The 576,716-nt window shown below is 51.0% G+C and overlaps 1 protein-coding gene across 5 annotated transcripts; it reads left to right on the top strand.

The window, feature by feature from the left end:
- Positions 1-112,862: 112,862 nt before the first annotated feature.
- On the top strand, positions 112,863-557,744 carry fgfrl1a (fibroblast growth factor receptor like 1a). Of its 5 annotated transcripts, none has more exons than XM_072497559.1 (7): positions 112,863-113,017; positions 150,433-150,555; positions 316,399-316,671; positions 475,699-475,788; positions 501,964-502,248; positions 512,008-512,361; positions 547,231-547,882. In XM_072497559.1, the coding sequence occupies exons 2-7, from the start codon at positions 150,492-150,494 to the stop codon at positions 547,659-547,661; spliced, it is 1,497 nt and encodes a 498-aa protein (XP_072353660.1). In that variant the 5' UTR covers positions 112,863-113,017; positions 150,433-150,491; the 3' UTR covers positions 547,662-547,882. The 5 variants fall into 5 exon arrangements, with proteins under 5 accessions (XP_072353660.1, XP_072353663.1, XP_072353659.1 ...); XM_072497558.1 differs by lacking the exon at positions 112,863-113,017 and adding an exon at positions 148,453-149,147; XM_072497561.1 differs by lacking the exons at positions 112,863-113,017; positions 547,231-547,882 and adding exons at positions 148,460-149,147; positions 555,985-557,744.
- The last annotated feature ends 18,972 nt before the right edge of the window (positions 557,745-576,716 follow it).

Raw genomic sequence — 576,716 nt, 5'->3', positions numbered from 1 at the left:
CCCTGGTCACAGTGCGACTCACCCCGGTCACAGTGAGACTCACCCCGGTCACAGTGCGACTCACCCCGGTCACAGTGCGACTCACCCCGGTCACAGTGAGACTCACCCCGGTCACAGTGCGACTCACCCCGGTCACAGTGCGACTCACCCCAGTCACAGTGCGGTCACAGTGCGACTCACCCCGGTCACAGTGCGACCCACCCCGGTCACAGTGCGGTCACAGTGCGACTCACCCCGGTCACAGTGCGACTCACCCCGGTCACAGTGCGGTCACAGTGCGACTCACCCCGGTCACAGTGCGACTCACCCCGTTCACAGTGCGACTCACCCCAGTCACAGTGCGACTCACCCCGGTCACAGTGCGGTCACAGTGCGACTCACCCCGGTCACAGTGCGACTCACCCCGGTCACAGTGCGACTCACCCCGGTCACAGTGCGGTCACAGTGCGACTCACCCCGGTCACAGTGCGACTCACCCCGGTCACAGTGCGGTCACAGTGCGACTCACCCCGGTCACAGTGCGACTCACCCCGGTCACAGTGCGGTCACACAGTGCGACTCACTCCGGTCACAGTGCGACTCACCCCGGTCACAGTGCGACCCACCCCGGTCACAGTGCGACTCACCCCAGTCACAGTGCGACTCACCCCGGTCACAGTGCGGTCACAGTGCGACTCACCCCGGTCACAGTGCGGTCACAGTGCGACTCACCCCGGTCACAGTGCGACTCACCCCGGTCACAGTGCGACTCACCCCGGTCACAGTGCGACCCACCCCGGTCACAGTGCGACTCACCCCGGTCACAGTGCGACCCACCCCGGTCACAGTGCGGTCACAGTGCGACTCACCCCGGTCACAGTGCGGTCACAGTGCGACTCACCCCGGTCACAGTGCGACCCACCCCGGTCACAGTGCGGTCACAGTGCGACTCACCCCGGTCACAGTGCGACTCACCCCGGTCACAGTGCGACTCACCCCGGTCACAGTGCGGTCACAGTGCGACTCACCCCGGTCACAGTGCGGTCACAGTGCGACTCACCCCGGTCACAGTGCGGTCACAGTGCGAATCACCCCGGTCACAGTGCGACTCACCCCGGTCACAGTGCGACTCACCCCGGTCACAGTGCGACTTACCCCGGTCACAGTGCGGTCACAGTGCGACGCACCCCGGTCACAGTGCGACTCACCCCGGTCACAGTGCTGTCACCCCGGTCACAGTGCGACTCACCCCGGTCACAGTGCGGTCACAGTGCGACTCACCCCGGTCACAGTGCGGCTCACCCCGGTCACAGTGCGACCCACCCCGGTCACAGTGCGACTTACCCCGGTCACAGTGCGACTCACCCCGGTCACAGTGCGACTCACCCCGGACACAGTGCGGTCACAGTGCGGTCACAGTGCGACTCACCCCGGTCACAGTGCGACCCACCCCGGTCACAGTGCGACTCACCCCGGACACAGTGCGGTCACAGTGCGGTCACAGTGCGACCCACCCCGGTCACAGTGCAACTCACCCCGGTCACAGTGCGACTCACCCCGGTCACAGTGCGGTCACAGTGCGGTCACAGTGCGACTCACCCCGGTCACAGTGCGGTCACAGTGCGACTCACCCCGGTCACAGTGCGACCCACCCCGGTCACAGTGCAACTCACCCCGGTCACAGTGCGACCCACCCCGGTCACAGTGCAACTCACCCCGGTCACAGTGCGACTCACCCCGGTCACAGTGCGGTCACAGTGCGGTCACAGTGCGACTCACCCCGGACACAGTGCGGTCACAGTGCGGTCACAGTGCGACCCACCCCGGTCACAGTGCAACTCACCCCGGTCACAGTGCGACTCACCCCGGTCACAGTGCGGTCACAGTGCGGTCACAGTGCGACTCACCCCGGTCACAGTGCGGTCACAGTGCGGCTCACCCCGGTCACAGTGCGACTCACCCCGGTCACAGTGCGACTCACCCCGGTCACAGTGCGGTCACAGTGCGGTCACAGTGCGACTCACCCCGGACACAGTGCGGTCACAGTGCGGTCACAGTGCGACCCACCCCGGTCACAGTGCGACTCACCCCGGTCACAGTGCGGTCACAGTGCGACCCACCCCGGTCACAGTGCAACTCACCCCGGTCACAGTGCGACCCACCCCGGTCACAGTGCAACTCACCCCGGTCACAGTGCGACTCACCCCGGTCACAGTGCGACCCACCCCGGTCACAGTGCGACTCACCCCGGTCACAGTGCGACTCACCCCGGTCACAGTGCGACCCACCCCGGTCACAGTGCGGTCACAGTGCGGTCACAGTGCGACTCACCCCGGTCACAGTGCGACTCACCCCGGTCACAGTGCGGTCACAGTGCGGTCACAGTGCGACTCACCCCGGTCACAGTGCGGTCACAGTGCGGCTCACCCCGGTCACAGTGCGGTCACAGTGCGGTCACAGAGCGACTCACCCCGGACACAGTGCGGTCACTGTGCGGTCACAGTGCGACCCACCCCGGTCACAGTGCAACTCACCCCGGTCACAGTGCGACTCACCCCGGTCACAGTGCGGTCACAGTGCGACCCACCCCGGTCACAGTGCGGTCACAGTGCGACCCACCCCGGTCACAGTGCGGTCACAGTGCGACCCACCCCGGTCACAGTGCGGTCACAGTGCGACTCACCCCGGTCACAGTGCGGTCACAGTGCAACTCACCCCGGTCACAGTGCGACTCACCCCGGTCACAGTGCGGTCACAGTGCGACCCACCCCGGTCACAGTGCGGTCACAGTGCGACTCACCCCGGTCACAGTGCGACTCACCCCGGTCACAGTGCGACTCACCCCGGTCACAGTGCGACCCACCCCGGTCACAGTGCGGTCACAGTGCGACCCACCCCGGTCACAGTGCGACCCACCCCGGTCACAGTGCGACCCACCCCGGTCACAGTGCGACCCACCCCGGTCACAGTGCGGTCACAGTGCGACTCACCCCGGTCACAGTGCGGTCACAGTGCGACTCACCCCGGTCACAGTGCGACCCACCCCGGTCACAGTGTGGTCACAGGGTGACTCACCCCGGTCACAGTGTGGTCACAGAGCAACTCACCCCGGTCACAGTGCGACACACCCCGGTCACAGTGCGACCCACCCCGGTCACAGTGTGGTCACAGTGCAACTCACCCCGGTCACAGTGCGACGCACCCCGGTCACAGTGTGGTCACAGTGCAACTCACCCCGGTCACAGTGCGACGCACCCCGGTCACAGTGCAACTCACCCCGGTCACAGTGCGACTCACCCCGGGCACAGTGCGGCTCACCCCGGTCACAGTGCGACCCACCCCGGTCACAGTGTGGTCACAGTGCAACTCACCCCGGTCACAGTGCGACGCACCCCGGTCACAGTGCAACTCACCCCGGTCACAGTGCGACTCACCCCGGGCACAGTGCGGCTCACCCCGGTGACAGTGCTGTCACAGTGCGGTCACAGTGCGACTCACCCCGGTCACAGTGCAACTCAACCCGGTCATAGTGCGGTCACAGTGCGGCTCACCCCTGTCACAGTGCGACTCACCCCGGTCACAGTGCGACTCACCCCGGTCACAGTGCGACTCACCCCGGTCACAGTGCGACTCACCCCGGTCACAGTGCGACTCACCCCGGTCACAGTGCGGTCACAGTGCGACCCACCCCGGTCACAGTGCGACCCACCCCGGTCACAGTGCGGTCACAGTGCGACTCACCCCGGTCACAGTGCGACCCACCCCAGTCACAGTGCGACTCACCCCGGTCACAGTGCGACTCAGCCCGGTCACAGTGCGGTCACAGTGCGACCCACCCCGGTCACAGTGCGACCCACCCCGGTCACAGTGTGGTCACAGTGCGACTCACCCCGGTCACAGTGCGACTCACCCCGGTCACAGTGCGACGCAGCCCGGTCACAGTGCGACTCACCCCGGTCACAGTGAGACTCACCCCGGTCACAGTGCGGTCACAGTGCGACTCACCCCGGTCACAGTGCGGTCACAGTGCTGTCACAGTGCGACGCAGCCCGGTCACAGTGCGACTCACCCCGGTCACAGTGAGACTCACCCCAGTCACAGTGCGACTCACCCCGTTCACAGTGCGGTCACAGTGCGACTCACCCCGGTCACAGTACGACTCACCCCGTTCACAGTGCGACTCACCCCAGTCACAGTGCGACTCACCCCGGTCACAGTGCGACTCACCCCGGTCACAGTGCGGTCACAGTGCGACTCACCCCGGTCACAGTGCGACGCACCCCGGTCACAGTGCGACTCACCCCGGTCACAGTACGACTCACCCCGTTCACAGTGCGACTCACCCCAGTCACAGTGCGACTCACCCCGGTCACAGTGCGACTCACCCCGGTCACAGTGCGGTCACAGTGCGACTCACCCCGGTCACAGTGCGACGCACCCCGGTCACAGTGCGACTCACCCCGGTCACAGTGCGGTCACAGTGCGAATCACCCCGGTCACAGTGCGACTCACCCCGGTCACAGTGCGACGCACCCCGGTCACAGTGCGACTCACCCCAGTCACAGTGCGACCCACACCGGTCACAGTGCGACTCACCCCGGTCACAGTGCGGTCACAGTGCGACTCACCCCGGTCACAGTGCGACTCACCCCGGTCACAGTGCGACTCACCCCGGTCACAGTGCGGTCACAGTGCGAATCACCATGGTCACAGTGCGACTCACCCCGGTCACAGTGCGACTCACCCCGGTCACAGTGCGACTTACCCCGGTCACAGTGCGGTCACAGTGCGACATACCCCGGTCACAGTGCGACTCACCCCGGTCACAGTGCGACTCACCCCGGTCACAGTGCGGTCACAGTGCGACTCACCCCGGTCACAGTGCGGTCACAGTGCGACTCACCCCGGACACAGTGCGGTCACAGTGCGGTCACAGTGCGGTCACAGTGCGGTCACAGTGCGACTCACCCCGGTCACAGTGCGACTCAGCCCGGTCACAGTGCGGTCACAGTGCGACTCACCCCGGTCACAGTGCGACCCACCCCGGTCACAGTGCGGTCACAGGGTGACTCACCCCGGTCACAGTGCGACTCACCCCTGTCACAGTGCGACTCACTCCGGTCACAGTGCGGTCACAGTGCGACTCACCCCGGTCACAGTGCGACTCACCCCGGTCACAGTGCGACTCACCCCGGTCACAGTGCGGTCACAGTGCGACTCACCCCGGACACAGTGCGACTCACCCCGGTCACAGTGCGGTCACAGTGCGACTCACCCCGGTCACAGTGCGGTCACAGTGCGACTCACCCCGGACACAGTGCGGTCACAGTGCGGTCACAGTGCGGTCACAGTGCGGTCACAGTGCGCCTCACCCAGGTCACAGTGCGACTCAGCCCGGTCACAGTGCGACTCACCCCGGTCACAGTGCGGTCACAGTGCGACTCACCCCGGTCACAGTGCGACCCACCCCGGTCACAGTGCGGTCACAGGGTGACTCACCCCGGTCACAGTGCGACTCACCCCTGTCACAGTGCGACTCACCCCGGTCACAGTGCGGTCACAGTGCGACTCACCCCGGTCACAGTGCGACTCACCCCGGTCACAGTGCGGTCACAGTGCGACTCACCCCGGTAACAGTGCGGTCACAGTGCGACTCACCCCGGTAACAGTGCGGTCACAGTGCAACTCACCCCGGTCACAGTGCGACGCACCCCGGTCACAGTGCGGTCACAGTGCAACTCACCCCGGTCACAGTGCGGTCACAGTGCGACTCACCCCGGTCACAGTGCGACGCACCCCGGTCACAGTGCGACGCACCCCGGTCACAGTGCGGTCACAGTGCGACTCACCCCGGTCACAGTGCGACTCACCCCGGTCACAGTGCGACTCACCCCGGTCACAGTGCGACGCACCCCGGTCACAGTGCGGTCACAGTGCGACTCACCCCGGTCACAGTGCGAATCACCCCGGTCACAGTGCGACTCACCCCGGTCACAGTGCGGTCACAGTGCGACTCACCCCGGTAACAGTGCGGTCACAGTGCAACTCACCCCGGTCACAGTGCGACGCACCCCGGTCACAGTGCGACCCACACCGGTCACAGTGCGGTCACAGTGCGACTCACCCCGGTCACAGTGCGGTCACAGTGCGACTCACCCCGGACACAGTGCGGTCACAGTGCGAATCACCCCGGTCACAGTGCGACTCACCCCGGTCACAGTGCGGTCACAGTGCGACTCACCCCGGTAACAGTGCGGTCACAGTGCAACTCACCCCGGTCACAGTGCGACGCACCCCGGTCACAGTGCTGTCACAGTGCGACTCACCCTGGTCACAGTGCGGTCACAGTGCGACTCACCCCGGTCACAGTGCGACGCACCCCGGTCACAGTGCGACGCACCCCGGTCACAGTGCGGTCACAGTGCAACTCACCCCGGTCACAGTGCGGTCACAGTGCGACTCACCCCGGTCACAGTGCGGTCACAGTGCGACTCACCCCAGTCACAGTGCGACTCACCCCGGTCACAGTGCGACTCAACCCGGTCACAGTGCGACTCACCCCGGTCACAGTGCGGTCACAGTGCGACTCACCCCGGTCACAGTGCAACTCACCCCGGTCACAGTGCGACTCACCCCAGTCACAGTGCGGTCACAGTGCGACTCACCCCGGTCACAGTGCGACGCACCCCGGTCACAGTGCAACTCACCCCGGTCACAGTGCGGTCACAGTGCGACTCACCCCGGTCACAGTGCAACTCACCCCGGTCACAGTGCGGTCACAGTGCGACTCACCCCAGTCACAGTGCGACTCACCCCGGTCACAGTGCGACTCACCCCGGTCACAGTGCAACTCACCCCGGTCACAGTGCGACTCACCCCGGTCACAGTGCGGTCACAGTGCAACTCACCCCGGTCACAGTGCGGTCACAGTGCGACTCACCCCGGTCACAGTGCGGTCACAGTGCGACTCACCCCGGTCACAGTGCGACTCACCCCGGTCACAGTGCGGTCACAGTGCAACTCACCCCGGTCACAGTGCGGTCACAGTGCGACTCACCCCGGTCACAGTGCGGTCACAGTGCGACTCACCCCGGTCACAGTGCGGTCACAGTGCGACTCACCCCGGTCACAGTGCGACTCACCCCGGTCACAGTGCGGTCACAGTGCAACTCACCCCGGTCACAGTGCGGTCACAGTGCGACTCACCCCGGTCACAGTGCGGTCACAGTGCGACTCACCCCGGTCACAGTGCAACTCACCCCGGTCACAGTGCGACGCACCCCGGTCACAGTGCGGTCACAGTGCAACTCACCCCGGTCACAGTGCGACGCACCCCGGTCACAGTGCGGTCACAGTGCAACTCACCCCGGTCACAGTGCGACTCACCCCGGTAACAGTGCGGTCACAGTGCAACTCACCCCGGTCACAGTGCGACTCACCCCGGTCACAGTGCGGTCACAGTGCAACTCACCCCGGTCACAGTGCAACTCACCCCGGTCACAGTGCGACGCACCCCGGTCACAGTGCGACGCACCCCGGTCACAGTGCGGTCACAGTGCGACTCACCCTGGTCACAGTGCGACTCACCCCGGTCACAGTGAGACTCACCCCGGTCACAGTGCGACTCACCCCGGTCACAGTGCGACTCACCCCGGTCACAGTGAGACTCACCCCGGTCACAGTGCGACTCACCCCGGTCACAGTGCGACTCACCCCAGTCACAGTGCGGTCACAGTGCGACTCACCCCGGTCACAGTGCGACCCACCCCGGTCACAGTGCGGTCACAGTGCGACTCACCCCGGTCACAGTGCGACTCACCCCGGTCACAGTGCGGTCACAGTGCGACTCACCCCGGTCACAGTGCGACTCACCCCGTTCACAGTGCGACTCACCCCAGTCACAGTGCGACTCACCCCGGTCACAGTGCGGTCACAGTGCGACTCACCCCGGTCACAGTGCGACTCACCCCGGTCACAGTGCGACTCACCCCGGTCACAGTGCGGTCACAGTGCGACTCACCCCGGTCACAGTGCGACTCACCCCGGTCACAGTGCGGTCACAGTGCGACTCACCCCGGTCACAGTGCGACTCACCCCGGTCACAGTGCGGTCACACAGTGCGACTCACTCCGGTCACAGTGCGACTCACCCCGGTCACAGTGCGACCCACCCCGGTCACAGTGCGACTCACCCCAGTCACAGTGCGACTCACCCCGGTCACAGTGCGGTCACAGTGCGACTCACCCCGGTCACAGTGCGGTCACAGTGCGACTCACCCCGGTCACAGTGCGACTCACCCCGGTCACAGTGCGACTCACCCCGGTCACAGTGCGACCCACCCCGGTCACAGTGCGACTCACCCCGGTCACAGTGCGACCCACCCCGGTCACAGTGCGGTCACAGTGCGACTCACCCCGGTCACAGTGCGGTCACAGTGCGACTCACCCCGGTCACAGTGCGACCCACCCCGGTCACAGTGCGGTCACAGTGCGACTCACCCCGGTCACAGTGCGACTCACCCCGGTCACAGTGCGACTCACCCCGGTCACAGTGCGGTCACAGTGCGACTCACCCCGGTCACAGTGCGGTCACAGTGCGACTCACCCCGGTCACAGTGCGGTCACAGTGCGAATCACCCCGGTCACAGTGCGACTCACCCCGGTCACAGTGCGACTCACCCCGGTCACAGTGCGACTTACCCCGGTCACAGTGCGGTCACAGTGCGACGCACCCCGGTCACAGTGCGACTCACCCCGGTCACAGTGCTGTCACCCCGGTCACAGTGCGACTCACCCCGGTCACAGTGCGGTCACAGTGCGACTCACCCCGGTCACAGTGCGGCTCACCCCGGTCACAGTGCGACCCACCCCGGTCACAGTGCGACTTACCCCGGTCACAGTGCGACTCACCCCGGTCACAGTGCGACTCACCCCGGACACAGTGCGGTCACAGTGCGGTCACAGTGCGACTCACCCCGGTCACAGTGCGACCCACCCCGGTCACAGTGCGACTCACCCCGGACACAGTGCGGTCACAGTGCGGTCACAGTGCGACCCACCCCGGTCACAGTGCAACTCACCCCGGTCACAGTGCGACTCACCCCGGTCACAGTGCGGTCACAGTGCGGTCACAGTGCGACTCACCCCGGTCACAGTGCGGTCACAGTGCGACTCACCCCGGTCACAGTGCGACCCACCCCGGTCACAGTGCAACTCACCCCGGTCACAGTGCGACCCACCCCGGTCACAGTGCAACTCACCCCGGTCACAGTGCGACTCACCCCGGTCACAGTGCGGTCACAGTGCGGTCACAGTGCGACTCACCCCGGACACAGTGCGGTCACAGTGCGGTCACAGTGCGACCCACCCCGGTCACAGTGCAACTCACCCCGGTCACAGTGCGACTCACCCCGGTCACAGTGCGGTCACAGTGCGGTCACAGTGCGACTCACCCCGGTCACAGTGCGGTCACAGTGCGGCTCACCCCGGTCACAGTGCGACTCACCCCGGTCACAGTGCGACTCACCCCGGTCACAGTGCGGTCACAGTGCGGTCACAGTGCGACTCACCCCGGACACAGTGCGGTCACAGTGCGGTCACAGTGCGACCCACCCCGGTCACAGTGCGACTCACCCCGGTCACAGTGCGGTCACAGTGCGACCCACCCCGGTCACAGTGCAACTCACCCCGGTCACAGTGCGACCCACCCCGGTCACAGTGCAACTCACCCCGGTCACAGTGCGACTCACCCCGGTCACAGTGCGACCCACCCCGGTCACAGTGCGACTCACCCCGGTCACAGTGCGACTCACCCCGGTCACAGTGCGACCCACCCCGGTCACAGTGCGGTCACAGTGCGGTCACAGTGCGACTCACCCCGGTCACAGTGCGACTCACCCCGGTCACAGTGCGGTCACAGTGCGGTCACAGTGCGACTCACCCCGGTCACAGTGCGGTCACAGTGCGGCTCACCCCGGTCACAGTGCGGTCACAGTGCGGTCACAGAGCGACTCACCCCGGACACAGTGCGGTCACTGTGCGGTCACAGTGCGACCCACCCCGGTCACAGTGCAACTCACCCCGGTCACAGTGCGACTCACCCCGGTCACAGTGCGGTCACAGTGCGACCCACCCCGGTCACAGTGCGGTCACAGTGCGACCCACCCCGGTCACAGTGCGGTCACAGTGCGACCCACCCCGGTCACAGTGCGGTCACAGTGCGACTCACCCCGGTCACAGTGCGGTCACAGTGCAACTCACCCCGGTCACAGTGCGACTCACCCCGGTCACAGTGCGGTCACAGTGCGACCCACCCCGGTCACAGTGCGGTCACAGTGCGACTCACCCCGGTCACAGTGCGACTCACCCCGGTCACAGTGCGACTCACCCCGGTCACAGTGCGACCCACCCCGGTCACAGTGCGGTCACAGTGCGACCCACCCCGGTCACAGTGCGACCCACCCCGGTCACAGTGCGACCCACCCCGGTCACAGTGCGACCCACCCCGGTCACAGTGCGGTCACAGTGCGACTCACCCCGGTCACAGTGCGGTCACAGTGCGACTCACCCCGGTCACAGTGCGACCCACCCCGGTCACAGTGTGGTCACAGGGTGACTCACCCCGGTCACAGTGTGGTCACAGAGCAACTCACCCCGGTCACAGTGCGACACACCCCGGTCACAGTGCGACCCACCCCGGTCACAGTGTGGTCACAGTGCAACTCACCCCGGTCACAGTGCGACGCACCCCGGTCACAGTGTGGTCACAGTGCAACTCACCCCGGTCACAGTGCGACGCACCCCGGTCACAGTGCAACTCACCCCGGTCACAGTGCGACTCACCCCGGGCACAGTGCGGCTCACCCCGGTCACAGTGCGACCCACCCCGGTCACAGTGTGGTCACAGTGCAACTCACCCCGGTCACAGTGCGACGCACCCCGGTCACAGTGCAACTCACCCCGGTCACAGTGCGACTCACCCCGGGCACAGTGCGGCTCACCCCGGTGACAGTGCTGTCACAGTGCGGTCACAGTGCGACTCACCCCGGTCACAGTGCAACTCAACCCGGTCATAGTGCGGTCACAGTGCGGCTCACCCCTGTCACAGTGCGACTCACCCCGGTCACAGTGCGACTCACCCCGGTCACAGTGCGACTCACCCCGGTCACAGTGCGACTCACCCCGGTCACAGTGCGACTCACCCCGGTCACAGTGCGGTCACAGTGCGACCCACCCCGGTCACAGTGCGACCCACCCCGGTCACAGTGCGGTCACAGTGCGACTCACCCCGGTCACAGTGCGACCCACCCCAGTCACAGTGCGACTCACCCCGGTCACAGTGCGACTCAGCCCGGTCACAGTGCGGTCACAGTGCGACCCACCCCGGTCACAGTGCGACCCACCCCGGTCACAGTGTGGTCACAGTGCGACTCACCCCGGTCACAGTGCGACTCACCCCGGTCACAGTGCGACGCAGCCCGGTCACAGTGCGACTCACCCCGGTCACAGTGAGACTCACCCCGGTCACAGTGCGGTCACAGTGCGACTCACCCCGGTCACAGTGCGGTCACAGTGCTGTCACAGTGCGACGCAGCCCGGTCACAGTGCGACTCACCCCGGTCACAGTGAGACTCACCCCAGTCACAGTGCGACTCACCCCGTTCACAGTGCGGTCACAGTGCGACTCACCCCGGTCACAGTACGACTCACCCCGTTCACAGTGCGACTCACCCCAGTCACAGTGCGACTCACCCCGGTCACAGTGCGACTCACCCCGGTCACAGTGCGGTCACAGTGCGACTCACCCCGGTCACAGTGCGACGCACCCCGGTCACAGTGCGACTCACCCCGGTCACAGTACGACTCACCCCGTTCACAGTGCGACTCACCCCAGTCACAGTGCGACTCACCCCGGTCACAGTGCGACTCACCCCGGTCACAGTGCGGTCACAGTGCGACTCACCCCGGTCACAGTGCGACGCACCCCGGTCACAGTGCGACTCACCCCGGTCACAGTGCGGTCACAGTGCGAATCACCCCGGTCACAGTGCGACTCACCCCGGTCACAGTGCGACGCACCCCGGTCACAGTGCGACTCACCCCAGTCACAGTGCGACCCACACCGGTCACAGTGCGACTCACCCCGGTCACAGTGCGGTCACAGTGCGACTCACCCCGGTCACAGTGCGACTCACCCCGGTCACAGTGCGACTCACCCCGGTCACAGTGCGGTCACAGTGCGAATCACCATGGTCACAGTGCGACTCACCCCGGTCACAGTGCGACTCACCCCGGTCACAGTGCGACTTACCCCGGTCACAGTGCGGTCACAGTGCGACATACCCCGGTCACAGTGCGACTCACCCCGGTCACAGTGCGACTCACCCCGGTCACAGTGCGGTCACAGTGCGACTCACCCCGGTCACAGTGCGGTCACAGTGCGACTCACCCCGGACACAGTGCGGTCACAGTGCGGTCACAGTGCGGTCACAGTGCGGTCACAGTGCGACTCACCCCGGTCACAGTGCGACTCAGCCCGGTCACAGTGCGGTCACAGTGCGACTCACCCCGGTCACAGTGCGACCCACCCCGGTCACAGTGCGGTCACAGGGTGACTCACCCCGGTCACAGTGCGACTCACCCCTGTCACAGTGCGACTCACTCCGGTCACAGTGCGGTCACAGTGCGACTCACCCCGGTCACAGTGCGACTCACCCCGGTCACAGTGCGACTCACCCCGGTCACAGTGCGGTCACAGTGCGACTCACCCCGGACACAGTGCGACTCACCCCGGTCACAGTGCGGTCACAGTGCGACTCACCCCGGTCACAGTGCGGTCACAGTGCGACTCACCCCGGACACAGTGCGGTCACAGTGCGGTCACAGTGCGGTCACAGTGCGGTCACAGTGCGCCTCACCCAGGTCACAGTGCGACTCAGCCCGGTCACAGTGCGACTCACCCCGGTCACAGTGCGGTCACAGTGCGACTCACCCCGGTCACAGTGCGACCCACCCCGGTCACAGTGCGGTCACAGGGTGACTCACCCCGGTCACAGTGCGACTCACCCCTGTCACAGTGCGACTCACCCCGGTCACAGTGCGGTCACAGTGCGACTCACCCCGGTCACAGTGCGACTCACCCCGGTCACAGTGCGACTCACCCCGGTCACAGTGCGGTCACAGTGCGACTCACCCCGGTCACAGTGCGACTCACCCCGGTCACAGTGCGACTCACCCCGGTCACAGTGCGGTCACAGTGCGACTCACCCCGGACACAGTGCGGTCACAGTGCGCCTCACCCCGGTCACAGTGCGGTCACAGTGCGACTCACCCCGGTCACAGTGCGACTCACCCCGGTCACAGTGCGGTCACAGTGCGACCCACCCCGGTCACAGTGCGACTCACCCCGGACACAGTGCGGTCACAGGGCGACTCACCCCGGTCACAGTGCGGTCACAGTGCGACTCACCCCGGTCCCAGTGCGACTCACCCCGGTCACAGTGCGACTCACCCCGGTCACAGTGCGGTCACAGTGCGGTCACAGTGCGACCCACCCCGGTGACAGCGCGACCCACCCCGGTCACAGTGCGGTCACAGTGTGGTCACAGTGCGACTCACCCCGGTCACAGTGCAACTCACCCCGGTCACAGTGCGACTCACCCCGGTCACAGTGCGACCCACCCCGGTCACAGTGCGACTCACCCCGGTCACAGTGCGACCCACCCCGGTCACAGTGCGGTCACAGTGCGGTCACAGTGCATTCACAGTGCGACCCACCCGGTCACAGTGCGACCCACCCCGGTCACAGTGCGGTCACAGTGCGACTCACCCCGGTCACAGTGCGGTCACAGTGCGGTCACAGTGCGACTCACCCCGGTCACAGTGCGGTCACCGTGCGACTCACCCCGGTCACAGTGCAACTCACCCCGGTCACAGTGCGACGCACCCCGGTCACAGTGCGGTCACAGTGCAACTCACCCCGGTCACAGTGCGACTCACCCCGGTCACAGTGCGACTCACCCCGGTCACAGTGCGGTCACAGTGCGACTCACCCCGGTCACAGTGCTGTCACAGTGCGGTCACAGTGCGACGCACCCCGGTCACAGTGCGACTCACCCCGGTCACAGTGCGACTCACCCAGTCACAGTGCGACTCACCCCGGTCACAGTGCGACTCACCCCGGTCACAGTGCGAATCACCCCGGTCACAGTGCGACTCACCCCGGTCACAGTGCGACGCACCCCGGTCACAGTGCGACTCACCCCAGTCACAGTGCGACCCACACCGGTCACAGTGCGACTCACCCCGGTCACAGTGCGGTCACAGTGCGACTCACCCCGGTCACAGTGCGACTCACCCTGGTCACAGTGCGACTCACCCTGGTCACAGTGCGACTCACTCCGGTCACAGTGCGACTCACCCCGGTCACTGTGCGAATCACCCCGGTAACAGTGCGACTCACCCCGGTCACAGTGCGACGCACCCCGGTCACAGTGCGACTCACCCCGGTCACAGTGCAACTCACCCGGTCACAGTGCGACTCACCCCGGTCACAGTGCGGTCACAGTGCGGTCACAGTGCGACTCACCCCGGTCACAGTGCGACTCAGCCCGGTCACAGTGCGGTCACAGTGCGAATCACCCCGGTTACAGTGCGACTCACCCCGGTCACAGTGCGACGCACCCCGGTCACAGTGCGACTCACCCCGGTCACAGTGCAACTCACCCGGTCACAGTGCGACTCACCCCGGTCACAGTGCGGTCACAGTGCGGTCACAGTGCGACTCACCCCGTTCACAGTGCGACTCACCCCGGTCACAGTGCAACTCACCCGGTCACAGTGCGACTCACCCCGGTCATAGTGCGGTCACCGTGCGACTCACCCCGGTCACAGTGCAACTCACCCCGGTCACAGTGCGACGCACCCCGGTCACAGTGCGACTCACCCCGGACACAGTGCGGTCACAGTGCGACGCACCCCGGTCACAGTGCGGTCACAGTGCAACTCACCCCGGTCACAGTGCGACTCACCCCGGTCACAGTGCGACTCACCCCGGACACAGTGCGGTCACAGTGCGACGCACACCGGTCACAGTGCGGTCACAGTGCGACTCACCCCGGTCACAGTGCGACTCACCCCGGACACAGTGCGGTCACAGTGCGACTCACCCCGGTCACAGTGCGACGCACACCGGTCACAGTGCGACTCACCCCGGTCACAGTGCGGTCACAGTGCAACTCACCCCGGTCACAGTGCGACTCACCCCGGTCACAGTGCGGTCACAGTGCGGTCACCGTGCGACTCACCCCGGTCACAGTGCGACCCACCCCGGTCACAGTGCGACCCACCCCGGTCACAGTGCGACTCACCCCGGTCACAGTGCGACTCACCCCGGACACAGTGCGGTCACAGTGCGACGCACACCGGTCACAGTGCGGTCACAGTGCAACACACCCCGGTCACAGTGCGACTCACCCCGGTCACAGTGCGGTCACAGTGCGGTCACCGTGCGACTCACCCCGGTCACAGTGCGACCCACCCCGGTCACAGTGCGACTCACCCCGGTCACAGTGCGACTCACCCCAGTCACAGTGCGACTCACCCCGGTCACAGTGCGGTCACAGTGCGACTCACCCCGGTCACAGTGCTGTCACAGTGCGGTCACAGTGCGACGCACCCCGGTCACAGTGCGACTCACCCCGGTCACAGTGAGACTCACCCCAGTCACAGTACGACTCACCCCGTTCACAGTGCGACTCACCCCAGTCACAGTGCGACTCACCCCGGTCACAGTGCGACTCACCCCGGTCACAGTGCGGTCACAGTGCGACTCACCCCGGTCACAGTGCCACGCACCCCGGTCACAGTGCGACTCACCCCGGTCACAGTGCGGTCCACACCGGTCACAGTGCGACTCACCCCGGTCACAGTGCGGTCACAGTGCGACTCACCCCGGTCACAGTGCGACTCACCCCGGTCACAGTGCGACTCACCCCGGTCACAGTGCGGTCACAGTGCGAATCACCCCGGTCACAGTGCGACTCACCCCGGTCACAGTGCGACGCACCCCGGTCACAGTGCGACTCACCCCGGTCACAGTGCGACTTACCCCGGTCACAGTGCGGTCACAGTGCGACGCACCCCGGTCACAGTGCGACTCACCCCGGTCACAGTGCGGTCACAGTGCGACTCACCCCGGTCACAGTGCGACTCACCCCGGTCACAGTGCGACTCACCCCGGTCACAGTGCGGTCACAGTGCGAATCACCCCGGTCACAGTGCGACTCACCCCGGTCACAGTGCGACGCACCCCGGTCACAGTGCGACTCACCCCGGTCACAGTACGACTTACCCCGGTCACAGTGCGGTCACAGTGCGACGCACCCCGGTCACAGTGCGACTCACCCCGGTCACAGTGCGACTCACCCCGGTCACAGTGCGACCCACACCGGTCACAGTGCGGTCACAGGGTGACTCACACCGGTCACAGTGCGACTCACCCCTGTCACGGTGCGACTCACCCCGGTCACAGTGCGACTCACCCCGGTCACAGTGCGACCCACACCGGTCACAGTGCGGTCACAGTGCGACTCACCCCGGTCACAGTGCGACCCACACCGGTCACAGTGCGGTCACAGTGCGACTCACCCCGGTCACAGTGCGGTCACAGTGCGACTCACCCCGGTCACAGTGCGGCTCACCCCGGTCACAGTGCGACTCACCCCGGTCACAGTGCGGTCACAGTGCGACTCACCCCGGTCACAGTGCGACCCACACCGGTCACAGTGCGGTCACAGTGCGGCTCACCCCGGTCACAGTGCGGTCACAGTGCGACTCACCCCGGTCACAGTGCGGTCACAGTGCGACTCACCCCGGTCACAGTGCGGCTCACCCCGGTCACAGTGCGACCCACCCCGGTCACAGTGCGACTCACCCTGGTCACAGTGCGGTCACAGTGCGACTCACCCCGGACAGAGTGCGGTCACAGTGCGACTCACCCGGGTCACAGTGCGACTCACCCTGGTCACATTGCGACTCACCCCGGTCACAGTGCGGTCACAGTGCGACTCACCCCGGTCACAGTGCGACTCACCCCGGTCACAGTGCGGTCACAGTGCGACTCACCCCGGTCACAGTGCGGTCACAGTGCGACTCACCCCGGTCACAGTGCGACTCACCCCGGTCACAGTGCGGTCACAGTGCGACTCACCCCGGTCACAGTGCGGTCACAGTGCGACCCACCCCGGTCACAGTGCGACTCACCCCGGTCACAGTGCGGTCACAGTGCGACTCACCCCGGTCACAGTGCGGTCACAGTGCGACCCACCCCGGTCACAGTGCGACTCACCCCGGACACAGTGCGGTCACAGGGCGACTCACCCCGGTCACAGTGCGGTCACAGTGCGACTCACCCCGGTCCCAGTGCGACTCACCCCGGTCACAGTGCGACTCACCCCGGTCACAGTGCGACTAACCCCGGTCACAGTGCGGTCACAGTGCGGTCACAGTGCGACTCACCCCGGTCACAATGCGGTCACAGTGCGGTCACAGTGCGACCCACCCCGGTGACAGTGCGACCCACCCCGGTCACAGTGCGGTCACAGTGCGGTCACAGTGGGACTCACCCCGGTCACAGTGCGACTCACCCCGGTCACAGTGCGACTCACCCCGGTCACAGTGCGGTCACAGTGCGGTCACAGTGCGACTCACCCCGGTCACAGTGCGACTCACCCCGGTCACAGTGCGACTCACCCCGGTCACAGTGCGACTCACCCCGGTCACAGTGCGACCCACCCCGGTCACAGTGCGGTCACAGTGCGGTCACAGTGCGGTCACAGTGCGACCCACCCCGGTCACAGTGCGGTCACAGTGCGACTCATTCCGGTCACAGTGCGGTCACAGTGCGGTCACAGTGCGACTCACCCCGGTCACAGTGCGGTCACCGTGCGACTCACCCCGGTCACAGTGCGACTCACCCCGGTCACAGTGCGACGCACCCCGGTCACAGTGCAACTCACCCCGGTCACAGTGCGACTCACGCCGGTCACAGTGCGACTCACCCCGGTCACAGTGCGGTCACCGTGCGACACACCCCGGTCACAGTGCAACTCACCCCGGTCACAGTGCGACGCACCCCGGTCACAGTGCGGTCACAGTGCAACTCACCCCGGTCACAGTGCGACTCACCCCGGTCACAGTGCGACTCACCCCGGTCACAGTTCGGTCACAGTGCGACTCACCCCGGTCACAGTGCGACTCACCCCGGTCACAGTGCGACTCACCCCGGTCACAGTGCGGTCACAGTGCTGTCACAGTGCGACGCACCCCGGTCACAGTGAGACTCACCCCAGTCACAGTGCGACTCACCCCGGTCACAGTGAGACTCACCCCAGTCACAGTGCGACCCACCCCGGTCACAGTGCGACTCACCCCGTTCACAGTGCGACTCACCCCGGTCACAGTACGACTCACCCCGTTCACAGGGCGACTCACCCCAGTCACAGTGCGACTCACCCCGGTCACAGTGCGACTCACCCCGGTCAAAGTGCGGTCACAGTGCGACTCACCCCGGTCACAGTGCGACGCACCCCGGTCACAGTGCGACTCACCCCGGTCACAGTGCGGTCACAGTGCGAATCACCCCGGTCACAGTGCGACTCACCCCGGTCACAGTGCGACGCACCCCGGTCACAGTGCGACTCACCCCAGTCACAGTGCGACCCACACCGGTCACAGTGCGACTCACCCCGGTCACAGTGCGGTCACAGTGCGACTCACCCCGGTCACAGTGCGACTCACCCCGGTCACAGTGCGACTCACCCCGGTCACAGTGCGGTCACAGTGCGAATCACCCCGGTCACAGTGCGACTCACCCCGGTCACAGTGCGACGCACCCCTGTCACAGTGCGACTTACCCCGGTCACAGTGCGGTCACAGTGCGACTCACCCCGGTCACAGTGCGACTTACCCCGGTCACAGTGCGGTCACAGTGCGACGCACCCCAGTCACAGTGCGACTCACCCCGGTCACAGTGCGACTCACCCCGGTCACAGTGCGGTCATAGTGCGACTCACCCCGGTCACAGTGCGGTCACAGTGCGGTCACAGTGCGACTCACCCCGGACACAGTGCGGTCACAGTGCGACTCATTCCGGTCACAGTGCGGTCACAGTGCGGTCACAGTGCGACTCACCCCGGTCACAGTGCGGTCACCGTGCGACTCACCCCGGTCACAGTGCAACTCACCCCGGTCACAGTGCGACGCACCCCGGTCACAGTGCGGTCACAGTGCAACTCATTCCGGTCACAGTGCGGTCACAGTGCGGTCACAGTGCGACTCACCCCGGTCACAGTGCGGTCACCGTGCGACTCACCCCGGTCACAGTGCGACTCACCCCGGTCACAGTGCGACGCACCCCGGTCACAGTGCGACTCACCCCAGTCACAGTGCGACCCACACCGGTCACAGTGCGACTCACCCCGGTCACAGTGCGGTCACAGTGCGACTCACCCCGGTCACAGTGCGACTCACCCCGGTCACAGTGCGACTCACCCCGGTCACAGTGCGGTCACAGTGCGAATCACCCCGGTCACAGTGCGACTCACCCCGATCACAGTGCGACGCACCCCGGTCACAGTGCGACTTACCCCGGTCACAGTGCGGTCACAGTGCGACTCACCCCGGTCACAGTGCGACTTACCCCGGTCACAGTGCGGTCACAGTGCGACGCACCCCAGTCACAGTGCGACTCACCCCGGTCACAGTGCGACTCACCCCGGTCACAGTGCGGTCACAGTGCGACTCACCCCGGTCACAGTGCGGTCACAGTGCGGTCACAGTGCGACTCACCCCGGACACAGTGCGGTCACAGTGCGGTCACAGTGCGACTCACCCCGGTCACAGTGTGACTCAGCCCGGTCACAGTGCGGTCACAGTGCGACTCACCCCGGTCACAGTGCGACTCACCCCGGTCACAATGCGGTCACAGTGCGGTCACAGTGCGACCCACCCCGGTGACAGTGCGACCCACCCCGGTCACAGTGCGGTCACAGTGCGGTCACAGTGCGACTCACCCCGGTCACAGTGCGACTCACCCCGGTCACAGTGCGACTCACCCCGGTCACAGTGCGGTCACAGTGCGGTCACAGTGCGACTCACCCCGGTCACAGTACGACTCACCCCGGTCACAGTGCGACTCACCCCGGTCACAGTGCGACTCACCCCGGTCACAGTGCGACCCACCCCGGTCACAGTGCGGTCACAGTGCGGTCACAGTGCGACCCACCCCGGTCACAGTGCGGTCACAGTGCGACTCATTCCGGTCACAGTGCGGTCACAGTGCGGTCACAGTGCGACTCACCCCGGTCACAGTGCGGTCACCGTGCGACTCACCCCGGTCACAGTGCAACTCACCCCGGTCACAGTGCGACGCACCCCGGTCACAGTGCGGTCACAGTGCAACTCACCCCGGTCACAGTGCGACTCACGCCGGTCACAGTGCGACTCACCCCGGTCACAGTGCGGTCACCGTGCGACACACCCCGGTCACAGTGCAACTCACCCCGGTCACAGTGCGACGCACCCCGGTCACAGTGCGGTCACAGTGCAACTCACCCCGGTCACAGTGCGACTCACCCCGGTCACAGTGCGACTCACCCCGGTCGCAGTTCGGTCACAGTGCGACTCACCCCGGTCACAGTGCTGTCACAGTGCGACGCACCCCGGTCACAGTGCGACTCACCCCGGTCACAGTGAGACTCACCCCAGTCACAGTGCGACCCACCCCGGTCACAGTGCGACTCACCCCGTTCACAGTACGACTCACCCCGTTCACAGTACGACTCACCCCGTTCACAGGGCGACTCACCCCGGTCACAGTACGACTCACCCCGTTCACAGGGCGACTCACCCCAGTCACAGTGCGACTCACCCCGGTCACAGTGCGACTCACCCCTGTCAAAGTGCGGTCACAGTGCGACTCACCCCGGTCACAGTGCGACGCACCCCGGTCACAGTGCGACTCACCCCGGTCACAGTGCGGTCACAGTGCGAATCACCCCGGTCACAGTGCGACTCACCCCGGTCACAGTGCGACGCACCCCGGTCACAGTGCGACTCACCCCAGTCACAGTGCGACCCACACCGGTCACAGTGCGACTCACCCCGGTCACAGTGCGGTCACAGTGCGACTCACCCCGGTCACAGTGCGACTCACCCCGGTCACAGTGCGACTCACCCCGGTCACAGTGCGGTCACAGTGCGAATCACCCCGGTCACAGTGCGACTCACCCCGGTCACAGTGCGACGCACCCCGGTCACAGTGCGACTTACCCCGGTCACAGTGCGGTCACAGTGCGACTCACCCCGGTCACAGTGCGACTTACCCCGGTCACAGTGCGGTCACAGTGCGACGCACCCCAGTCACAGTGCGACTCACCCCGGTCACAGTGCGACTCACCCCGGTCACAGTGCGGTCACAGTGCGACTCACCCCGGTCACAGTGCGGTCACAGTGCGGTCACAGTGCGACTCACCCCGGACACAGTGCGACTCACCCCGGTCACTGTGCGAATCACCCCGGTAACAGTGCGACTCACCCCGGTCACAGTGCGACGCACCCCGGTCACAGTGCGACTCACCCCGGTCACAGTGCAACTCACCCGGTCACAGTGCGACTCACCCCGGTCACAGTGCGGTCACAGTGCGGTCACAGTGCGACTCACCCCGGTCACAGTGCGACTCAGCCCGGTCACAGTGCGGTCACAGTGCGAATCACCCCGGTTACAGTGCGACTCACCCCGGTCACAGTGCGACGCACCCCGGTCACAGTGCGACTCACCCCGGTCACAGTGCAACTCACCCGGTCACAGTGCGACTCACCCCGGTCACAGTGCGGTCACAGTGCGGTCACAGTGCGACTCACCCCGTTCACAGTGCGACTCACCCCGGTCACAGTGCAACTCACCCGGTCACAGTGCGACTCACCCCGGTCATAGTGCGGTCACCGTGCGACTCACCCCGGTCACAGTGCAACTCACCCCGGTCACAGTGCGACGCACCCCGGTCACAGTGCGACTCACCCCGGACACAGTGCGGTCACAGTGCGACGCACCCCGGTCACAGTGCGGTCACAGTGCAACTCACCCCGGTCACAGTGCGACTCACCCCGGTCACAGTGCGACTCACCCCGGACACAGTGCGGTCACAGTGCGACGCACACCGGTCACAGTGCGGTCACAGTGCGACTCACCCCGGTCACAGTGCGACTCACCCCGGACACAGTGCGGTCACAGTGCGACTCACCCCGGTCACAGTGCGACGCACACCGGTCACAGTGCGACTCACCCCGGTCACAGTGCGGTCACAGTGCAACTCACCCCGGTCACAGTGCGACTCACCCCGGTCACAGTGCGGTCACAGTGCGGTCACCGTGCGACTCACCCCGGTCACAGTGCGACCCACCCCGGTCACAGTGCGACCCACCCCGGTCACAGTGCGACTCACCCCGGTCACAGTGCGACTCACCCCGGACACAGTGCGGTCACAGTGCGACGCACACCGGTCACAGTGCGGTCACAGTGCAACTCACCCCGGTCACAGTGCGACTCACCCCGGTCACAGTGCGGTCACAGTGCGGTCACCGTGCGACTCACCCCGGTCACAGTGCGACCCACCCCGGTCACAGTGCGACTCACCCCGGTCACAGTGCGACTCACCCCAGTCACAGTGCGACTCACCCCGGTCACAGTGCGGTCACAGTGCGACTCACCCCGGTCACAGTGCTGTCACAGTGCGGTCACAGTGCGACGCACCCCGGTCACAGTGCGACTCACCCCGGTCACAGTGAGACTCACCCCAGTCACAGTACGACTCACCCCGTTCACAGTGCGACTCACCCCAGTCACAGTGCGACTCACCCCGGTCACAGTGCGACTCACCCCGGTCACAGTGCGGTCACAGTGCGACTCACCCCGGTCACAGTGCCACGCACCCCGGTCACAGTGCGACTCACCCCGGTCACAGTGCGGTCCACACCGGTCACAGTGCGACTCACCCCGGTCACAGTGCGGTCACAGTGCGACTCACCCCGGTCACAGTGCGACTCACCCCGGTCACAGTGCGACTCACCCCGGTCACAGTGCGGTCACAGTGCGAATCACCCCGGTCACAGTGCGACTCACCCCGGTCACAGTGCGACGCACCCCGGTCACAGTGCGACTCACCCCGGTCACAGTGCGACTTACCCCGGTCACAGTGCGGTCACAGTGCGACGCACCCCGGTCACAGTGCGACTCACCCCGGTCACAGTGCGGTCACAGTGCGACTCACCCCGGTCACAGTGCGACTCACCCCGGTCACAGTGCGACTCACCCCGGTCACAGTGCGGTCACAGTGCGAATCACCCCGGTCACAGTGCGACTCACCCCGGTCACAGTGCGACGCACCCCGGTCACAGTGCGACTCACCCCGGTCACAGTACGACTTACCCCGGTCACAGTGCGGTCACAGTGCGACGCACCCCGGTCACAGTGCGACTCACCCCGGTCACAGTGCGACTCACCCCGGTCACAGTGCGACCCACACCGGTCACAGTGCGGTCACAGGGTGACTCACACCGGTCACAGTGCGACTCACCCCTGTCACGGTGCGACTCACCCCGGTCACAGTGCGACTCACCCCGGTCACAGTGCGACCCACACCGGTCACAGTGCGGTCACAGTGCGACTCACCCCGGTCACAGTGCGACCCACACCGGTCACAGTGCGGTCACAGTGCGACTCACCCCGGTCACAGTGCGGTCACAGTGCGACTCACCCCGGTCACAGTGCGGCTCACCCCGGTCACAGTGCGACTCACCCCGGTCACAGTGCGGTCACAGTGCGACTCACCCCGGTCACAGTGCGACCCACACCGGTCACAGTGCGGTCACAGTGCGGCTCACCCCGGTCACAGTGCGGTCACAGTGCGACTCACCCCGGTCACAGTGCGGTCACAGTGCGACTCACCCCGGTCACAGTGCGGCTCACCCCGGTCACAGTGCGACCCACCCCGGTCACAGTGCGACTCACCCCGGTCACAGTGCGGTCACAGTGCGACTCACCCCGGACAGAGTGCGGTCACAGTGCGACTCACCCGGGTCACAGTGCGACTCACCCTGGTCACATTGCGACTCACCCCGGTCACAGTGCGGTCACAGTGCGACTCACCCCGGTCACAGTGCGGTCACAGTGCGACTCACCCCGGTCACAGTGCGACTCACCCCGGTCACAGTGCGGTCACAGTGCGACTCACCCCGGTCACAGTGCGGTCACAGTGCGACCCACCCCGGTCACAGTGCGACTCACCCCGGTCACAGTGCGGTCACAGTGCGACTCACCCCGGTCACAGTGCGGTCACAGTGCGACCCACCCCGGTCACAGTGCGACTCACCCCGGACACAGTGCGGTCACAGGGCGACTCACCCCGGTCACAGTGCGGTCACAGTGCGACTCACCCCGGTCCCAGTGCGACTCACCCCGGTCACAGTGCGACTCACCCCGGTCACAGTGCGACTAACCCCGGTCACAGTGCGGTCACAGTGCGGTCACAGTGCGACTCACCCCGGTCACAATGCGGTCACAGTGCGGTCACAGTGCGACCCACCCCGGTGACAGTGCGACCCACCCCGGTCACAGTGCGGTCACAGTGCGGTCACAGTGGGACTCACCCCGGTCACAGTGCGACTCACCCCGGTCACAGTGCGACTCACCCCGGTCACAGTGCGGTCACAGTGCGGTCACAGTGCGACTCACCCCGGTCACAGTGCGACTCACCCCGGTCACAGTGCGACTCACCCCGGTCACAGTGCGACTCACCCCGGTCACAGTGCGACCCACCCCGGTCACAGTGCGGTCACAGTGCGGTCACAGTGCGGTCACAGTGCGACCCACCCCGGTCACAGTGCGGTCACAGTGCGACTCATTCCGGTCACAGTGCGGTCACAGTGCGGTCACAGTGCGACTCACCCCGGTCACAGTGCGGTCACCGTGCGACTCACCCCGGTCACAGTGCGACTCACCCCGGTCACAGTGCGACGCACCCCGGTCACAGTGCAACTCACCCCGGTCACAGTGCGACTCACGCCGGTCACAGTGCGACTCACCCCGGTCACAGTGCGGTCACCGTGCGACACACCCCGGTCACAGTGCAACTCACCCCGGTCACAGTGCGACGCACCCCGGTCACAGTGCGGTCACAGTGCAACTCACCCCGGTCACAGTGCGACTCACCCCGGTCACAGTGCGACTCACCCCGGTCACAGTTCGGTCACAGTGCGACTCACCCCGGTCACAGTGCGACTCACCCCGGTCACAGTGCGACTCACCCCGGTCACAGTGCGGTCACAGTGCTGTCACAGTGCGACGCACCCCGGTCACAGTGAGACTCACCCCAGTCACAGTGCGACTCACCCCGGTCACAGTGAGACTCACCCCAGTCACAGTGCGACCCACCCCGGTCACAGTGCGACTCACCCCGTTCACAGTGCGACTCACCCCGGTCACAGTACGACTCACCCCGTTCACAGGGCGACTCACCCCAGTCACAGTGCGACTCACCCCGGTCACAGTGCGACTCACCCCGGTCAAAGTGCGGTCACAGTGCGACTCACCCCGGTCACAGTGCGACGCACCCCGGTCACAGTGCGACTCACCCCGGTCACAGTGCGGTCACAGTGCGAATCACCCCGGTCACAGTGCGACTCACCCCGGTCACAGTGCGACGCACCCCGGTCACAGTGCGACTCACCCCAGTCACAGTGCGACCCACACCGGTCACAGTGCGACTCACCCCGGTCACAGTGCGGTCACAGTGCGACTCACCCCGGTCACAGTGCGACTCACCCCGGTCACAGTGCGACTCACCCCGGTCACAGTGCGGTCACAGTGCGAATCACCCCGGTCACAGTGCGACTCACCCCGGTCACAGTGCGACGCACCCCTGTCACAGTGCGACTTACCCCGGTCACAGTGCGGTCACAGTGCGACTCACCCCGGTCACAGTGCAACTTACCCCGGTCACAGTGCGGTCACAGTGCGACGCACCCCAGTCACAGTGCGACTCACCCCGGTCACAGTGCGACTCACCCCGGTCACAGTGCGGTCATAGTGCGACTCACCCCGGTCACAGTGCGGTCACAGTGCGGTCACAGTGCGACTCACCCCGGACACAGTGCGGTCACAGTGCGACTCATTCCGGTCACAGTGCGGTCACAGTGCGGTCACAGTGCGACTCACCCCGGTCACAGTGCGGTCACCGTGCGACTCACCCCGGTCACAGTGCAACTCACCCCGGTCACAGTGCGACGCACCCCGGTCACAGTGCGGTCACAGTGCAACTCATTCCGGTCACAGTGCGGTCACAGTGCGGTCACAGTGCGACTCACCCCGGTCACAGTGCGGTCACCGTGCGACTCACCCCGGTCACAGTGCGACTCACCCCGGTCACAGTGCGACGCACCCCGGTCACAGTGCGACTCACCCCAGTCACAGTGCGACCCACACCGGTCACAGTGCGACTCACCCCGGTCACAGTGCGGTCACAGTGCGACTCACCCCGGTCACAGTGCGACTCACCCCGGTCACAGTGCGACTCACCCCGGTCACAGTGCGGTCACAGTGCGAATCACCCCGGTCACAGTGCGACTCACCCCGATCACAGTGCGACGCACCCCGGTCACAGTGCGACTTACCCCGGTCACAGTGCGGTCACAGTGCGACTCACCCCGGTCACAGTGCGACTTACCCCGGTCACAGTGCGGTCACAGTGCGACGCACCCCAGTCACAGTGCGACTCACCCCGGTCACAGTGCGACTCACCCCGGTCACAGTGCGGTCACAGTGCGACTCACCCCGGTCACAGTGCGGTCACAGTGCGGTCACAGTGCGACTCACCCCGGACACAGTGCGGTCACAGTGCGGTCACAGTGCGACTCACCCCGGTCACAGTGTGACTCAGCCCGGTCACAGTGCGGTCACAGTGCGACTCACCCCGGTCACAGTGCGACTCACCCCGGTCACAATGCGGTCACAGTGCGGTCACAGTGCGACCCACCCCGGTGACAGTGCGACCCACCCCGGTCACAGTGCGGTCACAGTGCGGTCACAGTGCGACTCACCCCGGTCACAGTGCGACTCACCCCGGTCACAGTGCGACTCACCCCGGTCACAGTGCGGTCACAGTGCGGTCACAGTGCGACTCACCCCGGTCACAGTACGACTCACCCCGGTCACAGTGCGACTCACCCCGGTCACAGTGCGACTCACCCCGGTCACAGTGCGACCCACCCCGGTCACAGTGCGGTCACAGTGCGGTCACAGTGCGACCCACCCCGGTCACAGTGCGGTCACAGTGCGACTCATTCCGGTCACAGTGCGGTCACAGTGCGGTCACAGTGCGACTCACCCCGGTCACAGTGCGGTCACCGTGCGACTCACCCCGGTCACAGTGCAACTCACCCCGGTCACAGTGCGACGCACCCCGGTCACAGTGCGGTCACAGTGCAACTCACCCCGGTCACAGTGCGACTCACGCCGGTCACAGTGCGACTCACCCCGGTCACAGTGCGGTCACCGTGCGACACACCCCGGTCACAGTGCAACTCACCCCGGTCACAGTGCGACGCACCCCGGTCACAGTGCGGTCACAGTGCAACTCACCCCGGTCACAGTGCGACTCACCCCGGTCACAGTGCGACTCACCCCGGTCGCAGTTCGGTCACAGTGCGACTCACCCCGGTCACAGTGCTGTCACAGTGCGACGCACCCCGGTCACAGTGCGACTCACCCCGGTCACAGTGAGACTCACCCCAGTCACAGTGCGACCCACCCCGGTCACAGTGCGACTCACCCCGTTCACAGTACGACTCACCCCGTTCACAGTACGACTCACCCCGTTCACAGGGCGACTCACCCCGGTCACAGTACGACTCACCCCGTTCACAGGGCGACTCACCCCAGTCACAGTGCGACTCACCCCGGTCACAGTGCGACTCACCCCTGTCAAAGTGCGGTCACAGTGCGACTCACCCCGGTCACAGTGCGACGCACCCCGGTCACAGTGCGACTCACCCCGGTCACAGTGCGGTCACAGTGCGAATCACCCCGGTCACAGTGCGACTCACCCCGGTCACAGTGCGACGCACCCCGGTCACAGTGCGACTCACCCCAGTCACAGTGCGACCCACACAGGTCACAGTGCGACTCACCCCGGTCACAGTGCGGTCACAGTGCGACTCACCCCGGTCACAGTGCGACTCACCCCGGTCACAGTGCGACTCACCCCGGTCACAGTGCGGTCACAGTGCGAATCACCCCGGTCACAGTGCGACTCACCCCGGTCACAGTGCGACGCACCCCGGTCACAGTGCGACTTACCCCGGTCACAGTGCGGTCACAGTGCGACTCACCCCGGTCACAGTGCGACTTACCCCGGTCACAGTGCGGTCACAGTGCGACGCACCCCAGTCACAGTGCGACTCACCCCGGTCACAGTGCGACTCACCCCGGTCACAGTGCGGTCACAGTGCGACTCACCCCGGTCACAGTGCGGTCACAGTGCGGTCACAGTGCGACTCACCCCGGACACAGTGCGGTCACAGTGCGGTCACAGTGCGACTCACCCCGGTCACAGTGTGACTCAGCCCGGTCACAGTGCGGTCACAGGGTGACTCACCCCGGTCACAGTGCGACTCACCCCTGTCACAGTGCGACTCACCCCGGTCACAGTGCGGTCACAGTGCGGTCACAGTGCGACGCACCCCGGTCACAGTGCGACTCACCCCGGTCACAGTGAGACTCACCCCAGTCACAGTACGACTCACCCCGTTCACAGTGCGACTCACCCCAGTCACAGTGCGACTCACCCCGGTCACAGTGCGACTCACCCCGGTCACAGTGCGGTCACAGTGCGACTCACCCCGGTCACAGTGCCACGCACCCCGGTCACAGTGCGACTCATCCCGGTCACAGTGCGGTCACAGTGCGACTCGCCCCGGTCACAGTGCGGTCACAGTGCGACTCACCCCGGTCACAGTGCGACTCACCCCGGTCACAGTGCGACTCACCCCGGTCACAGTGCGACTCACCCCGGTCACAGTGCGACCCACCCCGGTCACAGTGCGGTCACAGTGCGGTCACAGTGCGGTCACAGTGCGACCCACCCCGGTCACAGTGCGGTCACAGTGCGACTCATTCCGGTCACAGTGCGGTCACAGTGCGGTCACAGTGCGACTCACCCCGGTCACAGTGCGGTCACCGTGCGACTCACCCCGGTCACAGTGCAACTCACCCCGGTCACAGTGCGACGCACCCCGGTCACAGTGCGGTCACAGTGCAACTCACCCCGGTCACAGTGCGACTCACGCCGGTCACAGTGCGACTCACCCCGGTCACAGTGCGGTCACCGTGCGACACACCCCGGTCACAGTGCAACTCACCCCGGTCACAGTGCGACGCACCCCGGTCACAGTGCGGTCACAGTGCAACTCACCCCGGTCACAGTGCGACTCACCCCGGTCACAGTGCGACTCACCCCGGTCACAGTTCGGTCACAGTGCGACTCACCCCGGTCACAGTGCTGTCACAGTGCGACGCACCCCGGTCACAGTGCGACTCACCCCGGTCACAGTGAGACTCACCCCAGTCACAGTGCGACCCACCCCGGTCACAGTGCGACTCACCCCGTTCACAGTACGACTCACCCCGTTCACAGGGCGACTCACCCCAGTCACAGTGCGACTCACCCCGGTCACAGTGCGACTCACCCCGGTCAAAGTGCGGTCACAGTGCGACTCACCCCGGTCACAGTGCGACGCACCCCGGTCACAGTGCGACTCACCCCGGTCACAGTGCGGTCACAGTGCGAATCACCCCGGTCACAGTGCGACTCACCCCGGTCACATTGCGACGCACCCCGGTCACAGTGCGACTCACCCCAGTCACAGTGCGACCCACACCGGTCACAGTGCGACTCACCCCGGTCACAGTGCGGTCACAGTGCGACTCACCCCGGTCACAGTGCGACTCACCCCGGTCACAGTGCGACTCACCCCGGTCACAGTGCGGTCACAGTGCGAATCACCCCGGTCACAGTGCGACTCACCCCGGTCACAGTGCGACGCACCCCGGTCACAGTGCGACTTACCCCGGTCACAGTGCGGTCACAGTGCGACTCACCCCGGTCACAGTGCGACTTACCCCGGTCACAGTGCGGTCACAGTGCGACGCACCCCAGTCACAGTGCGACTCACCCCGGTCACAGTGCGACTCACCCCGGTCACAGTGCGGTCATAGTGCGACTCACCCCGGTCACAGTGCGGTCACAGTGCGGTCACAGTGCGACTCACCCCGGACACAGTGCGGTCACAGTGCGACTCATTCCAGTCACAGTGCGGTCACAGTGCGGTCACAGTGCGACTCACCCCGGTCACAGTGCGGTCACCGTGCGACTCACCCCGGTCACAGTGCAACTCACCCCGGTCACAGTGCGACGCACCCCGGTCACAGTGCGGTCACAGTGCAACTCATTCCGGTCACAGTGCGGTCACAGTGCGGTCACAGTGCGACTCACCCCGGTCACAGTGCGGTCACCGTGCGACTCACCCCGGTCACAGTGCGACTCACCCCGGTCACAGTGCGACGCACCCCGGTCACAGTGCGACTCACCCCAGTCACAGTGCGACCCACACCGGTCACAGTGCGACTCACCCCGGTCACAGTGCGGTCACAGTGCGACTCACCCCTGTCACAGTGCGACTCACCCCGGTCACAGTGCGACTCACCCCGGTCACAGTGCGACTCACCCCGATCACAGTGCGACGCACCCCGGTCACAGTGCGACTTACCCCGGTCACAGTGCGACGCACCCCGGTCACAGTGCGACTCACCCCGATCACAGTGCGACTCACCCCGATCACAGTGCGACGCACCCCGGTCACAGTGCGACTTACCCCGGTCACAGTGCGGTCACAGTGCGACTCACCCCGGTCACAGTGCGACTTACCCCGGTCACAGTGCGGTCACAGTGCGACGCACCCCAGTCACAGTGCGACTCACCCCGGTCACAGTGCGACTCACCCCGGTCACAGTGCGGTCACAGTGCGACTCACCCCGGTCACAGTGCGGTCACAGTGCGGTCACAGTGCGACTCACCCCGGACACAGTGCGGTCACAGTGCGGTCACAGTGCGACTCACCCCGGTCACAGTGTGACTCAGCCCGGTCACAGTGCGGTCACAGTGCGACTCACCCCGGTCACAGTGCGACTCACCCCGGTCACAATGCGGTCACAGTGCGGTCACAGTGCGACCCACCCCGGTCACAGTGCGACTCACCCCGGTCACAGTGCGGTCACAGTGCGGTCACAGTGCGACTCACCCCGGTCACAGTGCGACTCACCCCGGTCACAGTGCGACTCACCCCGGTCACAGTGCGGTCACAGTGCGGTCACAGTGCGACTCACCCCGGTCACAGTACGACTCACCCCGGTCACAGTGCGACTCACCCCGGTCACAGTGCGACTCACCCCGGTCACAGTGCGACCCACCCCGGTCACAGTGCGGTCACAGTGCGGTCACAGTGCGACCCACCCCGGTCACAGTGCGGTCACAGTGCGACTCATTCCGGTCACAGTGCGGTCACAGTGCGGTCACAGTGCGACTCACCCCGGTCACAGTGCGGTCACCGTGCGACTCACCCCGGTCACAGTGCAACTCACCCCGGTCAGAGTGCGACGCACCCCGGTCACAGTGCGGTCACAGTGCAACTCACCCCGGTCACAGTGCGACTCACGCCGGTCACAGTGCGACTCACCCCGGTCACAGTGCGGTCACCGTGCGACACACCCCGGTCACAGTGCAACTCACCCCGGTCACAGTGCGACGCACCCCGGTCACAGTGCGGTCACAGTGCAACTCACCCCGGTCACAGTGCGACTCACCCCGGTCACAGTGCGACTCACCCCGGTCGCAGTTCGGTCACAGTGCGACTCACCCCGGTCACAGTGCTGTCACAGTGCGACGCACCCCGGTCACAGTGCGACTCACCCCGGTCACAGTGAGACTCACCCCAGTCACAGTGCGACCCACCCCGGTCACAGTGCGACTCACCCCGTTCACAGTGCGACTCACCCCGGTCACAGTACGACTCACCCCGTTCACAGGGCGACTCACCCCAGTCACAGTGCGACTCACCCCGGTCACAGTGCGACTCACCCCTGTCAAAGTGCGGTCACAGTGCGACTCACCCCGGTCACAGTGCGACGCACCCCGGTCACAGTGCGACTCACCCCGGTCACAGTGCGGTCACAGTGCGAATCACCCCGGTCACAGTGCGACTCACCCCGGTCACAGTGCGACGCACCCCGGTCACAGTGCGACTCACCCCAGTCACAGTGCGACCCACACCGGTCACAGTGCGACTCACCCCGGTCACAGTGCGGTCACAGTGCGACTCACCCCGGTCACAGTGCGACTCACCCCGGTCACAGTGCGACTCACCCCGGTCACAGTGCGGTCACAGTGCGAATCACCCCGGTCACAGTGCGACTCACCCCGGTCACAGTGCGACGCACCCCGGTCACAGTGCGACTTACCCCGGTCACAGTGCGGTCACAGTGCGACTCACCCCGGTCACAGTGCGACTTACCCCAGTCACAGTGCGGTCACAGTGCGACGCACCCCAGTCACAGTGCGACTCACCCCGGTCACAGTGCGACTCACCCCGGTCACAGTGCGGTCACAGTGCGACTCACCCCGGTCACAGTGCGGTCACAGTGCGGTCACAGTGCGACTCACCCCGGACACAGTGCGGTCACAGTGCGGTCACAGTGCGACTCACCCCGGTCACAGTGTGACTCAGCCCGGTCACAGTGCGGTCACAGGGTGACTCACCCCGGTCACAGTGCGACTCACCCCTGTCACAGTGCGACTCACCCCGGTCACAGTGCGGTCACAGTGCGGTCACAGTGCGACGCACCCCGGTCACAGTGCGACTCACCCCGGTCACAGTGAGACTCACCCCAGTCACAGTACGACTCACCCCGTTCACAGTGCGACTCACCCCAGTCACAGTGCGACTCACCCCGGTCACAGTGCGACTCACCCCGGTCACAGTGCGGTCACAGTGCGACTCACCCCGGTCACAGTGCCACGCACCCCGGTCACAGTGCGACTCACCCCGGTCACAGTGCGGTCACAGTGCGACTCGCCCCGGTCACAGTGCGGTCACAGTGCGACTCACCCCGGTCACAGTGCCACGCACCCCGGTCACAGTGCGACTCACCCCGGTCACAGTGCTGTCACAGTGCGAATCACCCCGGTCACAGTGCAACTCACGCCGGTCACAGTGCGACGCACCCCGGTCACAGTGCGACTCACCCCAGTCACAGTGCGACCCACACCGGTCACAGTGCGACTCACCCCGGTCACAGTGCGGTCACAGTGCGACTCACCCCGGTCACTGTGCGACTCACCCCGGTCACAGTGCGACTCACCCCGGTCACAGTGCGGTCACAGTGCGAATCACCCCGGTCACAGTGCGACTCACCCCGGTCACAGTGCGACGCACCCCGGTCACAGTGCGACTCACCCCGGTCACAGTGCAACTCACCCCTGTCACAGTGCGACTCACCCCGGTCACAGTGCGGTCACAGTGCGACTCACCCCGGTCACAGTGCGGTCACAGTGCGACTCACCCCGGTCACAGTGCGGCTCACTCCGGTCACAGTGCGACCCACCCCGGTCACAGTGCGACTCACCCCGGTCACAGTGCGGTCACAGTGCGACTCACCCCGGACACAGTGCGGTCACAGTGCGACTCACCCCGGTCACAGTGCGGTCACAGTGCGACTCACCCCGGTCACAGTGCGGTCCCAGTGCGACTCACCCTGGTCACAGTGCGGTCACAGTGCGACCCACCCCGGTCACAGTGCGACTCACCCCGGACACAGTGCGGTCACAGGGCGACTCACCCCGGTCACAGTGCGGTCACAGTGCGACTCACCCCGGTCCCAGTGCGACTCACCCCGGTCACAGTGCGACTCACCCCGGTCACAGTGCGGTCACAGTGCGAATCACCCCGGTCACAGTGCGACTCACCCCGGTCACAGTGCGACGCACCCCGGTCACAGTGCGACTCACCCCGGTCACAGTGCGACTTACCCCGGTCACAGTGCGGTCACAGTGCGACTCACCCCGGTCACAGTGCGACTCACCCCGGTCACAGTGCGACTCACCCCGGTCACAGTACAGTCACAGTGCGACTCACCCCGGTCACAGTGCGACTCACCCCGGACACAGTGCGGTCACAGTGCGGTCACAGTGCGGTAACAGTATGACTCACCCCGGTCACAGTGCGGTAACAGTATGACTCACCCCGGTCACAGTGCGACTCACCCCGGTCACAGTGCGACCCACACCGGTCACAGTGCGGTCACAGGGTGACTCACCCCGGTCACAGTGCGACTCACCCCTGTCACAGTGCGACTCACCCCGGTCACAGTGCGGTCACAGTGCGACTCACCCCTGTCACAGTGCGACTCACCCCGGTCACAGTGCGACTCACCCCGGTCACAGTGCGGTCACAGTGCGACTCACCCCGGTCACAGTGCGACTCACCCCTGTCACAGTGCGACTCAACCCGGTCACAGTGCGACTCACCCCGGTCACAGTGCGACTCACCCCGGACACAGTGCGACTCACCCCGGTCACAGTGCGACTCACCCCGGTCGCAGTGCGGTCACAGTGCGGTCACAGTGCGACTCACCCCGGTGACAGTGCGACTCACCCCGGTGACAGTGCGACTCACCCCGGTGACAGTGCGACTCACCCCGGTCACAGTGCGACTCACCCCGGTGACAGTGCGACTCACCCCGGTCACAGTGCGACTCACCCCGGTCACAGTGCGGTCACAGTGCGACTCACCCCGGTCACAGTGCGACTCACCCCGGTCACAGTGCGGTCACAGTGCGGTCACAGTGCGACTCACCCCGGTCACATTGCGACTCACCCCGGTCACAGTGCGGTCACAGTGCGACTCACCCCGGTCACAGTGCGACGCACCCCGGTCACAGTGCGGTCACAGGGCAACTCACCCCGGTCACAGTGCGACTCACGCCGGTCACAGTGCGACTCACCTCGGTCACAGTGCGGTCACCGTGCGACTCACCCTGGTCACAGTGCGGTCACAGTGCGACTCACCCCGGTCACAGTGCGACCCACCCCGGTCACAGTGCGGTCACAGGGTGACTCACCCCGGTCACAGTGCGACTCACCCCTGTCACAGTGCGACTCACCCCGGTCACAGTGCGGTCACAGTGCGACTCACCCCGGTCATAGTGCGACACACCCCGGTCACAGTGCGGTCACAGTGCGACTCACCCCGGACACAGTGCGGTCACAGTGCGACTCACCCCGGTCACAGTGCGGTCACAGTGCGACTCACCCCGGTCACAGTGCGACTCACCCCGGTCACAGTGCGGTCACAGTGCGACTCACCCCGGTCACAGTGCGACTCACCCCGGTCACAGTGCGACTCACCCCGGTCACAGTGCGACTCAACCCGGACACAGTGCGGTCACAGTGCGACTCACCCCGGTCACAGTGCGGTCACAGTGCGACTCACCCCGGTCACAGTGCGACTCACCCCGGTCACAGTGCGACTCACCCCGGACACAGTGCGACTCACCCCGGACACAGTGCGGTCACAGTGCGACTCACCCCGGTCACAGTGCGGTCACCGTGCGACTCACCCCGGTCACAGTGCGACTCACCCCGGTCACAGTGCGACTCACCCCGGTCACAGTGCGGTCCCAGTGCGACTCACCCCGGTCACAGTGCGACTCACCCCGGTCACAGTGCGACTCACCCTGGTCACAGTGCGGTCACATTGCGGTCACAGAGCGACTCACCCCGGTCACAGTGCGACTCACCCCGGTCACAGTGCGGTCACAGTGCGGTCACAGTGCGACCCACCCCGGTGACAGTGCGACCCACACCGGTCACAGTGTGGTCACAGTGCGGTCACAGTGCGACTCACCCCGGTCACAGTGCGACTCACCCCGGTCACAGTGCGACTCACCCCGGTCACAGTGCGACTCACCCCGGTCACAGTGCGACTCACCCCGGTCACAGTGCGACTCACCCCGGTCATAGTGCGACACACCCCGGTCACAGTGCGGTCACAGTGCGACTCACCCCGGACACAGTGCGGTCACAGTGCGACTCACCCCGGTCACAGTGCGGTCACAGTGCGACTCACCCCGGTCACAGTGCGACTCACCCCGGTCACAGTGCGACTCACCCCAGTCACAGTGCGACCCACACCGGTCACAGTGCGACTCACCCCGGTCACAGTGCGGTCACAGTGCGACTCACCCCGGTCACAGTGCGACTCACCCCGCTCACAGTGCGACTCACCCCGGTCACAGTGCGGCCACAGTGCGAATCACCCCGGTCACAGTGCGACTCACCCTGGTCACAGTGCGACTCACCCCGGTCACAGTGCGACTCACCCCGGTCACAGTGCGGCGCACCCCGGTCACAGTGCGACTCACCCCGGTCACAGTGCAACTCACCCCGGTCACAGTGCGACGCACCCCGGTCACAGTGCGGTCACAGTGCAACTCACCCCGGTCACAGTGCGACTCACCCCGGTCACAGTGCGACTCACCCCGGTCACAGTGCGACTCACCCCGGTCACCGTGCTGTCACAGTGCGACTCACCCCGGTCACAGTGCGACTCACCCTGGTCACAGTGCGACGCACCCCGGTCACAGTGCGACTCACCCCGGTCACAGTGAGACTCACCCCAGTCACAGTGCGACGCACCCCGGTCACAGTGCGACTCACCCCGTTCACAGTGCGACTCACCCCGGTCACAGTACGACTCACCCCGTTCACAGTGCGACTCACCCCAGTCACAGTGCGACTCACCCCGGTCACAGTGCGACTCACCCCGGTCACAGTGCGGTCACAGTGCGACTCACCCCGGTCACAGTGCGACGCACCCCGGTCACAGTGCGACTCACCCCGGTCACAGTGCGGTCACACTGCGAATCACCCCGGTCACAGTGCGACTCACCCCGGTCACAGTGCGATTCACCCCGGTCACAGTGCGGTCACAGTGCGACTCACCCCGGTCACAGTGCGGCGCACCCCGGTCACAGTGCGACTCACCCCGGTCACAGTGCAACTCACCCCGGTCACAGTGCGACGCACCCCGGTCACAGTGCGGTCACAGTGCAACTCACCCCGGTCACAGTGCGACTCACCCCGGTCACAGTGCGTCTCACCCCGGTCACAGTGCGACTCACTCCGGTCACCGTGCTGTCACAGTGCGGTCACAGTGCGACGCACCCCGGTCACAGTGCGACTCACCCCGGTCACAGTGAGACTCACCCCAGTCACAGTGCGACGCACCCCGGTCACAGTGCGACTCACCCCGTTCACAGTGCGACTCACCCCGGTCACAGTACGACTCACCCCGTTCACAGTGCGACTCACCCCAGTCACAGTGCGACTCACCCCGGTCACAGTGCGACTCACCCCGGTCACAGTGCGGTCACAGTGCGACTCACCCCGGTCACAGTGCGGTCACAGTGCGACTCACCCCGGTCACAGTGCGACGCACCCCGGTCACAGTGCGACTCACCCCGGTCACAGTGAGACTTACCCCGGTCACAGTGCGGTCACAGTGCGACGCACCCCGGTCACAGTGCAAATCACCCCGGTCACAGTGCGACTCACCCCGGTCACAGTGCGGTCACAGTGCGAATCACCCCGGTCACAGTGCGGTCACAGTGCGGTCACAGTGCGACTCACCCCGGACACAGTGCGGTCACAGTGCGGTCACAGTGCGGTCACAGTGCGACTCACCCCGGTCACAGTGCGACTCAGCCCGGTCACAGTGCGGTCACAGTGCGGTCACAGTGCGGTCACAGTGCGACTCACCCCGGTCACAGTGCGACTCAGCCCGGTCACAGTGCGGTCACAGTGCGACTCACCCCGGTCACAGTGCGACCCACCCCGGTCACAGTGCGGTCACAGGGTGACTCACCCCGGTCACAGTGCGACTCACCCCTGTCACAGTGCGACTCACCCCGGTCACAGTGCGGTCACAGTGCGACTCACCCCGGTCACAGTGCGACTCACCCCGGTCACAGTGCGACTCACCCCGGTCACAGTGCGGTCACAGTGCGACTCACCCCGGCCACAGTGCGATCATAGTGCGACTCACCCCGGTCACAGTGCGGTCACAGTGCGACTCACCCCGGTCACAGTGTGGTCACAGTGCGACTCACCCCGGTCACAGTGCGGTCACAGTGCGACTCACCCCGGTCACAGTGCGGTCACAGTGCGACTCACCCCGGTCACAGTGCGGTCACAGTGCGACTCACCCCGGTCACAGTGCGATCATAGTGCGACTCACCCCGGTCACAGTGCGGTCACAGTGCGACTCACCCCGGTCACAGTGCGGTCACAGTGCGACTCACCCCGGTCACAGTGCGGTCACAGTGCGACTCACCCTGGTCACAGTGCGGTCACAGTGCGACTCACCCCGGACACAGTGCGGTCACAGTGCGACTCACCCCGGTCCCAGTGCGACTCACCCCGGTCACAGTGCGGTCACAGTGCGACTCACCCCGGTCACAGTGCGACTCACCCCGGTCACAGTGCGACTCACCCCGGTCACAGTGCGGTCACAGTGCGACTCACCCCGGTCACAGTGCGACTCACCCCGGTCACAGTGCGACTCACCCCGGTCACAGTGCGGTCACAGTGCGGTCACAGTGCGGTCACAGTGCGACTCACCCCGGTCACAGTGCGACCCACCCCGGTCACAGTGCGACTCACCCTGGTCACAGTGCGACTCACCCCGGTCACAGTGCGACTCACCCCGGTCACAGTGCGACTCACCCCGGTCATAGTGCGACACACACCGGTCACAGTGCGGTCACAGTGCGACTCACCCCGGACACAGTGCGGTCACAGTGCGACTCACCCCGGTCACAGTGCGGTCACAGTGCGACTCACCCCGGTCACAGTGCGACTCACCCCGGTCACAGTGCGACTCACCCCAGTCACAGTGCGACCCACACCGGTCACAGTGCGACTCACCCCGGTCACAGTGCGGTCACAGTGCGACTCACCCCGGTCACAGTGCGACTCACCCCGCTCACAGTGCGACTCACCCCGGTCACAGTGCGGCCACAGTGCGAATCACCCCGGTCACAGTGCGACTCACCCTGGTCACAGTGCGACTCACCCCGGTCACAGTGCGACTCACCCCGGTCACAGTGCGGCGCACCCCGGTCACAGTGCGACTCACCCCGGTCACAGTGCAACTCACCCCGGTCACAGTGCGACGCACCCCGGTCACAGTGCGGTCACAGTGCAACTCACCCCGGTCACAGTGCGACTCACCCCGGTCACAGTGCGACTCACCCCGGTCACAGTGCGACTCACCCCGGTCACCGTGCTGTCACAGTGCGACTCACCCCGGTCACAGTGCGACTCACCCTGGTCACAGTGCGACGCACCCCGGTCACAGTGCGACTCACCCCGGTCACAGTGAGACTCACCCCAGTCACAGTGCGACGCACCCCGGTCACAGTGCGACTCACCCCGTTCACAGTGCGACTCACCCCGGTCACAGTACGACTCACCCCGTTCACAGTGCGACTCACCCCAGTCACAGTGCGACTCACCCCGGTCACAGTGCGACTCACCCCGGTCACAGTGCGGTCACAGTGCGACTCACCCCGGTCACAGTGCGACGCACCCCGGTCACAGTGCGACTCACCCCGGTCACAGTGCGGTCACACTGCGAATCACCCCGGTCACAGTGCGACTCACCCCGGTCACAGTGCGACTCACCCCGGTCACAGTGCGGTCACAGTGCGACTCACCCCGGTCACAGTGCGGCGCACCCCGGTCACAGTGCGACTCACCCCGGTCACAGTGCAACTCACCCCGGTCACAGTGCGACGCACCCCGGTCACAGTGCGGTCACAGTGCAACTCACCCCGGTCACAGTGCGACTCACCCCGGTCACAGTGCGTCTCACCCCGGTCACAGTGCGACTCACTCCGGTCACCGTGCTGTCACAGTGCGGTCACAGTGCGACGCACCCCGGTCACAGTGCGACTCACCCCGGTCACAGTGAGACTCACCCCAGTCACAGTGCGACGCACCCCGGTCACAGTGCGACTCACCCCGTTCACAGTGCGACTCACCCCGGTCACAGTACGACTCACCCCGTTCACAGTGCGACTCACCCCAGTCACAGTGCGACTCACCCCGGTCACAGTGCGACTCACCCCGGTCACAGTGCGGTCACAGTGCGACTCACCCCGGTCACAGTGCGGTCACAGTGCGACTCACCCCGGTCACAGTGCGACGCACCCCGGTCACAGTGCGACTCACCCCGGTCACAGTGAGACTTACCCCGGTCACAGTGCGGTCACAGTGCGACGCACCCCGGTCACAGTGCAAATCACCCCGGTCACAGTGCGACTCACCCCGGTCACAGTGCGGTCACAGTGCGAATCACCCCGGTCACAGTGCGGTCACAGTGCGGTCACAGTGCGACTCACCCCGGACACAGTGCGGTCACAGTGCGGTCACAGTGCGACTCACCCCGGTCACAGTGCGACTCAGCCCGGTCACAGTGCGGTCACAGTGCGGTCACAGTGCGGTCACAGTGCGACTCACCCCGGTCACAGTGCGACTCAGCCCGGTCACAGTGCGGTCACAGTGCGACTCACCCCGGTCACAGTGCGACCCACCCCGGTCACAGTGCGGTCACAGGGTGACTCACCCCTGTCACAGTGCGACTCACCCCGGTCACAGTGCGGTCACAGTGCGACTCACCCCGGTCACAGTGTGGTCACAGTGCGACCCACCCCGGTCACAGTGCGACTCACCCCGGTCACAGTGCGACTCACCCCGGTCACAGTGCGACTCACCCCGGTCACAGTGCGGTCACAGTGCGACTCACCCCGGCCACAGTGCGATCATAGTGCGACTCACCCCGGTCACAGTGCGGTCACAGTGCGACTCACCCCGGTCACAGTGTGGTCACAGTGCGACTCACCCCGGTCACAGTGCGGTCACAGTGCGACTCACCCCGGTCACAGTGCGGTCACAGTGCGACTCACCCCGGTCACAGTGCGGTCACAGTGCGACTCACCCCGGTCACAGTGCGATCATAGTGCGACTCACCCCGGTCACAGTGCGGTCACAGTGCGACTCACCCCGGTCACAGTGCGGTCACAGTGCGACTCACCCTGGTCACAGTGCGGTCACAGTGCGACTCACCCCGGACACAGTGCGGTCACAGTGCGACTCACCCCGGTCCCAGTGCGACTCACCCCGGTCACAGTGCGGTCACAGTGCGACTCACCCCGGTCACAGTGCGACTCACCCCGGTCACAGTGCGACTCACCCCGGTCACAGTGCGGTCACAGTGCGACTCACCCCGGTCACAGTGCGACTCACCCTGGTCACAGTGCGACTCACGCCGGTCACAGTGCGACTCACCCCGGTCACAGTGCGACTCACCCCGGTCACAGTGCGACTCACCCCGGTCACAGTGCGACTCACCCTGGTCACAGTGCGACTCACCCCGGTCACAGTGCGACCCACCCCGGTCACAGTGCGACTCACCCCGGTCACAGTGCGACTGATCCCGGTCACAGTGCGACTCACCCCGGTCACAGTGCGGTCACAGTGCGACCCACCCCGGTCACAGTGCGACTCACCCCGGTCACAGTGCGACTGATCCCGGTCACAGTGCGACTCACCCCGGTCACAGTGCGGTCACAGTGCGGTCACAGTGCGACTCACCCCGGACACAGTGCGACTTACCCCGGTCACAGTGCGACCCACCCCGGTCACAGTGCGACTCACCCTGGTCACAGTGCGACTCACCCCGGTCACAGTGCGACTCACCCCGGTGACAGTGCGACTCACCCCGGTCACAGTGCGACCCACCCCGGTCACAGTGCGACTCACCCCGGTGACAGTGCGACTCACCCCGGTCACAGTGCGACTCACCCCGGTCACAGTGCGACCCACCCCGGTCACAGTGCGACCCACCCCGGTCACAGTGCGACTCACCCCGGTCACAGTGCGACTCACCCTGGTCACAGTGCGACTCACCCCGGTCACAGTGCGACTCACCCCGGTCACAGTGCGACTCACCCCGGTCACAGTGCGACCCACCCCGGTCACAGTGCGACTCACCCTGGTCACAGTGCGACTCACCCCGGTCACAGTGCGACTCACCCCGGTCACAGTGCGACTCACCCCGGTCACAGTGCGACCCACCCCGGTCACAGTGCGACCCACCCCGGTCACAGTGCGGTCACAGTGCGACTCACCCCGGTCACAGTGCGGTCACCCCGGTCACAGTGCAACTCACCCCGGTCACAGTGCGACTCACCCCGGTCACAGTGTGACGCACCCCGGTCACAGTGCGGTCACAGTGCGACTCACCCCGGTCACAGTGCAACTCACCCCGGTCACAGTGTGACGCACCCCGGTCACAGTGCGGTCACAGTGCGACTCACCCCGGTCACAGTGCTGTCACAGTGCGGCCACAGTGCGACGCACCCCGGTCACAGTGCGCCTCACCCCGGTCACAGTGAGACTCACCCCAGTCACAGTGCGACTCACCCCGTTCACAGTGCGACTCACCCCGGTCACAGTGCGACTCACCCCGGTCACAGTGCGACTCACCCCGTTCACAGTGCGACGCACCCCGGTCACAGTACGACTCACCCCGGTCACAGTACGACTCACCCCGTTCACAGTGCGACTCACCCCAGTCACAGTGCGACTCACCCCGGTCACAGTGCGACTCACCCCGGTCACAGTGCGGTCACAGTGCAACTCACCCCGGTCACAGTGCGACGCACCCCGGTCACAGTGCGACTCACCCGGTCACAGTGCGGTCACAGTGCGAATCACCCCGGTCACAGTGCGACTCACCCCGGTCACAGTGCGACGCACCCCGGTCACAGTGCGACTCACCCCAGTCACAGTGCGACCCACACTGGTCACAGTGCGACTCACCCCGGTCACAGTGCGGTCACAGTGCGACTCACCCCGGTCACAGTGCGACTCACCCCGGTCACAGTGCGACTCACCCCGGTCACAGTGCGGTCACAGTGCGAATCACCCCGGTCACAGTGCGACTCACCCCGGTCACAGTGCGACGCACCCCGGTCACAGTGCGACTCACCCCGGTCACAGTGCGACTTACCCCGGTCACAGTGCGGTCACAGTGCGACGCACCCCGGTCACAGTGCGACTCACCCCGGTCACAGTGCGACTCACCCCGGGCACAGTGCGGTCACAGTGCGACTCACCCCGGTCACAGTGCGGTCACAGTGCGGTCACAGTGCGACTCACCCCGGACACAGTGCGGTCACAGTGCGGTCACAGTGTGGTCACAGTGCGACTCACCCCGGTCACAGTGCGACTCAGCCCGGTCACAGTGCGGTCACAGTGCGACTCACCCCGGTCACAATGCGACCCACCCCGGTCACAGTGCGTTCACAGGGTGACTCACCCCGGTCACAGTGCGACTCACCCCGGTCACAGTGCGACTCACCCCGGTCACAGTGCGGTCACAGTGCGACTCACCCCGGTCACAGTGCGACTCACCCCGGTCACAGTGCGACTCACCCCGGTCACAGTGCGGTCACAGTGCGACTCACCCCGGACACAGTGCGGTCACAGTGCGACTCACCCCGGTCACAGTGCGGTCACAGTGCGACTCACCCCGGTCACAGTGCGACTCACCCCGGTCACAGTGCGGTCACAGTGCGACTCACCCCGGTCACAGTGCGACTCACCCCGGACACAGTGCGGTCACAGTGCGACTCACCCCGGTCACAGTGCGGTCACAGTGCGGTCACAGTGCGACCCACCCCGGTCACAGTGCGACTCACCCCGGACACAGTGCGGTCACAGTGCGACTCACCCCGGTCACAGTGCGGTCACAGTGCGACTCACCCCGGTCCCAGTGCGACTCACCCCGGTCACAGTGCGACTCACCCCGGTCACAGTGCGACTCACCCCGGTCACAGTGCGGTCACAGTGCGGTCACAGTGCGACTCACCCCGGTCACAGTGCAACTCACCCCGGTCACAGTGCGGTCACAGTGCGGTCACAGTGCGACCCACCCCGGTGACAGTGCGACCCACCCCGGTCACAGTGCTGTCACAGTGCGGTCACAGTGCGACTCACCCCGGTCACAGTGCGACTCACCCCGGTCACAGTGCGACTCACCCCGGTCACAGTGCGGTCACAGTGCGACTCACCCCGGTCACAGTGCGACTCACCCCGGTCACAGTGCGGTCACAGTGCGACTCACCCCGGTCACAGTGCGACTCACCCCGGTCACAGTGCGACTCACCCCGGTCACAGTGCGACTCACCCCGGTCACAGTGCGGTCACAGTGCGACTCACCCCGGTCCCAGTGCGACTCACCCCGGTCACAGTGCGACTCACGCCGGTCACAGTGCGACTCACCCCGGTCACAGTGCGGTCACAGTGCGGTCACAGTGCGACTCACCACGGTCACAGTGCGACTCACCCCGGTCACAGTGCGGTCACAGTGCGGTCACAGTGCGACCCACCCCGGTGACAGTGCGACCCACCCCGGTCACAGTGCGGTCACAGTGCGGTCACAGTGCGACCCACCCCGGTCACAGTGCGACCCACCCCGGTCACAGTGCGACTCACCCCGGTCACAGTGCGACCCACCCCGGTCACAGTGCGACTCACCCCGGTCACAGTGCGACCCACCCCGGTCACAGTGCGACTCACCCCGGTCACAGTGAGACTCACCCCGGTCACAATGCGACTCACCCCGGTCACAGTGCGACTCACCCCGGTCACAGTGCGACCCACCCCGGTGACAGTGCGACCCACACCGGTCACAGTGCGGTCACAGTGCGACTCACCCCGGTCACAGTGCGACGCGCCCCGGTCACAGTGCGGTCACAGTGCGACTCACCCCGGTCACAATGCGACTCACCCCGGTCACAGTGCGACTCACCCCGGTCACAGTGCGACTCACCCCGGACACAGTGCGGTCACCGTGCGACTCACCCCGGTCACAGTGCGACTCACCCCGGTCACAGTGCGACTCACCCCGGTCACAGTGCGGTCACAATGCGACTCACCCCGGTCACAGTGCGACTCACCCCGGTCACAGTGCGACTCACCCCGGACACAGTGCGGTCACAGTGCGGTCACCGTGCGACTCACCCCGGTCACAGTGCGACTCACCCCGGACACAGTGCGGTCACCGTGCGACTCACCCCGGTCACAGTGCGACTCACCCCGGACACAGTGCGGTCACAGTGCGACTCACCCCGGACACAGTGCGGTCACCGTGCGACTCACCCCGGTCACAGAGCGACTCACCCCGGTCACAGTGCGGTCACAGTGCGACTCACCCCGGTCACAGTGCGACCCACCCCGGTCACAGTGCGACTCACCCCGGTCACAGTGCGACTCACCCCGGTCACAGGGTGACTCACCCCGGTCACAGTGCGACTCGCCCCGGTCACAGTGCGACTCACCCCGGTGACAGTGCGACTCACCCCGGTCACAGTGCGACTGATCCCGGTCACAGTGCGACTGATCCCGGTCACAGTGCGACTGATCCCGGTCACAGTGCGACTGATCCCGGTCACAGTGCGACTGATCCCGGTCACAGTGCGACTCACCCCGGTCACAGTGCGGTCACAGTGCGTTCACCGTGCGATTCACCCCGGTCACAGTGCGACTCACCCCGGTCACAGTGCGACTGATCCCGGTCACAGTGCGGTCACAGTGCGGTCACCGTGCGACTCACCCCGGTCACAGTGCGACTCACCCCGGTCACAGTGCGACTCACCCCGGTCACAGTGCGACTCACCCCGGTCACAGTGCGGTCACAGTGCGGTCACCGTGCGACTCACCCCGGTCACAGTGCGACTCACCCCGGTCACAGTGCGACTCACCCCGGTCACAGTGCGACTCACCCCGGACACAGTGCGACTCACCCCGGTCACAGTGCGATCACAGTGCGACTCACCCCGGACACAGTGCGACTCATTCCGGTCACAGTGCGACTCACCCCGGTCACAGTGCGGTCACAGTGCGAATCACCCCGGTCACAGTGCGACTCACCCCGGTCACAGTGCGACGCACCCCGGTCACAGTGCGACTCACCCCGGTCACAGTGCGACTTACCCCGGTCACAGTGCGGTCACAGTGCGACGCACCCCGGTCACAGTGCGACTCACCCCGGTCACAGTGCGACTCACCCCGGTCACAGTGCGGTCACAGTGCGACTCACCCCGGTCACAGTGCGGTCACAGTGCGGTCACAGTGCGACTCACCCCGGACACAGTGCGGTCACAGTGCGGTCACAGTGCGGTCACAGTGCGACTCACCCCGGTCACAGTGCGACTCACCCCGGTCACAGTGCGACCCACCCCGGTCACAGTGCGGTCACAGGGTGACTCACCCCGGTCACAGTGCGACTCACCCCGGTCACAGTGCGACTCACCCCGGTCACAGTGCGGTCACAGTGCGACTCACCCCGGTCACAGTGCGACTCACCCCGGTCACAGTGCGGTCACAGTGCGACTCACCCCGGACACAGTGCGGTCACAGTGCGACTCACCCCGGTCACAGTGCGGTCACAGTGCGACTCACCCCGGTCACAGTGCGACTCACCCCGGTCACAGTGCGACTCACCCCGGTCACAGTGCGGTCACAGTGCGACTCACCCCGGTCACAGTGCGACTCACCCCGGTCACAGTGCGGTCACAGTGCGACTCACCCCGGTCACAGTGCGACTCACCCCGGTCACAGTGCGGTCACAGTGCGACCCACCCCGGTCACAGTGCGACTCACCCCAGACACAGTGCGGTCACAGTGCGACTCACCCCGGTCCCAGTGCGACTCACCCCGGTCACAGTGCGACTCACCCCGGTCACAGTGCGACTCACCCCGGTCACAGTGCGGTCACAGTGCGGTCACAGTGCGACTCACCCCGGTCACAGTGCGACTCACCCCGGTCACAGTGCGGTCACAGTGCGGTCCCAGTGCGACCCACCCCGGTGACAGTGCGACCCACCCCGGTCACAGTGCTGTCACAGTGCGGTCACAGTGCGACTCACCCCGGTCACAGTGCGACTCACCCCGGTCACAGTGCGACTCACCCCGGTCACAGTGCGACTCACCCCGGTCACAGTGCGGTCACAGTGCGACCCACCCCGGTCACAGTGCGACTCACCCCGGACACAGTGCGACCCGCCCCGGTCACAGTGCGACTCACCCCGGTCACAGTGCGACTCACCCCGGTCACAGTGCGACTCACCCCGGTCACAGTGCGGTCACAGTGCGACTCACCCCGGTCACAGTGCGACTCACCCCGGTCACAGTGCGACTCACCCCGGTCACAGTGCGGTCACAGTGCGGTCACAGTGCGACTCACCCCGGTCACAGTGCGACTCACCCCGGTCACAGTGCGACTCACCCCGGTCACAGTGCGACTCACCCCGGTCACAGTGCGGTCACAGTGCGGTCACAGTGCGACTCACCCCGGTCACAGTGCGGCTCACCCCGGTCACAGTGCGACTCACCCCGGTCACAGTGTGACTCACCCCGGTCACAGTGCGGTCACAGTGCGACTCACCCCGGTCACAGTGCGGCTCACCCCGGTCACAGTGCGACCCACCCCGGTCACAGTGCGGCTCACCCCGGTCACAGTGCGACTCACCCCGGTCACAGTGCGACCCACCCCGGTCACAGTGCGACTCACCCCGGTCACAGTGCGGTCACAGTGCGACTCACCCCGGTCACAGTGCGACTCACCCCGGTCCCAGTGCGACTCACCCCGGTCACAGTGCGACTCACCCCGGTCACAGTGCGACTCACCCCGGTCACAGTGCGGTCACAGTGCGACTCACCCCGGTCCCAGTGCGACTCACCCCGGTCACAGTGCGACTCACCCCGGTCACAGTGCGACTCACCCCGGTCACAGTGCGGTCACAGTGGGGTCACAGTGCGACTCACCCCCGTCACAGTGCGACTCACCCCGGTCACAGTGCGGTCACAGTGCGGTCACAGTGCGACCCACCCCGGTGACAGTGCGACCCACCCCGGTCACAGTGCGGTCACAGTGCGGTCACAGTGCGACCCACCCCGGTCACAGTGCGACTCACCCCGGTCACAGTGCGACTCACCCCGCTCACAGTGCGACTCACCCCGGTCACAGTGCGATTCACCCCGGTCACAGTGCGACTCACCCCGGTCACAGTGCGACCCACCCCGGTCACAGTGCGGCCCACCCCGGTGACAGTGCGACCCACACCGGTCACAGTGCGGTCACAGTGCGACTCACCCCGGTCACAGTGCGACGCACCCCGGTCACAGTGCGGTCACAGTGCGACTCACCCCGGTCACAGTGCGACTCACCCAGGTCACAGTGCGACTCACCCCGGTCACTGTGCGGTCACAGTGCGACTCACCCCGGTCACAGTGCGACTCACCCCGGTCACAGTGCGACTCACCCCGGTCACTGTGCGGTCACAGTGCGACTCACCCCGGTCACAGTGCGACTCACCCCGGTCACAGTGCGACTCACCCCGGACACAGTGCGGTCACCGTGCGACTCACCCCGGTCACAGTGCGACTCACCCCGGACACAGTGCGGTCACAGTGCGGTCACCGTGCGACTCACCCCGGTCACAGTGCGACTCACCCCGGACACAGTGCGGTCACCGTGCGACTCACCCCGGTCACAGTTCGACTCACCCCGGACACAGTGCGGTCACAGTGCGACTCACCCCGGACACAGTGCGGTCACCGTGCGACTCACCCCGGTCACAGTGCGACTCACCCCGGTCACAGTGCGGTCACAGTGCGACTCACCCCGGTCACAGTGCGACCCACCCCGGTCACAGTGCGACTCACCCCGGTCACAGTGCGACTCACCCCGGTCACAGGGTGACTCACCCCGGTCACAGTGCGACTCGCCCCGGTCACAGTGCGACTCACCCCGGTGACAGTGCGACTCACCCCGGTCACAGTGCGACTGATCCCGGTCACAGTGCGACTGATCCCGGTCACAGTGCGACTGATCCCGGTCACAGTGCGACTGATCCCGGTCACAGTGCGACTCACCCCGGTCACAGTACGGTCACAGTGCGGTCACAGTGCGACCCACCCCGGTCACATTGCGACCCACCCCGGTCACAGAGCGGTCACAGTGCGACTCACCCCGGTCACAGTGCGTTCACCGTGCGACTCACCCCGGTCACAGTGCAACTCACCCCGGTCACAGTGCGGTCACAGTGCAACTCACCCCGGTCACAGTGCGACTCACCCCGGTCACAGTGCGACTCACCCCGGTCACAGTGCGGTCACAGTGCGACTCACCCCGGTCACAGTGCTGTCACAGTGCGGTCACAGTGCGACGCACCCCGGTCACAGTGCGACTCACCCCGGTCACAGTGCGGTCACAGTGCGACTCACCCCGGTCACAGTGCTGTCACAGTGCGGTCACAGTGCGACGCACCCCGGTTACAGTGCGACTCACCCCGGTCACAGTGAGACTCACCCCAGTCACAGTGCGACTCACCCCGTTCACAGTGCGACTCACCCCGGTCACAGTACGACTCACTCCGTTCACAGTGCGACTCACCCCAGTCACAGTGCGACTCACCCCGGTCACAGTGCGACTCACCCCGGTCACAGTGCGGTCACAGTGCGACTCACCCCGGTCACAGTGCGACGCACCCCGGTCACAGTGCGACTCACCCCGGTCACAGTGCGGTCACAGTGCGAATCACCCCGGTCACAGTGCGACTCACCCCGGTCACAGTGCGACGCACCCCGGTCACAGTGCGACTCACCCCAGTCACAGTGCGACCCACACCGGTCACAGTGCGACTCACCCCGGTCACAGTGCGGTCACAGTGCGACTCACCCCGGTCACAGTGCGACTCACCCCGCTCACAGTGCGACTCTCCCCGGTCACAGTGCGGCCACAGTGCGAATCACCCCGGTCACAGTGCGACTCACCCTGGTCACAGTGCGACTCACCCCGGTCACAGTGCGACTCACCCCGGTCACAGTGCGGCGCACCCCGGTCACAGTGCGACTCACCCCGGTCACAGTGCAACTCACCCCGGTCACAGTGCGACGCACCCCGGTCACAGTGCGGTCACAGTGCAACTCACCCCGGTCACAGTGCGACTCACCCCGGTCACAGTGCGACTCACCCCGGTCACAGTGCGACTCACCCCGGTCACCGTGCTGTCACAGTGCGGTCACAGTGCGACGCACCCCGGTCACAGTGCGACTCACCCCGGTCACAGTGAGACTCACCCCAGTCACAGTGCGACGCACCCCGGTCACAGTGCGACTCACCCCGTTCACAGTGCGACTCACCCCGGTCACAGTACGACTCACCCCGTTCACAGTGCGACTCACCCCAGTCACAGTGCGACTCACCCCGGTCACAGTGCGACTCACCCCGGTCACAGTGCGGTCACAGTGCGACTCACCCCGGTCACAGTGCGACGCACCCCGGTCACAGTGCGACTCACCCCGGTCACAGTGCGGTCACACTGCGAATCACCCCGGTCACAGTGCGACTCACCCCGGTCACAGTGCGACTCACCCCGGTCACAGTGCGGTCACAGTGCGACTACCCCCGGTCACAGTGTGGCGCACCCCGGTCACAGTGCGACTCACCCCGGTCACAGTGCAACTCACCCCGGTCACAGTGCGACGCACCCCGGTCACAGTGCGGTCACAGTGCAACTCACCCCGGTCACAGTGCGACTCACCCCGGTCACAGTGCGTCTCACCCCGGTCACAGTGCGACTCACTCCGGTCACCGTGCTGTCACAGTGCGGTCACAGTGCGACGCACCCCGGTCACAGTGCGACTCACCCCGGTCACAGTGAGACTCACCCCAGTCACAGTGCGACGCACCCCGGTCACAGTGCGACTCACCCCGTTCACAGTGCGACTCACCCCGGTCACAGTACGACTCACCCCGTTCACAGTGCGACTCACCCCAGTCACAGTGCGACTCACCCCGGTCACAGTGCGACTCACCCCGGTCACAGTGCGGTCACAGTGCGACTCACCCCGGTCACAGTGCGACGCACCCCGGTCACAGTGCGACTCACCCCGGTCACAGTGCGACTTACCCCGGTCACAGTGCGGTCACAGTGCGACGCACCCCGGTCACAGTGCGACTCACCCCGGTCACAGTGCGACTCACCCCGGTCACAGTGCGACTCACCCCGGTCACAGTGCGACTCACCCCGGTCACAGTGCGACCCACCCCGGTCACAGTGCGACTCACCCCGGACACAGTGCGGTCACAGGGCGACTCACCCCGGTCACAGTGCGGTCACAGTGCGACTCACCCCGGTCCCAGTGCGACTCACCCCGGTCACAGTGCGGTCACAGTGCGACTCACCCCGGTCACAGTGCGACTCACCCCGGTCACAGTGCGACTCACCCCGGTCACAGTGCGGTCACAGTGCGACTCACCCCGGTCACAGTGCGACTCACCCCGGTCACAGTGCGGTCACAGTGCGGTCACAGTGCGACTCACCCCGGTCACAGTGCAACTCACCCCGGTCACAGTGCGGTCACAGTGCGGTCACAGTGCGACTCACCCCGGTCACAGTGCGACTCACCCCGGTCACAGTGCGACTCACCCCGGTCACAGTGCGACCCACCCCGGTCACAGTGCGACTCACCCTGGTCACAGTGCGACTCACCCCGGTCACAGTGCGACTCACCCCGGTCACAGTGCGACTGATCCCGGTCACAGTGCGGTCACAGTGCTGTCACAGTGCGGTCACAGTGCGACCCACCCCGGTCACAGTGCGACCCACCCCGGTCACAGTGCGGTCACAGTGCGACTCACCCCGGTCACAGTGCGGTCACAGTGCGGTCACAGTGCGACTCACCCCGGTCACAGTGCGGTCACCCCGGTCACAGTGCAACTCACCCCGGTCACAGTGCGACTCACCCCGGTCACAGTGCGACTCACCCCGGTCACAGTGCAACTCACCCCGGTCACAGTGTGACGCACCCCGGTCACAGTGCGGTCACAGTGCGACTCACCCCGGTCACAGTGCTGTCACAGTGCGGCCACAGTGCGACGCACCCCGGTCACAGTGCGCCTCACCCCGGTCACAGTGAGACTCACCCCAGTCACAGTGCGACTCACCCCGTTCACAGTGCGACTCACCCCGGTCACAGTGCGACTCACCCCGGTCACAGTGCGACTCACCCCGTTCACAGTGCGACGCACCCCGGTCACAGTACGACTCACCCCGGTCACAGTACGACTCACCCCGTTCACAGTGCGACTCACCCCAGTCACAGTGCGACTCACCCCGGTCACAGTGCGACTCACCCCGGTCACAGTGCGGTCACAGTGCGACTCACCCCGGTCACAGTGCGACTCACCCCAGTCACAGTGCGACTCACCCCGGTCACAGTGCGACTCACCCCGGTCACAGTGCGGTCACAGTGCGGTCACAGTGCGGTCACAGTGCGACCCACCCCGGTCACATTGCGACCCACCCCGGTCACAGAGCGGTCACAGTGCGACTCACCCCGGTCACAGTGCGTTCACCGTGCGACTCACCCCGGTCACAGTGCAACTCACCCCGGTCACAGTGCGGTCACAGTGCAACTCACCCCGGTCACAGTGCGACTCACCCCGGTCACAGTGCGACTCACCCCGGTCACAGTGCGGTCACAGTGCGACTCACCCCGGTCACAGTGCTGTCACAGTGCGGTCACAGTGCGACGCACCCCGGTCACAGTGCGACTCACCCCGGTCACAGTGCGGTCACAGTGCGACTCACCCCGGTCACAGTGCTGTCACAGTGCGGTCACAGTGCGACGCACCCCGGTTACAGTGCGACTCACCCCGGTCACAGTGAGACTCACCCCAGTCACAGTGCGACTCACCCCGTTCACAGTGCGACTCACCCCGGTCACAGTACGACTCACTCCGTTCACAGTGCGACTCACCCCAGTCACAGTGCGACTCACCCCGGTCACAGTGCGACTCACCCCGGTCACAGTGCGGTCACAGTGCGACTCACCCCGGTCACAGTGCGACGCACCCCGGTCACAGTGCGACTCACCCCGGTCACAGTGCGGTCACAGTGCGAATCACCCCGGTCACAGTGCGACTCACCCCGGTCACAGTGCGACGCACCCCGGTCACAGTGCGACTCACCCCAGTCACAGTGCGACCCACACCGGTCACAGTGCGACTCACCCCGGTCACAGTGCGGTCACAGTGCGACTCACCCCGGTCACAGTGCGACTCACCCCGCTCACAGTGCGACTCACCCCGGTCACAGTGCGGCCACAGTGCGAATCACCCCGGTCACAGTGCGACTCACCCTGGTCACAATGCGACTCACCCCGGTCACAGTGCGACTCACCCCGGTCACAGTGCGGCGCACCCCGGTCACAGTGCGACTCACCCCGGTCACAGTGCAACTCACCCCGGTCACAGTGCGACGCACCCCGGTCACAGTGCGGTCACAGTGCAACTCACCCCGGTCACAGTGCGACTCACCCCGGTCACAGTGCGACTCACCCCGGTCACAGTGCGACTCACCCCGGTCACCGTGCTGTCACAGTGCGGTCACAGTGCGACGCACCCCGGTCACAGTGCGACTCACCCCGGTCACAGTGAGACTCACCCCAGTCACAGTGCGACGCACCCCGGTCACAGTGCGACTCACCCCGTTCACAGTGCGACTCACCCCGGTCACAGTACGACTCACCCCGTTCACAGTGCGACTCACCCCAGTCACAGTGCGACTCACCCCGGTCACAGTGCGACTCACCCCGGTCACAGTGCGGTCACAGTGCGACTCACCCCGGTCACAGTGCGACGCACCCCGGTCACAGTGCGACTCACCCCGGTCACAGTGCGGTCACACTGCGAATCACCCCGGTCACAGTGCGACTCACCCCGGTCACAGTGCGACTCACCCCGGTCACAGTGCGGTCACAGTGCGACTCACCCCGGTCACAGTGCGGCGCACCCCGGTCACAGTGCGACTCACCCCGGTCACAGTGCAACTCACCCCGGTCACAGTGCGACGCACCCCGGTCACAGTGCGGTCACAGTGCAACTCACCCCGGTCACAGTGCGACTCACCCCGGTCACAGTGCGTCTCACCCCGGTCACAGTGCGACTCACTCCGGTCACCGTGCTGTCACAGTGCGGTCACAGTGCGACGCACCCCGGTCACAGTGCGACTCACCCCGGTCACAGTGAGACTCACCCCAGTCACAGTGCGACGCACCCCGGTCACAGTGCGACTCACCCCGTTCACAGTGCGACTCACCCCGGTCACAGTACGACTCACCCCGTTCACAGTGCGACTCACCCCAGTCACAGTGCGACTCACCCCGGTCACAGTGCGACTCACCCCGGTCACAGTGCGGTCACAGTGCGACTCACCCCGGTCACAGTGCGACGCACCCCGGTCACAGTGCGACTCACCCCGGTCACAGTGCGACTTACCCCGGTCACAGTGCGGTCACAGTGCGACGCACCCCGGTCACAGTGCGACTCACCCCGGTCACAGTGCGACTCACCCCGGTCACAGTGCGGTCACAGTGCGAATCACCCCGGTCACAGTGCGGTCACAGTGCGGTCACAGTGCGACTCACCCCGGACACAGTGCGGTCACAGTGCGGTCACAGTGCGGTCACAATGCGACTCACCCCGGTCACAGTGCGACTCAGCCCGGTCACAGTGCGGTCACAGTGCGGTCACAGTGCGGTCACAGTGCGACTCAGCCCGGTCACAGTGCGGTCACAGTGCGACTCACCCCGGTCTCAGTGCGACCCACCCCGGTCACAGTGCGGTCACAGGGTGACTCACCCCGGTCACAGTGCGACTCAGCCCGGTCACAGTGCGGTCACAGTGCGGTCACAGTGCGGTCACAGTGCGACTCACCCCGGTCACAGTGCGACTCAGCCCGGTCACAGTGCGGTCACAGTGCGACTCAGCCCGGTCACAGTGCGGTCACAGTGCGACTCACTCCGGTCACAGTGCGACCCACCCCGGTCACAGTGCGGTCACAGTGCGACTCAGCCCGGTCACAGTGCGGTCACAGTGCGGTCACAGTGCGACTCACCCCGGTCACAGTGCGACCCACCCCGGTCACAGTGCGGTCACAGGGTGACTCACCCCGGTCACAGTGCGACTCACCCCTGTCACAGTGCGACTCACCCCGGTCACAGTGCGGTCACAGTGCGACTCACCCCGGTCACAGTGCAACTCACCCCGGTCACAGTGCGACTCACCCCGGTCACAGTGCGACCCACCCCGGTCACAGTGCGACTCACCCCGGACACGGTGCGATCATAGTGCGACTCACCCCGGTCACAGTGCGGTCACAGTGCGACTCACCCCGGTCACAGTGCGACTCACCCTGGTCACAGTGCGGTCACAGTGCGACCCACCCCGGTCACAGTGCGACTCACCCCGGACACAGTGCGGTCACAGGGCGACTCACCCCGGTCACAGTGCGGTCACAGTGCGACTCACCCCGGTCCCAGTGCGACTCACCCCGGTCACAGTGCGGTCACAGTGCGACTCACCCCGGTCACAGTGCGACTCACCCCGGTCACAGTGCGACTCACCCCGGTCACAGTGCGGTCACAGTGCGACTCACCCCGGTCACAGTGCGACTCACCCCGGTCACAGTGCGGTCACAGTGCGGTCACAGTGCGACTCACCCCGGTCACAGTGCAACTCACCCCGGTCACAGTGCGGTCACAGTGCGACCCACCCCGGTGACAGTGCGACCCACCCCGGTCACAGTGCGGTCACAGTGCGGTCACAGTGCGACTCACCCCGGTCACAGTGCGACTCACCCCGGTCACAGTGCGACTCACCCCGGTCACAGTGCGACCCACCCCGGTCACATTGCGACTCACCCTGGTCACAGTGCGACTCACCCCGGTCACAGTGCGACTCACCCCGGTCACAGTGCGACTGATCCCGGTCACAGTGCGGTCACAGTGCTGTCACAGTGCGGTCACAGTGCGACCCACCCCGGTCACAGTGCGACCCACCCCGGTCACAGTGCGGTCACAGTGCGACTCACCCCGGTCACAGTGCGGTCACAGTGCGGTCACAGTGCGACTCACCCCGGTCACAGTGCGGTCACCCCGGTCACAGTGCAACTCACCCCGGTCACAGTGCGACTCACCCCGGTCACAGTGCGACTCACCCCGGTCACAGTGCAACTCACCCCGGTCACAGTGTGACGCACCCCGGTCACAGTGCGGTCACAGTGCGACTCACCCCGGTCACAGTGCTGTCACAGTGCGGCCACAGTGCGACGCACCCCGGTCACAGTGCGCCTCACCCCGGTCACAGTGAGACTCACCCCAGTCACAGTGCGACTCACCCCGTTCACAGTGCGACTCACCCCGGTCACAGTGCGACTCACCCCGGTCACAGTGTGACTCACCCCGTTCACAGTGCGACGCACCCCGGTCACAGTACGACTCACCCCGGTCATAGTACGACTCACCCCGTTCACAGTGCGACTCACCCCAGTCACAGTGCGACTCACCCCGGTCACAGTGCGACTCACCCCGGTCACAGTGCGGTCACAGTGCGACTCACCCCGGTCACAGTGCGACGCACCCCGGTCACAGTGCGACTCACCCGGTCACAGTGCGGTCACAGTGCGAATCACACCGGTCACAGTGCGACTCACCCCGGTCACAGTGCGACGCACCCCGGTCACAGTGCGACTCACCCCAGTCACAGTGCGACCCACACCGGTCACAGTGCGACTCACCCCGGTCACAGTGCGACGCACCCCGGTCACAGTGCGGTCACAGTGCAACTCACCCCGGTCACAGTGCGACTCACCCCGGTCACAGTGCGACTCACCCCGGTCACAGTGCGACTCACCCCGGTCACCGTGCTGTCACAGTGCGGTCACAGTGCGACGCACCCCGGTCACAGTGCGACTCACCCCGGTCACAGTGAGACTCACCCCAGTCACAGTGCGACGCACCCCGGTCACAGTGCGACTCACCCCGTTCACAGTGCGACTCACCCCGGTCACAGTACGACTCACCCCGTTCACAGTGCGACTCACCCCAGTCACAGTGCGACTCACCCCGGTCACAGTGCGACTCACCCCGGTCACAGTGCGGTCACAGTGCGACTCACCCCGGTCACAGTGCGACGCACCCCGGTCACAGTGCGACTCACCCCGGTCACAGTGCGGTCACACTGCGAATCACCCCGGTCACAGTGCGACTCACCCCGGTCACAGTGCGACTCACCCCGGTCACAGTGCGGTCACAGTGCGACTCACCCCGGTCACAGTGTGGCGCACCCCGGTCACAGTGCGACTCACCCCGGTCACAGTGCAACTCACCCCGGTCACAGTGCGACGCACCCCGGTCACAGTGCGGTCACAGTGCAACTCACCCCGGTCACAGTGCGACTCACCCCGGTCACAGTGCGTCTCACCCCGGTCACAGTGCGACTCACTCCGGTCACCGTGCTGTCACAGTGCGGTCACAGTGCGACGCACCCCGGTCACAGTGCGACTCACCCCGGTCACAGTGAGACTCACCCCAGTCACAGTGCGACGCACCCCGGTCACATTGCGACTCACCCCGTTCACAGTGCGACTCACCCCGGTCACAGTACGACTCACCCCGTTCACAGTGCGACTCACCCCAGTCACAGTGCGACTCACCCCGGTCACAGTGCGACTCACCCCGGTCACAGTGCGGTCACAGTGCGACTCACCCCGGTCACAGTGCGACGCACCCCGGTCACAGTGCGACTCACCCCGGTCACAGTGCGACTTACCCCGGTCACAGTGCGGTCACAGTGCGACTCACCCCGGTCACAGTGCGACTCACCCCGGTCACAGTGCGACTCACCCCGGTCACAGTGCGACTCACCCCGGACACAGTGCGACTCACCCCGGTCACAGTGCGACCCACCCCGGTCACAGTGCGACTCACCCCGGACACAGTGCGGTCACAGGGCGACTCACCCCGGTCACAGTGCGGTCACATTGCGACTCACCCCGGTCCCAGTGCGACTCACCCCGGTCACAGTGCGGTCACAGTGCGACTCACCCCGGTCACAGTGCGACTCACCCCGGTCACAGTGCGACTCACCCCGGTCACAGTGCGGTCACAGTGCGACTCACCCCGGTCACAGTGCGACTCACCCCGGTCACAGTGCGGTCACAGTGCGGTCACAGTGCGACTCACCCCGGTCACAGTGCAACTCACCCCGGTCACAGTGCGGTCACAGTGCGGTCACAGTGCGACTCACCCCGGTCACAGTGCGACTCACCCCGGTCACAGTGCGACTCACCCCGGTCACAGTGCGACCCACCCCGGTCACAGTGCGACTCACCCTGGTCACAGTGCGACTCACCCCGGTCACAGTGCGACTCACCCCGGTCACAGTGCGACTGATCCCGGTCACAGTGCGGCTCACCCGGTCACAGTGCTGTCACAGTGCGGTCACAGTGCGACCCACCCCGGTCACAGTGCGACCCACCCCGGTCACAGTGCGGTCACAGTGCGACTCACCCCGGTCACAGTGCGGTCACAGTGCGGTCACAGTGCGACTCACCCCGGTCACAGTGCGGTCACCCCGGTCACAGTGCAACTCACCCCGGTCACTGTGCGACTCACCCCGGTCACAGTGCGACTCACCCCGGTCACAGTGCAACTCACCCCGGTCACAGTGTGACGCACCCCGGTCACAGTGCGGTCACAGTGCGACTCACCCCGGTCACAGTGCTGTCACAGTGCGGCCACAGTGCGACGCACCCCGGTCACAGTGCGCCTCACCCCGGTCACAGTGAGACTCACCCCAGTCACAGTGCGACTCACCCCGTTCACAGTGCGACTCACCCCGGTCACAGTGCGACTCACCCCGGTCACAGTGCGACTCACCCCGTTCACAGTGCGACGCACCCCGGTCACAGTACGACTCACCCCGGTCACAGTACGACTCACCCCGTTCACAGTGCGACTCACCCCGGTCACAGTGCGGTCACAGTGCGACGCACCCCGGTCACAGTGCGACTCACCCCGGTCACAGTGCGACTCACCCCGGTCACAGTGCGACTCACCCCGGTCACAGTGCGACTCACCCCGGACACAGTGCGACTCACCCCGGTCACAGTGCGACCCACCCCGGTCACAGTGCGACTCACCCCGGACACAGTGCGGTCACAGGGCGACTCACCCCGGTCACAGTGCGGTCACATTGCGACTCACCCCGGTCCCAGTGCGACTCACCCCGGTCACAGTGCGGTCACAGTGCGACTCACCCCGGTCACAGTGCGACTCACCCCGGTCACAGTGCGACTCACCCCGGTCACAGTGCGGTCACAGTGCGACTCACCCCGGTCACAGTGCGACTCACCCCGGTCACAGTGCGGTCACAGTGCGGTCACAGTGCGACTCACCCCGGTCACAGTGCAACTCACCCCGGTCACAGTGCGGTCACAGTGCGGTCACAGTGCGACTCACCCCGGTCACAGTGCGACTCACCCCGGTCACAGTGCGACTCACCCCGGTCACAGTGCGACCCACCCCGGTCACAGTGCGACTCACCCTGGTCACAGTGCGACTCACCCCGGTCACAGTGCGACTCACCCCGGTCACAGTGCGACTGATCCCGGTCACAGTGCGGCTCACCCGGTCACAGTGCTGTCACAGTGCGGTCACAGTGCGACCCACCCCGGTCACAGTGCGACCCACCCCGGTCACAGTGCGGTCACAGTGCGACTCACCCCGGTCACAGTGCGGTCACAGTGCGGTCACAGTGCGACTCACCCCGGTCACAGTGCGGTCACCCCGGTCACAGTGCAACTCACCCCGGTCACTGTGCGACTCACCCCGGTCACAGTGCGACTCACCCCGGTCACAGTGCAACTCACCCCGGTCACAGTGTGACGCACCCCGGTCACAGTGCGGTCACAGTGCGACTCACCCCGGTCACAGTGCTGTCACAGTGCGGCCACAGTGCGACGCACCCCGGTCACAGTGCGCCTCACCCCGGTCACAGTGAGACTCACCCCAGTCACAGTGCGACTCACCCCGTTCACAGTGCGACTCACCCCGGTCACAGTGCGACTCACCCCGGTCACAGTGCGACTCACCCCGTTCACAGTGCGACGCACCCCGGTCACAGTACGACTCACCCCGGTCACAGTACGACTCACCCCGTTCACAGTGCGACTCACCCCAGTCACAGTGCGACTCACCCCGGTCACAGTGCGACTCACCCCGGTCACAGTGCGGTCACAGTGCGACTCACCCCGGTCACAGTGCGACTCACCCCAGTCACAGTGCGACTCACCCCGGTCACAGTGCGACTCACCCCGGTCACAGTGCGGTCACAGTGCGGTCACAGTGCGGTCACAGTGCGACCCACCCCGGTCACATTGCGACCCACCCCGGTCACAGAGCGGTCACAGTGCGACTCACCCCGGTCACAGTGCGTTCACCGTGCGACTCACCCCGGTCACAGTGCAACTCACCCCGGTCACAGTGCGGTCACAGTGCAACTCACCCCGGTCACAGTGCGACTCACCCCGGTCACAGTGCGACTCACCCCGGTCACAGTGCGGTCACAGTGCGACTCACCCCGGTCACAGTGCTGTCACAGTGCGGTCACAGTGCGACGCACCCCGGTCACAGTGCGACTCACCCCGGTCACAGTGCGGTCACAGTGCGACTCACCCCGGTCACAGTGCTGTCACAGTGCGGTCACAGTGCGACGCACCCCGGTTACAGTGCGACTCACCCCGGTCACAGTGAGACTCACCCCAGTCACAGTGCGACTCACCCCGTTCACAGTGCGACTCACCCCGGTCACAGTACGACTCACTCCGTTCACAGTGCGACTCACCCCAGTCACAGTGCGACTCACCCCGGTCACAGTGCGACTCACCCCGGTCACAGTGCGGTCACAGTGCGACTCACCCCGGTCACAGTGCGACGCACCCCGGTCACAGTGCGACTCACCCCGGTCACAGTGCGGTCACAGTGCGAATCACCCCGGTCACAGTGCGACTCACCCCGGTCACAGTGCGACGCACCCCGGTCACAGTGCGACTCACCCCAGTCACAGTGCGACCCACACCGGTCACAGTGCGACTCACCCCGGTCACAGTGCGGTCACAGTGCGACTCACCCCGGTCACAGTGCGACTCACCCCGCTCACAGTGCGACTCACCCCGGTCACAGTGCGGCCACAGTGCGAATCACCCCGGTCACAGTGCGACTCACCCTGGTCACAGTGCGACTCACCCCGGTCACAGTGCGACTCACCCCGGTCAAAGTGCGGCGCACCCCGGTCACAGTGCGACTCACCCCGGTCACAGTGCAACTCACCCCGGTCACAGTGCGACGCACCCCGGTCACAGTGCGGTCACAGTGCAACTCACCCCGGTCACAGTGCGACTCACCCCGGTCACAGTGCGACTCACCCCGGTCACAGTGCGACTCACCCCGGTCACCGTGCTGTCACAGTGCGGTCACAGTGCGACGCACCCCGGTCACAGTGCGACTCACCCCGGTCACAGTGAGACTCACCCCAGTCACAGTGCGACGCACCCCGGTCACAGTGCGACTCACCCCGTTCACAGTGCGACTCACCCCGGTCACAGTACGACTCACCCCGTTCACAGTGCGACTCACCCCAGTCACAGTGCGACTCACCCCGGTCACAGTGCGACTCACCCCGGTCACAGTGCGGTCACAGTGCGACTCACCCCGGTCACAGTGCGACGCACCCCGGTCACAGTGCGACTCACCCCGGTCACAGTGCGGTCACACTGCGAATCACCCCGGTCACAGTGCGACTCACCCCGGTCACAGTGCGACTCACCCCGGTCACAGTGCGGTCACAGTGCGACTCACCCCGGTCACAGTGCGGCGCACCCCGGTCACAGTGCGACTCACCCCGGTCACAGTGCAACTCACCCCGGTCACAGTGCGACGCACCCCGGTCACAGTGCGGTCACAGTGCAACTCACCCCGGTCACAGTGCGACTCACCCCGGTCACAGTGCGTCTCACCCCGGTCACAGTGCGACTCACTCCGGTCACCGTGCTGTCACAGTGCGGTCACAGTGCGACGCACCCCGGTCACAGTGCGACTCACCCCGGTCACAGTGAGACTCACCCCAGTCACAGTGCGACGCACCCCGGTCACAGTGCGACTCACCCCGTTCACAGTGCGACTCACCCCGGTCACAGTACGACTCACCCCGTTCACAGTGCGACTCACCCCAGTCACAGTGCGACTCACCCCGGTCACAGTGCGACTCACCCCGGTCACAGTGCGGTCACAGTGCGACTCACCCCGGTCACAGTGCGACGCACCCCGGTCACAGTGCGACTCACCCCGGTCACAGTGCGACTTACCCCGGTCACAGTGCGGTCACAGTGCGACGCACCCCGGTCACAGTGCGACTCACCCCGGTCACAGTGCGACTCACCCCGGTCACAGTGCGGTCACAGTGCGAATCACCCCGGTCACAGTGCGGTCACAGTGCGGTCACAGTGCGACTCACCCCGGACACAGTGCGGTCACAGTGCGGTCACAGTGCGGTCACAATGCGACTCACCCCGGTCACAGTGCGACTCAGCCCGGTCACAGTGCGGTCACAGTGCGGTCACAGTGCGGTCACAGTGCGACTCACCCCGGTCACAGTGCGACCCACCCCGGTCACAGTGCGGTCACAGGGTGACTCACCCCGGTCACAGTGCGACTCAGCCCGGTCACAGTGCGGTCACAGTGCGGTCACAGTGCGGTCACAGTGCGACTCACCCCGGTCACAGTGCGACTCAGCCCGGTCACAGTGCGGTCACAGTGCGACTCACCCCGGTCACAGTGCGACCCACCCCGGTCACAGTGCGGTCACAGTGCGACTCAGCCCGGTCACAGTGCGACTCACCCCGGTCACAGTGCGACCCACCCCGGTCACAGTGCGGTCACAGGGTGACTCACCCCGGTCACAGTGCGACTCACCCCTGTCACAGTGCAACTCACCCCGGTCACAGTGCGGTCACAGTGCGACTCACCCCGGTCACAGTGCAACTCACCCCGGTCACAGTGCGACTCACCCCGGTCACAGTGCGGTCACAGTGCGACTCACCCCGGACACGGTGCGATCATAGTGCGACTCACCCCGGTCACAGTGCGGTCACAGTGCGACTCACCCCGGTCACAGTGCGACTCACCCTGGTCACAGTGCGGTCACAGTGCGACTCACCCCGGTCACAGTGCGGTCACAGTGCGGTCACAGTGCGACTCACCCCGGTCACAGTGCGGTCACCCCGGTCACAGTGCAACTCACCCCGGTCACAGTGCGACTCACCCCGGACACAGTGCGGTCACAGGGCGACTCACCCCGGTCACAGTGCGGTCACAGTGCGACTCACCCCGGTCCCAGTGCGACTCACCCCGGTCACAGTGCGGTCACAGTGCGACTCACCCCGGTCACAGTGCGACTCACCCCGGTCACAGTGCGACTCACCCCGGTCACAGTGCGGTCACAGTGCGACTCACCCCGGTCACAGTGCGACTCACCCCGGTCACAGTGCGGTCACAGTGCGGTCACAGTGCGACTCACCCCGGTCACAGTGCAACTCACCCCGGTCACAGTGCGGTCACAGTGCGACCCACCCCGGTGACAGTGCGACCCACCCCGGTCACAGTGCGGTCACAGTGCGGTCACAGTGCGACTCACCCCGGTCACAGTGCGACTCACCCCGGTCACAGTGCGACTCACCCCGGTCACAGTGCGACCCACCCCGGTCACAGTGCGACTCACCCTGGTCACAGTGCGACTCACCCCGGTCACAGTGCGACTCACCCCGGTCACAGTGCGACTGATCCCGGTCACAGTGCGGTCACAGTGCTGTCACAGTGCGGTCACAGTGCGACCCACCCCGGTCACAGTGCGACCCACCCCGGTCACAGTGCGGTCACAGTGCGACTCACCCCGGTCACAGTGCGGTCACAGTGCGGTCACAGTGCGACTCACCCCGGTCACAGTGCGGTCACCCCGGTCACAGTGCAACTCACCCCGGTCACAGTGCGACTCACCCCGGTCACAGTGCGACTCACCCCGGTCACAGTGCAACTCACCCCGGTCACAGTGTGACGCACCCCGGTCACAGTGCGGTCACAGTGCGACTCACCCCGGTCACAGTGCTGTCACAGTGCGGCCACAGTGCGACGCACCCCGGTCACAGTGCGCCTCACCCCGGTCACAGTGAGACTCACCCCAGTCACAGTGCGACTCACCCCGTTCACAGTGCGACTCACCCCGGTCACAGTGCGACTCACCCCGGTCACAGTGCGACTCACCCCGTTCACAGTGCGACGCACCCCGGTCACAGTACGACTCACCCCGGTCACAGTACGACTCACCCCGTTCACAGTGCGACTCACCCCAGTCACAGTGCGACTCACCCCGGTCACAGTGCGACTCACCCCGGTCACAGTGCGGTCACAGTGCGACTCACCCCGGTCACAGTGCGACGCACCCCGGTCACAGTGCGACTCACCCGGTCACAGTGCGGTCACAGTGCGAATCACACCGGTCACAGTGCGACTCACCCCGGTCACAGTGCGACGCACCCCGGTCACAGTGCGACTCACCCCAGTCACAGTGCGACCCACACCGGTCACAGTGCGACTCACCCCGGTCACAGTGCGGTCACAGTGCGACTCACCCCGGTCACAGTGCGACTCACCCCGGTCACAGTGCGACTCACCCCGGTCACAGTGCGGTCACAGTGCGAATCACCCCGGTCACAGTGCGACTCACCCCGGTCACAGTGCGACGCACCCCGGTCACAGTGCGACTCACCCCGGTCACAGTGCGACTTACCCCGGTCACAGTGCGGTCACAGTGCGACGCACCCCGGTCACAGTGCGACTCACCCCGGTCACAGTGCGACTCACCCCGGTCACAGTGCGGTCACAGTGCGACTCACCCCGGTCACAGTGAGGTCACAGTGCGGTCACAGTGCGACTCACCCCGGACACAGTGCGGTCACAGTGCGGTCACAGTGCGACTCACCCCGGTCACAGTGAGGTCACAGTGCGGTCACAGTGCGACTCACCCCGGTCACAGTGCGGTCACAGTGCGGTCACAGTGCGACTCACCCCGGTCACAGTGCGACTCAGCCCGGTCACAGTGCGGTCACAGTTCGACTCACCCCGGTCACAATGCGACCCACCCCGGTCACAGTGCGGTCACAGGGTGACTCACCCCGGTCACAGTGCGACTCACCCCGGTCACAGTGCGACTCACCCCGGTCACAGTGCGGTCACAGTGCGACTCACCCCGGTCACAGTGCGACTCACCCCGGTCACAGTGCGACTCACCCCGGTCACAGTGCGGTCACAGTGCGACTCACCCCGGACACAGTGCGGTCACAGTGCGACTCACCCCGGTCACAGTGCGGTCACAGTGCGACTCACCCCGGTCACAGTGCGACTCACCCCGGTCACAGTGCGGTCACAGTGCGACCCACCCCGGTCACAGTGCGACTCACCCCGGACACAGTGCGGTCACAGTGCGACTCACCCCGGTCACAGTGCGGTCACAGTGCGACTCACCCCGGTCCCAGTGCGACTCACCCCGGTCACAGTGCGACTCACCCCGGTCACAGTGCGACTCACCCCGGTCACAGTGCGGTCACAGTGCGGTCACAGTGCGACTCACCCCGGTCACAGTGCGACTCACCCCGGTCACAGTGCGGTCACAGTGCGGTCACAGTGCGACCCACCCCGGTGACAGTGCGACCCACCCCGGTCACAGTGCGACTCACCCTGGTCACAGTGCGACTCACCCCGGTCACAGTGCGACTCACCCCGGTCACAGTGCGGTCACAGTGCGACTCACCCCGGTCACAGTGCGACTCACCCCGGTCACAGTGCGACTCACCCCGGTCACAGTGCGACTCACCCCGGTCACAGTGCGGTCACAGTGCGACTCACCCCGGTCACAGTGCGACTCACCCCGGTCACAGTGCGGTCACAGTGCGACCCACCCCGGTCACAGTGCGACTCACCCCGGACACAGTGCGGTCACAGTGCGACTCACCCCGGTCACAGTGCGACTCACCCCGGTCACAGTGCGACTCACCCCGGTCACAGTGCGACTCACCCCGGTCACAGTGCGACTCACCCCGGTCACAGTGCGGTCACAGTGCGACTCACCCCGGTCCCAGTGCGACTCACCCCGGTCACAGTGCGACTCACGCCGGTCACAGTGCGACTCACCCCGGTCACAGTGCGGTCACAGTGCGACTCACCCCGGTCACAGTGCGACTCACGCCGGTCACAGTGCGACTCACCCCGGTCACAGTGCGGTCACAGTGCGACCCACCCCGGTGACAGTGCGACCCACCCCGGTCACAGTGCGGTCACAGTGCGGTCACAGTGCGACCCACCCCGGTCACAGTGCGACCCACCCCGGTCACAGTGCGACTCACCCCGGTCACAGTGCGACCCACCCCGGTCACAGTGCGACCCACCCCGGTGACAGTGCGACCCACACCGGTCACAGTGCGGTCACAGTGCGACTCACCCCGGTCACAGTGCGACGCGCCCCGGTCACAGTGCGGTCACAGTGCGACTCACCCCGGTCACAGTGCGACTCACCCAGGTCACAGTGCGACTCACCCCGGACACAGTGCGGTCACCGTGCGACTCACCCCGGTCACAGTGCGACTCACCCCGGTCACAGTGCGACTCACCCCGGTCACAGTGCGGTCACAGTGCGACTCACCCCGGTCACAGTGCGACTCACCCCGGTCACAGTGCGACTCACCCCGGACACAGTGCGGTCACCGTGCGACTCACCCCGGTCACAGTGCGACTCACCCCGGACACAGTGCGGTCACAGTGCGGTCACCGTGCGACTCACCCCGGTCACAGTGCGACTCACCCCGGACACAGTGCGGTCACCGTGCGACTCACCCCGGTCACAGTGCGACTCACCCCGGACACAGTGCGGTCACAGTGCGACTCACCCCGCGACTCACCCCGGACACAGTGCGGTCACCGTGCGACTCACCCCGGTCACAGTGCGACTCACCCCGGTCACAGTGCGACTCACCCCGGTCACAGTGCGACTCACCCCGGTCACAGTGCGACTCACCCCGTTCACAGTGCGACGCACCCCGGTCACAGTGCGGCTCACCCCGGTCACAGTGCGGCTCACCCCGGTCACAGTGCGGCTCACCCCGGTCACAGTGCGGTCACAGTGCGACTCACCCCGGTCACAGTGCGACCCACCCCGGTCACAGTGCGACTCACCCCGGTCACAGTGCGACTCACCCCGGTCACAGGGTGACTCACCCCGGTCACAGTGCGACTCGCCCCGGTCACAGTGCGACTCACCCCGGTGACAGTGCGACTCACCCCGGTCACAGTGCGACTGATCCCGGTCACAGTGCGACTGATCCCGGTCACAGTGCGACTGATCCCGGTCACAGTGCGACTGATCCCGGTCACAGTGCGACTGATCCCGGTCACAGTGCGACTGATCCCGGTCACAGTGCGACTCACCCCGGTCACAGTGCGGTCACAGTGCGTTCACCGTGCGATTCACCCCGGTCACAGTGCGACTCACCCCGGTCACAGTGCGACTGATCCCGGTCACAGTGCGGTCACAGTGCGGTCACCGTGCGACTCACCCCGGTCACAGTGCGACTCACCCCGGTCACAGTGCGACTCACCCCGGTCACAGTGCGACTGATCCCGGTCACAGTGCGGTCACAGTGCGGTCACCGTGCGACTCACCCCGGTCACAGTGCGACCCACCCCGGTCACAGTGCGACTCACCCCGGTCACAGTGCGACCCACCCCGGTCACAGTGCGACTCACCCCGGTCACAGTGCGACCCACCCCGGTCACAGTGCGACTCACCCCGGTCACAGTGCGACTCACCCCGGTCACAGTGCGACTCACCCCGGTCACAGTGCGACTCGCCCCGGTCACAGTGCGACTCACCCCGGTGACAGTGCGACTCACCCCGGTCACAGTGCGACTGATCCCGGTCACAGTGCGACTGATCCCGGTCACAGTGCGACTGATCCCGGTCACAGTGCGACTGATCCCGGTCACAGTGCGACTGATCCCGGTCACAGTGCGACTGATCCCGGTCACAGTGCGACTCACCCCGGTCACAGTGCGGTCACAGTGCGTTCACCGTGCGATTCACCCCGGTCACAGTGCGACTCACCCCGGTCACAGTGCGACTGATCCCGGTCACAGTGCGGTCACAGTGCGGTCACCGTGCGACTCACCCCGGTCACAGTGCGACTCACCCCGGTCACAGTGCGACTCACCCCGGTCACAGTGCGACTGATCCCGGTCACAGTGCGGTCACAGTGCGGTCACCGTGCGACTCACCCCGGTCACAGTGCGACCCACCCCGGTCACAGTGCGACTCACCCCGGTCACAGTGCGACCCACCCCGGTCACAGTGCGACTCACCCCGGTCACAGTGCGACCCACCCCGGTCACAGTGCGACTCACCCCGGTCACAGTGCGACTCACCCCGGTCACAGTGCGACTCACCCCGGTCACAGTGCGACTCACCCCGGACACAGTGCGACTCACCCCGGTCACAGTGCGATCACAGTGCGACTCACCCCGGACACAGTGCGACTCATTCCGGTCACAGTGCGACTCACCCCGGTCACAGTGCGGTCACAGTGCGAATCACCCCGGTCACAGTGCGACTCACCCCGGTCACAGTGCGACGCACCCCGGTCACAGTGCGACTCACCCCGGTCACAGTGCGACTTACCCCGGTCACAGTGCGGTCACAGTGCGACGCACCCCGGTCACAGTGCGACTCACCCCGGTCACAGTGCGACTCACCCCGGTCACAGTGCGGTCACAGTGCGACTCACCCCGGTCACAGTGCGGTCACAGTGCGGTCACAGTGCGACTCACCCCGGACACAGTGCGGTCACAGTGCGGTCACAGTGCGGTCACAGTGCGACTCACCCCGGTCACAGTGCGACTCAGCCCGGTCACAGTGCGGTCACAGTGCGACTCACCCCGGTCACAGTGCGACCCACCCCGGTCACAGTGCGGTCACAGGGTGACTCACCCCGGTCACAGTGCGACTCAACCCGGTCACAGTGCGACTCACCCCGGTCACAGTGCGGTCACAGTGCGACTCACCCCGGTCACAGTGCGACTCACCCCGGTCACAGTGCGACTCACCCCGGTCACAGTGCGGTCACAGTGCGACTCACCCCGGACACAGTGCGGTCACAGTGCGACTCACCCCGGTCACAGTGCGGTCACAGTGCGACTCACCCCGGTCACAGTGCGACTCACCCCGGTCACAGTGCGGTCACAGTGCGACCCACCCCGGTCACAGTGCGACTCACCCCAGACACAGTGCGGTCACAGTGCGACTCACCCCGGTCACAGTGCGGTCACAGTGCGACTCACCCCGGTCCCAGTGCGACTCACCCCGGTCACAGTGCGACTCACCCCGGTCACAGTGCGACTCACCCCGGTCACAGTGCGGTCACAGTGCGGTCACAGTGCGACTCACCCCGGTCACAGTGCGACTCACCCCGGTCACAGTGCGGTCACAGTGCGGTCACAGTGCGACCCACCCCGGTGACAGTGCGACCCACCCCGGTCACAGTGCTGTCACAGTGCGGTCACAGTGCGACTCACCCCGGTCACAGTGCGACTCACCCCGGTCACAGTGCGACTCACCCCGGTCACAGTGCGGTCACAGTGCGACTCACCCCGGTCACAGTGCGACTCACCCCGGTCACAGTGCGGTCACAGTGCGACCCACCCCGGTCACAGTGCGACTCACCCCGGACACAGTGCGGTCACAGTGCGACTCACCCCGGTCACAGTGCGACTCACCCCGGTCCCAGTGCGACTCACCCCGGTCACAGTGCGACTCACCCCGGTCACAGTGCGACTCACCCCGGTCCCAGTGCGACTCACCCCGGTCACAGTGCGACTCACCCCGGTCACAGTGCGACTCACCCCGGTCACATTGCGGTCACAGTGCGGTCACAGTGCGACTCACCCCGGTCACAGTGCGACTCACCCCGGTCACAGTGCGGTCACAGTGCGGTCACAGTGCGACCCACCCCGGTGACAGTGCGACCCACCCCGGTCACAGTGCGGTCACAGTGCGGTCACAGTGCGACCCACCCCGGTCACAGTGCGACCCACCCCGGTCACAGTGCGACTCACCCCGGTCACAGTGCGACGCACCCCGGTCACAGTGCGACTCACCCCGGTCACAGTGCGACTCACCCCGGTCACAGTGCGACTCACCCCGCTCACAGTGCGACTCACCCCGGTCACAGTGCGACTCACCCTGGTCACAGTGCGACTCACCCCGCTCACAGTGCGACTCACCCCGGTCACAGTGCGACTCACCCCGGTCACAGTGCGGCTCACCCCGGTCACAGTGCGGTCACAGTGCGACCCACCCCGGTCACAGTGCGACCCACCCCGGTCACAGTGCGACTCACCCCGGTCACAGTGCGACGCACCCCGGTCACAGTGCGACTCACCCCGGTCACAGTGCGACTCACCCCGGTCACAGTGCGACTCACCCCGGTCACAGTGCGGCTCACCCCGGTCACAGTGCGGTCACAGTGCGACCCACCCCGGTCACAGTGCGACCCACCCCGGTCACAGTGCGACTCACCCCGGACACAGTGCGGTCACAGGGCGACTCACCCCGGTCACAGTGCGACGCACCCCGGTCACAGTGCGACTCACCCCGGTCACAGTGCGACTCACCCCGGTCACAGTGCGACTCACCCCGGTCACAGTGCGACTCACCCCGGTCACAGTGCGACCCACCCCGGTCACAGTGCGACTCACCCCGGTCACAGTGCGACTCACCCTGGTCACAGTGCGACTCACCCCGCTCACAGTGCGACTCACCCCGGTCACAGTGCGACTCACCCCGGTCACAGTGCGACCCACCCCGGTCACAGTGCGGCCCACCCCGGTGACAGTGCGACCCACCCCGGTGACAGTGCGACTCACCCCGCTCACAGTGCGACTCACCCCGGTCACAGTGCGACCCACCCCGGTCACAGTGCGGCCCACCCCGGTGACAGTGCGACCCACACCGGTCACAGTGCGGTCACAGTGCGACTCACCCCGGTCACAGTGCGACGCGCCCCGGTCACAGTGCGGTCACAGTGCGACTCACCCAGGTCACAGTGCGACTCACCCCGGACACAGTGCGGTCACCGTGCGACTCACCCCGGTCACAGTGCGACTCACCCCGGTCACAGTGCGGTCACAGTGCGACTCACCCCGGTCACAGTGCGACTCACCCCGGTCACAGTGCGGTCACAGTGCGACTCACCCCGGTCACAGTGCGACTCACCCCGGTCACAGTGCGACTCACCCCGGTCACAGTGCGACTCACCCCGGTCACAGTGCGACTCACCCCGGACACAGTGCGGTCACCGTGCGACTCACCCCGGTCACAGTGCGACTCACCCCGGACACAGTGCGGTCACAGTGCGGTCACCGTGCGACTCACCCCGGTCACAGTGCGACTCACCCCGGACACAGTGCGGTCACAGTGCGACTCACCCCGGACACAGTGCGGTCACCGTGCGACTCACCCCGGTCACAGTGCGACTCACCCCGGTCACAGTGCGACCCACCCCGGTCACAGTGCGACTCACCCCGGTCACAGTGCGACCACAGTGCGGTCACAGTGCGACTCACCTCGGTCACACTGCGACTCACCCCGGTCACAGTGCGACTCGCCCCGGTCACAGTGCGACTCACCCCGGTGACAGTGCGACTCACCCCGGTCACAGTGCGACTCACCCCGGTGACAGTGCGACTCACCCCGGTCACAGTGCGACTGATCCCGGTCACAGTGCGACTGATCCCGGTCACAGTGCGACTGATCCCGGTCACAGTGCGACTCACATCGGTCACAGTGCGACTCACCCCGGTCACAGTGCGACTCACCCCGGTCACAGTGCGGTCACAGTGCGTTCACCGTGCGACTCACCCCGGTGACAGTGCGACCCACCCCGGTCACAGTGCGACTCACCCCGGTCACAGTGCGGCTCACCCTGGTCACAGTGCGACTGATTCCGGTCACAGTGCGACTCACCCCGGTCACAGTGCGACTCACCCCGGTCACAGTGCGACTGATTCCGGTCACAGTGCGACTCACCCTGGTCACAGTGCGACTCACCCCGGTCACAGTGCGGTCACAGTGCGACTCAGCCCGGTCACAGTGCGGTGACAGTGCGACTCACCCCGGTCACAGTGCGACCCACCCCGGTCACAGTGCGACTCACCCCGGTCACAGTGCGACTCACCCCGGTCACAGTGCGACTGATCCCGGTCACAGTGCGGTCACAGTGCGACGCACCCCGGTCACAGTGCGACTCACCCCAGTCACAGTGCGACTCACCCCAGTCACAGTGCGACCCACCCCGGTCACAGTGCGACTCACCCTGGTCACAGTGCGACTCACCCCGGTCACAGTGCGACTGATCCCGGTCACAGTGCGGTCACAGTGCGACGCACCCCGGTCACAGTGCGACTCACCCCAGTCACAGTGCGACTCACCCCAGTCACAGTGCGACTCACCCTGGTCACAGTGCGACTCACCCCGGTCACAGTGCGACTCACCCCGGTCACAGTGCGACTCACCCCGGTCACAGTGCGACTCACCCCGGTCACAGTGCGACTCACCCCGGTCACAGTGCGACTCACCCCGGTCACAGTGCGGTCACAGTGCGACTCACCCCGGTCACAGTGCGACTCACCCCGGTCACAGTGCGGTCACAGTGCGACCCACCCCGGTCACAGTGCGACTCACCCCGGACACAGTGCGGTCACAGTGCGACTCACCCCGGTCACAGTGCGACTCACCCCGGTCACAGTGCGACTCACCCCGGTCACAGTGCGACTCACCCCGGTCACAGTGCGACTCACCCCGGTCACAGTGCGGTCACAGTGCGACTCACCCCGGTCCCAGTGCGACTCACCCCGGTCACAGTGCGACTCACGCCGGTCACAGTGCGACTCACCCCGGTCACAGTGCGGTCACAGTGCGACTCACCCCGGTCACAGTGCGACTCACGCCGGTCACAGTGCGACTCACCCCGGTCACAGTGCGGTCACAGTGCGACCCACCCCGGTGACAGTGCGACCCACCCCGGTCACAGTGCGGTCACAGTGCGGTCACAGTGCGACCCACCCCGGTCACAGTGCGACCCACCCCGGTCACAGTGCGACTCACCCCGGTCACAGTGCGACCCACCCCGGTCACAGTGCGACCCACCCCGGTGACAGTGCGACCCACACCGGTCACAGTGCGGTCACAGTGCGACTCACCCCGGTCACAGTGCGACGCGCCCCGGTCACAGTGCGGTCACAGTGCGACTCACCCCGGTCACAGTGCGACTCACCCAGGTCACAGTGCGACTCACCCCGGACACAGTGCGGTCACCGTGCGACTCACCCCGGTCACAGTGCGACTCACCCCGGTCACAGTGCGACTCACCCCGGTCACAGTGCGGTCACAGTGCGACTCACCCCGGTCACAGTGCGACTCACCCCGGTCACAGTGCGACTCACCCCGGACACAGTGCGGTCACCGTGCGACTCACCCCGGTCACAGTGCGACTCACCCCGGACACAGTGCGGTCACAGTGCGGTCACCGTGCGACTCACCCCGGTCACAGTGCGACTCACCCCGGACACAGTGCGGTCACCGTGCGACTCACCCCGGTCACAGTGCGACTCACCCCGGACACAGTGCGGTCACAGTGCGACTCACCCCGGACACAGTGCGGTCACCGTGCGACTCACCCCGGTCACAGTGCGACTCACCCCGGTCACAGTGCGACTCACCCCGGTCACAGTGCGACTCACCCCGGTCACAGTGCGACTCACCCCGTTCACAGTGCGACGCACCCCGGTCACAGTGCGGCTCACCCCGGTCACAGTGCGGCTCACCCCGGTCACAGTGCGGCTCACCCCGGTCACAGTGCGGTCACAGTGCGACTCACCCCGGTCACAGTGCGACCCACCCCGGTCACAGTGCGACTCACCCCGGTCACAGTGCGACTCACCCCGGTCACAGGGTGACTCACCCCGGTCACAGTGCGACTCGCCCCGGTCACAGTGCGACTCACCCCGGTGACAGTGCGACTCACCCCGGTCACAGTGCGACTGATCCCGGTCACAGTGCGACTGATCCCGGTCACAGTGCGACTGATCCCGGTCACAGTGCGACTGATCCCGGTCACAGTGCGACTGATCCCGGTCACAGTGCGACTGATCCCGGTCACAGTGCGACTCACCCCGGTCACAGTGCGGTCACAGTGCGTTCACCGTGCGATTCACCCCGGTCACAGTGCGACTCACCCCGGTCACAGTGCGACTGATCCCGGTCACAGTGCGGTCACAGTGCGGTCACCGTGCGACTCACCCCGGTCACAGTGCGACTCACCCCGGTCACAGTGCGACTCACCCCGGTCACAGTGCGACTGATCCCGGTCACAGTGCGGTCACAGTGCGGTCACCGTGCGACTCACCCCGGTCACAGTGCGACCCACCCCGGTCACAGTGCGACTCACCCCGGTCACAGTGCGACTCACCCCGGTCACAGTGCGACTCACCCCGGTCACAGTGCGACTCACCCCGGACACAGTGCGACTCACCCCGGTCACAGTGCGATCACAGTGCGACTCACCCCGGACACAGTGCGACTCATTCCGGTCACAGTGCGACTCACCCCGGTCACAGTGCGATCACAGTGCGACTCACCCCGGTCACAGTGCGAATCACCCCGGTCACAGTGCGACTCACCCCGGTCACAGTGCGACGCACCCCGGTCACAGTGCGACTCACCCCGGTCACAGTGCGACTTACCCCGGTCACAGTGCGGTCACAGTGCGACGCACCCCGGTCACAGTGCGACTCACCCCGTTCACAGTGCGACTCACCCCGGTCACAGTGCGGTCACAGTGCGACTCACCCCGGTCACAGTGCGGTCACAGTGCGGTCACAGTGCGACTCACCCCGGACACAGTGCGGTCACAGTGCGGTCACAGTGCGGTCACAGTGCGACTCACCCCGGTCACAGTGCGACTCAGCCCGGTCACAGTGCGGTCACAGTGCGACTCACCCCGGTCACAGTGCGACCCACCCCGGTCACAGTGCGGTCACAGGGTGACTCACCCCGGTCACAGTGCGACTCACCCCGGTCACAGTGCGACTCACCCCGGTCACAGTGCGGTCACAGTGCGACTCACCCCGGTCACAGTGCGACTCACCCCGGTCACAGTGCGACTCACCCCGGTCACAGTGCGGTCACAGTGCGACTCACCCCGGACACAGTGCGGTCACAGTGCGACTCACCCCGGTCACAGTGCGGTCACAGTGCGACTCACCCCGGTCACAGTGCGACTCACCCCGGTCACAGTGCGGTCACAGTGCGACCCACCCCGGTCACAGTGCGACTCACCCCAGACACAGTGCGGTCACAGTGCGACTCACCCCGGTCACAGTGCGGTCACAGTGCGACTCACCCCGGTCCCAGTGCGACTCACCCCGGTCACAGTGCGACTCACCCCGGTCACAGTGCGACTCACCCCGGTCACAGTGCGGTCACAGTGCGGTCACAGTGCGACTCACCCCGGTCACAGTGCGACTCACCCCGGTCACAGTGCGGTCACAGTGCGGTCACAGTGCGACCCACCCCGGTGACAGTGCGACCCACCCCGGTCACAGTGCTGTCACAGTGCGGTCACAGTGCGACTCACCCCGGTCACAGTGCGACTCACCCCGGTCACAGTGCGACTCACCCCGGTCACAGTGCGGTCACAGTGCGACTCACCCCGGTCACAGTGCGGTCACAGTGCGGTCACAGTGCGACTCACCCCGGTCACAGTGCGACTCACCCCGGTCACAGTGCGGTCACAGTGCGACCCACCCCGGTCACAGTGCGACTCACCCCGGACACAGTGCGGTCACAGTGCGACTCACCCCGGTCACAGTGCGACTCACCCCGGTCCCAGTGCGACTCACCCCGGTCACAGTGCGACTCACCCCGGTCACAGTGCGACTCACCCCGGTCCCAGTGCGACTCACCCCGGTCACAGTGCGACTCACCCCGGTCACAGTGCGACTCACCCCGGTCACAGTGCGGTCACAGTGCGGTCACAGTGCGACTCACCCCGGTCACAGTGCGACTCACCCCGGTCACAGTGCGGTCACAGTGCGGTCACAGTGCGACCCACCCCGGTGACAGTGCGACCCACCCCGGTCACAGTGCGGTCACAGTGCGGTCACAGTGCGACCCACCCCGGTCACAGTGCGACCCACCCCGGTCACAGTGCGACTCACCCCGGTCACAGTGCGACGCACCCCGGTCACAGTGCGACTCACCCCGGTCACAGTGCGACTCACCCCGCTCACAGTGCGACTCACCCCGGTCACAGTGCGACTCACCCTGGTCACAGTGCGACTCACCCCGCTCACAGTGCGACTCACCCCGGTCACAGTGCGACTCACCCCGGTCACAGTGCGGCTCACCCCGGTCACAGTGCGGTCACAGTGCGACCCACCCCGGTCACAGTGCGACCCACCCCGGTCACAGTGCGACTCACCCCGGTCACAGTGCGACGCACCCCGGTCACAGTGCGACTCACCCCGGTCACAGTGCGACTCACCCCGGTCACAGTGCGACTCACCCCGGTCACAGTGCGGCTCACCCCGGTCACAGTGCGGCCCACCCCGGTCACAGTGCGACTCACCCCGGTCACAGTGCGACCCACCCCGGTCACAGTGCGGTCACAGTGCGGTCACAGGGCGACTCACCCCGGTCACAGTGCGGTCACAGTGCGACTCACCCCGGTCACAGTGCGACTCACCCCGGTCACAGTGCGACCCACCCCGGTCACAGTGCGGTCACAGTGCGGTCACAGGGCGACTCACCCCGGTCACAGTGCGACGCACCCCGGTCACAGTGCGACTCACCCCGGTCACAGTGCGACTCACCCCGGTCACAGTGCGGCTCACCCCGGTCACAGTGCGACCCACCCCGGTCACAGTGCGACTCACCCCGGACACAGTGCGGTCACAGGGCGACTCACCCCGGTCACAGTGCGACGCACCCCGGTCACAGTGCGACTCACCCCGGTCACAGTGCGACTCACCCCGGTCACAGTGCGACTCACCCCGCTCACAGTGCGACTCACCCCGGTCACAGTGCGACTCACCCCGGTCACAGTGCGACTCACCCCGCTCACAGTGCGACTCACCCCGGTCACAGTGCGACTCACCCCGGTCACAGTGCGACCCACCCCGGTCACAGTGCGGCCCACCCCGGTGACAGTGCGACCCACCCCGGTGACAGTGCGACTCACCCCGCTCACAGTGCGACTCACCCCGGTCACAGTGCGACCCACCCCGGTCACAGTGCGGCCCACCCCGGTGACAGTGCGACCCACACCGGTCACAGTGCGGTCACAGTGCGACTCACCCCGGTCACAGTGCGACGCGCCCCGGTCACAGTGCGGTCACAGTGCGACTCACCCAGGTCACAGTGCGACTCACCCCGGACACAGTGCGGTCACCGTGCGACTCACCCCGGTCACAGTGCGACTCACCCCGGTCACTGTGCGGTCACAGTGCGACTCACCCCGGTCACAGTGCGACTCACCCCGGTCACAGTGCGGTCACAGTGCGACTCACCCCGGTCACAGTGCGACTCACCCCGGTCACAGTGCGACTCACCCCGGTCACAGTGCGACTCACCCAGGTCACAGTGCGACTCACCCCGGACACAGTGCGGTCACCGTGCGACTCACCCCGGTCACAGTGCGACTCACCCCGGACACAGTGCGGTCACAGTGCGGTCACCGTGCGACTCACCCCGGTCACAGTGCGACTCACCCCGGACACAGTGCGGTCACAGTGCGACTCACCCCGGACACAGTGCGGTCACCGTGCGACTCACCCCGGTCACAGTGCGACTCACCCCGGACACAGTGCGGTCACAGTGCGGTCACCGTGCGACTCACCCCGGTCACAGTGCGACTCACCCCGGACACAGTGCGACTCACCCCGGACACAGTGCGGTCACAGTGCGGTCACAGTGCGACTCACCCCGGTCACAGTGCGACCCACCCCGGTCACAGTGCGACTCACCCCGGTCACAGTGCGACTCGCCCCGGTCACAGTGCGACTCACCCCGGTGACAGTGTGGTCACAGTGCGACCCACCCCGGTCACAGTGCGACTCACCCCGGTCACAGTGCGACTCGCCCCGGTCACAGTGCGACTCACCCCGGTGACAGTGCGACTCACCCCGGTCACAGTGCGACTCACCCCGGTGACAGTGCGACTCACCCCGGTCACAGTGCGACTGATCCCGGTCACAGTGCGACTGATCCCGGTCACAGTGCGACTGATCCCGGTCACAGTGCGACTGATCCCGGTCACAGTGCGACTCACATCGGTCACAGTGCGACTCACCCCGGTCACAGTGCGACTCACCCCGGTCACAGTGCGACTCACCCCGGACACAGTGCGACTCACCCTGGTCACAGTGCGGTCACAGTGCGTTCACAGTGCGGTCACAGTGCGACTCACCCCGGTCACAGTGCGACCCACCCCGGTCACAGTGCGACTCACCCCGGTGACAGTGCGACCCACCCCGGTCACAGTGCGACTCACCCCGGTCACAGTGCGGCTCACCCTGGTCACAGTGCGACTGATTCCGGTCACAGTGCGACTCACCCCGGTCACAGTGCGACTGATTCCGGTCACAGTGCGACTCACCCTGGTCACAGTGCGACTCACCCCGGTCACAGTGCGGTCACAGTGCGACTCAGCCCGGTCACAGTGCGGTGACAGTGCGACTCACCCCGGTCACAGTGCGACCCACCCCGGTCACAGTGCGACTCACCCCGGTCACAGTGCGGTCACAATGCGACTCACCCCGGTCACAGTGCGACCCACCCCGGTCACAGTGCGACTCACCCTGGTCACAGTGCGACTCACCCCGGTCACAGTGCGACTGATCCCGGTCACAGTGCGGTCACAGTGCGACGCACCCCGGTCACAGTGCGACTCACCCCGGTCACAGTGCGGTCACAGTGCGGTCACAGTGCGGTCACAGTGCGACGCACCCCGGTCACAGTGCGACTCACCCCGGTCACAGTGCGACGCACCCCGGTCACAGTGCGGTCACAGTGCGGTCACAGTGCGGTCACAGTGCGACCCACCCCGGTCACAGTGCGGTCACAGTGCGGTCACAGTGCGGTCACAGTGCGACTCACCCCGGTCACAGTGCGACTCACCCCGGTCCCAGTGCGACTCACCCCGGTCACAGTGCGACTCACCCCGGTCACAGTGCGACTCACCCCGGTCACAGTGCGACGCACCCCGGTCACAGTGCGACTCACCCCAGTCACAGTGCGACTCACCCCAGTCACAGTGCGACCCACCCCGGTCACAGTGCGACCCACCCCGGTCACAGTGCGACTCACCCCGGTCACAGTGCGACGCACCCCGGTCACAGTGCGACGCACCCCGGTCACAGTGCGACTCACCCCGGTCACAGTGCGACCCACCCCGGTCACAGTGCGACTCACCCCGGTCACAGTGCGACTCACCCCGGTCACAGTGCGACTCACCCCGGTCACAGTGCGACTCACCCCGGTCACAGTGCGACTCACCCAGGTCACAGTGCGACTCACCCCGGTCACAGTGCGACTCACCCCGGTCACAGTGCGACTCACCCCGGTCACAGTGCGACTCACCCTGGTCACAGTGCGACTCACCCCGGTCACAGTGCGACGCACCCCGGTCACAGTGCGACTCACCCCGGTCACAGTGCGACCCACCCCGGTCACAGTGCGACTCACCCTGGTCACAGTGCGACTCACCCCGGTCACAGTGCGACTGATCCCGGTCACAGTGCGGTCACAGTGCGACGCACCCCGGTCACAGTGCGGCTCACCCCGGTCACAGTGCGACTCACCCCGGTCACAGTGCGGTCACAGTGCGACTCACCCCGGTCACAGTGCGGTCACAGTGCGACTCACCCCGGTCACAGTGCGGCTCACCCCGGTCACAGTGCGACTCACCCCGGTCACAGTGCGGTCACAGTGCGACCCACCCCGGTCACAGTGCGACTCACCCCGGTCACAGTGCGACTCACCCCGGTCACAGTGCGGTCACAGTGCGACTCACCCCGGTCACAGTGCGACTCACCCCGGTCACAGTGCGACTCACCCCGGTCACAGTGCGACTCACCCCGGTCACAGTGCGGTCACAGTGCGACTCACCCCGGTCACAGTGCGACTCACCCCGGTCACAGTGCGGTCACAGTGCGACTCACCCCGGTCACAGTGCGACTCACCCCGGTCACAGTGCGACTCACCCCAGTCACAGTGCGACTCACCCCGGTCACAGTGCGACTCACCCCAGTCACAGTGCGACTCACCCCGGTCACAGTGCGACTCACCCCGGACACAGTGCGACTCACCCCAGTCACAGTGCGACTCACCCCGGTCACAGTGCGACTCACCCCGGACACAGTGCGACTCACCCTGGTCACAGTGCGACCCACCCCGGTCACAGTGCGACTCACCCTGGTCACAGTGCGACTCACCCCGGTCACAGTGCGACTCACCCTGGTCACAGTGCGACTCACCCCGGTCACAGTGCGACTCACCCCGGTCACAGTGCGACCCACCCCGGTCACAGTGCGACCCACCCCGGTCACAGTGCGACTCACCCCGGTCACAGTGCGACCCACCCCGGTCACAGTGCGACCCACCCCGGTCACAGTGCGACGCACCCCGGTCACAGTGCGACTCACCCCGGTCACAGTGCGACTCACCCCGGTCACAGTGCGACTCACCCCGGTCACAGTGCGGTCACAGTGCGACTCACCCCGGTCACAGTGCGACTCACCCCGGTCACAGTGCGACTCACCCCAGTCACAGTGCGACTCACCCCGGTCACAGTGCGACTCACCCCAGTCACAGTGCGACTCACCCCGGTCACAGTGCGACTCACCCCGGACACAGTGCGACTCACCCCAGTCACAGTGCGACTCACCCCGGTCACAGTGCGACTCACCCCGGACACAGTGCGACTCACCCTGGTCACAGTGCGACCCACCCCGGTCACAGTGCGACTCACCCTGGTCACAGTGCGACTCACCCCGGTCACAGTGCGACTCACCCTGGTCACAGTGCGACTCACCCCGGTCACAGTGCGACTCACCCCGGTCACAGTGCGACCCACCCCGGTCACAGTGCGACCCACCCCGGTCACAGTGCGACTCACCCCGGTCACAGTGCGACCCACCCCGGTCACAGTGCGACCCACCCCGGTCACAGTGCGACGCACCCCGGTCACAGTGCGACTCACCCCGGTCACAGTGCGACTCACCCCGGTCACAGTGCGACTCACCCCGGTCACAGTGCGACCCACCCCGGTCACAGTGCGACCCACCCCGGTCACAGTGCGACTCACCCCGGTCACAGTGCGACTCACCCCGGTCACAGTGCGACTCACCCCGGTCACAGTGCGACCCACCCCGGTCACAGTGCGACGCACCCCGGTCACAGTGCAGTCACCGTGCGACTCACCCCGGTCACAGTGCGACCCACCCCGGTCACAGTGCGACTCACCCCGGTCACAGTGCGACTCACCCCGGTCACAGTGCGACGCACCCCGGTCACAGTGCGACTCACCCCGGTCACAGTGCGACCCACCCCGGTCACAGTGCGACTCACCCCGGTCACAGTGCGGCTCACCCTGGTCACAGTGCGACTGATTCCGGTCACAGTGCGACTCACCCCGGTCACAGTGCGACTCACCCCGGTCACAGTGCGACTGATTCCGGTCACAGTGCGACTCACCCTGGTCACAGTGCGACTCACCCCGGTCACAGTGCGGTCACAGTGCGACTCACCCCGGTCACAGTGCGACTGATTCCGGTCACAGTGCGACTCACCCTGGTCACAGTGCGACTCACCCCGGTCACAGTGCGGCTCACCCTGGTCACAGTGCGACTGATTCCGGTCACAGTGCGACTCACCCCGGTCACAGTGCGGTCACAGTGCGACTCACCCCGGTCACAGTGCGACTGATTCCGGTCACAGTGCGACCCACCCCGGTCACAGTGCGACTCACCCCGGTCACAGTGCGACTCACCCCGGTCACAGTGCGACTGATTCCGGTCACAGTGCGACTCACCCCGGTCACAGTGCGGTCACCGTGCGACTCACCCCGGTCACAGTGCGACTCACCCCGGTCACAGTGCGGTCACAGTGCGACTCACCCCGGTCACAGTGCGACTCACCCCGGACACATTGCGGTCACAGTGCGGTCACAGTGCGACTCACCCCGGTCACAGTGCGACTCAGCCCGGTCACATTGCGGTCACAGTGCGACTCACCCCGGACACAGTGCGACTCACCCCGGTCACAGTGCGATCACAGTGCGACTCACCCCGGACACAGTGCGACTCATTCCGGTCACAGTGCGGTCACCGTGCGACTCACCCCGGACACAGTGCGACTCACCCCGGTCTCAGTGCGACTCACCCCGGTCACAGTGCAACTCACCCCGGTCACAGTGCGGTCACCGTGCGACTCACCCCGGACACAGTGCGACTCACCCCGGTCACAGTGCGACTCACCCCGGTCTCAGTGCGACTCACCCCGGTCACAGTGCAACTCACCCAGGTCACAGTGCGACTCACCCCGGTCACAGTGCGACTCACCCTGGTCACAGTGCGGTCACAGTGCGACTCACCCCGGTCACAGTGCGACTCACCCCGGTCACAGTGCGACCCACCCCGGTCACAGTGCGGTCACAGTGCGGTGACAGTGCAACTCACCCCGGTCATAGTGCGACTCACCCCGGTCACAGTGCGACTCACCCCGGTCACAGTGCGGTCACAGTGCGACTCACCCCGGTCACAGTGCGACTCACCCCGGTCACAGTGCGACTCACCCCGGTCACTGTGCGGTCACAGTGCGGTGACAGTGCAACTCACCCCGGTCATAGTGCGACTCACCCCGGTCACAGTGCGACCCACCCCGGTCACAGTGCGGTCACAGTGCGACTCACCCCGGTCACAGTGCGACTCACCCCGGTCACAGTGCGGCTCACCCCGGTCACAGTGCGACCCACCCCGGTCACAGTGCGACTCACCCCGGTCACAGTGCGACTCACCCCGGTCACAGTGCGGTCACAGTGCGACTCACCGCGGTCACAGTGCGGTCACCGTGCGACTCACCCCGGTCACAGTGCGACTCACCCCGGTCACAGTGCGACCCACCCCGGTCACAGTGCGGTCACAGTGCGACTCACCCCGGTCACAGTGCGGTCACAGTGCGACTCACCCCGGTCAAAGTGCGGTCACCGTGCGATTCACCCCGGTCACAGTGCGGTCACAGTGCGGTCACAGTGCGACTCACCCCGGTCACAGTGCGGTCACAGTGCGGTCACAGTGCGACTCACCCCGGTCACAGTGCGACTCACCCCGGTCACAGTGCGACTCACCCCGGTCACAGTGCGGTGACAGTGCGACTCACCCCGGTCACAGTGCGGCTCACCCCGGTCACAGTGCGACTCACCCCGGTCACAGTGCGGTCACAGTGCGACTCACCCCGGTCACAGTGCGACTCACCCCGGTCACAGTGCGACTCACCCCGGACACAGCAAATGAAAGCATCACATGTGTGTCGAAAAATCCTCGCCACACCCCCACACCCCACACCCACACCCCACAACCCACCCGCCTCACCCCCACACCCCTCATCCCCACACCCCCACAGCCCTCACCCCCACACCCACACACTACACCCCACAACCCACCCACCTCACCCCCACACCCCTCACCCCCACACCCCCACATCCCTCACCCCCACACCCACACCCCACAACCCACCCGCCTCACCCCCACACCCGTCACTCCCCACACCCCCACACCCCTCACCCCCACACCCTCACCCCACACCCCACAACCCAACCCCACACCCCCACACCCACACCCCACACCCCACAACCCACCCGCCTCACCCCCACACCCCACACCTCACCCGCTTCACCCCCACACCCCACACCCCAGACCCCACTCCCCTCACTCCCACACCCCACACCCCTCACCCCCACACCCTACACCCCACAACCCACACCCCAGAGCCCCACACCCTCTCACCCCCACACCCCACACCCCCACACACCAGACACCACACCCCTCACCTCCACACCCCATAACCCCCCACCTCACTCCCACATGACACAACCTCTCACCCCCACACCCCTCACCCCCACATCCCCGCACCCCCACACTCCCACACCCCACAGCCCCCCCCGCCTCACCCCCACACCCCCACACCCCTCACCCCCAAGCCCCTCAGCCCCCACCTCACCCCCACACCCCTCACCCCCACACCCCACACCCCCACACCCCTCACCCTCGCATCCCACAGCTCCAAGCCTCAACCCCACACCCCACACCCCACACCCCCACACCGCACAACCCCACAGCCCTCACCCCCACACCCCACACCCCCACACCCCCACACCCCCACACCCCTCACCCCCACACCCCTCACCCCCACACCGCACAACCCCACATCCCTTAACCCATATCCCTCAACCCCACACCCCACAACCCCCCCGCCTCACCCTCACCCCCACACCCCCACATCGCACAACCCCACAGCCCTCACCCCCACACGCCACACCCCCACACCCCTCATTCCCACACCCCTCATCCCCACACCCCTCACCCCCACACCCCTCACCCCCACACCCCTCACCCTCACACCACACAGCCCCCCCCTCACCCCATACCCCCACAACCCACAGACCCACACCCCACACCCCCACAACCCCACATCCCTCACCCCCATACCCCACACCCCCATACCCCTCACCCCCGCAACCCACAACCCCCCCGCCTCACCCTCACCCCCACACCCCTACACCCCTCACCTCCCGCCTCACCCCCACACCCCACAACCCTCACCCCCACACCCCTCACCCCCACACCCCTCACCCCCACACCCCTCACCCACACAACCCCCACACCCCTCACCCCCTCGCCTCACCCCCCCGCCTCGCCCCCCACCCCTCACCCCACAACCCCACACCCCACACCCCTCAGCCCCCGCCTCACCCCCACACACCACAGCCCCATGCCTCACCCCCACACCCCTCATTCCCACACCCCTCATCCCCACACCCCTCACCCCCACACCCCTCACCCCCACACCCCTCACCCTCACACCACACAGCCCCCCCCTCACCCCATACCCCCACAACCCACAGACCCACACCCCACACCCCCACAACCCCACATCCCTCACCCCCATACCCCACACCCCCATACCCCTCACCCCCGCAACCCACAACCCCCCCGCCTCACCCTCACCCCCACACCCCTACACCCCCTCACCTCCCGCCTCACCCCCACACCCCACAACCCTCACCCCCACACCCCTCACCCCCACACCCCTCACCCACACAACCCCCACACCCCTCACCCCCTCGCCTCACCCCCCCGCCTCGCCCCCCACCCCTCACCCCACAACCCCACACCCCACACCCCTCAGCCCCCCGCCTCACCCCCACACACCACAGCCCCATGCCTCACCCCCACACCCCTCACCTCCCCGCCTTACCCCCACACCCCTCACCCCACATCCCTTACCACCACACCTCTCTCCTCCACACCACCCTCATCCCCACACCCGCCCTCACTCCCTCACTCCCTCATCCCTCTCACCCCCACACCCCTCTCACCCCCACACCCCCTCACTCCTTCACCCCCCACATCCCCACACCTCTCCCCCCACACCACCCTCACCGCAACAGACCAATCACCCCCACACCCGCCCTTACTCCCTCACCCCCCTCACCCCCACACCATCCTTACCACCACACCACCCTCTCCCCCACACCCCACACCACCCTCTATCCCACATCCTTTATCCCCACATCGCCTTCACCTCCACACCATCCTCAATCCCACACCCCTCACCCCCACATCACCCTCATCGCACATCACCCTCAAGATTGGATTGGATTTTGTTTATTGTCACGTGTACCAAGGTACAGTGAAAAGTATTTTTCTGTGAGCAGCTCAACAGATCATTAAGTAGATGGGAAGAAAAGGGAATAAAAGAAAATACATAATAGGGCAACACAAGGTACACAATATAACTACAAAAGCATCAGCATCGGATGAAGCATACAGGGGTGTAGTGTTAATGAAGTCAGTCCATAAGAGGGTCATTTAGGAGTCTGGTAACAGTGGGGAAGAAGCTGTTTTTGAGTCTGTTCGTGCGTGTTCTCAGACTTCTGTATCTCCTGCCCGATGGAAGAAGTTGGAAGAGTGAGTAAGCCGGGTGGGAGGGATCTTTGATTATGCTGCCCACTTTCCCCAGGCAGATGGAGTCAATGGATGGGAGGCAGGTTCGTGTGATGGACTGGGCGGTGTTCACGACTCTCTGAAGTTTCTTGCGGTCTTGGGCTGAGCAGTTGCCATACCAGGCTGTGATACAGCCAGATAGGATGCTTTCTGTGGTGCATCTGTAAAAGTTGGTAAGAGTTAATGTGGACATGCCGAATTTCCTCAGTTTCCTGAGGAAGTATAGGCGCCACCTCCCTCTTAAGGTACACCATGACCTGGCAGACATGTCGCACTGTCTCTCTGTTGAGCCGGAGTCTTCGAAGGCATGCCCGGTCTGGCAGGTCATTGAATGACAGGCGCTGCCGGTACACACGAGGCCTCATGCTACACCTCCGCTACACCTCCTCTTCCTTGGTCCAGTTGGGCGGCTGGCTGTCCATCCTGGGTGGCTGCTTCCTGTCCCTCCGGGGCACGCTCCGCTGCTGCAGGCTCTGCTGCTGCATGCTCCGCTGCTGCAGGCTCTGCTGCTGCACGCTCCGCTGCTGCAGGCTCTGCTGCTGCACGCCCGGCTGCTGCACGCTCTGCTGCTGCATGCTCCGCTGCTGCAGGCTCTGCTGCTGCACGCTCCGCTGCTGCACGCTCTGCTGCTGCATGCTCCGCTGCTGCAGGCTCTGCTGCTGCACGCTCCGCTGCTGCACGCTCTGCTGCTGCATGCTCCGCTGCTGCACGCTCTGCTGCTGCACGCTCCGCTGCTGCAGGCTCTGCTGCTGCACGCTCCGCTGCTGCACGCTCTGCTGCTGCATGTTCCGCTGCTACACGCTCTGCTGCTGCACGCTCTGCTGCTGCACGCTCTGCTGCTGCACGCTCCGCTGCTGCAGGCTCTGCTGCTACACGCTCTGCTGCTGCATGCTCCGCTGCTGCATGCTCCGCTGCTGCATGCTCTGCTGCTGCATGCTCTGCTGCTGCACGCTCTGCTGCTGCACGCTCTGCTGCTGCACGCTCTGCTGCTGCACGCTCCGCTGCTGCATGCTCCGCTGCTGCATGCTCTGCTGCTGCACGCTCTGCTGCTGCACGCTCTGCTGCTGCACGCTCCGCTGCTGCACGCTCCGCTGCTGCACGCTCTGCTGCTGCACGCTCTGCTGCTGCATGCTCCGCTGCTGCATGCTCCGCTGCTGCATGCTCTGCTGCTGCATGCTCTGCTGCTGCACGCTCTGCTGCTGCATGCTCTGCTGCTGCACGCTCTGCTGCTGCAGGCTCTGCTGCTACACGCTCTGCTGCTGCATGCTCCGCTGCTGCATCCTCCGCTGCTGCATGCTCTGCTGCTGCATGCTCTGCTGCTGCACGCTCTGCTGCTGCACGCTCTGCTGCTGCACGCTCTGCTGCTGCACGCTCCGCTGCTGCACGCTCTGCTGCTGCACGCTCTGCTGCTGCATGCTCTGCTGCTGCATGCTCCGCTGCTGCATGCTCCGCTGCTGCATGCTCTGCTGCTGCATGCTCTGCTGCTGCACGCTCTGCTGCTGCATGCTCTGCTGCTGCACGCTCTGCTGCTGCAACGTTCTGCTGCTGCACACTCTGCTGCTGCACGCTCCGCTGCTGCACGCTCTGCTGCTGCATGCTCTGCTGCTGCATGCTCTGCTGCTGCACGCTCTGCTGCTGCATGCTCTGCTGCAGCACGCTCTGCTGCTGCAACGTTCTGCTGCTGCACACTCTGCTGCTGCACGCTCCGCTGCTGCAACGTTCTGCTGCTGCATGCTCCGCTGCTGCACGCTCTGCTGCTGCATGCTCCGCTGCTTCACGCTCTGCTGCTGCACGCTCTGCTGCTGCACGCTCCGCTGCTACACGCTCTGCTGCTGCATGCTCCGCTGCTGCACGCTCTGCTGCTGCATGCTCCGCTGCTACACGCTCTGCTGCTGCATGCTCCGCTGCTGCACGCTCTGCTGCTGCATGCTCCGCTGCTACACGCTCTGCTGCTGCATGCTCTGCTGCTGCACGCTCCGCTGCTACACGCTCTGCTGCTGCATGCTCCGCTGCTGCACGCTCTGCTGCTGCAACGTTCTGCTGCTGCATGCTCTGCTGCTGCACGCTCTGCTGCTTCACGCTCCGCTGCTGCACGCTCCACAGCTGCATGCTCTGCTGCTGCACGCTCCGCTGCTGCATGCTCCACAGCTGCATGCTCTGCTGCTGCACGCTCCGCTGGTGCACGCTCCACAGCTGCATGCTTTGCTGCTGCAGGCTCTGCTGCTGCACGCTCCACAGCTGCATGCTTTGCTGCTGCATGCTCTGCTGCTGCACGCTCCACAGCTGCATGCTCTGCTGCTTCACGCTCCGCTGCTGCACGCTCCACAGCTGCATGCTCTGCTGCTGCATGCTCTGCTGCTGCATGCTCCACTGCTGCATGCTCTGATTCTGCATGCTCCGCTGCTGCACGCTCTGCTGCTGCACGCTCCGCTGCTGCATGCTCTGCTGCTGCACGCTCCGCTGCTGCATGCTCTGCTGCTGCATGCTCTGCTGCTGCACGCTCTGCTGCTGCACGCTCTGCTGCTGCATGCTCTGCTGCTGCACGCTCCGCTGCTGCATGCTCTGCTGCTGCACGCTCTGCTGCTGCACGCTCTGCTGCTGCATGCTCCGCTGCTGCATGCTCCGCTGCTGCATGCTCTGCTGCTGCATGCTCTGCTGCTGCACGCTCTGCTGCTGCATGCTCTGCTGCTGCACGCTCTGCTGCTGCAACGTTCTGCTGCTGCACACTCTGCTGCTGCACGCTCCGCTGCTGCACGCTCTGCTGCTGCATGCTCCGCTGCTGCACGCTCTGCTGCTGCAACGTTCTGCTGCTGCACGCTCTGCTGCTGCACGCTCCGCTGCTGCACGCTCTGCTGCTGCATGCTCCGCTGCTACACGCTCTGCTGCTGCACGCTCTGCTGCTGCACGCTCCGCTGCTACACGCTCTGCTGCTGCATGCTCCGCTGCTGCACGCTCTGCTGCTGCATGCTCCGCTGCTACACGCTCTGCTGCTGCATGCTCCGCTGCTGCACGCTCTGCTGCTGCATGCTCCGCTGCTACACGCTCTGCTGCTGCATGCTCCGCTGCTGCACGCTCTGCTGCTGCATGCTCCCTGCTACACGCTCTGCTGCTGCACGCTCTGCTGCTGCACGCTCCGCTGCTACACACTCTGCTGCTGCATGCTCCGCTGCTGCACGCTCTGCTGCTGCAACGTTCTGCTGCTGCATGCTCCACTGCTGCATGCTCTGCTGCTTCACGCTCCGCTGCTGCACGCTCCACAGCTGCATGCTCTGCTGCTGTATGCTCCGCTGCTGCATGCTCCACAGCTGCATGCTCTGCTGCTGCACGCTCCGCTGCTGCACGCTCCACAGCTGCATGCTTTGTTGCTGCACGCTCTGCTGCTGCACGCTCCACGGCTGCATGCTTTGCTGCTGCATGCTCTGCTGCTGCACGCTCCACAGCTGCATGCTCTGCTGCTTCACGCTCCGCTGCTGCACGCTCCACAGCTGCATGCTCTGCTGCTGCATGCTCTGCTGCTGCATGCTCCACTGCTGCATGCTCTGATTCTGCATGCTCCGCTGCTGCACGCTCTGCTGCTGCACGCTCCGCTGCTGCACGCTCTGCTGCTGCAGCTTCCTCCTCCTTGAGCAGCTCCAACTCGTACAGCCGCAGGGCATCCCCAGGGCTGCGGTGACTGCGAGGAAGGCCACCATTGCTGGTTGAATTCCAATATCCATTGTCTGTAGGGGTGAAAGGCCAATGTGTTAGCATGGTGCGTACCCCCGTGCCCAACCAGGTCCAATGGACTACATGGTGCCCCGGTGGGCACTGCAGACCATATCCTCTTCCCTCCATCCCCGCACCCGTGAGGGCTCTGGCCTTGGCGCCCACCCTCCTGCCAGGGGTACCGTAGGCTGGTGCTGCCCTTTCCAGCAGTACGGTCCACAGCTCCTGCCCGCCGTCCCTGTAGGGGCTACTGTGTGTGTTGCCCTTGAGTGGGCCGTGTGATGCCCCGCCGGCAGGTGCTGTCCGTTTGAGGAGGGGGAGTGCTATGGCAGAGAGTGGGGTAGTGGGGTGGAGGGTGGGAGCTGGGGTTCAAAGGTGGGGGCACCCAAATGGCTGGTGGCACTCTGCAGAACCAGGGGCCAAGATGGGTGGTCAGTGGGGTGCGCGGCAAGGTGGCTGCTTTGCAGGCCGCGGCGATGGCTGCCTGCGCCTGGACACCGCCCCAATCCCACGGGGGGGTCACCTCGGTCCCGCAGCCTGTTCCCTCTCCACCCCGGCCCCCCCCACCCCAGCCAGCCCGGCCAGTGTCCAGCCCGGCAGCCTCTCCGTCTCCTACCTCTTCTCTCTCCCTCATCCACCGCGATGCCTGGTTCGCGATCTTTAGAAGCACACATGAACCTGGCCGTCAGGAATTCGGCCCATCGTGTGTGGAGAATCGCGGAGGCCCCGGAGAATACCGGATCAGGCCCGCTAATGATATGCCATGGTGCTTACCGTACCTGCATTCTGGAATGCATTGACGCTGCTGTTGAGGCGACGGAGAATTGCGATTTGGCGTGAAATCGGCGCCCGCCACGGTTTCGGTGACAGAGCCGATTCTCCACCCAATTGCATTTCACAATTTTGCCGTCGGCCAACGGAGAATCCTGCCCATGTCTTCCACCATGTGTTGACTATCTTTTATTAGATGTGGGAGCAGAAGAAGGCTATTCGGACTATCAGATCCGATCCCCCATCCAATAAAATCAAGACCGACCTGATAATTTATAATTCCAGTTTCTCACCTTATCCCCATAAACCCTTGATTCCTGTACTGATTTAAAAATCTGTCAATCTCAGCCTTGAACATACTTAATGACCTAGCCTCTACAGCCTGTTGTGATGAAGAAATCCACAGCTAAGCCTCGGAGACCTCAGGTGAGCATCGTTCATTGCTGGCCCCCACAATCGGGGAGTAGACGGAACAGTACTTGGGGGGGGGGCTATCCCAGGGGGTAGGAGACCCACGGGTGGTTGCTGGCCCTGCCCATATGAGGTAGGGGACCCGAGGACCTCCATATAGGTGAGTTGGGGCTTTTGGGGGTATCCCTAGGGGTCGTATCAGGTGGGGGGGGGGTGCGGGGGGCCGGTTTGAAAGATCGGGACGCCATTTAAAAATGACTGAGGAGTTCTGGCGAGCGAAGCGCTAAAAAACAGGATTCTACAGTTTCACTATCACCTGAGAAAAGAAATTCCGCCTCATCTCTGTCTTAAATGGGTAACTCCTTTCTTTGAGATTATGCCCTCTGGCCCTGGGCTCTCCAACAAGGGAAAACAACCTCTCAACATCTACCATGTCAATCCTGATCTTTCTCTCTCTGTCTGACAGGCACGTGACACCTGGAATAATTCAGAGATTACAGCCCTGAAGGTTCTGACCCTTAATCTAGATTTTAGCTCATTGAAATCTTTTATCAGGACCTGGATCCTACTGCTAAAAATTCCACTGGTTCCCACATGAACCTCTGGCCTCTTGCCCTCCCAATCATGAACCTTTTGTATTTGCTTTGCGATATCCAACCCTGACACTTAGGGGGTGACAAAATACCTGAGACCTTGAATCACGTTTACAAAAGAGACAATATTCTCTTCTCCAGTCCCAACCACCACTACTGGTCAATTCAGCTCTGTTTCCCCAGTGTGTAACCAATCCCTTGTAATTGCACATGGAATAATAGAATGATAGCTATGAAGAGAGGTTGAGTAGATTAGGATTATTTTCATTAGAAAGAGGGAGGTTGAGGGGGGACCTCATTGAGGTCTACAAAATCATGAGAGGTATAGACAGGGTGTATAGCAAGAAGCTTTTTCCCAGAGTGGGGGACTCAATTACTAGGAGTCATGAGTTCAAGATGAGAGGGGAAAAGTTTAAGGTTCATTACCCAGAGGGTGGTGGGTGCCTGGAACGCATTGCCGGCGGAGGTGGTAGAGGCACGATAGCGTCATTTAAGATGTATCTAGACAGGCTGACTTGCGGAAGTGCAATGGGGGGAGTAAACCAGCTAGGATGGGTCCTAGCCGGGGGGGTGGGGGTAGGGGGGGGGGGGGAGGGGATCGAGTTGCTGCTGCTAAGACCAAGGAGGGGCTGGAGCGAGTGGGGTGGGTCGAGACGGGGGGTATGCCACTGTGGGGAACGGGCCGGGTGTGGGGTGCGGGCGCGAGGCTGGTCGAGGAGGGGTCATGGCTAGTCGGTGGGGGAGGGGGGCGGGTAGCCCCCTGATCCGGCTGATAACCTGGAATGTAAGGGGACTGAATGGGCCGGTTAAGCGGGCCCGCGTGTTCGCGCACCTGAAGGGGCTCAAGGCGGATGTGGTTATGCTCCAGGAGACACACCTGAAGGTGGCAGACCAGGTAAGACTGAGGAAAGGGTGGGTAGGTCAGGTGTTTCACTCGGGGCTAGATGCCAAATATCGATGGGTGGCGATCTTGGTGGGAAAGAAGGTGTTATTCGAGGCGTCGAGCATTGTGGCAGATAATGGCGGTAGGTACATAATGGTAAGTGGTAAGTTGCAGGGAGAGAGGGTGGTACTGGTCAATGTGTATGCTCCGAACTGGGACGATGCGGGTTTTATGCGGCGTATGTTGGGTCGGATCCCAGACTTGGAAGTGGGGGGCCTGATAATGGGGGAGACTTTAACACGGTGTTGGATCCTGCACTGGATCGCTCCAGGTCTAGGACGGGTAGGAAGCCGGCGGCGGCTAGAGTGTTGAGGGGATTTATGCTCCAAATGGGAGGGGTGGACCCTTGGAGATTTGCAAGGCCGGGGGCTAGGGAATTTTCATTCTTCTCACATGTCCATAAGGCTTATTATCAAATCGACTTTTTCATTTTGATTAGGGCGCTGATAGCGAGAGTAGAGGATACCGAGTATTCGGCAATAGCCATTTCGGACCACGTCCCGCATTGGGTGGACTTGGAGATGGGGGAGGAGAGGGACCAGCGCCCGCTGTGGCGCTTGGAGGTGGGGCTGTTGGCGGACGAGGAGGTGAACGAGCGGGTCCGAGGAAGTATAGAGAGGGACTTGGAGACCAACGACAACGGGGAGGTCCGAGTGGGGATGGTATGGGAGGCACTGAAGGCGGTGGTGAGGGGAGAGCTGATCTCCATCAGGGCCCACAAGGAGCGGAGGGAGCGGGGGGGGGGGGGGGGGGGGGGGGGGGGGGGGGGGGAGAGGCTGGTGGGGGAGATGGTGAGGGTAGACAGGAGGTATGCGGAAGAACCTGAGGAAGGATTGTTGAGGAAGAGGCGCAGCCTCCAGGCCGAATTCGACCTGGTGACCACCAGGAAGGCAGAGGTGAAGTGGAGGAAGGCAAAGGGGGCGGTCTACGAGTAGGGGGAAAAGGCAAGCCGGATGCTGGCGCATCAGCTTCGGAAGCGGGACGCAGCTAGGGAGATCGGGGGAGTTAAGGACAGGGGAGGGAGCGTGGTGCGGAGTGGGGTTGGCATCAATGGGGTCTTCAGGGACTTCTACGAGGAATTGTACCGATCCGAGCCCCCACGGGAGGAGGGAGGGATGGGCCGTTTCCTGGGCCAATTGAGGTTTCCAAAGGTGGAAGAGGGACTGGTGGCGGGACTGGGGCCCCCGATTGGGCTGGAGGAGCTGATCAAAGGGATAGGAAGCATGCAGGCGGGGAAGGCACCGGGGCCGGACGGTTTCCCGGTCGAGTTCTATAAAAAATATATGGACCTGTTGGGCCCGCTGTTAGTTCGGACCTTTAATGAGGCAAGGGAGGGGGGGCTTTACCCCCGACGATGTCCCGGGCACTGATCTCCTTGATCCTGAAGCGGGACAAGGATCCCCTGCAATGTGGGTCTTACAGACCGATTTCCTTGCTAAATGTAGATGCCAAGGTGCTGGCGAAGGTCTTAGCCACGAGGATTGAGGATTGTGTGCCACAGATCATCCATGAAGACGAGACAGGGTTTGTGAAGGGGAGACAGTTGAATGCAAATGTGCGGAGGCTTTTGAACGTTATCATGATGCCGGCGAGGGAGGGGGAGGCGGAGATAGTGGTGGCGATGGACGCTGAGAAAGCCTTTGATAGGGTAGAGTGGGGGTACCTGTGGGAGGTGCTGAAGAGGTTCGGGTTTGGGGAGGGGTTTGTCAGGTGGGTTAGGCTGTTGTACGAGGTCCCGATGGTGAGTGTGGCCACAAATAGGAGGAGGTCCGAGTACTTTCGGTTGCACCGAGGGACGAGACAGGGGTGTCCCTGTCTCTGCTCTTCGCACTGGCGATTGAACCCCTGGCTATGGCACTGAGAGAGTCGAGGAACTGGAGGGGGTTGGTGCGGGGTGGGGAGGAGCATAGGGTGTCGCTTTATGCGGACGACCTGCTGCTGTATGTGGCGGACCCGGTGGGAGGAATGCCAGAGGTAATGAGGATGCTTAGGGAATTCGGGGACTTTTCGGGGTACAAGCTCAATATGGGGAAGAGCGAGCTGTTCGTTGTTCAGCTAGTGGACCAGAAGAGGGGGATGGGGAGCTCCCACTAAAAAGGGCGGAGAGGAGTTTCAGATATTTGGGGGTCCAGGTGGCCAGGAACTGGGGGGCCCTGCATAGGCTTAACTTTACAAGGCTGGTGGAGCAAATGGAGGAGGAGTTCAAGAGGTGGGATGCATTGCCGCTCTCCCTGGCGGGTAGGGTGCAGTCAATCAAAATGCTTGGGGTGCTCCCAAGGTTTTTGTTCCTGTTCCAGTGCCTCCCCGTGTTTATCCCGAAGGCTTTTTTCAGGCAGGTTAACAGGAGTATAATGGGGTTTGTGTGGGCGCGAGGGACTCCGAGGGTGAGAAGGGTGTTCCTGGAGCAGAGTAGAGATGGGGGGGGGCTGGCGCTGCCCAACCACTGTGGGTACTACTGGGCCGCCAATGCGACAATGGTGCGCAATTGGGTGATGGAGGGGGAGGGGGCTGCATGGAAGAGGCTGGAGACGGCGTCCTGTGTGGGTACGAGTCTGGGGGCGCTGGCAACGGCACCGCTGCCGCTCCCTCCAAGGAGGTATACCACGAGCCCGGTGGTGGTGGCGGCCCTCAAAATTTGGGAGCAGTGGAGGCGGCATAGGGGGGAGGTTAGGGCCTCGGCGGGGACCCCATTACGGGGGAACCACCGGTTCGCTCCAGGAAGAACAGGTGGAGGGTTTTCAGGGTGGCACAGGGCAGGCATACGAAAGTTGGGGGACCTGTTTGTGGACGGGAAGTTCGCGAGCTTGGGTGAGCTGGAGGAGAAGTACGGGCTCCCCCCGGGGAACACCTTCAGGTATTTACAGGTAAGGGCGTTTGCCAGACGGCAGGTGGTGGAATTCCCACGGCTACTGCCACACACAGTACAGGACAGGGTGCTCTCGGGGGGGTGGGTGGGAGTGGGGAAGATCTCGGAAACTTACCAGGTGATGCAGGAGGAGGAGGAGGCCTCGGTGGTGGAGTTGAAAGGTAAGTGGGAGGAGGAGTTGGGAGAGGAGATCGAAGAGGGGACGTGGGCAGATGCCCTAGGGAGGGTGAACTCTTCCTCTTTATGCGCGAGGCTCAGCCTCATACAGTTTAAGGTGCTGCACAGGGCACACATGACCGGGACAAGGATGAGCAGGTTCTTTGGGGGTGAGGACAGGTGTGTTAGGTGCTCAGGGAGCCCAGCAAACCACACCCATATGTTCTGGGCATGCCCAGCGCTGGAGGAATTTTGGAAGGGCGTAGCGAGGACGGCGTCGAGGGTGGTAGGATCCAGGGTCAGACCGGGCTGGGGGCTCGCAATATTTGGGGTGGCAGAGGAGCCGGGAGTGCAGGAGGCGAAAGAGGCCGGAATTCTGGCCTTTGCGTCCCTGGTAGCCCGGCGAAGGATTCTCCTTCAGTGGAAAGATACGAGGCCCCCAAGCGTGGAATCCTGGATCAGCGATATGGCAGGGTTTATTAAATTGGAGAGGGTGAAATACGCCTTGAGAGGGTCGGTACAAGGGTTCTTTAGGCGGTGGCAACCGTTCTTAGACTTTCTGGCAGAATGCTAGACATTGGTCAATGGCAGCAGCAGCTCGGGGGGGGGGGGGGGGGGGGGGGGGGTTTAACTTTATTTTTGTTTATGTTATTTACACTGGAAGGGTCTGAGGGGATGTATACACCTGTTGTCTTAAGTCGGGGTGTTAATGTTAATTTATTATTTAGGTACGGGGAGGAGGGGTTTGGGGGGTTGCTTTTTTAGATTGTGTTTTGTACTTAACCCTGTTGGGTTCTTTTTTCTTTCTCATTTTGTTATTGATATTTTATGAAAACCTTTAATAAAAAAATTTTTTTTAAAAAAAGATGTATCTAGACAGATACATGAATGGGCAGGGAGCAGAGGTATACAGGTCCTTAGAAAATAGGCGACAGTTTTAGATAGAGGATCTGGATCGGCGCAGGCTTGGAGGGCCGAAGGGCCTGTTCCTGTGCTGTAATTTTTCTTTGTTCTTTGTTCTAATACAGTACCGAAGGTGGTTATTTGGCCCATCAGGGCTGTGCTATCTCATTTGAAGTTTCATGTTGACCCTCTTTTGGTGTCACCTTTTTTATCGGTATCCCTGTAACCTGCCAAGCAATCACTGGAATATATGGTGAATGTTTAGCAGCAACATTCCTCTTTCTGAGTCAGGGGATGTGGATTCAATGCTTGTTCAAGACATTCCATGATTCCAAACTGTGTGAACGGGATAGTTGCACCCAGTGGGGTGTGTTGTTTGTGCCAACTCTCCCTCTAGTGTAGGATGTGGGAGTGCATGCGGGACTAACCACCGTGTCAGATCACATAGCAATGATTGCAGTCACAGGAGGAATGTTCATGTTCTGGTCTGTCAGAGAGTTAATTAGCTTGTTGACGCATACAAGTAACCCACACTATTCGCACAAGTGGGCGAGGGTGAAGCAACGACTGGACATGTTTTTTTTATTGATTCATGGGATGTGGGCAGCATTTATTGCCCATTCCTGAGGGCATTTAAGAGTCCGCCAACCACATTGCTCATATAGGCCAGACCAGGTAAAGATGGACGATTTCCTTCCCGAAAGGACATTAGTGAATCAGATGGATTTTTAACAACATTTGACAATGGTTCATGGTCATCATTAGACGTTTAATTCGAAATTTTTATTGAATTCAAATTCCAACTTCTGCCCTGGTGGGATTCGAACCCAGGTCCCCAGAGCATCACCTTGGGTGTCTGGATTATTAATCCAGTGACAATACCACGATGCCACTGCCTCCCCATGTACGTCAAAGAGATTTGTAAAACACTGAATTGTTAACAGTCACAGGAGAGTTTTCAGATTCTTACTCTTCTCCCAGCAATCATTGCTCCCCCGCCCCCGATTTAAATGTAATGTGTCCGATGCCAAGAACATCGCTGCTTTTAACGGAAGGCAGTTTGCTGCACCTGCAGAGTGTGGGTGGACAACATCACAGTTAATCTCTAATTGACCTTTTAGTGTTCAAAAAACACTCCATCGTCTCTCTTCTGTCCAGTACTCATTGCAGCAATTAGATCATTGCTCGCCTGTGTAATGACAATACAATAAATAACCATATAATTTAATAGCACCCTTCTGACTCAGAGGCAGGAATGCGATTGTTAAGCCAAAGGTTTGCTCCATATGTCCATCAATTGCTTGGCAGATTCCAGAGTGAATAATAATGTGGCCAGAAATGTAATACAGTCACTATTAAATCCAATAAAGAAATGAATTCTGGAGAAGCGTCTTTATCTCGATAGAGAGGTGAGAATTTGGAGTGGGCAGTAGTTGGTGCAAATAACTTTGGTGTCTTTAAGAGGAAGCTAGTTAAGTCAATAAGGGAGAAAGGAATAGAATAATATACTGATGAAGTTGAGTGCTGCAGCGTGAGAGGAGTCTCAGGTAGAATACAGACACTAACAATGATCATTTGGGTGGAGTAGACTGGTTCTATGTTGTAAATCCTACGTAATTCTGTGAAGTTTCAGAATGATTCCAAGTTCAACAGAATGTTAGCAGACTACATTATATTTCTGAATTTGTTCCAGTTGCTTTCAGCCCAGTTATAGAACGGTCTCACGAATGTACTGAAAGCTTCCAGTCCATGAAAGCTTCCATGTTCCTGGATACTTTTCCACTGCCTAAGTTTAGATAATTTTATACACTTAACTCTATCTTTCTTGGGGCAAAATGTTACATTGCCAGGGAGCTGACGGGGAGAAGGTTTGGGGATGTAATTACATATACCATGGGCGCCTTTTCCAGTACCTACTCGCCCACATCGAACCCATCAGAATTTTCCACATGGTGATGGAGGCATCAGTTGGCCTTAGGCCAAATGAGGCCCTTAAGTGGCTAATCAATGACAACTTAAGGGCCAATCTGTACCGTGCTGTCATTTTTCCCATGGTAGGCGGATGAGGGAACCCTGGTCTGGGCCCACTTACGGGAAAGGGAGTAGCTTCCTTTATAGGTCCCCATGTGCATCGGAAGTTATCCCCCCATTCCCCCCACCAACACCAAGGTCTGGTTGGGCCCCACTGATATTCCCCTACCCCATGGCCTGTACACCACAGCCCCTAACCCTCGCCAACTCTTTGTCAGCACCTCCTATTTTGACACAGCTGAAACTGCCCCCCACCAACCAAATCACAAATCCGCTCATCTGCTTTGATGATCTTTGTTGGGGACAGGGTGCAATGCCAGCAGTGGCCACCACTCCCGGTGGTGCTGCTGGGACTGAGGAGCTGCTGGCCATCCAATAGGTCGTAATCTCTCAGGGGCGAGACATCACTCCCCATTCCCCCCCTCCTCCTCCTGTTGATGAATTGCCCTGGCTTTATAAGGAACTGCGAAGGTCAAGAAGCAAGCTTCATCTAACTTGTCAATCATTGTTATCTATAAAGTTAGCTGTGGAGTTATTTTCCAGTGCTCTTTTTCTAAATTACAATTATTTTTAATAGTCTAATGTCTAAACTTGATTCGTTTTGTTGACAATGTTTGCATTCATAGAATCCTTACAGTACAGAAGGAGGCCATTCGGCCCATCGAGTCTGCACCTCCAAAAGAGCACTTTAACTAGGCCCATTCGCCCCACCTGAGCCCCATACTCCCACCTAACCTGCACATCTTTGCTATTGAAGTGTTTGCAACATTGCGTAAAACTTGGTTTACATTTTCTTCTGCAAAGTCAGGCAATTGTCTTATTCTTTGCGAGTGCTGGCAGCAATGGTTATTTTGTTTTGAATGCAGGAAAATATACCAAGATGTGACTACAGCAAGACGTTAAACTGATCCCAGGATATACTCTGCATCCTCCCACTCAACAAGATGAAACTTTGAAGGAACAGGAACTTGCATCGATATGGCATCTTCACGATCTCAAGGCGTTCATTACAGCTAATATGCTTGTTTTTTTCAATGGTGCCATTGCCGTTGCAGCTTCGAAGAAATTCCCAGACTCTGCATCTGCTCTTCCAAACTGCCACGTAAATTTGATTTGTATCTCTTCACAAGAAAAGCCCACATGTAGCAGACAGGATCAGATGACAAGTGGAGGGGAGTGAGAGGGAGAATGCGATGAAAATTGTGGGACTGGAAGTGATAGTGGGAGTGAAGGCCACCCCAAAGATCCAGGCCAGTACCATCCTCCTATTGTCATATTTCTCCTTACTCTCTTTATCATTTATTCATTGACATACCGACAGAGACCACAACAGTGACACACACAGTTACTTGCCAGAAGTCTAACGTTAGGTTCTTCTAAGATACTTTCTCCCATCTGTCTCAGGAATCTTTTGCTTCACATCTCTCGCCTTGAAGTGGCTGCTTAAAATCCAGCAGCTTGAACAATTAATTCACCCAAATCACTTTCTTACTGGCTTAGCATTCATTTCCCTGACTATTCATAGTCCTGAGATTCTATAGTCACTCACGGAACTCAAGTTATTGTTATGGCAATGAGAACATTACCCCAGAGAGTGATACTCAACTTTTCCCTGGCATCTTACAGTGCACTGCAAAGGTAGAAAGCACCAACAGAGGTATGCCCACCTGTGTTGGAATGCCAACTTCTCCGCCACCCAACAGCCAGGCCCTTCATGTGGTTGATTTAGTTAAGTTCTTGTCAATAGCAATTCTGAAGATTTCAATGGTGAAGTATTTGGTGCCATTGAAAGGGAGAACTTCGATTCACTTTTATTGGCAAATGTTGATAAGACTGCTGTCATGATATGCAAACATGCAACCAATGAACACTCAGAATAGGACACAACCAATGGGCAGTCAGGACACTCAGAGGTGGCATCACCACAAGGGGGCATGACATAAACACTATAAAAGGGATTTCATAGAGTATCATAGATTATTATAGATTATCATAGAATTTACAGTGCAGAAGGAGGCCATTCGGCCCATCGAGTCTGCACCGGCTCTTGAAAAGAGCACCCTACCCAAGGTCAACACCTCCACCCTATCCCCATAACCCAGTAACCCCATCCAGCACTAAGGGCAATTTTGGACACTAAGGGCAATTTATCATGGCCAATCCACCTAACCTGCACATCTTTGGACTGTGGGAGGAAACCGGAGCACCCGGAGGAAACCCACGCACATACGGGGAGGATGTGCAGACTCCGCACAGACAGTGACCCAAGCCAGAATCGAACCTGGAACCCTGGATCTGTGAAGCAATTGTGCTATCCACAATGCTACCGTGCTGCCCTAAGGCACTCACACACTGCCTCTTTCCACAGACAGACATCTAGAGAGTTAGACAGGGTTGATCAGCAGCATCACACCCCAGCACGTGGCTTAGAGCAAGCTGGTACAGTTAGACTGAGTTACTACAGTTAGATTAGCAGAGAGTCGAACTCATTTGAGAACTGTGTTAATAGTTCAATAAACACGTTGTACCATCCGCAACCGTGTTGGTTCATCTATCATAGATTATCATAGAATTTACAGTGCAGAAGGAGGCCATTCGGCCCATCGAGTCTGCACTGGCTCTTGGAAAGAGCACCCCACCCAAGGTCAACACCTTCACCCTATCCCCATAACCCAGCAACCCCACCCAACACTAAGGGCACTTTTGGACACTAAGGGCAATTTAGCACGGCCAATCCACCTAACCTGCACATCTTTGGACTGTGGGAGGAAACCGGAGCACCCGGAGGAAACCCACGCACACACGGGGAGGACGTGCAGACTCCACACAGACAGTGTAGCATCAAGTAGCAGCCTGTGTTATCCGAAGCAGCATAACACATGATACTGTTCAATCTATTTAGTTCAACTCAGCAAGATCCGTGACAACCAGCTACTGAATACAGGCACAATGGACAAGATTCAGGCTCCTCATCAGCTCAGGACCACCGGCAATCTTAGTGCCAACTGGCGATCATTCAAGCAGAAATTTCAACTATACATGGAAGCATCCGACCTCAATGGTGCGATCAATGCTCAGTAGATAGCTCTTCTACGGGTGACCATGCGATAGAGATCTTCAACTCCTTTCACTTTTCCGAAGGACAGGACAAAATGAAGCACCAAACCATCCTGGACAAATTCGACAGCGACTGCAAGGTGGACACCAATGAAATCTTCGAGCGCTACATCTTCAAGCAGAGGATGCAAGGTAAAGACGAATCCTTCACCTCCTATCTAACTAACCTTGGACTGCTAGCGCAATCCTGCAACTTCGGTGATATCACTGACTGCATGATCAGAGACCAAATCATTTTTGGAGTCCACTCTGATCCTCTGCAAGAGCAATTGTTGAAAATCAAGCACATGACCCTGCCAGTCGCGATTGAAATGTGTACTGTGCATGAGCACTCTACAAATCGCTATTCACAGTACAAAACAGCAGAAAGTGAAAAACAAGTCTCCCACGAGGTGGAGAGTGTTCAGGCCATCTCCCGGATGCAGCGCCTCCACATTGACGAAAGCGGCCATTTTGCGCGCTCTTCTCGGGGCCCGACACATGCGCAATGCGATCGGGAACACAAAGTGGCTGAAAGCCGCTCTGCGCAGGTGCAGACGTCCGAGAACCGCACCGCGCATGCGCAACGACGCACTGAGCGGCATGACTCCAACATCATGACATGTGCGAACTGCGGCACTGCCCATTTTTTAAAAAACTGCCCGACAAGAGGCAAACGCTGTTTAAATTGTGGGAAACCAAACCACTATGCAGCCCTGTGCAGATCTGCACCATCAGTCAGGAGCCAGCGCTCCCAATTCCGACAGCGGCGCATCAGAAGTGTGCAACACCGAATGCATGACTCTGATCCAGGCAGTGTGACGGATCCAGATGACGAATACCTAGACAACACTTACCGAGTGGGCATTATTACGAAGTGCGAATACGCCACACCGGACACATCTCGAGTCCAATCAATCCTGGCCGTGGATTCCGAGGACGAATGGCATGCAGTGATGAAGGTCAACCACTGCCCCATCCAGTTCGAACTGGACACAGGTGCCTCCGTCAACCTGATTTCGCAGGTGGACTTCAAGAGAATCAAGAAGCCCCCCACAATCCTTCCAGCTGCCTGCAAACTCCTGGACTACAATGGAAACGCAATCAAGGCACTAGGGTCCTGCCATCTGCAGGTGTCCAGTCGACACACACAAGCAAGCTAGCGCTTTGAGATTGTTAAACCAGACAGGGTGTCCCCGCTAGGTGCGCATGCCTGCAAGCAACTGAACCTCATTCAAAGGGTCTACACCACAACGCCGTCCCATTCGGATCTTCAGGCCAGCATCAACGACATCCTAACCCAGTACCCAGATGTATTTAGCAGGATGGGCACGCTGCCGTACGAGTATAAGATTCTACTGGGTACTGATGCCAAGCCAGTGGTCCTCGCACCCCGACGAGTCCCTGCTCCACTGAGAGAGCGCCTGAAGGCAGAGCTCATGAGTCTACAACAAAAAGGCATCATTTCCAAGGTCACTAAACCAACCGACTGGGTCAGCTTGATGGTGTGCATAAAGAAGCTTTCGGGGGACCTACGCATCTGCATTGACCCCAAGGATCTAAACAAAAACATTATGCGGGAACATTACCCCATCCCGAAGAGGGAAGAAATCACGAGTGAGATGGCACATGTGCGCTTCTTCACAAAATTGGATGCATCCCAAGGATTTCAGCAAATCCAGCTTGAAGATTCCAGCAGAAGGCTCTGCACCTTCAACACGCCTTTTGGCAGATTCTGCTACAATAGAATGCGAATTGGCATCATCTCGGCATCAGAGATTTTCCATCGCATCATGGAACAGATGATGGAGGGAAAAGAAGGTGTTTGTGTCTACGTTGACGATATCATAATCTGGTCCACAACCCCAGAGGAACATGTGTCGCAACTCAAGAAAGTATTCCAATGCATACATGAACATGGCCTCCAGCTAAACAGGTCCAAGTGCTGTTTTGGGACATCCACGCTGAAGTTCCTGGGCGATCAGATGTTGCGACTTGTGCGCCCGGAAACAGACAAAATTAAAGCCATCGAGGCAATGAAAGTCCCCAAGGACAAGAAGGCAGTACTGCGCTTTCTGGGAATGGTCAATTTCCTTGGCAAGTTCATCCTGAATTTGGCCTCACACACCACGGCCCTACGCAACCTGGTGAAAAAAATCAACCGTCTTTGAGTGGAAGGCGGAGCACCGAACAGAGTGGCTGGAGCTGAAAGCCAAGCTTACCACTGCACCCGTCCTTGCATTCTTTGACACAGACCGAGAGACCAAGATATCCACAGATGCGAGTCAGGATGTCATTGGGGCGGTGTTGCTTCAAAGAGATGACATGTCATCCTGGGTACCAGTATCATAAGCGTCACGGGCAATGACACCCACTGAGACCAAATATGCGCAGATTGAGAAGGAGTGTTTAGGTCTTCTCACCGGCATCCTCAAATTTCATGATTATGTTTACCGCTTGCCAACATTTACTGTTGAGACAGATCATAGGCCTCTGGTCCACATCATCCAAAAGGACCTGAACGACATGACGCCTCGTTTGCAGAGAATTCTGCTCAAACTCCAGACGTATGATTTCAATTTGGTGTACACACCTGGCAAGGAGCTCATCATCGCCGATGCATTGTCCCGCTCCATCAATTCACCCAGTGAACCACTGGAGATCATCCAGCACATTGAATTGCAGGTACAACTGTGTGTAAGCACTCTCCCGGCAACAGATGAGAAGATCGTTCTCATCTGAGCAGAGACAGCCAAAGATCCCCTGTTGCAGCGAGTCATCCACAACCTCGGCAATGGCTGGCAGAAAGGGCAATGCCCTCAATTCTACAACGTCAAGGACGACCTGACGCTGATTGATGGCATCCTGCTCAAGCTGGACAGGATAGTCATCCCGCTACATCTCCAGAGCATGGTGCTGCACCAGATTCATGAGGGACACCTGGGAGTAGAAAAGTTCAGATGCAGGACCCGGCAAGCTGTCTACTGGCCCGGCATCAACCAGGACATCATGGACATGGTCCTGAACTGCGAAACCTGTCAGAGGTTCCAACCAGCGCAGAGCTCCAACCATATGACCTAGAGACCTCTCCGTGGTCCAAGGTTGGCATTGACCTATTCCACGCGAATGGTCGTGACTATATCTTAATCATTGATTACTTTTCGAACTATCCTGAGGTGCTGAAGCTGCCAGACCTCACCTCACGGACCGGAATCAAAGCATGTAAAGAGACATTCTCACGGCATGGCATACCGAACACCGTCATGAGCGACAATGGCCCGTGCTTCCACAGTCGAGAATGGTCCACGTTTGCCAAGAGCTACAATTTCAGGTATGTCACCTCCAGTCCGCGCTATCCGCAGTCAAATAGCAAAGTCGAAAAAGGGGTGCACATCGTTAAGCAGCACATTCGCAAGGCCTTGGACTCCGTTTCCGACATACACCTTGCACTACTTGCGTACCGGGCGACTCCCTTGTCCACTGGCATGTCGCCAGCTCAACTGCTAATGAACAGGGACCCGTGGACGATGCTTCCAGCCATACACCTGCCCAACCTTGATCACCTCCCGGTCCTGCTGAATGTGCAGCAGCTTCGCGACAGCCAGAAGCAGGGCTATGACGCACATGCCACCGAACCGATCTGGACGTGCTATCCCTGGCAGACACAGTCAGGATCAAGATGCCGGATGGTGGGTGGTCTGCTCCGGCTGTCGTTATTCGACAGGCCGCGCCCAGATCCTATGTCATACATATGGCTGATGGCTCCATTGTGCGAAGGAATTGAAGGGCACTGTGAAAAGTTGCTTTCCCACAATCACTTTCCCCTCCATTTCCACCTGTCGAATTGCCACCTCCAGACCCCTCGAACCGCGAGGCCACCAGTTGTGCCTCCCACTCGCCTGTCAAGACACCGTCATCCCCTCCACCACCTCTGCGGCGGTCGACGAGGATCAGACGCAAGCCTCAGAGACTGGACTTATGAGCATTTGTTTTGTTTGTTCTGTTCTCAGTCAGTCACATTAGACATTCACATGTATATACATCTGAACAAAAAAAAAGGGGGGGAAGATGTCATGACGCACAAACATACAACCAGTGAACACTCAGAATAGGACACAACCAATGGGCAGTCAGGACACTCAGAGGTGGCATCACCACACGGGGGCATGACATAAACACTATAAAAGGGATGAGGCACTCACACCCTGCCTCTTTCCACAGACAGACATCTAGAGAGTTAGACAGGGGTGATCAGCAGCATCACACCCCAGCATGTGACTTACAGCAAGCTGGTACAAGACTGAGTTACTACAGTTAGATGAGCAGAGAGTCAAACTCATTTGAGAACTGTGTTAATAGTTCAATAAACACGTTGAACTCATTTCAGAGTCTGGAGCATCCTTTCATTAAGACTGCATCAGTAGCAGCCTGTGTTATGCGAAGCAGCATAACACAACAACTACTTGGGTTTTGGATGGAACACACATGGTATTGAAGGTCTCAGCATTTATCTCTTCTGCTACTGGGATTCAGCTGAGTCTCAAAGTCTACCTCTGGTAATGGGCGAGTGACTTTTCTCCCAGCCCCTGTTCACTCAGTGGTCTCTGAAAATGGCCCCACATTAGAATGCTGGCTTTGCATCCTTTGCTTCATTTTCAGCTTCATTCAATTTGTCAGTATTTAGGTTTGTATCCATGTGGTCCACTTTTTGTTTCATTATTTTATTTAATATTCTTTATTGATGTTTCCCATTAATAAGGCAGGTTTTCCCTGCACTCATTCAGTTTGTGACTTCTGCTGTGGCTGTTTAATTGATTTGTGTCTGCAGAATCACAGTCTACTCAATGAATAATAATAATCTTTATTGTCACAAGTTGGCGAACATTAACACTGCAATGAAGTTACTGCGAAAAGCCCCCAGTCACCACACTCCGGCACCTGTTCAGGTGCACTGAGGGAGAATTCAGAATGTCCAATTCACCTAACAAGCACGTCCTTCGGGACTTGGGGGAGGAAACCGCAGCATCCGGAGGAAACCCACGCAGGCACAGGGAGAACGTGCAGACTCCGCACAGACAGTGACCCAAGCCAGGAATCGAACCCGGGACCCTGGCACGGTGAAGCAACAGTGCTAACCACTGTGCTACCATGCCGCCCTGAATGAGTTTTGCAATTTAAAAGTTAGGGACAAAACAGAATGGGTTACCTTCTGCGCAAGGGCGGCACGGTGGTGCAGTGGTTAGCACTGCAATTTCACGGCGCTGAGGAACCGGGTTCAATCCCGGCCCCGGGTCATGTGGAGTTTTCACATTCTCCCCATGTCTGTGTGGGTCTCACCCCCACAACCCAAAAAGTTGTGCAGTGTAGGTGAATTGGCCACGCCAAATTGCCCTTTAATTGGAAAATAATAATTGAGTAGTTTAAAATTTTATTTAAAAAAAGACTTACCTGCTGTGCATTTGTCAATTGGTAGCAAATGTGCCTCCAACTCACAATGTTGGGGTTTCAAATGTCACCCCAGGTACCTAACCACAAATTCCAGTCTGACACTGTGGTACTGAGATAGAAACAGAAAATGCTAAAATGCACCATCTCTGGAGAGACAAAGTTAGTGTTTTGAGTCAAAGAATCATAGAATCCCTACAGTGCAGAAGGAGGCCATTCAGCCCATCGAGTCTGCACTGACCCTCCAAAAGAACACGCTAGCCAGGCACACTCCCCCGCCCCGTTCCCGCAACAGTGTAACCTAACCTGCCCATCTTTGGACACCAAGGGGAGTTTTTTGCATGGTCTATGAACTGCGGGACCTGGAGCACCTAGATACGGGGAGAACGTGCAAACTCCACACAGTCACCCAAGGCCAGAGCCCAATAAGACTCTTAATCAGAATCGGGGGTAGATTAAAATATGATGGTATTTATGTTGTGAAGTGACAGGTTGGGCAAACTAGAAGGTCAGGGATAAGTTGGGGGTCAGGAGTGACTAAATGACAACAATGTCATGGAATATAATACAATGGGAGTGGTTACCATAGCATCAAAGGCGAAAGCTATTTGATTTTCATTTCCCTTCCCCCTTCCCCACCCTAAGTGCCAGTCTGTATCTTCTTCTTGTGCTCCCCTTTCACATAGCGCAGATCGTTTTTCTGCTAAGGTTGCATTACAAAGATTAAATCCAGCATATGCTGCCTTGCTGCAAAGCAAGTTCTTAGGATCAGAAGACAAACTGGCACATACACTAGTGGAAGTGTCTGTCAGAGAATCATAGAATCCCTATAGTGCGGAAGGAGGCCATTCAGCCCATCGAGTCTGCACCGACCCTTCGAAAGCCCACCCTACCCAGGGCCAACTTCCCGGCCTCTTCCTGCAACCCCACCCTATGGGGCAATTTATCATGTCAATCCACCTAACCGGCACATCTTTGTGCCCAGAAAATGCAACGGGTCCCATGTCAACCTTTCTCAAACCAGGTTTTGTACTACATTAAGGTCACTTTCCCTGTGGTGTCAAAATGTAGCAGCCTGAAGCCCAAATCTACAGTGCCCCTCCCTATCTCTATATCCTCCTCCGTCCCTAAAACCCTCCAAAAGACCTGTACTTCTCTAATCCTGACCTTATGCACCTTGATTTGAATTGCTCAACTATTGGTTACTGCTTTCAGCAGCTAGGCCTAGGCATTTGGATTTTCCTCCCTGTACCTCGCTGCCTCCTTCTCTCTCTTCCTTCCTTTAAGATATTCCTGAAAGCCTACCTTTCTTAGCTGAGCTAGATTTATCTACCGTAATACCACCTTATTTAACTTAGTGTCAAATTCCGTTTCATAATGTTCCTGTGATGAGCCTTGAAGCAAAATGCCACAAATGCTGGAAATCTGAAAAGAAATCAGAAAATGCTGAAAATACTCAGCAGATTGGGCAGCATCTGTGGAGCGAGTAACTGAGTTAATAGGCCAGGCCTCAGGTCATCAACTGAAATCTTAACACTGTTTCACTGCACAGATGCTACCTGGCCTGCTGAGTATTTGTAGCATTTTCTGTTTTTATCATTGAGATGTTTCTAATATTAAGGGTGCTATCATACATGCAAGTTGTTGTTAGGGTTTATGTTTATGTTGTTACAAATAACAAGTCAATTCCCAGTGATGGAAGGAAGAAAAAAGGAAATTATAAAGTAGGTTCACCATTCAGGATGCCCCAATGTATTTTACAACAAATGAAATGCATCTGGAGTTTAGTCACTGATATTATGCAGGGAAAATCATAATCCATTTGTGCACAGCAAGGTCATAGACATAGCAATATGATAATGACATGATAATGTCTTATCTGTTGATTAAGGGGCAACATATTGGTCAGGTCACTGGAGAGATCTCAACTCCTCTTCTTTAAAATTAGGCCACGGGATCCTTTAACTTTCAAAGGATAGAGTGGAACCGTAACCTTTGGTTGGCAAATGCTTTTGAAATTGCATAAAGTTTGCTTTTGCATTGCGCTCAATCCATGGATTAATTGAAATCAGAACTGCAACAAAATTAAACTCTCAGATACCAATGCATATTTAAAAATTGGTTCTTTAAACGGGATGTGGGTGTCACTGGTTATGTGAGCATTTTTAATTGCCATCCCTAATTGCTTTTGAGAAGCTGGTGGTCTTGAACCGCTGCAGTCCCTGAGGCATAGGTATGCCCAATGTGCTGATAGGAAGGGAGTTACAGGATTTTGTCCCAGCGACAGTGAAGGAACGCCAATATATTTCCACGTCAGGATAGTGTGTGACTTGGAAGTATTTGGATTTGGATTTGCTTATTGTCACGTATACCGAGGTACAGTGAAAAGTATTGTTCTGCGTGCAGTCCAGGCAGATCCTTCCACACATGAAACAAAAACATAGGACATACATAAATACATAATGTAAATATATAGACACAGGCATCGGGTAAAGCATACAGGAGTGCAGTACTACTCAGTAGAGAAGATGCGTAGAGAGATCAGTTCAGTTCATCAGAGGGTCATTCAGGAGTCTGGTAACAGTGGGAAAGAAGCTGTTTTTGAATCTGGCAGTGCGTGTTCTCAGACTTTTGTATCTCCTGCCCAATGAAAGAAGTTGGAAGCATGAATAGCCCGGGTGGGAGGGGTCTTTGATTATGCTGTCCACATTCCCAAGGCAGCAGAAGCTTTGTAGACAGAGTCAATGGATGGGAGGTGGGTTCGCATGATGGCTGTGCTGTGTTCACGACTCTCTGTAATTTCTTACAGTCTTGGGCCGAGCAGTTGCCATACCAGGCTGTGATGCAGCCAGATAGGATGCCACACAATTGTGTGTGTATAGGGAGTATAGGGGCTAATACGCAGCCTTGCAGGGCCCTGGTATTGAGGACTATCGTGGAGGAGGCGATGTTTATCCTTACTGATTGTGGTCTATAGGTCTGAAAGTCAAGTATCCAGTTGCAGAGTGAGGAGCCAAATCCTAGGTTTTGGAGCTTTGATATGAGCTTAACTGGGATTATGGTGTTGAAGTCGGAGCTGTAGTCAATGAATATGAGTCAGGTATAGGAGTCCTTGTTATCGAGATGCTCCAGGGATGAGTGGAGGGCCAGGGAGGTGGCGTCTGCTGTGAACCAGTTGTGCCAGTATGTGAATTGTAGTGGATCAAGGCATTCTGGGAGTAAGGAATTGATTAAGTTCATGACCAACCTCTCGAAGTACTTCATGATGATCGATGTCAGGGCCACCGGACGGTAGTTGGTGAGGCACGTTGCCTGATTCTTCTTTGGCAACGGCATGATGGTGGTCTTCTTGAAGCAGATGGGAACCTCGGAACGGAGTAGGGACAGGTTGAAGATGTCCATGAACACATCCACCCGTTGGTCCGCGCAGGATCTGAGTGCACGACCAGGGACCCTTCGCACTCCGAGGGTTCACTTTCAAGAAGGCCGATCTGATTTCAGAAGCTGTGACAGTGGGTATGGGTGTGTCTGATAGTTCTGGGGCAGTACAGCGGTTTGATGGTTTCCTAATCGAAGCGAGCACAGAATGCATTGAGTTCATCGGGGAGGAGTGCGCTGCTGCCAGAGATTCTACGCGGCTTTGCGTTTTAGCCCATTATGTTGTTTAAGCCTTGCCACAACCGACGAGAGTCCGTGTCGCTAGTCTGTGACTCTAGCTTGGTCTAATATTGTATCTTGGCATCCCTGATGACATTGCAGAGGTCATAGCTGGATTTCTTGTATAGGTCAGGGTCCCCTATCTTGAACGCCTCAGACCTGGCCTTCAGTAGGGAGTGAAACTCCAGAATAAACCTTGGTTTATTGGGGAATATTCGGGAACTTGCAGGTGGCAGTGTTCCCATGTATTTGCTGCCCTTGACCTTCTAGGTGGCAGAGGTTGTGCGTTTGGAAGGTACTTTTGAAGGCGCCTTCGTGAGTTGCTGTGTTACCTGATTGCAGTGCTGTGATTTGATGGTTATATGAGTGCTCCAGTTTACTCAGTGTTGACAAAGTAAACTTTCCATGAACTTTTTGGGCAACACTTTTTCTCCCTCTTGGACAAGCAGGCTCCATATTTTCTTTACACAAATGTCATGTTTAATTATATTTTTTTAAAGTATTTAAAGATTTCCTAACAGTCATCTGATGGTAATTAACAGCCTAGACATCGCGATCCTCTGGCTGGAAGGTGAAAAACAACATTGTTTTTGTTACAGGCACTGGAACACACCATAAATGAAAAATATAAAATATAATCGCAATGTGATATGACCACTGGTATTAGATTTATGTGGAAAAACAACAAGAATGTGCATTGATGTAGTGCCTTTATTGCAGCAAAACAGCCCAAGGCTGGAGTTTCGTTCAGACAAGTATTTACACGGTGTCAAAGAAGCAGACTCATGTCTAAAACCATGGCCAAGGATTTAGCCTTTAATCTCACAGGAGTTGTGAGGATAGTGGACTGCGGGAGGGGTTTAAGGAGGGGAAAACGGAGCTTGTGGCCAGAAATGCTAAAACGCACGGTTGTCAATTGTGGGGCAAAGGGAGTAGGGAAGTGGACAAGAGTCCAGAGGTGGAGGAACACAGAGTTCTCAGAGGCGTGTAGGACTGGAGGAATCAGAGTCACAACACCTGACTCCCAAAACATGTACAAAACAACTCCGCAATCTTGAGTACTGTATGGCTGATACCATCTTTAGTTTCAGCTAATCAGTAGCGGTGGCCATGCAGCTTCGAGTGTCTTAAACATTATATCGTAAGACCGTAAAATGGAGGAGCAGGTGTCGGCCTTTCGGCCCATCACATCTGGCCCGCCATACAATGAGATCATGGCTGATCGGATCTAATCCTCAACTCCATTTTCCCACCTTATCCTCGTATCTCTCAATTCCCATACTGATTAAAAATCTGTCTATCTCAGCCTTGAATAGACTTAAAGACCCAGCCTCTCAGCTCTCTGCCTTAAAGAAATCTACTGATCCACTCCCCTTTGAGAGAAGGAATTCCTCCTCATCTCTGCCTTAAATGGGCGAGCCCTTCGCTGGTTCCATTTAAAAGATGAAATGGTTTACTAAGAAAGAACAACGAGGTTAAAAGGTTATCAATGCAAGTTCACTTTGAGCTTGTTTTGAGTTTCACAATCTGTCTGAGAGCGCGCTGTTTTTTGTCCGGGGTTGAGCACTCGGCAAGCACGCCGGCCTGTTCTTCCAGCCACACGCCGGTAGGAGGCGGAATGTAACCGTCTGCAGCTGTTTGCAGGTGTTCCTCTCTTCATGGTCCGAAACTAGTGGAAAACTTCAAGCAGGCTGCAATGGAGCAGACAGGAGCAAAAGGAGGATCGAGAGTCTGCTGTGTGTCACTTAACCTCTCCCTACCGTTAAACTAGGAGCCGCTAGATCAGACTAAGCTGATTCGTTTAATGATGTGGATTACTCAAGGTACATTTTGTCTTACTGACCTGTTTTATAAATAATCTAATCTAGATTGCGTGAACAGTTCGAGCTGGGAATATTACAAGGGAAAGACAAGGGAGGCGCTATGTTCTAACACAAAAGCCAATGAATGCCCGTGCGAGTTCCTCTCCGATCCGATGTTTAACGCTTGTGTTTACTCTATGTGTCTCTCCAGGAGTCTGGGCATGCCCATCTGCTGGTGTGCCTGGATCTATCTTTTCGGACGAATTCCTGAGTTAGTCTGTTCCTCTAAATGTATAAGTGCTTTTGATGTGTGTTTGAATGGGCTGTGCCTTTAGATATCTGTTTGGATCAGCGTTGCTCGCATAGTCCAGCATTTATTGTCTACTAGAGGGTGGTGGTCAACTAGCTCCTTGAATTGGTCCAGTGTTATACATTTATTCTACAATTGAGAGGGTTTCAGAATCAACCACATTGCAGTGGATCTGGAGTCACAACTAGACCAAGGGCAAGTTTCCTTCCACAATTCCCTGCATCTGGTGGGCTGTTTCATGATAACCCACCAACTTTGTGGTCACCAATATATTCCCCAGCTGCCATGCAGGGATTTGAACTCATACCCCTTGGTTATTAGCCAAGATCGGCTAGATTGCTAATTCAGTCACATAACCACTATGTTATACGTGTGCATGCATGCGTGTCTGGAGAAATGCATGTTGTGTTTTTGGAATGTGTCTCAATCTGGGATTGATATGTGTGTGAGTACATGTACATATGAGTGAAAGTGGTGTGTGAGTATGTATGCACGCATGTGTAAATGTGTGCATGCATGTTTGAATGTGTGTGTAAGTAGGTGTGCACATGTGATTGAATGTATATGTGAATTTGTGCACACATGACTGGATGTGTCTGTAAGTTTATGCCATGTGTGATTGAATGTGTCCCTATGAACGTGTCTATATTTGTGTGGCTGACGGCAGTTTTTTTCCTACTGTGTGGGTTTAGAAGCCCCCCCCCCCCCCCGCCCCTTCCAGTGTAATAATACATTTTGCGCGCAAGAGAATAAATGCGAAGCAATTCTGGACAAGGTCAATTTTAACAAATTGACAGAGCAACAATGAAAGATTGACGCAAACATATGATTAATGAACGTGAGTTTTCGTGTAAAACACAGCTTGTGACACCTTAACAATGTGTTATTAGAGGGAGTGGTTGGTGTGTAACAAGCCCCTGGAACGTGGCGTTCAGATTGGAATACACCTAACGTCCTTGGACTCGGGGAGTTTGGAGAGCACCTTGGTGACGTATCCTGGGTAAAATACATTGGCAAAAGGAACTGTAGTTCAGATTGTGTGGAGTTTGCCACAGACTATTGTAATCATTCGGCCAGTTCTGTGTGACTGCCCATTGTGTTAAAGAGAAGATTGGCTGTTCAGAGAATCAAAGAACCCAGACAGTGCAGAAGGAGGCCATTCGGTCCATCGAGCCTGTACCAACCCTCTGAAAGAGCACCCTAACCAAGGCACACTCCCCCACCCAATCCCGGTAACCCCACTTCACCTGCGGGTCAATTTTACCAGTGCCAATCCACTTAACCTGCACGTCTTTGGACTGTGGGAGGAAACCAGAGCACCCAGAGGAAACCCATGGAGACACAGGGAGAATGGGCAAACTCCACACAGTCTATTGTCTCAGTAGACATGAGTTTCGGTCCGATGGTATTAAAAAATAGAATCTTGCCACCACTTCCCCACTATTTCCCAAAGGAGAAAAGGTACGTTAAAAAATTAATAAGAAGTTCTTCCTATTAAAATCCATGATTATCTGGAAACTGAGGTGATATATGGTTATGGTTCTTAAAGACATCTCACATTGGTACATATTGAACCGGAATTACGAGGTATTAGAAACCAAATTGATATCCAGAATACCTTCCTGATGATTTACAATATAGACGGAATAACCTTGATTAATAAAATTGAAGTTTTTCCGCATCAGATCAGAACCTGTTTAACATCAAATATGCCAGCAACAGGTTTTAAAGAAATGGTGTTATTCATCCTAAATTTGTTCATAATGTAAATTATTACTGTTAACGAACAATCTAACCTCAGAACCGTTAAACGACTCAGATTTGCCTGTATGTACAGTCCGATATTGTAAGATAGTCAGATGTTAACATTCTGTATACTTTCGTTGTTTGTTCAATATTTAACAGCAGGATTTAGATTGTTTGGAGACTTGGGCAGAGAGATGGCAGGTGGAGTTTAATCCAGACAAATGTGAGGTAATGCATTTTGGAAGGTCTAATGCAGGTAGGGAATATACAGTGAATGGTAGAACCCTCAAGAGTATTGAAAGTCAGAGAGATCTAGGTGTACAGGTCCACAGGTCACTGAAAGGGGCAACACAGGTGGAGAAGGTAGTCAAGAAGGCATACGGCATGCTTGCCTTCATTGGCCGGGGCATTGAGTATAAGAATTGGCAAGTCATGTTGCAGCTGTATAGAACCTTAGTTAGGCCACACTTGGAGTATAGTGTTCAATTCTGGTCGTCACACTACCAGAAGGATGTGGAGGCTTTAGAGAGAATGCAGAAGAGATTTACCAGAATGTTGCCTGGTATGGAGGGTATTAGCTACGAGAAGCAGTTGAATAAACTCGGTTTGTTCTCACTGGAACAACGGAGGTTGAGGGGCGACCTGATAGAGGTCTACAAAATTATGAGGGGCATAGACAGAGTGGATAGTCTGAGGCTTTTCCCCAGGGTAGAGGGGGTCAATTACTAGGGGGCATAGGTTTAAGGTGCGAGGGGCAAGGTTTAGAGTAGATGTACGAGGCAAGTTTTTTACACAGAGGGTAGTGGGTGCCTGGAACTCGCTACCGGAGGAGGTGGTGGAAGCAGCGACGATAGTGACATTTAAGGGGCATCTTGACAAATACATGAATAGGATGGGAATAGAGGGATACGGACCCAGGAAGTGTAGAAGATTGTAGTTTAGTCGGGCAGCATGGTCGGCACGGGCTTGGAGGGCCGAAGGGCCTGTTCCTGTGCTGTACTTTTCTTTGTTCTTTGTTCATGACATATAATGATGGTACCATAACTTTATCTAGTTAGTTAAATGTATATGCTATAACTCTATATTATAGAAAGCTATGGTACAGTTACCATTTTTAGGAGAACTGTATACTCTGATCTGTTACATGTAATTGCATATCGCGTAGCTGTGCAGCACACAAGACATTCCTATGATTGGCCACATGAACTATTTTAGTTACAAGCGATACTGTTGTTAATGCATAGTCACAGCGTTTTAACCGGGCTTGTTCTGGAGATAAGAGCGCACTGCGTATGCAGAAGCACTCTGCGGGTGATAACACATAGGTTAGAGCGTGCATGGGATAACATGCAATGCGTTATTTTAATGCTGATTGCCTGGAATGTGCCAGGTCCTTGACTTCAGCTGGGCCAGTTCTGCATAATAATCAGGTTACATTGGTAAAGACTGCGTTTTACAATGGGAAATTGTAGTATTTCTTGTTCGCAAGCATCAGTACGAAGGACAACTTCCTGAAATCAAATAACTGCAGCAGTATAGTTTTGAACTGGAGTGTTCCTCGGCTTCATCCCTCTGGATGTTCATGGCACAGGCCTATGCTATTAAAAATCGGCAGCTTGCCCCTTTCTCAATGCATCTTTTTTTCCCCCTCGTGTAATTGCCCCGGCAGCAATGGGTTTGCAGTCAATTAAACTCGTGCGACGAAATGTTTCCACAATGAAATCAGCCAGCCCGTCTTTGTGAAATAACGCCAGCGAAAACGGAGCCGTGCGCTGCCAACAATTAACGTTAAATATCTGCACTGCCCAAATTCAGCAGGAAGTCCCCTGGAATTTGAGCTCCAGCCTTTGCTAGTCACTGTCTGAATGTCCGTCTGGTAGTTTGATGGTGGAGAGAGAGCGAGCACATTAACCAGTTTCCGTTCATCCCAGGCGGAATTTAAAGGATAAATCACCAACAGTCCTCCTGCATTGTTAGCCCTTCTACAAGCAGAATTTCTGACATGTCATCCCTATCTTGATTACTTCTGTCATTTAAAGTGGCGGTGGGGGGGTGGGGGGGGGGAGTTGGGGGCATTTGTTATTTGGAGGCAAGTTCACTCCCAATGTTAAAAGTCCCTCTCGGAGATGTTTTGTTGTTCTTTGAATCAGCCCAGTATAGTTCTGCCGGAAAGGTTCACCGACCCGAAGCCCAGTGACTCACACCACAGGTGCCGACTGGCCTGCTGGGTATTTCCAGCATGTCCTGACTTTTATTTCACGTTTCCAGCACCGGCAGTATTTTGCCCTTTTGCATCAGTCAATTATCATTGGCTGCTTGCTGGGGCAGGGGCATTAATCGCGGCGGGGGCCGGGGGGGGGGGGGGGGGGTCAGGCGGGTCGATTTTGAAACCCAGGCAAGTGCTTCCCATTCCAAAACACGTTCATGTACACACAGCCAAACATATATGGTGACGGTTTGGCGAGATTAATGCACGCTATCTTGGAGATAACATTTCATTTATTCAATAACAGCGAGTTAGATTGTGTGCGTGCATATATCTATAAATCATACTGCAATTGCTCTTGGGGTTTTTTTTTTACAAATAAAGGTAGTTAAAATTGTGAGGGGCAGAGATATATATGTATCTCCCTCTCTCTTATCTATATATATATGCAAAAGCTAACTGTACTATAATGTGTATGTGACTTGTACCTTGGAATACTGAGCAACGTTTCCAGGTTTACCAAACTTTGAAGTATGGGAACAGTCAGGATTTTATGCGTCACCTGCAAAAGGAGATGGGAAACCTTAGGGTGGACAGAGGAGTGGCTAATGGAATTGAATACAGAGGAGCGTGTTGAGATGATTCACCTGGGCAGCAGGGGTGTGGAGAGAGAGTGCAGGGACAGAGGCACCTGGGGGTTAATGGTTCCGGGCAGGAGGGATTTTAGCTCCAAGGTTAGGTTGGAGGAGTTGGGATCGATCTCCTTGGAGCAAAGGAGATTGAGGGGAGGTTTGATCGAGGCGCGCAAGGTGATGACAGGTCGAGAGGCAGAGAAAAACTGCCCCCACTAGGCGCAAGGACAGAGTTGTAAGATTCTAGGCAGGAGGTGGAGGGGGAATGTGAAGAGGATTTTTTTTTTACTTCGCCAGTGGAAATGACCTGAAACTGACTTCCCGCCGGGATGGAGGAAGGGGAAACAGTCAATGATTTCAAGCGGAAATTGAATGGGACCTTGAAGGAGATAAATCCTAAGGGCTACGTGGATTGACCATGCATAGAAACATAGAAAATGGAAACAGGAGGAGGTCATTCGGCCCATCGAGCCTGCTCCGCCATTCATCATGATCATGGCTGATCATGAAGTTCAATACCCTGGGCGCGATTCTCCACCCCCACGCCGAAGTGGCCGCGCCGTCGTGAACGCCATCGAGGTTCACGACGGCGCAGAACGGCCCCGGTCCCGGCCGATTCAGGCCCTGACAATGGGCCAGTATCGGGGCCGTGTCAGAATAGATTACGCGGCCGGCGCCGCATAACGGACGTCATCTGCGCATGCGCGGGTTTGCCGTCCTGTCCAAATCCGCCCCGCAAGAAGATGGGGAACGGATCTTGCGGGGCCGCGGAAGGAAGGAGGTCCTCCTTCAGAGAGGACGGCCCGACGATCGGTGGGCACCGATCGCGGGCCACCCCACATTTAAGGTACCCCCCGGTGCAGGATCCCCCCTCGCCCCCCACAGGCCGCCCCCCCCCCCCCCAGCGTTCACGCACCGCCCACGACTGTAGCGACCAGGTGTGGACGGCGCCGCGGGGAACGCGCCGTTTTGGCCTGGCCGCTCGGCCCATCCGGGCCTCAGAATCGCGGGGGTGCCGGAGAATCGCCATTTTGGGTGTCTCCGGCGATACTCCGGCCTGCGGCCCGCAAAACCCGACCGGCCTATTCCCGCCGCTTGGGAGAATCGCGGGAGGGCGTCGGAACGGCGTCCCCGGAAATTTCGGCGGCCCAGGCGATTCTCCCAACCGGCGTGGGAGTAGAGAATCGCGCCCCCTGATCCCAACTTCCCCCATTTCCCTTCATCCCTTTCATAGAATCATAGAATTTACAGTGCAGAAGGAGGCCATTTGGCCCATCGAGTCTGCACCGGCTCTTACAAAGAGCACCCTACTCAAGCCCACGTATCTACCCTGTCCCCGTAACCAAGTAACCCCCACTTAACATTTTTTTTTGGACACTAAGGGCAATTTACCATGGCCAATCCACCTAACCCGCACATCTTTGGACTGTGGGAGGAAACCGGAGCACCCGGAGGAAACCCACGCACACACGGGGAGGATGTGCAGATTCCGCACAGACAGTGACCCAAGCCAGGAATCAAACCTGGGACCCTGGAGCTGTGAAGCAACCGTGGTAACCACTATGCTACCATGCTGCCCTTTATGGAAGTCCCACGTGGGAGTTGGACTGACTGGATTGCCCTGCAGGGGAACCGACATGCACTTGATGGACTGAATGGCCTCCTTTATATCATTCCGTTTCCGCGTGGGGAGGCCAAATCCAAGGACCACAACAAGTGGAAGATATGCAGCAATTCATCCATTAATGGGGCGAGCACTATCTCCAGTGGGTATGTTGGGAATACGGCAGGCGGTTGTGGGCGTATTCAGCAGCAAGCATGAGGGGAAGGAGGAGTTACAATGTGGATATGGGGGGGGGGGGGGATAAACAGCCATTTCTATGTCGATGACAGTTGTCACAAACTGCGTTTATTTATATTGACCCCCCCCCCATAGATGTGCTGACAGTGCCTCTGCCGGGTGTGTGTGTGGAGGGGGGGAGCTATGTATGGATGTGTGTGTGTGTATATGTGTGTGTGTGGAGAGGGCTGCTACGTATCTGTGTGTGTGTGGGGGAGGCGTGCCATGTGTGTGTGTATGTGTGTGTGTGGAGGGGGCTGCTATGTATCTGTGTGTGTGTGGAGGGGGGGTGAGGTTGCTGTGTGTGTGGGGGGGGGAGAGGTTGCTGGGTGTGTGTGTGTGTGGAGGGGGTGATGTTGCTGTGTGTGTGGGGGGAGAGTTTGCTGTGTGAGTGTGTGTGTCTGTGAGGAGAGGTTGCTGTGTGTGTGGGGGGGAGAGTTTGCTGTGTGAGTTTGTGTATGGGGTGGGGGAGAGATTGCTGTGTGTGTGGGGGGGGGAAAGGTTGCTGTGTGAGTGTGTGTGTCTGGGGAAGAGGTTGCTTTGTGTGTGTGGGGGGAGAGGTTGCCGTGTGAGTGTGTGTGTGGGGGGGGGAGAGGTTGCTGTGTGTGTGGGGGGGGAGGCTGCTGTGTGTGTGTTGGGGAGGGAGGTTGCTTTGTGTGTGGGAGGGGGGAGAGGTTGGTGTGTGTGGGGAAGGGGGGGCAGAGAGGTTTCTGTGTGTGTGGGGGGCGGGGAGAGGTTACTGTGTGAGTATGTGTGGGGGGGAGAGGTTGCTGTGTCAGTGTGTGTGTGGGGGGGGAGAGATTGCTGTGTGAGTGTGTGTGGAGGGGGAGAGGTTGCCGTGTGAGTGTGGGGGGAGAGGTTGTGTGTGAGTGTGTGTGAGGGGGGGAGAGGTTGCTGTGTGTGTGTGGGGGGGCGGAAAGGTTGCCGTGTGTGTGGGGGGGGCAGAGGTTGCTGTGTGTGTGGGGGGGGGGAGAAGTTGCGGTGTGTGTGGGGGGGGGGAGAGGATGCTGTGTGAGTGGGGGGGGAGAGGTGGCTGTGTGTGTGTGTGTGGGGGGGAGAGGTTGCTGTGTGTGTGTGTGGAGGGGGGGAGGTTGCTGTGTGTGTGTGGGGGGGGAGATGTTGCTGTATGAGAGTGTGTGGGGGGGAGGTTGCTGTGTGTGTGGGTGGGGGGGGGTGCTGTGTGTGTGGGGAGGGTGAGGGGAGAGGTTGGTGTGTGTGTGTGGGCGGGAGAGGTTGGTGTGTGTGGGTGGGGGGAGAGAGGTTGCTGTGTGTGTGTGGGGGGATAGGTTGCTGTGTGTGTGTGGGTGGGGGGAGAGAGGTTGCTACGTGTGTGTGTGGGCGGGAGAGGTTGCTGTGTGTGGGTGGGGGGAGAGAGGTTGCTGTGTGTGTGTGGGGGGAGAGGTTGCTGTGTGTGGGTGGGGGGAAGAGGTTGCTGTGTGTGGGTGGGAGGGGAGAGGTTGCTGTGTGTGTGTGTGGGGGGAGAGGTTGCTGTGTGTGGGTGGGGGGAGAGAGGTTGCTACGTGTGTGTGTGGGCGGGAGAGGTTGCTGTGTGTGGGTGGGGGGAGAGAGGTTGCTGTGTGTGTGGGGGGGAGAGGTTGCTGTGTGTGGGTGGGGGGAGAGAGGTTGCTGTGTGTGTGGGGGAGGGGAGAGGTTGCTCTGTGTGTGCGGGGGGAGGTTGCTGTGTGTGTGCGTGGGTGGGGAGAGATTGCTCTGTGTGTGTGGGGGGGGGAGAGGTTTCTTTGCGTGTGTGTGGGGGGGGTTGCTGTGTGTGTGGGAGGGAGAGAGGGGCTGTGTGTGTGTGCGGTGGGAGGTTGCTGTGTGTGGGTGGGGGGGAGAGGTTCATTTGCGTGTGTGTGGTGGGAGAGGTTGCTGTGTGTGTGGGGGGGGGGAGAGAGGTTGCTGTGTGAGTGTGTGTGGGGGTGAGATATTGCTGTGTGGGGAGAGGTTGCTGTGTGTGTGTTTCTGTGGGGGGGGTGAGGTTGCTATGTGAGTGTGTGGTGGGGGAGATTTTGCTGTGTGTGGGGGGGGAGCGGTTGCTGTGTGAGTGTGTGTGGGGGAGAGAGGTTGCTGTGTGAGTGTGTGTGTGGAGGGGGGAGAGGTTGCTGTGTGTGTGTGTGGGGGGGAGAGGTTTCTGTGTGTGTGTGGGGGGGGGAGGGTGCTGTGTGTGTGGGGGGGGAGAGGTTGCTGTGTGGGGGGGGGGAGAGCTTGCTGTGTGTGTGGGGGGGAGTGGTTGCTGTGTGAGTGTGGGGGGGGAGAGGTTGCTGTGCGAGTGTGTGTGTGTGGGGGGTCTTGCTGTGGGTGTGGGGGGAGAGGTTGCTGTGTGTGTGGGGGGAGAGGTTGTGTGTGTGGGGGGGAGAGGTTGCTGTGTGAGTGGGGGGGAGAGGTTGCTGTGTGTGTGGGTGGGGGAAGAGGTTGCCGTGTGTGTGTGGGGGGGGGGGGAGAGGTTGCTATGTGTGTGGGTGGGGGTGAGAGGTTGCTGTGTGTGCGTGGGGGGGGGGGGGAGGTTGCTGTGTGTGTTGGGGGGGATGAGGTTGTTGTGTGGGTGTGTGGGGGGGGAGAGGTTGCTGTGTGTGTTGGGGGGGGAGAAATTGCTGTGTTTGTGGGGGGGGAGAGGTTGCTGTGTGTGGGGGGGGAGAGCTTGCTGTGTGTGTGGGGGGGAGAGGTTGCTGTGTGAGTGTGGGGGGGAGAGGTTGCTGTGCGAGTGTGTGTGTGGGGGGGGTCTTGCTGTGAGTGTGTGGGGGGAGAGGTTGCTGTGTGTGTGGGGGGAGAGGTTGCTGTGTGTGGGGGGGGGAGAGGTTGCTGTGTGAGTGGGGGGGAGAGGTTGCTGTGTGTGTGGGTGGGGGAAGAGGTTGCTGTGTGTGTGTGGGGGAGGAGAGGTTGCTATGTGTGTGGGTGGGGGTGAGAGGTTGCTGTGTGTGCGTGGGGGGAGAGGTTGCTGTGTGTGTTGGGGGGGATGAGGTTGCTGTGTGGGTGTGTGGGGGGGGAGGGGTTGCTGTGTGTGTGGGGGAGAGGTTGCTGTGTGTGTGGGGGGGAGAGGTTGCTGTGTGAGTGGGGGGGAGAGGTTGCTGTGTGTGTGGGTGGGGGAAGAGGTTGCTGTGTGTGTGTGGGGGGGGAGAGGGTGCTATGTGTGTGGGTGGGGGTGAGAGGTTGCTGTGTGTGCGTGGGGGGAGAGGTTGCTGTGTGTGTTGGGGGGGATGAGGTTGCTGTGTGGGTGTGTGGGGGGGGAGGGGTTGCTGTGTGTGTTGGGGGGGAGAAATTGCTGTGTGTGTGGGGGGCGGAGAGGTTGCTGTGTGTGGGGGGGGGGAGAGGCTGCTGAGTGTGTTGGGGGGAGAGGCTGCTGAGTGTGTTGGGGGGAGAAATTGCTGTGTGTGTGGGGGGGGGGAGAGGTTGCTGTGTGTGTGTGGGGGGGAGAGGTTGCTGTGTGTGTGGGGGGGGGAGAGGTTGCTGTGTGTGGGGGGGGGGGGGAGAGGCTGCTGAGTGTGTTGGGGGGAGAAATTGCTGTGTGTGTGTGGGGGGGAGAGGTTGCTGTGTGTGTGTGTGGGGGGGGGGTGAGGTTGCTGTGTGAGTGTGTGTGGGGGGGGAGAGGTTGCTGTGTGTGTTGGGGGGGAGAACTTGCTGTGTGTGTGGGGGGGGAGAGGTTGCTGTGTGTGGGGGGAGAGATTGCTGTTCGTATGTGTGGGGGGTGAGAGGTTGCTGTGTGTGTGGGGGGGGGAGAGATTGCTGTGCGTATGTGTGGGGGGGAGAGGTTGCTGTGTGTGTGTGTGTGGGGGGGAGCGGCTGCTGTGTGTGTGTGGGGGGGGGAGAGGTTGCTGTGTGTGTGGGGGGGAGGTTGCTGTGTGTGTGGGGGGGGGGGAGAGGTTGCTGTGTGTGAGTGGGGGGGGAGGTTGCTGTGTGTGGGGGGGAGAGGTTGCTGTGTGTGAGTGGGGGGGAGAGATTGCTGTGCGTATGTGTGGGTGGGAGAGGGTGCTGTGTGTGTGGAGGGGGACAGATTGCTGTGTGTGTGTGGGATGGAGAGATTGCTGTGTGTGTGGGGGGGGGGGCGAGAGGTTGCTGTGTGTGTGTGGGATGGAGAGATTGCTGTGTGTGTGGGGGGGGGGGGGGCGAGAGGTTGCTGTGTGTGTGTGGGGGGGGGAGAGGTTGCTGTGTGTGTGGGGGGGGAGTGAATGCTGTGTGTGTGTGGGGGGAGAGATTGCTGTGCGTATGTGTGGGGGGGAGAGGTTGCTGTGTGTGTGGGGGGGGAGAGGTTGCTGTGTGAGTGTGTGTGTGGGGGGTCAGGTTGCTGTGTGAGTGTGTGTGTGCGTTGGGGGAGAGATTGCTGTGTGAGTGTGTGGGGGGAGATGTTGCTGTGTGAGTGTGTGGGGGGGGGAGTGGTTGCTGTGTGATTGTGAGTAGGGGGAGATGTTTGTGTGTGTGGGGGGTGAGGTTGCTGTGCGTGTGTGAGTAGTGGGGAGAGGTTGCTGTTGAGTGAGTTTGGGGGGGTGAAGTTGCTGTGTGTGTGTGAGTAGGGGGGAGAGGTTGCTGTGTGAGTGTGAGTAGGGGGGAGTGTTTGCTGTGTGAGTGTGTGTGGGGGGAGAGGTTGCTGTGTGAGTGTGTGGGGGGTGGAAGAGATTGCTGTGTGTTTGTGGCGGGGGGGTGAAGAGGTTGCTGTGTGTGTGGGGGGGGAGAGTTTGCTGTGTTGTGTGTGGGGGGGGAGAGGTTGCTGTCTGTGTGTATGTGCATTGGGGGGAGAGTTTGCAGTGTGAGTGTGTTGGGGGGGAGAGATTGCTGTGTGTGTGGGGGGGGAGAGGTTGCCATGTGTGTCTGGGGGAGAGAGATTGCTGTGTGAGTGTGTGTGTGTGGGGGGGAGAGGTTGCTGTGTGTGTGTGGGGGGAGAGAGGTTGCTGTGTGAGTGTGTGGGTGGGGGGGAGAGGATGCTATGTGAGTGTGTGGGTGGGGGGGAGAGGTTGCTGTGTGAGTGTGTGGGTGGGGGGGAGAGGATGCTATGTGAGTGTGTGGGTGGGGGGGAGAGGTTGCTATGTGAGTGTGTGGGTGGGGGGAGAGGATGCGATGTGAGTGTGTGGGTGGGGGGGAGAGAGGTTGCCGTGTGTGTTTGTGTGGGGGGGGGAGAGGTTGCTGTGTGAGTGTGTATGGAGGGGAGAGATTGCTGCGTAAGTGTGTGTATGGGGGGAGAGGTTGCTGTGTGAGTGTGTGGGGGGTGGGAGAGGTTGTTGTGTGAGTGTGTGTGGGGGTGAAAAGGTTGCTGTTTGTGTGTGTCTGTGGGAGGGAGAAGTTGCTGTGTGTGTATGTGTGTGTGAGGTTGCTGTGTGTATTAGTGTGTACAGTAGAAGTCTTACAACACCAGGTTAAAGTCCAACAGGTTTGTTTCAAACACTAGCTTTCGGAGCACTGCCCCTTCGTCGGGTAATTCGCCTGAGGAAGGGGCAGTACTCCGAAAGCTAGTGTTTGAAACAAACTTGTTGGACTTTAACATGGTGTTGTAAGACTTTGTACTGTGCTCACCCCAGTCCAACGCCGGCATCTTCACATCATATTAGTGTGTGAGAGAGGTTGTTGCGTGTATTAGTGTGTGTGAGCGGTTGCAGTGTGTATTAGTGCGTGTGAATGGTTGCTGTGTGTGTTAGTGTGTGTGAGAGGCTGCTGTTTGTATGAGTGTGTGTGTGTGAGGCTGCTGTGTGTATTAGTGTGTGTGAAAGGTTGCTGTGTGTGTATTAGTGTGTGTGAGAGGTTGCTCTGTCCATTAGTGTGAGTGAGATGTTGCTGTTTGTATTAGTGTGTGTGAGTCTGCTGTGTATAATAGTGTGTGTGTTTGCTGTGTGCATTAGTGTGTGTGAGAGGTTGCTGTTTGTATTAGTGTGTGTGAGAGATTGCAGTATGTGTATTAGTGTGTGTGGTAGAGATTGCTGTGTGTATTAGTCTGTGTGAGAGGTTGCTGTATGTAGTAGTATGTGTGTGAGCCTGCTGTGTGTATTAGTGTGTGTGAGTGATTGCTGTGTGTTTATTATTGTGAGAGAGAGGTTGCTGTGTGTATTAGTGTATGAGAGATTACTGTGTGTATTAGTATGTGTGAGAGAGGTTGCTGTGTGGATCAGTGTGTGTGAGAGGTTGCTGTGGGTATTGGTATGTGTGAGAGGTTGCTGTGGGTATTAGTATGTGTGAGAGAGGTTGCTGTGTGAATTAGTGTGTGTGAGAGGTTGCTGTGTGTATGTGTTTGAGATTGCAGTGTGTATTAGTGTGTGTGAGAGGTTGCTGTGTGTATTGGTGTGTGTGAGAGGTTGCTGTGTGTATTAGTAGGTGTGAGAGGTTGCTGTGTGTATTTGAGTGTGTGAGAGGTTGCTGTGTGTACTAGTGTGTGAGAGTGGTTGCTGTGTGTGTGTATTGGTGAGTGTGAGAGGTTGCTGTGTGTATTTGAGTGTGTGAGAGGTTGCTGTGTGTATTAGTGTGTGAGAGTGGTTGCTGTGTGTATTTTTGTATGAGAGAGGGTGCTGTGTGTGTATTAGTGTGTGCGAGATTGCTCTGTGTGTATTAGTGTGTGAGAGTTTGCTGTGTGTATTCGTATGTGAGAGAGGCTGCTGTGTGTGTATTAGTGTCTGAGAGAGTTTGCTGTGTGTACTAGTGTGTGAGCCGTTGCTGCGTGTATTAGTGAGTGTGAGCAGTTGCTGTGTGTGTGTATTAGTGTGTGAGAGAGGTTGTGTGTATTAGTGTGTGTGAGAGGTTGCTGTGTGTGTATTAGTGTGTGTGAGAGGTTGCTGTGTGTGTGTGTATTCGTGTGTGAGAGAGGTTGCTGTGTGTATTAGTGTGTGTGAGAGGTTGCTGTGTGTGTATGAGTGTGTGAGAGAGGTTGCTGTGTGTGTATGTTAGTGTGTGAGAGAGGTTGCTGTGTGTGTGTATTAGTGTGTGAGAGAGGTTGCTGTGTGTGTGTATTAATGTGTGAGAGAGGTTGCTGTGTATATTAGTGTGTGAGTGAGGTTGCTGTATGTGTGTCTTAGTGTGTGTGTGAGGTTGCTGTGTGTATTAGTGTGTGAGAGCGGTTGCTGTGTGTATTAGTGTGTGAGAGAGGTTGCTGTATGTGTGTATTAGTGTGTGTGTGAGGTTGCTGTGTGTATTAGTGTGGGAGAGAGGTTGCTGTGTGTGTGAATTCGTGTGGATGAGAGGTTGTGTGTGTGTGTGTATTAGTGTGTGTGAGAGGTTACTGTGTGTGTGTATGAGTGTGTAGGAGACGTTGCTGTGTGTATTAGTGTGTGAGAGAGCTTGCTCTGTGTCTTAGTGTGTGAGAGAGGTTGGTGGGTGTATTAGTGTGTGTGAGGTTGCTGTGTGTATTAGTGTGAGAGAGGTTGCTGTGTGTATTTGTGTGTGAGAGAGGTTGCTGTGTGTGTGTATTAGTGTGTGTGAGAGGTTGTGTGTGTGTGCATTAGTGTGTGTGAGAGGTTGCTGTGTGTGTGTATCAGTGTGTGGGAGAGGTTGCTGTGTGTGTGTATTCGTGTGTGAGGGACATTGCTGTGTGTATTAGTGTCTGAGAGAGATTGCTGTGTGTGTGTATTAATGTGTAAGAGAGGTTGCTGTGTGTGTGTATTAGTGTGTGTGAAATGTTGCTATGTGTGTGTATTAGTGTCTTTGAGAGATGTTACTGTATGTATTAGTGTGTGAGAGAGGTTGCTGTGTGCATTCGTGTGTGAGGGAGGTTGTGTGTGTATTAGTGTGTGAGGGAGGTTGCTGTCTGTATTAGTGTGTATGAGAGGTTGCTGTGTGTATTAGTGTGTGAGAGATGTTGCTGTGTATATTAGTGTGTGTGAGAGGTTGCTGTGTGTATTTGAGTGTGTGAGAGGTTGCTGTGTGTATTAGTGTGTGAGAGTGGTTGCTGTGTGTATTTGTGTATGAGAGAGGGTGCTGTGTGTGTATTAGTGTGTGAGAGATTGCTCTGTGTGTATTAGTATGTGAGAGGTTGCTGTGTGTATTAGTATGTGAGAGAGGTTGCTGTGTGTGTATTAGTGTCTGAGAGAGGTTGTGTGTGTATTAGTGTGTGTGAGAGGTTGCTGTGTGTGTATTAGTGTGTGTGAGAGGTTGCTGTGTGTGTGTGTATTAGTGTTTGAGAGAGGTTGCTGTGTGTATTAGTGTGTGTGAGAGGTTGCAGTTTGTGTATTAGTGTGTGAGAGAGGTTGCTGTGTGTGTATATTAGTGTGTGAGAGAGGTTGCTGTGTGTGTGTATTAGTGTGTGAGAGAGGTTGCTGTGTGTGTGTATTAGTGTGTGAGAGAGGTTGCTGTGTGTATTAGTGTGTGAGAGAGGTTGCTGTGTGCATTCGTGTGTGAGGGAGGTTGTGTGTGTATTAGTGTGTGAGGGAGGTTGCTGTGTGTATTAGTGTGTATGAGAGGTTGCTGTGTGTATTAGTGTGTGAGAGACGTTGCTGTGTATATTAGTGTGTGTGAGAGGTTGCTGTGTATGTGTATTAGTGTGTGAGAGTGGTTGCTGTGAGTATTAGTGTGTGAGAGAGGTTGTGGTGTGTAATAGTATGTGTTTGAGATTCCAGTGTGTATTAGTGTGTGTGAGAGGTTGCTGTGTGTATTTGAGTGTGTGAGAGGTTGCTGTGTGTATTAGTGTGTGAGAGTGGTTGCTGTGTGTATTTGTGTATGAGAGAGAGTGCTGTGTGTGTATTAGTGTGTGAGAGGTTGCTGTGTGTATTAGTATGTGAGAGAGGTTGCTGTGTGTGTATTAGTGTCTGAGAGAGTTTGCTGTGTGTATCAGTGTGTGAGCGCTTGCTGCGTGTATTACTGAGTGTGAGCAGTTGCTGTGTGTGTGTATTAGTGTGTGAGAGAGGTTGTGTGTGCATTAGTGTGTGTGAGAGGTTGCTGTGTGTGTATTAGTGTGTGTGAGAGGTTGCTGTGTGTGTGTGTATTAGTGTTTGAGAGAGGTTGCTGTGTGTATTAGTGTGTGTGAGAGGTTGCAGTTTGTGTATTAGTGTGTGAGAGAGGTTGCTGTGTGTGTATATTAGTGTGTGAGAGAGGTTGCTGTGTGTGTGTATTAGTGTGTGAGAGAGGTTGCTGTGTGTGTGTATTAGTGTGTGAGAGAGGTTGGTGTGTGTATTAGTGTGTGAAAGAGGTTGCTGTGTGTGTATTAGTGTGTGTGAGAGGTTGCTGTGTGTGTGTGTATTAGTGTTTGAGAGAGGTTGCTGTGTGTATTAGTGTGTGTGAGAGGTTGCAGTTTGTGTATTAGTGTGTGAGAGAGGTTGCTGTGTGTGTATATTAGTGTGTGAGAGAGGTTGCTGTGTGTGTGTATTAGTGTGTGAGAGAGGTTGCTGTGTGTGTGTATTAGTGTGTGAGAGAGGTTGCTGTGTGTATTAGTGTGTGAGAGAGGTTGGTGTGTGTATTAGTGTGTGAAAGAGGTTGCTGTGTGTGTCTCAGTGTGTGAGAGTGGTTGCTGTGTGTATTTGTGTATGAGAGAGGGTGCTGTGTGTGTATTAGTGTGTGAGAGATTGCTCTGTGTGTATTAGTATGTGAGAGGTTGCTGTGTGTATTAGTATGTGAGAGAGGTTGCTGTGTGTGTATTAGTGTCTGAGAGAGTTTGCTGTGTGTATCAGTGTGTGAGCGGTTGCTGCGTGTATTACTGAGTGTGAGCAGTTGCTGTGTGTGTGTATTAGTGTGTGAGAGAGGTTGTGTGTGTATTAGTGTGTGTGAGAGGTTGCTGTGTGTGTATTAGTGTGTGTGAGAGGTTGCTGTGTGTGTGTGTATTAGTGTTTGAGAGAGGTTGCTGTGTGTATTAGTGTGTGTGAGAGGTTGCAGTTTGTGTATTAGTGTGTGAGAGAGGTTGCTGTGTGTGTATATTAGTGTGTGAGAGAGGTTGCTGTGTGTGTGTATTAGTGTGTGAGAGAGGTTGCTGTGTGTGTGTATTAGTGTGTGAGAGAGGTTGCTGTGTGTATTAGTGTGTGAGAGAGGTTGGTGTGTGTATTAGTGTGTGAAAGAGGTTGCTGTGTGTGTGTATCAGTGTGTGTGTGAGGTTGCTGTGTGTATTAGTGTGTGAGAGAGGGTGCTATGTGTATTAGTGTGTGAGAGAGGTTGCTGTGTATATTAGTGTGTGAGAGAGGATGCTGTATGTGTGTATTAGTGTGTGTGTGAGGTTGCTGTGTGTATTAGTGTGTGAGAGAGGTTGCTGTGTGTGTGAATTAGTGTGTGTGAGAGGTTGTGTGTGTGTGTATCAGTGTGTGGGAGAGGTTGCTGTGTGTGTGTATTAGTATGTGAGAGAGGTTGCTATATGTGTGTATTAGTGTGTGAGAGGTTGCTGTGTGTGTGTGTGTATTAGTGTGTGAGAGAGGTTGCTGTGTGTGTGTATTAGTATGTGAGAGAGGTTGCTATATGTGTGTATGAGTGTGTAGGAGACGTTGCTGTGTGTATTAGTGTGTGAGAGAGGTTGCTCTGTGTCTTAGTGTGTGAGAGAGGTTGGTGTGTGTATTAGTGTGTGTGTGAGGTTGCTGTGTGTGTCTCAGTGTGTGAGAGAGGTTGCTGTGTATATTAGTGTGTGAGTGAGGTTGCTGTATGTGTGTATTAGTGTTTGTGTGAGGTTGCTGTGTGTATTAGTGTGTGAGAGAGGTTGCTGTCTGTGTGTATCAGTGTGTGTGTGAGGTTGCTGTGTGTATTAGTGTGTGAGAGAGGGTGCTATGTGTATTAGTGTGTGAGAGAGGTTGCTGTGTATATTAGTGTGTGAGAGAGGATGCTGTATGTGTGTATTAGTGTGTGTGTGAGGTTGCTGTGTGTATTAGTGTGTGAGAGAGGTTGCTGTGTGTGTGAATTAGTGTGTGTGAGAGGTTGTGTGTGTGTGTATCAGTGTGTGGGAGAGGTTGCTGTGTGTGTGTATTAGTATGTGACAGAGGTTGCTATATGTGTGCATTAGTGTGTGAGAGGTTGCTGTGTGTGTGTATTAGTGTGTGTGAGAGGTTGTGTGTGTGTGCATTAGTGTGTGTGAGAGGTTGCTGTGTGTGTGTATCAGTGTGTGGGAGAGGTTGCTGTGTGTGTGTATTTGTGTGTGAGGGACATTGCTGTGTGTATTAGTGTCTGAGAGAGATTGCTGTGTGTGTATTAATGTGTAAGAGAGGTTGCTGTGTGTGTGTATTAGTGTGTGTGAGAGTTTGCTGTGTGTGTGTATTAGTATGTGAGAGGGGTTGCTATATGTGTGTATTAGTGTCTTTGAGAGATGTTACTGTATGTATTAGTGTGTGAGAGAGGTTGCTGTGTGCATTCATGTGTGAGGGAGGTTGTGTGTGTATTAGTGTGTGAGGGAGATTGCTGTGTGTATTAGTGTGTATGAGAGGTTGCTGTGTGTATTAGTGTGTGAGAGACGTTGCTGTGTGTATTAGTGTGTGAGAGAGGTTGGAGTGTGTATTAGTGTGTGAAAGAGGTTGCTGTGTGTGTCTCAGTGTGTGTGAGAGGTTGCTGTGTATATTAGTGTGTGAATGAGGTTGCTGTATGTGTGTATTAGTGTGTGTGTGAGGTTGCTGCGTGTATTAGTGTGTGAGAGAGGTTGCTGTGTGTATTAGTGTGTGAGAGAGGTTGCTGTGTCTGTGTATTAGTGTTTGTGAGAGGTTGCTGTGTGTGTATGGGTTTGTGAGAGCCATTTCTGTGTGGATTAGTGTTTGAGAGAGGTTGCTGTGTGTATTTGTGTACGAGAGAGGATGCTGTGTGTGTGTATTAGTGTGTGAGAGATTGCTCTGTGTGTATTAGTGTGTGTGAGAGGTTGCTGTGTGTATTAGTATGTGTGAGAGGTTGCTGTGTATATTAGTGTGTGTGAGAGGTTGCTGTGTGTCTATTAGTGTGTGAGAGTGGTTGCTGTGAGTAGTAGTGTGTGAGAGAGGTTGTGGTGTGTAATAGTATGTGTTTGAGATTCCAGTGTGTATTAGTGTGTGTGAGAGGTTGCTGTGTGTATTTGAGTGTGTGAGAGGTTGCTGTGTGTATTAGTGTGTGAGAGTGGTTGCTGTGTGTATTAGTGTGTGAGAGAGGTTGCTGTGTCTGTGTATTAGTGTTTGTGAGAGGTTGCTGTGTGTGTATGGGTTTGTGAGAGCCATTTCTGTGTGGATTAGTGTTTGAGAGAGGTTGCTGTGTGTATTTGTGTACGAGAGAGGATGCTGTGTGTGTGTATTAGTGTGTGAGAGATTGCTCTGTGTGTATTAGTGTGTGTGAGAGGTTGCTGTGTGTATTAGTATGTGTGAGAGGTTGCTGTGTATATTAGTGTGTGTGAGAGGTTGCTGTGTGTCTATTAGTGTGTGAGAGTGGTTGCTGTGAGTAGTAGTGTGTGAGAGAGGTTGTGGTGTGTAATAGTATGTGTTTGAGATTCCAGTGTGTATTAGTGTGTGTGAGAGGTTGCTGTGTGTATTTGAGTGTGTGAGAGGTTGCTGTGTGTATTAGTGTGTGAGAGTGGTTGCTGTGTGTATTTGTGTATGACAGAGGGTGCTGTGTGTGTATTAGTGTGTGAGAGATTGCACTGTGTGTATTAGTGTGTGAGAGGTTGCTGTGTGTATTAGTATGTGAGAGAGGTTGCTGTGTGTGTATTAGTGTCTGAGAGAGTTTGCTGTGTGTATCAGTGTGTGAGCGGTTGCTGCGTGTATCACTGAGTGTGAGCAGTTGCTGTGTGTGTGTATTAGTGTGAGAGAGGTTGTGTGTGTATTAGTGTGTGTGAGAGGTTGCTGTGTGTGTATTAGTGTGTGTGAGAGGTTGCTGTGTGTGTGTGTATTAGTGTTTGAGAGAGGTTGCTGTGTGTATTAGTGTGTGTGAGAGGTTGCTGTTTGTGTATTAGTGTGTGAGAGAGGTTGCTGTGTGTATATTAGTGTGTGAGAGAGGTTGCTGTGTGTGTGTATTAGTGTGTGAGAGAGGTGTGTGTATTAGTGTGTGTGAGAGGTTGCAGTTTGTGTATTAGTGTGTGAGAGAGGTTGCTGTGTGTGTATATTAGTGTGTGAGAGAGGTTGCTGTGTGTGTGTATTAGTGTGTGAGAGAGGTTGCTGTGTGTGTGTATTAGTGTGCGAGAGAGGTTGCTGTGTGTATTAGTGTGTGAGAGAGGTTGGTGTGTGTATTAGTGTGTGAAAGAGGTTGCTGTGTGTGTCTCAGTGTGTGAGAGAGGTTGCTGTGTATATTAGTGTGTGAGTGAGGTTGCTGTATGTGTGTATTAGTGTTTGTGTGAGGTTGCTGTGTGTATTAGTGTGTGAGAGAGGTTGCTGTGTGTATTGGTGTGTGACAGAGGTTGCTGTCTGTGTGTATCAGTGTGTGTGTGAGGTTGCTGTGTGTATTAGTGTGTGAGAGAGGGTGCTATGTGTATTAGTGTGTGAGAGAGGTTGCTGTATTATATTAGTGTGTGAGAGAGGATGCTGTATGTGTGTATTAGTGTGTGTGTGAGGTTGCTGTGTGTATTAGTGTGTGAGAGAGGTTGCTGTGTGTGTGAATTAGTGTGTGTGAGAGGTTGTGTGTGTGTGTGTGTATTAGTGTGTGTGAGAGGTTGCTGTGTGTGTGTATGAGTGTGTGGGAGACGTTGCTGTGTTTGTGTATTAGTGTGTGAGAGAGGTTGCTCTGTGTCTTAGTGTGTGAGAGAGGTTGGTGTGTGTATTAGTGTGTGTGTGAGGTTGCTGTGTGTATTTGTGTGAGAGAGGTTGCTGTGTGTATTTGTGTGTGAGAGAGTTTGCTGTGTGTGTGTATTAGTGTGTGTGAGAGGTTGTGTGTGTGTGCATTAGTGTGTGTGAGAGGTTGCTGTGTGTGTGTATCAGTGTGTGGGAGAGGTTGCTGTGTGTGTGTATTAGTATGTGAGAGAGGTTGCTATATGTGTGTATTAGTGTGTGAAAGGTTGCTGTGTGTGTGTATTAGTGTGTGAGAGAGGTTGCTGTGTGTGTGTATTAGTATGTGAGAGAGGTTGCTACATGTGTGTATGAGTGTGTAGGAGACGTTGCTGTGTGTATTAGTGTGTGAGAGAGGTTGCTCTGTGTCTTAGTGTGTGAGAGAGGTTGGTGTGTGTATTAGTGTGTGTGTGAGGTTGCTGTGTGTATTAGTGTGAGAGAGGTTGCTGTGTGTATTTGTGTGTGAGAGAGGTTGCTGTGTGTGTGTATTAGTGTGTGTGAGAGGTTGTGTGTGTGTGCATTAGTGTGTGTGAGAGGTTTCTGTGTGTGTGTATCAGTGTGTGGGAGAGGTTGCTGTGTGTGTGTATTTGTGTGTGAGGGACATTGCTGTGTGTATTAGTGTCTGAGAGAGATTGCTGTGTGTGTATTAATGTGTAAGAGAGGTTGCTGTGTGTGTGTATTAGTGTGTGTGAGAGTTTGCTGTGTGTGTGTATTAGTATGTGAGAGAGGTTGCTATATGTGTGTATTAGTGTCTTTGAGAGATGTTACTGTATGTATTAGTGTGTGAGAGAGGTTGCTGTGTGCATTCATGTGTGAGGGAGGTTGTGTGTGTATTAGTGTGTGAGGGAGATTGCTGTGTGTATTAGTGTGTATGAGAGGTTGCTGTGTGTATTAGTGTGTGAGAGACGTTGCTGTGTGTATTAGTGTGTGAGAGAGGTTGGAGTGTGTATTAGTGTGTGAAAGAGGTTGCTGTGTGTGTCTCAGTGTGTGTGAGAGGTTGCTGTGTATATTAGTGTGTGAATGAGGTTGCTGTATGTGTGTATTAGTGTGTGTGTGAGGTTGCTGCGTGTATTAGTGTGTGAGAGAGGTTGCTGTGTGTATTAGTGTGTGAGAGAGGTTGCTGTGTCTGTGTATTAGTGTTTGTGAGAGGTTGCTGTGTGTGCATGGGTTTGTGAGAGCCATTTCTGTGTGGATCAGTGTTTGAGAGAGGTTGCTGTGTGTATTTGTGTACGAGAGAGGATGCTGTGTGTGTGTATTAGTGTGTGAGAGATTGCTCTGTGTGTATTAGTGTGTGTGAGAGGTTGCTGTGTGTATTAGTATGTGAGAGAGGTTGCTGTGTGTGTATTAGTGTCTGAGAGAGGTTGCTGTGTGTATTAGTGTGTGTGAGAGGTTGCTGTGTATATTAGTGTGTGTGAGAGGTTGCTGTGTGTCTATTAGTGTGTGAGAGTGGTTGCTGTGAGTATTAGTGTGTGAGAGAGGTTGTGGTGTGTCATAGCATGTGTTTGAGATTCCAGTGTGTATTAGTGTGTGTGAGAGGTTGCTGTGTGTATTAGTGTGTGAGAGTGGTTGCTGTGTGTATTTGTGTATGAGAGAGGGTGCTGTGTGTGTATTAGTGTGTGAGAGATTGCACTGTGTGTATTAGTGTGTGAGAGGTTGCTGTGTGTATTAGTATGTGAGAGAGGTTGCTGTGTGTGTATTAGTGTCTGAGAGAGTTTGCTGTGTGTATCAGTGTGTGAGCGGTTGCTGCGTGTATTACTGAGTGTGAGCAGTTGATGTGTGTGTGTATTAGTGTGTGAGAGAGGTTGTGTGTGTATTAGTGTGTGTGAGAGGTTGCTGTGTGTGTATTAGTGTGTGTGAGAGGTTGCTGTGTGTGTGTGTATTAGTGTTTGAGAGAGGTTGCTGTGTGTATTAGTGTGTGTGAGAGGTTGCTGTTTGTGTATTAGTGTGTGAGAGAGGCTGCTGTGTGTATATTAGTGTGTGAGAGAGGTTGCTGTGTGTGTGTATTAGTGTGTGAGAGAGGTGTGTGTATTAGTGTGTGTGAGAGGTTGCTGTGTGTGTATTAGTGTGTGTGAGAGGTTGCTGTGTGTATTAGTGTGTGTGAGAGGTTGCTGTTTGTGTATTAGTGTGTGAGAGAGGTTGCTGTGTGTGTATATTAGTGTGTAAGAGAGGTTGCTGTGTGTGTGTATTAGTGTGTGAGAGAGGTTGCTGTGTGTGTGTATTAGTGTGTGAGAGAGGTTGCTGTGTGTAGTAGTGTGTGTGTGAGGTTGCTGTGTGTATTAGTGTGTGAGAGAGGGTGCTGTGTGTATTAGTGTGTGAGAGAGGTTGCTGTGTATATTAGTGTGTGAGTGAGGTTGCTGTATGTGTGTATTAGTGCGTGTGTGAGGTTGCTGTGTGTATTAGTGTGTGAGAGTGGTTGCTCTGTGTATTAGTGTGTGAGAGAGGTTGCAGTGTCTGTGTATTAGTGTTTGTGAGAGGTTGCTGTGTGTGTGTATGGGTATGTGAGAGGTGTTGCTGTGTGTATTAGTGTTTGAGAGAGGTTGCTGTGTGTATTTGTGTATGCCAGAGGATGCTGTGTGTGTGTATTAGTGTGTGAAAGAGGGTGCTGTGTGTATTAGTGTGTGAGAGAGGTTGCTGTGTATATTAGTGTGTGAGTGAGGTTGCTGTATGTGTGTATTAGTGTGTGTGTGAGGTTGCTGTGTGTATTAGTGTGTGAGAGTGGTTGCTGTGTGTATTAGTGTGTGAGAGAGGTTGCAGTGTCTGTGTATTCGTGTTTGTGAGAGGTTGCTGTGTGTGTATGGGTATGTGAGAGATGTTGCAGTGTGTATTAGTGTTTGAGAGAGGTTGCTGTGTGTATTTGTGTATGAGAGAGGATGCTGTGTGTGTGTATTAGTGTGTGAGAGATTGCTCTGTGTGTATTAGTGTGTGTGAGAGGTTGCTGTGTGTATTAGTATGTGAGAGAGGTTGCTGTGTGTGTATTAGTGTCTGAGAGAGGTTGCTGAGTTTATTAGTGTGTGTGAGAGGTTGCTGTTTTTATTAGTGTGTGTGAGGTTGCTGTGTATGTGTATTAGTGTGCGAGAGAGGTTGCTGTGTGTATTAGTGTGTGAGAGAGGTTGCTGTGTATTAGTGTGTGAGAGAGGTTACTGTGTGTGTGTATTAGTGTGTGAGAGAGGTTGCTGTGTTTGTGTATTAGTGTGCGAGAGAGGTTGCTGTGTGTATTAGTGTGTGACAGAGGTTGGTGTGTGTATTAGTGTGTGAAAGAGGTTGCTGTGTGTGTATCAGTGTGTGAGAGAGGTTGCTGTGTATATTAGTGTGTGAGAGAGGTTGCTTTGTGTGTGTATTAGTGTGTGTGAGAGGTTGTGTGTGTGTGTATTAGTGTGTATGAGAGGTTGCTGTGTGTGTGTATGAGTGTGTGGGAGACGTTGCTGTGTGTATTAGTGTGTGAGAGCGGTTGGTGTGTGTATTAGTGTGTGTGTGAGGTTGCTGTGTGTATTAGTGTGAGAGAGGTTGCTGTGTGTATTTGTGTGTGAGAGGGGTTGCTGTGTGTGTGTATTAGTATGTGTGAGAGGTTGTGTGTGTGTGCATTCGTGTGTGAGAGAGGTTGCTGTGTGTGTGTATGAGTGTGTGGGAGACGTTGCTGTGTGTATTAGTGTGTGAGATAGGTTGCTGTGTGTGTATTCGTGTAAGAGAGAGGTTACTGTGTGTGTTTGTTAGTGTGTGAGAGAGGTTGGTGTGTGTATTAGTGTGTGAAAGAGGTTGCTGTGTGTGTATCAGTGTGTGAGAGAGGTTGCTGTGTATATTAGTGTGTGAGTGAGGTTGCTGTGTGTGTGTATTAGTGTGTGTGTGAGGTTGCTGTGTGTATTAGTGTGTGAGAGGTTGCTGTGTGTATTAGTGTGTGAGAGAGGTTGCTGTGTCTGTGTATTAGTGTGTGTGAGAGGTTGCTGTGTGTGTGCATTAGTGTGTGTGAGAGGTTGCTGTGTGTATTAGTGTGTATGAGAGGTTGCTGTGTGTATTAGTGTGAGAGAGGTTGCTGTGTGTATTAGTGTGTGTGAGAGGTAGCTGTGTCTGTGTATTAGTGTGTGTGAGAGGTTGCTGTGTGTGTGCATTAGTGTGTGTGAGAGGTTGCTGTGTGTGTATATGAGTGTGTGGGAGACGTTGCTGTGTGTATTAGTGTGTGAAAGAGGTTGCTGTGTGTGTATCAGTGTTTGAGAGAGGTTGCTGTGTATATTAGTGTGTGCGTGAGGTTGCTGTGTGTATTAGTGTGTGAGAGAGGTTGCTGTGTGTATTAGTGTGACTGTGAGGTTCCTGTGGTGTGTATTAGTGTTTGTGAGAGGTTGCTGTGTGTGTGTGGGTTTGTGAGAGACGTTGCTGTGTGTATTAGTGTGTGAGAGAGGTTGCTGTGTGTGTGTGGGTTTGTGAGAGACGTTGCTGTGTGTATTAGTGTGTGAGAGAGGTTGCTGTGTGTATTTGTGTATGAGGGAGGATGCTGTGTGTGTGTATTAGTGTGTGAGAGATTGCTGTGTGTGTATCAGTGTGTGAGAGAAGTTGCTGTGTATATTAGTGTGTGAGTGAGGTTGCTGTGTGTGTGTCTTAGTGTGTGTGAGGTTGCTGTGTGTATTAGTGTGAGAGAGGTTGCTGTGTGTATTAGTGTGTGAGAGAGGTTGCTGTGTGTGTGTATTAGTGTGTGAGAGAGGTTGCTGTGTTTGTGTATTAGTGTGCGAGAGAGGTTGCTGTGTGTATTACTGTGTGACAGAGGTTGGTGTGTGTATTAGTGTGTGAAAGAGGTTACTGTGTGTGTATCAGTGTGTGACAGAGGTTGCTGTGTATATTAGTGTGTGAGAGAGGTTGCTTTGTGTGTGTATTAGTGTGTGTGAGAGGTTGTGTGTGTGTGTATTAGTGTGTATGAGAGGTTGCTGTGTGTGTGTGTATGAGTGTGTGGGAGACGTTGCTGTGTGTATTAGTGTGTGAGAGAGGTTGCTCTGTGTATTAGTGTGTGAGAGCGGTTGGTGTGTGTATTAGTGTGTGTGTGAGGTTGCTGTGTGTATTAGTGTGAGAGAGGTTGCTGTGTGTATTTGTGTGTGAGAGGGATTGCTGTGTGTGTGTATTAGTATGTGTGAGAGGTTGTGTGTGTGTGCATTAGTGTGTGAGAGAGGTTGCTGTGTGTGTGTATGAGTGTGTGGGAGACGTTGCTGTGTGTATTAGTGTGTGAGATAGGTTGCTGTGTGTGTATTCGTGTAAGAGAGAGGTTACTGTGTGTGTTTGTTAGTGTGTGAGAGAGGTTGGTGTGTGTATTAGTGTGTGAAAGAGGTTGCTGTGTGTGTATCAGTGTGTGAGAGAGGTTGCTGTGTATATTAGTGTGTGAGTGAGGTTGCTGTGTGTGTGTATTAGTGTGTGTGTGAGGTTGCTGTGTGTATTAGTGTGTGAGAGGTTGCTGTGTGTATTAGTGTGTGAGAGAGGTTGCTGTGTCTGTGTATTAGTGTGTGTGAGAGGTTGCTGTGTGTGTGCATTAGTGTGTGTGAGAGGTTGCTGTGTGTATTAGTGTGTATGAGAGGTTGCTGTGTGTATTAGTGTGAGAGAGGTTGCTGTGTGTATTAGTGTGTGTGAGAGGTAGCTGTGTCTGTGTATTAGTGTGTGTGAGAGGTTGCTGTGTGTGTGCATTAGTGTGTGCGAGAGGTTGCTGTGTGTGTATATGAGTGTGTGGGAGACGTTGCTGTGTGTATTAGTGTGTGAAAGAGGTTGCTGTGTGTGTATCAGTGTTTGAGAGAGATTGCTGTGTATATTAGTGTGTGCGTGAGGTTGCTGTGTGTATTAGTGTGTGAGAGAGGTTGCTGTGTGTATTAGTGTGACTGGGAGGTTCCTGTGGTGTGTATTAGTGTTTGTGAGAGGTTGCTGTGTGTGTGTGTGGGTTTGTGAGAGACGTTGCTGTGTGTATTAGTGTGTGAGAGAGGTTGCTGTGTGTATTTGTGTATGAGGGAGGATGCTGTGTGTGTGTATTAGTGTTTGAGAGATTGCTGTGTGTGTATCAGTGTGTGAGAGAAGTTGCTGTGTATATTAGTGTGTGAGTGAGGTTGCTGTGTGTGTGTATTAATGTGTGTGAGGTTGCTGTGTGTATTAGTGTGAGAGAGGTTGCTGTGTGTATTACTGTGTGAGAGAGGTTGCTGTGTGTGTGTATTAGTGCGTGTGAGAGGTTGCTGTGTATGAGTGTGAGAGAGAGGTTGGTGTGTGTGCGTATTAATGTGTGAGAGATGTTGCTGTGTGTGTTTCTTAGTGTGTGAGAGAGGTTTCTGTGTGTGTATATTAGTGTGGGTGGGAGATTGCTGTGTGTATTAATGTGTGAGAGATATTGTGTGTATTAGTGTCTGTAACAGGTTGCTGTGTATATGTATTAGTGCGTGTGAGAGCTTGCTGTGTGTGTGTATTAGGGTGTGAGAGAGGTTGCTGTGTGTATCAGCGTGTGAGAGAGGTTGCTGTGTGTGTGTATTATTGTGTGAGAGAGGTTGCCATATGTATTAGTGTGTGAGATAGATTGTTGTGTGTGTGTATTAGTGTGTGAGAGGTTGCTGTGTGTATTAGTTTGTGTTAGAGACGTTGCTGTGTGTATTAGTCTGTGAGAGGTTGCTGTGTGTATTAGTGTGTGTGAGAGGTTGCCGTGTGTGTGTATTAGTGTGTGAGAGAGGTTGCTGTGTGTGTGTATTAGTGTGTGTGAGAGGTTGCTTTGTGTGTGTATTACTGTGTGTGTGAGGTTGTTGTGTGCGTGTATTAGTGTGTGAGAGTTTATAGAACATGGAACGATACAGCGCAGTACAGGCTCTTCGGTCCACGATGTTGCACCGAAACAAAAGCCATCTAACCTACACTATGCCATTATCATCCATATGCTTATCCAATAAACTTTTAAATGCCCTCAATGTTGGCGAGTTCGCTACTGGTGCAGGTAGGGCATTCCACGGCCTCACCACTCTTTGCGTAAAGAACCTACATCTGACCTCTGTCCTATATCTATTACCCCTCAGTTTAAAGCTTTGTCCCCTCGTGCCAGCCATTTCCACCCGTGGGAGAAGGCTCTCACTGTCCACCCTATCTAACCTCCTGATCATTTTGTATGCCTCTATTAAGTCTCCTCTTAACCTTCTTCTCTCCAACGAAAACAACCTCAAGTCCATCAGCCTTTCCTCATAAGATTTTCCCTCCATACCAGGCAACATCCTGGTAAATCTCCTCTGCACCCGCTGCAAAGCCTCCACGTCCTTCCTATAATGCGGTGACCAGAACTGTACGCAATACTCCAAATGCGGCCGTACCCGAGTTTTGTACAGCTGCAACATGACCTCCTGACTCCGAGAACTCAATCCCTCTACCAATAAAGGCCAACACTCCATAGTCCTTCTTCACAACCCTATCAACCTGGGTGGCAACTTTCAGGGATCTATGTACATGGACACCTAGATCCCTCTGCTCTTCCACACTTCCAAGAACTTTACCATTAGCCAAATATTCTGCATTCCTGTTATTCCTTCCAAAGTGAATCACCTCACACTTCTCTACATTAAATTCCATTTGCCACCTCTCAGCCCAGCTCTGCAGCTTATCTATGTCCCTCTGTAACCTGCTACATCCTTCCACACTGTCGACAACACCACCGACTTTAGTGTCGTCTGCAAATTTACTCACCCACCCTTCTGCGCCTTCCTCTAGGTCATTGATAAAAATGACAAACAGCAACGGCCCCAGAACAGATCCTTGTGGTACGCCACTTGCAACTGAACTCCATTCTGAACATTTCCCATCAACCACCACCCTCTGTCTTCTTTCAGCTAGCCAATTTCTGATCCACATCTCGAAATCACCCTCAATCCCCAGCCTCCGTATTTTCTGCAATAGCCTACCGTGGGGAACCTTATCAAACGCTTTACTGAAATCCATATACACCACATCAACTGCTCTACCCTCGTCTACCTGTTCAGTCACCTTCTCAAAGAACTCGATAAGGTTTGCGAGGCATGACCTACCCTTCACAAAGCCATGCTGACTATCCCTGATCATATTATTCCTATCTAGATGATTATAAATCTTGTCTCTTATAATCCCCTCCAAGACTTTACCCACTACAGACGTGAGGCTCACCGGTCTATAGTTGCCGGGGTTGTCTCTGCTCCCCTTTTTGAACAAAGGGACCACATTTGCTATCCTCCAGTCCTCTGGCACTATTCCTGTAGCCAATGATGACATAAAAATCAAAGCCAACGGTCCAGCAATCTCTTCCCTGACCTCCCAGAGAATCCTAGGATAAATGGGTAGGGTGCTCTTTCCAAGAGCCGGTGCAGACTCGATGGGCTGAATGGCCTCCTTCTGCACTGTAAATTCTATGATAATCTATGATCCCATCAGGCCCCGAGGACTTATCTATTTTCAGCCTGTCCAGAATTGCCAACACCTCTTCCCTACGTACCTCAATGCCATCTATTCTAATAGCCTGGGTCTCAGCATTCTCCTCCACAACATTATCTTTTTCCTGAGTGAATACTGACGAAAAATATTCATTTAGTATCTCGCCTATCTCTTCAGACTCCACACACAACTTCCCATCCCTGTCCTTGACTGGTCCTACTCTTACCCTAGTCATTCGCTTATTCCTGACATACCTATAGAAAGCTTTTGGGTTTTCCTTGATCCTACCCGCCAAATACTTCTCATGTCCCCTCCTTGCTCGGCTTAGCTCTCTCTTTAGATCCTTCCTCGCTACCTTGTAACTATCCATCGCCCCAACTGAAACTTCATACCTCATCTTCACATAGGCCTCCTTCTTCCTCTTAACAAGAGATTCCACTTCTTTGGTAAACCACGGTTCCCTCGCTCTACGCCTTCCTCCCTGCCTGACCGGTACATACTTATCAAGAACACGCAGTAGCTGATCCTTGAACAAGCTCCACTTATCCAGTGTGCCCAACACTTGCAGCGTACTTCTCCACCTTATCCCCCCCAAGTCACGTCTAATGGCATCATAATTGCCCTTCCCCCAGCTATAACTCTTGCCCTGCGGTGTATACTTATCCCTTTCCATCATTAACGTAAACGTCACCGAATTATGGTCACTGTCCCCAAAGTGCTCTCCTACCTCCAAATCCAACACCTGGCCTGGTTCATTACCCAAAACCAAATCCAACGTGGCCTCGCCTCTTGTTGGCCTGTCAACATATTGTGTCAGGAAACCCTCCTGCACACACTGTACAAAAAACGACCCATCTAATGTACTCGAACTATATCTTTTCCAGTCAATATTTGGAAAGTTAAAGTCTCCCATAATAACTACCCTGTTACTTTCGCTCTTATCCAGGATCATCCTCACCATCCTTTCCTCTACTTCCCTAGAACTATTTGGAGGCCTATAGAAAACTCCCAACAGGGTGACCTCTCCTTTCCTGTTTCTAACCTCAGCCCATACTACCTCAGAAGATGAGTCCCCATCTAGCATCCTCTCCGCTACCGTAATACTGCTCTTGACTAGCAGCGCCACACCTCCCCCTCTTTTGCCTCCTTCTCTGAGCTTACTAAAACACCTAAACTCCGGAACCTGCAACATCCATTCCTGTCCCTGCTCTATCCATGTCTCCGAAATGGCTACAACATCGATGTCCCAGGTACCAACCCATGCTGCCAGTTCCCCTACCTTATTTCGTATACTCCTGGCATTGAAGTAGACACACTTCAAACCACCTACCTGAACACTGGCCCCCCTCCTGCGAAGTCAAATCTGTGCTCCTGACCTCTATACTCTCATTCTCCCGTACCCTAAAACTACAATCCAGGTTCCCATGCCCCTGCTGCATTAGTTTAAACCCCCCTCAAAGAGCACTAACAAATCTCCCCCCCAGGATATTTGTGCCCCTCAGATTCAGATGTAGACCATCCTGGCTGTAGAGGTCCCACCTTCCCCAGAAAGAGCCCCAGTTATCCAGAAATCTGAATCCCTCCCGCCTGCACCATCCCTGTAGCCACGTGTTTAATTGCTCTCTCTCCCTATTCCTCATCTCACTATCACGTAGCACGGGCAACAACCCAGAGATAACAACTCTGTTTGTTCTAGTTCTGAGCTTCCATCCTAGCTCCCTGAAAGCCTGCCTGACATCCTTGTCCCCTATCCTACCTATGTCGTTAGTGCCAATGTGGACCACGACTTGGGGCTGCTCCCCCTCCCCCTTAAGGACCCGGAAAACACGATCCGAGACATCACGTACCCTTGCACCTGGGAGGCAACATACCAAACGTGAGTCTCTCACGCTCCCACAAAATCTCCTATCTGTGCCCCTGACTATCGAGTCCCCAATTACTAATGCTCTGCTCCTCTCCCCCCTTCCCTTCTGAGCAACAGGGACAGACTCCGTGCCAGAGGCCCGTACCCCATGGCTTACCCCAGGTAGGTCCCCCCCCCCCCCCCCACAAGTACCAAAGCGGTATACGTGTTTCTCAGGGGAACGACCGCAGGGGATCCCTGCACTGACTGCTTCTTCCCAGTCCTTCTTACAGTTACCCATCTATCTCCAATCTTTGGTGTAACTAATTCCCCAAAGCTGCTATCTATGACCCCCTCTGCGTCCCGAATGATCCGAAGTTCTTCCAACTCCAGCTCCAGTTCCCTAACTCGGTCTTGGAGGAGCTGGAGATGGCAGCACTTCCTGCAGGTAAAATCAGCAGGGACACTAACGGCATCCCTCACCTCAAACATCTTGCAGGAGGAACATTGCACTCCCTTCCCTGCCATCCCTCTAACTTTCAACCAAGATCTGGTTTCAACCAAGATCAAGGTTGTTGTGTGTATTAGTGTGTGTGAGAGGTTGCTGTGTGTATTAGTGTGTGAGAGGTTGCTGTGCGTACTAGTGTGTGTGAGAGACGTTGCTGTGTGTATTAGTGTGTGAGAGAGGTTGCTGTGTGTATTAGTGTGCAAGAGTGGTTGCTGTGTGTGTGTATTAGTTTGTGAGGGAGGTTGTTGTGTGTTAGTGTGTGAGAGAGGTTGCTGTGTGCATTAGTGTGTGAGAGAGGTTGCTGTGTGTATTAGTGTGTGAGAGAGGTTGCTGTGTGTATTAGTGTGTGAGAGAGGTTGCTGTGTGTATTAGTGTGTGAGAGAGGTTGCTGTGTGTGTGTGTATTAGTGTGTGAGAGAAGTTGCTGTGTGTGTGTATTAGTGTGTGAGAGATGTTGCTGTGTGTGTGTATTAGTGTGCGTGAGATGTTGCTGTGTGTGTGTATTAGTGTGTGGGAGGTTGTTGTGTGTATTCGTGTGTGTGAGAGGTTGCTGTGTGTGTGTATTAGTGTGTGAGAAAGGTTGCTGTATGTGTGTATTAGTGTGCGAGAGAGGTTGCTGTGTGTATTAGTGTGTGAGTGAGGTTGCTGTGTGTGTGTATTAGTGTGTGTGTGAGGTTGCTGTGTGTATTAGTGTGAGAGAGGTTGATGTGTGTATTAGTGTGTGAGAGAGGTTGCTGTGTCTGTGTATTAGTGTGTGTGAGAGGTTGCTCTGTGTGTACTAGTGTGTGTGAGAGGTTGCTGTGTGTGTGTCTGAGTGTGTGGGGGACGTTGCTGTGTGTATTAGTGTGTGAGAGAGGTTGCTGTCTGTATTAGTGTGTGAAAGAGGTTGATGTGTGTGTATCAGTGTGTGAGAGAGGTTGCTGTGTATATTATTGTGTGAGTGAGGTTGCTGCGTGTATGTATTAGTGTGTGTGTGAGGTTGCTGTGTGTATTAGTGTGTGAGAGAGGTTGCTGTGTGTATTAGTGTGTGAGAGGGGTTGCTGTGTGTATTAGTGTGTGAGAGAGGTTGCTGTGTGTATTAGTGTGTGAGAGAGGTTGCTGTGTGTATTAGTGTGTGAGAGAGGTTGCTGTGTGTGTGTGTATTAGTGTGTGAGAGAAGTTGCTGTGTGTGTGTATTAGTGTGTGAGAGATGTTGCTGTGTGTGTGTATTAGTGTGCGTGAGATGTTGCTGTGTGTGTGTATTAGTGTGTGGGAGGTTGTTGTGTGTATTCGTGTGTGTGAGAGGTTGCTGTGTGTGTGTATTAGTGTGTGAGAAAGGTTGCTGTATGTGTGTATTAGTGTGCGAGAGAGGTTGCTGTGTGTATTAGTGTGTGAGTGAGGTTGCTGTGTGTGTATATTAGTGTGTGTGTGAGGTTGCTGTGTGTATTAGTGTGAGAGAGGTTGCTGTGTGTATTAGTGTGTGAGAGAGGTTGCTGTGTCTGTGTATTAGTGTGTGTGAGAGGTTGCTGTGTGTGTATTAGTGTGTGTGAGAGGTTGCTGTGTGTGTGTCTGAGTGTGTGGGGGACGTTGCTGTGTGTATTAGTGTGTGAGAGAGGTTGCTGTGTGTATTAGTGTGTGAAAGAGGTTGATGTGTGTGTATCAGTGTGTGAGAGAGGTTGCTGTGTATATTAGTGTGTGATTGAGGTTGCTGCGTGTATGTATTAGGGTGTGTGTGAGGTTGCTGTGTGTATTAGTGTGCGTGAGATGTTGCTGTGTGTGTGTATTAGTGTGTGGGAGGTTGTTGTGTGTATTCGTGTGTGTGAGAGGTTGCTGTGTGTGTGTATTAGTGTGTGAGAAAGGTTGCTGTATGTGTGTATTAGTGTGTGAGAGAGGTTGCTGTGTGTATTAGTGTGTGAGAGGGGTTGCTGTGTGTATTAGTGTGTGAGAGAGGTTGCTGTGTGTATTAGTGTGTGAGAGAGGTTGCTGTATGTGTGTCTTAGTGTGTGTGTGAGGTTGCTGTGTGTCTGAGTGTGTGGGGGTCGTTGCTGTGTGTATTAGTGTGTGAAAGAGGTTGATGTGTGTGTATCAGTGTGTGAGAGAGGTTGCTGTGTACATTAGTGTGTGAGTGAGGTTGCTGTGTGTATGTATTAGTGTGTGTGTGCGAGGTTGCTGTGTGTATTATTGTGTGAGAGAGGTTGCTGTGTGTATTAGTGTGTGAGAGAGGTTCCTGTGTGTGTGTATTAGTGTTTGTGAGAGGTTGCTGTGTGTGTGTATGGGTTTGTGAGAGACGTTGCTGTGTGTATTAGTGTGTGAGAGAGGTTGCTGTGTATATTAGTGTGTGAGAGAGGTTCCTGTGTGTGTGTATTAGTGTTTGTGAGAGGTTGCTGTGTGTGTGTATGGGTTTGTGAGAGACGTTGCTGTGTGTGTATTAGTGTGTGAGAGAGGTTGCTGTGTGTATTTGTGTATGAGAGAGGATGCTGTGTGGGTGTATTAGTGTGTGAGAGATTGCTGTGTGTGTATCAGTGTGTGAGAGAAGTTGCTGTGTATATTAGTGTGTGAGTGAGGTTGCTGTGTGTGTGTATTAGTGTGTGTGTGAGGTTGCTGTGTGTATTAGTGTGAGAGAGGTTGCTGTGTGTATTAGTGTGTGAGAGAGGTTGCTGTGTATGTGTATGAGTACAAAGTCTTACAACACCAGGTTAAAGTCCAACAGGTTTGTTTCGATGTCACTAGCTTTCGGAGCGCTGCTCCTTCCTCTGGTGAATGAAGAGGTCTGTTCCAGAAACACATATATAGACAAATTCAAAGATGCCAAACAATGCTAGGAATGTGTTTCTGGAACAGACCTCTTCATTCACCTGAGGAAGGAGCAGCGCTCCGAAAGCTAGTGACATCGAAACAAACCTGTTGGACTTTAACCTGGTGTTGTAAGACTTCGTACTGTGCTCACCCCAGTCCAACGCCGGCATCTCCACATTATGTGTATGAGTGTGTGAGAGAGGTTGCTGTGTGTGCGTATTGATGTGTGAGAGAGGTTGCTGTGTGTGTTTATTAGTGTGTGAGAGAGGTTTCTGTGTGTGTATATTAGTGTGGGTGGGAGATTGCTGTGTGTATTAATGTGTGAGAGATATTGTGTGTATTAGTGTCTGTAAGAGGTTGCTGTTTATATGTATTAGTGAGTGTGAAAGCTTGCTGTGTGTGTGTATTAGGGTGTGAGAGAGGTTGCTGTGTGTATCAGTGTGTGAGTGAGGTTGCTGTGTGTGTGTATTAATGTGTGAGAGAGGTTGCCATATGTATTAGTGTGTGAGATAGATTGTTGTGTGTGTGTATTAGTGTGTGTGAGGTTGCTATGTGTATTAGTGTATGAGAGGCCGTAATGTGTGTGTATTAGTGTGTGAGGTTGCTGTGTGTGTGTATTAATGTGTGAGAGATTGATGTGTGTATTAGTGTGTGAGAGAGGTTGTTGTGTGTATTAGCGTGTGTGATAGGTTGCTGTGTGTCATGTGTGAGAGGTTGCTGTGTGTATTAGTGTGTGTTAGAGACGTTGCTGTGTGTATTAGTCTGTGAGAGGTTGCTGTGTGTATTAGTGTGTGTGAGAGGTTGCTGTGTGCGTGTATTCGTGTGTGAGAGGTTGTTGTGTGTATTAGTGTGTGTGAGAGGTTGCTGTGTGTATTAGTGTGTGAGAGGTTGCTGTGCGTACTAGTGTGTGTGAGAGGTTGCTGTGTGTGTCTATTAGTGTGTGTGAGAGGTTGCTGTGTGTATTAGTGTGCAAGAGTGGTTGCTGTGTGTGTATTAATGTGTGAGAGAGGTTGTTGTGTGTGTGTATTAGTGTGTGAGGGAGGTTGTGTGTGTGTAAGTGTGTGTGAGAGGTTGCTGTGTGTATTAGTGTGTGAGAGAGGTTGCTGTGTGTATTAGTGTGTGAGAGAGGTTGCTGTGTGTGTCTATTAGTGTGTGTGAGAGGTTGCTGTGTGTATTAGTGTGCAAGAGTGGTTGCTGTGTGTGTATTAGTGTGTGAGAGAGGTTGTTGTGTGTGTGTATTAGTGTGTGAGGGAGGTTGTGTGTGTGTTAGTGTGTGTGAGAGGTTGCTGTGTGTATTAGTGTGTGAGAGAGGTTGCTGTCTGTGTGTATCAGTGTGTGAGAGAGGTTGCTGTGTGTGTGTATTAGTGTGTGCGACAGGTTGCTGCGTGCGTGTGTGTTAGTGTGTGAGAGAGGTTGCTGTGCGTATTAGTGTGTGTGAGAGGTTGCTCTGTGAATTATTGTATGTTTTGTGAGGGGGGGGGGGGGGGGGCGGGGTGGAGAGATTGCTGTATTTCCAGGGCTCTTGCTGACAGACAGGAGGTCCGGCCCGAGCTCCAGTCTGTCAGTTTCAGCTCGCCGCTGATTGGCTCAGAATTTTGCCTGCTGAAAGTGACTTGCTTGTAGCCTTTCCCCGGGAGAGGCAGAAAGGCCGGCCTCCAGCTTCCAGTGTGCAGCACAGTGCTTTAAACAAACGCACGCTGCACAGGGTGGGGGGCTGAGGAGACGGCAGGCTGCAGCAGTAGGTAGACCCGTTCGTTCATCGATCGCTGGGCAGTCATTTTATTCAGTTTGTTGGCGAGCTCAGAGTCAAGTTGCAAAACTCTCTCTCCAACTGTCACTGTGCAAACAAAAAACCTGGAAGGAGCTGCCAATCGGAGAGTTCAGGTATTCTCTTTCCCTTGTGACTGACCGGAAGAGATTTTACAGGGGCTCCCCCCCTCTCCCTGCCTTGGTCGCCGCAAATTGACCAGCCTTTTCACGAGAGAGAGTGGGAGAAAGTGCTCTGGCCGCTTTGCAAAGCAATGATCGCTCCAAGAGGGCGAAGGAAGTTTGATCGCTTCCAGTATAAAACTGAGACCGAGTGAGGGCTGCACCCCGCGTGGCTTTCATTCACTGGCTTCGCCGTTCCATTGCTAATCTTCAAAGTTTGCTCTGTGCCAGGGGAAGCGTTGGTACCGAGGGGGGCACAAGCACATGGATGGACACCCCCACCCTCCCGGATTTCCCAAACTGATTGTGATTGATTTTCTCTCTCTCTGCACAATATAAAATGGAAAGTCCGTGTCTGAAGCAACCTCTGATCCTCCTAGTTCTCACATCGCAAATTGCAGGTAAGCGATGCGGCCAACTGTGAGAATGTCACAGACCTTTACCCTCCCCGAGTCGCTGTGTTTGCTCATCCCCGGGTTGTAATGATTATGAAGAACAACTTGCACCTTGCCCGCCCGGCCGTCTCAAAAGAAACGTTGATAATAAACCCAGGTAGTTTCAGAAATGGTAACCGCGTCCATATCGTGTCTCAGTTAACAATCCTGCTCTTGCGATTGATTGTGTGTGTTTTTCTTCTGTTTAAATACTCCCGCCCGTCAGTATTTAGTTGTAACGGAGGTCGGTGCAGGAGTCCGATACCCCACAGGTCACAAGCCCCATTCACTACCTTCAGACCCGGGAGGTGTGTGTTTGTGGATGTGATGAGTGTACAGAGCTGTTGATAACATAGCGGCTGTTTCGAGACAGGGCGGGGAGGGGAGGGGGAGAGTTGTTTGCAATCAGCTTGTGTTATTGACCCCTTTCTCACTCAAACTATATAAGACAGGCAGGCCTTTGCGGCAGAATCCATTTCCCATGTGTGTGCACATATGAGTGTATAGATATGTATGCCACGCTTTTTTTTAACAGGTACTAAATGTCCAGTTGGTTTACATGAAGGGTGCAAGAGGCAGAAGTTCCGTTTCTTGCATCGCAATGATGTCCCCCATTACCAACAGCACGTTCCAATGTGTACAGCCCCTGGCCATCTCTTGTCCTCTGAAGAGCCAATCCTCTCGCCTACTTTGTAGCGTGTGTTTGGCTGCAAATTTGTAACTAATGACAATGAGTAATTACATGGCATGTTGGAGGCAGTCGTTACTTTGTTTTGTACCCCCAGGGCACCCAGCGAGAGCCAGCAATCGAGTCAAAAGTTTGAAGGAAAAGTGAAGGTGGTGTCAGATAGATCCCAGTGATTTTATTTGCCTCTTTTTTTGAGATTGATGGACATTGGGCAAAAAAATGTCCCGCGAGCAGATTTAATCTCAGCCCCTCTCCCCACTGCAGCCCCCCCCCACCCCCCAAGGAATGGGCAGGTACAATTTTAAACATCGAGATTCCTCTGGCTCCTTGCTGTACCGGTGAGGGTTTGTGCCACCCTCCGCTACACAGTTTGATGAATTGCAGTTAACTTTGCGAAACGGAGAGAGGTTGTGAGCCCCCGGGTCCGCTTGTGTGTGGAATAGTGTGTTGTGTGTGGATAGAAATGTGAATCCTAACAACGCGCTCTGGTTGATTTCCTCCCTCGCTCGCGAAAGGAGACACACAGAACAAATCAAAAACAGCAATTCCTTCATTTCTTTACAGCCTGGAAAACGAGAGGAATATAAAGAGAGGGAACGTCGTTCTGCTTTGCTTTGGAAGAGATGGATTTTCTCCGGCTCCTTGTCTTGCTGTGGGGAGTTGCTGCGCTCTCACACGGCGCTCGGGGTGAGTAACTGGGGAGACTTTCCATTGCGGTTCGATGGGGGCAATTCCTTGGCCAGAATCTGTTGAGCTTCCCTCCCTGGCCGGGGCAATTTCGCAATCTGTTCTGGAGAGAATCTGATGGCAAATAGGGAGAACAATCTTGTACTCGCTCCCTTTACAGTTTCCAATGTATCCCTTGAAAGTGATATCAGGGATGGATTCCAGTGTGGAATATGTCATTCTGCTTCGGCCTAAAAAGTTACACCTTGATTTCCGATTCTCTAACCCGGCAAAGTGTTGTCTCTCTCTCGCGGCCACAACTTGCTTTCAAAGTGGGAAAAGTTTACGCCGCCGCGGGAGTTTGGGGACTGGACGTTGTAGCGTGTGTGTGAAAAATGGTCAAGATTGTTTCCAGTTCTCAAGCCTCGAGACAAAGAAAACAATTACATTCCTGGTGGGATGAAGCAGAGACACCCCCCCCCCCCCACCCCCTCCTCCAGCCCCTCGGTGTAATCCCTCTCCTTTTGGTGTTTTGGTGAGACAGGAACAGCATCGCCTGTGCGATGTGTCCCATTCACCCCCTCAAACGTGGGAGTTGTCATTTTTCCCAATGATTCGATCCAGATTCTTCCCGGTCACTTAGGTTTCCTTTCAGTGAATGAGGAAAATGACGGGATGAATTTGACACCGGGGTTGGGTGTTATTTGCTGGAGCACATCCTTCCAGCACCGAGTTCACCATCACCCCTCTTTCTGTCTCCATTCGCCTCCGCGAGTGAGTCTTAAAAGAAGAGAGTTATGAATGGAGCAAGATTGTCAAGCGGTGGCCAGGTTGAGGGAGCGGCTGAAGGTTTGGAATCCGCGCCGATGGGATAGGTGGACAATTGGGATTGAATGTGGTGCAGGATTGATGGGCTTGTCAGAATTCCCTTTGTGTGTGGTTAGACTGAGCGCGTATTCCAGCCAGTCAGGGAGCTGTGGACACGGTGATTCGCTCTCCACAAATCCTCAAGATTTATAATGTTCGACACCCCACCCCCCCCCCCCCCCCAAAAAAAAACAAAAGCGACGATTATTCTGAAAGAATAGGGAGCAGATACATCGGAGGACACACTCATCCTGCCTGTCTGTGTCTCTATAGTTCAATTACTGTTGGAGCTGACTGGATAGTTCCGAGGTTAAATAAACATCGGATGTGAATTCTGCCTCTCGTGTTGATTGCATAGCCCGTCCATTGTAACTGGTTTAAACCAAACTGACAGATAACCAACAGTAATTATTTAATTGGACGATTTCGATTCGCAGGAAGAACTCTAGCCGACAACTCGAGGCTACTTCCGCAAGGTCTGCAAGAAAAACAAGACTTTGCAATCTAATTCTCACTGTCATTGATTCGAGTTGGCAGAGAGGGCTGGAGTTTGAAGCAGATGGTTAGAAGATTAGGTACACCGCACTGTATGTTTCGCCTGGTAGCTAGACGAGAATGGCTTGACATCTTGGCTAAAAAAAAGTTAAGGCCGAAGTTTATTTTCGCCTCTCTGACAGTGATTCACACGAATAGGATCCCGAGTCTGGTGCCTGTTTGGGAATGGTGCAGTGTGTGGGAAGCAGGGAATGTTTTATTACAAGGAGGGAGAGGGAAGGATTCTGATCCGCAGGCACTGACATGAACCGGGATTCCCCCGTGTTTGTTACCCACTGGAGGTATGTTTCCCCTTTTCCCGGGAATGTCGGAATGCCATGCCGACCGGGATAGCGAAATGTTTCCCAGCTCGAATTCCTCGGAAGATCAGAGTCGTTCCAGTGGGAGTTTGAAAGTCCCCTCACTGAGGGGAGGGGGTGGGGGTGGGAGGGGGAGGGGGGGACGAAGACACTTTGCTCAGAAGAGTCCTCCCGGAGAGTGAGAAAGCAGGGGATCGGAGAGGGGACACTATGGCCTGGTGGTTAATGTCACCGGGCTGGTCGTTCAGACGAGAGCTCCGGGGATCCCGGTTCAAACCCCACTCGCAGCAGCTGACTAAATGAATGTGGAAATGGAAAGACAGCCTGAGGAATGGTGACCAGGAAGTTATAGGTTGTCTTTGTATTTTAAACCCATCTAATTCACCGATGTACTTTGGGTAATTCAATTCTCCATCCTTACCTGGTCTGGCCTACCAGATCCACTCAGTCCAAGGGTAATTCGAGGTGGCCAACCAATCTTGGTCTTGTCAATACCCACATCTCATGATAGAATAGATCTTGCAGAGATGGGTTGAATGGTCCTTTGCTGTATGCAGCTATATCTCTGTGGAGGTTACCTCACAGTTGAATGTGTGATGGGAGAAGGGGCTGGCTGTCAGAGAATAGGACAGGGGTTTGTCCGGAGCGAAGGGCGGACTTGGGGGCGAATGAGCGAGATGGGCTGAATGGCCCTCCCTGCTTTGTTTCAGGTGGCGCTGTAAAGCAGCAGCGGTGTGGGCAGTATCCACTGTGGCTTGTGATGCAGAACAAGGTCAGCAGCGCGGGTTCAATTCCCGTACCTGCCTCCCCGAACAGGCGCCGGAATGTGGCAACTAGGGGCTTTTCTCCATAACTTCATTGAAGCCTACTTGTGGCAATAAGTAATTCTTCTTCTTACAGAATATAGCCTGATGGGGTGTTACTGGTAGCTGTAGAGTTCTCCTCCTCTTCTGGCCATTGACCTGCTGTTGGGTTTTAATACTCACTGATCCCGTCTCTCTTTTTTAAAAAGGATGTCAAACAAACGCCTTTGTTCCGATTCCTGCTTTTCTGATACCAGCTGCAAATGGGGGTTTGGGGCGGACTGAAAGAGCTCTTCTTCAATACCATGGCCTGCTGTTCGGAGTGTTCCAGGGCAGTTTGTTTGTACAGGACCCATCAGAGAACGTGTTTGGGGAAAGGTGCCAATTTCCGGAATTAAAGGGAAGATGATTGGCCCACGGTGCCGTACACCCATTGAAATGAGGTTGATGCCCAGCAGGTGAACAAACGTGTTTGTTTATCTTGACATATATTGATGGACGGGGAAAACATAACCCTCGAGGATAAGGGGACTGCACACACACACACATGTACACATTCATACATACTCTCCCCCACATAAAGATGTACACATACACACTCTCTCCCCCACACACACATGTATGCATTCATGCAAACATTCATACATACTCTTCCCCATACACATGTATGCATTCTCGCACACTCTCCCGCCCAAAAAAAATGTACATATACATTCTCCCATATACATATACACACATTCATACACTCTCCCCTCCCACACACATGTACACATTCATACACATTCTCCCCCACATAAAGATGTACATATACACACTCTCTCCCCGACGCACACATGTATGCATTCATACACACATTCATACATGATTTAGTGGCCATTACTGAAACATGGTTAAAGGATGGTCACGACAGGGAGTTAAATATCCACGGGTATCAAACTATTCGGAAGGACAGAGTGGATGGTAAGGGAGGTGGTGTAGCTCTGTTATTTAAGGATGACATCCGGGCAATAATAAGGGATGACATCGGTGCTATGGAGGATAAGGTTGAATCCATTTGAGTGGAAATCAGGAATAGTAAGGCGAAAAAGTCACTGATAGGAGTAGTCTATAGGCCACCAAATAGTAACATTATGGTGGGGCAGGCAATAAACAAAGAAATAACGGATGCATGTAGAAATGGTACAGCAGTTATCATGGGGGATTTTAATCTACATGTCGATTGGTTTAACCAGGTCGGTCAAGGCAGCCTTGAGGAGGAGTTTATAGAATGTATCCGCGATAGTTTCCAAGAACAGTATGTAATGCAACCTACGAGGGAACAAGCGGTCCTAGATCTGGTCTGTGTAACAGATTCACTAGGTTAATCCCAGATCTGAAGGAGTTGGATTATGAGGAGAGGTTGAGTAGACTGGGACTGTACTCATTGGAATTTACAAGGATGAGGGGGGATCTTATAGAATCATATAAAATTATGAAGGGAATAGATAGGTTAGATGCAGGCAGGTTGTTTCCACTGGCGCGTGAAAGCAGAACTAGGGGGCATAGCCTCAAAATAAGGGGAAGTAGATTTAGGACTGAGTTTAGGAGGAACTTCTTCACCCAAAGGGTTGTGAATCTATGGAATTCCTTGCCCAGTGAAGCAGTAGAGGCTCCTTCATTAAATGTTTTTAAGATAAAGATAGATAGTTTTTTGAAGAATAAAGGGATTAAGGGTTATGGTGTTCGGGCCGGAAAGTGGAGCTGAGTCCACAAAAGATCAGCCATGATCTCATTGAATGGCGGAGCAGGCTCAAGGGGCCAGATGGCCTACTCCTGCTCCTAGTTCTTATGTTCTTATACTCTTCCCCACACGCATATATGCATTCATACACACTCTCCCCCACATAAAGATGTACACATTCATAAACTCTCCCCCACACAAATGTACACATTATACACTCTCCCCCCAAACACATGTACACATTCATACACTCTCTCCCCACACACACATGTACACATGTATACACTCTCTCATAAATATGTACACATTAACACACACTCTCGCCCACGCACACAATTACACATTCAGACACACTCTCTCCCACACGCACATGTACACATTCTTACACTCTCTCTCACACAGATATGTACACGTTAACACACACTCTCCCCAAGCACACATGTACACATTCAGACACACTCTCCCCCACACAAACTGTATGCATTCATACACTGTCTCTCCACAAACAAAGATGCACACAATCATAAACTCGCTCCCACACAAATTTACACATTCATATACACTCTTAGCACCCACACACACGCATATATACATTCATACATAGTCTTTATCTCTCAACCCCCCCCCCATGTCAATATGATCTGGAATAGTGATGGAATCAGATATTAGCAAACACCTCACTGTTACATATACATTTCTCAGAGAACAATATTAACTTAGGGGTGAAGTAGACCGGTGTTCTGATATTCTGGGATTGTTTTACCAGAGAAACTCCCCACATAACACACTCTTCTCTCCCCAATGATTACAGCTCCTGAATCTTTTGAAAGTGCTCCATCGGGGCCAGGTTGTATTACTGCTGAAAGGGCGCCAATGCTCAGTTTAACAGTCACTGAGGTAATTGATGCACTGGGTGTTAATAAGGTGATTTTCGCACCAGGTACACATTGTAGTCAGGTTGTTTTTTCATTGAAGTGACAACGCAGAAAGTGGTCTTTCCCTTCGCTTGATCTATGCCAGACAACCTCTTCCCAATCTATGCTGTAACCCCAGCAACATATGTCTCCCCATGTGTGCGTGTGTTTCCTCCGGGTGCTCCGGTTTCCTCCCACAGTCCAAAGATGTGGGGGTTAGGTGTATTGGCCATGCTAAATTGCCCATAGTGTCCAAAACTGCCCTTAGTGTTGGGTGGGGTTACTGGGTTATGGGGATAGGGTGGAGGTGTGGACCTTGGGTGGGGTGCTCTTTCCAAGTGCCAGTGCAGACTCAATGGGCCAAATGGCCTCCTTCTGCACTGTAAATTCTATGATTCAATGTTCCTCCTTCATGCTGTAAGCTTCCCCCTAATGCATGCAAACATACATCCTAATATATGAATCAGGCCATTCGGTCGCTGAAACCTACTCCGCCATGCAATAAGATAATAGCTGATGTGGTCACAACTCTGCTTTCCCGCCTACAGCCACTGCCCCCACCCCTCCACCCTTGAGTTCCTAATACACAAGCATCTAAAGCAATGGGCAAAGGGTTTCCTTTATGTGCACATTCTTTGCTGTGGCTGCGAATGAGACTCCAGGATGGTATGTTGCCACCTTGGTGCTAGGGTCAAGGATGTCTCAGAAAGGTTACAGGACATTCTGTCTGGAGGGGGAGGGTGAACAGCCGGTTGTTGTGGTACACATTGGTAGATACGACATAGGTAAAAAAAAAAAGGGATGGGGCCCTGAAAGTAGAATATAAGGAATTAGGAAGAAAGTTGAGAAGTGGGACCTCAAAGGTAGTGATCTCAAGATTAATACCAGGGCCACATGCTAGTCAGAGTAGAAATAGCAGGATATATAGGATGAGTATGTGGCTGAAGAGATGGTGTAAGGGGGAGGGTTTCAGATTCCTGAGGTATTGGCTGCAGTTCTGGGGGTGAGGTTGGACCAGTACAAACTGGACGGGTTGTACCTGGGCAGGAGCGGGACTGATGTCCGAGAGGGTATCCAGAACCAGGGGCCACAGTCTGAGGATATGGGGCAAACCATTTATGACTGAGAAGAGGAGGATTTTCTTCACCCAGATAGAATGGTTGGATTGTGGAATTCGTTATCACAGAAAGCAATTGAAGCCAAAATGTTTTCAAGAAACAGTTAGATATGGCACCTTGGGTGAAAGGGATCAAAGGATATGGGAGAAAGGTGGGCTCAGGCTATTGAGGTGGAGCGTGGTAGCACAGTGGTTATCACAGTTGCTTCATAGCTCCAGGGTCCCAAGTTCGATTGGCTTGGGTCACTGTGGAATTTGCACTTTCTCTCCGTGTCTGCGTGGGTTTACGGGTGCTCTAGTTTCCTCCCACAGTCCAAAGATGTGCAGGTTAGGTGGACTGGCCATGCCAAATTGCCCTTAGTGTCCAAAAAGGTTTGATGGGGTTACTGGGTTACAGGGATTGGGTGGAGGGTGCTCTTTCCCAGGGCCAGCCCAGACTCGATGGACTGAATGCACTGTAAATTCTATGATCAGCCATGATCATAATGAATGGAGGAGGACAGCACGGTGGCGCATTGGGATAGCCCTGTTGCCTCACGGCGCCGAGGTCCCAGGTTCGATCCCAGCTCTGGGTCACTGTCCCTGTGGAGTTTGTACATTCTCCCCGCGTTTGCGTGGGTATCGTCCCCACAACCCAAAGATGTGCAGGCTCGGTAGATTGGCCACGCTAAATTGTCCCTTAATTGGAAAAAATGAATTGCGGACTCTAAATCTTTTTAAAGCAAAAAACAATGAATGGCAGAGCAGGCTTGAAGGGCCGAATGGTCTGCTCCTGCTGCTTTTTCTATGTCTATGGTAAACCGCGCAATCACTGCTCTCCCGGGAAATAAGGCTGCTTCTCCCGAATTCCCATTGGATTTATTTGTGCCTACCTTGTACTTTACACTTCATACATTTTTCCATCTCTTTGCCGTCAGCCGCTCTCATAACCTTCGATATTTTAATGGGGTCACAGCCTTTCTGATTTCGAGAGGAAGGGAGAGCATTTTGTCTGGAGACAGACACACCCAGACACTTTCCCCACAGTGACTACTGCAGCTCAAGAAGGCGGCTCACCAACACCTTCTGAAGGGCAATTGGGGATGGGTAACAAATGCTGACCTAGCCAGAGACCCCCCACCCACGCGAAGCAATGAATGAAAGAGAACCCCTCCCCGCCCCTCACCAAATGCACTTGACTGCTTTCTGGTGTGCTGCATATGAAACCCATTGCAGCGCCATATGGTGGGGCCCTGCCATCTGTTGGGCTTTATTGCATCGCCCGGACTGAACGCAGCATCCGCGCTTGTCCGCTTAGAGTTCCGCTGTGAGAGAACCGGCACTTCAGCGTGAAGCGAAACATTCGCAACATTTCACCCCAAACCTCTCCTCTCTTTGTTTTTGTCTCTTTCAACTCCGTTTGGTTTGACCAGCGGCAAACTATGGTCTTTAACGTGCGGCGTTTGCTCTCAAATTTATGACCAGGACTACGCGAAACTGAGGGATTTGCATAATCTCGGGGTGTTGAGACAAATCCAGTGGGAAGATTTTTCTTGACGCCACCCGAGACAACAGAGGATGTTTGCAGAGTTTGACTCCGTTTAGCCAGAACAATGCGGTGATTATGGAGTGCTGCCCCTGCACTGACAGAGAGACAGAAGGCAGCAGTTCAACAGCAGTTTTTACAGCTTCCCTCAGCACCGGCGGATACGGTCGAGGAAATTGTTGTCGCAGCCTTCCTCTGATAATTTCTCCGGGAAGTAGATATGGTTGAATTAACTGGGATCTGATTCCAGGATTTCCCTATCTTTCCTTCTCGTCGCTGCTCGAAGCTTAATTCTCAGTTGTGGAAAAACACGTGGGTGAAATTGACCATCCGTTTTGTTTAAAGGTTTTAACTTTAAATTTCTGCCCGGAAAGTCAAATGGTTTGCCTTAGATAACACACATATTCTCATCTCTCTCTCACACACGCACACTCTCTCACACACATTCTCTCTCACACACACATTCTCTCACACACATTATCACACACATCACATTCTCTCACACGCATTCTCTCTCACAGACACATTCTCTCACACATTCTCTCACATATTATCACATACACTCACACATCACATTCTCACACACATTCTCTCACACACATTATCATATACACACATACTCTCACACATTATCACACACGCATCACATTCTCTCACACACATTCTCTCACATATTATCACATACACACTCACACATCACATTCTCACACACGCATTCTCTCACACACATTATCACATGCATACACACAATCACACATATTATCACACACACACATAAAATACATACACACACACACAACACTCGCACACATTATCACATACACACTCACACACCTTATCACACACATCACATTCTCTCACACATGCATTCTCTCACACACATTCTTTCACACACATTATCACATACACACAATCACACACATTATCACATACATACACACTCACGCATTATCAAATACACACACACTCTCACACATTATTACATACACACACAACACACACACATTATCACATACACACACATCACACACATTATCTCAATAACATTATCAGATACACACACATTCTCTCACACACATTATCACATGCACACACAAATTCTCTCACACACATTGTCACATACACACACTCACTTACATACAATACATTCACACACACATTCTCCCACAAATGCACACTCACATACATATATACACCCTCAGATACTCTCACAGAGGCACAAACACATACTCAAACTTTACAGGCACACTTTAAAGGGCGAGATTTTAACTCCGTCAAAACGCACCCAAGGGGGTCCAAGATTAAGATTCTCTCACAAACATATTCATGATGCTCAACACCCTGGGCCTTTGAGATGATGACATAGTGGTAATGTCACCATCTTAAAAAAACAGAGACCCAGGGTTCAAACTCCATCTCGGCAACTGGTAGAATTCAAATTCAATTAATTACAAAAATAACTGGAATTGTCAGTAATGGGGCGATTGTCATAAAAACCATGAACATCCAGATCCTTTCCTGGAATTAGCGATTAAGTCACTCAGTTATGCCACTAATTGCCATTCAGGCAATTAGGAAATGAGTAACGGGTTCCCACATCAATCAAATAATATGAAATAAAAGTCAAACGGCATTGCTGCATGTAGTGTGATGTGAGGAGCCGGGCTGATATATTAAAATGGGGCATTCTTTCAAACTGACCAGGCATTCCCTGGCGCTTAAAACAAAACTGTTGTCATGTCATCAAAGTCACACGGTGGAAATGACTAGATAATAAACCACAAAGGACTAAAATTTGCATTGAGCAGGTTCCAGGTGCCATTTGTGGTAAATATCATCGAACATTCGTGGTAATATCATGGAATTAGAGGTGTCCCATGGATTTGCTGAAGATTGGTGTCCAGGAATCCCAGCTTCCCCCCATTTACACTCTGCCCACAATCATTTGATCAACTGAGTTCTCACAAGCTTTTGATCTATTATAATTATTGTTCCTCTGCGCAGGATTTCCAAATGTGTTCTTTTGATAAAGAAAAAAAGACGTTTGTAATGAGATGAAATCTGATGATATTTTGAATAATTTGGGATTAACGATTGGCACAGACACTTGAAAAATGGCACGGCCAAATAGACTGAGATCTTTAAGCCGCATTGCCGTCGCCTCCTTTGTTACCAACTAATAGTGAGAGAGAGAAAAACAAGTTAATTTTTTAAAGGCGAAAATGGCCGTCTCGCCCATGTGTGGAGTGCAACACACCTCTGGCTGCACGTTATTGGAAGGGACGGCACATGAACAGGCGATTTCCTTAAACCTGCTGTAAAAGTCATGGTTCACCACAGCAGTGCTGAGGGAACGTCGGCGCAGAAATATGATAGCAGCTAAAATGAATTAAGGGAGGAATGCAGAAGCCAGCGAATACTGGAAAGCAGCGAGGGATAGCAGGGCTTTGTGAGTCCAGCTGCCCCGGTTCTCAGACATTTTTGTTCTAAACCATGAAGTAATGTGAGCGTCTGCGATCCCTGCAAATAATTGAAACGCTTTGAGAGCAGATACTTCAGAAATACTTTGTAAGTTGCTCGCCAAGCTTTTCAACTCCTCAGCAAGGCTAAAACCGGTCTGGGTCGAAGGGACGTGGGGGAAGAGAAGGTGTTGCGTTGACAGGGTGTTAAAGCAGCATTAGCACCGGAGAGTGTTGGTGTAGAGATTGGTGTTTACTTTACAAGGAACTGGGTGACATTGATAATTAGTCCTTCCGCCTCGGCCAACTGCCTTTCAACCCAGGCCGCTGAACACATGGGATGAAGTTCTCTCTCTCTGTCCTTCTCTACCTCCTCAGCCCTAGCAGCTGTTTGTAGTTTGAAGTGGAATGAGATGTGTAAGGTGGGTGGGTGGGGGGTACAGATTCAATCCAGTTTCCAAATCCAGGGCAGAAAACTCCCCTTAACCTGGCACCAGTGGAGGAATCTCAGTGAAACCTGAGGGTCATTTAGTGCCAGTGCTGTAGGGGATTGCTCTTCTGAGGCTGGGTGCGGGACTCTGACTGGTCTCCTTATTTAAGGAAAGATGTAAATGTGGGTTGAAGGCGGTTCAGAGTTTACCCGATTGGTTCCTGGAATGGTCTTGTGGGGATAGGTGAGACAGACTGGGAGACCCCCATTTACATCCCCTTTGTCTTTCTGTCCGCGACACCATTGCCAATCCCCCCCGCCTATCGCTGGTCCTCTATCCAGCCCCCCCACCCCACCACAGTATATATCTGATCCTATTCCCAGTTCTCTCAAGATTATTTATTTATTTTAATTTTATTATCTAGCTTTCACAAAGACTCTCAAAACATTAGCTCTCTTCTCTCTCCACAGATCCTGTCAGGCCTGCTGAGATTGTCCAGTATTTTCTGTTTTTTTTTGTGTTAGACAGACTGGACTTGTTTTCACATGCGTTTAGGAGAGTGAGGGGTGAGGTGATTGAGGTATCTAGGAACCTGAATGGTATTGACAAGGTGGATTTGGAAAGGATGTTTCCTCTTTTGGGCGAGTCCAGAACTAGGGGGGCACTGCTTTAAAATTAGGAGCTGCCCTTTTAGGACAGAAATGAGGAGAATGCTTTTCTCTCAGAGGGATGTGCGACTTTGGAACTCTGCCTCAGAAGGTGGCGGCGGAAGCGGGATCACTGAATATTTTTGAGTCAGAGGTAAATAGATTCTTGTTAGATAAGGGAATCAAAGGTCATGGGGTAGATGGGAATGTGGAACTCGACACAAACAGATCAACCATGACCTTATTGAATGGGGGAGCAGGCCGGAGGGGCTGAATGGCCTACTTCTCCTATTTGTTAAATTGACATGCTACCCGTGCTGCACCTGTCACTGATTTTATTCAAGGAAAATTGGTTAAGTTTCACATCACTGTAATTTCTGACACCAATAATGTAGAAACAAAAGAGAATCCAGTTTTGCGCAAGGTTGTGTTGTGGCCCCCCTGGTTCAGTTCTGGTGAAATCCGTTCATTCCCAGTGATTCTGTTCTGGGAGAGGTTATAGTGTTTGAGGAATGAGATAGCTCCCTCAGGGCCCATTCCTCCGGCTGTCTTAGTGGGCGCTGAAAGTTAGATAAGTCGGCGTCCTGGTGGGATGGACCATCCCTCGCAGCAGGTGTGTGGGACAGGGGGGAGCAATGGAGGGAAAAATCTGGTACTGTAATGCCGCCATAGTCCCGGATGATCAGACACTGCTTTACCCTTTGAGGTGGAGAGAGCTGACTTGGGGTGATTTAACCTGAGGATCACCACACCTCAGGTGAGGGGCATGGTTGAGAAGGCCTTGGGCGTTCATGTATAACCAGAGAGAAATAAAATGACTGAACAGAAAAATAAACTTGGCAGTGAATGGCCAAACAAGGTACCCTGGCCCAGGCAGGGTGTTCTTTCCAAGGGTCGATGCAGACTCAATGGGCTGAATGGCCTCCTTCTGCACTGTAGGGATTCTATGATATGGTGGTCAAAATAAAAATATATACAATTTGCGATTCATGACTTCACGATGACCCCAAAGTGAGTAACAGCCAATGGAGTATTTTTTGAAGTGATTTGGGAAACACAAGCAGCCAGTTTCCACACTGGAGAGATCCCACAGACAGCAGTGAGACCCTGACCAAATTACCGGATTCAGTGATGTGGGTTAAACGATCAATAGTAACCGGGACTTTGGGGAAGAACTCTCCCGCTCTTTTTCTGAACAGCACCTTGGGGTCCTCTCCAACCACATGAAGGGGCAGCTGCGGCCTCGGGTTAACCTCTCCCCTTGAAATATGTAAAACCTTCAGTGACGGGCAGGATTTTGTTTTGCCTGGGCGGTGGTAACGGCACACAATCTGGTACTGTGGCTGAGTGTGAGGGGAGAGGTCAGGTCAGAGGTACAGGCCCAACTCCCCCCCAAATGGCCTCTGGAATAACAAGGTCGGAACCCCTGGTGAGGTTCAATTGACTTCCCACTTGGCGTGGAAAAAAAATACGCTGACTGTCACCAGCTGTTATTTCTGTCACTTCACAAATGAGACATTGAAACGTAACCACAGACGTTTGGGCAGGGTTTTCTGTTTTCCATTTGTCCTACCTGACAATCAATGGCAAACACAGGCAACATCTAATAAAGAAAGCTTTGCCATGCTGACAGTCATACTCTGCAGCCTCTGCTGGTGTGACAAATGCATCTCTCTGGTTTAGGAAACTGTATTTTCTGAGAGTAGGAAGTTACTGCAGACACACAAAAAAAAACCTATTCCAGACACTGTGACTGGGATCTGGACTATTTAATCCACCCGGCTCTGCAACCCTCTCACCAATTTCACTAACTGCAGGACAGATGGATACTTTCATCCCTCCAGCTGTTTCAATATTGACTGACAGAAAACATGAAATAGTATTATTGCTAATCCCTGTGTTTACTGGATTACATAAGGGATACACATTAGGGGCCAGTAATTTACAGCAAAGGCACGATTCATTAACCTCGGGACGATTGAGCGGGCGAGGAGATGCCAGGCATAACGTGGAAGGGGGATGGGGGTTATTTCGGTTTGGAATGTGCCTGCCATTTTCTGAACAGTTCTTGAGCACTGAGCAAGTGTATGTAAATCTGTTGGGGTTCCCGCTGGTAATCTCTGAAATATTTGCTCATGGGACGTGGGTGTTGCTGGCTAGACCAGCAATAGCTAGACCCACCCCTAATTGTCATTCAGAAGGTGGTGGTAAGCAGTTCTTGAACCGCTGAAGTTGCACTGGTGTAGGTACACCCACTGTGCTGTTAGGGAGGCTGTTCCAGAATGTTGACCCAGCCTTCACCAGTGCACATCTGAAGGAATGGGCCAAAGAACCTCAGAGCATTGCCGGATTGTAGGCTGCACCCAAAACTAATGACACTTTAAAAACAAAATCACCCATTGAAGACTCAATTCGCCCATGTCAAACCCTGCTCACTAAAATAGCCAAACTTCCAGATTAAGAATGTAAGATTCCCCCCCATTGGGCTGGGGCTCCAGAAGAACTCTTCAAAACCTCACTCATTTTTGTGAGGCTCACAGACTCAGGAGGCAGATTTTTTTTTAGAAAAGATCGGTCATCTCAAAGAGAATATTTCATTTACTAAGAAAACGAGTGACGCGCAAAATGAAACCATGAAATGGATCAAGTATAATTGGTGAAGGTAAAATTGATTTCAAATTATTCGGGGCGGAGGGAAATGGACCTTATTAAAAATGATTGTTTATTTTGTTGCCAAAAAGCCCATTTTCGGCTGTGTTAATAAAGCCGCAACAGGTTACCATTCTTAAATACAGTGGCTCAGTTGTCAGATTGTGTCCAACGTGGACTATTTTCTTCATTGATTTGGCGGGAGATGTCCTCCATTTGTTATTTGTCTATCCAGGGAATTCGCTGTTCTGTTGTTGACGGTTCCAAACGGGGGAGGGAACCTCAGTCCTTTCCCCCTGTCCTGTGTGGAATTCTTGTTGGGAATTTTAACGTCAAAATTCGAAGGGGTGCTGCAATAACACGGGTGTGGGGGTGGGGGGGGGGGGGGGGGGGGGGTTGCGAATAAAACCAATGAAAATAAACTGCCTGCACATGAAAACTTTAAAAATAAGCAGAAAGGAAAATGCGCCAAGTTCGAATGGTTCACACAAAAAAGCAATAAACTCCCTGTCCTGACAGGTTAAATAAAGGAAGTGGTTCCAAAGGCACTGGATAATGGCAAAGACCGTCCAACATAACTCACTGGTCTGCACTCCAGACATGTTGTATAATTTAATCTACAAACTGCAAGTGGTATTTCCCTTGAGGAGAATTTTTTTTGGCAAGTTTATATTATACAAAACCACTTCAAATACAAGTGGTTGTGTGTGTGTGTTGGCTGCTGCGGCTCTGGAATTTACCTTGTTTACATTTGCAATGCGGATTCCGGAGTGTGAGCCGGACCACTGAAGTAACTGTGCCTGGGTAATCTTGTGGATGTATTCCTTGTTTGAAAGTTGCAATCATCCAGCCTGAAGGATGTAGCTTAATGTAGCAGCAGCACAGAGTCATAGGGCTGGGAAAGATCCATCTGATTGCTTCCAAAGTTAAAGAAAAATTTACCCCACCATAATCTTACTCTTAATTGACCCTCAATTGACCTGTCCCCAATAAGGTTGTCCAACTCCCTCTCGAATTGCCGACAGTTTCCCATCTCCACTCTGTCCTTAGCCAGCCCTTGTCAGGTGCTCCATGTCAGGAGGCAATGGTGTAGTGGTATTGTTGCTCGGGTAGTAATCCAACCACCCAGTAATGCTCTGGGTACTCGGGTTTGAATTCCACCATAATGCAAATAATGTAATAGCCTCATGAACAAATGAAAATAAACCCATTTATAATCTCTATGTCAACTATATAAATTCAAACCATTAGTTCTCCTTTTCTGTGCCAGGATCACTTGTTTAGATTTTATGCTTCTGGCAAACTTCAGTTTTTCTTAATATATTATTTTGTCAAAATTCTTTGCTCAAAGGCTACAGATATTATATTTATTTCAATTTACAGTAGCACATGCAGTATCCCGGGCTTATCAATAAGGACCCAAGTATAAAAGCAAGAAAGTTATGTTAAACCTGTACAAAATGCTGGTTCGGCATCAACTGGGGTATCATATCCAGATCTGGGCAGCACATTATAGGCACGATATGACGGCAGAAGGGAGAATGCAAAAATGGTGCCAAAAATTAGATGACGTAGAAGGACTGGAGAAATTTGGGACAGTCCCCTTTGGAGAAGGAGAAGGCCGAGAGCAGATTTTATAGAGGCATCCAGAAGCTGGGGGACACACAGATTGAAGAGGGAGAAACTGTTCCCCCATAGATGGAGGGATTGAGAATCAGAGGGCACAGATTCTATTGCCAGGTAATTGGCAATAGAAGCAATGGCGATATGAGGGAAAACCTTTTCACGCAGCGAGTGGTTCGGATCTGGAATGCACTGCCTGAGAGTGAGGTGGAGGCACGGTCAGTTGAGGCTTTAAAAATGAAAACGGTCTAGAATCTGAAAAGAAAAAAAAATTGTGGGCTGCATGGAAAGACAGGGAGGCACCACTAGGTGAATTGCTCCTTCAGAAGATAAGCACATGCATGACTGGCTGAATAGCCACCTTCTGTGCTGTACCTTTACATCGTTTTATGATATATATTATACTTTGCTACAGTATATTCTTTTACACTAATATATATATATATATATATATATATAAATATATATTTAAATATATGTGTTCCTAAGATCTGGTAGCACAGTGGGTAGCACTGTTGCTTCACAGCGCCAGGGTCTCAGGTTCAATTCCCGCTTGGGTCACTGCCTGTGCGGAGTCTGCATGTTCTCCCTGTGTCTACGTGGGTTTCCTTCGGGTGCTCCAGTTTCCTACCACAAGTCCTGAACGATGTGCTGTTAGGTAATTTGCACATTCTGAATTCTCCCTCACTGTATCCGAACAGGCGCCGGAATGTGGCGACTAGGGGCTTTTCACAGTAATTTTATATAAGCCTACTTGTGACATTAATAAACGTTATTAGATTATTATTAAAGATATTGATGAAATCTCCACTGAGGCTTCTTTCCTCCAGTATTAAGTCTTATTTAGTCTCTCTATGACATAGGTGCCTAATTCGCAAAGTTTTATTATTGCCCTTATTTGTAGTCTTTCCAAAACAAGCGCAACTCAACCATAGTACAGTGAGCAGAACTGCAAACACTATTCACGTTCATTTGAAATCAGTATTGCCCTTAACTCCTTGGATTTAGTTTCAAAACACCTCATGATTTTGCTTGAATTCTGATTGCAGACAATCATGATGATTTCAATGTTCTAAGACCCCTCCTATAATTTGTGCCCTACAATCCATTGCAGATTTTATTATCCAAGAGACGCCTTTTGAACCATAGTGGCCAGACTAAACCTCTTGAAAGGCTATTCATTTAGATCTGGGCAGCACGGTAGCACAGTGCAGAATGGCCTCCTTCTGCACTGTAAATTCTATGAATCATTTACTTCTGTTATGGACAGAGACAAAACACCAATTCCCTTTCCTTACTGTCCTGATTATTGAAAGGGAAGATACTTTTAAAATAAATTTAGAGTACCCAATTCATTCTTTTTTTCCAATTAAGGGACAATTTAGCGTGGCCAATCCAACTACCCTGCACATCTTTGGGGTTGTGGGGGTGAGACCCATGCAGACACAGGGAGAATGTGCAAATTCAACACAGACAGTGACCAGGGGTCGGGATCGAACCCAGATCCTCGGCGCCATGAGGCAGAAGTGCTAATCTCTGCCCTACTGTGCCGCCCTTGAAAGGAAGATATGTATGTCTATTCGTCCCGAGTGTGTGGTCAATTTCAATATCAGCAGCAAGTTTTTGTGGGCTTTGCCCAAGAGGCATATTATAATATTAATAATCTTTATTGTCAGAAGTAGGCTTACATTAACACTGCAATGAAGTTACTGTGAAAATCCCCTCATTGCCACATTCCGGCGCCTGTTCAGGTACACAGAGGGAGAATTCAGAATGTCCAAATTACCTAACAGCTCGTCTTTTGAGACTTGTGGGAGGAAACCGGAGCACCCGGAGGAAACCCATGCAGACACAGGTAGGACATGCAGACTCCGCACAGACAGTTACCCAAGCCAGGGAATCGAACCTAGGATCCTGGCACTGGAAGCAACAGTGCTAACCACTGTACTACCTTTTATTCACACATTCACCCCAAAAGTCTAAATACTACATCACTCACTCACATAGTTCAAGAAAATAGTGCACTTTCCCAATTGGAAACACATGAATAATTCGTACATCACATGTTTGGCCCATCTTGGAAAGAAGTACATTGTGGGCCCAGTGTAGGTGGCAGTTTTACTCCTGAAGGGGTAGCCATGTGAATTAAAATACCAAGAGTTGTATATCAGAGTTGCTGCCGGTTCCCCCTTGAAGAGTTGGATTTTCCAAAAAGCCACAATGTTAGTTACTTAAGGTTTTCTTACCAGGAAGTCATGATTCCGTACTGGTGGTCTTAAAAATGAATCAGGCTGGGAGATTTCCATGCACTACAGACTGCAGGTTTCACAGGCGTAGATGTTATTGCCTGTTTCTGCTGCAGGTGGCCTGCAGTTGGTGTTCAGTGTAGACTGACCACATTTTCCCTAGTCCTTGGGATAATAGATTTGTTATCCAAAGGCAGCTTCAATCAGCTGACCCCAGATCAAATAATTCTATTGCCCACCTAGAATTGTTTGTAGGTAGAAGCCACACTGATTGCTTTCCTCCATTATGACATGAGTTTGTATGCAACTGCAGTAATCTTTGTTAACTGAACCAATTTATTATCCACTCCAGAACTTTCATCATAGCTCATGCATTCAAAGTTTGTGGAATCTCATGCCTTCAGACCTTGTTCGCATTGAATCTCAAAAAGTTTTATTAAACGACCACATATATAGTATCTAGTATCCACTTGGTTTACCTTACCCACTGGTTCATTATCTCCTTAGGGAATGTCAGGCATGACTTTAGCCGATAGAATAAAGTTGACTCTCTTTTATTGCTCCTTATTTTTCTAGAATCTTCAATTATGCATTCCTCAAGACAGTTTTTTAAAATATTGTTTTAATACTGGTGACAGATTGTAGGCTCATTTGTTTACAATTTTTAATTATCTTTATGTATCCTTATATATAAATTATTAGCCAAAGTCCCCAATGTCGCCCCATTTGAAAGAGGCAATTGGTTATGTATAGCTTGAGGAGCACCACTCAACAATCATGAGGGAAGCATCCATGAAGCAACACAGCCAGTATAGGAATTGAACCTGCACCATTGGTGTCCTTCTGCATCACTGTCGCCAACTGAGCTACTGACTTCCTTGTTCTAGACAAGCATTATTCCCCACTCGCAGGCAATATTTTGGTTTGCAACAAATCCCGAAAAGAGCATGCAAGAATCTGACTGATTTTCATTCGCTAATTCCTTGATCAACATTGGCGTAACCAGCTGCGAGAGGCAACAATCGCCCTGAAAATGTATCCACCCTTCCCTCACTCCAACTATGAGCCAAAACAAACGTCAGTCCATGATGCCCATCATTTACGTTCACCAGAATCCTCTGACGACATGATGGCTAACACTGTCTTCGGGCAGCACTACACATCTGATTTACACTATAGCATTGCTGCTGAAGTTGGGGCTGCAATCCAAATCACTACTTAGCTGTGCTGTGCATAGAAATGCGATTTTATTCTGTTTTTAACATAATGGCAATGCATTTTCAAAATGTACAAAATCATGAAGATACTCTAAGGAGATGCTTCTATTGAAGCACACGGTGATATTTTAAAAAATACTACTTTAAGAAACATTTTATTCCCAATGAACTACCTAAATTGCTCAATTCCATAAATACATTTGCTCTCCACCTTAGATTATGTCCTAATGGTGCTGATTAAACTTAATTGGGCAGAAAGGTGCACACATCACCAAAACTCTGTCCTGGCACACCCACATCGACGCTACCATCAAGAAAGCGCAACAGCACCTCTACTTCCTCAGGAAACTAAGGAAATTCGGTATGTCCACAGTGACTCTTACCAACGTTTACAGATGCAGGGCAGCACGGTGGCACAGTGGTTAGCATTGCTGCTTCATGGCGCCGAGGTCCCAGGTTCGATCCTGGCTCTGGGTCACTGTCCGTGTGGATTTTGCACATTCTCCCCGTGTTTGCGTGGGTTTCACCCCCACAACCCAAAGATATGCAAGGTAGGTGGATTGGCCACACTAAATTGCCCCTAAAAATTGGGGAAAAATGAATTGGGTACTCTAAATTTATTTGAAAGCAACTTTTACAGATGCACCATAGAAGGCATCCTATCTGGCTGCATCACAGCCTGGTATGGCAACTGCTTGGCCAAGACTGCAAGAAACTTCAGAGAGTTGTGAACACAGCCCAGTCCAGCACACGAACCTGCCTCCCATCCATTGACTCCATCTACACCTCCCACTGCCTGGGGAAAGCGGGCAGCATAATCAAAGACCCCTCCCACCCGGCTTATTCACTCTTCCAACTTCTTCATCGGGCAGGAGATACGAAAGTCTGAGAACACGCACAATGGAGATTCAAAAACAGCTTCTTCCCCGCTGTTACCAGACTCCAAAACAACCCTCTTATGGACTGACCTGATTAATACTACACTCCTGTATGCTTCACCCGATGCCGGTGTCTATGTATTTACATTGTGTACGTTGTGTTCCCCTATTGTGTATTTTCTTTTCATGTACTAAATGATCTGTTTGAGCTGCCCGCAGGAAAATACTTTTCACTGTACCTCGGTGCATGTGACTATAAACAAATCCAATCCAATCCAAAATTTGCCTTGGATGATATTGCAGATTGGGAGGTATTACATGGCCCAGTCTTTATCCTTCAATAGAGCTGGATACCAGGCAAGTTGTAAAATGGGTAACATAAGTGATGCAGCCTTTACTACACAGTAGCTGAAGGATGAATTTCCACCCTGAGATACATTGGTGCCTCCGCTTCTTCTGGAGCAGGGCCTTGTGATGATAGGCATCTAAGTGCAAGCAGTACTCTGGCACCACACTTGGCACTGCATTTGTCCACTGGGTTGGAGAAGTTCCATGTTTACTTTAATATAAGCCTTGGTTCTTTTTTCCTTCAGTGTCCACAGTGCATTAGACCTTTGACAGAGACTGGAAGGATAAAAAGTTGCTCCCGACAGCCTCCCTCTCCCGACCCCATCAATGCGTACCAGATTGATTGAATTACTATCAACAGTACGATGCTTGGCAGGGAAGTCCCAAAAGTGACCCTTGACTTCTTGATGAATTAAGAGATTTTTGGAGAACCCTTGTAGAAGTAAGCTTTTAAAGGTCGATTGGTTTCACCAAAAACAGAATGCGTTAGGGAGTGATGCTTACCTCATCTAGCTTTATCTGTACATATGCCAACACCTTTAATTCAAATAAGAGTTTTATTGTCGCCCCCATTTCTAAGTGTGTTTTGAATACACTTGAAGCATTCGGTCGCTAAAAGTAAACGGAACAAAAGATGCTTTAATATATTTATTTCTACGTGTAAATATTGAACTATATTTAAATAAACTATTCCTTTCCGCTTATATAATCCCAGCCACCCACTTGGCTTGTGCCGTGTTTGGAACGTCTTTGTTTTCCACGTGTGCTTTGAACCATTATTGTTGGTATTTTCTTTGACATTATTGGGCATCGTTGGTGAACAGCGATCCAAGTTTAGATTAGAGGACATGGTCTGGAAATTGCCCTGGGCTGGACTCCTGTACTGCTGTCCGAATGCAAGTTGAAGTTGCTCTGTCTGATGCTCTAACTGAGGTGCTGACTAAATTAAACTCTGAGTTGCCACCTTCATTAATTAGAAGATAAGAGAGTAGCTGAATGTGTTAGGCGCTTATGCGCTAATATTAAACAATGAGATGTCTGGGCTCACTCTTGTACGAATTTGAAGTCTTCTGCCATAAATCTTGCCCACAATCTTACTCTGTTGTGAAACTTGTTTAAATCCATAGCCCGGTGGTTGGAAATGTTGTTCCTTCTTCAAATGGAATTTGCTTATTTTAAATTGAGCACCAGAGTAACCCACCCCAGTTGACCTTTGAAGTATTTGGGAAACCATGCATGTACATCACTTCTGTCCTTAAGGGGTTTGTATTTTCAAGTAAATGAAAGAAAGGAGCACTGCCCCAGTGCGGCCTGGTCTAAATTATGTCACTCCAGGTAGCGAGGACAGGTGAATGAATGGAGGTCACTGCAAATAACTGAGTCACTCCAGGTAACAAGGGAACATGAATGAACACAGGTCCCTACAGAGAACTGAGCAACTCCGGGTAGCATGAACATGGCCCACTAAAGTAACTGTCACTCTCGGCAACAGAGTAAGCGGTCTGACGATGGATAATATTTACTTTTGCAGTAATAATGTTTGTACAGTGTACGCCACAGTGTGGTTAGCCTCATTTCTTTAAATAAGTTATATGCACAGCTCTCAATAAAAGCAGTAGCTTGTCGCCGCAGTGTGACATAGATCTAAAGATATGCCCACGGGGATAGATGGGGGTTAGCACCTAATCTGACATTTGGTCTTCCGTGATATTTAGATACCTTTCTATCTTCAGCTCTGAAATAACCTATTCACACTGAGCGCCAATTCCTTAAAAACTGGGATCAGGGATTCAGCCCACCATGAATAATTAGATTTCCGATTGGAGATTGCGAGCTTTCAACTAACATACATCACAATTTGTTCATGTCTTTTTATCTGTCTTTCAGTGAAGTTACTCCAGCTCACACGGAATTTTATTAACAACATGTGTATTTGTATCAGACATCCACACCTCAACAGTTACTGCACTCAAAATAATTCATTATGTGGTAGCACATCAAGACTTTTTGACTCATAAGATGCCGCATAAGTGCAACTTAGAATCATCGAATCATCCAGGCCGTTAGGTGGCCATTCAGCCATTTTGCTGATACCTGGGCGGAATTCTCCGTCCCACCACACCCGTTTGTGGCGCGTCCCCACCGGCAGCGAGCCAATGGGGTTTCTTATTGTGGGCACCGCCACGCCATTGGGCACTCCACAGGCATGAGTGCGCCGCCGGTGAGACGGAGGATCCCGCCAAGAGAAAATCCAGCCCCAGCTCTTTGAAAGCTTTAAAAACTATCCAATTAGTTCCAATCCCTTGGAGTCCCGCTGATTGTTTCATTTTCAAGACAGTCCTTAAAACTTAACTCTTGGACCAAACTTTTGGTCATCAGCTCCTATATCATTATATCTGCCTTTGTATCAGATTTTTTGAGATAATGCTTCTGCGAGTGTCTTTGGAAATTTACACCATTAAAGGCATTATAAACCCGCAAGAGACAGCGGCAGAGCTGGAGGGACTGCTCTTCAAACCAGCCCAAAACAATTTCCACTACCTGGGGATCCAAATTGCTCGACTGGACATGGATCCACAAATGGAAGCTGACGAGTCTGGTGGAGGAAGTAATAAAAGGACCTGCGGAGGCGGGACACATTCCCACTCTCCCCTGGTCTTCCGGGCGTGTTGGAGCCTTGCCACCGCCTGTCCTCCATCCGCCTCGGACACGTCTTCCAGCCCCTCTTGGTCTGCATCCTCGTTTTTGCTCCTCAGACAAAGCCATATGCCCACCTCCTCCTCCTCCAGCATGTCGCCCCGCTGCTGTGCCAGGTTGTGGAGGGCACAGCAGACTACCACAAAGCGGGAGACCCCCTGTGGAGAGTATTGTAGGCACCAGTACTGCATTTTCAGCTCAATGACAACACTCATTATAACGGGACTCCGCATCAGTCTCAGTCCTCCGCACTGGCATCATCAGCCACAAACTCAGCGGGTATCCCTTGTCCCACAAGACCCAACCCATCATCCTGGTATAGTCCTCGAAGACACCGAGGATCTCCGAGTGCCCCAGGATGTAGCTGTCTTGCACGTTCCCTGGGTAGTGGGTACGTACGTGCATGATATGGAGGCGCTGGTTGCACACAATCTGAACATTCAGGGAGTGGAACACCTTCCTGTTAATAAGGGCAGCACGGTAGCACAGTGGTTAGCACATTTGCTTCACCGCTCCAGGGTCCCAGATTCAATTCCTGGGTCACTGTCTGTGCGGAGTCTGCACGCTCTCCCCGTGTCTGTGTGGGTTTCCTCCGGGTGCTCCGGTTTCCTCCCACAGTCCAAAGATGTGCAGGGTAGGTGGATTGGCGATGCTAAAAAATTGCCCTTGGTGTCCAAAAAGGTTAGGTGGTGTTACTGGGTTATGGGGATTGGGTGGAGGTGCGGGCTTAGGTACGGTGCTCTTTTCAAGGGCCGGTGCAGACTCGATGGGCCGAATGGCCTCCTTCTGCACTGTAAATTTTATAATTCTATGAAGCGCACTCCCTGATGGCCGGTCACAGGGCAACATGTGTGCCATCGATTGCCTCCTGGACCTGGGGCATGCTGGAGATGGCGGAGAATCCTGCAGCCTGGGCATATTGGTAGGTCTGGTCCAGGTGAAAGGTGATAAAGTCTGATACCCTGTGCACATGCGGGTTGCAGATTGTGGAATGCCGGACAGGTCCCCGCTCGAGCACATGCTATCCCATCGAATGACCAACGATGCCTGTACACTGTGGGCCATCGCTTCTGGGTCACTCTTCAGCCTGATGGGCGGCCAGGTCTTTAGGGTGTGCGGCGGTCCCGTGCACATAGGGTGCCGCCTCCAGCCTGCGTCGTTGCTGCTGCCTATTCCAGTGTCTACCGCCTTGGCTGCCAACAGCACTGCGAGAGCAGCCAGTGCAGGATCAACTGTAGCAACCATTTTGCTATGTGCAAGGAATTGGAGATGGAGATAGACCGACAATCAGTTGGGCTTTCACCCCAGGACCCACAACTTCCCCAAGCCTCCCCACCCTGACACGACCAGGTGAACTGCAAACTGATTCACACCTGGCGCAAATCTCGATTTTAGCCTTCCCTGCTACTTGGCACCCCTGGATCCACACAGGTGCAAGGCGGTGGTTAAATCGCGACCATAATTGCAAGTTGTTGTTTTGCATCTCAGATTTCCTTTTGAAATGAAATGAAATGAAAATCGCTTATTGTCACAAGTAGGCTTCAATGAAGTTACTGTGAAAAGCCCCTAGTCGCCATATTCCGGCGCCTGTTCGGGGAGGCCGTTACGGGAATTGAACCGTGCTGCTGGCCTGCCTTGGTCTGCTTTCAAAGCCAGCGATTTAGCTCTGTGCTAAAGTTACTATTGAATTTGCTTCAGCAACCTTTTCAGGTTGTGCATTCGTGTCCTCGCAAGCTCAGTCTCAGCGGGCTAAACAATAACACGAACAACAACTTGCATTCAGAAAGCACCTTTAATTCAATAAGATAACTCAAAGCAATCAAGAGGGGTTAATAAACAAAATGAGATGCCATATTGCAATATTATTATGAATTCCTTCAACTCCGCTTTGGTGTTACTTCCGAATACCGCTTTGGGGCTCACCTTGAGGACACTAATTGAGGGTAGTCATGTCCTACTCTGCTTTAACCACATGCCTTAGCACTAACCTCAGAATTGGAATAATACCTGCTAAAAATCCTTAAAAATCAGCCTCCCAGAGCCTCTCTGAGCCCAAGTGGGAGGAAGAATTCTTCATATACCCTTTACAACGGTCACCTCTATAATTTGGTTGTTCTGTTCCAACCCCCCCCCCCCCCCCCCCTCTCTCCTCCCCCCCTTGTGCAAAACTATGGATAGTTTTGATTATGGACTGGACTGAGATTGTCTAAATCCATCTCATTCAGGAGGCTGACAGCCAACAGACACAGGGGACTTTTTTCCCAGAATTCTTTTCTTTTGAATTGAACAATATTTGCACAGAAAAGAAAGGCTATTTAATTTTTGTAAAATTGTCTGCCTGAGTACTTGGACGTGACTTGTGGTTCTAATTTCCTAACTGATGTGTTTTAATCCTTGGGGTGCCTGGCCAGAAAGCGTTTCTCAGCAGGGAGACCAATGGTTGGCTTTCTCTTGCACCCCTCTTAGGAGCCAGTTTTGCTGGCAGAAGGATGAAACCTGACCACCAGGCTTGCCTTCTTGGCTGCTGCACAATGCTGGGTTTGTCAAATAGTTTGGGGAAGTGGGGAGAAAATAATAAACATTCAAACAAATTTGTTTCCGTGGCAGCAGGTTTAGTTATCCTTCCCTGCGAGGCGGTGCTCCTTCATTCCTGGAATCATTGTGGGGAAGATATTTGGTGGCACAATATCATAGCCAGGGCATCTTGCTTCCTTGCCCCCCCCCCCCCCCCCAAATAAGTCCCTCCCCTCACCCCCAGCCCCCACCTCCCTCAACCTTCCCCTTAAATTCTCAAATCCTCTTCAAAGTGCTGGATTAAAGTTACTTTGAGAGGCCCAATGAACCTAATAGATGTTTGCTTCAATGAGGCTTGGATGCGTCCAAATAAAATAGACTGAACATTGACCACAAATTATGTTTCCCCTTGTTTCTGTTGGGGCTGGTGTAGCACAGGGCTAAACCGCTGGCCTTGGAAGCAGACCAAGGCAGGCCAGCAGCACGGTTCAATTCCTGTACCAGCCTCCCCGAACAGGCGCCGGAATGTGGCGACTAGGGGCTTTTTACAGTAACTTCATTTGAAGCCTACTTGTGACAATAAGCGATTTTCATTTCATTTCATTTCATACTAGAAGCAGTTTGTGGCTGACTTTTATTGGCATTTGCAGTGACAGGCAACTTTTTGACAGAGAATTTCTTTGATCTGTGTGTGCTGCATTTCCCCGTGTTATACTGCTATTTTCCTCCCCACTGTATCCTGCGATGCCATTAACCTCTGTAGGAGCAGTCCTGGTTAGAACAGAACACACTGATAGAAACTTCATTTTTATTCCCCCAAATGTATTTTATTCTTAAGTTTTGTAAAGCACATTACAATACAGTTCAAATGTGACAGAACATGAAGTTCATCTCAGATCAGTTTGGTTAAGTGCCTTACTCTAGTGTGCCCCACTGTACTTAGAATGCAGATTGAATCTATATTTCCACTTCATTTAAACATTTTCTGAGTCATGTATGGGCGGTACAGTAGCACAGTGGTTAGCACTGTTGCTTCACAGCATCAGGGTCCCAGGTTTGATTCTTGGCTTGGGTCACTGTCTGTGCGGAGTCTGCACGTGTCTCCCCGTGTCTGCGTGGGTTTCCTTCGGGTGCTCCAGTTTCTTCCCACAAGTCCCGAAAGATGTGCTAATAGGTAATTTGGACATTCTGAATTCTCCCTCTGTGTACCCGAACAGGCGCCAGAATATGGCGATTAGGGGGCGGGATTCTCCACTCCCGCGCCGAAGTGCCCACGCTGTTGTGAACGGCGTCTAGGCTCACGACGGCGCGAAAAGGCCCCGATCCCGACCGATTCAGGCCCCGAAAATGGGCTAGGATCGGGGCCGCATCATCTACACGCGCCAGGCCTTGTCGCCGCGTAAAGGCGGCGCCGCATAGATGACGTGGCCGGCGCCGCATAACTGGCGTCACCCGCGCATGCGCGGGTTGGCCGGCGCCGAACCGGCGCATGCGTGGTTGCTGTCCTCTCTGAGTCCGCCCCGCAAGAAGATGGCGGACGGACCTTGTGGGGCCGCGGAATGAAGGAAGTCCTCCTTCAGAGAGGACGGCCCGACGATCGGTGGGCACCGATCGCGGGCCATGCCACATTTGAGGTACCCCCTGGTGCAGGAACCCCCCCCCCCCCCCCGTGCTGTTCCCGACGACAGCGACCAAGTGTGGACAGCGCCGGGGGGAACCCGCCGTTTTGGCCTGGCCGCTCGGCCCATCCAGGCCTGAGAATAGCAGGGGTGCCGGAGAATCGCCATTTTGGGTGTCTCCTGTGATTCTCCGGCCCGCGGAACTCGACGGGGCTGTTTCCGCCGCTTGGGAGAATCACGGGAGGGCGTCGGACCGGCGTCCTGGGAAATCTTGGCGGCCCAGGCGATTCTCCCAACCGGCGCGGGAGTGGAGAATCTCACCCAGGGTCTTTTCGCAGTAACTTCATTGCAGTGTAAATGTTAGCCCACATGTGACAATAAAGATTATTATTATATTGCCTGAGTACTGTTTACACTGATTCCACCTCTTTGGTATACAACAGCAGGAGGGTATTAAACTGTCTCTCTTTCCCTATTGAACTGTTGTGACAGTTGTTGTGAAATGCATTAGTTCTGTTTATCAGTGAGCTTTGTAAGCTTGTTGTCTGTGGAGATTGTTACATTTAAGGTGCAGGATGTTCCACTGCTGGTTACATTTGTTCCTGCCAAGTAATAAGGTGGGACCCTCTTGGAGCGTTGTGATAGGTCACCAAATCCGTTCAAGGGTCACTGAATGGTACTTCTTGGGGAGTCAGTTTTTAGTCAGCTAAGGAAATGTCCCAGAGGTAAGGGACAAGAAATGGGGACAGAAAGGGGTCCGAGTTGAGTTAAGGAAATGAAACATGGGGCGTCATTCTCCGACCCCCCGCCGGGTCGGAGAATGGCCGTTGGCCGCCGTGAATCCCGCCCCCGCCCCCGCCGAAGTCTCCGAAGGGAGACAAGTCGGCGGGGCGTTAATGGCGCCGCTGCCGCGGAGAATGTCACGGGTCTGCGCAAGGCAGCCGATTTTCGGCCTGCCGATATTCTCCCTTCCGGATGGGCCGAAGTCCCGTCGACGTGATGACCGTTCACGTCGACGTCAATCAAACCTCCTTTTCATCGGCGTGACCCGGTGCTCCAGGCTCACGCCGACCAGCGAGGAGGTGAGTGACGGCCTGGGGGGTTGGCTCTGGGCAGGAAATGGCGTGGCCGCAGACTGATTGCGTGAGGAGAGGTGTGTCTCGGCTTGTGTGTGTGTGCGGCGGGGGGGGGGGGGGTTAGAGTAGGCTGGGCTCCGGGGGAGTGCCGGGAGGGGGTCCGTGCCGGGGTGGAGGTTGGGGGTTGGGGGGGGTCCGTGCTGGGGTGGAGGTTGGGGGTTGGGGGGGGTCCGTGCTGGGGTGGAGGTTGGGGGGGGGGTCCGTGCCGGGGTGGAGGTTGGGGGGGGGGGGGGTCCGTGCTGGGGTGGAGGTTGGGGGGGGGTCCGTGCTGGGGTGGAGGTTGGGAGGGGGGGTCCGTGCTGGGGTGGAGGTTGGGGGTTGGGGGGGGGTCCGTGCTGGGGTGGAGGTTGGGGGGGGTCCGTGCTGGGGTGGAGGTTGGGGGGGGGGTCCGTGCTGGGGTGGAGGTTGGGAGGGGGGGTCCGTGCTGGGGTGGAGGTTGGGGGTTGGGGGGGGTCCGTGCTGGGGTGGAGGTTGGGGAGGGGGTCCGTGCCGGGGTGGAGGTTGGGGGTGGTCCGTGCTGGGGTGGAGGTTGGGGGGGGGGGGTCCGTGCTGGGGTGGAGGTTGGGGGTTGGGGGGGTCCGTGCTGGGGTGGAGGTTGGGGGAGGGGTCCGTGCCGGGGTGGAGGTTGGGGGGGGGTCCGTGCTGGGGTGGAGGTTGGGGGGGTCCGTGCTGGGGTGGAGGTTGGGAGGGGGGGTCCGTGCTGGGGTGGAGTTTGGGGGTTGGGGGGGGTCCGTGCTGGGGTGGAGGTTGGGGAGGGGGTCCGTGCCGGGGTGGAGGTTGGGGGGGGGTCCGTGCTGGGGTGGAGGTTGGGGGGGGTCCGTGCTGGGGTGGAGGTTGGGGGTTTGGGAGGGGGTCCGTGCTGGGGTGGAGGTTGGGGGTTTGGGAGGGGGTCCGTGCTGGGGTGGGTGATGGGAGGGCAAATGAGTTGGTCCACCTGGCCAGATGCCAGCCTCCAACAGTTGGACCCATGCGGTCCATGCCACCTGGCTGGGGGGAGGAGGGGATATGGGCAATGATGACATGTCGTCGTTCCCCTCCCCCCCACCAGGCCGTCATGTTTTCAGACCATCCAGCGATGTTGGCCGCCGTGGTGGCAGCCGCTCATGTCTATGTTGCCCTGGATGAGGAGGAGGAGGAGGAGGAGGAGGAGGAGCGTGCCAGAGAGGCGGCGCAGGCTGCCGCAGAGGGGCAGGCGGCGCAGGCTGCCGCAGAGGGGCAGGCGGCAGCCGCCCAGGCTGGAGGGACACCTGACCGACAGGACGAGGAGGGGGAGGAGGACGTCGCGGCCCCACGGCAACGGAGGTACCCGAGGGCGCCCCGTGTGTACCGGCCCCGGCAGTCATACCAGGACCTCACGGACCGGGAATGCAGGAGGAGACTCCGGATGAGCCGGGAAACCGTGGCACACATCTGCCACCTGCTGGCACACCTGTCACCGCGTGGCACTGGCCACGTGTCCGTCAAGGTTACGGTGGCCCTGAACTTTTATGCAACGGGGTCATTCCAGGCACCGAGTGGGGACCTGTCCGGCATATCGCAGACATCGGTGCATCGGTGCATCCGGGCAGTGACAGATGCCCTTTATGCCATGGCGCACCGCTACATCCGCTTCCCCGTGGACCGGGCCAGCCAAGATGCCCGGGCCGTGGGCTTCTCTGCCGTTGCCGGGTTCCCCATGGTCCAGGGCGCGATCGATGGGATGCACGTCGCCGTGCGGCCACCTGCAGATAACAGGGCCGTGTTCACTAATAGGAAGGGGACCTATTCAATGAACGTACAGGTGGTCTGCGACCACCGCATGATGATCCTGCACGTCTGCGCCCGTCACCCAGGCAGTGTATACGACTCATTCGTGTTGTCGCGGTCATCCATCCCCGGCATGTACGAGGGACGCCATCCCCGGCTGAGGGGCTGATTGCTGGGCGACAGGGGCTACTCATTGCGATCGTGGCTGATGACGCCTATACGGAGGCCACGCAATGAGGCGGAGAACCGCTACAATGATGCCCATGTAGCGACAAGGGGAGTGATCGAGAGGTGCTTTGGCGTGCTGAAGATGCGTTTCAGGTGCCTGGACCTCTCTGGGGGCGCCCTCCAGTATCGGTCAGATAGGGTCGGCCGCATCATTGTGGTGTGCTGCGTCCTGCACAACATAGCCCAGCAGAGGGGCGATGTGCCGCAGGCAGGGGAGGGCGGAGTGGAGGAGCAGCAGGAAGAGGCCCAGTCCTCCCCAGATGAGGGGGATGGGGGCAATGGTCAGGGCAGACGGGGTAGACACAGGCGGGTGGCTGTCCACCGTTACCGGCTGGCCCAGCGGGCACGGGACAGACTGATAGACGCCCGCTTCACTGACTAGATGGGCGTGGGAATCGGGTAGTATGGCCACAGACCGCACACCATGACAACAGCCGACCACCCACACCCCCCACCCATCCACCCACCCAGCACCCTCACCCCCCTCCCCAACCCCACACATTCCACCCGCATGCACACCACCCCCCCCCCCAATTGCCGATCCACCGGCGGCACAACGGGCCGGGCTCACCCAGTTGCGGGTGGACGCGTGTCTATCGCAGGCCATGGAGGATGATGACAACCCGCCTCCGATGAGCTCCTGGCTCTGCATCGTTGGACTATGTCTGACCCATGGCCACAGTACCACCATCCACCCGGACCATCCCTGCATGCGGCTGTGACACTGCAGCGCACGGTCCCGTCCTCTGCCCGGGGGATGTTGATGGCGGCCCAGGGGGAAGGGGGCAGACTCACCTGGGGCTGAGGTAAGACCACCCGTCACACACACACTTGCGCTCAACGTACATGACACGCCCGCACACTTTGGACAGAGCACAAAGGCAGCTTCGGTAGGTGTAACATTGACTTTAATAACCAAAGGAGTTCATGCACGTGCCCTAGCCCCTAAAACTCATCTGTGCCCTGCACCCGTGCCAACTTACTCAGTGTCTAATTGTTTGGCCTTACGGGCCCTTTGAATACGTCTACGTGGTTCCCCAGACGGTACAGCAGAACTGGAGGTGGACTCCTGTGATTCCTGCCCTCTGACACTGGATCCCTTTGGCGGCCGTTTCCTGGGGCGTCCTGGCCTAGATGGGCCAGGCTGCGGCCCGGGCGACTGGGATGGCGAGCTGCCAGCCTGTCCTGCCCGTTGCCCACCCGATGCACCTGGGACGGAAGGGGGGGAGTCCGAGGTGTCGCGGTGTACCGGGACCTCCCCTACAGAGGGAGCCGGGACGGACCACACCACCTCCTCCTCCCTCGGGGTGCCCGATGGCCCCCAGGCCTCTACATGGGTGGGGGATGCGAACGGACTGGCCATCCGACGCGCCCCCGACATCTGGCGCTGCCAATCCTGGAGGCCCATGCTGGTATCGACAGGGGTCTGCAGGTTTGCAGCCATGGAGCCCAGGGGGTTGTCGAACCCTGTCTGTGACAGTGCGACGCCGGCTCGCACATGGCCACTGGCGCCGATGCCCTCAGCGATGGCCTGCTGAGACTGGGCCATGGCCTGCAGAGACTGGGCCATGGCCTGCAGAGACTGGGCTATGGCCTGCTGAGACTGGGCCATGGCCTGCTGAGACTGGGCTATGGCGTTGAGCGCCTCTGCCATCTGGCGCTGGCACTGGCTCATGGCCTCCTGTGAGAGGGCAGCCATTTCCTGGGCCACAGACGCCGCCTGCATGGAAGGCCCCAGGCCTCGCAAACCGTTCCCCATGTCTGACACCGTCGCACCCATTGCCTCCACCGCGGACGCCACCCGTGCGGTGTCAGCCTGGGTGGCACGCATGACCGGGACCACTCCCAGCTCCTGGACGCGGGTGGACTCCTCCACCTGCGACCGCAGCCGCCGCAAGCCACCCGTCACCCTATTCGCTCATCTCCGTGTCGGTGGTTGCATCGGATCTATGTGTGGGTGTGGTAACTGCAGGAACCCGGGATCCATCTGGGCGGCAGATGTTCGCTTGGCCTGGGCTGCCCTCCGACCGCCCGGTCCCTCTGCTGCTCCTACCTCCACCTGCTGTACCGGGACGGCTGTGTTGTGCGCACCAGTGAGTGTACCAGACGCCACATCACTAAAGTGCCCAACCGTGGTGAGTGTTTCTGCGATGGTGGAGGGTGTTGGTGACAGCAGTGGCGTTGTGTCGTGCTCTTCGTCCCACTCTGAGTCCATGGCACTTTGGGGTGGGGGTTCGTCTCCACCCATCCACTCTGAGTCACTGTCCGGTATTTCGTCTTCCCGGGTAGGGGTGTCCTGGGTAGTGCTGTCCCGGGCAGTGCTGTCCCGGGTAGTGCTGTCCCGGGTAGTGCTGTCCCGGGTAGTGCTGTCCCGGGTAGTGCTGTCCCGGGTAGTGCTGTCCCGGGTAGGGGTGTCCTGGGTAGTGGTGTCCCGGGTAGGGGTGTCCTGGGTAGTGGTGTCCTGGGTAGTGGTGTCCTGGCTCGGATGTGACGGGGGCCTGTGGCTGCCCCCCTCATCGCTGGGTGGTCGCTCCCGCACGTGACGGGGGTGTCGTCTCCCTGTTGCTCCAGGTCTCCCCGTCTCCCGTGGTGTGCGAGGGGCATCCTGCGGGCGTCGCATGCTGGAGGGTGCGGGTCTCTCCGTCTCCCGTGGTGTGCGAGGGGCATCCTGCGGGCGGTGTGCATCTGCGGGGATGGGTGCCTGGACGTTTGGTCCTGCGATACACAATGAAGCATGCATGGTTAGACATCAGGCAGTGATCAGGTGATACGGGGGAGGGGGATATAGGGGAGGGGGGATATGGGGACGGGCTGTTGGTGGCTCACTTGCTCGTGGGGCCCCGACCTCTGCATCAGCAACCTCCCGGTCCTCAGGTCCGCCAGCCAGTTCCAGGGCCCTTTCCTCGTGTACGGTCAGTGGCCTCTCATCAGCGGGCCCTCCTCCAGTCCTCACATGCTCCCTATTGTTGTGTGCGTGCTTCTCCTGTGGGGGGGGGGGGTGGTGGCAGGGGTAAAAGGCAACAGTGTTAGGCAGGTATATGAATGCACGCCATCGGTTGCGCGTGCATTGCAGAGGTTAAGGTTAGGGCTGGATTCACTTGGGGATATGGGGGATATGGGGGAGGGGGGATATGGGGGAGAGGGGGATATGGGGGATATGGGGGAGGGGGGGATATGGGGGAGGGGGGATATGGGGGAGGGGGATATGGGGGAGGGGGGATATGGGGTGGGGGGGATATGGGGGAGGGGGGATATGGGGGAGGGGGGATATGGGGGAGGGGGGGTATGGGGGAGGGGGGATATGGGGGAGGGGGGGATATGGGGGAGGGGGCGTATGGGGGAGGGGGGGATATGGGGGAGGGGGCGTATGGGGGAGGGGGGATATGGGGGAGGGGGGATATGGGGGAGGGGGGAGATATGGGGGAGGGGGAGATATGGGGGAGGGGGGATATGGGGGAGGGGGGGATATGGGGAATATGGGGGATATGGGGAGGGGGGGATATGGGGGAGGCTCACCCTGCCTGCTCTGACGAGATCGTTCACCTTCTTGTGGCACTGGGTGCCTGTCCGTGGTGTTAGGGCCACAGCGGTGACGGCCTCTGCCACTTCCCTCCACAGACGCCGGCTGTGGCGTGGGGCAACTCTGCGGCCGTGCCCGGGATACAGGGCGTCCCTCCTCTGCTCCACCGCGTCCAGGAGCACCTCCACATCGCGTGACTCGAACCTCGGGGCTGAGCGACGGCTAGCCATCCAGTCGGGTGTTGCGGTCGGGTGTTCCGGTCGGGTGGGGGGGAGCTGCGCGGCCTTATGAGCCGTCACGCCGTGCAGCGCGTATGACGCTGCACGGCGTGAACCATTGCGCAAGCGCGGATCCCGTCACGTCGCTGCTAGCCCATTTCGGGTCGGAGACTATCGGCCCATTTTTATGACGTGACGCAAGTGGGATTTGCGCCGTTTTTTGCGCCGATCGGCGGACTTTCCGCCGATAACGGAGAATTTCGCCCATGGTCTCCAATTAAAGAAAGAGCTGCAAGGTTCAGACTTTAAGTGAAATGGGGGCTCATGAGAAGCTCAGAATATCCATGAGGGCAGCTGAAAGTTGGTGACTCTGTGTTGTGAGCTGTTGGGGGAGAAGTAAGCCTTTGGAGTCGTGGTGTTTTGCTTGGCACAGCCAAAGATCTGAAATTGTGCTTGTAAGTTGATGCTTGAGTGTACGTGGGAATCCAGGGGAACGTAACCTTGGAAGGAGAGATCGAAGCCCTGCGAGGTGGGTCTTCGTTGAAGCTATGTAAGCTGAAGTGATCTTTGGGGAGAATGCAAGGGGTGCCATGGTGGTGCAGTGGTTAGCTCTGATGCCTCATGGCATCGAGGACCCAGGTTCGATCCCAGCCCTGGGACACCATCCATATGGAATTTGCACATTCTCCCCGCCGTGTCTGCGTAGGTCTCACCCTCACAACCCAAAAAGATGTGCAGGGTAGGTGGATTGGCCATGCTAAATTGCCCATTAATTGGAAAACAAGAATTGGGTACTTTACATTTATTTCAAAAAAATCTTTGGAGTGAATTCCAAGGTGTATCTTTGAAGGTGAAGATTGGAAACCTTTGTGAGAAAGAAGTTTCAGTGAGATTGTTTGGTACACAATGTGGCAAGCACCTGAGTGGGTTGCTGTGAAATCCATGGAATTGGGTTTGGTCACATTGGTCATTTATTCTGCGGTGTGGTGTATTCAATCACAGTTTGCCTGATAATTTACATGTATCTCATACTTGCCCTCAATGTTAAAGTATGGAAAAATTGTAAATTGTTTTATCTTTCTGACCTTGTATCGTGAAGTTTATTTTTCTTTGTTCAAAACCCATGGAATCTTGTGGCTTTACTCACTTAGTAAGTGTCTTGAATCTCCAACTTTGTCTATTTTAAACAAAATATTATTGGTCCCAATCGGACCCACTCACCTCCAACAACCCGGGAACTAGCCAAGGTTGGTAACACATTTTAATGCGTCCCTCGGTATGTAGTCCTGGACTTTGGAATGTACTAGTCTGCAAAACGTAGTGTGGACTACGGATTGCGCTGGAAGATTAGGAACGTTTGGACAAGCCAGTGAGCATCTTTCATCGAGTTGATGGCCTTCCAGCAGAAGATGTTTTTGTCTCGAAGTGTGCCTGTCGGCTATTGAGTCCCGCGTTATGGAGCTATTCAGGATGAACCTCCGCAGAAACCATTGCATCTCTTTCCAGATGTTATTTGTAAACAGACATCGAGAAGGAGACGGGGCATGGTCTCTTGACAGATACTTGATGTGAAGTAGTTACAAATTTTACAGTGTTTATATTCAAACTGGTAAAACACTTGAAGAAATAGAAACTGCATTAACCCTTCCAGTGTATGCTCCACAATCAAACAATGACATTGGGTTATGTCAGCTCTGAATATCTGCCCGATGAAGTTACAAAATGACAATACCTGGCTGTCGAGTGTGTTATTTCCTGTTTGGAATATTATTCTTTTCCTGACACATTTCCACTTAATTTAATGCCTCACAAAATGATTAGAATGTTGAAAGGAAACAACACCTTGCTTACTTGCATTGCTACGTTGATCTGCTCACTTATTTTGGCACCAGAGCCTGATAGGTATATTTTCATAGTATCTGATGCTGTCAAAATTACAGCCAAATTCAATTGTATTTATAGTCATTGCCGTCACCTAGACTATAAAAATGCCAACAAAACTGCTCAGACCTCAAGAAGGAAATGGAATGGCACTCCAAGTTTCTGGTGGTCTAGGCTCATAAAACAGATGTTTAACTCTTTGAGGGTAACAGCATTTTCCCTCCATTCTTTGCACACACTGGCCTACTAGCTAAATGAGGTGTTTTCCTTTATTCACCAAGGGATCCTTGCTAAATGATGCACCATTTTGCGCCTTTCTCATTTTGACTTTAGATTTGAAGCAGACAGGAAATTATTTGGCCAGATGTTGCTATTTTAAAAAAAACATGTGGATGTTACTCAGAAAGGTTAATCATTCCCTCTCACCAGCATTTCGCATTGCCTATGTCAATATTGTAGGGTATGTTTGCCATCTGTAATTATGCATATATTATATCACACATACCTAAGGTACTGTATCGGAAAAGAATACATGATCAATAGTCATATTGATGAAAAATATGTAGTAAAATATATCATACATTCTTCATGCAAATTATTTTGCTTATGTTAATATACACACCACAGGGACAGCAGAGGTCCAAGAAGGCAGCTTACCACCACCTTCTCAAGGCAATTAGGGATGGGCAATACACGATGGCCTAGCCAGCATAGCCCACATCCCGGATAGGAATTTAAAACAATTATTGAGAATGCTATTTTTTGGGTTAGTAATCTGCTTAGTTTTCTAATCCTGTACATACAAACATTCAAAAAGGCAAACAGGAGAAGGCTTGTTGGTCCAACAAGCTTGTCCTAAACAGACATCATGCTACTAAGCAGCATGACCCCCATTTCCTCCCACCAGCAGACAGTAATTTCCTGGGAGAGGTCAAAAGAATACCAATCAAATACTAGGGTCATTTCAGCAGGAACATAATCATGAAAATCCCCCCCTCCCCACCCACATAGCAACCAAACCGAGTTTCAAAAGACAAAAATGACCAGGGGTTTTGTGTACTCTGTCCCACCTATCTTTTGTATGCAAAGATATTCCCCGCAGAAAGGAAGCCATCCAGTTCCTTTAGTTACAGCTCCAAGCTTTATTCCAGGTGGCTGATTGAAGTGCTGATGTGGGCAAAATTAGAAAACCTAACATGGCCAGTCAGGGAAATTCAGCCGAGACATCAAAGAAGTTACTGAACATAGTCTGTCTCTGAAATGATTCTACAAAAGAAAATGCTTTTAATGCTCCAGCGAACTACCTTGAGTCTTTTTTAATGAGGTTACAGGTGCTATAAATCCAACTTGTTTTTGTTGTGAACGTACTGATGGTCATTCACAATGTTACATTGTAATTGAGGGGCTAATGTTGGCCAGGCCTTTCTTTCCTTTGGAATCCTTTACATCCAGTGAGTCGATGGAGCCCAGGTTGAACATTTCAACCAAAAAAAGGTACCCCTGACAGTGGAGCTCTCCTGCAGTACTGCACTGAAATGCCAACCTGGATTATGTGCTCAAATTGTAGGGCTTAAACCCATCACCCTTCTGACAGAGGCCACAGGGCTACCACTGAACCTTTAGAAACATTCAGGCAAGGGCGGATGAAGTAATGGTTTGCAGCAGGAATCCACGTTGCTAACTTGTGGAGGGGTGAGAGTCGAAAGTGTAGGAGAAAGGGAGATGGAATGCAACAGAAACCATCGAGGAATTTCACTCCCTTGTGTAAAATGAATTCTGTTGCTGGCAGCAGGAATGATGTCATTCGCATGGAAATTAAAATAAAAAAATAACCCCCTCCAATGATTTAATGGCAAGTGTGGCAGTTTCCATGGCCCAGCTGCATTTTTAATCAATTGGATTTGTTTGTTGGAATCCCCAATGGACACTGAAAGTTGTTCTGACTGATTTCAGAGCAGTTGCCCTTTGGGATGGCTCATCTCTCTGATTTGACTGACACTCTGTGATCACAGCTCTGCGGCGGCCTGGCCTTTGCCAATTCATTCAATTCCCATTGCTGGACACCAAGCAGTGAGACCTGCCACGGCACATTTAGTGGAGGATGTTAAAGCAAAGCACATCCAACGACATTATTTAAAACAGGGCAGGTAGATATCCCCACTATCACGGTCCATCCCATTCCTCAACAAATATCTCTAAAAGAGATTCACGGCTCACTATCAATTTGCTCTTCATGGGATTTGGGTGTGTGTTAGTTGGCCTCCACCTTCCCTACCTCACAAGATTGGCTGAACTTCAAAACAACTCATTTCCTTGGGAAATTCTTTGGGGCCTATTGAGACAGTGAAAGGCACAATATAAATGCAAGTCTTTCTTACTATCTTAAGAGGGATTTTCTTCCTAGAAAGTAATGTGAGGAATGGGGGAGGGGCGTGTGAGTGCGTTCCACTCCCAAATGCTCCCAACGTTGGTTGAATATTTATATTTTGTATTTACTTTCCTTGTGCTAACCTTTTAGTGTTAATTCCACCCTCTTCCACTTTCCTTTAAACCTTCAAATGGTGTACAGCATGATGTAACTGTGTAGGGTTGGGTTGGGACCTGGTGATATAGATAGGCACAGGTGCATGACAGCAATGGGGCCAGTCGAGTTGCCCTCTGACATATTTCCATTCAGTTCCTTCCCTTGCCCTGGGGCCATACTTTAACATTCCTTCTCTGCTCTGTTCTGGAGAGGAAACATCTTGAACTGCCTCCTCCTGTATTCTGCTCTTCCAATAAAGACCCAGCTGAGATCAGGAGTGTTCATCTTATATGAAGGGGCGGAGGCGCTGGCTTGCGAATCCATGACCTAATGCTCTGAGGCACAGAACTGCAATCAAAGCCACTGATGTGGAAAGTTGTAACACATATATAGCTGACCCCATCGCACTTGTTTTTTTGTTTTGTCAAAATGGACGATGAGAGTTCAGGCATTTTCTTACATAACATACCAGCTTCCGAGAAAGCTACTTCTAAAAATAATCACATTTTCTCCCCAGTGATAATATTCAACATCTATTCAAGAATAATTATTCCAAATGATTATCGGTGTCAATTCGTATTCATGACTCATGAGGCCCTCGCTACAAGCATGTGGCCAGCTATGGAGAGCTTCACAGTGCAGCAAAACTCTCATTGATTTCTTCTCTCAAAGGTTGCGAAGACCTTGTTTTACGAATCAATGGGCTTTCTGTATCACACTCCTCTTTGCTGAGTATCTCCGCTTCCTCTCTAACCCACATCATGTCCTTGTATTCCTTGAATTCCTTATTTCATCAGTGATCCTCCTCTGCTTGAAGAATGGACCTTCTGCTTAACCCTCAAGAGAAAAGTCTCCATAACTTTTTCCTGTCGCTTCCTGACTGATTTCTGGGTAAATGCTTCTTTCTTCTCTTGTGTATGTAACTTTCTTATTACAATAGTTTATTTTCCTCCCAAACATATCCTCTCCAATTTAATTGTTCTCATTAGATCCTTGAGCATTTTACAATTCATTGACTTCTATTGCCACTTCTTCATTTTACGTTTTCACTCCTGTGCATAAATTACCATTTCCTCAACCCAGCAGTCAAAGATAATGCCCTTTCATGTCACTTTTTAATGGATTGACTTGCTATCCTCGTTGCTATTTAGGGCTGAGAGATGAGTCTCTCTCCAAACAGCACATTCTCCAAAATCAATCTTTACATGTCAAGGCCTAAGCCGGGAGCTACAGTGAGCTCTATGTTACACTCTGCATCACATTCTGTTTCACCTTCTATCAAACTCTGCTGTCACAGCCTGTCACTCTCCTAATCTCACGCCCTGTCACTCTCTCTGCGACATATTCCGTCACATTTTCTGTCACACTGTCTGACACACCCCTTCACATTCTGTTACACTTGCTGTCACACTCTCTGTTACACTCCCTGTCTCACTCTCTGTTACACTTCCTGTTACACCCTCTGTCACACTGTCTGACATTCCCCATCACAATCTCTGTTACACTCCCTGACACACTGTCTGCGACATTCTCTGTTACACTCCTTGTCACACTGTCTGTTACACTGTCTGTCACACTCTCTGTCACACTCCCTGTTACACTCTGTCATGCTCCCTGTCAACCTATCTGTCACACATTCTGTGTCACACTTCTATCATACGCTCTGTCACACTCCCTGTCACACTCTCTGACACTCCCCGTCACAATCTCTGTTACACTCCCTGACACACTGTTACACTCTCTGTCACACTCTCTGACACTCCCCATCTTGGTTATACTCCCTGTCACACTCTCTGACACTCCCCGTCACAATCTCTGTTACACTCCCTGACGCACTGTCTGCTACATTCTCTGTTACACTCCTTGTCACACTGTCTGTCACATTCTCTGTCACACTCCCTGTTACACTCTGGCATGCTCCCTGCCAACCTATCTGTCACACATTCTGTGTCACACTCTTTGTCACACTCACTGTCACACTCCCTGTCACATTTATGATGCTCCCTGTCAAATTATCTGTCACACGTTCTGTGTGAAGCTCCCTGTCATGTACACTTTGTCACACACTCTGGCACACTCTGTGTCACATGCTATCCATGATTTAGAAAAATGATGCTTAAAACTAGCTGCTGGAAGCTTTGGGAAGGGGCAATTTCTGTAACTTTCCTGTCTTTTGGGAAAGCACTTGGTTATTCACTTGCTTGCGTTGGAAATCAGAAGCAACACAGCAGATGGAAGGCAGCATGAGGGACTCATGACTTACCTTTATTTTTATCTCGCCAATTTACTCCCCCTCTCCTCTCTGATCTCTTTAGGGTTAGGTAGGGAGCTGGGCTAGGGGGCCTATGGTGGTAATGATAGATGATGGTGAATACAAGCTCGGAATTGTCTAATCATTGAGTTACCTCAGCTTCACTCTTACTCTTTTCAACTGTTCTGACAATACTCTTCGGCCTGTAAGTTAAGTTTCTCAATAAAAAACAATCTGTGGAAAACCAGGAGTCACAACGAGGATCTTAAATATCCTGTAGTCAGCAGAGTTCACATGAAAGTCAGATTTACTAGATATTGAGCACCGTGAGCCCCATCACCACAATCATGTATGATTTTGTGTTTGAAACTTCCCACATTTAATGTACCCTGGTAGTACACAAGCACTTTTATTTGGTCATCGCCAGCTTCAAGTCAAGTAGGTGAACATTGCCCCCTGTGCGGAAAGGTCATTTTAAAAAAAATGAATGAATTCAGCATTGAAGAATCTTTAAGCATGCAAACGCATTCATAAATCACTTTGCTTCTTCTTGGCCCCATTCCTCGCCAGCTGTTGTTTATCCTGTGCTGTCCTAGTGTGAGTGAGGCCAGCCCACTGCAAGGATGTGTCAGGCCGGTGTTTTGCCCGTCACCTCAGTTGGCTCGGAAGGCACAGAGATAAGGACCTGGTGCGGCAGCCTTGTCTCTGCCTTGGCCTATCCGCTTCACCTGTGGCCCCTCGCAGTTGGCCTCCTCCCTGAGAAAAGCCTTTGAAGAAGCAGATAGCATGTGGCCTTGGCTTGCCTTCTGTCAGAGTTACCGTGATGCTGCTTTTTTGCCCTGCTTATCTCTCAATCATGTTCAAATGAATAAAAGAGCAGAATTTCCAACAGGGAATGTGCACTTGCGTTAATAAACCATCTTCAGCATCTGCGACCGTACAGCATTTTATAAGGCAACTTAAATATTTCAGAGAATATGTATTATTTCGGTATATAAGTTACATTTGTTTAAAGTGATACTATTTATTTATTTATTTTTATAAATTTAGAGTACCCAATTAAATTTTTTCCAATGAAGGGGCAATTTAGCGTGTTCAATCCACCTACCTTGCACATCTTTGGGTTGTGGGGGCGAAACCCTCGCAAACACGGGGAGAATGTGCAAACTCCACACGGACAGTGACCCAGAGCCGGGATCGAACCTGGGACCTCAGCGCTGTGAGACTGCAGTGCTCCCACTGCGCCACCGTGCTGCCCAAGTGATACTAATTAGACAGTTTTATGCCTCCTGGTGTGCAAAAGACAGATCGATTTAAACTATTAAAAGGCAGAGTTGGCAGTGAAGTTCTTCCAGGAATTGTAATCAACACTTATAATAAACTCAGCTAATAGAGGCTAAGGCCCCAGATTAATTTAACAAACAGGTTGGATCCTGTCATGGGAAAACTATGGAGAATAATTTTGACTTCAGCCACATTGGATGAGCTTTCTATTTTAAGGCCTGGATTTTCATTCTCGAGGCAGGTAGAGGGAGTTGGGAAAGCTCCCAGCTTGGCCTACCTGCCTTGGGAGAAAGTGCCTTCCAAGGCAAAGATCTTTGTTGCTGGTGGGAGCTGGAATCGGGCCATCTGCAGAGGCAGCCACAGGGGGCTGTGGGTGCTGAGGTGAACTGTTTAAAAGGCCTACCTCAGTGTTGGGGGACTTTGTGTCCTGGTGTAAAATAAAACACTACAAAGGCCTTCCATCCCTCACTTCTTACACTCCCTTTGCTCTCCAAATACTCCCCATGCCCCACCCATGTCACCTCAAGCACCCCACCCAGCCCTTTAATTACTCATGCCCCTGCCCATCCACCCACCCCTCGTCCCCATGCCAAGCTCTGCTGAAAGTCCAGACATTTATTAGAAAAACAGAACACCTACTCCTCAGAGGAAACATTGTTTGGTTGACAGCTCAGGCTCGCTGATCTCTGCAGTCAATTTCACTATGTTCGTTGACATAATTAAGCAATTGAAATGTTTGTGGATTTTGAAACTTCGAATGGCCTGGATGATTGTCACTTTTATTAGCCTGTTTCTGACTTTTTTCTCAAGCAAAGGAGAAAATGATCAAAGGAATAAATTTTTTCAGTGATTTAAGACATCCCACTTTACACTGTGGTATTCTTTAGTTGTAGAGGGTGTACAGTGGGTCGATGGGCATGGAATTGTTCCGAGCCTGGCATAGTGGACTTGAGCAAGGCCTCTTGAACTTAATTTTAAAAGGTTTCCTCACGCAGACCAGGGTTCATGACACCTCGAAGGGACTGTGAACCAAGATCCTTTAAAAACCTAGTTCAACTCCCATGAAAATTGCAGAGGATTAGGAGATAGTTTTCTTCACAATGGGGCCGGCCAGGTCAGATGTGCCTGGTGCGGGCATGTGATAGGAAGCAACCCGCAGTATTTAATGGCACTCCTGAAAATTGCACAGCCCAGGAATGGGATCAAGAACCCAGAATTGGGACCAGCCCACTATTTTTAAAGGGCTCCCGAGACAATTGAAAAACCAGGGGCGTCATTCTCCGACCCCCCGCCGGGTCGGAGAATGGCCGTTGGCCGCCGTGAATCCCGCCCCCGCCCCCGCCGAAGTCTCCGCTCCCGGAGATTGGGCGGGGGCGGGAATCCGGCCGCGCCGGTTGGCGGGACCCCCCGCTGGATTCTCCGGCCCGGATGGGCCGAAGTCCCGCCCAGGAATTGCCTGTCCCGCCGGCGTAAATCAAACCTGGTATTTACCGGCGGGACCAGGCGGCGTGGGCGGGCTCCGGGGTCCTGGGGGGGGCGCGGGGCGATCTGGCCCCGGGGGGGTGCCCCCACGGTGGCCTGGCCCGCGATCGGGGCCCACCGATCCGCGGGCGGGCCTGTGCCGTGAGGGCACTCTTTCCCTTCCGCCTCCGCTACGGCCTCCACCATGGCGGAGGCGGAAGTGACTCTCCCCACTGCGCATGCGCGGGAAACTGACAGCGGCCGCTGACGCTCCCGCGCATGCGCTGGGAAACTGACAGCGGCCGCTGACGCTCCCGCGCATGCGCCGCATTTCCGCGCCAGCTGGCGGGCCAACAAACGCCATTTCCGCCAGCTGGCGGGGCGGAAATCCCTCCGGCGTCGGCCTAGCCCCTCAATGTTGGGGCTAGGCCGCCAAAGATGCGGAGACTTCCGCACCTTTTTGCCGGCGCGATGCCCGTCTGATTTGCGCCGGCTTTGGCGCCAGTCGGCGGGCATCCCGCCGTTGGGGGAGAATTTCGCCCCAGATCTATATCTTTCCAAATTTAATTTCTATTAACATTGGTTGGAAATAAAATCAGGACTGATACATGACAGGCAGCTGATGCAATACTGTCCGTCCTGTACCACCCTGTTCCATCGCAAAAAGTCAAAATTTTCCAATAGTCTCATTTTAGATAGATAAGTGAAAATTGTTATATATATGTATATATATTTCAATGGCATTACCATCACTGAATCATCCACCCTCAACATGGCTACAAGAACAGGTCAGAGGCTGGGAATTCTGCAATGAGTAACTCACTTCCTGATCCCGGTGTGACGGAGTAACCTTCACTTATCTGGATGAGTGCAGCCCCAACAACACTCAAGAAGCTTGACACCATTTAGGACAAAGTGCACTCTCTTGATTGGAACCCCTTCCACTGCCTTAAATGTTCACTCCCTCCATCACTGACGCACAGTGGCAGTAGCGTGTACCATCTACAAGATACACTGCAGCAACTAACCAAAACTTCTTCTCCAAAACGTTCCAAACCCACGACCTCTACCTTCTAGAGGGACAAGGACAGTGGACACCTGGGAACTTTACCACCTGCAAGTTGCCCTCCAAGCCACAAGCAATCCTGATCTGGAAATATATATTTTTAAAAATAAATTTTAGAGTAACCAATTAATTTTTTTCAATTAAGGGGCAATTTAGCGTGGCCAATCCACCTACCCTGCACATCTTTGAGTTGTGGGGGTGAAACCCACGCAAACACGGGGAGAATGTGCAAACTCCACACGGACAGTGACCCAGAGCCAGGATCGAACCTGGTACCTCGGCGCCGTGAGGCAGCAATGCTACTCACTGCGCCACCATGCTGCCCTCTGATCTGGAAATATATTGCTGTTCCTTCATTGTCGCTGGGCCAAAATCCTGGAACTTTCTCCTAAACAGCATTGTGAGTGTACCTACACCTCATGGACTGTAGCAGTTCAAGAAGACAGCTCCCCACCACCTCCACAAGGGCAATTAGGGAAAGGCAACAAATGCTGACCTAGCCAGTGACGCCCACATGCCATGAATATAATCTATGTATATATTATACACACATTTACAGAGTGATTTAAAAAAAAAAAATTTTGAATACCCAATTATTTTTTTTCCCAATTAAGGTGCAATTCAACGTGGCCAATCCACCTACCATGCATATCTTTGGGTTGTGGGGGTGAGACCCACGCAGACACCGGGAGAATGTGCAAACTCCACACAGACAGTGACCCAGGGCTGGGGTCAAACCCGGGTCCTCAGTGCCGTGAGGCAGCAGTGCTAACCACTGCACCACCCTATACATAGTGATCTTGCTGTGAACTTGCAGAGTTTACTTCATTCTTGGAACTGGTCTTTAACAATGACATGGTTTTTGAAATCCTGTGCAAATTTTATACATCTGTGTGAACATGAGGTAGTCATTATTGGGACGTTAGCACTTTGTCATGTTCTGTTTATGTGTCAGTTACTGTATGAAGACATTATAAGACCTTTAAGGACAAGCAGTGCGGATAAACTGACTGCCAATAATGATGCCCAATGTGTGTCTTACACCAAATTAATGAGTCAAAAGAATGCTGGTCCACCAAATCTTAAGTCCTGAGCTGCTGCTATTTCAAGATCAAAATAATTTTCTCTCCAACAGCACGGTGTGTACGCTTGCTCAAAATGCAAAGGCTCAAGAATGGGGCTCACCATCAGTTTTTCAAAGGCTATTAGGGAGGCCACAACAAATGATGCCGGTGTGGTCACTTCCGATGAAGGTAAAAAATAAAACATGGCCCCTTCCTAATTTATATTGCCCAGTTCTTCACAATGCAGCATCTAGTGGACTCAGATTTTCTCACACGATCAATCAGGGAAGCCGATACAAAAGCAAAATACTTCAGATGCAGATGGAAATGGTAGAAATACTCAGCAGATCTGGCAGCATCTGTGCAGAGGAAAACCGAGTTAACCAACCAGGTTGATGATGTTTTCACCAGAACGGGAAAGCAAAGCTGGGTCACAGAGAGATGGTGTCAAAAACGCCAGGAGTGATTTATCAACACTGTTTCAATGACAGGAGTCATTATGACCTGCAGTCTGCTGTAATTACATGTCAGATGATAGTTCCTTACATTTAGATTGTGCTTTCAGGTGGTAACAATGCCCAATGTGTTTTAAAGTGGGGAATGATGGTTTTGAATGGGAGAGAAGGTAGGGGAGGTGACCAAAGACATCATTAAAATGAGCATGTTCTGAGGAAAAGTTTGAAGCTACAAGATGAAAAAGATTAAAGATAATTTGAGAGTGCAGGAATGTGATGACTATTGGGACCTGTGACCAGTGAGGAAGGGAGAGGTTGAGAGTGGGCAAAAGGACTGCCGATGAGTACTGGAGGAGCTGAAGGTGAGTGCAGAAACATTGCCTTGGGACAAGACCACGAAATGAGTCAAAGTATTTATGCAGCTGGCGCTTTTGGAGGATATTTGCCAATATAGTTTTTGCATCAACAGCAGGTGTCATGGTTGACAGTAAGTGGATGGCCACATGCAGATGTGATGTAATCTGAGCCAATGCGTTCAGCTGCAGTGCTATAGGCTTTCACTTCATTGGGTGTAAGAGGGAAATAGCACACTCTGCATACATTGTACAGCAGTATCCTGTTTTGGTTACGAAAACAGAGTAAATCAAACGCCGCTGTATGTGCAAAATGAATTAAGCTCAAACAAAAGCGTCGTTCAGAAAAAGATCTCCACTATTAATTGCCCCTGATATGAAATGTAGCTCAAAATCCGCATCCTGTTCTTCAAGGTTTTATCATATCATTTTCCACTCAACAAACAAGAACCTCTCTATTCTTGCTAAACCCACTGTAGCAATTAAAACAGCAATGCTGATCATTTTATGCATGTCTGAAAAGACTTTGCACTGTCTACCATGCAAGATTGCATAGTTCATGCCTGCCCCAACCTTTCTCCCTCCCTTCATTCCTGTGTGATAAGGCGTTTGTGGAAGGCTGTGCTAAGCACCATGTCAGGTTAATCGGCGGACAAGGGAGACGCAAAATCTGCAAAGACCCCCTTCTCCATTTTATGAGGAAGCGTGGAATGAAATCAGGAGCAAAGAGATTCCGGGAAAATGGAGAAACCACTCACTTGTACACAATTAAAAATTGCATTTATTTTGCTTGCCTAACTTTTGAAGGTCTGCATTACATCATTACAGATCATCAACGCCTGCCAATTTAATGCTATCTTTTTCTCTGGCAAGTCAAAGTATATTAAAAGTGCAGCCATTTTGGTAGAAAATGCAAACAGACTATTCTGCATTGCACACACGCTGTCTTATTTTATGCAAAAACAGAAGAGATCAAGCAGCAATTGTTGGTTAAAGTCACAAGTCAAGTGCACCATTTTGTGTTAGGCTGTTTGGGTAACATGTCATTGGCAGTCATACGATTAGATAGGAAAACTCCAGCCCTTCGCATGAAAAGGGTGGCATGGCTCCAGACTGGTTCAGCAGTAAAGAAGCTTGGCAAACCTCTGCTAAAATTATTATGGGGGGAAAAAATCAATTCCCCCTGAACTTCCTCTCCCCCTGAGCTGAGAGGGGAAAGATTTTTTTTTTTTAGCAAATATTGCCCATTATTAGTAGATGATCGTTCCTGCCTTTGGCAGGGAAGAATGTACGAAGCACTGAAAGACACGGGGCGCGATTGAAGCGAAAGGTTTCTCGGTGTCATTTCAGGAGGGTTTGGCTGGGAGTTTCTCCCCGGCTCTTTTGGCGAGTTCTCTTCTGCTCTCTGACCACACATTGTCATTTTTTCGGGCTCTGGGGAGTTTCTCACCAGTTTAGCCCACACTGATAGAATCATTTTCATCATTGGGGAGCTGAACCCGTTGGCCAGACTGACTCTATAGAGAATCGGGCCACCATTTTGAAAGGCTGCCTCGATCTTGAAGTGAGCTTGAGAGTCTCCCACACTCCCCCACCCATGGGCAATGTCATCCCCACACACATGGGCATTACCCCACACCCCTCCAAGTGAGGACACCCCGCTATTGTGTCGCCGGGCCCTCCCGCCTTTTCAGGCCTTCCCACACACCCTTTCAGCCCCCCCCCCCCATTCAGGACCCCCACCCTTCGCCCCTCCCCAACCATCTGGAGGCCCCTTCATACCCGCCCTTCACCCCTCCTTTAATGCCCAAGCCCTTGGCAGTGCTACACTGGAACCTGGGTACCATGGCACTGCTATCCCAGAAATGCTCTTCTCAGCATTTCAGTGCCACCCAGGCACCATGGTAGTGCTAGGGTGTCTGCTAAGATGGTAGTGCCTGGGTGCCAGAGAGTCAGGGTGTCATGCTACCCTGTCCCTGGCCACCCATGGGTTTCCAATGGCTTGGGAGACCGCCCCCCCCCCCAGGTGCTGTGACGCCTGGTCCATGTTTGCGTGGACTAGTACTAATCGGTGCCCATGTGACCTCTTACTGGGAAGCTGGTTAGATCATGGGAGGCCATTAGATCGGGTTTCCATCCCGCTAATGAGATGGAGATTGCCCTTAACTGACTTCAGTTAACTTTGTGCCGTGTCTAGGCGGATCCAGGTCCTGCTAAGGGGAGCTGGTCGATTACAATGGGATGAGAGCAGGTAGACTGGGAGCAAAGACTTTATGGTGAAACAGTTGAGGAACAGTGGAGAACCTTCCAAGCGATTTTTCACAGTGCTCAGCAAAGGTTTATACCAACAAAAAGGAAGGTCGGTAGAAAGAGGGAAAATCGACCGTGGATATCTAAGGAAATAAGGGAGAGTTTCAAATTGAAGGGAAAAGCATACAAAGTGGCAAAGATTAGTGGGAGACTAGAGGACTGGGAAATCTTTAGGAGGCAACAGAAAGCTACAAAAAAGCTATAAAGAAGAGTAAGATAGATTATGAGAGTGAACTTGCTCAGAATATAAAAACAGATAGTAAAAGTATCTACAAATATATAAAACAAAAAAGAGTGGCTAAGGTAAATATTGGTCCTTTAGAGGATGAGAAGGGAGATTTAATATTGGGAGATGAGGAAATGGCTGAGGAACTGAACAGGCTTTTTGGGTCGGTCTTCACAGTGGAAGACACAAATAACATGCCAGTGACTGATGGGACTGAGGCTATGACAGGTGAGGACCTTGAGATGATTGTTATCACTAAAGAGGTAGTGATGGGCAAGCTAATGGGGCTAAAGGTAGACAAGTCTCCTGGCCCTGATGGAATGCATCCCAGAGTACTAAAAGAGATGGCTAGGGAAATTGCAAATGCACTAGTGATACTTTACCAAAATTCACTAGACTCTGGGGTGGTCCCGGCGGATTGCAAATTAGCAAACGTGACACCACTGTTTCAAAAAGGAGGTAGGCAGAAAGCGGGTAATTATAGGCCAGTGAGCTTAACTTCGGAAGTAGGGAAGATGCTGCAATCTATCATCAAGGAAGAAATAGCGAGGCATCGGGATGGTAATTGTCCCATTGGGCAGGCGCAGCATGGGTTCATAAAGGGCAGGTCGTGCCTAGCTAATTTAGTGGAATTTTTTGAGGACATTACCAGTGCGGTAGATAACGGGGAGCCAATGGATGTGGTATATCTGGATTTCCAGAAAGCCTTTGACAAGGTGCCACACAAAAGGTTGCTGCAGAAGATAAAGATGCATGGCATTAAGGGTAAAGTAGTAGTATGGATAGAGGATTGGTAATTAATAGAAAGCAAAGAGTGGGGATTCATGGGTGTTTCTCTGGTTGGCAATCAGTAGCTAGTGGTGTCCCTCAGGGATCAGTGTTGGGCCCACAATTGTTCACAATTTACATAGATGATTTGGAGTTGGGGACCATGGGCAATGTGTCCAAGTTTGCAGGCGACACTAAGATGAGTGGTAAAGCAAAAAGTGCAGAGGATACCAGAAGTCTGCAGAGGGATTTTTATAGGTTAAGTGAATGAGCTAGGGTCTGGCAGATGGAATACAATGTTGACAAATGTGAGGTTATCCATTTTGGTAGGAATAACAGCAAAAGGGATTATTATTTAAATGATAAAAAATTAAAACATGCTGCTGTGCAGAGAGACGTGGGTGTGCTAGTGCATGAGTCCCAAAAAGTTGGTTTACAGGTGCAACAGGTGATTAAGAAGGCAAATGGAATTTTGTCCTTCATTGCTGGAAGGATGGAGTTTAAGACTAGGGAGGTTATGCTGCAATTGTATAAGGTGTTAGTGAGGCCACACCTGGAGTATTGTGTTCAGTTTTGGTCTCCTTACCTGAGAAAGGACATACTGACGCTGGAGGGTGTGCAGAGGAGATTCGTTAGGTTAATCCAAGAGCTGAAGGGGTTGGATTACGAGGAGAGGTTGAGTAGACTGGGACTGTACTCATTGGAATTTAGAAGGATGAGGGGGGATCTTATAGAAACATATAAAATTATGAAGGGAATAGATAGGATAGATGTGGGCAGATTGTTTCCACTGGCGGGTGAAAGCAGAACTAGGGGGCATATCCTCAAAATAAGGGGAAGTAGATTTAGGACTGAGTTTAGGAGGAACTTCTTCACCCAAAGGGTTGTGAATCTATGGAATTCCTTGCCCAGTGAAGCAGTAGAGGCTCCTTCATTAAATGTTTTTAAGATAAAGATAGATAATTTTTTGAAGAATAAAGGGATTAAGGATTATGGTGTTCGGGCCGGAAAGTGGAGCTGAGTCCACAAAAGATCAGCCATGATCTCATTGAATGGCAGAGCAGGCTCGAGGGGCCAGATGGCCTACTCCTGCTCCTAGTTCTTGTGTTTAGATCGCAAACTGCTTGGTGCCTGGCTTTGTTCCCCATTTGCACCTCTCTCACAATCTTTTCAGGCAGAGAATTCTAAAGGCTCATAACCCTGAGAGAAATAATTTCACCTAATCTCTGTTTTAAAGGGGTGACCCTTTATGTTTAAACAGTGACCCCTATTTCTAGATTCTCCAACAAGAGGAAACATCCTCTCTGCATCCACCCTCCTCTGGATCTTACCTGTTACAATCAATTAACGTCTTATTCATCTGAACTCCAGTGAATAGAACCTTTCCTCATAAGACAACCCACCCATTCCAGGTATTAATCTCGTAAACCTTTTCTGAACTACATCCAACTAATGCATAACCATCTTCATTGACATTTAATGTCATTATCACCACTCAATCGCCCACTATCAACATCCTGGAGGTTGCCATTGACCAGAAATTGAACTGGACCAGCCATACAAAGGCTATGGCTATAACAGCAGGTCAAAGGCTGGAAATTTTGCAACCAATGACTCATCTCCTGACTCCCCAAAGCCTGTCCACCAACTACAAGGTACAAGTGGAATGTTCTTCACTTGCCTGGATGAGTATGGTTCCAACAACACTCAAAATGCACAGCATCATCGAGGCCAAAGCAGCCAGCTTGATCAGCACCCCATGCATCAACTTAAACATTTGCTGCCACTACTAATGATGCACAGTGGCAGCAGTCTGCACCATGTACAAGCTGCATTGCAACAACTCGCCAAGTCTCCATGGTTGGCATCCTCCAGACCCGCGAATCCTACCACCTCAAAGGGCAACGGAGTCGACGCATAGAAACACCACCAACTGCAAGCTCACCTCCAGGCCACTCACCATCCTGACTGGGAGCTATATCGCTAGTCTTTCATTGCCACTTGGCCAAAATCCTGGCACCCCCTTCCTGACAGCACTCTGGCTGTACCTACACCAATGAACTGCAACTGTTCAAGAAGGTAGTTCAACACCATCTTCTCAATGGCATTTGAGGGCAGGCAACAAAAGGTGGCCTTGCCAGTGGCATTGGCAACCCATGGAAATGATTTTGAAAAACCTGGGCTCCAAATTATGAACCATTTAGCCTTGCAGCTCAGAAATTCTGGCTTCTTGTGATTTGTTCTCCATTAACCTCATCTTGCCAGCTTGCTCTGCTTGTCTTTTGTTGCTGCTTGCATCAGTCTGTCAAAGTGTAAAGAATTGGAATTATTCACATTTTCCTGCCGGTAACGCACCAAAAGAAAGGTTTGCTGTGCAGCTACGGTTTTGCACCTGGGAGCGCAGCAGTCAAAATGCTGAATCCACCTTTGGCGATTTGGAGCCTTGCACTTAATCCGACGGAACTGTGCCATCTGCACGCCGCCATGGAAGACAGCAGCACACGCAACGAGTTGCGCTGTGTTTTACTTTAATGCTCCCACTGGAAAATAACCCTTTTGAATCGGGGCTGTCCATCGCCAGCGACTGGAGTGATAGGCGAACTGTTATAAAAAAGCAGTCCAGGGCGTCCCCCTTCTCCCATACTGGATACAGTTTTGTGGTTAGGAAGGAGGTTTCCCATTGTAACTGTGACATGGTGTTGGGTAATCCACATTTGAATCACAATCCTACTTGGTGAAGCCCAGCAAGAGATCTGATTACAGTTTAAAGCACATATGAACCACTGAAATTCTGAAATACATTTGCATTATAAATCTGCTATGTACTAGTGAGATGAATTCAATAAAAAAGGATATATTCAACAATACTATATAAGCAGGACATTCATTGCAGCCCACCCAAAGGTGGAAGACTGTGGATTCTTTACATGGGAAGGTCCACACCCTCCACCCCACCACACAAACCCTGGAGGATTTGCGGTTTATCCAACTTGATTATTTAAGACTTATTAATGCATTGTCCAAGAGCCCATCTGGCAGGTTCTCCCACAGCGAGGAAGGTTAGATGTTGGATGTACAATGTGGATAATAAATGCATTAGCCAACATTAGCTGTTGAAAATTAATTTATCACAGCATCTAAAAACAAATAGATGAGGAAACGATGAGGTGAAAAATGAAAGGGTATTGGGAGATTCAGGAAATAGGAGCTCGTACCAGCAGGGGATGTGTCAAAAAACAGGAGTAGGTTATTTAGCCTCTGGGATAATTCAATCAGGTCATGGCTGATTTGTTTTTCTTCACTCCATTTCCCCAACTTGGTCCACATCCATTTACACCCTGATCCTTACAAAACTCAATTAATCTCATATCAATATTAAGAATAACTTCCTCCTGCACTGTAATGGTTGCTATATTCAGAATGACTTCATCAAGGGCGGCACAGTAGCACAGTGGTTAGCACTGCTGCTTCACAGTGCCAGGGTCCCAGGTCCAATTCCCGGCTTGGGTCACTGTCTGTGCGGAGACTGCACGTTCTCCCTATATCTGCCTGGGTTTCCTCCGGGTGCTCTGGTTTCCTCCCACAAGTCCCAAAAGACATGCCGTGAGGTGAATTGGACATTCTGAATTCTCGCTCAGTGTACCCGAACAGGCGGCGGAGTGTGGCGACTAGGGGATTTTCCGCAGTAACTTCATTGCAGTGTTAATGTAAGCCTACCTGTGACAATAAAGATTATTCTTATTATTAATAATCTCAATGAATATTAATGCCCATTAACTCAGAACAGTTTATACCTGGACGTTGAGATGTGTTTAAAGCTTTCACATCACTTTGTTTGACGCTCATTATTTTTAATATGGGCCATCGGGTTCAGAAAGATAATTTTGAATCTTGCTGAAAAGAGACATATTCCAAAGCTTATTGTCTTGCAGTCATCGAGATAAATGCATGAATGCCAAATTTCAAATGATCTCAACCGTTTATACTACAGATAGCACAGTAGTTAGCACTTTTGCTTCACAGCACCAGGTTCGATTCCCCGCTGGGTCATTGTCTGTGCAGAGTCTGCATGCTCTCCCTTTGTCTGCGTGGGTTTCCTCCGGGTGCTCCGGTTTCCTCCCATAATCCTGAAAGACGTGCTTGTTCGGTGAATTGGACATTCTGAATTCTCCCTCAGTGTACCCGAACAGGCGCCGGAATGTGGCGACTAAGCGCTTGTCACAGTAACTTCATTGCAGTGTTAATGTAAGCCTACTTATGACAATAGTAAAGATTATTATTATTATGAGGAAATGGTGCTGATTTTATTTTTGTTCATGGGATGTGGGTGTCTCTGGCTGTGCCAGCATTTATTGCCTATCACTGAGGGCATTTAAGAATCAACCACATTGCTGTTGATCTGGAGCCACATGTAAACCAGACCAGGTAAGGACGACAGATATTCTTCCCTAAACAACATAAGTGAATCTGATTGGTTTTTACGACAATCGACGATGGATTCATGGTAATCATTAGGCTTTTAATTCCAGAGTTTTATTGAATTCAAATTTCGCCATCTGCCATGGCGGAATTCAAACCCGGGTCGCCAGAGCTTGACTCTGGGTCTCTGGATTACTAGTCCAGCAACAATTCCACCACACCACTGTCTCCTGACTATTGGCCGAGGTGTTGCCATGGAGAAAGCCACGGGGAATTATAGGCTCCCCAAGTTCCCAGGTAATTGAAAAAAAAAGGTGCAAGGCTTGAATATATTCCTTTTGTTGCACAGCGAGCAGGTCCCTGTGTCTGAGTGTACGTCACTTCTAGAAAGTGTAAATGAGCCAAATTGCGAAGTCGGCTGATTATCTTACTTCGTGTTAGTGTAGCTTTAGCACACTCAGGATTGTTGAGCAAGTGCTGCCCACCCACAGGATCACATCGAACAGTGGACATTTTGTTTTGAGGTTTGTAAATGTGGGCTGATTGAGTACCGTCTGTACCCTGCCGATTACAAACAACACAAAGGACATGTCAGCTAGTCGCTGGAACGTGCAGCTTACATTAAAAAAAATATAAGTTTAGAGTGAATAATGATCGATTTTCACTCTGCACACACTTTCAATTCTTATTGCTGTTAAGCAGCCTGTGAAGCCTGGGAGCAGGTTCATTCAATACCAACCAGCTACCATCCCTGGAGAAACAATGCCATGTAAAAACATCACTGAGCACTTTGTGAGGAATGAGGGGGAACACCGAGCAACTCGTGAAGGAACATACAATGGAGGTCAAGGATGTGGTGAAAGAGGTAGACTTCAAGGGGGCTTTTGAAAGTACTGAGGGAGGTAGTGAGGCAACATGATAGAAGGAACATGCCAGAAGACAGATCTTCTTGGCCTGTGATGGTAGATCAGTGAGACAGGGAAAATAGGTAAACGGGTGGAGGAATTGCTCCAAGTCGGTTAGATTGGCGTCACGGAGAAATTTGAAATGATCAGGATCCTGAAATCGCCACAGGAAGCCAGTGAAACTTGGGAGAGGATGGGTTTGATGGTGAATGCAGGAGAGGGGACCTAGCCATAGGCTCTGAATTAGCTGAAGGGTGGTGGAGACAAGGAAAGTAAGTCACAAATTTAGTGTCCTTGGTGATGAGAGCAGAGCTAAGGTTTCAGCCATGTCTGGGTCAGGGTTTGGGGACAGGTGTGGTTGGCCTGTGGAAATTAACTCTCGAAGAATAAGAAGAAAATTGGAGTGGGTGATGAAAGTTGGACAATTCAATTTTCTTCTTCACAATGAGAAAACTGTCCTCAAGACATGCAACTAATGTCCAGGCCACCCACTGCCAGTTGCAGAGGAGCTATAGTAGGTGGTATGTTTGCAATTATGGAGGATTGTCTGACACATAGATGAGTTCTTTGGTGTTTAGCTGCTCAATCACTAAGTGGCACAGTGGTTAGCACAGCTGCCTCACAGCAGCAGGGACCCGGGTTCAATTCCGGCCTTGGGTGACTGTATGTAGAGTTTGCACATCCTCCCTCTGTCTGTGTGAGTTTCCTCAGTGTGCTCCGGTTATTTCCCACAGTCTAAAGATGTGCGGGTGAGACAAATTGGCCATGATCAATCCGCAGGATTATGGGGATAGGGGAGTGGGCCTAGGTAGAGTGCTCTTTCGGAGGGTTGGTGCAGACTTGTTGAGCCAAATGGCCTCCTTTTGCATAGTAGGGGGAAAAAAGTGGATTAACATAGAACATAGAACAATACAGCGCAGTACAGGCCCTTCGGCCCACGATGTTGCACCGAAACAAAAGCCATCTAACCTACACTATGCCATTATCCATATGTTTATCCAATAAACTTTTAAATGCCCTCAATGTTGGCGAGTTCACTACTGTAGCAGGTAGGGCATTCCACGGCCTCACTACTCTTTGCGTAAAGAACCTACCTCTGACCTCTGTCCTATATCTATTACCCCTCAGTTTAAAGTTATGTCCCCTCGTGCCAGCCATATCCATCCGCGGGAGAAGGCTCTCACTGTCCACCCTATCCAACCCCCTGATCATTTTGTATGCCTCTATTAAGTCTCCTCTTAACCTTCTTCTCTCCAACGAAAACAACCTCAAGTCCTTCAGCCTTTCCTCATAAGATTTTCCCTCCATACCAGGCAACATCCTGGTAAATCTCCTCTGCACCCGCTCCAAAGCCTCCACGTCCTTCCTATAATGCGGTGACCAGAACTGTACGCAATACTCCAAATGCGGCCGTACCAGAGTTCTGTACAGCTGCAACATGACCTCCCGACTCCGGAACTCAATCCCTCTACCAATAAAGGCCAACACTCCATAGGCCTTCTTCACAACCCTATCAACCTGGGTGGCAACTTTCAGGGATCTATGTACATGGACACCTAGATCCCTCTGCTCATCCACACTTTCAAGAACTTTACCATTAGCCAAATATTCTGCATTCCTGTTATTCCTTCCAAAGTGTATCACCTCACACTTCTCTACATTAAACTCCATTTGCCACCTCTCAGCCCAGCTCTGTAGCTTATCTATATCCCTCTGTAACCTGCTACATCCTTCCACACTATCGACAACACCACCGACTTTAGTATCGTCTGCAAATTTACTCACCCACCCTTCTGCGCCTTCCTCTAGGTCATTGATAAAAATGACAAACAGCAACGGCCCCAGAACAGATCCTTGTGGTACTCCACTTGTGACTGTACTCCATTCTGAACATTTCCCATCAACCACCACCCTCTGTCTTCTTTCAGCTAGCCAATTTCTGATCCACATCTCTAAATCACCCTCAATCCCCAGCCTCCGTATTTTTTGCAATAGCCTACCGTGGGGAACCTTATCAAACGCTTTTCTGAAATCCATATACACCACATCAACTGCTCTACCCTCGTCTACCTGTTCAGTCACCTTCTCAAAGAACTCAATAAGGTTTGTGAGGCATGACCTACCCTTCACAAAGCCATGCTGACTATCCCTGATCATATTATTCCTATCTAGATGATTATAAATCTTGTCTCTTATAATCCCCTCCAAGACTTTACCCACTACAGACGTGAGGCTCACCGGTCTATAGTTGCCGGGGTTGTCTCTGCTCCCCTTTTTGAACAAAGGGACCACATTTGCTGTCCTCCAGTCCTCTGGCACTATTCCTGTAGCCAATGATGACATAAAAATCAAAGCCAAAGGTCCAGCAATCTCTTCCCTGGCCTCCCAGAGAATCCTAGGATAAATCCCATCAGGTCCCGGGGACTTATCTATTTTCAGCCTGTCCAGAATTGCCAACACCTCTTCCCTACGTACCTCAATGCCATCTATTCTATTAGCCTGGTGCTCAGCATTCTCCTCCACAACATTATCTTTTTCCTGAGTGAATACTGACGAAAAATATTCATTTAGTATTGATGTAGTTCCCTCAGTGGTACTCAAACAAATAAACAAGAATGGTTCTAGGTTGGATTTTTGCTCTGTTCTGAATTACCTGATCCCAGGCCTGGCAGAAATGGGAATCTAAAGTTGATCAAGTTACTCCGGGCACAAAATGCAGGGAATAAAATCAACCGGAATTTCCACCCTTAGATCATTATCCTTAGATCTCTGGTGAAAGGTACATCCATATGATCCATATGATGGTAGGATTGGGCTTGCCTGGGATCAATCTCTGGTCAAGTAACCTCTCAGGCATCACCGCTAAATAAAGTTGAAGTTCTGGGTGGGGGTGCTGGATTCTCATGATACCCTAGCAACTTCAGACCCAGGGGGAAATACATTTCCCTTCTTCTCTCCTTGGTTTTGGATGCACTGTGGAAGTATGTCTTGTCTGATTTGTACATTCTGTAAATTCAACAAGAAACATAATACTAACCAGTGGGTGATGAACTGGTTAATTTATTACCTTCTTGGCGCAGCAGCTGACTGGGTTGGGGGGGAGGGTGGTGTGACACTCAGAGTGAACCCTGGGGAAACTCGGTGTGAGTTGACTGGGGCTGAACTGTCCGCTGATGGTGAAGGAGCACTTTTCCCAAGTGAAGTCAGTTCCTCATCACTCGACAGATTGGAAAGAAATCAGAAGCACATATTTGGTGATTTAAGCTTTGTAATGGAAAACAGATGTCTCAATGCCATTGGGGCAGGAGATATCTTCACGCCAATGAAGATAAGATACAACTGATCCTGACAGTTGGCAGAACTCTGCACCAGAATCGACTGGCGTGGAATCCCTCCAGAGACAGTTGGGAGACATGTGGAAAGATTGGGTTAGATAGTGCACCTTTGATGGCTAGATTATGACTGCCAGTATGTAAACATCACAGAATGGGTGGGTTGCTGCAGCTTTTAGAGAGGGTGAAGCGGAGAGGGAGAGAAGAGGCTTTGTTCAGCAAAACTCCGTTTGCTTGTAAAAATAAGTTGCTTTAACAGGTCGAACGATTTTGTCACTCGCTCCTTGGCCTTTCTCTGAGGTGGGTACTGAGGTGTATTGACAGGGACAACTGAACCTTGTTGACAGATTAATTTAGACTCTGTCCTGATCCGTCTTTGGCCCTCCGTCTGTCATCGAGCATTCATCGGGGAAGGAGTTCTTGGAAGCAAATCTGTCAGACTCTGGAGAAACTTCACATCCAGCGGCAGCCCCCGTCGAGCGGCCATTGCTCAGTTTTGCCGATAGTTGTGGTTTTTTAAAAAGTTTTTAACCAATTATTATTGCTTGTGATTGTAGTAACCCAGGGAAAGGAGCCCAAACATCTGAGCCCATTCAATGTGGAACCGGGGGACAAACAGTAGCTTTAGTCAGGCGGTTTCGTTTGAAGGGCTCAAAGGGGAGCCTCACTGTCAATACCATTTTCAAGAAACTACCACCTAAAAAGAAGTATGATTAACTTGTATTTCTTGAAGGGACTTGAAAAGCCTGAATGCTGATGTGACCATTAAGGGGAGATGGCTGAGAGGTTTTGCGGAGTATTCAGTGTGAGGGAACTGAAGTGACCTCAGTAAGTAAATCATTCACTGTAACACCCAGCATTTCAGCAATCTTGCCATTTCAGCTATGAATGTTGATTCAGTTCCCTTGCTCGAGCAGGCACAGCAACTCCTCCAAACCAATTCTTCCAATACAGACTGTCCTCCGTAATCGCTATCTAAGGCAACAGAAACAAGATATTAAACCATAATAAAAGGTTCTTAATGTTAGTCACAAATTCTAATTAAGACTTACATTTTTTCGAGAGAGATTTACTGAGGGTGAGATTCCCTTCTGTAATTGATCTTTGTTTGGTTAAATGAGTTTGTTCCATTCTTCTAACCACAACTTGCATTTAGTGAAGGTGTTGGGAGACAAGGTGGCACAGTGGTCAGCACTGCTTCCTCACAGCACCAGGGAGTCATGTTCAATTCAGGCTTTGGGTGACTGTGTGGAGTTGGCACATTCTTCCCGTGTCTGCGTGGGTTTCCTCCGGGTGCTCCGGTTTCCTCCCACAGTCCAAAGATATGCAGGTTAGGTGGATTGGCTATGCCAAATTGCCCCTTAGTATCCAAATATGTGCAAGTTAGGTGGATTACGGTGATTGGGCGGGGAGTATGTGTCGGTTGGGTACTCTTTCAGAGAGTTGTGCAGGCTCGATGGGCTGAATGGCCTCCTTCTGCACTATAGGGGTCCTATAAAACATAGAATATTACAGCGCAGTACAGGCACTTCGGCCCTCGATGTTGCGCCGACCTGTGAAACCACTCTAAAGCCCATCTACACTATTGCCTTATCGTCCATATATCTATCCAATGACCATTTGTATGCCCTTAGTGTTGGCGAGTTCACTACTGTTGCAGGCAGGGCATTCCACGCCCTTACTACTCTCTGAATAAAGAACGTACCTCTGATATCTGTCCTATATCTATCTCCCCTCAATTTAAAGCTATGTCCCCTCGTGCTAGAAGAAAAAAGCTCTCACTGTCCACCCTATCCAATCCTCTGATCATCTTGTATGCCTCAATTAAGTCACCTCTTAACCTTCTCTCTAACGAAAACAGCCTCAAGTCCCTCAGCCTTTCCTCATAAGATCTTCCCTCCATACCAGGCAACATTCTGGTAAATCTCTGCACGCTTTCCAATACTTCCACATCCTTCCTATAATGCGGCAACCAGAATTGCACGCAATACTCCAAATGCGGCTGCACCAGAGTTTTGTACAGCTGCAACATGACCTCATGGCTCCGAAACTCAATCCCTCTACCAATAAAAGCTAACACACCGTACGCCTTTTAAAAAATTACAATTTTTAATTTTTAAAATAAATTTAGACTACCCAATTCATTTTTTCCAATTAAGGGGCAATTTAGCGTGTTCAATTCACCTACCCTGCACATCTTTGGGTTGTGGGGGCGAAACCCACGCAAACACAGGGAGAATGTGCAAACTCCACACGGACAGTGACCCGGGGCCGGGATTGAATCTGGGACCTCAGCGCCGTGAGGCTGCAGGGTTAACCCACTGCACCACCGTGCCGCCCTACCGTATGCCTTCTTAACAACCCTCTCAATCTGGGTGGCAACTTTCAGGGATCTATGTACATGGACACCGAGATCTCTCTGCTCATCCACACTGCCAAGAATCTTACCATTAGCCCAGTACTCTGTCTTCCTGTTATTCCTTCCAAAATGAACCACCTCACACTTTTCTGCATTAAACTCCATTTGCCACCTCTCAACCCAGCGCTGCAGCTTATCTATGTCCCTCTGTAACTTGTAACATCCTTCCGCACAGTCCACAACTCCACCGACTTTAGTGTCATGTGCAAATTTACTCACCCATCCTTCTACGCCCTCCTCCAGGTCATTTATAAAAATGACAAACAGCAGTGGCCCCAAAACAGATCCTTGTGGTACACCACTAGTTACTGGACTCCAGTCTGAACATTTCCCATCAACCAACACCCTTTGTCTTCTTCCAGCTAGCCAATGTCTGATCCAATCTGCTAAATCACCCTGAATCCCATGCCTCCGTATTTTCTGCAGTAGCCAACCGTGGGGAACCTTATCAAACGCTTTACTGAAATCCATATACACCACATCAACTGCTTTACCCTCATCCCCTGTTTGGTCACCTTCTCAAATAACTCAATAAGGTTTGTGAGGCACGACCTACCCTTCACAAAACCGTGTTATTTAAAATATGTTCATCCAAGGTTTTCCCAACAAACATTTTCAACCAATTAAACCCCCCCCCCCCGTAACAGAAAAGAAAAAGAGAAAAGAACAGAACATAAACATATCAATCAAACATAATACAGAACTTATACAATGGGTTTCTCCCGTACATATTAACCCTCCCATATGCTTTTTTTTACAAGTACCCCTAGGAAAACCCCCTCCCCCGCCCGCCCAAATACCCCCCCCCCCGAAAGAGACACCCCCTCCCCTCCCCTCAACCCCCCCTCCCTCCCTGGGTTGCTGCTGCTGCTGACCGACCTCATTCTAACGCTCCGCGAGATAGTCTAGGAACGGTTGCCACCGCCTGAAGAACCCCTGCGCAGACCCTCTCAAGGCAAACTTTATCCTCTCCAGCTTAATGAACCCTGCCATGTCATTTATCCAGGCTTCCACACTGGGGGGCTTCACGTCCTTCCACATGAGCAAGATCATCCGCCGGGCTACCAGGGATGCAAAGGCCAGAATACCGGCCTCTTTCGCCTCCTGCACTCCCGGCTCGTCCGCCACCCCAAATAATGCCAGCCACCAACTTGGCTTGACCTGGACTTTCACCACCTTGGACATAGTCTTCGCGAAACCCCTCCAGAACCCATCCAGTGCTGGACACGACCAGAACATGTGGACGTGATTCGCCGGGCTTCCCGAGCACCTCCCACACCTGTCCTCCATCCCAAAGAACCTAATCAGCCTCGCCTCTGTCATATGCGCTCTGTGAATAACCTTAAACTGTTTCAGGCTGAGCCTGGCACGAGGAAGAGGAATTAACCCTACTCAGGGCATCAGCCCACAGACCCTCTTCAATCTCCTCCCCCAACTCCTCCTCCCACTTGCCCTTCAGTTCCTCTACCGAAGCCTCCTCCTCTTCTTTCATCTCCTGATATCTCGCCGAAACCTTGCCTTCTCCGACCCATACACCCAAAATCACCCTGTCCTGAATCCCCTGTGCCGGGAGCAGCAGGAATTCCCTCACCTGCCGCCTCACAAACGCCCTCACTTGCATATACCTGAACGCATTTCCCGGGGGTAACCCAAACTTCCCCTCCAGCGCCCCTATGCTCGCAAACGTCCCGTCTATAAACCGGTCCCCCATCCTTCTGATCCCTGCCCGATGCCAGCTCCGAAACACCCCGTCCATCCTGCCTGGGACGAACCAATGGTTCTCCCGGATTGGGGACCACACCGAGGCTCCCATCTCACCCCTATGTCGTCTCCACTGCCCCCAGATCTTTAGCGTTGCCGCCACCACCGGACTCGTGGTGTACCTTGTCGGCGAGAGCGGCAACGGTGCCGTCACCAGCGCCCTCAGGCTCGTTCCTTTGCAGGACGCCATCTCCAACCTCTTCCATGCCGCCCCCGCTCCCTCTATTACCCACTTACGGATCATCGCCACGTTGGCTGCCCAATAATAGCCACCCAGATTCGGCAACGCCAGCCCTCCTCTGTCCCTACTACGCTCCAGAAACACCCTCCTTACCCTCGGGGTCTTGTTTGCCCTCACAAAACCCATGATGCTCCTACCTACCCGCTTAAAAAAGGCCTTGGTAATCATAATAGGAAGGCACTGGAACACAAAAAGAAACCTCGGGAGGACCATCATTTTAATTGATGTCCCCTGCCCGCTAGCGAGAGTGGCAACACATCCCATCTTTTGAAGTCCTCCTCCATCTGCTCCACCAGCCGCATCAAATTAAGTTTGTGTAGGGCCCCCCAGCTCCTAGCTACCTGGATCCCCAAGTACAGAAAGCTCCTTTCCGCTCTCCTCAACGGTAGGTCGTCTGTCCCTCTTCCCTGGTCCTCTGGATGCACCACAAAGAGCTCACTTTTCCCTACATTGAGCTTATAGCCCGAGAAGTCCCCAAACTCCCTTAGGATCCGCATGACCTCCACCATCCCCTCCATTGGATCTGCCACATACAGCAACAGGTCATCCGCATACAGCGACACACGATGCTCCTCTCCCCCTCAAACCACTAATGCAAACAACAGGGGGGACAGGGGGCACCCCTGCCTCGTCCCTCGATACAGCCGAAAATACTCCGACCTCCGCCGATTCGTAGCCACACTCGCCACCGGGGCTCTATAAAGGAGCTTAACCCAACTGATAAACCCCTCCCCAAACCCAAACCTCCACAACACTTCCCAGAGATACCCCCACTCCACCCGGTCAAAGGCCTTCTCCGCGTCCATAGCTGCCACTATCTCCGCCTCTCCCTCCACCGATGGCATCATAATCACGTTTAGGAGCCTCCGCACATTGGTGTTTAGCTGCCTGCCCTTTACAAATCCTGTCTGGTCCTCATGAATCACCCCCGGGACACAATCCTCAATTCTCGTAGCCAGCACTTTTGCCAGTAACTTAGCATCCTCATTGAGGAGCGAAATCGGCCTATACGACCCACATTGCAGTGGGTCCTTGTCCCGCTTCAGGATCAGAGAAATCAGCGCCCCGGACATTGTCGGGGGCAGGGTCCCCCCCCTCCTTTGCCTCATTGAAAGTCCTCACTAGCAACGGGGCTAACAGGTCCGCATACTTCCTGTAAAACTCAACCGGAAACCATCTGGCCCCGGGGCCTTCCCCGCCTGCATGCTCCCCAGTCCTTTAACCAGCTCCTCCAACCCAATTGGTGCCCCCAAACCAGCCACCTCCTGCTCCTCCACCCTCTGGAACCTCAGTTGATCTAGAAATTGTCGCATCCCATCTTCCCCCGCTGGGGGCTGAGATCAGTACAGCTCCTCATAAAAGTCCTTAAATGCCTCATTTACTTTCACCGCACTCCGCACCATAGTTCCCCTGCTATCCTTGACTCCACCTATCTCCCTCTCTGCCATCCTCTTACGGAGCTGATGTGCCAGCATCCGGCTCACCTTCTCCCCATACTCGTACGTCGCCCCCTGTGCTTTCCTCTACTGTGCCTCTGCCTTCCCTGTGGTCAACAGGTCGAATTCCGTCTGGAGACTTCGCCGCTCCCTAAGTAGTTCCTCCTCGGGGGCCTCTGCATATCTCTTGTCCACCCTTAGGATCTCCCTCACTAACCTCTCCCTTTCCCTGCCCTCTCTCTTCTCCCTGTGAGCCCTGATGGAGATTAACTCTCCCCTGACCACTGCCTTCAGCGCCTCCCATACTACCCCCACCTGCACCTCCCTGTTGTCGTTGGCCTCCAAATACCTTTCAATGCACAAAACCGTGTTGACTATCTCTAATCAAATTATTCCTTTCCAGATGATTATACATCCTATCTCTTATAAACTTTTCCAAGATTTTGCCCACAACAGAAGTAAGGCTCACTGGTCTATAGTTACCGGGGTTGTCTCTACTCCCCTTCTTGAACAAGGGGACAACATTTGCTATCCTCCAGTCTTCTGGCACTATTCCTGTAGACAAAGATGATTTAAAGATCAAAGCCAAAGGCTCAGCAATCTCCTCCCTGGCTTCCCAGAGAATCCTAGGATAAATCCCATCCGGCCCAGGGGACTTATCTATTTTCACCCTTTCCAGAATCGCTAACACCTCCTCCTTATGAATCTCAAGCCCTTCTAGTCTAGTAGCCTGAATCTCCGTATTCTCCTCGACAACATTGTCTTTTTCCTGTGTGAATACTGACGAAAAATATTCATTTAGCTCCTCTCCTATCTCCTCGGACTCCACGCACAACTTCCCACTACTGTCCTTGGATGCAGATCTGTTTTTCTTCAAAGACCTTGGGCGGGATTCTCCGTCCCATCACAGCATTTTTCTGGTGCGGCGTGCTCCCGCCAACGGCGGGGTTCTCCATTCCGCCAGCAGGCCAATGGAGTTTCCCATGGGGTTTCCCATTGCGCGCAGCCCGACGCCGTCGGGAAAATCCCCGGGGGTGGGTGCGCTGCTGGCGCAATGGAGAACCCTGACAGTGGAGAATCCAGCCCCCTTTATCTGATCTTCAGGCAGGAGCATCAAAGAACAACAAACAAACAAAGAAATGTACAGCACAGGAACAGGCCCTTCGGCCCTCCAAGCCCGTGCCGACCATACTGCCCGACTAAACTACAATCTTCTACACTTCCTGGGTCCGTATCCCTCTATTCCCATCCTATTCATGTATTTGTCAAGATGCCCCTTAAATTTCACTATCGTCCCTGCTTCCACTACCTCCTCCGGTAGCGAGTTCCAGGTACCCACTACCCTCTGCGTAAAAAACTTGCCTCGTACATCTACTCTAAACCTTGCCCCTCTCACCTTAAACCTATGCCCCCTAATCAAATGCTGCATGCAGTGGCCTGAATCTGAAGCACCATCCATGGCGACCCGCCACAAAGTTCAAAGGTGGCATGCAGAGGAGGCAGAAGCATCAGAATGGCCAGGACTGTAGACACAGCAGGCAGGATGGCGATTCTGGCTGTCAAAAAAGAGGACGGCAATGTTCTGTGAGCTCCACGCTGCGCTGAGCACGATACAGAAAACACTTTCTCAAAACACCACCGGTACCTCCTCCCAGAAAATCCCAACTCCTCAGCCAGCATTTGCTTCATTCTCCTTTTACCCGGCCCTGGAATCCAAAAGGTTAAACAACGGTTGGTCTGCCTGCTGCCCTTGTTTCCCGTGTGACCAGGTGGAAATCACACAGGGCAATTACAATCTTGGTCAGTTGGGCATTTAATTCCCTCAACAAGTAGCATAATTGGCGGCGGGAAGGCTGCCAATCTGTGCCTGTGTCCGCTGACTGGAATAGTGCACAAGTGTGCAATGATGTTGGGGTACGCGCTCGACGTCATCACAAGCTATTCACATGCTTCCAGGTGTGACGCACCCCCCTCCTGACAAATGTAAAATTCTACCCTTTATTTTGAACTGAACATTCCCCTCAAGATGTGGTCCAGCAGCAGATCTTGGCAACATAGCTCCCTGATGTCACACCCATGTGACCATGTCTCCAGATATAAGCCTAACTGGTATGTTTCAGCCAGCTGTTTGATTTATGAAGACAGTTGATCCTGATCGAGGCCTCACCAATTGTGTTCGCAAGCATTCTTCCCAGCTGGGGGAACTTGACAGAAATCATGAGTGAGAACCCTGACTGAGTTCTCCTGCTCCTTAGCCCTATTACTCTGGGACCAATTGAACTGCTGCTACCATTGAGCCATTTCAGATTAGAAACAGACCACAGATCAAATGGCAGAAAGAAAGGCTTGCATTTATATTGCACCTTTCTTGAACTCAGGATACGCCAAGCACTTTACAGCCAATAAAGGACTGTTGAAGTGTGTTCAGTGGTTCCAGCAGTGACAAAACTTCAAAAGTACTTTATTGGTTGTTAGATGTTTTGGGATGTCCTGAGGTCATGAAAGGTGCTATATAAATGCAAGTCTGTCTTTTTCCTGTTCTTCCATTCAATGGCTGGTCTGGTCCAATAAACAGCTCTGGTGCTCCTACATTTTAGAAGGCAGATATTATGGCCTGAAATATGACAGAGAGCCTCTCTGTCTTAGCAAAGATGGCGGATGCACATGGAAATCAGAAGTTTCATGTCCAAACATTTCGTGGAGGTTTGCACATATGCATTTTTACGAAGACAGCTGCTGCACGGATATAAATCAGCAGCTCCCTCCACTCAGGTCAGATTTTGGTCTTGTAGGTATCTGAAAGCTGATGGGTGGAATCTTATCAGGCTCTGATTGAAAACAGCTCTCCAGTTGCACGGAACAGTTTTCACTCCAGATCTTGAGCCTCTTTAGAGAAAAAGAATAAGTGAGCAAGGTTTACGCCGTCGCTCTTGTGGGGCAAGGCCTGATAGAGCCGGCACCCGGCTCCTCAGAGATCGGGGCACTATCTGAAAAGGGCTCCCTGATCACAACTGAAAGTGAATAGCCCCCAACCCCCACCGAGGAGATATTCCCCCCCCCCCCCCCATCCCCCCACCCCCACTCCAACTGACCGTCATCAAGGGCTCCCCCACCACCACCACTGCAGATGTATCGTCAGCATCCCCACCACCGTGCCCGCTTCCCCCGTGCCCGCAAGTTCCCACCTCACGGCATGCTCTCCCCTGCCGCCTCCACCCCCCCCCCCCCCTCCCCGACCTCCCCACCCCATCCCGCCAACCAGAGATAAATGGAAACCTCCCCCACATGGGGCTCCCACAAAGTCCTGTCCCTGGAACTGTTCCTTGGCAGTGCCCCCTCTCCCCCTGGGACTATACTTACCTTTGCGCCCCCAGAGGGATCCCCTCAACTGTTTGGAAACCTTGCCGACGTGACGTCAAGTCATCCCAGATTATCTCATCTCCCACAGAGGTTAGCACTGCTGCCTCACCGCTCCAGGGAGCCGGGTTCAATTCCGGCCTCGGGTGACTCTGTGGAGTTTGCATTTTCTCCCTGTGTCTGCGTGGGTTTCCTCCGGTTTTCTCCCACAGTCCAAAAGTGTGCAGATTAGGTGGATTGGCCATGATCAATTGCCCCTTAGTGTCCAAAAAGTTAGAGATTAGGTTAGGTGGGGTTACTGGGTTAAGGGGATAGGATGGCAGCCTGACCCTCGGTAGGGTACCCTTCCAGAGGGTCGGTGCCGACGTGACGGGCTGAATGTAGTGATTCTATGATTCTTTGAACATGAATCTCAACATGCTGCCTTTATCATCATTGGTAAGAACGCCCTTCATAATGTTACCATTCTTGTGGAGTATGGCCATGTACACAGTGAACACTGAATCATCTGCGAGTGTATGTAACGTTCTTCGCCCTATTCAACATGATTTCATGTTGGCCTGATAGATGACCCCCACCACCCTCCCCCCCCCCACCCCCCCCACCCCACTCACCCCCCACCCACACCCCCACCCTCCCCCCCCCACCCCCCCCACCCCACTCCCCCCCCCCACTCCCCCCCCACCCCCACCCACCACCCCCACCCCCACCCACCACCCCCACCCCCACCCCACCCCACCCCCCCCCCCCCCCCACCCCACCCACCCCCACATTTTTCCAACAATAGATATTAGGCTAATCGGCCTATAGTTGCCTGCTTTTTGCCTCCCCCACGTTTGAATAGGGGGTGTCACATTGGCAGTTTTCCAATCTTCCGGTAGTCCTCCAGAATCCAAGGACTTTTGGAAAATTAGAACCAATGCAGCCACTATCTCTGTAGCTATTTCTTTGGGATCCTAGGGTGCAAGCCATCAGGGCCACCAGACCAGTAGTTTGTCTAATAGTGCTTCTCCAGTGATGGCGATGGCATTTAATTCCTCCCTCCGTATTCTTTATTATTAATGGGATGTTTGGATGCGCAACTTGATTTGCTTTGTGTTGTAAGAAGTGGCAGCTACGTCAAGATAACTTATGCTATTGAATGAAGAGGCTTTACTGATGAGAGTCGGATAAGAGGCTAATAAAGTGAGATCAGACAAATGTGCTCTTATTACTATCTAGAAGATTAACTGCACTGTTGCAGATGGGATGTTGCAAACAAACAAGCACTGAACCTGTGTCAACAGGGACATAATTAATTCTGGGAGGCAAATGAAGTCAGCGCTGCTTCAATTAATTCTAAGAAAATAAGCAGCTTGTTCATGATTGATCATCTCATTCACAGTTAAGCTAATTTATTTAACCTCATTGCTTGACCTAAACAAAATAAAAATTGGTATGTGTACTCGGAAAACAGAACTATTCCATGCTACATTCTCTGAGCCAAGTTTCAATTAAAGCCTCAATGTCAATGCAATCATCTACATTTAGATCATGGATGGCAAGAGCCTTGTTCATGGGGCAGCATGGTAGCACAGTGGTTAGCACAGTTGCTTCACAGCTCCAAGGTCCCAGGTTCGATTCCTGGCTTGGGTCACTGTCTGTGCGGAGTCTGCACGTTTTCCCCGTGTCTGCGTGGGTTTCCTCCGGGTGCTCCGGTTTCCTCCCACAGTCCAAAGATGTGCAGGTTAGGTGGATTGGCCGTGATAAATTGCCATTAGTGTTCAAAAAAGGTTGGGTAGGGCTATGGGGATAGGGTGGAGGCGTGCGCATAAGTGGGGTGCTCTTTCCCAGGGCTGGTGCAGACTCAATGGGCCGATTGGCCTCCTTCTGCACTGTAAATTCTATAAAATCTATGACAGCATTCATTTTGGAGGGAAATGTGTCGAAGGACGGTGGTTGCTGATCAGCAGAGTCTGAAAGGGACAGTGGTGGATGTGGTGAGTGGGAGAAGGATGTTGGTGAAGGTTAATTTTCTATTCTTGGTGATAAGCATCACATGTTGGGAAGACATATTAAATATTTGATGTGTTCACACATCTATTGTGCAGCACATCCGACTTAGAGGCCGTTACTTTTAATGGACGCAAAAAATCGGCAAGTTGTGTATTGGGTGCATTATCTTCCAGGCCCAATATTTTACCATGCATGCTCTGTATTGGGAATATTAAAGTGGAAAATTACCTCTTGAATTTCCGCCTGGAAAGGCCTTCATTACACATTCACTGCTTCCAAAAGAAAATCAAGTAAAAGTTTCATCCCAGAATACTGTGGAGAGTTTTTGTCCCGTTATATAAGATATACTGTAAGAAGTCTTACAGCACCAGGTTAAAGTCCAACAGGTTTGTTTCGAATCACTAGCTTTCGGAGCACAGCTCCTTCCTAAGATATACTGGCATTGGAGGCAGTACAGAGAAGCTTTACTAGGTTGATCTAGGGCAGCACGGTAGCACAAGTGGATAGCACTGTGGTTTCACAGCGCCAGGGTCCCAGTTTCGATTCCCCACTGGGTCACTGTCTGTGCGGTGTCTGCACGTTCTCCCAGTGTCTGCGTGGGTTTCCTCCGGGTTTCTCCCACAGTTCAAAGACGTGCAGGTTAGGTGGATTGGCCATAATAAAATGCCCTTAGTGACCAAAAAGGTAAGATGGGGTTATTGGGTTAGGGGGGAAGTGAGGGCTGAAGTGGGTTGGTGAAGACTCGATGAGCCGATGGCTTCCTTCTGCACTGTATGTTCTATGATCCCAGGTATGGAAGGACATTCTTGTGAAGAGAGGTTGGATCTGTACTCATTTTTTTTTTTAATTTAGAGTACCCAATTCATTTTTTTTCCAATTAAGGGGCAATTTAGCGTGGCCAATCCACATAGCTTGCATATTTTTGGGTTGTGCGGGCGAAACCCACACAAACACGGGGAGAATGTGCAAACTCCACACGGACAGTGACCCAGAGCCGGGATCGAACCTGGGACCTCAGCGCCGTGAGGCAACAGGGCTAACCCACTGCGCCACCAGTGGGGGAAAAAGCGGAAAGTGAGTTGAGGGTCATCACATCAGTCATGGTCTCATTGAATGGGCCGGCCTACGCCTGCTCTTATAGCCTTATGATCCATCCTCCATCTTTGCTTGCGTGACAAAAATAACCGTGCTTCAAAAATAATGCAGTGTTTTGGTGCATTTTAATTTGGGAAGGCATCATATAAACAATATTATTATTGGGTATGTCCAAAATTCAACCCTGGCTCCTCTGTCCTTCACTGACAGCATTATCAGGGTCTTTACCCTTTAACAAAAGGTTAAGGCTGCTGGAACAATTGACAAACACAAATGCAATCTTTTCTGCATTGTGGGAATGGTTTAGATAGCAGGAACCAGGAGAATATGTCCAATACAAACACCCAGAAGACTCCATGTGCTTGCCTGATAGCGGAGGATAACGTTTTAGGAGCCAAAGCACATACATGCCTGTTTATCAGTTCTACCGCGTTTATTGGAGACAGGCTTGATTAATGATTAAATGTCCTGCTATTTGTTTTTGTTGCTTTTTTTTCTTGCTCTACGAGTTGGTTTTTCTGTTCTTGTTGTGACAGTGTTTTCCCGTGTTTAGTTTGTCAGGTGGTTTGAAAGGAGGAAGGGCCGACCCTATCGTTGACAAGTATGTTGAACAGTTCAAAAAATTGACCGTTGGAAATCCGTTACATCTTTGCCCAGAGAATCATGTTGGCTACTTGGGAGCTGAGATCTGTTACAGCTCTTAATCCTGTGGCCAATGGGAACACTGTCTTCCCCAGCAACATCAAAGCTTTGCCATTTCTGTAAATGCTGGTCATCGTATGAATTCAAATCCATTCTGGCCTGTATAAGAAATAGGTTACTGAAAGGCAATTTTCTCATAAAGGGCTTGCACTCAGAACATTGTAGCAGCAGCAGATTTGAACAACACCACTTAACAGACAGATTGCTTGCATGCCAGGTGACTCCTGGGATGACAGGAATTGGATTTGTAGTAAATTGGCTCCTCCGGTTAGGTACAAACAACAAAATGCTATATGTTATTCTGTATATAGCATAGTATATACATGCTATATACAGAGTAGTGCAGCCACTCAGCTGCTACCCTGCTTTCTGGATCGAAATGAGCCAAAGTGGTGCTTGGCCCGGTGGATCCCGCGTGGTAACTACCAATTGGACAAACGGGTCACATGACCCTTCAGAGGATTGCTCCTTAAAGGGTCCAGCTACGACATCCCTCCCCTCCAAATTCCTTACTACACAAATTGATTGTTAACTTATACAGTTCTCCATAATTCACAACAATGAATATTTTTCATCGGTCCAACCAACGTCAGTCCACTGACCTTGTTGCGCCTGAAAGACGGCATGACCGGCATATGCTGGGAGATCCTTCGGGATCTAGCCGGCTCGCCATGCCTCGTGAGATCTAATGCGATCTCACGAGCTGTTGTGATGTGAATCCCGCCATTTGTGGATCACTATTTTGCAAATCTGCATATCAGCGCGAGACAGCTGGTCTCACTCTAATATGCACTCCCCTGATCTACCCGAGGCGTTGGGGTCTCACCCCTTCACCTTAGAGATCTCGGGCGAGCGCTGTTTAGTGCTGGTCCCCACAAATGGGGACCACATGGAACAGCACTTGTGGGGGTCTCCCAGGGGATTGGAGGCCCTCTGTGCAGGATGGCATCCAAGCACCTTGTCACTGCCAACCTGGCACTGACCAGGTGACACTGGCAAGCTGGCATTTTTCCAGTGGGCGGGGATCAGGCCGGGGTGCGTCCTGCGTGTGTGAGGAGGGTGCAGGGAGGCCCCAGGAACTCCCTTATTGGTGAGCTGGGGCTTTGGGGGGGGGGCTCGCGAGAACACTTGATTTCAATAGGGAAGTAGATCAAGTAGGGCAGTGTATCCGGGGATTAACAGGAGAAATTCCGAGGAGCACTGACCACAGGATTATTGACAGAACAGGGTAAAATAAGTGCAACATATGGTTGTTCACGCAGCCTTCTAACTATAAATGCACCACATGCTCGTCGCACAAGGCGTGTCTGGGGGCTGAATCCACTTCTTATCTCTTGCGACACAATTGTTTCATTCAGCAGCTTCAGATGCACCAGTATAAGCAAGATCCACAGCTAAATCTAACTGACATCATCCATAGAATAGATGCACTGCCAGCATATTTATGTCACCCGCTGATGGCTTCCAGGTCCAGGACAGCAAAATCAAAAATGTGGTCAGCTGACACACAGATATATTCCAGGCAACATCCCAAACACACTACAGTTACATAGTGACTTTATATTGCCAGACATGGCCAAAGGGGGATATGTTGATATTCTCAACAACGATGGCTGTGTCCCCAGTGTCTCCTCCTTGGGGGTTTGGAGTGGGTGGTGGTGGGGCAGGGGGGTTGGGGGTGGGGTGCACCCCATACAGTCATAACAAGTTTAAACCACTTATCCAGGTTCACACTGTACATAGAACTACTTTATTTTCTAGAACATTGTTCAGTCCAGATTGAACCTCTGTCACTATCAAATAATCAAAATAAAAATGCACACCAGTTTGTAGAATTTAAATTAATTGCTTGCGTTGGAATTGACAATTGTGGTAAATTTGATCACGCTTTTAAAGCATGACAGATGAGTTGTGCCTGCATTCGTAAAATAACTTAGTTGGAACTATCTAACGTTTTGAAAGAGGCATTGTATTTACTTGGTAACGTTCTGCTTCCTTTGTTAGTTAGAAAGGGAGACTGCCTCTTTAAAAAGCAGCATGAAGATCACAATCAGGACTTCATGCTCGGCTGAGCTCTGGTGAACCTTGAGGGCTGCCACAGTGCTTTCCGCCTCCTCTTCTATCCATTTCTCCCTGCTTTCACAGCTGTTGCACAGCTATTCCCACGGACCAGAGGCCTGTCTTTGGCCAGGGCTGCTGTAGGCTCCAGTGACTTTTTGCAGCACCTGTTCTTTTCGAGATTGGGGCAAGTGCGGGGTGGGGAGGAAGGGACAGGGAAAAGGAGGCACGGGCTTCAATCCGATCCAAACCGACTTGTAGGAAAACAGGCGGTGCTGTGGTGCTGAGTATTTGAGTGCTTCTGCATTAACACTTGTTTAAGGATCTGTCTGGGGTATGTCTGAGAAGCCAGGCTGTTTTGAGTTAGTACCGAACATCTCGGCATCTGTCGCTTGTGCTTCAATGATCTGCCAGCCGAGATTAATGCAGGGGAAATAAGTGGGGGAGGGGGACTGGAGCCTGGAATCCCTTTACGCTGTATCTCAGCTTTCTGTCCATATCTTTTGGATCAGTTTGATCTACACAAGCAAGCTTCTGGGAAACAAAATAGGTAATAGATTAAATCCTGGATTTATGAGCAAAGAGACATCAATTTTCCCCAATCCCAGTCTATGGCTTCTTTCTTATTACTGATGATTTTATCTGGTATCTTAAAGTATCAGTAGACTCCTACTTTTGAAGGGAATTACTGTGAATCTGTACCCTACCTCAAATATTGCAGACTGTAGATTGCAGATATCAATGCCTGCATCGTGCAATGCGTGTGTGGTGCACCCAGATTGTGATGCCTTGCAGTGGTGGAATTGGCACTTGAGAGCCCTGTGTACATTAAGCATAGGAGAGAGTAGAGGGAACTCTGAGGAGATCATTTTACAGGAGGAGGGTGATGGTAAGGTGGGATATTGCTTGTCTCCTTCCCCCCCCCCTCCAAATAGGAATGTTGATCCAGAGCCGACCAGCTTTAAAAAGGACTGCCTCGCAGTGACAACATGCTGGGTGCGGTCTTAAGGAGCTGAGAGTGGGACTTCCGCCCCTCAGGGAAAGGAAAGGCCAATCTAGTTCCACAATGAAAACATTAAGAAATAAGCTGATAAAGTTCCAAGGAAGCCCAATGTACAACATGACATATACTATTTCACTTAAGGAAATAATTGTCTTTTTTAGCACTTCCATCATGCCCTTCAGAATATCCCCAAGCAATTAAATGCAATTAATTACTTTTACTTTTAATAATAATGATAATAATTTTCATTATTGTCACAAATAGGCTTACATTAACACTGCAATGAAGTTACTGTGAAAAGCCCCTAGTTACCACATTCCGGCGCCTGTTCAGGTACACTGAGGGCGAATTCAGACTGTCCAATTCACCGAATAGCACATCTTTCGGGACTTGTGGGAGGAAACCAGAGAACCCGGAGGAAACCCCTCAGACACGGGGAGAATGTGCAGACGCCGCACGGACAGTGACCCAAGCCAGGAATCAAACCCGGATCTCTGGCACTGTGAAGCAACAATGCTAACCACTGTGCTACACCACTGCCCTCTGTCTTCTATGACTGAGCCAGTTCTGTATCCATCTTGCCAGCTCATCTCTAATCCCATGTGACTTCACCTTTTGTACCAGTGCACCATGAGGGACCTTGTCAAAGGCTTTACTGAAGTCCATGTAGACAACATCCATCCTACCTTCATCAATCACCTTTGTCACTTCCTCAAAAAACTCAATCAAGTTAGTGAGACACTACCTCCCCTTCACAAAACCATGCTACCTATTGCTAATGAGTCCATTTGTTTCCAAATGTGAGTAAATCCTGTCCCTAAAGCCGCATACTTACCCTGAATATTAGAGTACGAGATTGACACTGTAAATTGTGAATCTTTACACAATGTATGTCCCAGTGAAGGAATAGTGTAATTTGACTAATTTACTGTTGTTTGTATTGAAATGTTTCCAATCTTTTTGTCTAATGTATAATTAATTCATTTTTCTTGTTCAACAAATGCTTTATTCCTCGTGTTAAAAGGGCTGTTATTGTTGTTATGTGGGTAAACCCATTTTGCACACCGCATGGTCCAAATGTGAAATGAGAATAAATAACCTGTGAATCTATTTCTGGTTGAGGGTGGAATGTTGGCCAGGATGTCCCTCGACTCCTCTTCAACTCGTGCATGTGATATTTTGGGTCTCGCTGAAGAGGGAGATAGGGCCCACAGTTTCATGTCTCATCAACAGGGAAGCACCGCTAATTTTATAACATTGCCGCAGGGCTGCAACAAAACATCTGTCTAACATTATTCGTTCCCAGCGGGGGAATGAGATGCGGACACTCAGAGATGAGAATGCTGTAGACTTAATCCCAACAGGCTTCAAACATCCTGGGGCCGATTCTCCATCCGCGTTGCGGCCAGCGCGCAACCGGCTCTGTCGGGAGCCATGTTAGGGAGAGATCCAGAACTCGCCATCGGGCCTGTTGAATTGCAAACTGATTCGCACTGGTCGCAAATCTTAATTTTGGTCTTTTTCACAATTTAATTGGCGCGCCCAGATCCGCGCCAAGCGCAGTGGTTATACAACGCCCTTCATTTCTATTCCATATTTAGAATACACAGTGGGTTGTGGTTGGGGGATGGTAATTGTGGATAAGAACTAACATCACAGACTGGATAGAATCAGCCGGAGCTGCACTCTTATTATCCCAGCCTGGAAAGTGTCAACCTGGTGCTCGAGCTCCGAACGTTAATGGATCCCCTGGATATCAATCAGTGCTGAAGTACTCGAGGTGCCATTGAGCTTCCTAGTTCTTTCTTCATTAGCTCTGGAATTTCAGTCCCGGGTTCTAGGATCCTGACAAAGCTTGTCACCGGAACCATTACTGGGGATTAGGATGAGTGGACATGTACAGGAAGTGCTGTTCTGCTCCGCAAATAGATTTGGAAATCTGTCAGGCCTAAACTTTTTTGACATCTGAGGTATTTGCTGTGCAAACATCTTTGACACCTTGCCTTTTTCAGAGCACATGTCACATTGAAACCTGGGAACAAAGCAAGGTGAAAGGTCATCTTTGCCTCAAATCCCTGAAGAGCTTAAGGATAGGAGGCTACATTTTTTCAGATGTAAAGCTTATTTTTCTTTTCTTAAAAAGAAGGGTATTGAAAATGATTCTAAGATTGAAAACACTGTGAAATACTTTTGTGCCAGGGCTCTCAAACACAGGTCACAACATGGCCAAGAATGGTATGTGAAGATAAATGGCACCAGACTTGAATAAACAAACATCCCCAGGTGTGCGTACTTAAGAGTTTGCTGGGAATGACACGTCACATCACTGTAAGAATTTTAGATATGTCTTGTTTTATTTCTTAAAACAGACCCATCGGGCCAAATTCTTCCATCTGGGGACTAGGTCCCGTGGCAGGGGTGGGAATGTGGAGTATCTCCCGCTCCGGAGGCTGGCGGGAAGAAGCTCAGAATCTTCCAGTCCGGACCTAATTAATTATGCAACCGAGTGTCTTACGCCATATTCCTTGGCGGGGCAGGCCTGATGATGCACAGTCTGCCGTTCTACCCGGACGCCATATTGAAAAGGCATCCAATATCACTGACCCACCATTGAAGAAAGAAGGTGGACCACCTGAAATTGAAGATGGATCTCCAGGAACATTCTGAGGCTGGAAGATAGACCCATTGCGGGACACCGAATCTGGAAGGCCCACCTGTAGATGCTCCCCCGACCCACTGCTGTGGTATTCCATAGTCCAGGTTTGCCGGCGGCCTCCATCCTGAGCTCCAGACGCAGCCCCAGACACAGGATAAGACACGGATAGAGGATTGGCTGACTGGCAGAAGGCAAAGAGTGGGGATAAAGGGGTCCTTTTCAGGATGGAAGCCGGTGACTAGTGGTGTGCCTCAGGGGTCTGTGCTGGGACCACAACATTTTACAATATACATTAATGATCTGGAAGAAGGTCCTGGAGGCACTGTTGCTAAGTTTGCAGATGATACAAAGATCTGTAGAGGGACAGGTAGTATTGAGGAAGCAAGGGGGCTGCAGAAGGATTTGGACAAGCTAGGAGAGTGGGCAATGAAGTGGCAAATGAAATACAATGTGGAAAAGTGTGAGGTTATGCACTTTGGAAGGAGGAATCCAGGCATAGACTATTTTCTAAATGGGGAAATGCTTCGGAAATCAGAAGCACAAAGGGACTTGGGAGTCCTTGTTCACGATTCTCTTAAGGTTAACATGCAGGTTCAGTTGGCAGTTAAGAAGGCAAATGCAATGTTAGCATTCATGTCATGAGGGCTAGAATACAAGGCCAGGGATGTACTTCTAAGGCTGTATAAGGCTCTGGTCAGACCCCATTTGGAGTATTGTGAGCAGTTTTGGGCCCCATATCTAAGGAAGGATGTGCTGGCCTTGGACCAGAGGAGATTCACAAGAATGATCCCTGGAATGAAGAACTTGACGTATGAGGAACAACTGAGGACTCTGGGTCTGTACTCGTTGGAGTTTAGAAGGATGAGAGGGGATCTTATTGAAACGGACAAGATACTGCGAGGCCTGGATAGAGTGGATATGGAGAGGATGTTTCCACTTGTAGGAAAAACTAGAATCAGAGGACACCATCTCGGATTAAAGGGACGATCCGTTAAAACAGAGATGAGGAGGAATTGTTTCAGCCAGAGGGTGGTGAATCTGTGGAACTCTTTGCCACAGAAGGATGTGGAGGCCAATTCACTGAGTGTCTTTAAGGCAGAGATAGATAGGTTCTTGATTAATAAGGGGATCAGGGATTATGGGGAGAAGGCAGGAGAATGGGGATGAGAAAAATATCAGCCAAGTGGCCTAATTGTGCTCCTATGTCTTATGGTCTTATGTGTTTCGCGCCGGTGTGTTTTGCCACTGGAGTCTTGGAGAATCGGGTATGGGTGGTCGGGCATCTGCATCCCATTAGCTGGGTGAAAATGAGTTTCAGCCTGCTCCATCCACCATTGAACCCACTGGCGGGGAGTTGAGGGAATTTTGTCCATAGTGTTACTAGCTTTTGCCAAGTCCCAATTGGAAGTCAGGAATAAAGAAGGGTGGAGAAAGGGTGGGATCATTGCTCGCACTGTGAGGCTTGCATTGCGGTTATGAACATTCGTTTGGAAAGCTCAATATTTAATTCTTCAAGAAGGAACAGCTCTGCATCACAAGACACTGAAATAGAACCAAAGAACTTACAGTGCAGAAGGCGGCCTTTCGGCCCATCAATTCTGTACCAACCCTCCGAAAAAGCACCTTACGTAGGCCTCCCATCATAATCTCATAAACTCACCTAACCGACCCATCTTTGGACACTATGGGGCAATTTAGCATGGCCAATACACCTTACCTGCACATCTTTGTATTGTGGGAGGGAACCGGCACAGCCGGAGGAAACCCACGCAGACGTGGGGAGAATGTGCAAACTCCACACAGACAGTGATCTGAGGTCAGAATTGAACCCGGGTCCCTGATGCTGTTCGGCAGCAGTGCTAGCCACCTTGGTAGCATAGTGGTTAGCACTACTGCCTCACAGCACCAGTGACCCCGGTTCGATTCCCGGCTTGGGTCACTGTCTGTGCGAAATCTGCACGTTCTCCCCATGTCTGTGTGTGTTTCCTCCGGGTGCTCTGGTTTCCTCCCACAAGTCCCGAAAGACGTGCTTGTTAAGTAAATCGGACATTCTGAATTCTCCCCCAGTGTACCTGAACAGGCACCGGAGTGTGGCGACTAGGGGATTTTCACAATAACTTCATTGCTGTGTTAATATAAGCCTACTTGTGACACTAATAAAGATTATTATTATTATTAGAATGAAGGAAATAAACATCACTTCTAAAAATGTAACCTTTGGTAATTTTAGAAACTAACCCAGACAGACAGAAACCTCAGAAATCAAGAGTGCAGAGGAGATTTACACGAATGATCCCAGGAATGAGGAATTTTAGATACAAGGAAAGATTGGAGAAACTGGGCTTGTTCTCCTTGGAGCAGAGAAGATTAAGAGGCGCCCTTATTGAGGTGTTCAAAATTCTGAACTATTTTGACACTATAAAGAAGGATATTCTGTTTCCACTAGTCAGTAAGTCAGTGACTAGGGGTCACAATTTCAAGATGGTCAGCAAGAGAGCTGGGAGTGAGATGAGGAGAAACCTCTTTACTCAGAGAGTTGTTGGGATTTGGAATGCGCTGCCTGGGAGAGTGGTGGAGGTGGATTCTACAGGAGGTTTCTAAAAGAGATCTGGATACTTATTTGAAAGTGATGAATTTAGAGGACTACGGAGATAGGGCTGGGGAATGGGACTAGCTAGGTTGCTCTTTTGGGAGCTGGTGTACACGATGGGCCGAATGGCCTCCTTCTGTGCTGTAAATAACAAAACAAACAAAACAGATTAATGGTATCTTTTTCTTTTAAATTTAGAGTGCCCAATTCATTTTTTCCAATTAAGGGGCAATTTAGTGTGGCCAATCCACCTAGCCTGCACATCTTTGGATTGTGGGGGCGAAACCCATGCAAACACGGGGAGAATGTGCAAACTCCACACAGACAGTGACCCAGACCTGGGATTGAACCTGGGACCTCAGCGCCATGAGGCAGCAGGGCTAACCCACTGTGCCACCGTGCTGCCCTGATTAATGATATCTTTGTTATTTCCTAAAATAGATACGATTACAACTCTTGACATGCGCATGCAGTTGTAAATCTTCATCCTGACCACAATCTTACTGTTAATTGTCTTGATATGCCTTTTCATGTTTTTCTATCAACATTTCCCATTTAACATCATTAAAACAAATCAACTCATATTGCTGGTTGTGAGAGCTTGCTGTGCACAAATTGACGGTTGCATTTCCTATGTCACGTTGAGTAAAGGACACCAATATGCTATTGGCATCTGTGTGAAGTTTGCATGTTCTCACCGTGTCTGCGTGGGTCTCCTCTGGGTGCTCCGGGTTTCCTCCCACAATCCAAAACTGTGCAGGTTCGGTGGATTGGCAATGCTAAATCTCTGCTTAGTGTCCAAAGATGTGCAGCTTAGGTGGGGTTACGGGGAGAGGACAGAGGAGCAGATCTAGACAGGGTGTTCTTTCAAAGGTTTGGTGCAGGTCTGATGGGTCAAATGGCCTCCTTCTGCACTGTAGGGATTCTATGGTTGTAAAGAACTTATGGACATTCTTAGGCTTGAGATCGTTAGATCTGTGGGCAACACTGAAGCCCTTGGGGGACAGTAGCACCATGGATGTTAAAATGGCCACATGGTAGACAGAGGGATACAGTGGAATTCTTCGAGGTTTAGCACCAGGACTAATGCCAACTGCCATGATGAAATTGCAGGCTCTGGTCACTAGGGGCAAAGCTAGTGGGTGCAGCCCTCACCCAGACAATGGATGGGATTTTCCAGCCCCGTCTTGGCGGGATCTTCCACGGGAGATTCGACGGCCCAGCCAAAAGACTTTCGGTGGAACTGGATCACCCCGGGAGGCCTGTGGGCCTGGAAAGTCCCGCCCAAATTATGTCACGGTCATGCACACCCGAGGAATTTATTCCATAACTCATCGTGGCATTTAGCACTTGATTTTAAAACTTTAAAATGGCTTCAATAATGAATCTGTGCCAATAAGCCCAGCACTGACCGTTTTACTGGCTGTAGATTTTTGAGAGAGCACGAAACTTGAGTTTACAACTCGGCACTGATTTTGTGACCTGAAAATCCAGGCGTTAAATGCAACAGTTATTATCAGCTGCTGCTCTGTATTAAAAAATTCCTGGCACGAGGACCATTTACCTCGTTTCATGGCGCACAAAGGCAGCAGGTTCCTTCAACACCTCGCAGTGATGGCTTCCTGCATTTTTCAGCCCATGTCTTTGATTGCCAGCACATGAGGTGACAGATGTTGTGACTATCTCCAGTACACAATCCACACATTTTGCAGGGACGATCATCATTGTGCGAAGGGGGAGAAAAAAAAACAGTAGATGTCGAGGTGGGGGCTGATGGGCGGGGGGTGGGGCAGGCAGGGGTGAGATTTCTCACGCTGATAAAAACGCGATGAGGTTAAACAGCCAGCTTTTAATATAACTTTGCTGTTTTCTTTAAATAGAATCATTGATGCAGCATTGCTACTGCAGTCTCTGGGTATCATCACTGTGACCAACTCTAGCGTTCCCACTAGTAGGAGGGCCAATAATCGGGGGACACAGGCTTAAGAGAATTGGCAAAAGGTCAAAGGGGGAGGTATGAGGAGATTTCTTTAATGCAGTAAGCTATGGTACGTGTTTCTTTGGACAATTTACTGGTTGTATTTGAAAGTGGAGAATGCTGGTGGAAGCAGATTCAATGGTAACTTTGAAAATGGAATTAGATTTATAGGTGAAACAAAACAGAAAAGAGGGGGTTATGTGGTAGAGAAGTAGAGTAGAACTAATTGAACAGCTCTTTCAAAAGGCCACAGTGAACAAGGGGTGAGAATGGTGAACAAAGTTTGTGGATGCTATCTCTCCATGCATCCCACTGCAAATTGCTCTTGTATGAGGTCAAGGCTGTAATTTAGCTGTGTGACGTATCAACTCTGAATTGCTGAATTTGACTTGTGAAGAATGCTGTCCTGGCTGATCTACAAAGCAGCTCCCAGCTCCCATGGAAGTACCGGGAGTAATGGGGATGAGAGGAGTAAGCTTATTGCAGCAATATGTTTTGCTTGGAATTACATAGAAATTACAAAAGCAGTTTTTTTTTGGCCAACTGGTATAATGGGCGGGATTTTCCCTTCTGACGGCAGAGTGTTGACGCCGTCTTAAAAACCGGAGAGTTTAACGACGGCGTCATTGGACCACTAAGTGTAATGATCCTCTGCCCTACAGGGGGCCAGCAGGACACTGGAGCAACTCACGCTGCTCCAGCTGCTGATAACGGCGTCAAACGTGCGTTGCGGGTCTGCGCATGCGCACTGCGACCTGCGCGCATGCGCACAGCAACCGGCACAAACTTGCGCATGTGCGGTAGCTTCCTTCCTCTGCGCCAGCCCTGACGCAACATGGCGTAGGGCTACAGGGGCCGGCGCGGTGTAAAAGAGGCCCCCACCAGGAGAGGCCGGCCCGCCGATCGGTAGGCCCCGACCGGGGGGTCGAATCCACCCTCCCCTCCCACCAGGCTGCTCCCGACAGGATGGACGGTAAGGTCCCGCTGGGTAAGACCATATGCGAACGGCGCCGGCGGGACTCCGGCTTTCTTGGCGGCCACTCGGCCCATCCCAGGCGGAGAATCGATGGGGGGGGAGGGGGGGCGGGGGGGGGGGGGACCGCGTAGGGCAGACCCTGACCGGTCACCGGAGAATCGGCGGACCAGCGTCGGGGCGTCGTCGCGCAAATCGCGCCCGATTTGCCGATTCTCCGAACCGGCACGGGCTGAGAGAATCCCGCCAATATATTTGTGCTTATGCTCCACACAAGTATAAAGGTGAGCCAGCTACAGTGCAGACTTTGTTTGCACAGAGTGCTGAATTTGGGTGCATTCGAGTGCTATAGTGAGAGTTTGGTGACTGAGGGAGTTAGGTGAGGAGGGAGTAAGGTGCTCCTTTCATTTCATTTCCTACATTTCCTCAAAGAGCGTGAAGGGAGCCGGGAGTTTACAGCGAGTGCAGCTGACTGGGAGCAGAGTCGGAGGGCGGAGTTCCAATTGGTCCACAGGGCAGCTATATTCTGTAAGGTAAGAGGGGATGGAGGCTAGGGCAGTTGCATGTTCCTCCTGTAGGATGTGGGTGGTGAGGGATACCACTGGTGTCCCCGCTGACTATACCTGCGGGAAGTGCACCCAACTCCAGCTCCTTCGAGACCATGTTAGGGAACTGGAGCTGGAGCTGGATGGGGTAATAGAGAAGAGTTACAGGGAGGTAACCACACTCAAGGTACAGGCCAAGTGTAGCTGGGTTACAGTCAGGGGAAAGAAAATGAACGGGCAGGCAGTGAAGGGATCCTGTGTGGCCGTTCCCTTTCAAAACAAGTATACCGTTTTGGATGCTGTTGGGGGGGGATAACCTACTGGGGGAAGGCCCTAACAGCCAGGTATCTGGCACTGAATCTGGCTCTGTGGCTCAGAAGGGAAGGGGGAAGAATAGAAAAGCAATACTGATAGGAGACTCAATGGTTAGGGAAATAGATAGGAGATTCTGTGGTCGCGAGCAAGACTCGCGGAAGGTATGTTGCCTCCCGGGTGCCAGGGCCAGGGATGTCTCGGATTGAGTCTATAAGATTCTTAAGGGGGAGGGGGAGCAACCAGAAGTCGTGGTGCACATAGGCACCAACGACATAGCTAAGAAAAGGTTGAGGATCTAAAAAGTGATTTTAGGGAGTTAGGTTGGAAGCTAAAGAGCAGGACAAGCAGAGTAGTGATCTCAGGATTGCTACCGGTGCCACGTGCAAGCGAGGCAAGGAACAGAGAGCGAGTGCAGCTGAACACGTGACTACAGAGCTGGTGCAGGAGGGAAGGCTTCAGATATGTGAATCATTGAGATATCTTCTGGGGAAGATGGGACCTGTACATGAACGACGGATTGCACCTAAACTGGAGGGGCACCAATATCCTGGGTGGGAGGTTTGCTAGAGCTCTTCGGGAGGGTTTAAACTAGTTTGGCAAAGGGGATGGGAACCAGGGCTATGGATCAGAGATTAGGGTAGCTGTTGAACAGGCAGAAATAGTTTGCAGCAAGTCTGTGAGGAAGGATAGTTAGTTAATAGGGAAAAGTTGGGCGGCAGATCTTGGAAAAGTGCAGAAGTAACAGAGTTGTTGTCATGGGTGACTTCAACTTCCCTAATATTGACTGAAAGTTCCTTAGTGCAAATGGTTTGGATGGAGCAGATTTTCTCAGGTGTGTACAGGAAGGATTTCTGACTCAATGTGTAGATAGGCCGACTAGGGGAGAGGCCATATTGGACTTGGTGCTCGGCAACGAACCAGGCCAGGTGTCAGATGTTGCGGTGAGAGAGCATTTCGGTGACAGCCGGCGGGGCGGAAATCAGTCCGGCGCGGGCCTAGCCCCTCAAGGTGAGGGCTCGGTCCCTCAAGATGCGGAAAATTCGGCACCTTTGGGGCGGCGCGATGCCGGACTGATTCGCGCCGTTTTTGACGCCAGTCGGTGGACATCGCACCGATTGCGGAGAATCCCGCCCAGGATTCCTGGAAGTGTGGAGGAACAGCGGGATCTTGGGGTCCACGTACATAGATCCCTCAAAGTTGCCACCCAGGTTGATAGGGTTGTTAAGAAGGCGTATGGTGTGTTGGCTCTCATGAACAGGTGGATTGAGTTTAAGAGCCGCAAGGTTTTGCTGCAGCTTTATAAAACTCTAGTTAGACCACACTTGGAATATTGTGTCCAGTTCTGGTCGCTTCATTATAGGAAGGATGTGGATGCTTTGGAGACGGTACAGAGAAGATTTACCAGGATGCTGCCTGGACTGGAGAGCATGTCTTATGAAGAAAGGTTAAGGGAGCGAGGGCTTTTCTCACTGGAGCGAAGAAGGCAGAGAGGTGACTTGATAGAGGTGTACAAGGTGATGAGAGGCATGGATAGAGTGGATAGCCAGAGATTTTTCCCCAGGATGGAAATGGCTGTCACGAAGGGACATCATTTTAAGGAGATTGGAGGAAGGTATAGGGGAGATGTCAGAGGTAGGTTCTTTACACAGAGAGTGGTGGGTGTGTGGAATGCACTGCCAGCAGAGGTGGTGGATTCAGAGTCATTAGGGACCTTTAAGCGACTCTTAGACAGGCACATGGACAGCAGTAAATTGAAGGGGTATAGGTTAGGTTGATCTTAGATTAGGATAAATGGTTGGTACAACATCGTGGGCTGAAGGGCCTGTACTGTGCTGTACTGTTCTATGTTCTAAGCCTCCTCCTCGCCCTTCTTCATGTAACTCTCAACAGAGCCCCCTACTCCTATTTCTCTCTTGTTTTGACCTAGCTACCCCTTAAACACATCTATCTTAGTCACCTCAAATAATCATTGCAAGTTCCATATTCTAACCACACTCTGGGTAAAGACGTTAGTTTGATGATGTTTTTGGAGTATGACAACCCTGGACTGTGAAGTGGGCTTGCGTATCAACTGCAGATAGAGGTGACAATGCCCCTTTAAAGTGGTGATTTGAACCTTAGCAGAAACTACTGGATTAAGAGTACGCCTGTCAATTTGCCAAAATCTGCCCGTGCGTCAACTAGGGCTGTTTACTTTCCTGCGATAGCACAGAATGGGCCCTGTGAGGGTTGAAGTGATGGGAAATGTGTGGTGTGGTGACAATCCTACAGATCAATCTGCAGAACAGCTGGGGTTGCCTTCACAGTTCTCTCTACATCGACCCCTCTGCACTATTTACTCCATGGTGAGGCTGAAAGGGATTGCTGCAGAGTCATTACACTTCATGACCGCACTCAGCCCCCTTAGGTTGATGAAAGGCATTTGCAGGTAATTTCAAAACAGCTTTCAAAGGCAGGCGCGATCAAACACTCCTCCTCCACTAAAACACTCACTGTATTGATTGTCTGTTTTGTTCCTTAAGCAAATAGAAGTGCAATAAAGTTTCAAGGACTTTGAACTAATGAACCAGAGGGATTTTGCTGATGTTAGTGAAACATTGCACTTTACAAATTGAACTTGCACCACAATTGTTAGTTCACTTTAATTTACAATCTATGACATTAGGTTTATTGAACTTAAAAACATGGAAAGGCCACTCAACAACCCTTTCGCTTACCACCCTCTATTCACCCATCACTCCTTGCTCGCTGATCTACGTTGGCTCCTGGTAAAGTGGATCCTCATTTTGTTTTCAAATCTCTCGCCCGTCCCTAACTGTAATCTCCCTCAGCCCCACCAACTCGCCAAGATATCAGCGGCCACTAATTCTGGCCTCTTGAACAGCCCCCATTTTTTAAACAGCTTCATCGTTGGTAATTGTGCCTTCTGCGACCTCAGCCCTAAGCTCCTGATCATCTGCCCCGATATTGCTCTTGTGTGGCTCACTGTCAAATCTGTAACGCTCCTGTGAAGTGCCTCAGGATGTTTTACTATGATAAAGGTGCTAGATAAATGCAAATTGTTGTAAGGGAAACATTTCAAGGTAGGGAAGGAGCCTGGCGGTGAGGCCAAAGTACTTTCGAGACACTTTTGAAGTTGGTAAGAGTTCGAGCAAGCTTGTGGAGTTCAGGGAGAATGCCACAGTACAGGGCTATGGGGCGGGATTCTCCGACCCTGCTCCGGGTCGGAGAATCCCCAGGGCGGGGGGGGGGGGGGGGGGTGGGGGGGTGGGGGGGGGTGGGGGGCGGGGGGGGCGGGGTGGGTGGGGTGGGGGGGGCGGGGGGGGGGGCGGTGGTGCGAGAATCACGCCACACTGCTCCAACACTTGCTCGCCGATTCTCGAGCATCCGCGGGATCGCCGCCTTGCCGGTCGGGGGCCATTGAAAGCACCCTCCTCCCCCCCCCCTTCCCGGCAATTCTCCGGGCCTCGACGGGCTGAGTGCCCGCCGAGTTCGGCCGAGTCCCGCCGGCGTGGATTACGTATGGTCCCACCTGGCGGAACCTCGGAGTTCTGTCTGCGGGGCCCTTCCTGGTGGGGGGTGCGGGGGGATCCAATCCCGGGGGTGGGCTTCCATGGTGGCCTGGCCCCCGATCAAAGCCTGCCGATCGGCGAGCAGGCGGGTTCCGTGGGGGCCTATGTTCCTCCGCAACGGGCCCCTGTAGGGCTCCGCCATATTGCCCGGGGGCCGGAGCGAAGATGGGAACAAACGCGCAAGAATCAACTCGCGCCTGCCATGGCGCGCATGCGCGAACACGCGCTGACTGCGGCGCGCATACGCGAACTCGCTCTGGCCGTGGGCCGCCGGCTTTCGGGCACTGGAGCTGCGGAAACTACTCTGGCGCCATACTAGCCCCCTAGGAAGGGGTGGATAGCTGCCAGGTGAGGCCTGTTGACGACGGAGTGGCTCGCGGCACTTTTCACGCCGGCGTCGGAACTTGGCCACCGGATTGGAGAATCCCGGCCATGATGTTTGAAAGTTCAGCCACCAGTTACTCAGCAGATTTGATTGGATTGGATTTGTTTATTGTCCCGTGTACCGAGGTACAGTGAAAAGTACTTTTCTGCGAGCAGCTCAAACAGATCATTTAGTACATGAAAAGAAAATATGTAAAAAGGCAACACAAGACACACAATATAAATACATAGACAACGGCTTCGGGTGAAGCATACAGGAGTGTAGTATTAATCAGGTCAGTCCAGAAGAGGGTCATTTAGGAATCTGGTAACAACGGGGAAGGAGCTGTTCTTGAGTCTGTTTGTGCGTGTTCTCAGACTTTTGTATCTCCTGTCCGATGGAAGAAATGGGAAGAGTGAGTAAGCCGGGTGGGAGGAGTCTTTGACTATTCTGCCCGTTTTCCCAGGCAGCGGGAGGTGTCAATGGAGTCAATGGATGGGAGGCAGGTTCGTGTGATGGACTGGGCGGTCTTCACGACTCTCTGAAGTTTCTTGTGGTCTTGGGCCAAGCAGTTACTGTACCAGGCTATGGTGCATCTGTAAAGGTCGGTAAGAGTCAGCGTGGACAGATTTCTGGTGTTGTGAAATTTGAAGCTGTCAACCAAGCGGCCTAGGTGTGGATGTGGGCCCATTCAGCTCGTCTGGGCCTGAACTTCCGCAGAGTGGAAATCAGACTTGGATTGCCACTCCAGTCTTACTTTCTTACCTGAATTGTTTTATCGTTCCTTCTCACCCAACCTTCTGCCCCAGGCTGGGGGAGATCTGTGCAGCATGTTCATGAGGCCTCCAGTCATGTGCTGCAGAGTTGGATGTAAGGTGGCTGCAACCATTTTTGCAGCGCAGGCTGCCATAAATCAGGTAAGTTAAAGGTCCAGCCAAGTTTAAAGGTAAAAAGCAAATTACTGCGGATGCTGGAATCTGAAACGAAAGAGAAAATGCTGGAAAATCTCAGCAAGTCTGGCAGCATCTGTAGGGAGAGAAAAGAGCTAACGTTTCGAGTCCGATGACTCTTTGTCAAAGTTTAAAGGTATTTGACAGGTCAAGGAGAAGGTAAATGTCTCAGGTAAGAGTGTAGGAATTTGGGGATTATGGAATTTTGGGGGGAGAATTGCTGGTCAGGTCAAGTCAGGTCAGACCAGGACATGAAGGGTGGGTGAATTGGATCTGGGTGGGCCTTGAGAGGGGGGCCGGGTCAGGCCTTGGTGTGGGGAATTGGGTCTGGACCTGCGGGTTGGAGGAGTTGGGGTAGGCCTCGGGGTGAAGGAGTTGGTTTGGGCATGGTGGGGGGAGAGAATGGAGGCAGGTCATGTTTTTGGGGGGTGAGTGAGTCGATTTGGGCTTCGGGATGAGGGTCGGGTTGGGTCTCGGGGCGGAGGGGGGACAAATTAGAGCTCAGGGGTGGGGGTGTTGGGTCAGGCTTTAAGGGGCTGGCGAGGTGGTGTCTTGTCTGGTGTGGTGGAGGAGTCGAGCTGGGCCTCACGTGGGGAGTCGAGTTGGTCTCAGGGTGTAGAGGTGGGGTGGGTGGAGGGATTTGGTTGAGTCTCAGAGGGTGGGGCTGTCGGGTCAGTTCTCAGGGGGTGGGGGTGTTGGGCCTCAGGGAGGGTCGGACCGGGCCTCGGTGGGGTTGGGGTGTTGATTTGGGCCTCAGGTGGTGATGGATGGAGTTGAGTATGGCCGTTGGGGATTAGGGGTAAGAGCCAGAAGTCGGGGTCTTGGGTGAGGGAAGCATCCCCGTAGCGGTGGGGATGGGATGGGGATGTAAAATGGGAGTTCTCTGAGGGTTCATGGGTGTGAGGTGAGCCCTGTGGAGGGTCGGTATTGGTCTGTACAATTGTTACCCCGAAGTTAGAAGTGGTTTAATTCTTTGAACTTTTTCTGGATTAATATCGATGTAAACCATTGGAAGTTTGCGATTTAAATTGTATTTTTTGATGTTTCCCAGTGCGGCTCAATCGCCCATCGGTAGTTTGCAATTCCCAGGCAATTGCCGTGCAAACCTTACCTGGGAGCTTCCCGAGTCAGGAGGGATTCCCAGCGCATCCTTGGCATAGCCCCAAGTTACACTGCCCAGGAGCTCAGACATTACACACCCAAAATGTCAGGGGCTGGATCCTCCGTTTCAGGGACTATGTCCCCACGCCATCGTGAAAACTGGCCTTTTACGCCACAAAATCTGGCGCCAAAAGGCTCCAGGTTCACAGCCTTGCAGGGGGCTAGCAGGAAGCTGTCGTGGAGCTCTCATCTCCAGCTGCCAGTACTTCCAGGTCAGAGGCCGCGCATGCGCATGGCGACGGCCTCCAGCGGCACATCGTGATCCATGGTGGACTCAGACCACGGATCTGGACCGTGGAAATAGTGCCCCCAATCGGCCGCGCACAACCCGGACTGCCCGCTTAAAACTACCCCGATCCAGAATGAGGCCCCCCAACCCTCTGATTGGCCCGCCCCCGCCTGTGGACTAAGTCCACAGCCGCCTCACGAGTATCCTGAACGGCAGGACCATGAGTAGTCCACGCTGTCAGGAATTCAGCCGGTTGGGGGCGGAGCGGGGCGGGCGTCTGGCAATGGCCTCCGGTGGTGGATACTGTTTTTGGGGAGGCGGAGAATCACCGAACAGGCTCTGGTCCTGATTTCATGTGGGAAACTGGATTCTACGTCCCGGCACCGAACACAATTTCAGCGTCGGGGGACAGTGAATCCAGCCCCAGATATATTCAGCAGGTTTGGCAGCCTCTGTAGAGAAGAAACAGAGTTACTGGGGCGATCCTTGCGGTGCGACCAAGTGCCTGCGCGTCGTGAACGCCGTCGCATTTCACGACGGCGCGAACAGGGCCCGGGCATGACCTATTCTTGCCCCCACAGGGGGCTAGCACGGCGTTGGAGCGGTTCACGCCGCTCCAGCGTCCTTACGCGGCACCAAATGGGCGCCGTGCCAACCCGCGCATGCGCAGTTGGGGTATCCCAATCCTGCACATGTGCAGTTGGGCCGCGCCATCCTGCGCATGCGCGGGGAACTACTTACTCACGCCAGCCCATGGCGTCGATGTTCTGGGGCCGTGTGCGGAAGGAGGTAGGCCCGGGGGGGGGGGGAGAGGCTGGCCCGCCAATCGGTGGGCCCCGATCGCAGGCCAGACTCCATCGGAGCCCCCCCCCCCCCCCAGTGAAGGAGCTTCCCCCCCCCCCCCCCCACAGGCCGTTCCCGCAGAGTTCCTGCCGGCAGCGACCAGGGGTGGACGGTGCCGGCGGGAACCTATCGTGTCGTAGCGGCTGCTCTGCCGGAGAATCTGCCGGAGAATCGCCGCTCGCCGTTTGCGGCGATTCTCCGAGCGGCCTGGTGCGAATCGCGCGGCGCTGGTTTCGGGGGGGTGGGAGAATCGTGTGCGGGGGTCGGGGCGGCGTGGCGTGATTTGCGCGGCGCCCCGGTGATTCTCCCATCTGGCGTGGGGGGGGGGGGGGGGGGGGGCGGGGGGAGAATCGCGCCCACTGTTTTGAGTCTGTATGACTTCTTCAGAACTGGATTTTGAAAGCAATGTCTTTGAGGATGGGGGAGGGAGAGGGGGCAGTTGGGGCTGGTGAAGTCTGCAGTGCTGCACAATCAGGACATATTAGGGGCAAATGCAGAGCATGGGATGAATTAAAGGTTGTATGAGGCAGGATCAGGCCATTGGATAATTTGTCAAAATTATGAATGGGGATCAAACCTGCCCCTTCTCCAACCAGCATTTGTACAGGTTTTTCACATCCATATGTGGATGGAGGGGGTTTGGTTGAGTCTCACTGGGGCAGTCGGGTCAGTTCTCAGGGGGTGACACTGTGGCACAGTGGTTAGCACGGCTGCTTCACAGCTCCAGGGACCCAGGTTGATTCCAGCCTTGGGTGACTGTGTAGAGTTTGCACATCCCGTGTCTGCGTGGGTTTCCTCCGGATGCTACGGTTTCCTCCCACAGTCCAAAGATGTGCAGGTTAGGTGGATTGGCCATGATAAATTTCCTCTTGGTGTCCAAATATGTACAGGTTGTGTTGGATTGGGTTACGGGGATAGGGCGGGCGAGTGGGCCGAGGTAGGTGCTCTTTCAGAGGATCTGTGCAGACCCGATGGGCCGAATGGCCTCCTTCTGCACTGTAGAGATTCTATAGATCTGATATGAAGGATGTTCTGCTTAAATACTCCCCAAAAGTTCCTAAATGCAATTGTGCAAAATATTCATCATGTCAAGGTAAATGTAACATCACTACTGCCACCCTGACTGAGATCAATTAACTGAGAAAATAGTGGTATTGAACCTGTAATCTTTCTAATCTGTACGGTTCTGCTTTTACTGGAATGGCGTGCTAAGCCGACATGGGGAGCTCACGAAGATGAAAGTTCCTTGGTTTACAGTCGTTTATCTGAGTGCTGTTGGATTGTGCAGAGAGGGTTACAGCAAAGTGCTTCCTAATTTTGATGTGATTTTACTCACATCAAACGATTGGCCCACGCACATCGAGGAATTAAAGTGGGTCAGTCTTCCAAATGTAATGCAAAGCTGGCCTTTTAAAGAAGCATTTCCAGCTCATTAACAGAGTTTTCCAAAAACATGTGTTCACGTTGCCAAAATGAACATTGGGAACGAGGGGAATAGAAGGAAAGACAGACGACTTGACAAAGCACTTTACAACCAACGAAGTACTTCGGACGTGTAGAATCTGAAAATATTTTAAAGTCACGTTGGAGTATGAGAAGCGTTGAGAACTGAGGAAGAATCAATTGAAAATTGCATTGTACTGAAGAGAATGGGGGGGGGGGGCTGTGAAACGAACAGCAGAGCACGCACACAAGCAGTCTTTAACGTTTTTCTTTCAATATGAAATGATATTTCAGTTTAATTTGGTAGTTTAGGATTGATGCACTTATTAATAATATTTCAGGAACTTTGATATGGTAGTAGTAGCAATGTTTATTTCAGGTTAATAGTTCACAAGCTGCAGGAGACTGCAATTTTCCTGAATTTTGCCAGTTTACGAAATGAATACTATTTTAGTCAAAGGGAACACTAACCGGTTGTACGGATGCAAAGAATAGTGGCTTTAAGTGTGATGATTCCATTTTATATACTTAAAGCACAAAGTGGAATGAGACTTAAGTTAGGCTTTCCTGACGTAGAGACATTGAAAGCTTTCCCTTATCTTCCTGCAAATCGAGAGGCCTTCTGTTTGTCATCTTCTGCCCATTAGATTTCCATTTCAAAGAGAGAAACTGGATCAGCAAATGAGCGAGATGTCCAGTTCAGAATCTCTTTTGTCGGGCAATCCATTGACATCAAATGTTTGGTATGAAGGGTTTCACCAAACTTTTGGGAGTTGGCATTTCAGCTTATCTTGTGAGGTGCCACCTTCTCCTATCCTCAGTATAAGCAGCTTGCTGTCAAACTACAGGGTTCAAAAGCCAAAATAGGTTTAATGACTTCAAAACTACATTTTCTTTGTCAGAGAGGCTGTAAAAACATGTCAGGAAATGAATAAAAGAATGCTTTTTCCAAATTGAAATCAAGCATGTTGTGTGGAGGTTTGATAGGTAAACAAATAATTAGACTTTTTCTCCCCATGCAGACCCTAAAGAAAGAGTGTCTTTTGTGGATCCCTGCTTTTAAATGTCTGGAGCAGCCAAAGAGGAACCACGACCCTTTCTCAAACGTGTTTTTAAAAATTGAGTCATTAATAGATCAAAAATGTCAACAGGAAAGTTGAGATTTGTTTTCTAGTTGTTAGACCCAGTCTTCTTGCATTGATCATAAGACTAAACTCTCTTGCAATAGTCCAGTAGCTGAAATGTACCGGTTAGCATTTCCGCCATGTGTATTACTCTATGATGTGCCTTGAACAAGTCCTGTCAGCACTAAATGGTTTTACACTATCTTGGAAAAAGGTGGCTCCAACTACAAGTGTTTTGATTACTAGACACATGAAAAGACCCAGCTGTGCAAATGACACATAATGCAGAGGGCGTTGGGGGATGGCGGGGGGTGGGGGGGCGGTGGGGGGAGGGGGGGGGGGGGGAGGAGAGGGAAGTCTTCATTGGTCTTCTCCATACAGATGAAGAAAGATTTAAACCTAGTAATTCAGCGCAGTTTTGTATTTACACACACAGACACTGAACTTTTTAAACACCCTGAAGTTTCACACAGCTTTGTGTTAAGTCATCAATTACCTCAGCTTGCATGGGCTGTCTCTGCATATTATTCTCCTCTATTGCAGTAACTGGAGGTGGATTAAAATTACAAGCTGGATGTGTGTTCTGTTAGACCTTCCATTAATCTCCCTCGTTGTTTGTACAAAGCATGCCCGAATAGTGCCTCAGGGTAAAATACTTGTACCATCTCTCTGATTTATCTGTTTATCTTCAAATCACTTAATAATCCATTTGGCCTGACTGCTGTACCGATTCCAGAATTTCTCAAGGTGGACAACTATGGCCGTTGTTTCTTTCAGGATTGTGCAGGGGTAACCTGTCCTGGCCTCCCCGAACAGGCGCCGGAATGTGGCGATTAGGGGCTTTTCACAGTAACTTCATTGAAGCCTACTTGTGACAATAAGTGATTATTATTATAACCCAGTGAAATTTAACATTGGCTGGGATTCTCCGTTGCGAGTCCGCCCCCCTACCGCTGCGAGCGAGGATGGAGAAATTGGCACTTATAATGGTTAAACCAGGGTCTGGTTTAGCACAGTGGGCTAAACAGCTGGCTTGAAATGCAGAACAATGCCAGCAGTGCGGGTTCAATTCTCGTACCGGCCTCCCCGGTCAGGCGCAGGAATGTGGCGACTAAGGGCTTTTCACAGTAACTTCATTGAAGCCTACTTGTGACAATGAGTGATTATTATTATTATTATTATTATTATTAATAAACTTCTACCAAGCTGTTTCTGAATGCAGCTGTCAGCTAACATGCTGTTAACAAAAAGTAAAAGGGACATCAGGGGCTTCAGAAATCTTCCATGTTCTCATTAACTCGAGATGAAACTATTAAAGAAAATGAAAATTCTTTGTTTTTTTTTAAATATTCAGTCTCAAGATGTGGGTATTGCTGTCATTTATTGCCCAACCCTAGTTTCCTTGAAGGAACGACTTGCGTTTATTTATACAGCACCTTTCAGAACTCAGGGTGCCTAAAGCACTGATTAAGCCGGGATCCTCTGCAGCATCGGGACTGGTCCCAGTTGGTGCTGGGAGCAAGGCCAAGGTGCGAGTCTCACTCCTTAATCATGCAAATGTATGCACGTTGGAGAGCTCACCAGATTCTATCGGAATCCTGGTATCGGGCCACTATTTCGAGCGGGTGGCCTGATCCCAAGGTCCGGCGGCAGCACCCCTCCCTTCCCTCCACACCGCTAATCCCCCCCCCCCTGCATCAAGGAGGGTTATCCTCCCCCACCATGAAAATAATGGGTCCCCTCCCCCCCCCCCCCAAAAGCACGGTCACTCGCATGAGGGTTTTCTGTTGTGAACAAGAAGTGAAACCACTTAGCTGCTTTTGATGTGGTGAGAAGCTGTCAATCATCCAAGAGTGTTTATAAAAATTGTGGTTAGCATCAGAGCAGGGTAATGGAGATGCAGTCAAGCATGAAGGGAAAGATACATAGACAATCTACCAAGCACCTGTCTCTGGATCAATAAAACTGTTGACCTCTGGCTAGTTAAATGGAATGGAAGATCTGCATTTCAAAGACTGTCAGGCGATTTGAAGCCTTTTCAAATGTGCTGGGCTTTGAAGGAAGCTTCTGACACTTGTAATAGCTGCTGCTTTAAAGACTTTTGTCTGAAGCAGCAGATGTTAGGAAAGGGTAAGTGAAAATGCAGTGATTTTTCACTCTGCTGCCTGGACTACTGTTCAGCTTTCAGGCAGGGGTGACTGATAGGGGTGACTGATGGAGGTCTCTGATGGGGGTCTCTGATGGGGGTCTCTGATGGGGGTCTCTGATGGGGGTGTCTGATTGGGGTGACTGAAGGGGGGACTGATGGGGGTGTCTGATGGGGGTGACTAATGGAGGGGGTCTCATGGGGGTGACTGAAGGGGGGACTGATGGGGGTGTCCGATGGGGGTCTCTGATGGGGGTGACTGATGGGGGTGTCTGATGCCGTGTCTGATGGGGGTCTCTGATGGGGGTGTCTGATGGCGTGTCTGATGGGGGTGTCTGATGGGGGTCTCTGATGGGGGTGACTGATGGGGGTCTCTGATGGGGGTGACTGATGGGGGTGTCTGATGGGGGTCTCTGATGGGGGTGTCTGATGGGGGTCTCTGATGGGGGTGACTGATGGGGGTGTCTGATGGCGTGTCTGATGGGGGTGTCTGATGGGGGTGTCTGATGGGGGTGTCTGATGGGGGTGACTGATGGGGGTGACTGATGGGGGTGACTGATGGGGGTGACTGATGGCATGTCTAATGAGGGGGAGGGGTAACAGAGGGTGGTGGAGAACTTCCTGTCTGAAAGGGTGTTGGAGGTGGGAACCCTCATACATTTAAAGAGCATTTAGATGAGCACCTGAATCGCCATAGCTTACAAGGCTAAGAATCAAGTGCTGGAAAGTGGGATTAGAACCAATGGGTGCTTGATGGTTGGCACAGACACGATGGACTGAAGGGCCTCTTTCTTTGCTGTAAACGCTATACCTGTATGAATGTAGTACTCCATCAGTATTACACTGGGGTATCAGCCTAATGCTGAAGTCTCTGGAATGTGATTTGGATTCACAAATTTCTGATTTCAAATTAGCAGAGTGCTATCAACAGCGACACTGCTGAGTTAGATACAACTGAATGGTATGCAAGGCCAATTCAGAAGGCAGTTAAAAGCCAACCATCTAAAATTGTGGAATATAAAAATGGAATGAGGCCATTTGAAACATTGTGGCTGTACCTCTTTGAGAGAGCTGCCAAATTAACCCTGCTCCCATTCTCACCTCTCATACTGCTTTCATTCATTTTCCTTCATGGCGGCACAGTGGTTAGCACTGCTACCTCACAGCGCTAGGGATCCGGGTCCAATTTCGGTCTTTGGAGTATGTGTTGTGGAGTTTGCATGTTCTCCCAGTGTCTGCGTGGGTTTCCTCCGGGTGCACCGGTTTCCTCCCACAGTCCAAAAACGTACAGGTTAGGTGGATTGGCCCTTAATGCCCAAAGATGTGCAGGTTAGCTGGATTGGCAATGCAAAATTGCCCCTTAGTGCACAAAGATGGGAGGTTAGCTGGATTGGCCCTTAGTGCACAAAGATATGCAGGATAGGTTGGGCTATGGGACTGGGGCATGTAAGTTGGCCTAGGTAAGGTGCTCTTTTAGAGGGTCAGTGCAGACACGATGGGCTGAATGGCCTCCTTCGCACTGTAGGGATTCTATAGATTTAACCACTGCTTTTTCACATGTTACAGCTAAATTTCATTCCGCCACAATTTCGCTCAGTCAATTCCATTTCCCAACAATAACAAAAGCAACATACTACAGATGCTGAAAATCTGAAATGAAAACAGAAAATGCTGGAAAAGCTCAACAGGTTTGGCAGCATCTGTGGAGAGTGAAACAGTGTTTACGTTCTCAGTCCATTTAAGACCGAGATGAGGAGAATTTTGTTCCCTTAGAGGGTTCCCAATCTGTGGAGGTAGGGTTATTAAATATTTTTAAGGCTTAGCTCGATAGATTCTTGTTCGACAAGGGAGTCAAAGGGATATGGGGGTAGACAAGAAAGTAGAGTTGAAGCCATCATCAAATCGGCCATGATCTTATCAAATAGCGGAACCGGCTTGAGGGCCAAATGGCCTACTCCGGCTTCTAATTTGTATGTTCATTGGTACATATATATATATATACCTATGTATGTTTGTAGTTGATTTTGCAGGGTTATTTTCCCGAATGCTTGGGGAGTTGGTTTCAAGAAGACGAACATTTGTACTCCCACTGGATCTGGAGGATGTTGCACAGGCATTGCTGATGGGATTTCTCTCGCACTCTTATGTATCACTGTCCAGGACTCATTGCAGTACATGGGTGTGGTGCCAACAACTGCTCTGTACACTAAACAACAGGACATTTGTTGACTTGAAGAGGTCTTTGTTGTCAAACACTCACTGCTGCGGTTTAAAGAAGGCCACGCCGGCGCAGCTGAACTAATGTTGGATTTCCTCGTCAATGGTGGCTCCTTGAGAGAGCGGCTGCCAAGTTTTGGGAAGTCCTCAACATATTCCAGAAACTCTCCTTCAATGGAAGGTGGAATTTTGGCTGACCAGGCGTGGGTTGACATTTGAGTTCTGTTTTGGCCACTTTCAGGGGCAGGTGAGTCTCTTATGCGCAGAATTGAGTGGCTTGTAGATCCCGTGCAGAATGGCATGACACCGCAGTCATCCACATACTGTAGATCTTTGGTAGTCAGTTTAGGTTTGGCACACAGGCAACTGAGGTTAAAGAGTTTTCCATCTAAGCAATATTTAGTACTCACACCAGAGGGCAGTTAATCTTTGATGAGGTGAAAAGCCATTATCTCCATATATCAAGGACATTTTTCATAGAATTTGCAGGAATGAATGCTGGGCAGAATGAAGAAAAGAACTTGCATTTATGTAACACATTACGTGATTTCAGGACATCTCTAAGTGCTGTACACAAATGGAATATTTTTGAAGGGAAACGCAGCAGCTAATATGCCCACAGCATGGCCTCATATTGTCTCATTCAAAAGATGACAATTCCAAAAGTGCAGCACCCCCTCACGACCGCCTAGATTAGACGCTCCAGTCACTGCAGTGAAGTTTGTCTCTATATGACATTTTAAATCTGAGACAAGTGTCTCACCATTGAACCAAGGCTGACAATTCACTGGAGCAGGAAATCTAGCTGAATGTTCCTTTTCCAAATTCAGGGGTGTTGCGGCCAATTGTTGTATTCCTACCAAAGCCCACTAGATTTGGTCATCCTCCAGCCAAACCGGAGCAGGCTCGATGGGCCAAGTGGTCTAATTCTGCTCCTATGTCTTATGGTCTCATGGTCTCACAGAGTGGCTGCGACATGTGATGGCTGGACTGAGGTGGAATGTGAATACTTTGGTTTGGCATTTTCTCTTGTTTAGATCAAACCATTGAATGAACAAGTAGATGGACTCTGGAACAACCATTTCCAAGTGGGCTTTTCGTATCTGCAATTTATGGCAACCCTAATCCAAGGGCAGGACAAAGTAATGTTTACAATTGGACCATCGCCTTTTTTCTCTGATTTCAGAAACGATCTCAAGTGATAAATATTCCTTTTCAGTATTATAATTTGAAAAGATTATTTGAAATCGATAGGACTGAATTTATTTTTGCAAACACCAAGGGCTCTAAACTGTAATCAAATACTCTGGTGGCCAATTAAAACAAATATGCAAAAGATAATTGGCACGATATTTTTTCAGAGGGCTAACATAACACCAAAGTTTTGCACACATTGAACAGAAACCTTTTGTCCATCTCATTCAGGTCTGAGCTTACCACAGATCAAAGCTCGGAGTCTAACAGCTGAAACACACAACTAAAGGAAATCTGAGCAAGCAGCTCCCTGACACAAAGGGACGAATGATATCATTCAATCTTGTTGAAAAGCGACTTTATTTAAAATTCCAACCCATTACTGGGCTGTTAATTTTGAGAAGGTCCTCGATAAGAGACCTGAGACACTCCACCAATTCAGCTTGAAGAGTAATTAAAACCCGTCCCTATTTATTCCATTCATTGTTTCATTTGTAGATTAACTTCTGAAGTTCTTGCGAGGACTTTTCTATCTCGTTAAAGCATAGCATCAATGTCATAGTAACTTTCTACATTTAGGTTACCTGATAGGAGTCTGGTACTTCCTGCGTTATCTTCTCCCTCACTTTCCCCTGAAGTCAGCTCTCATAATCTAGTTCCATCAACTAAAATGGAACAAAAGGTCTTTGTCAGTTGCCTTACTGCTTGTCCTCCTATCGATCAGAAAATAGCATTGATTACCGCAGTGCCTCAGTCTGATAGCTAAAACCATAATGCATTTTCACTGTGTGCTCCCTTCATGTATAATGTATGCTTTTACTGTGGAGTAATGCTATCAGGTCCAACACCAGGAGTACTTTAAGCTTGTGACACTAAAATCTGGGTAGAGTATATACCTTACAAAATGGAATGATCTAGGACCACTTTTATTATGTAGCAATGTGTTATTTTAGTATCATGCCCTCTTGATGAACAGTCTGTTCACTGTCAGGCACGTTCAAAAACAGCCGGTTACACCATACATTAATGTGGAACCCAAAATTAATCAAGTAGTGTTCAGAGCTACTATGTGGCAGGAATGTGGTATGCATGGTGATCTTACAGTGTTGCATGTCAAATAAAAACCTTCCAGAATATTAGTGGGTAGAGATGAAAGTACTTTAATCTTCTCCCACCCCTTTGAATTGTCTCTGGCTGTCCAGTCACTGACAGTGGGGACAATGCACTCAAAGGATTTGATGACTATTCTGCAAAGCATTTGAAGCAAAGGGCCTTTGCAGCTTTCAGACTTCCTAGAGTGGGGCCCACTTCACGTACTATGAAGAGTGATCTTACTGAAAAAATGTTTTTTTTTTAAATTAAGAAAACATTTACAAGATTCACTATCCTGGTTTAACATTCTTTATTCCCAAGCCAGTGATCACAAAGTGAACAATTAAAAATGAACCCAATTGTATTTTATCTCATTTTAAGTCGTTTGTCATTTCCTACTGTTGTTGCTCATCTAGTCTTCATTTCTTGCTGTAATCCCTGGAACACGTTGATGTTTGGATAGGATACATGAAGTGTTGGGTACTCTGATACACAGACAAACCAACACAGTTGCAAATGGTACAGCGCAGTTTTATTTCAATCAACTATTAACATAGTAAACTCTGGTACTCAGCACATGGTGAATGTCTGAGTGGCTGGCAATGAGGTCTGTGCCCTGAGCCGTCTCCTGCTCGAGTGCCCAGGAAGTGTCGTGTTCCCTGTTATGTACTGTGTATGCTCTTGTCTGTGATTGGCTGTCGTGTTGTGTGTGTTGATTGGTCCGTTGATCTGTCCATCATTATGTATGTATGTATGTGCTGTGATGTTCACCTGAATATCATGACAATACAGACATCTCCTTACTGTACAGATCAATTGCAGTAACATTTGGGATGGAAGACACATTTCTACATGCTTTAGCAGCAGATGTCTTCATGTGTTGGACTTTTGTGTCAGACAGTTTGTTCAAACAAGAAAGCTGTTACTCCCTGACCTACATGCCATTAAAATTGCCGAGACCCTCACCATGAATCCCTTGAAGTTCACCACTGACCGGCTGAACTTACCCAGTCATGGGAGCACCCCATGAATCTTCCACTCTTGAGGAAAGCATTATCCCTCAAGTGGGGAGTTTTCAGGCAACATTCCGTTTTTGATTGAAAATAAAAACAGGTCCCGCAGTGAGGCATGGGGGTACGTGGCATCAATTCTGGGTAAAAGCAATAAGGCAAAAAGATTTGTGTACTAAAGGCGCTGTGTGACAACAAGGTGGGAATGTTCAGCTGCATACAGGGTCAGATCGGCTATAAGGGGTAGTGCGGAACGGCAAGAGTGAAGCTCGACAATAAGGTGGGAAGGTCCAATACAAGTTCAAAGGTTTCCATAAGGGTAAGTGAGTTAAATAAAATGGGAGAGGATTTGGCACAAATGGGAGGGGAGGAGTGAGGGGAGCGGGAGGGAGGGGGGTGGAGTGAGGGGAGCGAGGGGGGGGGGGTGCAGGAGGGAGGAGCTCAGCCAAAAGGAGAAGATTAAGTAGTGAAAAAGAAGAATTGGCAGTAAAGGGAGAGGAGGGAGGAGGGGTAATCAATAATCTAAAATATGTATTCATATAAGGAATGGGAAAACACTGGTCAAGCGCAGTCCAGCCCTGTCAACAACTAGTGCCGAGGTAGGAGCTCACTTGATAGCAACTACAAGAAGGATGGCTGACCTTTGTCCTTTGAATGGGCACTGAGGCCATCTTTCACAATCCTAACATTACCCTGGCCAAAATCAGCTAGCTCAACACAGGCTGGGCATCTAACCTGGGATCAGTATGGCTCAGTACCAGGGAACATCCTGTGCCTACTGAGCCATCAAGGCATTCCAGAGTCCCCTCGGATGTTTTAGAAGAAAAGAATCCCACAGAAATCACGAGAAGATATTTGAAACTAAAACCCACTGAATTTCAGGAATTGCATAGTTTTGCAAAGTCGGTACATAGTTTTCTTTTGAGTGTTCTGACATTTTCTCTGTCCATTGAATCTATTTTGTGTCACTTTACTCTCCTTTATAGGCACAGACACATTGGTATCGCTTTACATGTCTCTGTGCTTGTGTGTGTGCGTGTGTCTCTGCGTGTTTGATAGTGGGGGAAGGGCTGTTGCATTAAGTGGCTTTGCTGTCCACTTAAATTTGGCTAGTGTTTCCTATGCCCTACTGTTTCACCACTGTAAAGGATGAGCTAGCTGTGCTTTGTAGATATTTCATTTCGACTGGCTGATTTTTAATGTGAGTAGGTTAACAGCACTACAGGTATCCTACAATGATGTCTTTTTCCATCCTGGCTTGCTCTGCCCTGAAGGGGAATGGAAAGTGCTGTAGTGTTGCCATGTGTCTGTAATTATCCTGTAACAACCATGTCATTAGGTGGATAGGAGAAAGAAGGGAGGGGTCCAACTCATTTCAACACACTCATTCGAGATTTGTGTTGTCACCTTAGGCATTCATGGTACGCTTCCTTCAGACTAGCCTGGAACGAGGGCCCGTTTTGGTCCACTTGGCCATAAAATAAAGCTGTATGACTCACCACAAATGTCAATGTTGAATACGGACATTCATTAAAGCAAACGTCACCCGGGCAAATGCTTCAATCAGCTGAGGGCCCAGGTTTGTTGCACAGAATTTGATGGATCCTTTTTCACAGCTGTCGATACATTGTTTTCCTGTGTTGTGTTTTGTTGCGGACAGTTGCATTTAATCTCAATAGTTTTTAAGAATTTATTCTTTAATCCCCATTATCAGAAATCAAAGGAGTTAATAAAGTTTTTTGGGGAAAAAAAGTCCCGAAATCTTGACATTCACTTAATGCCACACTAAAGATGTTTGATCTGTGGAAATTTGGGTAGTGGAAACAAGGGTCTCGTCAAGAACATCATGTTTTGTCATCCAGTAATTCTTGAATCACAAAACGTGGTGAAGTTACCTGCTAATTGGATTTGGATCACCCAGTTGCGGCTGTCCGGTACTTTCAGTATCAGTGTGGATTAGCTAGTTTCATTCCGTATTGCTGAACCAAATGACATGTTGGCAAAACTTTTCATCTCATGAAGTATAAATTGTTGTTCCCTTTACATTTGGTATTCTTGTGAATTGTCCTGATTGAGGACAAGAAGTAAAGCCTCGACAACACGTACCTTTTTTCAGCAATACTCAAGTTCCTATGACCAAGCGACTATAGTTTCATTGCCATGTTGAGACCTAATTGAGGTATATTGATACTATTCATAGAATTTACAGTGCAGAAGGAGGCCATTCAGCCCATTGAGTCTGCACCAGCCCTTGGAAAGAGCACTCCTACCCAAGCCCACACCCCTACCTTCCCCGTAAACCAGTAACCCCACCCAACCTTTTTGAACACTAAGAGCAATTTAGCATGGCCAATCCACCTAACCTGCACATCTTTGGACTGTGGGAGGAAACCGGAGCACCCTGAGGAAAGGTGCTATAGGGGATTGACAGGGTAGGCGTAGAGCAGATATTTCCTCTTGCTGAATATGGTATGAGAGACCATTGTTTTAGGCTAAGGGGTGGCAGATTTAAAACAGAAATTAGGAGGAATTACTTCACTCAAAGGGTCATCAATCTGTGGAATTTTCTATCCCAGAGTGAAGTGGATGCTGGAACACTAAACAAGTTTAAGGAGGAGACAGATAGGTTTTTAATTATTAGAGGGATGAAGGGTTATGGGGAGTGGGCAGGAAGGTGGAGTTGAAGCCATGATGAGATAAGCCATGAATGGCAGTGCAGGCCCGAGGGGTGAAATTGTCTACTCCTGCTCCCCATCCCTAATTTCTTAAGCAGGGTAGTTAAAATTGACTTTCATCGTCCTGACTGATGTCAGATTAAAGCACTGATTTGCAGAAATAGCTGGCTTTGCGATCAAGCAGCCATTATTACTTGATACCATAATATATTGTGAAAAAATCTATCATAGCGGGATATTCAGACTTCATCTGAGTAATCACTGGTCAAATATTTTTGACTTTTAATAGTTTAACTTTATAATAGTTTTAGTTTGTGAGTTCTGCACCTGAAGTCAGAACCGCCATGTTGGAATCAGGATTTCAAATGACTTCCTACATTTGTTACCATGGAGAACTTTAGTCCTCTTTTAAAAATAATCATTGATATAATGCTGAACAAATACATTTTACTGCTGTAAGATGGTAGGAATTAACATTCTAGCAATTCCTTTGGTTAAAAAGATCTAATTTGGCCGTGCCTTTTTAGAAAGTCATAGAGCATTAAATGGAATATTCACCATTCTGGTCATTTCTTCAAAGAAATCAATCTGGGGCGAAATTCTCCGGTATCGGCGTGATGTCTGCCGACTGGCGCCCAAAACGGCGCAAATCAGTCGGGCATTGCGCCGCCCCAAAGCTCCGCATCTTGGCGGGCCGAGCTCCAACCTTAAGGGGCTAGGCCTGCGCCGGACGAATTTCCGCCCCGCTAGCTGGCGTGGAAATGACATCTCCGGGTGGCGCATGCGCGGGAGAGTTAGCGGCCGCTGACGGCATTCCCGCGCATGCGCAGTGGAGGGAATCTCTTCCGCCTCTGCCATGGTGGAGACCGTGCCGAAGGCGGAAGGGAAAGAGTGCCCCCACGGCACAGGCCCTCCTGTGGATCGGTGGGCCCCGATCGCGGGCCAGACCACCGTGGGGGCCAGATCACCCCGCGCGCCCCCCCCCCCCCCCCCCCCCAGGACCCCGATCGGTGGTGTCCCGCTGGTAAGGTAGGTGGTTTAATCAATGCCGGCGGGGCAGGCATGTTAGCAGCGGGACTTCGGCCCATACGGGCCGGAGAATCGCGGGGGGGGGGCCCGCCAACCGGCGCGGCGCGATTTCTGCCCCTCCGAATATCCGGTGCCGGAGATTCACGCCAGCCCCCGGCGATTCTCCGACCCGGCGGGGGGTCGGAGAATCTCGCCCCAGATTAGTGAGACTGGATCTAAATTTTTCAAAGCCATGTTCCGAATCCATAATATCCACCAAACCCTCCAAATGATCTTATATCACATCATGTATAATGCTTTGTAACAACTTCCCTATCACTGAAGTCATGGCTTATTAATTTCCCGTGGCTTGATTTGTTCCCTTTGTAAAAATAATGGTTCTACGTGAGCTACTCCCAATCCATAGGGAAACCAACCTGGATCTCAAGGTCTTCTTGAATATATCAGTCACTGGCACACGTACAAACGTCCCTATTTTCCTGACAGCTATGGGTCAAATGGCAATGAGTGCAGCACCGTCAAACTTAAGCATGTTCATCTTAGCTAAAATCTGTTGCTCTTGAAGAAAGTAATTTTAGCTGTGCAACTGAGTAATGCTGGGACTGCAACATCGATCCAGAGGGGACCATGAAACCATTGTCGATTGTCCCATCTGGTTCACTAATGTCCTTTCGGGAAGGAAATCTGTCATCCTTAGCTGGTCTGGCCTACATGTGACCCACACCAATGTAGTTGACTCTTAAATGTCCTTAGGAATGGGCAATAAATGCTGGCCCAGTCAGCAATGCTCACATCCTATGAACAAATTTTTAAAAAAGTTGTTTTTATCTTTGCACCTAATACATGTTAGAAGCACCAATTTGGCCCTTGGTCGTCTACATTGAACAAACCCTTGCCATCCATTCTAATGTTTAATTTTTATACTTGTCCTGAACAAGCAAGATCGTCCGGCTGTTCATGCTGGTGGGATATTCCGGTCCCGGCGGCGTGTGTTGGATTTAATTGGAAATCCCATTGACAGTGGCAGGACTGGACGATCTCACTGCTGGCCTATAGTGGGCCACGGGGCAGGCCAGAGAATCTCGCCACTTGTTGATACTAAGTTAAATACTTTTTTTCGGTTAATTACTGTATGAATACCCTTATACAGCCATTTAGGCTTCACCTTTACCTTGAGCAATGTTTATTTTTCCTGGAGACTCGATATGAGTGAACCTTTGGTTTAGTGGTAGCTTTCTGACCTTTGATTTGAAGATGTGCTGTGGACAACCTAGGTGACTGAAGACTGGAATGTGGGGCGAAATTCTCCCCCAACGGCGGGATGTCCGCCGACTGGCGCCAAAGCCAGCACCAATCAGACGGGCATCGCGCCGGCCCAAAGGTGCGGAAGGCTCCGCATCTTTGGCGGCCTAGCCCCAACATTGAGGGGCTAGGCTGACGCCGGAGGGATTTCCGCCCCGCCAGCTGGCGGAAATGGCGTTTGTTTCCCCGCCAGCTGGCGCGGAAATGCGGTGCATGCGCGGGAGCGTCAGCGGCCGCTGTCAGTTTCCCAGCGCATGCGCGGGAGCGTCAGCGGCCGCTGTCAGTTTCCCGCGCATGCGTAGTGGGGAGAGTCTCTTCCGCCTCCGCCATGGTGGAGGCCGTAGCGGAGGCGGAAGGGAAAGAGTGCCCCCACGGCACAGGCCCGCCCGCGGATCGGTGGGCCCCGATCGCGGGCCAGGCCACCGTGGGGGCACCCCCCGGGGTCAGATCGCCCCGCCCCCCCCCCTGGTCCCGCCGGTAAATACCAGGTTTGATTTACGTCGGCGGGACAGGCAATTCCTGGGCGGGACTTCGGCCCATCCGGGCCGGAGAATCCAGCGGGGGTCCCGCCAACCAGCGCGGCCCGATTCCCGCCCCCGCCCAATCTCCGGGAGCGGAGGCTTCGGCGGGGGCGGGGGCGGGATTCACGGCGGCCAACGGCCATTCTCCGACCCGGCGGGGGGTCGGAGAATGACGCCCGTGGTCACTAAGTACTGGGTAGGCATCCAATAGGATATTTGCATTGGGGAAATTGTCAGGTCAGGACCCAACCACCTTCCAGCCTCCACCCTGATTAGGTCCATGCCTGGAAGGCTAATGGACGGCGATCCTACCGCCCTGACCCACTCATGAATGGATTGGGCAATTAATGCCCATTTATATAATGCATTTAAGGGTCTCACCCCACCGGCATTTTACTCACCCAGAGATGGACAGTGAGTTGCTGTGTTGGGTTGCTTAAGGGTTTCTAGAGGTGTCTCGCTTTCAGATGCACTCGGTGCCTGATCGTGGGATCCGGCATCAGGAAGGTGGCGTTCGCCGGGAGTCTCCCACTGCCTTTGTTGCCAACCCGCCTACCTACCCTACTTCCCCACAGCCCTCATCCTGCGACCTCCTCCCCTCACTATCCTCTCCCACCATCACTCATCTGTGTCCTGGGATCCAGTGATGATTCTGGACCTCGGGTGGGTGTCATAGTAGCAGCAGCCACTGCCCCTCCCACGCCACTTCCGTTCAATCGAATTGGCGGCCCCTAATTGGTTGACCCCCCTCCACCGGCCAGGACCTCTGTCCTCCCAGGTGTCCTTTAAAAAAAAAATTTAGACTGCCCAATTCATTTTATCCAATTGAGGGGCAATTTTGCGTGGCGATTCCACCTACCCTGCACATCTTTGGGGGCGAAACCCACGCAAACATGGGGAGAATGTGCAAACTCCACACATACAGTGACCCAGAGCCGAGATCGAACCCGAGACCTCGGCGCCATGAGGCAGCAGTGCTAACCACTGCGCCACCGTATTTCCCCTACACCCAGGTGTCCTTGATCCTTGATCCTGGGCAAGGTTGGCTGCTATCCAGCTAAGTGCCTGATTGGCACATGATGTGGTGGGCCTTCCCGAAAAGAAGCGAGCTGGGGCTCTCGCAAGCTCTCCAGCTGGTGGGCGAGACCCCAAATGTCTCCATTAAATACCCCCCTCCCCCAGTCAGTGCATCCCAAACATTGTTTCCATTTTGAGGCTTGAATAATTGTTCTTGTCTCAGGGTGGGAGCCAGGTGATTGGGGAACGGTGGGGTGGGGGTGAGGGGAGGTGGGGAAGGGGTCGGTCTGGGGGCTGCAGGTATTTTAAATAGGCAGTGCCTACCTTTTAACTAGCTTATCTTTGAACAGGAATCTGGCACCAGAGCCTGGCCAGTTGGGCCGCGCCCACCATGGAAAAGGATTTAAAAGGGGCCTTGCGGCTGTTAAAACTTGGTCGGAACTCCACAGCGGCCATTGCTGCCTTGAATCCGTCCGCCTCCGCAAAATCGTGTCACCAGCCTCTGTTTGGGAAGCCCTGCTCTAGTTTCTCGGGCCTCCACCAATGCCCGAGTGCCTTCAGGCTTGACATTTTTTTCTTAGTGCTCAGGAGAATAAGATATTTCCGAGAATTTACAACAAATCTGAAGGCTGCAATTAATTATTTCCAAAGCGCCGCAGTGTTATTTTGTTGAGTTCAATTGGCTCTTGAGGTGAGAACCAGAAGGAAAAAGCAAGAGGGATCTGTGAAACAGGATGGGTTTTAAATAATTGCGGTATTGTTATGAATGAATGAGAAAATACATCTCGGGTTCCAAGAGCCATAAAATGTGCTCCAGTTGCCTCTCATGTTCCATGTGAAGGCTCCAGGAATATTTTTAATTTCCTACTATTATTGACTATTGGAACAGAATTTTGGCAGTTCTCGTGAATGCGATTGCAGGCTCGCAAAACTCCATGTCAATGCAGTGGGGGAAAGGAGAACTGTGGGAGCAACTGCAGCCAAGATGGGAAAGTGGTTCGGGTGGGGGATGGGAGGTGGGGTGCTCTCAGATTACCCAACTACATTTCAGACATCTCGTCAAGGTTACTGCTGGGGAGGCTCAGCCTTGAAGGCGGGTTACTTTTCAGTAGTGCTGAAAGTTAAAGCAACCTTCATTTGTTTTGATTGTAACTCCTTGGCGCTTTATGAAGCTTAAGGGAAAGTTCAAAAGGCTTTCACTTTGATGGAGGGAGGAAATCTTGAATTCTTCATGTAAAATGGTAATGTCTTCTGTTCATTAGAGCATTCCAGAAGGCAGTGGAGTGGGCCCCCTGTGTAACTGTGTCATAATGAGAAACTGATTCTTGCAACTTGGCGATTTTATGTTGTTGCTCTAGTTCCAGCCTGGACATGAGGCAGCTGGAGCGAGTGCCAATCTTTCGATTCACTACCTTTCAGTAGCAAGAGAAGATTGAAAAGTGCCCCATGTCAACACACTTGGACCTAGTTTGTGGGCTAGTGGGAGATATGCATTGAGAGAGCTACGCTGTGGCATACTCAGCTCTAGGCTAGACAGTTGTGGGCTAAAATCTCACTTCAACAACTTTAAGCACAAAAACTTACTGTTACTATTATGTCAATTGTATTAGTAAGGTTAAAGATGCAGAGCATTGATTGATTAAGTATTTTGAGCATGTATAAAAAGGGGGCGCGATTCTCCGCTCCTGCGACTAAGTGCCCATGCCGTCGTGAACGGAGTAGAGGTTCACGACGGCGTGAAACAGCCCCGATCTCGACCGATTCAGGGCCCGAAAATGGGCTAGGATCAGGGCCACGAGAAACTCGGGGGGCGTGTCGCGAAAGCAGCATCGTCAGGGCGCGCCGCAAAAATGACGCGGCCGGCGACACGTAACTACCATCACCCGCGCATGCGCGGGTTGGCCGGCACAAGCCGGCGCCAACCCAAGCCGGCGCCGTGCATGCGTGGTTGCCGTCCTCCCCGAGGCCACCCCGCAAGAAGATGTCGGATGGATCTTGCGGGGCGCGGAGGAAAGGAGGTCCTCCTTCAGAGAGGCCGACCAGCTGATCGGTGGGCACCGATCGCGGGCTAGACCCCTTTTGAGTCCTACCCCGGTGAAAGAATACCCCTCAACCCCCCCACAGGCCGCCCCCCCCCAGCGTTCCCGCGCTGTTCCCACTGGCAGCGACCAGGTGTGGATGGCGCCGGCAGGAAGCCGTCATTTTGGGCAGGCCGCTCGGCCCATCCGGGCCGGAGAATAGCGGGTGTAGCGGAGAATCGCCATTTTGGATGTCTCGGGCGATTCTCCGGTCTGCGCTGCGCAGAACTCGACGGGGCCATTCTCGCCGCTTGGGTGAATTGCGGGAGGGTGTCGGACCAGCATCGCTGGGAAAAATGGCGTGCCAGGGGATTCTCCCAACCGGCGCCGGAGCGGAGAATCGCGCCCAGGGAATTTAAAACAATTCATCTATGGGATGTTGGTTAGGGCAGCATTTATTGCCCATCCCTAGTTGCCCTTCATAAGATGGTGATGAGCTGCCTTCTTGAACCGCAGCAGTTGTTGAGGCGTAGGTACACCCATTGTGCTGTTAGGAAGGGAATTCCAGGATTTTGACCCAGTGACAGTGAAGGAACGACAATATATTTCCAAGCAAGATGGGTGAGTGACTTGGATGGGGAACCTCCAGGCGGTGGTGTTCTTCTAGATGGTAGTGGTTGTGGGTTTGGAAGGCGCTGTTTAAGGAGCCTTTGTGAGTTACTGCAGTGCATCTTGTAGATGGTACACACGATTGCCACTGTTCATCAGTGGTGGAGGGTTTGAATGTTTGTGGAAGGGGCAGCAGTCAAGCGGGCTGCTTTGTCCTGGATGGTGTTGCTCTTCGAGTGTTGTTGGAGCTGCACTCATCCAGGCAAGTGGAGATTATTCCATTACACTCCTGACTTGTGCCTTGTAGATGGTGGACAGGCTTTGGGGGGGGATCAGGAGTTTATTTACTCGTTGAAGTATTCCTAGTCTTTGACCTGCCCTGCTAGCCACGGTATTTATATGGCTCGTCCAGTTCAGTTTCTGGTCAATGGTAACCCCTAGGATGTTGATTGTGGCGAATACAGCAATTGGTGATGTGATTGAATGTGAAAGGGCAATGGTTGACTCTCTCTTGTTGGGAGATGGCCAATGCCTGCCACTTGTGAGGTGCGAATGTAACTTGGCACTTGTCAGCCCAAGCCTGGATATTGTCCAGGTCATGCTGCATTTGGACATGGACTGCTTCATTACCTGAAGAGTCACGAATGATGATGAATATTGTGCAGTCATCCCCAAACATCCCCACTTCTGACCTTGTGTTGGAAGGAAGATCATTGATGAAGCAGCTGAAGATTGTTGGGCCTAGGACACTACCCTGTGGAACTCCTACAGTGATGTCCTGGAACTGAGATGATTGACCTCCAACCACCACAACCATTTTCCTTTTTACCAGGTATGACTCCAACCAGTCGAGAATTTTCCCACTGATTACCATTTTGCTCGGATTCCTTGATATCATACTCGGTCAAATGCTGCCTTGGTGCCAAGGGCAGTCACTCTCACCTCACCTCGACGGCACTGGTGTTGTTGGTAGGTAGGAGACAGAAATATGTAGTGCAGCATTCTATAAATAAACCGACTACCAAGAAAAGGATTTGTGACTAGATTTGTACTTCACAATCTGACTTGGGATCCATTTAACATCTAGGTTGACACTCTAGAACTGCACAGTCAAGCTTTTGGATAAGGCGTCAAACCAAGACCTTGAATGCCCCTCCCAGGTGAATATAAAAGAGCTCATGGTACTATTTTGAAGAAGAGCAAGGGAGTTCTCCCTGACGTCGTGAACAATATGTTTCACTCAGTTGACATCATTGAAAAGCAGATTATCTGGTTATTATCACATTTCCATCTGTGGAACCTTGCTGTGTGTGCAATTGACTTGCACATTGCCTACAATACAACATTGATTATACGTCAAAAATTACTTAATTGGGCCGTGTCATGCTTTGAGGTAACCTGAGGTTTTGAAAGGCACTACATAATTGTCTGGTCTTTATTGCTTCCCACTATAACTGGACCTGGCCTTACACTTGACCAGAATCAAGTTGCTTCCATGGTGGGTGTGTTAGCAGTGGATAAATTGCACTGCTTTCATAATTGATGCTTTTGCTCCATCAATTTGGCACAGCACCTAAGCTACAGCTAGCATGAATTTGTTGCATCATTCCAAGCATAACAGGAGAATTAGATAACACAGGACACATCACCTGCAGCCATGGCTTTAGCACCAATGAATGTGATTGGTGATTAATGTTCCACAACTTTTCAAACTCTCTAGAGATTAATACTAAAAGGTGAGTAGGGAAGACAGATTCCACTAATAAGTATTATGTCCATGAACGCCACAATTTTAATTGGATAGAAAATAAACAAATTAAATCTTCTGATAAAACAGCCAGATAAGGGCAGCACGGTTAGCCCTGCTGCCTCACGGCGCCGAGCTCCCAGGTTCGATCCCAGCTCTGGGTCACTGTCCATGTGGAGTTTGCACATTCTCCCCGTGTTTGCGTGGGTTTCGCCCCCACAATCCAAAGATGTGCAGATTAGGTGGATTGGCCATGCTAAATTGCCCCTTAATTGGAAAAAATGAATTGGGTACTCTGAATTTATTTTAAAAAACAGCCAGATAGACAAAATTGAGGAAAACACTGAAGTTCCTCTAGCAGGTTGTGAACGGTCACTTCGTCCAGTTTCTATTGCTTAGATTTTTCCCCACTTTCCTAACTTGGATAACCCATTCCATACATTTACCGTGCTCTACTTAAACGAGGAAAATGAAAATCCATGGGGTTCTCTTAGTTGTATGCAGTAATTTTAGAAAATCCATGGGAACCAAGGAGAAATGATGGATTCCAACCTCTTCCAGTTTGTCACTACATCCTTTGATTGTTGAGCTCCTGGCAGTCTTCCAATACATTCCCATAGAAGGAAAGCTTTTCTTTTAGACAGCACTCTTCATGATCACCAGCCATCGCAAAGCACTCGACAGCTGAAGAGGGGGTTTAGCTCTCTTGGCTAGACAGCTGGTTGGTGATGCAGAGCAAGGCCAGCACCGTGGGTTCAATTTCCCGTACAAGCTGAGGTATTCTTAAAGGCTCCGCCTTCTCAACCTTGCCCCTCGCCTGAGGTGTGGTGATCCTCAGGTTAAATCTCCCCCTCAAAGGGGAAAGCAGCCTATGGTCATCTGGGACTATGGTGACTTTATCTTTTACAGATGAAGAGGTACTTTTAAAAGTACCTCTTTAAAGTAGCTCCAGCATTGTTGTAATGCAGGAAACAGCAGTCAATTTGCCCTCAGCGAACCCCTGACTCCCCACTCCCCCGAAATATCAAAATGCTAATACCCAGGTAATCTGTTTTTTAGATAAACATTGAGGTAACCATTCCAATCTTTTCCTTAATAGTAGCATGGACGGCCATAAGTCACTAAAAGCTAGATGGCAGGCGCAGCAAGCAGTTAGGAAGGCAAATGGTCTGTTGGTCTTCACCACAAGGTCTTTTGAGCACAGAGTAAAGAGGTCTTGCTGCAACTGTACAAAGCCTTGCTGAGACCACACATGAAATGTGTACATTTTTGGTCTCCTTATCTAAGAAAGGTATGACAAACCCCCAAGGAAAAAACACTTAAGCATGAATTGGTAATCAGAGGCTGGAAACTCTAGATCTCAGTGGGCCTCGGGTTTCTGCGCATGGGCCTGCTGGAGAACGGTCGCACATGCGTAGTTTTTTGATTTCTCAATTCTTTAGGTCGGGAACTGGACCTGTGCACATGCGCAGTTCGTTCCTTTTATATCTTTCGATCGAAAACTGGCCCTACATCTGTGCAGAAGAGGGAAAAGAAGAACAAAAGTGAAATAACGTAAAGAGGAGGTCAGGTGACCTGGAACTTAAGCGCCTTTGCAGAGAGTTTGTCCCAATGAGCAGAACACAGGAGGGGGACAGGGAACAGGTCCAAATCAGGGACTGGGATAGAAAGAGGTCCCAGAAAACAAACCAAGTTAAGGGACAATGATAGAAATCTGAAACAGGTCATGTTGAGTAAAGTTAAAACTAAAGATCAGAGAAATAGTCTCAGAATTAAAGAGAGAATGCTGTGGGGAGCAGAATTGAAACAACGTGATGTTCTGTTTGGCACAGCAAATATCTGAACATGTGTTTGGTAGGTGAAACTTGGGTTTATGCAGAGCTCCAGAGAAAAGGAACATTGGATGGAGAGATTGAAACACTGGAGGTGGATCCTTGTTGAAGATGTCTGAAATTACTTTTGGGGGAGAATTCAAAGTCAATTTATTTGCATTGGAGATTGGAAGCCCTCATGAAAAGGACAGAGTTTCGATGAGACCAGTTGGCTTATGGTGTAACAAGCATCTTGGAGGATTGATGTGAAATCCATGGAATCTGCTTTGGTAGCATCTGTCACTATGTTTTGGAGTATGGTATGTCTGACCAAAATTTGAGTATTAGTTCACATGTACAGTACACTTACCCTGAATATTAGAGTATAAGGCACATATTTTAAATTATGTTATCTTTCCAAAGTTTCATGGAACTGTAAAAGTATATTTGGGGTGAAGGCATGGTGTGATTTGGCTCATTTACTGCTTTTGTATTGGAGTCATTCCGAACTTTTGGTCTAGTGTATTCATTTGTGATGTGTAGTATGTGCTCATTTTCTTGTTTAATCAAATTGTTATTCTTTGTATTGAAAGCAGAAGTTAGGGGGTGGGATTGTCTGATCCTGAGTCTAAGTGTTGACGCCATCGTAAACGGCGTCCCATTTCCCGATGGCGTCAACATGGCCCCAGGAGCAGCAATTCTGACCCCTACAGGGGGCCAGCACGACACTGGAGCGACCCACACCGCTCCAGCTGCCGATCCCCAGCGTCAGATGGGCGCCGCGGGTCCGCGAATGCGCAGTGGCTCCCTTCTCGGCACCATGGCGTAGGGCTACAGGGGCTGGAGCGGAACAAAAGAGGCCCGTAGCCCGCGAGGCCTGCCCGCCGATCGGCAGGCCCGGACCGCGGGCCAGGCCACAGCAGAGGCCCCCCCAGGGTTTGGAAACCCTCCCCCCCCCCCCCCACCCCACCACCAGGCCGCCCCCGGGTGCATGCACGCCAAGGTCTCACCAGGTAAGAGCAGGTGTGAATGATACCGGCGGGACTCCGATTTTTTTGCGTGGCCGAGCACAATTGGCGCCGGTGCAGTGACAGTCGGGGGCTGCGTACCAGCACCGCGCCGACCGCGGCGGTGCCAATTGTGCCGATTCTCTGCTCTCCGGAGAACCGGCATCGGGGCGGCGTGGCTCGATTCGCGCCCATCCCGGCGATTCTCCGGCAGGAACTGGGCTGAGAGAATCCCGCCCAGGATATATCAAGCCAGCTTTCACCCTGGGATCTGACTTGCAAGCATTAACATCATCTGGGATTGTAAGGAAGGATATACTTGCCATAGAGGGAGAGCAACAACAGTTCACCTGGGACAGCCAGATTGTCTTATGAGGACAGATTGAGGAACTGGGTCTGTATTCTCTAGAGTTTTAAAGAGTGAAAGGTGATTGCATTAGTGTCAGGCTTAATTTATTTTGCCAAAGCACTAGAGTGGTACTTGAACCTTGAAGCTTGCAATTCAGAAACATGCTGCCAACTGAGCTGACATGCGCCATGAGGATTTACAGAAGGATGATATCTGCGCTGATCGCAGTAATTAGAAGCTCAATCCACTGCCCCAATCTCTCCCTCTAGCCCTGCATTTTCCTCTATTCAATTATTAATTCATTATTCCCTTAAAATATACAATGACCTCTCTGCCTCAACTGTACCCTGTGACAAAGCATCTTATGTTCCAACATCCCTCAGAGTCATTGCCAGATTTCAATTCATCTACTCGCTAAAAAATATCCAATATTCATTTTCTATTTTAGCTCTTTCACATATTTTCAGAACCTCTTTGCATCTCCGTCCACTAACTTCACCAGTTTGACATTTAAGTTACTTAATTTGAAAAGCAGTTCATTCGTCACGCAGTCTCTGTTAAACCATTACATGGAGAAATGTGTCATCACCTCCAACGTGTCTTCCAACCAATCTCCGTTCCTTGCGTTTTCTCAGAAGAACCTCTTCCTGGTAGAAGCTTGCAGTCAGCTTTCCATATAGAGAGAGGAATTTGATCCGAGAGTGTGTTAAACATTCGTCAACACTTATAGTAATTTCTATTCATGTAACTTTATAACAGGCTTTTCAAGGTACCAGAATATTATCGTGACTCATACGAGGGCTAATATTTGTAGCCTCCAAAAATGGGCACAGGGATCATGATGCATGATTAACCCTCGTCCATTAATTTCAATGGTGGTAGCATGGTAACCCTGTGCTGTCTGTTCATTTCAATGGTTATCGCAGCCAATGCTAACTGTGCTGTTGATTCTCTGTTGCATCACCAGAGGGGCAATAACGTGAGTGGCTAGACTGCACTAATTTAAGCTAGCCAGTGTCTCTGCAAGGTGGTACTCTGACTGGGGCAGGGGCAGGATGTGACGTTGACCTGGCAAACATTGAAGAATGCAGGAACATGGCAGAGAATGGGCTCCAGGGTTTTCAGACGCTGTGCTGGAGACCTTGCTCGAGGAGACGGACAGGAGAAGAAATGTTCCATATTTCCAGGGATCCAGGAAACTGGCAAGATACATGCTCAGAGTGCATTGGGAGCAAACATCTGAGGAGGTCAATACCAGGCGTCAAAGATGTGGCTGACATGTGGTGCTGCAAGAGGTTCATGCCCCTGCTCACCTCATAGCTAATAGCAGAGGCTGTGAAGTGGTGCATCATGCAGCAGATCACAGTAGTCTTGATGCCTCCACTACCCAGTACTGCAGGGATCCTCCAGGGTTTTAAAAAATAAATTTAGAGTACCCAATTCATTTTTTCCAATTAAGGGGCAATTTAGCGTGTTCAATCCACCTACCTTGTACAACTTTGGTTGTGGGGGCGAAACCCACGCAAACGCGGGGAGAATGTGCAAACTCCACGCGGACAGTGACCCAGAGCCGGGATCGAACCTGGGACCTCGGCGCCGTGAGACTGCAGTGCTACCACTGCGCCACCGTGCTGCCCCGGGATCCTCCAGAGTTCACAAGATGGCAGAGGTGTTGCTCCAATACGCCATTTCTCCATGACATTTCATGTGGCCTCATGAATGTCATAGTACACATGCTGTTCACGTGCTTGGGTTACACACTAAAGTCGATAGTCGTTGTCCCCCTGTGGCCACTGCTTGATTTACCATAGAGCTCAAATGCAGCTGGTACAGAGGACTGCCACAGAGAGACGGCTGCTACCAGAATACCAGATGTTGGCTTACAGGTGACATATCATCTGGACATTGGGAGAGTGAAATCCCTTTCAGTTGCAGCATATGTTCGCTCTGCCTGCTTCTCTCTGGCGGGAGGGTATGAAATGTTGTTGGTGCTCTTTGAATAGGGATCCTCAGCGAAATGCTACAAATATTTCCAGCTCCAACCAGGAAGAAACCAGAGCCATTAAAGTTCATAGCCGCAGGTAATCTGGTCCTCGCCTTACTCTGCCATTACAGTTGTGCCTGGCAGCACCATGGGTGGGCCTACATGGACTGCAGTGATTCAAGAAGGTAACTCATCACCATCTTCCCAAGGGCAGTTAGGGATTGGTAACAAATGCTCACATCCCGTGAAAGATTCAAAAAAGTTGTTGCGGATTTCAGTGAGGATATCTGTACTAAAGTGCAATCACGTTGTACGGATCCTCACTGATGTTTAGGTTGGCAATTGCTCCCTGAACACCTTGGACAGATAGGGCCCCCTGCTAAGAGCATTTCTCCTCTCCTCCTCCCTCTTCCGGCAGCTTGTCTTGCTCTCTGTGTCCTCTGTTCATTCTCCATGTCGAGCTGCATTTCAAGGAGAATGCTTCTTCTCAATTTCATTCTTTGGATGTGAGCACCGCTGATAAAGACAGCTCGCCCCAATTGCCCTTGAGATAAAGCAAAAGTGTGCCCCTTTCTGGGAGCAGAAGCCTTGAAGTCAGCAAGACACTCCTTCAGCATCTGCCTTATAACTCCTGTGGACTTTTACAACAACTTGAAACAGTCACAGAAAGTGTCACAGGCGTATTGAATCAGAGCAAAATCCAGAAGAAATCAACCAGCAACTTCAGTAGGAAGTTGGTTATCCCTTTAAATAGCAGGAGCGGTGGATCCTTCCTGCTGCTGAACACATGTTCAGCTGTGTGAGGTTAATAGGGTGCACTAGCTGGAGCGCTGAGCTCCAAAATGGTAACCTTGGCATCAAATCAGGGTTGCACACTGATTGACATTCTGATCTTCCCCCTGCTCTGCATGCTTCTAGCAGATGATCACTGTGCACATACTAATGTGTTCAACAACATGGGCATTCGGCGCGATCTGCCCCACATGTTTGCGCGCATGGTGGACGCCATTTGCAATGCAACGAGTATGTGTAGCGCCCAAAGCACGGGCCAAACGATCCAGATTTCCTGCCCACCATTTGCCCAACAAGCATATATAACAGTGACATTTATGGGATTTGTACGTCGTAGAGACTTCATTAAAAAGCCAGGTTGAAAAGTGCAGAGCCCACAGTTTTAAACGCATGAACGAAAATTCAAATCACAGTGGACTCAATGGGCTTAGTTTTATGTTAGGTTTGGCACAGACGTCTAATTCATCTGCTCAGGCATGCTGCTAGTTGAAAATGTGAAGGGCCAAGCACATGCAAACAAAGAAATGGGACTCGCTTAAGAAATCAATGATGGAAGTAGCAAAACAGTTTGAATGAATTACATAATTTTAATAGACACAGTGGGCGTCATTCTCCGACCCCCCGCCGGGTCGGAGAATGGCCGTTGGCCGCCGTGAATCCCGCCCCCGCACCCGCCGAAGTCTCCGCTCCCGGAGATTGGGCGGGGGCGGGAATCCAGCCGCGCCGGTTGGCGGGACCCCCCGCTGGATTCTCCGGCCCGGATGGGCCGAAGTCCCGCCCAGAAATTGCCTGTCCCGCCGGCGTAAATCAAACCTGGTATTTACCGGCGGGACCAGGCGGCGTGGGCGGGCTCCGGGGTCCTGGGGGGGGGCGCGGGGCGATCTGACCCCGGGGGGTGCCCCCACGGTGGCCTGGCCCGCGATCGGGGCCCACCGATCCGCGGGCGGGCCTGTGCCGTGGGGGCACTCTTTCCCTTCCGCCTCCGCCACGGCCTCCACCATGGCGGAGGCGGAAGAGACTCTCCCCACTGCGCATGCGCGGGAAACTTTCGGCGGCCGCTGACGCTCCCGCGCATGCGCGGAGAAACTGACAGCGGCCGCTGACGCTCCCGCGCATGCGCCGCATTTCCGCGCCAGCTGGCGGGGCAACAAACGCCATTTCCGCCAGCTGGCGGGGCGGAAATCCCTCCGGCGTCGGCCTAGCCCCTCAATGTTGGGGCTAGGCCGCCAAAGATGCGGAGACTTCCGCACCTTTTTGCCGGCGCGATGCCCGTCTGATTTGCGCCAGCTTTGGCGCCAGTCGGCGGGCATCCCGCCGTTGGGGGAGAATTTCGCCCCAGTGTTCCAAAATTAATATAAAATGTACCTAGATTTCTACTAGGCAAAATAGAAAGAATCACCGCGAAACCAAGAATGGCCAAAAGAAGGCCATTCAGCCCATTATGACCATGCTAATGCAAAGAGTAATCCAGCCCAATCCCACCTTCCAAACCTAGGTCCGTAGCTCTGTAGGTCATGGCATGTCAAATGCAAATACAAGTTGTTTTTTTTATGAAACAAGGGTTTTTACTCCCACCATCCCCTCAGGCAGTGAGTTCCAGACCCCTTCCCACCCTCTGGGTGAAAAATATTCTTCTCAACTCCCCTGTAATACCTCTACCAATTGCTTTAAACTGCATTGGGAAATAGCATTTAATAGGAGTGAAATACAGCATCAATTCAAAGAGACTCTTCAGCTGGGTAAATGAACAATGTTTATGAGAGTTCTTCCTGATGACAGATGATAAATACATTGCCCCATATGGAATTCAGCCACAGGAAGGTCTCCTCCACACTGGGGAGACCAAACACAGATTGAGTGATCACTTTGCTGAACACTTCCGTTCAGATCCCAAGTGTAACCTTGAACTTCAGGTTACTTGTTATTTTAATTCTCCATCCCACTCCCACTCTAACCTCACTGTCCTTGGCCTCTTACAACAACATTCAAATGAAACTCAGTGGAAACTCGTGGAATAATCTTTTGATTAAGCACTTCACAATCTTCCAGAACTAAGATTGAGTTTTTTAAAAACTCAGAATTTTCAGACAGTTATGCCGATGATATTGGTTCTGCTGTTCTCAGATACTTTGGACCCAGTTTTTGTTTCCTTGCATATCCCATTACCACATCCTTCCCGCTTGTACTACCATCTCTGTTCCTATGTAATCTCTCCTGCCTCACAGCCTATTACCCTCTGCTTTTCCTCCCCTTACCCCCACTTTGCCTGGTTCCGTACTTGTGCAAAAACTGTCGCATCACAAACTTGTTCGCGTTCTGACAAAACTCTGCATGAAGCATTGGGATGTATTATATGATATTTGATGGTGGGGAGTGATTTATTATGTTGTAGGTGTAACATAAGCGGCTTCCTTGTGGTGCACTTGGCAAAGGAAGGTTCAGACGTGGAGATAACTTCAACACGTTTATTAAACTATTACTCGGGTTTGACACTGCTGCTAATCCTACTATAGCTACCCAGACTGACTAACTAGTTGCTGCAATCCACGTGGTGGGTGTAATATTGAATCAACCCTGTGTCTGTGCTCACTGACTGTCTCCACTGGAAAGAGGCAGATCATGTGTGTGGTGTCCTTTATATATGGGTTGGTGTAATGCCCTCTTGTGGTCGTGCCACCTCTGTGTGTACTGTGAATGTCCATTGATCGTGTCCTATCTAACTGATCTATTGGTTGAGTGTGTGTGTGTGATGTCTCTGGTGCTCTCTTTAGTGTCTAGCTAGCCTACATGTATTTACATTGATGCACATCACCACAGGGAGGGTCTCATAAAATGCAGCACATGGTCTGGTCATTACCTTCCCACCCACCCCCGATCTGTCTCCCATTCTACAGGGGACGGTGGATGTGTCAGATGGGCAGCCCGTCTTTCAGTCTATTGAGGACCTTAGGTAGCCAATTAATTTTACCCACGGTGTGGGGTAGGCCCATTCTAGGTGGGTTAGCTTAACAGCTATTACTGGGCAAGGTGGTGTCGGCTAAGGGAGAGGGGAACCTCCTTTGGGGGTCCCATGTGCCCGGTGGAGTCCCCCCCCCCCAGCTATATCCCATATTTTACTCTCCCACTGGCCTCTCAAACCCAGCAACCACCGCCACACCCACCTCACTCGGGTCTGCCAGTCAGGCCCCAGTCTTACCTGAGGCCACATCCCCATAACCTCCTCTTGTTCAGGGACTGGCTGTAGTCCCAGCAGTGGCCACTGCTCAAATGTCAGGTGCTGGACCTACAGAGCTTCTGGACAACTGGATTGGCTGGCAGTTTTCTAAGGTAGCACTTCCTCTTCCGTTGGGGGCAGAAGTCTCGCCCTGAGACAGTTAACGACCTGCTGAGCGTAAAATAGTTGTGGGAAAGCTGGCCTTTTGGCGGGTGGCTGCCCCATGACCGTTTCTTTTTTTAAAAATTTGTTTTTATTCAAAATTTTTCAATAATTTTTACAAACCACTACAAAAAGAAAACAACAAAAAGGATAGTAATAATTAAGAAAACAACTTTACAAATTAGCAAAACAAGGTGGGGTATCTGCCTATTACAAATAAAATCTATCCACCACCCCCAGCCCCCCCTCTCCCCCCCCCCCACTGATTTGCTGCTGCTGCTGATATCCACTTAACGTTCTGCGAGAAAGTCAAGGAACGGTTGCCACCACCTAGAGAACCCCTGCAAGGACCCTCGCAAGGCAAACTTTATCCTCTCCAACCTGAGAAATCCAGCCATGTCACTGACCTAAGCCTCTACACTTGGGGGTTTCGCGTCCCTCCACATTAACAAGAGCCGCCTCCGGGCTACCAAGGAGGCAAAGGCCAGAACCCCATGACCTTTTAATCCGGGGAAGGCAGGGAATATGATGCCCTATAAAATCCAGCCAATGAAATCTGTTTGTTGTTCCACATATGCTACCTGACTCGCTGTGTATTTCCATCGTTACCTGCTTTTATCTCAGGTTTCCAGCACTTGCGGTATTTTGCTCTTGTACAACAGAAAGGCCCCAGGTTTAATACTTGTTATGGGTCAGGGTTTAGAGAATCCCAGTGTATCATGGAGTTCACCTGACCCACAACTTTTAATAGATTATGGTACGGGGAGCACACGGCTCACTCTACAGGTATGGTACAACAGAAATGGAAAATAATTTTTTAAAGCAAAACAATGTTTATTCTATGAACTCAAGTTAACCTTTTTAAAACAAACAGTGAATATCTTAGCACCCATTAATTTAAAGATAACTCCCAAAGAATACAACACTAAGTAACCTGTATGCTGTCCTTTTACACCCAAAAGACTTTACAAACCTTTAAACAGAAGCACATCAGGGTTTACATTCAATACTGTAAACATTTATAGTTCTGAATTCACCAAATAATCAAGAGATAGTCCTTCATGGCGAGTGTTCAACAATACAGCTGCTTTGGCTGACTTCAGCTGCAACACACTGCTAAACGAAACCAAAACGACAGACACACCCAAGCTTTTCTCAAAGTGAAACTAAAAAGCAGAACCAGAGCCCAGCTCCACCCACACCCTGACATCACTGCAGTAACATGAGCAGCCAAACATTTCTTTAAGCGACATTCGCATGACATACTGAAATGTTCTGGTTTGAATTGTGCTATTTTGAGTAAGGTGGTTGCTGTGTGATTCCTCTTCTGCACAATGAGCTGGCCTCAGCGAGAGTAACATTAGGGATAAATAGATAATGCGAACAGGAAGGGTAAATGAGATCCAGGCTGTTTGCCGATGTGGATGATAGATTGCTCTGGTTATTTAACCAATGTCTAAAACCCAAGCTCTAACTGATTGAGTCAATGAGCAGCATTGTGAACCCGTGGGTGAGCTGGTACAAAGATGGAAATAAAACTGTGATCAAAATTCAATCTTAAAATTAGAATTTGGGAACAATGTTTTTGACAGAGACAGTTTCACAGTAAAAACTATCAGACTGCATTCAGTCTTCCTCTTAATGTTAAAAGGGAGGGCTGGAACCGATTGCTTTCACAGATGCCTCTATTTGTCTTTTGCCTCTCCAATGATAAAGGATCACAATTGTTGTCTATTTGGTCTACAAGATGAACTATAGGAATGATGTAGAACCATAGAAATGATACAGCACAGGAGGGGACCATTGAGCCCAAAGACACCCAGGTGGCCTTTCTAAACCCATCTTTGCATGTGATCGTGCAATCTTCTTTTTATTTGTTCATGGACTGTGGGCATCACTGGCTGGATCCCCAAGGGCATTTAAGAGTCAACCACATTACTGGGGGTCTGGAGTCACATGTAGGCCAGACCAGGTAATCTGGCAGGTTTCTTTCCCTACAATTGATAATGATTTCACGGTCGTTATTAGACTTCTAATTCCAGATAAATTGAATTCAAATTCCACCAACTGCCCTAATGGAATCCGAGCCCAGGTTCCCAGAGCATTACCCTGGGTCTCTGGATTACTAGACCAGTGACAATACCACTACGCCACTGCCTCCCCCAGAGTGCCTCTCCTGTCAAGGCCATGTGTTGAAACCCCACTCTCAAGACTTAAGCACATAATGTAGGCTGGCAATTCATTGCATCCTGGGGAAGTACAGTGATGTAGGAGGCGTTGCTTTTAAATGAGATGTTAAACTGCCTTCTCAGACAGAAGTTAAAGATGCAATGCCACAATTCTAAAGAAGAACTGGGAGTTCTTCCCAGTGTCCTGGTCAATATTTTCTTTCAACCAACATTAGATCATTTATCCTGTTGCAGTTTGCGGGACCTTGTTATACCCAAATTGTTTTCTACATGTCCTCGGCCACAACAGTGATGATAATTCAGAAGTATTACACTGGCTGTGAAACATTTTGAGAGAGGAGAGGACGGATTTCAAGGAAAAGACTGACTCTAACAGAAGCAAAAACCGATAGAATAAACCATAGGTCATCAGCGGATTTGAGTTATAAATCTTGCTTCCGTCGTTCTTGGGTCCTTGTGGCCCTTGTAAAACCTGCACCTTGTAGTTTGACAGGATCAAGAGATTAGACAAATGGATTTCAGACATAATTATATTGACGTCAGAAGAGAAAAAGCATGGAGCTAAATAGACATAAATTTGTCAGAACTGCAGTGCCATTTGCTCTTAAATAGTTTTTCCTGTTGCTCAGTGTTCTCAGTTTTTAACTGTTCTCCATCATGGGTTTCAGCCCCGCTGGAGGCAAAAGAAAGGCAATAGAACCGTCCCTTGCTCTGTCATGCTGGCAGTTACGAAGGCAATGTGTGCAGCTTGCTCCTGTTAGCACTGAGATGGGCTCTGAGGTTTTAAGTTTGATTCTCGTCTCCGCTGCCCAAGGCACTGTGCTGCCGGGTCAAAAACCTCGAAGCCTTGCAGCTCACCGAGAAACACAAGTCCAGGAAAGCAGAGCGTGATTCAATTGCGAAGGCTTCTCCTTACTGGGAAATTTAATCCAGCGATGAACATGCGGGAACTCTCTCTGGAGTGAAAGTGGAGCTTATTCATAAATTTTGGTAATTTCTGAGAAAAATGGAAAATTCTTAACATGTTCTTTTGGAAACACTCTGAATGTCCCCAGTGTGCCAAGGAACAATATCCTTTTTGTTAATCCCAAACAGGCCATACCTAAACATTATTCAAATAGAAAGTATGAACATTAAAGCCGGCACAACATTCCATTTTCTGTATCCCAGATCTGCTATAAAGCTGAATGTGCTTTGAGGTAAGTATATAATCAAACCTGATGACAGGAAGCCTGCAGGGACCCATTTCTTGCTAAAAACAAAATGGAACAAAAAGGATGAACACACTGTTCCAGGGAACACTTTTAAGGGGACGGCATACCAAAACCATAACAATTCAATCAATTCCACAATGCAAGTTTGATTTGAAACCTGTTGTATGAGAACCAAGACAAGTTGCGGGAAAAGGATCATGTTGTTTTCCAATTGTGGTAGTCACCACTGTTGTATTATATTGTATATATTGCACTGCATGCGAGGGTATTACGGTAAGGCCCCTGTACTACAGGTACGGGGGTAGATCCCTGCCTGCTGGCTCCGCCCAGTAGGCGGAGTATAAATATGTGTGCTCTCCGAACTGCAGCCATTTCGGCATCAGCTGCGGGAGGCTACACATCTCTGTGTAATAAAGCCTCGATACTCTCTACTCTCGTCTCGTCGTAATTGATAGTGCATCACCAATAAAATACGAGATTGTGCTGACAGATTGCAAATAACCTATATTAGTGGATTTCCCAGTTAAGAAGCTCTAGGTACGGTAGCACAGTGGTTATCACCATTGCTTCACGGCACCAGAGTCCCAGGTTCGATTCCCGGCTTGGGTCACTGTGCGGAGTCTGCACGTTCTCTGGGTGCTCCGGTTTCTTCCTACAAGTCCCGAAAGACGTGCTTGTTAGGTGAATTGGACATTCTGAATTCTCCCTCTGTGTACCCGAACAGGCGTCGGAATGTGGCGACTTTGAGCTTTTCACAGTAACTTCATTGTGAAAATAAAGATTCTTCTTATTAATTTGATCTCCCCACCAATGCTCCTGATCTCCAAACTGAAATTTGGAAAACAAATAGGCCACTGTCTCCATTAGGCTTATGAAGCGCTGAAGACGAGTAAAACATAATAGATGTCAAAAGCCGCGCTCCTGGATGCTCAACCTTTGACTGAGTTGTCTGCATGTCACGCAGCAGGTTTATTGATCTTTCTGGGTTTTTTTACGATTTGCATCTGTAAGCGAATGCTCCTTAGCTTTGTTTACAGCAACACACAACTCTGATGGCAGTTGATCAGGAGAAACTATGATAAATCTCTGTCTTTTTAAATTTTGAAAAGAAATCCTGAGCCAAGCACAACGAGGGGAATAAAGAGTGAAAATGAAGCACGGTGGTTGAGGACTAATTTGGTGTGTATGAAGTTTGTTGCACCTTGTGAACGTGCGTGCTCATTTGGGAGGAAGGCTCCCCCCCCCGCCGGGTTAGGACAAACGCCCGGGCGCCGCGCGAGTCCCACCACGCCATCCCAACGCCCGCACGCGATTCTCCCACCTCCCCCAAACCGGCGCGGCGCGAATCACGGCTGGCTGCTGGGAGAATCGCTGCTTGCCGTTGGTAATGGGCGAGCGGCGATTCTCCAGCCCAGATGGGCCGAGCGGCCTGCCCAACACGACAGGTTCCCGCCGGCGCCATCCACACCAAGTCGCTGCCGGCGGAAACAGCGCGGGAATGCTGGGGGGGGGCGGCAAGGGGGGTTCCTGCACCGGGGGGGGTGGCTCAAAAGGGGTCTGGCCCGCGATCGGTGCCCACCGATCGGCGGGCCGGCCTCTCTGAAGGAGGACCTCCTTTCCACCGCTGCCCTGCAAGATCGATCGCCATCTTCTTGCGGGGCGCCCGCGGGGAGGACGGCAACCGCGCATGCACGGGTGGCGTCATTTACGCGGCGCCGGTCGCGCCATTTACGCGGTGCCGCTTTAATGCGGCCCCAAGGCCCGGCGCACGTAAATGACGTGGCGCCGCTCCTAGCCCCCCGAGGGCGGGAGAATAGGGGGCTGGGAACGGCCTCCGACGCCGGAGTGAAACACTCCGGTTTTCACTCCGGCATCGGGACTTCGTCTCCCGATGGGAGAATTGCGCCCCCATCTTCAAAGTTAGGCATGGGGATTAGAACAAGCCATTTCGATTCTGGTTTAGTGGAAAATTCTGGCCCCAATTTCAGATGAATTTCACCTTCACTGAACCAATACAACTTTTCTAATCTATGACCCCAATAAATGTGTTTATCATCTTGTGTTAAATAATATGTTGCGAAAAAATGCACTGGGAACTGGTCTGTTGAAACCCTGTGAACTCCCTTTGAGAATTGTGTTTGAAAATGTAGGTAGAGGAACAAACAAGGATTAAAAGGGGACGGCACAGTGGTCAGCACTACTGCCCCACGGTGCCGAGGACCCCGGTTCAATCCCGGCCCCAGGTCACTGTCCGTGTGGAGTTTACACATTCTCCCCTGTCTGCATGGGTCTCACCCCCACAACCCAAAGATGTGCAGGGTAGATGGATTGGCTACACTAAATCACCCCTTAATTGGAACTTGTTTTAAAAAAAGCATTAAAAGGACAGGATGACGGCGTTCTCATGCACCTCTGTCAACACTACTTTCAAACCAATCGCTGTGATTTGGCAAGAACAAAGAACAATTTAGCGCAGGAACAGGCCCTTCGGCCCTCCAAGCCTGCGCTGATCGCGGTACCTGCTGAAACTAATACTGTCTGCACTTACGGAGTCTGTATCCTTCCATTCCCACCCTATTCATATATTTGTCTAGCTGTGCCTTAAATGCCGCTATCGCTCCGGCTTCCACCACCTCCCCAGGCTGCGCGTTCCATATATTTAGAACAAAGAACAAAGAAAAATACAGTACAGGAACAGGCCCTTCGGCCCTCCAAACCTGCGCCGACTTTGCTGCCCGTCTAAACTAAAATCTTCTACACTTCCTGGCTCCATATCCCTCTATTCCCATCCTATTCATGTATTTGTCAAGATGCCCCTTAAATGTCACCATCGTCCCTGCTTCCACCACCTCCTCTGGGCAGCGAGTTCCAGGCACCCACTCTGTGTACAAAAACCTGCCTCGTACATCTCTAAATCTTGCCCCTCGCACCTTAAACCTATGCCCCCTAGTAATTGACCACTCTACCCTGGGAAAAAGCCTCTGACTATCCACTCTGTCAATGCCCCTCATAATTTACCACCCTTTGTGTAAAAAACTTGCCTCGCACATCTGTTCTAAACTTTTCCCCGCACACATTAAACCTATGTCCCCTAGTTCTTGACTCTCCTGCCCGAGGAAAGAGAAGTAATATATTTCCAGTACATCACAGCGGGTACCCTGAGAAATATAAATTATTTTGATCTAAAGAGTGCTCTAGGAATTCTGGATGATGGATGACTTGGTAGAGAACCTGCAGGTGGTGGTTTCCAATGCAACTGCTGGCCTTGTTCTTCTAGTTGGTAGAGGCCGCAGGTTTGGAAGGTGCTGTCAATAGTGAGGTGGTGCGGTTCATCTTGTAGATGGTACTGTGCATCCACAGTGGAGGGAATGAACATTTAATTTAGTGGATGAGGTTCCAGTCAAGGTGAGCTGCTTTGTCCTGGATGGTGTCAAGCTTTTTGACTGTTATTGGACTTGTACTCAGCCAGGCAAGTGGAGAATATTCCATTATGTCTTGAAGATGGTGGACAGGCTTTGCAGAGTCAGGAGGTGAGTTACCTGCTGCAGAGTCCCCAACCTCTGAGCTGCTCTAGTAGTCACAGTAGTTAAGTCCCGAAAGATGTGTTGTTAGGTGAATTGGATATTCTGAATTCTCCCTCAGTGTACTCCAACAGGTGCCGGTGTGTGGCGACTAGGCGAGCCTACTCGTGACACTAATAAAGATTATTATTATTTTCTGGTTGCTCCCGTTCGGTTTCTGGTCAATGGTAACCCACAGGATGTTGCCAGTGGGGGATTCAGCAATGGTAATGCCATTAAGTGTCAAGGGGCGATGGTTAGATTCTTTCTTGTGTGAGATGTTATTGTGTGGCGTGAATGTTACTTTCCATTGAACCGCCGAAGCTGGAATGTTGTCCCGGTTTTGCTGCATTTGGACATGGACTACTTCCGTACCTGAGGAGTCCTGAATGGTGCGGAACATTGTACAGTCATCAGCAAACATCCCCACCCCTGACCTTATGTTGGAGGGAAGATCATTGATGAAGCAGGTAAACATGACACCTGCCTAGGATGCTGAAAGGTACCATGTATACAAATATTGTGGCAATGTCTGCGTATAGACATTTCTGGATTGTAGCTCAGAAATTCCTTCTTACTTTAAAAGGAGGGCGGAGTTAACCTCACCAACCTGTATTCCTCATCTTCCCCACACGCAGAAAAATACTTTTCACTGTACCTCGGCACACGGGACAGTAAACAAATCCAATCCAATTATACAAACAAATACGTGGTGGGAAATGAAGCCAATCATGAAATCGGAGTAATGCAGCCGCCATGTTGTAAGGAGAGTGTGGCAAAAATACTCACGCTCCTAATGCTGAATAATCAGTGGAAGATTTCCATTTTGATAGTGCAGAAGCACTTCCTGAGGAAGTAGCTCTCGAAGATACCTGGCAATGTGGAGTCTACTCCTTTAACGTTGCAGCGCGATTCAGATAAGGGAAGATGAAGAAGATGGGATGAGGCACGAGGAATGTAAACAACAAAACACACCCACTGGACAGAATGGCCTGTTTCAGTGCAGTAAGATTCTATGTTATTCCACAGCAAAAGACAGGCAGACAAACTGCTGAGACCAGCTATTTAAAGTAATGGTTTGTGGTTTCATCTGTGGTTACCTGACCTATCCCAGTATCTGGTGAAGGGCAGTACAAGCCATTGATTGGAAGACAAGGGGCGGGATTTCGCAGCCCCGTTAGCCGTGAGCACAAACCTGTAATGGCCACTAAATCTCGTGAGCAGCCAGAAACGGGACTTGTTCCGACGCCATCTTAGTTTGAGGACTTCCCCGCACCCAGGAACGGCATGAATGTGACTTCCATATATTTTAATAAACGTACATTTTATTACTGGGCTTGACGCCGTAATGTCCGCCCATGACCACCTCCCCTCCCACCAGCGTCATCACTGAAAACCGGTTGTGATGACTACTGCATGTGGGGTTTGGGGGAATGTTCCCCTTATCCACCAGTGGGCCCCGATGTACATTGGGGGAGCCTTAAATTTAACTTTGATCTCAGATTCCCGATGTTGCCGGAGAGATTAGACCCCGCCCCTCCAGCTGGCTGTGTGATTCTCGCCAGCACCCTGAAATTGCGCAGAGTGCTGTTAAATCAGGCAAGGAATAGCAGCTGTTAAGCCGACGAGTTTCAAACTGCTTTTTTCACTTAATCCAACATGCGGTGAAATTTTGGGAAGTTTGCAACTTACGGTTTGGACTTTTGTGGCATCAAGGAGGCTGCGGACCTTTAAAATGGCACCCGGGATCCAATTCTAGGATTCCCATTCCCAGCCCCCACATTTTTTGTGAGAGCGAGATAAGGTTGCTGGCTGCTGGAAGTTGCGAGCTTGCACCCTGAACTCTTGACCTGGCTGGCTCCTCTACAGGGATAGGCATCTCCTAGCCTGCCACAATTTTTGTGGAGTTGGATCAGCTTTTCAGTGAGTCATGGATGTGAATCATAGTTTGAATGAGGGAATCTCTCAAAAGTTCTTATCCATGCTCCCCATGCCAACGTATACTCCTACATCCCCCCCGCCCACCCTGCCCACCCCCCATCACCCCTCATATCATTCATGCCAAATATTGCTCCTCCACAAACCCCCAATGGCCACTCATACCCTCCATGCCAACCTATTGCACTTCAAAGCCCCATTACCTAGTGTACACTTTGAAAACAACCAATACATACTGTCGTAAGAATGTCCTGTCTGAAAAAGCCTATTCATTTATAACTTTCTTCCAAAAAACTCCTTTTACTACAGACCTATGAAAGTGTCTATCAATCAATTCTTTAAAGTATCAGTGACAGAAACTGTAAGCACCGGCACCTCTTCATCTTGTGTAACTAAATATTGAGCAATTGAGAAATAGATCTAAGGGAGAAAACTGTCAACCAAACAATGGGCTGCTTCAACAGACCGATGGATGTTTGAGCTCTCGGCCCAATATCATTATGTCATAAGGTTAGGCCGGCTATGGAAAAGGACAAGGAACAACCCAGAGTAAGAATAATTACTGGAATAATTTAATTTAATAATCTTTATTGTCACAAGTAGGCTTACATTAACACTGCAATGAAGTTACTGTGAAAAGCCCCTAGTCGCCACATTCCGGCGCCTGTTCGGGTACACAGAGGGGGAATTCAGAATGTCCAAATTACCTAACAGCATGTCTTTCGGGACTTGGGGGAGGAAACCGGAGCACCCGGAGGAAACCTACGCAGACACGGGGAGAACGTGCAGACTCCGCAGACACGGGGAGAACGTGCCGACAGTGACCCAAGCCGGGAATCAAACCTGGGACCCTGGCACTGTGAAGCAACAGTGCTAACCACTGAGCTACCGTGCCGGTCAAAATGGGGTTGAAGTCACCATCAATGGGGTTAAAAATGGATTTGGCCGAATAAATTGGAATCAAATGTTGACAGGGAAAATGGTAGCTTAACAATGGCTACATTCAAAGAAAGTTCTGGCACAGTCAAGGTTTATTCACTCAAATGGGCAAGGTTGGGCAAGCAAAGCTCGAACTCCTCAGATAAGATAAGAGATAGATAGAAGTTAAGATGAAGAAGAAAAAGTGTGCCTATGAGAGATATCAGGTCGAAAATACAACTGAGAACCATAGAATCTCTGCAGAGCAGAAGGAGGCTATTCAACCCATTAAGTCTCCACCAACCCTCCAATAGTGTACTCTACCTAGGCCCACTTCTTCATCCTATCCCTGGAACCCCCGAACCTAACCTGCGCTTCTATAGACACTAAGGAGCAATTTAGCATGGCCTGTCTACTTAACCTGCACATTGGTTAATAAGAGAAGCAAAGAGGGAGGATGCACAGGAAACATAAAAGAAGTCCTCAACTATATAACTAGTAAAAGAGTGTTAAAAGGAAGGGTAGGGCTGATTAGGAATCAAAAAGTGGATTTACTGATAAAGATAGGGGATACAGTTGAGGTATTAAATTAATAATTTTCATCTGTCTTTGCCAAGGAAGAAGAAGGTACGCAGGCCATGGTAAAGGAAGAGGTAATTCAGACACCAAGGCCAGAATTTTCCAGCACCACCCCCTACGGTCGCTGGGCTGAAATCTTGGAACACCCTTCCTAACCACACTGTGGGTGTACCTACACCACAAGAAGAGGGCTCATCACCAGCTTCTCAAGGGCAGTTAGGTGTGTGCAGCACAGTAGCATTGTGGTTAGTACAATTGCTTCACAGCTCCAGGGTCCCAGGTTCGATTCCCGGCTTGGGTCACCGTCTGTGTGGAGTCTGCACGTTCTCCCCGTGTCTCACCGGGTGCTCCGGTTTCCTCCCACAGTCCAAAGATGTGCAAGTTAGGTGGATTGGCCATGCTAAACTGCTCTTAGTGTCCAAAATTGTCCTTCGTGTTGGGTGGGGTTACTGGGTTATGGGGATAGGGTGGAGGTGTGGGCTTGGTTAGGGTGCTCTTTCCAAGAGCCGGTGCAGACTCGATGGGCCGAATGGCCTCCTTCTGCACTGTAAACTCTATGATAAATTCTATGAAATGCTGACACACTCACATACCGTGAATGAATAAATTTTAACAAGTCAAGATGGTGTGTGACCTGCAGGGGAAGATGGTGATGTTCTCTTGTATTTGCTACCCATGTCCTTCTAGGTGGTGGAAGTCGCGGGTTTGCAAGGTGTTGTCAAAGGAGCCTTGGCAGGTTGCTTCAGTGTATTGAGGGTGGAGGGTGTGAAAGCTTAAGGCACTGATGCCTCTGTTTGTCAAGAAGTGAGACCTTTGAAATAACCTTTCATATGGATCTTGGAGCAAGCAAAGAACACCAGTGGTTTTAAAACTGACTGACTGTGGGCACTTGAGAGTGGGGTGGTTGGGGAAATGGTGGGAAAGGGTAAGCAAGGAGAGAGGTCAGGACTTCCCAGGTATTTGTGAAGCGCTGATACAAAATGCGAGCTTGTGTTGATGCACCTGCAATTAATTTCTACACAATGATCAACACAAGCATGTTTCTACTGCCATCATGAACTTAATCAAATCCTGTAATCATATCATTGTCAATTCTTAGATTGCTGATCAAAGCAAAAGACTGTGGATGCTGGAAATGTGAAAGAAAAGCAGAAAATGCTTGTTAAACTCAACAGTTCTGACAGCATCTGTGGAACGAAACGTTAACTCTCTTGCTCGCCCCACAGATGCTACGATCCAGCATTTTCTCACGTAGAAACACTGCAAAAGAACAGTACAGCACAGGAACAGACCCTTCTGCCCTCCAAGCCTGCACTGATGGAAAAGTGCTGGGTTCCTGTACTGCTGTTAAATGGGGCCTCAGTAAAGGCACATAGGATTCAAGCATTGACTGCAGGGTCAAAGTTCTATTCCTACCAATGGACTCTTGATCCTTCACCCAGTCATGATTGTGGAATGGGAAGTATATTACTGCATTATCGTCAGGCTCCATGAGAGTTATGGCATCAAAACTTCCTATTCGTGACACAGCAATGGAAATTCCGAAGCATGGGCAGGAAATGGTTTTGACATTCTGTGACTGCAGTGTGATAATAATTGAATTGGAGAAGAAAGAGAAGGCCTTTTTTCTTTTCGATTTAATTAAACTGTCAAACTGTCAAAGGTCCAGTCGCCTCAACATTCCTAGTTATGCGTGCGAGGATTGAAGAAACTGGTTGGTGTTGTTTTGTTACAATCTGGTTTTAATGCAGTGATATCACTTTCATTGAATCCTGATTACTTTAGTTTTTTTTCCCCCTGCTCTACCACTCTTCCATTCTCCACCTGCAGATCACTGACCTATTCCAGATAACCTTCTGCACTCACTGGGTTCTAGGACGAGGCTCTGTGCGGCAGGAACCATATTCTAAGTCACCATCATATTTCTTTTTTTTTTCAATTAAGGGGCAATTTAGCGTGGCCAATCCACTTACCCTACACACCTTTTTGGGTTGTGGGGATGAGACCCACGCAGACATGGGGAGAATGTGCAAGCTCCACACGGACAGTGACGCGAGGCCGGGATCGAAACTGGGTCATCAGCATCGTGATGCTAACCACTGTGCCACCATGACTCCACTACATTCATATCTCTGACCATTCCAAAACTGTCCCATTTAGTGCAGGAACGTCTTGTGGAGCCAGCCTGTCAGTGGCAATGTGGCTGATGTTTTCACCTAACTACTGCTGTCTCTGTGTGGAACTGGCTTGGAGCCCTGTAGCTGTCAACGTCAGAGAGATGTTACAAGATCTATAATCAAGAAATATTGAGACAGGTCAACAACCCATTTAATCAGATTTAACCGCTTTAGCTCTAACCGTTGGTCTCACTCAAAGGGAGGTGAAACAATTCATGCAGGCGGTGAAAGAGGGTTCTTCTGAGCTTGCACAGGGAGATTTTACTCTTTCATCTCACTAACACCTCTCCGCTGCTTCAATTTGTCCTCTCCTTCTTTAAGGTGGTCCTTAAATTCTGCCTTTCTGTCTAAGCTCAGTTGCATATTTTGTCGGATAGCCATCCCTGGGAAGCAGCTTGCGATGTCTTACTATGTCAAAGGTGCTACATAAATGCAAAGTTTAGTAACTATACAGTGTGTGATATGAGAGGGCTTCAGTGAGTATTGCAATGGCTGCTTCTCCCTTCCCCAGCACTGCCATATATATGTTGAGGGAAAATTATTCCTGTTATGCAAAGTTCCACAGTGGGAACACAAAATGGTAAAACATATTCTTATATATGCACAAAGTATATTTGTGTTTTGGGGCTGAGATACATCCAATGACTGCAGATCACGTTTTTAATTTGAAGAGTGTGTGAGTATCGATGGGGATCTGTTGTTCTCACGGTGGCTGTCGAAGGATACACTAAGAAATGTGTCCGAGAGACAATCGAAAGTATAGTAACAACCGAGACAGGGATACATGCACACATTTCTCTTGTTCAATGCCCTTTCAGGCCAACCATTGCTCAGTGGTAATGCGCCTGTCAGTGCAGTGCTAAGAGTGTTGTCTTTCCGATCAGATCACAAACCAAGGCCCCATCAGCCCTCTCACGCAAATGTAAAAGATCCCAATGGACTGTTTTGAAGAAGAGCGCGGATTTGGTCCTGGCGTCTTGATCAACATTTATTCCTCAAGCAACATTCCCGAAAAGATAATTCTTACATGTATGTCAGTGGGATCTTGCTGTGCACAATTGACTGCCATGTTCCCTACATTACAACAGTGATTATACTTGGAATGTACTTAATAGGCTGGAAAGCCTTTTGGGATATCCTGAGGTTCTGACCGGTGCTGTAGAAATGCAATTTGTTTTTTTGCTTCAGACGCATTTCCGCGATTAGTGCCTGCAAGCCAGCTTAAGGGAGCCAGTGCGAAATAGCTCTGCAGATGCCCAATCCAGCTCTAGAAGGGCAGGCAGAGGGGCATGCTGATGTTTGTGCATTGGTTTGTATAGTGTTATGTATTTTAACCAATGCCCTTCTGCATAGTATGGCACATGATTACGTGGGACATCATCAGAGGCACTTGGGAGATTTCCCTCTCTTCCATCTAAACTGTGAGCAAGCAACGCCTCTATAAATAAAGTCTGATTAATCGGTGAAGTAACCTATGGTGTGGCATCGTGGTTATCCTTTGTCTCTCCCGAAAATCGAAGCCCTTAAAACATAATTTACATTGAAACATTTATTGACTTGGCCTGCCATTTAGTTTGATTCCTAAACAAAGGTTTAGGAGGTGCAGGTGGATGATGCTCTGCTCAGAGGGTCATTGTGGTTAAAGAATTTGAGGATGTCGTATTCCAGACAGGCATCCAATTTAGCAAAAATTCAGAATGGATACACAACCCCAATTGAGAATACTCCACAGGGTTTTGCTAATAATAATGCAGCTTTAATTCTTCCATGAATCACCGTTAACATATCTAAAGTTAAATAGATGTGACATATCAGAGAACAAGAATGAATTAGCCATAAAACGTGACATTTGAACATTAAAATAAACGTGACTTTAGAATAGACACGTAAGCTGCATTGATACTTTGTTCACTTGTTCTGATTTTCTTGTAGAAGGTGAGATGTCATTGCCTGTGTGAAATGTAGACTTATGATCGGTGGGAGTCATCAAATCCTGGTCAATTATTATCAAGCAATGTGTTCACAGACATGTGACGGAGCTGCCTGACTTATTTATCATGAAACCAAATGCACCACTTAACTAAAAGTCTCTGTGACTTTGCTGCCCATACTTCTGTGTAAATCAATATGATTATATACATTTTTACAATATCTTGCTGTATTTGGGATATTGTTCTAACAATAACAATACTATTAATAAGTGCAATAAGAAGCATAATTAATAATCGATATTTTGAAATTTTGTGATTGGTGTAAAGGACAACTGCAATTGAGAGAGCTGTCTTTTTTGGATGTCTCTCCTGGTATTGTTGGCTGAGGGAAAGCAGACTCTATAAGGACACAGAGATTATTGAACCAGGCAGTAAAGGTAATTGTAGAGCAGGGGCGCAATTTATCAGCCTCGTCGTGCCTGACTTGGTGAAGCACTGAGGCCGTTGAATCTCGCGAGAGGACTCTCGCACAATTCGTGACGCACGAATAGTCTCACGAGATTCAACGGATTAGCATATTTATGGATCATTTAAATATGTCTGCACCAGATTTTCCCGGAGCCCGGGAACTAACGGCGGTACTTGGGAGGCCTTGCCAAACCGTCATTTAGCACTGGTCCACGCAGATGTGGACCAGGCGTAACGGCACCTGGGGGGACTCGCAGGCCATTAGACTCCTGGGTGGTCGGGTTCGGGGCAGGGTGGTACCCTGGCACTCCTGCTGGCACCCAGGGCACCGTGGCACTGCCAACCTGACACGGTGGCACTTCTGCCCGGGGACCCTGGCAGTGCCACCCTGCTAAACGCACCCAAAGCGGGACTCTTGTTTTTGTCCTGTTGAATCGCTCGCCAGATCTTACTTGGCAAAATTTGCTCTTGAAGAATTTTGACGAATGTAAAGAGTGTCATGAGCAATGAGAATCACTCCTCATCTCAGTATTTTTGTTGGATGCATTCAGGGGAAAGGTTACAATCCCTCAGATACAGGACAAAGCCATTCCTCAATCGTTTGTGTGCCTCCTCTCTTAACAGGAGTTTGATCTGTGGATGAGGATGGGCACTTATGGTGAGATTCACTGACTGATTATCTTAATACGTTGAATAGTTTTTAATATAGGTTTAATTAACGTTTGTGACAGTGTAATTTTCTTTATATCCATTGGACGTATTTTTTAAGATACGAGCAATGTATCCAAAATTAATATCCGTCTGGACAGTAACGTGAAATTGAATGGAAATTGTATATTTGTGTACATTTTTTAAGTACATATAACTGTGTATTTATCCAGAAGCATGTTTATGTGCAGGTGTAAGTATATGCATGCTTATATATAGACATTTGCACATATATCTGCTTATTAAAATAACTCAAATAACTCACGGGTCCTAAAATTGTGCTGTTGCATATTATTGTGTGTAAATGTGTTCATCTGCAATATCAGAGAGAGAATGTTTGCAACCAGTATCCATACACAATTATTCAGAGTTGAGATGTGAGTGACTGTCTTTGAAAGCATGGCAGCATTTGATCGAGTATGCCATTAAGGAGTCGGAGCAAAACTGGTGTCATTGGGAATCAGGGGGAAAACTCTCCACTGCTTCAAATCATACTGAGCTCAAAGGAAGATGGTTGTGGTTGTCGGAGGTCAATCATCTCAGTCCCAGGACATTATTACAGGAGTTCCTCAGGGTAGTGTCCTGAGGTTCGATCCCGGCTCTGGTTCACTGTCTGTGTGGAGTTTGCACATTCTCCCCATGTCTGCGTGGTTCTCACCCCCACAACCCAAAGACGGGCAGGGTAGGTGGATTGGCCATGCTAAATTGCCCCTCAATTGGGCAAAAAATCACAGGGAGGGATCAGTCAGCAGGAATTAACACAGGTCAATCCTGTTCACTGCCCAGCAGGACCTGGAATACAGGCGTGGCGCCAGGACAATGCAAAGCAATACAGAGAAAGTGATGCGAATAAAACACCTCACGCTGCCACTCAAAACACAGCCTGGGATTTTCTTCTTATTCCCCACCCCTCCCCTGCTCTGCAGAGTGATTTGCAATGCATTGTCCGGCGACGAGGTCTTGTGGTCCCACCACTGTCAATGGGGTTTCCCATTCCGCACATCCGGCGGGAATTAGTGGAAAATCCCACCCTTTATGAAAAACACAAGTTGAAAATAACTATTTGACAACTGAAGCAAATGTACAGTAGCTTATTACTGTTATATTGGTTAAAGACACAAAGCCAGTTTACCCAGAGACAGCATGCAATCCCTAGCTGCTGCCCTATATCGTACACCCCAGCTGCTTCTTGTTAGGAAGTCATTTTTCACTATCTTTGAACACCAAATGGCAGCCAACAGCACATTAATACTTAAACTACTACACCATTATTTTTAGAGCGGCTTTCCAAATTACAGCATGTTGAAAGAGAGCTCAGATCTATTACATATGGTGCTGTTTATCAAGCTTCGCCTCATGTATAATAAGCAGCTCAGTCAAAGATGTACTGCAACTTTAAGAGATAGCCTTTTTTTTTGTGGTGTTCCACCTCAAGCTGCTGGAGTGAGACGGCAGCATTTACAAGCTTTACTATTAATCTAGATTTATAGGGAGGAAATCAGATGTCATGGCCTAGGCTTTAGCAGATTTGACCCATAATCCTTTGCTAAATTAGCCTGTTGAGAGCACTGTGCAGGAAAAATAAGTTATTTGGCAGTCCCATGACCTGTAATCGTGCTGAGAGCTTTGATGCTGCTTTGCATTTACTTGCAGTTAGCTACTGAAATGTTCTGAATGTCAGTCGTCAGGAATTGCCTCTTAGCAAATGGTTGTAGCTCCTTCCTTATATATACACCTACCAATTTTTATGTATTCATATTCTTCACTATTTGTTTCAACTTTGTTTATAAATTACCCAATAACGTGGCCATTTTTCTTTCCATTTGGTGCATTTGTCATGTCCAAATTTGTTTGCTTCAAAGTTTCTCTCATCATCATCCTCCCTGTATAAACATCATGGGCGAGATTCTCCGACTCCCCCCCGCCGGGTCTGAGAATCGCCGGGGGCTGGCGTGAATCCCGCCCCCGCCGGTTGCCGAAGTCTCCACCACCGGATATTCGGCGGGGGCGGGTATCGCGCCGCGCCGGTTGGCGGGCCCCCCCGCTCGATTCTCCGGCTCGGATGGGCCGAAGTCTCGCTGCTAGAATGCCTGTCCCGCCACCGTAAATTAAACCACCTATCTTACCGGCAGGACAAGGCGGCGCGGGCGGGCTCCGGGGTCCTGGGGTGATCTGGCCCCCGGGGGGTGCCCCCACGGTGGCCTGGCCCGCGATCGGGGCCCACCAATCCGCGGGCGGGCCTGTGCCGTGGGGGCACTCTTTCCCTTCCGCCTCCGCCACGGTATCCACCATGACGGAGGCGGATGAGACTCCCTCCACTGCGCATGCGCGGGAATGCTGTCAGCGGCCGCTGATGCTCCTGCGCATGCGCCGCCCGGAGATGTCATTTCCGCGCCAGCTGGCGGGGTACCAAAGGCCTTTTCCGCCAGCTGGCGGGGTGGAAATTCGTCCGGCGCCGACCTAGCCCCTTAATGTTGGGGCTCGGCCCCCAAAGATGCGGAGCATTCCGCACCTTTGGGGTGGCGCGATGCCCGTTTGATTTGCGCCGTTTTGGGCGCCAGTCGGCGGACATCGCGCCGTTTCCGGAGAATTTCGCCCCATCTCCTCACCTAAAACTCTGCTGTCAGTATCCTATCCAGTACCAAGGACCAGATTGCCACGGGGATGGAAAGGGTCTCTGCCTTATCCAAAATGGTGCCAGAACTGCGATTCCATAAAGATCCGCCCCCAAATCTGGCACCCACCATTTTTGCACGTTTAAAAGTGCAGCTGCCTTCAATTTCCAGTGCAGTTTCCATTAGTCAGATGTGCAAAACATGACTTGTGGCCGTTAGATATTTGAACAAAAGGGATAATGCTGTCAAAATCATTTGGAGAGGTATGGTACGCTTTTGGAGAGGAAAGTGACCTGTTTTGAGAGGTCGAGAGACCCTTTTGAGAGAGGCCATGCCCTTTTGATTGTTAAAATTAGACATGAATGTGTGTAAAAAGTGAATTAACTTCTTGGAGCTTTCAAGTTATCAAGGCATTTAAATCCCCAAGCTTTTTAATTTCTTTTTAACCAAACAGCCTCTTGTGACTGCTTGACATTTCACTAGCTGCCTGTTGACATACGCCTGGGGGTTATCACTGTAGGATTAGGGCTGCATGATTGCTTCCACAATCTATTGTTATCATAGTCACATGGGGAGGGGGGGTGGATTGAAAGCTCAAAGTATGTGATGTAGGGCTAAGAATACAAATTGATGTTTTATAAAGGATTAAGTACTTGAATTAATTTAAATGTATTCAATGGTTTTTTTTCATCAGGAAGAGTGTTTTTCATACAGTGAAGTCTGTGATAGATATTTAGAACTTTATTTCAGCTCAGCATAGCTCCTGACATCTGCCCATGTTGTATGCAGGGTGAGTTGGCAGAGAGGGTGAAACAGGAAAAAGGTGGTGGATAGGGGCTTCTGGATTGGCATGAGTTGATACTAAGCTTTCATGGGGCAATAGAGGGCCATGGGATGGATATGGGGACATAGGTTGGCATGGAAGGTATGAGGGGCTAATGGAGGTAGGTAGGAGGTATAGGTTGGCATGGAGGTATGAGGAGCCATGGGAGGTGGGTAGAGGGGCATAGTTTGACATGGAAGGTGTAAGGGACCATGGGGGTAGTGGGAGTCATCAGGTGGCATGAGTTGGCATAGACGCTTGTACACATACTCTCAGCTGATACTGCAGCTCTGTACTGGAGAACACTGTGCTCTTGCCTTTCATATGAACTCGGAGGATAACTGGATGCAAAAAAATCCATGACACCTGATCAGGGGAGAGCAGGAACCCTTTCCTGGTTTCCTAACCAACATTTATCCCTCAGTGAACATCAGTAATCTCCGCACCGTGGACTGTCAAAAGCAAACTGCAAAGATCTAACAATCTTTTTGGTGTAGATTTTGCCTTTCACATATTAGTTTGAATCCAAAACTTGCAGAAGTTACAACTCTACAGTGTGCGGAGGAACTCGGACTAGGTTTTCCAAATGGAGATTACTACCTCTCCTAACCAAACCCGCCTCTATCAATATTGAGCCATTGTGTTTGGGCTGCTCCCAGGATTTAGAATTGTCTAGCTTTGATTCTCCAGCCATCATGGTACGTGAGTCAGGTTTGATGGATTGGCTTTCTCGCCAATGCGCCTAAGTATTCATTGTTACAGTTTGTCAGGCATTTTCACATCTTATATTTGTCATCTTTACTGCTGTTCCTGCTTTGTTCAGGAACAGGGGCGTCATTTTCCGAACCCCCCCGCCGGGTCGGAGAATGGCCGTTGGCCGCCGTGAATCCCGCCCCCGCCCCCGCCGAAGTCTCCGGTACCGGAGATTGGGCGGGGGCGGGAATCGGGCCGCGCCCGTTGGCGGGCCCCCCCGCTCAATTCTCCGGCCCGGATGGGCCGAAGTCCCACCCAGAAATTGCCTGTCCCGCCGGCGTAAATCAAAGCTGGTATTTACCGGCGGGACCAGGCGGCGTGGGCGGGCTCCGGGGTCCTGGGGGGGGCGCGGGGCGATCTGACCCCGGGGGTGCCCCCACGGTGGCCTGGCCCGCGATCGGAGCCCACCAATCCGCGGGCGGGCCTGTGCCGTGGGGGCACTCTTTCCCTTCCGCCTCCGCCACGGCCTCCACCATGGCGGAGGCGGAAGAGACTCCCTCCACTGCGCATGCGCGGGAAACTGTCAGCGGCCGCTGACGCTCCCGCGCATGCGCCGCATTTCCGCGCCAGCTGGCGGGGCAGTAAACGCCTTTTCCGCCAGCTGGCGGGGCAACAAACGCCATTTCCGCCAGCTGGCGGGGCGGAAATCCCTCCGGCGCCGGCCTAGCCCCTCAATGTTGGGGCTCGGCCCCCAAAGATGCGGAGCATTCCGCACCTTTGGGCCGGCGCGATGCCCGTCTGATTGGTGCCGTTTTCGGCGCCAGTTGGCGGACATCGCGCCGTTGGGGGAGAATTTCGCCCCAGGAGTCTGCATTCACTACTCGTGAGCCAAAGCAAGGTTGTTGGATCCTCATCTCAACTGAAGGCTTTCTTCAGGGCTAGTGTCCTCCGCTCAACCACCTTCAATGCTTCATAATCACCTTCTCTCCATCATAAGGTCAGAAGGTTGTTTGTTGATAAACTCACGGTATTCAGTTCCACTTGCAATTCCTCAAATAATGTCCAATTGCAGCAAAACCTGGACAACATTCAGGTTCAGGTTGGGAAGTGGCATGTGCCATTTATGCCACACAAGTGCCAGGCAATGATCATCCCCAAAATGAGGGTATTTAGCCACTTCCTTTTGATATTCAATAGTATTATCATTAAATCCATGAGTATGAATATGCAAGTCACTATTGACTAGAAACTTAACTGCATCAGCACATAAACACTGTAGCTGCAAAAGTGAACAAAAAGCAGGGTATTATGTGGTGTGCGCCTCACCTCCTGACCCCCCAAAGCCTGCCCACCATCTACAAGGCAAAGTCAGGAGTGTGAGGGAATACTCTCCACTGGCCTGGATGAGTGCAACTCCAACAACACTTGCGACGCTTGACACCATCCAAAACAAAACAGCTCGTTTGATTGGCAACTCACCCACCATCTTAAACATTCACTCCCTCCACCACAGATGCAATGAGGCTGCTGTGTTTACCATCTTCATGATTTGTGGCATTAACGCACCAGGCGCCTTTGAAACCCGCGACCTCCACCACCTAGAAGTACAAGGGCAACAGGGTCCATGGGAACACCATCACCTGTAAGTTCTCTTTCAAGTCACACACTATCCTAACATGGAACTTGTCGCTGGTTCAAATTCCTCACTGGCAGCACTGTGGGTATGCCTACATCACATGCAATGCAATGGTGCAAAAAGGCAGCTGTAGCATACTTTCTCAAGGGCAATTGCTAGTGATGCCCACACTCCTGAATGTATTCTTTTTATAAAAATACCTGCAATTGTCTGTAGATCTGGGTACCAGCACATTGACGTAGAACACTCTCAGACTGCCTGATGGTCTTCCTTTTACCCTATTCTAAGAAAGCTGATTTAAAGAGAATTCTCTATTGGGAAATCCATTACTGGTAGTGCTGGTGACAGCTGATGTTATGACTGTGTGTTCATGATGGGAGCTCCGCACGACGGGAGCCCACATTGAGAAATAACGGGTGCATTCCTCACAACAAATTGGTGGGGAACACACCTGGAATTTCCGATGTGTTTCCCCAGCTGTTGAGGATCTCGGTCGATAGATAGCGGTCAGAGAATCAGCCCTGTGAAACTCCCCTGGTCTATGGCTGACTGAACAAACTCATTGATCCTTCTGTAGGTTTTAAATTTGGAAAGGAATCCATTCTGATTTTACCTCTGGTTAAAGTGGCACTGGAAATGGGACTATCCTAATGTTCTGGCCATGTTACGTGTTCGGTAGTGTAGAGTCCAGCTGTTGAAACACACAGTTAGAGACAAGTTTCCATTTCGAGCTCTCAATGGAGGTGAAAGAGCTATACTTATTAAACCATGTGTGTCGTGTAAACTGGGTTAAAGATTAACTGTGACAGTTAAATGGAATGCAGAGTTAATCTGTGAACTTGAATTCAATCCTGTATTGGTTGAAGGAAGTGCAAAAGTAACTGTTGGCAAAGATATTACAGAACTCGCAAGGTGGAAACTGCCCGATTGTGGAAAATCATTGTTTTAAATTAATACTGTCGGTATGGTGTCAAACATTTTAAGCAACGCTGAATGTGAAATTCCTTTTGACAACTGCTCCAATATCAAATTAATTTTTGAAGAGTCAGATTGGACTTGAAATGTTAACTCTGTTCCCCTCTCCGCAGGTGTTGCCAGACCTGCTGAGTATTTCCAGCACTTTCTGTTTTTATTTCAAATCAATTTTCCTTAGGCAAAGGAATCAAAGGATAAGACAACTAAATAGGATTGAGGTACAGTTTAGGCATGATCTAAATGAATGGTGAGCTGATTTTTATGTTCTTTTGCCCTCCAGAGCTCTTTGCAATTGTGTTGCATTCCCCTCCATTCACTAAGGTTAATGATTGCTTCTCGCCTTCAAGCAAATGCTCTCTGGCTCGTTTATTGTTGGCCAAAAAAGAATGATTATTTTAACGAAAAGAGTAACCCTTTAAATAAACCACAAGAATTTGATCCAGGACGATTTTGTTGAGGAAGGGCCTACCTGAATGATTTTGTCCTCTTAGCCATTGTGGAAAGTTCAGTGTGGAGTAGCTGTGTCTATCTGAGAATATTCTCAATGTGGTCTTTGCTCCTTACTGTTAGATTAAGTTCATTTTTTTTCCCAAACCAGCAATTGATCGATGGTGCAGCGATGTCATCATGTCACAGTTTTGTCCTTCGATTCCCTAATCTGGCAAATTGCAGTCTTACAGAACAATTAATCAAGCCGCAATGCTCCCTTTAAACTACGTAAACTCAGACGATACCTTAATCAAAACCAGTCCAACCTCATTACTGCAACCCCCAGAGGGACCCAGCAAAGCAAAAGTTCTTATCTGAGGTCCATCTCATCACATGTTCAATTCTTTGACTGATTACAATACGGGACTGCGGAACGTGTGTTAACAGGAGGTTTGCTGTCGCAAAGTTGTAACAATATGGAACGTAAACTGAAGGAGGAGACAAGGAAGATAGCTAACTGGAGTCAGTTAGACGCCCCAAGTTACAATCTGCATTCTCCCCACCCCCGCACTGAAACAAATGTCCACACAGTTTGACCTTCCTCGGAATTTCCTCTTCTAGTTGTGTTTAATGTGATAATAAAGTTTAGCTTAAACAATGTCAGTGCAATTGGTCTCCAAGGACAGGATTCAGCAGTGCTGAATTTTCCATATGTCTGTGGTTAGGTGAAATTTCCCTTGCAAAATGTTAACAGTAAGAGCAGTCTTCCCCCAAGTTAGCAATTAAAACTAGTTTGGATGAAGGAAGGAAAGGGAAATTACACAGGTTTTCCAAATAACTGGGCACACAAGATGTGAATTTTGATCGTTTATTATTTTGGCTGCCAGAGGTAAAGAGTAACTGCAAGCAGGTAGAGGAACAAAATAGTGGGGCCATTGAATGACCTGAAAGTTAAAATCAATTAATGAATTAAAGAACAGCAAACATAGTGAATGTATCCTATTTGTGCTCATGGTGGACACTATGGGTAGAGAATCTGCATTTCCTTTTTTAAATATAAATTTAGAGTACCCAATTCATTTTTTCCAATTAAGGGGCAATTTAGCGTGGTCAATCCACCTACACTGCACATCTTTGGGTTGTGGGGGCGAAACCCATGCAAACACGGGGAGAATGTGCAAACTCCACACGGACAGTGACCCAGAGCCGGGATCGAACCCGGGACCTCGGCGCTGTGCTACTCACTGCGCCACCGGGCTGCCCACGAGAATCTGCATTTCTGGTGGAGGTGGCTGAAGTACTGTAGGAAATTTCAGTTCCTGATAAACAGATAAAGTTAGATTAAGACAAGACTGCAGCCTGGATGCACCTCATACAAGAATACCTAAAGAACAAAATCATGTGTATCTTTGATATTGTTTTAGGGCAATCATCAGGATGGGGTGGAGTGCCCGAGGATGAAAAGCAACCAACACAACATCAGGTTTTAAAATCGAGCATAGGGGTAACACAGAGATCCAAGGACCAGTGCGCCCAGCATCTGCTGTGGGTGCAGTATTAGAAGGCATTCCGAGCAAAGGGATAATGAAAGAGCTGGATGGATGTGGTGTGGTTTGACAGTCAAAATAAACTATGGGTGGGAGGTCTTGCCTAACAAACTTACAGGAGTTGTTCAATGAAATGACAGACCCCGTTGACCGCAGACATTCTGTGGATGTGATACGTTTTGATTTTGTCAAAGTTTTTGAAACTCTGCCTCACAACTGATTAGTAGGAATTCATGGAGTAGAAGACGAGCATCTGAAGAGGAATGAAAGCTCACTAACCATCGAGAGTAGTGGTTGAATTGAACTGTTGACGTACCAAGGAAGTGCTGAGTCCATACTGTTTGACACATGTAAATGATTTTTAGATTGAGTCAGGAACAACATACTTTAGGGTTGTAGATACGACCATATGAAATAGGAGCAGAAGCAGGCCATTCGGCCTCTCGATCATGCCCTGCCTTTCATTAAGATCATTGCTGATCTGTTTGTGTTGAGTTCCACATCCCCATCTACCCCCGACATTCCACATTCCCAGCTACTCCCTTGCCTAACAGGAGGCAGAGATTTCTTAAGTCGCACAACACTCTGACAGAAAAAAACTCTCCTCATCTCTATCCTATAAGGGTGACCCCTATTTTAAAACAGTGCTCTCTAGTTCTGGACTCACCCACAAGAGGAAACATCCTTTCCATGTCCACCTTGTCAATATCATGAATATCATTCAGAACTTTGAGCGAAATTCTCCGGAAACGGCGCCAATCAGACAGGCATCGTGCCGCCCTAAAGGTGCGGAATGCTCCGCATCTTTGGGAGCTGAGCCCCAACATTGAGGGGCTAGGCCGACGCCGGAGGAATTTCCGCCCCGCCAGCTGGCGGAAACGGCCTTTGTTGCCCCGCCAGCTGGCGCGGAAATGACATCTCCGGGCGGCGCATGCGCGGGAGCGTCAGTGGCCGCTGACAGTTTCCCACGCATGCGCAGTGGAGGGAGTCTCTTCCACCTCCGCCATGGTGGAGGCCGTGGCGGAGGCGGAAGGGAAAGAGTGCCCCCACGGCACAGGCCCGCCCGCGGATCGGTGGGCCCCGATCGCGGGCCAGGCCATCGTGGGGGCACCCCCCCGGGGCCAGATCGCCCCGCGCCCCTCCCAGGACCCCGGAGCCCGCCCACGCCGCCTTGTCCCGCCGGTAAGGTAGGTGATTTAATTTACGCCGGCGGGACAGGCAATTGGCGGGACTTCGGCCCATCCGGGCCGGAGAATCGAGCGGGGGGGCCCGCCAACTGGCGCGGCGCGATTCCCGCCCCCGCCGAATATCCGGTGCCGGAGACTTCGGCAACCGGCGGGGGCGGGATTCACGCCAGCCCCCGGCGATTCTCCGACCCGGCGGGGGGTCGGAGAATGTCGCCCCTTGTATCAATACTTCACCTCACTCTTCTAAACTCCAGTGGAAACAAGCTCAGTCTGTCTAACCTTGCCTCATAAGGCAATCCACTCATTCCATCCCCAATGTATTTACATCCCTCCTTAAATAATGAGACCAAAACTGCACACAATATTCAAGGTGATACTAAATTGATAGAGTATCAAACTTGGAACAACTGGTACATCGTCATTCCTTCACTGCTTCACAGAGTCAAAAACCTGAAACCCTCCTTCTAACAGCAATACCGGATATACTGCACTGGTTCAAGAAGACAGCTCACCACCACCTTCTTAAGGGTAAATAGGGAATGGGAAATAAATGCTGACCTAGCCAGCAACACGCAGATCCCATGAAACAGTAAAAAACCACTTTGCCAAAGCTCTCAGCGACTATTACCTTTGGCCAAATGAATCTCCATTCTGAACTTAGAAGGATGCATTTATTTCAGGCTGAAGTTTAATTTTCCCATTCCACTACCAACTTGAGATCTTATGAGCCAATTTGCATGCAATGAAGCTCTGCTTTGTGCTGCGGATTTGAGCTGAGTAAAGACTACTAAAAACGTTACTCCCATGCAGATTAATTGCTGTTAATGCAACATTGACCGCACAAGGAACATTTTGTTCACCTAGTAGCAACCAATACAAATGGAATAGTAATGTTAATGAGTTATATAATTTTGATTGAGAGGAGTAGACTGCAGTCAACAAAGAGTTGACTCTAACGTTGTATTTGTCTGGGCTCGATTCAAGCTCGTGTCCCTACGGTGAAAGGCCAATGTGCTAAGTCATTGCTACCCAGTTACACACTCCAAGCTCTAATAATGTCTACTTCTGTTTTTGATAAAGGGAAAACTGCCTTCAGTGTATACATGAGTTCCTGGCTTGCAATATGATTTGGCACTTTTAAATGTGCCTCACTTGCACGCACCAATATTCAAAGCAAACTGAAATGCCAAGAGGGCTTTTGATACTTGGAACTGCCTTCTCTTACACACTGTCAGCTACGAGCCTTATTTCTTTTTGCACACAGAGGTGACGGAATATTTATTGCTCAAGTTAAAACATTGCAATGTTTTTCTTTGCTCTGAAATGCAGGAGTAAGCAACGATCAGCAATTATGAGAGGGCAAGGGTGGAGGGCAGGAGGAATGATGGTGTTGGCAAGGGGCGAAAGGGAGTTTATTACAAGAGCTGCAGTTGGCTATGGGGTGTAAATGCTCATCCAGATGGCTTGCATCAATGAAATTGTAGAGGGATAATTGTGTTGCCCGGAGGTCCGCACTTTTTCATCTCGTTCAATATTTCATAAAGGACTGTCAAACAAGTTGAATGTAATCATTCCTGGATGTGGGCATGTTAACAAACACAGCACAGAAACTGTGTCCCTTTTGAAGTGGCTGCTGGTGACTCTTGAATTCTAGGCTTCTGGACTCCATTCATTCAGATTAATTCCTCTGCTGCTTTCATAATGGTAACTTCAACATGGAGCAAGAAGCTGTTCCGCAGATGGTGTATCTGATACATTGTGCAGTGGCATCTGGGAAACTGCATTCTTTATACTCACATCTTTATTTGCTTTATTCTCAAAAGGGTTCACTTAAAATGGATCATTCCAAAGCCATTCACCCTTGCTCTTGAAATCTTTAGCCAGTCACATAACATACATTGCTCTGAAATTTAGAATTTGACCACCAACTGTGTTACATGACATTAAACATTTATGGGCTCTTCGTTTTTTTGAAGCAGACATTATGGGCAAGGTTATTTTGGTACTGCAATTTGGGGTGTCTGCAGTTCCAAGACCACACCTTACTGTTGAGCAGGAAAGGACATTAGTTCCCAAGTCATGCAAAATTCTCAGCTTATACATTGAACATTGATGATAGCAAGAACAGTGAGTAGACTAGTCATAGAATGATAGAATGATAATGCACCCAAGGGGGTCACATTTGACTCATCGTGCTTGTCCTGGTTCATTCAAAGAGTTATCCCATTAGCCCCACTCCCCTCGTTGTGTCCCCTTCGCATTGCAAATGTTTTCCCTTCAAATCCAATTCCCATTTGAAAATTATTATTGAATCAGCTTCCACTGGCAATATCCAGATAACGCTCTTTCCTGAAACAGCACCCTATGATTAATGGCAATCCTGCTGTAGGAACATTGGGCGTGATTCTCTGCCCCCGCGCCGTTTCAGAGAATTGCTTGGGTCGCCAAATTTTCCTGCGACGCCAGTCCGACGCCCTCCCGCGATTCACGGAAGCGGCCAGATCGGCACAATCGCGTTTTGCGCGCCGCGGTTCAGTGAATCGCCCGAGACAGCCAAAATGGCGATTTACCGGTACCCCCGCGATTCTCAGTGCCGGATGGGCCGAGCGGCCTGCCCAAAACGGCGGGTTCCCCCTGGCGCCGTCCACACCTGGTCGCTGCCGGCGGGAACAGCGCGGGAACGCTAGGGGGGCGGCCTGTGAGGGGGGGGAAGAGGGGGGATCCTGCACCGGGGGGGGGCCTCAAATGGGGTCTGGCCTGCGATCGGTGCCCACCGATCATCGGGCCGGCCTCTCTGAAGGAGGACCTCCTTTCTTCCGCAGCCCCGCAAGATCCATCGGACATCTTCTTGCGGGGCGGACTCGGGGAGGACGGCAACCACGCATGGGCGGGTGACGCCAGTTATGCGGTGCCAGCCGCGTCATGTATGCGCCGCCGCCTTTACGCGGCGCCAAGGCCTGGCGCGCATAAATGACGCGGTGCCGCTCCTAGCCCATTATCGGGCCCTGAATCGATCGGGATAGGGGCTGTTTCGCGCCGTCGTGAACCTCGATGGCGTTCATGACGGCGCGAACACTCTGTCTCCATTTCAGAGAATTGCGCCCATTGTTAGGGATTAGGTTGGAGCATATCACCCCTGGCAAAGGAAGATGGTTCGATATTTGTCTTGAGCATTAACACAAAACATACATTATTGGCACCAAAGCAAAAGCAGAAAATGCTGGAAAAACTCAGCAGATCTGTCAGCATTTGTGGAGCGAGAGAAAAACGATAACCTCTCATGTCCGTATGATTCTTCTTCAGAGTGGAAAGGGTGCATTGCGTGCCTGGATTGGCTGTTATATCCCACCTGATGTTCAGTACCATTGAATACAATGGAACTGAATATTGTGCAGGGCATACAACAGACGGCCAATATGATACTGCCTATTGCACACTGACAAGTATTTTGTTTCAGCTGGTTTACTGAATGATACATGTGTTTGTCACGTGTAATCTCTTTCAGGCACCGTTTTGCAAGTGACTTGTTGCACACAGGAATTTGTCTGCATACAATTTGTTGCAGTTCGTTGTTTGTTGAATGAAATTGATTAGATGCCTAATTGCATAAATTTGACTGAACTTAGCATGACCAAACAACGTACGCTGCTCAGGACAGAAAATGCTAAATTAGGAAGATGGAAGGTGGAACATAGGAACTGGAACTCCATCTGGCCTGTTCTGCCATTCAATTAGATCATGGCTGATATGTAACTTAACTCCATCACCTGTTTTGGTTTCATAGCCCTTAATGCTCCTGAACTTAGACTATTCCCAGCAGAAATAGAAAATGCTGAGAAAAGAAATTGCTCCGTGTGTTTCACACGCTAACAGCAAGATTAAGATAGATCATTCTCATTCATATTGTGGTGACCTTCTACTACATGATTCGCGCCATAGTAATATTGTTCAATATGATTAATACTGTAGTGATATTCTACCACATTGCTTCTCCGGTAACGATATTATGCTGTGAGCAACACTTCAGTGATATTGAATTATTATAAATGTAGGGGATTTTTATGTGCATGGTGTAGAGCATTCTAGTAATATATAGACCTAAATTTGACAGCTGTAATGACAGCTAAATTGTCAGTGTGATACAACAATGAAACTGACAGTAATTTTTTGGCATCCACATTATGTTAAATGCAAAAATCCAGAGGTTGCTATCAGTGATTCCTTGGTCGTCCACAGGGTGCGCTGCTGAAGTTCTTGCAAATGGAAATCTTCTGAAACTGCTTGAATTGACATGACCGTGGACTTTTATGCTATTAATCTTGCTGCAAAACCTTTGGAAAAGTTATGCCTTGCTTAATCCATCAGCGTTCTGCCCAAAGACAGGTCCTTGACTCATTGTCAGCTTATGCTTCATCCTGAGCTGGTTTCTTGGCAGTTTTTGCAAGTGGTAGTTTTCCATTGCCTGCTACACTCAGGGGCAGGTCCCAAGTCTACCTTAGCTGGAACAGGAATTGAACAAACGCTGGTGGTGTTAATTTGAACCATGTGTTAGCCAGGGAGGCAGCTGAGCTACCAGCCCCCTTTTCACAGCGTACCAAGTGCACAATATGCTGAATTACCTCTCTGGCCCTGAAAAACAATTTTTTATGTTTGCAGAATATCAAATTTCTTAATTGTGATAAAAAATGTTCACTGATGAAATTATATATTTATGGGGCGGGATTCTCCGACCCCCCGCCGGGTCGGAGAATCGCCGGGGGCTGGCGTGAATCCCGCCCCCGCCGGTTGCCAAATTCTCTGGCACCGGATATTTGGCGGGGGTGGGAATCGCGTCTCACCTGGCGATTCTCCGGCCCGCGATGGGCTGAAGTCCCGCTGCTGGAATGCCTGTCCCGCCGGCGTGGATTAAACCACCTTTTGAACGGCGGGACAAGGTGGCGCGGGCGGGCTCCGGGGTCCTGGGGGGGGGGCGCGGGGCGATCTGCCCCTGGGGGGTGCCCCCACGGTGGCCTGGCCCGCGATCGGGGCCCACCGATCCGCGGGCGGGCCTGTGCCATGGGGGCACTCTTTTCCTTCCGCCTTCGCCATGGTCTCCACTATGGCGGAGGCGGAAGAGACCCCCTCCACTGCGCATGCGCGGAGATGTCGTGAGCAGTCGCTGACGCTTCCGCGCATGCGCCGCCCGGCAAAGTCATTTCCGCGCAACTGGCGGGGCACCAAAGGTCTTTCCCACCAGCTGGCGGGGCAGAAATCAGTCCGGCGCAGGCCTAGCCCCTCAAGGTGAGGGCTCGGCCCCTCAAGAGTCGGAGAATTCTGCACCTTTGGGGCGGCGCGATGCCGGACTGATTCACGCCGTTTTTGGCGCCGGTCGGCGGACATCGCGCCGATACCGGAGAATCCCACCCATGATTTTTTTAAAAACAATGGGCGAGATTCTCCGACCCCCCGCCGGGTTGGAGAATCGTTGGGAGCTGGTGTGAATCCCGCCCCCGCCGGTTGCCGAATTCTCCGGCACCGGATATTTGGCGGGGGCGGGAATCGCGCCGCGCTGGTTGGCGGGCCCCCCCCCACGATTAGATGCCGTGAGCAGCCGCTAACGCTCCCACGCATGCGCCACCCGGAGATGTCATTTCCGTGCCAGCTGGCGGGGCAACAAAGGCCTTTTCCGCCAGCTGGCGATGCGGAAATTAGTCCGGCGCGGGCCTAGCCCCTTAAGGTTGGGGATCGGCCCCCCCAAGATGCGGAGACTCCGCACCTTTGGGGCGGTGCAATGCCCGACTGATTTACGCCGTTTTGGGCGCCGGTCGGCGGACATCGCGACGATACCGGAGAATTTCGCCCAATATTTCAGTTTCTACCTTAATGCCTTGTCTATGTCCCAATCTTTGGGCGAAATTCTCCGTTATCGGCGCAAAAAACGGCACAAATCACGTCGGAAAAATGGGTCGATAGTCTCCGGCCCGAAATGGGCTAGCAGCGACATAACGGGATCCGCGCTTGCGCAGTGGTTCACGCCGTGCAGCGTCATACGCGCTGCACGGCGTGACGGCTCATAAGGCCGCGCTGCTCCCCGCCACCCGACCGGAACACCCGACCGCAACACCCGACTGGATGGCTGGCCGCCGCTCAGCCCCGAGGTTTGAGTCACAGGATGTGGAGGCGCTCCAGGACGCGGTGGAGCAGAGGAGGGACGCCCTGTATCCCGGGCACGGCCGCAGAGTTGCCCCACTCCACAGCCGGCGTCTGTGGAGGGAAGTGGCAGAGGCCGTCACCGCTGTGGCCCTGACACCACGGACAGGCACCCAGTGCCACAAGAAGGTGAACGACCTCGTCAGAGCAGGCAGGGTGAGCCTCCCCCATATCCCCCCCTCCCCATATCCCCCCTCCCCCATATCCCCCCTCACCCATATCCCCCCCTCCCCCATATCCCCCCCTCCCCCTTATCCCCCACTCCCCCATATCCCCCCCTCCCCCATATCCCCCCCTCCCCCATATCCCCCATATCCCCAAGTGAATCCAGCCCTAACCTTAACCTCTGCAATGCACGCGCAACCGATGGCGTGCATTCATATACCTGCCTAACAGTGTTGCCTTTTACCCCTGCCACTCCCCCCCCCCCCCCCTCCACAGGAGAAGTGCGCACACAACAATAGGGAGCATGTGAGGACTGGAGGAGGGCCCGCTGATGAGAGGCCACTGACCGTACACGAGGAAAGGGCCCTGGAACTGGCTGGCGGACCTGAGGACCGGGAGGTTGCTGATGCAGAGGTCGGGGGCGTACTAGCGAGTGAGCCACCGACAGCCCGTCCCCATATCCCCCCTCCCCTATATCCCCCTCCCCCATATCACCTGATCACTGCCTGATGTCTAACCATGCATGCTTCATTGTGTATCGCAGGACCAAACGTCCAGGCACCCATCCCCGCAGATGCAGACCGCCCGCAGGATGCCCCTCGGAGACCACAGGAGATGGAGAGACCCGCACCCTCCAGCATGCGACGCCCGCAGGATGCCCCTCGGAGACCACAGGAGACGGAGAGACCCGCACCCTCCAGCATGCGACGCCCGCAGGATGCCCCTCGGAGACCACGGGAGACGGAGAGACCCGCACCCTCCAGCATGCGACGCCCGCAGGATGCCCCTCGGAGACCACGGGAGACGGAGAGACCCGGACCCTCCAGCAGGCGACGCCCGCAGGATGACCCTCGCACACCACGGGAGACGGAGAGACCTGGAGCAACAGGGAGACGACACCCCCGTCACGTGCGGGAGCGACCACCCAGCGACTAGGGGGGCAGCCACAGGCCCCCGTCACATCCGAGCCAGGACACCACTACCCAGGACACCACTACCCAGGACACCACTACCCAGGACACCACTACCCAGGACACCCCTACCCGGGACAGCACTACCCAGGAAGACGAAATACCGGACAGTGACTCAGAGTGGATGGGTGGAGACGAACCCCCACCCCAAAGTGCCATGGACTCAGAGTGGGACGAAGAGCACGACACAACGCCACTGCTGTCACCAACACCCCCCTCCATCGCAGAAACACTCACCACGGTTGGGCACTTTAGTGATGAGGCGTCTGGTACACTCACTGGTGCGCACAACACAGCCGTCCCAGTACAGCAGGTGGAGGTAGGAGCAGCCGAGGGACCGGGCGGTCGGAGGGCAGCCCAGCCCAAGCGAACATCTGCCGCCCAGATGGATCCCGGGTTCCTGGAGTTACCACACCCACACATAGATCCGATGCAACCACCGACCCGGAGACGAGCGAAGAGGGTGACGGGCGGCTTGCGGCGGCTGCGGTCGCAGGTGGAGGAGTCCACCCGCGTCCAGGAGCTGGGAGTGGTGCCGGTCATGCGTGCCACCCAGGCCGACACCGCACGGGTGGCGTCCGCGGTGGAGGCAATGGGTGCGACGGTGTCAGACATGGGGAACGGTTTGCGAGGCCTGGGGCCTTCCGTGCAGGCGGCGTCTGTGGCCCAGGAAATGGCTGCCCTCTCACAGGAGACCATGAGCCGGTGCCAGCACCAGATGGCAGAGGCGTTCAACGCCATAGCCCAGTCTCTGCAGGCCATGGCCCAGTCTCAGCAGGCCATGGCCCAGTCTCTGCAGGCCATCGCTGAGGGCATCGGCGCCAGTGGCCATGTGCGAGCCGGCGTCGCACTGTCACAGACAGGGTTTGCCAACCCCCTGGGCTCCATGGCTGCAAACCTGCAGACCCCTGTCGATACCAGCACGGGCCTCCAGGACTGGCAGCGCCAGATGTCGGGGGGGCGTCGGATGGCCAGTCCGTTCACATCCCCCACCCATGTAGAGGCCTGGGGGCCATCGGGCACCCCGAGGGAGGAGGAGGTGGTGTGGTCTGTCCCGGCTCCCTCGGTAGGGGAGGTCCCAGTACACCGCGACACCTCGGACTCCCCCACTTCCGTCCCAGGTGCATCGGGTGGGCAACGGGCAGGACAGGCTGGCAGCTCGCCATCCCAGTCGCCCGGGCCGCAGCCTGGCCCATCTAGGCCAGGACGCCCCAGGAAACGGCCGCCAAAGGGATCCAGTGTCAGAGGGCAGGAATCACAGGAGTCCACCTCCAGTTCTGCTGTACCGTCTGGGGAACCACGTAGACGTAGTCAACGGGCCCGTAAGGCCAAACAATTAGACACTGAGTAAGTTGGCATGGGTGCAGGGCACAGATGAGTTTTAGGGGCTAGGGCACGTGCATGAACTCCTTTGGTTATTAAAGTCAATGTTACACCTACCGAAGCTGCCTTTGTGCTCTGTCCAAAGTGTGCGGGGGTGTCATGTACGTTGAGCGCAAGTGTGTGTGTGAGGGGTGGTCTTACTTCAGCCCCAGGTGAGTCTGCCCCCTTCCCCCTGGGCCGCCATCAACATCCCCCGGGCAGAGGACGGGACCGTGTGCTGCAGTGTCACAGCCGCATGCAGGGATGGTCCGGGTGGATGGTGGTACTGTGGCCATGGGTCAGACATAGTCCAACGATGTAGAGCCAGGAGCTCACCGCAGGGTGGGTTGTCATCATCCTCCATGGCCTGCAATAGACACGCGTCCACCCGCAACTGTGTGAGCCCGGCCCGTTGTGCCGCAGGTGGATCGGCAATTGGGGGGGGTGGGGGGGTTGGTGTGCATGCGGGTGGGGTGGGTGGGGTTGGGGAGGCGGGTGAGGGTGCTGGGTGGGTGGATGGGTGGGGGGTGTGGGTGGTCGGCTGTTGCCATGGTGTGTGGTCTGTGGCCATACTACCCGATTCCCACACCCATCTAGTCAGTGAAGCGGGCGTCTATCAGTCTGTCCCGTGCCCGCTGGGCCAGCCGGTAACGGTGGACAGCCACCCGCCTGTGTCTACCCCGTCTGCCCTGACCATTGCCCCCATCCCCCTCATCTGGGGAGGACTGGGCCTCTTCCTGCTGCTCCTCCACTCCGCCCTCCTCTGCCTGCGGCACATCGCCCCTCTGCTGGGCTATGTTGTGCAGGACGCAGCACACCACAATGATGCGGCCGACCCTATCTGACCGATACTGGAGGGCGCCCCCAGAGAGGTTCAGGCACCTGAAACGCATCTTCAGCACGCCAAAGCACCTCTCGATCACTCCCCTTGTCGCTACATGGGCATCATTGTAGCGGTTCTCCGCCTCATTGCGTGGCCTCCATATAGGCGTCATCAGCCACGATCGCAATGGGTAGCCCCTGTCGCCCATCTACCAGCCCCTCAGCCGGGGATGGCGTCCCTCGTACATGCCGGGGATGGATGACCGCGACAACACGAATGAGTCGTGTACACTGCCTGGGTGACGGGCGCAGACGTGCAGGATCATCATGCGGTGGTCGCAGACCACCTGTACGTTCATCGAATAGGTCCCCTTCCTATTAGTGAAAACTGCCCTGTTATCTGCATGTGGCCGCACGGCGACGTGCATCCCATCGATCGCGCCCTGGACCATGGGGAACCCGGCCACGGCAGAGAAGCCCACGGCCCGGGCATCTTGGCTGGCCCGGTCCACGGGGAAGCGGATGTAGCGGTGCGCCATGGCATATAGGGCATCTGTCACTGCCCGGATGCACCGGTGCACCGATGTCTGCGATATGCCGGACAGGTCCCCACTCGGTGCCTGGAATGACCCCGTTGCATAAAAGTTCAGGGCCACCGTAACCTTGACGGACACGGGGAGAGGGTGTCCCCCGCCAGTGCCACGCAGTGACAGGTGTGCCAGCAGGTGGCAGATGTGTGCCACGGTTTCCCGGCTCATCCGGAGTCTCCTCCTGCATTCCCGGTCCGTGAGGTCCTGGTATGACTGCCGGGGCCGGTACACACGGGGCGCCCTCGGGTGCCTCCGTTGCCGTGGGGCCGCGACGTCCTCCTCCCCCTCCTCGTCCTGTCGGTCAGGTGTCCTTCCAGCCTGGGTGGCTGCCGCCTGCCCCTCTGCGGCAGCCTGCGCCGCCTCTCTGGCACGCTCCTCCTCCTCCTCCTCCTCCTCCTCCTCCTCCTCATCCAGGGCAACATAGACATGAGCGGCTGCCACCACGGCGGCCAACATCGCTGGATGATCGGAGAACATGACGGCCTGGTGGGGGGGAGGGGAACGACGACATGCCATCATTGCCCATATCCCCTCCCCCCCCCATCCAGGTGGCATGGACCGCATGGGTCCAACTGTTGGAGGCTGGCACCTGGCCAGGTGGACCAACTCACTTGCCCTCCCATCCCCCTCCTCGGCACGGACCCCCCCCCAATCTCCACCCCAGCACGTACCCCCCCCCCCCAACCTCCACCCCGGCACGGACCCCCCCCCCAACCTCCACCCCAGCACGGACCCCCCCCCCCCCCCAACCTCCACCCCGGCACGGACCCCCCCCCAACCTCCACCCCAGCACCGACCCCCCCCCCCCAACCTCCACCCCGGCACGGCACGGACCCCCCCCAACCTCCATCCCGGCACGGACCCCCCCCCAACCTCCACCCGGCACGGACCCCCCCCAACCTCCACCCCGGCACGGCACGGACCCCACCCTAACCTCCACCCCGGCATGGCACGGACCCCCCCAACCTCCACCCCGGCACGGCACGGACCCCCCCAACCTCCACCCCAGCACGGACAACCCCCCAACCTCCACCCCGGCACGGCACGGACCCCCCCCCAACCTCCACCCCGGCACGGACCCACCCCCAACCTCCACCCCGGCATGGACCCCCCCCCAACCTCACCCTGGCACGGATCCCCCCCCAACCTCCACCCCAGCACGGGCCCCCCCCAACCTCCACCCCGGCACGGACCCCCCCCCACCCCCCAACCTCCACCCCAGCACGGACCCCCCCCAACCTCCACCCCAGCACGGACCCCCCCCAACCTCCACCCCGGCACGGACCCCCCCCAACCTCACCCCGGCACAGACCCCCCCCCCCAACCTCCACCCCGGCACGGACCCCCCATCCACCTCCCCGGCACGGACCCCCTCCCGGCACTCCCCCGGAGCCCAGCCTAGTCTAACCACCCCCCCCCTCCCGCCGCACACACACACACACACAACCCGAGACACACCTCTCCTCACGCATTCAGACTGCGGCCACGCCATTGCCTGCCCAGAGCCAACCCCCCAGGCCGTCACTCACCTCCACGCTGGTCGGCGTGAGCCTGGAGCACCGGGTCACGCCGATTAAAAAGGAGGTTTAATTTACGTCGACGTGAACGGTCATCACGTCGACGGGACTTCGGCCCATCCGGAAGGGAGAATATCGGCAGGCCGAAAATCGGCTGCCTTGCGCAGACCCGTGACATTCTCCGCGGCAGCGGTGACATTAACGCCCCGCCGACTTTTCTCCCTTCGGAGACTTCGGCAACCGGCGGGGGCGGGATTCGCGGCGGCCAACGGCCATTCTCCGACCCTCTGGGGGGTCGGAGAATGACGCCCCTAATTTCAGTCTTGGTAAAATGATTAAAAAGATAAAGATTGTTTTTTTAACTGATTTTCTGTCTGTGAGAATTCTTCAACATGATTGTTTGCTTAACCTGTTTGGTGACATCACTGTGACTGGAAGCTGGGGAGCCCCGATGATACTGGGGAGCTGATAATGAATTAATGTAACTTTTGGAAAGGGGAGAATCACGCATGAAGATCACCTCACCACTGACTGTAAAATCTGCGCAATATTTTTCTGCTGTAATGTACATGTAGAGCTCCACAGAGTTTAGTGCAGTGGCCACAGTTTGTATCAACGGAATGAGATAAAATTAATGAAATGGACAAAAGTTGGCAGTTGAAACCAAATACAAATAGTCAATCAAGTACTACATTCAGGTAGAAAAACTGAATGTCATAGGTATACTATCACGGATGTCAAAATACCTAAAGGCAAAGTTGAAAGGAATGTGGACATGATAATAGATTTGATAATTAATATGTCAAATCACCATGATACAAAGGTTTGCAAATTGAATGCAATAGACAGGTGAATGAGTATAGATTTGAATATAAAATGAGACAGTCCACTGATCAAAATTGCTTCCTGATGACTATGTTTAGTACTCGTCCCCCAAACGGAAGGGAATTTATATTCAAGCTATGACGGAAATGCAAGGAGGCTAATTAATCCCCACTGTCCAGCTTTGGCATAGATCAAGTTAGTTAGGACTTCTTCTTCACAGAATACCTTAATCTTGGAACAAATTATCAAAGCTTAAAACTGGTAACCAGAGATAACTTAAAATAAATGTCAGGAAGAACTTCTTAATGCAAATAATTATCCACATCTGGAATGGTGTTGGTAGTGGAGGCAAGAATGTTAAACTCAAGATCCAATTAGATGATGATATTGGGAAGCTGTAGGTTTTAATAGTTTGTATGATATTCTACATCCACCACTGTAATGCAAGCATTAACCATTTTTATATTGAATGGGTCAATCAGGATAGAGTTTGTCATGAGACAGCATTGTCCTTAATGTTTCCAACAGTCATTTCTCGGATTAGATTTCATTTACCTGAAATGCTGCGCTGTATGATCAAGCATTATAAGTGAGCTTACAAGGGATGGGATTCTCCAGTCCCCCAGCCATGGCGGCGTGCCGTTCGCTGACGGCGGAATTCTCTCTTCTTGCCGCCTGCCAACGGGATTTCCCATTGAAGCTATGCCACGCCGCCGGGAAACTGCAGAAAGTGCACCCAACTGGAGCTTCTCACAGACCGCATGGTTCGGTTGGAGCAGCAATTGGATGCACTTCGGAGCATGCAGGTGGCGGAAAGCGTCATAGATCGCAGTTATATAAATGTGGTCACACCCAAGGTGCAGGCAGAGAAATGGGTGACCACCAGAAAGGGCAGGCAGTCAGTGCAGGAATCCCCTGTGGTTGTCCCCCTCTCGAACAGGTATACCCCTTTGGATACTGTCGGGGGGATAGCCTATCAGGGGAAAACAGCAGCAGCCAGAGCAGTGCACCACGGCTGGCTCTGATGTTCAGAAGGGAGGGTCAAAGCGCAGAAGAGCAATAGTAATAGGGGACTCTATAGTCAGGGGCACAGATAGGCGCTTCTGTGGACGTGAAAGAGACTCCAGGATGGTATTTGCCTCCCTGGTGCCAGGGTCCAGGATGTCTCCGAACGGGTAGAGGGCATCCTGAAGGGGGAGGGCAAACAGGCAGAGGTCGTTGTACATATTGGTACTAACGACATAGGCAGGAAGGGGCATGAGGTCCTGCAGCAGGAGTTCAGGGAGCTAGGCAGAAAGTTAAAAGACAGGACCTCTAGGGTTGTAATCTCTGGATTACTCCCTGTGCCACGTGCCAGTGAGGCTAGAAATAGGAAGATAGAGCAGCTAAACACGTGGCTAAACAGCTGGTGTAGGAGGGAGGGTTTCCGTTATCTGGACCACTGGGAGCTCTTCCGGGGCAGGTGTGACCTATATAAGAAGGACGGGTTGCATCTAAACCGGAGAGGCATAAATATCCTGGCCGCGAGGTTTGCTAGTGTCACACAGGAGGGTTTAAACTAGTATGGCAGGGGGGTGGGCACGGGAGCAATAGGTCAGAAGGTGAGAGCATTGAGGGAGAACTAGGGAATAGGGACAGTGGGGCTCTGAGGCAGAGCAGACAGGGAGAAGTTGCTGAACACAGCGGGTCTGGTGGCCTGAAGTGCATATGTTTTAATGCAAGAAGTATTACGGGTAGTGCAGATGAACTTAGAGCTTGGATTAGTACTTGGAACTATGATGTTGTTGCCATTACAGAGACCTGGTTGAGGGAAGGGCAGGATTGGCAGCTAAACGTTCCAGGATTTAGATGTTTCAGGCGGGATAGAGGGGGATGTAAAAGGGGTGGCGGAGTTGCGCTACCGGTTAGGGAGAATATCACAGCTGTACTGCGGGAGGACACCTCAGAGGGCAGTGAGGCTATATGGGTAGAGATCAGGAATAAGAAGGGTGCAGTCACAATGTTGGGGGTTTACTACAGGCCTCCCAACAGCCAGCGGGAGATAGAGGAGCAGATAGGTAGACAGATTTTGGAAAAGAGTAAAAACAACAGGGTTGTGGTGATGGGAGACTTCAACTTCCCCAATATTGACTGGGACTCACTTAGTGCCAGGGGCTTAGACGGGGCGGAGTTTGTAAGGAGCATCCAGGAGGGCTTCTTAAAACAATATGTGGACAGTCCAACTAGGGAAGGGGCGGTACTGGACCTGGTATTGGGGAATGAGCCCGGCCAGGTGATAGATGCTTCAGTAGGGGAGCATTTCGGGAACAGTGACCACAATTCAGTAAGTTTTAAAGTGCCGGTGGACAAGGATAAGAGTGGTCATAGGGTGGATGTGCTAAATTGGGGGAAGGCTAATTATAACAATATTAGGCGGGAACTGAAGAACATAGATTGGGGGCGGATGTTTGAGGGCAAATCAACATCTGCCATGTGGGAGGCTTTCAAGTGTCAGTTGAAAGGAATTCAGGACTGGCATGTTCCTGTGAGGAAGAAGGATAAATACGGCATTTTTCGGGAACCTTGGATAACGAGAGATATTTTAGGCCTCGTCAAAAAGAAAAAGGAGTTATTTGTCAGGGCTAAAAGGCTGGGAACAGACGAAGCCTGTGTGGAATATAAGGAAAGTAGGAAGGAACTTAAGCAAGGAGTCAGGAGGGCTAGAAGGGGTCACGAAAAGTCATTGGCAAATAGGGTTAAGGAAAATCCCAAGGCTTTTTACACGTACATAAAAAGCAAGAGGGTAGCCAGGGAAAGGTTTGGCCCACTGAGGGATAGGCAAGGCAATCTATGTGTGGAGCCAGAGGAATTGGGCGAGGTACTAAATGAATACTTTGCATCAGTATTCACCAAAGAGAAGAAATTGGTAGATGTTGAGTCTGGAGAAGGGTGTGTAGGTAGCCTGGGTCACATTGAGATCCAAAAAGACGAGGGGCGAAATTCTTCCGAAACGGCGCGATGTCCGCCGACTGGCGCCCAAAATGGCGCCAATCAGACGGGCATCGCGCCGCCCCAAAGGTGCGGAATGCTCCGCATCTTTGGGGGCCGAGCCCCGACATTGAGGGGCTAGGCTGACGCCGGAGGAATTTCCGCCCCGCCAGCTGGCGGAAACGGCCTTTGTTGCCCCGCCAGCTGGCGGGGAAATGACATCTCCGGGCGGCGCATGCGCGGGAGCGTCAGCGGCCGCTGACAGTTTCCCACGCATGCGCAGTGGAGGGAGTCTCTTCCTCCTCCGCCATGGTGGAGACCGTGGCGGAGGCGGAAGGGAAAGAGTGCCCCCATGGCACAGGCCCGCCCGTGGATCGGTGGGCCCCGATCGCGGGCCAGGCCATCGTGGGGGCACCCCCCGGGGCCAGATCGCCCCGCGCCCCCCCCCCAGGACCCCGGAGCCCGCCCATGCCGCCTTGTCCCGCCGGTAAGGTAGGTGATTTAATTTATGCCGGCAGGACAGGCAATTTATCGGTGGGACTTCGGCCCATTCGGGCCGGAGAATCGAGCGGGGGGGCTCGCCAACTGGCGCGGCCCGATTTCCGCGCCCGCCGAATCTCTGGTGCCAGAGTCTTCGGCAACTGGCGGGGGCGGGATTCACGCCAGCCCCCGGCGATTCTCCGACCCGGCGGGGGGTCGGAGAATGTTGCCCGAGGTGTTGGGTGTCCTAAAAAATATTAAGGTAGATTAGTCCCCAGGGCCTGATGGGATCTACCCCAGAATACTGAAGGAGGCTGGAGAGGAAATTGCTGAGGCCTTGACAGAAATCTTTGGATCCTCACTGTCTTCAGGTGATGTCCCGGAGGACTGGAGAATAGCCAATGTTGTTCCTCTGTTTAAGAAGGGTAGCAAGGATAATCCAGGGAACTACAGGCCGGTGAGCCTTACTTCAGTGGTAGGGAAATTACTGGAGAGAATTCTTCGAGACAGGATCTACTCCCATTTGGAAGCAAATGGACGTATTAGTGAGAGGCAGCATGGTTTTGTGAAAGGGAGGTCGTGTCTCACTAACTTGATGGAGTTTTTCGAGGAGGTCACTAAGATGATTGATGCAGGTAGGGCAGTGGATGTTGTCTATATGGACTTCAGTAAGGCCTTTGACAAGGTCTCTCATGGTAGACGAGTACAAAAGGTGAAGTCACACGGGATCAGGGGTGAGCTGGCAAGGTGGATACAGAACTGGCTAGGTCATAGAAGGCAGAGAGTAGCAATGGAAGGATGCTTTTCTAATTGGAGGGCTGTGACCAGTGGTGTTCCACAGGGATCAGTGCTGGGACCTTTGCTGTTTGTAGTATATATAAATGATTTGGAGGAAAATGTAACTGGTCTGATTAGTAAGTTTGCAGACGACACAAAGGTTGGTGGAATTGCGGTTAGCGATGAGGACTGTCAGAGGATACAGCAGGATTTAGATTGTTCGGAGACTTGGACTGAGAGATGGCAGATGGAGTTTAATCCGGACAAATGTGAGGTAATGCATTTTGGAAGGTCGAATGCAGGTAGGGAATATACAGTGAATGGTAGAACCCTCGAGTATTGAAAGTCAAAGAGATCTAGGAGTACAGGTCCACAGGTCACTGAAAGGGGCAACACAGGTGGAGAAGGTAGTCAAGAAGGCATACGGCATGCTTGCCTTCATTGGCCGGGGCATTGAGTTGGCAAGTCATGTTGCAGCTGTATAGAACCTTAGTTAGGCCACACTTGGAGTATAGTGTTCAATTATGGTTGCCACACTACCAGAAGGATGTGGAGGCTTTAGAGAGGGTGCAGAAGAGATTTACCAGAATGTTGCCTGGTATGGAGGGCATTAGCTATGAGGAGCGGTTGAATAAACTCGGTTTGTTCACACTGGAACGAAGGAGGTTGAGGGGCGACCTGATAGAGGTCTACAAAATTATGAGGGGCATAGACAGAGTGGATAGTCAGAGGCTTTTCCCCGGGGTAGAGGGGTCAATTACTAGGGGGCATAGGTTTAAGGGGAGAGGGGCAAGGTTTAGAGTAGATGTACAAGGCAAGTTTTTTATGCAGAGGGTAGTGGGTGCCTGGAACTCACTACCGGAGGAGGTGGTGGAAGCAGGGACGATAGTGACATTTAAGGGGCATCTTGACAAATACAGGAATAGAATGGGAATAGAGGGATACGGACCCAGGAAGTGTAGAAGATTGTAGTTTAGACGGGCAGTATGGTCGGCACGGGCTTGGAGGGCCGAAGGGCCTGTTCCTGTGCTGTACATTTCTTTGTTCTTTGTTGTTCTTGAAACCTGTGGGCGGGTGTGCGCTGCCAGCGGGATAAGAGAATCGCAATGGCCAGTGATATCCAGACAAATCAAAGGATAAAGCATAAAGTTAGTGTCAAAAGTGATAATTCCATGATTCGGTGCTCATGGTCAGACTTCCTTACCGTTGCCTGGGTGTTAACAACTTCTATACTCTAGAATAATGCCCATGGCAAGTGCTGTCACCCTGCTAGGAAAGATCAGATTGCCCTGACCTCAGGCTAGTAATGATAATTGCATTTAAAAAGTGTGTTTTTGATGTGACATCTGATCAATGGCTGAATCACTGTATGACCCACTGCTTTTTTAAAAATCAATTTAGAGTACCCAATTCATTTTTTCCAATTAAGGGGCAACTCAGCATGTTCAGTCCACCTACTTTGCACATCTTTGGTTGTGGGGGCGAAACCCAAGCAAACACGGGGAGAATGTGCAATCTCCACTGTGTGGCCCACTGCTGAGTTATCCAAACAACAAAGGTCTCAAGTTTGATCTGTCTGTGCTGAGTTAGCTTAAATTGTTCGCCACTACAATTATCCTCTGTTTGGTTATGTGGGCAGCAAATTGCAGTGTTGGTTTTCAATTTGTTCTTTGGGATATGCGTGACAATGGCATGGCTGCCTTTATTGCCCATCGCACTACAAGTCACAGTGTCTGTTGTTGTTTATCCTTCATACGAACAATTGCCCCAATCACATGTGCCTACCGGTTCCAATATCCCATTATTCCCTTTCCCTTAAGCTACCATGTTATCATGGGCTGGATTCTTCCGCCCGCCCGCCGCAAGATCGCCACGGGCGAGACGCGGACAACGGAGAAGTCCACTGACCTCAGGTGGGATTCTGGTCATTGGGCGGGCGGGTCCAGAGAATCCCGCCCAAGGTCTTTGCTTCAATCAATGACATTGTGCGTTCAACAACCTTGCAACCCTCTGTGTAAAATGTTCCTTGTGTTGTCTGTTTTAAATCTCTGACATTTAATGTCTGTCCCCTCAATCTAGATCACTCAACCACTTGGAACAGTTTGGTTCTCTCTACTTTGCCCCATCAAATTGTAATTTTAAACACATCCATAAAATCGTTGCTTCATCTTCTCGGTTCCAATAGAAACCCTCTTACACTGATGTAGATTTAGACCATATGAGATATATATGTGTATTTTCATATGTGGCTATCTTCTACCAGATGCTATCCTCCCAAGTGCAAAATATATTAAAAAAGGACCATCTAATTTTTTATGATGTCGAGTTAAACATTTATGAGCACCTGCCAATCAGCAGACTCCCCTCGCCACCAGCCACTAACCCCAGCTCGACATACCTGATTATATAATGATGCTGCTGCCTGAAAACACACCCGGACCTTAGCAGCAGGATAATACTTTGGGTGTCACATTTTATGATTATATCAGTGGATCACCTCACTTACCATCCGGAATGGCACAGGGGGTGTGCTGGTGGCCTGAGGAGAGTCTGTTAAGTCTAAAAGGCAATTCAAAACATGTTAACCTTCCTTTGGCCACTGAACTAACTGCTCTTTACCTTGATCCTCAGGTCCGCCACAGATCTCTGCAAGAGTGATCAATCGACAGACGGTGAGGTTAGGTCGAACGATCAAGTTGCCGTGTCCAGTAGAGGGTGATCCCCCACCACTGACCATGTGGACAAAAGATGGTCGCACCATTCACAGTGGCTGGACGCGATTCCGGGTCCTTCGTCAGGGACTGAAAATCAAAGAGGTGGAAGCTGAAGATGCCGGGACATACATCTGCAAGGCTACTAATGGTTTTGGCAGCATTAACCTCAACTACACCCTCATCGTGATTAGTAAGTACTGAGTAAGACAGGAAGCTGCTTTGTTTTTTGTTCTGCTCCATCTAGTTCAGGTGTCCTCTGAGCTCCATTAAGCAGGATTGATGCATTCCTTTTCCATCTGTCTATTCCTTATAGGCCAGTTAAACCAAGCTCCATTATCCCGGGGCTCTGGGGTTGATTGTTTCACAGATGCTCATCAAAGACAGCGTGGGTTCTATTTGTCATGGAGCTTTGGGAGAACTGTCCGCCTTAAAGTCAACTTTTTCTATTTGACATGAAATGGATATTCTTCATTTAGGTCTCAAATACCAAGAACAAGTTGGACCATTAAACCTGTACCTTTGCACCGTTCTGCATCATGGAGTCGCTACTTCCTTTCGTGTGAGAAAGAGTAGTCGCAAATAGCTGAATAAACAAAGCAGTCAGACCCCATATTTATAAATTATACTGTTTTCTATTTCATTATTCTTTTGGGCTGTTTCAAAGTCCAGGTTACCTGGAAACTCTCACATGCAGTCTCCATTCACCCATTACTGAGTGCACATCGCCTTCCTGTGGGGATATATCCCACAGGCATCAGGCAAGGTTTGCACTGTTGGAGATGAATCAGGCTGTCAGCCTATCGGTGGTGGTGGTGTGTAACAATCCACTCAGGCAGTCTTGAGTTGCTGGGCAACATGCACTTTCACATGTATGTCGTAGTATCCAGAGCTATGGATAGCGATGGAAAAGGTTCCAATGTTCTTTGCACCACATGATGGATCAGAGATCTCTCCTCTTCTTACCACCTATCACTGGCATGTGGTGAAAAGATTTGCATTTGAAATCTCCACAGACTGCTTCCCGGCGGTGCACCATTCTCAGGTGGGATACTCTCCTCCCGCCGCTTGTCAATGGGATTTCCCATTGAAGCCACCCCACGCCATCGGAAAACCCGTGGGTGGGGATGCACTGCCGGCGGGAACAGAGAATCCTAAAGACTGGAAAATTCTGGCCCTCCTGCTTGGCCACATTATGAACGCACCTTCCTTGCCCATAGACATTGAATTTACAGTGCAGAAGGAGGCCATTCAGTCCATCGAGTCTGCACTGACCCTTGGAAAGAACACCCCACACCTCCACCCAACCCAGTAACCCCACCTAACCTTTTTGGACACTAGGGGCAATTTAGCACGGCCAATCCACCTAACCTGCACATCTTTGGACTGTGGGAGGAAACCAGAGCACGTCTCCCATCATGTTTTCAGTGGACTGAAAGCTGGAACTTTCCCAGAGGTAGGGACCTTACCCACTGCACCATTAGACCTCCACAGGCTACCAGTACAGAGCTTTAATAAGCTTTCTATTACTGACCTAATTAGGATCATCTTACTTCATTAGGCCATTGGCTTGCTTTGCTTGTCTGTCCAATCGACTCCACCTGCCGTGACGGATGTAAACAAATTGCACTTGGAGACTGATAACCATGTTATCAGAACAAATTCTTGTTTGTCAAGAGTATTTATGACCCTTCAGGATTCTGGTTGATGCAGGAATTATCGACCACTTAAGAAAACATAAATAGCTGATAATATTTAGAATTCCCTGTTTTAATGTGCTATGCCATATAGTCCTGAATAGATTTTTTTGAAGTGACTTAACAAAGAACAAATCTTTGGATCTTACTTTCAAACTAATCTAAAAGTTCACAACAGAGGGTCACCTTACACCCGTGTAACCCACAGTAAATATTCTGCAACCTGTCGCAGATCTGGCGGCAGGGTAGCATCGTGGTTAGCACTGTTGCTTCACAGCGCCATTGTTGCTGGTTTGATTCCCGGCTTGGGTCACTGTCTGTGCGGAGTCTGCACGTTCTCCCAGTGTCTGCGTAGGTTTCCTCCGGGTGCTCCGGTTTCCTCCCTCAAGCCCTGAAAGATGTGCTTCTTAGGTCATTTGGACATTCTGAATTCTCCCTCTGTGTACCCGACCAGGTGCCTGAGTGTGGGGACTAGGGGCTTTTCGCAGTAACTTCATTGCAGTGTTAATGTAAGCCTACTTGTGACAATAAAGATTATTATTATTATACCAAATCTTCATTCTGGGAAGTTGCGAGCAATTTAGGTTTGGGACTGTTAATCTTGTAACTCATACTTTATCTTCTCTAATCCCAGGAAGTCGTACAGGTCACCCAACCAAGCCACTACCCCCGGTGGCGATGCCGACCGCCACTCCAGCAAAATTCGCCGCCGTGCAATCAGAGAGGCGAAGGCCAAGACATCGGCCTTCCTCCTCTCCATGAGCTACGGCTTCTGTGAGACCCTAAATATCGCCACCAAAGGGTCCGGGTCCGCTCCCTGCTCCACTATCCTGGCTAAGACCGCGAATACTCTCGCCCAGAATCTTCCCAATTTTTCGCAACCCCAAAACATGTGCGCGTGATTCGCTGGTCCCCGCCCACACCTCTCACACTCATCTGCTACCCCCGGAAAGAACCCACTCATTCTTGTCCAAGTCATATGCACCCTGTGCACCACCTTAAACTGTATCAGGCTCATCTTGCACAGGAGGAGGTCCCATTTACCCTATGCAGTGCCTCACTCCATGCTCCCCAATTGATCTCCCCTCCCAACTCCCCTTCCCAATTCTCTTTGATCTTCACCACCTGCCCACCACCCTGCTCCTCCAGCCACTTATGTATATACACAATTCTTCCCTCCCCTTCCACATCCGGAAGCAGCAGTCGCTCCAGCAAGGTGTATCCCGGCAACCTAGGGAACCCCCTCCAGACCTTTCGCGCTGAGTGTCTAACCTGCAGATACTTGAACTCACTCCCCCTCGGCAGCTCTACCCTCTCCCTTAGCTCCTCCAAATACAAATCCCTCACCTTGACCAGCCCCACTATCAATCCCCCCCTGCTCAAACCCATGATTCTCGCACTGCGGCGTTAACACCGACATCCCTTCCACCCTAAAATTCCTCCTCAACTGATTCCATATCTTCACTGTGGACTGTACCACCGGGCTCCTTGAATACCTACTCGGAGCCATTGGCAACGCTGCCAAAGCCCTCAAACAGGACCCCTTACAAGATTCCTCCTCTATCTTAACCCACTCTACCCCTTCAATATAAGCTTACTTGTGACAATAATAAAGATTATAATGGGATGACTTGAACCCAGGGACAAATGATCCTATTCTTGGTCCCTGGAGAGTATCTATTGCCCATGTGCGAAGGCAATGAAAAAGACATTTTGTACTGACATTTCTGGGTATTTTCAGGAAAGAGCTGAGCTTTGCCTCTCCAGTAAGAACAGACTCAGCATTATGTAAATAATGTAGTGGAAAGTGTTCATGTTTATTTACCGTCACTTTCCTTCACTTATAATGGCTACATTATGGGTGTCCCAACAATGGCACTGTGGGGCCTCATGCCTGAACTCCTACATAACGAACAATGGCCGGGATTCTCCGGTATCCGGAGGGGGGCACCGTACCGGCGGCAAGGAGTAGCGTGAACCACTCCGGCGTTGGGCCGCCCAGAAGGTGCGGAGGGGCTAGGCCGGCGCTGGAGTGATTGGCGCCTCACCAACCGGCGCCGAAGGGCCTCTGCCGACCGGCGCGAATTGGCGCATGCGCAGGAGCGCCAGCGTGTTCCCCAAACCGCTGCCGTGATTCCTGCACATGCGCAGGGGATTTCTTCTCCGCGCCGGCCATGGCGGAGCTTTACACAGGCCGGCGCGGAGGGAAAGAGTGCCCCCATGGCACAGGCCCGCCTGCAGATCGGTGGGCCCCAATCGTGGGCCAGGCCACCGTGGGGGCCCCCCCCCCCGGTGCCGGATCCCCCCGCGCCCCCCCCCGAGGACTCCGCAGGCTGCCCTCAGAGCCAGGTCCCGCCAGTACGGACCTGGTCTAATCCACGCCGGCGGGACAGGCTGAAAACGGTCGGCCCATCGGGGACCGGAGAATCGCTGGGGGGTGGGCCACTGCCATTGGCCCCTGACCGGCACGGCGCGATCCCTGCCCCTGCCAAAAAACCGGCGCCGGCGAATTTGGCAGCCGGCGTTGGAGTGGCAGGGTGGGATTCACGTCGCCCCCGCCGATTCTCCGACCCGGCGGGGGGGTCGGAGAATCCCGGCCAATATTTTTTGAAACTCGTAACATTTGATTATCGTTCCCCAAAAACAGCCAGTCTGAGCCATTGGCAAACCTCCCATTTTACTCCCCTGGCACGTAGCTTTATTGCGGAGGGTAGGCTTGTAATCGAGGTTCTATTCGGCAATATTGACCGACACCAAAACTGACCACAATTTGGCCCAGACAACCACAGGATATGCAGGGCACAAGGAACCTGCCTTGGTACCGGACCAAATGGTGAGCTATGAAAATCAGCCTGCCGGACATCCCGAAATTGACCTCTCATGTGTAAAATTGGACATTTACATTGGTAGTGGTAAATTTTATTTTCTACAAAACTGTCTAACTAAACCATTAATATCACCCCAGTAGCTATGATCTCGGAAGGAAACTCTGAAATTCAAGGGAATATTTTTGACAATTCCTTTAAGATGCAACAGTGAAGGAACATAATTGCCTCATTGGTCAGTAATGGATGACTCATTTCCCATTGTATTTGCAAAGAAGTTGTGCAAGGATATTTCAATCGGCGTTGCAAAAAAAAAGGTTCAAATGTTGCTGCTAAGCTGGTTGCCTTAAACCCTGCAACAAAGTGCCAATAATAAACATGATACTGGACACTTCCAGGTTTTGTCGTTGGGAAATTGACCAGCTTTCCACCTTGGCATGATGGAGAACTGACCTGCAGCATAGTTAGAGAATTATTTCAGTCAAGTAGCTCTTGTGTCTGCAAGTTGAAGGAATTCATCCTAAATGGTGCATCTTGTGTGACATTAAGAACCCAGGAGTTAGTGGGCAATGCTTATTTTGGAGTGGGGAGTCGCATTTCAATATTGTCCCTACAACAAGTAAATGGAAATGATTTGTAATAAACCAAATTTGTGCTTTAATCCCTCAATTGAAGGAGAACCGCGTGGTTTACAAAAATGTTTAAACCAGTTTTTGAAAGCGTTTGGCATATTGTACTTCAAATCTTGTTTATGAACTGGTCAATCTGGATTACTGCAATTGGCTCACATCCATATAAACCACAACGTTTGCGTACAAGGTTTGCTGTTTAACCACTCCAATGAATTCTATCATCGGGATTATGGTTGATTCTCACCATCAATGACACCAACAAATTTGAATAAGGTTCCTCGAACCGCAGTAAAAGTCCGCTGAGATTGAGAACTACTGATCTAGGTGATTGTAATCTTCTCTGTTTAAACTGCCCTTGAGGCTATGCAATCTGCAACCTTTGGGTTGTTGGTATTTGTTGCTGCTAAGTGATTTGTTAACATGTGAAGCTCTGTTACTGACGTGGCCTGGGAAAGGCTAATATCCTCTGTCCAGTTCACTTAATTTTACTTGCTGCTTGGGAATCTGGGATAAATCTTTACAGGCCTGAGTTGTTCGAGGGGAATGTTTATAATTTCAAACTTTAACTTCGGTAGTCTTCAATTTTTCATTTGTTCGGTGATTGATTGTGTATTGTGACTGTTGTCTATTCTGTCTGCTGTTGGTCAAGCCTGGCTTAGGTTAGACAGACAGAAACTAAATTGAATCAAGCAGCTGGAAGCATGAGAGAATAGACATGTTAAAATGCACTTGAAGCCAACCTCCTGTTCAAACATAGGAACTGGTGTGTCATCTCTACAAACCTCCGAGGTACAAAACACAACAGCTTATTCTCCATAGCCTGAGAAATAACACAAGGAATCTCGGACCTTTGAACAGGGTGGTCTTAGATTTCCAACAAGCACCATTTACTATTCTTTGATATGCCACACCATACACTCAAAGTGCCAGTTGTAGATCTAGTTTACAAATATATTGAACTGAAACATTTGTCAAATCATATTTATGGATCTATCAATCTAGCTCACGTAAGTATCTAGTCATCCACAATCACTAACTTATTGAGAAATGATAAAGTTGACTTTTTAAAAAATAAATTTAGACTACCCAATTCATTTTTTCCCAATTAAGGGGCAATTTGGTGTGGCCAATCCACCTTCCCTGCACATCTTTGGGTTGTGGGGGCGAAACCCACGCAAACACGGGGAGAATGTGCAAACTCCACACGGACAGTGACCCAGAGCCAGGATCGAACCTGGGACCTTGGCGCCGTGAGGCTGCAGGGCTAACCCACTGCACCACCGTGCTGCCCAAAGTTGACTTTTTAGGTATTTTCTAACAGATCCAATTAGATTATATCAAAGTACTTTATGGTTGTTGAATTTTTTCCGTATGTCAGGATGTTGAAAGAGTTGTCTGTAGATGTTCTGTCCAGTTCGTGAAACCCAGCTCAGTTTAAATAAGGGAGATACCAGTCCTAGTCTTTTCCAATCTGCACTATGTATATTCGGAGCGATTTAACGCAAGAAAAAAAATCCCGTTTTGGGTGCCTGCAGCGCCGAGATTCCCCCAGCTGTTTGACGGGACTCTGGTGGTTTTTTGGGCCTCGGTGAGGAAAGCTGTGCTGAGGCTGCACTTACCTCATTTCCTGCACTGACGTTCTCAGCACCTGGGCATCTTGGCACTGCCAGTCTGGCACTGCCACCTGAGCTCCCTGGCAGTGCCAAGGTGGCAGTGCCAAGGTATCAGGCTGGCAGTGTGAAGGTGCCCGGGTGCGAGTGGGCATGCCAGGGTACCACCCTGCTCTGCGCCTGACCACCTGGGAGCCTCCTATGGCCTGGGTGGCCCCACCAGGTGTCGGTACGCCTGGTCCATGTTTGTATGGACCAGTGCTAAACAGCGTCATGGTGAGGTCTCCCAGGGGAGGCCGTTAGTTCCTGGGCCTTGGGAGAATACGGCATATTAAATGAGCCTAATGGCTCATTTACACATGTTAATCTGGATCTCGCCCAGTGAGGACGAGATCGAGATCCTGCGCGAAGCGCGTTGATCGTCTTGAATCGCGTGAGAAGCCTCTCACGAGATTAAACAGCCTTGTTGCGTCACCAAGTCAGGCCTGCCGAGGCCATTAAATCGTGCCATTGTCTTTTAAAATCATCTTGACTCTCCCAATGTTCTCTTCACTTAAACCATTCATTCCTTCTGGGGTATCTGGATGTTCTACACTGCACTGAACCTACAATGCTTCAGCTGGGATCATAAGATACAGCTGAAAAATTGTGCAAGGGATCAGTGGCAGGAATCTTTACAAGCAGCATCAATGCGCTCGATATCCATTGACCCTGCCGGGAATAGTTGGGTCTATGTTTCTGTGTATGTCGACAGAGGGGGCAGTGTTTCTACAGTTCCAATCCCCAAAATCACCTGAAACCAATGTTGCATCAGAGTTTTTTAAGGGATCCTTGGAAAACTAGGCATAACCCTGAGAAGTCGTCCTTTTCCACCATTGTATTTTGGATGGAAAATGGCGACAATCATCATCCATCACTACTTCACAGAAAGCTACAGCTCAGAATAAGCCACAGTCCAAACTGGCTACGTGACCAATTATGCCATGTTGAACATAGACCATGGACCATACAGTGCAGAAGGAGGCCATTCGGCCCATCGAGTCTGCATCGACCCACATTAAGCCTTCACTTCCACCCTATCCCCGTAACCCAATTGTGGTGTTGGGCGTTCTGACACACAGATGAGCCAACACAGTTGTATATGGTACAACGCTATTTTATTTAAACTTTCTATGTACAGTTTTGTCTTGATACTCTGCACGTGGGGATTCCCTGTTTGTGATGTTAAAACAGGTCGTGTCCGTGTTCTTGTCCCCAGACCTACTGTCCACCAGGTGTCGTGTTCGTGCTTTTATATGGTTCCTGTCTTTGTGTGTGATTGGTTGTGGTGTTGTGTGTTCTGATTTGTCTGTTGGTGTGTCCATCATGATGTGTGTGTTTGAATATCATGACACCAATGACCCCCCTAACCTTTTTTTTTTGGACACTAAGGGCAATTTAGCATGGCCAATCCACCTAACCTGCATGCCTTTGGACTGTGGGAGGAAACCGGAGCACCCGGAGGAAACCCACGCAGACACGGGGAGAATGTGCAGACTCCGCACAGACAGTGACCCAGCGGGGAATCGAACCTTGGACCCTGGCGCTGTGAAGCCACTGTGCTATTCACTTGTGATACCGTTCTGCCCTTAATTGGTGGCTAATTTCTTGACTTGGAATTGTTATATCTCCTGGGTGGGTGAATATGCTTGTGAGAATGACATCTACAACATGTGCTGCCCTGTAATCCTGCCAAAGACAGAGGCCCAAGCAGGGGGAAAGGATTAATAGAACACTTAACTCTGTCAATACCAATTACTCCAACGTCATTGTCATGTATCAGGATACAGCTTCCTGTGATTTACAAGATCAGCCAGGATTTTACTGAATGGTGGAACAGGCTCAGGAAACTGAATGGCTTCCTCTTGTTGCTGTGTAATAAAGATTCCGAGCTCGCAGAGGGTGAGAGTGCCCAGGGAGGTGGTCAGTCTCTCCTGTTTGCTGAACAGCCAGCTGCAGACTTTCGCTGTACAGCAGTCATGGCAATAGTGTGTTGTTACCGTCAGGTGAGGAGGGGTCGATTGGCTGTCCTCTTTTTCTTCTCCACATTTTGCCTTTATTTAAAATCAGAGATACTTGCCAATTCCAAGAGTGTTTACCGTTTTTGTATATTGACCACAAAATACATGATTCAATAGGTTTTCTTGAGGTATTTAAGAAGAAAAGGTAGGTTTTATTGGAGGAGCAGCAGGAAGAGGCGCAGTCCTCCCCAGATGAGGGGGATGGGGGTAATGGTCAGGGCAGACGGGGTAGACACAGGCGGGTGGCTGTCCACCGTTACCGGCTGGCCCAGCGGGCACGGGACAGACTGGTAGCCGCCCGCTTCACTGACTAGATGGGCGTGGGAATTGGGTTGTATGGCCACAGACCGCACACCATGGCAACAGCCGACCACCCACACCCCCCACCCATCCACCCACCCAGCACCCTCCCCCCCCTCCCCAATCCCACCCACCCCACCCGCATGCACACCACCCCCCCCCCCATTGCCGATCCACCTGCGGCACAACGGGCCGGGCTCACACAGTTGCGGGTGGACGCGTGTCTATTGCAGGCCATGGAGGATGATGACAACCCGCCCTGCGGTGAGCTCCTGGCTCTACATCGTTGGACTATGTCTGACCCATGGCCACAGTACCACCATCCACCCGGACCATCCCTGCATGCGGCTGTGACACTGCAGCGCACGGTCCCGTCCTCTGCCCGGGGGATGTTGATGGCGGCCCAGGGGGAAGGGGGCAGACTCACCTGGGGCTGAGATAAGACCACCCCTCACACACACACTTGCGCTCAACGTACATGACACCCCCGCACGCTTTGGACAGAGCACAAAGGCAGCTTCTGTAGGTGTAACATTGACTTTAATAACCAAAGGAGTTCATGCACGTGCCCTAGCCCCTAAAACTCATCTGTGCCCTGCACCTGTGCCAACTTACTCAGTGTCTAATTGTTTGGCCTTATGGGCCCTTTGACTATGTCTACGTGGTTCCCCAGATGGTACAGCAGAACTGGAGGTGGACTCCTGTGATTCCTGCCCTCTGACACTGGATCCCTTTGGCGGCCGTTTCCTGGGGCGTCCTGGCCTAGATGGGCCAGGCTGCAGCCTGGGCGACTGGGATGGCGAGCTGCCAGCCTGTCCTGCCTGTTGCCCACCCGATGCACCTGGGACGGAAGGGGGGGAGTCCAAGGTGTCGCGGTGTACCGGGACCTCCCCTACAGGGGGAGCCGGGACGGACCACACCACCTCCTCCTCCCTTGGGGTGCCCGATGGCCCCCAGGCCTCTACATGGGTGGGGGATGCGAATGGACTGGCCATCCGATGCCCCCCCGACATCTGGCGCTGCCAGTCCTGGAGGCCCGTGCTGGTATCGACAGGGGTCTGCAGGTTTGCAGCCATGGAGCCCAGGGGGTTGGCAAACCCTGTCTGTGACAGTGCGACGCCGGCTCGCACATGGCCACTGGCGCCGATGCCCTCAGCGATGGCCTGCAGAGACTGGGCCATGGCCTGCTGAGACTGGGCCATGGCCTGCAGAGACTGGGCTATGGCGTTGAGCGCCTCTGCCATCTGGCGCTGGCACTGGCTCATGGCCTCCTGTGAGAGGGCAGCCATGTCCTGGGCCGCAGACGCCGCCTGCACGGAAAGCCCCAGGCCTTGCAAACCGTTCCCCATGTCTGACACCGTCGCACCCATTGCCTCCACCGCGGACGACACCCGTGCGGTGTCGGCCTGGGTGGCACGCATGACCGGCACCACTCCCAGCTCCTGGACGCGGGTGTACTCCTCCACCTGCGACTGCAGCCGCCGCAAGCCGCCCGTCACCCTCTTCGCTCGTCTCCGGGTCGGTGGTTGCATCGGATCTATGTGTGGGTGTGGTAACTCCAGGAACCCGGGATCCATCTGGGTGGCAGATGTTCGCTTGGGCTGGGCTGCCCTCCGACCGCCCGGCCCCTCTGCTGCTCCTACCTCCACCTGCTGTACCGGGACGGCTGTGTTGTGCGCACCAGTGAGTGTACCAGACGCCTCATCACTAAAGTGCCCAACCGAGGTGAGTGTTTCTGCGATGGTGGAGGGTGTTGGTGACAGCAGTGGCGTTGTATCGTGCTCTTCGTCCCACTCTGAGTCCATGGCACTTTGGGGTGGGGGTTCGTCTCCACCCATCCACTCGGAGTCACTGTCCGGTATTTCGTCTTCCTGGGTAGTGCTGTCCCGGGTAGGGGTGTCCCGGGCAGTCGTGTCCCGGGTAGTGGTGTCCCGGGTAGTGGTGTCCCGGGTAGTGGTGTCCCGGGTAGTGGTGTCCCGGGTAGTGGTGTCCTGGGTAGTGGTGTCCTGGGTAGTGGTGTCCTGGGTAGTGGTGTCCTGGCTCGGATGTGACGGGGGCCTGTGGCTGCCCCCCTCGTCGCTGGGTGGTCGCTCCCGCACGTAACGGGGGTGTCGTCTCCCTGTTGCTCCAGGTCTCTCCGTCTCCCGTGGTGTGCGAGGGGCATCTTGCGGGCGTCGCATGCTGGAGGGTCCGGGTCTCTCCGTCTCCCGTGGCCTCCGAGGGGCATCCTGCGGGCGTCGCATGCTGGAGGGTCCGTGTCTCTCCGTCTCCCGTGGTGTGCGAGGGGCATCCTGCGGGCGTCGCATGCTGGAGGGTGCGGGTCTCTCCGTCTCCCGTGGTGTGCGAGGGGCATCCTGCGGGCGTCGTATGCTGGAGGGTCCGTGTCTCTCCATCTCCCGTGGCCTCCGAGGGGCATCCTGCGGGCGGTCTGCATCTGCGGGGATGGGTGCCTGGACGTTTGGTCCTGCGATACACAATGAAGCATGCATGGTTAGACATCAGGCAGTGATCAGGTGATATGGGGGAGGGGGATATAGGGGAGGGGGGATATGGGGACGGGCTGTCGGTGGCTCACTTGCTAGTACGCCCCCGACCTCTGCATCAGCAACCTCCCGGTCGTCAGGTCCGCCAACCAGTTCCAGGGCCCTTTCCTCGTGTACGGTCAGTGGCCTCTCATCAGCGGGGCCTCCTCCAGTCCTCACATGCTCCCTATAGTTGTGTGCGCGCTTATCCTGTGGGGGGGGGGGGGGGGGTGGCAGGGGTAAAAGGCAACACTGTTAGGCAGGTATATGAATGCACGCCATCGGTTGCGCGTGCATTGCAGAGGTTAAATTAGGGCTGGATTCACTGGGGGATATGGGGGAGGGGGGATATGGGGGAGGGAGATATGGGGGAGGGGGGATATGGGGGAGGGGGGATATGGGGGAGGGGGGATATGGGGGAGGGGGGATATGGGGGAAGGGGGGATATGGGGGAGGGGGTATATGGGCGAGGGGGATATGGGGGAGGGGGGGATATGGGGGAAGGGGGGATATGGGGGAGGCGGGATATGGGGAGGGGGTATATGGGGAAGGGGGGATATGGGGAGGGGGATATGGGGGAGGGGGGATATGGGGGAGAGGGGGATATGGGGGAGGGGGGGATATGGGGAGGCTCACCCTGCCTGCTCTGACAAAGTCGTTCACCTTCTTGTGGCACTGGGTGCCTGTCCGTGGTGTCCGGGCCGCAGCGGTGACGGCCTCTGCCACTTCCCTCCACAGACGCCGGCTGTGGCGTGGGGCAACTCTGCGGCCGTGCCCGGGATACAGGGCGTCCCTCCTCTGCTCCACCGCGTCCAGGAGCGCCTCCACATCCCGTGACTCGAACCTCGGGGCTGAGCGGCGGCCAGCCATCCAGTCGGGTGTTCCGGTCGGGTGTTCCGGTCGGGTGGGGGGAGCAGCGCGGCCTTATGAGCCGTCACGCCGTGCGGCGCGTATGACACTGCACGGCGTGAACCACTGCGCAAGCGCGGATCCCGTTACGTCGCTGCTAGCCCATTTCGGGCCGGAGACTTTCGACCCATTTTTCCGACGTGACGCAAGTGGGATTTGCGCCATTTTTTGCGCCGATCGGCGGACCTTCCGCCGATAACGGAGAATTTCGCCCAAGCATTCTATACAAACACACGGGGCATAAGGAACAAGTTGAATGATTTACAGGCAAATTCAACTTGGGTTGCAACATAGTAAATATTACTGAGGCGTGGCGGAAAGATGGTCAAGGCTGGCATCTAATTTTACCAGGTGTACAGATTCCACAGGAAAGACCGGGGAAAGTAGTGGAGGGGTTGAGAAGCATCTTTGGGGGCCGAGCGCCAACATTAAGGGGCTAGGCCGACGCCGGAGGGATTTCCGTCCCGCCAGCTGGCGGAAATGACGTTTGTTGCCCCGCCAGCTGGCGCGGAAATGACATTCGGGGCGGCGCATGCGCGGGAGTGTCAGCGGCCGCTCCGCCATGGTGGAGGCCGTGGCGGAGGAGGAAGGGAAAGAGTGCCCCCACGGCACAGGCCCGCCCGCGGATCGGTGGGCCCCGATCGCGGGCCAGGCCACCGTGGGGGCACACCCCATGGTCAGATCGCCCCACGCCCCCCCCCAGGACTCCGGAGCCCGCCCACGCCGCCTTGTCCCGCCGGTAAATACCTACTTTAATTTACGCCGGTGGGACAGGCAATTTCTTGGCGGGACTTCGGCCTATCCGGGCCGGAGAATTGAGCGGGGGGGCCCGCCAACCGGCGCGGCCCGATTCCCGCCCCTGCCCAATCTCCGGTACCGGAGACTTCGGCGGGGGCGGGATTCACGGCGGCCAACGGCCATTCTCCGACCCGGCGGGGGGTCGGAGAATGACGCCCATGATCTGCAAGGTTTTCATTCACATCAATGTGAAATTGATTTTACTCGGACCGTGCATGATAAGGTCTTCTTGACGGTGGATCTCAAGTCCGCCTACCACCAGCTCCCCATCCGTACTAGCGACCGCAAATACACTGCTTTCGAGGCAGATGGGCGGCTCTATCACTTCTTATTTATTAAAGTTTTTTAACACAATTATTCTCCCTTACAAACAATAACCCTCCCGTAACAAAAAAAAACGAGAAATCGCGCAGCGCAAGATATATACATGGCAAAATGATATATTTACACAGCTTTGTACACTGGCCCTCACCCATACGTGCCAGTTTCCCCAACCCTTCATGTTATCTCTTGCTCATCCACCCTCCCAGGCAGTCCCCACCCCTCCCAGGACGTCCGTGTCGTCCCCCCCCCCCCCCCCCCCCGTCCCCCCCGCAAGGTTGCTGCTGACCGACCGACCTTCCTCTAACGCTCCGCGAGATAGTCTAGGAACGGTTGCCACCGCCTGTAAAACCCCTGCGCAGACCCTCTCAAGACGAACTTAATCCTCTCCAACTTTATGAACCCAGCCATATCATTTAACCAGGCCTCCAGGCTGGGGGGCTTCGCCTCCTTCCACATTAGCAAGATCCTTCGCCGGGCTACTAGGGACGCAAAGGCCAGAATGCTGGCCTCTTTCGCCTCCTGCACTCCCGGTTCGTCCACTACTCCAAATATTGCTAGCCCCCAGCTTGGCTTGACCCGGACTTTCATCACCTGAGATATTGCTCCCGTCACTCCTCTCCAGAACCCCTCCAGTGCCGGGCATGACCAAAACATATGGACATGGTTCGCCGGGCTCCATGAGCACCTTCCACATCTGTCCTCTACCCCAAAGAACCTACTCAACCTCGCCCCCGTCAAGTGCGCTCTGTGGACCACCTTAAATTGTAGCACGCTGAGCCTGGCACACGAGGAGAAGGAATTAACCCTACCTAGGGCATCAGCCCACAGACCTTCCTCGATCTCCTCCCTCAGCTCCTCCTCCCATTTACCCTTCAACTCTTCTACCAGCGCTTCCCCCTCTTCTTTCAACTCCTGGTGTATTTCCGACACCTTGCCCTCCCCGACCCATACACCCGAGATCACCCTATCTTGAACTTCTTGTGCCGGGAGCAACGGGAATTCCCTCACCTGTCGCCTCACAAAAGCCCTCACCTGCATATATCTAAAGGCATTTCCCGGGGGTAACTCAAACTTCTCCTCCAGTGCCCCTAGGCTCGCAAACGTCCCGGCTCTATCACTTCTTAAGGGTTCCCTTCGGTGTCACCAGCGGGGTCTCGGTCTTCCAGCGCGAGATGGACCGAATGGTTGACCGGTACGGTTTATGGGCAACATTCCCGTATCTCGATAATGTCACCATCTGCGGCCATGACCAGCAGGACCACGACACCAACCTCCGAAAATTTCTCCAGATCGCTAAAATCCTTAACCTTACATACAACAAGGATAAATGCGTGTTTAGCACCGACCGCCCAGCCATCCTCGGCTACGTAGTGCGAAATGGAGTTATAGGCCCCGACCCTGAGCGCATGCGCCCCCTTATGGAGTTCCCCCTCCCTCACTGCTCCAAGGCCCTGAAACGTTGCCTAGGGTTTTTTAGCTACTCCGCCCAGTGGGTCCCAGCTACGCGGACAAGGCCCGTCCCCTGATCCAATCCACAGTTTTTCCCCTGTCGATAGAGGCCCGCCAGGCCTTCAGCCGCATCAAAGCAGACATTGCAAAGGCCACGATGCACGCCATCGACGAGTCCCTCCCTTTCCAGGTCGAGAGCGATGCATCCGACGTGGCTCTGGCGGCCACCCTCAAGTTGCGGAATGCTCCGCATCTTTGGCGGCCTAGCCCCAACATTGAGGGGCTAGGCCGACGCCGGAGGGATTTCCGCCCCGCCAGCTGGCGGAAATGGCGTTTGTTGCCCCGCCAGCTGGCGCGGAAATGTGGCGCATGCGCGGGAGCGTCAGCGGCCGCTGTCAGTTTGCCGGCGCATGCGCAGTGGGGAGAGTCTCTTCCGTCTCCGCCCTGGTGGAGGCCATGGCGGAGGCGGAAGGGAAAGAGTGCCCCCACGGCACAGGCCCGCCCGCGGATCGGTGGGCCCCGATCGCGGGCCAGGCCACCGTGGGGGCACCCCCCGGGGCCAGATCGTCCCGCGCCCCCCCCCAGGACCCCGGAGCCCGCCCACGCCGCCTGGTCACGCCGGTAAATACCAGGTTTGATTTACGCCGGCAGGACAGGCAATTTCTGGGCGGGACTTGGCCCATCCGGGCCGGAGAATTGAACGGGGGGTCCCGCCAACCGGCGCGGCCCGATTCCCGCCCCCGCCCAATCTCCAGTACTGGAGACTTCGGCAGGGGCGGGGGCGGGATTCACGGCGGCCAACGTCCATTCTCCGACCCGGCGGGGGGGTTCGGAGAATGACGCCCCTTGTATCATCCCGGGAAGCTAAACGAGCCTCCTGACGCCCCGTCCCATGGCACATATGCCACCGCACAAATGGACCGCCTCCGAGCCCTCCACGAGGACCTCTGCCACCCGGGTGGGTCACTCGATTTTTCCACTTCATCAAGACCTGCAACCTGCCCTACTCCATCGAGGAGGTCAGGACAGCCACCAGGGACTGCCAAATCTGCGCGGAGTGCAAACCGCACTTCTACCGTCCAGAGAAAGCGCACCTGATAAAGGCTTCCCGTCCCTTTGAATGTCTCAGCATGGACCTCAAAGGCCCCCTCACCTCCCCGACCGCAACACGTACTTCCTGAACGTGATTGACGAGTACTCCCGGTTCCCATTCGCCAACCCCTGCCCCGACATGACCGCAACCACCGTCATCAAGGCCCTCCATAGCATCTTTGCACTGTTCGGGGTGTCCTCCTTTATGAGCGACGAACTGCGTCAATTCCTGCTCAGCAAGGGCATCGCCTCGAGCAGCAAGACCAGTTCCAACCCCCGGGGTAATGGACAAGTAGAGAGGGAGAACGGAACGGTCTGGAAAACCGTCCTACTGGCCCTACGGTCCAGGAACCTCCCAGTCTCCCGCTGGCAAGAGGTCCTCCCGGATGCCCTCCACTCTATCCGGTCACTGCTTTGTACGACCACCAATCAGACACCTCACGAACGTCTCCTTGTCTTCCCTAGGAAGTCCTCCTCTGTGACCTCGCTCCCGACCTGGCTGGCAGCACCCGGACCCATCCTGCTCCGGAAACACGTGCGGGCGCACAAGTCGGACCCGTTGGTCGAGAGGGTCCATCTGCTCCATGCTAACCCCCAGTACGCCTACGTGGCATACCCCGACGGCTGACAAGATACGGTCTCCCTACGGGACCTGGCGCCCGCCGGAACCCCACGCACATCCCAGCCATCAGTCCCACCCTCCCCTCCATGGCAGCACCTTACAGGAGGATCGGTCCTCCCGCCACCCCCGTCTAGGCCCCCCCACCCACCGACGCCCCCCGCAGGCGCTCCCTTCCCAGGTCAACCGTTTTCCCCACCAGCGCCGTCTAGGGGTACCGAAGTTGCCATGGAGATCGAAGCCACGCTCTCGGAGTCACAGACGCCCGAGCCTCCACCGGAGTCACCACCGAAGCTCCGACGATCACAGAGGACGACCAGGGCCCCCGATCGACTGATTGCTTCATTTTAATTGTAAACTGTGAATATAAATCATCAAATGTACATAGCTATCAGAATTGTAAATAGTCACTAAACACTGTACGGAGGTATTATGGGACCTCCATAACTAATTATACCATGTTGCCATGTTTTGTAGTTTCAGGCCACCACCCCCGCGGACTCTTTTTTTAACAGGGGGTGAATGTGGTATTACAGGTATTACGGTACCTAATAGGCTAAAGCACCATTGGTGGAAACTGTATGCTTTCTATTGGTTAGAATGTATGATAGCTCCGCCCTGCTAGGCGGGGTACAAGAAACTGTGCCGCCCCGCAGCCTTCATTCTGTACCTGAGCTGCTGGGGGAAACATCTGGCTTATTCAATCCTTCAGTTGGACAACCTTGCTTTAGTGGTCATTGATCGTGCATCACTGTGATTGACATTGACTAACACCCAGCTGCCTAAATTGTTAATCTCATTTCCTTTCATGCTTCAGATGCTTTACATGCTGTCAAAAGCTTTTCATTTTGCACTCATCAGCCCAGAATCTCCAGAATACCAAATTTCAAAGAGAAAACAATTTATGCTGTGTGTGAAAGGGGTGCTGATTGTTTGCTATGTGTTCATAGAATCCCTACAGTGCCGAAGGAGGCCATTCAGCCCATCCACTCTGCACCGACCCTCTGAAAGAGCACCCCACCTAAACCCACTCCTCACCCTATCCCCGTAACCCCACCTAACTTTTGGATACTAAGGGGCAATTTATCATGGCCAATCCACCTAACCTGCACATCGTTGGACTGCGGGAGGAAACCGGAGCAGCCGGAGGAAACCCACGCAGACATGGGGAGAACATGCAAACTCCACACAGTCACCCAAGATCGGAATTGAATCCGGGTCCCTGGCTCTGTGAGTCAGTAGTGCTAACCACTGTGCCACCATGCCGCCCTCTGATTGATAAAGACATTGCTGTTGTAAATGCACCAAGGAACCGTTGTCCCCGAAAGTTTTGTTTATTTGATATTTTTTAAATAAAACTATTTATTAAAGTTTTTTAACACAATTTTTCTCCCTTACAAACAATAACCCCCCCCCCCGTACTAAAAAAAACGAGAAATCGCGCAGAGCAAGATATATACATGGCAAAATGATATATTTACACAGCTTTGTACACTGGCTCTCTTCCGTACGTGCCAGTTTCCCCAACCCTTCATGTTATCTCTTGCTCATCCACCCTCCCAGGCAGTCCCCCCTCCCCCCCCTCCCAGGACGGCCGTGTCCCCCCCCCCCCACCCCCCCCCCCCCCCCCCCCGCCCCCCAAGGTTGCTGCTGCTGCTGACCAACCTTCCTCTAACGCTCCGCGAGATAGTCTAGGAACGGTTGCCACCGCCTGTAAAACCCCTGCGCAGACCCTCTCAAGGCGAACTTAATTCTCTCCAACTTTATGAACCCAGCCATATCATTTATCCAGGCCTCCAGGCTGGGGGGCTTCGCCTCCTTCCACATTAGCAAGATCCTTCGCCGGGCTTCTAGGGACGCAAAGGCCAGAATTCCGGCCTCTTTCGCCTCCTGCACTCCCAGCTCGTCCACTACTCCAAATATTGCTAGCCCCAGCTTGGCTTGACCCGGACTTTCACCACCTGAGATATTGCTCCCGCCACTCCTCTCCAGAACCCCTCCAGTGCCGGGCATGACCAAAACATATGGACATGGTTCGCCAGGCTCCCTGAGCACCTTCCACATCTGTCCTCTACCCCAAAGAACCTACTCAACCTCGCCCCCGTCAAGTGCGCTCTGTGGACCACCTTAAATTGTATCAGGCTGAGCCTGGCACACGAGGAGGAAGAATTAACCCTACCTAGGGCATCAGCCCACAGACCTTCCTCGATCTCCTCCCCCAGCTCCTCCTCCCATTTACCCTTCAACTCTTTTACCAGCGCTTCCCCCTCTTCTTTCAACTCCTGGTGTATTTCCGACACCTTGCCCTCCCCGACCCATACACCCGAGATCACCCTATCTTGAACTTCTTGTGCCGGGAGCAACGGGAATTCCTCACCTGTCGCCTCACAAAAGCCCTCACCTGCATATATCTAAAGGCATTTCCCGGGGGTAACTCAAACATCTCCTCCAGTGCCCCGAGGCTCGCAAATGTCCCGTCGATGAACAGGTCCCCCATTCTTCCAATCCCCGCCCGATGCCAGCTCTGGAGCCCCCCGTCCATCTTCCCCGGGACAAATCGGTGGTTACCCCTGATCGGGGACCACACCGATGCTCCCATTGCACCCCGGTGCCGTCTCCACTGTCCCCAGATCCTTAGCGTTGCCACCACCACCGGGCTCGTGGTATACTTTGTCGGCGAGAGCGGCAACGGTGCCGTCACCAACGCCCCCAGGCTCGTTCCTTTACAGGACGCCATCTCCATCCTCTTCCATGCCGCCCCCTCTCCCTCCATAACGCACTTGCGGATCATCGCCACATTTGCTGCCCAGTAGTAGCACCCCAGGTTTGGCAGCACCAATCCTCCTTGGTCCCTACTGCATTCCAGGAACCCTCTCCTTACTCTCGGGGTCTTATTCGTCCACACAAACCCCATAATACTCCTGCCCACTCTCTTAAAAAAGGCCTTAGTGATCACGATGGGAAGGCACTGAAACACAAACAGAAACCTCGGAAGGACCACCATTTTGACCAACTGCACTCTACCCGCCAGCGAGAGCGGTAACATGTCCCAGCTTTTGAAATCCTCCTCCATTTGCTCCACCAACCTCGTCAGATTCAGTTTATGTCGGGTCCCCCAACTCCTGGCTATCTGGATCCCCAGATAACGAAAGCTCCCCTCCGCCCTCCTCAGCGGTAGGTCCCCTATCCCTCTTGCTTGGTCCCTCGCCTGTAATACAAAGAGCTCACTCTTCCCTACATTGAGCTTATAGCCCGAAAACTCCCCAAACTCCCTTAGAATCTGCATGACCTCCACCATCCCCTCCATTGGATCCGCCACGTACAGCAACAGGTCATGCGCATATAGCGACATCCGATGCTCTTCTCCCCCTCGGACCACCCCTCTCCATTTATTAGACTCCCTCAATGACATGGCCAATGGTTCGATCGCCAATGCGAACAACAGGGGGGACAGGGGGTACCCCTGCCTCGTCCCTCGGTACAGTCAAAAGTACTCCGACCTCCGCCGGTTCGCCACTACACTCGCCATTGGGGCTCTGTAAAGGAGCTTAACCCAATTGATAAACCCTACCCCGAACCCAAACCTACGCAGCACCTCCCAGAGGTACTCCCACTCTACTTGGTCAAAGGCCTTCTCCGCGTCCATAGCTGCCACTATCTCCGCCTCTCCCTCCTCCGATGGCATCATTATCACGTTTAAGAGCTGCCGCACATTGGTGTTTAGTTGCCTGCCCTTTACAAATCCCGTCTGGTCCTCGTGGATTACCCCTGGGACACAGTCCTCGATCCCCGTGGCCAGCACTTTTGCCAGCAACTTTGCATCCACATTGAGGAGCGAGATCGGCCTGTACGATCCACATTGCAGTGGGTCCTTGTCCCGCTTTAGGATCAAAGAAATTGTCGCTTCCGACATTGTCGGGGGCAGGGTCCCCTCCTCTCTTGCCTCATTAAAGGTCCTCACCAGTAGCGGGGCCAACAGGTCTGCGTACTTCCTGTAGAACTCCACCGGGAATCCGTCCGGTCCCGGGGCCTTCCCCGCCTGCATGCTCCTCAAACACTTGCTCAGCTCCTCCAACCCAATTGGTGCCCCCAAACCAGCCACCTCTTGCTCCTCCACCCTCGGGAATCTCAGCTGATTTAGGAATCGTCTCATCCGCTCTTCCCCCGCTGGGGGCTGGGATCTGTACAGCTCTTCATAAAAGGCCTTGAATACCTCGTTTATTTTCGTCGCACTCCGAACCGTGGCTCCCCTTCCATCTTTGACTCCCCCTATTTCCCTCGTTGCCATCTTCTTAGGGAGCTGGTGTGCCAGCATCCGACTAGCCTTCTCCCCATACTCGTAGGTCGCCCCCTGCGCTTTCCTCCACTGTGCCTCCGCCTTCCCTGTGGTCAACAGGTCAAACTCCGTCTGGAGCCATCGTCTTTCCCCAAGTCATCTTTCCTCCGGAGCCTCTGCGTATCTCCTGTCCACTCTCAAAATCTCCCCCACTAACCTCTCCCTTTCCATACCCTCTGTCTTCTCCCTATGAGCCCTAACGGAAATTAGCTCTCCCCTGATCACCGCCTTCAACGCCTCCCATACCACCCCCACCCGCACCTCCCCGTTGTCGTTGGCCTCCAAGTACCTTTCGATACACCCCCTCACCTTCCCACACACCACCTCGTCCGCCAGCAGTCCCACATCCAGCCGCCACAACGGGCGTTAGTCCCTCTCCTCTCCCAGCTCCAGTTCCACCCAGTGCGGGGCATGGTCCGAAACAGCTATAGCCGAATACTCCGTCCCCTCCACCCTCTGGATGAGCGCCCTACCCAGAACAAAGAAATCTATCCGGGAGTAGGCTTTGTGTACATGGGAGAAGAAAGAAAATTCCCTGGCCTGCGGCCTTGCAAACCGCCATGGGTCCACTCCCCCCATCTGATCCATAAACCCCCTAAGTACCTTGGCCGCCGCCGGCCTCTTTCCAGTCCTTGATTTGGAGCGGTCCAGTGCTGGATCCAACACTGTATTGAAGTCCCCTCCCATTATCAGGCCTCCTATCTCCAGATCCGGAATACGCCCCAACATGCGCTTCATGAATCCTGCATCATCCCAGTTCGGGGCGTATACGTTTACCAACACCACCCACGTCCCTTGCAGCCTACCGCTCACCATTACATATCGCCCTCCATTGTCCGCTACAATAGTCTTGGCTTCAAATGACACCCGCTTGCCCACCAATATTGCCACCCCTCTATTCTTCGCGTCCAGTCCCGAGTGGAATACCTGTCCTACCCATCCCTTTCTTAGCCTGACCTGGTCCGCCACCTTCAGGTGTGTCTCTTGGAGCATGGCCACGTCCGCCTTCAGTCCCTTTAAGTGCGCGAACACTTGAGCCCTCTTCACCGGCCCATTCAGGCCCCTCACATTCCACGTTATCAGCCGGATTGGAGGGGCTCTCACCCCCCCCCCCCCCCCCCCCCCCACGCCCCGCCGACTAGCCATCTCCTTTTCTGGGCCAGTCCCGTGTCCACGCCTCCCTCACCCTCTAGTCCCCCAGAGGGGGGACCCCCGTCCCGACCACCTCTTCTGTGTCCCATTCCCTTTTCGGCCAGTGCAGCAGCAACCCTTTTACCCCGCCCCCCCCGCTAGACCCCTGCCTAGCTTTTTTGCTCCCCCCATGTCACACCCGTAAGTCAGCTGATGCCTGCTGACCCCGGCTTCCCCCGTCGTCCTGTTGACCTCCCCGCATGGGAGTCTTCCAATCCATATGCATTCCTTCGTTCCCCTTCCCGCCTTTCTTCCCGTGTGCGGGAAAACACCCCGCGCTTTCCAAAGCCCGCTCCGCCCCCTCTGGCGCAGCTCCTGTCGCGGCCTTGTCTGTTCTTTCCATTTGTAAAGGGCAGGGTCCTGTGTATGAACAGATGGAACTTTCTGGGACATCCTAAGGTTGTGAAAGGCTCTGTAAATGCAAGTTTGTTTGTCTTTTTTCCTCTCTTTATTCGATCACATACATAAATCAACAGGATTTTCATTCTCTGGGCAGCACGGTAACACAGTGGTTAGCACAATTTCTTCACAGCTTCAGGGTCCCAGGTTCGATTCCCGGCTTGGGTCACTGTGCGGAGTCTGCTCGTTGTCCCCGTGCGTGCGTGGGTTTCCTCCGGGTGCTCCGGTTTCCTCCCACAGTCCAAAGTGCAGGTTAGGTGGACTGGCCATGATAAATTGCGCTTAGTGTCCAAAAAAGGTTAATAATGATAATAATAAGAATAATAACAATCGCTTATTGCCACACGTAGGCTTCAATGAAGTTACTGTGAAAAGCCCCTAGTTGCAACATTCCGGCGGGGAGGCTGGTACGGGATGGTTAGGTGGGGTTATTGAGTTACGGGGAATAGGGTGGAGGCGTGGGCTTTAAGTAGGATGCTCTTTCCAAGGGCCGGTGCAAACTCGATGAGCCAAATGGACTCCTTCTGCACTGTAAATTCTGTGATCTACCAGGGCATTAATTGAACATGACAAAATAGCCCAATCTGAAAACAGAGTTAAAAAAAGGCTTGTTTTAAAAACACATGTTTAATTCAATGAAAAGCTGATAACTCGTTATGCGTCCAAAATCTTTTGCCTTCACTCCAGGCAGCTCAGCAGCAAGCTACTCAATGACAAGTCCTCCCAGTCATAAAATCACTGGAGGTTTTAGTAATCTTTCTGCCTATCCAATGACATATTTGTAGCACCAAATAAACCCTGTCTTACTGCGTCCAGATTGAGCCATGAAGTAATGTGAAGAATTATCTCTGATGTAAAAAGCTGCACAAATAAATTTCGTAGCTACATTGTCTGCCAGTTGGGACAGTGTGAAACGTCAACTTGATGGTAACAGATTTTGGTCTTCATTCAAAACAGACACACACAAGCGGCAGCCAAGTGTGATACAGTTTACTAGCAGTTTAAAGCCAGCCAGACATATGGACACAAACACACTCTCTTGGCTGACAACACACGACTGCTCGTACTGACTCTCCTTTTTCATTCCTGAGAAATGAAGGCCAACGCAAAATGGTGATTGTGTCAGTTGATTACGCATCAGGAAATAGATGGCTGGGATATTTTTGGGTCTCTAGGCAAAAGAATGAGCTTGCATTTCTGCAGCACCTTGTCATGTCCTCATCACTTTTACAACCAGCTACTACAGTTCAGTGACGCCAATAGCATTTAAACCACATTTAGCAACTCAATGTAAAAAGTAAAACAGAAAATGCTGGGAGTGCGGTTTGATCCTCATCTGAAAGATAGAGGTTAATGTTTGGCAGAACTCCAGATCAGAGGTCCAGGGACCCGGGTTCGATTCCCGGCGTGTGTCACTGTCCACGCGGAGTCTGCACGTTCTCCCTGTTTCTGCATGGGTTTCCTCCGGGTGCTCCAGTTTCCCCCCACAAGTCCCGAAGGACATGCTGTTAGGTCAATTGGACATTCTGAATTCTCCCTGTGTGTAACCAAACAGGCACCGGAGTGTGTCGACTAGGGGATTTTCACAGTAACTTCATTGCAGTGTTAATGTAAGCCTACTTGTAACATTAATAAAGATTATTGTTATTGTTATATTACACTTTGTTGTAATATGTTGTTACTCTTTCTTTGTGATCTAGAATGGTCTGATGAATTGATGATATAGAAACCACCAATCTTTAACTTGAAGCAAAACTGATTTATTGAATAACAATCAAATTAAATAGAGTTTGCACACTCTACAGAGCTATAACTATTACTAAAGTAAGGTTGAGTCTGTTAAACATTAATCTATAATCTAGAATTAACTAATGATGTCCTCATGCTACTTCATTCTAATCTAAACTAGTCCTTGAGCTGTGATCAATCTCTCTCCTCTGCTAACATTAACCAAGATTCCCTGAGGTCTAATGGGCGTGATTCTCCGACCCCCCTGCCAAGTCGGAGAATCGACGGGGGGCCGCGCGAATTGCGCCCCGACGCCGGGATGCCATTCTCCCGCCTGTGAAAAAATGGGCGGCTGGGCATGGCGCCGGGCCGCACGGAGAATCGGCGCAAATGGACGTAGCGGCGATCCTCCGGCGGTGTCTCGATTCTCAGCCCGGATGGGCCGAGTGGCCGTCCGAAAAAATCCGAGTCCTGCCAGCGCCGTTCGAACATGCTCTGGGCCAGTGGGACCTCGGGGTTGAAGGTTCTGGCGGTGGTCTGTGGGGGGGGAAACGGAGGGTCCAACCCCGGGGAGGGCCTCCGTAGTGGCCTGGTATGCGATCGGGGCCCACCAATCGGCAGGCAGGTCTCACTGTAGGGGGGCCTCCTTTCCTCCGTGTCAGCTCATGGATGGCGTGGGGCCGGCGCGGGGAAGAAGGCCACTGCGCATGCGCTAGTTGGCGCCGGCCAACTGCGCATGTACAGATCCCGCGGTGCCATGCTGGCCCCCTCAGGGCCCGAGAATCGGGTCTCGGAGCTGGCGCTGGCACCGGAGTAAAGTACTCCGGTTTTGGTGCCGGACCAGAGAATCGCGGCCAATATTTATACTGGGAACTTGTGGTGCCCTCTAGTGTTTGAATTAGACTGAGATGTAATAATTAACCCTTCACTGGTGCACCTATATGCATATGATTACAATTATTATCACAGTGAAGCTAAACAAAGGAAATATTCTGCAAGCCAGTTGCTGGTGATGGTTCGAAGGTTTGATTATTTAAGGAGCACCTTTGATAAAAGGCCAATCGATTTACATGACTGGTTGGTATCCAAAGATTGCTGTTTTATAGGAATATGTTTGAGCACAGGTTTAGCTTTACAAGTGGGTTGGACTGGTAATGTTTGTACATAGCTGTAGTTTAAACCAGAATTACAGGTAATCATACCTTTGGATGGGCATTTCTGTTTTCCAATTATGGTTTACATTTCGTTAACATTTGGGATGATGTATAATATAGATTTGGACTTCTGGTTAAGTTCCAATTTTGACATTGATTGGTTTAAAGAATCAGAGTTTGAATATTTGTTAATAGGAACAGATGTGATTGGAGGAGAGGTGCATTTTATCGGATTTTACGATTAATTTTGTAATGACGCACATTGACAGTTGCCAGTGTCGAAAAAACTGCACAAAACCATTTCCATAGAAGTCAGCCACGTGTAATATATGCAAAACTCCTATTACCAAGGCCTGGTGTTTTTAAGGCAGTAATTTAATCTCATGGGGTTCAAATGACATTTATAAAGCACTTGATCTTTGCCCTCTTGGTTTATAAGGTGACCTGAACCCCTCTGTGAGATTAGTGCCTTATAATCACCGCCAGCTATCCATTACTTTCTATAACCTGCCTGTTTTCCACATAATCAATTGTAGATTAGTCCTTGATTAACTTGCAGTGGTTGTGTTAGGATCAGGAATCAAACAGTCACCTCTTTATACTGATTACATGGAGGATCTCACGTGCTCACATCCGCCACCATACTCTGCACCAAAATGGTGACCTGGAAATAGGCTCGGACTGAGCAACCTCAACAGTCCATCCCATCGGGAAAGAGTGACAAATACAAGAGTAATTTCAACCTGGTCAGTCTTACCGTGGGGCTCGTGTGGCATTGCGAGGGTTCTTTGTTTTGGGGGACTTGACATCATCTGCATCAACTGATTTGCCATTGATAATGGCGTATACCGGAGATTGTGGGATTCTAAATAGTAACCGAATTCACAATTGCACCTGTTTATGATTTTGGGGGGAAATGAAGAGATTGTCCATCGATGTTTAGTGTAAAATGTGATTGCGGAATTTTGTTTCTCGCATCCTGCATAGCTGATGATACACCAGTCAGCTGACAAGCTGACATATGGCTGGTGTCAATATAAGGCATGCCGAACATATGGATCTGTTTATTTTACAATCCTTTGCAGATGGTCAGGAGCAGAAGGCAGCTTGTACATCCGTGTGAATATCAAAGTGTGAGGCTGTCCGTTTTACTGATTGATTGAAGACCCAAGCTGCATAAGGCGTCAGCATTTCAGCTTTTATTTAATCTCGCCCCTCGCCTCCTTTCGTGCTTTTGATCTAGTGATGGGGGCAACCTGACATACTGCAGTTTAATAAAAATCTGTCTGCAGTCTTGCTTGTGCTAGGATGGGAATAGAGGGATACGGACCCCGGAAGTGTGGAGGATTTTAGTTTAGTCGGGCAGCATGGTCGGCACAGAGCTGGAGGGCCGAAGGGCCTGTTCCTGTGCTGTACTTTTCTTTGTTATTTGTTCTTTGTTCTGTGCAATGCCCACTTGCAAGTTCCTGGCTCATTTCAAGTAACACGCACCCAGATGAGTTCAGCGCAGAATGGAAAATGCTCACCGTGAAGAAGTGTGATGGAGCCGATGAGGTTTTAAATAAAATGGGTTCGCGGCCTGTTAAATATTTTTGTGCCCGCAAGACAATAAGTAAAGTCCCCCGCAGCTGTGAGCACAGTTGTAGTCACTCAGCACCTTGTCCAGAAATAATACACGTCGAGTAACGGATATTCAAGGGCAAATTCCAGTTCGCCCCAAGTTGGTAAATCCAAACCAAAACCAACAAGAGATCCTATTCACGTCTGTGATTCATCCTATTCTAGTTAGTCATTTAGTACAATACATCAAACTTCCACGGTGACAGTCAGCCTTGGCTCAGAGGAAGTGCCCGAGCTGAAATGGAGGGCGTGATTTCACGGCCAGGCTGTGCCACAAAAGCAGCTCGCTGCGGCACAGCATGGCCAATAGAAGCCAGGAGACCCCTGCTCCCAGGATCTACCCGGCTCGCAACCCCTCCACGAGACCTAATGCGATCTCGCGAGACGTTGCGATTTCAATTCCGATCATTATGGGCATGATCACTTTTGAGCAAATCTGCATATTGAAGCGAGACAGCTAGTCTCACTGTAATGTGCAGATTCCCGAGGTACCTGAAGTGTGGGATCTATCTCCTTCGTCTCGGAGTCCTCCGGTGAGCGCTATTTAGTACTGGCCCATGTGGCACTGCCAGGGTGCCATAGAATCATAGAATTTACAGTACAGAAGGAGGCCATTCGGCCCATCGGGTCTGCACCGGCCCTGGGAAAGAGCACCCTACTTAAGCCTACACTTTCACCCCATCCCTGTAACCCAGTAACCCCACCCAGCCTTTTTTGACACTAAGGGCAATTTTATCATGGCCAATCCACCTAATCTGCATATCTTTGCACTGTGGGAGGAAACCGGAGCACCCGGAAGAACTGTGCCACCTGGGATTAGCCCGCTATGCCAGTTCATTCACCGGGAATACCTCGTCTTTCACTACATTCAGCTTGTACCCTGAGAACCCTCCAAACCTCCCCAGCAGGCCCACACTCCCCACTTCCCACACTCTCCAACGGATCCGAAACATACAGCAAGAGGTCATCGGCGTAGAGCGACACCCGATGCTCCCTCTGTCCCTGAGAACCATCGCCAATGGCTCTATGGCCAGCGCAAACAGCAGTGGTGACCGCGAGCACTCCTGCCTCGTACCTCTGTGTATGTCAAAGTTTCATGAGCTCATATCATTCGTCCTCACCTTGGTGCCACATACAGCAACCGTACCCATGCTACAAATCGCGGCCCAAACCCAAATCTTTCCAAAACCTCGAACAAGTACCGTCACTGCCCGCGATCGAATGCCTTCTCCGCGTCCATGGACACCACCACCTCTGGTACCAGAGCCCCCGATGGATTCATCACCACATTCACGACAAAGTAATCAATCCTCGAATACACCTTATAGACGTGTGAAAAGTAGGAATACCCCCTTCTCCCTGAGGGTAATTCCAAATGTAGTGGGGAGGGGTGGCGCATTATGGTGGGGAAAACTGCTAACTATATTAAAATGTACTGAAATTAGGTTCCAACCTGCCTTGACGGGAACCTCGTTATGTCACCGATATGGGGGATGCTGGGCGAATCGGAAAACGGGTTCTTACCGGCGAGACTCTCATTTTCTGAGTCTTGCGAGATTTTACGCCCATGTCACACCGTTGGCACTTGTGGCGAACACCAGTGCAAAGCCACAGCATGTTTCTTTCCATTTCCATTATAATGGTGACGTGACGAGGCATATTTGTCACTCGTCCTATATTTTGACCGCTTTAATCACACTTCAAGCATCACACTTAAAAGTGTTAACAGTAGGGCAGCATGGTGGAGCAGTGGGTTAGCCCCGCTGTCTCACGGCGCCGAGGTCCCAGGTTCGATCCTGGCCCCGGGTCACTGTCCGTGTGGAGTTTGCACATTCTCCCCGTGTTTGCGTGGGTTTCGCCCCCACAACCCAAAGATGTGCAAGGTAGGCGGATTGGCCATGCTAAATTGCCCCTTCATTGGAAAAAATTAGTTGGGTACTCTAAATTTATTTTTAAAAAGTGTGAACAGTATAAAAAGGAAAGGAACATTCATTTCATAGGCTCTTCTGACAGTTTCCTTTTACCGGAGCTCGCAATGGTAAACACCCATAAACACCCACTAAGTTGCAGGTTTACCTCACTTTTTTAAAATATAAATTTAGAGTATCCAATTATTTTTTTCCAATTAAGGGGCAATTGAGCGTGGCCAATTCACCTAACCTGCACATTTTTAGATTGTGTAGTGAGACCCACGCAGACACGGGGAGAATGTGCAATCTCCAGACGGAGAGTGACCCAGGGCCGGGATCGAACCCGGGACTTCAGTGCTGGGATCGAACCCGGGTCCTCAGCGCCATAGGCAGCAGTGCTAGCCACTGCGCCACCATGCTGCCCTAGATTCCCTCAATGAAAGAACCTAGCCTGCAGTTGGTCACAAGGGCCGGGATTCTCAGAAATCCCGGCCAAGTGTTGACGCCGGTGTAAATACTGGAGTGGTATATGCCGGCATCAACGGGCCCCTTGGCCCTCCAATTCATCGGTCTTCAGGAGGCTAGGACGGCGCCGGAGTGCTGCGCACTGCTCCGGCGCAAAAAGGCGGCCCTGCACGGCCGGCGCGGGTCCGCACATGCGCACGACGGCCGTCTCCGCGTGCCGGGGATCATACAGCAGGCTGCGCGGAAGGAGGTAGGCCCCCTCCAGATTGCGGCCGCCCGCCGATCAGATGCCCCGATCGCGGGCTTGGACCGCGTGGAGGCCCCCCCACGGAGTCAGATCACCCCGCTCCCCAACCAGGACATCCACCGCGGCCGTGGGTCCGAGTTCCCGTCGGGTAGTACCAGGTCGGAACCAGGCCAGCGAGAGTCGCTGCGGGGTCTATTTCAGCGGTACCCGACCTGTCGCCGGAGAGTCGCTGCGGGGTCTATTTCAGCGGTCCCCGACCTGTCGCCGGAGAGTCGCTGCGGGGTCTATTTCAGCGGTCCCCGACCTGTCGCCGGAGAGTCGCTGCGGGGTCTATTTCAGCGGTCCCCGACCTGTCGCCGGAGAATCGCGTCCCGGCGTCGGAGAGTCGCTGCGGGGTCTATTTCAGCTGTCCCCGACCTGTCGCCAGAGAATCGCGTCCTGGTGTCGGAGAGTCGCTGCGGGGTCTATTTCAGTGGTCCCCGACCTGTCGCCAGAGAATCGCGTCCCGGTGTCGGAGAGTCGCTGCGGGGTCTATTTCAGCTGTCCCCGACCTGTCGCCGGAGAACCGCGTCCCGGTGTCGGAGAGTCGCTGCGGGGTCTATTTCAGCGGTCCCCGACCTGTCGCCGGAGAATCGCGTCCCGGCGTCGGAGAGTCGCTGCGGGGTCTATTTCAGCGGTCCCGACCTGTCGCCGGAGAATCGCGTCCCGGTGTCGGAGAGTTGCTGCGGGGTCTATTTCAGCGGTCCCTGACCTGTCGCCGGAGAATCGCGTCCCGGTGTCAGAGAGTCGCTGCGGGGTCTATTTCAGCGGTCCCCGACCTGTCGCCGGAGAATCGCGTCCCGGTGTCGGCGAGTCGCTGCGGGGTCTATTTCAGCGGTCCCCGACCTGTCGCCGGAGAACCGCGTCCCGGTGTCGGAGAGTCGCTGCGGGGTCTATTTCAGCGGTCCCCGACCTGTCGCCGGAGAACCGCGTCCCGGTGTCGGAGAGTCGCTGCGGGGTCTATTTCAGCTGTCCCCAACCTGTCGCCGGAGAATCGCGTCCCGGTGTCGGAGAGTCGCTGCGGGGTCTATTTCAGCGGTCCCCGACCTGTCGCCGGAGAACCGCGTCCCGGCGTCGGAGAGTCGCTGCGGGGTCTATTTCAGCGGTCCCCGACCTGTCGCCGGAGAATCGCGTCCCGGTGTCGGAGAGTCGCTGCGGGGTCTATTTCAGCGGTCCCCGACCTGTCGCCGGAGAATCGCGTCCCGGCGTCGGAGAGTCGCTGCGGGGTCTATTTCAGCGGTCCCCGACCTGTCGCCGGAGAGTCGCTGCGGGGTCTATTTCAGCGGTCCCCGACATGTCGCCGGAGAGTCGCTGCGGGGTCTATTTCAGCGGTCCCCGACCTGTCGCCGGAGAGTCGCTGCGGGGTCTATTTCAGCGGTCCCCGATCTGTCGCCGGAGAATCGCGTCCCGGTGTCGGAGAGTCGCTGCGGGGTCTATTTCAGCGGTCCCCGACCTGTCGCCGGAGAGTCGCTGCGGGGTCTATTTCAGCGGTCCCCGACCTGTCGCCAGTGAATCGCGTCCCGGTGTCGGAGAGTCGCTGCGGGGTCTATTTCAGCGGTCCCCGACCTGTCGCCGGAGAATCGCGTCCCGGTGTCGGCGAGTCGCTGCGGGGTCTATTTCAGCGGTCCCCGACCTGTCGCCGAGAATCGCGTCCCGGCGTCGGAGAGTCGCTGCGGGGTCTATTTCAGCGGTCCCCGACCTGACGCCGGAGAATCGCGTCCCGGCGTCGGAGAGTCGCTGCGGGGTCTATTTCAGCGGTCCCCGACCTGTCGCCAGAGAATCGCGTCGGAGAGTCGCTGCGGGGTCTATTTCAGCGGTCCCCGACCTGTCGCCAGTGAATCGCGTCCCGGTGTCGGAGAGTCGCTGCGGGGTCTATTTCAGCGGTCCCCGACCTGTCGCCGGAGAATCGCGTCCCGGTGTCGGCGAGTCGCTGCGGGGTCTATTTCAGCGGTCCCCGACCTGTCGCCGAGAATCGCGTCCCGGCGTCGGAGAGTCGCTGCGGGGTCTATTTCAGCTGTCCCCGACCTGTCGCCGGAGAATCGCGTCCCGGTGTCGGCGAGTCGCTGCGGGGTCTATTTCAGCGGTCCCCGACCTGTCGCCGGAGAACCGCGTCCCGGTGTCGGAGAGTCGCTGCGGGGTCTATTTCAGCGGTCCCCGACCTGTCGCCGGAGAATCGCGTCCCGGTGTCGGAGAGTCACTGCGGGGTCTATTTCAGCGGTCCCCGACCTGTCGCCGGAGAGTCGCTGCGGGGTCTATTTCAGCGGTCCCCGACCTGTCGCCGGAGAGTCGCTGCGGGGTCTATTTCAGCGGTCCCCGACCTGTCGCCGGAGAATCGCGTTCCGGCGTCGGAGAGTCGCTGCGGGGTCTATTTCAGTGTTCCCCGACCTGTCGCCGGAGATTCGCGTCCCGGTGTCGGAGAGTCGCTGCGGGGTCTATTTCAGCGGTCCCCGACCTGTCGCCGGAGAATCGCGTCCCGGTGTCGGAGAGTCGCTGCGGGGTCTATTTCAGCGGTCCCCGACCTGTCGCAGGAGAGTCGCTGCGGGGTCTATTTCAGCGGTCCCCGACCTGTCGCCGGAGAGTGGCTGCGGGGTCTATTTCAGCTGTCCCCGACCTGTCGCCGGAGAACCGCGTCCCGACGTCGGAGAGTCGCTGCGGGGTCTATTTCAGCGGTCCCCGACCTGTCGCCGGAGAATCGCGTCCCGGTGTCGGAGAGTCGCTGCGGGGTCTATTTCAGCGGTCCCCGACCTGTCGCCGGAGAGTCGCTGCGGGGTCTATTTCAGCGGTCCCCGACCTGTCGCCGGAGAACCGCGTCCCGGTGTCGGAGAGTCGCTGCGGGGTCTATTTCAGCGGTCCCCGACCTGTCGCCGGAGAATCGCGTCCCGGTGTCGGAGAGTCACTGCGGGGTCTATTTCAGCGGTCCCCGACCTGTCGCCGGAGAGTCGCTGCGGGGTCTATTTCAGCGGTCCCCGACCTGTCGCCGGAGAATCGCGTTCCGGCGTCGGAGAGTCGCTGCGGGGTCTATTTCAGCGGTCCCCGACCTGTCGCCGGAGAATCGCGTCCCGGTGTCGGCGAGTCGCTGCGGGGTCTATTTCAGCTGTCCCCGACCTGTCGCCGGAGAATCGCGTCCCGGTGTCGGAGAGTCGCTGCGGGGTCTATTTCAGCGGTCCCCGACCTGTCGCCAGTGAATCGCGTCCCGGTGTCGGAGAGTCGCTGCGGGATCTATTTCAGCGGTCCCCGACCTGTCGCCGGAGAATCGCGTCCCGGTGTCGGCGAGTCGCTGCGGGGTCTATTTCAGCGGTCCCCGACCGGTCGCCGAGAATCGCGTCCCGGCGTCGGAGAGTCGCTGCGGGGTCTATTTCAGCGGTCCCCGACCTGTCGCCGGAGAACCGCGTCCCGGTGTCGGCGAGTCGCTGCGGGGTCTATTTCAGCGGTCCCCGACCTGTCGCCAGAGAATCGCGTCCCGGCGTCGGAGAGGCGTGGCGGGAATTTCCTGCCCCCCCCCCCCCCCGGCAATTCTCCAACCCAGCACGGGCTCGGAGAATCCTGCCCACGATGTTTACAGTAAATACATGCTGTAGCTTTAAAGCGATGGAGGTGGTTAAACACAGCTCCACACAGTGATACTGGGATGGACTCTCCATCTCATGACGCTGGAAACGCGAATCGCAATCGGGCAGAGAATCGGACGTCGGGCCGAAATAGAGGTCCGCACTGCTGCCGATTCGGGTGCCATGCTCTGGTCCCGCCCTGGTGACAGAAATCTGGGGCGTCATTCTCCGACCCCCCGCCGGGTCGGAGAATGGCCGTTGGCCGCCGTGAATCCCGCCCCCGCCGAAGTCTCCGCTCCCGGAGATTGGGCGGGGGCGGGAATCGGGCTGCGCCGGTTGGCGGGACCCCCCGCTGGATTCTCCGGCCCGATGGGCCGAAGTCCCGCCCAGAAATTGCCTGTCCCGCCGGCGTAAATCAAAGCTGGTATTTACCGGCGGGACCAGGCGGCGTGGGCGGGCTCCGGGGTCCTGGGGGGGGCACGGGGCGATCTGACCCCAGGGGGTGCCCCCACGGTGGCCTGGCCCGCGATCGGGGCCCACCGATCCGCGGGCGGGCCTGTGCCGTGTGGGCACTCTTTCCCTTCCGCCTCCGCTACGGCCTCCACCATGGCGGAGGCGGAAGAGACTCTCCCCACTGCGCGGGAAACTGACAGCGGCCGCTGACGCTCCCGCGCATGCGCCGGGAAACTGACAGCGGCCGCTGACGCTCCTGCGCATGCGCCGCATTTCCGCGCCAGCTGGCAGGGCAACAAACGCCATTTCCGCCAGCTGGCGGGGCGGAAATCCCTCCGGCGTCGGCCTAGCCCCTCAATGTTGGGGCTAGGCCACCAAAGATGCGGAGCATTCCGCACCTTTGGGCCGGCGTGATGCCTGTCTGATTGGCGCCGTCTTTGGTGCCAGTCGGCGGACATCGCGCCGTTGGGGGAGAATTTTGCCCTAGGTTTGTGCCCCTGGCTTGGAGCCTCTTTTCTGTTCATGGATCTGTGAAGCTCCATGAGCCACCTTTATGGTAAATGTGTTATAAGAGCTGTTGTTGCAACAGTAGTACTGGTGTGCGAACAATTTTTAATGGTGATAGTATGCGCTTCCCAGGTTCCGTTTCCACAACGGGATTCCTCCCATAGCTGTTTCTGTGAGTTAAGTGGGGTGAATTTTCACCCCTGACTAATGGCCATTTTGGGAAGTGTATCACGGAATCATAGAATCCCTAAAGTGCAGAAGGGGGCCATTCAGCCCATCGAGTCTGCACTGACCCTCAGAAATAGCACCCTACCTAGGCCCAATCCTCTACCCTAGACCCATAACTCCACCTTCTTTGCACACTAAGAGACAATTTAGCATGGCCAATCCACCTAACCGGCACATCTTTGGAATGTGGGAGGAAACCAGAGCACCCGGAGGAAACCCACGCAGACACGGGGAGGACTCCTCACAGACAGTGACCCGAGGCAGGAATTGAAGCACTGTGCCATAGGGACGGCCCTATCACTCCGCCCTATTGTAGATCCTGTTCAATTTCCATTCTACTGATTCCAATGGAATGATTTCCGCATCATGCACATGATCCTCTCTTAAAGGAATAAAACAATCAGCAATTTGTCTTTTGTTTTAATTGGATTCTATCCGCCTGATTTCAGCAGTTCATGAATACAACAATTCATTTATTTTCATGGTTTTAAAACGCTATTCTTTCTGAGTTTCATTGATGTTCTGTAACTTGGAATTCAATCCGTTTATGTACAAGTGCTGTCCCTAGAGGGCATTGTATTAGCAATCAATCTTTAATCCCTTAGTTTTATACAGCCGGATGGACTGATTACATTCACAGATTGCTATCCTGTTTTCCAACATATATATAATCTATAGCATGTTTGCATACTACTTTTTCCACATATAATGCAATAAAATTATTGCATATGTTACATTGTGAAAATGCAAATTTATATTGTAATTACAATCAGTATATATTGCAACATGCAATGGAGTGTAAACACCCGACATATCTGTTGGGCCGAAAGGCCTGTTTCTCTGCTATAAATACTTTGCTATAAGTTGACGCTGGGGCACGATTTCAGGAATTCGTGGTCTGCTGCCTCCTCCAAAAAGCCATCTTTCACGTGTGCGTTTACCAAGTGAACCTAACAGGGTATACACATTGGCGCAGGAATTCAATTGTGCAGTCTCCATTTTCTTAGGTTAGAAACAGGCAATGATGGATTCAACACCCCACTCACTATCACATATCTCCCCCTGAGTCCACCAAAGTATTAACCACTGAAAAGGTCATCCTCCTACTGTTCAGCACCGCGGTCCCCCTCATCCTTGGACCAAAGCTCGAGTGGCATTCTCCCTGTGTCTGCATGGGCTTCACCCCCACAACCTAAAGGTGTGCAGGTTAGGTCATCAATACAGATGAGGAAAAGCAGTGTTCCTAATACTGATCACTATATACCTTCCTCTAGTCTGAAAAATAACTGTTCACCACTGCTCCTGTTTCAGCCAATTTCATATCCACTGTCCCTTTTATTCCATGGCCTTCAAATTTGCCCTGGGCAGGATTCTCCAAAATGGAGGCAGAGTGTTTGCGCCGTCATGAAAGGGGCGCGGGCACTACCGATTCTGGCCCCCATAGGGCGCTGGAGTGGTTCACGCTGCTCCAGCCTCCCCTCCCGGCGGCAACTGGGCACCGCGCCAACCCGCACATGTGCAGTTGGGCCACGCCAACCCACAAATGCGTGGGGGACTTCCTCAACGCGCTGGCCCCGACGCAACATGGCGTGGGGGTTCAGGGGCCGGCTGCGTAATAAAATAGGGCCGGGGCTGGAGAAGGAGCCCCCCCCGCCCCTCACAGGCCGCCCCCCCCCGACCCTACGCGTAGAATTCCCGCCAGTTGTGAGCAGGTGTGAACGGCACCGGCGGGACTCTGCCGTTTCCGCGCGGCCGCTCAGCCCATGAAGGCCGGAGAATAAGCAGCCCGCGACTGCCGCCACGGCAAACGTGCCGGCGCAAATGGTGCTGATTCTCCTCTCCTCGGAGAATCTCCTGCCGGCGTCGGACCGGCGCCGCGGGAAAAAATGGCGCAAACAGAGATTCTCACATACGGCGCGGCATGGGAGAATCCCGCGCCCTAAATGTGGAGCGAAATTCTCCAGAAACGACGCGATGTCCGCCGACTGGTGCCCAAAACGGCGCCAATCAGACGGGCATCGCGCCACCCCAAAGGTGCGGAATGCTCCGCATCTTTGGGGGCTGAGCCCCAACCTTAAGGGGCTAGGTCGGCGCCGGATGTATTTCCGCCCCGCCAGCTGGCGGAAAAGGCCTTTGGTGCCCCGCCAGCTGGCGCGGAAATTACATCTCCGGGCGGCGCATGCGCGGGAGCGTCAGCGGCCGCTGACAGCATTCCCGCGCATGCGCAGTGGAGGGAGTCTCTTCCGCATGGCGGAGGCGGAAGGGAAAAAGTGCCCCCACGGCACAGGCCCGCCCGCGGATCGGTGGGCCCCGGTCGCGGGCCAGGCCACCATGGGGGCACCCCCCCGGGGCCAGATCGCCCCGCGGCCCCCCCAGGACCCCGGAGCCCGCCCGCGCCGCCTTGTCCCGCCGGTAAGGTAGGTAGTTTAATTTACGCCGGCGGGACAGGCCTTTTAGCGGTGGGACTTCGGCCCATCCGGGCCGGAGAATCGCGCGGGGGGGCCCGCCAACCGGCGCGGCGCGATTCCCGCCCCCGCCGAATCTCCGGTGCCGGAGACTTCGTCAACCGGCGGGGGCGGGATTCACGCCAGCCCCCGGTGATTCTCCGACCCGGTGGGGGGTCGGAGAATCTCGCCCGTGGTACTTTGTCAAATGTCTTTTGCAAATCCACGTCAGCAGCATTGCTCTCATTGGCCACAGCAATGAAATGCAATGCAGGTCAGATTTCTGGGCCTGGGAAGAATCAGCGTCCAATTAAGGGTCATGGGTCGGCTCCTTCGCCTGGAAGGTCACCAGAAGACTTTCCAGCATTATCAGATCTGCAGCCACACTGTCAGAGATGGGAGTTGCTGAACGAGGTAGGAAGGTGTGAGGTAAATAAGAGGACAAAAAAAGTTTAGGGCTGCCCAGATGTGCGGGGAAAAAAGCTCCCCACAGTAAATGCGCTGCTCAAGGTTTCATCTGATTTTTGGAGCAGTGCCTTTTACATTGAGTGGAACCTTTTTTTGATTTGTTCAGGGGATGTGGGCGTCGCTGCTGCATTAGCATTAGCATTTATTGTCCATCCCTAATTGCCCTTGAACTGAGTGGCTTGCTCAGTCATTTCAGAGGACAGTTACGAGTCAACCACATTGCTGTGGGCCTGGAGTCACATGTGGGCCAGACCAGGTAAGGATGGCAGATTTCCTTCCCTAAAGGTCATTGGTGAACCAGATTGGTTTTTACGCCAGTCGACAATGGTTTCAGAGTCATTGTTAGACTTGTAACTCCAGGGGCCGGATTGTCCGACACCCCACAGGGTCGGAGAATCGCCGGGGGCTGGCGTGAATCCTGCCCCGCCGTGTCCCGAAGTCTCCGCCACCAGAGATTCGGCGGGGACGGGAATCGCGCCGGTCGGCGGGCCCACCCCCGCAGATTCTCCGGCCCGCGATGGCCTGAAGTCCCGCTGCTGGAATGCCTGTCCCGCCAGCGGGGATTAAAACACCTTTTGAACGGCGGGACAAGGCGGCGCGGGTGGGCTCCGGGGTCCTGGGGGGGGGGGGGCGCGGGGCAATCTGGCCCCGGGGGGTGCCCTCATGGTGGCCTGGCCCGCGATCGGGGTCCACCGATCGGCGGGCAGGCCTGCGTCGTGGGGGCACTCTTTTTCTTCCGCCTTCGCCATGGTCTTCACTATGGCGGAAGCGGAGGAAACCCCCTCCCCCGCGCATGCGCGGGGATGACGTCAACAGCCGCTGACGCTCCCGCGCATGCGCGGACCCGCGTCGCCCGGCGAAGACCTTTCGGCCCCGGCTGGCGTGGCGCCAAAGGCCTTTCCTGCCAGCCGGTGGAGCGGAAACGCTCCGGCATGGGCCTAGCCCCTCAAGGTGAGGGCTTGGCCCCTAAAGGTGCGGAGACTTCTGCACCTTTGGGGCTGCCCGACGCCGGATTGGTTCCCGCCACTCCATCACGCCGGGACCCCCCGTCCCGCCGGGTAGGGGAGAATCCCACTCTAGATATTTATTGAACTCAGATTTCACCATCTGCCGTGGTGGGATTCGAACCTAGGGATCAGAGTGTTATGCTAGGTCTTGGGATTACTAGTCCAGTGACAATATCACCACGCCTCCAGCTCCAGTGTCTAACTGGCTGGCCACTGGGAGACTGCCGCCTTTTTCCAGACAGCCTCCATGCGGCAGTTTAAAAACTTGGTCGTCCTCAGTTAAGCCCTCATGAGGCTTAATTATGACCCACTGTAGCCGGACAGGTACCTATTCCCCTCTGACACCCCGACTCCTCCATAAGCCTGTAGAGGAGGGAACGTGATGTGATTTGGCGAGATGGGATTGCGCACCTATATTAGGGCCCCTGCCTCCAGGCCTGCATTCACAGGCCATTGAAAATTCAGCCCCAGATTACAGAAAGTGCCCAACTATTAGAGTTATCAACTCCCATTGTACGAGCAAACTTCCTTTTGAAAGAGAGCTAGTCGGCTTTCTAAACATTTTTTTTCCTAATGCAGTATTTTGTTGGAAAGTAAGCAGTGCACTTACCCTAAAAGTACTCCTTCCCAGAAATATAAATAGAACATTTATCATTTTATTTTGGGAGCAGTCATTCATATATCTCTGACAGGAGAGACACATCTCCATTGGCTGAATTAACCAACAGGATGAAAGGGAGAGAGAGGGGGAAGGGTGGTGTGTGGGCTGCCTGTGCTGGCTCCTCTCTGGCTATACAAATACAGGCACACACACATGCTAAATTTAGAGTAAGTGCATTTTTGGACATCTTTTTGTGTCATTGCAGCTTTGTGACCAGTAATAATTAAATCATTATAGATAATCATTTTGATACAGTTAACTTTGTTAAAGCCCAAAGCCCCTCAACAGACATTAGGAGAAGGGAGGGCAGACCCTAAAGTCACCTGATTTACTCAGGAGTCTTTCTCTGCTCCTTCACGATGAGCTATTAATGTTTCTATTGTCACAAGGGGCACGATTTAATGCGCAAAAAACAGAGCCCCGTTTGGGCACGTATACCAGGGTCTCTCTCAGTGCTGCAGCCATTTCTCGATTAAACGGGGCTATGTCGGATTTTTCTGGCTTCAGTTGGGAGCAGCCCACCGAGGCCCAGCTCACCAGTGCAGGGAGAGATCGGGGTGCCATTCTTACATTTTTTTTAATGTGTTCATGGGACATGGGCGTTGAAGGCTGTGCCAGCATTTATTGCCCATCCCCAATTGCCCTTGAGGGGGCAATTAAGAGTCACCCAAATCTCTTGCAACCCCCCCCCCCCCCCCCAACCTCGGACACTACGCCAGACTCTACTGTCCCAATTTATCTCTTAAGGAATCCTCGTCAGGTGTACACTGTGGGAGACTAGTCGTAATTCACACACGGGTCTGCCCTCACTTGATTTGATTTGATTTGATTTATTATTGTCACATGTATTGGTATACAGTGAAAAGTATTGTTTCTTGCATGCTATACAGACAATGCATACTGTACAGAGGGAAGGAAGGAGAGACTGCAGAATATAATGTTACTCGCTGTCGTGAATGGATTTTATTACGGGGGCAGTTGGGGGATCATTCAGGCATAGAGGGCTCATAATGAGATGTAAATGTATTGTAATGATGTTCCCCGCGTTGAACATTGGGATTCCCATTACATCATTGGCGGATACAAACTGTCACACTTTTACATCAGCCTGCCAAGCGATTTCGGCCTCTCGGGTTTTACGCTCCCATCGCCAATCCCCTCACAGACCCTGCCAGCTGGAGAGTAGCGAGACCTGCAAGCTCTTACCTGAATCCTTTTAGTTTATTTAAAAAATTTTAAAATTACAAATTTAGGGTGCCCAATTCTTTTTTCCAATTAAGGGCCAATTTAGCATGGCCAATCCACCTACCCTGCACATCTTTGGACTGTGGAGGTGAGGCCCACGCAGACATGGGGAGAATGTGCAAACTCCACACAGACGGTGACCCAGAGCCGGGATCGAACCTGGGTCCTTGGTGCCGTGAGGCAGCAGTGCTAACCACTGCGCCACCGTGCCGCTCCCACTTACCCGAATCCTGATCAATGCCTCGGTCGCAAAGTATTGCGGCGCTGTGCCATCTGATTGGTTGGCAGCTTTCTGAGGCCGGACGTTTGTTTCTGAGGGATGGAAATCATGCTTGCTGCCTATTAAAATGACCAATTGGCTGTTAAGTGGCTACAGGGGAACCAGTGTTACCCTCATCTTTTTAAAGAGGGCCTATATGAAGACAAAAAGAGCAAAGACATTGAGATTTTTCGTGGCAGTTCATCAGACCTAACTCTGGGCCTGCTTTTAACTCTGCAGGTGGATGGGTTTGGAAAGAGTTAAAATCTCACCTTACATCTCACTCTGCTCTATTTTCAAGAGCTATCCTACAGAGTGTAGAGGTGGATTTTGCACCAGCTTTTCTTTTTGTTCTTCAGGAATCATTTGGCTACAGAGGGAGTCTGGTACTTTTTTCATTCCTTGAGTACAGATTGAAAAATAATCCCACACACCCACCTCGGTAAAATGCCTTCTTTTATTTGTCTTTGGTGCATGTAAACTTGCACTGGGATCTATTGCAAGGCAAATTGCTAATGACCTTAACATAGCCCTTGGCAGCAAGACTGGAGTCTTATGGGGGTTATCTGAATGCTATAGTGGAGGAAAAGAAATATGAAAACCAGAAATATCTGGGCCAGGCGCACAATTAGGTAAGGCCAGGCTTTGCGAATGGGGCCTTCAGTCGGCTGTGCAGAAACTCAGTTAACTGTCCTAGACAGTCAGTAAGTTTAGTACAGACGGTGCAACGGCACATGGAAGCACAGATGCACCTTGTCCTGAGCAGGATGTAACCACATGACCCCCATTGTTCTTTAGAACGGAGCAGTGACATAAAATATCTCTGCATATCCACCCGCAATTAAAAATAAACAAACAATGAAGAGTTCCGAAATGAATTATTTCATTGAATCCATTTGGCGGGGTATGTCCATATCGGGGATCTCTGCTCCCTATCCGGTCATCATCCCAACACATCTAGTTTGTAGCCTATCACGCCTCAGACGCCACTGAGCAAAATAAACCAAATTCAGCGCATGTAAGCCGAAAGAGCCGATGCACATTCTAGACTAATGTCAGCCATGCATTCAACTTAAAAGCCAATAGCTGGAATTGATTTGTGAGACAGTCTAAGAGAAACTGCTACAGTCATTACCATTGCTGATTGTACAACCATTTCTGTTACTGCTATCACCAGAGAGCACAGGACCAGGAGTAGGCCATCCACTCACTTCAGCCTGTTTCGCCATGCAATCAGGTTGCAGCTAATTTGTATCTTAACACCATTTACCCTCTCTTGGTTCCATATCCCGTAATACTCTGACCTCATGGCGTGCTCCAGATAGTTTTAATGAGAAAAAGCAATCTTTGAGGAATTTAGGTGGAAATGTTTTTATTAACTGGATCATCAGAAGGGATGGACAGGTATGCGCACACACGTGCATAGATGCTGAAGCCTGAGGCTATCATCGACTCACTCAGATTTGTGGCTTGTAATGTTTAATGCCGACGGCTTATTCCAGACACAGCTTGGTTTCCTTTGTGATTTATGCTCCACTCTGGATGATGATAACTGCGATGGACACAGGACGTGTAGGCTTTCTTGCCTGGGAATGTCATCAGTGGCTTCTCGCCAAGCACGGGAAACAGCTAAGATGTTTTTGGCCCGTAGTGACAATATCCTTCCTGTTTCATCAAAAGCATGTGTTCTTTCTCCCAAGTGACAACCTTGTAGAGTACTTAGAACAGGCGAGGTGGCAGCCACACTCACAGAAGCAAGGCAATGGCAGGAAAGCTAGGCCACGATCAACTGCTTTCCCAGATTGTTTGGAGGGTGGGAGGCCATTAAATACAGTCAAGTGTCTATTTTTCTGTCTCGCAGTCTCCCCAGATGTGGGGCCCTGGCCATGGAATGATGGATGACTGCTCTGTGGGACAGACTGGTAGCAATAGGAATGACCTATTGGATCCCTCATCTTGACAAATCGCACAAAATAACATTGTCTCATACTCTTATTGCTGTTCTAGCCCATGACAAATGGCAGCTTTCCTTCACAAAATTACACTGCACTATCAGCAAGAATGGCAGCAGGGTTATTGCAGCACAGATGGATTGCAAATAAAGAAATTAAATGTAATATTTAACACCAGACTCTGAAAGAAAGCAGGGAACATCAGAAGTGCAAGCACATCCACCAGCAACTGCAGAGTGAAGATGAGTTAACGTACGCGTTATCAGAACTGCAGAGGAAAAATGAGTTTCAATTGGACAACGAAGAAAAGATGATTCTACAAATAAGTTTTTATAACTTCAGGGCATTCTAAGGTGCTTTTCCTGACAATGGGCAGCATGGTAGCACAGCGGTTAGCACTGTTGCTTCACAGCGCCAGGGACCCAGGTTTGATTCCTGGCTTGGGTCACTGTCTGTGCGGAGTACACACGTTCTCCCTGTGTCTGCCTGGGTTTCCTCCGGGTGCTCTGGGTTTTGTCCCACAAGTCCCGAAAGACGTGCTTGTTAGCCGGAATGTGGCGACGAGGGGATTTTCACAGTAACTTCATTGTAAGCCTACTTGTGACACTAATAAAGACTAGATTGGATGGGTGTGATTTACCAGCCCCTCCCACTGCTGAGGTCTTCCTGTCCCACCGAAAGTCGATTTGACTTTTGGCTGGGCCATCGAATCTCTAGTGGCAAGCTCCGCCATGACGGGGCTGGGAAACCCCGGCCTATGTATTTTTGCACATCAGTCACTGTTGTAATGTAGGAAACATGGCAGCCAATTTGTACACAGCAAGATTTCACAGGCAGCAATACAACATTTGCTGGATGCTGGTTAAAGGATAAATACTGACCCGAAGAGACACGTGTACTACCCTTTTTTAAAATAGTCCCACAAGATCCTTTGCATTCATCTGAGAGAGCAGACATGGGGCGAAATTCTCCCCCAACGGCGGGATGTCCGCCAATGGCTCCGCATCTTTGGCGGCCTAGCCCCAACATTGAGGGGCTAGGCCAACGCCGGAGGGATTTCCACCCCGCCAGCTGGCGGAAATGGCGTTTGTTTCCCCGCCAGCTGGCGCGGAAATGCGGCGCATGCGTGGGAGCGTCAGCGGCCGCTGTCAGTTTCCCGGCGCATGCGCGGGAATGTCAGCGGCCGCTGTCAGTTTCCCGCGCATGCGCAGTGGGGAGAGTCTCTTCCGCCTCCGCCATGGTGGAGGCCGTGGCGGAGGCGGAAGGGAAAGAGTGCCCCCACGGCACAGGCCCGCCCGCGGATCGGTGGGCCCCGATCGCGGGCCAGGCCACCGTGGGGGCACCCCCCGGGGTCAGATCGCCCCGCGCCCCCCCCAGGACCCCGGAGCCCGCCCACGCCGCCTGGTCCCGCCGGTAAATACCAGGTTTGATTTACGCCGGCGGGACAGGCAGTTTCTGGGCGGGACTTCGGCCCAATCTCCGGGAGCGGAGACTTCGGCGGGGGCGGGGGCGGGATTCACGGCGGCCAACGCCCATTCTCCGACCCGGCGGGGGGTCGGAGAATGACGCCCAATGTCTTTGGTTTAACACATCGGTCTAGGTTCTTGTGGTCAATATCTGGGATGGAACTTGAAGTGACAACCTTTTGACTCTGAGGCATCAGGCACAGCACACTCCCTGTAGATGTGCAAGTTAATTGTAAATAAAATCACTTTGAATGTGTATATTTACATATTAATTGAATTCTTCTGACCTATTTTTGCGATCAGGATCTGCTGAAGGACAATTCGCTTCTAATTACAGGAAGAAGAATGGATTGGACCTTGTGTTCCAAACAGTAAAACATCAATGTATCTAAAGAGCAAAATAATTGACACTGTATTACGTGTTAAATAATACTATACTACTAACGTAATAAAGCAGCCCAACCTCTGTTTTATTATGAAGAACACCAAAGCAGATTACAGAGGCTGGATAAAATAGGATCAGAAAAACTGATCTAAAGGAAAAGTTGCACTTTGTGTTACTTTTGGCATTCGAATCATGCTACTGATAATGAGCTGAACAAAGAAAGGTATCTTCCAAAATGTGTTTTTTAACAACTAATCCATCTCCCATGGGAAGGTGTCATGACTGGATATTCTTCATGTGAAGCAGGGTCAGTGGATAGGGGACAATTGTTCCAAAGGACACAGACACGATACAGCCATACATTCCGCCCATGTTTTTATTTTATGTTGTTTGTTTATTTATTGTTAGCTTTCGAAATGGGCTGCAGCAATGATTGGTGCTTAGTTTTCTCTGTGCTAGAGGAGAGGCACAAACCTGAGTTGTGATAGTGTTATCCCCGGGGAGAAGAGGCAAATTTTACATCAGCAGCTCTCAAACAAAATTGTGACAGAACGTTTAAAGAAAGCAACTGTTGACAAAACATGAACAAAAATATGGCAGCCGGAAATAACATTTTATAGCCACAATGTGCATGCAGATACAATATTTTAACGTATTATAGATGTATAGGGAAGTGATCAGTTCATCCGATATCCCCTTCTCTGATCTAAATTGAATGTAGTTAACATAATAATGTTACAATTGTTCAATGCAGTTCAATCCCATTTCACAGGCAGCACCCATTGCCTTGACAGACTTAATAATTGGACTGTCATGGGGATGAACATTAAAGCTAAATTTAAAACGGATTTTCCAAAGCATGAGATGGAATCAAACATTTTCAGTTCTTTAATAAGTTATCAACATTTCATTGGCTCGCAATACAATTTTATTAAAAAAATAATAATTTTAGAGTACCCAATTCTTTTTTTTCCCAATTAAGGGGCAATTTAGCGTGGCCAATCCACCTACGCTGCACATCTTTGGGTTGTGGGGGCGAAACCCGGGGAGAATGTGCAAACTCCAGGGCCGGGAACGAACCCGGGTCCTCAGCGGTGTGAGGCAGCAGTGCTAACCACGGCACCACTGTGCCGCCCTGTTACAACTTTATTACATTTTAAAAATTTAAATTAATTTTTTTCTGTTCCATTTCAGATGCTAAATATACCATTTTTACTGTTTTCTTCACCCTTCAACTGTTGCTGATTGGTCCGGGGTGGCTATAGCCCTTCAGTGTCTTGTCCAAGCATCTTTAGGCATGTGAACCAGGGCCATGATTGCCAGCAGGTTAACTGACTATGGGATGCTGTAGCACTGAACCCTGGCAGATACCTGCTTGTTACAGAGGTGATTCATAGAATTTACAGTGCAGAAGGAGGCCATTCGGCCCATCGAGTCTGCACCGGCTCTTGGAAAGAGCACCCTACCCAAGGTCAACACCTCCGCCCTATCCCCATAACCCAGTAACCCCACCCAACACTAAGGGCAATTTTGGACACTAAGGGCAATTTATCATGGCCAATCCACCTAACCTGCACATCTTTGGACTGTGGGAGGAAACGGAGCACCCGGAGGAAACCCACGCACACACGGAGAGGATGTGCAGACTCCGCACAGACAGTGACCCAAGCTGGAATCGAACCTGGGACCCTGGAGCTGTGAAGCAATTGTGCTATCCACAAGGCTACCGTGCTGCCCATTATGCCACATTCACTTGTGTTCAGGAGGGATTCAAAGGTAATATTGTAGATACTTCAATACTGCCCTGACTGAGTAATAAAACACAGATGGGGATTTTCCAAAGTCAACTGCCCATCACCCCTGGACGAAAAATGGTGCGTGTGCAGAATCTAGTATTAACAAAATGAAAAGAAACTCTTGCAAAGCTTTTCTGAAGCGTTGATTTCTACAACTTCATTATGGCCAGCCTTACCATTACAAAACCTTAAATTGCAATAATATTTTCATTGGTCTTGATTCAAATTCAATTAAAGTCTGGAAAGGGGAATTATTGAAGTGAACCCCTAACAAAGGGTGCATTGTTTGACTTTGTGAGATTGTAATGGTCAGAATTGGCTGTACATGTACAGCGATCGAAGCATAATGGTGAAGAGATAGATGGACTGTCTGAGTCAGACTTAGCATGCTAATATCCAGTCAAACATTGATTGTAAGAGAGGACTGTACTCTAATATTTGCCAAGTAGTTCTGCTCTGTTTAACTACAACAATGGATAAGGTGCATGGTGGCTACTGTTTATTTTTTGCACACTCACATTTGTCTTACCAGCAAAATCATAATGTGTTCGGTTACATGCTGAATGTAAACATTTCAAGGCGTTTCTAAGCGTATTATTTTAGTATTGTTAAACGTTCTTCTCAGGAGCTAGGTTCCTCAGCTTACTGGTATCTTCAAGGTACATTTTGCGTTCATTGGATGGTTACTTAGCAGCACCATATGATAAACATTACAAAGATGCTCTTCAAAGACCTCCATAAACATGAATTATGTATCTGAACATTGCAGTTAAACAAGATTAATAAGTGTGAAGTCATTAAAGCTTCCATCACTGATATTATCTTGAAACAATATGTAGATAGTACGAAGTCTTACAACACCAGGTTAAAGTCCAACAGGTTTGTTTCGATGTCACTAGCTTTCGGAGCGCTGCTCCTTCCTCAGGTGAATGAAGAGGTATGTTCCAGAAACAAATATATAGACAAATTCAAAGCTGCCAGACAATGCTTGGAATGCGAGCATTAGCAGGTGATTAAATCTTTACAGATTCAGAGATGGGGTAACCTCAGGTTAAAGAGGTGTGAATTGTATCAGGCCAGGACAGTTGGTAGGATTTCGCAGGCCAGATGGTGGGGGATGAATGTAATGCGACATGAATCCCAGGTCCCGGTTGAGGCCGCACTCATGTGTGCGGAACTTGGCTATAAGTTTCTGCTCGCCGATTCTGCGTTGTCGCGCGTCCTGAAGGCCGCCTTGGAGAACGCTTACCCGGAGATCAGAGGCTGAATGCCCTTGATTGCTGAAGTGTTCCCCGACTGGAAGGGAACATTCCTGCCTGGTGATTGTCATGCGATGTCCGTTCATTCGTTGTCGCAGCGTCTGCATGGTCTCGCCAATGTACCACACTTCGGGAGATCCTTTCCTGCAGCGTATGAGGTAGACAACGTTGGCCGAGTCGCACAAGTATGTACCGCGTCCCTGGTGGGTGGTGTTCTCACGTGTAATGGTGGTATCCATGTCGATGATCTGGCAAGTCTTGCAGAGATTGCCATGGCAGGGTTGTGTGGTGTCGTGGTCACTGTTCTGAAGACTGGGTAGTTTGCTGCAAACAATGGTTCGTTTGAGGTTGCGCGGTTGTTTGAAGGCAAGTAGTGCGGGTGTGGGGATGACCTTGGCAAGATGTTCATCTTCATCAATGACGTGTTGAAGGCTGTGAAGAAGATGTCGTAATTTCTCCGCTCTGGGGAAGTACTGGACGACGAAGGGTATTCTGTCGGTTGTGTCCCATGTTTGTCTTCTGAGGAGGTCGGTGCGGTTTTTCGCTGTGGCGCATTGGAACTGTCGATCGATGAGTTGAGTGCCATATCCCGTTCGTACGAGGGCATCTTTCAATGTCTGTAGATGTCTGTTACGCGCTTCCTCGGCTGAGCAGATCCTGTGTATACAGAGAGCTTGTCCATAGGGGATGGCTTTTTTAATGTGTTTAGGGTGGATGCTGGAGAAGTGGAGCATCGTGAGGTTATCCGTGGGTTTGCGGTAAAGCGAAGTGCTGAGGTGACCGTCCTTGATGGAGACGAGTGTGTCCAAGAATGCAACTGATTTTGGAGAGTAGTCCATGGTGAGTCTGATGGTTGGATGGAACTTATTAAGTTCCTAATTAACTTATTAAGTAAGGAACTTATTAAATATGTAGATAGTCCAACTACGGAGGGGGCTGTACTGGACCTATTGGGGAATGAACCCGGCCAAGTGGGAGAAGTTTCAGTCGGGGAGCATTTCGGGAGCAGTGACCACAATTCAGTAAGTTTTACGGTACTGTGGATAACAATAAGAATGGTCCTCGGGTGAAGGTGCTAAATTGGGGCAAGGCTAATTATAACAATATTTGACAGGAGCTGAAGAATCTAGATTGTGGCGGATGTTTGCGGGTAAATTAACATCTGACTTGTGGGAGGCTTTCAAATGTCAGTTGATAGGAATTCAGGTCCGGCATGTTCCTGTGAGGATAAAGGATAAGTAAGGCATGTTTCGAGAACCTTGGATCATGAGAGATATTGCGAGCCTTGTCAAAAAGAAAAAGGAAGCATTTGCAAGGCTGGAAGGCTGGGAACAGACAAAGCCCGTGAGGAATATAAGGAAAGTAGGAAAGAACATAAGCAAGGAGTCAGCAGGGCTAAAAGGGGTCACGAAAAGTCATGGGCAAACAGGACAAAGGAAAATCCCAAGGCTTTTTATACATATATAAAGAGCAAGAGGGTAGCCAGGGAAAGGGTTGGCCCACTGAAGGACAGGGGAGGGAATCTACGTGTGGAACCAGAGGAAATGGGCGAGGTACTAAATGAGAACTTTGCATCTATATTCACCACAGAGAAGGACTTGGTGGATGTTGAGTCTGGGGAAGGGTGTGTAGCTAGTCTGGATCACATTGAGATCCAAAAAGAGGTGTTGGGCAGCTTGAAAAAGATTAAGGCAGATATGTCCCCAGGGCTAATGGGATCTACCACAGAATACTGAGGGAGGCAAGAGAGGAAATTGCTGGGGCCTTCACAGAAATCTTTGTATCCTCACTGGCTACAGGTGAGGTCCCAGAGGACTGGAGAATAGCCAATATTGTTCCTTTGTTTAAGAAGGGTAGCAAGGATAATCCAGGAAATTATGGTCGGGCCTTACGTCAGTGGTAGGGAAATTATTGGAGAAAATTGTTCGAGTCAGGAGTTATTCCCATTTGGAAGCGAGTGGGCATATTAGCGAGATGGAGCATGGTTTTGCGAAGGAGAGGTGGTGTCTCGCTAACCTGATCGAGTTTTTCGAGGAAGTGACGAAGATGTTTGATGAAAGTAGGGCAGTGGATGTTGTTTACATAGACTTTAGTAAGGCCTTTGACAAGGTCCCTCATGGCAGACTGGTGAAGTTTACAAAAGGTGAAGTCACATGGGATCAGAGGTGAGCTTGCAAGATGGATACGGAACTGGCTTGGTCATAGAAGATAGAGAGTAGCAGTGGGAGGATGCTTTTCTGATTGGGGGGTTGTGACTAGTGGTGTACGGCAGGGATCAGAGCTGGGACATTTGCTGTTTGTAATATATACAAATGATTTGGAGGAAAATGTAACTGGTATGATTAATAAGTCTGCGCATGATACAAAGGTTGGTGGAATTGCGGATAGCGATGAGGAGTGTCAGAGGATACAGCAGGATATAGATCGGTTGGAGACTTGGGTGGGGAGATGGCAAATGGAGTTTAATCCGGACAAATGTAGTGAATGGTAGAACCCTTAAGAGTATTGACAGGCAAACGGATCTGGATGTATAGGTCCACAGGTCACTGAAAGTGGCAACACAGGTGGAGAAGGTAGTCAAGAAGGCATACGGTATTGAATATAAAAATTGGCAAGTCATGCTGCAGCTGTACAGAACCTTAGTTAGGCCATATAATGGAGTGTAGTGTTCAATTCTGGTCGTCACACTACCAGAAGGATGTGGAGGCTTTGGAGAGGGTGCAGCAGAGGTTTACCAGTATGTTGCCTGGTATGGAGGGCATTAGCTATGAGGAGAGTTTGAATAAACTCAGTTTGTTCTCACTGGAACGACGGAGGTTGAGGGGCAACCTGATAGAAGTTTACATAATTATGAAGGGAATGGTCAGGTAGGATAGTCAGAAACTTTTTCCCAGGGTAGAGGGGTCAATTACTAGGGGGCATAGGTTTAAGGTGCGAGTGGCAAGGTTTAGAGGAGATGTACGAGGCAAGTTTTTTACACAGAGGGTAGTGGGTGCCTGGAACTTGCTGACGCCACCTACAGTTGAACAGCATGCCGACTCTCACTTTCTCAGCTCACAAACGATAAGAGACCACCGGATTGTAGCAGGCCCCAAACCCTGTGAGAGTGAAAGGGAGGGGGTGGGTGATGGAATAAAACAAATTAATGGCTGGTACTCTCCAGGAGAATCTGAAGCTGAACATTTGATCCCTTCTGCAATAAGTAACAATAAGAGACATGCTTGAAATTCTTAGCGAGAGCTGCACTTTAAGGATACACATCTCGGGGAATTAAGGACTTTTGATTTAAAAGAATCTAGTCTTAGGTCAATGGGAAGATTGTGACTGTCAGGCACGGCAATAATTCTGAGGTTGCTGTCATCGGCACAGTTAGCAGAACCACTTTGACTGATAAAGAAGGGCTACGTTACACTCAGCGGAGGTTTTGGGTAACACATTTTGATGGTTTTAAAATTGGAGCGTTCAAGGCAACAAAGGAGATATTGTGGCATTTAAGTGCTACAATAGTGTGATCTGTTATTTAGTGGAAATTTGACAGGCTGACTAGAGGCAACCCATAATCCCATTCTTCAGGCAATACATCCCTCATGTCGTGATTCAGCAGACCTTTGTGCAATGAGTATCCACTGCTTGCAGTTGCTCAGTATGGGGTGTTTTGGCATTCAAGGCAGCATGTTTTTAATCTTGTCTAAAATAATGCTCTGCTTGACGTATTTAAGGGCACCAGAGGAACATTTTGGTCGCATTGGCGTTTTCCAAACCGCCTCAAATATGATGTTTGTCTCCCGGAGTGGAAACCCACACCGCTCAGGAAATGTTGCAGTGTCCTTTTTGTCCAGAGGAAGCCACAATTAAAAAAGAAATCCAAAGAATGCCACGGCCCAGGATGTAGTTGGAGTAGGAAACTGGGGGCTCACAGGAATGTGGAGTCCAGTTCCCAAAATATTTCCCCATCTGTGACAGTGCGTTTTGTTGCTAACAATCATTATCAGTGGCTCATTAATCCACGAATAAGGATGATGTCATATCCTGCTTGAAAACGTGAGGGTATTGAGTGCAGGGTGGTTGAGGAGAAATGGGTAGAGGAGGAGGTAGGTCAGCCACAGCAGAGAGAAGTCAGCATTGTGTTTAGAAATTGGATCGGGGTACACACTGAAGAGAATCAGACAAAACACTCCACCAAGGAAAAATGCAATGACTTTCACAGCCTTTTCAATGGCTGTTCAGCTCTTTCAGGTTCTGAAGCACTGCAGCAAGTAACCTCGCCAGAGAAATATTAAGACGGGCTCTTGCCTGGAGACTGCAGAAACGCATGTTCTTTATGCCATAACTTCAAATTGTAAATATTTCCTCACATTCTGCAGTTACCCGGTGCTCCAAGCCGTCTCAGTAAAGTAAAGGATCAAAGGTGGCTCTCCACTTTCAGCAAAAATGAATGGGAACTTTCTCCCCCACTCCCCACTTCATTTGTCCCTGGCTTGCATTGCAGTGTTTCCTTTTGTCTCGCAGACAATGTATCAGGGGAAAAAAATGTTTGTTCTTTGTTGCCCCATTGTATGTAAAGAATGACTTTTAAAAACGGTATTTTAGATCTGCTTGATTGTATCACAACCCCATTGTTTGAGGTCGTCAAGATATCATCTGAATGAAGCAGATTTGACCCAGTTGATTCACATCCAGGCATTTTATCACAATTTGTTACAAATGAATAGAGGCACAATGGGGGAAACTCATGGGAACGATCCCTCCCCTACACCCACTGAGCCGACTGAAATACCAGAGTTTGGATTCTGCATTTCAAATGCTTCAGGAGCTTTTTGGCAACTTAGGTTTTCTGTTGCTCTAACAGTTCTTTGCCTTGCTGATGAAAACCGTAAAGAAAAGTTCATTCAAAGGAGTAGATCTTTTGACTTTGTGCTGTAAGTGTGAAACAGATGATAACGAGTCATCAGCCTGCCTTACACCTTTCATGATTTTTATTTCCATTGACTTCAGGTTACTTTCCTTTTCCTATTCATTCTGAGGATGTGGGCGTCAATAACAAAGCTCATTCCTAAACAGTGTGCCTTACGAGGCCACTTGGTAGGCCAGTTAAGCGAGGCAGGTGTGTTTCCTTCCCTGAAACGCATTTGTGAACCTTATGGGTTTCTACTTTGGCAATTTGATAGCTTTCTGTCACTTTTACTGATGGTAGTATTTTACTTAATTGAATTCAGATAATGGGTTTTGAATTCACATTGGTCTTAGTTCAGGCAGCTGGGTTACTGGTCCGGTAACACAATTAGAATACAATCAAATTGTTTTTGAAATTTTTTTTTTACAGTACCCAATTCATTTTTTCCAATAAAGAGGTCATTTAGCGCAGTCAATCCACCTACCCTGCACATCTTTGGGTCGTGGCGACGAAACCCACGCAGACACGGGATGTTTTGCACTGTGGAATTAAATAAGGTAATGATGGACGTATGGGTAGCATGGGTACAATCAGGCATGGGCAATGCTTCTCTGGCAAGGCTAATTTAGCCCATCCTAACCATCGTAAATGCACACACATGTCTACAACACCGGACACAACGTCAGCACAATCTGGGGGTCTGCTGGCCCCCAAGTAAGATTGTCTCTGTATCTCCTCCCCCACTCCCCAAGCCCCCACTTTCGTTGAATTCCCAAAGCATTTGCTCCACCCCATGATTAGTAATCTCAGAGCCTTCCACATCTGAAATCTTTTATGCCTGAAGAAAGGAGCAGGTCAATCATAATCTTGAACATTTGCCGCTTATGTGGAAGGTATTATTGCTGGAAACTGTGGTCCATTCTGTTTTCTTACAAAACCACAATGGGAAATGGTTGAAAAGAAAAGTGGAGCAGATCACGTTGCAAGAAGTGAAAGAAAAGGCAAGAACGTGTGCTTTCTTTCTTTGCCATGTTTCTATCTGCCTAGCTGAGTTTAGCTTCATGTCTCCAATTCATCTCACCCATTGTACAATACGTACGTTTGCTGTGCAAGGAATTATAAATTCATGACTTGAAATAAAATTGAAATCGGGAGAAAGTGAACTCAAGAACCTATTTTTTAAAATGATCCATTTCACCACCATTAGAATGTCAGATATTATACTTAGAATTAGGAAATATCTGAAGTTAGTACTAACCACAACTTGCCTATAATATAATCCAGATTTGTGGACAGGGGTCTCAATGTATGTGCCAGTCTATTGAAAGCAAGTTACAAATTATCATAACGTTCCAGTTTTCTTTTTATCTTTTGTCAGCTGGTTAAATGTAACAGGGTTCCTGCCTACTTTACTCCTTACTTTAGCCTTTTTGTACCAGTGTGGTGGAACAGGTCACTCACAATTTCACCGTGTGCGCGGTCCTTTCCGTTCCCCATCAGCAGATTGCTGCCAAAGACATTCAACCATAGAGGGGACACTGCAAGGGTGACACAAGGCATCACCAGAGTAACACTCTGCCAACTTGACAGTATTGCCACGAATGAAAGACATATTCCAGAAATGCTCAGTGATATATTCATACTTCATCAGCACTTTATTAATACATTGAGCGCCGATACTAGGAGAGGAGAGTTAGCTTATCAGTTCCGGACTCCAGATTTTGTAGTTGACTCTGCGCTGGAAAAAAATAGCTCAAAAAATAGACCCTGATGACATGTGACATGGGTGCGTCATGGTTCAGTGGTAGCTCTCTCATCAGACATGGGCACATAATCTAGGCTGACACTCAGTGTAGCACCGAGGGAGTGCTACACTGTTATGGATGTCACCGTTTGGCAGAGATTTTAGAACCATAGGATCCCTCCAGTGCAGAAGGAAGCCATTTGGCCCAATGAGTCTGCACCGACCCTCTGCACCTAAGTCCACTCCCCCATAACCCCACCAAACTTCACATCTTTGGACACTAAGGGGCAATTTAGCGTGGCCAATCTACTTAACCTACATATCTTTGGACCATGTTCAACCAAACCTCCACCTGCTCTTTCAGGTGAACATAAATGAGCGCTGCTCAAAGAAGTAAGGGTCTGTGTCCATGCCCAGATACCAGCATTAGTAAAACAAATGACGGGGTCATTATCACATTGTGGGGCATTGGTGCATGCAAATTGGTTGCTATGTTTCCCTACATCACAACAGGTACAACACTTCAGAATTGCTTAATTTGCTGTAAAGTACTTTGGGAATGAATAGCTTTTGTGGTGGATGGCAGCAATTCTCTAATCCCAGTTCTGTAAACATTTAAAATATATTGAGGTCAACACTCTGGCTTGGACTCGGGTCTTGTATTAAGTCACACGCAGACCCCTCTCCTGGACGGGATAGTTCCGAGTTCCAGTCAGCCAGGAGCCAGCAGTGTAAACAGGCAAGAGTTCTGCCTGGCTGGAATATAAAACTTTGACTACTAGCCTCTCAAACAGTGTAAATTCACCTTTACTCAACAAATGCATTTCAAAGGAAATGTTCTCGATTGTTAACAATGAAGAATGTCTATAGAATGGAATGCGGGCTCTTTTCACTCCACAAATCTCTCAACGTGCCCTGTTTGTAGCTCGGTTTAGAGTGAGGGAACCTGATATTGTGTGAACCTCTGCTCAACACACAGAACAAACGGTTAATTTGTTTCAAGGTTACAAGATGTCTCCCAGATGCTTTTCTTTCTCCATTCAGACATTTAAGGCTGAGTTCTCGAGGATGTATGCTTGACTGAATAATTTGTTCCTTTCAATGGTGGTTAGTCTTAAGCTGAATGGAGGGGGGAAAGGACTTAAAATATGGGCTAGGTACTAATTGAGTAAGGAGAATACCTTTCAATCACCCGAGTAAATTTCACTTTGGGAGAAGCTTCGAAGGAAACCTGAAGTGAATTTTTATCACGATTGCATTAGATCCAAGCATTATAATTCAGAATCCGGTTCAGAAGTTGCATGTATTTTAATTTGCTTGTAATAAACTTTCAACAAATCGAATTAGCAAAGGTAGTCGGAAGATGAGGTCGTAGAATGCTTTCACACCAGTCCCCTAGAACAATGCACTGTGGAACCAGCTAGGAATAAAGTTATTTTAGACCTGGCATTGTGTGGTGAGGCAGAATTAATTAAGAGTCTATTGTGAAAGATCCTCTGGGAAAAAGTGATCATCATATAATTGAATTCCATATTAAATTTGAGAGTGACATACTCAAGTCCCAAACATAAATTCCATAGGTATGAATGGAGAGCTAGACTGGGTAATTAGGCAAAAAGATGTGGTGGTAAATAAACTGTGGGAAACAGTCAGAGGCTCGGCATCTGAGTGGGACTCAACAGAGTCCTGGGGTCCAGCAGACCTCCGACTGCTGACTCCCCTGGATGCTCCTGCCTCCACCTGATGTGCATCAGCAACTGTGTGGTGCTCACCAGATTGTGCCCCAGAAGCCTGTCCACTAATGTCGCCCACTAAGGTGTGTGTCTCTGCACTGGTGGAAGGTGGGGATGATAGCTCTAAAGCCTCGATGGTGGTTGCCCTCAGAGCTCTCCTCCAAGGTGGTCTCTTGGGTGGTTGGGGGGGGGGAGGATCAGCTCCGGATGGCCAGGCCCCATCAGATGATCCTGCGAGACAATGGACATGTGGTCAGTGAGAGGGAAGGATCCTTTTGTCTGACATGAACAACTCACTTAAGACCGGTCATCTGGGTGGAGGAGCAATGGATCCTCACCTCTGCGCTGCAGGCCAACCTCGCTGTCAGTGAGTGTTCTCTCTCCTTGGTCAACCCCATCTTCCGGGCCCATCTCTCATAGGGGGTGAGGACTTGAATCTCTGGTACCCCCCCCCCCCCAACCATCTTGGCCCTTTCCCGCTTATTATGGGCTATCTTCTCCTGCGGGTCAAAGAGGGTAAGTGGCAACTTACCCTTGCAACTCGGTGGAGGTCCTTGGTCTTCTGCCTACATTGGACGCTGGTCCTCCTGGCCATGCTGCCCACACTGACAGCTGCTGCCACTGCCGCCTAGGTGGCATTGGCGGCCCTGCTGCTGGTCCTCCGACCCCTCGGGGGAACAGGATGTCCCGTCTCGCATCCACTGCGTCCAGAAGTCTGGCCAGGTCGACATCGCCAAAGTGAGGAGCAGGTCTGCGCATTGGCATGCTTGGGTGTTGACTGGGAGTGAGTGGCGAGGGTGTATTTGAATCCTTGTTAGCGGTGAGCTGCTGAGGTGTGAGTCAGGCGAATCAGTCGGCGAGGCAGCAGTAATGGCGAGAAGCTCATAGGGTCATATTTCCAGCACTAAGTGCTGTTAAGTATGGGCCGCGATCTCGCCAATGTGGCTGTTGAGAAACACCCCGCCAATCATGCCCAAAATGACATTTAGAAATGTTTCCATTAAATCATGCCTCGATAGAAGAAGACCAAAACTGCACACAATCTTCGAGATGTGGTCTCACCAATCCCCTGCATAACTGAAGCATAACATCCTTATTTTAATGTTGAATTCCTCATGTAATAAAAGATAGCATTCCGTTAACCTTCTTAACATGAGCTATCTCCATGTAATCTTAATTGGGGTACGGGTGGGAAGGCAGCGGTGTCCCCACCCTCCACTCTGATTAAATGCACCCCTGCCACAAAACCCATCATGGGGGATGGCACCCTATATTTCTATGTTTATTGATTATACAGAGCTAGGTGGAAATGCAAACTGTGAAGAGGACACAAGGAAACTGTAACGCGATATTTGGACAGGCTAAGTGAGTAGCAATAAGTTGGCAGGTGGAGTTCATTTTGTGGAAGTGTGAGGTGCACTAGTTTGGCTCCTGGCCTGAGGGGAGAAGGGCCTATGATAGGAGGCTAAGTTAATTGGGCCTATGCTCTCTGGAGTTTAGAAGAATAGTAGGTGATCTCATAGAAACATACTAGATTCTGAAGAGGCTTGACAGAGTAGAACGAATCATAGAATGGTTACAGCACAGAAGGAGGCTAATCAGCCCATCGTGTCCATGCTGACTCTTTATTACAACAAGTTAGTCCCACTCGCTAGTTCCTTCCCCTTAGTCCTGTATCATGATGATGGAGGAAACCCATGAATTATGTAGGGACATACTGAACTTTTCAGTGAGTCCTGTGCCTATAAAAATGGACTTACAAGCTGTTATAAACTGCCTGCTTACCACTGGCTGGGGACTAATGGCAATCCCACAATCCTTAGGGAGTATGAGCTTCCCCAATGAGGGGGGCGGAGAAATCATTAGCAGACTCCCTGCATAAATAAAGCTGGCCAGTTTGGAACCAGCTAGTGTGGCGTGAGCAGCAAGAGAGTTGCTGCTGCTGTTGTGTACGTATATATATATATATATATGTTATTGTAAATAAATGTTATTTCTTTCTATCCTTCAACTCGTGCTGGATTCTTCGTGGCTCTCACAAAACAAGCCAAAGATGGCTAAAGATGTAAATTGAGTCACTGGCTGAATTGCTGGTGGGTGATATTAAGAGAGATTGGAATCATACCCTGTTTCCAGACAAGGATACATCAAAAGTACAAAAGCCATACAGAAACTAACTGCCATCTCCTGTGGAGATAATTGGAGCTAATTATCATCTCAACAGGAATGATATCGTGTGAGCAATGTTCCAGACCGGTTTGTGGATTTTTGTCTTCCAGGAATATACAAAGGCTGGGATAAAAGCCAGCTGCAAAACTTGGTCAGGGTTGACTCGAGCTGAGTGTGTCAGCGTGTGCCACAAGAGGAAAGATAGAGCAGACCCGGCAAATGTTTTTGCAGGCAACTCTACCCGATTGCTAAGACAAGCCAAGTTAGCAATTCCACAGCTGAAAATGGCATAGTGGGGAACCTTCTCAGCTAAGATTCTGCACTGTAAATTCTATGATAAACTGCAGAACACTGGGGCGGGATTCTCTGATCCTGAGGCTAAGTGTTGATACCGTCGGAAACGCTGTCGCCTTTCTCAACGGCGTCAACACGACCCCAGGATCAGCAATTCTGGCCCCTACAGGGGGTCAGCAAGGCGCTGGAGAGGTTCACGCCGCTCCAGCTGCTGATCCGGCCGTGGAATGGGCACCGGGGGATGCGCGCATGTGCAATGGATCCGGTGCGAACCCTCGCATGCGCAGTCCATCCGGCGCGATTTCCGCGCATGCGCGGTGTCTCCCTTGTCCGCGCCGGCCCCGACCCAACAAGGCGCAGGAGTACAGGAGCGGAAGAAAGGAGGCTGGGAGACAGAGAGGCCGGCCCGCCGATCGGTGGGTCCCGATCGTGGGCCAGGCCACATTGGAGGAACCCCCTGGGGTCGGATCCCCCCTCCCTTCCCCCCCCACAGGCTGCCCCGGATCCTTCAACGCCGACGTCCCGCCAGCTCAGAGCAGGTTAGAACGGCGCCGGCGGGACTCAGTTTTTTTTTACGGCTGCTCGGCCCATCTGGGCCGGAGAATCGCGGGGAGGCTGCCGGCCCCAACGGCGACGCTTCTCCGCACTGCGGAGAATTGCATCCCGGCGGCGTGGCGTGATTCGCGCAGCCCCCGGTGATTCTCCAACCCGCCGCTGGGTCGGAGAATCCCGCCCCTGGAATCACAAAACCAACTATGAAATGAAAATTAAATGAAAATGGCTTATTGTCACAAGTAGGCTTCAAATGAAGTTACTGTGAAAAGCCCCTAGTCACCACATTCCGGCACCTGTTCGGGGAGGCTGGTACGGGAATTGAACCGTGCTGCTGGCCTGCCTTGGTCTGCTTTCAAAGCCAGCGATTTAGCCCTGTGCTAAACAGTCCCTGTTTACTATTCACCTGTTTAAGTCAATGTTACTGGAGTGACAAATCACAACAGCTACAATGTTCCACATCTACTCTTCAGTGACCAGTCAAGGACTGATTCATATTTTTAAAAATTTACTTTTGGACATCAATCTCATTTTCAATCTGCATGATTGAATGTGTTTCTGCTTTATCATTTTTTCTCACAGCCAGTAGTTACTAAACTCACCTTTTCTTTAACTCAAGAAATCTGGTTAAATTGTTTCTGTTTTAAGGTTCTGGGATAAGGTGTCCGCAAGGGAAGGGATCCATTTTAAATTAATCTTGTTGCGACCAACCGAGGGGGTTGAATAAGGAAATGGAGCCAATTCATCCCTCCTCACCTGGGGGCATAACAATCTGGAGGTATCCCATGTGGAAGTTAACAAATTGAGGGAACTCGCCCAGGGTAACAATGTTGGGGAGCCTCGCCTGGGGGCCAGTCTCAACATCTGCAACATTTTTCCACAAAACATTTGTTTCCTTTGGCTGGGGAAATCTAGAATATGGTGGCAGGATCCTTTAGAACTGAGATGGGAGGAAATTTCTTCTTTAGGAATATTTGGAAATCTCTACCTCAGAGGATTGCTGATGTCTCATTGTTGAATATCTTCAGGGTTGAGCTAGACAGAGTTCTGACCTCTCAGGGAGTCGGAGATCCAGAGAGTGGGCGGGATGGTAGTCAAGGCAGATCGGCAATGATTGTATTGAATGATTGAGCAGACCCGAGGAGACCTATGCTTTACCTATTTCTGACATCCTTATGATTTGAATTGTCTAAAGTTAGTGCTTTAGAACCAATGAAGTACTTTATGAAGTACAGTGGATATGTACCACTATTATATCAGTGTATAAAAGTGTGCATTTGTTCCCTTTTTAAAAAGAGATATATTTTTTAAATGCTAACTGGAATGCTAATCCTTAAATGTTGCCCAGGCTTCCTTGCTGCAATTGCTAATCAGTTTATGATGGTTGGCTTCTTAAAATATTTGTATTTTTGTTGAAAGAGATATTACCCGAATACCAGATACCTCAGACATGGATCAGTGACGGGAATATAGTCAGTTATTCTTCCTCCCGATGAGCTGTTTCACCACTTTTTGGGGGGTGCTTATTTCTCACAAGGGTACCACTGTTGAAGTAGAGGGCCGGTTGTGGCTCAGTGACTTGCACTCTTGTCTCTGCACCAGAAAGTTGTGCATGGCTTCAAGTTCCATTGCAAAGGCTTAAGCACCAAGGTCAATGCTGGTTGCGTTACAGAGGGCGCGCTGTCGCGTGTGACTTCTATTGGGTGAGATGTTAAACTTAGGCTGTCTGTTCCCTCTCAAGTGGACTAAAAGATCCCAAGGCATCATTATCCCAGGTATCCTGGCCAACATTAATCCCTCAGTCAAAACAGATTGTTTGGTCATTACCAAATTGCTGTCTGTGGGAGCTTTCTGAGTGCAAATTGGCTGCAGTGTTTCCTACATTACACCAGGGACTACACTTCACCAGTACTTAATTGTTGAACTATCCTGAGATGTTTTTTCCCTTTTAAAAAGGCAACAGCAGGTTTAGGCTGTGTGCTAATAGACAGGTCAGTATTCTCCTCCTACTTGACTCATACAGGGCGAGGTACAGAACCACAGTGCTAAAATCAACAGGGAAGTGGAGGAGGTTGGAAGAGAAGGAAAATAAAAATTAAACAATCCGCAGGCGAAATTCTGCGTTTTATACAAACCCATCGGATTTGGTTTTATGCACTCAGAGGGCGGCGGCACGATGGCACAGTGGTTAGCGCCGCTGCCTCATGATGCCAGGGACTCGGGTTCGATTCCGGCCTTGGGCGACTGTCGTATGGTTTTGCACGTTCTCCTTGTGTCAGCGTGGGTTTCCTCCGGGTGCCCCGGTTTCCTCCACAGTCCAAAGATGTACAGGTTAGGTGGATTGGCCTTGCTAAATTGCACCTTAGTGTCCAAAGATGTTCAGGTTAGGTGGGGTTACGGGGCCAGGATGGGATACTGGGCCTCGGTCGGGTGCTCTTTCAGAGGGTCCATGGCCTCCTCCTTCACTGTAGGGATTGTATGGATTCTATGGATGGTGGGACTGGAGGACAATAAGCATTCAAGAAACAAGTATCCGGACATTATATAGGTGTCCATGAATGAGATAGGTCGGCACAAACCAAAAGGAGAGAACTCCATAGTCCATATAGCCGTTCCCTATTCTGGACTTTCTTCTTCTCGCATGGAAGGAGTTCAAAATTTAGCAGAGGAATGACTAGTGTGTTTGCTTGTCCACCTTCCCAATCTTATTTCAGCATTCTGTCATTTGTACTCTTTTTTTTTTAAAAAGCAAAAATTTGAATGGTCCCACCAAGATAATCCATTCTATTCACTAGCTTCAAAAGCAATCAGTTCCCAAGTTACAAATTGGAAGCATGTGATGAACGGTTACTGCCTTATCATCATGTAAGGTGATGTCTTTGAGGTGGAGGATCGAACTCTCCACCTACTCGTACGATATCAAGTATCGTCCAGGGGAGCTCAACGAGCCCCCAGATGCCCTGTCCCGCGGCACATGCGCCAACGCGCAGGAGGACCGCCTGCAAGCCATCCACAATGACCTCTGCCACCCGGGGGTTACCCGGATCGTCCATTTCATCAAGTCCCGCAACCTACCTTACTCAACCAAGGAGGTCAAGACCATGGTCAGGGCCTGCCAGGTCTGTGCGGAGTGCAAACGCACTTCTATCGGTCAGACAAGGTTCGGCTCGTGAAGGCCTCGGGCCCCTTTGAGCGACTGAGCGTGGACTTTAAGGGGCCCCTCCCGTCCACCAACCGTTATGCCTATTTCCTCACCGTGATCGATGAGTTCTCCCGTTTCCCATTCGCCATTCCCTGCACCGATATGACCTCAGCCACGGTGATTAAGGCACTGCACAGCATCTTCACCCTGTTTGGTTTCCCTGCTTATATCCACAGCGACCGGGGTACATCGTTCATGAGCGATGAACTGCATCAGTATCTGCTCAGCAAAGGCATCGCCTCGAGCAGAACGACCAGCTATAACCCACGGGGAAACGGGCAGGTGGAGAGGGAGAACGCGACCATGTGGAAGGTTGTCCTTCTGGCCCTGCGGTCGAGAAATCTCCCAACCACCCGCTGGCAGGAGGTCCTACCCGATGACCTGCGCTCCATTAGGTCACTCCTCTGCACGGCCACAAATGAGACCCCTCATGAGCGATTGTTTCTCTTCCCCAGGAAGTCTACCTCCGGGGTCTCGCTTCCACCTTGGCTGACGGCTCCGGGACCTGTTCTTCTCCGGAGGCACGCGAGGAGCCATAAAACAGACCCCCTAGTTGAAAAGGTCCGATTGCTCCATGCCAACCCCAGTTACGCCTACGTGGCGTACTCCGACGGCAGGCAAGATACGGTTTCCCTCCGGGATCTGGCGCCCGCTGGATCCTCCACCACAGACGCCCCTTCCCGCGCCGCTCCCCTGCAGGACCCGTCGCCCCCTACAACACACCCCCTTCCGGACCTACCACCCGTTGGTGAGCTCCTACCGTGTAATTCACATGTAGTTCTTTGGTTGTGAAGCACTTTGTGCGTCCTGAAGTTGTAAAAGGCGCTTTACAATTGCAAGTCCCGTCTTGCGCCCCCCCTTTACACACCCCGCCGGCGCCGGCTCCGCTACCCCCGGCCCTGCCTAGTTCCTCTGCCCCGACCTGGACCGAAGCTCCGACCGCTGTGCTCCCGGATGTGCCCGCAACCGGGACGTCCGTGCCCACCGCATCACCGCCCGAACTGAGGAGATCGAGGAGGACGATCCGGCCGCCGAGACGGATGGACCTATGATGGCACTTCACCCCCGCCGGACTCCTTTTTAAACAGGGGGTGGATGTGATGAACGGTTACTGCCTTATCATCATGTAAGGTGATGTCCCCTTTAAGACCAGGCTTGGAACCCTGGGGACTCCGCCTCTGGCTCCGCCCATCTGCGAGCCATACATAAAGGCCTGCCTCATGGTCTGTATAGCAGTCAGCTCTCGTCCAAATCTGTAGCATAGTTATTAGCCTAATAAACTCTTCTTTACTGTTTAATCTCTAAGCATCATTATTGAGGGTACCTCAAAGCAGATTCTATTTTTTTTAAAATAAAGACTTCACTTGAAAGACTTAAAGGGATAAATATTAAACTAAAGGTCACATTCTGCAGACTAAGGTAATATATGCCCGAGCTTTACAATTACTTTTCTCAGGGACATTAGACTCGGGACATTGCTTCAGGCCTCTTTTCACCAGCTACGCTAACTCTTTGGCCAGCTGGGTTAGAGTCAGTGTTTTGTTCATCTGGACTACATTAGCCAGTCACACGTCTCCCGTGAGCACAATTGCCTTCAAATATTTATTGGAATTTGGAATACAATAGTGGGGTTTAGTAGTTGTTGTTACAGTACTCCCTTTAAACCAGAAAGAGGTGTGTGGAGAAGACAGAGACACTTTGAGCTCCACCTCTTGTCACGGCTGTTTGGGCAATTATTTTAAAGTGAACAGTGCAGTTTAATTTCTGATTTGGGCAGATTGGTTCAATAGGCATTGGTAAAGTTTGTGCAAAGAAACATGACATCCTGGGTAAACTGAGACCTATGGACCAAGGAGACACCAGCACAGGTCACTAATCTACAATGTTCGTTGATCTCAGCCAAGGTAGCAATGTGGGGGAGCAATTTTGTGCCTCTAGTCTAAAAGAAGGACTTGCAATTGTAAAGCGCCTTTTACAACTTCAGGACGCACAAAGTGCTTCACAACCAAAGAACTACATGTGAATTGCAGCCATCGTTGATTGGCCAAGTGGTTCCCAATTTGTGCACAAAGTTCCCAGAAACAAAAGGATCAGGGGCGTCATTCTCCGCCGGCGGGAGTCTCCGTTTTGCCGGCACCGGGGGGGTTTCCCGACGACGTGGGGCTGCCCCACAATGGGAAACCCCATTGACCGGCCGGTGTTACGGAGACTCCCGTCGGCCGGTCGGCGCAGAAATGTGGTGGGGCGGGTAGGAGAATTTCGCCCAAGATCTTCTACTGCATGTGTTAGCTGAGAAATAAGTGGTGACTAGGACAGTGGGGTAACTCAGTTATTCTTTTTTGACTCCTGTTGAGTGTGGGTGTGTGTACGTGCACACATGTGTGTGTTGTGTGTACGTGCGTGTGTGTGTTGTGTGTACGTGCGAGTGTGCATACACGCATGTGTGTGCATGTGTGATGTGCATTATGTGTGTTTGTGTGTTTTGTTTACGTGTGTGTGTTTTGTTTACGTGTGTGTGTGTTTTGTTTCCGTGTGTGGGGGGGGGGGCTGTGTGTGTGCATGTGTGTGTTATGCATGTGTGTGTGTGGTTTGTGTGTTATGTGGTGTGTGTAATGCTGCTTCATGGTGACGAGGACCCTGGTCCGATCCCAGCCCTGGGTCATTGTCCATGTGGAGTTTGCACGTTCTCCCCGTGTCTGATTGGGTCTCACTCCCACAACCCAAAATGCGCAGAGTAGGTGGATTGGCCACTCTAAATTGTCCCTTAATTGGAAAGAAATGTGTGTATGTGTCGTCTGTGTGTGTGTCATGTGTGTGCATGTGCACATGTGTGTGTGTGCTGTATATCATAGAATCATAGAAGTTTACAGCATGGAAACAGGCCCTTCGGCCCAACCAGTCCATGCCGCCCAGTTTTTTACCATTAAGCTAGTCCCAGTTGCCCGCACTTGGCCCATAACCCTCTATACCCATCTTACCCATGTAACCATCTAAATGCTTTTTGAAAGACACAATTGTACCCGCTTCTACTACTACCTCTGGCAGCCCATTCCAGACACTCACTACCCTCTGAGTGAAGAAATTGCCCCTCTGGGCCCTTCTGAATCTCTCCCCTCTCACCTTAAACCTATGCCCTCTAGTTTTAGACTCCCCTACCTTTGGGAAAAGATGTTGACTATCTACCTTATCTATGCCCCTCATTATTTTATAGACCTCTATAAGATCACCCCTAAGCCTCCTACGCTCCAGGGAAAAAAGTCCCAGTCTATCCAGCCTCTCCTTATAACTCAAACCATCAAGTCCCGGCAACATCCTAGTAAATCTTTTCTGCACTCTTTCTAGTTTAATAATATCCTTTCTATAATAGGGTGACCAGAACTGCACACAGTATTCCAAGTGTGGCCGTACCAATGTCTTGTACAACTTATATATGTGTCATGTATGTGCATGTATGCGTGTCTGTATATGTTATGTGTGCTGTGTGTGTATGATATGTATGTGTGCGTGTGTTTGTATGTGTTGCGTATTATTACAATGCCACCCATGAGAAATAGGCTGTCATGTCATGACCAAGTCCTCAGGTGAAGAAATGCACCAGGGCGAGTGATCAGAAGGCACCTAGGCCTGAAACATACTTAATCAAGTGTCCGAACCTTCAGGAGAAGAGGGGTGGAAATATAATTTTTTCATTAATTCATGGGAAGTGGGTATCGTTGGCTGGGCCAACATTTATTGCCCCATCTCTAATTGCCCTTGAGAAGTACTGTATAGGGAGTTTGAAGGGCCACGGGTGTCTTTAAGACAGAAATAGATAGGTTCTTGATTAATAAGGGGATCAAGGGGATCAGGGGTTATGGGGAAAAGGCAGGGGAATGGGGATGAGAAACCTATCAGCCATGATTGAATGGCAGAGCAGACTCGATGGACCAAATGGCCTCGTTCTGCTCCTATGTCTTCTGGGTGAGGAGAGGCGTATTGAGTGGTGTGGAGGTATGAAGTACTATGGAAGCCGGAAGAGGGCATAGGGTGGCATGGGATATGATAGCCCATGGGGGAGTGCTTGGGGGCATGATGTACCATACATTGGCATAGGAGCATGTGGGGGGGGGGGGGGGGGGGGGAGAGGAGGGCTGCTTTTGTTTTGTTTGTTTTTCAAATAACTTCAACAAAGTGCCAGTGCACAGTGATGTTATCATTCAGTGCGGCCTGTCTCCACAGCTGGCAGTCTCCACACTGGCAGAGGCAGTGGCAGGCCTAATTTTAATCCAGTGCCGCCGCCCCCCCCCCTCCCTCAACTGAACTGAAAATTCAGCCTCCTGGGCCTAATTTCCCTGGAGCTGGGAAATGTCCCATCTTGGCACTTCCGAACGGAGAGTGAAATTCCGGGCCCGAGTTAACGGTTTGAGTCCAATAGGACTTCTCCGGAACTGCTTCTTTCTCCACAGATGCGGCCAGACCTGCTGAGTTTTTCCAGAACTTTCTGTTTTCATTTCAAGTTCCCAGCATTTCCAGTATTTTGCATTTAGAATATACAGCTGCCTTATTATGGCTCCATATTCAGTCAGTAATGACAGCCTGAGAAATCTTACTCATGTCTGAATAGTAAAACATCATCTTGGCGTGCGAAGACTAAATTATGACTTGTTCTGTGCGTCTGTGTGCAAACGCATGGAGTAATTGTGCTTTTGTGATTACACAGTGAAACCCATCGGGAGAGGGAGAAAACTCCCAAGGTACTGAACACAGGATAAGGTTTACGAGAAAAGAATTATTTCCACTAGTAGACAAAGCAGGAACTAAGATGATTACCAAGAGAACCAAGGGAAGAATGTGAGGAGAACTTTCTTTGTTTTAGGCAGAAGGTTGCTGGGACACAGAATGCATCAGCACAAACAGGGCTGGGAAAATTTGGAAAATATATGGAGAAAAGGCAAGGATATGCGACCAATAGCTCTTTAAGGGAGCCAAATATTTATTTATCTGCGCTGTAAAATTCAGTGGCATTTTTATTAGAGGAAGGTGCTGGCATCTTGCACCTACAGACCTGACTTGGTCCAGTTTAAAAGATCCCATATCGTTCTTTAATAACGTTGTCCTAAAGCCGTGACTTGTCATTAAAATGATACAGCAACGTACCAGGAAAGAGATGTTAATGAGGTAGTGAAAATCCTAGTGAGGAGGAAGTATAGGAAGATGATTAGGTCATTCAGGCCCTTTGCCTGTTTTATGGTTCAGTTAGATCATGGCTGATCAGGTCTACAAGATCTATTGCCATTCTTACCCAGGGAAAAAAACCCAATTGATGTCAGTGTTGAAAAGTACAATTTTCTTAGCAACTATAGCCTTTTGGAAGGTGGGTGGGAGGGGGAAGGTTTTAGAATTTTCACTGTTTTTTCTGCGCCAAGTGCTGCCGGACTTCACTCCTGTAACTTTGTCCTTTCCCCCTTCGTACTCTCCCGTCACCAACATTTATTTTGACTTTGATACTTCTGACCTGCTGAGTAGAATTCAGCACAACACTCTCAACCTCCCCCTCCCCCCCCACCCCATCTCCCTTTGCTCAAGTAAAAAGGATTTAACAATGCTGCGTGTTAGTAAATAGTCTGCCCTGAATTCTTCATTGAACGTGCTGGACTGTTAGTCAGTCATGACTCATCAGTGCGATCCCCGCTGTTCACAGCGAGAGGGCTCTGTTTCAGATTTTTATGTCATTCATGCTTTCCTTTACCCTCACCCACAAACTTCCCATGAAAATAACATTAGAATTTTCTTACTCTATCACGGTTTTAACAAATAGGAAGAAACTGTTTCCACAAGTAGGAGGGTCAGTCACCAGAGGAGGCAGTTGGCAGAAGAAGCAGAGGGGAGGAAATCTGGAACACCCTCGCCCAGGGTGGTGGAGGCAGAGGGGAGGGGAGGAAATCTGGAACACCCTCTCCCAGGGTGGTGGAGGCAGAGGGGAGGGGTGGAAATCTGGTACACCCTCTCCCAGGGTGGTGGAGGCAGATTCAATACTAACTTTCAGAGGGAAATTGAATATATAACTTGAGAGGGAATTAAACTGCAGGACTTTTGGGAGAAGGGAAGTGGTGTGGTGTTGGGTGGCTTCCCAAAATAATGGTACAGGCCCAATGGTCCCTGTTAAAGTTGCAATCTTATCACAATGGAGGGCATGCCTGTACTTGTAAGCATTGCTGATTGGGAATGGTTAGGACATTTCCAGCTGTGTGGAAGAAAGAAAAGGGAATCCATGCCTAATCTCTTAGGGTTTTGTGAATAAACCTAGATTAAGGAAAGACTAGCTCCAGCTTCCTCCTTTGCCCTGAGGATGAGCAATGAATTATAACATTCCGTGTTGTTTGAAGAGTAGAGGTATCGAGAAGTGTTTTATAGGAGAAAAGGTGACCCAAAACATTCTTGAGGAGATTGGTTTCAAAGAGAGTACTGAAGGATGTGAAAGGGATAGTAAGCAGAAGTGTTTAGATACATTTCAAAGAGTGGGGTCAAGGCAGCTATCGGCTATATGCATGAAGGCAAAAAGGAGAGATGGGGAAGAAGTGTAGGAGGCAAGAGGTGACAGCTGGCATGGAGGCTTGGCAAAGTTTGCAGACTTGGATGAAGGTCCAAGACCGATCTTGTACAAAATCATCAAACAAAGAGGACCCCCAACAGGTGAGTTGGAGCATTGGGTGGGAGGGAGTGGGGGGGTGGTCTGGAGGTTACGTTGGGTGTCGAGAGATTGGGACGCCATTTAAAAATGGCTCCCCGACTTCTTCCTGCACTGAGGAGCTCCACAGTGTAAGAAATGAGACAAAATGTGGCCTCAGCCATTGAGGCCCGAAAATAAACAGTGCCATTAGAAAGCGGGGTCATTCCAGGCACTACAAGTTCTGGGAACGGACTCCTATAATCCTGCCCAGAATGGACTCTGTTTTTTTGGGGTTAGATAGCTTCCTTGGAAGATTTTTCAGCATGGGCAGCTGAACCTGCCAGCTCCACTGTCTCCTCAGAGATCATGGTGCCATTTTGAAAGGGTGCCCTGATCTCTAAGTGAGCTTGAGAGACCACAGTCCCCCACCCAGGAGCAATGTCACCCCCTCCATGTACATGGGCATTACCCCACAACCCCCTCGCTCCCGCAAGTGAAGACACCCCACTATGAGGTCGCTGAAGGCCCCTATTCAAGTCTAGCCTCCCCCCTTTTGAGCACCCCCCAATTCCGGACACCCAGCCTTCAACCTCAATCTTTAGGTGGTTCCGGACACCCGCCCTTCATCCCCTCACCCTTCATAACCCTCATCCGTTCGTATCCCAGCCCTGGGTCACTGTCCGTGTGGGGTTTGCACATTCTCCCCATGTCTGTGTGGGTTTCACCCCCGCAACCCAAAGATGTGCTGGTTAGGTAGATTGGCCATGCTAAATTGCCCCTTAATTGGAAAAAATAATTGGCTACTCTAAATTCAAAATAAATAAATAAATAACCCTCATCCCTCCTTTCATGGCCATGGTCCCCCTCAGAATCTGGATCTTGGCAGTGCCACCCTGGTACCTGGGCACCCTGGCACTGCCACCCTAGCAGTACTCCTGCCAGCCTGGCAGTGCCACCTGGGCACCTTGGCATTGACAGGGTGGCACTGCCAAGGTGCCTGGGTGCCAGAGGGAGAGCCAGGGTACCACCCTGCCCTGTCCCTGACCCAGATCCCCAATGGCCTAGGAGACCCCCCCCCCCAGATGCCCTTACACCTGGTCCACGATTGTGTGGCAAGGCCTCCCAGCTGCAGGCGTTTGTTTCCTGGGCCTAGGGAGAATCGGACGGTGACATATTTAAATCAGCCCAATGGCTCATTGAAATCTGTATATCTGAGATTGCGACGCTTCGCAAGATCCCGTGAGATCTCACGAGGCGTTCTGAGCATCGCCAATCCCGCAAGAGGCCTCTCACAGGATGTAACGGCCTCGTCGCGTCACCGAGTCGGGGGCGACGAGGCTGTTCCATCGTGCCCACTGTTGGCATTCCAGTTTGTGACCTATCCAGTTTCCTCTTTTAGCAAAAGTGTTGGCCAGTGAATGAGGACAAAATCGAATTCCACTAATGTAAAATTGGTCTGGCAATGTTTGCTATTTATATCGAATTAAGAGTGTACAACGCAGAAGCAGGTCATTCAGCCAAACTGGCCCAAGCAACTGTTTGTGTTCCACATGAGCCCCCTCCGCACCTTCTACATTGAACCCAATCTAAATAACTTTCTATTCCTTTCTCCGTCGTGTATTTATTTAGCTTCCCTTTAAATGTATTGATGCTATCTGCCTCAATTACTCTTTGTGGTAACGAGTTGCGCATTTTAATGACTACTGGGTAAAGAGGTTTCCCCTGAATTTATTATTGGATTTATTTGTGAGTATTTTACAGCGAGAAGCACACCCCCTAGCCTCGGTCTCTCCTGTAACATCTTTTCTATGTCTAGAATTAGGTGAATGGAAATTTGGGTGCAGTAGCAGAAGGCTATGTGTGAGGCTTTATATCCTGGGAATAGGGAGATTATTAGAGAAGAAGGTGGAAAAAGAAAGGCCTTCCGAACAAAAAGCAGGGGTCAGTGAAAGTAATTGTGACTGGACCGGGATGGGTTTTTCTTACCCTTTGGTATTCCCATTGTTTGCCAGCAGGAGCATGTGCAGAAGGGTGCACTTCAAGGTCCAATACAGTGTATATTGGCCAGAAGCCAGCTGGCAAGGCCCGTCACCAAGAGCTGACTGCAAAGATAACTATGATAAATGTAAGTCACTGTTGACTAGCTGTGGCAGTGACTGCTTGTGGCGTAACCTTAGAAACAGACCAAGTTGTTCACCAGTAGTGAGCAGTGTACCTGACATGGCAGAGCACTCACCTCCTGCCAACTTTTTTAACAAGTTAAATGGGCGGCACGGTAGCAGTTTTAGCACTGTTGCTTCACAGCGTCAGGGACCCGGGTTTGATTCCCGGCTTGGGTCACTGACTGTGCGGAGTCTGCACGTTCTCACCGTGTCTGTGTGGGTTTCCTCTGGGTGCTCCGGTTTCCTCCCGCAGTCCAAAGATGGGCTGAATGGCCTCCTGCCTCCTGTAGATTCTATGATACTGTTTTTTATTATTATTGCGGAGAGATGTCAGGTGGACAGAGTATCTGGAATTTCTGGTGATGAAACCTCAGGATCAAAGAAAGAAAGGCATGTCTTTATAGTGTCTTTCATGACGTTGGGACACGCCAAAATACTTCATAACCGATAAAGCACTTTTTATGTGTGGTGACTGTTTAATGTAGGAAACCTGCAGTGGTGTGAACAATTCCAGAATCTGCAGTTGTAGTCATCTTCATGTCTGTTCAGAACAACACTAAAGCAACATTAAAGTTCTTTCGCACTTTTGGACATGGACGCAGAAGATTTCAATATTTTCAACAATAAACAATTGGGCGTTGTTGCAGCCAGGCGCCCGGAGGCACCTAGCAGCCAAACCTCCGAGCTCACCACCCAAAGACAGCAAATAAAACACCAGTTGGGTCAATTAAGAGTGCTGGGCGGTTCCGGGCTGCTTATTGAGTGTATTCCGCTCAATCAAAGCAGTAGGACAGGATATCTGCTGCTGGAACTTGTCAACCGCGACCCGGATCGCAGTCACAGTCTGTAATTTAAAGGGCCTCTCTGGCTTCTTTAGCAGAGCAACGCAGAATTGGACCACTCTGCACAAGGTCTCTGGGGGCGGCACGGTGGCACAGTGGTTAGCACTGCTGCCTCACAGCACAAGGGATCTGGGTTCAATTCCAGACTTGGGTGACCGTCTGTGTGGAGTTTGCATGTTCTCCCCGTGTCTGCGTGGGTTTCCTCTGGGTGCTCCAGTTTCCTCCCACAGTCCAAAGATGTACAGGTTAGGTGGAATTGCCATGATAATTTGCCCCTTTGTGTCCAAAGGGTTAGGTGGGGTTGTGGGGGTAGAGTGCCTAATAGGGTGCTCTTTCGTAGGGTTGCTGCAGACTCGATGGTGGGCCGAATGGCCTCCTTCTGCATTGTAGGGATTTTATGATTCAGGTTCATGAATTTAAGTCAGTTTACATCAATTTCTTGCATGAAGCACGTCCAGCGGCAGAAGAGCACTGCACAGCTAAGATTTAATTCTGCCCTCAGACAACCCATCATTACAGTTCGCCTGATGGAAGAAACAGGAAATATGGCTGGTGTAAATCCCCCTCTGAAAGTGTTTTATTCAATTCTGCACATGTTATGGCAATCAGTCAATTGCTTTTTTAATGAGCATAACCAGTCTAGTACTTTCAATTTGCTTAGCGTGATTATGCTCCTGATTTCTAGACCCGCCCACGAACCATATTCTCCCAGACTGGCGTGATAATATTGGGAACGTGACCCGATGACTTCATCCCCAATAATATGTTGGGGTGTGTGCATTTCACTCTCACTTTCAAAGCGTATTATTAAGGCTATTGCCAGGTTATTTATCAGGGAATGAGTCTGAGGGGGGGGGGGGCGGAATGACAGCCTGTCTTGAGCTGTGACAAGACATAACAAATCACTTGCACCATTACAAAAGCCTGTTTACACACTTGATAATGATACACAGGTCGGCACATACCATAGAGACATGAACTCTGTGTCCCGCGCTCGTTAGAAACATTTTTTTTGTACCCCTCATTGCCTTAGCTGATAAATACACTGGCATTCAATCAACAAGACAAATAACACTCATTTCCATTTGGAAACAAGCATCAAGGAAAATGTATATTTGTCGGCAGATTTGATATATCAAAAGTTAAAATTATCACCCCGCCCCACATCAAGCTCAAATATTCAACACAGTCCATCTCATAGCTGTTGGGGAGGCTTTGGAAAAACTGGACTGGTATACTAATGGGACTGGTATACTAATGGGACTGGTATACTAATGGGACTGGTATACTAATGGGCAATTCATAGATATCCGATACCATCTTGTTTCCCAAGGTTTTGGCTTTGTAACCTAAACATTTTGTAAGTGTTGTTGCCAATGAATCCAACAAGAAAGCTAACCCCATTTCTAAACACTGCTATATTCTGTGCAATAACCTTGGATATGCGCCATTAGACGTTTTAAATATTTGTGACGAAGCAGAAATACCCCTTCCTGTCCCCAAAAAGTTGGAAGAAACACTGAAGTAAAACATCGCCAACATAAGCCTTTTGCTCGTGGTTAAAGTGAAGATTTGAAACAGAATGTGGGATATGTTCTCACCTTCACAGCCGCAACAGTAATGTGTCGGGACAGATAAACCGCTCAATATCAAAGTTGCTTGATTTTCATTCCTCTGGTGAACACGACAATGGTTTTACTATCTCAAAGTATCCCCTGTCTCCTGCCATCATGAGAGATGATGGCCTTACTAAATTTGCTCCGGTAAAACCTTTGGCAAAAACATTTAACCTGCCTCTCTCCAGTTCATAACCAGGCAACCAGATGAAGTTGTTCCATTATGCGGATATCTGTGGTGTTATTCTGAGAAAGGTTATAGTTATTATTTTCCCTTTACTCCCCACACCCCACCTCAAAATTGTTGGCAGTCTTTCCTTTTGAAGTAGCATGGAGCAGAAAACCAGCCCAATGTTGCACCTAAACTTGAAACTTTCCCACACTGGGGAAAACAGAACTGTATAAACCTACAATGGAAGGACCCATGTACTCCAGTGTGCGTGTGCAAACTCAATCTGAAACATTGTTTAATTAGACTTCAAAGGATTGGGATTTTGAATCCAGCGAGCCTGCACAGAGAGATTCAAGACTGTTTTTGCTCAAAAACCTTTGTTCCCACTGTCGTCCCGTGCAAAGCTTTATTGTCTCTTGTCATTTTCCCCCATGATATCCCCATAAAGTGTTATTGCATTAGACCTGACTCACAGGTCAGCTGCAAATCATTTCTCCTCTGCTCAGATATTTATGTAACGTGCTTCCAGATGCTGGAAAGACAAAGGGTTGTCCAACTTTATATTTGCTTCAGTTTAACACGGTGTCACTTGGGGAGACAGTGGTGTAGTGGTATGGTCACTGGGCTAGTAATTCCGAGGCCAAGGCTAATGCTCTCGTGGCAGGTGTTAAAATCCCACCATGACTACTGGTGGAATGTGAATTCAACTAATAAATGATTAATAAAACCATCTGGTTCACTGGAAAATTCTTACATGTGACTGCAGGCCCACAACAATGTGGGTGAGTCTTGAGAATTGACATTAGGGATGGGCAGTGCGAGTCATGTCCTTTGACAGAATAAATTTTAAAAAATTCAGGACAGCCCGGACACTAGCAGGGTATTGGAATTGTACCAAGCATGAGGGGCTTTGGTGGAACCGTTTCATTTTCCCCTTCCCCTCATCTTGTCCACCCCAACCCTCACCTGCAGTAAGACAAAAACTTTTCATGGCTTCCGCAGGGCCACTCAGCTCCTGACCTCAAAAATGGTCAAAAGAGCTGAACTCCAGCGGTGAGGCGAGAGTGACTGCCTCGACGTCAAGGCAGCATTTGACCAAGTATGGCATCAAGTTGCCCCAGCTAAACTAAAGTCAATGGAAATCAGGGCCTAGGCCCAACCATCTTCAACTGCTTCATCAATGACATCATAAGGTCATAATTGGGAATGGTTCAATACTGCTAGCAACTCCTCAAATACTGAAGCAGCCTGTGCCCATTTGCAGCAAGACCTGGACAACGTTCATATCTGGGCTGGCAGGTAACAAGTAACATTCGTGCTACACAAGTGCCAATCGATGACCATCATCGAAAAGAAAAATCCAACAATCCAACCTCTCACATTCAAGGGGTTACCATCGCTGAAACACCTACTACTAACTTCCCGGTAGTTACCATTGACTACTAAATGGAACTGGACTAGCCATATAAATACTGCAGCTACAAGAGCAGGTCAGATGTTAGGAATTCTGAGATGAATAACTCACTTCCTGACTTCCCTAAGCCTCTCCACCATCTGCAAGACAAAAGTCAGGGGTGTAACGGAATACTTTCCACTTGCCTGGATGAGTGCAGCTCCAACAAAACTCAAGAAGCTCAACACCACCCAGGACAAAGCAGCCCGCTTTATCGGCCAGCTTAAACATTCACTCCCTCTACCACCGACAATGCTCAATAGCAGCAGTGTACCATCTACAAGATGCACTGCGGCAACTTACCAAGGCTCCTTTACCTGCCCCTTCTAAACCCATGACCTGTAAAGACAAGTAAGAAATCCCAAGGCGGCCTTCAGGACGCGCGACAACGCAGAATCGGTGAGCAGAAGTTTATAGCCAAGTTCTGCACACATGAGTGCGGCCTCAACCGGGACCTGGGATTCATGTCGCATTACATTCATCCCCCACCATCTGGCCTGCAAAATCCTACCAACTGTCCTGGCTTGACACAATTCACACCTCTTTAACCTGGGGTTACCCCATCTCTGGATCTGTAAAGATTTAATCACCTGCTAATGCTCGCATTCCTAGCATTGTTTGGCATCTTTGAATCTGTCCATATATGTGTTTCTGGAACATACCTCTTCATTCACCTGAGGAAGGAGCAGCGCTCCGGAAGCTAGTGACATCGAAACAAACCTGTTGGACTTTAACCTGGTGTCGTAAGACTTCTTACTGTGCTCACCCCAGTCCAATGCCGGCATTTCCACATCATTATAAAGACAAGGGCAGCAGATGCATGGGAACACCACCACCTATATGTTCCCCTCCAAACAACTCACTGTCCTGACTTGTTCCTGGTTCAAAATCGTGGAATCCCCTTCCTAACAACACTGTGGGTTTACTTACACCAGTTGGACTGCAGGGACCCAAGAAAGGGCAATTAGGGATGGGTAATTAATGCTGGCTAACAAGCGATGCTCACATCTCATGGGAAATAATGTGGTAAAAGCATATTGCTAGCATCAACTTGACAAATTTGGGTGTGATTCTCCGTGAATAGGCGGGGCGGGCAGAAACGGCCCCGGAGTGGTTTGCACCCCGCCGGCCGGGGTGGAAGGCCTTTGGCACCGCGCCAGCTGGGGCCGAAGGGACTCCGCCGGCCGGTGCAGGTCCGCTCATGCGCGGGAGCATCAGTGACTGCTGACGTCATCCCCGCGCATGCCGGCCATCGCGGAGGCTTACACGGCTGGCGCGTAGGAATAGAGTGGCCCCACGGCAGAGGCCCGCCCACGGATCGGTGGGCCCCGATCGCGGGCCAGGCCACCGTGGGGGCACCCCCTGGAGCCCGCCCGCGCCGCCAGGTCCCGCCGGTAAGGGACCAACTCCAATTTACGCCGGCGGGAGCTGCATAGAACGGGTGGGCCGGAGAATCGCCGGGGGAAGCCCGCCGACCGGCGCGATTCCCGCCCCCACCAAATCTTCGGCACCGGAGAATTCGGCAGCCGGCGGAGGCGGGATTCACGCCGCTCCCGCCGATTCTTCAACCCGGCGGGGGTCAGAGAATCCCGCCCGTCTTTATTTATACTTTACGAATCCTCAACCGGCCCATCAGCACAACGGCATGATTATACTGCTCTGCCCACTCTCCACATTCACCTGGAACACCCTGCCGTCGACTTCATTCCAAAATAACCAAAATTGTTGCCGGGTGAGAGTGAGGTTGGTGCCAGAGAAAAGCGGTCATGGTTTTCAGCCGGAAAGGTAAGCATGGAAGGAAGGAGACAGCAGGCGGGGAATGGTGGTGGGGTTGCTCAGAATTGGGGGGAGAGGTGCAGAGAGGGCTGCGCATAGCCTGGAAACGTTTGGAACAATGTTATTGCAAAAATGAACAAACCTTGAGAACTATTAATTCCCTGTGAAGTAAAAAGAAGCCAACTGACTGGAAGTGGTGTAAAACAAGACATGATGGAGAATGACATTGGTTCATGAGCAATTTGTAAACCTGCAATTTGTGGCTTAGCTGCTTTATTACAAATGTCAACTTTAAAGGAGAAAAAAGTGATGATTCCAACACAAAGTGAGCTGGGTCCTCAAAGTATTAAGTACAAATTATTTGGGATATGGCATGGGATGATAGATCACACGGTTCTTCCCTCTTTTTTATGATTGATGTAGATGTAAAGGAACAACTATAATTTTATATCCGGGTGGCTAAGCCGAACAATTATGTCAGAAGTGATGGACAGCTTCACTCTGATGTCTCCTTCATATTTGTGAATTGCACTTTGAGTTGTTCTATGTTCCATGGTCTGTTCGGAGTGACAAAAGGAACATACTGGAGAGTTTCCATTCATGCTCCAAGTATCCGCCTTAGCCATGACTTATTCAGGTGCGGCTTAGGGTTGCCCAGGAGCTTCACACGAGGTCACAGCCAGGAATCCCTTGTGTGAGTCCTCATGGGTTGTTTGTTTGTGACTTTGCATGAACTTTGTACAGCTTCCCAAGCTTCATCAGAGTTAAATTCACATTGTGGGTCCCAAAGGGTTATCGGACCCTTTCAAGCATTGCTGAGGTACTTTGTTGATGTCCTGGTGGTTGGGGAGCTCTTTGCTTTCCTCAGTTTGCTGGAAGGATTGTGGAACAGCAGTAAAAAGATGGGGAAGATGTGCAATAGCACCTGCAGCCAGTGCATTGAGAATTCCAGTGCACAGCCCAGCTCCCAAGTCTTTAATGGTCATCACTGAAGTCCAAAGCACTGATGCTCATGATTGGCAGGACAGGTTGATCCTATTACCTTCATCTCGGTGGCTCCCTTCTGCAGGTGTTGGTGGGGGGGTTAGCGTGAGGTCTAGCTTCATTCTGAAATAGGTCAGAGTGGGGCCATGTCACACAGCATCGCTACACGATGTGCTCTGTCACCCTGTTATCAAGACAGAATACAGCGGCTATTGTTTTGTACTTAAATGCATGTAATAAATTTCCTACAGATCTCACAGTTTATGTTATAGACACAAAGTGACATTCGTTGAAAACTTGCAGCTGATTACTGTTGCAGTACTCCATGTAAATAGTGCAAAGGCATTTAATCCAGTCCCATTCAGTGTATAGAACCTCCAGCTTCCAAATGTCAAAACTTATTCACTTTGGTGACAGATTTGCACCTTCATTTGTGCATCTCTCTGTGCCTCTCTTTCTTTCACAACTCTTGGTGCATTCTGCAGTCCCAGCTCCTCAGCCAAGGGAGGATGAGCTGACGGTAGAATTTACTTTCTGGGCTAAGGGTCACTCTGCAATCAGCTGGTACGATAGTGTGAGTGTAGCTCGTGGTGATGATTGATGGAGCCTTCTCCCACAACCTCAATCCTTTGTTGCAAAGCTTACCCAAATGTAATTTTTCTCATGGGAGAAGGAAAAAGAACGACTTGTATTTATGTAACGCCCCTCACAACCACATCCCAAATTATTGTGTTACTGCTGTTGTCATACAGGAAGTCAGTTGTGCACAGCAAGCTCTTACAAACAGCCATCTGACGGTGACCGCAAATTCTGTTTTTGTGATGTCGTTTGAGGGATAAATATTGGCCTGGACACCCAGGATTCCTCCCCTTCTCTTCTTCGAAATGTCACCACGAGATCCTTCCATCTGCTGTGGACAGTAGATGCTGCCTCGCTTTTACAGTTGATCTGAAAAGTGGCACCTCTGGCAGTGCAGTATTCCCTCAGTACTGTTCTGAGGCATCAGCTTAGATTGAGTATTCAAGTCTCTGAGTGGGACGGAAACCCACAACCTTTTGACTTTGAGATGAGAATGTTACCTCTGAGCGAAGGTTGACAACATGGCGGGTAGCTGGTTGAAGCTTGACAAACTCTGACAGCTTACCCCGACTAAGTCAATGAGGCCTGAAGATTTGTGACAGTCCTTGTGTCACTTGGCTTAGGACCAGTCCAAGGTTTAATCTACTGTTCCTTCAGGTGAGTATAATAGTGAATGGCACAAGTTAGAACCATTTTGTACAACAAACGATATTGGCTCGGATACAACGATAAGTCGGAAAATAGTAGCAGAGTTAAACGAGACAATCGTGCATCTGTGAAAGCACAATCATGCCATTATCCCTGTCTTAGCCAACCTTCCAAAACCACATCACCAAGTTTCCATTATAATGACTGCTACTGCCTGTATCAGCAGCTAAAGAGTTAATAAGATTGACTCTCGAGATTGCCAGTGGCCGGGAATGCGCAAATTAATTGATTAATTGGAAAGCAATTCATGTCGTAGCTGTGATAAATTGATTAGAAAGAAAGGTTTAATCATTGCCCCCTTGCTACCAGTCAGCATACCTTTGACAGAACTATATCTAATGGCCGAGTGAAATGAAGATAAATTGTCAGTGCCAACTTAATGTTTTGCAGCTGGACCCGGCAAGCTTGCTGCTTTCTGCCGCCATCATCATGTCCATTCTCACTGCGGGCGTTCCCGTGGACCTTGACAAACAGGTGGGAATGAGCAGGTCTGCCAATATGACTAGCATTTGGAGCTGCCCAGCTCTGTAACCCTGAAGAGACTAATTAAGTAGTCTGTACGTCTTCTCTGGAAGAGGTGAGGGCAAATTTATCTTGAAGCTGGATAACCAAATAAGAGAAAAGAAATAGAAGGTTTTGTTGGTAGGGCGAGACTCGTGGGACAGATAAATTTGTGTGGTGCACATTCTGGGTAATATGGGATCACAGTCATTTAGGACCACAGAGGAGGCCATTTGACTCATCGTGCCTGTACAAGCTCTCTGAAAGAGCAACCCAGTTGTCCCACTTCCCTGCTTTTCCACTAAAGTTATGCAAAGTTAAAATGAAAATGATAGGTTATCGAAGCATTATCTTTGTTAGCCCATGGGTCAAAATGACTCTGTCTGTGATTTTGTTTTTGAGCAGCGATATAAAAGTGGGGCGACACGACGATGCAGTGGTTAGCACTGCTGCCTCACGGCACCGAGGACCTGGGATCAATCCCGGCCCTTGGTCGCTGTCTGTGGGGAGTTTGCACATTCTACTCTGAGATTCTAATAATCTTTGTTAGTGTCACAAGAAGGCTTACATTAACACTGCAATGAAGTTACTGTGCCTGTTCAGTGCACTGACTGAGAATTCAGAATGTCCTTTTCACTTAATTCACAATAGGATTACTTTATTTTGGAGTGTAACCACTCTTCGATAGGCAAATCAAACTTATGCACAACAGGGTCATAAAACGGCAAATGAGATGAATGCTTAATGAATTGGGTACTTTAAATTCATGAAAAAAACACAATATAAAAGTAGACACAGCTGAGGACTTGATGGTTTACCTGTTTGCCTGCGGCCCTTTTACTTCTAAACCCTGGGTACAATTTTGTCGTCGACTATCTCGTCTCGGTCAGCTCTTGGAGTTCTGGATAAATTGGTTCCGGGTAAATTTAAAGCATTCCATACCAGTTTCAGGCTGACTCAAAATGTCTGCTCCAAATTGCCAATTTCATTACCAGGGAAAACGTGCGTTGCATTGAGAGAACATTTCTCATGACTGCCAAACATCTCAAAGCACTTCACAGCCAATGAAGCATTTTGGAAATAAAATCAGAAAATGCTAGATAAACTCACAGGTCTGGCAGCGTCTGTGAAGAGAAAATTATTTTGACTCCGTATTACTCGTTTTCAGACCTGAAATGTTAGTTGTGTTTCTCTCTCCACAGATGCTGCCAGTCCTGCTGAGTTTACCCAGAGTTTTGTGTTTTTATTTCAGATTACCAGCATTCGCTGTACTTTGCTTTTATTTGAAGCACTTTTGAAGTGTAGTCACTGTTGTAATGCAGGAAATGTGGCAGCCAATTTAATGCCCAGATAATCTGAGGGATAAATATTGGCCTGGACACTGGGAACAACTCTCTTTCTCGTCTTCAAAATAGCATCATGGGATGTTCCACACCCATCCGAGCATGCAGACAGGGCTCCAGTCTGACATCTCTTCTGACAAAGGTGGCACCTCGGACAGTACAGCACTCCCTCAGTACTGCACTTCAGCATTAGCCCTGATTTTAATGCTCAAGGCCTGGAGGCAGGCTTGAACCCAGAACCTGGATGATTCTGAGGCAGGCATGCTTCTGACTGAGCTATGGCTGACAGTTCCGTGGAGAGGGAAGAGGCTGGATGCATCTGGGAAGTGCGGAATCTAAAGTGGAGAACATAATCATGTAAACTGCTTCATTTATGATAAAGGTTAGCTCAAATAAATTTGAGAAAAAGAATTGATTTTCAACAGCATTGTTCATGTTTATTTCCCTCGGGTATTACAGTAGAATGTAGACCAAAATCACCTGTGCAGGATTTTCCACTGTAGAATAAAAACAGATGTGTGAGTAATTCCGGGTCAAAGGGCTCAGATATAACTCTTGCACTAAAATGCAGGTAAGGGACCAATTTGCTGCCAAAAAAATGTCAATTTTTGTTGCAATATTTCCTTGGTGACAAAGCACATACATTCCTGGAGAAGTTGTTGTAGTGAATGACCGTTGTCAAGTGGTGGGGGTTGGAGGTGACCTTGTTAAGTGATGACAGTGGCCCAATTTGGTGAGTTGACACTCTATGCCGAAGCTTGTTAGTTTATCATTGTTGCTTCCATCATTTTGATGGTGGTCTGGTTTGGAAAGAACACTCGGATGTCCCAAAGTGCTTTATAATCAATATCATACTTTTGACATGTGGTCACTGATGTCATATAGGAAATGCAGCAGCCAATTTGAGCACAGTAAGCTCCCACAAACAGGGTTGTCCGAAAGAAGGTGCCAGTGAGCTTTCTGCTCAAATGTGGACACAGCGGTAACTGAGAAATAAAGAGACATAGAATTTATCATAGAATTTATCATAGAATTTACAGTGCAGAAGGAGGCCATTCAGCCCATCGAGTCTGCACCGGCTCTTGGAAAGAGCACCCTACCCAAGGTCAACACCTCCACCCTATCCCCATAACCCAGTAACCCCACCCAGCACTAAGGGAAATTTATCAGGGCCAATCCACCTAACCTGCACATCTTTGGACTGTGGGAGGAAACCGGAGCACCCGGAGGAAACCCACGCACACAAGGGGAGGATGTGCAGACTCCACACAGACAGTGACCCAAGCCGGGAATCGAACCTGAGACCCTGGAGCTGTGAAGCAATTGTGCTAATCACCATGCTACCGTGCTGCCCCAAGACATATTTAGGAAATGCAGAGAGAACTGTCAGGAAAAAGAATGATGGATGGGCAAAGTTAGTGTTAAGTTTTGAACCCTTTTGGACTTCAAGAAACGCTATTATGCATCTTTTTTAAGGATAGAGCCAAATACACCCCTGATGTGGCTCAGGGAGTTTATATGTGGAATAGGTGAGGCATACTGACCAAGAAGGATACGTATTGTCCCCAGTACCGAATCTATGGTGGCAGTAGAGTTTCTGCAATTGCTCTTCGGGTCTTCAGAAAAAGGAGGGGAAGATTCACCAGAATATCTGCTCTCAATAACAATTCAGACTGGAAGTTCATGTACATCAGTGTTTAATGAGTACAGGATCAGTCTTGGCTGTGGTGTTCCCATTGCTCAATAAAAACTTGCTGGCACGTTCTGTCAACGTGCAAAACATGGATTATAGCCACTCGGGAGATGTACCCTCGGAAACAACACCTTCAAGGGTGGGAACTGCAGAGGAAGGAAGAGGAGAATATTAGGGAAAAGGGAAAAAGATATTGAAGAGTCAAGAGGAATGAAGATGAAAGGTACTTTGAAGTTGCACGTTATTAATATCTGAGCGACATTGATTGTAAGCAGAGACTTTAAAAGCAATGTCCCAGTGTAGTGGAGAAGCTCCTTCCAGCCCAGAACTGTCAACGTTGAGGAGTCAGATTAATGAGCAAAACAAATGCATCATAACCTAATTTAACTGAAGGGAGCTGTTTTCATTTTATTGAATGTGATATATCAAACTCGAAAACACCTTTCAGCCAGAGTGAATGAGCCTGACACCAAACAAATGAGATTTGACAGGTTCACACATAGTCAGTCCTAACTAGGTCACACCATGAAACCTTCCCACATATTCAGTTCAATCCAGATGTGCTAACAACTGATCAAAGGTGTTAGCCTCTCAGGAACAGGCAATAGAATTTTTCAAAAAGTAACACCAGCTTTCATTGCTGAACCGTACCTGTAAACAAGTGCAAGAACATCCATTGGAAAGACTTGTGGATACAGAGCCAAAACGTTCTCGTGTATTTTGGTTATGAAGGGTAAACAGGGCCTGTGACAGCAGGCCTCACTATAACATGGCATATTTCCAATTTGTTTGAGCGCTCAGCAATGAGACATATTAACCGTCTGTTAACTCAAACAATTCATTGCTTTTGATAAATATGTGCACGCCATCACATTTGCTTCCAGTACTCAGGAAACTCAAAATTCCAGAAATAAACCCTGAATCCTGTAGCACCCATCAAGGGTAACTTCTGTGCCTCCTGCAATACTATATGTCTATAAGCAACTTTCACATCCTCAGAACATCCCAAAATACTTTCAAGTCTATTCATTATTGTTTTATAGGGGATTGTTGCAAATGTTCACACTACACAGCCTCAAGAATTAAATGACTATGCCAACGATGACATTTGAAGGATAAATGATGGTTAGGACACCAGGAGAATTTCCTCACGCTCTTTTAAATAGCACCAGAGAAGGTTTCACCTCCAGGGTGGGGAACGGGACCTTGGGTTTAACAGCTTAACCAAAGGTTGGCATCCTCTACAGTGCATCGACCCATTGGCCCTGAACTGGAGTGTCATTTTGGTTATGTACTGATGTCTTTGGAACACAGCTTCAATCCATAACCTTTGTGTATCACTTAAAGATCAGAGGTATAATCCTCTTCTTGAGTCTGAAGCATAAGGATTGAAGGCCCAAACCAGAGTCTTGAGCATAAAATCTAGGCCTGACAATTTGACCTTGAACTATTTGGAGGGAGTGGGAGGCTGGTGGTGGTGGTAGGGGACAGCAGTTTCTCATTCAGGAAACCCAGAGATTGGGGTTTTCTCAGATCTTTCTGAATTTAATGGCTGGACCTGATTTGCATTCTATCCGCTTCCCGGCTTCAGCCAATCACGTTGAAGATCCTTGGTGCAATCCTTAGATTACAAAAGCAAGGAAGTCATGTTGGAGTTATATAGAACATTGGTGAGGCCACAGATAGAATATTGTGAGCAGTTCCGGTCACCACATTGTAGGCAGGATGTGATTGCACTGGAGGGGCTCCAGAGGCATTTCACCACGATGTTGCCTGGGATGGAACATTTAAGTTATGAAGAGAGGTTAGATAGGCTTGGGATGTTTTTGCTGGAGCAGAGAAGACTGAGGGGCGACCTGCTCGAGGTGTACAAGATGATGAGGGGCATGGACAGGGTGGATAGGGAACAGCTGTTCCCCTTACTTGAAGGGTCAGTTACAAGGGGATACACGTTCAAGGTAAAGGGTGCGAGGTTCAGGAGGGATTTGAGGAAAAACCTTTGTCCCAGAGGTCTGGAACACACTGCCTGGGAGAGTGGTAGAGATGGGTTGCCTCACATCCTTTAAAATGTACCTGGATGAGCGCTTGGCACGCCTTAACATTCGAGGCTGTGGGCCAAATGCTGGCAAATGGGATTGGGATTGGCAGATCAGGTGCCTTTCATTCGGCAGTGCAGACGCGATGGGCCAAACGGCCTTTTCTGCACTGTATTTTTCTGTGATTTCTGTGATTCTGCGAGGCAACAATTGGGGAGTGGAGTGGAGGGAGGGAAGGATAGGAAAGGCCAGGACAGGTTGGCGAAGATTGGGAATCAAAGATTGGAAGAGGGATTGCAGGTTGCATCCACAGAGCACAGAGCAGGCCACGAAGAGTGGAAAGATAGCACAGGGCGAAGATTTTGCAGAGGCTGGGTCATTGAAATATCATAGCTTGAGGGAAAGTTTTTTCTCATTCATTCATGAGATGTTGTCATTGCTGTCAAAGCCAACATTTATTGCCCATCACTAATTGCCCTTGCGGAAGTGGTGGTGAGCCCCCTTTTTGAACTGCTGCAGTCCATGTGGTGTAGGTACATCCACAATGCTGCTAGGGTGGGTGTTCTAGCACTTTGACCAAGAAATAGTGGAGGAACAGTGATAGAATTCCAAGTCAGGGTGGCAAAGGATCTTCAGGGGAACTTGTAGATGATGGTATTTAGATGGAGGTGCTTCCATGTGCCCGCTGGCCTTGTCCTTCTGGGTGGTGCAGGTTGGTGATCTGGGAGATGCCGTCAAAAAAGCCTTGTTGCAGCGCAGTATTCTGAAGTAGTTGCTGAGGTACCAGTATTGAGTCAGAAAGCTGGGTGTTGTCAGGGCACATAGTGTTTGCAGTATCCAGTCAAATCAGCCACTTTTTGATATCACAGAGTGAATTCAAAAAAGGCTGAAAGCTGGCATCTGTGATGGTGGGGTTCCCAGGAGGAGGCCGAGGTGAATCATCCACTCGGCACCTCTGGCATCAACCTCGTCTTTTGTACTCGTATGCTCGTCTCTGCCATTATTATGAATGGGGATATCCTTGGAGCATTTTCTCCTCTTCTCACTGGTTATTTAATTGTCTCTGGAGTTTTAATCTAATCCATTAGTTGTGGGATATTTTTTCTCCATCCAAATCATACTATTTCCATTGTTTAGCATTGATGTAGCTTCAGCAAATTGGTAACGCATTTTGTAATACTCCTGGTACTCCTCCTGCCCTCTAAACTCCTCATTGAACACGGTTGATTTCCTAACTTGATGGTAAGGTTAGACCGGCACAGTTTGGGTGGTGTGGTAGCACAGTGGTTAGCACTGTTGCTTCCCAGCTCCAGGGTCCCAGGTTCGATTCCTGCTTGGGTCACTGTCTATGCGGAGTCTGCACATTCTCCCCGTGTCTGCGTGGATTTCCTCCGGGTGCTCCGGTTTCCTGTTAGGTAATTTGGACATTCTGAATTCTCCCTCAGTGTACCTGTACAGCTGTCGGAGTGTGACGACTAGGGGCTTGTCACAGTAACTTCATTGCAGTGTTAATGTGAGCCTACTTGTGACACTAATAAAGATTATTGTTACTATTATTATTATGCTGGGCCATGAGGTTACAGATTGTGGTGGAATATAATTCTGTTGCTGCTGATGCCCCACAACACCTGATTGATGTCCACATTTGAGCTGCTAGATCTATTCCGGTTAGATGGTAGTGCCGGACAACATAATGGAGAGTAGCCCCAGTGTGAAGATCAGATTTTGCCTCCACAAAGGCGGTGCAGTCGTCAGCCCTGCCAATGCTGTCATGGACAGGTACTTCTGTGAGGGCAAGCAAGCTTTACCCTTGTGTTGGCTCTTGGTTCTTTCAGCACCTGCCACAGGCACGGGTGATGTTCATCAACACTCAGACAATTTAGTCATGGGTGAAACTACTGACCCATTCTTGATGATGGCTACTGAAGTCCCCCAACCAGCGAACGGTGCCCTTGCTATCACATTCCGAAATCTTCCTGAGAGTTTGACTTGGGGAAACTCCTTCATCTCCCGTATCCTCCTTTAAAACCTTCCTTGTTATTTTGTGGCACAGAGTTGCGAGGCACCTGTGACGCCGCACATCAGGATCCACTTCACTGGACAAAGGAGACCCTAGTGTCACCAACTCTCACTGGACACGTTCATGGTGGCTTCGTCACAGAATGTTCTGTCTCCAAATTCAGCGCGCAGTCAGTCTTACATCCCCATCTCTCAATCGTTTATTCACCCAAAAAAAATGTTCCAAGGAAATGAATAAATGCATCAGATTTCTTTTGTAATGACAATATGAGATTTATTTCCCAGGTTATTTACAGCAGTCCCGGGAGATTGCCCGGCAATGCAACGAGCTGCCAGGAGAGTTGACAACCCGAAGCAGAGCCCAAGTGACCCACCTTAAAGGATAGCTTATTAACTTACTCGCAGTTAAAGATTGGCGGTCGGAAGCCTGCCAGCATCAAGAAGCAGAGAACAAAAATGAACCTTTAGATAAATAGTTTGCAAAAGCCAAATTCTTGGGGAAAATCTATAAGTCTGGAGAATTGGGAAGTTAATAGTTAAATGAAGCCTGGGTGCTTCTTGTTAGCAGAGCTGTAGGATTGAAATGACAGCCTCCCTCCCCCCCCCCCCCCCCATTTGTTCTTGTCATTGTATTTGAAGGTGCCGAACCATTCTTCAGAGGTGCCAACAAACAAAAAACAAAATTTGCCACGCAGTGAAAATCAAGGAGGGTTTTTCACGGTGCAGATGTGAGATTAAATTTCATGCTTTGGTGTCTGGTAATGTGGCAGCCTTCTCAGTTACACAGGGACTGCGGAGCGTTGGGCCTTTCAGCTTTCCGCACCATTTGGGATGAGAAAAGAAAGCGGTGGGGCACATTCACTGTAGCAATTTGAGTGTTAATAGCAGTAAGACGATAGCTGCTGCAGACACACTGTCGATGTTTCACCATCATGCCCGAGTTTGTGAAACCGTTAAGCCTGCCTGTGTGATACTGAACTGAACCCTTTGCTTGGGATTCGCTCTGAGCCTGTACGGAATGAGCTGGGAGGTTTTCCTTTCCACTTTTCTTGGTTCCTGCCACGTCTGATGGACGCTTTGCAGCTTTCCCTCACCAACGTCAATACCAACAGTAAAATCTTTCCAAATAAATTAACTGTTCCCCCCCCCCCAAACCTCCTTGCACAATGCAACTACAAATTGTTGTTGGATTAAAGAACCATTGAGAACCAGCTGGATTTTGAGACCTTGATGCGTATCCATTTATCACTTGTCTTTACACTATTGGTAAACAAAAAGCTTATTTTGCAATCTATCGTAATACAAGAAAAATATCCACCAATTGCCACTGGAAGGCTGTCTGTAGCCATTTCAGGAAATAGTGAGATGGTTGTTTCGTGGAAGATGGGTCATTTGTCCAGCCGGTTAATGGCCACTCGTTCCAATAGATTTTGCACAGACATTCTTTTTAAAAGGGCAATGCCAACAGAAAATGTAGGCTTGCAACTCTTCAGAAACATGTTTGTACCATTCTTCCCATTTTAATTTTGTGCCTTCTCTTGCCAAAACAATTGGACTCTCATTGGGGTGCACTTCCCATCGCTACACTCTGGCACCTCATGCAAGCGATCGTCCCTCAAGGGCATTATGTCCAACGCTGATCCTGCACTCGCCTTGCGATCAACTCCAGCACCAGCCACTCAGTAGCAATGAGCAACAGGTGGCTTTTTCGTTTTTTTCTCCTTCCTTGTCCGTATTGGACTCTTGGATAAGATGTTAAGCCGAGGCTCTCCCTATCCTGTTTGGATATCAGAGATCTCATGGTACTACTCCGACAAGAACAGCAAAGCTCTCGCTGGTGTCCTGGCCAATATTTAACCTGCAGCCCAAATAATTTAAAAGCAGATTATCGGGTCATTATCACTTTGCTGTTTGTGAGTTCTTGCTGTGCACAATTTGGCTGCTGTGTTTCCAGCATTGTGACAATAAGTACACTTCACAAAATGTGCTACATTGGCTGTGAAGTATTTTAGGGGGTTCTGGGATGGTGAAAGATGCTATAGAAATATAAAGGCTGAAATGTTGAGGCCATTGTGCAGCACGATAGCACAGTGGTTAGCACAGTTGCTTCACAACGCCAGGGTCCCAGATTCGATTCCCGGCTTGGGTCACTGTCTGTGCGGAGTCTGCACGTTCTCCCAGTGTCTGCGTGGGTTTCCTCCGGGTACTCCAGTTTCCTCCCACAGTCCAAAGATGTGCAGGTTAGGTGGATTGGCCGTGCTAAATTGCCCTTAGTGTCCAGAAAAAAAGGTTAAGTGGGGGTTACTGGGTTACGGGGATAGGGTAGATAGGTGGGGGGGCTTGTGTAGGGTGCTCTTTGTAGGGGCTGGTGCAGACTCGATGGGCCGAATGGCCTCCTTCTGCACTGTAAATTCTATGATCATTCCTGGTTGTGGGACTTTCTGGTCCTGCTGACGGTGACCCCACCCCGGTTCCCCGAGCCAGAAGACCCCCACCATTGGTCAATGGCGGATCGCCCCCGGACTCCACAAAATGCGTCGCGGAGGGGGCGACCAAAGCCTTTTCTTTCCTCCCACTCAACATCCCCTGACTTCCTTCCCAGCTGAGGTCAGTTAATTGAGCACAGACCAAACTTGGGATCCACCTGGTTCGTGCAGCTCAAACCCATGTCATCGAAATGCACTCCCACGGCTGCAAAATATTTCTTGGTGAATATTCCCAACTGACCTTTGTTTACTTACACAAGTTGTTGTCTGCCAATCCAAATGACCATAATGCTGGCTTCCCTTTAAACTACGTTATACTTTCTCACACAACTTTGCTTCATGTGGAGGTTGGAAAAGCTGGCCTGCCATTTGACAATTTACACTTGCGTGAAGTAATGTGTATACGGTATCAGGTTACACAACAAAAAACACATAGCCAGGTATAGATGCCAGAGATATGTAAAAAGCAGAAGAGTTTGAGCACAGGCTGGGATTTTGGTTTTTCAAAGAAATGACGGGTTACGTTTTCCTGGCCCATTGTGGTCAGGGGGATGGGGGAGTGTGGGGTGGGGTGGGGTGGGGGATGGTTGCTGGCAAAATAGTGGAGGGAGGCATTAAGAGGGGTAAGCAATGTCTTCCCACTGCCTTACCGTATTGCCATTAGTGGAGGAAAGATTGGCAGCTGTGCCAATTGAGGGCCATCATATGTCCCCATGGGCATTCTGCCTGTGACAAGTCGCTGCCCTAGCCACCTCCCAGTGGGTTTTGGGGTAGCCGGGGGGGAGGGGGGGTTGATTGCCTCGTTGATATACATTTCATGGCCAGCGTGGAGTAAAAGAGATCTTCCGTTTGCCGGTACTCCACGACCACCCCTATCTCCTCCCACCCCAGTTGTCAGACCCTGCCTTCCTGCCCATGGTTTCCCCCCAAAACTAACCTCTGTCTGAGTGCCCTGCCATGTAGGAGTCCTCTCCCTGCAGATGCACCCTCAGCACTGGCCACTGCCATCGGTGGTGCTACTGAGTGTCGAGCCCTCTGATTAGCCTCCCCGGATCCCGCTTTTGAACCCTGGCAGTGGTTCCCGTTTGAAGACTCTTAAAATGTTTATGCCAATTTAACCCGAGTCAGTCATACACCTGTAATCCACAGCTCAAAATAAATTTGGAATGTTCCAGTATTTGTCACGCGTTGCCACAAAGCTTCAGATATCACAGTCACCTTTGCTTATCTTTTAATTGTGATATGGTGCTTTTATTGCGCTCAGCAAGGCATCCCAATAATGGGAAGTGCAAAATGAACTTTAAAGCGCATGGAACCCCATTTCATTGTCAGTCAGCTTAAAGGGACACGTGGCCACCCTGCAACCTCTGACATGATAAGAAGTTTTACAACACCAGGTTAAAGTCCAACAGGTTTGTTTCGATGTCACTAGCTTTCGGAGCGCTGCTCCTTCCTCAGGTGAATGAAGAGGTATTTTCCAGAAACATATATATAGACAGATTCAAAGATGCCAGATAATGCTTGGAATGCGAGCATTAGCAGGTGATTAAATCTTTACAGATCCAGCGACTCGAGTGGGTTTGTGATCTGTAGCCCTTTCGGGATCTTGTCTGACATGATAGCAGCCAGAGTTGGGACCTTTGCTAAAAATCAATGTCACATATTTACCTCAAAAAATGTTTTCTATGATCGACAGTTATGCCATTTAATAAGCAAAGAAAGCGGATTTGCACTTCTGCTGCATCTTCCATGACCGGAGCATGTTGCAAAGTTCTTTACAACTGAGGAAGTATTTGTGGACAGTGGACACTGTGGTGGTGTAGGAAACGTCACAGTCACATTGTGCACAGCAATTCTTCTCAAATAGCAGTGTGATTACGAGCAGATAATCTGTTCCTTTCGATGTTGATTGATGGATAAATACTGGTCAGGACACCAAGGTTAACTCCCCAGTCAGCGGCATTATGGTGACGTTACAGGCAAGTGAGTGTGAGGTTTTCATTAAAATCAAGCTGAAAACCAAGTTTGGGAAAGTGACAGAATGGAGGCAGAAACATTTTGATTGTCGATTGTAATTTTAGTGGTTTATCTTGCTTTCCTGGGATAGTTTTAACTTTCAAGCAGCTTCTTGCACTTTTTTTAAATTTGCCTTAGTGAAGTAATTCTACCCAATGGAGAGGAAAGTCCAGTGGAATCCAGCAGGTAAATGAGGCAATAAAGATAAGCTACGGCAGCTGGAATTCTGAAATATAAACAGAAACACCAAGAATGGGCAGCATCTGAAAGACAGGCACAGAAACGGTTAATGCTTTGGGTGGAGGCTGCATAATTCTGGATGAAGGGTTTTTCTGTTAGCCAATGTTCTTTTCCACCATTGCGGTGCATTTATTAAGGTTAAATAGAAAATCAGAGCAATTATCTATTAATAGTCACTTGGCAATACAGGACTGGAACACTGCTGAGGAAAGAAACATGCTGTCAAAGCTTTTCAACTTGCACTCATCAGGATTGAATCACAAGAAATTTGGCATTCTTGCACCTGTCCTGGTGCGTGTAAGTGTCTCTTTGTCAGCAATTATCTCATTTCGAAAACTGAAAATATGTCGTGATTTTCCTCCCCCTCCACGGCACGTTCACCAGTGGCCAGCGGCAGGATTTTCTGGTCCCGCCGTTGTCAACAGAGTTTCCTCTTGAATGCACCACATGCTGTCACGAAACCTGCGGCAGTGGTGCACCGTCGGCGGGACCGTAAGATCCCACCAGTGTGAACGCCAATACATAAATTGTTTGAGAAGGTTCCTCCCACTTCCGCAGACATGGACAATTTTATCACCTCATCTTTCAGCTGGAAGACTGAGAATTCCACATGGGGAGTGAAAAGGAAAATGACACTGGAACAGAGAATTCTCTGCAGGATTCCAGCACTCCAATAATGTAGAGCTGGCTGACCCCCCTTTCCATGCAGTTAACTTATTGCTCCAGTGTCCAATTTGATAATATCTATTCATCGAGCTGCTTGTGAATCTGATCGAAGAAAATGTTACCACTAGTTGACTAGATTATGGAGATGGTGCTGCTAAACTACACAGTCAACGATCAATTCTATTTGCGCATTCATTCTGGTGTTATTAATTCCATGAGATATAAATCTTCCAGTCAAAATACATGTGGAGCCATGGCACCACTGGAAGTGACAGCTATGTAAATACACTGCTGGCAACAGGTAAATAGGTGGTATTCCATTACACACAAACTTTGGAAAGTGTTGTCACCTATATTGATTGATATGTTTATCAGCTCACAGTGATCCCTGGCATACACATACACACACACACAGACACTAACTATTGGCTCCAACAGTAACTTTGCAGTAGAGTGTTAATGCTAAAATCCAATCAGCAGTTAAGGAGACACTCATTTCCCTGAGTTTTCTTTTTCTCCCACAAGCTACAGACCTTTGAAGCCCAAGTTTGCAATCAACTGACTGTTACTTTTTGACTTGTCTCATCTATCTTCCTCGTCGCCTGTTTGGCAGTCTAGCCTTTGAATTGGGTTCCTCAGTGCACAAAACAAAAATGTTACTGTTATTAAAGGCAGGGGGATGAGCGTATTGGACGCCAATAGCAAATTCCACACAACGTCTGTGAGATGTGAATTGTAGTCCAAGGCTGTGTTGTGGGCCAGAGTTTAGAGAACCCCAAAGTGTATCATGGAGTTCACTTGACCCACAACTTTTAATAGGTTGTGGTTATGGGGAGCACAAGGGCCTACTTTACAGGTATGATTATTATTATGCAACAGGGATCTAAAGTACTTTTTAAAACAAAACAATGTTTATTTATGAATCCAGTTAACACTTTATAAACCCACAGTAAACATCTTAACAACTATCAACACCAATAATCCCCACAGATATAATATTCTATAAGCAACCCCTCATAACTTTCCTAACAACATCCATCAGACCAAAAGATCCATTTTACAGAAAGACAAATTTTCTACAGAAACAGGTATTACTTGGAAATCCTTAAATGAGCTGAAGACAGTCTTTCAATTGCAGAGAGAGATCCTTATACAGCTGCTTGCTTTTGCCTGCAGCTATCCAGCTCCAAAATGAAACTAATACACACTGTAGCTGCCTGCTCAAAAACGAAAGTGAAAGACAGCCAGCCCAGCTCCACCCACACACTGACATCACTGCAGCTATTTGATAGAAACACCCATTTCTTAAAGGTACATCCACTGCAGCTAATTGATAAACACGCATTTCTTAAAGGTACTCTCACATGACAGCTGAAGTATGTAATTCTCCCAATAACTTGAAAAATACCTGGGGATATTTCAGATGTTGGCCCCTCGTGGAACAGACCTCACAATTACAGTAAAGGGACAGAGTAAAGGAGCAGCACCCTCAGGAATATTATAATAATAATATTTATCAGTGCCACAAGTAGGCTTACATTAACACTGCAATGAAGTTACTGTGAAAACCCCGAGGCGTCACATTCCGGCACCTGTTCGGGTACATAGAGGGAGAATTCAGAATGTCCAATTCACCTAACAGCATGGCTTTCGGGACTTGTGGGAGGAAACTGGAGCACCCGAGGGAAACCCACGCAGACACGGGGAGAACATGTAGACCCTGCACAGACAGCGACCCAAGCCAGGAATCGAACCTGGGACCCTGGCGCTGTGATGTTTGCTGTATTGGGACTTGGGAGCTAATGCAGGTGGCATAGGCAATCTAAGGAATGACCAAAGGAGTATGTGCCATTGCGTATATGCTGGCTGGCGCAAAGCAACTGTTTTGTGCCGTCTCAGCCTACTATATAAAAGAGGCTTCGACTGCAATCTTCTCACTGGCACTTTGAGTAATGGAAAATGATCTACTTCCCTCGAAGATAATAAATAACTTCACAATCAGGGCAGTTGTGGTTTACATGACTAAGAGTCTCCTTTTCCTTGCGGTCTTGTAAAATGGGTGGGGAAATGAAAAGAGAAAAGAGATTTATGATCAAATCCTTTCCAGGAGGAGGGCTGGTCCTTTTTGAAGCAAAGCGCAGAGGGATAATGTGATTGCAGATTACCCGTACTATTTCAGTGGACAGTGTCGAGTTACAGGACAAGGATTGATGGGGCAGGTGAGAGCTGCCTCTCCCCATTCGGTCAACAAAAGAGAACAAACATGCAATTAGCACTTCCTGAAGCAGAATGTTCTCAACAAGAGTGAGGAGAGAGAAAAAAAGAATGTTGTCGCCAGAGTTCCTTAATCCTTGAAAGAATATCTTTTTCCTGGGCCTTTGGGAGCAGGAGGTTAAATTTCCTGTGCCTGTGATGAATTAGCTGATTTTGTGAAGGGTCTATCAGCCAGAGCCCCCTGCTCCCGATGGCTACACTGTGACTGCCTACTGGAAATGCATATGTCTGGAGGTCGGAGAGAAGCCAGGATTGGGAGCCATTCCATGGAGAGCTGGCAGAAACATACCATTAAGGATCCACGCAAGGGTTAGGGTTAGTGCCCTGCTGTGTCCTAGTACAGTCATTTACTTCGGAAGGTGATGTAGGGAGAGTGTTAAATCAGAGAGAAAAAATAAAGAGAGCCCTTTCAATTTGAACTCAGTGCATATGTGGCAGATTGAGATGGACTCTGTTATGTTGACCCTAAATTTCCGTGGATTCAGAATGACACCAGGCCTGTGGCGGGAAGGGGCCGCCTGGACATCTGACTCGGTCTCACTCTGGGTTAGAGCATGTTTTGGGTGGGCATATTCACCATTAATGACAGAACTGGGGCATCTGTCTCAAATAGGTTGTATGTGTGTGTGTGGGGGGCGGGGAGAGGAGAGGGAAACGGAGTAACCATGAGGTGGGATCCATCCAATGGCTTTTATCATGCCTTTGATCACGTCTTGACTAGACATTTTTGAATACTAGTTCATCAATTGGAGGTCAAGATCCTCTTAAAAGCCATCTCCCACTCCACAAAGCTGCCAGATGTACTTGTCTTGAGTCTCCCACTGTTGTGCTATACATCTTGGGCCTCAGCAGTGACCTCCCTCCTTGTGGTGAGAACCCTGCTAAGAGTTCACCCTGCATAGGTGATACCCCACCTGGATCAGCATCACCAGCTGGGCTGGGGCAGTCAGCAAAGTCCCACTCTGTGCCACTCCTCTGACAGAAGGAAGGGCATCCAGCTCATGCTGGAAGGCACAAACTATTCGGTAACACTTTTTTTGCCTGTGCCAGAGGATTACACGTTCACGTCCCAGTGAAGGATCTGAGCAGGCAAAGTAGACTGACATTTCAATGTAGCAATGAAGGCGTGCTGTTTTGAATGAGTAATTAAATTTGGGCTCCTGCTGCTTTTTCTAGTAAATAGGACACTATGACATTATGTGAAGAATAGTAGAAAAATGTTGTGCCTCACATTCCTCAATCAACACACCAGAATCAATTGGTTGTCACGTTTTAAATGTATAGTGGTTTGTCATTGAACAGTTTCAAAAGGGGCTTTTCACAGTAACTTCATTTGAAGCCTACTTGTGACAATAAGCGATTTTCATTTCATTTCATCTACGGTAATTCATTTGATGCCAAATGCACATTAATACCACTTCTTCCTTTACAAGAGTCAATGTGAAGTCAGCTTTTCCTAATTTTTCACAGCATTCTGTCACATTTTAATCTTGAGTATAATTTCCCTGTAATTCAGACTTTAGTGTGTATTTGTTAGAGTCAGTGTAAAAGTCAGCTTAAGTATAAAGGAGTAAAATTCTGTTTCTGATGATTTCGCTAATGTAAACAAATTAAGGACAATGTATCCATTGAATTTAACTCTGAATGCGAAGCTGCGTTGGGATTGTTAACAATGTACATTTAGAACAATAAATTTTTAAGACATAACAAAACATGAAGGGCGCTATTCCCCCCCCCCCCCACGCCAGGTGGGAGAATCGCCAGGGCGCCGCGTGAATCGTGCCATGCCGCTCCGACCCCAGCACGCACACTCTTCCACCCCCTGGAAACCGGCAGTGCGCGATTCGCACCGGGCCGCTCTGAGAACCGGCGAGCAGCGATTCTCCGGCCCGGATGGGTCGAGCGGCCGCTACGACACGACAGGTTCCCGCCGGCGCCGTCCACCCCTGGTCGCTGCCGGCGGGAACTCTGCAGGAACACTGGAGGGGCGGCCTGTAGGCGGGGGGATGGGGGCTCCTTCACCGGGGTGGCCTCCGATGGGGTCTGGCCTGCGATCGGGGCCCACCGCTCATCGGGCCGGCCTCTCCCCCCAACTGCGCATGCGCGGGTTGGCGCGGCGCCCATTTGGCGCCGCGTAAGGACGCTGGAGCGGCGTGAACTGCTCCAGTGCCCCCTATGGGGGCCAGAATAGGTCGTGTCCGGGCCCTGTTTGCACCGTCATGAAAGGCGACGGTGTTCACGACAGCGCGAACACTTGGCCTCAATATCGGAGAATCGCCCCCGAAACCTCCCCAAGTGGTTTAGTGGCAATGCCCAGTTTGGAACAAAACAATACAGGTCCCAGGGCCCAGATTCCATTCTTGAGAAGGCTATCGCACCAGTTGCTAAAAGAAACCTTGTACAACCTGTCTTATCATGGATTAACTAAATCTCTGGAGGAACGAACTCTGCAAACTTTCTATGTTCAAAGGAAATGGACCAAAATTTCAGTTGATCTGATTAAACTTACTTCCTCATTGTTCATACCTGACCAGTTGCTTTCCATAGAATTATACTTCAGTGGTCCCTATAGATTCGATGCCGTCACTATGAATATTGTATTAAATGGTCCACCTATACTTTTAAACCTACAACCAGGCCCCTAACTGGATTGCAGCTATTTATTTTTTAAAGGAACACAAGTGTCATAACTTTATCTGCTTCCACTGGGAATCTGCTCCACATATCCAGTGAGCAAAATGTATGTCCTCCTCAATCCAACTCGAGACTTTTAACTTGTTACTTGAATCATTTTGTTCTGTGCTTTATCAAAATAAATTTTGGGCAGTAATTTGTAGATGTGAATGAGACACAAAAGGTTTCTCTCCTTTGACTGTAACAAAGTGCCATTGTGGAAATAAAATAGCGTTGCTAGTGGAAAACATTCCATTACTTGGTGCTGCTCAAGTTTAGACATGTTAGTGCTAAATAAAAAGGAACCCTTTCAGTTCTCACCTCCATTGTCACCATCCAGTACCCATTGCTCAGGTGTGGTATTTACTTTTAAAACTGAATTCTTGGATGCGGGCATCATTGGCAAGGCCTGCATTTATTCCCCATCCCTGGCCGCCCTGAGAGGTTAATGGTGGGCCGCCTTCTTGAATCGCTGGTGGTTTGATAAAACTGACTGGCTTACTAGGCCACTACATAGAAACATAAGGCGGGATTCTCCGGCTGCGTTCGCCCGGTGATCGGAGAATCCTACCCGAGGTCAATGGAGTACTCCATTGTACGCGGCTAGCCCGTGGCGTTCTTGCGATGGGCAGGGCGAGAGAATCCAGCCCATAGAAAATAGGAGCAACAGTAGTCCATTCGGCCCTCAGAGCCTGCTCTGCCATTCCACATGATCATGACTGAACCTCTATCACAATGCCATACCCCGCACTCTCCCCCCCCCCCCCCCCCCCACCCACCCCTTCCCCGACACCTTTAGAGTCTAGAAACCTATCTATTTCCTTCTTAAATATATTCAGTGACTTGGCCTCCACAGCCTCCTGTGGTAGAGAATTCCACAAGTTCACCATCCTCTGAGCGAAGTCATGTCTCCTCACCTTAGTCCTAAAATGGCCTACCCTGTATCCTGAGACGGTGACTCCTTGTTCTCGAACCCCCCAGCCAGAGGAAACAATATCCCTGCATCCAGTCTGTCCAACCATGTCAGAACTTTATTCATTTCAATGAGATCCCCTCTCATTCTTCTAAATGCCAGCGAATTGGCCCAGTCAACCTAAACTGTCCTCATACTACAGTAGTCCCCGCAGATCAGATGCTATCACTATGAATATTCATACTATGAATGGCAGTCAATAGTCAATCATGGCGGTGTGCAACTGGGATCATATGTAGATCCAGACTGGGTAAGAGCAGCAGCTTTCCTTTTCTGAAGGTGTATTTGTAAACTAGTTGGCTTTCCATGGCAACCCAAGTGCTTTGTGATCATCTATACTGATTATTGTACTTTTTAAGCTGAATTTAAATTCCCAAGGAGCCATGGGGAGTTTTAAAGTCACATTCTTTGATTAATTAGTTGCATTTAGACTTATATAGAATCATAGAACTTAGTGCAGAAGAAGGCCATTCGGCCCACCGTGTCTACACCGGACCTTGGGAAGAGCACTTACTTAAGCCCACACCTCCACCCTATCCCAGTAACCCCACCTACCCTTTGTGGACACTAAGGGGCAATCTAGCATGGCCAATCCACCTAACCTGCACATCTTTGGACTGTGGGAGGAAACCGGAGCACCCGGAGGAAACCCACGCAGACACGGGGAGAACGTGCAGACTCTGCACAGACAGTGACCCAAGCCGGGAATCGAACCCAGGTCCCTGGCGCTGTGAAGTAACAGTGCTAGCCACTATGCTACCGTTTCGCCCCGAAACGTAGTCAACACCTAAAGAATGCGTTCAGCTCTCTGACACACTGAACCAATGGGATTTCTTTGCATTTCTCGCTGTTCGTCACTATTGTAGATTGTCTGGATGAGACTGCCAATTAATGTTTTAATGCCACTGTGCCATCTAGCCTGACGTAGCTTTCAAGTTCTAACTTGGTCAGAAGAACGTATCTGAGATCTGAGGTGAAAAGTCTTCTATCCTGTGCAGTGCCACTTGCTTGGCTGTTTATCCATTTTACACCAACTCTCTGAGATATAAATTCACATCCAGTCCATAAAGTCATGGACAGTGCTATCACCTACAGAGTCTTTATTATTTAATGTTGCGTGAAGAGGAAAATGCAGAAATTCTGAAAATCTCATTGAAACAGTGCAGAATAGTTGTAGCATTGACTGTGCCAGCTGTCAGCTTAGTCTACCCAGATCCTGAGGCTCCCTAAAAACTCTGCAGTATTGCACCACCAGTATTACTCACACTGAAAATATTTATCTTAATGTAGACACTGACCTTTATGCTCTGTGCTTCACTGCAGCAGCCTGACATTACCTGCTGTTGACAATGGAATTATACTTGCAAACAGATTGGCTGATTTTGAGTGAGTGCAGTTGACTTGACACTGTCGCACAAATTGATCTGGAGAGTAGCTGAACTCCGAGTACTTGCTCGCATTGATATTTAATATTACCATATCTTTAAACAAGGGTTAGAGTTTGCATTCCAACCCAGATTTCTAATAACAACATTTTCCATGTTTCTTAGCCATTGCGTGATTCTTAATGTAAAGGATACAGAGTTTTACAAGCAAAACAATTAACACTAATTTTCTAGGTATTCTAGGGCATCAAAGAAACGCACAATTGAGCGCACCTTTAACTAATTAAATAAATCTCGAGGCATGCTCAGTGGAAACTATCCACCATAAAACTCAGATTTTAAAATATTTTGCTTCTTAACTTGCAGGGCCAGTAACGAAGGCCAATTTGGAATGAAAACCATTGTGCTGTTTACTTTGTACTCTTGGGATGCACGGGAAAAGTCATCTTAATGCATTTTGTTTGTCTGCTGCAAGCTGGGATTTTATGGTCGAGGAAGCATTTTTAATTATGTTGTGAGAAGGCAGATGCAGTGAAGAATCCATCTTGTTTTCTCCACTGGTTCAAACATTTTGCTCCATATTTTCCTTTGGAACGAAGCTGAACATTTTCCGTGTGTCTGTTCTTCATTACTGAAATTAAGAAACAACTATTAAAACTTTAAAGCGGGTCGTTTGTTGTGCCGTACAAACTCGGCCGATGTTTTGATCAAAACAAAGGTTTTGGCCTAGCTAGTTTCCATGGCATGAGTTTAAGGTGTTTAAGGCCTTAATTTCTCCTACATGTGGCCCAGCACCAAAGTGTGTCAAGTCATATGTAATTACATCTTCGTGCAAATGCGCTCCCCATATCCAGGTGTGGCGCATTATTCATGCCTTTCAATGTAATAGCATTTAGGTGATGCTGCAGGGTATACCGTTATAGGTGGCTGTCATCTGTCAAGTTCTGGACCAAGTACTTTGATGTTTTTGAGTTAGTTATCCAGTCATAGAATCATGTAATGATTCCAGCACTGAGGCGGGCCATTCAGCCTGTCGTGTCCATGTTGGTTCTCTGCAAGAACAACTTAGTTAGTCCCATTCCCATTTCTCCATAGCCCTGCAACTTTTTCTCTTCAGGTAATTATCCAGTGTCCTTTTGAAAGCCAGGATTGAATCGGCCTCCACCAAACTGTCAGGAAGTGCATTCCAGATCCCAACCACTTGCTGCGTAAAAATGTTTTTCCCAATGTTACTTTTTTCTCTTTTCCCATTCACCTGAAATCAATGTCGCCTCATTCTTGACCCGCTCGCCAATGTTTCTCCCGATCTACTCTGACCAGACTGCTTACATGCACTCTGTTCCTACACCTCAAATGGAATGTTCATTTACTCAGACTCTTCAACCATCGTTTCCTGCATTCCAGGCTTTGCTTAGAATCTAACAGCACAGAGGAAGGCCATTCATTCCATCATACCTGTTGTCAGCTCTTTACCCATTGTCCTGCAAATTTCTCCTTTTGAAATAGTTATCCTACTCCTGTTTGAAAGCTTCTACTAAGTCTGCCTTCACCACACTTTCAGCCGGTACATTCCAGCTCATGAACATTTACTGTGTAAAAACGGTTCTCCCCATCTCCCCGAGAGCTGTTTTGGCTCAGTTAATTTAAATCCATGTCACCAGGTAACCTTCTACCTGACTGTCTCAACCCATTATGAAAAGCCTCTTCGTAAACCTATCCCTTCTGAGATGTGTCTTTAAGTGTTTCCTTCAATTTTTCCTCTGCTCTCTCCACAATATTCACTCATTCTCTATGTACCATTTTGTTACACAGAAGATGCTGTGTAACGGTATGTTGTTTACTTGCTTGCATTTTGTATCATTTTTTAATGAACCAAGCGCTTTTCCCTGTGATGGGAATGCTCAACAGGTCTGTCAGCACAGCATAATGTGCAAATAATACTGGAAAGTGCTATGGGAATGAACACCATAGAATCTTACAGCATTGGAAGAGACTGTCCTGGCCAATGAACAGGATTTTGCTGTGGAAATGACAGTGAAAGTGTCAAGTGTTCATCATCATTACTCCACCAGAATTGAAAGCAACTTTGGGTGTCCACACATGCACAGAATTATGCAGAAATTTTGAAGTTGATTTCAATGGTTGGACATCTCTCCAGTGGGTACCCTGTTTTTAAAAAAAAATTAAAAATAAATAAATTTAGAGTGCCCAATTAGTTTTTCCAATTAAGGGGCAATTTAGCGTGGCTAATCCACCTATCCTGCACATTTTTGGGTTGTGGGGGTGAAACCCACGCCAACACAGGAGAACGTGCAAACTCCACACGGACAGTGACCCAGGGCCGGGATTCGAACCCAGGTCCTCACCGCCGTAGGCAGCAGTGCTAACCACTGTGCCACCATGCTGCCCTATGGGTACCCTGTTGAGGCAACCTCCCCCAGGCACCCCACCCCCACCAGACTGAATCAATTAGAATCAATTGAATTAGCATCAGCTTTTAGTTGCACAATGTTCGTCTCAGTGTAAAAACCCTTCAAAAAGGTGCACCTCATTGAATGACATGTGAATGGGTTTTGGGGGAGGTGTTGGTGTCATGGTAATTTCACTGGACGAGTAATCCAGAGGCCCAGGTTTATGCTCTGGGTACGCAGGTTCATATTCTACCACAGCAGCGCTCAATTAAAAAAAAAAAATCTGAAATAAAAAACTACCCCCAGTAATCATGGCCATGAAATAACTTCACAAAACCCATTTTATTCACGAATGCCCTTGAGGGAACGAAATCTGTTGTCTCTACCTGGTCTGGCCTACAGATCCGCAGCAGTGTGGGTGACCCTGAGCTGACCTACAAAATGGCCCAGTAAGCCACTCAGTTGTATCTAACTGCTACAAAGTCTAAACGGAATGGTGTCCCTTCCTCACAGCAATGTACCTACACTGGAAGGACTGCAGCAAGAGTCAGCTGACCACCTCATTCTCAAGCGAAATGCTGCTTGGCCAGTGAAGCCCACATCACGAGAACGAATAGATTTCAAAAAAATACTGCTGATCACCCAGAGGGGCCCTGAAAACTAATTTCATATTCGTGGAATGTTCTAATGGTTAAAACCATTCACATTTTTAAAATAATGTTTTAAAAAAACGTTTCTAATATGTTCATTATTATTTTAGCTTCCCTCTTGATCCAATTGAAGCCAATCACTTTGTGATCGGAAGATGTAAATGAAAGATGAAGGTGCTGCCCCACCTGCCACGGGAATTGTCATGGGTGGGACGGATAATTTGACGACCCGCGATAGGTCCGTTGACCTCGGGTGGGGATTTCTCATCCCGGGACAAGCGGGACCTTCCTGGTTTGCTTTATGCGGACACTCCAATATGCTTCTTAGCTACTTGCTGACATCGCTGCTGCTGCTGCCTTTCCTCGACTCGTAAACTGCCATTGGGGAAGGGGACAATCCTGCCACAGAGATCACTCGATCTTTGTGCGAAGGTTTCTTCAAGATCGGTAGCGAACATCCTTGCTTTACCGCTGACTGCCAAATCCGGACCCTTGTGGCTGGGCCACATCTCTCAAAGGACCACTCAGTTAATCCCACATTGTTTTTCCATGCCCTTCAAATTTTGTCCTGTTCAAATCTCTATCAACTGCCTTTTCAAAAGCTGATAAAGATTCCACTTCCATATTATTTCTGGAATGGAGGGGGCAGCACAGTGGCACAGGTGGTTATCACGGTTGTCTCATGGCGCCGAGGCCCCAGGTTCGATCCCGCCTCTGGGTCACTGTCCATGTGGAGTTGGCACATTTTCCCCGTGTTTGCATGGGTTTCGCCCCCACAACCCAAAAGATGTGCAGGGTAGATGGATTGGCCACACTAAATTGCCCCTTATTTGGAAAAAATTAATTGGATACTCTAAATTAAAAAAAATAAATTCTGGTACGGCAACCCATGTTGTAACAATGTCCTAGGAAAAATCTTTTAGAACCATAGTCACAGCAAAGAAGGAGGCCATTTGGATCAATCCTGTCTGTGCCAGCCTGAGGACACCCAGCTGCCCTTTCTAATCCCACCTTCCTGCACCCGGCCCATAGCCCTGCAGCTTAGAGCACTTAAGGTGCAGATCCAGGTACTTTTAAAAGGGTTTAGGGTCTCTGCCTCCACCACCAACCCGGGCAGTGAATTCCAGACTCCCACTACCCTCTGCGTAAAAAGGTTCTTCCTCATGTCCCCTCTACACCTTCTGCCACTTATCATGAATCTGGTTCTAGAATTCTCCACCAAGGGAAACAATTTTATCCTGTCCACTCTATCTCTTCCCCTCATAATTTTGTACACCTCAATTAACTCACCCCTCAGCCTTCATTGTTCCAAGGAAAATAACCCCAACCTCCCCAATCTCTCCTGGTAGTTACACTTTTCTATCCCTGGCAACATTCTTGTAAACCTCCTCCTCACTCGCTCCAGAGCAATTACTGTAATGTGGTGACCAGAATTGCACGCAATACTCCAGTTGTGGCCTCTCCAGTGTGTTATACAATTCCAACATTCTGTCCTTACTTTTATATTCTATACCTCTGCCAGTGAAGGAGAGCATTCCATATGCTTTCTTTACAACCTTGTCTACTTGAACTGCTGCCTTTAGGGACCTGTGTACCTGTACGCCAAGATCTCGCACTTCATCTACCGCTCTTAGTATATTCCCGTTTAATGTGTGCTCCCGATAACTGTCTGACCTCCCTAAATGCATGACCTCACACTTCTCTGTTAAATTCCACCTGCCGCTTTATTGCCCTCTTCACCAACCCATCTACATCATTTTGGAGATCGCAGCCATTCTTTACACTGTCCCCCACTCACCCAATCTTTGTGTCGTCTGCAAATTTCCCAGTCGTGCACTCCCCCCTCCCCCATTTCTCCTAACTTCTTGATTCCTTTCGTGGTGATCCGAAAGTGATTATTAATTGAAGTGTTATTATGAACATTCATATTATGCATGTAGCATTTCTAAGGCTTTAAAAACCCAATGCGTTTTACCTTTCTGTCTTTTGAATTTTAAAATAGCCTTTGTTTAAACATGGAGAAAGGCACTAATAAATGTCCATTAAATCCTCTACACAGAATCAACCTTTGGGTTGGCTCCCGAATAAAAGAATGTACTTCTTCAGTTGAAGTCCACTCCCAGGCTGCCAACTCAACAAATAGACATCCCTGCGGTGACTTTGCCTGTTAATTTGTGTTTGTTAATTGTTCTATCATTCTCTATGCAGTGTTGTCATTGTGTTTCATAGCAGGTTCTGCTGTCCCCCACCGAGGGCTTAGTTGCCACTCGCGGTTCATGTTTTAAGAAAGGCCTTTCAATAGTTTTCAGCAGTGGAACGTCTCCTAAACTGATTAAGAGTTATTCTGACAGCGTGAGATCTATGGTCCTCGTAAGATGCCAAAATGCAAACTTAGAATCCAACAGGCTTTAAAAGCAAGAGACAAATGTTCTAAAAAATATATGACTTTCTCTGGAGCAATAATTAATGTCCTCAGTTTGAAAATGTGCCATTTAACCCAGTAGCATCAAGGATCGGGAGATTGCGAGGAAGGATAAAATAGATTATGTTAACGTGTTCACCACAGGAGCTTTCAAGATTTGCAATTTGCCACAATCCTTCACAAGAAAGTTGACTCTCCCGACTTGATTACAAGAAAATAAATCCTCAATTTCGTCTTATTTTGTGCAACTGTTTTGTTGCAAAATGGGTAATGCTAAAATTCAGCAAAGTAACGGGAGGGGGGAGGCCCTCAGAGAATGCCAAGCCAAACTTTTACAAGTTAACTATTAAGAGCTGAGATGTGATGGGGGATGGCAGGATTCAGTTCGAGTTCTCCATGAGGGCAAAAATACTGTGGATGGCAGGAAGGGAATTGAGTGGCAAAGAGAGGAACAGCTTCATTTTCAAAAAGGGTTTAGGATTATTAATACTGAGGATTCAATTTCAATCCGCAGCCAAATGGTGCAAAAGTGCTTTTCAAAGGCAGTGGAAATAACTAACATGCCCTCAAAAGACTTCAACTACGATGAAAGTCGAGGGTGGGTGGACTCCATTCAAAGGGCGAAAAGTGGTAATTCATTCATTTTTGCTGCTTCGGAGGATGACTTTGTGAGCCAGCTGTTTAATATTAATGAGATATAGGAGTCACCTCACTGTGACCCGAGCGTTGCGGTTTAAGTAATGCCATCACAGAATGTCTGAGCATTTCAGGACCTGATGTGAGCCAAAGTTAAAGGGAGTAGGAGAGATGTCATAAATCAGTCTTCAGGTGACAGCTAGAAGCCTCTAACTTGGAAGGGGGGGGGTTGGTTATTTTTTTTGTTGCGATGCGAGCTTTAAGAAGAAGAACTCTGCTCCAGAAAGCTTTCACGATGTGCCAACCCACCCCACTCACCATCAGATGGCAGCAGAGGGGCATCCGGTGGCTACAGCGACAGTGCCCACAACCCAACCCATGGCAAAAAGTGGCACTCCTCTGCCACTGAATACTGTCAACGGTGGGCATTTGTAGGTACATTTTACAAAATAAAAACACCGTATTCCAGTAAAATTCCAGTGATATAGCATCTCAGCCGTAAAGGGACCTTGTTTTTGTGCATTGCGGCACGTGGCACCGCAGTTAGCACTGCTGCCTCACAGTGCCAGGGACCCAGGTTCGATTCTTTCCTTGACTAACTGTCTGTGTGGAGTTTGCACATTCTCCCTATGTCTGCATTGGTTTCCGCTGGGTGCTCCGATTTGATTAGTAAGTTTGCAGACGACACAAAGGTTGGTGGAATTGCGGATAGCGATGAGGACAGTCGGAGGATACAGCAGGATTTAGATTGTTTGGAGACTTGGGCGGAGAGATGGCAGATGGAGTTTAATCCGGACAAATGTGAGGTAATGCATTTTGGAAGGGCTAATGCAGGTAGGGAATATACAGTGAATGGTAGAACCCTCAAGAGTATTGAAAGTCAAAGGGATCTAGGAGTACAGGTCCACAGGTCACTGAAAGGGGCTACACAGGTGGAGAAGGTAGTCAAGAAGGCATACGGCATGCTTGCCTTCATTGGCCGGGGCATTGAGTATAAGAATTGGCAAGTCATGTTGCAGCTGTATAGAACCTTAGTTAGGCCACACTTGGAGTATAGTGTTCAATTCTGGTCGCCACACTACCAGAAGGATGTGGAGGCTTTAGAGAGGGTGCAGAAGAGATTTACCAGAATGTTGCCTGGTATGGAGGGCATAAGCTATGAGGAGCGATTGAATAAACTCGGTTTGTTCTCACTGGAACGAAGGAGGTTGAGGGGCGACCTGATAGAGGTATACAAAATTATGAGGGGCATAGACAGAGTGGATAGTCAGAGGCTTTTCCCCAGGGTAGAGGGGTCAATTACTAGGGGGCATAGGTTTAAGGTGAGAGGGGCAAAGTTTAGAGTAGATGTACGAGGCAAGTTTTTTACGCAGAGGGTAGTGGGTGCCTGGAACTCACTACCGGAGGAGGTAGTGGAAGCAGGGACGATAGGGACATTTAAGGGGCATCTTGACAAATATATGAATAGGATGGGAATAGAAGGATACGGACCCAGGAAGTGTAGAAGATTGTAGTTTAGTTGGGCAGTATGGTCGGCACGGGCTTGGAGGGCCGAAGGGCCTGTTCCTGTGCTGTACATTTCTTTGTTCTTTGTTGTTCTTTGATTTCCTCCCACAATCCAAAGGTATTGGGTATGCTAAATTGGCTAGGCTAGGTGGATTGGTTATGCCAAATTGCCCAAATAGTGTCCAAAGATGTTTAGATTAGGCGGGGTTATGGGTACAGGGCGAGCGAGTGGACCTAGATAGGGTGCTCTTGGTAGGGTCGGAGCTGAATCGATGGGCCGAATGGCCTTCTGCACTGTATGGATTGTATGATTGCTTTCACGACTTTGCCAAAGAAGTATTTTTGAGCTGTTGCCACTATTGAATAGTCGGGGACCTGGCAGCAAATCTGCGCACAGCAAGCCCCACAAATGGCCATATGATAATGACCAGATAAATGGTCCAGTGCTTTTAATGGAATGATAAACATTAGCCAGGGCACCAGCGATGGTTGCTCGGAAATTCTCTGAAATAGAGTCATGGGATCTTTAGTGTCCATTGAAGAGGGCAGACAAAGGCTAAGATTTAACAACTCATTCGGGAGACAGTGCCACGCTGATGATTCAGCTTAGACTTTTAGGCCCAACTCTTTGAAATGGGACTTGGACATAGAGATGAGCGTGCTCTGAGCTGAGAAACACTCTCTGAAAGAAGCTCACTTGATGTGGTTACACTGCCCACTCAACTTTTGCCAACGACCTGAGCTCTGTAAGACTAAGTTAATGTGGCGCAGTCTGATAGTCCTGGATTCCATTCCTAGAATATGTGAAGCAATGTGCCTGGATAACAGGAGATAAAAGTTCAGCGGTTCAGGGAAGTCAGTAAACGAACCAGAGACAGGAAAGGTTGTGAGGGATAAACTATTGTGTTTCTGTAATACATAAATCAGATTCATGAGAAGATGAAAGTGGACTGGCCGGTAATATTCATTGGATTGGATTCCAGTTTGACAGAGCAAAGAAAAATGTAAAATATGCTTCAAAAATTGGTTCAAGCTAAAGTTTGGCATCTGTTGGATTTACCCAGATCTTCACCAACACCTGGGGATGGTGAAAAGATGGCCTTAAACTGCGGCTGAGCAATCACTGAGGCTTGAAGACTTGCGCATGTTCAGTTCTTGTAAATCTTATTCCAGCTACTGTGGAATCTATATTGCAATATGAAAAAGGCAGATTGTGCAGAACCAACAGGCTACTGACAAGATGGGAGCATTCTGATCCTAGCGAAAAATACTGTCCTGTTACTGATCAATGTGATTGACACTTTACCGATAATGCTGCTGGTGAATGATATTGTACTGATACTGATCAAAAAGTGTGGCACTGAACAGATACTGATCAAAATGAATGGCACTGAACAGATACTGATCAAAATGAATGATACTGAATGATCCTACCAAATGATACTGTATTGATACTAATCCCAGTGAATGATATTGTACTGATCCAGATGCTGGTGAATAATATTGGACTGATACTGGTGAATTTTTAAACTTCATTTACGGGATCTGGGTGTCGTTGGTAAGGCCAGCTTTTATTGCCCATCGCTAGTTGCCCTTCAGAAGGTGGTGGTGAGTTGCCCTCTTGAACCACTGCAGTCCCTGACGTACAGGTACATCCACTGTGCTGTTCGGGAGGGAATTCCAAGATTTTGACCCAGCAACAGTGAAGTTATGGTGATGTATTTCCAAGTCAGGATGGTGAGTGACTTGGAGGGGAACCTCCAGCTGCTGGTGTTCCCATGTATCTGCTGCTCTTGTCCATCCAGATGGCAGTGGTAGTGCGTTTGGAAGGTGCTGCCTAACAAGCCTTGGTGAGTTCCTGCAGAGCACCATGTATATCAGTCACTTTCAAATCCTGGGTGTCGGGGCCATGCGTCGCGATGTTCCCAATTGTGGGCAGTAGCGCCCAGTGGCACGACCGACTTTTAAAAATGCCGGCCGTTCCGTGCAAACGTGCACCCTCAGCAGTGCACAGGCCTGGGGCAGAACGCCTCCTCCTGATGTCAGCGCGCTGACCCAGGAGCAGATTTTGTTTTAAATTCCTTGAGTGTTCCTGCCTGGAGGGGCGGCAGAGAGCAGGTCACATGTCCCATACGCTGTTCTGGGCGTGAGAGAGATTCCTCCATTTTGCAGGACCCAGCAGTGTTGGTGTGAACTCCAGCGCCTCTGGTGAACAACCCACGAAGAAGAAGCTGAAAATGGGGACAAAGCAGCATTAAGATGATTACTTGAGGTATGGGTTATTAATTGTGCCACTGCAAATCAAGATTCATGTGTGTTATATGTCGGGAAGCACTGGCAAATTAAAGTTTAAAACCCTCAAAAGTCATTTGAAGACGAAGTGTGGCGAGTTCGAGGAGAAACCTCTTTGTTTTTTTCAACGGATGCAGTGAGATCTTAACTCATCAGCTGAATTCATTATCAGAAATGTAACATTGAATAACAAAGCAAGTGAGGTCGTGAGAACCAAGCAGGCACACCTCTCACATTAAAGGTAAGTGAAAATGGTGGGTTGTGAAGGTCAGCCAGTGTCAGTCGTGAAGGTCTGCCAGCGTGTGTCCAACGGATTGCCGGTTGGTAAAAATAGGTCCCGGGTAAAAAAACTTGAAACATACTGGTGTAGATGGTACACACGCTTCCACTGTTCGTCAGTGGTGGAGGGGTTGAACGTTGTGGAAGGGGGAGCAATCATGCGGGTTGCTTTGTCCTGGATGGTTTCGAACAGTTTTAGAGTTGTTGGAGCTACATTCATCCAGGCACGTGGAGAGTATTCCATTACACTCCTGACTTGTGCCTTGTTGATGGTGGACAGGCTTTAAGGGGTCAGGAGGTGAGTTATTCACCGCAAGGGTCCTGGCTTTGACCTGTTTGGGTAGCCACAGTATTAATATGGCTCGTCCAGCTCAATTTCTGATCAATGGTAACCACCAGGATGTTGATTGTGGGGGATTCAGCGATTGTAATTCGATTGTGGGGGATTCAGCGATTGTAATTCGATTGAATATTAAGGGGCGATGGTTAGATACTCTATTGTAGGAGATGGTCATTGGCTGGCACTTGTGTGGCACGAATGTAACTTGTCACTTGTCAGCCCAAGCCTGAATATTGTCCAGGTCTTGCTGCATTTGGACATGGACTGCTTCATTATCTGAGGAGTCACGAATGGTGCTGAACATTGTGCAGTCATCTGCAAACATCCCCACTTCTGACCTTATGATGGAAGGGAGGGCATTGGTGAAGCAGTTAAAGAAGGTTGGACCTAGGACACTACCCTGAGGAACTCCTGCAGTGATGTCCTGGAGCTGTGATGGCTGACCTCCAACTACCACAACCATCTTCCTTTGTTCCAGGTATGACTCCAACAAGTGGAGAATTTTCCTCCTGATTCCCATTGACTCCCATTTTGCTAGGACTCCTGGATGCCATAATTGGTCAAATGCTGCCTTGATGTCAAGGGCAGTCAATCTTACCTCACTTCTAGCATTCAGCTCTTCTGTCCATGTTTGAACCAAGGCTTTAATGAGGTCAGGAGCTGGGTGACCCTGGCAGAACCCAAACTGAATGTCCTTGAGCAGGTCATTGCTGAGTAAGTGCCGCTTGATAGCACTGTTGATGACTCCTTCCATCACTTTGCTAATGATGGAAAATAGACTGACAGGGCAGTAATTGGCTGGGTTGGATTTGTCCTGGTTCTTGTCAACAGGACACACCTGGGCAATTTTCCACATTGCCATTGTTATAGCTGTACAGGAACAGCTTGGCTAGGGATACAGAAAGTTCTGAAATACAAATCATGGTACTATAGCCGGAATATTGTCAGGACACATAACCTTTGCAGTATCCAGTGCTTTCAGCCACTTCTTGATATCACGCGGAGTGAATCGAATTGGCTGAAAACTGACATCTGGAGACCACCAGAGGAGGCAGAGGTGGATCATCCACTCGGCACTTCTGGCTGAAGATTGTTGCGAATGCCTCAGCCTTGTCTTTTGCACAGATATGCTGGGCTCCTCCATCATTGCGGATAGGAATATTTGTGAAGCTTGCTCCTCCAGTGAGATGTTTAATTGTCCACCACCATTCAAGGCTGGATGTGGCAGGACTGCAGAGCTTAGCTCTGATGTGTTGGTTGTGGGATTGCCTAGCTCTGGCTATTACTTGCTGCTTATGCTGTTTGGCACACAAGTAGTCCTGTGTTGTTCTCTAATTTTCAGCAATGCCCCTTGTGTTGCTCCTGGCATGCCCTCCTGCACTCTTTATTGAACCAGCGTTGATCCCCTGGCTTGGTGGTAACAATACTGGGTCATGAAGTTACAGATTGTGGTAAGAGTACAAACCTGTTGCAGTTATGACTCACAGTGCCTCATGGATGTCCAGTCTTGAGTTGCTGGATCGAAGTCTATCCCATTTAGCATGGTGGTGTGCCACACATGATGGAGGGTATCCTCAGTGTGGACACGGGACTTCATCTCCACAAGGCTGAGACAACATGAACAGATGCATCTGCAGTAGGCAGATAATACTGCATTGATATTGTTCCTGGTGAACGATACTATCCTGATACTCATTCTGGTGAATGATACTGTACTGATTTTGATCATGGTGAATGTTACTGTACTGATACTGGTGAATGATATTGTAATGATGTTGATCCTAGTGAATTTCACTGTACCAATACTGTTCCTGATGAATGTGCTCTACTAACAATGATCCTGGTGAATAATATTGTGCTGATACAGGTCTTAGTGAATGCTACACTGCTGATATTGATCCTGGGGAATGATATTGTACTGATATTGGTCATAGTGAAAGATACTGCACTGATACTGATCCTGGTGATTGATACTGTACTGATACTGAACCTGCTTAATGACACACAATCATAGTGATTGACACGACTGATATCGATCCTGCAAATGATACTGCACTGATACTGATCATAGTGAAAGATACTGTGCAGTGTTAAGAACTCTGCTGATGTTACCTGCCAGAGTCTCAAAACCCCAAAAGATAACTTGAAACACTGTTTCTTAGTGGTGTGTATTCGTTTGGAATAATGTGAGGAACATGTACTACCCAGTGAGGAACCAGACCAGTCATTGTGTAAATAATTAATAAAAAATATTTGTTGAAGTAAGAAAAAAACACACAACAAAATACTATACACTATGCCACTTAAGTATATTAATAATTAAACATATCTGAAGTTACCTCTTCTCCCAAAATATACCCAGATACCCTGAACTCACTGAGACACCCCTTTTCCCAAGCAACATCCAATTTTAGTAACACCATAGGTTAAATCCAGTTAATAGTTAACACAAAATACTACTTGAGAGACCAAAGCTGGGAAACCGTCTCTTCCTTGTTCAGCGAAGGCACGAAACGGAGCACAATGCCTAGCACTGTTGCTTCACAGCTCCAGGGTCCCAGGTTTGATTCCCGGCTTGGGTCACATTCTGTGTGGAGTCTGCACGTTCTCCCTGTGTCTGAGTGGATTTCCTCCTGGTGCTGCGGTTTCCTTCCATATGTCCCGAAAGACGTGTTTGTTAGGTCATTTGCACGTTCTGAATTCTCCCTCAGTGTATCCGAACAGGTGCCGGAGTGTGGCGACTAGGGGCTTTTCACAGTAACTTAATTGCAGTGTTAATGTCAACCTACTTGTGACAATAAAGATTATTATTATAAAACTGCATCTTTCAGAGGAGAATATCTGCAATCTAAATGTTAGATGGAAGAGGTCCCCATGGCTCGGATCATAGGTGGAACTCGCCTGCCTGAGGGAACTAGCCTCCTTCTCCAGTGAGCCTGCTAGGAGTTACATTGCTCAGTCTCTTTGATATTCCCTGCTGTGGATTCTGCTATCTACCTCACTCAGATTCTTTACCTGTATAAGTTATCATTTGCATAGTCAAAAAACACACAACAAAAGACTAATATGCACTCTGCCATTTACGTTTATTAATAATTAACCGCATCTGAAGTTACGTCTTGTTCCCAAAATATACCCACATTCCCTGAACTCATTGGGACATCCCTTTTCCCAAGCAACATCTAATTTTTGTAAGTCTATTTGTCAAACCCAGCTAATAGTTACCACACAATATCACTTAGCTGCCCAAATCTGCGAAGACGTAAATTCCTGATTCAGTGAAGGCATGAAACTGCATCTTTCAGAGGAGAATATTTCCAATCTGCTGTGGCTCTGAATATTAGATGGAACAGGCCTCCATGGCTCGGATCATAGATGGAAATGGCCTGTCTGACTGTTGGATTAGAGAACCTGCCTCCTTCCCCAATGAGGGTGGTAGCAGTTATATTGTTTGGTCTCTTAGATATCCCACTCTGAACATTCTGCTGTCTACATCTCTCCTTGCCTTTAGATGTTATCATTTGTACAGCCTCACTGATCTCTGCTAAACAATGTTTCTGACGTGGCCATTTGCATCCCAATGACTCTAGATGCCTGCTAATCTTGTCACTGGGCAAATCAAATCTCATTATTGCTCTGGATGCTTGCTAGTCTTGTTACTTACCTGCTATTTTGTTTTCATCTCCAGTTCACTGTTAACCTCATTAATTTCCCAAATTCATAGCAGTGACAGGGTACTGATACGGATCCTGGTGAATGACACTGTACTGATACTCATCATGAGGAACTACACTGATAGTGATACTGGGGAATATTACTCTTAACGATACTGATCCGGTGATTGGTAATGTACTTTTAAAATTTACACTTTGACTGTATGTAGCCGTCACTGGCTCAGCCAGCTTTTCTTACCCCTACATATTGCCTTTGAGAAGTTGGTGTTTGGGGTTCAAAGGTGGTGTTGAAGGAACCTTGATGAGTTGCTGCAATATATCTTCTATACAGTAGTGGGGGGTGAGGTGGAACATGGACAGATAATGTTCTAAAGATAGAAGTAGGCAGCTAAGCTTAAGTCAAGTAGGACACAAAGGTTGAGCAGGCATCCTGGAAGGGGATTGCATTGATGGTGGTAGTGGTGTTGGGGGGAGGGGGGGGCAGAGGTCGGGGTTGGGGGGGGGGGGGCAGCATGCATTTACATAGTGCTTTCTCTGGCCACTGGGTGTCTCAAAGTGTTTCCTAGTCAATGAGGTACTTTTTACAATCATTGTTGTAATGTAGGAATTATGGAAGCTAATATGTGCTCAGTGCCAAATCCCCAGAAGACACAATGTGATAACGATCAGTTCATCTGTCTCCTTTTGCAGTGTTGATTAAGGTATAAATATTGGTCAGAACACCAGGAATAACTCTGCTCAGCATCAAAATACTGCCATGGGATCTGCGTAGACTGTTGGGGCTTCAGTTTAATGTCTCACCCAAAAGACAGCACCGACAACAGTGTTGCACTGGAATGTAAGCCTAGACAGTCCTGGAGTGGGGCTTGAACCCAGAATCTTGTGATCCAGACCCACTGTGTCTTTTGTCTCAACTGTCCCAAGAACCATCTGAGCCACAGCTGGCATTCCGGTCCTGCCGATAAAACTGGCAGAGAGCCTGTCTCGATCTCTTCATACTGGGCGGGTGATCCGATAGCATGGTGACGGGGGCGAATCAAGGGCAACGGTGAAGCTGGCACCATCGGCCCACATACAAACTCACCCAAACCTGAGCGAGTAGCATGGGGGTACACACCACCCACACCACTCCGCCAATCAGCATGTGTGTAAACAAACTGCTCGAAACTCGGAGAGATAAACTGAGAAACCGCAGCGACCAAATAATCACATTTAAAAATAACTTGGAGGAAAGAGTCACTTTCTCAGCTCCAGGGACTGATTGGAAGAAGGAAAGGCTCCAGTAGCTGCCAAAGATGCCAAGTGTCAGTCCACAAGTTTTGGACAGTTCCCACCTTTGCAATGATGGCAGACCGGAGACTGACAGGTGCACACAAAAAGACAAGTGTCTTGGTGGCTCAGCGTTACTTCTATGTGAGACAACAAATGCAACCGATAGATGGGAATTTTCCATGAGTTTGCTCATGTTGTTTAGTGCGAAGTATACCTCGATCCCCTCCTGCCACCCGTCTCCGCATTTCATCTAGTTCTCAGCATCAGAAGAATCGGCTATTTAATTGACGTCATGGAGATACCATTTGGTCCTGGTTAGTTATAAGAACCTTTGTTCCTGTGAAAGGAAAGCTTGTAGCTCATTAAGTTTTGAGGGATTTGCCATGTTATGTATTGTGCTCGGAAAAGGTATTAGTGCTGTGCCATGAAGGGTGGAGTTTTTACTGGAAGAATTTGCCCCCCCACTCCCACTTTGCCCCTTCCCCATTCACCTCTATTGTGAATCACTTTAATAACCTTGCCTGTGGTGGGTTGTCTTGTAAATGGAGGAATCCTTTCTCATTAGCCTATTACTCGGGCCAATCTTTGAGGCTTTGCTGGTTCATTATGATGATTCAATTGCTATCGTCCTGTAAACCTCACTAATGCAGGCCCAACCTAAACCAGGAATGAAAGAAAGGGGATATGCTGGGGGAGTGGGGGGTGGGAAGGGGAGGGGGTTTGGCAGGGACACACATGCAGAAAAACACAGAATAGATTCACCAATTAAATTAGAAGCATTGAGTCACAAGAACATAGGCCTCTCAAGACTTGCTTTTAAGTTACTTTGAGGAACACAGAGGTTGAACAATATAGGCTCTGAATAAGTGCTTGCTATAACAGTAGGCCACATTCTCAGAAAATTAGTTTTGAAAGTTCCCCAATTTGTTTGGTTAAAAAGCCCTCCCACAGAATAACTTTACATTTATTTGACCCTTCAAGCCCAATTGTGTCATTTCTGTTATTCATTGTTAAATGGAACTGACCCCCGCTTTCGCATTCAACTATTTAAGAGCGACCATGTTCAATTCAGTTCTCCTGGTCAATAAAAGAACAATGTTAGCGATTTGACAATTAACCACTGAACTTAATTGACAAAACACATTTCCATAAATGGTATTTTTACAGTACCATTCTTTAGAATTTTCCACACTGAAATGACTGATTTGTGTCATTGGCACTCAATTCTTCACAGTATTTTACCACACATGTGCCTACGTGTTTTCTCTCCCTCTTCCTCTCTTTATGAGTTTTTGACATGAAAAATATTTTGTCCATTGCAAGATTGAGGAATGGACAGGTTTGCACTCAGGCTCCAGTTAAAACGCACTTGTGCATAAGGGGCCTGCTTAAGCAGGCACCAGATTCATCACCAAAATCAATGGTATTAAATTTGAAGATTGACAGGGCCAATGGTTAAATGGAGCCTCTGCCTGTTCCTTACCTGCCCACTGGGGAGATTTAAAATTCCACATTGTTTACTGTAGGGATGTGACGGATGAGGGATCACCAATTTTAAATTGTCATTAAGTGAGTGATGGGCAGGAGAAATAATAAATAAACAAAAAGGAGAATGTTTAATTTAGAACTCAGTGTGTTCAGTGCCCCATTTAGCCTAGGTTAAAGGTGCTATATAAATGCATGTTGTGTGGTCGTTGAAAACTGGGTGAAGGCATCTGGGGAGAGTCAGCTCGCCCCCTGCAAACTATGGACATTTAATGCATAGAAGGGACCGTTCAACTCATTAAGCCTATGCTGCCTCTTTCTTTGAACAATCTAACTCTTATCCCGCTGCCGTAGTGTTTTGTGGATTTGGCCTGCTGGACACATATTCACTTTGTGCCTTTGACACTTCAGCCTCCTCACCTCCAACTAATCAAGTGCAATTTATTCTTTGGGGTGAGAATTTGTCACATCAAAGCTAATCTGCTGCTGAAGTAATTTTGTTGCTACACTCAAGGCAGATGGTTGTAAAGTGAGAGGTGGTAAATCAGAACTGCAAGTCAAGTCTGTATGAAAAGAAGAGATAGAAGGAGCCTTTTTGAGGATGAGGAGAGAAGTGTTTCTTATATTGTTTTTATTCTCATTTTAACTGTTTCCTCTTGTTGCCACAATGTTCTGCAATGAAACATTTAAGAGCGCCATCTTCATGTTCCCAGCCTATCCTCACCTATGTCTGATTATTTTGCCCTTGATTTGCAACTGACATTGGTGAGGTCTTACTGTAAGGCTCTGACCCATGGGGTTGGATTCTCTGTTTCTGAGGCTAAGTGCCGAGGATCTGTGGGGTTTTATGTGAAAAAACTCGGCAGCGTCCCCTCACCAATCCTGCAACCGGTGAAGGACTAGCAGCCGCGCCAGGTATAACACCGGGTTTCCACGATGTAAACAGCTGGAGAATTGCCGGGTCCGTGGCCATGCATGCGCACGGCGCAGCAGTCGTGCTGTAAAAGATGCGCCGGCTGTGTGCAGACCTGACCTGCCAGATAGTGCCCCCCTGGCCTCACCCTAGCCACCCCCCACCAAACCCCCCAGACCTCATAGAAGCACCCCCCCCCCCCCCGGCCAGCAGCACGGCTCCAGCCCGACAGTCCGCAGCTGCCACGCCAGGTTCCCGACCGTTGAGACCACACGTCAACCGCGCGGTGGGGAACTCGACCCATCAGGGGCAGAGCATCGGGGGAGGGCCTTAGGGTGACACACTGAGGCCGTCCCAACGGCGTGCGCTGTGTGCCGTTTTGGATTGGGCAGACTATACGTGTCAAAACAGGCGCTGCCCCCGATCTTGGCGTCAAAAAGGATTCTCCGCCCGATTGTCAATTACAAAATAGGCGTCGGGGAACGGAGAAATCCGCCCATTGTGTCTTTTGTCTCAACTGTCCCAAGATGGGAGGAATTGGAACACGCCTTTGCTTATGATGTTTCCTTTCCATGACTATTAGCCCAGGAACAAAGACCCCCTTAATGTTCGATGCTGATATAGGGGCACATGCTGAGATAGTTAGCTGGCAAAACTCTTGAGAGCTGCTTTTATGATCAAGTCCATTTAAACTCTATAAGACTGCAGTGATTTAGTGGAATCTGAAGGGTTGGGCATGAGTTGTGTTTGCCTGTCAGGTTGTGGTCTGTGTTTCTCTGTGTGGCTCAATCGTGGCCTTCTCAGAAGGTTTGTGAGGTACCTGGCTGCGGCCTTTGTTTTAGCAGACATTCATAAACTGGTTGGTGGCGTCACTGTCTCTTGCTTCACTGCTTATGGATTTTCTTTTGAGAGGGAACAGCTGCTCTCCTTTATTTCATTCCACAGTCCTTTGTTTGCAGTAGCTTTATTTTGACGTCTGTGATAACTGGCTTCCAACATGTTTTCATGGGAATGTAATACAAGCTACTGTGTGGAACGTTGCCTTCAGTTGCTCATTATTTAAAAAAATTAACCAAGGCATCATCAGATAAACAATGGTGAAAGGGAACTCTATTGGAGTTCTGTAGCTACTTCCCTGCAAGTTCACATTCTCGTATTTCTACTTCTGCAATGTTCCTTTTCTATTTCCTGATGCTTTTGAGCACCAAGGTGAGTGTGTGGGAGGTAGGGCATTTTCCCATTCAGTGTTTGGCTTCAAGCATTATCTAGTTAGTTACTGTATGCAATATATGCAAGAACATCCAGACCATTGAAAGTTGAAGTGCCTGAAACCCAACTTGAGAGTAACTCAACCTCTGGTGTAACAGTTCTGGTATCTGTACTCGTCTCTTAATTTAGGACTAAATTAGAGCTTCCCTCTTCTTCTGAAATCCAGCCATTCAAAATCATTTGTTGCATATCCGAAGTGCTTCTGGCAGGTTCATTGTCGGACACGAACCTGGCTAGCATTATGGCAATACGGAGATAGTATTCTCACCCGCTTCCTGTTCTGACCAAGGGCTGGTTGCTTGAAATGGGCTGACCTGCATCTTCTGAATTTGTTCTAGATTTCCAGCATTTGCCATAAGTTTACATTTCATTTGGCTTTGTTTACTACCTGGAGACATAAGTTTGATAAGAGGTTGAATTTAGTTTTGTACAAGACACAATACATTTATTGACACTGCAATACCATGGCTTCCTGTTTTGTAGGTTACCATAGCATTGCGGTTATGTTAGAGATCTTGTGATATGGCCATACAGCTGGGCCAAGTACTCCATGTTCAAATCCCACTTCAGGACATGGCCAAACATGTGGCTTATCGACCTGTAAATCCTCCCAATGCACCCGATGGGAGGTGTTAAGAATGGGAGAGATTTCTGGTCAGCCATACTGCAAAAGACAAAGATCGACCATAAGACCATATGACATAGGAGCAGAATTAGGCCACTCAACCCATCAAGTCTGCTCCGCCATTTAATCCTGGCTGATATTTTTCTCATCTCCAATCTCCTGCCTTCTCCCCATAACCCCGATCTCCTTATTAATCAAAAACCTATCTATCTCTGTCTTAAAGACACTCGGTGATTTGGCCTCCACAGTCTTCTGCGGCAAAGAATTCCACAGATTCACTACCCTCTGGCTGAAGAAATTCCTCCTCATCTCTATTTTAAAGGATTGTCCCTTTAGTCTGAGATTGTGTCCTCTGCTTCTAGTTTTTCCTACAAGTGGAAACATTCTCTCCACATCCACTCTATCCAGGCCTTGCAGTATCCTGTAAGTTTCAACAGGATCCCCCCTCATCCTTCTGAACTCCAACGAGTACAGACCCAGAGTCCTCAACCGTTCCTTGTACGACAAGCTCTTCATTCCAGGGATCATTCTTGTGAACCTCCTCTGGACCCTTTCCAAGGCCAGCACATCCTTCCTTAGATACTGGGCCCAAAACTGTTCACAACACTCCAAATGGGGTCTGACCAGAGCCTTATATAGCCTCAGAAGTACATCCCTGGTCTTGTATTCTAGCACTCTCGACATGAATGTTAACATTGCATTTGCCTTCCTAACTGCTTACTGAACCTGCATGTTAACAAGAGAATCGTGAACAAGGAGTCCCAAGTCCCTTTGTGCTTCTGATTTCCTAAGCATCTTCCCATTTAGAAAATAGTCTATGCCTCCATTTCTTCTTCCACAGTGCATAACCTCTCAATTTTTGACTTTTATGCTGTCCTTGTCAGCCATGGATGCCTTGTCCTCCCCTTAGCATGTTTCTTCCACCTTGGGATAAATTTCTGTTGTGCCTCCCGAATGACCCCCAAAACCTCCTGCATTGCTGTTCCACTGTCTTCCCTGCTAGGCTCCTTTTCCAATCAACTCTGGCCAGCTCCTCCCATATGTCTTTGTAGTTACCGTTATTTAATTGTAATACCGTTACATCTGACTGCAGCTTCTCCCTCTCAAACTGCAGGGTAAATTCTATCATATTGTGGTCACTGCTCCCTAAGGGTTCCTTCACCTTAAGTTCCCTAATCAAGTCTGCCTCGTTACACATCACTAAAGAACAAAGAACAAAGAAAAGTACAGCACAGGTACAGGTCCTTCGGCCTCCAAACCTGCGCCGATCATGCTGCCCGTCTAAACTAAAATCTTCTACACTTCCGGGGTCCGTATCCCTCTATTCCCATCCTATTCATGTATTTGTCAAGATGCCCCTTAAACGTCACTATCGTCCCTACTTCCACAACCTTCTCCGGCAGCGAGTTCCAGGCACCCACTACCCTCTGTGTAAAAAACTTACTTCATACATCTCCTCTAAACCTTGCCCCTTGCACCTAAAACCTATGCCCCCTAGTAATTGACCCCTCTACCCTGGGAAAAAGGTCTCTGACTGTCCACTCTGTCTACGCCCCTCATAATTTTGTAGACCTCTATCAGGTCACCCCTCAACCTCCTTCGTTCCAGTGTGAACAAACCAAGTTTATTCAACCTCTCCTCATAGCTAATGCCCTCCATACCAGGCAACATCCTGGTAAATCTCTTCTGCACCCTCTCTAAAGCCTCCACATCCTTCTGGTAGTGTGGCGACCAGAATTGAACACTGTACGCCAAGTGTGGCCTAACTAAGGTTCTATGCAGCTGCAACATGACTTGCCAATTTGTATACTCAGTGCCCCGGCCAATGAAGGCAAGCATGCCGTATGCCTTCTTGACTACCCTCTCCACCTGTGTTGCCCCTTTCAATGACCTGTGGACCTGTGCACCAAGATCTCCCTGACTGTCAATACTCTTGCGGGTTCTACCATTCACTGTATATTCCCTACCTGTATTAGACCTTCCAAAATGCATTACCTCACATTTGTCCGGATTAAACACCATCTGCCATCTTGCCGCCCAAGTCTCCAAATGATCTAAATCCTGCTGTATCCTCTGACAGTCCTCATCGCTATCCGCAATTCCACCAACCTTTGTGTCGTCTGCAAACTTACTAATCAGCCCAGTTACATTTTCCTCCAAATCATTTATATATACTACAAACAGCAAAGGTCCCAGCACTGACTGCAGAACACCACTAGTCACAGCCCTCCAATCAGAAAAGCACCCTTCCATTGCTAATCTCTACTACCTAACAGGGATAATCCAGGTAATTATAGACCGGTGAGCCTGATGTCAGTGGTAGGGAAGCTGCTGGAGAAGATACTGAGGGATAGGATCTATTCCCATTTGGAAGAAAATGAGCTTATCAGTGATAGGCAACATGGTTTTGTGCAGGGAAGGTCATGTCTTACCAACTTAATAGAATTCTTTGAGGAAGTGACAAAGTTGATTGGTGAGGGAAGGGCTGTAGATGTCATGTACATGAACTTCAGTAAGGCATTTGATAAGGTTCCCCATGGTAGGCTGATGGAGAATGTGAAGTCTTGTGGGGGTCTAGGGTGTACTAGCTAGATGGATAAAGAACTGGCTGGGCAACAGGAGACAGAGAGTAGTAGTGGAAGGGAGTTTCTCAAAATAGAGAACTATGACCAGTGGTGTTCCACAGGGATCCGTGCTGGGACCACTGTTGTTTGTGAGAACATAAATGATCTGGAGGAAGGTATAGGTGGGCTGATTAGCAAGTTTGCAGATGACACTAAGATTGGTGGAGTAGCAGATAGTGAAGGGGACTGTCAGAGAATACAGCAGAATATAGATAGATTGGAGAGTTGGGCGGAGAAATGGCAGATGGAGTTCAATCCGGGCAAATGCGAGGTGATGCATTTTGGAAGATCCAATTCAAGAGCGAACTAAACGGTAAATGAAAAGCCCTGGGGAAAATTAATGTACAGAGAGATCTGGGTGTTCAGGTCCTTTGTACCCTGAAGGTGGCTGCGCAGGTCGATAGAGTGGTCAAGAAGGCATACGGCATGCTTTCCTTCATCGGAAGGGGTATTGAGTACAAGAGTTAGCAGGTCATGTTACAGTTGTATAAGACTTTGGTTCGGCCACATTTGGATTACTGCGTACAGTTCTGGTCGCCACATTACCAAAAGGATGTAGATGCTTTGGAGAAGGTGCAGAGGAGGTTCACCAGGATGTCGCCTGGTATGGAGGGCGCTAGCTATGAAGCGAGGTTGAGTAGATTAGGATTATTTTCATTAGAAAGATGAAGGTTGAGGGGGGGACCTCATTGAGGTCTACAAAATCATGAGAGGTATAGACAGGGTGGATAGCAAGAAGCTTTTTCCCAGAGTAGGGGACTCAATTACTACGAGTCACAAGTTCAAGGTGAGGGGAAAAGTTTAAGGGAGATATGCGTGGAAAGTTCTTTACGCAGAGGGTGGTGGGTGCCTGGAATGCATTGCCGGCGGAGGTGGTAGAGGCGGGCACGATAGCGTCATTTAAGATGTATCTGGACAGATACATGAATGGGCAGGGAGAGAGGGACACAGATCCTGAGAAAATAGGTGACAGTTTTAGATAGAAGATCTGGATCGACGCAGGCTTGGAGGGCCGAAGGGCCTGTTCCTGTGCTGTAATTTTTCTTTGTTCTTTGTTTTATGATCTAGCCAGTTCTGTATTGATTTTGCCAGCTCACCTCTGATCCCGTGTGACTTCACCTTCTGTACGAGTCTGCCATGAGGGACCTTCTCAAAGGCCTGGCTGAAGTCCATATAGACAACATCCACTGCCCTACCTGCATCAATCATTTTTGTGATCTCCTCAAAAAACTCTATTAAGTTAGTGAGACACGACCTCCCCTTCACAAAACCGTGCTGCTTCTCGCTAATACCACCCCTTGCTTCCAAATGGGAGTAGATCCTGTCTCGAAGAATTCTCTCCAGTAATTTCCCTACCACTGAAGTATGGCTCACTGGCCTGTAGTTCCCTGGATTATCCTTGCTACACTTCTTAAACAAAGGAACAACATTGGCTATTCTCCAGTCCTCTGGGACATCACCTGAAGACAGTGAGGATCCAAAGATTTCTATCAAGGCCTCAGCATTTTCTCTCTTGCCTCCTTCAGTATCCTGGGGTACATCCCATCAGGCCCTGGGGACTTAGCCACCTTAATATTTTTCAACACGCCCAACACCTCGGGCGCGATTCTCCACTCCCACGCCGGTTGGGAGAATCGCCTGGGCCGCCAAAATTTCCGGGGACGTTGGTCCGACGCCCTCCCGCGATTCTCCCAAGTGGCGGGAACGGCCCGGTCGAGTTTCGCGGGCCGCAGGCCGGAGAATTGCCGGAGACACTGAAAATGGCGATTCTCCGGCACCCCCGCTATTCTGAGGCCCAGATGGGCCGAGCGGCCAGGCCAAAACGGCGGGTTCGCCCCGGCGCCGTCCACACCTGGTCGCTGCAGTCGTGAGCGGTGCGTGAACGCTGGGGGGGCGGTCTGTGGGGGCGCAAAGGGGGATCCTGCACCGGGCTTTACCTGGAATGTGGGGTGGCCCGCGATCGGTGCCCACCGATCGTCGGGCCGTCCTCTCTGAAGGAGGACCTCCTTCCTTCCGCGGCCCCGCAAGATCCATCCCCCATCTTCTTGCGGGGCGGACTTAGAGAGGACGGCAACCACGCATGCGCGGGCTGGTGCCGGCCAACCTGTGCATGCGCGGATGACGCCCGTTATGCGGCGCCAGCCGCGTCATCTATGCGGCGCCGCTTTTTACGCGGGCGACAAGGCCTGGCGCGTGTAGATGACGCGGCCCCGATCCTGGCCCATTGTCAGGGCCTGAGTCGGTCGGGACCGGGGCCGTTCCGCGCCGTCGTGAATCTCGACGGCGTTCACGACGGCGCGCCCACTTCGGCGTGGGAGTGGAGAATCCCGCCCCTCGTCTTTTTGGATCTCAATGCGACCCAGGCTATCCATGCACCCTTCTCCAGACTCAACATCCACCAATTCCTTCTCTTTGGTGAATATTGATGTAAAGTATTCATTTAGTACCTCGCCAATTTCCTCTGGCTCCACACATAGATTCCCTTGCCTATCCCTTAGTGGGCCAACCCTTTCGCTGGATACTCTCTTGCTTTTTATGTACGTGTAAAAAACTTTGGGATTTTCCTTCACCCTATTTGCCAATATCTTTTCGTGACCTCTTTTAGCCTTCCTGACTCCTTGCTTAAGTTCCTTCCTACTTTCCTTATATTCCACACAGGCTTTGTCTGTTCCCAGCCTTCCAGCCCTGACAAATGCCTCCTTTTTCTAAATCCAGAATTGCCTGTTCCCTAGTAGGCTCTGTCACAAGCTGCTCCAAAAAAACCATCTCTTAGGCATTCCACAAATTCCTTTTCTTGGGATCTACTCCCAACCTGATCTTCCCAGTCCACCTGCATATTGAAGTCCCCCATGATTATTGTAATATTGCCTTTTTCACATGTCTTTTCTACCTCCTGATTCTGCCCCACCTCCTGACTACTGCTAAGGGGCCTGTACATAACTCCCACCACTGCAGTACTTTGCCAAGCATAATCATGGACCAACCAAATAGGGAAGCATGATAGCACAGTGGGTAGCACTGTTGTTTCACAGCGCCAGGGTCCCAGGTTCAATTCCCGACTTGGGTCACTGTCTGTGTGAGGTCTGCACGTTCTCCCCGTGTCTGCGTGGGTTTCCTCCGGGTGCTCCGGTTTCCTCCCACAAGTCCTGAAAGACATATTGTCAGGTGAATTGGATATTCTGAATTCTCCCTCCGTGTACCCGAACAGGTGTCGGAATGTGGCGACTGGGGGATTTTCACAGTAACTTCATTGCAGTGTTAATGTATGCCTATTTGTGACAATAAAGATTATAAAAAAGATAAATAGAAATCCATGGTTGCCAATGCCCTCTCAGGGCATGGTATGAGGAAGAGTAGTGGTTATGTTATTAGACTAGTAATCAAGGCTGCATTAATGATCCAGGGCAGTGGTGGCCCAGGAGCCATATGTGGCCCATCTGGGTTCTGAGTGTGGCCTCCGAGAAATTTTGTTGACCGTTGCCCATACGCAGGATTGTCATATTCCAATGGTTTCCATCCATGTAGTCTTTTTCCTATCGGTATGACTGAAATGGTAGCACGTAAAGCAAGGACAATGATTGCTCACAACATTGACTGTGAGAGCTGCATGTTCCCACTGCGTCCAAAGTGTAAATATTTATTTTGTTTTGACCATTTAACGCTGATGACATTTCTATTAATATATGAATGATTAAGCATTTTCCAAAACTCATTGTGAAATATTCAACGTCTATTCAATCTTATTCATGGGCCATCGTTAGTCAACATGCCTGATTTCAAACTTGCTGCCCACTGAGATGAAGGAGGGCCCACTCATCAGGCCTACTCCCCAGCCTGGTTTGTCAATCCCGGACCCAGAGACATGGAAACAGGTTTTGGATTTAAGTCCAGTTAATGAAGTTAACCTGGAATAAAAAGCTTCTAGTATCAGTTATGGTGACCATCACTGGTTTTCCTCTGTGGGAGGAAATCTGCTACCCTTACCTCATCTGGCTTATGTGTGACTCTACACCCAGAGCAATGTGGTTGACTCTAAAACTGCCCTAGTTGTATTTAAGAAGGTCGCTCACCATCTTATTGAGGGGAATTAGGGAATGGAAATAAATGCTGGCTTTGAATAAATTTTAAAAAACGTGTCAGGTTTTCATGTTGATGTGACACGGTGCGAGGGATTTACACATAAACCCTGTTATGTTTGTGTGATGACAACAACTTCATTACAAACATTAATTTCTAATTACTTTTCCTTAAAGCACTCAGAAATGATGGGCTGGATTCCCCCCCCCCCCCCCGCAGCCGTGTGTTTCTTGGTGGCGGGAGGCGGCGGTATTCTCTATTCCTGCCGTTGTCAATGGAATTTCCCATTGAAGCTGCCCCGTGATGCCGGGAAAGCCGTGGGCTGGGTTGCGGTGCCGGGAAAGCCGTGGGCTGGGTTGCGGTGCCGGCGGGAACTGCAAATCCCACCCCTGGCAAACAGCCAGAGAATTCCAACTAATGTCATCTAACCAGTGTCTTGTCCCAGCAAATAACATATATACACACACATGTCATTATTTCCTTTCATGCAACTGATATTATTATATTCAAACAGTCACCAGAAGCATGGACTGGCAGTCACTAGAAGTCTAGGCGCTGCCACCAGCAATATAACCAATTTACTTTCTTTCAAGGTTTAAACAAGGCAACCTAAATAATATCAGTTTGTAACTGATTAATCAGCTTAAAACATTTGCCCCAATGAATTTACACCTTTTGGTCCTGTTGCAAAATGATGTCCACACCGGCAGTTCAGCTCCTTGGTCGCGGAATGGTAAAAAAGCCAATGGGCGCGATCTACCCGAATGGGCTCAGAGTCCTGTAGCGCAAGATTAGCTGGGTGTTTCCGGTTATCTAATGCCCATCTGGGTAGATCGGGGGCCTCAGCAGTGAACACCCCGATGAGGCTGCACTTAGCCCCTTTTGCTGCACTGAGGAGATCCGCTCGCCGGAACTCTTCCTGATCTCTCGAGCTCCCGATGCGACCCCCCCACCCACCCCAAGCCCAAGTCACTACAAGGAGGTCCTTCGATGCACCCGCCACACTCGCACAGGACACATCTCGACCCGATCACCACCACGCACAGTTCCAGACTGGCACACAGGTGGCACTGCCTGGGTGCCAGGCTGTCAGTGGCAGGGTACCACACTGCCTAGAGGGCATGCACCTGGGGCCTCCAACCCACTGGGAGGCCCCCATGAGTGTTGTTCTGTCTGGTCCCTGTTTGTTGAGAGCAGTACTGAAAGGTGCTCGCCCGGGGAATTCAATCACTCTAGAATACGTGCTGGCATTCATTTTCCACTTATTTTAGCTGCAATTTGAACATAGGGAAAAAGTGATGAAATGTCGGCTGAAAGTGACAATGTACATTTGTCCATGTTTGGTCCTGCTACACGAATGGCTAACTGTCAAAACAATTTATGTTGAACACTGCTTGTTAAGGCTATGTTCATGATGAATTCATACACCAAAATGTCATGTAAAAAGTGTGGGTCAGGCGGAGAGCTCGAGCCTGTTATTATGCTGATTCCCTCACTGCTGGAGGTGCCTTCCTTCAGAGTAATGTCTATAATTAAAGGGGGGTCAGGGCACTTATGTGTGTTCAGGTATAACACTATTCAAATTAAATCAAATAAAACATTTACTCCTCAACCAGTGCCACCAAAGTAGATTAACTGGTCCTTTAATCTATCACCACTCGGCACACTGTCCTTATTTTCAAATTCCTTCATGTCCTCACCATTCCCGATATCAATAATTTCAGCCCTAGAGCCAGTCGGGCCTGTCCAAGTGCTTCCCCAGTGTAATGTATTGCTTAGGTACAGCTAAAGAACATCAAGCTTAATTTATCCATTTATGGGATGTGGACATCTTTACCTAGGCCAACATTTATTGCCCATCAGTAATTGCCCTTGAGAAAGTGGTGGTGAGCTGCTTCCTTGAACTGTTGAAGTCCATGTGGTGCAGGTATACCCACAGTGCTGAGAGCGTTCCAGGATTTTGACCCAGCGACAGTGAAGAAACGCTGATATATTTCCAAGTAAGGACGGTGAGTGGCCTGGAGGGGAACTTCCAGGTGGCGGTGTTCCAATGTGTCTGCTCTGTTGCTCAGATATGGCAGGCAGGCTATAACTGGAGTGTGTTACCTGAGTCTCAAAGACCGACAAGTATCTGTCCTGCATCACCAGTAGCAGCAAAGGTTATTCTGCTGGCTTGGGGTCATTTGAAGCAACCACAGGCGACAGCACATGTGTCAACCACTTGTATGGCTTTTGAGCATCAGATACTTTCTTTTCTGCATGCTTGAAAACAGATGAGACATTACAGGTAAATAAGTCTGCTTTGCCCATTTGAGTCTTATTACAGTTATTGGATGTAAACCAGATGGACAGATGCAGTGATTTTATAAAAGGACGTGTTTATCCCAAAAGTGCACACAGTCTCCTAGCGAGTGCTTTTAGCTGCGCATAGCCTTGTTTTGTACAGTGAGGAGCTCCGCTCGCCAGAACTCCCCATTGTAGCGAGAGATCGGGATGGCATTTTTAAATGATATGCCAATCTCTGAGGACCCCGAAACATTCCCGACCTCTCCCCCAGTCTGAATATTCTATGGGCGGGTCACCGCTCCCCGCCCCACCCCACCCACCCCCACATGGGCAGCCCCAACTCAATCGTGCGTGCAAAATAAATGCCAACATGGCACCCTTGCAGTGCCAACCTGGCAGTGTCCATGTCAGCTGGAAGTGCCACCTGGGCACCACCAGGCTGGCATTCAGGTGGCACAGCCATGGCACCACCATGCCGAAAGGGCATACTCCTGGGGGCCTCTAATGCCCTCGGAGGCCCCCACAAGTGCTGTTCTGCCTGGTCCCTATTTATGGGGACCAGTGCTGAACGGCACTCGCCCGAGGTCTCTGAGGCAAAGGGGTTGAATCCCAACGCCTCAGTTACCTTGGGGATCTGCACATTAAAGTAAGACTTACTGCCTCGCATATGCAGATTTGCCAAAAGGTGATCCCACCCATTGTGGCTGGGAGTCACATCGCAATGTCTCGCGAGATCACGTTGAATCTCGTGAGGTGTTGCAAACTGGGTAGATCCCGGGAGCGAGGTCTCCCGGCTTTCAGAACCCACGCTGCGCCAAGGCGAGCTACTTTTCAGATGCAGCATGGCCGTTAGATCGCACACAAAATGTTTTTGTGCGATACGAGATAATGTTGGCCAGGCTCCATTTATTGCACATGCTGAGAAAATAGTGTTGGACCCGCTCTTCAAACTGCTGAAGGTCTAGTGCTGATAGCGCTCCCAAAACATTGGCTAGATAAAGATTTGCAGGATTCTGCCCCAGTGGCAATGTAAGTCCCAATTCGGGATGGTGTGTGACTCGACGTGGCACATGTCCAGCAACAAGAGTACCGATCCAGTGACTTGCTCTGTCCTGGATGGTACCGACTTCCCTGAATATTATAGCAAGTATCCAACCAGATAAACAGTCCTGACATGAGCCTTGCAGATGGTGGCGAGCCTTTGAGTGTTCAGAAGGCGAGCTTGACATATATAAAGGCTTGCAAATTCTACAGCATTAACAAACATTTTGATGTTTATAATGTAAGTCATGAGCAACTGTCAGCTCTTTTGTCACTTTAATTTGCTTTTCAGGAATCACATATTTTAACAATAGTACCGTACCACGATTTTCTCCGTAGTGTAATTTATGATGGAAAAGAACATTTTTCTCATAAAATAGGAAAATTAAGTCCTGATTTCCTTTGTCGTCACTCGATTTGTCAGCCAATAAAGTGACAGGAAGCATGAAATGATAATAACTGGGCCCCCCTTCAGTAAGATGTTAAATTCCTCAGAGAAGCATTCAACGTTAGCCTCACTTTGCAGTACAATCACTGCGCAATAAATCTGTCATTTATTGCAATGACAGTTGCTGCAGTGTTATAGAGCTGGCGCTGAAGTGGCAGAGCTGGAAATACTTACAGCCTGCCGGTAGGCTGAGAAAACGTTAGTTTTATGCATCACAAACTTCCAAGAGGTGAGAATTGATCATGAAATTCAGCATTAACAGATGTCAAACGGGTGCAGAATTATTCAAGGTCGAAGAGCACAAAACCTCGAGAAAACAAGTTCATGAGTGGAAAGTGGCATCCATTTTACTGCAGCACAACTTGGAAGAGTATCAACATTCACCATACCGTTGAAATGCCAGTATACACACACCAAGCACTGTAGCACAGTGGTTAGCACTGTTGCTTCACAGCGACAGGACCCGGGTTCCATTCTCGCTTGGGTCACTGTCTGTGTGGGGTCTGCATGTTCTCCCTGTGTCTGCGTGGGTTTCCTCCGGATGCTCCTGGTTCCTCCCACAAGTCCCGAAAGACGTGCTGTTAGGTGAATCGGACATTCTGAATTCTCCCTCAGTGTACCCAAACAGGCGCCGGAATGTGGCGGCTAGGGGCTTTTCACTGTAACTTCATTGCAGTGTTAATCATAGAATCATAGAATTTACAGTGCAGAAGGGGGCCATTCGGCCCATCGAGTCTGCACCGGCTCTTGGAAAGAGCACCCCACCCAAGGTCCACACCTCCACCCTATCCCCACAACCCAGTAACCCCACCCAACACTAAGGGTAATTTTGGACACTATGGGCAATTTAGCATGGCCAATCCACCTAACCCGCACATCTTTGGACTGTGGGAGGAAACCGGAGCACCCGGAGGAAACCCACGCACACACGGGGAGGATGTGCAGACTCCGCACAGACAGTGACCCAAGCCGGAATCGAACCTGGGACCCTGGAGCTGTGAAGCATTTGTGCTATCCACAATGCTACCGTGCTGCCCCGTAATGTAAGCATACTTATGATAATAAAGATTATTATTATTGATGAAATCCATATAAACTACATTAACTGCATTATCCTCGTCTACACACCCGATCACCTCCTTGTAAAATTCAGCCAAATTTGTTAGACATGACTTCCCTCTGCCAAAGCCATGCTGCCGCTCCTTCAGAATGTTCTCCAATAGTTTCCATACCACTGACGTGAGACTCACTGGTTCTGTAATTCCCTGGTTTATCTCTACCACTCTTCTTGATAACTGGAACCACATTAGCTGTCCTCCAATCTTCTGGAACCTCCCCTGTATCAAGAGAAGAATTAAAAATTTAGGTCAGAACTCCTGCAATTTCCTCCCTTGCCTCCCATAGAAGCCTGGGATACAACTCATCCAGACCTGGGGATTTGTCCACTTTTAAGCCTGGCAAAACCTCCAATATCGCCTCACTCCCTATGTCAAACTGTTCACGAACCTCACAGTCCCGATTCCCCTTCCTCCTTCTCCCAAGTGAAGACAGTTTTGAAGTACTCATTTAACAGCATAACAATGTCCTCCGGCTCCACGCAGATTGTCCCCTTGATCCCTAATGGGCCTTACTCTTTCCCTGGTTATCCTCTTCCCCTTACTATACTTATAGAATTTTCTCCCTAATTTTACCCACCAGTGCTTTTGCATGTCCCCTCTTTGTTCTCCTAATTGCTTTCTCAACTTCCCCTCTGCACTTTCTACACTCCACTAAGGCCTCCACTGATTTGCTCCCTTTGTACCTTTTACCACAAGAAGCTGTTCCCAGTCTACTTTGGCCAGATCCAGCAATATGCCAATAAAATCTGCCTTCCCCCAATCCAAAACCCTTTGTTGCAGACCATCTCTGTCCTTTTCCATAACAAACTTAAATCTTACTGTGTTGTGGTCGCTATCGCTAAAATGCTCCCCCACTGCCACCCCGAGCACCTATCTGGCTTTGTTCCCCAGAATTAGATCCAGCTTTGCGCTGCCCCTGGTCAAACCTTCTACATATGGACATAAAAGCTCTCCTGAATACATTTCAAGAAATCCGCCCTCCTCTAAATCCTTTATGCTATGACTATCCCAATAAATGCTGGGGAAGTTGAAATCCCCTAATATAGTGACCTTATTATTGTTATTTTTACACACCTCGGTGAATTGTCTACATATCTGCTCTGCTAATGCCTGCTGACTGTTTGGAGGCCTATAATACACTCCCAGCAATGTGACTGCCCCCATGTTATTCCTAACCCACAAAGCCTCATTTTGAGACCCTTCCAAGATATCATCCCTCCTTACTGGAGTAACTGACTCCTGAATTAATAATGTGACACCACCTCCTCTTTTACCCCCTCCCCTGTTTTTGCCTAAAGATCCTATACCCTGGAATGTTGAGTTCCCAGTCCTGCCCCTCCTCAACCATGTCTCTCCGATTGCAACAATATCACAATTCCATGTGTCAATCACGTCCTTAACTCATCAGTTTACCTATAATGCTCCAAGCATTAGAGACCATCCAGCCTCGTCTTACTCCCTTGCAACTCAACATGGCTGAACTCCCTCTGTCCTGGTTACTTTACTTTAGCATGCTGTGTCCCTGTGGTACTAACGCTCTGTATCCCCAAACTAGTTTAAACTCCTTCCAACAGCAGTCAGTAACCCACCCGCAAAGGTGTTGGTCCCATTCTGGTTCAGGTATATGCCCCACCTTCCCCAGAAACGGTTCCAGTGATCCAGGAATCTAAAACTCTCCACTGGTTGGAGTCGCATCTGGCACAAAGGAAAGTGGCTGTAGGTTTTGAAGATCAATCATCTCGGTCCCAGGACATTACTGCAAGAGCTCCTCAGGGTGGTGTCCTAGGCCCAACCACCTTCTCAAGAAAGTGGCTCACCAACATCTTCCCAGTGACAATTGAGGGATGGGTAACAAATGCTGGGCTTGCCACTGATGCCCACATCCCATGAAAAAAAAAGATCATCAGGAACTGAGAAACACCATCACGGTGACACAGGCAAGTTAAGTCCTTACACAATCAGGGTTTCACAACAATGGTTGTAACTGAGGGCAGCACGGTGGTGCAGTGGTTAGCACAGCAGCCTCACGGCGCCGAGGTCCCAGGTTCGATCCCGGCTATGGGTCACTGTCCGTGTGGACATTCCCCCCCCCCCCCCCGTGTTTGCGTGGGTTTCGCCCCCACAACCCAAAGATGTGCAGGGTATGTGGATTAGCCTTGCTAAATTGCCCCTTAATTGGCAAAAATGAATTGGGTAATCTAAATTTATAACAAAAAATAATGGTTGTAACTAAAAATGTTGAGATTTTCTCCTTCGGGATGATTTTTTTCTACCTTTCCATCTATATTTTGGTGTGTCTTGATGCAGTGCTTGGGTCTTAGACTTTTATCAATAACATCATCTCTACAAACTGGTTTGCCGAGCAAAGACTTGCATTCAAAGTATCATCTTGCACCATTGACGTCGTCTATATATGTGTTTGTGGAACCCACCTCTTCACTCACCTGATGAAGGAGCTGCGCTTCGAAAGCTCGTGATTCCAAACAAACCTGTTGGATTTTAACCTGGTGTTGTGAGACTAATTACTGCGCCCACCCCAATCCAACGCTGGCATCTCCATATCATGCCCAGCAGCAGGAAGACACTAGGTCACCAGCAGGTACACTTCGACAGTCATGTGCTCATAGACTCCGCCCCTCTTCTCAAGTCCTGCACTTGACTTACAAATGTCCTCTGATACGTGGCAGGATGGAGAAAACCTGTGTACCGGATCAGTCTTGAACAATCCAGTCTCTCTCCGCCAGGTATGGCTGCCACAACACACAGTGGGAAGAATTTATTGTTTGTGATCTCCCACGACCTGGAGCACAAGGGGGAGCCCCATGTTGCCTCTGCTAAGGAAGGCCCACTGGAATTAAGTGCCCATCAGGCGCCTAACTGGTCAATGTCGGGCCTTCCCAGAGATTCAGCACCCCGGAGGCAGAAATCTCACTAGCCGAGAGCTGTTGACCAAATGAGAGGCCACCAGTTCTTTATTGCCCATTCGTGTCATTATGAGCACGGGGCACAGGATATCTGAGGGACTCTGAGCACAGTTGTGTGAGGATGGGATGGGGGTTGAGGGGCTCAGAGCACAGGTAAATGAGGATGGGATGAGGGTTGATGGGTGTTGCTGGCTGGGTGGAAGGGTATCAGAAGAAAGGATTTTGGAGGGGGTGTATCTCTCAGCAAGCCCCCTCCTTCCCGATGCCAGGTCCTTTGACCAGGCAGTGACTCCTTTAAACGGGGGACCCCACCCCCAGAAGCCCACAGCAAACGGGATAAAGCTCGCTTCTCAGGATTCCACATGGCGACTCCTGCGCCCGCAGCTGGTAGAATATCGGCAGCAATGGGATGAGACTCTTAAGTGGCCATTGAATGCCAGATTGAGGGCCCCAATTAGAGTTGGGCAGGTGCATCGTCAACAAGCCTTCCTGCCTTGAGTTTAATCAGGTGGAAGCAGGAGGTTGGGGGGATTCCCAGCCTGCACCCTCCTGCCTGATTAAGTGCCCCCTGCCTCCAATCCTGCTGCGGAGTAGGAAATTAAATCCCACCCTATCTGCCAGGAGTGATGAAATTGCCCCAGAAGGAACTAGTAAAAAATGACAAGAAGCTGGTGCCTATTTATTGATGTGATCACATTGATCAAATCTATTTTTTTCTGTTTTTAATTTTTCCCAATTAAGGAACAATTTAGCGTGGCCAATCCACCTACCCTGCACATGTTTGGGTTGTGGGGGTGAGGCTCACGCAGACTGGGGGAGAATGTGTCGACTCCACACGGACAGTGATCAAATCTAAAACAATGGATAATGCAAAAGTGTTTAGCACAGCATCAAGTTTAAGAGAGTGAACTGGATCACTTGAAAAGTTTAATAAATGTAAACATTGATAATAGATTAGAGATGAGATAAGAAAACACTTGCTACACTGAAAACCAAAGCGTAAATAGAAAAAGTGGAAATATGCAGCAGATCCATCAATCCAGGAAAAGTAAAGAGAGGCTCATGTTTCGGATGGTACTTCTTCACCATAATACATTATAATTTAGTGACCGCCGTAATTTAACACATGACCTCTTTGTTCGCTAGTGTCCACCAGCTCTTTTCCCAAAATAATTTTTAAAAAATCTTTAATCTTTATTATTGTTACAAGTAGGTTTACTGCAATGAAGTTACTGTGAAAAGCCCCTAGTCACCACATTCCGGTGCCTGATCAGGTACAGAGAGGGCAAATTCAGAATGTCCAAATTACCTAACTTAATCTAGATTGGCTTTGCAAATGAGTGAACAGGAGAATGTTCGACACACAGACGGTGCTCACTCCGTTCTGAGGCGAGGTGGTCAAAAACAAGTTTAGGTGCAAGGTTGGAGTGAGACTCAGTTCCTTCTGAGGATGGTGACAGTTCATTCAGTGACCAGAAAGTGGATGCAACTCAACACTCAGATGAGCAAAGTGGGTTTGGCTTAAATTCAATCTAAAGACATCCCTGCCCCTTCCCAGAAATTCATAACCAGATCTAAACCATACACACACACACACAAATAATCACTTTGAAAGACAACTGCAGGTATGAACACCCATCTGGTTGAAAAGAGAATGCTGCGGGTTCTTGCAAGAAAGCAAAACTAAATCAAAGGGGGCACATTTCATGTGGGCCCGACTTTTCAATAACATGCTCACTCTCTAGTCATCAAATGGTTTGAAGAGGTTGATCTGTAACAGGGTTGGTCTGTACCCATCCATGAAATAAATACCCTTTTATGGCAATTTGTGGTTAGCCTTTCTGTTTCCAAGTTTTTAATGAACAAAATCTTCCTGCACATTGGTACCAATAAGCCACCTTTCTGCTGGAGCATTGGAAACCTAGCGGTTTTTAGTGTCATTCACTAGACGAAAGACCGAACGAAAACGGCACCACAGCCTCTGCAGGGTGGTACTCGTTTCAAAGAGAAAGGAGAGCAGAAAGTATGTAAAATATTTTAATTCGGTAAGTCCCATTTCTCTCCTTGATGTTTGCTAAAGTTACATCGAGCAGCTGCAGACAAGTACATGGTAGAAGAGACCAAAGGAGCCCATGACATTACAGCATTTAATGCTTTCAGATCCAGTCATTTTTCTCATGCATGGGGACAGATGTCAAATGCTTTTTGTTTGATGTGCCTTACTTGCTTCATATCTTTAACAAATTATTTTAACTCTGATTCGTGAGAAGACTACCGGCCTGGGCAGTTCAGTTACCATCATATTCTCATTGAAAACCCAGATCCCACTCTCACTGATCAAGGGAACAAATAAGACACAGCTCCAGTCTTAACCCTGTCGTTTCAACCGAACCCTGGGGCGTCTTCTACAAATATGGGGATCTCATGACAAGAACCTTCACACACATGGAACTCAGCAGATTGGTTGGAGATAGTTCTATTTTGCTACAAATACATTATCTGTGCTTCTGTAATATTGGTATCTGGATTCTCTAAAGGTCTTTCCTTGATGGCCCATTGTCCTTTCGTTAATTCATTTCAGTAATTGCACTACACTTCCCCAATGATAGCCAAGCTTTTGTTTCATAAATTATTATTGAAAGCCTATTAAATGAGATTACCTGCTTCAAATAAATTGCTGCAGTAGAGATCGGTGGCGCGGTAGCACAGTGGTTAGCACTGTTGCTTCACACCGCCAGGGTCCCAGGTTCGATTCCCGCTTGGGTCTGTGCAGAGTCTGCATGATCTCCCCGCGTCTGTGTGGGTTTCCTCCGGGTGCTCCGGTTTCCTCCCACAAGTCCTGAAAAACGTGCTTGTTAGGTGAATTGGACATTCTGAATTCTCCCTCTGTGTACCTGAACAGGCGCTGGAGTGTGGCGACTAGGGGATTTTCACAGTAACTCCATTGCAGTGTTAATGTAAGCTTACTTGTGACAATAATAAAGATTATTATTATTGTGATACTAATAAAGATTATTATTATGAAGAATGGGCATTGAAGGTCTCTGCCTGGGCAAGAGCTAATGTTAGGTCACAGGTTAGCTGACAATTCAGAGCGCGCCTTTTGTGTGAAAAATGGAAATGTCTTGAAAGCAGATTCTCGCCTGGTTATGGTTGAGGAGCAAATGTGCCAGTGCCTCAGTGTCACTCCCGATGCTGAGGTGCTGCTACATGGGATGGGACGAGATGGTTTGATTCCAGCAACTGTGAAGACTTCAAAAGACAGCCAAACCGGTAGGTGTTAAAAGTCACAGCTCCTGCAGAGGTCGTGCTCTGCCCTCCAGTCTTTGGTTATTTATGTTGTCACAGCACGTCCAGTTCTACTGCCGAGATGTCTTCTGTTCTCACAGCACCGACACCCACCAGCTGTTCCTGCCAATCACAACGCTGGAACTCCAGCCGCGGTCAGTGGTATGCAGACGCTAACAGCGATGAAAATTCATCTTTGCAAATGAGTTTCAGTCATTTTAAAATAGATAGGATAAGCAACAGGACTTTTCAAAGCTAATTTTAGCTTCCATCTGGAATGACAGCATTAATTACTTTGCGGGGGCAATGGGGCAATTGTGGAGTGCCTGCATTTTCAATCAATTGCTCACTCCATTACCTTGAATAGGATAGAAGTTACCATTGGTGGTGTTAGTGGGTAGATATTCAATCTATTCCTGTAGTGCCCCTCTGTCAGCTACTTTAGCACGCTAAAGTTCCCTTTGGAGATGTTTGCGCTCACCTTGGCAACACACATACAATATTAGATTGACATAGAGAAGATTAGCATGGTCGTTGGGCAAGGACGGCATGTTAATCTGTCAGCCATTTTAATGGAGACATTCAGCCATTTTGTTTAAATGAGATTGTGCATCTACTAACTTGTGGGCAAAGATATGTCATTCGGATGTGTTAAAAAAAACAGCACTGCTTCCAACCTTGATACGTGCTGCTCTGGCACTCAGGAAACAAATGGTACCAAAGAGGCACAGCAAATTCTCCAAAGACTTATCATTTGCTCATCTTAGCAATAGCTGCAATGACTTTTACCATTTCTTTTGCTGAAAGATATACCCACTATTTACCCCGTTGAGTCATTACACCAGAAAGCCCAAAAGGGTTAATAAACATGGGCATTTCATGATCGATATGTTATGCAGAAAGCTTTGAAACGTTCCTTAAAGATGCAATGTGTCACCCAACTAGGTTGCCTCACATTAGATGACTCACATTGCCTGGGTGTTTTGTGTCTACAGCTGTAAAATAGTCCAAATCCAATGAGTGATGGGAGATTTCATGTGTGTCATCCATCACTCTGTACCATGTGGACTTCATGAGCTTAAGCGTACATGCTTTGATTGTGCCCTTCACTCTCCTGTAAAACAAACGGGAGACATAAATCAATGAAAAATGATACATTTGCTTAAAAAAGCAGGAAATAGTTTGGAGGGTTATGTCAAACTACATTTGACTCACATTTTTAAAATTCTGTTGAAACCTTAAGCAGAGGTGCTGAGAGATGAGCTTAAGCTAAGATGACAAACAGCTGGCGCAGGTGGGAAAGGAGCCATGCAGAAAGCTAAAGTGATGAGTACTTGAGGAGGACACTTTTAGGACATATTGCAGCAGACCGGGTATGGTTTACCTGCCATGCTCTCGGCTTTTCTTTCCCAAGAAGGTGCTAACTTACATGGATACCAGTAGCTGCCTGCTGGTCGAGGAAGTCACAGCTGAACATTACCCTGTGCTCAACCAATGCCTGTAGACATGTGTTTGCCAGCAGGGATCATTCAACCCTAGAAACACAGCAAACATGAGCAGGGGGAGGTCATGCGGCACCTGGAGCCTGTTCCATCATTCATTACAATTATTTTTTTCCAATTAAGAGGCAATTAAGCATGAACAATCCAGCTACCCGTTGCACATCTTTGGGTAGTGGGGGTGAAACCCATGCACACACGGGGAGAATGTGCAAACCCCACACGGACAGTGACCCGGGGCCGGAATCGATCCCGGGTCCTCGGCACCGTGAGGCAGCAGTGCTAACCAGCGCACCACCCCTATTACAATCATGGTTGATCATCCAACTCAAGAGCCTGATACTGCCTCTCCTGCCATGTGCTATAGAAACATGAATTTGGATCCCCTCCCGAGCACAGAGATGGAAATAATAGTTGTAAATCAGCCCAGATTAATTTCTACCCCCATCTTGAACTACCAGAGTCCATGTGATGCAGGTACACCTACAGTGCTGTTAGAGAGGTAGTTCCAGGATGTTCATCTAACAACAGTGAACGATGGCGATGGGTGTCTGTGGAGCTCAGATGTTTGTGAGATGGACTTAATAATAATAATCGCTTATTGTCACAAGTAGGCTTCAATGAAGTTACTGTGAAAAGCCCCTAGCCGCCACATTCCAGCACCTGTTCGGGGAGGCCGGTACGGGAATTGAACCCAGTGTGCTAAACCAGCCCCTATTTAACTTGTGGGCAGGACATGCCTTTGTTGCTTCTAGTGCCAAGACCGATGTCAGGTGGTCTTTATGGGTTTATTTTTGTTCGACATTTTGACAGAGGTTTGATACTACAGGGTGGCTTGCAAGGCCACTTCAGAGGGGCAATTAAGAGTCCTGGAGTGGCATTTAGGCCAGACCAGATAAAGATTTCCTTCTCTGAAGGGCATGATAGTCTAGAGATTTTTGCCTATCCCCGAGGGCATTTTATTTCCTAACGAGCGTTAATTAGATGTGTTTTTATGACAATCGACAATAAACTTCCAATTTCAGATTTTTATTCAGTTCATATTTCACCAATCTGCCATGGTGGGATTCGAACCCAGCTCCCCAGAACATTGCGCTGGGTCTCTGGATTACCAGCCCAGCAACAGTAGACTATGCCACTGCCTCCCCATAGCATTACAGTGGAATAAGGTTGAAGAGATGAATGATAAGTGATATGGCTGCCTAATTGATCACCCACCACCTGAAATGTCAGTAGCTTCTGACTCACAAAGCAAAAACACTGATGCTTGATGTGTTGCATTGTGCGACCCTTTTTAATATTTTACTTCAGTGCACACGTCATTAAGGTAGCCATACATTCAAAATTATAGCCGGATGAAAGCGGCTTTAAGAAGACTTTTCGCTGAATGTTTGCATGACAGAACAAAGTTATTTTTAAAGTGACATTTCCTTTTGTTTGATGTATTTATCAGTGATGCTAATGATATAATTCAGGTGTACTTTTATTGTATTCACTCGAGCGTATCCAAACTCTGTTGGCGCCAGCTCTGTCCTCTATATCAAGGTGCTAATGATAATCTAACCTCAAACACAATGAGGTATGAGAGACCAACATGCTTTATGAAAGAGCCAGTGAAGTTATGAAAAGAGATTTGCTGGTTAATGATTTCATTCAACAAGAATCGTCATGTATTCACAAACAAAACAGGATTATCGTGTTGGTCCATAAATCCCTGCTCTCAGGACTGGAGTTATCAATCACACCGTGGCTAATGCTTGAATATGAAGTCATTTTTAGTGCGGCTTTTAAAGGAGTTGCTGCTTGGTTTCTCCATATCTGTGTCTGGTGATCAGTCTGTGCTATTTTCATGTTATTGTAAGGTGGGGTTGCTGGATTACAAAGGGGAGGATGTTATGCTTTGCTTGCTCAGACTCCATCATGTAGCATTCAGACCTGGGCCTATAATACAGCAAGGATCTAATTGGCTTTGGAGGAGTTGATGATACCGGGGCTTGCAGGGTTTCTGAGTATGGTTACCCAAAATTTCCTTGTATTCCCTATAGTATTGAAGATTGAGGGGTGAACCAAGATGTTAAAAGAAGAGAAACTGAGTTCCTTTGAGGGCGGCACGGTAGCGCAATGGTTAGCACTGTTGCTTCACAGCACCAGGGACCTGGGTTCGATACCCGGCTTGGGTCACTGTCTGTGTGGTGTCTGCACGTTCTCCCCGTGTCTGCGTGGGTTTCCTCCGGGTGCTCCGGTTTCCTCCCACAAATTTCGAAAGACGTGCTTGTTAGGTGAATTGGACATTCTGAATTCTCCCTCTGTGTACCCGAACAGGTGCCATAGTGTGGCAACTAGGGGCTTTTCACAGTAATTTTATTGCAGTGTTAATGTAAGCCTACTTGTGACAATAAAGATTATTACTATGATTATTATTACAAGGGGACAAAACCTTAAAATTAGAGCTAGGTCAGCAAGGAAGGAAATAGGGAAGCATTTTCTCACATAAGGGGTATTCAAAATCTGGAATTATTTCCAGCAAGAGGCAGGAGGTGCTGGGTCAGTTGGGTCTTTCATGATAGAAAATTGTAGGTTTTCATACTTAAGGTATTAAATAATATGGAGTTGAGGTACACATATCAGTCATGGCGTACTCATGGGTTGAATTGTCGACTCCTGCGGCTAATGTTCCCATATTAAATAAAAATATTGGTTTGAAAAGTTACCTCAGTACAGACAATGCAACACACCATTCAGCGTTGTTTTGTAGTCCTTCATCATTGCCATAGGCAGGAAGACGACCTGGTGAGGTCTTAACGTAGTATTCACACAGGAAAAAGACAATGTTGTTGAGGAGAATACTGAGATGCAGGCTATTAGACTAGAAGGGCTTGAGGTTCATAAGGAGGAGGTGTTAGGAATTCTGGAAAGTGTGAAAATAGATAAGTCCCCTGGGCCGGATGGGATTTATCCGAGGATTCTCTGGGAAGCTAGGGAGGAGATTGCTGAGCCTTTGTCTTTGATCTTTAAGTCATCTTTGTCTACAGGAATAGGGCCAGAAGACTGGAGGATAGCAAATGTTGTCCCCTTGTTCAAGAAGGGGAGTAGAGACAACCCCGGTAACTATAGAGCAGTGAGCCTTAATTCTGTTAGGGGCAAAATCTTGGAAAGGTTTATAAGAGATAGGATGTATAATCATCTGGAAAGGAATAATTTGATTAGAGAAGTCAACACGGTTTTGTGAAGGGTAGGTCATGCCTCACAAACCTTATTGAGTTCTTTGAGAAGGTGACCAAACAGGTGGATGAGGGTAAAGCAGTTGATGTGGTGTATATGGATTTCAGTAAAGCGTTTGATAAGGTTCCCCACATAGAACATAGAACATTAGGCTACTGCAGAAAATACGGAGGCATGGGATTCAGGGTGATTCAGCAGTTTGGATCAGAGATTGGCTAGCTGGAAGAAGATAAAGGGTGGTGGTTGATGGAAAATGTTCGGACTGGAGTCCAGTTACTAGTGGTGTACAACGAGGGTCGGTTTTGGGGCCACTGCTGTTTGTCATTTTTATAAATGACCTGGAGGAGGGCGTAGGAGGATGGATGAGTAAATTTGCAGATGACACTAAAGTCGGTGGAGTTGTGGACAGTGTGGAAGGATGTTACAAGTTACAGAGGGACATAGATAAGCTGCAGCGCTGGACTGAGAGGTGGCAAATGGAGTTTAATGCAGAAAAGTGTGAGGTGATTCATTTTGGAAGGAATAACAGGAAGACAGAGTACTGGGCTAATGGTAAGATTCTTGGCAGTGTGGATGAGCAGAGAGATCTCGGTGTCCATGTACATAGATCCCTGAAAGTTACCACCCAGGTTGAGAGGGTTGTTAAGAAGGCATACGGTATGTTAGCTTTTATTGGTAGAGGGATTGAGTTTCGGAGCCATGAGGTCATGTTGCAGCTGTACAAAACTCTGGTGCGGCCGCATTTGGAGTATTGGGTGCAATTCTGGTCGCCGCATTATAGGAAGGATGTGGAAGCATTGGAAAGGGTGCAGAGGAGATTTACCAGAATGTTGCCTGGTATGGAGGGAAGATCTTATGAGGAAAGGCTGAGGGACTTGAGGCTGTTTTCGTTAGAGAGAAGAAGGTTAAGAGGTGACTTAATTGTGGCATACAAGATGATCAGAGGATTGGATAGGGTGGACAGTGAGAGCCTTTTTCCTCGGATGGTGATGTCTAGCACGAGGGCACATAGGTTTAAATTGAGGGTAGATAGATACAGGACAGATGTCAGAGGTAGGTCTTTACACAGAGAGTAGTCAGGGCGTGGAATGCCCTGCCTGCAACAGTAGTGGACTCGCCACCACTAAGGGCATTCAAATGGTCATTGGATAGACATATGGACGATAAGGGAATAGTGTAGATGGTCTTTAGAGTGGTTTCACAGTCGGCGCAACATCGAGGGCCGAAGGGCCTGTACTGCGCTGTAATGTTCTATGTTCTATGGAACATTGCATGTCTAATAGAGATTAATAAGCTCACATGCATGGATGGATAGTGGGTGTTAGTTTATTAACAGAAACAAAGTTGAGTTTGAATTTGGGAGTGATCATGATGAAGGATAACGATTAGTTGACAACACAGAGTTCAGTGGACGTCACATGCACCCATTTACCTCTGACAACTTGTTTCAAACCTAGCCAGAGTAGTGTGGATAAGGATCCAGTTGGGGTGAAACAGCACTCTGGGTTGCGGTATCATCATAACTGTAAGAACTGCAAGGGTTAATGAAATGTCTAGAGGAGCCACTAGAGGGAGCCACAGGTACAAGTAAATAAGGCATTGATGCTAAGCCTTGTGGGTGAGAGTAGTCCAGGAGTTAGCTAGAGATGGTCAGAAGTATTATTAGTGTGAGTTAGAGCAGATCATAATGTGTACCAATATTAAGATTAGTTGTAGATGAGTGTAGTTTATATGTTAACAATCAACTGTATTATTTAGAAGTATGTGTCGAATCCAAGTTAGTAGTGCTAATAAATTTATAGCTTTGTTTAAGTTCAAGCTAATTTGTGGTCTTTGTGAACCCTACACCAACCATCCTGAAATAAGCAACACAAAGAACACCACATGGGTGTTCGTACTGCATATGGTTGGCAAGGGGTCAAGAATAATCATAATAATAATCTTTATTACTGTCACAAGTCGGCTTACATTAACAATCAAACCTAGGGCCCTGGAGCTGTGAAGCAACAGTGCTAACCATTGTGGGCGGCACTCCACCATCTTCTGAAGGGCAATTAGGGACGGGCAATAAATGCTGCCGAGCCAGTGACACCAACATCCCATGTAAGAATTTTTTTTAAAGTCCCGCAGTTGCTAATTGACACAGTGATAAAGAAATGCCACTCGGATACATTAGAGGATGGACTCCTGTACACTGCAGAGAGTCCTTGGGCACTAGAAAATAGGCTCAGTAAGAGTGCCTGCCACCAATTTGCCAACATGATGAGAGTGTCTGGAGCTCAGCAGTCAGTCTCAGGCAGAATTGTCTGCACGCCAGGTAGGTCTACAGGCTCTCATTCATTGCCTGCCTGAGTGCCTGTCTTATGGACAGTCAGAATACACAATGCTTAAGGTAAACACACTGATTTGAGTTTCAGAATGTCACAGATGAAGACCAGGCTTGCGACAGCTGTTGGAGCTGGAATGTTAAATGCCTGATTGGACATCTGAATCAATTTACTGGTGACCATCAGGGATTTCAGTGTGGTTTCAAGTTGTGGTTACAAGACTCATCCTGGCTCAAATGCAACACAGAAAATGCTGCACAGTAAAACCTCGTACATTCTCAGGTGGCCCAACAATCAGTGGTGAGTCCTCACATGAAACTTTGGCCCCAAACTGCTGGTTTTTCAGAGGTTTTAAGACTGGAAAGAAACTTTGAGTGGACGATTGAGGCAAATGGGGCCTAAAGATGCGTTTATTTCTTGAAGGAACAACACTGGCTGCCTCGCGAACCTGTTAGACACCATTTTGTTCTGGTTGCTTTCTATTATACTTTTCCACAGTCAATTACCGAGGGCTGGTTTAGCTCAGTGGGCTAGACAGCTGGTTTGTGATGCAGAACAAGGCCAGCAGCGCGGGTTCATTTCCCGTACCGGCTGAGAATTTTGAATTCTCCCTCTGTGCACCTGAACAGGCGCCGGAATGTGGCGACTAGAGGCTTTTCACAGTAACTTCATTGCAGTGTTAATGTAAGCCTACTTGTGACAATAAAAGGATTATTATTATATGTCCAGTCGATCCCCTTCAAGTACAGGCAGTGTCCCCTAGTTCTGGATAAGGTGAATAGCTTGTCATGGTCTACCACTATCTAGTTCCTTTAGGATCTTCAAAATAGGAGGCACAAACCTGTCCATTTTCTCTTTTCCAGTGAGGCGATGCATAATTTATGTAATGTCTTATAATCTAACCCCTCCATTCCCTAAAATCATAATGGTTGATGCCAGCTAAGATCCTTTGTGTGTTGCACTGACTGGATCAGTTCACGATATTACTAAATGTGGCTACACCAATGATTTAAATCTGATGGGGTGACCTCACTATTTTGGCTCCATATCAACCTGTTAATACATCCTAGCATCTGATGCTAGACTCACCGCCATTGGCCATTGTTGTATTGGCTTCAATTTATTATCAACCAGGTACCTCACTCCTTTAATTTCCTCCATGCATTTGTTTATTTCCATTCAAGTAATAGTCCTTTTTCACGTGAAGCACCCTGCATTTCTCTACGTTGAATTTCAAGTTCTACCTGACTGCTCATTTCCCAAGTCAAATGCAAATCCTCCGACAGCTGATCCTGTTCAGCTTCTAGGGGCTTTTCACAGTAACTTCATTGAAGCCTACTTGTGACAATAAGCGATTTTCATTTCATTTCATTATCTTTTATCGCTTGACTCTGTCACGTCCACTGAGGTGAAGCGATGAAGGACGATTGTTGCCTGCGCAACCTCACCCGAGTGAGGGATTCGAACAAAGAAGGGGAGAGGAGAGGAGCGAAAGTAACTGATAACTGAGCGGCATCATGGTGTCACCCAGCACATCAGTGAATAAAAGAGGGCTTGAATTTATATCGCATCTTTCATATATCAGACATTCCAAAGTGCCTCACAGCCAATGGATTGCCTCTAAAGTGTTGTCATTGTTGAAATGTGGAAAATACAGCAACCAATTTACAGATCGAAAAATCCCATGGTAAGTGAAATACCCAGTTGCTCTGATTTGGTTAAGGAATGAAGTGATTGGTAAAACTCCCAGTCTGGCATTGGGAGACTTGAGAGATAGGAAAGTGACTGGGAAAGCTGGAGATGGGGAAGTGACTGGAAGTTGGGGATGTGGGAGAGAGTATACATAGAACATAGAATCCCTACAGTGCAGAAGGAGGCCATTCGGCCCATCGCACCTGCATTGACCGTCTGAAAGAGCACCCAACCTCAGCCCACTCCCCTGCCCTTTACACACAACTCCGCCTAACCTGCAGATCCTTGGACACTAAGGGGCAATACAGCATGGGCAATCCACCTAATCTCCAGATCTTTACACTGTGGGAAGCATCTGGAGGAAATCCACGCAGCTTTGGGGAGAGCATGCAAACACCACACAGTCACCCAAGGCTGGAATTGAACTCTGAGGCAGCTGTGCTAACCACCATGCCACCGTGTCGCCCAATCAGGGGAGACCAGGATTATAAAAAGATACCACCATGCTTGGGGTTAGTAACAGTGGCGGGGTGGAGAGTAGCAGTTATGATCGGATGGGGGTGGGGTTGGGGGGGGGGGGGGCGACTGCTGCAGCGATGGGGAGAGGCTGGAGGTGGTTGAAGAGGTCACAGTTGCGAGCGAATCAAAGTCACAATTGGTGGGAGGTGAGCAGTAGTCGGCAGCGTGGCATAGCATTAATGTAGGGTCGAGTGGAGCATTCCTGCACCCAACTCCACATCCGGTTAAGTATTTTTCAAAAACTTACCTCAATGCTGACAACTTTAAGGGGCTGGTTTAGCACAGGGCTAAAGACCTGGCTTTTAAAGCAGACCAAGGCAGGCCAGCAGCACAGTTCAATTCCCGTACCAGCCTCCCCAAACAGGCGCCGGAATGTGGTGACTAGGGGCTTTTGAAAGTAACATCATTTGAAGCCTACTTGTGACAATAAGCGATTTTCATTTTCATTTTTCATTTCACCTGTCTTTTGGGCTGTTCAACATGGCGGGCAGGATGTGGGTACTCATAACAAACTGGGAGTGCACCGACCTCCATGTCTCCAGACTGCGTGCCCGAAACAGATATTCTTCCGCCTTCCCGTTTCCAAAGAACAAAAGCCTGTTAGGTTGCATGTCAGTTTGGTTTTCCATAATGTATCCACCCTCCCTGCCTCATGGCAAACCCGAATTTGTAGAGGGGGTCTTGGGCACGAGTTGTGACTGTTAGTTGGAAATGCGAAGGCCTCGCATCTGTGCCGGACATAGGCCCTGGACCCTTTCTTTTGTCTTAAATCCCGATGGCAGCCAATCCACTTGCAGCTTGTAATGGATGCCCACATCCTGACTGTGGAAATGCTGGCGTTGGATTGGGACCCAGTCCAACGTCCTGATTGACACGTTCCAGGTTCAGACAACCAGTTAGAACCTGAAAAATGAACGATGCCTTCAAATCACTATGCCATTCAGGTTCACTGAAAACCCTAAGACGTTGTCCTGTGTTACCTCTTTAAGAGAGCTCAGTGATTCTACCGCAAAAGCCCTTAACGTTTGAGACTTCTCAAAGACCCAACTATTCCTGTTAATAGTTTCAGGATAAAATACTTTGGATAATATCACTGTTGTCAATCTTAATAGGTTCTGTTGAAAACAATTACAAATTATGCTAACACAATATTAGTATAATGAAGTAGTGCATTTGTTTGAGGGAAAAGTTATTGAAATCTTCCAAAAGTAATTTTCCGCATTGCTATGGAAACACGTGGCCAGGTCTTAGCAGCTGCGCAGCACAGAACAGAAAGACATATAATAATGTCAGGGTGTCCCAATTTACAGCCATTTAAGGACTTTTGTAGTATTGTCTCGACTGCAATGTTGGAAATACAGCAGTCAGTTTGCACACAGCAAACTTCCACAGCAAGGAACGTGGTAATAGTGGATGGTCCCTTTTATTGTGGCATTATTTTTAAGGTATCTCAGCCACCCTTCCTCAGAGAGTGCCATGGGATCTTTTCCATCCACTTGGGAGAGCAGAGAGGTTCAGTCTAATGCCCAATCTAAAGGACAGCACCTCTAGCAGTGCCGCGCCGTCTCAGCATTACACCGGAGATTTCTGTGCTCAATTCTCTAGGATGGATTAAAAATAAGTGTGCATGCACCCTGTGCACTGGAACAGAGATTTGTATCTTGGCCTGCCAAGTTGTTTGCAAATCATCACAAAAATGAGATAAGCATAATGTGTAGAATTATGAGAAATGCTCCTGCTCCACCTGTAGCTGCACAAGTTAGAGGGCTCTAATTATTGTGAACTGCAGTGTAGACAACTGCTACTTCATCATGTTGTCATGATATCCACATTAACATATCATGGTGCAATCACACACACACTGATGGACAGGCAGTTGGACCAATCAACACACACACAACATCGCAGCCAATCACCAGTGAGAGCACACACACTATAAAACAGGGAACACCCCAGTTCCCGCTCATTCTACCAGGAGATAGCTTAGGGCACAGAGCTCACAGCGGGCCACTCAGACATACACCATGTGCTGAGTGCCTCTCTAAGATAGTGCTAGGGCTGGGTCCACAGGTTAGCCGGTGAAGTACGAACCACAGCCAGAAGTTAATAGTTATTATTGTACAGAATAATAAAACAGAGTTGTACCATCTATGCAATCGTGTTGGTTCGTTTGTGTATCAGAACACCCAACACGACACACGTCACTGCTGGAAGTGCATATTTGGCTGTTTGTTGGCTGTTTGGCACAGATGAAAACAGAAGAAATGAAAGGTGTAGGCCATGTTGGCCGCTTGAACCTGCTCTGTCATGCAAACAATCCAGAGGCGAGTGGGGGTGGGAAAGCTTCCTTTACGGGCAGGCCGATGCCCACAGAGGTGTTCCCCTCATTCCAGATCCCTGGGGGGGAGGGGGGGGGGCTGTCTGCTCGGCCCTGACATCCCCCAGGATACCTCAATGATCCTCTAGGACACCTGGCCGCTGAGTTAGCTGCTCCCTTTTAATTTATTTTCCAATTAAGGGGCAATTTGGCTTGGCTAATCCACCTACCCTGCACATCTTTGGGTTGTTGGGGATGAGACCGATGCAGACACGGGAAGAGTGTGCAAACCCCACACGGACAGTTACCCGGGGCCGGTATCGAACCCGGGTCATTGGCGCCGTGTTCACCACTGCGCCACCGTACCACTTGAGGTACCTACTCCCTTGAGATGTAACCTTAGCCCCACCTTCTCAAAGGTAGTTACAGATGGGTAAGAATGAGGGGGCAGGCGTGGGGATGGTTCATGAAGTACCAGTGACACCATTGCTGCAGGAGCAGGCAATACCATGGGGAACATCTCTGTGGGCATGCATTTTGGAGAACTAGTTACTGTTAACTTTGGTCAATGAGGTAGACTTTAGCAATGATTACAAGCAAGAGAACTTCACCATAACACTGGGAGGGTGGGGTGGGGGGGGTTTGGTGCAGGGTTTATTGTATTTGGGGGTGTCACTTTTTTTTTTGTTTAGTAAAATGTTAAAATGCTAAAAATTTGAATTAAAATACTTAAAAAATATATGACAGCTGCAGTGTTGTGGTGAAGTGTTTTTGCTTGGATTGGATTGGACTTGTATATTGCCATGTCTACCGAGGTACAGTGAAAAGTATTTTTCTGCGAGCAGCTCAACAGATCATTAAGTACATGGGAAGAAAAGGGGATAAAAGAAATACATAATAGGGCAACACAAGGTATACAATGTAACTACATAAGCACTGTCATCGGATGAAGCATACAGGGTGTAGTGTTAATGAGGTCAGTCCATAAGAGGGTCATTTAGGAGTCTGGTAACAGCGGGGAAGAAGCTGTTTTTGAGTCTGGTCGTGCGTGTTCTCAGACTTCTGTATCTCCTGCCCGATGGAAGAAGTTGGAAGAGTGAGTAAGCCGGGTGGGAGGGGTCTTTGTGTGGTAAACCACTGTGTTCCTATATTAAGGGTTGTACGGTAGAACCTGCACTACAGGTTCACATAGGCCCCTGCATGCTAGCTCCGCCCAGGAGCCGGGTTATAAATATGCGTGGCCTTCAGCTATCAGTCATTTCGTCAGCTGCTGTAGGAGGCCACACTTCAGATACTAATAGAGCCTCAGTTTGAATTCAACTTCGTCTCCAACCAAATTGATCGTGCCTCAAGTTGGCTTTTCATCATTGCTAAAGCCTACCTCAATGACCAAAGTTGTGGAGAGGATCTTAACCATGATGGAAAGGTAGAGAGGGAATTTCAGAGGCAGCTGATGCATGGTTACCAATGATTGGGGAAAGGAAATCAGGGATGCACAAAAAGCCAGAACTGGTGGAATGCAGTTATTTTGGAGAAAGTTTCAGCAATAGGGTGGGGCCCATAAGATATCACGAGGCAACATTTCTGCTCTCATGTGAGGAAGATTTTGATATGTGGAAACTAGGATCTTTCTGGATTGATGGGCTTGGGTGGTTACAGATTTAATTGGCGTCACTGTGAATAGAGCAAAGGCCTGACGCAAATTTTCAGCTTTGCTGCCTAGTTGACAATCTAAACGCACCTGATTTTTCATCCGGTCAACATCACAAAATTAATCTCCCTCTCCAAACCCCTCTCACTGCTTTTACTTCATAGGTGAAGCTCCTTATAAATGCTGTCTCAGCGTTCGGGGTTTCCAAGCAAACAGAATGTTCTGCAGCAGGAGGTGTACACAAGGATGTCCAACTGCATCCTTAATCACGGGAGCTGCATGAACAATCATTGATGCCGCTAGAACTTGGATATGTTCACACACAAACTGTACCTGATTTGTGTGTGTATGTTGTCTCTGGCTAAACTGCTGGTTAACAAGAGTGGAAGCAATCATTGCGAACAATGCAGTGACTAAATCTAGTCTTTTGTTTTTCATGGTTTTTCTGGTCTATGCCTGTCAAAGCTAATTGCAGCATTGAGTTTGATGCCTTCCAGGAGCTGATTCAATTGTTGTTAGGAATACAATGCCTCTTGGCTTGATTGTTCAAGCACCATTGCTTTCCCCTAATTCCAGTGTTTTTAACACGCCCCCCCCCCACCCCCCAATCTCAGCACCCTTCACTTTATTGAGCAGGAGTTGCCTTAATGAAGCATGTTGATCGTCTCATCCATCGCTTTGAAGTGCGCTCAGGTCTCCAAGTTAGAGTTCAAAGGTCGACGTGTTTATATATGCAAAGCTGGATCATCTGTGAAATGGGGCTTAGCAGGCCCCCTGACTTCAAAGGGTTCAAACCTGGCCTCGTGAAGTCAGAGCAGCGACTGATCTTGTGTTAAAATATTAAAAGAAAGTTTGTGGCGCTCCGGCTTGGTATGGGTCATTTCAGTTATTAAACAACATCTTTAATTGGTATCACAATCATGTCAGGTCTAATTGAATTAAGTAGTAATGGCATCAATGATGGGCTCATGTGATTTTTGAAGAGTTCTGTATAAAGTGTCAGTAAATGAGAATGAGCTCACCTTCCCCCCCCACCACCACTGCCCATTCTGGGTGTCTGCAGCATCAGAAGTTCTGGGCGGTTTCTTTTGGGGAGGGTACATTGGGCGAATTGCGCGCATAAGTTAGATCTTTTGGAAGATCAAAGCAGTTGCAGCAATTCAATGCACATCAAAGGTTTGGCTGCAAATCAAGTTGTATTGAAAACCCAGCCGTTCGGCCGGTGCTGGGAGTTATCGAAGAATGAACAGAAGGCAAACAGTTTTCTTTTTTTACACACTGTTCGTAAACAAGTTTTTAAAAAAAACTTTTGTATGATTTGTTTTCTCGTGAAATTGTTCCCATTGCGGTGTGAAGATAAAAGCAGATGACAATCTAAAGATAAGGAGCATCCAGTGCTCTGGGAATACTCAGTTTAAAAATTAACATTTGGACTGTGACATGGAAAGAAAACCAACACCTTTTATGATTTTGCATCAAAAAGTTTTGGAAATTTGTTCTTACTAGTAAAGACAGGCCTGTATTTCTACACCACCTGATGTCCCAGTATGTTGTACGCTTAAATATTTATACAGTTCCTGCTGTAATCTAGGGAAACATGGTAGGCCGTTTGCACAGTAAGATCCCACAACGGCAACGACCAGATAATCTTTTTTAAAATAAATTTAGAGTGCCCAATTAATTTTTTTTCCAATTAAGGGGTAATTTAGCATGGCCAATCCACGTAGCCTGCACATCTTTGGGCTGTGGGGGCGAAACCCGCGCAAACACTGGGTGAATGTGCAAACTCCACACGGACAGTGACCCAGAACCGAACCTGGGACCTCGGTGCCATGAGGCAGCAGGGCTAACCCACTGCACCACCATGCTGCCTTAAAGGGGCTGGTTTAGCACACGCTAAAGAGCTGGCTTTTAAAGCAGACCAAGGCAGGCCAGCAGCACGGTTCAATTCCTGTACCGGCCTCCCCGAACAGGCGCCGGAATGTGGCGACTAGGGGCATTTCACAGTAACTTCATTTGAAGCCTACTTGTGACAATAAGCAATTTTCCTTTTTTTTCCTTTTTCATCTTCTGTTTTAAGAGATGCTGGTTGAGGGATAAATATTGTCCAGGACACTGAGGCAAACTCTCTCTCTTTAAAATAGTGCTCAAATAAAATCTTTCATGACTAACATGCTGGGCCTTGATTTTAAAATCGCACCTGAAAATAGCACATCTGACAATGCAGTACTCCCCCAGAAAGTCTCAAGGTTTTGTGCGCAGAGCTCTGGGGTGGGGCTTGAATCCGAAACTTTCTCACTCGGTTCTATGTTCTATGAGTCAAAAAAAAGTCATAATGTGGAGATGCCGGCGTCCGACTGGGGTGAGCACAGTAAAAAGTCTTACAACACCAGGTTAAAGTCCAACAGGTTTGTTTAAAACACGAGCTTTCGGAGCACTGCTCTTTCCTCAGGTGAGGAAGTGAGGCACAAAAAAAGTGCCAGCAGTGAACCATGACTGGAGCGAGCATTGAATCGAGCATGAGTTCCCAGTCAGTTGCCCACTTTAGCGAGAGATGGTACAAAAGGTGATCACGGGGATGCCTCTGACTGGACTTGAACCCGTCCGGCTTTTGAGTGAGCTGCCAGAAATCTCTTACCCGAATTCTGTTTGTTGAAACCAAAGTCGATTTCCGTTTCTGTGTCCTATGATATTTGGAATGAACATTGCCAATGAGTTCTCATCACTAGCAAATCAAAGCCCAGAAGTAAAGCTTCAATCCTACCCCTGCCACTATCTTACCTGTGTCATGATTTTAGACAAGAAGGCAGAAAAACATTGGCATACAGCTGGAGAAGAGTTAAAGAGGCCGAAAGCAAATAGGCAAAAAAGGAAAGACAAAAATGTACTTTGAAACTAGTTGCACTGATGAGGCGATCCAATTTCCAGAGACAATTACTGATACAATTACAATAAATCAGCTCTGGCTCTGGGCAAATTAAAAAATCCAGATTTAACAAGTTTTTTGTTGTCGTGGTCAAACTTCTTTGTCATTAAGTGGAGCAGCCACATAATACTAAACGCACTCGTGTTAAGCTTTGTGATATTTTGGCTCGAACTGTATAATGATAAACACATGAGACAGGGAAAGAATGAAAATTAATTGCTGGCTGCCTGCTGAAATGGAACGCCAAGTTTTGAAGTTTAATCCGAATGAACCAAATTTCTGAATTGATAATGCAACCCCCTGAGTCACGAGCGAGATGCAGGTGGGATGATCCCAGCCTTGTCACAAAGGAGAAGGGCTAAGTGATGCTCGGACACTGTCTCATATCAAGGGAGGATTACAAGAACTGTTTTTGAGGCCATGATGTCCCTCTTCTAGGAACCGTTGCAGAGTGGCATGCTCAGGGAAGCTGGTCAACTGAACATGGTTGGTAGAAGTGATGTGTTTTTTAAAAAAAGAGATAACAAATGAGAACTTGACAAAAACACAATACCACCGATGTCAAAAATCTAAAATAAAAGCACGACGGGAGGCAGTGGCGTAGTGGTATTGTCACTGGACTAGTAAACCAGAGACCCAGAGTAATGCTCTGGGGACCCAGGTTCAAATCCCGCCATTGCAAATGGTGAAATTTGAATTCGATAAAAATCTGGAATTGGAAGTCTTATGATGACTGTCGATTGTCGTAAAAACTCATCTGGTTCACTAATGTTCTTTAGGGAAGGAAATTTGTTGTCCTTCCCTGGGTCTGGCCTACATGTGACTCCAGACCCACAACAATGTGGTTGACGCTTAACTGCCCCCTCAGGGGCTGGTTTAGCACAGGGCTAAACAGCTGGCTTTTAAAGCAGGCCAGCAGCACGGTTCAATTCCCGTACCAGCCTCCCTGAACAGGCGCCGGAATGTGGCGACTAGGGGCTTTTCATAGTAACTTCATTTGAAGCCTACTTGTGACAATAAGTGATTTTCATTTCATTTCATTTCAATTGGGGATGGCCAATAAATGCTGGCACAGCCACGTGAACAAAAAAAAAGAAGAAAATGCTGAAAATATTCAGTAGGCGAGGCAGCATCTGTGCAGAGAGGAACCGTTAACAGGCCAGATTTGTAAATGAAAATTATTAAGATTAACATCAGTCCCCAAATCCATCTCTGTTAAGGAGGCCCCGTACCCGCCATGTTTTCATTCTGGGGATGAGGAGGCAGGAGGGAGTCAGACCTGCTTCCTTTGGACTCTGTCCCAAGGCTGCAACAGAGGCAGGCAGATGCCGAGACTGGCAGGTTAGAACTTTGGCTTCCATTTATTGGACAGCTGTAATGATGTCGCTACATCAGACTATTGGTACACCCTTCCACACAACACTGTGCTGTTCCGACAACAGATGGACTGCAGGACATTGGCAGGCTAGGAGAGTGGGCAAAGAAGTGGCAGATGGAATACAATGTGGAAAAATGTGAGGTTATGCACTTAGGTAGGAAGAATAGCGGCATAGACTATTTTGTAAATGGGAAAAGACTTTAGAAATCTGAAGCACAAAGGTACTTAGGAGTCCTAATTCAGGATTCTCTTAAGGTTAACGTGCAGGTTTAGTTGGCAGGTAGGAAGGCAAACACAATGTTAGCATTCATGTCGAGAGGGCTAGAATACAAGAGCAGGGATATACTTCTGAGGCTATATAAGGCTCTGGTCAGACCCCATTTGGAATATTGTGAGCAGTCTTGGGCACCATATCTAAGAAAGGATGTGCAGGCTTTTGTCCAGAGGAGGTTCGCAAGAATGATCCCTGGGAATGAAGGGCTTGTCACATGAGGAGTGCTTGAGGACTCTGGGTCTGTATGTGATGGAGTTCAGAAGGGTGAGGAAGGATCTTGTGACACTAATAAAGATTATTATTATCTCATTGAAACTTAGAGAATACTGAGAGGACAAGATAGACTGGGCATGGAGAAGATGTTTCCACTAGTACGAGAGACTAGAACCCGAGGGCACAGCCTCAGACTGAAGGGATGATCCTTTAAAACTGAGATGAGGAATTTCTTCAGCCAGAGGGTGGTGAATTTGTGGAACTCGTTGTCACAGAAAGCTGTGGAGGCCAAGTCGCTGAGTGTCTTTAAGGCAGAGATAGATGGGTCTTGATTAAAAAGTAGATCAGGAGCTACGGGGAGAAGGAAGGAGAATGTGGATGAGAAACATATCAGTCATGATCGAATGGCGAAGCAGACTTTGATGGGCTGAATGGCTTAATTCCACTCCTATATCTTATGGTCTTATTTACAACCCGCGAAAGGGATGCAGTTGAAGGCCCAAACGCCCACCCCTATTTCTCAATAATAATAATATTATTGTGCCATTGGGAAAACAGGCCGGCACAAAACACGTCTGGAACAACGTAGCGTGCAGATATATGGACTCACCAGAACAATGCCTGGGCCTACCTCCAGAGGTCAGGATGGAGGTCGATGGCAACCCTGGATTCCAACCGCCACAGCAGTGGTTGGGGGGAGCATCTACAAGTGGATCTTTCAGATTCGGTGTCCTGCAGGGGGTCCATCTTCCAGCCTCAGAATGTTCCTGGAATTCCATCTTCATTTTCAGGAGGTCCGTCTTCATTCTTCGATAGTGGGTCAGTGATGTTGGGTGTCCTTTCAATATGGCACTCAAATAGGATGGCGGGCTATGCGCAATCAAGCATGCTCCACCTAGGAATACAGCGCAAACACTGATTACATAATTAAAGGCTGGGTCCAGAAGATTTGGCATGTTTTTCCACTGGCCTCTGCAGGAAACACTCCACATTCTCACCCACCGTGGGACATAGTACCAAGATGGGAGAATTTCAGCCAATGTTTTATGCAGCTTCAAAAGGACGGGGAGGAGGGTGGGCAGGAGAGCTTTGATTGATTGACATCTCGATTACCTTGGAATCATTTTCTGTTGTCTTTGTTGGATTTTTCAATGCCTGTGTGTTTATCTACATGAGATTAAGAGGCCTGAAGTTGTCAAAAGCTTCTGAAATTGACACTATGAATGGTTGTTCCGTCTTGCTTTACAACTCTTCTGAGGGATCATGAACCATATCTACTTATGTAGGCTGACTCCACCAAAGTGGTATGTGTGAGCTGGCTGGGGAATGATGTGGCTTGGAACTGCCAACAAGGTTGGGAGTGCTACTTGTGGGCCGGCTACCTGCACTGTTATCCTGCACTCGACTGGAAAACAAGAACAGGAATCTCAGAATTAGGGCCAACTTTACCGTCTGCGACTTGATGAAAGCATTCTCTCCACAGATGCTGACAAACCTTCAGGTTATTTCCATCATGTTCTTCCAATTATGAATGAGAACATTACAGCGACCGCACCTCAAATAACAGATTTCACACCAATGAAGGGCAAAAACTCAGTAAAACAATCACTGTAATGAAAGTTAAATAATTCTAAGCAGAGAAATGACTCAGAAAAAGTACATTAATGCAAGAGTTCAAAATAATCTGATAAATTACATATGAAAATGAAAGCCTTGTGATTTTTGTTAAAGATTAGCTAATTGCGAAATGTGGTTGAATAAAACCTGGCATTGCTTTGCTGTTGATTTCTAAAGCAAACACTGCAATGACACAATAATATGTCATCATAATACGAATTCTGAGTAATATATTTGGCTTTTACTCCAAATTTAATAGGGGTTCACTGACAAACAAGGAAATTATAAATAGTTCTTTATTGCAAAAAGTAAAATGAAGAATTTTAAAGTAGCTTCATGAGGATTTAAATTGATGGCTGTTCCTGAAAATTCCTGGTATGATGTCAATGGGAATAAAGTGGAATAGCTGCATACTCTATCAGGATCCACATATCTTCCATGCTGGCTTAAAGGTACCTGTGTGGTCTTGTAGGGGTGGGGTCTCTGTACGCTCTTCAAAGACCATGGCATAAGATTGTGGCAGCATGGGCAGGAACTTTCTAAGTTTGATCACAGCACAGTGACTGATATGGGTTACCTGAGGGTACAGGCTGTGATTGAGACTGGACCCCAAATATGAGGTGGACACTATTCCTTTTGTCCGTAATAAGTAATTCACTGATGTAACAGGCTATTGAGTGGGGCATCCTCTGCTCCCTTTTTATGGGGAGGTAGTTGGAGGGGTGGGCATCCAGCCCCCAGGGGGAACCCCGTCTCCTCTCCAGCCTCTTTGTTATGGAACATACCAAATGCACACTCCAATCTTCTGAAAGCCAATTATTCATATCACCTTAGTCCTGATCCTGCAGTTTTATGCCTTGATGTGCTTGCCACCATTGATGCATAATTCCATTCCTATGTCGTTCCACCACCCAATTAAAATTTCAAAATTCTGCATGTTGAACATTTGCCCTGGGGTGGCACGGTGGCACAGTGGTTAGCATTGCTGCCTTATGGTGCTGCGGACCCAGGTTCGAACACGGCCCTGGGTCACTGTCCGTGTGGAGTTTGCACATTCTCCCCGTGTTTGTGTGGGTCTCACCCCCACAACCCAAAGATGTGCAGGGTAAGTGGATTGGCCACATTAAATTGCCCCTTAATTGGGTAAAGAAAATAATTGGGTACTCTAGATTTATTTTAGAAAACATTTCACCTTTTGGACAGAGTCGATAGGGAGAAACTATTCCCGCTCGTAAAAGGATCAAAAACAAGGGGCACAGATTTAAAGTGATTTGCAAAAGAAGCAAATGTGATGTGTGTAAAAGCTGTTTCACGCAGCGAGTGTTTTGGATCTGGAATGCAACTGTCTGGATGTGTGGTGGCGGCAGCTTCAATCAAGGCATGAAAACGAAAATCGCTTGTCGTCACAAGTAGGCTTCAAATGAAGTTACTGTGAAAAGCCCCTAGTCGCCACATTCCGGCGCCTGTTCGGGGAGGCTGGTACGGCATTAGGGCTGGTTTAGCACAGTGGGCTAAACGGCTGGCTTGTAATGCAGTACAAGGCCAGTAGCATGGGTTCAATTCCCATACCAGCCTCCCCGAACAGGCGCCGGAATGTGGCGACTAGGGGCTTTTCACAGTAACTTCATTGAAGCCTACTTGTGACAATAAGCTATTATTATCATCTGTGTCCTCTTCAATGCCTTGATTGAACTTAATAATAATATTATTATTATTATTAGTTTGAATCAAGGCATTGAAGAGGACACAGATGAGAAAGGCAGGGGAATGCACTAAGTCATGATGCTTGTTTGGAGAGTCCATGCTGACATGAGAGGACAAATAGCCTCCTTTTGCACCAAAACAATTCTGTGTTTTATGATTTATGGCCTTTATTTCATGAATTCTTCACCAAATTATGCGTTGAACATGAGACCCACAGGTTAGTTTATATTTATACTGTGACATTGGTGGAACAGTATTAAGAGCAGTGGATGCAACTTAAGTGTTGAAAGTAAAATTCAAAGTACAGATTGAGAATTTTCAATGTTTTTAACATGATATTTTAAAGAATAAATTCAACATTCACCCCAACCCCCCACTTTGGCATTGCTAAGTTCCACAAGGACATTTCATTATCTGACACAGTAAACCAATTAATTTCAATTTGTCTCTCACTATCCCTGTCTACCACCTCTCTCATTCTCATCGTCACATTTTCAGCTCAACCCTTCACCCTTTCAGGATTTTTTCTCCAATTTTCTGCCCCTTTTCCCTACCTGTGATTTTTCCCTCTCTCGGACATCCCTTCCTTTTAAGGACTGCATGCTGATAAGATTCAGGTTTGGTGTTACCGAGCCACTAATATTTTTATTGATCTTGTCTCCTTTCCTCGCTGCCCTGTACAAGGTGCCTCACCCAGGCTTGGCAAACTCAAAAAAACTTTTGTTTAATTTTTATTTTTAATTAGAATCATAATATTAGAAAAAAAGGAGGTGCTATGTCAACTGGAATGTTACGTCATGTTTGAAGCATCTCACTTGTTGAGCCATATTTGCTAAATGGTTTCTTGCTTAATTTATCTACAGATGATTCAAGTACAGGAAGGAGCGGACAGAAGCTGCCTCAAGGATCAAATGGGGAATATACAAATGAAGATCCCACAGGAAAACAATGGGGTACGATGCTTTGAATTCTCAAAATACCGAAGTACTAAGATAATCAATTATTTCTATAAGGCCATAAGACGTAGGAGCTGAAGTAGGCCATTCGGCCCATCAAGTCTGCTTTGCTAATCAATGTGACCATGACTGATCTGAAATGATAATCATCAACCCCACTTTCCCGCCTTTTCCCCAGAACCCTCGATTTCCTTACTGATGAAAAATTTGCCTACCTCAGCCTTGAACATACCTAACTACCCAGCCTCCACAGCTCTCTGTGGTAAAGAATTCCACACATTCACTACCCTCTGAGAGAAGAAATTCCTCCTCATCTCTGTCTTAGGTGGGCTATCCCTTACTCTGAGATTATGCCCACTGTGCTAGACTCTCCCACAACCTTTCAGCATCTTTCATTCTCACCCCACAGTATAAATATTTCCCTCTTTCTCTGTCTTTTCGCTTTGACAAAGAGTCATCGGACTCGAAACGTTAGCTCTTTTCTGTCCCTACAGATGCTGCCAGACCTGCTGAGATTTTCCAACATTTTCTCTTTCCTTTCAGCATGTACCTTGTCAAGCCCCCTGTGAATCCTATGGGTGGAATTTTCCCCAAATTGCAGAGTGCTGGATCAGGCAAGGAAAGCTGTGTGAAACTCGTTGGCTTCACAGATGCCTTTTCTCACCTGCGCAATCTCAAAGTGCTGGCAAAAATCACGCAGCCAGCTGCGGGTCGGGGCCTAAACACAGCGGGAAAGCCGGGATTCTGAGATCGGGAAGATCATCATCTCCCCCAACATGGAAAGCCGGACTCCTCCAGAGGACAAGGGGAACACCTCCCACCCTCACATACAGAAGGTCAACCCCCCCCCACCCACCACACAAAGATTGGTGCACCCCCTCCCCTCCCCCCCCCCCCCCCCCCCCCCCCACATCGTGCAAGCATCAGGATGACCTGATCCGCCACGTCCCACCACCGGCATTGGGGCACGTCCTCCCCCCCCCCCCACCTCACTGGTACTGTCTCCCCCCTATCACAGGCACTGTCCCCAGCCTCCTCCACAGTCACCTGACCCCCCGCCCCAATGCATGCACAACACTCCCCCAACAACCACTGCCACCCCCCCCCCCCCCCCCCCCCCCCCCTCACACACACACATAAGGGGAATCTCCAATGAGGCTTCCCAGAGGGCCCGCCCTGGCAGTGCCAATCTTTGGCAGTGCCTGGTTGGCAATGCCATGTCCCTCACCACCCGAGGGCTACACTCACCTCCGCATCCCCGACATGGTCATCATGACTGGCTCATGGTTTTGAAGACAAGTAGTAATTTGTGCCGGTGTGACGTCATGCTGCCGGTGAGGGAGGACCCTGTGTGTGCACGTGTTACGGCTTAAAGCTATTGAAGAATATTCCAATTTATTAAAATTCACAGAAATTAGATTCACATCCTTTTGAACTTGATCATGTCACTGCTACCTGTTGAACCTGCATGCTAGATCTTTGTGATTTATGCACAAAGACTCTTAAATCCCTCTCAGTTGTAATTTCTGCAGTCTTTCTCCATTTAAATAATATTCAGCTCCTTTATTCGTCCTACCAAGGTACATAGCTTCACATTTTCCGACATTAGATTCCATCTGCCAAATCTTTGCCCACTCACTTAACCTGACTATGTCCCTCTGTAGGCTATTTGTGTCATCCTCACCATTGCCTCCTTCCCACCTAATATTTATGTCATCCACAAACTAGGCAATAGTACACTTGCTTCTCTCGTCCAGATCATTAATAAATATACTGGCTCCCCTTTATGTATCTTGCTCATTATCACCTCAAAGAATTCGGATACATTTGTCAGACCTGATCTCCTCTTCATGAAGCCTTGCTGACTCTGCTTGATTATATTATGCATTCTTAAATGCTCTGCTATTACATCCTAACTAATGGACTCTAACATTTTTCCAATGACAGATGTTAAGCTAACTGGCCTGTAGTTACCTGTTTTTGTCTCCCTTTTTGAATAAGGGCATTACGTTGGCAGTTTTCCAATCCTCTGGGACTTTTCTGGAATTTAAGGATTCTTGGAAGATTATTACCAGTGCATCCATTATCTCTGTACCTACTTCCTTTAATACCCTAGGATGCAATGCATCAGGTCCATAGGACGTGTCGGCCTTCAGCCCCTTGTAGTTTCCCTTGTACTTTTTCTCCAGTGATAGCTATTGTATTTATTACCTCCCCCCTTTTCCTCAGGTTATTTCATATTTTTTGTAATATTATTAGTGTCTTCTACTGTGAAGACTGACACAAAGTATCTATTTAACTCCTCTGCTATTTCCTGGTTCCTAATTAATATTTCTCAGTCTCATTCTCTAATGGGCCTATGGTCACTTTGGCCTCTCTCTTCCTTTTTATATATTTAACAAACCTCTTACTGTCTGTTTTTATATTACTCACAAATTTAGCCTCATAGTTTATTTTCACCCTCTTTATTTTTTTTGGTCATCGTTTGTTGCTTTTTAAAATTTTCTCAATCCTCAGGTTTACCATTAAGCTTTCCCACATTGCATGTTTTTTCTTTCATTTTAATTTCCTTGATTAACCATGGTTAATTTATCCCCTTCCTAGAATCCTCCTTTCTCACTCGCATGTATCATAGAATCTCTACAGTGCAGAAGGAGGCCATTCGGCTATCAAGTCTGCATTGACCCTTTGAAAGAGCACTCTGCCTATTTGCAAGTGTCTAACCCTACCTAGCCCCATAATCCCATAACCTAACCTGCACATCCCTGGACACTAAGGGATTTACCATGGCCAATCCACCTAACCTGCATATCTTTGGACTGTGGGAGGAAACCGGAGCACCCGGAGGAAACCCACACAGACACAGACAGTCACCCAATGCTGGAATTGAACCTGGGTCCCTGGCGCTGTGAGGCAGCAATGCTAACCACCGTGTCACCATGCTGCCCATGTTGTGAGTCGTGAATTATTTTCATAAATGTCTGCCATTACTGATCAACTATCTTTTCTGCTAAAACTCCTTTCCCAGTCCACGCCAGCCAACTCTGCCCACATTCCTTTGTAATTACCTTTATTTAAATTGAGCACAGTTGTTTCTCACCCAAGATTCACTCTCTCAAACTGAATGCTAAATTCTACCCTGTTATGATCACTATTTGCTAAGGGGATCTTTTACTCTGAGGTTGTTTATTAAACCTGCCTCATTACACATTGCCGATTGAAAATGGTGTTGGAGGAAGGGAGAGTTTCTGATGGGGTTGGGAGGCCACTGGGAGGGAGAGTTTGTGAAGGGAATGGGCAGGAGGAGAGTAGAGTGGGTGTTGTTTGAAATCCATGATGAGAATCACAGCTTCATAGTTAAAAGATGAATCCAATTTTTGCAGAGCGTGAACCTGATAAAAACATAGGATTGACTGTGCAAACAAAAACCTGCTGTGGGATTCACCATCGGCGGGATCCTCCGATTCGCCGGCGGTGCACCCACGCCCGCGTGTTTCCCGACGACATGAGGTTGCCCCAAGGCGGGGGGGGGGGGGGGGGGGGGGGGGGGGTGCAGTGCCGGAAAACTAGGCTGGCGGTGTAGAAAATCCTGTCCCTGTCTTTCCGATACTTTATTAGCCGCCAAAAATCAAGAACAGTTTCTCTAGCAATATGAAGCGCCACTATCTGGCAGTCAGAAACGCAGAAAATTGAAAGTGAGGCAAGTGGACGAAGCTATGCGAAAAGACAATTTGTTATTTGCTTCAAAAGGTTTGAAGCATTGAACAGTGCACATGTTGCACATTCAACCTCATCCATCAAAAATATGGGTGAATTATCTAATGACTTAGGCCTGCCAATTTCCCGGGATACCACATCGCCTGAAAAAGGTGAACAAGAAGTAGACTCTGAAATGACAACAGTACTATAAGATTTTGCTGACTCTTTCATTGAAGGGAGGGAAGAAACCTACCTTGACGACCTGGCCTTATGACCAAAATCTGTTCCATTGGGTATGATAAAATATTTTGTACAAGACAGGCCAGAAAACATAGGTCATCTGGAAAATTTTAGAAAAGAGTCTGAGGTTGGGGCTGAAAGCAGGTCTTCGTGTGTGTCTGTGTCGCTACGTATGTGTCTGCATGCATGTACCTGCATTTGTGTGTACATGTTGGTACACATATTTGTACGTGTGTACACATATTTGTACATGCAGATTTGATGTGTGCATGTGTGCGTACACATACATTTATGCATACGCATGTTTGTGTGCATGTGTCTGTGTGCGCACAAGTGTGCGTGTGTGTACATATGTGTTTGTACAGGTGTGCACACATCTGTGCACATGGGGACATGCATTTGTGCACATGTGTTTGTGCATGTGCGAGTGTGCACATGTATGTGTGCATGTGTGTTCACATATATGTTCACATGTGTGCACAAGTGTGGATATGTGTGCGCTCACAAATGTGTTTGCACATCTGTGTGTGTGCACATGTCTGTGTGTGCACATGTGTGTGTGTACACACATATGTCTGTGTATCTGTGTGTGTCGCTGTATGTGTATATTTGTGTGTGTGTCTGTATGTGTTTGGTGTGTGAGTGTGTGTGCCTGTATGTGTGTGCGCCACTGCTACACTCACACAGGAAGAATGACATTATATTCAGTGAACAAGAGAAACAAACATAATTGAAAAAAATGGAAGAGTGGAACAAAGAAATTGAATTAATCTTCAGTGTTGAAGAAAAGGAATAATAATAACACAGCGGAACCAAAATCCTGTATCATATTTTATCAAACTGAGTTGAGCAGGATAGAAGTGCTGTTCTCCAGAGATAACATGTTTTCATGATAACACATTACTAGATCTTTGAAAAATCCAGGATTATTTTTGCCCACCAGGTATTTCCGATACATATATATTTTTAAATTTGGAGTACCCAATTCATTTTTTCCAATTAAGGGGCAATTTAGCGTGGCCAATCCACCTAGCTTGCACATTTTTGGGTTGTGGGGGTGAAACCCACGCAGACACGGGGAGAATGTGCAAACTCCACACGGACAGTGACCCGGAGCCGGGATCGAACCTGGGACCTCGGCGCCGTGAGGCCGCAGTGCTAACCACTGCGCCATTGCGCTGCCCTGGTAATTCCTTTTTATTAATATAGCCACAAAGATTTAGAGAACCATTATCAGCCCTGATTAATTTCTTCTCAATTCACACTGACTGCTCCTTTTTCTCTGGTGCTCTTTCGCTGAAAATTGGCCTAATTTGTAGATGCTCTTGAACATTTTCTCCATTACACTCAGTCCTGCCAAGTTTATAATTCAACATTCACATCCCACTCTCTTTTGAACTATCATGATAATTTTGCTGTCCTTCGGTTGTCAGTTAGAACTCCTATATTTCTTCCACTCCTTAATATCTTAGCCAGAAGTATTCCCTATTTCCTCTTTCATTTCCTCATGGACGCTAGGGTTTATTATGCTTGGCCAGGGTGGCTACTGGACCCATCCCTTGGGTTTCTTCGGTGATACACACTGTATTGACCTCTGCATGTGTTATAGTTTTCTGAGTAAAACTGTCTGGATTTGGAATTAGTCGCCAGTCTTTGAAAGAGTTCATTAAAATGTGTCTGCCATTTCCCGGTCTTTCACGTTATTTCTCTCTAACTTTAACTTTAAAGGACTTACCTGGCTTCTGATGCACTGTCTGCTGAATATGATTGTTTTTTTTTAATGCTCCCTTTTGCTGCTCTCACGGGCTATGGGCTTGAGAACGGTAGATAAAGTGTATCAATATCTGTCCAATACTCTGGGTGAACAAGGTTCTCCACGGGGCAGGCTAGATTGCAAACTTAATCTACTCATTCCAATTTATTGTCAATTTTACTTCTGATATTCCTTTAGTTAAACTCTTTGCGTACTACAATTCTCATTAAATGGTGCATCATCGCTTATTGTACAATTCTCATTAAATGGAGCATCATCGCTTCTTGTAAAGTAGCCCTGCCTAGCCTCTGCTCCACATTTACTCGCTGTGGTCTTTGCTTTCACTGTGAGAGTTTTTTGTCTCGGATAGGTACATTTTCAAAATCCATCCTTTAAAATCATCTTTATTAGCACTCCAGTGTAAAGTAGAAAGGAGCAGGTATTAATTAGGGAGGAAGTCAGGGAGGGATTGGCAAGTCAACCTCAAACTCAGCAGTTTGAAAGCTGAGTGGTCTCAGTTGCACAGACTCAATCAGGGTTCTGTCTGAAGGTGACAGTTCATCAACGGGTCTGTCGTGTTGGGTGTTCTGCTGCACAAATGATCCAACATGGCTGTAGATGGTACAACTCTGTTTTATTATCTTAACACTGGTTACAACTAACTGCTGGCTTGGGCACGTGCTTTAACAGCTAACATGTGGACCCAGCCCTATCACTATCTAAGTGAGGCACTCAGCACTTGTGTATGTCTGAGTGGTGCGCTGTGAGCTCTGTGCTCTGAGCTATCTCCTGGTAGAATGAGCGGGAACTGTGGTGTTCCCTGTTTTATAGTGCGTGTGCTCTCACTGGTGATTGGCTGCGATGTTATGTGTGTGCTGGTTGGTCCAACTGCCTGTCCATCAGTGTGTGTGTGATTGCACCATGATATGCTGATGTGGATATCATGACATCCCCCCCCTTTCACAAAGGATATGTGACTACATGCTAATAAATAGAAATGTGTACTGAGTGCATCTGACTATGTGTGTGCAATATTTACAACATGTACATGAGGCTAAACTATATACAGAGGAAAGTGTCAGGTGCAACAGAACAACGAGGTTGTACCAATAACAGAACAAATGCAATCAGCAAACGACGAGAGAAAACTTCCGGAACAATGAACGACAAGAAAAGAAACTCGTTAACAGTACTGTAAAACAATTCAGTGAGTTCAATGTGCTAACAGGCTCATAAGTCAAGTCTCTCAAGTGGGCGCCGAATTTGGGTTGACCGCCTCAAGGGTGGGTCAAGATCCACCAGCTGAGGAATGGGCCTGGCCACGGGCGAGAGAGGAAGAGGCAGAGTGGCAGGAAGCTCAACAATGTCGACATCAGGGACAATAGGTCCAGTGCATGATCTCGTAGCGAGCGCGGAACCAGACAAAGGGCCCGCCGATTACGGCGGCGAATGGAGCCATCAGGCATGTGAACCAGGAACGAGCGGGGAGCCACGTGGCGGAGAACCTCGGCGGTTGCCAACCAGCCACCCTCCGGTAGGTGTATGCGGACGTTGTCTCCAGGCGCCAGGGCAGGAAGATCAGTCGCCCGAGCGTCATGTGCCACCTTCTGCTGAACACGCTGTTGTCGCATCCTTCGCAATACTGGAGCATGGTCGAGGTCAGGAGCATGAATGAACGGCACAGTGGGTCTGAGGGTGCGACCCATGAACAGCTGGGCTGGCGAGTGGCCTGTGGACAGTGGGGCCGAGTGATAGGCCAGCAGGGCTAAATAGAAGTCAGATCCCGCAACGGCAGCCTTGCAGAGGAGCCGCTTCACAATGTGGACACCCTTTCCCGCCTTGCCATTCGACTGAGGATGCAAGGGACTGGACGTCACGTGTGTGAAGTTGTATGAAGTGGCAATGGAAGACCATTCTTGGCTCGCAAAGCAAGGCCCGTTGTCAGACATGACGGTGAGCGGAACTCCATGGCGAGCAAAGGTTTCTTTGCATGCCCGGATGACAGCTGATGACGTCGTGTCGTGCAGGCGTATGACCTCCGGATAACTTGAGAAGTAGTCAATCAGAATACTGTAGTACCTGCCGAGCGCATGAAAGAGATCCACGCCCACCTTCGCCCAGGGGGACGTGACCAACTCATGGGGCTGAAGGGTCTCAGTGGGTTACGCCGGCTGAAACCTTTGGCAGGTGGGGCAGTTGAGCACCATGTTGGCGATGTTGTCGCTGATGCCCGGCCAGTACACAGGCTCTCGGGCCCTCCGCCTGCACTTTTCAACTCCGAGATGGCCTTCATGCAGTTGTTCGAGGACAAGCCAGTGCATGCTGTGTGGGATCACGATCCGGTCCAACTTCAAGAGGACACCATCAATGACGGCCAAGTCGTCCCGGATGTTGTAAAATTGTGGGCACTGCCCCTTGAGCCACCCTTCCGTCATGTGGCGCATCACACGCTGTAGAAGGGGGTCAGCCGCAGTCTCACGGCGAATGTGAGCCAGATGATAACGTCGTCTACGTAGACGCGTACCCCTTCGATGCCCTCCATCATCTGTTCCATGATGCGATGGAACACCTCGGAGGCTGAGATGATGTTGAATGGCATCCTATTGTAGCAGTATCTGCCAAAGGGACTGTTGAAAGTGCACAGCTTCCTGCTGGACTGATCCAATTGAATCTGCCAAAAGCCCTTGGAGGCATCAAGCTTGGTAAATATTTTTGCCCGAGCCATTTCGCTCGTGATTTCTTCTCGTTTGGGTATGAGGTAGTGTTCCCTCATAATGTTGTGATTCAAATCTTTCGGGTCGATACAGATCCGGAGCTCGCCGGAGGGCTTCTTTACGCACACCATGGAGCTGACCCATGGCGTTGGCTCTGTGACCCGGGAAAGCACTCCTTGGTCCTGCAAATCCTGCAGCTGCTGCTTGAGGCGGTCCTTGAGTGGTGCTGGGACCCTACGAGGTGCGCAAATGACCTGGGTGGCGTCCGGTTTGAGCCGTATTCTGTAAGTGTAGGGCAGTGTGCCCATGCCCTCAAAAACCTCCTGGTTGTGCGCGAGGAGTGAGTGGAGCTGTGCCCTAAAGTCTGCATCCGGGAAATCAGACGTGCCTTCTGGAGACAAAGTGTGTAGCCGCTGAACGAGGTGGAGGATCTTGCATGCCTGTGCGCCTAACAGAGAGTCCTTCGAGGATCCAACGATTTCAAATGATAATGTGGCTTTGTGTGAGTTGTGTGTAACTTCGAGCTGGCAGGACCCCGTGGCCGGGATGACGTTTCCATTGTAGTCAACCAGCTGACAGTGGGATGGCAGAATCGGTGGTTTAACCTTCAAGGTCTGGAAGGCATGCGAGGAGATTGGCGGAGGCACCAGTGTCCAGGCGGAATGTGATCTGGGATCGGTTGACCGTTAGGGTGGCACACCACTCATCGCCGGGATCAATGCTGTGCACTGGCAGCGGCTGGTGCTTCCGACTTGGGGACATCCGGTTCTTGTGGATTACCACAACGCAGAAGGGTTCCCTGTCTTCGGTATCATTGGTCTGCATACTGTCTGGATATGACTCAGTGTAGGGGGGCTGAATCGCCCGCACGTCCCTGCGAGGCTAACAGAATTGTTGGGAGTTGGCAGGTTGAGCTGCTCGACAGCAGGCAGCGTAGTGGCCCATCCTGCCACAGTGGAGGCATTGTCGCGCTTTGGCCGGACATTGCCGCTTTAAGTGGGCGGAGCCACAGTTGCCGCACGTCGTGATGTCATGGCGTTCATTGCGCCACCGCGCATGCACGGTGCGGTCCTGCATAGAGCGCACCTGCGCATCACGTCCCTCTGCGTCAACGTCCCCTCTTTTGGCGCGTACACGCGCGGGAGGCCTCGGAAAGCGTGCAAAATGGCTGCCCTCGTCCAGGCGGCGGGCCGGGAGGAACTCGATCGACTGGACCCGCTCCGCCTCGTAGGACCCATGCCGTGTCATTTTGGCCGCCTGGATTTGGGAGTACCGGCTGGTCGCGTTCTCATGGAGGACGCAGGTCTCGATGGCAGTCGCTAGGGTGAGGCGCTTTATTTTAAGGAGCTGCTGGCGTAGGGTGTCCGAGGTGACCCCAAAAACTCTCTGATCCCGTATCATGGAGTCGGAGGTGGCCTCATAGCCGCAGGACTGTGTGAGGATACGGAGGTGTGTCAAGTAAGTTTGGAAAGGCTCATCCTTATCCTGCAGGTGCTGCTGGAAGAGGTACCTCTCGAAGCTCTCATTCACTTCGACGCTCAAGTGTTCGTCGAACTTGAGAAGCACCGTCTTATATTTTGTTTTGTCCTCGCCTTCCGCGAATGCCAGGGAGTTATAGATGTGGATGGCGTGTTGCCCCGCCCTGGAGAGGAGGAGGGCGATCTTCCTGGTGTCCGATGCATTCTCCCTGTCTGTGGCTTCTAGGAAGAGCTGGAAGCGCTGTTTAAACAGCTTCCAGTTTACGCCAAGATTTCCAGCGATTCGGAGCGGCTGCGGCGAGCTGATGGTTTCCATGGAGCAGGATGGCAGATTTCTGAAAGGGTGCAGGTAGGTCTCACAGTCGCTGGTTAGCTTCCACTACTGGTATCATGTCGTGTTGGGTGTTCTGCTTCACAAATGATCCAACATGGCTGTAGATGGTACAACTCTGTTTTATTATCTTAACACCGGTTACAACTAACTGCTGGCTTGGGTACGTGCTTCACCAGCTAACCTGTGGACCCAGCCCTATCACTATCTAAGTGAGGCACTCAGCACATGGACTATGTCTGAGTGGCACGCTGTGAGCTCTGTGCTCTGAGCTATCTCCTGGTAGAATGAGCGGGAACTGTGGTGTTCCCTGTTTTATAGTGCGTGTGCTCTCACTGGTGATGTTCTGCGATGTTATGTGTGTGCTGGTTGGTCCAACTGCCTGTCCATCAGTGTGTGTGTGATTGCACCATGATATGCTGATGTGGATATCATGACAGGGTCATTGACGGGGCACGTAGGAGTAGTCCCCATTGTGGGTGAGTAGTTATGGAGTTGGTGGGAGGGATGCTAGTGGTTGAGAGTGGCACCTAGGGGGAAAAGTCCCACAGGCAATCAGGACTGCTCTTCCCCACCCCCAACTTACCCGTACACAGCTTAAACTGGGCAGGCAGAGTTAAAAACCGCCCCAAATATATTGGAAGCGCACAGCAGCTCAGGCAGCATCGATAGGCAAAAGTTACCATATTGACTGTGGCCTTTTGGTGAGAACTGAAATACAAAAGGCGTGTCGAAAAAAGCTGAGTATATATAAAGAAACAGAGAGAAATTGCCTCTTTTGATTGAGAAAAGTAAGGCATTTCCATGGAGAAAGAAATTGGACAAGAGGGTCCAAGGCGGGGACTCCATCTCCATCCCAATTAAGTCCAGGGTGGGAAGGCTCGTGGATGGCTTTCCCATCTGGATTCTAATTGAGACTCTTAAGTTCGCAATTACTGTCCACCTCAGAGCTTCATCCTGCAGCCATTGGTATTCAACCAACAGCAGGTGCAGAGTTGGGGAACCTGAAAAGTCAAATTTGCCAAGGCCCAAGGTAATTCAAAGAAGGTGCAAGGCTTGAACATGTTCCTTTTATTTGCAGAGGACCAGTTTGTGTATGAATGTGTATAATTTCTGGCAAGCTTAATGAGCTACATTATGAACTTGACTGTGTGTCTTAAATCGCTTGTTAGTGTAGCTATTAGTGCACTCAGGGTTGTTCAGCAAGTGCTGCCCAATCATGGGATCACATTGAACAGTAAATATTTTGTTTTGGATTTTGCAAGCACAGCTGGTGGGGTACAGTCTGTATGTTCCCCATTATAACAACCAAAGGAACAAGTCAGCTAATCACTGGGATGTACGACTTACATAGCTGGAATCACACCAGCATTGAAAATCATACAGGATTGTGATGAATTGTGTGACAGGCACAATGTCTCAAAAGTGTCATATGTTCATACACAGGAACCCATTCTCTGCAAGTGAAAAGAATAAGTTCAAGCCTTGTGCCTTTTTAAAAATTACCCCGAGGCATGGGAAGCCGATGGTTCCGAGTTGTTTTCCCCATGGCAATCCCTTGGTTAATCAACTTGCTAACCAATTTGGGATTTTTTTCTCTTGTAGTAGAAATTGTGGTGATTGTCTGAAATTTGGCATTTTTGCATTTGTCCTGATGGGGGCAAAATGGAATGTTTTGGCAACCTGTCTCTCTTTTTAGCAGCAAGAATGAAGGTGTACTGAGTTGGAGCTAACCTTGTGACATGGTTTGGGGGTTAGGAGATAGAGCACGGGGATAATGGGAGATGTGATAACTAGTGTTTCTCAAGGATCTGTATGGGGCCTCAGCTTTTCACCATAGATATCAATGATTCTAATGAAGGAATATAGCATGGTATATCCAAATTTGCTGCTAACATTAAGTTAGATGTGTAGATGAGAGTAGAAAGTGATAATCTCACCTTCCTGCACTGTAGGTTGAAGTTCAGACATTGGCAGATGGTGCTCAATATGGGGCAGTACCACCACCACCTTCTCAAGGGCACTTAGGGATGTACAATAAATACTGCATTGGCCAGCGATATCCACATCCTGTGAATGAATTTTTTAAAAGTGTGAGGTTATGCTCCATTAAAGACAAATTGAAATATTTCCTTAGTGGTGAGAGGTAAGTAGCTGTAGAGAAGCAAAGTGATTTGGAGATCAATGTACATAAGTCACTAAAAGCGAGTGTACAGTCACAAAACATCATCAAAAAGACTGATGGAATGCTGGTCATTGTTAAAAGTAATTTGGAATTCACAAAAATGAGGTTTGAGTTTTTCAGAATCTTGGTCACACTCCATATGAAGTACTGCTTTCAGTTTTCAGAGAAGTCATTTGGGCCTTGGAGGTGGTTCAAATGAACCCTATATATATTAGTGACATTGATGGTCAGACTCAGCATAGTATAGTTTGTAGGCCACAAACGTGTCCAGACCGAGTTGGTAAAAAGCAAACTCGGTTGTTGCAAAGCCAATATATTTACAATACACATCAGACCCCAGCCAGGTCTGCTCTGTCGGTTCCATACCTGACCGACTTTAAACAGGTCTTAATCATGAATGATCTCAGGCTCCCCGACCCCTTAGCGGGGGAACTCGTATTTGGCGAGGCCCACGGGGAGACTGATTGCTCCAACCCTGTAGGTTTCCGGAGGGTTATAACATGCAATTTTGAAAGATGCGGATGATTAACATTTATCTGGAAGTTACGAAATATAATGCAAGGCTCGCAAACGCACTTCTCCTGAGTGAACTCTCTACAACGGTGCAGTGGTCCAAGGAGTGGTAATTTACCTTTAATGTGGCAAAGTGTTCAGCTTTCCATTTTGGCCACAATAATCCTAATTCACGGTATTTTATCGATGGCCAACATTTAACATATTCAACTGTTGAAAAGGATTTGGGTGTGATTGGTACAATTTGAAGTTTACGAATCATGTGGCTCAGGCAGAAAATGTTTTACGAGCGCTGAATGCATCCTTTCTGAGTCGGGATGTTAGTGTTTATCTTAAACTCTATAAGCAGCTGGTCTGCCCACATCTGGAGTGCCACATCTGGAGTGTGCACCCACAGTTTGGAATCCACACTTTCAGAGCGATACACAGCTTCTAGAGAGAGGCGAAGACGTGTTGCCAGGAACATGGACGGCACAAAGGGAATACCCGATGAGGAGTGTTTCAGAATTCTCGGATTACAATCTTTAGAGAAGAGAAGATTGATTTTTGATTTGGTTGCAGTTTATAAATTGATACATGGGGCGGGATACTCCGCAATCGGCGCGATGTCCGCCGACCAGCGCCAGAAACGGCACGAATCAGTCCGGCATCGCACCGCCCCAAAGGTGCGGAATTCTCCGCATCTTGAGGGGCTGAGCCCTCACCTTGAGGGCCTAGGCCCGCGCCGGACTGATTTCCGCCCCGCCGGCTGGCGGGAAAGGCCTTTGGTGTCCCGCCAGCTGGCGCGGAAATGACTTTGCCGTGCGGCGCATACGCAGGAGCGTCAGTGGCCGCTCACGGCATCCCCGCGCATGCGCAGTGGAGGGGGTCTTTTCTGCCTCCGCCATAGTGGAGACCCCACGCCGGGTCGGAGAATGGCCGTTGGCCGCCGTGAATCCCGCCCCCGCCCCCGCCGAAGTCTCCGGTACCGGAGATTGGGCGGGGTGGGAATCGGGCCGCGCCGGTCGGCGGGACCCCCCGCTCAATTCTCCGGCCCGGATGGGCCGAAGTCCCGCAAAGAAATTGCCTGTCCCGCTGGCGTAAATCAAAGCTGGTATTTACTGGCGGGACCAGGCGGCGTGGGTGGGCTCCGAGGTCCTGAGGGGGGGGCGCGGGGCGATCTGACCCCGGGGGGTGCCCCCACGGTGGCCTGGCCCGCGATCGGGGCCCACCGATCCGCGGGCGGGCCTGTGCCGTGGCGGCACTCTTTCCCTTCCGCTTCCGCCACGGTCTCCACCATGGCGGAGGAGCAAGTGACTCTCCCCACTGCGCATGCGCGGGAAACTGTCGGCGGCCGCTGACGCTCCTGCGCATGCGCCGCATTTCCGCGCCAGCTGGCGGGGCAACAAACGCCATTTCCGCCAGCTGGCGGGGCGGAAATCCCTCCGGCGTCGGCCTAGCCCCTCAATGTTGGGGCTCGGCCCCCAAAGATGCGGAGCATTCCGCACCTTTGGGCCGGCGCGATGCCCGTCTGATTGGCGCCGTTTTTGGCGCCAGTCGGCGGACATTGCGCCGTTGGGGAGAATTTCGCCCACTAGCTCTAAGCCTGAAAAGCTCTTTACTCACAATTACAGTATTTTGAGTGGTCAAAAATATAAACTACAGAAATTTGGTTCACATCTTGAGATTCGTAATTTTTTTTCCACATAGAATTGTTGATACTTGGAATGGAATGCTTTGCCTGATTTTGTTGTGGATGCTGAATATGTGACTTTTGGAAGATTTGTCTGATGTTGTTGATGTTCCTGATTTTAATACTGTGCCTATGTGCTTCATATTGTTTGGCAATAAATGTAATCAAATAAATATATAAATAAATAAACAAACCTCCAGTTTGCGATCTTGAAATCATTGATTTAGAGAATCTCTACAGTGCAGAAAGAGGACATTCAGTCCATCGAGTCTGCACCCTTTGAACGACCACACTACATAGGCCCAATCTATTCCTGAAACCCTACCCTAAGGGGTAATTTATCCTGGACAATCCACCTAACCTGCGCATCTTTGGAGGAAACTAGAGCACCCGGAGGAATCCCATGCGGACACGGGGAGGAAAGTGCAAACTCCACACAGACAGTCACCCGAGGACTGAACTCAACCCAGGTCCCTGGCGCTGTGAGGCAGCAGTGCTAACCACTGGGCCACCGTGCCGTCCAGTGAGGATGCCAGAGGCAGATCAATACCTTAGGAGTGGATCAGAAAGGAAACACTGAGCATAAATTTTGGATCATTTGAAAAGGGAGGACATAGAGTTGAAGGAATTGGTAGGATTAGAGGGGGGACGTGGAAAGATTTTTTTTCTCCCAGAGGGTTGCAGGGACTTGGAGCTCACTGCCTGAAAGAATAGTAGAGGTAGAAACTATCGGTACATTTATTATGTAGAGATCTACAGGCAGTCCCTGACTTTACGACATTCGAATTACGACAAACGGCACTTAGAGCGGTAAAATTTTTTTACACTTTTTCGAATTCAAGATGTCGGTTTTGACTTTACGATGCCATGCCTGCCCATCTTTTATATTTTTATGAATACAACTTGTATATTTGATATGTTTTGAATGTGACCGGAAAAATCGCGAAACCTCTCGCCGAAATACCGGGCCCCCTGTGCTCTTCACTCACCAGGCCTTCACATCCGGACCGGAAGGTCGCTACGGAGAATGGCCGCTGTGGCCCAACCGCAGTGTTCTGCCTGGCCAAGGTAGAGTCAGAAATCGGAAAACTGCTTTTGAAAACCAGGAATTGTGGCTGCAATTTGCAGTAAAAATTCTGCCTTCTGCCGCTGGCTGATCTCCAATTGATGACAACGGGATCTTTCACACAATCGTTAAGTTCGAGGAAGAGCCAGGAATTGCAGGGTTACTGACCTAGTGGAGGAAAGTGGGGTCATGCTCCATCGACTTGCAGATGACACAAAGATTGGCCGAGTGGCCGTCAGTGTAGAGGATAGCTAGAATCTCCAATGCGATATAGATGGGTTGGTGAAGTGGGCAATAAAGTGGCAGATGGAATTCAACACAGTGAAGTGTGAGGTCATGCATTTAGGGGGGTTGACCGGTTGTAGGGAGTACACAATAAATGGGAATATACTAAGAGAGGTAGATGAAGTGAGGGACCTTGGCGCACAGGTACACAGGTCCCGAAAGGCAGCAGTTCAAGTAGACCATGGTGTTAAGAATGCATATGAATTGCTCGCCTTCATTGCCAGAGGTATAGAATATAAAAGTAAGGATAGAATGCTGGAATTGTATAAAACACTGGTGAGGCCACAACTGGAATATTGTGTGCAGTTCTGGTCACCACATTACAGGCAGGACGTTATTGCTCTGGAGAGAGTGGAGAGGAGGTTTACAAGAATGTTGCCAGGGCTAGAAAAGTGTAGCTACGAAGAGAGATTGGATAGGTTGGGTTATTTTCCTTGGAACAAAGAAGGCTGAGGGCTGACTTAATTGAGATGTACAAAATTATGAGGGGCAGAGATAGAGTGGGCAGGATAAAATTGTTTCCCTTGGTGGAGAATTATAGAATCATGGGACATAGATTCAAGACAAGTGGAAGAAGGTGTAGAGGGGACATGAGGAAAAACCTTTTTACGCAGAGACTAGTGGGAGTCTGGAATTCGCTGCCTGAGTTCTTGGTGGAGACAGAGACCCTAAACTCTTTTAAAAGGTACCTGGATCTGTACCTTAAGTGCTGGGTTATGTAAGCTACAGGGTTGTGTACCAGGAAGGTGGGATTAGAAAGGGCACCTGGATGCCCTTGGGCTGGCATGGACAAGATGGGCTGAATGGCATCCTTCTGTGCTGTATCTTTTCTATGAGTCTATTCTACGGCTGGCACAGATGGTATGGGCTGAATGGCCTCCTTCTGTGTGGTAAATTTTTAATGATTTTTATGACAATCAGTCCTGGCAGATATCATTAGCTGTATAAATATGCATGGCTAAGAGAAGTGAAGGATTTCTCCAGTTGTGTAGCAAGATCATCAACATATATTTACAATGTCACTAAACAGCACCCAGAAAAGTTCCTCCCCTAGATATTTACTGTCACTATCGCTGAACAAGAATAATTGAAAATCTAATTAAAAGCTAAGTTGGAAAGTATAGTATTTATTTGAAGAAAATACAAGTATTCACATCAACTTTCAATGTACCCCATTGTTGGAGCTGACTCCTTAAGCCCTTCCGCCTCTCCTTCTTTCAAGGTTTTCCGCTCAAGCTTGTAGTCACTCCTCCTTATTTGTTGTGTTTGGCTCGCAATCCATTTTCCTATCACGTCTCTGAAGCATTTTGTGGGTTGTATCTACACTATAGGCACTGTCCAATTGCCTGGATCCCCACCATCCGCGTAGTGTGTCAGCAGTGTGTACCATCCTCATGGAGCATTGCAGGAACACACCAAGGTTCCTTCAACAGCACCTTCCAAACCCACCAGCTCTACCACCTACAAGGACAAGAACCCCATTTGCATGGGAGCACCACTATATATTGTTGTTGTTGTTGGTGCTGTTACCTCAACTGTCCCATGAAGAAATGCACACATTAAAAAAGGGCATACAGACTATCATCGTGCAATTCACACATATCATTTACTGGGTCTTATTACAATTTTGTGTTGGAAGGAAGGCACTTTGCCTGCATATCAAAACATTGCCGGCAAAATGACAGGAATTTTCCAATGTGTAGTGATGCTGGTGAGGTTCACACTGGCAAGACTAATTAATTCTTAAAAGCAATTAACTTTTACATTTTTTGGTTACATTTAGATACCCGAGAAAAGCCTAATGCAAGGGATTATAATATTGCTCTCCCTCCTCCCACACCACCCGTTATTCTCTCACGGGATGTGGGGATCACTGGCAGGGCTAACATTTGTTGCTCATCCCCAATTGCCTTTAAATATAATGGCTTGATCGGCCATTTTGCAGGGAAGTTAATAGTCAAGTGCATTACTGTGGGTCAGGAATCAAATGTAGGCCAGACCAGGTAAGGGTGACAGATTTCCTTCCCCTAAGGGCATTGGTGAACCAGATGGGGTTTTACAGCAATAACCCAAAGTTGTTATAATCACCATCCTTATGTTTCAGGTTTATTAATTGAATTTGATTTGCATCAGCTACAGTTTAGGTCAGTTGGCTGGACGGCTATTTTATGATGCAGAGCAAGGCCAGCAGCGCAGGTTCAATTCCGGTACCGGCTGAGGTTATTCATGAAGGCCCCGCCTTCTCAATCCTGCCCCTCGCTTGAGGTGTGGTGATCCTCAGGTTAAATCTTCCCCTCAAAAGGGAAAGCAGCCTATGGTCATCTGGGCCTATGGCAACTTTACTGATTCTTTAAATGCAGGGTGCTGATAACAGGAATTGGCTTGGAGGTACTGTTACTGAACTTGATCAAACATCATGGGTGTGATTTAACGGAAACATTTCTAAGTGTCATTTTAGGCGCGGTTGGCGGGGTGTTTCCCAAAGGCTGCGTTAGCAAGATCACGGCCGTATTTACCCTGTCGGAAATGAGCCCCATGAGCAACCGTTACTGGTTGTCTCACCATCTGATTCATACCACAGCAGCTCGCTGCTGACATGGGGGTGCTGCTTTTAAACACCCCCTCATCACTCACTTCCAGTCAAAACACAAGCAGGGCAGCGCAGAATTCTGCTCCTCACTTTGGGGATGCTGACTTGACCAGGCTCCTTGACACTGTGGATGCAAGACGGGACTTCCTGTTCCACCAAGGGGGTCGGAGGACTCGCAGCAGGGTCACCAATGCCGCCTGGGACGCATTGGCAACGGCTGTCAGTGTGGGCAGCATGATCAGGAGGACTGCCCTCCAATGTAGGCAGAAAACCTCCATGTAAGTTACCACCTCTCTCCTGGCATCAGTTCTGTCTGCTGATGTGTTATGTACTCTGGGTAACACAGGCTGCAATTGGATGCAGCTTTAACCAAAAGATACTCCAGACCTTGAAGTTAGTTCAATCTGATTTATTGAACCAGTAGCACAGTTAGCACAGTTCTCTATGAGTTCGACTCTCTGCTAACCTAAGTGTGGTTACTCTGTCTGACTGAACCAGACTAGCTCTTAGCCACGTGCTGGAGGTCTGATACTGTACATACACCCTGACTCACTCTGTAGATGTTGGTCTGTGGAAAGAGGCGGGGTGTGAGTGCCTCGTGCCTTTTATAGTGAGATACCACCCCTGAGTGTCCTGCCTGCTCATTGGTCATGTCCTGTTCTCTGTGTTCATTAGCTGCCTGTCTGTGCCCGTCTGTATATCATTATCTGCATGTCTGCATATCATGGCATCTGCCACCCCTTAAATTTGGTGAGCACCACACTGTTGCTGATGCATAAAAGTGAGTCAGCAGTTGGAGGTCTGCTAGACTCCAGGACTCAGCTGAGTCCCAGTCAGATGCCGAGCCTCTGGACAAGGTTATCCCAGAGCTGATGCAGACGATAGGACACAACTGTACGTTTCAGGAGGGGCTGTCAGCAACATTCCTGTGAGTGCATAGCCGATTGGAGGAGTTCCAAAGGCTATAGCCACAGGAAATGATGCCGACAATATGTGGGACCGAGGCCAATACTGCCAGGGTGACGACAACAGTGGAAAGCCTGGAACACAACATCTGCATCATGTGGTGGTGCCCAAGGCATGGTTCAATCTGTGGCAATCATGGCCAAGGGCCTCGACATGATGTCGCAGTTGATGAGGGACATGTCCCAGATGCAGATGGACATTGCCGAGGCACTGCAGAGCATGGCCCAGTCACTGAGGAGCATCGCTGAAGGCGTCAACACAATGGTGCAAACAATGGGGGGGGTCGCCAGGACTGGCAGAGTCAAATAATGCAGAGGCCTCTGGAGCTCACTCCAGCTGGAACTTCGTGTCATGGAGACCCGAGGGTCCTCTGGGCACTGTCTGGGAGTAGGAAGCACTGGAGGCCAACCCGGGGCCTGCCACCAAGGAGACAGTGGCAGTCTCCAGTTCTTCCAAATCCCCCCTCCTGACAACAGCTTATTTCAAGGGCAGCGGGCAGAACAGGTGGTTCGGCGATGCCAGTGACACCAAAGGTCACTCGCCCCTCCCTGGCTGCAGGCCCTCCAGAGGACATCCACAAAGGGCATCAATGGCTACAGTGTGTGAAAAGCAGCAGGTTGTCTCCACCTCTGACGTGCACCCTGGAGACACACCTAGACTAAGCAGCAGACCATAAAAGATCAAGAAGAGGCGATCTCTGAGTAGGCATGGGGAGGAGAGTCACTATCTGTAGCTAGGGGGAATGGAAATGTCAAATGTTCACTCTTAATAATAATTATAATAATCTTTATTGTCACAAGTAGGCTGACATTTACACTGCAATGAAGTTACTGTGAAAAGCCCCTAGTCGCCACAGTCTGGCGCCTGTTCGGGAACGTGGAGAGAGAATTCAGAGGGAGGGATTCTCCACTGAGGTCCTGGTTGATGATGCCGCCACGCCACATTTCTGCCTCACCACGCCGGCGGGATGCTCCGTTTTGCCGGTGTCCGGGAGTTTCCCAACGGCATGGGGCTGCCACACAATGGGAAACCCCATTGACCGGCCGGCTTAACGGTGCATCCTGCCGGCGTGGTGAGGCAGAAATGTGGCTTGGCGGCGTCTTCAACCAGGACCTCAGTGGGCACCCCTTATCCCCAAGGAGCCAATCTCATCCTGGGGTGGTCCTTGAAGATTCCGGGCACTGCCCAGTGTCCCAGAATGTAGGTGTCATGCATGCTCACTGGGAAGCAGGCACACACATGCATGATCTGGAGGTGGTGGTCGCACACGAGTTGAGCAATCAGGCAGTGGAACCCCTTCCTGTTAATTGAAGGGCATTCTGTGATGCCCCGGTACGTGCAAGGCAACATGCGTACCCTCAATTCTTGACCTGGGGCATCCCGGTGATGGCAGAGAATCTCACAGCCCGGGCATCTTGGTCGGCCTGGTCCACCTTAAAGTTGATAGAGTCTGATGCCCATGCATATAGGGCATCTGTGACTTCACGTGTAGGCAGTAGCTTAGGAAATGCCACTCATGTCCCTGCCCGAGCCCTGGTATGAACCGTTTGCATAGAATTCCAGAAGAGATGTGACCTTCACGGCTGCCAGGAGTGGGTGTCATGATCCTCCACCGAGTGCCAAGTCTGCGAGGACATGGTACAGGGGCCGCACTGTCTCTTTGTTGAGACTTAGTCTTCTGCGGCACACGCTGTCCATCTTCTCGAAAGACCAACGATGCCTGTACCCGTTGGGCCATCGCTCATCTCCCCCTCTGGGATCCCCCTTAGCTCGATGGATGGCTGGGTCTTCTGGGTGTGCGACGGCCCCCTGAACATGTGGTGTCGCCTCCAGCCTGCGTGACACCGCTGCTTCCTTCTGCAGCATCTGGCTGCCTGGGATGCACCAGCACTGTGAGAGCAGCCTCTGTGCGACTGACATAACCAGCCATATTTTGTATATGTGTAGGGATTGGAGGAGAGATATCGATAATCAGTTAGGGCTTCCACCTTGGGACCCTCAAAGCCCCCAAACATTTCCCACCCTTTTGTGTCTCACCTTCTCTCTGAGTGTCACCCACCATGCCAAGTTGTGCTGTAAAACCTCGCTCTGCACACTCACTCCTGGCCACAGCAGGAGATCCTAGACCCCATCCCTCTGCCGGGAGCATTAGGGAGACCGTGCTCAGGTCTCCTCCCTGATCCACACACTCACCCAATGGTTGCGGGGATATCCCCAGTGCTGATGTCCAGCTCTTTACTGTTTGATTGTCGGCTGCTGACACTTCGAGAGTTCAGGCACATTGTTCAAGCTGCAAAGTTTAATTGAAATGCGATGCACTAATCAATGTCTGAGACACGGCACGTGTGTCATGAGAAGCCACTTGAGAATATTTTGTTCATTAAACAGTCAACAGTTACAATATTGGCTACAGGAATAGTGCCAGAGGACTGGAGGACAGCAAATGTGGTCCCTTTGTTCAAAAAGGGGAGCAGAGACAACCCCGGCAACTATAGGCCGGTGAGCCTCACGTCTGTAGTGGGCAAAGTCTTGGAGGGGATTATAAGAGACAAGATTTATAATCATCTAGATAGGAATAATATGATCAGGGATAGTCAGCATGGCTTTGTGAAGGGTAGGTCATGCCTCACAAACCTTATTGAGTTCTTTGAGAAGGTGACTGAACAGGTAGATGAGGGTAGAGCAGTTGATGTGGTGTATATGGATTTCAGCAAAGCGTTTGATAAGGTTCCCCACGGTAGGCTATTGCAGAAAATACGGAGGCTGGGGATTGAGGGTGATTTAGAGATGTGGATCAGAAATTGGCTAGCTGAAAGAAGACAGAGGGTGGTGGTTGATGGGAAATGTTCAGAATGGAGTACAGTCACAAGTGGAGTACCACAAGGATCTGTTCTGGGGCCGTTGCTGTTTGTCATTTTTATCAATGACCTAGAGGAAGGCGCAGAAGGGTGGGTGAGTAAATTTGCAGACGATACTAAAGTCGGTGGTGTTGTCGATAGTGTGGAAGGATGTAGCAGGTTACAGAGGGATATAGATAAGCTGCAGAGCTGGGCTGAGAGGTGGCAAATGGAGTTTAATGTAGGGAAGTGTGAGGTGATTCACTTTGGAAGGAATAACAGGAATGCGGAATATTTGGCTAATAGTAAAGTTCTTGAAAGTGTGGATGAGCAGAGGGATCTAGGTGTCCATGTGCATAGATCCCTGAAAGTTGCCATCCAGGTTGATAGGGTTATGAAGAAGGCCTATGGAGTGTTGGCCTTTATTGGTAGAGGGATTGAGTTCCGGAGTCAGGAGGTCATGTTGCAGCTGTACAGAACTCTGGTACGGATGCATTTGGAGTATTGCGTACAGTTCTGGTCACCGCATTATAGGAAGGACGTGGAGGCTTTGGAGCGGGTGCAGAGGAGATTTACCAGGATGTTGCCTGGTATGGAGGGAAAATCTTATGAGGAAAGGCTGATGGACTTGAGGTTGTTTTCGTTGGAGAGAAGAAGGTTAAGAGGAGACTTAATAGAGGCATACAAAATGATCAGGGGGTTGGATAGGGTGGACAGTGAGAGCCTTCTCTCCGCGGATGGATATGGCTGGCACGAGGGGACATAACTTTAAACTGAGGGGTAATAGATATAGGACAGAGGTCAAAGGTAGGTTCTTTACGCAAAGAGTAGTGAGGCCGTGGAATGCCCTACCTGCTACAGTAGTGAACTCGCCAACATTGAGGGCATTTAAAAGTTTATTGGATAAACATATGGATGATAATGGCATAGTGTAGGTTAGATGGCTTTTGTTTCGGTGCAACATCGTGGGCCGAAGGGCCTGTACTGCGCTGTATTGTTCTATGTTCTATGTAATATTTGAAAATTAACTAAGTAACATTCCATATATCTCACTAACCATTAAACAACAAGGAAACGTCACCGTTCCATATTGGTACCAATACAAAGCGATAGCACCTCATTTTCTATAATAATAATCCTTATTATCACAAGTAGGCTTACATTAACACTGCAATGAAGTTACTGTGAAAAGCCCCTAGTTGCCACATTCCGGCGCCTGTTCGGGTACACCGAGGGAGAATTCAGAATGTCCAAATTACCTAACAGCACTTATTTTGGGATTTGTGGGAGAAAACCGGAGCACCCGGAGGAAACCCACGCAGACATGGGGAGAACGTGCAGACTCGGCACAGACAGTGACCCAAGCCAAGAATCGACCCTGGGACCCGAGCGCTGTGAAGTGACACTGCTAACCACTGTGCTACCATGCCGCCCACATATAAAACAACACGGTATCACCCCTCGCAGGTTCCTCAACAAAAATGGAGGATTAGCCTAAGAATGTGTTATTATGTCCAGAACTTTGTTTTGGAAATGATCTGCCTATCAATGTGTTATTTGTTCCACGCATCAGTGCCATTCTCCATCCAGGAGCCACAGCTGTGCAGGCCCCTCCCACACGGCCCAATCTCACCGGAACCAAATCCTGGCACCCACATATTTCATTGGCGCTCAAGGTGCAATTGAACATCCTTGACTTCCAGCGTGTTTAACCCGCGGTGAGGTTCCAGTTACATGCAGCACTCACCACACCAGCAACAAAAGCAGCAGCAATTTGCAAAAGCATTTCTTCAACGGCATCATCAAGTGGCCCATTAGAATCAATGTTGTGCACTATCTCCCGCAGCGTATTCTTGCCTCAAACTGGATTGCCTTCTGGACTCGTACGTCCCCCTGAGCCCGGTGTTCCCGGACCCAGGTATCTTTCCTTCTTTCCCGCTACAGAAAAGCAAGGAAACAGCAACAGCATCCTCCAGGCATTTGCAGCCACCAGCAGGAGCAAACAGCAAACACAACTTGCAGATGTGAAGCGCTGTCACAACTAACAAGGCCAATTCCTTATTAGCAATAGCCTTCAGTTGTGAAGCTAGAGGCTGCTCACAGACAAAGGGAGTTAAAGTGACCTTCAGCGTAGAATCAGGAGCAGGGCTCTGTCCTGGAAGTGTTTGGTAGGACTGACAGGCAGCAGCTGTAGTTGTCCCTGTTATGTGTTTCCAGAATATTTTGAAGATGGCTTGAAAGCCTCACAGACGAAAAGCCCCTCACGACCTCCCCATGCACCCCCCCCCCAACGATGTCCCCAACCTGGAACGCTTCAGCTAACCAACCAAGCCCAACCCCCTGGAGGGGTTCCATCGCCCCCCCCCGGAGCATTGGGGCAGCAGCTCCAGCACCTTTGAGCTGCATGCTGGAAAATGGAAATGGCTACTCACCTCCTCAGTTCCCCTCAGCAGCCATCGTGCCAGCTTCATGTTTGTAAAAAGGAGCACTAAACGATGCCCATCTGATTTCCCACTGGGGAGCTGGTTAATTCCTGGGAGGTCGTTACATTCAACTCTAATCTTGCTAATGAGATGGAAATTAATGGCAAATGAGGGTTAATGATATGCTTGGCTCATTCGGCCATAATCCGGGACTTGCCACCAGGAGCGGGACGGTTAGATGGCAAACTGATTCTTCCAGGAATTTCTGTTCACGTTACACATTTTCACTTCTTTTCTCTTTTTACCTTCTGAAGTTCGCCCCCTAAACAAGTCTGCTCGACTAAGTCAACACAAGGACAAATATACATAAGTATATTATTGATAGTTGAGAATTCCAGATTCCTTTAAAATAGTTTCAAACCCATCACAAGTTAATGTGAACATCAATGGCAAGATTTGGAGCTCTGGAACAGAAGTAGTTTATTATATAGTAAGAGCTGAGAACAAGGATTGTCTGGAAATATCTTTGGCATATCAAAGCACAATTGGTAAACTGGTTCCAAAATATCTAGGTGTTTAATTTCTTTCGGTAGTTCGATAGAGAATTTAAAGGGCAACAATGGTGCAGTGGTAATATCCCGGGACGAATGATCCAGAAGCCAGAGGCTCTGGGCTGGGAACATGGGTTCAAATCCCACCCATAACAGAATTCAGTCAACCAAATCTGGAATTGAAAACTAGTCTCAATAATGGTGACCATGAAGCTATCATCAATTAAAAAAATCAGGTTCACTTATGCCACTTAGGGTAGGAAATCTGCCGTTGCGACCTGGCCCCCCTACGTGTGAGTCCTGACCCACAGTACTGTGGTTGACTCTTAACTGTCCTGCGAAATGGTGACGAACCACTCGGTTGAAAGGCAATTAGGGAGGGGCTACAAATGTTGGCCTTGCCAGTGATGCCCGCACCTCATGAAAGAATTGAAAAACTGACTTGTGCCAAATTGCTTTGCACGCTCTTTAATGGAGTCTAATTGAGTAGAGGCTAATGGTTACAGTGCAAAGGGGGAGCTAAATGGGGGACAAAGGAACAGAATGATATGGTAACATGAAGTAAGGTGGGAGAAAAACCTTTGTGGAGGATAAACACCAGCCTCGACCTGTTGGGCTGCATGAGCTATATCTCTGCTATAAATTATATTAATAAAGAATTTTTATCTGAATACATTAACCATCTCATGGGACAGCTGTCTGAAACAGGACGGCCAAATAATTCTATTAGATCTTCTTTGCAGATGAATCGAACCCGTTAAATAGAATCGATTGATTCTTCCTATTTAAGTTAGCAGTTATTTCTCATCAGGCAAATGTGCACTTGTTCAACAACAGAGTGGTAACAACTTTTCTTTGGTAATTTGTAGTCAGGCCCAGGTTTACCCAACCCACCAAAATGCGTCGCAGAGTGATAGCCCGTCCCGTGGGCAGCTCGGTCCGGCTGAAGTGCGCTGCGAGTGGGTATCCCCAGCCCGATATCACCTGGCTGAAGGACAACAAGCCTCTCGCACCTGAGGACATGGGAGACATCAAGAAAAAGAAGTGGACTTTGACCCTGAAAAGCTTAAGGCCCGGAGACAGTGGAAAGTACACGTGCCGCGTCTTTAGCAGAGCGGGCGAAATCAATGCAACGTACAAGGTTGAAGTAATCCGTAAGTACTGCACTGGATTTAAGAAGGGATTAAAATAATGGTCTATTTGAAGACAGTTGCAAGCGGTCTTTATGTTTACAATGAGAAACACATGGCCCAAGTCTGTGCTCTGCTCTGAAAGAGTCGAACCTGGAGCGCGCTGCACATCTGGTAGTGATAAGATCGTGCAGCTGTGTGCAGATGCTAAATGTGTTTCCATTCTAAACACAGGAGCAAGATACAGAACTCAAATCAGACCTCACCCCACTGTCAGATGTGGTGGCTTTATTTCGAAAATCTGAATGAGACAGAAGCAAAAGCTGAAGGCTACACTTTTTTGAATATGCCAGTCAACATCGAAAACAAATATTTATTCTTCACATGTTTAACAGTTACCCAAGATTCATTTACTAGAGACCTTTACTTATTTTCCAAAACAATAGGTGCATTAGATATTCCATTTAATTCTGTTTTAATTGAAAAGCAGTTGATTTTAGGGACTGACTAAAGGTTTACTCGATTCATTTCTTCCTCCCCTGCCCCCTCTCCTAAATTTTCTCCTCTCCTTGAGGCTGAACAGTTCCAATTTGTTGAATACCAGATTCGGAGTCGAAGGTACAGGGCAAAAGTCTAGAGAAGATTTTTGTATTTGCAAAATATGTCAGGAGAAATTTGAAGATGGCAGGGACTGTGTGCAGTGCTGGACCCAGCTTCACAGCATTATCATGGGACATTTTGAGGATTGAGTCAAACATTTATATCTAAAAGCTTTATATCTCTCTCGTACTCATTTAAGACACTGACCAGTACTATTATGTGATCACACAGGTATTGAACAGCCCTCTCTCGTCCCGCTCAACCAGCTATTGTTCACATAAGCAAGAACCTAAACATAAGGGAGGGGGTCCAGATCATTGGACCATGACAGCCAAATCCAATTCTATCCTCCTTGACCTGAGGCCCAGTCGACCCCACTGGGCGTCAATCACGAACAGGAACCATTGCCGATTACTTCCCCCTAACTGCTGCCTTAGCTGATTAACTCAGTACAGACCGAGTTCCATGTTGAGTCCTTCTGGGCTGCATGGCCTTTAACTTTAGGCGATTGGGAAGCTCACAAGGCATTTCTCATATCGCAGTTGATTACTTGAAATTAATTTTAAATTGTATTAAGTGCATTCAGTTCAAATAGGAACGTATACAGGTAGCTCCCCCACCTGGCTCAGTTGTAGGTGCACAGCCTTGTGTAGTATGTATGACCCACGCAGGCTAGGAATATGCAGTTCCCACTTTGTGTTAAATTAGCTGATTTCAGTTGTGATGAACAGAAAAGGCTTTGCATTTATATAGCACCTTCTATAAAGTCAGCCGACCCAAAGCACTTCACAGCAAATGAAGTGCTTTTGAATTTTAGTCATGATTGGAATTTAGGAAACAAGGCAGCCAACAGTAAGGTTCCAGTGACTGCCAGAGGTACTGATCAGAGACTCCGTTTTTATTTTAAATTTTAGAGTACCCAATTATTATTTTTCTCCAATTAAGGGGCAATTTGGTGTGGCCAATCCACCTAACCTGCACATCTTTGGGTTGCGGGGGTGAAACCCACGCAGACATGGGGAGAATGTGCAAACTCCACACGGACAGTGACCCAGGGCCGGGATTCGAACCCGGGTCCCCAGCACCGCAGTCCCAGTGCTACCCACTGCACCACATGCTGCCCTCGAGACTCCGTTTTAATGATGTTGATTGGAGGATAAATGTTCACCAAGACAACAAGGAGAACCTCCCTGCTCTTCTATGAATCCATCTCATGGGCCTTTTTATTTGAAAGGGTAGTAAAGTCCTTTGTTTCCTGTCCCATTAATGAAGACAGTACCTCTGGGTGTGCAGCACTCCCTTCATCCTGCACTGAGGCGTCATCTTAGATTATAAACTCAAATCGCTAGAGTGGGACTTGAACCCCAACCTCCTGTCCCAGAGTTGAGAATGCTACTGTTGAGTGACACCCAGCATCCCTGGGTTATGGAGGGTAAAATAAAAACCAGTCAGGGTTACCACTCCAAATTGTTATCCAGTGGCCTGCTACATGTAAATGAGTATAATTTTATGCATTTTTTGGATGTGAGCATTGCTGCCAAGGTCAGCACTGATCGCTCATCCCTTATTGCCCTTGAGTACGTGGCGGTGAGCCACCCATGCGATCCACTCCTGCCCATGTGGTGAAGGTACTTCATCACTGCTGCTGTGGAGAGAGTTGCATAATTTTGACTCAGTAATGACCAAAACACGGCAACAGAAGTCATCGTGGGGATGAGATGTGCCTTGCGGGGAACCTGGACGTGATGGTGTTTACGCCTGCTTTGTCCATCTGGGTGGCGGAGGTTGAGGGTTTGGGTGTTTTCCTACAAAGAAGCATTGATGGGTTTTCCAGAAGAAGCCCCTCGTAGCTGGAATGTTTTCAGCACAGTGAGAGACCAAGAAAGGCGAGGTAAATATGCAGTTGCAGTTTGAGGTACTACCTAGTCGCATTTGGCGGCCTTTTGTTAGTTAATTAGTGGCCTTCAGGGCTCCAGTCCCATTAAAGGACAAATGCCCTCTCTGAAGGGATGCCAGTCAATCAGAGAGCCAGCAGTTCAGCAGGCTTAGCAGTGCCACTGGAAGCAGTGGCCACTTCTAGGACTACACCTGGCAGAAAGGACGCCTTGGGAACTGAAGACCCATCCAAAGTGGTAAGTGTGGTGCCGGGGTCAAAGAGTCATAGATGTTCACAGCATGGAAACAGGCTCTTCGGCCCAGCTGGTCCATGCCGCCCACTTTCTATCACTAAGCTAGTCCCACTTTCCTGCATTTGGCCCATATACCTCAGTCAGTCAGGCAGAAGGGAGGGGATTGGTAACAAAATGGGATGTTCCCATGGGAGTGGTCATTTCCTCCAGGGGCTCCTCCAAGGGCAGAGTGCCCGATTAGGAGGACACCTCACTCCAGCTGGCAGGGAGGCCACCAGGGTTCGCCAGCAGTCTCTCTCTATGGTGGAGTGAGTCTAGCCGCTGGTAAAATGCTAGGGGTGGCAGTATGTAGCCCTTAGTTGGCCATTTAAGTGGCTCCATTCGCCTCTGGATGAAAGGGCTTCCCTCCACCTTCCTCAACATTTATAAAATGCCAAGAAGGGGGGGCACTCTACCCCATCACGTCCCTGACCACGTTAACAGCACCCTCTTACCCCCCAATTCCCAGCTGGTCTCTAGAAATCCAGCCCTACGTGTTAGATCAAGCTTGACTATGATATTTCCCACAATCGAAGTGAGCCACTGACACTCACCAATGACATAATGAAAATGGCTCTTTTAGTGAGGTCGACTATGGCACAATTATTTATGTTCATGGATGTTAACAAATGATACCTACAATAAGCACAAAACCTGCTCGGAAACAGAATAATGGCTATATACTTTCATAGTTGAGCCCCATGCTGAGATTACTGCCTTGTATGCATTTTGAGCTATCCACTATCAAGGAAATCCTACAGGCAATCATGATTTAGGAGTCTGGAAGTTAATTAGGATGTTTTTTAAACCTTGAGTTACACACTGCCAGCTGGTAATAAGGGCAGTTCATTCATGAAAAATTGAACAGAACAGGCCCATGTTGGTCTTTTTCTGTCCTATTAGCAAAACCGTATGGAATTCAGAGTCACTGGGGAAAAATTCTGTTTTTCTCTCGGTGTCCAGAGTTTCTGCCAGAATCTTGAAATGAATTTTAAAACGGTGATGTGCAGACAGCTAAAATGTAGCAGAACCTTGTTAAATGCAGTTAGATTCCTCAATCTGGTGTACCTCCTTTTGGCTGTGAAATGGCCCAAGAGTCCAGAAGATCCAACAAACATATTTAGAATAGCACAAACAGGAGAAAAGTTATTTTGCTGAGAGGTTGTCTCCGGGAGGTTTAGTTTTCTGGGGAATTGGAGTGATTGCCATTTGCGTGGTCGTATACTGTGGCCAGTTGCCCCTTTTTCTGTACATTCAAATAGTGTAACATTGCCAGAGCTAATTAATGCCCTCCCCAACCCCATCCACAACTGCAAATGACAGATTCAGTCCTGCCCCTCTTCCCTCCCCCCCCACACAAATAACCCCTTATGATAAATGTTCAAGCCATGCCCTTGAAGTTCAACAAGTCTTCGCTGAAAAAAAACTGAAAAATGCGGGAAAAACTCAACAGGTCTAGCAGCATCTGTGGGGAGAGAGAATAGAGTTAATGTTTCAAGACCGCCTGACTCCTCTTCAGGGCTTTTCCTTCAGAGTCTTTACTGATTGCAGCTAACTACCCACAAGGTCAACAAAGCTTTGCAACGTTCCCATATGAAATGGGGATAGCTCTGCCTGTGACAACTGGTAATTGGTGCGAGAACTAATGACGAATCAACGTGCAGAAACAAACCCCCCCCCCCAAAAGGCATTTAATCGACCAATTAACAAAGTGAAAGGAATTGTAAATGCATCGATTGCTTTTCCCTCTGTCAACATAAGTAGTGGTTGAGGCAACAGAATCCGTTCTAAATGAGCATTGAGGGGAGTGATTCTCCACCCACTTCTCAAGTCGTTTGCTTCATTGCTCAAGTCTTTTGCCTTATTTATTAAATTTGTGCTGTTCACTTCTAAGTTATAAAATACATTTTGAGAGTCAAATAAAACACCAAGAAACAATCAGGTCCTGGCACTTATAACGATCCACTGACAGATTTCTGAAACCTTCTTGATCAGCATTATTCAAGGCAGTAGAGGGATGTTGATGGAAATTTTCAAACCTCTATTTCCTCTCTCTCTCTCTCTCTCTCCACCCCCCGCCAACCCCCCCCCCCCAATCCCCATAAACATTCCTCAGTGTTTTACCTTGCGAAAACCTTCTTCTTCTGAAAAAATCAAAACCGGTTTAAGAGGATATTGCAATTCTGTTTGGCCTCTTCTCAAAATGGAAGTGAGAGCACGATGAGGGGTGAATTATATACCTTCTCTCGTGGTGTGTTTGAAGGCGGGGAGAGTGGGAGTGTGATGTGTGAGCACCCCACTGCCTTCCCAGCTCCGGGACGGAAAGGCCAGTGGCCGGACTTCCAACCGAGCCAATTAAAGTAGGCACTAATCAGCTGTGTTTCTTTCCAATATGGTTTGCTGTGAGCACTTTAATATATTCTGTCATCAAATCCTAGAATCCCTACCGTGCAGCCCATCGGGTCTGCACCAAACCTCCGAAAGAGCACCCTACCTAGGCCCACGCCCCCATCCTATGCTCATAACCCCAGAACCACTTGTAACCTTTGGACACCAATTTAGCATGGCCAATCCACCTAACCTGCACATCTTTGGACTGTGGGAGGAAACCGGAGCACCCAGAGGTAAACCACGGGGAGAATGTGCAGACTCCACACAGTGATCCACGCTGGAATTGGACACAGGTCCCTGGTGCTGTGAGGCAGCAGTGCTAACCACTGTGTTACCATGCCGCCCATTCGGCCCTTAAGTGGCTATTTAACATAGGAGAATAAGAGTTAGGAACAGAAGTAGACCCTTCAGCTCTTCAAGCCTTGGCTGATCTCATTGTGGTCTCAAATCCACTTTCCTGTCTGCCCATCCCCCCACCCCTCCCATCACCCTTGGTTTCCTTATCTATCAACAATCTATTTAATGCACTTTGAGTAAAATCAATGACCCAGCCTCCACTGCTGTCTGAGGAAGAGAAATAAAAATTTCCCCATCTGCGTCTTAAAAGGGAGACCTCTTATTTTTAAGCTGTGTCCCCTGGTTCTAGTCTCCCCCACATGAGGAAGCTTCCTCCCATTATCCACTCTGCCAAGTCCTCTCAGTGCGTTATATGTTTCCATAAGGTAGCGCTTTTTTAAAAAAAAATCTTTCATGGGGCATGGGAGCCACTGGCAAGGTCAGCATTTGATGTCCATCAGCTTGCTTGGCCATTTCAAAGGGCAGTTAAGAGTCAAGCACATCCATGTAGGTCTGGAATCACATGTAGTCCTGACCAGATAAGAATGGAAGATTCCCTCAAGGGCATTTTATGACAATCAGTGGTAGTTTCATGGCACCGTCAGAGAGGAGATTTTACGACTCCAGATTTATTAACTGAATTTAAATTCCATCAGCTGCTGTGGGGGTATTTGAATACGTGTCCCCATTAACATTGGCCTGTGCCTCTAGGTTACTAGTACATTACTAGACATTGCTACCGCATCACTATCTCCCCCTTCAAAGTCCAATGGATATCGGCCCAACCTGTTCAACCATTATTCATAAGATAAGCCCTTCACCCAAGGATGAGTCGAATGAACCTTCCATGAACTGCTTTGAATGTAATGAAATCCTTTTTCAAAGAAGGAGACAAAAACTGTACTCCAGATCTCACAGAATCCTTGTACGGCTGCAGTAAAACTTCTCTATTTTTGTATTTCTTACCCTTGGCCTTCTCGTCGCCTTCCTAATTACTTCCTGTACCTGCATGATTTTTTTGTGATTCATGTGCCAGGACACCCAGATCTCTCTGTACCACTGAGTTCTGCAATCTGTCTCCATTGAAATAATATGCTGCTTTTCCATTCTCCCTGCCAACGGGGACAAGTTCACGGTTTCTCACATTAAACTCCCATCAGCCAAATGTTTGCCAACTCACTTAACCCATCTACATACATCTGTAGGCTCTTTAACCCTGTCTTGCCAATGTACTTTCCTCACTATTTTGGTATCATTGGCAAGTTTAGCTTCACCCAAGTCATTGATCTAGGTGAGGCCCCAGCTCTGATCTCTGTAGCACTCCACTCCAGTTTGCCAACCTGAAAAAGATCTATTTATCCTTCCTCTCTGCTTCCTTCTAGCCAATCAATCCTTTATTCATGCTAAGATGTTGGACCTACACCATGTACTCTCATCTTGTGTGATAGCCTTTAATGTGACACTTTACCAAATGCCTTTTGGGAACCCAAGTACATCACATTCACAGGTTCCCCTTTATCCACCTTGCTTGTTACTTCTTCAAAGAACTCTAATAAGTTAGGTAAACATGATTGTATGTTAACAAAATCATGTTGATTCCCTGATCGCATTATGATTTTCTAGATATCCTAACACCCCCATAATAATGGATTCTAGTAATTTCCCTATGACAGGCGTTAGGTTATCTGGCCTATAGTTTCCTGCTTTCTGTCTCCTTTCTTTAATAAAGATTTTACATGAGCTATTTTCCAATCAGCTGCACCCTTCCAAATCTAAGAAATGTGGGAAGATTATAACTATGATTGTCCCTGCAGCCATTTATTTTAAGACCATAGGATTCAGGTCATCTGGTCCTGGGGACTTGTTAGCTTTCAGGGCTAATAGCTTTCCCAGCACTTTTTCTCTGGTGATGGTGATTGGTTCAAGATTTTCCCTCTCGTTCACCTCGTGATTTTCAAGTAAACTTTGGAACGTTTTTCAAGTCTTCCACAGTGAAGACCTCACACAACATACCTGTTCAACACCTCTGCTATTTCCTCATTTTCCATGATCAATTTCCCAGACTCCCTCTCTAGAAGTTTAATACTAGTTTTATTTACTCTTTTCCTATTTAAATACTTGCAGAAACTCTGACGATCAGTTTTTATGTTATTAGCTACTTTCTCCCTTTTTTTTGTCATTATTTCCTGGTTCTTAAAATTTGACCAATATCCTGAACTTTGCAGATTTGTATATTTCTTTCAATTTGATACTACCCTGAACTTCCTTATTTAGCCACAGACGATGCATCCTTCTCAAATATTCTCTCTTTTTCACCGGGATAAATATGTCCTTCAAGTCTGCCGCAGCATCTCTACTATCCTAGCTTTTAAACTAGTTTCCAATTCACTCTAACTAGAAACGTAGTAAATAGAAGCAGGAGGAGGCCTTTCGGCCCTTCGAGCCTGTTCCACCATTCGTTAAGATCATAGCTGCTCATCCAACTCAGCAACCTGTTCCTGCTCCCCCCCCCATATGCTTTGATCCCTTTAGCCCCAAGTACTATATCTAACATCTTCTTGAAAACATAAAATATTTTGGCCTTAACTGCTTTCTGTGGTAGTGAATTCCACAGGCTCACTATTCTCTGGGTGAAGAATTTCTCCTCATCTCAGTCCTAAAAGGTTTATTCCATATCCTTAGACTGTGACCCCTGGTTCAGCCAGCCCAGGAATGAATCTGGTGAACCTTCGCTGCACTCTCTCTAGAGCAAGAACATCCTTATTCAGAAAAGGAGACCAAAATGGCACACAATATTCCAGGTGTGATATCACCAAGCCTCTGTATAATTACAGCAAGACATCCCTGGTCCTATGCACGAATCCTCTTGCAATGAAGGCCAACATACCATTTGCCGTCTTTACCGCCTGCTGCACCTGCATGCTTACCTTCAGGGACTGGTATATGAGGACACCCAGGTCCCTTTGCACATTCCTCTCTCTCAATCTATACCTATTTGGATAATAATCTGCCTTTCTGTTTTTGCAACCAAAGTCTATAACCTCACATTTATCTATATTATACTGCATCTACCATCTATTTTCCCACTCATTCAACTTGTCCAAATCACACTGAAACATCTCTGCATCCTCCTCACAGCTCACCCTTCCTTTGCTTTGTGTCACCTGCAAATTTGAAGATAGCTGGGGTCCTAGCACTGATCCCTGTGGTACTGCACTAGTCACTGTCTGCCACTTAGAAAAATACCTGTTTATTCCTACTCTTTGTTTCTTTTCTGCCACCAGTTTTCTATCCATCACAATGTACTACCCCCAATCCCATGCACTTAATTTTACATGCTAATCCCTTATGTGGGACTTTGTCGAAAACCTTCTCAAAGTCCAAATAAACCATATCCACTAGCGTCCCCTCATCAACTCTACTAGCTACATCCTTGAAGAACTCCAGTGGATTTGTCAAGCATGTTGCATTCACTATTTCTAAGGCCATTTCCTTAAGTGGGATGTAGATTATCAGGTCCTGGGGATTTAATCGCCTTCAATCCCATAAATTTCTCCAACACCATTTCACTACTAATTCTGATTTCCTTCAGTTCCTTCCTCTCACTAAATCCTGTGTTCCCCAACATTTCTGCTATGTTATTTGTGTTCTCCTTTGTGAAAGTCACTTCTCCATCCTGGGCCGCTGGTGGCTGTCATTTCTGCAGCAGCCACCCCCTCCCTGGCGCTACTGTGGAACAAAAGAGCTGCCTGGCCTCTGACTGCCCAGCAGCTCTCTGGGGCAGGGTCTCTGCTCCCAGTGTCCTTGATCCTAGGGAAGGCCTGCTGGTGGCCACTTATGGGCCTGAGAGGAGGCAACGCCGGCTCTTGTCAGCCCTCCAGTCAGCAGGTGAGACACCAATGCCACATAAACTTCCACGCAATATTATATGCCTATTTGTGGTATTAGTCAGATCACTAGAGATATACTGCAATAGATATGGTCTGGTTCTAATGATGCCATTTGAAATAATGCAGATAATTTCCCAGTTATTAACAACTCAACTAAAAGCTTTTGCCAAAACTAATTGCAGGTTTATTTTCAGTGACACATTCTACCACAGCCTGCAACCCTGTCCATATTTGGGCTTTAAGTGGGATAACCGTGTTTTAGGAGTCCATGGCAAAATAATGTCTGCATCATGTTTGTGGTGAAATGATGCCACGCTTCTTGAGGGATAAATGCACACTTGGGAGTTTTCCGCAGCGAATTAATATTAACAATGAACCATTTCACTTGTTGTTTGCAGAGACCACCAGGTCCAAACCTATCCTGACTGGAACACACCCTGTAAACACCACTGTAGATTACGGAGGCACAACCTCCTTCCAGTGCAAGGTCCGCAGCGACGTTAAACCTGTGATCCAGTGGCTGAAGAGAGTCGAATACGGCAGCGAGAACAAGTACAACTCCACCATTGATGTCGGCGGACAGAAGTTTGTGGTGCTGCCGATGGGAGAGGTGTGGTCCAGGCCTGACGGCTCTTATTTAAACAAACTGATGATCTCCAGAGCAAAGGAGGAGGACGCTGGGATGTACATCTGCTTGGGCGCAAACACCATGGGATACAGCTTCCGCAGTGCCTTCCTGACCGTGCTGCCAGGTAGGCGGGGTCCTTCTCTCCGTGTTTGGGCACTGGAAATAAATATTTTCCTCTTTTTAGGTTTCAGCAGTGATTTTTGGCCCTGGGTGCCAGAGGTTGTGCCGATCCCAAACCTGGAGATCTGAGCCTGGTCCAGCCCAGATGACACATTAAGCTTCCTAGACCATCAGGTGGCATGAGAAAACAAACCCCTTCTCTCTTCCATTGCTAAATACCCATACATCATTAACAAAGTACCATGGAAATGCCTGCTGCTAATATTTGTCTAGATACCTTATGTAATTGTTCAGACTATTTTTTAAAAAACGAGAATTCGAGGTGAAAGACCAAGGTTCAAAAACGCAAAATAGCGAATAAGGTAAATAATAGTGTGTGGTTCTGTGACGCCAAGCTTTGGTTTTAAAGCTTATCAACTTTACGAGGAAAGAGGGGGTGACTAAGGAGCTTCACAATTTTGAGGTGTGAAGAGCATACTAACAAAGTAAAATAGGACTTAGAAGCAGGAGTAGGCCCACTAACAAAGTGCTGGGGGCCCAGAATGCAGATACATCCAGGGGTGGAGTAGAGGCCTGGGGAGAGGGAAGACAAGAGAGTGGGGGCATTTGGACATCCGGGGTTGGGATAAAACCTTGGTGGGTATACTTCGATTGGGAATGGGAGCCCATGAGAGAGGCACGTCACCCCTTCCTGTCCGAGATCTGAGCAGGCCAACCAGGTGAGCTGCCCATCCTTCATCTCTGACCGCCTCCTATAATCTTTTAGAGTACTCAATTATTCTTTTTCCAATTAAGGGGCAATTTAGCGTGGCCAATCCACCCACTATCTTTTTGGGGGGGTTGTGGGGGTGAGACCCACGCAGACACGGGGAGAATGTGCAAACTCCACACGGACAGTGACCCGGGGCTGGGATCGAACCTGGATCCTCGGAGCCGTGAGGCAGTAGTCCTAACCACTGCGCCACCATGCTGCCCAACTCCTCCTGTAATCTAAACATTGCAGCCAAGTGGGAAGTAGCCATTGATTAGCCACTTCAGGGTCCCACTGGGAGGAGGGCAGGTGGACTGTCCCAGGCTTTGCCCTTCCCCCATGAAGTCACTGCCTGTGGCCTGTGGTGAGCAGTGGAAAGGACACCCACAGAAACTTTAAGGGTCGCCCTTCCTCCAAACCCTCCGGCAGAGAACATTTTCCCCAGTGTTTTAGGTCGACGAAGGGTCATCGCGGACCCGCTCTGTTTCTCTCCACAGATGCTGCCAGGCCTGCTGACCGTTTCCAGCGTTTTCTGTTTTCATTTCAAGAATCCCGGCAGCTGCAGCGTCTGGCTTTTGCATTAGGTGTGGAGGTGATTTTGGGGGCTAGTGTAAAGCCGGCAACATTGACACGGCCGCACATTCTGCATTGCCCCTGATTTTCATTTCCAGTGACTACGCTGCTGGAAAAGGCTGAAGAGAGCTTCATTCCGTAGCTGCCCACAGTGCACTGAGCCCAAAGTGCACTGAGCCCACAGTGCACTGAGCCCACAGTGCAGGTTGATTCCGATGGAAAACAATTCAATTTTTCCATTCACCTCGATGAACAGGAAACTTCACTTACAAATAAATGGTGCTGAACAAACAGAGCTAAGCTGGTTTGTTTTCAAAGGTTTAGGATATTGTAGGAAGTAATTTGTCAATGCACTTAGCACACCTCATTCAGGCTGCTTTGATGCTAGAACCTGTGGATCTATGTACCCCGAGCATGGAAAGCTTAATGCTTTAACAAATGACTTTAAAAGACGCATAATGGAAGGATTAAGCATTGATGCTATGATGATTGTCTACCAGAATTTTATACAAACATATTCAATATGGAATTAATGCTAGCACCTGCACTTTGAGGCACAAAGAGCTGAAACAAGATTAATGGTGTGTTGATTATATGTAGTCCTGTCAATCTGGGGTACAATTCATGCCTGAACATGACATTATACTCAACAGAACCAATCAAAGCTGAATGTTTACAGTGGAGAATATCCAGGAAAAAAGATTGCTGGTTGATGTTTTCTCTAATAGCAGTAATCAGTGTTGAGGTAAAATCTTGCACAAGATTTCCAAATTAATCCAATATTTCTGTGTTGCTTTAAAAGCCAAGCTGTGTGAGGTCTTTGCAGAAAAAAAGTTGCTAGATCTCAACAAGAATCACAACTGGATGACTCTAATATTCTGACTGAAATGCTTGCATTGTTGAACAAATTGTGTCATGCGTCCTGGCAAAGACCACATTGCTTATCTTTTTTGGAACTATTTGACCGTAGCTTTTTTTTCCCACAGCTAAAGCAGAAATCTAGGCAGTGCTGAGGTCACAGGCCTGCAATGCTGAGCGCTTGGGATGAAATATGGGCGGTCAGGTTAATCAAAATATAACTATGTTAGTCGCAAAGTTTGTAAGATCTATGAAGTACGTTGAAATGTTGCTATGCTAGCTTTCTGCCACTAGAGAAAGAGTGAACTATGGCTTTATAATAATACCTCATGGACCCCAGAGGGCCAATATTGTGGCTTTACAATACAAGGGATGGAATTTTCTCATTTTTAACAAAGTGTTAACACAGGTGGGAAAAGCAGTGTGTTGCCTGTGGCTCTTTGAGGAGAGGTTGGAGAAACATGTTTGGTCTCACTAGAAAGACAGAGGTTGAGGGCCGACATGATAGAAGTCTACAAGATAGTGAGGGGCATGGACAGAGTGGATAGTCAGAAGAGTCAATTACTCCGGGGCATAGGTTTAAGGTGCGCGGGGCAAAGTTTAAAGAAGATGTACGAGGCAAGTTTTTTACACAGAAGATGGTGGGAGCCTGGCACCCGTCCTCAGCTCCTGCCGGTCCGACACCCCAAATAAAGCCACTACTGGATAGGGCTCTAAATCAACATTTAGGATTGCTGCTATGGTGATGAAAAGACCCCCAAAAACCCACCAATTTGGGGCAGGATCAGAACATGTGCATGTGATACGTGAGCCCTGTCAAACACCACTCACACCTATCTTCAATCCCTGCAAAAAATCGATTCATTCTGACCTTAGTGAGGTGCATCCTGAACACTACCTTGAACTGGATCAAGCTCAGCCTCGCATAGGATGACGTAGCCTTCACCCTGCAGAGGGACGTACTCCACACCTCCTCCTCCATTATGGGTCCCAGCTCCTCCTCCCCCTGGCCTTCACCTCTTCTACCAAGATCTGCTCCTCCCCCAAGATACATCCATATGGACATTCCGGGCCTGAGTGCCTGCGGCCTGCGCGGCGACGACGGGCCACTCCGCAGCCATCCCCTCTGCTGCAGCAGCAACTGCTGCATCTGCAGCCACTGTGGGCCGTCTGAGTCTACGCTGCCGGATGGCTACCTCCAGAGCTGCGGCTCCAACCAGGGCAGTGAACATCGCTGTCTGGTTGGCATACATGGTGACCTGCAGGAGGGCGGTGGGGGGCAGAGAAACGACATGTTACACGGAGGTTCTTCCACACCTCGCCAGCCGGGTTGCATGGTATACCTGTCTGCCCCGGTGGCCTGGTCAAGCTGCAGATACGCAGCCAGCCTAACACCTGGTCACTGTCTGCGTCCAACGGTCACTTCACACCGTCCTCCACGCCAGTCACCTGTGCCCATCAGCCACACGACAACCTGCGGCTGTGTCCTCGTCACCGTCCTGCCATATCAGGGTGGCTGACATGTGGCATCCACGGATGGACGACGCCCTCCTCACTCTCCCTCACCCCCCCCCCACCTCCACTCTCTCCCTCCCCCCTCCCACCTCCACTCCCCCCCTCCCCCCCCCCCTCCCCCCCCCCCCCCCCGCCCCCCCCCCCCCCTTGGCCGCAACGTTCTCGGGGAAGCCGACCCGGTCTGCAGGAGCTCCGGAACAGTCCGCTCACTTCCTCACTGCTCAGCGTCAGCCAGCACGACTGGCTGACGACTTTATTTAGCAGGTGTGAACGGCGACGGCGTGAACTGGGGTCTCGCCGTCGGGACTTCGGCCCATCTGGGCCGGAGAATCGCGGGGGTAGCGGAGAATCGCCATTTTGGGTGTCTCGGGCGATTCTCCGGCCTGCGCCGTGCATAACTCGACGGGGCCGTTCTCGCCGCTTGGGAGAATCGCGGGAGGGCGTCGGACTGGCGTCGCGTGGAAAAATGGCGCGCCAGGCGATTCTCCCAACCGGCGCAGGAGCGCAGAATCGCGCCCTATATCTTTCCTAATGCTGTTCCGACCTCCTCCAGCCCCCAACGGCACTTTCAGCTCCTACCACAATTCTTCCCCCACCTGGAGGAACTGTAAACCTTCTAAAAACTCTGTCATCACCCTCTGGTGGCTCTGACCTATAAAGTCCTTCATAAAGGGTTTGAAACGCCCCATTCACCTTTTCTGGGCTGGAGACCAACCTATTAAGGGAATAGTGTAGATGGGCTTTAGAGTGGTTTCACAGGTCGGTGCAACATCGAGGGCCGAAGGGCCTGTACTGCGCTGTAATGTTCTATGTACCAGCTGGCTCCCTCGCCTACATAATCTCCCTAGCAGCTTCCTGTTTCCTTAATTAGTGAGCCAACAGGTGACTAGCCTTCTCTCCATACGCACACACCACCCCTATGAGCGCCTCAGCTGGCACACCGCCCGGCTCGAGGACAACAGGTGGAACTGCATTTGCAGTTTCCTTCTGTGTGCCCATAACTCCGGCGTTGGGTCACTCGTATACTCCCGGTCCACACCCAAAATCTCATCTGCTCGCTCTTGACCCTGCTTCCTGGTCTCCCTATCTATATATGCTTAAATGAGATGATCTACCCCCTCCCCCCAGAGGGTAGCGGTGGAAGGGGTGCTTTTCTGAATGGAAGGCTGTGGCTTGTGGTGTTCCGCAGGGATCGTTGATGGGACTTTTGATGTTTGTAATATACATAAATGATTAGGAGGAAAATGTAGCCAATCTTATTGCAAGTTTTCAGAAGATACAAAGTTTGTGGAGTTGCGGAAAGTGAAGAGGATTGTCAGAGGTTACAGCAGGATTAGATTGGTTCAATTGCTCTGTTTTATTACCTTTGCTCTCGAGTCGCCAGGTATCTTTATGATACCGCCACGTGGTTCAAGTCCGAGTAATGATCAATAATCCAATACACCGATTAGTAAGATTTAAATCAAAGCACATTTATTATACACAGTAATCGCTACTCATGCACAAATTCTACGTCTAAGCTACTTCTACAACTAACAGGCCTATACTTAACTTCGGACTGGCCCACCAGGTCAGGGAAACAATAGGCCTTTTGTTCGGGTTCTGAGTCTGCGGGATTCAAAGTTGGTACGGATTGGTAGCTAGGAGCGCCTATCTCGTAGCGAGCGTTGAATTAAGACTTACGATTGTCGGTCTTCACTGCACCGGTCACGGTCAATGTTGACTCGTGTTGCTGGGTGACCCGGGCAGGACGCAGAGGTGAAGAGAGAAGAGAGCGATTTGAACTTGGGGCTTAACTCTTATAGCCCCCAGGGGCTTCCTGCCTTTCGGGGCGGACCCTGTACCTGCTCCCAACTGATTGGACTTTGTCCTAATCGCTTGGTTCGATTTTCTCCAATACTGGAGCGGTTCCCTGATCGATGGGCGGTCTTGAGGTGCTCGTTCGCCTCCTTTGTGTTGGCTCCTGCTGGCGCCGAGGAGTCTGGCTTTGCTTTGTGTGTCAGAAAGGTTACTTATTGTTCCCGGGGATTGCTCATCAGTATGCAGATGGCTGTTACTTTGTTATGGTGATGGTCACTGGTATCGATGTTGTCTGGTTTTTGCAGAGGTAAATAAACAGCAAACCTGCAGCCGCTGGTTTCTGTCTTGTTGGCTGACTTTCCCATCAGCCTTTGCCGTTCGCCATTTTAAATTGGGAGTTGGCCAATTTAGGTGGCTACAAGGGCAACACAGATAATACCAGCATCGGGTGAAGCACACAGGTGTGTAGTGTGTTAATGAGCTCAGTCCATAAGAGGGTCATTTAGGATTCTGGTAATAGCGGGGAAGAAGCTGTTTTGAGTCTGTTTGTGCGTGCTCTCGGGCTTTTGTATCTCCTGCCCGATGGAAGAAGTTGGAAGAGTGAGTAAGCCGGGTGGGAGGGGTCTTTGATTAGGATATAGATCGGTTGAAACTTGGGCGGAAAAATGGCATGTGGGAGTTTCATTCAGACAAATGTGAGGTAATGCATTTTGGAAGGTCGAATACAGGTGGGAATAATTCAGTAAATGGCAAAACCATTGGAGTATTGACAGGCAGAGAGACCTGGGAGTACAGGTTCACAGATCACTAAAAGTGGCAATGCAGGTGGCGAACATAGTCAAGAAGACATACGGCATGCTTACCTTCAGCGGTCAGGGCATTGAGTATAATAATTGCCAAGTCATGGTGCAGCAGCACAGAATCTTAGTTAGGCCACATTTGGAATATTGCGTATAGTTCTGGTCGCCAGAATGATGTGGATGCTTTGGTGAGGGTAAAGAAGAAGGTTACCAGGATGTTGCCTGGTTTGGAGGGTATTAGCTATGAGGAGAGGTTGGATAAACTCGCACTGCTTTCACTGGAACGATGGAGGTTGAGGGGCGACCTGATAGAGGTTTACAAAATTATGAGTGGCATGGACAGTCATAGAGTCATAGATGTTTACAGCATGGAAACAGGCCCTTCAGCCCAGCTTATCCATGCCACCCAGTTTCTATCACTAAGCTAGTCCCACTTGCCCGCATTTGGCCCATATCCCTCTATACCCACTATGCCCATGTAACTGTCTAAGTGTTTTTTAAAGGAAAAGATTGTACCCGCCTCTACCACTGCCTCTGGCAGCTCGTTCCAGATGCTCACCACCTTCTGTGTGAAAAACTGTGCCCTCTGGTCTCTTTTCTATCTCTCCCTCTCACCTTAAACCTATGCCCTCTAGTTCTAGACTCTGTCATGATATTCATATAAACATATCATGGTGCAAACACACACACACACTGATGGACAGATCAACGGACCATTCAACACACACGCAACATCACAGCCAATCACCAGTGAGAGCACACGCACGAGAAAACAGGGAACACCACAGTTCCTGCTCATTCCAGCAGGAGATAGCTCAGAGCACAGAGCTCACAGCGTGCCACTCAGACATACACCATGTGTTGAGTGCCTCTCTAAGATAGTGCAAGGGCTGGGTCCACAGGTTAACTGGTAAAGTAGGAACCACAGTCAGAGGTATACAGTAGATGTTATCAAGAATAATAAAACAGAGTTGTACCATCTACACCCATGTTGGTTCGTTTGTATAGCGGAACACCCAACACGACATAGTACCAGGAGTGGGGGTCCAGCAACTGTGAGACCTACCTGCACATCTTCAGCGATCCACCATCCTGCGCCATGGACACCATCAGCCCGCTGCAGCCGCTCCAAATTGCTGGAAATCTCGGCGTCAACTGGAAGCTGTTTAAACAGCGCTTCCAGCTCTTCCTAGAAGCCACAGACAGGGAGAGAGCATCGGACACCAGGAAGATCGCCCTCCTCCTCTCCACGGTGGGGCAACACACCATCCACATCTACAACTCCCTGGCATTCGCAGAAGGCAAGGACAAGACGAAGTACAAGACGGTCCTTCTAAAACTTGAGCAACACTTCAGCGTCAAAGTGAATGAGAGCTTCGAGAGGTACCTCTTCCAGCAGCGCCTGCAGGGTAAGGATGAGCCTTTTCAATCTTTTTTGACACACCTCCATATCCTCGCGCAGTCCTATGGCTATGAAGGCCACCTCCAATTCCATGATTCGGGACCAGATAGTTTTCGGGGTCACCTCGGGCACCCTACGCCAGCAGCTCCTCAAAATAAAGAGCCTCACCCTAGCCACTGCCATCGAAACCTGCGTCCTCCATGAAAACGCGACCAGCCGGTACTCCCAATTCCAGGCGGCTGGTCGCAGTTCGGTCCTGCGTAGAGCACGCCTGCGCGTCACGTCCCTCTGCGTCGACGTCTCTTTTGGCGCCTACAAACGCGGGAGACCGCGGAAAGGCACGGCAGGGATTCCACAAGGCCGAGCGGGTCCACTCCATCGATTTCCTCCCGGCCCGCAGCCTGGACGAGGACGGCCATTTCGCGCTCTTTCCGCGGCCTCCCGCGTTTGTACGCGCCAAAAGAGACGTCGACGCAGAGGGACGTGACGCGCAGGCGCGCTCTACGCAGGACCGAACTGCGCATGCAACGAACGCTATGATGTCACGACGTGCGGCAACTGTGGATCCGCTCATTTAAAGCGGCAATGTCCAGCGAAAAATCGACAATGCCTCCGCTGTGGGAAGATGGGCCACTACGCTGCCTGCTGTCGAGCAGCTCAACCTGCCAACGCTCCCCAATTCCGCCAGCCTCGCAGGGACGTGCGGGCCATTCAGCCTCCATACACCGAGTCATACCCTGACGACGTACAGACCGGTGATACCGACGACCGAGATGCCTTCCGCGTTGCGGTAATTGACAGAAATCGGATGTCCCCAAGTAGGACCCATCCGCCGATGCCAGTGCACAGCGTCAATCCGGGTGATGAATTGTGTGCCACCCTAACGGTCAACCGATCACCAATCACATTCCGTTTAGACACTGGTACCTCCGCCAACCTAATAGCATGGTCAGCCTTCTACGCCTTGAAGGTCAGACCACCGATTCGGCCATCCCCCTGTCAGATGGTCGACTACACCGGAAATGTTATCCCGGCCATGGGATCCTGCCAGCTCCAGGTGACACACAATGCATACACAGCCACATTGTCTTTTGAGATAGTTGGATCCTCGAAGGACTCCCTGCTAGGCGCACAGGCGTAACAAGGTTCTCCACCTCGTTCAGCGGGTACACACTTTGTCTCCAGAAGGCACGTCCGATTTCCCGGATGCAGACTTTAGGGCACAGCTCCACTCGCTCCTCGCCCACAACCAGGAGGCTTTCGAGGGCATGGGCACACTGCCCTACACTTACAGAATACGGCTCAAACCGGACGCCACCCCGGTCATTGACGCACCTCGTAGAGTCCCAGAACCACTCAAGGACCGCCTCAAGCAGCAGCTGCAGGATCTCCAGGACCAAGGAGTGCTTGCCCGGGTCACGGAGCCCACGCCATGGGTCAGCTCCATGGTGTGCGTTAAAAAGCCCTCTGGCGAACTCCGGATCTGCATCGACCCGAAAGACCTGAACAATAACATCATGAGGGAACACTACCCCATACCTAAACGGGGAGAGATCACGAGCGAAATGGCCCGGGCTAAAATTTTTACAAAGCTTGATGCCTCAAAGGGTTTTTGGCAGATTCAACTGGATCAGTCCAGCAGGAAGCTGTGCACCTTCAACACTCCCTTTGGCAGATACTGCTACAAGAGGATGCCGTTTGGCATCATCTCGGCATCCGAGGTGTTTCATCGAATCATGGAACAGATGATGGAGGGCATCAAAGGGGTGCGCGTCTATGTTGACGACGTCATCATCTGGTCCATCAGACCACAGGATCACATCAGTCGTCTCCAGCGTGTCTTTGCTCGGATACGAGAACACGGCCTGCGCCTCGACCGAGCCAAGTGTTCTTTTGGCCAAACTGAGCTAAAGTTTCTAGGAGACCACATATCCCGGTCAGGGGTGCGTCCGGATGCTGACAAAGTGACAGCTATTACAGCCATACTGCAGCCGGCAGACAAGAAGGCAGTGCTACGCTTTCTCGGGATGGTCAACTTCCTGGGGAAGTTCATTCCCAACCTTGCCTCCCACACAACGGCTCTTCGCCACCTCGTGAAGAAGACTATGGAGTTCCAGTGGCTGCCCGCACACCAGAAGGAATGGGAGGAGCTCAAGATCAAGCTCACCACAGCCCCGGTATTGGCGTTCTTCGACACTACTCGAGATACAAAGATCTCGACTGATGCCAGCCAGTCCGGCATTGGGGCGGTACTCCTGCAACAGGACAAAACTGCATCATGGGCCCCGGTCGCCTATGCCTCACGGGCCATGATCCCCACAGAACAGCGCAATTCGCAGACAGAGGAGTGCCTGGGTTTGTTAACCGGCATAGATAAATTCCACGACTATGTGTATGGTCTCCCTCAGTTCACCATGGAAACCGACCATCGACACCTGGTCGCCATCATACAAAAGGACCTTAATGAGATGACCCCTCGCCTCCAGAGCATTCTGCTCAAGCTCCGGAGGTACGACTTCCAACTGGTCTACACCCCGGGAAAGGACCTCATCATCGCAGATGCCCTGTCCAGAGCAGTGAGCACACCGCCCGAATCGGGGGGATTCGTCTGTCAGGTCGAAGCGCATGTGGCCTTCACATCGGCCAATCTGCCAACTAATGATGCAAGTCTGGCCCGTATTCGCCGGGAGACTGCGGCTGACCCCCTTCTACAACGTGTGATGCGCCACATGATGGAAGGGTGGCTCAAAGGACAGTGCCCACAATTCTACAATGTCCGGGACGACTTGGCCGTCATTGACGGTGTCCTCCTAAAGTTGGGCCAGATTGTGATTCCACACAGCATGCACAGGCTGGTCCTCGAACAATTACATGAAGGCCATCTCGGGGTTGAGAAGTGCAGGCGGAGGGCCCGAGAAGCTGTGTACTGGCCGGGCATCAGCGACGACATCGCCAACATGGTGCTCAACTGCCCCACCTGCCAAAGGTTTCAGCCGGCGCAACCCCCTGAGACGCTTCAGCCCCATGAGTTGGTGACGTCCCCCTGGGCAAAGGTGGGTGTGGACCTTTTTCATGCGCTCGGCAGGGACTACGTCATCATAATTGACTATTTTTCAAATTATCCGGAGGTCATACGCCTGCACGACTTGACATCATCAGCTGTAATCAGAGCATGCAAGGAAACCTTCGCTCGCCATGGCATTCCGCTTACCGTCATGTCGGACAATGGGCCCTGTTTTGCGAGCCAAGAATGGTCTTCTTTTGCCGCTTCATACCGCTTCACACACTGACGTCCAGCCCTCTGCATCCCCAGTCGAATGGCAAGGCGGAAAAGGGCGTCCATATCGTGAAGCAGCTCCTCTGCAAGGCTGCTGATGCCGGATCTGACTTCTGTTTAGCCCTGCTGGCCTATCGCTCGGCCCCACTGTCCACAGGCCTCTCACCAGCCCAGCTGTTGATGGGTCACGCCCTCAGGACCACTGTGCCGTCCATTCATGTTCCTAAACCCGACCATGCTCCAGTACTGCAAAGGATGTGACAGCAGCGTGCTCAGCAGAAGGTGGCACATGACACTCGGGCAACTGATCTTCCTGCCCTGGCGCCTGGAGACAACGTCCGCATGCACCTACCAGAGAGTGGCTGGTCGGCAACTGCGAAGTTCTCCGCCGCGTGGCTCCCCGCTCATTCCTGGTTCGCATGCCTGATGGCTCCATTCGCCGGCGTAATTGGCGGGCCCTTCGGCTGCTTCCGCGCTCGCTACGTGATCATGCACCGGTGCCACGCCCTCCTGTTGTCCCTGATGTCGACTTCGTGGAGCTTCCTGCCACTATGCCTATTCCTCTATCGCCCGTGGCCAGGCCCATTCCTCAGCCGGTGGATCCTGACCACCTTGAGGCGGTCAACCTGAATTTGTCGCCCACCTACTTGGCTGGACTTATGAGCCTGTTTGCACTTTGGACTCACTGAATTGTTATGCAACAATGTTAATGTGTTTCTCTTTTTGTCGTTCCAGGAGTTCTCTTTCGATATTTGATAATTGCACTTGTTTTGTTTATGGTACAACCTCGTTGCTATGTTGCACCTGACACCTTCCTATGTATATAGTTTAGCCTCATGTACATGTTGTAGATATTGCACACATATTCAGCTGCACTCAGTACACACCAATATTTATCACCATATAGGCACATATTCTTGTGAAAAGGGGGGATGTCATGATATTCATATCTACATATCATGGTGCAAAAACACACACACACACTGATGGACAGATCAACGGACCAATCAACACACACGCAACATCACAGCCAATCACCAGTGAGAGCACATGCGCTATAAAACAGGGAACACCACAGTTCCCGCTCATTCCAGCAGGAGATAGCTCAGAGCACAGAGCTCACAGGGTGCCACTCAGACATACACCATGTGCTGAGTGCCTCTCTAAGATAGTGCAAGGGCTGGGTCCACAGGTTAACTGGTAAAGTACGAACCACAGCCAGAAGTATACAGTAGATGTTATCAAGAATAATGAAACAGAGTTGTACCATCTACACCCGTGTTGGTTTGTTTGTATAGTGGAACACCCAATACGACAGACTCCTCTACCTTTATGGCTCTAGATCTTCTTGCAAAACCCAATATCAGATAACAGTCCTACATCCAGTCTCCATCCCATGCGCTGTGCCCAGCCAGCCTCCAACATCAAGTCCACCAAGTGCGGCACATGGTCAGAGATAACCGCTGCCGAATACAAAGGCACTATATAAATGCAAGTCATCTTTCTTTCCACAACAGCAGCATTTAGAATAATCCAGGCGGTCCATGGCAACCTTACTCCGACACTACGTTTTCACATCCCTGTGAAAAATCTCAGCAATGCTTCAGCAATTTACATGCACTAAGATGTCACAAACAACGATGGGATGAAGACCAGTATATTTTGGTAGTATTCGTTGAGGAAGAAACTTTGGCCAGACTTTTGAATGGACTTTTATTAGACCATGACGATTATAATCTAAAGGCAACAAGTTAAAATTTTGCAAGGCATTAATGATCAGTTTACACTTAGTCCAGTGTTGAACATTACCACACTTACATCAGAAAGAACGTAGGAAGAAAACACAACTAATTCCAGCCATAAAGGGATAAAGGGGATAAACCATCAGGAAAATCTGAAGAAGCTTAAATATTACACGCCAGCAAAAATCATAAAATGGTAAATAGGGCATAAAGTATGGCAAGAAGGTATGAGCAGAAGGAATAAATGGATATGAGTGAAAAGTTAATTCAGAACAGACATATGGCAAGAAACTCTGAACTCACAGGAGTATATGGTTTTGATATGGTTCTATCATTTTTACTAAATAATATTATACGAACCAAAAAGGAGAGCAGAGACAACCCCGGCAACTATAGACCGGTGAGCCTCACGTCTGTAGTGGGTAAAGTCTTGGAGGGGATTATAAGAGACAAGATTTATAATCATCTAGATAGGAATAATATGATCAGGGATAGTCAGCATGGCTTTGTGAAGGGGAGGTCATGCCTCACAAACCTTATTGAGTTCTTTGAGAAGGTGACTGAACAGGTAGACGAGGGTAGAGCAGTTGATGTGGTGTATATGGATTTCAGCAAAGCGTTTGATAAGGTTCCCCACGGTAGGCTATTGCAAAAAATACGGAGGCTGGGGATTGAGGGTGATTTAGAGATGTGGATCAGAAATTGGCTAGCTGAAAGAAGACAGAGGGTGGTGGTTGATGGGAAATGTTCAGAATGGAGTACAGTCACAAGTGGAGTACCACAAGGATCTGTTCTGGGGCCGTTGCTGTTTGTCATTTTTATCAATGACCTAGAGGAAGGCGCAGAAGGGTGGGTGAGTAAATTTGCAGACGATACTAAAGTCGGTGGTGTTGTCGATAGTGTGGAAGGATGTAGCAGGCTACAGAGGGATATAGATAAGCTGCAGAGCTGGGCTGAGAGGTGGCAAATGGAGTTTAATGTAGAGAAGTGTGAGGTGATTCACTTTGGAAGGAATCACAGGAATGCGGAATATTTGGCTAATGGTAAAGTTCTTGAAAGTGTGGATGAGCAGAGGGATCTAGGTGTCCATGTACATAGATCCCTGAAAGTTGCCACCCAGGTTGATAGGGTTGTGAAGAAGGCCTATGGAGTGTTGGCCTTTATTGGTAGAGGGATTGAGTTCCGGAGTCGGGAGGTCATGTTGCAGCTGTACAGAACTCCGGTACGGCCGCATTTGGAGTATTGCGTACAGTTCTGGTCACCGCATTATAGGAAGGACGTGGAGGCTTTGGAGCGGGTGCAGAGGAGATTTACCAGGATGTTGCCTGGTATGGAGGGAAAATCTTCTGAGGAAAGGCTGATGGACTTGAGGTTGTTTTCGTTGGAGAGAAGAAGGTTAAGAGGAGACTTAATAGAGGCATACAAAATGATCAGGGGGTTGGATAGGGTAGACAGTGAGAGCCTTCTCCCGCGGATGGATATGGCTAGCACAAGGGGATATAACTTTAAACTGAGGGGTAATAGATATAGGACAGAGGTCAAAGGTAGGTTCTTTACGCAAAGAGTAGTGAGGCCGTGGAATGCCCTACCTGCTACAGTAGTGAACTCGCCAACATTGAGGGCATTTAAAAGTTTATTGGATAAACATATGGATGATAATGGCATAGTGTAGGTTAGATGGCTTTTGTTTCGGTGCAACATCGTGGGCCGAAGGGCCTGTACTGCGTTGTATTGTTCTATGTTCTATGTTCTATTGGTTGTACTGGTCTGTTTCATTTGCAATTTACAAATAGCTAAATTTAAAGTTGGAAAAAAACAAAGCTAGACTTCGAACATAGCAAATTTAGAATGGAGGAGAATACGAACATGGGTCAATAGCTTCTTTCTCTGCTGTGACTACTTTGTAATAAAGTAAGTAAAGTCGCCATAGTCCCAGATGACCAGAGGCTGCTTTCCCCTTTGAGGGGGAGGGCTGACTGGTGGTGATTTAACCTGAGGATCACCACACCTCAAGCGAGGGGCAACGTTGAGAAGGTGGGGCCTTAATGAGCGGCCTCAGCCGCCACTCCCCCTTTGCAATAGAGGAGATCTCGCTACCAAGATGGGGTAAAAAGAGTTGGTTCACTCAAAATAAAGTTAGTCTCCCCGATTCGAGAATTAAAGGATGGTGCTTAATAGGGATTAGCTTTTCCCATTCTTAATGGTTTGCTGATGAATCTTTCTGAGTTTGTTGAAAGAATGATGATGAATTATAGGAACAGGAAATTACTCAACACAGTTGGAAGGTATGTTACAAAATTGGTGGTGGGGGGGGGGGTGGTGCAGGAGCAACATCAGTATGGAAGGAGGTGATTAGCAGAGTGCTGCTTACAATGTACATCAATGATTTAGATCTGGCAACAGAAATACAGCTTTCCATACCTTGGTATTTCAAAGTGTAAGTAAGTAAACCTCACATTGTTGGAGACTATTTCATATCCTCCTGATGACTCAAAGTGTTCTACATCTAATTCAGTACTTTTGAAGCATAGGCATAAACATTTTGTAACATGGGCATCAACAGTCACCACTTTTCACCCGGGACCTCATATAATTATAATTTTTAGTGTCACAAGTAGGCTTACATTAACACTGCAATTAAGTTACTGTGAAAAGCCCCTAGTTGCCACATTCCGGCGCCTGTTCGGGTACACTGAGGGAGAATTCAGAATGCCCATTTCATCTAATAGCACGTCTTTCGGAGCTTGTGTGAGGAAATCGAAGCACCCGGAGGAAACCCACGCAGACACGGGGAGAACATGCAGACTCCGTACAGGCAAAGACCCAAGCCGGGAATCGAACCTGGGACCCTGGCGCTGTGAATCACAGTGCTAACCACTGTGCTATCGTGTTGCCCTGAAAATTCAATGTAAGGAGTGGGATGCAATCAATGACAGAAATGACCAGATAATGGGCGAGATCTTCCGCTGTTCATGCTGGTGGGATTTTCCTGTCCCACCGATGGCGCACCATCATCGCAGGTTTCCCGACGGCGTGGGGTGGATTCAATGGGAAATTCCATTGACAGTGGCGGGACCAGAAGGAAGGTCGCCTCCCACCGCCGTGAAACACACTGTGGGGAGGCCAGAGAATCGCGCCCAATATTTCAGTGATGTTTGGTTTGAAATAAATGTTGGTCTTGACACTGGGCGATCTCTTCTGCTCTTCCCCAATGTCATTGTGGAGAATGTATGGTGCTGGGATGCCCTGAAGATGGATTGTAGCAATAAAGGGGGGGTGACATGGTGATAATGTTACTGAAATAGTAACCCAGAGGCCTGGGCTAATGCTCTGGGGAAATGGATACAAATCCAACTATGCTGGCTGCTGCTGGAATTTAAGTTCAATTAATAAAAATCTCTGGAGTTAAAAACTAGCCTAATGATTACCACAAAAACATTGTTGAGGGATTAGCAGTCTTTGAATTTCTTAAAATTAATTTTTGTGGGATGTGGGCTTCGCTGGCCTGGCCAGAATTTATTGCCCATCCCTAATTGCCTTTGAGAAGGTGGTGGCGAGCTGTCTTCTCGAACCACTGCAACCCACAGGGCTGTTAGGGAGGGAGTTCCAGGATTTTGACCCAACGACAGTGAAGGAACGGCGATATATTTCCAAGCCAGGATGGTGAGTGTCTTTGGGGGGAACCTCCTGATGGTGATGTTCCCAGGTACTTTCTGCCCTTGTTTTTCCAGATGGTAGTGGTTGTGGGTTTGCAAGTTGCTGCCTAATGAGCCTTGGTGAGTTACTGCAATGCATCTTGTGGATGGAACACACGGCTGTGACTGTGCGTTGGTGGCGGAGGGAGGGACTGTTTGTGGAAGGGATGCCAATCAAGCGGACTGCTTTGTCCCGGATGGTGTCGAGCTTCGTGAGTGTTGTTGGAGCTGCACTCATCCAGACAAGTGGAGAATATTACATTACATTCCTGACTTGTGTTTTCTAAGTGGACAGGCTTTGGAGAGTAAGGAGGTGAGTTATTCACCACAGGATTCCTAGTCTCTGACCTGCTCTTGTAGTCACAGTACTTATATGGCTAGTCTAGTTCAGTTTCTGGTCAATGGTAACCTCCAGGATGTTGATAATGGGGGATTCAGTGATGGTAATTCCATTGAATATCGAGGAGGGATGGTTTGATTCTCTTTTATTGGAATAGCGCTTGTATGGCGCGAATATTACTTGCCCCTTGTCAGCCCAAGACTGGATATTGTCCAGGTCTTGCTACATTTTCACGTGGACTGCTTCAGTGTCTGAGGAGTTGCTAATCGTGCTAAACATTATGCAATCATCAGCGGGAAGTTCTGGAGCAATAAGTCTTCAGTGCTATTGCAGTGGCCCTGACTATATTTCAACCCCTCCCCCTCAAACTGAAATCACGCGTTCGGGGTACTTTTTACTGTTCCGGCAAGCGTGCAAATTTCCCACTCAAGCTACCCACCTTGGTAACGAAAATCTGGCTCGTAATCTATGATTACAAACATATAAAAGTACATTTTATGTACTTTTTCTCAACTTCTCATCAATAGTAAATGTAGATTAATATCTCTAAACAAAGAAAGAAGGAGGGAACATGGCAGTAACAATGCTTATGTGAGGAATATAAAGCATAGGTGAAAAAAGAGATGGGGCTTTGCAAATTGTGTTCTTTCCAATGGCAGTTGTTGCTATGTGATGAAAAAGAACCTCTTTGTTTCTCAGTATAACAAAATCTCAATTCACTTCAGTCTATTACACCCTGTTCCAGCCTTGGCTGCACTGCACACTATGAAATTCCTCACTTTCTTGTTGTAAGACAAATGAACCAGGGAAAGGTGGGGGAACCTTGGCATAAAATTGATTCCCTGGCACTTCCTCGGACTGTGAAATATTGCTGCTATAAGCATGTGGTTTACACTCCTATAACATTTCTAAGCGTGAGCCCATCTCGTATATCACTGTATATTACCAGGTGACATGTCCCATATAGTTGTGAGTGTTGCTGTGGCAAAATATAGTCCACACACTTGGTTCTGTGTCACACACGAACAAACATTTAAATGCTGGTGATTCTGTCACGCTGGCTCCACACAATGTTTGCGATGGAGAAATATGTATGATGGTGTAAAACGACTTCCGGGTGCGGCGATGACCAGCTAAGTCGCACATTTCGGCAGCTCCCGTTGGAACGGACTTTTGGGCTCTTAATAGGAGCCCCAACGGCAATTTAAACGGCCAAAAACACTGTGTGGTAAACCAAAAGGGAACCCCCCCGGACACGCATGGAAAAGGGAGAGGATAGCGGCCGGATTACGGAGGATTCTCTGGAGCAGCGGCAAGGAAGGGAAGCTCAAAGCAAGATGGCGTCGGAAGGTGGCCGTTTGTTATGGGGCCCGGAGCAACAAGAGTTCCTGCGGCGCTGTGTGGAAGAGCTGAAGAAGGAGTTGAAGAAGGAGCTGTTGGCCCCGATATTACAGGCGATTGAAGGGCTAAAGGAGGAGCAGAGGACCCAAGAGCTGGAGCTTCGGGTCGTGAAGGCAAAGACTGCTGAAAACGAAGATGAAATACAGGGCCTGGTGGTGAAGGCAGAAACGCACGAGGCACAGCACAAAACGTGTGTGGAGAGGTTGGAAGCACTGGAGAATAATTTGAGGAGGAAGAATTTAAGAGTCCTGGGTCTTCCAGAGGGCGCAGAAAGGGCGGACGTCGGGACATATGTGAGCACGATGCTTCACTCGCTAATGGGATCGGAGGCCCCGACGGGCCCTTTGGAGGTGGAGGGAGCTTATCGAGTTCTGGCGCGAAGACCAAAGGCTGGAGAAATACCTCGAGCTATAGTGGTGAGGTTTCTGCGCTACAATGACAGAGAGACGGTCCTCAGATGGGCGAAGAAAACTTGGAGCTGTAGGTGGGAGAACGCGGTGATCCGCGTATACCAGGATTGGAGTGCAGAGGTGGCAAGTAGGAGGGCAAGTTTGAATTGGGCTAAGGCGGTGCTTCACAAAAAGAAGGTTCAGTTTGGAATGTTGCAACCGGCGAGATTGTGGGTCACACACCAAGGGAAGCACCACTACTTTGAGATGGCAGAAGAGGCGTGGACATTCATTGTGGACGAGAAGCTGGAATAGTCTGGCGAGAGAAAGAGCTTCTGGGACAAAGTGGTGGGGTGATTATGTGGGGCGAGGAAGGGGAAGGGCGGGGGGAGGGGGATGATTTTTCAATTTGTTAATTCTGTGATTCTGTAACTTTTCTCTCTTCCCCATGTTGGGGGGGGGGGAGTATGAGGAACTGTGGGCGCCGGTCATTAGGGGCGGGGCCGAGTGGGAAACGCGGGCTTTGCTCCCGCGCTATGCTAATTGTGGCGGGAACAGGGACGCAGGAAGGAGGGGGCCTCGCACAGTGGGGGGCCGAGGGCAAAGGGGGAAGCCGAGGTCAGCCAGAGTTCGCTGACTTCTGGGAGCAACATGGGGGGTGCAACTACGCTAGAGGGGGATCTAGCGGAGGGGGGGGGGTTAACTGGGTTGCTGCTGCTAAGGAGAAGGGGGAGCTGTTATGGGATGGGGTGGTCGAGGCGGGAGGGCACCGTGGGGGGATATACGGGTACGTGGGAACCGGGTGAGGAGCTGGGTTAAAAAAGGGGATGGCTAGTCGACAAGGGGGGGGGTAAAGAGCCCCCCAACCCGGCTGATCACGTGGAACATGAGAGGGCTGAATGGGCCGACTAAAAGGGCACGGGTACTCGCACACCTAAAGAAATTAAAGGCAGATGTGGTTATGTTGCAGGAGACGCATCTGAAACTGATAGACCAGGTCAGACTACGTAAAGGATGGGTGGGGCAGGTGTTTCATTCGGGTTTAGATGCGACGAATAGGGGGGTGGCTATCTCAGTGGGGAAACAGGTCCTGTTTGAGGCAAAGACCATAGTGGCGGATAGTGGGGGTAGATATGTGATGGTGAGTGGCAGATTGCAAGGGGAGGCGGTGGTTCTGGTGAACGTATACGCCCCGAACTGGGATGATGCAAATTTTATGAGGCGTATGTTGGGACGTATCCCGGACCTGGAGGCGGGAAAGTTGGTAATGGGGGGAGACTTCAATACGGTGCTTGATCCAGGGCTGGACCGGTCGAGGTCCAGGACCGGGAGGAGGCCGGCAGCGGCCAGGGTGCTCAAGGACTTCATGGAGCAGATGGGAGGGGTAGACCCCTGGAGATTTAGTAGGCCTAGGAGTAAGGAGTTCTCATTTTTCTCCCATGTTCACAAAGTATACTCACGGATAGACTTTTTTTTCTTGGGAAGGGCACTGATTCCGAAGGTGACAGGAACGGAGTATACGGCCATAGCCATTTCGGACCATGCTCCACATTGGGTAGACCTGGAGGTAGGAGAGGAAAAAGAACAGCACCCACTCTGGAGAATGGATATGGGCTTATTGGCGGATGACGGGGTATGTTTAAGGGTGAGGGGGTGTATCGAAAGGTACTTGGAGCTTAATGACAATGGAGAGGTTCAGGTGGGAGTGGTCTGGGAGGCGTTGAAGGCAGTGGTTAGAGGGGAACTGATATCCATAAGGGCACATAAAGGGAAGCAAGAGGGTAAAGAAAGGGAGCGATTGTTGAAAGAACTTTTGAGGGTGGACAGGCAATATGCAGAGGCACCGGAGGAGGGACTGTACAGGGAAAGACAAAGGTTACATGTGGAATTTGACCTGCTGACCACGGGTAAGGCAGAGGCACAGTGGAGGAGGGCACAGGGTGTACAGTATGAGTATGGAGAGAAGGCGAGTCGACTACTGGCCCACCAATTGAGGAAGAGGGGAGCAGCGAGGGAGATAGGTGGGGTGAGAGATGAGGAGGGAGAGATGGAACGGGGAGCGGAGAGAGTGAACGGGGTGTTCAAGGCATTCTATGAGAGGTTATATAAGGCTCAGCCCCCGGAAGGGAAGGAGGGAATGATGTGTTTCCTGGATCAGCTGGAATTCCCGAAGGTAGAGGAGCAGGAGAGGGCGGGACTGGGAGCACAGATTGAGATGGAGGAGGTGGTAAAAGGGATTGGGAGCATGCAAGTGGGGAAGGCCCCGGGACCGGACGGATTCCCGGTGGAATTTTATAGGAAATATATGGACCTACTGGCCCCGCTTTTGACGAGAACCTTTAATGAGGCCAGGGAAAGGGGGCAGTTGCCCCCGACTATGTCGGAGGCGACGATATCGCTCCTTTTGAAGAAGGAAAAAGACCCGCTGCAGTGTGGGTCCTACAGGCCCATTTCCCTTTTAAACGTAGATGCTAAGCTCCTGGCCAAGGTGATGGCGACGAGGATAGAGGACTGTGTCCCGGGGGTGGTCCACGAGGATCAAACTGGGTTCGTTAAGGGGAGACAGCTGAACACGAACATACGGAGGTTGCTAGGGGTAATGATGATGCCCCCACCAGAGGGGGAGGCGGTGATAGTGGTGGCGATGGACGCCGAGAAAGCATTCGACAGAGTGGAGTGGGACTATCTGTGGGAGGTGCTGAGGAGATTTGGTTTTGGAGAAGGGTTTATTGGATGGGTACAGCTGCTGTATAGGGCCCCGGTGGCGAGTGTAGTCACGAACAGGCAGAGGTCTGACTACTTCCGTCTTCATAGAGGGACGAGGCAGGGGTGTCCCCTGTCTCCGTTATTGTTTGCATTGGCGATTGAGCCCCTGGCCATAGCACTGAGGGGCTCCAGGAAGTGGAGGGGAGTACTCAGGGGAGGAGAAGAACACCGGGTATCATTGTATGCAGATCATTTATTGCTGTATGTTGCGGACCCAGTGGAGGGGATGCCTGAGATAATGCAGACACTCAGGGATTTTGGGGAATTTTCGGGGTACAAATTGAATATGGGGAAGAGTGAGTTGTTTGTGGTGCACCCGGGGGAGCAGAGCAGGGGAATAGATGATTTACCGCTGAGGAAGGTAACAAGAGATTTCCGGTACTTAGGGATTCAGATAGCCAGGAGTTGGGGAACCTTACATAGGCTTAATTTAACAAGATTGGTGGAACAGATGGAGGAGGATTTTAAGAGATGGGACATGGTGCCCCTGTCACTGGTGGGTAGGGTGCAGGCGGTCAAAATGGTAGTCCTCCCGAGATTCCTTTCTGTGTTTCAGTGCCTTCCGGTGATGGTCACAAAGGCTTTTTTCAAGAAAATTGAGAAAAGTGTCATGAGTTTTGTGTGGGCCCGGAAGACCCCGAGAGTGAGGAGGGGGTTCTTGCCGCGTAGCAGGGAGAGGGGGGGACTGGCACTACCGAACCTCAGTGAATACTACTGGGCCGTTAATATCTCAATGGTGTGTAAGTGGATGGGAGAAGGGGAGGGAGCGGCGTGGAAGAGATTGGAGATGGCGTCCTGCAAAGGAACCAGCCTACAAGCACTGGCGACGGCGCCGTTGCCGTTCTCCCCGAAGAAATACACCACAAGTCCAGTGGTGGGGGCAACGCTAAAAATTTGGGGGCAGTGGAGACGACATAGGGGAAAGACGGGAGCCTCGGTGCGGTCCCCGATAAGAAATAATCATAGGTTTGTCCCGGGGAGAATAGATGGGGGATTTGGAGCATGGCAGAGAGCTGGGGTTGTGCAACTGAGAGATCTGTTCGTAGACGGGATGTTTGCGAGTCTGGGAGCGCTGACGGAAAAATATGGGTTGCCCCAAGGGAATGCATTTCGGTACATGCAACTGAGAGCTTTTGCGAGGCAACAGGTGAGGGAATTCCCGCAGCTCCCGACGCAGGAGATTCAAGATAGAGTGATCTCAGGGTCATGGGCGGGGGATGGTAGGGTGTCGGATATATACAGAGAAATGAGGGATGAGGGGGAGATTATGGTGGATGAGCTGAAGGGGAAATGGGAAGAAGAGCTGGGGGAAGAGATTGAGGAGGGGCTGTGGGCTGATGCCCTACGTAGGGTAAACTCGTCGTCCTCGTGCGCCAGGCTAAGCCTGATACATTCAAGGTTTTGCACAGGGCGCATATGACCGGAGCAAGGCTCAGTAAAATTTTTGGGGTAGAGGATAGGTGTGGGAGATGCTCGAGAAGCCCAGCAAACCACACCCACATGTTTTAGTCATGCCCGGCACTGCAGGGGTTCTGGGTGGGGGTGGCAAAGGTGCTTTCGAAGGTGGTGGGGGTCCGGGTCGAGCCAGGCTGGGGGTTGGCTATATTCGGGGTTGCAGAAGAGCCGGGAGTGCAGGAGGCGAAAGAGGCTGATGTCTTGGCCTTTGCGTCCCTAGTAGCCTGGCGAAGGATATTGCTTATGTGGAAGGAAGCCAAACCCCGGCCGTGGAGACCTGGATAAATGACATGGCAGGGTTTATAAAACTGGAACGGATAAAGTTCACACTAAGGGGTTCGGCTCAAGGGTTCACCAGGCGGTGGCAACCGTTCATTGACTACCTCGCAGAATGATAAAGGAAATGGGAAGGTAACAGCAGCAATCCAGGGGGTAGAGGGGGCGGGGGGCTCGGGTAGGTCCTCAGGGGTGTTTTTGTATAGATATTTGTACTTGGTTATGTATATTGGATTGTTTGATTTTATTTCTGGAGAGTTATTATTTTTGTTATGGTCGTTGCCATTTAGTTTATATATTATTTATTTACTTGTTAAAACGGGCACTGTTATTTATATTGTTTTATTGTTGTAAAAAGGAAAACCTTTGCATTGTTTTGTTTGGCCGAAAAATTTGAATAAAATATATATATATTTTTAAAATGATTGTGTAAAACAAACACAACCATACCATGTAAATAATACACCTCAAGCGGATCCAAACTACATGCACTGTTTAGTTTACTGCAGATCGACAAGGAGTAAGAATTTCCTACTTGTGTAATGTGTAAATCTATTCCCAAAATAATAAGAGGTAACTTCAGCGGTGTCAAGTGATTTTTTTATTTTATGTGAAATCAATGTGGTTTGAACATGCGACAGGTACACTCGCGTGATTTAGTGTGCAACTGCAATGGTATGTTTTCCTCTGTGTAGGAGGTGTAACAAAATCTGATGACCATTCCTTTTATAGGCATTTACACAGTAGTCCCTCATACTTCAGTTATGAAGGTAAAAGGTAGATTGGAAAAGTTCGGATTGTTTTCTTTTTAGAAGAGACGAGATTTGATTGAGGCATTCAAAACTCTGAGGGGTCTGGACAGAGTTGAAAGAGAGAAACTAAGTTGCCGTGGTGGCACAGTGGTGCTTCATAGCGCCAGGGATGGGGGTTCAATTCTGACCTTGGGTGACTGTCTGTGTGAAATTGGCAAGTTCTCCCTGTGTCTAAGTGGGTTTCCTCTTGGTGCTCTGGTTTCCTCCCACAGGCCAAAGATGTGCAGTTTAGGTGGATTGACCATGCTAAGTTGCCCCTTAGTAAGAAGTCTCACAACACAGGTTAAAGTCCAACAGGTTTGTTTCAAACACTAGCTTTCGGAGTGCTGCTCCTTCCTCAGGTGAAGGCGCAATCTTCCTGAGGAAGGAGCATTGCTCCGAAAGCTAGTGTTTGAAACAAACCTGTTGGACTTTAACCTGGTGTTGTAAGACTTCTTACTGTGCTCACCCCAGTCCAACGCTGGAATCTCCACGTCATGGTTGCCCTTTAGTGTCCAAAGATGTGCAGGTGGATTGGCCATGCTAAGTTGCCCCTTTGGTCCAAGGTTAGGTGGGATTACGGGGATAGGACGGGGTGGTTGGGCCTGGGTGGGGTGCTCTTTCAGAGGGTCAGTGCAGGTTCCAATGGGCCGAATGGCCTCCTTCTGCACTGTAAGGATTCTATGATTCTATTCCCACTGATGAAAGGATTTAAAATGAACAAAAGAAGCAAAAATTATGTGAGGATTTTTTTTTCCAGACAGCGAATAGTTAACGGTCTGGAATTTAAAAAAACTCTTCATGTGGGCGTCGCTGACAAGGTCAGCATTTGTTGCTCATCCCTAATTGCCCTTGAACTGAGTGGCTTGCTAATTCATTTCAGAGGACAGTTACGAGTCAACCACATTGTTCTGGGACTGGAGCCACGTGTCGGCCAAACCAAGTAAGGATGGCAGATTTCCTTCCCGAATGAATAGTACTGACCAGATGGGTTTTTATGACAATCCATGATGGTTCTCATGGTGATTATTACTGGGCCAAGCTTTCAATTCCAGATATATCGAATTCTGGCTGCTGCCATTGTGGGATGTGATCCTGTATCCCCAGATCTCTATCTTGGGCCTCTGGCTAACTAGTCCAGCGACATTCCCACCACGCCACCATCTCCCTAAAATACGCTGCTTGAAGATGTGGTGGCAGCAGGTTCAATTGAAGCATTCGGAATAGAATTAGACTGTTACCTGGAAAGGAAGAATGTACAGGATTATGTGTAGAAGGAAATTGCTCTTTTAGAAAGCTGGTGTAGACATGGTAGGTTAATGGCCTCCTTCTGCGTTATTACAATTCTGTGACGTAGGAACAACTCTCCTGTATGCTACCAATCTACCTGTTAAGTCAACTACGATTGAGAACTTTGTGCATTTCAGGGCATTAGAACCCAGAACCAAGGGAAAGTTAATAAAAAGTGCTTTGCGAAAAAAACTCTCAAAATATGGTACATGGTCTAAAGAGATGCAGTTACAGTCATCTTTGGCCTAGTAATGCGGTTTATATTGTAGCCATTTCTTTAATTGCAGAAAGGAAAATAAATATAGATAAACAATAAAGATTCTTGAAGAGGTGTTGTTATCAAAGGTAGAGACAAGTAATTTGCCCATGAACTCCAAATCCACACACTATCTATCACTGGCCCATTGTGGGTCGAACTACAATATGTATAGCGACAGGATATAATGCAGCTGTTCACCAAAGGTACTTTCACAGCATCTTTCAGTCTCAAAATTCACCACTCTCATTATCTCAATCTGGGACATCACCATTTTGTCAGTGGGAGCTTCACCAGTGCAGTGTTTTCTGAAGCAGGGTCTAAGATGGTGGAGCCTCAATTTACGCTTGACACAACTTGCACTTACAATTCTGTGAACGTCTTCCAATGATTTGGTCGATTTCAGCCAGGTTGCTTGATTATGAGCAGAAAAGTTGGGTCCTTATGTTTTTTGTGCAGGGATGCAGAGTACAAACAAATCATAGAATCCTCCACAATGCAGAAGGAGGCCACTCGGCCCATCGAGTCAGCACTGACCATCTGAAAGAGCATCCTACCTAGGCCCACGGCCTGCCCTATTCCCCTAACCCCACCTAACCTTTTGGACACTATGGGTAAATTTAGCATGTCCAATCCACCTAACCGGCACATCTTTCGACAGGGAGGAAAGCGGAGCACCCGGAGGAAACCGACACAACCATGGGGAAAATGTGCAAACACCACACAGACAATCTGCAGGTCGAGATGCAGAGATTAACTCTTTGGCATGTTTATGGTGTATCAGGCCGAATGCCATTCTGTGCCGGGTTTGTAACACACTTGTAACATCCTATCTTCGTGATAAAGTCACAGATGCACGGGAATCTTGTAGCTCCTGGTTCACACTCTTTTTTTTAAATATAAATTTAGAGTACCCAATTTGTTTTCCAATTAAGGGCCAATTTAGCGCGGCCAATCCATCTACCCTGCACATCTTTGGGTTGTGGAGGTGAAACCCACGCAGACATGGGGAGGCTGTGCAAACTCCACACGGACAGTGACCCAGGGCCGGGATTCGAACCCGGGTCCTCAGTGCTGTAGGTAGTAGTGCTAACCACTGTGCCACCTTGCCGCCCCTGGTTCACATTCTTAAGGTGGTGTTCAATCATCAGCTTTGTGCAGTTGTGTCTGAGGTCAGTAGTTTTCCTTGCTCAACTCTGCTGCTTGAGGGAGGGGAGCAGGAGAATGGCAGCTTCCATGGAGGCTCGGGACTGGCAATGGTGAGGTGGGGGGTTGGTGTGGAGTGAGTGGGGTTGGGGGCATTGAGGAGAGAAAAAGGGAAGAGCCTGGCATCTTGGGTGTGGTGGGGATGTCAGTCAAGGTAAGAAAATGAGTGGCCCAAAATGTGGTGTGAGTACTGTGGACATGTGGGTCCGACTCAGGGTGTTGGCTGGCAGAGTCCAAACAGAGTTTGTATTCACCTATGACATTTCAATTATTGCTGCTGAGAGGGGAGGGCCAGCTAAACCTGCAAGTTCAGTCATGTCCACAGAACAGTGAGTACAACACTAGACACTAATGTGAATATTGAAGAAAGAGTGAACAAAAAACACAACGTTGTTTCATCCACAATACAGAAAGTCCCGAACTCCTCTGTAACCATCAATCCGTGATAACCATGAAGTGTGCCAATACATTTAGTTCTCTGAATAAGCTTGTCTCAATAAATAATGATGATAGACATACAAGTGAAATTTAAATTTGAAAAATATTAACCTGTGCCCCCTTGGTGTTCTCAATATATCTTGACAATGGAGTTGGGTTTAAAGTTACGACGGGGGTGAAGAGCCTTCCCATCTGTCCAGGAGGCTCTCTTATTGCCTGCCCGTGCCTGCTGCATTGTCAGCTGTCGCTGGGTTTTGCCCCTGAAAGATTTCACCTGCCACTCCCTCCCTAACAGCACTGTGGGTGTGCTGACCCCTCAGGGAATGCAGCGGTTCAAGAAGGCTGTTCCCTATTGATGATGATTGTTCTAAGTTCCTCCCTTTCTATTACTGCTACATTACCTGTTACTACAGAGATGGTACGCTCCTCCACTGTGAAAACTGACGCTAAATACTGATTTAGAGTCGCCACCATTTCCGTGTGCCCCATATTAACTCCCCAGTCTCATCCGCCAAGGGACCAACATTCACATTAGCTTCTTTCTTCCCTTTTATATACTTATAGAAGCTTTTGCTATCCTTTTTGTATTCTGCACTAATTTTCTTTCATAATTTACCGTTGCTCTTTTTTAGTAACCCTTTGTGATCTTTAAAGGTTTCCCAGTCTTCCAGGTCAGCAGTTTTCCTTGCTGAACTCTGCTGGCCTTTGCGATATGGTATCTCTAGTTAGTCTTTATGTTAACTTTAACTTCATTGCTTAGCCATGATGTTTTTCCCCCCTCTTACAATCCTTCTTCCTTTCTGGAATATATTTTAGTTAGGAGGAATTGAGTATCTCCTCAAACAACTGCCACTGCTCATCAACTGTCCGACCTTTTAATCTTCCTGCCCAGTCGACATGGGCCAAATCTGGCCTTATGCCAATGGGGATCCAGTTTCTCGTGCTCAAACCGAATTTGAAATTCTGTCATGCTATGATCACTCTTCCATAGAGGATCCTTAACTATGAGGTCATTAATTAATTTCTCCTCATTGCACAATATCAAATCCAGAATAACCTGCTCCCTGGTTGGTTCCACAACATATTGCTCCAAGAAACAATCTCCAATACATTCAATGAACTCTCACCAAGACTACCCTTGCCAATTTGATTAATCCAGTCTATCTGCATATTAAAATCACCCATGATTATTGTTGTACCTTTTTTACAATCCTCCAATATTTCCTGGATTATTCTGTGCCCCACTGCGGAACTACTGATGAACCTATAGATTATGGCCAGCAGTGTGCCAATATTAGAGCCGTGAAAAGTTTTGAAGTGGCTTTAAGGGGAGGCAATGGCATAGTGGTATCATCATTGGACCTGAATTGGTATCCCACCACAGCAGATGGTGGAATTTTAATTCAATAAACATATGCAATTAGATGTCAAATGATGACCATAAAAACATTGTCAATTGTTGTATAAACCCATATGACCTACATGTGACTCCAGACCCACAGCTATGTGGTTGATTCTTAACTATCCTTTGAAATGGCCGAACAAGCCACTCAGTTGTATCCAACCACTGCAAAGCCAATAAAAAGGAATGAAAACGGACGGGCCACCCGGCATCTACCAAGACACCAGAAACGAAAAATGGCAAACCCAGCCCTGTCAACCTTGCAAAGGCGTCCTTACTAACATCTGAGGGTTTGTGTCAAAGTCGGGAGAACTGTCCATTGGACTAGGCAAACAACAGCCTGACATAGTCATACTCACAGAATCATACCTTACAGATAAAGTCCCAGACACCACCATCACCACCTCCAGGTATGTCCTGTCAGACTGGCAAGACGGACCCAGCAGAGGTGGTGGCAGTGGCATAAAGTCAAGACGGAGTTGCCCTGGGAGTCCTCAACTTTGATGGTGAACACCATGAAGTCTCATGGCATCAAGTCAAACATAGGCAAGGGAACCTCCAGCTGATTACCACGTACTGCCACCCCCACCCCACCCCTCTCAGCTGATGAATCAGTACTCCTCCATGTTGAGCACCACTTGGAGGAAGCAATGATGGTGGCAAGGGCGCAAAATGTACTTTGGGTGGGGAACTTCAATGTTCACCGAGAGTGACTTGGTAGCACCACCACAGACCGAGCTGGCCAAGTCCTAAAGGACATAGCTGCTACACTGGGTCTGCAGCAGGTGGTGAGGGAACCAACAAGAGGCAAAAACATGCTTGACCCCATCCTCACCAACCTGCCTGTCACAGATGCATCCCTTCATGTCAAGATTAGTAGGAGTGACCACCTCACAGTCCGTGTTGAGATAAAGTCCAATCTTCACATTGAGGATACGCTCCATTGTGTTTTGTGGTACTACCATTGTGCTAAATGGATTAGACTTTGAACAGATCTAGTAACTCAAGACTGGGCATCCATGAGGCGCTATCGGCCGTCAGCAGCAGCAGAATTGTACTCAACCACAATCTGTAACCTCATGGCCTGGAATATTCCGCACTCTACCATTACCTCCAAGTCAGGGGATCAACTTTGGTTTAATGAAGAGTGCAGGAGGGTATTGTTGCTAACTTTTGGTTGGCTCTTAAAATCGTAATTTGCTCTGTTTAACCTTTGCTCTAGAGTCGCCAGGTATCTTTATGATACCACCATGAGGTTCAAGTTCAAGTAATGATCAATAACTCAACACACCAATTAATAAGATTCAAATCAAAGCACATTTATTATACACAGTAAATCACTACTCATGCATAAACTCTACTTTCTAGGCTATTTCTATCACTAAAAGGCCTATACTTAGCTTCGGACTGGCCCACCAGTTCAGGGGAACAAATGGCCTTTTGTTCAGGTCCTGAGTCTGCAGGATTCAAAAGCTGGTATGGACTGGTAGCTAGGAGCGCCTATCTCGTAACAAGCGTTGACTTGGGACTTACTTGCTTGGCGGCAACAAGACAGGTCACTGTCAAAGGTTGGTTCAAGTTGCTGAGTGACCCTGCCAAAGAAGGACGATTTGAACTTGGGGGCTTTACTTTATAGTCCCCAGGAGCTTCCCGCCCTTTGGGGCGGACCCCGTACCTGGTTCCAAGTGATTGGACTACTTTCCGATCACTTGGATCGATTTCTCCAATGCTGGAGCGGTTCCCTGATCGCTGGGCAGTCCCTAAGTGTCCGTTGGCCTTCCTTTGTCTTGGCTCCTGCTGGCGCCGAGGGGTCTGGCTTGGCTTTGTTTACCTTAACTGTTGCCATTGTGCCTGGGAATCGCTCATTAATATGTTGATGGCTGCTACATTACTATGCAGGTGGCTGCTGGTTTCAGTGCTGTCTGGTTGTTTTGCAGGTTCCAATATACATGATTCCTGTATTTGCTGGTCTTTGCCTGTGCTGGCTGAATTTCCCTTCAGCCTTTGCGGTTCTCCATTTTAAGTCGGGAAGTGGCCAACTCAGGTGGCTACTGTATGCAGGGTTCAAGACCAGGCATTCCTAAAAATGAGGTGTCAACTTGGTGAAGCTACAACACAGGACTACTTATGTGCCAAACAGCATAATCAGTAAGCAATAGAGCTAAGCGATTCCACAGCCAATGGATCAGATCTAGGTTCTGCAGTCCTGCCACATCCAGCCATGAATGGTTGTGGACAGTTAAACAACTGACTAGGGAAGGTGATTCTACAAATATCCCCATCATCAATGATGGGGGAGCCCAGCACATCAGTCCAAAAGGCAAGGCTGAAGCATTCGTCACAATCTTCAGCCAGAAGTGCCGAGTGAATGATTCATCTTGGACTTCTCCGGAGGTCCCCAGCATCACAGATGTCAGTCTTCAGCCAATTCAATATGCTCCACGCGATTTGAAGAAACGGCTGAAGGAACTGGATACTGCAAAGGCTAAGGACCCTGTGAATATTCTGTCAATAGTACTGAAGACTTGTGCTCCTGAGTTTACTGCACCCTGAGCCAAGCTGTTCCATCGTAACTACAACACTGGCATCTAACCGGCAATGTGGAAAATTGCCCACATGTGTCCTCTCCACGAAAAGCAGGACAAATTCAACCTGGCCAATTAGTGCCCTATTAGTCTACTCTCGATCATCAGTAACATGATGGAAGAGGTCATCAACAGTGTTATGAAGCAGCACCTGCTTAGCAATAACCTGCTCACGGATGCTCAGTTTGGGTTCCACCGGGGTCACTCAGCTCCTGACTTCATTACAGCCTTGGTTCAAACATGGACAAAAGAGATGATTCTCAGCAGTGAGGCGAGAGTGACTGCCCCTGACATCAAGGCAACATGAGATTGAGTATAGCGTAAAGGAGCCCTAACAAAACTGGAGTCAATGGAAATCAGGAGGGAAACTCTCCACAGGTTGGAGTCATACCTGGCACAACAGATGATGGTTGTGGCTGTTGGAGGTCAATCATCTCAGCTCCTAGGGCAGCATGGCGGCGCAGTGGGTTAGCCCTGCTGCCTCACGAGGTCCCAGGTTCGATCCCGGCTCTGGGTCACTGTCCGTGTGGAGTTTGCACATTCTCCCCATGTTTGCGTGGGTTTCGCCCCCACAACCCAAAGATGTGCAGGGTAGGTGAATTGGCCACACTAAATTGCCCCTCAATTGGAAGAAAATGAAATTTTAAAATCATCTCAGCTCCAGGACATCACTGTAGGAATTCCTCAGGATAGTATACTAGCCCCAAGCTTTTTCAGCTGCTTCATCAATGACCTTTGATTCATCATAAGGTCCGAAGTGAGGATGTTTGCTGATGATTGCACAATGTTCTGCATCATTTACGATTCCTCGGACACTGAAGAAATCCATGTACAAATGCAGCAAGACCTGGACAATATTAAGTTTTGAGCTGACAAGTGGCAAGTAACTTTGCACCACACAAGTGCTAGATAATGACCAACTCCCACAAGGGGAAATCGAACCTTCGCCCCATCACATTCAATGGCATTATCATTGCTGAATTCCTCACTATCAACGGGCTGGATTCTCTGCAGCCTGACGCTGAAATTGCAGCCGGCGCCGGGGTAGATAATCCAGTTTGACAGCGCTGGTTCGGCGATTCTCCGGGCACCGAAAATCGGCGTCACCGCGGAGTACGCTGCGCCGCCGGGTGGCCATTGCCATTGCCAGAGGCCCGCTCAACAATCCTCCGCTCCCGACTGGCCGAGTTCCCGACGGCGTGGAACTAACCACCTATTGCTGGTCGGGATGCCCGGGTGGCAGCTGCGGACTCAGTCTGTGGCCGCCTGGTCGGGGGTGGGCGGATCGGAGACCCGGTTGGGGGGGGGGGGGCCTTATAGGAGGCCGGGGCATTAATGTGCGGGGGTTGTGGCTAGGGTGCGCGGCCGATCGGGGGGTCTCTTTCTTCGGTCTGGCTCCGTGGTCCGAGTCCACCATGGTGAACGGCGTGGCCGCTGGAGGCCGCCGCCATGTGCATGCGCGGCCTCTGACCCGGAGGTGCGGGTGCCCGTATCTGCATCAAAAGCTGCGAGATTCACTCCGCGTGCCTGCTAGCCCTCTACAGGGCTATGAATTAGTTTAACTTTTTTGCAGGAATTTCAACATTCCACTGTTTTTATGCCGGCGTGGGAACATGGTCTCAATAATGGAGAATCCAGCCCAACATTCTGGGGGGTTACTATTACACAGAAACTAAACTGGACTAGCCATTTAAACACTGTGACTCCAAGAACAGGTCAGAAGCTAGGAATCCTATGGTGAGTAACTCACCTCCTGATCCCTCGAGGCCTGTACATTATCCACAAATCAGGAGTGTGATGGAATACTTCCCATTTGCCTGGCCGAGTGCAGCTCCAACAACAGTTAAGAAGCTTGACATTATCCAGGGCAAAGCTGCCCACTTGATAGGCATCCCTTCCACAAATATTCACTCCCTCCACCACTGACATACAGTGGCAGCTGTGTGCACAATCTACAAGATGCACTGCAGTAACTAACTTCCTGCAGTAACTCACCAAGGCTCATTAGCAGCACCTTCCAAATCCACAACTACTACCACCTAGAACAGGCATTTTCAATGTCAGGGTCGCGAACCGTGGGTGGGTCGCGGAGCCGTCCGTCGCGGCCTTCCCAAATGCGAAATTCGCGCGCAACAGCCACGATCTCATTGCCGCAACAAGCGATGAGCGAGCATGCATGCGCAGTGCGGCCACAATTTCTTCATATGGTTGCCGCCTTTTTGAATTCTGCTCACATCTGGCATTGTTAAAAGCCGGCTGCTGCACACGAATTTGCGCAAACGGGAGCGCCTCGACGGACGGAGAGGCTTAAAGAAAGTGAGAGAGAGAGAGAGTTAAAGAGGCAGAGTGGTTTAAGGAAGATTTTCCAGAGTTTAGGGCTATAGCAGCCGACAGTACAGCCACCTATTATGGAGCAAAGGAAATAATGCACAAAGGGCCAGAATTGGGAATACAACAAAAGAAGGTTCAAAGCCGGCTGCCGCGGCTGTTGCCCGCAAATTTGCGCAATCGGAGTCGCAGAAGATTTTTTTAAAAATTCTATGTGATCTTCCTGCCTGAAGAGAGGCAGAGAGCATGTCACGCCCCCTGAACATCGACATCACGTGCTTTGGGCACGATTGCGATTCCTCCATTTTGGCAGCAGCAAACAAGGGAAGAGAAAATGGTGGGTCGCGAAGATTGGCCGGCGTGGGTCGCAAAGGTCGGCCGATATGGGCCACGAAGGTCGGCCAGCATAGTTCACAAAGGTCGGCCGGTTGGTAAAAATGTGTCCCTGGAAAAAAAGTTTGAAAAACACTGACCGAGGACAAGGGCACCTGGGAACGCCATCACCTGGAAGTTCTCCTCCAATTCACTCACCATCCCCACTTGGAAATATATCGCTGTTCTTTCACTGTCGCTGGGACAAAATCCTAGGACTCCCTTCCTAACAGCACGGTGGGTGTATGTACACCACAGGGACTCCAGCAGTTTGCCTCACCACCCGCTTCGCTAGGGAAATTAGGGATGGGGAGTAAATGCTTGCCTAGCCAGCGATGCCCACACCCCAAAAAAGGAATTGAAACAAATGCATGGCAGGGTCGCTGGTGGGCGAAAGATGGCAGAAGTATGAGGAGATGAAGGACGTAATAGTCCATAGAATCTTCCCAAAGTGGGGGAGAGATACTCCTCACACTGACTCTTTGTCACCTCCACCCACTCTTTCTGGGCAACTTTGATTGCAAATCCTCTTGCCACCTAACGGGTGGAGATGCCCCTCTTCCTGTCAACCTCATTCAATGAAAGCTCAAAAACCTGTACAGGGGATGGGTTTGCCTTGCAGCTTCTCTTGTACCGGCCATTGGCTCAGAATGTTGCCTGCAGCCAAAGTGCATCTTCCCTTCAAGAGATGCAGGCGGCCTTCAAGTCAAGTCAGGATAGTGAAAATTTTACATCCCTCCTCAGGCGAGGTGCCAATCAGCAGTACAGATAGTACTGACAACACACCGAATTAATGAGTGACATGATTTGGGCTCTGGCTTGTGGCAGAATGAACAGGCACATTGGTGATTAAGTACCATTTTGGGCCTGGAAATGCACTAGAAGCAATTTCTGGACGGGAACCTGGACAGGAATACAATTGTGGAACAGAATTTATCACAGATTTTAAGAGGGATATGGGTAAATATTTGAAGAACAAAGATGTGAAGAGCTTTCGGACAGGGGAATAGGTTAAAATGAAAAGCACTCATGAGAGCCCAGAGTAGGCACTACTGGCTGAATCGCCACCTTTTACCGTGTAAAGTTCTACCAATCCACTGTCAACATAATCACTTCATAGACACTGTCTCGGCAATCCTAATAGTGTGCTGGTTCTTTCCCACAGATGCCAGTCTTAATCTTGAACCCTGGAATAGCTCTGTCTCCCATGCCAATGTCTCAGATGTGAGCAAAGACACTAGGCCCAGCACTCACTCTGACACCTCAAATGGCACCAGTAACCTGTCAGATGGCTCAGCGGAACTGCCAGCAACAGGAGGCAGTGTGCAGTCCAGTAGCCCCAGGCCTCAGTCATCTGTAGAGACAGAGGGGACAGCAGAAGAACATGAGACGCCTTTGGCTATTATTCACACCTACCTGCCTAAGTTGATCGGTAGTTTTACAAATGTTTTTTACAAGCTGACTAGTAGCTATGTTGATGTGCAAAAGTTGAACACGGTGCTAGACGGTGTCTTCTGGCATGTTGTACCAGTGATGGATGAACCGCCAAGTAATAAATCATCCCGGTTGGCCAGGCCAGCTGCATGGGCAAAGTAGTGTGGTCCATGGAACCACACTGGATCTGGTGGTCCAGGATTTCTCCCTTTGCAAACAGGGGCCAAACCTCAACTATCCATCCAACGTCGAACACAGATTCAATAGCAATGATGGTCACCATCAACATAATCAAAATTCTGTCCTGATAAAGCAACCTTGAAATGCAATTTTTCCACCTTGGCAAATAAAAAAGTACATAGAAGCTTTCTGGAGCCGGTGACAGAATTTAAAAAAAATTGTTTGACCTGATTCACCTTTGTCCAGTGTTTTTTTTCTGTGTAAATACCACATTCAGACAACAAGAACTTATCAACTAGAATGTGGATAATCTGCACAAAGGCTGGTTGATACATCACTCTCAACTGGTTTTAGTACAAGTATAGAAACAGAGAAAGTAGGAACAGGATTAGGCCATTTGGCCCATCAAGCCTGTTCAATGTGATAATGCCTGTTCCTTTATATCAATGCCATACAGCTGCTCTCTCCGCATTTCCCTTGATGCCTTTAGTGTTGAGGAATCTAATTATTTCCTAAATACATCAGTGATTTGGCCTGCACAGCCTTCTGCAGTAGAGAATTCCACAGGTTCACCACCACCTGACTGAAGGAATTTCTCATCTCGGTCCTAAATGGCCTACCGCGCATCCTGTGACCCCTTGTTCTCGGCAGCCCCAGCCTGAGGAAACAACGGGCGAGATTTTCCAACCACCCCGCTGCGTGTTTTTCGGCTGTGGAGGTTCTACTGGTTCCGCCATTGTCAACGGGATTTCCCGCTGACCGCACCCCTTCTCGCTGGAATCCTGTCCGCCAGCATGGGACCAAAATTTTACACCGGCGTGAACAGCCAGTAAATCCCGTCCCATCTCTGCATGCAGTCTATCCAGCCCTGTCAGAATGTTATACATTTCAATGAGATCCCCTCTCATTCTTCTAAACTCTTATGAATACAGGCCCAGTCAACCCAATCTCGCTTCATACAACAATCCTGCCACCTCAGGAATCAGTGTGGTGAACCTTCACTGCACTCCCTCCATGGCAACTATATCCTTTCTTTGATAAGGGAGAGAACTCTCAGGACCACTTTGGAATTTATTGCTTGCCCCCAGTCCCGGCGAAAGTGATAAAACCTATCTTGAATAATGAATCCACAACATGGAAGAAAGAAAGAATTGCCTCTTTAGGTGGTTCAGTTGGTGGCACATTTGCCCCAAATCAAAAGGTTGTGGGTTCAAGACCCCACTCCAGGAGCTGAACACAAAAGTCTAGGCTGACACTCCAGTGTCTAGGGGAGTGTTGTGTTGTCTTTTTGGTGAGATTTTAAACTGAGGCCCTGTCTACCTTCTCACATAAAAGGTGGACATGGGCGGGATTCTCAGTTCCCCCAGCAGTGGACCGTTCGCTGGTGGTGGAATTCTGTATTGCCGCCACTTGTCAATGGGATTTCCCATTGCAGCCACTCCACGCCGGCGGGAAACCAGTGGGCGGGGGTGCGCTACCAGCGGGAAAAGAGAATCTTGACAACCGGAGAATTACAGCCCAGATGTCACTTTATCGAAGAAGAGCAGAGGAGTTCACTTGAGTGTCCTGGCCGGGTATCTATCCCTCAAACAAAGACAGATTATCGGGCCATTATCACATTGCTGTATGTGAAAGTTAGCTACTGCATTTCCAATTTAGAACAGTGAATACACATCAAAATGTACTGAATCAACTGCAACATCCAGTGGTTGTAACAGGCGCTACATAAATACAAGTTTTCCTTCCTCTCACAACTTCAGGATGTCCATAAGACCATAAGACATAGGAGCGGAAGGCCATTCGGCCCATCGAGTCCACTCTACCATTCAATCATGCCTGATTTCAACTCCATTTACCCGCTCTCTCTCCATAGCCCTTAATTCCTTGAGAAAGCAAGAATTTATCAACTTCTGTCTTAAAGACACTCAACGTCCCGGCCCCCACCGCCCTCTGTGGCAATGAATTCCACAGACCCACCACTCTCTGGCTGAAGAAATTTCTCCTCATCTCTGTTCTAAAGTGACTCCCTTTTATTCTAAGGCTGTGCCCCCGGGTCCAAGTCTCCCCTGCTAATGGAAACAACTTCCCTACATCCACCCTATCTAAGCCATTCATTATCTTGTAAGTTTCTATTAGATCTCCCCTCAACCACCTAAACTCCAATGAATATAATCCCAGGATCCTCAGACGTTCATCATATGTTAGGCCTACCATTCCTGGGATCATCCGTGTGAATCTCCGCTGGACCCGCTCCAGTGCCAGTATGTCCTTCCTGAGGTGTGGGGTCCAAAATTGCTCACAGTATTCTAAATGGGGCCTAACTAATGCTTTATAAAGTCCCAACCAATGAGGTAGTTTTGAAGTGCAGCCAATATTGTAAGGTAGGAGACGCAGCAGTAATGAGGTACCACCAGCTAATCTATTTTTGAGATACTGGTTGAGAGATTAATATTGGCCAGTACACAGAGGAGAACATGTCCTACTCTTTTTCCAAATGGTGTCATGGAATCGTATCCGGGCGCTTGAGATGTGGGCCCTCAAATTAAAACCTCCTCCAAAAGATAACATCTCCAACACTGCAGTGTTTTTCGAAAATTCGGCCCACTTTGTTTCCTCTGAAGGGAAAAAAAAGTTTATCTTATTTGTTGAACTTCTACATCCAAGCAGCACCTTATCTATTCTCTAAGGCTTTTTAAAAAATAGAACACAAAGCATTCTTCCAGTAATCCATTGGGGCTGGTTTAGCACAGTGGGCTAAACAGCTGGCTTGTAATGCAGAACCAGGCAGCAGCGCGGGTTCATTCCCGTACCAGCCTCCCCAAACAGGTGCCGGAATGTTACGACTAGGGGCTTTTCACAGTAACTTCATTGAAGCCTACTTGTGACAATAAGCGATTATTATTATTATTATTATTATTATTATTAATGCCTTAGCTTATTTGGCTTTCTTACAAAATAGTTGTTGGGGGTGACTGGGAGACCCTTCAGTTCTTATACAGCCACCTCCAGCCTCAGCAACAAACCTCTGATCTAGTCTCCAGTGATGATGAATGAACAGGCTGAATCAGTATCAGCTTGTACTCAAATGATTACCGCCACGGACTCAGTCTTTTGATCCTGAAAAAGCAACTGGCTTGATTGAAGAACCAGTGCTGACTGTTTGAGAAAAAAAACATTTTGGGAAATCACTTCAAAGATTCTTTTACTTGCACATCCCCAACAATTGAAGCGGTCTAAGTCTGTGACAAGTTTTTTAATGCGGCTTCAGCCCAAAACTGCTTGTCCTAGTGTGGCTTCACTTTGAGTATTATCAGCTATCTTGGGCAATGCAAAGACGACTTTAGCATTGCTCACAACAGGAAAGGCTGGAAACACACAGCAGATGAGGTAGCATCTGGGGAGAGAGAAAATCAGAGTTAATGTTTCAGGCCGCAGATCTGTTCTGATGGAACGTCAACCCAAAATGTTGGGCTGTATTTCCCGTGCTCTCGCTGGGATGGCCCACACAGCCCTGGGGTTTTAGGGCAGGGAAGCACCGAGGGAAGGGGAAAAAGATGGTGCAGCTGAATTTTGGAGCGGGTGGTGCAAGAGGAAGGTGGTGACATCTTGGGGTGGGGGGGTGGTATTTGGAGGTGGTGACATCTTGGTGGTGGGGGATGTGGTGACATCTTGCAATGGGTGCTGTTTTCAGCAAGGGGGACACGTAAAATAGGTCAGGTGTCTAACCCCCCCCTCACTGCAAGATGTCACCACCTCCCCCCACCACCAAGATGTCACCACGTCCCCCCCGCCCTCCGTCCCCCCATAAGTAGTAACATAGGTAGAGCTGGTTTAGCTCAGTGGGCTAGAAAGCTGGTTTGTGATGCAAGGCCAGTAGCGCGGGTTTCATTCCTGTACCAGCTTACCCGAACAGGCGCCGGAATGTGGCGACTAGGGGCTTTTCACAATAACTTCATACTTGTGATAATAAAAGGTTATTATTATTATTATTATTATTAACTTTCAAAAGGGAATTGGAAATATACTTGAAAAGGAGAAATGTGCAGGGTTATGGGAAAAGAGCAGGGAGGTGGGCCTAATTGGACAGCTCTTTCAAAGAGCTGACAGAGATACAATGGGTTAAATGTCATTCCTCTGTGTTAGACGATTTTATGAAGTAGGGGAAGACGTAGGATCAGGGTTGTGAGTTGCTCACTCAGGATTTTATATCCCTTTCTTGACACAGTGAGAACATCAAAAAGGGTCTCATACAATGCAGACAACTACAAGATTGTCTACTGGTTAGAGCTTTAGATAAAAAAACATACTTCCTGGCAAAATGAAGAATGCTATGCTGAGTTTCAGAGATGTCACAATGAGTATACTTCTACACAAGAACGGAGAATGGTGGTAAAACTCAGCAGATCCAGCAGCATCTGTAAGGAGAGAAAACAGCCAATGTTTCAAGTTTGTACAACTCATCTTCTTCTCCCCAGTTTTCATAGAATCATAGGATTCCTACAGTGCAGAAGGCCATTCTGAAAAAAGTGCCCCACCCAGGCCCCATCCCCCACCCTATCTCCGTAACCCTGCCCATCTTTGGACACTAAGGGGCAAATTAGCATGGCTAATCCACCTAACCTGCACACCTTTGGGCTGTGGAAGGAAACGTGTGCACCCGGAGGAAACCCACACAGACATGGGGAGAATGTGCAGACTCCACACAGTCACCCAAAGTCGGAATTGAACCCGGGTCCCTGGTTCTGTGAGGCAGTAGTGCTCACCACTATGCTGCTCCTTTTTGTTTGACCTCTCCCCATTATCCCCTCCTTTGTAGGCTAATTAGAAAAGGTTGTTTGTCAAAGTTAGTCCCGGGTGCCTGCAATGGCATTCAGATCAGGTAACATCTACTGTGAACCCTCTGTTCCGCTAACTGCATGTCGACATACACACACCAGCCTCCTAATAGATCTGGTGAATCTCCTATTCAGTTCCTTCAGCAAAGTAGTCATGGCAACTGGATAACTGGTGGAGGAAGTTACAAAGGGCATTGGTTCAAATTTATGCATCAGTGGTGACCAGTTTGGTTTACTTTCCTGCCCCTGTTTTGTATAGAACCCAACATAAGTATACTTGCACAATATTGTGCAAACAATGAAGCTCGTGCAGCAGTCCGCTATGGATGCACTTGATGCAAGAATCAGTGCAGCTGGCTAGGGGTCACCAATTGTCTTGGCTAATATTTATCCCTCAATCAACATCAGCAACCTAATAGATCATCCTGTCATTATCAGATCACTGTTCCTGAGAGCTTTCCCCTATTCCCCACACCACCTCGACACTTGGATTCTTCACCCTCTGGTTTAGCAGGAAAAGCTACCAGCCTTCCATTCAACACCCACCACATAGAATAAATGATGGTTTGCAGGTGGGACCTAGCAACATGTCTGCTGTGGGGTGGCTGACGTCTCTGGGACCATTAGGAAAAGGCCTGTTGGCCTGGCTTTTGGAAGGAGATGATTGTCCTCTTGTCAAACTTCTCAACCTATTTATTTTAAACCGCGACCAAGCCCTTCAAAAAGCAGACCTTTGGGATTCTGTCCGTCCCTATAAAGCTTTCTGAAAATCTAAATATACCACATCCACCAATTTCCCCTCATCTATTCTGCTAGTTACACCCTCAACAAAACTCCAATAGATATGTTAAACTTTGTTTCCCTTTCATAGATCCATATTGACTCTGCCCAATCTGACCATTATTTTCTAAGTGTCCTGTTATCACACCCTTCAGTGTAGATTCTAGTATTGTTCTGCTACGGATGTCAGGCTAACAGATCTGTACTTACCTGTTTTCTGTCTCCCTCCTTTATAAAATAATGGGGTTACATTTGCCACCTTCTAATCTGCAGTAAGCATTCCAGAGTCTATATAATTTTGAAAAATGACCATCTGTTCACCTACCAGCCTATAAAGGTACAAGCAGAAAGTAGAACCATAAATATCTAACTATCTCCCTCTCTTTAGATGTCTCACTCCCTCTATATTCACTCCTGCCACTGTTGCTACTCGGCATTTTATTCAGCCAGTGGAAGACAAAGGAGGTATGAGTTAAAATACTTGATTAGTAATCTAGAGGCCTCCACACTAATGATCAAATTGTACTGTCGAGGGAGCTTAAGTTCAGTTAATTAAATCTAACCAGGAATAAAGATAGGGTCAGTAGTGATAAGCATTAAATTACTGCATTGTCCTAAAACCTCAGCTGGTTCACTAATTTTTTGTTTTTAAAATTCATTTACGGGATGTGGATACCATTGGTTAGGCCAGCATTTATTGCCCATCCCTTGTTACCCTTCAGAAGATGGTGATGAGTTGCCTTCTTGAACCACTGCAGTCCTTGAGTTGTAGGTACACCCACTGTGCTGTTAGGGAGGGAGTTCCAGGATTTTGTCCCAGCGACAGTGAAGGATCAATCGGCAATATATTTCTAAGCCAAGGTGGTGGGTGACTTAGAGGGAAACTTCCAGGTATCCGCTGCTCTTGTCCTTCTAGATGATAGTGGTCGTGGGTTTAGAAGGTGCTGTCTAAGGACCTTGGTGAGTTACTGCAGTGCATCTTGTAAATGGTACACATGGCTACCACTGTTCCGTGGTGGTGGAGGGAGTGAATGTTTGTGGAAGGAGGAGCAATCAAGCAAGCTGCTTTGTCCTGGATGGTGCCGAGCTTCGAGTGTTGTTGAAGCTCATCCAGGCAAGTGGAGAGTATTCCATTACATTCCTGACTTTTGCTTGTAGATGGTGGACAGGCTTTGGGGGGGGGGGGGGGTCAGGTGAGTTACTCACAGTGGGATTCCTAGCCTTTGACTTGCCCTGGTAGTTAGTCACAGTGTTAATATGGCTAGTCCAGTTCAGTTTCTGATCAATGATAACCACCAGGATTTGATTGTGGAGGATTCAGCGATGATACTGCCATTGAATGTCAAGGGGCAATGGTTAGATCCTCTCTTGTAGGAGATGGTCTTTTAGGAAAGGAAATCTGCTATCCTTACCTGTTCTAACCTAAAAATGTGACTCAGGATCCACAGCAATATTTTTCTCCAAAATGGCCTCGCAAGCCTCTCAGTTGTTAAGATGGTTCACCATCGCCTTCTCAAGGACAGTCAGGGATGGGGAATAAATGGAAGATTTGCCAATGATGTGAATGAATTTTTAAAAATATGCCATGTGCTCATTTTCATTCATGATTGTTTAATTTCTGTAGGGAAGTACATTACCTCTATTGGTTCCTTTCTTTCAGTGCTTGGCAAGCTGGCAATTTTGTGAAACTGTCAATTCACTGAGCATCCAATGGCATGAGCTCTTGTGGTACATCAACATATCACTTGGCTATCTCGGCACAGGTTTAACTTGAACAATGTAGGGAATGATGTGGAGATGCCGGCGTTGGACTGGGGTGGACACAGCAAGAAGTCTTACACCAGGTTAACGTCCAACAGATGTTTTGAATCAGAGGAAGAACTGAGGAAGGAGCTGCGCTCCGAAAGCTAGTGATTCGAAACACACCTGTTGGACTTTAAACCGCTGTTGTAAGACTTCTTAATATGCCCAAGATAGGGAATGTCATCTTGAAGCATTCAAATGGTTCATATGGAGAATTAATACTGACCTTTCTATTCTAGAGTTCTATTTTCTCTGAGGCTTCGCCATCATTATACCAAATTAGATCCAATGATTAGTGAATGAGGTTGTGTTTTAATGCCACTCTGATGAGAAGCTAGTTCAATTTGGTAATAATCTAAAACAGATTAAGCCGCTCCAAAGAGGCATGGCATCATTCATTTTGGTTGTGAACTGCATGGCCACTGTGATCTTTTTGATTAGGCCACCCTTCTAAAGTTTAGACAGTATGATGTTCACATTGAGTCTTATTTCACAAAGTACATGTGTTAAAACCCAAGTGTGAATGTTATTCAACTTCCAAGTCCTTGTGTTGCTATTTTAGTGCATGGTTAAAACCATAAATAAAGTAGGCATCCTTTAATTAGTCTCTTTTTTTTGATTGGTGCCCTGTATACTCTTGAAAGAGCCATTGATTTCTCCAGCCATTGCCAATGTAAAATCTGTAAACAATTTAACAGTTGATTTATGCTTTGGCGGCAACGTTAGGTTTCATGACAAGAGCACGGGCAGTCAAAAAAGACAGAAAGAATTTGTGGGCCATCTGTTCCTGATTTTCGTCACTTGGTTTTAATTTTGTTTGTCTTTCTTCCCCCTCTTTCTCTTTTATCTTTCCTGATATCTTCTGGATGCCTGATGTGCCGTGCCAGACCCGAAGCCCCCGAAAGCACCTGTGGCTACCTCTTCCAACAGCAGCCTGCCATGGCCTGTGATCATCGGCATCCCTGCCGGCGCCATCTTTATCTTCGGGACCGTCCTGCTTTGGTTGTGCCAGGCCAAGAAGAAGCCGTGCTCGAGCCCGGCGGCGACCGTGACGCACAGGCAACAGCAGCAGCCGCCGCAGCAGAGGGACCGAGGCTGCGTGCCGCAAGGGCCCGATAAGGAGGGCGTCACGCCCATCAACTACGAGGAGTACGTAGCTCAGCAGCAGCACCTGCTGGCGCAAGGGCCGCCGCCTCTGCTGCCGCCAGGCCCCAAAATGTACCCAAAGATTTACACGGACATCCACACCCACACGCATTCACACGTCGAGGGCAAAGTCCACCAGCACCAACACATCCACTACCAGTGTTAGCCCGCGGGCCCCTGGTGTTGTTCACTGCGGCATTCTCCAGCGGGGGGGAGGGCCCCCCTCAAGCAACTCAAACCTTGTCAGCCCCGCCACAACACGCACACACACTGCCAGTAGACTGAAGGCTGTCTGGCAAAGAACCTGCCAGGAATCTGGGAGACGAAATGGAAAATGGAGCTAGCTGGTCAGAAATTCCTATGAAATGAGAATGTACTTGGAAGCAAGAGGAACCCAGGTTACAATGAGTGATTCAAGGTGATATTTTAGCGGCGATTCATGCCGAAAGATTGATTTAAACCCTATTTTTCATTATTAAAAACTACAAAAACTCAAATCATCTCACACCCCAATCCCAACCTTATGAAACGCAACTCAATTTTGGGTGCGCAGTCCAACTATTTGCATCTTTGCCCCAGTGACTGAGCAATTACTTTGTATCGATAAATTATATTTTAAAAAAATGTAAACTACTTGAGGTATATTTTAATACTGTGAGAACAAGTTGGCCTATGCAGTTAATTTCACTTGACATAAAGATACCTTATCGACACCACCAAATAATATTTATATATTATATATATATTTCAAAAATAATTACTATTACCTGGAACTTGAACAGGGATAAACAAAGATTATATTTACAATCATTTACACACACACACAAACAAAACCCTGTGCTTGATCAAGGCTTCACCACTGGCTAGTGCCAAATCAAAGTTTTGACTATATGTATTAAAGATGCTGTCTACATTAAGTTCCTGGCTGACTTGATATTCGGAATTGTGTAGTCTATGCTACTATATGGACATCTGCTCGGCACTGTGGAGACCTTAAAATGAACCCCGCGAAATAATTATGTCCAGCCACTGCCATTACTAGGGAAAGGAACAGCAGGACAAAGCTTCAAATGTGAACTGTCTTGGTGAAATATGAATTCACCCCTGGAGCAGAGGATCGGACTGCTCTGTTTCACCGTCACCCACAGTAGAGACACTGGACCATCCATCATACCAAGGAGGAATATTAAAGTAATCACAGTCCAGCAGCTAAACCCCTCCCAGTCCCTCCTGGTGAACGTTACTGTGCACTTGCAATCACACCGTTCAGTTCTGTTCGATCGTGTTTCAATGACATTTTAGCAAATAGGACTTCGGTAGTGCCTTGCGTGGATTAGAGACACTAACCACAGATCTAAGCCTTTCCTGTTGCTGTAAAACTATATAGATTTAAACAGAAAGTCATGTATATTTAATTTATTTTGTTAAGTGAGAAAAAAAAGTGTATCATATTTTCCTCTAAAACAGGTGTTTCGATAAATATATTTGATCAAAGGCGAAACTGATTTGTTACAGAGTTTTTACACAGCGTGCATTGGCTTGTGACTTTGGTGAGTGCAGGGATACAGTGTGTGAAAAACCTTACAGTCAAAACGACCAATTTGCAGTATTCTTTATATCGACAATCCTGAAGACCGCCCCATTGTTGCCGACAGCTTTTTCGCGCGTTTGGAGCAGAATTGTGTTTTTGTCAACATTTTCAAAAAGAACATTTTTTATTAGGAAGATGATCTTATGGCATTAAGGACTGATGTCACTGCACTCGGTGAGAGCAGAGCCTAATACTGTTTCCCAGAAGGTTATCTAAGCGGTTTCTTTTCTTTTTGTGGCGATAATAGTCTCTTAAAAGACACCTCAACACATTAACAATCATTGCTATGGAAAATTCCTAGAAGATTAAAGCGAGCGCCTGACGCTGTAAAAAGCGAACAACGAACGACTAAAACGATTCCAGACTTCCAGCCTGTCCTAATCACCTGTAGTAGCACTTTATTGTAAAATCTGAACTCGGTCCGTGATGGGTGAATTCAACTGAAAGTTTTTTAAAAATCTTTGGATTGGGAGACATTACGCCTAGACCACCTTTTCAAAATGTGGACTTGTAACATGAACCATAGCTATGTTGAAAGTTTGGAGCTAATCAACCAGCCTGTGGTCATTCATGCCGAGGTAGCAAGTTACTGGCAAAAGAGAGTGAAAGAGTCTCAAACTGACCAAAATCTGGCAACACGTGTAGGAAAAAGTAACACAGCAGTATGGAACAATAGCGGGTGAGTAAGAAGTCCCACATACCATATCGTATGCTAACAACAAAAGCAATGCCCTTACTTGCCAGCACAGACTTGTCTTTTTTTTCCAGTCAAGAATCTCTCTTTGATCAACTCATGCTGGTTAAGAGCAACATTTCTTTAATCTGCTAAACCTTTTTCAAGAACGATATTGATTAAGAGGTAGATAAGTGGACCTTCATCTCCTATCTCTGCTATTTTTCTTAAATAGTATTTCCTTCAAAAAAAACAAGTGGCTGGCAGTTGAAATTAATTCTCATGATTTGTTAATAAAAATGTATTCAATTATCCAGCAATGGGGGAACTTCAATAATGCGAAACATAAGCAGATACAACTTTAAAATGTTCCCTAATCTGCATAGCCAAACTACATATTCCAGCATCCGAGGTAATTTGCTTTTATCCATGCATATAATACTGCCTTTTATTCTAAAAGATCGTGACAGGAGTAAATTCTTGATCAAGCCGTCAGATTTATATCTCGGTATGTTATTTATGGCTGGAGAGTTGACTTGGAATTTATTAAATTAATATATTCAGCAATTATCTAATTACAAACAACTCCATTGTCTGATGGGGAGACAACTTTAAATGTGTTAAATTGTAGCCGCAAAACCATATTCAAATACTTTGTGCCAATGAGGCAACCTGAGATGCTAGTTAGCTCACGAGAGTAGAAATGTAGCTTTGAAGTTCAGTGTTCCTTCCACGCCCTCTAAATGTGCATCAATAACAGAAGGATTGTGTGCATGTCGCAACTTAACAGGGGCACACATGAAATCATCTTGATCATGATTTTTGTGACACGTCTCTTGTCCAATCTTTTGAGTACTATCGCCTCAAATAACATTTCACTGTTCTCAGCATCTATTCTCAAGCTGATTCTCTTGACAATACTAAACTGAAAATCACCCACTGGTAATGTTAAGGATGTTTGGAATAAATACAATTTTAGTTAAATGGTAATTCTGAAAGAAAAGTCAGGCCTCTAACCTGGCCTTGATAACCCAAGTCATCAATTCTGCTTATGCCAGCTCTCTGCTTCCAGGCTCTGCAACTTACATTTTACAACAGTAATATTGTTGTTGCACAGTATTTCAAAGTCAATTATTTTGTATGTTATCATTCGATATATGATTTATCTGCAACATGTGAATAGAACACATCCAATAACATCTAGTACAAAAAACACAGATAAGGATTAATAGCCTTTCAATTAGCAGATCGTAATACACTTGAAAATAAGTTTCTAATTAGAATAAATATACAGCCTAAATTTAACTTAATGCTCAATTATTATCAGTCAACTATTCTAATGGTGCTTGTCCTTGTCGTGTATCAGGTGATAAAGACCTATTTTACATGGAACTCTGACATTTTGCTGGATTTGTTCTGTAATTTTCTTCCAGTGTCATCTATTTTCACTTTATGTCGATTTCCGATTATCTTAGATGTGCAGATTATACTGCCAGTATCAATGCAATCATTAGAGAAAACATATGCTTAAAATTTGCATCATAGTTTGGACAGTTAAAGTTGTCTAGAACGACCCTTCAAAGGAGAAAAACTTTTGGAAATCCTGTGAGTTTGGTCTTCAAGTTATTTTGAAAGTAAAGGGCAGAAATCACCATTATGCATTAAAAAAAGACCTATCCAGTTTAAACTCCATGACATTCCAAGGCCAAACACGAAGAACTGCCACTGAATAATGTATAGAAGGAAACAAGTGCTCATGGAACCGCATCCCAGCACCTTTGTGAGAGGAAGTAGGAGGTCAAACAGATGCTTAATGTTACCATTGATATCACAGTCTATCTGCTCAATGCAGCAGGTCAACTAAATGGGACTAACTTCAGGTACTCTTCCCCCTTTCCCCAGTCCAATTGCTCATAATTGATAATATTCGGATGATGGTTTTGATGATGGAATGGTCTGGGGCGGCACGGTAGCACAGTGGTTAGCACTGTTGCTTCACAGCGCCGGGGCCCTGGGTTCGATTCCCAGCTTGGGACACTGTCTGTGCGGAGTCTGCACGTTCTCCCTGTGTCTGCATGAGTTTTCTATGGATGCTCCCGTTTCCTCTTACAGTTCGAAGATGTGCAGGTTAGGTGGATTGGCTATGCTAAATTGCCCTCAGTGTCCAAAAAGGGTAGGTGGGGTTACTGGGTTACGGGGATAGGGTGCAGATGTGGGCTTAAGTAGTGTGCTCTCTCCAAGGGCTGGTGCAGACTTGATGGGTCGAATGGCCTCCTTCTGCACTGTAAATTCTATGATTCCTCCTTCCTCACCTTCTTGATCTGGTACAGAACCTTGGTTCAATCTGCTTGCTATCGCACGTGGCATCTTGATCTATTCTAAGCATCAGGATAAACTTTATTTCTTTGTCTAATTTAGAACTGCTGGAATGTCTAAATGCAACTCATTTTATTTATTTTATTTTTAAAATAAAGTTAGAGTACCCAATTCTTTTTATCCCAATTAAGGGGCAATTTAGCATTGCCAATCCACCTATGCTGCACATCTTTGGGTTGTTGGGGTGAAACCCACGCAGACATGGGGAGAATGTGCAAACTCCACACAGACAGTGACCCGGGGCTGGATCAAACCCGGGTCTTCGGTGCCATGAGGCAGCTGTGCTCGTCACTGAGCCACCGTGCCGCCCAATGCAACTCTTTTAAAAAAGAAACATGAACTATTGTTCCCTTTGCAACATTATCTCATACTTTTATTCATCCTTCTTTCCACCCCCTTCCATCTTGATAATATATTAATTGTCTTCAAGAGAAAGCTAAATTCGATTAGTCAGAATAAAAGAACCTTTCCTTTGGTCCACTTGTTTGACCTGATCATTTACATCAAATGTTAACCCCTCCAAAGTCTTTGCATCATGCATTCTCTGGGCTCCCATAAGACTTCTGGTCCTGCTAGACCCCTTTCTATCATCTTGAATAACATAGTACTATACCATATTATCTCTTAATACAGTTAATCTTTTCTTCCTACTCCATTTTTCTAATGGTCAATCTATTCTGAACAATGGTGGTTATTCCTCTTATAGTTGAAAGTATTACCCAACTGCCCTTTCATCTGTTATTTTAAATGTTATGGAAAGTGTTTTGCCTGTCAACTTATCCATCACCTTGACACCTCCGAGCTGATGCACCATGTCTGTTAGTTAGCTTGGCTGTTCCACTACTGGTCCCTTTCCCCAACTGAAAATCCTCTGCAAATCGCATTTAGAACATTTACCTGAGCATCTGCTAAAAACCGTGGCAGGATCTGGCATGATACAACCTGAATAAATGTATAATCCTACACCCTCTCACCAAATCTACAACCAAGAGTATCTGATTTCCTCTTCATTATTCTATCTATCTTGAGGGCTGGTTTAGCACAGTGGGCTAAACAGCTGGCTTGTAATGCAGAACAAGGCCAGCAGCACGGGTTCAATTCCCTTACCGGCCTCCCCGAACAGGCACCGGAATGTGCAACTAGGGGCTTTTCATAGTAACTTCATTGAAGCCTACTTGTGACAATAAGCGATTATTATTATTAGTAAGTGATTCATTCAGAGAAATTATTATTACAATCCAGCCCTTTCCCAGAGCCAAGCTTTCTCTCTATCTTTTTTGACCTTACCTACTTATTATCCAATCCTTGCCATTCTTTTGCTGATAAGGGTAAAGCTTTCACTTCTCAGGAATGCAGTTACAAAAGTGGAAGCATTTAGGAGCCTGGTCCGGAATCAAACATTTTACTAGAGCTGATCAAGAGTTAAGATAATGGACTGCAGTATTTCATTATAATATCCTTAAACAGCATTAAGCAAAACCAACATCTGACACCATGAAATCTATAGAGGAACTCGCTGGCAACATATTTATAAGGTGTATAAATATGATTCGGCTGAAATTTTAATTAAGATTGATGTAGTAGAGGTATCAAATATGAGTAGTTGCTTGGCGGTACAGAGCTTGAGTATTGCTGAAAAGATGGACATGCTGTCAAAGCTTTTCATCTTGCTCTCATCAGGACAGATGCAGGAATGCAAAATTTTAAAGGGAGCAACAATTTATAATGCATGAGAAAAGGATACTAGTTGATTGGTCAGGACCCCTTTTTCATGCAGTTTAAATTGTAGCCCCTTTGAAATTTGGCATTCCTGCACCTGTTCTGATGAGTGCAAGATGAAAAGCTTCGACAGCATGTCTCTTTTTTCAGCAATAACAAATATAAATTCACTTTATGTCTTAATTGCCATTGACATCCCTTAGCACAGGCCTGAGCTGTTACAGATACAATTCCATTAAAAACAAATTAAATCCAAGGCCACAATATTGCTAACCTCATCTCTTTCAGATAATAATAATAATCGCTTATTGTCACAAGTAGGCTTCTATGAAGTTACTGTGAAAAGTCCCTAGTTGCCAGTGAATCATTGGCTTTTAAACTTCTATAAAACTCTCAGTCATTTATGCAACCATTTAGCCAGTTGCTTAGTTGTATCGCCTTCCAGTGCACAACCAAATTCATTTGGAGACTAACCATGTTCTTTAGAACCAACATATTTACATGTTCATACATCTATATATAGTTTACACTCAGTCTACGTCTCCTCCCAAAGAAAAATAAACTCTTGCAACTTTGTGTTCCAACTGTCAGCTCTCTGGCAGCATATTTTATGAGCTAAGTATTAATTAGTCCTGCTGTCAATGACATCATCTTTCTGTCAACGTTGACTTCCCTCAGTGTTTAAAATGTACAAACCACCCAGAGCAGCCAGTCTTCTTGTATTAACTCTTCCAGACCTAGGCTTGTTTTCTTGGGTTCAAACAATGCAACTGCGTTTCAATCACAGAATAATCCTGAGATAAGAAGACATTTAAAGTTTCATTCATTCATAATGTAAGAAAGAATTTAATAAACAATACTTCATTCAGATTTGCTGGTGTGCTAAAATTCATTTGTCTCCTTCAAATTGTATTTTAATCCATCCCTCACCTTTAAAAAAAATAAATTTAGAGCACTCAATTCTTTTTATCCAATTAAGGAGCAATTTATTGTGGCCAATCCAACTACCCTGCCCATCTTTGGGTTGTGGAGGTCAGACCCACGCAGACATGGGGAGAATGTGCAAACTCCACATGGGCCGGGATCAAACCCGGGTCCTCAGTGTCGTGAGGCAGCAGTGCTAACCACTGCACCACCGTGCCACCCCTAATCCAGCCCTCACCTAACGCTTTCCTGAAAATTGAAATCCTGCCACGTTCCTGACTATTATAATATTTACGGTAGCGATACATGCCTGGAGGATATCAGGCTGTGGCCGACTAAAGATTAAAAAGTTGCGGCCTGAGTACATAATTGGCCCTGCAATGGAGCGGAAAACTGGTAGGAGAAGCTGACTGGCTGGAAAAGGCCCAGGTAAGACTGACAGCATTACCTCACTTTGAACTCATTTGTGACGAAAAGGAGAAAGCATCCCTGCCCCCTGCTTTGGCATCACACTGCCCCTTGGATCTCCTGAGAAGCGACATGCCCGGGCACCCTGCTTGACTATCAATGCGAAAATAAAACCGCCATCATTGCTGACATCCTCATGAGGAAATAATTCCTGGCCCTGTAATATTGTGTTGTTCAGCACCGTAAGGGTTAATGTAGGACTGCAGAAAATTACCGCCTACATTATGATGTAACAAGCTAAGTGGATAATGGGGATCCTGTAGATGTAGTATACCCGGACTTCCAGAAGGTGCTTGATAAGGGGCCACGCAGAAGGTTAATTCACAAGGTGAGATCACATGGGATTGGAGGTACCTTTTTAGCTTGGATAGAAGACTGGCGGACGGACAGGAGACTTAGTCGGGATAAATGGGTATTTTCTGGATGGCAAGATGTAACTAGTGGGGTGCCACATGGTTCAGTCCTTGGACCCCAGCTATTTACAATCTATATTAACAACTTGGATACAGTGATAGAAGGTACTACAGCTAAATTCGCAGATGACACAAAAATAGGTGGGAGAAAGTTGCAATGAGGAAATAAGAAACTTACAAATAGATATATATAGGTTAGGAGAGTGGGCCAAAATGTGGCCGATGGGGTTTAATGTGGATAAGTGTGAGGTCATGCATTTTGGTCGAAAAAATGGAAAGGCAACTTATTATCTAAATGGGGAGAGACTTCGGGGTGCTCTGGTGCAGAGGGATCTGGGTGTCCTTGTGCATGAGTCACAGAAAACCAGCATGCAGGTGCAGCAGCTAATAAGGAAAGCAAATGGAATGTTGGCATTTATAGCAAAAGGAATTGAGTATAAAGGTAATGAAGTGTTGTTGCAACTATACAAGGCATTGGTAAGACCGCACCTGGAGGATTGTGCACAGTTTTGGTCCCCTTATTTGAGGAAACATTGGTGCATTGGAGGCAATTCAGAGGAGGTTCACTAGATTGATTCCAGAAATGAGGGGTTTGTCGTATGAGGAGAGATTGAACAGTTTAGGCCGATACTCTCTCGAGTTTAGAAGAATGAGGGGAGATCTAATTGAGGTATACAAGATGCTAAAAGGTATGGATAAAGTAGACGTGGAGCAGGTGCTTCCCCTTGTGGGGCATTCTAAAACAAGAGGTCATAATCTTAGAATAAGAGGTAGCAAATTTAAAACAGATTTGAGGAGAAACTACTTCTCCCTAAGGGTTGTGAATCTGTGGAATGCACTACCCCAGAATGCAGTGTTGCAGGGACAGTGAGTAAATTTAAGGAGCAGTTAGACAGATTTTTAATTGGTAATGGGTTAATGGGTTATTGAGAACGGGCAGGATGGTGGAGTTGAGGCCAGGATTGGATCAGCTCGGTAGGCTAAATTGCCTATTCCCGCTTCTAGGTCATGTGTTCTAGGGAGGCGATGTTCTGGCTGATTTTGCAATCCAGCACTTGGTCTGTAGCATTGTAGGTAATAGATGAGAAAGATATCAGCCATGATAGAATGGCGGAGCTGACTCGATGGGCCGAATGACATAATTCTGCTCCTATATCTTATGAACTTATGGGGCGAGATTCTCCGACCCCCCGACGGGTTGGAGAATCGCCGGGGGCTGGCGTGAATCCATCCCCTGCCGGTTGCCGAATTCTCCACCACCGGATATTCGGCGGGGGCGGGAATCCCGGCGCTCCGGTTGGCGGGCCACCCCCTGCGATTCTCTGGCCCGGACGGGCCGAAGCCCCGCCACTAAAATGCCTGTCCCGCCGGTGTAGATTAAACCACCTACCTTACCGGCGGGACAAGGCGGCGCAGGCGGGCTCCGGGGTCCTGGGGTGGGCGCGGGGCAATCTGGCCCCGGGGGGTGCCCCCACGGTGGCCTGGCCCGCGATCGGGGCCCACCGATCCACGGGCAGGCCTGTGCCGTGGGGGCACTCTTTCCCTTCCGCCTTCGCCACGGTCTTCACCATGGCGGAGGCGGAAGAGACTCTCTCCACTGCGCATGCGCGGGGATGCCGTCAGCCGCCGCTGACGCTCCCGCGCATGCGCCGCCCGGAGATGTCATTTCCGCGCCAGCTGGCGGGGCACCAAAGGCCTTTTCCGCCAGCTGGCGGGGCGGAAATTCGTCCGGCGCGGGCCTAGCCTCTTAAGGTTGGGGCTCGGCCCCCAAAGATGCGGAGCATTCCGAACCTTTGGGGCGGCGCGATGCCCGACTGATTTGCGCCGTTTTGGGCGCCAGTTGGCGGACATCGCGCCGTTTCCGGAGAATTTCGCCCCTGATGTACAGAGTCACATGGGAGTAGGAGAGTGTAGGGCTGAGTTGGGTAGAAGTTGGCATGATGATAGCACCTAGCCAGGACTGTATCTAAATATGTAAACAGTTATGTATTATTTATAAATAGTTATTATTCAACCAGACAAGCCTCCAGACCTCTTCATGATACAACCTTTCAACAGCCCTCCTGATTCTGAGCTCAATGAATTACAGCCTGTTGACTGTTGTTCGCATGGGCATGCAGCTGTGGTCTCTCATGGCCAGAACCTGTCACCCGCCAGTCAGGTAATCATTATGAAGCCGAAGCAGAAGTACTCAGCAAGTCAGGTAGTGTCTGCAGAGAGAGAAATAGAGTTAACGTTTCAGATTGATACTTTCATCAGACCTGGGAAAAGTTAGAAATGTACCAGGTTTTGAGCAAGAGGTGGGTGTGGCCAGCACATAAGGAAGGTGTGTGATAGGGCGGGAGGCAGGTGCGATTGTATGATAAAATAGTGAGGCCGGGATTTTGTGGAAATGGTGGTGTGCAAAATCCCCTGAGATCTCCGAATCGACAGTCTCAGCGTAAGATCTCGTGACGCGATTGTCCCCGACACCGCCATTGACGTAACAATTTAAATAAATTATCATAGCATTAAAGGGCTTCCCCTGCCATATCCCCGGATTGGGATCTCCCCCCTCACTGGCATGACGTTGGGTCGGTGAGTTTTGCAACAGGTTTGTAAAACTGGGAACCGGGCAAAGGGGTGCACAGGTAGGTAAACCCCTGGGTAGAGAGAGATGTGCCTGGGCAGTACCCTGGTGTTGCCCCCTGACATTTCCTCTGGTACCCTGGCACTGCCCCAGGCACTGCTGCCTGGCACTGCCGGGGTAGGGGGCCCTACTGGGAAGTTCCATGGGGTGGGGGCTCCCCTTATCCATGAGGGGGAGGGGTTTGCCTTGTGCATTTGCAGGGGGCGTTGGTGGGGTCTCCGTGAATGTCGGGAGGGTAGTTCTTTTTTAAAATCAGAGACCGGGCACACTAACATGGGACTCCCAGCGTTGTCAGCTTTTACCAGACCAATCCTGCTAGTGTGATGGCAGGGGTCACGCCTGCAGATTTGTTTGTACCAATTGCTGGATTATCTGGTGCAAAAAGCCACGGCAAACACAACGTTGGGTCTCTCGCCTCTGCCAGCACTCTGTGCAAAAATGAGAAAATTCCACCCAGAGGTTGGGATTTTCCCATCCTGCCCGTGGCAGGAACAATCATGGGTGGGAATGGGAAATTTGTAGAGGCGGCCAAAGGTTGATTAACTCTCATCCGGACCTGAAAATCCCAGCCGAGGTGGGGGGGGGGGGGGGGGACTAGAAAACTATACCCTAAAGCTTAGCCAACGGGAATGGTGATGGGGCAAAAAAGAAACAAAGGCTAGAATTTTGCACTCGCCCCAGCGGATTCTGACACCCAGGATGGGGTGTGAAATTTCAAGGACGGGATCCCCTCTGGGTTCTTGCCCGCCCGAACTGGTAATGATTTTACGCAATGGCTGGTAGGGAATTGGACGGGAAACTCAATCTTTTCCCCGTTATGGCCTTTAAGTGGCCACTTTAGGGCCTTTTCCTGGCCATCTTCAATTTTGTCAGTTCGGGGGGAGGGGGAAGCCAGAAATAAACTAAATTTGATATTGGGCAGGAAGGGCGGGAGCACCTCCGTCAGAAACCCCCACCAGACTGGGGGCACCCCCCTCCCCTTAAGGCCCAGCGACTTCTGCACCTCCCTCTTTTCACTGGCCTATTTCACAAGATCCTGAGCCATCACCTTTGCAAGGCCCCAGATGTTCCCGCCCCTCCCCAACCAGGGACCCCTGCCAATTACCTGTCCTCTGGGTCCTGCGACATCGTTCTGGGCAGCTCCCTGTAATGCCTCTTCTGGCCACTGCAGCGCTGTGCCTGGAGGAACAGGAGAGCTCACTAAAGCGGGACTTCATCCAGAGTGAGAGCAGAAGTCCCACTTTGTGCCCTGCCACCCTGAAAGTTCAGGCCAGAGAAACAAACGATGTGCTGAGAGCAAGTCAGCTGATGGCCGAAAGCAAAAATAAGAGGCAAAACTAAATGAAAGGAAATGAAACAAAATGGCTGGGACAGAGTTACGGTCTGAAATTGTAGAACCCAAGGGCCGGTGCAGACTCAATGGACTCAATGGCCTCCTTCTGCACTGTAAATTCTTTGATTCTATGAACCCGTTATTGAGGCCAGAAGGCTGCAAAGTGTGTATTGAAGGATGAAGTCCTGTTCCTCGATCCTGCACTAAGCTTTACTGGAACATTCCGCAGAACAAAGACAGAGTGAAACAGTTGAGGAACAGTGGTGAACCTTCCAAGCGATTTTTCACAGCGCTCAGCAAAGGTTTATACCAACAAAAAGGTAGGACGGTAGAAAGAGGGAAAATCGACCGTCGATATCTAAGGAAATAAGGGAGAGTATCAAATTGAAGGAAAAAGCATACAAAGTAGCAAAGATTAGTGGGAGACTAGAGGACTGGGAAATCTTTAGGGGGCAACAGAAAGCAACTAAAAAAGCTATAAAGAAGAATAAGATAGATTATGAGAGTAAACTTGCTCAGAATATAAAAACAGATGGTAAAAGTTTCTACAAATATATAAAACAAAAAAGAGTGGCTAAGGTAAATATTGGTCCTTCAGAGGACGAGAAGGGAGATTTAATAATGGGAGATGAGGAAATGGCTGAGCAACTGAACAGGTTTTTTGGGTCGGTCTTCACAGTGGAAGACACAAATAACATGCCAGTGACTGATGGAAATGAGACTATGACAGGTGAGGACCTTGAGAGGATTGTTATCACCAAGGAGGTAGTGATGGGCAAGCTAATGGGGCTAAAGGTAGACAAGTCTCCTGGCCCTGATGGAATGCATCCCAGAGTGCTAAAAGAGATGGCTAGGGAAATTGCAAATGCACTAGTGATAATTTACCAAAATTCACTAGACTCTGGGGTGGTCCCGGCGGATTGGAAATTAGCAAACGTGACACCACTGTTTAAAAAAGGAGGTAGGCAGAAAGCGGGTAATTATAGGCCAGTGAGCTTAACTTCGGTAGTAGGGAAGATGCTGGAATCCATCATCAAGGAAGAAATAGCGAGCCATCTGGATGGAAATTGTCCCATTGGGCAGACACAGCATGGGTTCATAAAGGGCAGGTCGTGCCTAACTAATTTAGTGGAATTTTTTGAGGACATTACCAGTGCGGTAGATAACGGGGAGCCAATGGATGTATTATATCTGGATTTTCAGAAAGCCTTTGACAAGGGGCCACAGAAAAGGTTGCTGCATAAGATAAAGATGCATGGCATTAAGGGGAAAGTAGTAGCATGGATAGAGGATTGGCTAATTAATAGAAAGCAAAGAGTGGGGATTAATGGGTGTTTCTCTGGTTGGCAATCACTGGCATCTCGGACGGTGAGGGAAGCACAGGTAATAGGGCAGGTTTTCTACGTCTTCCACTTGTTTGGTAAAGGAGAACTCTATTGTGGTCCCAAGAGGGAAGTGTTAGGGTGAGAGAGGAATGCAGGAAATATGGTGGGCACAGTTGAGAACACTGTGATCCACAGTAGGGAAATCCTCAGTTGCGAAAATCCTTAGAATCCCATTTGTGCAGAAGGAGGCAATTCGGCCCATCGATTCTGCACCGGCCCTCTGAAAGATCAGTCTTCCTAGGCCCACTTCCCTGTTCTACTTTGCAATCCTGTAACCCCACCTAGCCTGCACATCTTTGGACACTGAGGCGCTATTTAGCACACTTTATCTAACCTGCACATCTTTGCACTCTGGGAGGAAACCGGAGCACTCGGAGGAAACCCACGCAGACACAGGGAGAAAGTGCAAACTTCACACAGCCACCCAAGGCCAGAATTGAACTTGGGTCCCTGGCGCTGCGTGATACAGTGTAACCAACGTACCACCGTGCTGGAAAAAGGAAGTCTTTGGAGGCGAATGTTGTTCCCCTGTTCAAGAAAGGAAATAGGGAAATCCCTGGGGAATACATCAGTCTTACATCTGTGGTGAGCAAAATATTGGAAATGATTCTGAGAAATAGGGGGCGCAATTCTCCCATCGGGAGACTAAGGGGCGTGATTCTCCGACCCCCCGCCGGGTCGGAGAATCGCCGGGGGCTGGCGTGAATCCCGCCCCCGCCGGTTGCCGAATTCTCTGACACCGGATATTTGGTGGGGGCGGGAATCGCGCCGTGCCGGTTGGCGGGCCCCCCCTGGCGAATCTCCGGCCCGGGTGGGCCGAAGTCCCGCTGCTGGAATGCCTGTCCCACCGGCGTGGATTAAACCACCTCTCTTACCGGCGGGACAAGGCGGCGCGGGCGGGCTCCGGGGTGCTGGGGGGGGCGCGGGGCGATCTGGCCCCGGGGGGTGCCCCCACGGTGACCTGGCCCGCGATCGGGGCCCACCGATCCGCAGGCGGGCCTGTGCCGTGGGGGCACTCTTTTCCTTCCACCTTTGCCACGGTCTCCACCATGGCGGAGGCGGAAGGGACTCCCTCCACTACGCATGCGCGGGGATGCCGTGAGCGGCCGCTGACGCTCCCGCGCAGGCACCGCCCGGCAATGTCATTTCCGCGCCAGCTGGCAGGGCACCAAAGGACTTTTCCGCCAGCTGGCGGGGCGGAAGTCAGTCCGGCGCGGGCCTAGCCCCTCAAGGTTAGGGCTCGGCCCCTCAAGATGCGGAGGATTCCGCACCTTTGGGGCGGCGCGATGCCGGACTGATTCGCGCCGTTTTTGGCGCTGGTCGGCGGACATTGCGCCGATTGTGGAAACTTTCGCCCTAAGTTCCCAACGCCGGAGTGAAAACCGGAGTGTTTCACTCCGGCGTCGGAGGCCGCTCCCAGCCCCCTATTCTCCCATCCCCAGTGGGCTAGGAGCGGCGCCGCGTCATTTATGCATGCCGGGCCTTGCCACCGCGTAAATTAAGCGTCTGGTGTCGCGTAAATGACATCATCCGCGCATGCGCAGGTTGACCGGCGCCAACCCGCTCATGCGTGGTTGCCGTCCTCCCCATGGCCACCCCGCAAGAAGATGTCGGATGGATCTTGCGGGGCGGCGGAGGAAAGGAGTTCCTCCTTCAGAGAGACCGGCCCGCCGATCGGTAATCACCGATCGTAGGCCAGCCCCCTTTTGAGTACCCCCCCCGGTGCAGGAACCCCCCTCCACCCCCACAGGCCGACCACCCAGCGTTCCCGCGCTGTTCCCGCCGGCAGCGACCAGGTGTGGACGGCGCCGGTGGGAACCTGTCGTGTGGGCAGGCCGCTTGGCCCATCCAGGCTGGAGAATCGCCGCTCGCCCGTTACAAACGGCGAGTGGCGATTCTCCGAGCGGCCAGCCATGATTCTCGCCGCGCCGGTTTGTGGGGGGGTGGGAGAATCGTGTTTGTGGGTGCCGGGACAGCGTGGCGGGACTCACGCAGCGCCCCAGCGATTCTCCCACCCGGCGTGGGGCGGGGGGGAATTCCGCCCAGGATTTATGATTAATTAGAAAAACATAGTTTGATTAAAGATAGTCAGCATGGCTTTGTGAGGGGCAGGTCATGCCTCACAAGCCTCATTGAATTCTTTGAGGATGTGACGAGACACATTGATGAAGGTCGGGCAGTGGATGTGGTGTATATGCATTTCAGTAAGACATTTGACAAAGTTCATTCAGAAAGTTAGGGGGCATGGGATACAGGGAAATTTGGCTGTCTGGATACAGAATTGGCTGGCCGAAAGAAGACAGCGAGTGGTAGTGGATGAAAAGTAATCCGCCTGGAAGTCGGTGACCAGTGGTGTCCCGCAAGGATCTGTTCTGGGACCTCTGCTCTTTGTGGTTTTTATAAATGACTTGGATGAGGAAGTGGAAGGGTGGGTTAGTAAGTTTGCCAATTACACAAAAGTTAGGGGAGTTGTAGATAATGTTGAGGGTTGTTGCAGGTTACAGCAGGACACTGACAGGCTGCAGAGCAGGGCTGAGAAGTGGTAGATGGAGTTCAACCTTGATAAATATGAAGTGATTCATTTTGGAAGGTCGAATTTGAATGCTGAATACAGGGTTAAAGGCAGGATTCTTGGAAGTGTGGAGGAACAGAGGGATCTTGGGGTCCACGTACATAGATCCCTCAAATTTGCCACCCAGGTTGATAGGGTTGTTAAGAAGGCATATGGTGTTGGCTTTTATTAACAGGGGGATTGAGTTTAGGGACCGCGAGGTTTTGCTGCAGCTTTATAAAACTCTAGTTAGACCACACTTGGAATATTGTGTCCAGTTCTGGTCGCCTCATTATAGGAAGGATGTGGCTGCTTTGGAGATTTACCAGAATGCTGCCTGGACTGGAGGGCATATCTTATGAAGAAAGGTTGAGGGAGCTAGGGATTTTCTCACTGGAGTGAAGAAGGCAGAGAGGTGACTTGATAGAGGTGTACAAGGTGATGAGAGGCATGGATAGAGTGGATAGCCAGAGATTTTTACCCAGGATGGAAATGGCTGTCATGAGGGGACATAATTTTAAGGTGATTGGAGGAAAGTATAGGGGAGATGTCCGAGGTAGGTTCTTTACAGAGAGAGTGGTGGGTGTGTGGAATGCACTGCCAGCAGAGGTGGTGGAGTCAGAGTCGTTAGGGACATTTAAGCGACTCTTAGACAGGCAAATGGACAGCAGTAAATTGAAGGGGTGTAGGTTAGTTTGATCTTAGATTAAGATAAATGGTCGGCACAACATTGTGGGCTGAAGGGCCTGTACTGTGCTATACTGTTCTATGTTCTATGCTCTAGATCTTTCAAGTACTGTTGTGGAAGGTTGCATCATTGGAATAGATGTGATGGAAATGGAAGACCTGGAAGAATGGAATGGAATTCTTAGGGGAGTGGGGAAGTGCAGTCATGGTAACTGTAGGAGTCATTGGGTTTTTAAGAATATTAGTTGGCAGCCTATCATCAGAACTGGAAACAGAGAAGCCAAAGAAGGAAAGAGATGGACCATGTGAAGCTGAGAGAAGGGTGGAAATTGGAAGCAAAGTTGAGAACACGTTCCAATTCAGGGCATGTCAGGGCACCGACACAGCCACGAACGTACTGGAAAATGAGTTGTGGAAGGCAGTCCGAGTAGGACTAGAGCGAGCAATATTCCATACCTCCCATAAAAAGACAGGCATAGCTAAGATCCATACCTGCACCCATGGAGAAAGTGAGATAAGTTAAAAGAGAAGTTGTTAATTGAGAGAACACGTTCTGCCAGGGCAGAGGAGGTAGGTGGTCATTGGAAACTGGTTGGGCCTACGTTCGTGGAAAAAGCAGCTGCCAAGGGGCTGCTACTGTTGTCTGGTGAACCATTATGACCGGTCCCCAGGCAAGGTTCCCCACGTTTGTTAACCCGGGCGAGACCCCTCAATTTATTATGCCCTTGGTGAGGTGGCTCCCTTTCTTCATTGAATGACCCCCTCGGTTACTCACAAGAAGATTAATTTAAAAAAAGATCCCTTCCAACAGCATTGCTCACGTGCTCACCGCGGCTTAGCGTTGCCAAGACCCGTGAGATCCACGCGATCTCGCAAGATGTTGCGATGTGAATCCCACTCAATGAGACCTTGGGCGAGATCCATTCACCACTAGTCTCCACAAATGGGACCAGATGGAATGGCACTCGTGGGGGTCTCCCAGAGGATCGCGGGACCCCAGTTGCATGCTCTTTAGGCAGGGTGGTGCACTGGCACTGCCAGTGCCACCTGGGCACATTTGCAGTTCCAGATTGGCACCATGACAGTGCCACCTGGGTGCCAGCCTGACACTGCCAAGGTGCCCAGGTGGCATTGCCAAGCTGACATTTTGCACACACGCGATGGAGCCAGGGGTGCCCCGCATGGGTATTGGGGGGGTGGCAAGGGGGCCTGGGGACCTTCCCATAATGCGTTCAGACTTGGGGGGAAATCGGCGATCATTGGAGGTATAGGGAGATTGGGTATCCATGATGAAGAGGAGGTGGTTATGGCCAGGAAATTGGAACCTGTTAAAGTGATAATAATGATCTTTATTGTCACAAATAGGCTTACATTAACACTGCAATGAAGTTACTGTGAAAAGCCCCTAGTCGCCAGATCCACCACAAATGGATCACTTCTGAATTGTGTTTACTGCCACATCAACAGTCTTGGCCGCTAGTTTGCAGACAAAAAACTGATAGAGAAGCAGGAAAAAGGATGGAACTCCCGTTATAAGGGTAATCTCACTGGTCAAATCAGGATGTCTGGCTGTCAACAGGCAGCATGCATCAGAAATGCGGACAGATGCTGCCCTTGATATTCTGACTATTTTAAGATAATGGTCATTTGTTTTTTGGGTGAGATGGATGCTACTCGAGACAGTACAAGAGCACAGTTTTCTGCAAATTGAAACTATGGAATCTATTCCATGAGCAAGACGCGAATACAAGGGGCTTCAGTTTATCGCCAGTGAATGACAGCAACACCGACTTTGCAGCTCACTTCAGGAGCAAGACTTGCAAACTCACAGTTTTCTCATCCTGGACATGGCATCACTTGATCAACCGCGTCAAGGTGAAACAGCCAATAGTAAGAATTTCACCACACTGGAGTGTCAATTCATATCTTGGTGTTATCATGAGAAGTAGAGAACAGAAAGGGTAATAATAGGCCTTCCTTCCTTCCACCAGCATGGAATTCTCTTCCAGGGTTATCGGTTGAGTCAAGAAATGTCAATTTTCCCGATGAGGTTGGATAAGTGGAGGAAGAGGCGGAAGGATTATGGGAACAGTGTAGGTTCATGCGATTTAAACAATTTCTTTGGGTGGAGGGTGAATGGTTGACTTTGTGTTCTAACTTCCATATATTTCTATGAAAGGCTCTCAAACACAATGGGCATGGAGGGATTTTCTAATGAGGAGAGGTTGAGTAGACTGGGCCTGTACTCTTGGAGTTTAGTAAAATGACCAGCCACCTTATTGAGACATTGAGGATGCTCAGGGGGTTTGACAGGGTAGATGCTGGGTTGAGGATTATCATATCAGATCAGTCGTGATCTCATTGAATGGAGGAGCAGAATCAATGGGCAGGATGACATACTTCTGTTCCTACATCTTATGACCTTCTGGCCTAACTTTTGTGTTTCATTTCTATTATGAAAATATAGGGCTTGATTTAACGGGTCAAAAACCGAGTCTAGTTTCGGGCCGAGAAAGACACCTTGCTGTTTTTTTTAACCTTGGCAGGGAACACGACCTCACGGCCGTACTTACACCATTTCCTCTACGGACGAGCTCAGCTGTGCAGGAAGATGACTTGAGGATTGGGGCGCCATTTCTAACTGCCGCCCCGATCTTTTGACCCCCTTCAGCCACCTCACCACAGCCTCCGGACACCTCCCCCTTCCCCCAACTGCACTCAACCTAACTCTTCCAGCGACCTCGAGCCCCCCTCACCACACCTGTTAAGGGCAAGGCAACTTGTCCCCGGGGCACCATGGCACTACCAGGCTGGCACCCTGGCAGTGACCCAGCCAGCCTGGCAATGCCATCTGGATATCCTGGTACTGCCAGGGTGGCACTGCCCAGGTGCGCAGGTGGAACTGCTAGGCTAGCAGTGCCAAGATGCCCAGGTGCCAGCAGGAGTGTCAGGGTACCGCCCTGCTCAGAGCCCGACCATCCGGAGGTCTCTAATAGCCTGGGAGCAGAGCCCCACCTCCCCGGTGCTGTTACGTCTGGTCCACGTTTGTGGAAACCAGTGATAAATTGCGCCCTGGCGCAGTCTCCCAATCGCAGTCGTTAGGTCCCGGATGGCCGGAGAATCCGTCGCACACATATTTAAACGAGTCTAATGGTTCACTTAAATATGCTCATCTGGATCTCATCGAGAATATAAAAGTAGGGAAGTCTTGCTGAAATTGTACTGCTGAGACCACACCTCGAGTATCTGTGCAGTTTTCATCTCCTTGTCTAAGAAGGGAGGGATATACTTGCATTTGAACCAGTTCAGAGAAGGTTCACTAAGCTGAATCCTGGGTAGAAGAGGTTGTCTTATGGAGGAGGGCTGAGCAGAGTGGGCTTATACTTATTAGAGTTTGGAAGAATGAGAGGTGTAACAATACAGCTCAGAAGAAGGTCATTCAGCCCATTGGGTCTGTTCCAGCCAAAGTTCCAGCTCCCATGCCTAATCCCATTTTCCAACAATTGGTCCATAGCTTGGAGGTTACCGAACTCCAGGTGCATATCCAGACATCTTTTAAATGAGTTGAGGGTTTCTTCTTAAACCACATTTTTAGGCAGTGAGTTACAAACCCCTTTTCTCCCCCCTGGGTGCAAAATAACTTTTCTTAATTTCCCCTCTAATCCAATCACTTTAAATTCGAGCAATCACTTTAAATCTTTGCCCCCTAGTCAGTGACCTCTCT

The sequence above is a fragment of the Scyliorhinus torazame genome, chromosome 3 (genome assembly GCF_047496885.1).
Source record: "Scyliorhinus torazame isolate Kashiwa2021f chromosome 3, sScyTor2.1, whole genome shotgun sequence".
NCBI classification, from domain to species: Eukaryota; Metazoa; Chordata; class Chondrichthyes; order Carcharhiniformes; family Scyliorhinidae; genus Scyliorhinus; species Scyliorhinus torazame.
The sequence above is the reverse complement of the archived record's forward strand: the minus strand, read 5'-3'. Positions and strand labels throughout refer to the sequence as shown.

Excerpts from the sequence above, each read along its gene's own strand:
- fgfrl1a (XM_072497560.1), top strand. The coding sequence starts at position 150,492 with ATGGATTTTCTCCGGCTCCTTGTCTTGCTGTGGGGAGTTGCTGCGCTC. Across the intron at positions 475,789-501,963 it reads TCCCACAGGAAAACAATGGG|TCAGGCCCAGGTTTACCCAA; the intron begins GTACGATGCTTT and ends GGTAATTTGTAG. Across the intron at positions 512,362-547,230 it reads CTTCCTGACCGTGCTGCCAG|ATGCCAGTCTTAATCTTGAA; the intron begins GTAGGCGGGGTC and ends TCTTTCCCACAG.